Source organism: Strix aluco, chromosome 10 (assembly GCF_031877795.1).
Source record: "Strix aluco isolate bStrAlu1 chromosome 10, bStrAlu1.hap1, whole genome shotgun sequence".
Taxonomy (NCBI): Eukaryota; Metazoa; Chordata; class Aves; order Strigiformes; family Strigidae; genus Strix; species Strix aluco.
The window spans coordinates 13,366,364-13,893,718 of NC_133940.1; the positions used below are offsets into that span (position 1 = coordinate 13,366,364).

Consider the following 527,355-nt stretch of genomic DNA (forward strand, 5'->3'; position numbering starts at 1 on the left):
CTTTAGCATGCTCCCTGCGTTTTCCTGAGCTGCATCTGCAGTAGAGAAAATATCCCAAAAATAGCTCAGGCTGCCAATGACTTGCTGAAACCTGAGAAAGAATTGCTGAATTTAAAGATCTGGGTTGCTGTGGGTGTATGATTAAAGTGAGAAATCGCTGGCAGTAAGAACCTAGGATGAAACCACATGCTTAAGGAGTAACTTGTGAGTTCACTGGTATCAGAACATGAGCTGACCTCTGATTTCCCCCTCCTCCACCCAATGCCAGTTAACCCTTAAGAGTTCAGCATGGAAGAAAGTTCTGCAATAGAAGATGGAAGAGGAAATATGACCAAAATAAAGTTCTTTTCAACTGTAATATCTGTGATGTGGGGACAATATTTTATATCAGTGCCCTATTTCCTAAATTTCAAAGCAGTCAGGCAAGCTGATGTTTTGCAGAGGTCTTGGTAACTGCACAGTTCTAACTTTTGGAAAGCTCAGTCTTGTGTAGGGTATATGCTAAATACCCTCTCTAAGTTGTCTGTGGTCTCACAGAGTGAAAGGGATTTCAGGGAAGGAAGGAAGGAAGGAAGGAAGGAAGGAAGGAAGGAAGGAAGGAAGGAAGGAAGGAAGGAAGGAAGGAAGGAAGGAAGGAAGGAAGGAAGGAAGGAAGGAAGGAAGGAAGGAAGGAAGGAAGGAAGGAAGGAAGGAAGGAAGGAAGGAAAACATAACACTTCAGGAAATTTTCTGCAAACACTGACTTATAGACAAAATATCAAGAATTGCCAGAGTATTTGGCACAGCCTTGGAGAAGGCACTGTTATCTCTATACTGTGCCCAGAACAAATTGCAGTAGTTTAAGGACTACTCCAGGTTGTTCTGGTCTATAAGCATTCCCTATGGATTCCTTGTGCTTACACAGATCACTAGAGCGTAGCACACTTTAGTCCCAGTCCTCAGCTTGCTCCCCGGCACTTTTTTATGTTACTTCCCTGATTTAGAAAAGAACAAGAAGCAGTTGGCACAAAGCTGGGTACATTGGCTTGACATCAGTTAAGTCTCCCAAGTAGTGCCAAAAGTAATCCTCAGTAACCTATTTAGGACAGTATTAAAGCTGCCAGAGCATGGACTAGGAGCTAGTCCCCAGTTTTCTTTGTACTGACACTGAAAAGGGAAAAAGCTTCAGTACTGTAACTGGGTTAGATTCAAGGCACATGGGACTGGATTATGAGAAGCTGTTGCTTTGGAAAGAATTGTGCATCTGAGAGAAGAGCAGAATATCACCCTTACTTCAGAATATGCTTTTGTTTTAACATCAGTTTTTAAAGATGTTCCAAACAATAATGGCATCATAGGGAGAACAAAATATTTAATGTGCTTCAACCATAGTGGTGTGTGATTGCTTAATAATTCTGATAGTACTACCCACTTTACATGATGAAACTATACTCCTTTAAGAGTATCTGAGCATTTTATCTTGAAGATGCTGTGTGTTTGGGAATGTGTTTAATATATACTAGTTGCTGTAGTTTTACACTCACAGTGACTTCTGTGGGGCTAAGGAGTTAAGCCTTTGTCCTGTGAAAATAAATAGGTTTAAGCAGCCATGAATAAGGGCAGCTGAGAATGCCTACCTATGACCTTTCGTTTTCTAGGTGCTTTGGTATCAGGTCTTTTGGTCTATCTACAGTTCTAACTGTTCTGATCATAAGTGTTGTTCTAGGAGCTAGACGAGTGGACAATCCCTGAAATAGGCTGGTCATTTTATTATTATTTATATGCCAGCAGGCACTTTCTGAAGTACTTCTGCTGACCAAAAGGAAGTGTAGAGTGTTAGAAATCATGGTCTCAATAATTATGACTCATGTTGCAGCATTCACTCTCAAACAAAAGGCAGTGAGCACTTACATATCTAGTGTTGGTATATATTATCTCATAAATTTTGTGCTGAGCACAAGAAGTCTGATTACTGATCTCCTAAAAACTCTTAATGCAAACCTCTGTTCCTGTCTTCGAAGCAGCAAGTGATAATATAAAAGACTTTGTAGGCACCTTTTTTCTAAGTTAATAAAATCTAAAGCCAGTAGTAATGAAGGCTAGAGGGTAATTCATCATGTATGGTACACTGATAGTGATATATCAGTGTAAGACATTACAGGCTAGTGTCTGTGTGTTAGCAGATGAACTATGCATTAAAAAATGAGATTTTTTTTTTTCCTCACAAATGAGGTCATTAATTCAAACACTCTTTTTGTCTCTCCTTGTTATGAAGAGGTTGCTAATGCAACACAATAAAGCAGTGCTTCATCTCAAACAATTGGAAACTTAGTATTCTGAACCATTCTCTCTTTGTTCCATTCTCTCTTTGTTGAATTTCATTAGTACTGAGAGTCTTGATCATAAATTATATATATGAGATAATGCATATTTTTGTATTTTTAAATTTAAATATAACATAGGGCAAAAGTGGAAAGAAAAGAGCATGACAGAATTTCAAGCAGAGAACAGATGGGTGGTTTGGCATGGAAACAAAGACGTTAGCATACATTCATCGTTCTTATAGTGTAATACTAGTGCTTATGGTGCCTATCAAATAGATGTATGGAGAAAGTACATCTTCCACTAAGCATGAGGCTTTATATCATGATACCTCTAAATTAGCTAACATGCTTTTGAGAGTTAAATGTTTGAATGCTCTTGTTCTTCTTTTCTTCAATTCAGTAATTTCTTTAATATCACCTGACTTGAGTTTTGCCTGAACACCCAGCGTAAGCTAAGTACTGGCTTTCATCTTTCATTTCCCTAGAAAAAAGGGAAGAAGTACCTAAAACTAGTGCTATCCCAGCAGGACTGACCTAGCTGTGAGCCTACTGTATAGTCTAGTGTGATCAATAAATCATCTGCTGTTGTCTGTATGCACATCAGGATTTGGATTTCAGCATCCAATAATGTTTGAGAGTCCTTGCCTGTACATGTTGGTTGATCTGGGGACTCGCAGTCCTGTTTCTACCAGTGCAATTGAGTCCAGACTAGTGTGGCTGTAAATGAGAACTCTGTTACAGAAACTTGTTGAGCAAAACAAACCGGGAAATGCAGGTTCACTTCACTGGGGCAGAATGTCACCAATTGTTTTTCCTATAAGACAGTCTTTGTTCAGGGAGCTCTCTGGACCATGAACTTCAAAATTACGTCTGGCACATGTAAATTACTGAATTAGGAAAATTTCCAGTGGATTGAGAGATAATTATCTTTTTATGAAAATGCTAGACTTGGTACAAAGATTAGATTTTGCATTGGTTACCCGGGACATGGAGAAGGCTGAGGAACTCAATGACTTTTTTTGCCTCAGTCTTCACTGGCAAGAGCTCCAGCCACACCACCCAAGATGCAGAAGGTAAATGTGGGGACTGGGAGAATGAAGAACTGCCCACTGTAGGAGAAGATCAGGTTCAAGAGCACCTGAGGAACCTGAAGGTGCACAAGCCCATGGGACCTGATGAGATGCATCCGCAGGTCCTGAGGGAACTGGCAGATGAAGTGGCTAAGCCACTATCCATCGTATTTGAGAAGTCGTGGCAGTCCGGTGAAGTTCCCACTGATTGGAAAAGGGGAAACATAACCCCCATTTCTAAAAAGGAAAAAAGAAGACCCAGGGAACTACAGGCCAGTCAGTCTCACCTCTGTGCCTGGCAAGGTCATGGACTGGATCCTCCTGGAAACCATGCTAGGGCACATGGAAAATAAGGAGATGATTGGTGGCAGCCAACATGGCTTCACTAAGGGCAAATCCTGCCTGATGAAATTGGTGGCCTTCTACAACAGGTTTACAGCGTTGGTGGATAAGGGAAGAGCAACTGATGTCATCTACCTGGACTTCTGCAAAGCAGTGGGATTGAGTGCACCCTCAGCAAGTTTGCCAACAACACCGAGCTGTGTGGTGCAGTCAACACACTGGAGGGAAGGGATATGCCATCCAGAGGGACCTGGACAGGCTCATGAAGTTCAGCAAGGCCAAGTGCAAGGTTTTGCACATGGGTCAGGGCAATCCCGAGCACAAATCCAGGCTGGGCTGAGATTGGATTGAGAGCAGCCCTGCAGAGAAGAACTTGGGAATATTAGTGGATGGAAAACTGACTGTGAGCCAGCAATGTGCACTCACAGCCCAGAAAGCCAACTGTGTCCTGGGCTGCATCAAGAGAAGTGTGGCCAGCAGGTCGAGGGAGGGGATTCGCCCCCTCTACTCTGCTCTCATGAGACCCCACCTGCAGTTCTGTGTCCAGCTCTGGGGCCCCCAACATCAGAAGGACATGGACCTGCTCAAGTGGGTCCAGAGGAGGCCACGAAGATGATCAGGGGCTGGAGCACCTCCCCTGTGAGGACAGGCTGAGAGAGTTGGGGTTGTTCAGCCTGGAGAAGAGAAGGCTCCAGGGAGATGTTACAGCGGCCTTCCAGTGCTTAAAGGGGCTACAGGAAAGGTGGGGAGGGACTCTTGATCAGGGAGTGTAGGGATAGGACTAAGGGTGATGGTTTTAAACTCAAAGAGAGGAGATTGAGATTAGATATAAGGAAGAAATTCTTTCCTGTGAGGGTGATGAGGCACTGGCACAGGTTGCCCAGAGAAGCTGTGGCTGCCCCCTCCCTGGCAGTGTTCAAGGCCAGGTTGGACGGGGCTTTGAGCAACCTGGTCTAGTGGAAGGTGTCCCTGCCCATGGCAGGGGGGTTGGAACTAGGTGATCTTTAAGGTCCCTTCCAACCCAAACCACTCCATGATTAACCAAAACTGTCACCATGATTTGAAAAAAGGCCTCAAATGCCAGCACTGGTAAGATCAGTGGGAAGAGAAAGACAGTACCTTAACTGCAGTATGAAAACTTTAAGGATGAACTTACCTGAAATAACTTGGAGTTAAAAAAAAGTCCAAAACTCATAGGAGAGCTTTCTGAAGTCAAAACAAGCTAATCATTGAATTAATATGATACCTTGGCTTATATGTTGGAGACAATCCTTGTTTTAGTAACATGAGGGAATGTTGACCAAATCTTGGTCCCACTGAAATCAACAGTAAAAATCCTTTTGATTCAGGATGCTAGATGAGGACCTAATTAAAGTAATAAACCTGGAGAAGATCTGCTGAAAGTATCTGTTAATGGTGAAATAATTAATGGCCTTGAGAATAAAATATTATATGTTCATGAAGTGCTAGAAATGTAATGCTCAACTCAAACACCTGTGTAGTGCCCACAAAGGCAGCTATCTTCCATTCATTGGTACCTTGTAAAATTTTAGTAGTTGTACTGAATATATTTAGTTTCTATAAATCCTTTGTTAAAGCAGTGAAGGTAGTGAGTAGAGCTTAACCACAAATTATTTTTTGAAACAGTTATAAGCATAATCCCAGTTCTTCACTGACAAGTTGGATTTAACTAATATGTGATATATTTCTTTTTCTTATGAAATAATGTGGAAAGTTGCATGATAGGAACAAAGAAGCAAAATAAATCTTGAGATTTTATTTGCTGAAATTTTATTTTAGTCTTTTTCGTGACTTAGAATTGAAAAATATCAACGTTCAGAGCAATTTTCATGATTTTTAATATGTTATCACTAAATCAACACCAAAATATTTTTACCAAAGTTTAAAAATGTGGGGTTAAACTGGATCTATTGAATCAAAACAATTGAGAGTTCCTAGGGGTGTTTTAAAGGTTTTCCCCGTTTCATTTAAGGTATCAAATCAACCTTCTTCTGTGATGCCTTTCATGTAATATGTTCCTAGATGCTTTGTTTGATATTAAGTGACAATTCAAACACAGTAGTTTGGAAAATGCCAGTCTAAAAGCCTAAACATAAGGTCCACTGGTTCTTGGAATATCTGTTGCTCAGTATTGTATGCTAAATAAACTTCTGTTTGGAATGCCAGTGATTCTCTGGGTGTGCATTATTTTAATATGGATATTTTTTCCTGTTGTTATGTCCTTAAAGGCATCACTAGTGTCCCAGGGCATATCATAAGAATAAATGTCAGTGCCTTGAAGAATGTGTCTAACTGGATTGTTTCCATAGTAAGGGTCCAGGTTTGATAGGATAGGGCAACCTGAGGTTGATGGCCTTGACTACTGCAACTGTCTTTTTCCTTGTTTCAGTACAGTGATCTGTAGCTAGAAGTTTATCTAGGCAGTATGTGAAAAAGCGCAAAATGTTTTATGATAGAACCTGAAAAGGCCCCTTCCTGAACCTGACAACTGATTCACATGGGCTTGCTACAATATATTTCTACCCTTCTAGCTAAGACTAATTAGGTATAGACTATTCTCTGTTATTTACCAGAAGCTCTTCACTCATTTTTGCTTCTCTCTATTTTTTGCCTGTCTGCCCTACTGTCTGGGACTTTCTCCTTTGTGTTTAAACCCCACTTTTAATCCCCATCTCCCTTGCCCAGTGCAGTCTGATTGTGGCTCATCCCACCTTACTCTATTCCAGACCCATACTGTTGCCCTGTATTTTGGTTTTCTTCTTTAGCTGTTGGGATGGATAAGTTTCACCCTGTATAACTACAGGAAAGATTTCAGTATAATAGAAACTGTTTGTAAAATTGATTTTCTTCTCTACAGAAGACTGACTGGAAGATTTTATGAGATCCCTATAAAGATTCTGTAACATTCAGTGAAAAAGCAAATAAAAAAAAAACCCAGAGGAAAGCCGCAACACTGCCCTCCCTCTAGGCATTGAGTTTCTCATCAGTTGTCATTGCAAATTTCCACAACTACTTTTGGCACCATTTCAAAAATTCTAACTCTGTGCTATGCTTTGTTTGATTAACGACTAGTTCCAGAGATTTTTTTCTGGTGATCCTCACATGAGACATAAAGAATTATCAATTGCCTCAGCAATGCCTGGGAGCAGAGTATGTCAAGGATATAGTTTGCTTCCCTGAGTTTATAATGAACCATCTTATTGTATTCTTTGCCCTATGGTACTAATTTGATACGTTCTGCATCTGCTTGGCCTGACGATTGCAGGTTTGCCTTAGCAAAGTGAGAGAATATAGTAAGAAATTGCTATTAACAACCACCAAACCCACAATTATTCCCATGCTATAAAGCATTCAATTTGGCCTTACTATATTTGTTCGGGTTTATATACACAATAGTATAAGCCAAAATACTTCAAAGCACCCGACTCCTGAATACTAACAACTCCATTACCAAAAGTTTTATTCTGAATGTTAGGGAAAATAGTGAGCAAAAGGGTCCTGGTTCTGCTCCATTGTACAGCTGTAAATCCAAATAATTGTTTCTAAATTTACACATTTCAGATCAGTGTAGAAATTGAGTTAGGTAATTGGTATATCCTTTCTTGAGATGAGCTTCACAGTGACAAAAAGGAGAGATACTTTATCTCAGCTGTGATTAGCCCAGTTTCTAAATGCATGGACTTCTGTGAAAAGAGTTAGGGCTTTATTGTTGGACTTGATTTTACCCTGAAGTGTACAAATCAGGAAAGTTCCATTAAAAGTTAGCTGCCGCCTGAAGCCCATCAGTGTCATTCTGTCTGATATGTTGACTGTGGGGAAAATTTGCTATTGCAGTTGCTGCATTGCCTTTCCCTTTTCTTGTCATCGTTATCTGTCTCCAGTGCAGTGATTCTGTTCTCAGATGGCTTAGAGGTTCCTCTTGTTTAAACATACTTTTTATATCTCTGCTGCCTGCAGTCAGACTATCTAAATATCCTGGGAAAGAATGCATGGCAAAATAGTATCACAGTAGTTCTTTGAGGTAGGGTAGCAATTTTATAATAAAGAAGAAATGGAGTAGAGAAGTTAAATGACTTGTCAAGAGCTGCATGAGAAGAATATGTCAGGATCCAGACTGGAGCCCAAGCATGTGGCTTTTTTCAATCTATGGCTGATTTGTGGTACATTTTGAAACTGGGGAAATTTGGAAGTGTCCAAAATCAGTTTTTTAAAAAAAGGCAAAGAAATAAAATACAATGTCTGTAAGGTTTCATGGTGTGTACCATCATTCCAAAATTTCCCTTCACTTCAGAGACTTGTTGCTACCTTTTCTGTCCCTCGGGGCTCCTTGCTCTGCATCTGATTTCTCCACTGCAGTGCTATTTTTAACAGCTCATGGTGTTTTTCCTATGCATGAAGATGTCAAACATCTTCTGTGGCTACACGTACTCTTGAAGTTTTGTATTTCTCAGTTTAGACAGTACTGTCTATAGGAAACATTGTGTTCATTAATATCTTAAATCAGGAAAGCACTGGAGCAGGTACTTGAAGATATGTTTGCATTGCAGTAGGACTATATTTAGGACTACGTTAGGACTGTATTTAACCATTCTTTTCATTAAGTGTAATTTTCATATCTGAGGTACTTCAGTACTATTCTGAGGAATCTTCAGTACTAGGGCTTTCTCATCATCCTACATATGAAAACTTTTAATTTCCAGAGGCAATTGTAGTAGTTGAATCAGAGGTCTAACTGGGTAAGATAGTTCTTCCATTGCTCTCTAAATAGCCTGTCAGTTCCAACACCAATTTATCTGATGTGTAAAGTGGCCAGCAGGGCTTCATAAAATTATTCTTTTCCTTCAACAGTTTAATCCCTTTGTCTTTTCTCAAGAAAAAATCTCATGACTACAGTAGGAATTTTGCCTGAGGCTTGTAGAATCCTGCCCGAGATTTAACTGTGCTGTTTGACCTTTCATCAAATTGGGCGCAGACAAGAAGCTGAACATTTCAAAAAGTGTTGTTAATAATATTAAGCAAGGAAAATAATTTGGTGGTATTATAAGAATGTCCCATTGGTTAGTTAAAAAGAGAAACCCAAAAGTAATATTTAAAAGCAGTTCCACATAATCAGCCTCAAAGACTGTGGTACAAGATTCCTGCATTATGGTTAATGGAAAAGAGTATTTGTTTGGACAAATAGAGGTTTCAATCTACTGATTTGTTCCATGTAACACATTTTTCCACTACTACACCATGCTTTTCAGTAGCGTGACTTATAAACCCCTCCCAAGGTTTAAATGTGTGGGGAAAAGGTTAGTGGAAATGCTTTAAGTTTAACATGAAGCTCTCCGCTGAAGAGCCTCCCTTAGCCCAGTGGCTGCCAGCTCACCTTCATTGTTTTGTCAGCATTTCTGGTGCTTTCCCTGAGATGGCTTTTATTTTTTTTTTTTACAGAAAACTTGTGTTTATTTATTTTTTGTAATCATGGAAGCCATTTAATCAGAATATTTAATTATGTTTCTCTCCAGTTTAGGTCTGGAGCCAGTTTGGGTTTGTTTTAATTTGAACAAGATTTTCTGAATGAAGCTCTTTTTCAGTGGCTTTCAACTCAATTAGAGATCAGAATCTTAACTTCTGTTTAGGGCAGGCATTCAGAAAAGTCTGTAAGTCTGTCTTTAACTCATACTGACTTCAGTGGTACTGTATCTTAGAGATGAGCATGTGCCTCAGTGCCTTGCTGGCCTCGGCCTGAATATCAACACAGGGCTTGGGAATCTGAACATTTTTTACCAGGCCAGAGAAGAAATGAAATTATAACTATTTGTTTTGTAACTGCCCTGAAAAATTATTGATTTACTTTTTAATTTCAATGAATATGTATTTTATTATCATCTTGATTCCCAGGTGGATTGAATTAGCAGCAGAGAATGATCACAAGTTATGGGGGGAACGTGTGGGAGAGGCAGAATGGGTTAGGATGTGTCAGAGCCCACGAGTGCGGTCTACTGTTTGAGTTTTATAGTTCCAGCCTTGAACTGGAATGTGCCCTGTACATGTAGTGCTAGAAAAAATGACAAGATATTACCTGGATCTTTGGAAGCATGTAGAGCCACTGCTTGAGTTCACTGGCACCAGACTGTTTTTCTTATAGTGCGGTTTGCACTGAGTAAGCAAAGAGCTGGAGCCAGATTCCCTGATAATACATCAGTGAATCAGGTGGTCTAATGGAGCAAAGTTTAGTCAGATATATATACCTTTATAAAGCAGCAGCTGTCTTCAAGTATGTTTAACTTTCACCACTGCAAGGAAGTAGCAATTTTGCTGTTTCTCTTTAGCCAGGAGAAACGCAACTAGTGTAGAAAATTCACCAAGTAAGAGCTTTAAAATGCACTTTAAAGCACGGATGTGGCAAACAACAAAAGCTTTTTCAAAGGAAAAAAACCTGTGTTCTGAGAAAAACCTTCATGAATCCTGTGCACTGGTTTTCAGTTGCTAGAGGGCAGCATTGTATAAACAATGAGAGTATGAGCTCTTAAGGTCTGTAAGCATCTAATTGCTCTGAAATTGAATGTGGTACTTCTCAAGAATATCAGTGGTTTCTGTTTTATGATCAGGGTTTAATTAAAGAGGCTATTTCTACTTTGATTGCTGTCTCAGTGATGTTAACATTCATGTATCTATGTTTCCCCTGGTTTTTTTTGGTTCATAAATGCTTGTGTTAGTCACTTCTTGCAACAGCTAATGTAAGTAAAGAATTATGAGATTTTAGGAATAGTTTCCCAATTTATTTTATTTACTACATGAATATAGTGTACAATTACTACAAAATAAAGTGTACAATTAATTCCTTTTGCTGCTTCCCCAGTAGATGGCATCTGCAAAATATTTATTTATTGCCCCCTGAAACAGAGAACAGTAAGGTATAAAATTTGTGACAAATTATTTATTTCTTACTTATGGGTGTTTCTTTCCATTCTGTCTCAGAAGGGTGTGCCTCTGGTTTATGTTGCTCCTCTTTGGCTATTCCTGATTTTGGTAATGCAATGCTTGCTGTACATGCATTTTAAAACTGAGTATAGAATCAGTTTTGTTCACAGTGCTCATAAACAACCAAGCACTAGAATAATACTTACAATAAATTTTCATTTCAAATACTTGTACAACCCAGTTTTCAATTATAAACAATTATAAAATGTAAAGATCTGACATTCCTGCAGATTCACCAAAATTACTGAGCTTTTTATGGCTAGATAGAGGTTTTTGTGGCATAGAAGTCAGCATAAGAAAATCAGTCTTAAAATGTGGCAGATGATTAGGGGATTCTTGGTGGGACATCTTTATCAGGCATCTAAAAACTAAGAACATCTCCAAATTGGGAGCTACTTCTAACTCTTTGACTATAGTTGCTCTGGGTACTGCTGCTTTCAGCCTCCTGTGGAGATTTATTTTGGTGGTTGTTCATTTAACACATTTCATAGAAATAGGCAAAAGCATCTACAGGGCTGCCCTAAACTTTCCTCAGCAAGGCTCACTCTCAGGCATGCTCCCTGTGTCTGGGAAGGGCTGGACTTCACATTCCAGCCCCGACCCTGACCGTGCACTTTGCACTGAAAAGCTGTCGGTGTGCTCGATGTGGAACTGGATGTGAGTGATTGCTTATGCAGAGTTTATCTTGCTAGACTAATTACATTTCATAGGAGAATCCTCGATGTCTTTTTAGGGAAACTTTATGTACTTGTGTGAGTGTGAGAGTAAGGGAAGATATCAAAAGTAACATTGGGCACAAAGTTTCTTCCATATTGTCCCCAACGCTGTCCCTGTGACTTTTAAGCTCTACTGATGCCCTTCAAGATCTGTGAGGCCAGGGTTATTTCTTTAAATTCCTCTGCTGCTTGATGGCCTACAGGATTACCCTACCCCCTAGAGTGTGACATTCAAGCAGCATTTCTTTTCTGCAGTCAAAGATGGTCCCTCATCCTACCTGGTTGCTCTCATCCCCCCCTGAACCTGCTTTCTCAGTCTTGAGTGCAGGAAGGAGAAATCTGTCACAGAAGAGCTGAGACATAAGATCCTCTCTGAATGTGAGGACTGTCATTACTTAGGCACAGTAGTTATTGAATGAATGTCATTACTTAGGTGTAGTAGATATTGATGCTGATGCAAATTTCTTTCACTCAGATAAAAAAGAAGTATTTAACCATTTTAAGTTAAGTTACAAAAACAAGGCCAGCTTCTAAATAAGTGAAAAATAACAAAGTACTGTTGAGGCCAATGGGGTGAACTGACTTAGCAACAAATATGTTCCTACTGACCTCTTGTATTTTGCCACTAATGTCTGTTAATAAAAACACAGCCTGTAATTTGAAAACTCTTTGTTTTAAAAAAGCTAAATTAAGGAATTAATCTGTATTTAGTGAAATGATGGGATGGATGGTGTTATATACTGTCTATCACAGATGGAAAGTCAGAAAAAGTTCAGTAGGTGTTGAACCTTTGACAGTTTATTTGCTTGAGCTACTGAGTTTTTGTGTATGGTCACCATTTCCCAATACACTGAGGGCAGTCTGCCTAAATCACTAGGGTCTAACTCTGCAAGAAGCTCCATGTAGATAAACCCTTACAACCAGAGAGAGCTGCTCTTCAGACTAGGTGTCAGGCTCTGGTCTCTAAGGATGGCGTTCCTAGTGACTGACCATTTGAAACCTTTTTGGACATCGGTGTAAAATAAGTAGGGTTTTAGCTCAGGCTTTCATTTGCTAGCCTTTCACAACCAAGCAACAAACCCCAACAGAATTAGAGTCTACTGACACCCACTATGGACAGTCTCAGTGAAGGAGCCGCAGGGACTGGTATTGTCAGTCCTGCTGTTTGGACATGAGGCACTGTGGTGCTGAGACAACCACCTGAGCCTCTGCTGTGACCTGCGGCAGTTCCTTCTACAGCCAACAGCAGTCTTTCCATTTCCTACAGTGGGAGCTGAAACAGGTTTTTGGTAGCTCTTAGTTCTTGCAGGCTACAATAAACTTTCCCAGGGAAGGTCACCCCATCACTGTTGTGTGGTTTCTTTCTCTTCTCTCCTGTCTGTACCTGCCATAAACCAACTTATGCTGGCAAGAGATTTCTGGAAGGGGTACGGCACAGTTCTCCTCTCCAATATGTTTCTGCAGGGGTACGCAGCAGACTTCAGTCTCTACAGGCTGGCAATCTGCTTCCTTTCACCAATGCTACAATCAGTTCATTTTTTAACTCTATGCCTTTATTTGCAGGCTCTCGGTATGAAATTTCTTTTGGTTGTTTGTCTAGTTTTTAGTTTCACAACTAAAGAACAAAAAACACTTTTAGACCTTCTTTTAAATTTTTTTTTTTTTTTACTTCTGGGAAGCAAAAAGCAGCCAAAGACACACAGTACTGAATAAGTCCAATTATACTGCATTCTTGTGGTTGAGTAAGACACAGAGCAACTAAAACAAACTAACATAAACAGGGAAAGCCAAATTAAATACTTACGTTTGTATAGTGCAAGAGGATCCTGCGCTCAGGAATGTAATTCAATCTTTATTTATTTTTTAAGTAGGCAGTGCATAAAATAGTTGGGGATCTTTGCAATGCAACTCTTAAGGTAGTGGAATACTTTTTGACTAAAGAGTCAGCTAATACAGTATTGTAAGGGGACTAAGTGTTTGCTCAGAGTGCAAGAGAGCTTTGACAAATCTAAAGAAAGGATCACCGAGTCAGTCATGGCTCTTCATAATGCAAAAGCAAATTTTCAAATGGATACCTGACACCAAATGGGGAGAGAGAATTTGGGTGTCTAATTGACACATACACAATCTGCTTAGCATTGGAAGTGTGAAGTTTTACTTGAAGCAAAAATGATTGTGGTATGTCAGGAATGCAGATGTTTATCTATATATCATTGCCACTGGGCCTTCTCACAGTCCTCCTAATAACCGTGCTGCAGAAAAAGCTTTTGGACTTTTCCAAAACAAATCTGACCTTCCCATCACTCCCCACTTCAATGTGCTTTGTGCAAAAGAAGATACACGAAAAAGTAGCTGCAGCATAATACGGTTGTTAGGAAATGGTCACAGCATATTATTTTATAGCTGAAGACTAGGATAGAAAGATTTCATTTGGAGGTACTGCAATTCACTCACAAGTTACTCTATGCCAGTAATTCCTGCACTGCTTCTAAGGTCTACCAGTATTGTATCAGGTGCTGGCAATTGGTCCCTGAAGCACTGACACACAAAATGGCTATTTCCTGCTGTTAGGTTGAATTGAAGAATCTGCAATATATTGAATACTTTACTAGTTGGTTTTCTGTGCATGCAAATGTCAGCAGCCATCACTGGGATATTTGGGGAATGAAAGAAATGTGGTACATATTCACAAATGAAATGGAAAGTGACTCATAACCTTCATTAAGTAGTGGTGCAGTTAAGCACTATGTAGGTGATCAGTATTTCCAGAGTCATCAGGAGTCAATCCAGAGTCATGTCCAGTTATGAGGGGTTGGTTTCTGCTCAACCTGAAGACTGATTTCTGCTTAATCTTACTCTCACTAACAATAATTATCAGGATTTCCAAATCCACGGAAACCACACCCATAGTCCAGATTTACTCTGTTATAACTGTGTATAGAGTTTGCCTTGAAGGCTGTGATAAAACGATAGATCCACAATGCTTCTATGGCATAATGTAAACATTGCGGGGGGGGGGGGAGTGTCTCATTATCTTCCTTTGCCAAACTGTCACTCCAATCATTGTAAAGAATCTTTGTAAATGTTTTTTATTTCTTTGAATCAGTCACTAAAGGAAGGTATCAGAGTGGAACCACTTGGTGTCCTGTCCTGGGGTTTACACCTTACAGCCTTCCAGGGGAATAATCCCTTGTGTCAGTTATGAGGACAAGGAACAAAATTCTCAAACTAGCAGGCCCAAGTGTTTGTCAGGAATTTAGCAGTGTTGTCATCCTGAATTATTTCAGCCTATCAGTCTATCAAAGGAGTGTTTAACCTCCTGTTTTCCTTCCCCCCTTTTTGTCTGTCTTTGAATGTCTGTTTTCTTCTGCTTCCTCCTCCCCAGCTGGCTGCAGCAAAGAAAAGCTGTCAGGTTTTTCTGGAGTTTTTCCCCTTCAATATTTAGTCTGCACAGTCTCCACATAAAAGGTTACCAACCTTGGCTTTCGTTTAGACAATTAATACTGGCTTTATCTTATAATCCCACTTCAGTTTGCTGATCAGCTTTACACCATCCCCAGCTGTTATGATACATAAACCAAAATATCAAGATGTCATTGTTAAGAACAGTGGCCTAGATTTAGCTATCCAAATGCATATTTAGTCCCTTGTAAGAGACTAGATTTTCATATAGCAGTTTTCACAGAAACTGACGGAGATTCAATGGTCCTGGAAATCAGGCCCCTCATTAGTGTGTCTACATATGGATATAGGCACTTTATTAGAGCTGAAAATGAAAAAAGCTAACAGTAGAATTATTACTTAGTTATTTTCCCTCTTGCCCTTCTGGTTCATATCCCATGTTGTTGCTTTGGCATCTATGTTACCCAGCCAGCTTCAGTGCCTGAGTGGCTTCCCCACTGAACCAGGCCAGAAGTGATCTGTCCTTTGGCAGTGAATCAATGGCGGCATTTAAACATAATCCCGGACTCTGGATGGCTCTCATCTCTCAAATGAAGAACATGCTGTCTCTGGGTCTGTGTACCAGGGTTACTCAGGGGATGTACTCCAATATGGATTTAGAAATAAGGCAGTTTTACCTAGACATTGTGTAGATCCTACACAAGATTTTGCCCTACATCTTTTTTTTAACTGATTGTCCTTGTGCACATTCACCCTGTGCACATTCAGGTACTCAACCATGGAAATCTATGGAAGACCAGAGATTTTTCAGCTCTGCTAGCATTTTGTCCTTTCAGTGTTGAATTCCCACCATGACTTTTCAATGTGGAAGAAGTGATGAGCTTTGTCACAGCTGAGTGCCTATTCCTGTGGGACATTCCTGTTTGACTCCACTATTGTATTAGGTTTGCGTGGCAAGGTTTTGGTAGTTGGAGTCCTCAGGGCCCAGATGACCAGTGGTGGTGTGGGGTGCAGGCTTCAAATGTGTATCTGTCTAGCGACAGAGTGATTAATTTCCACCTTTCGGGCACCGTAAAGCACAGTGGTGGGTTGACCCTGGCAGGATGCCAGGTTCCCACCAAGCTGCTCCATCACTGCCCTCCTCAGCTAGACAGGGGAGAGAAAAATATGATTAAAGGCTCGTGGGTCAAGATAATGACAGGGAGAGATCACTCACCAAGTACCGTCATGGGCAAACAGAGTTGACTTGGGGAAATTAATTTAATTTATTGCCAATCAAATCAGAGTAGGGTAATGAGAAATAAAACCAAATCTTAAAAACACCTTCCCCCCACCCCTCCCTTCTTCCTGGGCTCAACTTTACTCCTGATTTCTCTACCTCCTTCCCCTGCAGTGGCACAGGGGGGATGGGGAATGGGGGCTGCAGTCAGTTCATCACATGTTGTCTCTGCTGCTCCTTCCTCCTCACACTCTTCTCCTGCTTCAGAGAGGGGTCCCCCCATGGGAGACAGTCCTCCATGAATTGCTCCAGTGTGGGTCCTTCCCACAGGGCTACCAAAACCTTGCCATGCAAACTCAACACAACTATCTTTAAAGACATCTGTGCCTTTTGACACTATAAGAAGAATGCTTTACCTGGGCATCAGGTATGTCAGAGCTGTTATGGGAGTGCTAGGGAGAGCTAACTTCTCTTCTCTTGTTCATGAGGCATGCAATTTGCAAAGCCACCACGTGCTTCTATATTTACACTAGACAATGTGCTATTACAGAAGTTTCTGGGGCTGCTGTTATTCTTGATAGAATTGTCCTCTATTTCTTTTTGAGGGTGAGAGGCTTCTCATCCAAGTAATCTTCACTGGCGGAATGGGAAAGTTAGTGAATAGTAAGCATCCTAAGAGTGTAAGACTGCATATGGATAATCACTCAAGACAGAAAGGGAGATGGTTTACTGGAGTATATATTGAGATTTATAAATTCCCAGCTTACCTCTTCTCTACCTTCAAATCCTATTAAAGATTTAGAGTCTTAGAGCTGAGTGGAGCCGGCAACATAGTGTGTTGCACCCGTTTACACTGCATATGCAGCCCATATGATGAGACAGGACATGAACACTCCTCTTTGAATACTGAAGAGTGCCAAAAAATTGTTCTCTCTGGAGTACTTGGGCATATACTTATACATAGGATGAACAAGCCTGTGGACTTCAGAATAGACTTTCTGGGCGTAAGTACAGAACCTCCTTTTTATACCATTGTCAGGGAGCTGCTTGCAGGGTTTTGCTGCTGCCTACAGATGTGAAGGGAGTACGTGGTAGTCTGGCAGCACTGCTTCCTGCACACTCACCTGCTTCCCAACAAGGGAACCTCCATGTTCTACCCAGTGGACCATGGTAAAATTTAACAGAGTAAACTTGATGTTCATGATTTCCTCCTCTGCAGTACTTCTAGCACATTGGGTACCTGAATACCTAAATGGCTGGAATATTCTAGATATAATTGCCAGTTCTGGGGGGGCTCACAGGATGTCCAGCATAATCAATGCCCAAGGGAAAGCCAAGAGAACAGCTGGAGCCTTGCTCAGAGTGGGAGAGCTCTATTCTGTGAAAGGTAATGGAAAACTTTACTGTTCTGTTTTGGTGCTGAGTAACTTGATCTATGTGGTTATTTTTATTCTTTCTGTTTACATTCTTAGTGCTCTTTTCAGATTTTTAGACATATATGTACTTTTTCCTTCTATCTCCTATGAGCTCCTGGATAGAATTCTGCTGAAACCTCTTCCCCCTGAAAACACAGACAAATGCACATTAAAGGTATGTGCTTTGCAAGAGGTCTGTATTCACACTGTCTGTGTGTGAATCACTCTGGATTAAGATTGCTGTGGTTTATGTATGTGCAGCTGCTTTCTAATTAAAGCCCACATCTGCCCTGGTTTTAACACCAGTCAACTGTAGTGAAGCTATTAACCCTCTGTTACTCCTGCCCTTTGTCCTATGGGCACATGAAAGGATAAGTGGATCGAGAAATGACAAAGCAAAAGCACAGTTCTCAGTCTTGCTGGGTTTATACTCAGTAGATTTGAAGATGGGAAGGACATGGAAGCAAGGTCTCTTTCTGTTCCCTCAATCTTAATAAGATTCTGGCTTTAACGCTAATTTAGTGCACGTTCAAGGCTGGGCTGCAGTGCTTCATTGTGCTGCTCAAAGACTTTTTACATTATCGTGTTTTCTCCCAATCCATTTAGTTGCTTACAACCCCTGACAGGCCCCTTCTGGGAAGGATGTGCATTTGTTGTGTAAAGTGGGTTACCCTGTCATCCATCCACCCAAAGGATCCCCTGTGTCAAGGGAAGGAATCCTTAGTAATTTCTCACTTGCTTTGTGTTGCTTCAGCTGTACAAAAGAAGTAGGAGAGCCCTGCGGTCTGGCTCTGGAGACTGTGCTCTTTGCTCATGTAGGGCAGAACCTCACATCCAGCTTGTAGAATTCAGGAGGCCATGTCATCCAGAAGGGATTTTTGTATGATTCCTCTAAATGATAGATGAGATAAATGCATACAGATGAAAGTTTTGTCTCATTTCCTTGGGACTGAGCAATAAAATAGGAAATCTGTAATATGAATATAAAAAAACACCAAAACCAAAAACTAAGGAAAATTTGGCCTCTTTGACTCTTTGAGCACTGTTTAGACTTTCAAAACTGAATCAGCCCAAGTTTGGCTTATTATGCAGGCTGCTTTTGATAACTTATGAAACTTCATCCAAATGAACTATTCAGATCCTGGGTGGAGTAACACTAATGGTGATGTAACAGACCTGAGGTCAATGCATCTCCTCCCAGTGTGTGGTCTGTGAATAATACGTGGGCCTGTGGGTCCCAGAAGCAGTGATCTCTTTGTGAAAGAATTTGAAAAAAAGGGTAGCTGTATCACAGTTAATACTCCCATTTCCTCAAAGAATCCATTCACTGCAAAGGAGGAAGGAACATGCCTTTTCAACATTCATCTTTTAAAGAGCACTCAAAAGTGAAGGTGCTCTGGCTGATGGATGTTGGGTACACCTGAAGAAAGTCTCTATTTGAAATGGGTACCTGCAAAATGAACTGAAGTTGATGTATGATGCAGGTGGCTGACAGTTTCTGAAGTCAGAACTTCAGATGCCTACAAATGGATTTAATTGTAGTGTGTGAGCTGTGATAAACACAGAATATAAGAGAGGGTATTAACAATCTCTTCCCTCTAAACATTACGAAGAGTATTGCTTTAGATGTTGCAAATTTTAGAACATTAGCCCTGGTGTCTTCTTCCCTTACTTGGCAAATGTACTGTCTAGAGGTGAATGGCTATGTGGTAGTTTTAAGGGGAAACTAGTGGGATATTTTTTAACCAATTGAAAGTTTAACCTTCCAGTGTATATTCTGTTCCCCAAAATGCTGTTCAGATTTGAAATGTTAAATACCAAAGTTTAATGGAGAAGTTCTAAATCCTTCTCTGTAATACTGTCTATTCCTATGGATAGGAGAATGATTGGTATAATTATTTTATCCTGTGGTTTTATTTATATTCTGTAGTTTCAGGTTGTGAAGTTAATACTGTAAAAATTATTCTTGACTCGTGGTTGAGGTAAAGCTTGTGGATTGATTCAAAATAACAGTGGGCCTGATGTACATATGTCTTTGTGGATTTTCAGATGGACATTTTTCAAATGTCTTAAATGGAGAAGTTCTTTATTCACACCAACATGATCCCGCTTGTTTATGCCATCCCACAGAGAAGTTCAGATAGGAACCAGGGCATCACCTTGACAAAACTTAATGAAAGAAAGAAGCAGTGAAGCTGGTCTGCAGCACGCTTCAAAGCTTCAAAGTAGCTGCTTCCCACATACTTCTTGATGGCAAATGTATGTTATATGCAACATTTAAGATAAATACAATCATGAGTTCTTATTTGTCAATATGTCTCCTGCGAGGCATTGGCCAAGTTTTGCAACTATGTACTGACTTACTGAGGTGTAATAGCATCTAGACTTCAGCCACTGGCAGACAGATTAGTCATTTTGGACTGGTATTATGTTCCTGTTTTGTTAGCAGAAAGATACCTTTACCAGAGGATATTTCTATTAGCTTTTACCTCACGTATATCACTCATGTGCCTTTGCGTGCATCTGTGTATAACTTTGCTTGTGCCTAGAATCCACTATATTTATTCAAGAATGGGATCCAGTTCTTCAAATATGTATAGAAATTGAGCATTAACCAACATTGCTGCTTAGAAGATAAGACATGCATCAGTTTGCTGGGTTAGAATTTGTAAAAAGAGGGATTAGTTCACTAAAAGTGTCTTTAGGGACAGTGTTTCTAGGCTGTTCTCTCTAAGAAGAGATTGTCAGAGGTGATAAAGTCAAGAGAGAAAAGTAGGCTCTTTCTGGAGAATGATTCAGAAGAGGATCCTCATGTGCTATTTAATTGCCATTTGTATGATCAGTCCTGAAAATTCCTGTTTTTTCACCAGTTGGTATTGGTATATTAAATATCACAAGCAGAGTGGATTTCAGTTAGAAATCCAGAGGAAGAAAGAAAATAAATAGCCTTTCAACTACCCACTGAGGCTTGGGCAAGAAAACTCATGATTTTGAAAGCAGAAAAGAGACCTTGAGAAATTCTTGCTGTGGATGAAAACTGACAACCTTGTGGCTGATTGTTCTCATGAGTAGTCACATTAGCTAATTATTTTTTGATTTATTCAATTGACATTATCTGTTATCTGTTTTGATTTGGCACTGAATTGGATAATCATGCTTTCAGAGATAAAGAGCATACATTTTTATATATTCTCCCTGGTCTGGTGATAAATATGATGCACATTAGAGTATAATAACAAAAAACTAAGAATCAAATGCAGTTTTTTCTCTTAGTTTTCTTAGTTCTTGATATGGCCTCTGACTTAGGAATTTATACACGTAAGATGACCTTGGCAAGCTGGCTCCATGAGGAGATAATACGACTGAATAAGCATGGTTTATATATCATTAAAATTTAAGTGGCTGTTCTATATATTGATATTTGACAGGGAATGAACTGAAAGCAAGAGTGCACGTAATTTTTAGAGGTATGGATGGATTAGTCTGACTTGTTATTTTTTATTAAAATTATACAGTAATGCTTAGCCATACCTTAGATGCAGTTACTAGAATAAAGTTAGATTATGCCCAAAAGGTAAGAATCACCTTTATTTCATTGGTGCCTGTGCAATTAAAACCACATTGGAAAGATCATAGTGCTTTAATCCGTTGGTATAATCTTCAGACAGGGCCTTTCTCTAAGTTAATGAACAAGCAGCCATTATCTCCTGATGGCCAAGATTGTGTACCATTTTACTGCAGTAACTAAAACATATCTCTTTCATTTGTACTCATTTTTTAACTCTTACTCTGTTCAGTAACTGCATTTCCAGCCATTGTTCCTTGTGAAACTGAAAAAGAGAAAAGAATCTTCCTTTTCTCTAAGTAGAATGCAACTCCAAACCGAGCAGTTTTACTGATGCATATTTGAATTACAGAGTAAAAACAAGTTTTGAGGAAGGGCCCCAAAACCCACACCTGCCACCTCAGTGAAGGATCCCAGACTGGAAAGGACTTACTTGTGGATAAATCCACAGGTCTTAGGAGAACAGTCACTTCTGTCCCATGAACAGGGAATCCTGCATGACCAGGTTTTGTGAGATTTTGATTGTATGGCAGCCTTTGAGAGTTTGCTAGTATCAGACTGAAAACATCAAGCTGCCTCTCCCCTAGGTCCAAACACAGAGGAATGTGAGTCACTGATGAATAAGGAGATGAATAACAAGTATAGCAGCAAGTGGTTTCCTTTTCTTATTTTAGATAACAACCAGATCAGTGCCTATACCATATAGTCATGCTATATTTGCACAAAGGTCTTTTTCCTATTGCAATAATTAAAACTGACTGTAAACAGGGAATGAGTATAACTGACAGTTTGGAAGGCTTCTGACCTGCTAGAGCAGTAACAAAAGTCTGTGTGAAAGTGAGAATCTGTTTCTTACCTCTTCCCTGTGGATTTTTTAATACTGAATACATAGTTGTTTTTGAGACCACATATCTTTTTGGGTTGGTATTTGTTTGGGGGAAGAAACGTTCCTAGAAATTTCTGATGCTTTAACTAACTAAATTCAGTGTAAGTGTTGCTAGTATTGATTTTTTTGACTATTGAAAGTAATTTTGAAGGCTTTCTCCAAATCATGTGTTCAACTTTCAGAAGATTATTGTTGCTTTTGCTTCAGGTCTTGCCTCTTCATTGCAGATTATCAAATTGTATATGAAATCTTCTGTCCAGCATTTATTCACAGACTGGCTTTAGACCAAAAATTATCCCTTTATTTGCTCATGACACACCTTACTTATGCAAGAATAGTGTATTATTTTCCTAATGAACAGCTGCATTTTAATTGCATGTTCTGGGAATAACCATCAACTGATGAAATACAGCATGCTCAGCCTTCAGTGAATGAATGCAATGACCACTCTTGTCACAGAAAAACAACTTTTCTTGTATTTCTTTTGTCTGGAAAGGTTGCAGCAGCATTCCTCAAAAGAAGATTTCTGGAGGGAGCTAGGTCTCTAAACCAGCTAATCCAACATCAGTCACCTTCCTATTCTTATCCATTATGAAAATAACCTGAGCAAAGCTGAATTAACATGGCCCTGTAGTCAGGGCATTTGTAAATACAAAATGAAACCTTCAGAAGTATGAAACACACACAACTGAATGATAAGCATTGTAAAAAGAAGTTCCATATTCAGAAAAGAAGTTCCGTATTCAGAAAATAAATTTTCTTTTTCTCTGGCCTTGAACTGGCATGGAAGGTAATTCTAAATCTGTAGGACATACAGAAATAGCTAATAATAATTTTTTAATGAGTTTTAGTATTTTTTTCCTAAAGCCTCAGCTGCTAGAATAATTTGATTCTGCAAGCATCTTAGTTTTCAAAATAACTTCTTGAGACCCTTGTTGTGAGAAAAGCTTGGAAACACAAACCTCAAAGACTTAAAATCTATTTTAAAAAAGTCCAAGGTCAATTAAAAAGGGTATTTTGATTTGGCTCATTCTTTAAGGAAGGAGGAGTTGATTTATTTTTTAAATGCTTGAGACAGACAGTCCTTAATATCTCTCACACTTTATTGCTGCTTAATTATGTCCCTTCTGAAATGGTAAGAGACATTCAAAACTGTAGCAGAACATAACCAGTTCCTACTAAAACCTGTTGGCTCCACAAAAAATGTCTTCATATATTGCCACCAGTAGTTGCTTTACCAAAACAGGGCTGACTCACAGAGCTGAGACACCTTCTTGCAGCTGCTGAATACAAAGGCATATATTCCCATAACACTGCTACTTCTTAGGGGATGCTTCCAGTGCAGTTAGTGCCAAGAGCAAAATAAGAGCTCTTTCCTTGTAGCCTTTAATTGAGCTTAGCTCTCTTTGATTCAAGAATTAGTTTTGCCTTAGCAATGAGTTCAGAACTAGGCCATACAAATAGTTTCAGTATAGATCAAAAGATTACTGTATGTAGATATTAACAACTAACATTATTGGTATTAATGAAGAGACATACTGTGCTTACCATCTGCAGATGTTGGAGTGGGTGGATAAGATTTGGGTTTTAGGGAATTGGAAACAACCTGATTTTTTTTTTCCATTTGGTTAATTATGAACTGATTCTTAAAACAGATAACAGTGACTAATTTGGCCAATGAATTTAATGGGATGAAAGGCAAGTACAGAAACAAAGCAAACAAAGAAAGGAGAAAAAAAACAACACAGGAGCTTTAGCTTATATTTAATGATGTGTAATTGCTGTTGGTACTAGAAGGAAACTTTTTTCCATAACTAGTAAGGTCAGTTTTCAGTTTTAGATGTTCAAATTTCAATCAGCATTTGAACACATGATAACTATCAATGGTAGAGATTGTTGTTTCTGACTTGTACAAGGTTTAGCATACTTACGTATCCTGCATCAGCCAATAAATCTATGCTTCAAAGGAGGAAATATATGTATGGGTGTTGTTACCTATCTTATTATATAACTAATTATTTAATATTTTCTGTTCATAAGATGTTACAGTTTAAGTTTTTAATACAGAAAACAAATCTTCATGTTGTATTTTGTTAGGGGAGTTGCATAGTTTTTGCTAGTGTTTCTTTCTGCCTGCTGCTATGACAAAAATCTTCAATATATTTTTTCCATGCTAACTGTGGCAGTGTTGCTTTCCTGACATTTTGCTTGCTTTAAAGAACAGCACAGTCCCCAATCCAAGGAGCACACCTGTCAGCCTTGACTGCTGCTAGAGCAAGAGTCTGCTTCTAAAGAGAAAATTGACTGAATTTTCTTGGCATTGTAGAACATGTACCATCAAACTTAGATGATGGCAGATTTGTTTAAACACAGATTAAAGAATAATCATAGCTAATTTGTGGCAGTTTCTGGCACACAGGGCCAATTCATTGTTCTGGTCCTTTAAGTGAGATTTTTTATGAACACAGTCTACTTGTCTTCTTTCTCTATGACTCCTCTTCCATCATCAATCCCTCATCTTTTCTGGACAACTTCTTTTCAGTTCCTTTGTCTTTTGAGAGATTAGTTATCTGTTGCTTTCTGTGTTCTCCTTCCTAGGTCTCATTGTGAGCATGCACCCTTGGGTAGGAAGGACACCGCTTGTTGAATCCAGGTATTGCCTTTGCTGTGTTCTGCAGAGAACTTCTGTTGTAGGAAAAAAACAGTGCTGTGGTAACAGGGTAGCATGTCGTGTCATGGTTCTGCAGGGCACCCTTCATCTTCCAGAAATGCCACTACAACATAGTTCAGTTCAACTTTAGCTAGGTTTTTCATGGTCAGTGAAACATGTGGGATGCTTGGGTGCATGTGGGACACCTGTTTTCACCTCTTAAGCCTCATATTGTATCCAGGGCTTTTCTCTCCTCATGTACCACAGTACTTGCGAGTTACCACAGTACTTGCCACTGTCCAAGTATACAGCTTGGTTTATTTGGGAGTGGGCCCTAACAGACTGCAGAGGAACAGCCCTAGACAGAAGAGCAAACACAGCACGGCCAATGCTGTAACTGCTACTAGCAGGGAGATGCCAAGGAAAAAGCTGCTCTGTTCATGTTCTGAGATGGCTGAGTCCTAGGCTAAGAGCAAGGGCCGAACCAGCCCCAAACCAGCAGCAGTACACAAGAGCTCTTTCCTTCACAGTCTGCACAGCACAAAGATGTCACAAAGATAAAGTGACTTGCTTGAGGCTCCACAGAAAATCAGTGGCAGCATTCAGCACTGAATCTCCTGAGGCAAACGAGTGCTTGTGCTTTGAACCACAGTGCTGCTCTGTAGGCCTTCTATCAGGTCATTACATAATGTCAGTCTTATTAATGATGACGGTTTTTATCCAACCAGAGCCAATGAACCTTAGACTGCTTCGGGGAGGAGGGATGCATTACATGATAATTACAGGATGCTAGAGCTGTCCAAGAACATTTTAAGTTGAATGTATTTGATATTATGCAGATATAAAAAGACTGCAGGTGGCTGCTCTCTCAGCTTCACCTCTTGACTTTTGGACTGTGCCTCTACAGAGGATTTTCAAACACTTCTATGCCGGGACAACAGACAATGGAAGGCTGCCCAGATACAACTTGTGTCCTGCTGGGAGGAGAAGAAACAACCATCTTCATGTTCAGCTTCTCTGTGCATGAGTATTACATTTTGGCCAACAGACATAGAAAAGAAATAAACAAAAGAACTGCACTTTCAGTAAAAGCTCATACTTAAATAGCTTGTTAGAACAAAGGGCTACAAGCAATAAGCAATAAGCTACTGACTGTGGAAAAAAAAAATTAAAATTGTGGAAATATCTTACTGTATATAGAAGGATTTTTAGTTGACCTACCTAAAAAGACACATATTATCCATTAGGTTTTATTTTCTTTTAGTACTGTTAGAGGGGTGGGACTGAGAAAAACTGGTTTGCATTGCCTTTTATTAAGTGATGAATCTCGTCAATTCTGTATGCTTTTATCATACTTCATTGTAGGGATAATTTTAAGTTTTATATTAGATGAATCCAGTCTAGACATTGATTTCAGTGGGCACTGGAACTTCCTTAAATATTTACCAGAAAGATTTATTTCATCACTAGTAATCTTCGACAGCAGACAAATGGATGAAAAATATGTATTTAGATCATGGCATGTAAGAAAGGGATCTTAGGCAATAGCCTGTCACCAAGATATTTGCATTTGAAGTAGTTATTTTTTAGAAAATCCTTAACTTGCGGTAAAATGTATTATTAGTGAGAAGCTTCAAAGCAAAACATTCTTCCCTCCCACTTTTGATTATTTGATAAAGAAACGATTCTTAACATAATCATATGGTTAAACTGATTATGTAAAACAGCTTTTTAGCAATTAATATTTGAGTGAAAGCCTGCTCTAAAGTGAAACCATAATGGATCTTTGTTATGTCAGATTTGATAAAGAGGCTGTTTAGCTAAGCTTTTTCTCTAGAAGCAAAACAATAAAAAACAAGTGTGAAAAACTCATCATTTTAGGACTTTTCTGCTGTTGAATATCAGTCTCTTTGCTGATACTGGGGCAGATTTCTTCATAATTCCCAATCTTTTATCTTGGAATATTTTAACATAATCAGTGCTTTTTCTCTGTGATCATAAGGTTTCATTAATTTTTTTAAAGCTGTTAAAAGAGAGAGTGGTACTTTGGCATGGATTCGCAACAAGCTTTGATGAGTTCCAGAAAAGTGACTGTTATACAAATACAAGGAATGAAAAGAACTTGTTATCTTTAACAAGAGCTTGATTGGATGTAATAAAAGTTCCTTGTTAATTTACTGAAGTTAGCAACTATGCTGGTAATGAATTTATAATCAACAACATTTGATCTTCTGCGGAAGCTTTTGCCCCTTTCTCCCCCCCAAAATGTTTCTGGAAAGAGTCCAGATAATTTCCTTTAATAGGGATTAAAACTTTAAAGGAGTGTTGCTTTATAGTGACCCTTTTTGGCAGTTTATCAGAACACTTATGCAGCTGGTAAATGTAACTACAAAATTCTGTGGAGGGATGACTATTTTTCCTTAAACAATCTCTCCTCTCCCCTCCCTGCCATGGGCAGCACATTGTTTACAGCAACACTGACAAAATAAAGAATCACAAAAATGAGTTACGTGAACAGGAAAGCTTTGATTCTATGGGAATAGCTCCAAAAATGTCTTTTGTGTAATGCATGTTAAATGAAGTCATTATCCTAGAACTTTGAAATAATTCTACCCAAATAGACATAACTTGTTTTTTTAAGGTAATTATGTTACATTTAGAGTTCTGAGAAATTGTCTGTGCTTTTAACATGAATTAGGACTGACATTCACATGCATACTCACACAAAGGCTGTTGAAGTGTCGTGCTGCATTTGTAGAGAAGTTTTCCTGTTGACTCATTTTGATTTTACAGTCCTTTTTACAAACTGGTATTGTTGGAATTCAGTGTGTTAGTGGGGAGGAGGTTGTACGTCTGTTGCTGTTTTGTTAATTTTTTAAAAGTCTCCCAATCACCTCTATATTCCTTTAAGTTCCAACCCCTGCCAAGTACTATCCTGGTCTATGGGGGTGAACACCAATAGCATAGCGACAGATGGACAGGGTAGACAGACGGCCCATATAATCCATCCTATGCTGGTTTTATAAGTCTATAAAAATGCAATAAAGAAAAGGGTCTCATTAGGTAGAGGCAGGGGGCTGATTGATTTGCAGGCCACACTCAGTTTATAGCTGCCTTCTGTGTGAAAGTCCACCTTACAGTGTGAGTTTACCCTGTTTGCCATGACTTGTTTAGTTAGACTTAATTTACTTCTGGTAATGTTGAGCATTCTTCATGTTTTTGTGGTGTCTTTCACCCCAATTTGGCACCTAAGTATGGACTCACTCTCATTTTACTCTATAGAAATAAAACCCTTAAGCTAGAGGTCAGGAGAAAAGCTGAGTAAAATGCTCCTACCAACTGTGGGTTGTCTGAGAAGGCAGGAGCTGCTTAATTGAAAGGAAACTTAACACTGTCAAAGCTCTCATTTCAATTCACATGTATTTTTCTGCATTGCAACAAACATCACCTCCAAATACTGAAAGGGGCTAAAGGAAAAATACTTTGTACATAATCAGTCTCACTGGTTCTCAAAACAATCTATTTTATCTTTTGTTGTGGGAGTCTTTCTAGGGAAGAGTTTTTTCCTGTAAGAGAAATAAGAGCATGTAGTTTTAGAATTATAAAAAAAGCAGTGGGACTGAGAGAGCTGGCTGCATCAGTGATGCGGCTTTCTTCAAATAAGGCCCATCGTTCTCCATGTTGCCAAACTGCTGCAGGTGGATTCAGGGAGGGAGGTGAGTGTGCCTGGCCCCTGCGCTGCAGGGCACAAGAGAGGCGTGTTCCCACTGAGCAATGGGCAATCTGTTCTAGTACCACGTCATGGACATGGAGCAGACAGTTCCTGACATGGAGGGAGCAAGGGCCGGTGTTTGACTGTGCTGCTGACCTTGGGCAAACTGCATTATCTCCCCGAGCCTCAGTTTCCCAATCTGCAAAATGGGACCAAGGACCATTGTCATCAAGAAGTTAAAAGTATCTCTTTTCCAGATAAGTATGTCAGAAGTTTTTATCTTAGATAAGACTGGGAAAACAGAATGTGTTGCCCATACACAATGCATTTTTTAGGAATCCCACCTAAAAGAATGATGGCAAATTCCTGAAGGTGAACCGTTGATCCAGTCCTATGGAACCATGGATATTTTCATTCATGTACTCATTTAATATTTCAGTGAATCCAATTAAGTTTTTCCTCAGCTATCTCCTGTGTCTATGAGTTCTAGGAATTCTTGTTCTGCATTAAATATTTTCCTCTTATCAATTTTTAAGTTGTTGCCTCTAAGTTTTATTGGATATTACCAATTCTTAATAAGAACAGCAGCTCATAAATATTGGTAATAAATTAAGGAAAGGACCAGTCTTAAATTAAAAATGCTTTTTAAGTCCAGTTGGTGGAAATTGTTAAGTGCTCAGGATTTTTAATGATCCAAAAAAAGGTCAACCTTAAGAGAGCTGTCATTTGGATAGTTGAAAGTACTCACCATTTTCATTCATGACATTTTAATTAATTTTTTTCTTTCTTACTAGCTATCTAAAAGCTCCTCTTTAACCTTAAGAGAATAACATGAGAAAATTGCCAAACTTGAAAATAAATGTGTTCCAGCCAATAATGATTTGCTAAATTGTATTATCATGCCAGAAAAGATCTGAGTCTTGAGTTCAGTCAGAGAATTCCAGTTACCATTATAAAATCTTCCACAGCGTTTAAAGTGTTTAAAGCCCATTGAGAAAAATCTGTCTGGGTATTACTATCATCATCATCATCATCATCACCATAATCAATCTCTATTATTATTGTTGTTGTTGTCTTCCTCCCCCCCCACTTCCTTTTTATTTAAAGAAAGAAAGAAACACACAAACAAACAAGTAACTCCCATGTGATGCAGTTAACCATACAACTCATCCCTACCCTTTGATACTACATATTACACGCCCCCCCACCCCGAGCTGATTCTTCAAAGCCATTGACTGGATTTGAGGAGCCAGTTTCTGTTAATTTTAATGGGGATTAGGCATCCATCCCCTAAGGCAGCTTTGAAAAATCTCCACCAGATTCTTTATGGCTCTTCTTGGAGGCAACAAAATGTTTACCCAGTTATGTTGCTGCATTTCCCAAAACACTGCTAACATAGAGATCATCTTACTTCCTCAAGTTTAAAGAGCCCCATTTTTCTGTTCAGTCAAATTTTCTATTTCATTTCTATTGAGTCCTCTATATGACACAGTTTCAAAGGGGAGGGACAGTTTTGGAAAGGAACTAGTAGATCAGCTTTTTTGCATGCCAGGAAAATGATACCCTGTAACCATGGGTTATATCCTGTTCTCCTTTTCTGGATGTTATATTGACAGCCTTCTGCAGAAATCTGATTTCTTTCCATCCTGCTCTGAATGATGTATTTAAAACATGCATCACCTTAAATATGCAGGCTTTCAAAACAAAATTACTGAACCAGACAAAGGGGAGGGATGAGGAGAATTGCCTATTCCAACAGAACTAAGAAGCAGCAAACCCAAGTACATTTTCCATTCATTGACACACAAACCCCAGCAGTAGTCTGGATTGCCTTTCTCATGCATTGCTACCCTTCCATCTGAATAGACTCTGGGAAATAATAAGAGCAAACCTCAACTCTTAGGTTAGGCCAGCTTCCTTAGACTTATCTGCTCTGCAAACATTTCCTTTGAAAAAAGTAAGAAGTTTGCCGTGTATATAAACAGAAGTATCCTTACTTATAGCAACATGGACAGCTGCTAAATTGAGTTTAAATTGTCCTTGTTTAATTTACGTTCTGTGCTGTCCTCCTTGTATATATCCCTTAGTTATGTTTTTGTCAGTTGTGTTTCTTTAAATGTATTATAAATCTGTATTTTCCTCATAAACCAGTCTCAAAAAGGGCATCTGTACTGGAAACTGGTTTTAGTGACTTGACACTTTGGCTCTTTTATGTTGTGAAACAAGTTTTAATTTTCTTAACATAGGCCAGGCATGGTACATAAACCTCTTCCCCCCCAGGGAGGCTTTTATGTTTGATTCCTTTAGTAGCAAAGCTTTTGAATTTCTCCCCTTGATTGACTTGATTATGATCTTCCCAGTATATATCCTTCATGTTGATGAATTCCTGGTAGGGATCCTCAAAGGAGTTTACAAGCCTCAATGCTAGATGAAACAGAAGAATTAAATTATCCCTGCAAAAGCTGCTACTAGTGAAAATGGGAAGTTGAATATTAGTGCTGCACAGTTATTTGTTCTTTGGGTGTCTAATTTGAGATACTGGGGAAAGATTAATTTTTAGAGAGTAGGTGCTCTGAGGTTTCTGTGGGTGACTAAATCTGCACAAACTCAGAACTCAGTTTGGAAATGTAGTTCAAAACCCCTGTAAGCATTGTCCTGGCTTACTCTGTTCTTGTGCTTTGTTAATGCTGGGACAGAGTAGATCTAACTGTCCTTGGTGAAGGTCTTCTACTCACTTAGGAGAAAATTGTTGGTAGACTCTCACTGCTGCAGGGAGCAGCTAATCCAACAGTCCATAAGAGAACGAAGCAGCATGTAGCCGCCATGGGGCACCTTACAGCCCTGAATACCTATTTTGCTAGAAAGGATGCTGCTTGGAGTGTGTACACGGCAGGCAATGTTTCTGTTACCTCTTTTTTCTGTTACTCAACACGTTGCATCAGAAAAAGCTAGATTTTGCACTAGGAAATGTGTTCAAATCTTCAGAATACAGTTGACTTCCCTAATAATTGGCTCTTGCAGGTCATTGCTGTCCAGCTTCCATTCAGCTGTAAGCACTACACACAGGAAGGCAGCTCAAGTCATCTGTAACCTCGCTTAGTTCACTGGTATGGACTCAGCCACACAGCATCAACACAATTGTCCTACTCAGAGTCTTTTTTAGGTGAAAGGCAGATTACCTGGGGATGGAAAATACTGTTAGAACTGACCACAATGATACAAGGGTGATAAATAACATACAGTGACTATGTACCATATTGATCCATTTACTTACATGTTTGTTCATGATAGGTGTGATGAGGGGTACTTTGAGATGCTGTTCCTAGAGCTGAGACAACCATGATGAACACAACAACTTTGCAATACACATGCCAAGAAACAAAACCAGGGCAAGATGTTTTGACCCTAATATAGTTTCCATTGTTGGATTTCTAGTGTAAAGATTCACAATTTTTTCTATTCGGGAAGAGAATTTGTATTGATTCTGTCTAACAGTTAGTAAGCCAATCCTGATCAAAGGATGAGTAATTTTTGGTACACAGTTTTACAGTCTTTATGGATATGTAACGTTTTGAAAATTAGCACTTTTTAAACTGAATAAAGTTGGATGCCACTAATTATCTAACAGGGATTTAAGAAAATTTGGCAGATAGCTAGTGATAAGTCTGGGTACTGCACCTTTAGCTGCAAGATGCCGGCTTTGCATAGGAAGGGGCTGAGAAGTGTTTCCAGTAGGTGACTGAAGACAGACAGACCTACTTCTTCCCCTTCTGTGCTTCCACACCTGTTCTTTGTTTTTTCTCCATGTAAAATAAATAGAGAGCTGGTGGAATGTGGGAGAGATTCGCAACTGTAAAAGTGAGAAAACTCATGGGTTGAGATAAAACCAGTTTAATTAATAGTAACAACAAATAATAATTGTAAGGGAAAAGAAAAACATAACAGAGAGAAAAATAAAACCCAAGAAAGACAAGTGATGCAAATGAAAACAATTTCTTACCACCAACTGACTGATACCCAGCCAGTCCCCAAGCAGCGGCCACCCCGCCAACTTCCCTCCCAGCTTTCTATGCTGAGCATGACACCGTATGGCCTGGGATGTCCCTGGGGTCAATTGGGGTCAGCTGTCCCGGCTGTGCCCCCTCCCAACTCCTTGTACACCCCCAGCCTCCTCACTGGTGGGGTGAGGAGCAGAAAAGGCCTTGACTCTGTGTGAGCACTGCCCGGCTGTAACTGCAACATCCCTGTGTTATCAACACTGTTCCAGCACCAATCCAAACCATAGCCCCATGGCAGCTACTGTGAAGGAAATTAACTCTACCACAGCCAAAACCAGCACATTCGGAAATAGAAACTAAGTGGAGAAAGGCAGGATGAATGTAATACTTTTCACAAACTTTTTCTTATCAGAAAACTATAGTTGGGGCTTTTTAACAAATGAACTCAGATAGATAGACTGGACTTAATAAGAAAGAACTGAAAGGACAGGCAGGAGAGACAGAGGTGTAACTTGCCTGAAAACAGACATAAATTTAGGCTTGGACATCTATGTGTATAAGTTCTTTTCTAAACACATAAAATAGAAGCAGTACAGAAATTAAATACAGGAAAGCGTGAATCCCTCACAGTGCAGAGCTCTCCCTCCCTCCTACGTTGGCTTTAAGTCAGCTGTCGTTTGTCATTGTTGTTAGAGCTGGCTGAAAATTGTCCAAATTTTATGAAAACTGTCATGACCTTTTTTCCTGACTTGACAAATAAAAGGATGTTTTTTCAGGGTGGGGAGAAGTGTTATTATCTCTAGTGAAAGCAAGTTTATTTTTTTTAAACTGTTTTAATGGTTGTTGTTTCTATTTTGGTAGATCTGTGTGTATGGAAAATGGTGCCAGAATGCTAACACTGCATACTGCCAGAAATCAGTTCTAATTTGCTTCTTTCTTGCTGTCCCAATATGAAAGTGAAATGATTAGGGTTTTAATTATTGATTATCTTATTCACATAAGTTTTTAATCTATTTTTAACACTCTGGACTCCTGTGTGTGGTCTCCTGCAGCAGTGTTTTCAAAGACTGATGGCAGAAGATTTTTTTTTACCAGTTTTGAATTTGCTGCTATTCTGCTATTCACTAGATCAAAAGAAAAAAGCAAGGATTTGTTAAGATCTTTGGGTGTAGCTAGTTCTTGGTGGTAACTTTTTGCCCCTGACATAGTGGCATGTTTACATCACATCCATACCTGTTTTCCTGGGAAACCTCTTGCTGACTTTTGCTGTGTATTCAGGGAAATCCATGCTACAGAGAATTGGGATTGTTTTTCCCCCAGATCAAAGGTTATTAATTCTATAAATTATTCCAAATGAAGATCAGAACATACCTAATACAAAAGTGCAGTTTCAGATGGTAGGATTAATAAATGAATGTGAATAGCATAAAAAAAGCTCAGTGAGAAAACTCTTGAGTTAGCCACATTTTTTTGAATTTACAGGCAAGAGAAATGTACAGTGTAAGAAAATATTTCTCCATGCAGTTTCTGGTGAGGTCCTAATGTTTCCAGAGCTTTGTAGATGTTTTCAGACCCCAAAAAATGAAATCTGATGATCCAGATAAATTCTGGGATTTGCATTTTTGGAGTGAGACCAAAATGAAGTTTGAGATGTCTTGTTTGTTTGTTTCAGCATGTGCTGGGATTGATCTGCTTGATGACAGTGAAATCTGAGCTGTAAAAGCTGGGGTTTAGCCCAGTATAGCTCTTATAGGTAGGACTGGTAGATATCTGCCATCTGCCCTTTTCCCCAAGGGCATCATGCCGTTACTATGCCACATATATTGACATTTGTGAACAATTTAAGGGAATCATTTTTGTGCTGTGACCAGGCATGTGGCTGTGAATATTTCATAGTCCACTCTAATGGTTGTGGTGGGGGAAGTATGTCTGGAAATAAGGTTCACCCTACAGAGGAAGTATGCCAAACATGGGAGCCAAGACCACAGCAGAAAGGCTTGCATGCAAACAAACAATGAAGTGCTGCACAGGAAACTGCTCAAGAATTTGCAAAGCCAATCGACCTTAGTTGTTCAGCAAGACACAAGACATGACTGGTGTGGTTGTTTCTTCACCCTTTCTTTTCCATTATAGATCCTTTCCTCATGGTTGCCATCTGCACAACTGTAAAAGTTCTCTTTCCCCCCTCCTTTGCTTCCTTCCTTCTTACCATCTCCTATCAGGAGTGAATGTCTATGATTTGAGGAAAATCAGAATAACCCCTTACAAACGTCCAGCTCTCTAAAACCACAGGTGCATTGTAGGATTTTGAGTCATTGTTTTGCCTCGTTTTATTTCTACCTTTATTCTTCAGGCTAACTTTTTAACAGCATCCCTTGTCAATAAGATGACAGAAGAAAACCCCACTGTTCTCCAGTAGCCCTTAGCAATTTTGAGTTGGTGGCCAAAACTAATTGAATTTGTGGAAAGAGAAAATAATGAGGAAAAATGCAGATGAGGTAAGGGAAAAGCTTCAGGGACTAGACTAGAATGTAGATGAAGGAAGTAGGATCCTGGGAATAGTCAGTTCTAGAATGGCTTTGACTTTATTAACAAGTGTGAATTGAAAAATACATATTTATTATTGCTTTGTTTAATGATGTAGTGTGTTAACAATTTAACTGTCACCTAGAGGCAGTTTCCTGAATAGCAGGATAGGCTAATGGGACTAGTGCTTCCCCACAGTGTGACACTGCACTTTCTCCCTTCAGCTATGCTTTTTCTTTTTGGCACAAGTTTACTCAAAATGATCATCTATCACCACTGCCTTTTCACTGATATGATCAACTGCATAAATAAGATGTTTGAAAAGGAATGTGCTTGGCAGTCTGAGGGACAGAGGAGCTGAAAGGCAAGGAGGACTGACAAGCCTAAGGAAAATGATAAGGCCTGTTAGCGGGAGTGATATAGGGGCAGGGAAAAGAATTAGATTGAATGGTACAGGGCTGAGACAGCTGGGCAGAGTGAGAAGCAGAAAGCTGAGTGCAATACAGGAGTGCAGCTTCAGAAGTAAAGTCGGTACTGAACAGGAGGAATATCCCATTGATATACGCTGGATGTGAGATTGAATTAGCTGTGGTGGTGATATGGGAGTTGTACAGTGCTACAGCTCCTGCTCAGTCAGATGGATGAAACATATACTCCACTGGGCTGCCTGCAAGTACAGTGGACCTCCCTATTCCTCCTCCAGTAAATCTGCCTCTCATAATAAATTAACACGTTTTTAGAACTTCCTGAATTCTTTCTTGTTGGGTTCATCACCAATATTTTGGCATATTTTGTTAAGGAGGAAGTTAGGAAGTTTCCTTTTTCTTTGAGACAATGAGTATTTGAAAAATGACTCAACATACAAATTGGGTAAGTGCCCACCATGGTACTGGATGACCCCTGTAGTTTTCTTCCCCCCTTCCCTATTCTCCTCGGCGGGGCATGTGAGCTGCATCTCTCAAGATGCAGCATGGACTGGTGCTCCTGTGGTGTGTCATCTCTGTGAGAGCAGGTTGTGTGTGATGGGAAACGTGATCTGATGAGGGAAACTTACAGAGGAAAGTGGGATCATAAAGTACTTGGACTTCAACTCTCGCAGGGTACCAGAGTGATCCTCCCTTGTTGTAATACGTTGGCTGTTAGTTTTCTTCCTGAGCTTCCAGATTTTACAGTGAAAAGCTTTTACAGTGATGGAATGTTTAGCTTTTTAATAAAGATACACATTCTGTATGACTTTCTAGCATTCTTGGACTCTCTTCTACCATATACATGGGTAGGTTTGGAGTGTTTATATGGCTACCACTGATCTGATTCCTAGGACCCACTAAAATGGAATGTATTTCAGAACACTTGGCTTCTGTTGGGTAAAGGCAAAATTAATGGTAAAGGCCTCCAAAATGGGAAAGCTTTAACCCTTTGGTATTTTAAAACCCAATTCCCATTGGTGCTAACTTCCCTTTCATTGGAAGATAATGAACCTCCACTTCTGTTATGTGTCCTCACCTTCAGCGTGGGTTCTCTGCATAGCTCCCATCGTGGTCAATTATCTGGCAGGAGAGGCCCACAACAGCAGAGACTATTGCTTAATTGTTATTGTGGGATCCTTGTACAATGTGCAGTTGCTGGGGCTCATTTACAATTCTAACACATCCAGTGCACCCTGCATCAGGCGTCCTGTGAACTGGACAAAAGTTAGAAAGTGGCAGCGCTGTTCCTGGCCAAAAGCTCATTAAGATAGACATCTCCTGCTAGTGAACATCACACAGATGACACAGACAGCTCACTCCAAATGAGAAACATTCTTTTGTTCTGCCTTACTAGGGCTTTCAGATAAAAAGAATTCGAGGCTACTCAAAGGACCAGCTGTGATATGAAGGGAGCAGGTTTAAAATAGCTCTCAGGGGCAGTAAATGCTTAATGATCAGATCTTTCATTGCTCTTGGAATATTTGAGGAAACTCAGCCAGATAAAATTTTTGTTGATTACTTTAACAGGGGCCCTTTGTTCATATTATCATGCAGAATAATTAAGCCAATGCAAGCAAGTCTGCTTAGCTATATACATAATTAAAATGTTAGCCTGTGATTATACAGACTGTATTGACACAGAGAGCACCTATTCTCTTCATAAAAGAGTTCCATCACTGCCTTAAGCTTGTTTTCATCCTATCTTATTTGTTGTTATTTTGGAAAAATGAGTTTTATACAAGGTAGGTAGTGGAAAAGGATGTGTTTCTAGTGAGGAGTTAATGAGATTTTATAATGGAGAAAAGAGATATAAGCCTATCCAAAGTAGTTCGCTTACAGGGCAAAATTTAAGATTTAAAAAAGAGCACATCAGCCTATTTTCACTTACTAAAAGCTCATTTTGAAGGGAGTATGTCAAATTTTCTCATTTCCTATGCAGTAGTCAAACCTTCAAATTGAAAAGTTTATGATTATGTGGCACCTGAAGCTTTTTCAGAAAGGCAAACCCTTTGATCTATTTTAATTAAATGTACTTTGCACTTGTTGGACTATCTGTTTTAAGTCAAAAGCTTATTGTCAAACACTACATCATTCTGAGGTCTCCCAAGCCTAATCACCAACTTTCTTTTGGGATTCTTTCTCAGTTGGCAATTAGTGAAAATAAGTTATGCTGTTGGCAGGGGTAGACTGGCTTTTCATGAGTTTTTGCAGAAATGGGCCAGGACCTTTTTGGATTTCCAGGGCAAGCAGAGCTGGAAGTTTACAGAGTTTCTCCCATCTAGGGCACCAGGAGTTCTTAGGAAGCAGATTTGGGCTCTCTCGGGGTTTTTTTTGTCACAAAATCTTGTTTTACCAGCATTTTTTCAGAGCAGAATATGTACAAGAAGTAGGTGTGTCCTTAGCTCTCGGACTGGAAGGATGCTGGTAGAGAGGAGACAGTTGATAGAAATCAGTTTATTTTGATACAAGGGAGAAGTCTATATTTTTTTACTATCTTTTTTTTTGTTAAAATATGTTAGGTAACATATTATAGACTAGTAGCAGTGGCTTTAAGATACGTTGGCTGATTGAGGCAGCCCCAGAAGAGATCCTGGGGTTCACTTTGACTATTTTTCATGTGTTAGACCAGAGCAATCTTTATTTACAAGCAAGGTCTCTAAATGTATTTTCTGAGATGGAAAGAAAAGATTGTCTGCTGGGTTCATCCCTTTGTAGATGGGAACTTCAGGTTCATTCCTGAAGTAGAACTCAAAGTGACAGCTACTCTACTCTCTTTACTAATCCTCTGGGCTAAGCAGTGCCCTGGGAAACTCTGGAAATCTATTAAAATTTCACAGGTTGTTCAGCAGGAGTAGCAAAGAATGATTTGCAATGGCTCTGAAAACTGCAATTCAAAAAGAAAATGTGAAGATGAGAAAAATCTTTCTCCTTACACTTACAACAGACAGTGTCATATTTTCCCCAATTTTTTTCTTGTGCCTTCTGTCCAGGTTGCAGTGCTCATTCCTGTATTGGGTCAGATGTCCCTCTAATGCGCAGATAGACTGATTTACACAGAATTTGATCTGATAATTTCCTTTGAAATCCTACTTCCTGTATCTTTTTCTACTGAGTTTCACAAAAACCTTCGGAGTTTATGGTGACTATTATGTAGATTTATGGGGAAATGTATTTTAAGGGAACAGTGGCAGGCAGTAAGTTTCTGATATGTTTGAGCTGTGTAACCCAAGATCTGGAGAAGTCCATTTGCCTGTTACTGGATTCTTGGCTTCAAGAAATCTTCCAGCAGATTGATTTTGCTGGAATTTCATTCTGGAGGTATTGTTCTAGCAAATGCACTTTTCAATATTTTAATCATAGACAAAAAGATAAAATGTCTCTTAACAAATACATTTAGTATTCAAATGCAGTTTTGCAGTTGTCAAGAGTTTCTCTGCTCCTCAATTTCTCTAGGGTTTGCTTAACTTCTTGCTTGAAAAGTAAATTAGTGACTACATTTTCTTAGGCACTCTATGTATTAATATGAGCTGTGATCATCACGAGCATGGTAGTTATGATAGCTCCATCTTAGTAAGAGTGATCTCATCATGGGCATCATTTAGATGGGGTAAATAATTCCCAACACATGCTGCCTATAAAGAAATTGAGAACTTGTTATAAGCTGATGTCATGGGAAGAGCCCAGTCTCTTCAGCAGGGACTCATCAGTGCAAAGGCCTCTAAAAAATGTCTGACTTTGAATTAAGAAGAAAAATCAGGGTGGAAAAAGTCATTGTAAGTTCTTAAGTCTCTAGGCTTTGACCATTACTATCAATTGAATCTTTCAGTTATTTATGATTGAAAGATAAAAGAGACTCTAGACTGAATGGTCTTTGAATTCATTAAAAAATCTTCAATTTTTTCCTCTCATTTGTGAAAACAATCCATAATTTATAAACCAAGACTTTCAAACAAAATAGCAGCAGGGGTTTTATTTCCAGAAATTTAGCACATTTGCTGAAGCTCAAAATAACTTTTTTTTTTTTTTAAACTTAGACTTGGTTATAGTAATTTACACAGTGTGAAGTGAGTGAGAAGGGCTACTGGTAGGATTTGGTTGCATGATTTTACAACTGGTTTGCATTAATATAAATGGCAAAATTAAACTTAGTGGATAATCAGTTCTGATTGTAAACATCCTCTAATTTTTTTTAATGCTGTCATTGGACCATTCTTGAAAGGATGCCACTGTCTGGCTAGATCTAAAACCAAAGATTTTGTAAGACTTAACTTGTGTGAGTATATAATATGGCATTCAAAGCAAGGAAATATTTTCTGATAGCACAGAGTTCAAAACATGATCTCAGATACCAAAACAGAGCTTTCTGGAACATATCATCACTTGGAGCTCTACATGTGTCTCTAAGAATATTTTTTTGTTAGCTAAATAACCATATTTACAATCAAATTTTCCTTTTTCTAGGAGGAACTTTGTGAAGATTGATTAGTTGGTGACTGTTGTCTATTAGTTTATGAGATAGTTATGCAACCATAACTATAAATATTTCTACATAATGTCTTTTCATTTCACTAATGATAAAACTGACCCAAGAGCTCATTTTCTTGTTTGATGCTTCTACAGCATTTCCCATTCCACCCTGAGTACACTATGAAAAGTTTATATAGGAACTATTTCTGTCTCTATTGAACTGCAGCTACCTCAAACTGCATATTTAACAGCATACAACCTGGCCATGCTGCACAACACTTTAGTACAGGAAATGAAAATAAATACTGTATTAGGTGTTTTAATGGGAAAGTCTGAATCTTCCCATTTAGGGATGTGGAACAAAAATACCCCAGTACATAAGCCTGAAGCATCACTTGAATCCTGTTTATGCCTCTAAAATTAGGACTCAGATTCATTGTCCCATCCTAGCTGTTGGCAGAGGCGAGAACTGAGCTGGGGAAGAACAGGCTAGAGTAATGGTGCTGGCCAAGGAACATTAAGTGGCGGGGAATCTGTGAAAATCATAAAATGTACCTTTGGTACACACTGAATACTAGAGCACACTAAAATGTGTTTAATGCCAGTACAGTATGAATCAGTATGAGTTCTTTAGGGACCCCTTTTTAAAGGGATTGCGAGTTTTGCTATTTACTTCAGTGGGAACAGAATGCAGTTTTAATTTATCATGACCTTAACACACCTGACTTTGTGGTGGTGTGATCCTTAAACAAATAAAGAAGAGAGAAACAGGAGAAGTAAATCTATAGGAGACAGAATTGATCTTGGTGGAGAGATCAACTAACTGTGGGTACTGTTTGAGAAGCAGTTAGCTACACAAAGTTTAGTGTGATGTACTATCTCTGCCTCTTGAGCTGAGGTCATTTGAGGACAGATTGGGAGTTTTTACTTTGAGTGGTAGTGAAATCAGGCTCATTGCCTTTTCTGAACATGCTGAACTGTCATCTGGTGTGTCTGCATTAAAAACTGTTTTGCCGGGTTAAAATCAATTATTTGTTTTTGCTTTGGATGCTTTGCATTCTTGCTCACAGTTGGGTTGGTGTTATATGAGAAGGGCAGGGTTGTGGGTTCATACTCATATACTCATGTAGTTGCAGACATACTTTACCCAAGAAGTAAAACAGTCCAAAACCTCAGATCAGAAGATGAAGACATTTTTCAAACCCCAAACAAAAGCAATACATGGAAATAAGGATTAACTTTGTAAATTTTCACCCCTCCCACAATAAATCTCCAAAATCTTGGCTTTTATCTCGGATGGATAACACAATAGGCACACCAATATTACGCAAATACTTCATGTGCTATCAATTATTTTGGAAGTATTAATCATCTGAATTGTGAAATGGTTTGACCTTTTTTTCTTAATGGAGAGTGTATGAAGATGAGAGTGTCAGGCTGACACATCCTTTCTCTCGTACTTGTGTAGGTATATTTAAGAGTAATTTCAGAAGAACAAAGCAGTGAATAGGCCTCTCCTCTCGGTACCCAGCCCCTCCTGGCCTGTGGAGTCATGTGGAGTTAGAGATGATCTGTGTTACATGAGAGGGGAATAGGAGTGAAGTGAGAAATAAGATTTAGTGTGCTGCTAAAAAGCATTCGGATGTTATGAAATCAAGAGAATACATTCAATGGGGATGCGGCTGTGTGACCCTGACTGTTACTGACTTCACTCTGCGACTACTAGGAAGGCTAATGCCCCTCAGATACTTAGGCTTGGGGAAGGGGCTGGTACAGGAGGAGATCAGAGCAGAGCAGGTATGCGTGCCTAGGGTGTGTCCTCACGGAAGGGATTCTTATAACAGATGCCTTGCTAAAATAAATAGGTGGCTAAGATGAATATGCAGGTTGTGATGAAAGAACAGAAATTAATTTAATGAAGAACTTCCAGAGACATCCTGAATTTCAGATTTGATGTATTAATTCAAAGTCATCTACTGTAGAAGCACTTTGAACAATAATTTTTCCCAAGGCTGATACTCTCCATTTTAGTTACACTGCTAGCCATGTGTGAGTTAATGTTTTACACTTTTTTCTCATGTTTCTTAAGACCAGCTCTTTTTGGTCATTAGCACAGATTGATTCCATCAACATTTCCCCAATTATTTTGAGCTTCAGAATATGTCTTGCCCAGAAAGCAGTGTGTCCTGTACTGTTCTCTCAGTTGTCAGTGCTTGCTTTCTTCTTTAGTTCATTTCCACATATGGATGTCAATGCTTTAATTTTCAAAATTAATCACACTGGGTAGGTGAAAGCTCAATTAAATTGGGTATTTCCCAAAGTTCAAACATATCTCTGAGCAGAAAATCTATACATGCTGTCTCCCTGGCATACTGTTGTTGTCTTACTAACAAGTCGTGGCTCTTGAAATTAAACAATTTAAATAAGCTGATAGTTTGAGCATCTTGCTGATTGATCCGTCTAATTTCTCCGTTCCTGTTACTCAGGTTGTGATAATTCCTATAGCTTTTCAGTTTAGCTTGGGTGTGTGTTAGTGTAAACTGGTTTGCAAAATTCTGCAGAAGAAATTCCCAAGACTTGAAAGAAGGAACTACTGCAGCACTGGGGACACAGCTCTCCTGCTGCAAGGTTTACACTCTGATTTTCAGACACAATGAGCAGTCAGGGCTCAGTGTCAACCCCATGGATGCCGAGTTACCGCAAGCTTTTACTGCCTTGGTCTGAAAGTGACTGAAATGGGAGCACATTACCACCCCTATGGATTAAACACTGCAGCATATTGCAACAGTTAACTGAAGCAAACATGTCTGTGGAGGGCCACACAATCCTGCTGAGTTCACCGGGACTCCCATGAGTGCACTCCACAGAGCTTCTCAGGCCCGGCTGTAAGTGACGGTAAGTCAGAACTGCTCATAACCTACAAATATCTCTTAGGTTTTTGACAAACTGGTGTCTTAGGTGCACTGCTGACGCCCATGTGGTTCAAGCTCACACTTGGAAGTGTTAGGATGTGGATGAGTGCTGAAGCCTTCTTTTGCACCCTGTCCAGCAGTCCTAAATCTTGAATCTGACCCCATAGCTCAGTACATGATTCCATAGCAGGCAGCCAGGCACTGCACCCAGCCGGGCATGCAGGTTCAGGCTTTCTCTGAGGTGGCAGCAGCAGGACTGCGAACGGGGAACTGACACCAAACATCTTGACCAAACAGCATCAGACACAAAACGTCTTGTTTTATTATCAACTTGAGAGTTTATTAATTTATCAAACCAGGTCAGAGTGATACAACAAGTACATAAATAAGTACTGTAACAGACATACATCCCATGAAGAGAATGAGAAACACGACACTGTGTATTTTGTTGTCTTAAGTGACCAGATACTGGAAAAAATGCAATAATGCATTTTACTAAAGGATGCTTATGATTTTTTTTGCTTTTATTAAAAAGTGTTTATTATAAAATAAATACACAATCTGGATTCAACCTGTGCTGTCACAAATACAAAAAGCAGGTTGCCGCCTTCTTAAAAAAAAAATTACAAACACTGTACACTTTCCACTTAGTCTTTTTCCATCAACTACTGCTACAAACAGATGATGCCCGTGAGGTGAGAAATCAACTGCTGGTCTTCCCACCAAATCGGTGCAGTTCCTCAGAACCTCTTCCTTACAATGTCTTCACCAAAGGAATGATAAGGTTAATTCATGATGTATTAGAAGATTTATAATAAAATTTTGCACTTCTGCAGCACTTTTCAACCCAGCAGATGCCACATGCAATGGGTGCTGCTGATGCCAAACTGCTGCTTCTACAGTGACACCGCAGTAGCCTCTGGTGCAGCGAGGTCTCAGGACCTCGGTTAGGATACACTACAGCCCTTTCCAACACCGGGGCAGGATTTTTGGAGGCAGAGGCTACAGTCCTGTGGAAAGGGGGTGGGGCAGTTTACTTAGCTCTCCTCTTAATGAACAGCGATACAGGACTTCTCACAGCCAGGTGCTCGTTAACACCGTGCACTCCGACGCGCTACCGGTGCTACCAGGGGCCGCAGGGCCCCTCTGAGGGAGCTGAGGGGCTGCCCCGGGCCGGGCACGGCTGGTTCCGGCTGGTTCCGGCCGGTCCCAGCGGCCCCACCCAGGGCACGGCTGAGCCCCTCGGCGAGGTGGCGGCCGCCCTTAGGAAAGGCCCTAACGCTGCCGGGCAGCCGGGGCTGAGGGGAAGAGAGTGAGAAACAGCCCCAAGACACCGAGGATGGCACTTCAGGCCCTGCAGCCATAGAGGGATCACGGAGGATTTTGCTACAGCCCACGGAGGCTGGGAAGGAAATCCCCGTGGTTCTTACTGATACCAGGTGAGAATATTTCAGTCTTGCAAATCCATACAGTTGCTGGAGGAGGCCCCTTTTTAGCGTGTTTTCCTGTTACGCACTAGACCATGCTGAGTACTTGGTATGGAGGTAAGTGTTGTTAAATAATATCTGCTCTCTGTCCAGGCCTAGGGACAATGGGGTGGTTATATACAAGGCAAGATCTCTAAGGACCTGAGGGCACCCTATATATATTTTCCTAGTTCCCTTCAGCCTTTCCTTCACGTCTGTTCTCACTTGCTCTTCTTGAGAAGCCCTGCACGATGCTCCTCCTGGCACTGCAGGCAGCGCAGGCAGGACCTGGGTGTCAGGAAGAAACCTGTCCCCAAGGCCTGCACTGCAGAGGGAGGGAGGCTGCCAGGGTTTGCTGCTTGAGACAAGGATCCCCTCAGGATGGTGAAGCTCTACCTGAAACGGGCTTTTGGCATTCAGTACTGAGCTCTCCCACACCTTCATCCCTTTAGAAATGGGTACACCCTGGAGTGCTGTCACTGGCAGAATGACAAACCTCCAAATCCTTGCTGGCACTGTTGATCTCACTCCCTGTGAAGACCCAGCCCCTGGCTCAGCCCATTTCCCTAAAGCTTTGTTTCCTAGCGTGTTTGAACAGCAGTGTTCCTGTCTGCTTGAGGCGTAGAAAATGGGAGCAAAAGCAGGCACAGTCACTTGCTTCTTGGGATTTAATCTGACATCACAGCCAGTGCATGTGCAGTGTTTTGGTGACTCTTAAGAGAAAACATTTTTAAAATGACGCTTTTTCTGCAGATGAGAGCCACCTTTCTTAAACACACTGTAGACATGCTATATTGAATTTAACAATCTCTCAGATTGGTTTTTCACAAAGGTCACAGTTTTCACAGAGCTGCTGTATTCTAAAGGCCTGCTGTAGCTGTTCGGTGTTTGTTATGGGAGAGAGCTGTCCTTGAAGCGTGAGAATTGAAAGGTCACCCTCAGAAAAATGCAGATCAGGTTTGCAACAAATCAGAACAAATAAATTAAGCACTGTCATAACTCTTAAGGAGTTATTACTCGGGAGGTTTAACCCTCTAGGTGTTTTGTACTTCACCACCTTCTGCCACATCACTTTAGAAGGCAGTTTATCAGCCAAAACCATGTGTTAATAGGGCCCAGAAGAATGAAGTTATTAGGGCTGTGATAGGGAGCTAACACTCCACATTTTTTAGAGAAGTGGGTGGAGGAAACAGTGAAAACCACTTAAAAGCGAACATTTGCTCAAATTGCTACAAAAATATAGTGATTGCCACTAACACCTGCTGTTCAGTTTATGGACTCAGTTTGCTCAACTACAAGACATCATCCCAAAGGCAGGCTGCTTAGGAGTTTGTTAGTTTAGATCTGGTTTTTATGTCTCCAACACAAGTATTGTATCACTTCTATTTTTCCTCCACTACTAAAAAAAATACATGAGTCATTTCAACACCAGAAATGGTATAAATTCAGCACAGGAAATAATGCTCTCTGTAGCTCCTGCACATTTATTAGGTGTCCTTCTTTTCATTAGTTTGAATAACTTGCCAAATAATAATAATAAAAATGTTCTGTTTTCTCTTTTTAACTTGTAAAGAAATGCAACTCTGGGAAAGTACAGTCTCTCTTTCTCCTTCCCCCACCAGTAACACAGAGCCTCCTAGTCTTTTGGAGGAGATATTTGAACGGTTGACACAGACCACTACACATAAAGCAGCAAATTTGCTGTGCATGATGTGAATAATTACTGCATTATAGTTTTGGCTTTTAGGGCAACTGTTGACTTAAGCAAAATAAGCCTGCAGTCCAGCTGCAGATCCAAGTTTTCATAAGTTTTCTTGTGTTTCTCCCTCCAGTGCTGTCTCCCTTAACAGTGACCCTTTTCAGACTTTTCAAGGTACAAAACTTTTACCAAATCCTCAAGCTCAGTCCTGCACACTCTGCTTTCACACATTTGGCTGATCTGAGCTTCTCCCTCGCTAAATATTTTCCACTGGCCTGAAAACAAAAATACAAAGGAGACAGATACTGACTTAGAAAAGGGCATAGGGAACTTTGAAGACATTTACAAGCACTCTCCAAACAAACTGATTCACAGTGGTCAAAGAGAGGATGTCCAGTCCGCCCATGGAAAATATTCAAAGTATCTTACAATCATGTAACATATTCCATGCAAAATAACTTTGTTAAAAATAATAAACAAGGAACAGAATATTATTCCTTTAATTAAGTAGTACTGTAAGTTGATCCTATTTATTCAACCATTTATGACATTGGATACTCTGCTTTATGACAGTGATGTGAAAATTTAACTCTGATGGTAAACCAAAGTATTTAAAAGTTGTGAAGCAACAAGTCTTAAGTGTTTCATGCAGTGTGAACTCTGCCTACCTGTGTGTAATACAAACTGTGTTTGCTGGATATTAATACTTCTATACATTTTGATAATGTTAATAGAAATGCCTGCTGTCCTGGTAACTATAATACTGTATTACAGATAACAATGCAAGCTTACAGAAGGATGACAGCAGAAAATTAGGATACTTTTTATATGAAAAGGTGTTTGCTTCTCACTAAGCCTGTATTATCAAGAGTATATTATTCCTGGGAAAAATACTTCCTTGCCTAATTAGAGACCTCAGAAAAAATGACAACTTGTAACGCAAAAGGACTGGGAACTAAAAATGTCTGTATCTTAATTCAACTATCAAATTGTAATATCCCAAACTGGATGAAATACGGAAAAGAAATTGAATCAAGAGTGATAAAAGAATTACATGTTCTTTCAAAAGGCAGATGTTAATAATGAAGATATTGTTAAGAACATAGGAAAGGCTTCTTTCAAATATAACACACATGTATGTAGGAGAACTCCTTTAATCATCTCTGAATTTCTTCCCTTCTAAATGACTTTCTAAAAAATTGGGGTAACTTGACATGTTACTTAAGTAAATCCAAATTGTGCTGCTGTGCTGACATCAGTCATATTTCAGACTTACGGCAGTATGGGCAGAAAACAGCCTATCACGTATTTTATCAAAATATAGGAGACTAAGACAGCATGAACATGACCTACTGTTATATGTATCTATATTTTGAATTGCTGTATTTTGATTATTTAAATCTAAACTTATAAAATATTAGAGCCATGTACTGGAGGGAAAATAAGTACATCTGTTTGACCGTGTTGAGTAGAAGAGGATATTTTTCAAGGCTATGATTATATGGAGAACAGAAACCTGAAGAGGTCAGAATTTTACTTACTAGGGGTTGTCCTTGTTATCTGCTTGAAGTAAGGAAGTTCTTCAAATTCTCTCTTGGACACTTTTTCAACATGGAAGTGACGCAGAATCCCTTCAGCAAAGAAATGAGAGTGCACGTTACTGGAAATGTGCCTGTTGTTGTAAACTTGTGTTGCTGTCCTGTCTTTATGTAGAATTACTGCCATGTCTAGTCACCTTGTGAAATAATCCTTAGCAGTTACATGGATTTTCAGCTGATTCTTTTTTATTCTGTTTGCCACCCCTCTGGTTTTTTGCTACTCCCCTGTAAATCCTTCTGTGGGTTTACAATTGCAGAGAGTTTGTGGGGGGTGTGAGAAGTAGCCAATTCTTTTCCAATACAGCTGAACCCTTCCTTAATATGAGTAAATGTAAGATTATAACAGAAGTCAGAATCCCAGTGTCCTGGAGAAAAACAGTATCACTTTGCAGTCAGATACCATTTTGCCTGTCATGAACTAGCAGGCGACATCACTGTCAAATCATCACAAGGCTTTGTGGCTTCTTGAACACACACGGTAGTTATTAACCATCTGATCCTCTGTGACTTCTTTTCTGCTCATGATTTCAGCTTGGCTTTGTGCTTTAAAGTGCACTCTAGAGATGTATTGTTTCCGTGTAAAGGGCTGCCCTATATGAGGGTTTCCTAGGAGGATCACATGCTTTTTTCTTAAAGTAGATCAGGTAGATGGGATTCTTAGGAGGCTGGAGATAAATTATACTAAAAGTTCAGGATTTGCAGAAGTGCTTGGGCTTCTGAATGCTCTTCTATTTTTTTTAATTTTACCAGTTAGTATAATAAAGATATTGTTTACATCCTTAACACATTTTTTTGCCCATATTCTAAACCATCATGGGTGTAGCATCACTAAGGCAGATAGGGCAGACTGATTTCAATGGAAAGTGTTTTGGTCCTTCCTAAACAAGAACCTCCAGGCACTTGGTTCAAACGTTACTACCCATTTCTCGGCAATAATTTACACAGGATATTACTGACAATCTGTTTGCCATTGTGCTTTTGCTTACAATGAAGGGCAGGAGTTTGCAGAACTAGAGCTTTGTGTGATGTTAATAGTTTTAGTAAAGCAAAACTTGAGTATGATGGAAGTGGTTGTAATAACGATATCCTAAATAGCCAGAAGAACAGCAGTCTCACGATGCTTGCATTTGTAAATTGTCCTGGGATTTTAATGGAAGATGATACACTGCTTGAAGAAAGAACTTGCTCAACTCACCTTTTCTAATTGTCCACACGTGTATTTCAATTTGAGGTGGCTTTTCAGTCTCTACTGCAATTTTTCTGATGGTTTCTCCTTCCTCTGTGAAAACGGATTCATAGACGGGAAATGTCTCCTTCCCACAGAAGTAATCTTTGTTGTCAAAGGTTTGACTTGGCACTTCTTCTGTTTAAAAAAAGCCCAAAACACATACTACAGCTGTAATCATGTCCTCCAGAACTTACTTGGTACTGATAGCCAAGCAGGTTTCGTTTAAAAGCAGAATTTTCACTTGTATGGCCACTCAAATCCATCTCCATCTAAGCCCTGGACATTTAACAGTGTTCTGTTCTGCTAGGTTCTGATGGCCAGTCTGGTCGCAAGACATAATTCATATTTATTACCCAGTTTCATAAGGAAATGAGCTGGGTGAAACCTTGTGGTCTGTGAGACTCCTCACAATTTTTGAACCTGTTGTCCACTTTTCAAGCATATTTGACATAATGGTAGAAGTCTCAGTGGTAATAACTGAATTAAAATTGGTGGTTGGACAGAGTGAAGAGACCCAAATTAATGCTCTTCTGAGGAAAAGGGCAGGTAGAATCTACACGGTTTGAATTTTGCTTGGCAGCAGCTAGCTGGCTGGTGCAAGCTTGGGCTAGCCCTAGTGCACTTACCTCTTGCCCACCAGGTAAAGTCAGAGAACATATAAGTAGAAATTGCGATTATTCTGTTGGTAATTGGGAGCTGGATGAGAATGTAAGAGAGATGATGCAACTCAGAAATTTGGACTGCTGTTTGTGGACAAACCTAATAATTAATACATCTCCACACATACAAGACAGACTGCAGGAAGAGGTTCAGCTTTCTTAAAAATTGGCACATAGAATCTCAAAGAAAAAGACAGTAACTCTCTTTTTGCTATTAATTTTTCTATTGAAGCCTGTTAGCCAGGTTTTGCTGACTGTTCTCATCTCAAATGAGCCCAATAAAAGCTGTGGGTCTCTGATTCACAAGTATCCAAAAGGATCTAGATACACACCTCCTGCCTGCCAACTGCCTCTGTGTCGTGCTTTTTCCCAGTAAGCAAGGCTAGCAAGAGAAAATGGGAAGTGTGCATTCTATGAAGGATTTCTATACATGACAGAACAACTCATTTCCTCAGAGCATTTCCTCCCAGCGCGTCACCAAACAAACACAGAAATGGGCCATACAGATTAGAAAAGAAGTTTAAAGGCACAGAAGGGAACTGGACCCTCCTTTACCCTTTATATCATATGCAACATGGCTGGTCATTTGGCAGACCGTCAGCAGAGTCATATTAGCAGATTTTTCACTAGTTGTAGGCATTGATTTTAGTAAGTAATGTCTACATAACTTTAATCATTAGCGTGGCATAGAAACAATGCTAAATTTGTGATAAGTTAGTATTTATTTTAAGTATTAAGTTACATAACTGACACCAATCAGTCTATAATCAGGGGTTTTGAATCCTTCTGATACATTTTAAAAAGCAGAAATGGTATTATCTCCATGCAAATTTCACGAGCTAGAAAATGATTTGAAGGTTCTGGGGGCACTGCAGCGGGGGAAGGATGGGAGAGTCTTTTGACAGTAATGAACCTTCTGTGTACATTTCTGTAATACTCTCTTTGGAAATGAATGTCAGGAAATCATGCTAACAGAGAGAAAGGCAGCGACCGATCAGAACATACGTGCCCCAGGCAGCAAGCCCCCCGCCCCCAGTCTGAGGAACAGCAGGGCTGGCCAGGCAGCTCTGCCTGTCTTGCACTGAGATCTCTGCACACACATGAGAACACTAGGCACAGCTATTGCTATTTTCATCAGATCTTACTGTGACCAGGTTTGAGCCAAGCCCCTTAACATGCACAACAAAAAGGTGGTCTGTGATCAACTTTGTTTTACCTGGGCAGACTTTACAGCATTTTCCTTCTACTTTCTGAGGATATTTGCAGGGATATTGTTCTGGACAATGAATTTTCTTACATTCCTGTTTGGTGATGTTGCAGGTGCACAACACACACTCTACGATTCCAAAGGCCCGGAGATTAGGATGCCAAGATTCACCATGTGAGTACGTTTTGCCATTTGAAACACAAACTAGGAAAGAAGAGAAAAGGGAGAAGAAGTACAACTGGAAAAGGTATGTTCATTGGCTACCTCTCTACGAATACTCCTTTGATTCATGCACATTTGTATAAAGCAGTGTGTCTATACGTAATTGGTTAGTGTCTCTGGCCCATTTCTCTGCTTGTTAACTTTAACTTGGAGCTTTGCAACTTAAAATGAGTCTGAGCCTGTGATCACCCTTTTCTGAGCAGTTTTGCTTTGATTCCAACTCTGCTGACACTGGTGTCCATCTCTATTTTGCGGAGAAGAGTGAAGGTGGCTGAGTCATGTATTTGACTAGCTCCTCTCCAGTGCACACATTTCAGTTGTGCATCGTTAACCAGCTTACAAAACTCACTGCTCCTTCCCCTCCTAATCTCAGCCCATGCACAGGACACAGCCCGCTACATTGGCTCTGGCTGCTGGAATTGAATCTGCAGATGGACAGGACCATGACATTTGCTACTGAGTCATCTGCACAACTTTTCTTACCATTAGATTTTGCAGTGAGCGCCATGCTATCAGCAAGAGGGATTAGTGCCACCTGGGCCTGTTAGTGCTTTTGCGTGAGAGTTCCTGCTACACAACACATAGAACAAAGCAAGGGAATGTTGCAAAATGAAATTTCATGTCCTCAGTGGAAATATATATGTCTGTAAGTATACAGAGACATTTGGTTTTTGGAATCACAAGAAAACATTACATGAAAAGATGCATATGGGACTGAAATTTCATTCCAATAGCATTTGAACACCTCAGAATATTTATTCATCAGTGCCCTTGGGAGACAGAGAAGTACAGCTGACACAAAGACTGGAAAAATTCATGCCTGGTGGAAGCCAGTTTGGGTCACCTGGCAGTTAATGGGAGTTATATCACTTTACACCATGCTTGCATTTGTCCTAAAAACCTTACTTCTTTCTTTTTAAATATTTTATAAACACAAAGAAAAATGCAAACTAATCCTAACAAGGTGAAAGAAAGGGCACTTCTTAATTTCTAAAAGCAACTAAAGCGAAGCTGGGATATGTTGTAAATATTTCCAATTCTTCTAATATGCCATCATTTTTATTAATGCTTTTATTTGTAAAATATGTTCCTATTTTGCCTGTAACTTTCAAAAGCAATTTAATTTTTATCTGTAATCTGAAATTTACATCTAACTGGTAACAGATGTGACCAACTGCCTTATACTTTACTGAGTTACTGAGATTTATGGGGAGTGGTTTTTGCAATGTATTGTCTTTCATGGGGTTATGCTATCATTTGCTTTATAATTTACTACTTTTTAACTCTTTCTTAAGACATATTTTTGTTTTAGAGGTAGGAAACAGTTTTGTTTCTCAAATAAAAGCAAATAAACTGTTATCTGTATACTAAGAACATGGGAGAAAAAACTGTAAGTGAGAAAACTGGTAAGTATTCAGCTGCTCAGCAGGCCTCTTACATGCTTAAATACTATATTATTAGTTATATTTATGCTTATATGGAATTTTTTTTCCCAGCTAGAGCTCTCCAGATCCTTTACAGACATAAATATTTCATTATTTCTCTCTGACAGGGGAAGGGATAATACATGACATTGTGTAGATACATATTCTCTCTGTTTTAAGGGTTTGTTTAGCACAGAACAGTTAAATAATTACGCTGAGGTAGCTGATGAAGCCTCTAGTAGAAGCCAAAACAATAACTTCTAGTTCCCTGATGCCCTGGTTTTAGTGCTCTTCTTGTTTAGAATGATAAATCTGTATCCATGCAACTGCACGGTATTTGCATGTCAGGAGAGTTGTGTGTTTATTTTTGAACTTGTTGAAATGCGTCTCAAGGGGCATGTTCATTAATTAGTAAAACACTTGTTAATTGCACAAGAACAAAAGAAAATACATGGTCAGCATTCCTGTTTCTATCATGGGGATCTCTCAGACACTCTCCAGGCAGTGAGTGTCTGAAGCTGCGGCAGTTACTATGTACTGCATCCAGAAATATGCTATTCGTCTGTATGCTCTTTATTTTCTGAAACAAATCAGTTAGAAATTGCTTTGATGATGTCTTCATGTGTGAATTACACGTCAAAGATATTGCACTGCATGGAGATTCCTGCTCCTAGATTCAGCATAAAACACTGGCATGATCTGAATGTTTTTTCATGCTTGTTCAGGTGGATAATAAAGATCCTATGGCCAACATTCCTTCTGTTAGTTAATACCTTAAAAGATTAGTTGGCCCTAGTTCAAGGGCTTTTAACTCTTTGTGGGTAGTTTCTAAGTGCATACTGAGTGCTATTTGTGGATAGATGCTCTTCTGAACATGCATTTTTACAGCTACTTCTTTTATGACTTCTTAGGCCTGTTTCTGCAGACCTCTGTTCGCTGAGGTACACCCAGTGTGGGAAGTGAGCATCCCACCCTTGTTATTGTACAAAACCTGCTGTCCCACTAACTGGAGAATTGAAATTTTCCCTCTATTTTTGTCCTTCCTGTAATGCAGCAGGAATACGGCTTAGTCATGTTTGGATAAGGTTTGCCATATGGGCTCAAAGTTCTGCTGTCCCCATGATGCAATATGTCCTGTATTACATTATCAGAGGGCACTAAAGGATTCTTAGAGTGAGATTCATTACCTTGGTTAACTTAGCCTCTTTACAGCTCAGACATCCATTGCCTGAATTGCCTACTCTGCCTCTAGTATTAGCCATGGAGGAAGAAAAGCACCCCTTGTATCCCACTGTCTCAGACAACTGGCTTAAGGTGGGGAAAATCATGATACTGCCTTTCTTGAGAATAATTTGTTAAGCCTTGGAGGCAGAAAATGTCTTGATACTGTGGCAAAGCTTTATGGTCTAAGATTAGTGGGGCAGTTTAAACATACGCTGTTTACAGCTAGTAAAGTTAGAGACAGTATAAAGAAAATAACCATGAACAATTTCCTACTAGACAACTCACTGTGTGAGCAGGTTAGCAAATCTAAAGGCATCATGGTGTCCTTCATGGCACAAAGCGCTCACTTCCCTGGTAACCACTGCATGTGTTCTCAGAATTATGTAGCACAATCCCACAAATTCACAGCAACACGATAGAGTGGTGCCTTTGCGGAGTGAAATGCACTGTTGTATGTGTAGGCACAACTGATCTCAGCCAAGACCTAATTTTGTATCCTTAATAGCTTATTGCTTTTTGCCTCCCTGATTTGCATTGGGTCTCTTGGTATCAGTGTGAATTTCCAAGATTCTGTTGTATATTTTGAGTAGGTGATTGATTCTTGACCCAGAGTAATACTGTAAAGAAGTCTTTACCTCGTCCGTGCTTATGCTTATTGTTGATGACGATTTGTACTATTGTTCCTGAAGTTTGCTGGGGATCCGGTAGGACTCCACGGTTACTCCTGGCATTGGGAAATCGTGGAATGTTGACTACCTGCCTCGCAGAGCTGGGTGACAGGTCGTAGTGGGAGCGATGGTATGAGTGCCTCTGGAGACAGAAAGAGAGCAGGAAAGTAAATGTCTCATTCCAATGAACATGGGGAAAGAGGCTGTACTAGAAGCTTAACGCAGGCAATGAGTGTTGTGACTGTCATCAAACATCATCAGATGTAATGAATGGGACCATACTAAATAAAGGCCATTCAGGTTTTGCAGATGGTTTACATGATAATGAAGTTGTCTACACGTACGCAGTTGTAACTCGTCTCCCCAGACTGTATATGTCAGTGTAGGTGTCTTTATCTAAGTCAGTCATCTGAAGTCCCTAATCAAGTCAATGGACAGAGAGGCAATTTTAGAACCTGACCTGTTGTGGATCTCTAGATGATGATGAGATGAATCACAACCCAGAAGTGCCTGTTTTGCTCCATGTATTAAAAATGGTGTTCAGAGCTAGATATCTACTTTACTGATGTCTACTCTAAGATTAGAGAAGAATTGTAAGCCTGTCTAGTTCTCCTCATCAAAATTGCTTTCTAGTGGGGCTCCAGTGGCAGAGCATGTCCTGAATGACTGTCCAGCTTCTTGTTTGGTTGCAGCTTTAAACTCTCAGGCAAGGCCAGGGTTAGCCTTGCACAGACTGAGCAGAACCTTACTAGAATCTGTCTTACAGACTGGGAAGTCTCATTTTATTTGCAGAGGAAAGTAGTAGTAGTAGTGCACAGCATGTTTTCTAGAGCAAAAACACTGGTTGTTTTCAGAGAATTATCTTCCAAAATACCCATGGGTATGAAGGAATAGTGTATATTACAGCAGTTGAAGCATGATTCTTCTCACTAATCCAAAGACCTGTTGGTTCATATATTTAGGTAGTGCACCTAATGCTTAAAAGCTCTTCATATTCTCTCCAAATGCTGTTATAAAAATTATCGCTTGAGGAGTTTGTTAATGGATACTCTTAGCCCCAGAGGTAGTGAAGCCCCTAAAGTAAATATATACATGTGTATATGTCAGCTGGGAAGTGTTTGCAATTATGATTTAAAAGTGATGCTTGTATAGCAAACACTGTGCTGTAGAATTTTATTCTTATAGAGCATATACAACAAAGACCAAATCCAGAGCTCGCAGAAGCTCACAGAATTTTATAATTCAGCATTATTCATGAATTGAAGTTGAGTTTATTAAGAGGTTTGCAGAAGTGGAAGAAACCTATTTTGGGCTAGATTCACAGAAGCCAGGATGAAGCAGTAAATATTCAGACCTGTTATCATCCTTTTTCTCTTTTTTCCCCAATGTACTGGCACACACAGAACAGCAGGAAAAGATGTCTTTAAATCATAGGTCACACTTACGGCTTCCCTGTTGGCTGGCTGCCGGAAGATATCTCCGTCAGAATGTTCCCATGATAATTCTCCATCTCCTGTATGAGAAGCAGAGCAGCATCAGTTAGGGCAGTAATTGTGCAACACCTTGGGAGATACTTACGGGAGAAGTCTCATGGAGGGTGCATGACTGTGTAGAAGTGTCAGTCTGTAGTCTGACTTTATTGTACTAGACTCTGTAGAGACCAAAAGGAAGATCCCTTCCCAAATGTTATGCAAACGCAGGATGAAGATTTACTATCAGATTTATGTGGCTTAACAGTATGCCATGGACAAAGTAATTTCCAGCAACCATTTGCTATGTGATCTCAGGCAAAGGTGAGGAGACCTGACTTAGCTTAGCTCACAGAGGAAAGCTAAATGTGTGACCTTCCATCTACTGTGTGCTGAGAGAACCCACAAAGCACAGTTACTGTTGCTCAACTGACATGTAACTTGACTGAGAATTGAAACCTGAGTTACATTTTTGTAGTCAGCTCTGAAGTGTAGCCATTAATAACTAACATTATAGCAAGAAAAAGTAAGCCTTATTTTGTCCTGCAGATTTCCTGTTGCCATATTTGTATGGTTGTTTCTTCCCCTCTTATTTATTCTTCATTTAATAAAAATTGCTAAGTCATGATTATGAACCAGGGAGGCGCTTTCATCTCTTTGTCAAAGATAGGCTGTTTCATAAATAGAAGTGATGGCCACGCTCAGCGCACAACTCATTAGACACAAACCAGCAACCGTTCCAGGAAGCCAGGCACATGCAATGAGTTATGGCAGGATGTACGAGAAGTTGGCCCACTAAGACCAGATCCCATCTAAGCTCATAGGATCCTGTATTTGCTGGCAGAGTATGAAATGTTCAGCATTGCTTTTCTGAATCAGGCCAATAGAAGTACTACAGAATAAGGCTTATAGCACTAAGAACAGTTATAGCAAAGTAAGGACATTCTGACTTGTCTTTTAAAAGAGGAAAGGGTTTCCTAGAGCACTTGCGATTTGTGCATGTGATGCAAAAGTAATGAATGCTTTTGAGAATCAGTGTGAGGGACTTTTGGAGCCAGGCTCTGGTTACTCACAGCCAAACATGTGATTCATGGAAAGGAAAGTTGGAAAGAAGAAGAAACCCTCGGTTTCTATTTAGGAGTAGCGTCCAGCTGTTTTCTTTGCAAAGACAACTTCATAAATACAAACATAACTAAGCATAAGCTATGTTGGAAATTTTAGCAGGGAAAAATCAGTTCAGGCTAGAGAGAGAATGTGGCTTTAAAAAGTTTTAGAGACATAAGAGGTGTTCCTTGATAAGACAAGCCACAGAACTTGAACTGATACCTGACTCCTGGAAAACTTGTATAAGAACAGGAGAAATCATTTAGTGTGGAGCTGAGCTTGGAATTTATCCCAGCCTTGGAATTCAGATACAGGTACAGATAAGACCGCTCTGCTAGTGGCTCAGAGCCTTGCTCTGGATGTGCCAAGCATTGCGCTGGAATGCAGAGCGGTACCGCCACAGCAGGACCCTTACATTAATGGCACAGATCACGGGCTTGGGTCCTTGAAGCAGGATAGGTGCTGCAGCAGTAGTACTGTGTGATACTGGCTTGGGAGAGCCATGGTGCTGATGCAGGTACCCCTCCAGTTCTGAAGTTAACTCGTCCAGATGTAAGTCAGATCCATCATGGATCCTTACCTTAGTGTATATTGTGTGTTAGCATTTTATCCTCTATGCAGTTTATGAGAACTTTCCCCTTAATTTAAGGGGAAGTTGGATTCTGACATAAATCAGCATCTGAACCATAGTGCTTGGAGCCTTCTCTAGTCAGTAGTAGAGGAATGAATAGGAAAATCAGCAAATTTTATTATATTATGTTAATATATTTGGCCATGCAGGGAGCAGAAACTGACTCACAGTTTCCTCCCCATGAGCTGTGCTAGATCTTGATGCAAACATCTTGTTTAGGTTTGCATTTCATAAGAATCACAGAGGGGAGATAAGACAGCTTATGCCCTATTGGAAAGGACAAAGTTGATTGTAAGATAAATGATCATTTTAACATTTTAAAATAAGAGTAATAGACAGTGGAATACATTAAAAAACCCCTGCATCAGTGGAGACACTGGGTCGTCTCTACTGCATAATCCAATTTAATCTCATCTCTCATATGGAAATTCTAATGAACTTGTTTCTCATTAGTGACTCTCTGGCTGAAGTACCTGATTTCTCCAGCATAAGGCTAGTTTACAGCACACTTATGTCTGATACTTTGTACTTTGAAAGTCAGTTTGATTTTTGTAACTGAAAGAGGTTGGTTTCAAGTAGAGCCTAATAACTATCAGGGAACAGGTATCAAGAATCAGATGATTAGCAAGGATTTACTCTGAAGTACCATCTTTGTGGCTCAGTCCCTTCACCGCTCAGAGCTTTTGGTCCAGCGTGTGTACTCAGTAAACTCCTTAGGACAGGGACTGTGGGACAATGCTAGTTCTTGGTTCACAACTCTATCACCATAGGCAAAATTATACAACTAACAATATAATAGTCCTTGTTTTTACCATGCAATAGTACTGAGTTCAAACAAGTAGAATCTCAACAGGATATAGCTGCACAAAGGTGCAAGCAGGAGTGTTTTTCAAAGCAGCCTGGCATTACTGATAACAGTAGAGTGACACTTCTGAAAACCATAGGTATATATAGGTGCTTATCTGCATCTTTGAGAACTGGCCATAGGTGCTTAGATACCCTAGAAGTGGTCATTCAAATGCCACAATACTAATAGTGAGATAAAACACATTTAGAGATTCTCAGATTTTTAGACAGACATTTAGGTTTAGACATTCAGAAAGGCTGGGAAGGCCCCTAGAATCAAGTTCCTTCAGTGTACAAGATCTAAAATGCAATTGCTAGTAAAATACTGAAGTCACCTGAATATAGACTGGCCCCTGATTTAAGCTGGAGTAATTGGCCTTATCCTCTGAACTGGAATTCTTGTGTCTTGCATAACTTGAGCAGGTCTGGTAACCTGTCAGAGAGAAGCTCATCTTTTATTGCCAAGCTTTTCTACCCAGAGCAATGGCAGCTATTTCAATACATCATTTGAAGCCTTCATTTATGTCATTACGGGGATGCAACTTTATCATCAGTGCATTCTCTCCTTGTTTTAATTTAGGAAAACAAAGGTAGCAGTGTTACCTTGCTGGAATTCAAGGTTTAATTTCCCAACATGCATTGGATTGTAAGTACATGGGAAACTTGCAGATAGTGTCCTGAGTGACAGTGCTGGTGCACAGACAGGGCTCTGACAGGGGAAGGAGTGAATTCAGAACCCGTCCTTCTGTGGTTGTACTCGAACTTACCTCTGCAAACGGGACAGCAGGACTCCGGAACAGAAACTGGGAAAGAGCAAGTTAATTTGGGACAAGTCTTCAACCCACAGTACACATTTCCTTCCTGCCAGTAAAACACAAGAATTTAGAAGGAGTCATCGATTTGTCTGGTACTGTATATGCATTTTTTTATGGACATGCTTAAACCTAGTATGTGTGTTTACATAAATGCCACTCTAGTATGCAAAAGCAGAATATTAGACCAATGAAAAGTCTGGATAGCTTTTTAAAAATTTGTTGTCGCACAGAGAAAGGTCCCTTTCTCTAAAAAAACAGGGGGAAAAGGGAAGAGGTAAAAGTGTGTGGCGAGAATAACTGCAGTTACTGTATGCTGAAAGTGTACCTGACATTGTTGGTACCAAAATCACCCAGTGTAAATTCTCCCTGCTGCTCTCCCTCTCTTGTGTCTTACTGGACTTGAACTGGAGGAATAGCTGATCAGTAACTAAAAGTCATAAAGTCTGTTCAGTACTTGGCCTGTTAAGTTTGTAGTTAATGTAAAATATGATGATGATTTAATCAGAGGAGGTCCAGAGTTGCCAATACTTTATACTGAAGAGCTGGCTGGATTGAGAGGGATATTTTGGTTCAGACACTGGCTCTGAAAAGTCACTGGGTGACTGCTCAGATATACTGGATTTGAATCGGTGACATCTCAGGAATGGCTCTGTGGCCCAGTGCCAGTTTTCAGAGCTGTCCACTCCCAGCCTGTGGGGCTCTTTCCCTATCAGCTCAGGCCAAATGAATTCAGTTTCAGTCAGTGGCTTAGTGCTGTATTTTCCAGTCAGGTTGAAGCGAAATATTCTGTATATGTCAAGTAGCAATATTTTACCTTCTGCCTCTGCACCGTAAGCTCACTTACAGCAGATGCTTGACAGGGTAACCTTTGTCCACTGTGTTTGAGTAAGAGGTAGCCTGGCAGTTACCAGGTGCTGCACACTGGCTCTGATCACTCTCATGAGTTTCAGCATTAATTATCAATTCCCAGCCTCTGTTATGTGTTGCTTATATTTCAGTGTCATGTCTTCTAGAAAGGAGAAACGAAGCATAGATAGAGCAGAGCTCTGTCAAATCATGTTACTTACTGAGCAGCTGCACTGGGCACACTGGTTTGCTTGCCTGTTTTGGAAAAGCCCCTCTGCCACAAACATTTCGCCATGATGGTAGGTGGTGCCATTGTATTCACAGGATTTCCCGGTGATTTTGCTGCTTACTGAGAAAAGGGAGTCTTCTGAAAGCAATGGGAAAGGAACACATCATGCAAATGTTCTTGACAACTTGCAGTATCACAAATACAGGGGAGGAAAAGCTTCCCTTCTCCTTCATTTTTCTTTACTATAAAAGGACAAGTTTTGTCATGCTACAAAGTATAAGTGATATTCTCATACTGCTACTTTGCTGAATAATAATTCACACTTTTAGTTGACTGTCCCATTTCATCTTAGAATGTTGATGATGAACTGCAGTGCCAGCACTGATGGCCATGTCTCATGCTGCTGTATTTTCTCTTGCTTTGTCTGCTGTAGCATTTAGTATTAGGATGGACAGGTGCAGTTATGTGCCCACTTGTTATATTTACATGGCTTTTTCACACTTTAATGTAGAAGGTCCTGTATACACACGGAATCCCACTATCAATAGCACCATGGTTTCCCCCTTCTTAGTACTGGTATCATTTTATTAATGATTTGTTGTAGCCGGTAAAAGACTCAATTGCAGGTTAGCAGGTTGTGCCATAGGGCATGCATGAGTCCATGCCATCCACAGGCTCAAACCTTCTGGCTGAGGAGCAGTCATACTGCTGATGGAACTGTGTCAAGAGAAAACTATTTGCTATGCAAGTGTTTCTTCCTAGTGGACTTTACAGTTCATTGCTGCTGTTGTTTTCAAAATGAGCAAAACTTGTGAAAGGCAGACTTCAAAAGCCACCCAAAAGCTTTTTTCTGACATGCATTTTCATGTCAGATGTGCAAATGAGTGCATTTTGCTTGCAGAACTGAGTGCATATGACAAAGTGCACAAGTGCAGTGTCAATTCAGCCCTGAAGCCTCCAGTTTCAACTCAAGATCATATTGAGTTCTGCACCACATGGGTCAAATATTATTTTAAGACATAAAGCTATCCATACCTTATGTTAAAACATCCCCTAGACTGTTTAACTATTAGCGGTTGACAAACAAATTATACTTTACCTATGAAATGTAAGTCACTCGATACCTCTTGGGCAGTGAATCTGGCACTATACATTTACATTGACGTGAATTTAGCATCTCAGCATGGGAAAAGACATTTTGAACAAGAGCTTGATGGAAGTAACAGTGGAGTGTTTGTTCTCTGGAGCCCAAATCACTGCAATTTCTAGGAATGCAGCTGAAATGTCATTCAGTGGGTTTGAGCTTTCATGTAAAAGAAACCTGACCTGAAATTTCAGGTTTTGCTGTAGCTCCTTTCATTATCTATCAGATAAACCTGGGGAGCTTTTTCATGAAACTGTGCCACCACCGAATGCACATTTTTCAGCTGGGAGCTCAAGTGAAAGAGCAGTTTTCTGCTGTCATGCACTGGCATTAAACACTGACATTCAGAGTTTTCCATAAAAGCATCTATTTAATTACATTGGTCCATCAAATCTTAATAATATTTTTAATGGTAAATGACAAAACTGTGGAACATGCATGTACTACAGTATTTGAGAGTCTAGTGGGTCGGTGAAGAACATTCTGCAGGAGAAGTTAGCCATTGAGGGTTCCTTGCCTGACATTCCATTTCTCTTTAAGTGACAGACGTGGTACTGGCTCTCCCTCCTTTGAAGCACCAAATACATCATTATTTCAGTGCAATCAAGGGTGTCTAATGATACCTTTCCAAAGTCTTATAAATAGTACAGAGCTTTGACAACACCTGTGCTTGGCACAGAAATGCAGTGCTTTTAGCACTTTCTGTACAGTTTGCTAGTAATACACATTCTGGAATGGCAAGATGTATGTTCTAATTAAGACACATCTTTCGAAAGTCATCAGCAAAAAAGTCAAGTGACAAATTAAACTCCTGCCCCATTAGGCACGAATATTGGAAAACATGAATAAAGAGGCACTTCTCAGGACTGTGCTACTTCCTGAAACTTATGTCACCAATAGTATCTTGGGCCTTCCAAGAGTCCTCTCATGGAAAGCAGAAAGATATTGCCAAACCCTTAGTTATCCCCTTGCCCCTTGGGCAACTGGAAGAGCAGCAGAACTAGAAAGAATGAAAATGAAAGGAGAAATGAAAAGAGAGCACAGATGGTTCTGGTCAGGATATGAGGCCCTGTTCATGCAGCCTCTGCAGGACATTGCTGTGCCCCTGTGGGATGCCTGTCCAAAAGCAGTGTTTGGCTTGTGGTCTGACATTTGCAGAGACCAATACTTCAATGACTCATTGTGACTCTTCAGAGTACTGGACGAAGAAAGTAAATTTTACTGCAGATCTACCTTTGTATATGCCACATTGCTCAGATCACTGTGAAATCACCAAATGCCTTTAAATTGTGGCTTCTAAGTAATGGAAGGAAGATGGTGAAATTTTTATTGCTCAAAAAATGATGGTGGAGAGTTGCAGTAGGTAATTGTTTTCTATACTTCTTTTAAGTTGATCACAGAAGTTAGACCTATAACAGCTAAATCATAACATGCAGCCCAAAACGCATGTACACCTGCCTATCTTTGGAATATGGGATGAAATTCTATTGACATTTTGAAGCCTTATTTGATGAAATAATTATAAGAAAAGTCGGTTTCAATTACAGGGAATAAGGCTATGGTTTAGGTCCTATACTGCACGTACCTGTGCATATGATTATCTTTTAGCACATTAAGTGAATGGGGCTATTTGGTTGCATAAAATAAGGCTTAGAAGAAGTTTTCATATCAAGATCACATTACTGTTATTGCAAAAAAATATACACAGTCATATATCAGAGACAGCATATTGGAGAGCACGACTGATCCTCTCCAAACACAGCATCTGTCTAAAACTGCAAGGAAGCTTTGTTTATATTGCATGTCCAAATATAACTTCTGTCTCGTGCAATTTTTCTCTCTCTGTCTTTGCTAGTGTGTGACTGACTTTCTACAACTAGGACCTGCCTTGGTTTCTTTTCTAGTGCTCTTTAAATCATGGCTAATTAGAGGAGTTCAGACTCCCTCATGATATCATATTCTCCTGTAGAATGTGAAATCAGAGTCTTTGTGGATTGTCTTAATAAGTGCCAGGTTTGAACTTTGAAAAATCTTGGCATTAATATAGATATCAGCATGCATTATTCTGTGCCTTAGTTAAGATATGTTAGAATTAGATTAATTAACTGCAAATATACTGCATTGCTCAAAGCTCTATTTGTAAACCTTGCCTCCAAAACGGGATTGTTCCCAAAGCCTTATCTGGCATTTTAATGGTGCCTTATCTGGCATTTTAATGGTGCTGACTAACATTGCTTTAATTAGCTGCCTCTGTAAAGTACCAGGCAAACCATCTGTGTGAATCCTTTTAATTAACTGGGTTCAATCTGAGCTTTTCTTTCTGGCATTCATAGCATGTCAGTGGAAGCAATATAAACCATACAGGGTAAGGATGTTATAGCACCAATCGAAAAGGATGCATCTTTGTTTCTGTGGTTGGCATTTGTTCTCTAAGAGCTCAGACTGCAGTATAGAATTTGACAGGCCATGCTTACATTTGCCTGCGATTTTAGTGGGATCAAGATAGACCCATGAGTTAGCAATATGGATAGCACTGATTTATCACCAACATTAGCATTACTTAATGGCAGGGGGCTAAGATGTGCAACCCAGGCTTCACGTGACTTGCTATAGATTTGAACTTATCCTGTAATTAGCTTTAAAGGTTGAACCTGGCTGAAGAAATCTTTCCAGTTTTACCAACTGGCTTCAAACCAATTATTTTTTAAAAAGCAACTGGAAACTATGGTGGCTATGCTTGAATTCTTATATCCAAGCATTCCTCTCTTCCAAATACAGGATTCTGTCCCTCTTCTGTTGTCTACCTAGGCTGTTTCACTGGTGTACCATACACACAAGGTAAATCCTGGCCTCAGTGAAGCCAACAGAAAGGTTTCCTTCAGAATACAGCCTAGGTGCTTGCTTGAATGCTTGAAAGATTGTGTTTGAGACGGATGCTTGTACTAGGATGAACTGTTGATCTATACAAACAAGATCTGTATTAATTCAGATTTGTAATACACCCTAATATAAAAGTTCACTATGAACTAGAACTGCATGTAGATATAGAACTGTATATAGTCCATTTGACGGAGCATGTGAAGAAACAGTATGGCAAAAAGTTTGCCACGAAGGGATGCTAACTTAGTGTGAAGTGCAGCACTAATGCTTTCCTGATAGTCTGACAAAATAGAGTTAGATATTAATTTGATAATCCACAGACATTTTATGGAAATTCTGTGGTTCAGTGGAATCTACTCCAGTCACAGTTTTTTTCATGGAAACCTCCCTGGGTTCCTGACGGTCTGCCCGTGACTTGAGGTTTCCAAGGGCCAAGGTTTGAAGGCAGCCATACTATGGGTGTAGACCAGGGCTTCCTGGCTTTGGGAGCTTTCCAGTGTCCTGGGAGAAACAGATGCTGTGTCACATGGATCACAGTCATTTTTGGAAATGCAATCTTTTAGCTTTTTCTGTTTACAGCTATTCCTTCCTGGACTGTTATAAAAGCTTGGTCCTGAGATGCTTTACCCTTACTTGGATATGGAGCAGAAGAGCATCAGTTATCTGCAACTAATCCCTTGAATAGCTTAGACAAATTCCGTGGGCAGTTCCTGGTGTTTGAAACAGTGGTAACTTCTGTAAAAGTATTTATGTGCAGAGAGTGAAAAGCAGTAACTGGCTATGAGCAAATTAGCCTTTTGGGAAATGTTAGTGTAGGGTGACTTACTTGAGGAAAGGCTTTAGGATCCAGGCCTTACTACAGTCAATTAAGTTTTCAACTTGGATCCTTCTGGATAAAGTCAAGAGGTACAGGTACAATTGCTAACAAACAATTTTAGGATGCTACCTGACAAACTGGCAAAACTCCCTCAGAATCAGTACAGTCATGGCATGATAATCAGTGAAGTATTTATGATGTCACATCTGACCTTCAAGACAGGAAAATCAGTTGCTTCTGGATGGTCTTCACCATTTTGGACAATGAGACCAAGCATCTTGGCTTTCTGAAAGTCATTGTGCCAAGTTTTACTGATCTACAACCAGTAATAGGTTGTAGTAACTGAGTGTCCTCCCGAAATGGAGATTAGACAAGGAGGGTGTGTAGGCGAAGTTCACGCTGCTGCATACTTCTCAGCAGGGTCTGTTAGGACCCTGCACAGCACCTCAGCAAGGGTCTGTGGGGTTTTATTGCATCTCTCTGAGATACTTTCTTGTACCATATTCTGGCCATTCTTGTTAGTACTTAACACTCTCACTATTGCTTATTTTAGTATCAGAACATCTGGCAAAGATCATTTTTTAAAAATCCTACAGACTCTTGGCTTGCTGACTTAGAAACTATTTTTAAACTGCAACATTCAGAATCACCTAGTGTCATTTACTGAAAAAGATGGGCTTTTAACATCAAGCAGAAACACTAGGCACTCAGCCTGGCTTGGTTTTTGCAGTTGGTCTGTTTTATTAACCACCCTTATAAAAACAATCAAGTGCTAAACAATATGAAATTAATCATGAGGTCTAATGTCTTAAGAAACTTACCATACTGGGAACTGTTCTGCAGATAGTCTCTCTGGTCTTTTTAAGTAGACAGATGATAGATTATGAATTTGAATCCAGAGAGCATTTTATGAAACATGTTTTCTGAATCAACTCTGAGCATAAGCATGTACAGACCAAGAGACTGAGGATTCGTTTTGGAACCCTATTCACTAGAGAAGCAATTGAATTCTGCTATAACTCTGGGACAACTGTTTGCATTGACATCTCTCCTGCATATTCACTTGTATTCCCAGTGAGTTTTGCTACTTACTGAAAACAATTAGGAGAGTCAGTTTAGTTGCAACAGGTACTTCAAAGCTCTCTAGGCTGTATCCCAGTGCAGGAAACTGTCTTTGGACACCAGCTAACAGGTCGTCTCACATGCTGCTTCTGTACAGAAATCAGGTCACCCCAAGTTGTAACATAACATCATGTGAGGCCACATTACTTGCCTTGACATTTAAAATTGGCATAAGAATTGCAGATTAGCTATTCAGAAGCAACACATAAAGAGCAATTATAAAGGTCAGAATAAAACACAATTCTTGGAAATGTGCAGACCACGAGTATTTCTAATGCCGAAAGGGAACATGACTACCGTATGACAGTACTTCTTCCTGTTTTGCTTATTGAAAATTTTATGAAACCTGAATCAGCTTAGGTACACTGTCCAACACAAGTAGGCAGCACTTTGATTACCTGACGTCTGTTTTTGGAAAACTGTTCGCTTGGGTAGGCGTTGCACATACCCTTAGGTCTCCTTGTTAAAAAAATATTGTTAATTCTCCTCCTTCATGGAGTCCAGCTCTTTTCCCTACAAGCAAAATCATTCTCTGGGGTAACGTACACATAAGTTAGTAGAGAGATACAGGGATGATTCTTGCTTATTAGGTCTTTTTACTGGTGTTTTTCATAGCAATGTTAAACGCTAACACTTCAGGTTCCACTGTGAAGGATTAATTCTAGGAGGCCCCAAAATACTAACTGAAGTAGTCTGGAATAACAGTAATGGGATAACTTACTCATGTGCAGAAAATTACATTTCTGGATAAAAACCTGCAGGTGGAGTTGCAATTTACAAAGTAGGTTGAAAAAAATCCAGGCAGCAATGTGGAATAAAATGCTAACTTGCACTGACTGCAATTCATGCGAGGAGCTGGAAGCATGAAATACATGGAGGAGAGAGTGGCAGATAAGATGCTGGAAGCTTTCTTTACGTTATGTACCTTGTTACCTCTCCAGCTTTCTTCAGCTGCTCCCAGAATGCAGGTTGCAGTTGCCAAAGGCCAACCACAATGTAAAAAAATGCTGTTTTCCTCCACCACTGAAATGTGGTTTTAACATGAAACAGGCTGTCACCCACAGGAGTTGTGAATCTGTCTTAGGATGGAATTCACTTTGTGTTTGTGTATGGGACAACACCTCCCCAAATTAGGAGCCTGAGTACTGTCACTCATAGCAACAGCTCTATCCTGAGCCAGACACATGCAGAATAGGACCTGTGCCTCCCACTCCAACTTTCAGCTTTTATCTGAAAGTGGAGCTGGGACTGGCAGAAGCAAAACCAGTTATTGTCTTGTTTTGCCAAACACCCGTGACAATGGACTGACTCGTGGATATTTTTTTTTTTTCAATTCCTGGTGCAGAATCTTTGAAACTTTAAGGGTAACAATATACCCTAAGGTCCTACCTTGGATGTGGTGAAGAGCATCTTTTACACCACGGTATAGATTACTCCATTTCTTTCAAGTGGGTCCCAGTGAAGCCAGGGAATGACTTCTGGAGGGAAGTACTCCTCAGTGAGTAACTGGAGACTAGGACTCTTAAGTAAACAAGGTGTAACATTTTAATTTCAATTTTGGGGCAGCAATATTGAAACTTAATTCAAAGCACATGAACTGTGCTTTGGTTTAAAACATGTCTCTTCAGCAGGTAATGCTTTTGCACCTCATGCAGGAAAAACTAGACTAAAAGGAAGGTCCTGACAAATGGTGTGCTTCATTCTTGATGGTGTATGCTATTAACACTCTGTGTCATTGGTATATGGGGAAAGCAGCAGCAAGCAATACATTAGTATCATGCTGGATTGCAGCAGGTTTGGACTCTCCTTTGTATTTGTGCATGTTTGCTGCCTACTAACTCACATTACTTATCTTCCTGTGTCACCAAGGTCAGGTGTACAATACTTGAGAATCTGAAGCTCCTTTGCAGCTCCTACTGACTGCAAGATACAGACTTCAATCTGCCATCTTAACTGAAGTAGGCCCAGAGTAAGAGACTGCAATTTACTATTATAGTTACTTTTGACTGCACAGCCAGTTGGAACATGTTTGAATCCTCTGTCATCCTGATGTACAGGACAGAAAGTGAGTAAATCTAATCACTTCAAAATTTGCTTTGCAAGGGGACCTGAGCTAAACTCCTCTCTCCAGCTTTAAAATGATATGTGCCTCTTCCTGTTGCTGGAACAGCCATTTTGACAGCTAGATAAGCATATATAGATGTGAACAGTCCTGGAGCTGCTCTGATGAACAATATCTGAACTAGCCTCCTTTCACGTAAGGAATCAGGGCTCTGAAAAAGTCCTTTGACCCCTGCTGCCTTCATGTCTATGTTCCAAGGGGTTCAGCCAAAGCTCTTCCCAGTCCTGGAAAAATCTAAGTGCTAGTAACATTCCAAGTAAAAGATAAAGAAGCCTGCCTCCAGGCAGAAATCCTCTATGTTAGGCTCTTCCCTCTACTACACATAAGCCAATGGAATATGATTATTATATATAAAAAGCAGCTATTCAGTATGAGACACATATTTGGAATGGAGGAATAAATATGTGTTGATGTTCTGATCCTTACAAATTCAAAACAGAGCAGCCTAAGACTTAAAGAGGTGAGGAACGCATCCTGCAGAAAAAGATTATGCAGCTTGCTAGGAAGGTGACAGCAAGATTTTGATCATAGTTATGTTGAATAAGTCTGGAACAACTCTGTTGATTGAACTATCCCTGATGCTATGTGTTCAAACCAAACTGTATTTTTTAAAATATTCTTTAAAAAAAGATCCGCATGTTTATATGGGAAAAAGATCACATAAATAATATTCTTCTGTGTTTATGCAGTGCATTTCATGCACAAATAGCAGTGCTTCTATGTAACACAGAACACTTGCCTATTTTCCTGCAGTTGCCGTGACACTAAGGTACAGTGACAGCAGAAGGCTTGCTTTGTATGCAAAGATCCAATTAATGCTTATCTTCTGATCCATCTGTACCAGAAACATATAGCTGGCAATTTGGATTTCCTCATTCTGCCACTGTGGTTCACTTCCCCAAAAAGGCCTTCAGTGCAGGAGACATTCTGTGACCATATTTTGGCCACCTTAGCAGGAGTGTGCTACCCTGGGGTTATTTGGTGAGAGGGGCCAAATGCAGAGGGGATAAAGAAAACAGAGAAGACAGGGAATCTCTGTATTATAGGCAGCAAGGGAAATTGTGGAACACAAGTGTCATGGTGGCCTGGGATAACACATGCTCTGTTTTTTCCAGAAATTTACCAAACTTTCCTCAGTATCTGTGGATGTCTCTTGCATACATTTGCCTCAAAAAGGCAGGAAACCTGTTAGTGCTGCCGACTCAGTTACTACATATTCCTGACCTGCTCCTAGTGCAGCTTTAGGGCAGGACAGCGAAACTGAGCCCTAAGTGCCATCAGCACATGGTGGGACAGACTGCTACTGCAAACTGGCTGTTGCAAGGTCAAACCCACCAGCTGCTGAAAGGGTAAATGTTTTTGACCCTATCACATCAAGAAGGGTAAAACACAAACATTCTAGAGCTACTTCATCACCAGAACTAAATCCTGATTCATCATCTCATGAGAATACAGGAACCTCAGATAGAGGAAACCTATTACACTGTTTCAGTGCAAGGTTATCTTCTAGGGATCACCTAGTATTAAACAACCTTTGTGGCTGGAGGTCCTTGGGGGATCACAGCACAACATAAGAGAGCAAATGGATTTCTTTCCTATTAAAAAATTCTCTGCTTAATTTCTTCCCTCTACTTTTGTTTCCACTCTACATGAACGTGTCACCTCAAGGTCTGATCTGAAGTCCATTGAACTAAATAGATTTGGAACCTGGCCCAAACACCTACTCTCTGTGGTACAGTGTCAAGGCAGTTTCCTCTTTCATCTTCTGTCTCATATTTCTACCATACTCCTTAGCATTTCTAGAGAGGGGACTATATCACAGTCAATAACTGCATCTGTTTTCATAGAAGGCTGAGTCCAAAAACTATCAAAGCTAATAAAAATCTGTTGATTGACTACAGTAGACTGTGGATCAGCCTTCAGTCCATCTGTACTTAGCCTTTTCCCTCAGTCATGCATCACAATCCAACTTATATATAAATCTATGATTTAAAGAAACATAGATGATGTGTGAAGGTCCCTTTAAAAAACAACAAAAACAGTGCAGTGATGATATTTTTAAAGCAGTCGCTGAGGCTGACAATAGATTTGGATTGAAAAGTTGTGCACTATCCAAAAACTGCAAACACAAGCTCTAAACAAAATCCATATGTGCCTCTCAGAGGTGCAGGTGTCAAAGATATTAAGCCACAAAATGCTTTACATTAAAATAACTTCAAGGACCAGGTTAAGCTCTAAAAGCTCCAAGGTAATTTGGAGTTAATCGTAACAGCTAGTCTTTAATACGGTCAGACGGTAGAAAGTGTATGAAATTCATTGCTTGAAGGAACTAGTAGCACCTTATCTAGACAGTATGAACTTTCATACAGATTCAAGGCAAAGATGTAGTTTCAGTTTAAACATTCAAAAGGCTGTTCGTTGTTTTTTAGCTTTCTAGGGCTAAAGTCAAGCTCTTCACATTATTTTAATATATTTTCTGCAGCTTAATTTCCTGTGTTTTCTTTTATAGTGGCATAAAAAATTGCCCAGCAAAACTCTGAAGGAGTCATAAAACACTTTCTAGGTTGCTCCATTTTAATTCCTGCTCTAAGGCTGAACTATTATATGAATTTACCAATCACTCTCCCAGCCAAGGAAACAAATTGAGTGAAGCTTTGGTGCATTTTGCATCCTCTCTGAAGCATCTTTGAAGCTCTTGGAAGTTCTCTTGGAAAAATTCTGAGCATCCTATCCTATCCTATCCTATCCTATCCTATCCTATCCTATCCTATCCTATCCTATCCTATCCTATCCTATCCTATCCTATCCTATCCTATCCTATCCTATCCTATCCTATCCTATCCTATCCTATCCTATCCTATCCTATCCTATCCTATCCCATCCTGTCAGTCCAAAGAATGGAAGTTCTAATTCTGCCATCCATGTGGGAAGATACATATTTTTTAAGTGCATTTTAGATGCTGATCCTCAGATACATTGTTTGAATTTTTATGGTCAAAAAGCCAGAATGTAAACAAGTGATAACCTCAATCTGGCTGTGATAGCAAACATTCCTTATGAAGTTAGTAACAAAGGCAAATCACAAAACAAACTGAATTAGCTGAGCGCATGTCAATAGGAAAAAATTAGATATCTCCCAAGAATGCCTATATCATTATATTTCCAAACCAAATCTACTTCCAAAGAAACAATTTATTTGAACTATCTGACAGCTACCCATTGTTGGGATTATACAAAAAACAGAGCATCTCACTAATATCTGGTGCTGTGTAACATTCTGTGAGTCTTTCATACTCCAGATATGAATATCCACCTTGTTTGTGTATGTGGAGTAACCATAAACAAGCACGGCTCTGTAATTCCATGGTACCTCTGCAGACTGGAAAAATTCTTATAAATAAACAATAGTAAGTAGTTCTCCAGTTATTACTGTCAGCTGCTGTGGCATACCTATTCCACAGTCTCCTGTACCATGACTGCCAAGAGCTTGGGTCACAGGTTATTTTTAATTTCTTTTTCATTATCTGAAAAGTGCAGAGGTGGGCAATGAAGGCATAGCTACTGGGCCTGCAGGCAATGCAACAGCATGGATTAAAGGGCTCAAGAGATTCAGATGCTGAGGTAAAGTAACAAGGGAAGGTGGAGGTGAACAATGAAGGGGAACCGAGTATGCAGAATTTCTTCTGTGAACTGAGGCTCATCATGTCAGACATGTGACAAAATGGGCAGGATGCGGAGAATGTGGTCAGTTTTTCTAAACTCTGAGATGTGCCTATAGTTCCAAACTCGTATTTCCGTAAATGGACTGTTATTCAAGTGCCAGCTGTCTATTCCTTGGTGTCAGGAAGACAATCCTTGTAGGACTAAATACTAAGCTGGTTATCAACTTGTTATATACCACGCATTGGTTACAGAATATATAGATTTGATTCTTTGGATAAACAGTTCAGACAAGCATGGATAATGTTTCAATTGGTCAAGATTTTCAGGAGTCTAGCTTTTTATATTACCTCTCAGACAATTCAGCTGCTTCCAGAAGTGTGGATAATGCTGTATGAGCAAACAATAAATCCAGTAGGACTTTCAAGCTTTGCAGTTCATTTGTTAATGTTGATTATTTCTGAAATTTCCCCACTCTTGTATTCCAAAAATAATTCTAGAGAAATCTCTTCCTGCATACTGAGTTTTCTTTTTCCTCACTTTTTTAGCACTGTGTTTTGTATGGAGACTCTTCCAGAGACTTTCAGTTGTACATGTGGTACACTATGCTGTCACTGATAGATCAGATTTTGTAGGTGACATGTGGGTCAGATATTTTAACTCCTCCAATGCTAATTGTTAATGGCTACAAAAGAGGTGTGTGAAGGGAACCCCAGTTATTATAATGTTGTACTTTCAATATCTAACTTTACTGATGCTTGTGCTGCCTTAGATTTTTTTGCATCATTTTGTGCCAAGATTTGACCATTCTCAATCAATGACTTTGTACACAGAGATTGTCCTCTACCGTTCCTCAATCCCTGATAGCTAGAGTGCCCTACATGTGTCAAGCACAGTGCTCCCATCAGCTGTGTGTAGGGGACTAAGAATTCAGTATCAAAATCACTTACAGGCTGTTGTTGTTTTCCACAAGTGATGGATTTTGTAAGATTTATCCGTAATTTATCAAGTCTTTCATAAAATTATAGCTGTTACTGCCCTGTTGTTTTCACCTCACAGACTACATCTAGGCCTTTAGGAGGCACTTTTGTAAGATGCCTTTTTTTACTATTGTCTCAAAATACAGCATGTATCAACTTTCAGTAGCTATAATATTTGTGGCTGTCAAATTCAAATTTCAGAAGAAGAATCATGAAAGAAAGGAATTCTGTCTGCATATCGTTCTTCTCATGCGAATCTCCCAGTGGCCTTCTTCCTTAATCCTTTCACCATTATATACGAGAAAGGAAATCACAAGCTCAGAGATTGTTTATACTGCTGCATGACCAATGGTCTCAAATCTTTTTTATGGGGTAAGATGGAAAGTGAGTATATTGGCAGCACAGTTCATGAAGAAATTCTGCTGCCTGGGGACTTAGGCAACAGAGGGACAGATTAACACACAGAAAGGAAAAGGGTTCCTGCATTTGCAATTTGTCAGGGTTGAGAACCTTGAAGATCTTTCATGGTAGGGCAGAGATCTGATATTTCAGACAGTGGAGAGTTCTGAAGTTTTGCAAGTCTTATGTAAAGTCTGGATCCATCTCCAAATTCTCCTGAAATACTTAGGTGTTTGAACCATGTGTATTGGTTCGGGCACAGCTTTTAGAAGGATGATACGCCCTTTGTCAGGTTACGCATAAAAATTCTAGTCTGTTTTCAGTCTGAAATTCAGGATATGAAGTGTTTCTGACTTGAATTTCAGAGGTGTAGCATCAGTCAACAGAGATATGTTTTATATGAGAAGTAACAACTGTTCTTTTACTAACAGCTTGGAAACCAATACCTGCTCAGTAAGAGACCACCTGAACATCTCTTAATATTACCATATTCGTATGATTTTTTCTCTTGCCTACTCAGGCCTCACACCCATCTATTTGAGGCAATTAAAACTCCCTGTAACTTCAGTGAGATTTGGGCCATGAGTTTCTCACTTAGTGATACGAGAAGCGTAGGTGGTAGCAACAAGAACTGTATAGAGAATGGAATAATTGGGCACAATATGTCTTCATCCCACAAATATTTGTGAAATAGATTGGATTTTTCTGAATGGGAGGGTGAGAAGACTAGGACTGAGAGGCCTGGGAGCTCTGCTGCATGAGCTGGGTAGAACCCAACACCTCTTCACCAAATAGTTTATTGTATGTGCATTTTGCAGTGAAAAATCATTCCACCAGAGCATTTCAACTGCCCAGGTTGAAGATTTTGTTTGTAATTCAGTGCAAGATGCACTGTATTATACATAGGCTTCTGTGTTTACACATCCATGTGTATCAGGTCAAGAGGTGGTGTACATACTCAGCATCTTGCAAGGCTGACTCTTTAAGAATATCTACACTACAGAGTGCAGGGTGTTACCTGGACTGGCTCAGTTACTGGAAGGAATTCAGAAAAGGTAGCACAGAGCTCACTGCAGGCGCATTTTTCCTGCTTCTTCAGCAAGTTTTCTAGTGCAGTGAGTTCTGCATTGTCCTAACTAGGATGCTTCCAGGATCTAAAATAGCTAGTGCAAAGATACAAGTATTACTAAGTCATGCTGCAGTCTACTGTGCAAACATGGCCTCATTTATTTTTAGGTGATGTTCCCAGACCACTACTGTAAGATACCTGATCTGGTCCATCTTTGTATTTAGTCCAGCCATATATATAGGTACCACCTGGCATTTTGTTGTTATTTCAATATCTAAAGAACAAAGAAAAGTACATCAGAAAAGTGGTTTGAATTTGGTACAGAAAAATCATAGTACCAAAGGAGCTTAAACTTAAATGTGTTACTAATCATGAACGTTCTTGGAAGCCAGTGTGTTTAGTCAGGGCAGCAAGCTTAAAAAATACTGGAGCCAGATGGGCTGATTCATACATCAGCGTGCAGCCTTATCTGCTGAGAAATCAAACCAGCAAGTGGAATATGGAAACCCTTTCTAAATTCTGCAATTGTGCATTTTTGCTTCTGATGTAAGCTTCCCCCATCTTAGATTTACATATTCCAGAGCGTACTCAAAAATTTCAGATCTTTAACTAGACTCTAAATGCTTTGATTTGCAATTGTTCCATATAGAAATAATACAGCCTACAATAAATATTCGTTACAAAGGCACTGTCCGTAGTAGTGCCATAAAAGACAGCTGCAGCTAAATGCTTGAAGAACTTCTACGTGAAGTTTATTTTCATGGCAGGAGGCAGGAGGTCTGAAGCCCACTCTAGCTCAAGAGCAGATCCAGCTCTAAAAACGATGGTGAATTCTCTCCCTGACTCTATAAATCACCTCTCCTCTGATGGTGGAAGGATGGAGTTCAAGCTCAGAAGCTTGTGATGTCCTTTTGGGTCTCACTAATGTGTAAAAAGAGTCATAATGAATGTGAACCTAGTATTTTTGGTTACATATGTATGATGATAAGAATCTAATTCAGATAGTAAAATACTTTTCAGAGCTGCAAAAGGGAGTAATATCTAGTTCTGTACAAGACATGAGGTCTGGATTTTGCCATTGCTAGAAAGAATAGGTTTAAAAACCCAAAAAAGTTAGCAGTGAGTCTGTTGTAGAAGCTGGTAGGATTGAACCACTGGTGGAAAGTAGAAGATGCTTCATAACATATGTCTGACAACTACTTAAGATTCATGGTGGCTGGTGCCAGGGAGACAGGATACAAACACTGCATCTCTTTGTGTCAGCAAGTCCAGTGTCACTATGGATGCAGGAGACATTAATTCCAAGGGGAGAGCAGTGCCAACTTTTCTCAAAGGAATCCCTTCAACAGCTCCTCCACTTAGGTAGTTATGAAGTTCAGTTTCCAATGAAAGTTGCTGCCTCCTGGCATTACCTCTGCTTCATTAAATAAAGGAGACAGTTATTTGGGCAGTTACACTCTACAAAGCCTGCAGAAAGCAGGAGGAAGAGCCCAAAGTCACTTGACTAGCACTACTCATTTCTAAAATGCAGCTTGAGAAACTGAGGGGGAACATACGTGACAGAATATAATGAGCATTTATGAGAGTAATTGGAATGGATGGCTAATGGCCAGAGCTCTGGCATGTTCCATTAAAAAATAGCCAGGGAAACCAGAGAAGTGAATTTCCTGCATATCATGGGATGATGCACAAAAGACATTGTATGCCAGACACATAAGATGTGCAGGAATGCTTGAGATTCCTATTCAGATCAGGCATGAACATTACCACTGAAGATAGAGCACCAAATATGATATGCATAATTGCTGCAAAAAGCACATAACCCCTGAAATCACAGGAGATTCCTGGTCCTCTTTTGCCTAACATTGGTGCAGATCTATCTGAATTACAGATTCAATTAGAGAAAAAATAGACCTTAGTGGGACTCTCATTTTTAATGAGATGCTGCCCAGCTAGCAATCTAATGGCCCATCATATGTAGCAGATAGGCTGTAGATAGGTTTTAGGAGCAGTTAAGGCAAGACAATGGATCACAATTCAGGAAAGGCTCATTCTGATAATTTTCTGGATTTATCAGTTTAAACACACAGTACAAAATTCTAGCTGACAACTAGCAAGAACTTAATTTGATAAGAAGGATTTGAGAGTTTACAGGGGCCCTTACTCTTCCTTACTAGGTCGTTGTAGAATCTTTTAAAACCTTGATAGGTATCACGACATTTACAGCCTCATGAACAGAAAAAAGCAAACAGTTCACTGCCAAAGAGCTCTTGAAGCAAAAACAGTCGATCTAGAAGCATTTATGTTCTATACTAAATACTGTACAGAGATATTAAAAAAAAAAAAAAGTTCCTGACCCCAAATGCCAATTACATGCTGAGAGTGGGATTTCTGTGGTTTAACTTAAGCTGTCAAAAAAGTAAGCATCTAGCATAAGCTATTTGCCTGTGCTCCCTCAGTAATCAGTGAGGAGAGACAGGCATCTCCAGGGAAAAATTCTTCTCATTCTGGGTAACAGGATGAATCACCCTCTGGGGACAGCGAGTTTCCAACAGCCATAAAGGGTATCTAGATGATTCCCTTGCCAACTGAAGTTTAGATTAGCTGGAAAAACAGACTAGATTTGGGGCACACCGGCACACCAGTCCTTCTTTTGATCTGAGAACAGAAAAGGGGTTCATATTCCCAGCATCTTACCGCTTAATCTAACAGTACTAGTTGGTCAGACAAAGCGTACTACCTTACAAACTTTTTTTCCTATGTATTAGACCATCATAGATAAAACTCTACCATCAACTAGATGCCAGAGTGCTAGATCTAAAGTTGGATAGGGTGAATCTCATCCCAGGACACAAGAAGAGTGGCATCAGATGAGTTATGCTCTTGAAATGCTTCTTCCTCATCACTGATAAGAAAGGACTCTAGATACTGAGATTAGATATTGATATACATATCTGATAGACAGATGTATATAATTGTCAGGACAGACGAATCCTACCAAAAGTTGATGGGTGCATGCCATTTATTCTCCAGTAAGTGCAATGAATGCACTCCAATCCCAGCTGAACAGCAAACTGACTTGTGCACTCATGTCCCTCCACCATTGCGTACTGCCTCCTGCTCACAGGTTTTGGTCAGGGAACAGCTGTTTTCCTCAGACAATGAAACACTCTGGAGAAAGTCAAATAAAACCCCTTTCTGTGATGCTGCATGAATACTCTTTTATAAGTGAAAATGAGGGGTGCCACTAAGACAGACATTTAGGGAAAAGTTCCAGTCAAATCTACCAGCCATTAGGCCATGTCGGGAATGTTGTAACAGCCTCGTGAAAGATCCTGCTTAGTCTCTTTCATACAGTGGCTCTTAATAATGAGCATATAATAAATGTACAGTCTCAGGAATTTACTATACAGTATCCAATTGGATTTATATAGTCATAAACTTCTACAGCACTGCTTCTATGATTTACAACAGTCTCTACCAATTATGAAGCTATGCCTGGATTTGAGATGTAAAAGGCAAATGTTACCAGACTGGTTGTACAGTGATACTATACAAATGCACATTTGCCACAGCAATTTTGAATTGCTTGTTAACAGAGAACCATCGCAAATAACCATGTATTTTAGCCTGCTCTCATGAAAAGCACCAAAAGCAGAAACCTAGGAAGTTTGTGGGATGGGATTTTATTGTGATGGAGTTTAGAGATAAGGAAAGGAGTGGGGAGCGGATAGTTCATGGACCTCATCAGTGAAACTTCTGCTACCTTCTGCCTGGATTGTAGGGGACTGGGTGGACTTGGTAGCTTACCTGATCCCTTCCCACATCTATACTTCTGATTTCCTAAAAAGAAACCACCCTAGGAAATACTGTAACTTACTGTAGGACAAGCGTCTCATGACCTAAATGGATAGAAGGATGTTTAATTCACAGAAGTTTTCCAGCACAGACATTTAATTTTGCTGTTACACAGCATATTAAATAACTATTTCAGAAAGGACTGTATGTCATGAACAGGAATTACCTGGGCATCGTGGGCAGCACAGCTGTGGTACATGCACAGGGGAAGGACAGTGTAGACTTGGGCATCTTATTCTGCTGCACAGTACATTTCCATTCTGCAGGTAGAATATAATACAATACTTTAATGAAATGGGCTGTCTTTACCAATTGATGTGTTCTCTATTCTGCATCTACATGTTTTAAAAACAAATGCCTTTTTACAACATTCTGATTTCAGTTACACTGGGGTAAGCCCAGACTACTTTCACTGCCTCTGAATTTATGCTGGAGGTCAGAATGTAGCAGAAATCCATACAAACCTTAAAATCAGAGGAAGTGCCTAAAAATGGATTACAACAATCTTCATTTGTGTTTTTCTTTTGAGCAGAGTATGCTTAGGAACTGCATTTCCAAAACTAAGACATGGATAATGAATGGTAGGTCTCTGAGATATCCCCTACTGAGGATTAGTTCAAGACTGCAAGAGACAATAGTGTCTGTAATTGTTCCTGAAAACTGTGGAGAGTCTTTTGTTTTCATTTTATGGGTTCCCCAGTAGACAAAAAACACCAGTTGGTAAGTAGCCATTTTTCTAAGAAATACGAGCAAGTCTTGGGAATAGTGTTCATTATTCATGTTATTAACATAATATTCTAGTTGACCACATCTAAGTTTGATTTATAATTAAAACACAGGGAATTTTCATTCTCCAGTGTCTGTAACCAGAAGACTATCCATTTCAAATTCCCATTTCCCATCTATAATTCATTCTCCTAATTTAGCTCCGAGTTGCTCATGTTTATAGCAAGAAAGATCTTTCATCATGAACACTGATACTATGCTATGACTGTAGTTTTAGGTGGTGTCAGGAATAAACCCACTTCATTTTCATATGCCTTCTGGAGCACTGAAATGTTTCCAGTGGAGGTGCAGACTTCCTTAGATAGCATCTGTGTAGGCTTTTCTAGCCATCTCTTTCAAAATAATCCATTGACTCCTAAATATCTGCAGACCACAGGCTGGAATCATACTGTTAGATCATTACTACCCACAAACTACATTTGTGCATCTGCTTTGGGAAAGAGACACTAAAAGTGATATCACCATCTGTTTCCAATGATGACTGAAATTAAATACACTAATTTTATAGGGGAGGAGCAAATTTTAGGCTGTAGACTCTTTGCAGGATAGGGACTATCACTAGTCTGCACAGCTCCTTGCCCAGAACATCATCTGAGAGCCTATAAAGTACTACCATAGAAGAAAGGCTGGCGCTGCCTGCTGGCCTGGCTCCATGTTGCTTACTTGACCTGTTCCATGGCCTCCCTCTCTTTTTAATTATCAGTCCTGTGACATCTCCTGAGGTGCCTGTTTACTTTCTGTGCATGATCAGCTGTGACAGAAATTCTGCAGGCCTACTTCTCTCCTCAGTGCTGCTGTAGTACTCCACTGTTTGCAGCAGGACAAAACTGTTTTGACTGATCTTGTGCTTGGTAAGACTGATCTTATGCTTAGATTCACAGTGGTATTTGGGAGACCAAGCCCTACTGACTGGAGTAGGACTTAAACTCCTGTAGGCCTCTCTAAGTCAGGGCCACGGTTAGCATTTCTGCATCAGGTACCTAAAGAGTAACAGAGCATCTCTCTTCCTGAGCTGCGTTATCTGTGCAAACTGTGGAGAGCATTCATTTTAGCCCCTGAAGTCTACAGATCTGACTATGAACACAAGAAAAAAGCTGCTGTATTTCAGAGAGTAAAATAATGATCTGACAAATTGTGAGCGCTCCAATTTACCTGACAGTAACCGTCAACAGTCTCCACTGTGTATTGGGAGGGAGAGGAGGAGTTGTAAAAGAAAGGGAGAACAGGGTGAGAACACTGAATTATGTTTAGCTTTATTTTGGTTTCAGTATGTAAATTATAACTTGTAAAAATACAATACTACATACACACAAAAACAGGAAGGCTTTTTTTTTTTTAATCCCAGGCTGAATAATTTGGTCTCTGTTTAGTTGGTTAATTTGTCTCGCCTTTTTCTTAAACATCAGAAGTGTGTGTGTTGGGAGGGATGGATGGACGGACTGATTTAGAGATGGAGCAGAGATTTCGGTCTGTTGCCTGGCTGATAGGACTTGTTTTGTGTGGAGATCATATGGATCATGATGTTTTGAGGCCAGCAAAGAAATTTTGATCACACTGCTGATGAAGACCCCTGGGGATTTTTTTGCTTTTCTCTGCAGTGTGAGGGAGTAGGTTGCTACTTCAGATTCTGTACATATCCTTCGCCTAACTGATTTACTGCCAGGGAATTCATAGCGGGCTTACACTTGGGTCTCCCTTGTTTGCTGTCTGTGGCACATTCTAGTTTTATTTTTTATGCTGTAATATTTGGTATAAGGTCTGTGCTCGTGCTATGTCATGGCATGTTTTCTATTGCTTTATCTAGCCTTAATTTTGTTAAAATTATAGAGTTTCCTGATGTTCTGGAGCATTTACTGTAGGTCAGTGTTCTGAGGGCATTTCTTTTGGCCAGTACAAAGCTCAAATGAATGGCTGTATGCTGCAGTTGTTATTTGGAGTCTTCCTTCCAGGCAACAAGAGTCACATCCCAGAGATCCCCCAGCATCCTCACTGCTGAAATAACCCCAAGTTACATTTTGCACCCTCATGGTACAACAAAGGTAAAACTGAGTGAACATGGAAGAGTCCAGAACCACTTCTGAGCTGCATGTATTGATAATTAGCACAAGCAGTTTCCTTCTTTACTAACCTTGCTTCCCTGAACTGTCACTCTGGTCTTCCATGCCCATGTGCAAAGGAAAGCAATAAAATACACTCCACTTGTTGGAGCCTCACAGTGTGTGGGTATGCCTGGATCACGGCACTGCAGTTCTCTAGAGGAGTGTTCCATGCCTTTTCCCATCCCTCCAATCTGTCTAACATCTTCCTAAAACTCACTGAGCAATTATTTGTATCCAGATCTCCAGGGTTTCCAGTGAATTTCATTCCCACCCAAGACAGCCTTCTGGCAGTCTAATGAGTGTTTTGCGACGCATGGACTCTGAGGGAGTTTTCAACTTTGCATACAGATCAGCAAAAATTAGTAGAAACTCCTTTTTGCTATCATCAGGGACTTTTTGTTTTCTTCCTACTACGTTGCTTTTTCTCTTACAGATGCATTCTGTTGCACAGATCTGAGATAAAGCCAAGCTTGTGGGACTACTGTTTGTGCATCTCTGCACTAAATTGTAGTAGCAGATCCCTCAGAGCAAATACTGCACAGGGGCCCAATATTTTACACTTGCAGGGGGGAAAATAGCCAAGAAAACTTTATTCTGTGTTAAATACAGCAGACAGAACTCAGCATCTGGAGTGCCTCATATGTTAGTGATTAAGATCCCTTACTGTTTAGTCATTTTCACGTACTCCAAGGGACATACTCGGCCCTCATTTTCCTGTGCCCCCCCCCAGCTGTATGTGACATACTTAGGGGTTCTATGACTACTGTGTCTTCCTAGCAGGATTTGACTGATGATAGCCAAGGACGTGTCCTTTCACATCCTGCCCAATTCTTTCTGCTCCCCATACTCTTTTTGCATTTTTCATCATCACATTATTCTTTCATAGATTTCTACCAATGGTGATATCCAAGCCTGTTCTTCAGCACTTTAGAGCAGCAGATGCTTTGACTGGGGAAATGCCTCCGAAGATGTGGGCACTGTACATAGATCAAAACACTACCCAATTCAGCCTAATCCTCCATATTGATGGCACTGCAAGGATTGTATTTAGGTAGTGGGGTCCAGTTATTCAAGATGTAATGCTCAGCATTGACAAAGCTTCTGGCTAGTTAAGGAGCTTTTCTGTCTACCCTTTGCAAGTATTTTTTGCTAGTATAGGCCTTCTCTGTTAATATTTTCCCTTTACTAGGATCATCTGCCACTATTTCCTGCAGCGTGATCAGGACCCACTAGTGAAAACAGGTTTGGGCTTTGCCAAATTGTAGATACAACAGAAAGGATTGTAGTGAATTAAGCAAGTAGAAGTTGTAGGATCAATAACTCAGCAGTCCTACCTCTGAGCAAAGACAATTAACGCAGTAAACAAGGCCGTAGGGTTCTAGATAAGGATGCCATCTTTCTCCTACACGATACTTCTTATCTTGAAACACACAATATGTATCTGAATCTGTAAAACAGTGAAGAATTGAAAGAGCTATGAATCAGTGTTCCCATTCCATACTCACAAAGTGGTTTTAGGCGTGCAGTGTTTTCTGCAAACTATGTTTGTGGATGGTACATAAAATTTTGTAAAAAATTACTATTTTTTCTTTCCCTGGAGAATCACACAAGAGAAATGCCCTTATTTCATGTGCTGTTCTAACCTCCCAAACCAAAATAAATGACATGGCTTCTCATCTTTTCAAAATTGCAGCTCCTGAAATAGATGATGAAATGGCTTTCATACCAGGTGTTATCCTTTCACCTGCAAAAACACATGCTACAATCCTGTTTAGGTAACAAAATTGAAGTGCTTAATTGCTCAGACAGGTTTATAGAAAACAAAACCTTTTCACTGCAAAACCAAATCAATTGGCTCGACTCAGGAAAATCCCAGGTTGTACAGCAGAGAGATTCTAACTGCAGAAGGAAGATCAATGCACTGTCTTTACATTGAATATTCAGTATCTTCATATTTTAACAACCAAATAAAAAATAAGTTTGTCCTAGTATTTCAGAACAATTTGTGCTGTCTTACATATGCATCAGCATTCAAAATATTTTAATATCTTTCTGTTCATTAAGCACTTCTGATCTTGCAGGTGCAGTTTTGCAGATACCCATCTCCCTATCAGACATTATTGCCCTGTCTCTCCCTGTCACATTATGGTTTCACATTGAAAACTCAAATCTCTTCAATAAGAGTGTTTCTCATGTGTCTCCGTGAGAGAATTCCTTCCTGTTATCTTAATGATATCCAAATTCAGCTTAATTCATTACCCTCAGTATAGATGATACTTCAGAGTATCAAACAAAATACTTGTCCTCCAAGTGATAATCCAAGCAAGGGACACCCTTCACATTTACTGGGCTAAAAGAAGGTAGCAAGAGGTAGGGATTATTAGTAGTAACTGTGAAGTGATCTGCTTTCACTTCATACAAAAGCATGACAAATGAAATGCAGGATCTCAAAAAGCAGATGTCTGGAGTTTGATAATTTCTCCACTGTGCTTTCTTTGAACAGGGATACCTGCACATTGTTTTCTTGTGAGTAAATTCAGTGGAGAAGGTGGCCTTTTTGGAACTTGCTCTTTTTTTGTTTTGTTTTTTTAACTACTTCCTTAGAAGCAGAAGCTGCTGATACTGAGGCTGGAAATTTTAACTACTTCTCAAGGGCAAATAACGTCTTTCGTAAGAAGGCCAAAACCCAGCCTGTGCAGGTGGGGAGAGCATTCCAGAGAGCTCGTAACAAGGCTGCAGCAGTCAGTAACTTCTAGACTTATTTGGGAAGTTACTCCTCCTTGCAGTGCTTTCTGAAATGTGTTAACATCTCCCACGGGTGACAGGCTTTGTAGAAATAGTCCCTTTGTTTATGTATTTTTTTTTAGTTCTTCTCATCAAGTTTTTGACAGTGCTTAGACTCTTAATTTTCTCAAAGGATGTATCTAATCCAGTTCATATGAGGTTGTTTTTGGAACACAACAGAACAGTCTTGGACGAGCTTTACACTAGCTGAAAACTTCAGCACAATAGTCTTACACATGGGAAAAAATCCAGATAATCCGTCAGATGTTTACAGAGGTCACTAAAATGGAATTAAGCACTCTTTTGATTCAGGATATTTGAAATAAAACAGAGTCTCCAATTGATGTGTTATGTTCTTTATGATGCAATGAAACCTGTACAGCTTTAGGAAAATGTGCCCCAAACGCGGGTGTGACCTGATTCTACTGAATGTAGGATTAGAAGGAGGAAGAATGTTAGAAGGTTTTGAATGCAGTTCCACAGTTTAGGACATTCTTGCTTGAAGATCTTTTCTGAACCACATCTGTCAAATAGAAGGCAAATGTCAAATTTGGTTCAATGTGACAGTTTTGTTTGAAGTCTACTTACGTTTCACTTGTTCTAGTTTACCACCATCTATGAAAAGGAGACAGAGCACACCAAAAAAGATAAAATGAAAATCTTCCAATATCCACTTTTTTCTCATCTTTATCGTCAAAAGGAAAAGAAAGAGCCTCCAAAGTAGAGAATGTTGAGCTGTTGGGAAGAAAAGATTAGCTGAATTAAACTCAAATCTCTGACATGATTTTATCCAGCACACAGAAATCCTGAACTGCCAGAACCAAAAAATCTGTCTAAATATCCTTGATATATCAAGGATCTTAATTTCATGAAAACTGCTTTGGCTTCAGGGCATTTCATTTTTGGGAAAGGGGCCACATTCCCATTCATGAAAGCTGAAAACTTTATTACTTCTAATAAAGTCTTTATTTTATTCCAAAGCAGAGAAATCTGGCAAGCAAGCAATCTGAATTCTTAGAGTTCTCTTTCACAAGAAACTAGTTTGGGAGATTTTCTTGTAGAGCAGCTCTTTTGAATGTAACTTAGGACATACAGGTGTCAGATGTAACATGTTTGCTTCATCATAAAATTAACCTTGGGTCTCCTTGGTGTGTCGGCCCTGCACTACAGAAATCCACGCTTCGGGTGAAACGCTGGCCATGCCGTAGTCAATGGGAGTTTTCCTCACTGCATCTAACAGGCTTCCACCACTATTCAATTCACCCCTCCTCCCCTCTGCCAACTACTATTGTTCTGGGATTGTGTATAATTAATTTTTCTAGAGTTAACCCTTCCGTTGCCTTGCTATCTGAAAGCAGAATGGGGGAATGACATGTCATCTTCATTCTTGTAGATCTTTAATGTCAAAATGTTGTATATGGAGCAAAGCTTAATGTATTCTTCTCTGTGTCGTGCAGAGATGGTATCGTACTTGCTACATGAACCCTTCTATCTTTTTCTGGCTTTTAAAAGGTGAATTATTTTATAATGAAAAAAACAAGGGAGAAAATATTTAACTAAAGTAGAACTTACTTTTGATAGCCAACCTAAGATTCTAAATTGAGAAATTTGTTGATGCTTTACTGTTTATCAGAATTAATTGCAAAAGTATTCTTTTCCCAGAGTACACTTGTCCATAATTTACAATGTTGGAAAGATTTGGGTTTGATTTTAAGAGCCTTGATGTGGATTCACAATTAGTTTTACAAAAGTTCAAAACAAAAAAGATTCACTATCAGAAAAATAAACAATCTGCTTTGTAAACTAATTTCACATCTTCAGATTTCATATAAATAACAGAACTGTACATTAATATGTATCAGCTCACAGATAACCAAAGCAGAATAATAATTTGTATATGTATATTCAAAATTAAGTGTTGGATAACTTAGAGAAATTAACTAAACAGTCAATTAACAAGCACTTAAAATCTTCCTATTAAGACTGTTGAGATCTAGGATACTGTAACAAAGGGTGGGTAATCTGATTTTATCAGGGTGTTTTTATTGCCTTTACTGTTTAAGGGTTCTCTACATTCCCAAACCACAACCAAAATGGACATCTTCATTAACTAAGCAAATGTGTGCAAGTACTATGTCTATACTCAGTAAGCCCATTCAAAATAATGCAAATTGCATCTGAAAACGTTCAAAAAAATAACACTATTTAAAAAGCACACTCCCTATGCAGTAACAAAATAAAACTTTCCATTTATTTCGGAAGCTGAAAATAATATCCCAATTTCAGATGAAAAGTTTAAGTCGTTTTTTCCTTTCAATGTGTTCAAATCACATAGGACATTTTTAAGCCAAACAACCTTTTAAAAATTGTTTAAACTTAAAACCTTGTAATTTAGTCCCAGGACATCATGCATGCATTGAGAACAACAGTAGCACATCACTGGGACTAGTAGAAATGTGAATGTTTAAATATTTTGGCCTTCTTGGGGGTTGCTTAAGCAAATAGTATTTATAAATGGAGCACAGTTACGCTTTGTGCAGCACTTTACCTGTTAGCTAGATGGGTTAGTTTGAATAGAAAGGCTCAGAAATCCATCCATTTTAAATGTCAGGTCTTCAAAAGGAAGAACACTTTAAAACTTGGACTGCTTACGCTCAGAAGTGCTGCACAGTAATGTGAAATGGAGGAGTTAATAACAGAAATGGGATGGAGACTTTTGATGTGTTTCTTAATTCTCTTTAATTTCTGTATTGTTGTTACTCCAAATATAAACACATACTTTTCACTATTAGCACACTCCCTTTATTTCCCCAAAGGGCAATGTCCTAAAAATATTTCTGGATTTAAATAATCTCAGTTAGGATTAACCTGTTAATTATTGGTGTGTTCTCTGTTTAGTAGAAACAATGAAAGTAATCCACTTCTTACATGAATTACTCGCTGAAATAAGGCATACGGGTCTATTTTTAACGCCTCGCCCTCCAAAGAGCCCGCTTTAGGAACTACAAGTGGCAGTGGCCGGCCTCGCCACGTTTTACGATTAATTAAAAAAAAAAAAAAAAAAAAAAAAAAGAGCAGTACTGAGCCACTGAGCTTAGCTGGCGGAGGCTGTGAAATAATGAGCGGTGCTACCGGAGCGGCTGGCCATGGCCCAGGGCAGGACCGGCGTTTTGCCGGCGGGGCCGGGAGCGGAGCAGGGAGCGGAGCCCGCGGCCGCTCAGCCCGGCCCGGCGCACGGAGCGGGGGTCGCTGCCCCCACCGCCCTCCCCGGGGCTTTGCCTCCCGCCAGCCCTGCTGCAAGCAGGCCCTTTTACCGTCGGGGGGTGTCTGCAAGCAGGCGAGTCCCCAAGTGAGCCAGAGGCTCCTGGCGCTCGGGGCTTTAGCAGGACCTGCCGTCCCCTGGCGCCGAGCCCGCGGAGCGCCCCGCGGTCCCGCCCGGGCCGGGGGTAGGCGGGGGTCGAGGGCTGCCGCCGGCGGGGTCCCGGTCCGAGCCCCGGCAGCGGACCCGCAGCGCGGACGCCGGGGCCCGGCCAGGTGCCGGCGGTGCCACCGAGGGGGCGGCAGGACGCCGGGCGGCCCCCACCATCGGCGGGGCCAGACGAGCCGGGCTGAAGACACGGGAGGCGGCGGGTACCCCCGCAAGGCTGCCGCTGCTGCGTCCCCGGTCCCCCGGGGCAGTTGCCCGCGCCCCCGGGCGCGGCTCCGAGAGCAGGACCGCGCGTTCCCCGGGGTCTCGCCTAGGAAAGAAGAGCTTACAAACCTGGGGCAGGGCTGGAGGCCGCTCCGCTCGGCCACGGGCCCCGGAGGCTGCCGGCGATCAGCGGCTTCGGCCGGGGGAGCCGCGCGGCTCCGCGCTCTCCGCTCCGCCGGGGGACGGGAGGGCTCCGGCCAGGCGGCTCCGCTTCCCGGTCACCTTGCCATAATCTTCTCCCGCGGCTCGCCCGGGGCTCTCAGGTCTCCCCTTCGCTCCCGCGGTGGCGCTGGTGAGGGGGCAAGCAGGGGACCGACGGGTCCTGCGGCCGCCGCCACCGGCAGCCCCCGACTGTCGGAGGGGAGCGGGGAGGGAGGAACCCGCTAAGCTGCGGGGACCGCCGCGGGGCGGGCGCTCCGGAGGGTTCCCGGGCTGCCCGGCCTGGGACACCTGCCACCGCCTCCTGCCCCGGCGGGGAGCGCAGCGAGGCCCCGCGGCCGCAGGATGCTCGGCGGCGGGTCCAGCCCCGCAGCCCCGCCGGCACTGGAGCGGCGGCGGGAGGAGCAGCGGAGGAGCCCGCGCCCCGGCGGTCCGCCCCCCGCCCCGGCCCCCTCCTCTCCCGCGGCCCGCTCCCGCCGCCCGGCACACCCCGGCGTGACGACTGACACGGCCCGGGGTGGAGTTTGCTCCTCTATGGGGGGCCGGGGGACTCGGCCCCCGCCCCCCCCCCCCCCCCCCCCCCGGCTCACCTCCCACCCTGCGGGACCCACCTGCGGGGCCGGCAGGACCCGGACCCGGGCTCCGGTGCCTCCAAAGGGAGCTGCTCCGGCCATAGCTCCCTCCTCGGTAACCGAGCCCCGCGGGCGGTTTGCTTCGAGAGAGGGCTCGAACACCGAGATGCCTCGGTAATGGGCTTGTCACAGGCGGGGCGCCCGCCGGAGCAGAGCCGGTGGAGTTAGCGCTGGTCCGCCGGGATTTGCTAGACACCCTCTGCTCTGATTTACTGTGTTAGAAGCTTTCAAGGTCACATTGAGATTCTGGTGGAACTAAATTAAACCCATGACTCATGACATTATATGCTTGGTCAAACATTCTTTTTCTGTCTTGTTGTGGCCCCTGTAACTAACAAGAAGAGATCAGTGAACCCTTGACAAATGATCTGAGAAAAAGGGTGAGGTATGAAGAGACATCATGTGGAGAAACAAATTACAACCTATTTCCCCTAGTTTGGGACCAGGGTGTTTGGGGATCACTGCTGGGAGGCCATACACCTCCCAGGCTTGGTAGATATTTTCAGAAGGCTGAAAATTGAGCAGAATGTTCATTTCTTCCATTGTAACTCAGCTGGACAAAATATTGAAAATGCAGTGTATGGTGAAACCTTATACTAGCATGAGGAAAGACTAGTTGACTTACTAAGGGGTTTGTAGTGTAACTCCATGAGTAACCAGGGCTGTGTGTTAATAAAATGCGACTTTATAACTCTTAATATTAAAAAAGGAAAAGAGAAAGAAACTGTATTCTGGAGCTAAGCGTTTCAAAAACACTGCTCCATGCCTACTTCTGTGTCACTCTGCCACTCTTTGCCTTGCTATGCACAAGCAGTAATCCATGTTCCTAAGGAAAAATCATCACTTAAAGCTCTTAGTCCTGAATGTGGTCGTTACTGCTGTGGGCTGATAGTTTTGGAAGAGCCACTGTATGAAATAGGGATGGTCAAATGGAAAAATAAATGGTAACTCTGAATATGATAGTAATTTGCACCTGAAGGCAGAGAAGCTGAGCTGCGCAAGCTCTAGTCCTGCAGAGGTATATCCGTGCTCCTGGAGAGAAGAGTTGAGTGTGTACGCACATGTTTCTAAATTATGGGGCAGTAGTAATGTTGTTCCTTTAGATGTGCAGGGTTTGATTGTGCAGACTCAACCTGTGAGATAAATTACATATAAATAACACAGATGCTCAGATCTATGACTGAACTGACCCTGTTGCATTCAGCAAAGAGCTAGACCCAAAGAGTCTTCCAGTGACATCGACATAGGGTGGAGGGACTTTCCTGGGAGCTGCCTTTGGCTGTCTGGGAGCCCACTGACTGTGGGAGTAGTAGTAAATCTTACTCTAGTACCACTGATCTTGTCTTAGAAACTGAATTTAGACACCACAAGGAAATGTAGAAGTGAAGGGTGTAACACCGAAGGTAAACAAAGTCAAATGAAATAAAGATCATACTGTGAAAGGAAAGGGGCTTGTTACTGGAACAGTCCAGCAAGAAGTGGTAGATTCTGTACATCCCTCAATAGCTCTAAATTTAAACTAGATTGCATCATCAGGGATGTTTCTTGGTTTTAGTGCAGCAGTTACAAGTGAAGCTCAGCACTTTTGTCCTGCTGTCCTTACAGGAGGCTGAAGTTGTGCTCGTGACGCCACATGTGGTAGTTTTTCTTCTAAATCAAAAATCAATCCATTCCCTACAGTGTTAGAGCTAAACTGATACAGCATCATATTTCAGAGGAATTAATGAGACATTAAAATGCCCTTAGTAACATCATTATGATGATGCTTCTTTATAGAAAAGGGGCATTGCATGGGCAATCCAAATTCCAGTAGAATGTTTTGATTTTCTGCATTCCTGTGTTACTACAGTTGGATGAAGGCTGAGTTCTCCGTGCTGCATCTCTTAGCTGCGAGGTTTTTGTTCTGTTGTTGGTGTAATTGATTAGAAGCTGTATTCTCTTTCCAGTTAATAGTGGCCAAAGTGAACATACATATGGTGTCATTTTCAGAAGACTTTAAGCATCCTGGGGAATGTGAGTATCTGTTTCCTTCAGTGTTACTCAAAACCAAATACACAATTTGTAATTCTGTCTAGAAGAGAAAAGAGTTTGCATATCTTTGTGAGTAGGAATCCAGAGGTCCTTGTAGGCAGGCTTGATAGTTTGGTTTTACAGCATCTACATGACTTTGTTAGGTACAGCTTTGGGCCTGGGCAGAGCTCAGTTTTACTGTGTAGACATCCTCCAGAACAACTTAAGCAAAACAGCTACCCACCTTTGTCAAACTTCCTCTAGACAGCATTCATCACATGCATTTCCTTCTCTGTGCTGATACAAAGCCCAGTGTGTGTAAAGACAACAGTAATCATTGCACGGACTACACGTAGTCAGTGTAGTAGTAATGAGAAATGAAATATTTTCTATAGACTCTGTGACCTGAATTCTTTTGCAGAGAGACTCTTTGAAAAGAAATTCCTTATTTGGCCTGAAGAGTGCCTTGGAAAAATTGCTATAGATGCCAGAAATTTCCACTGCATTCTGTAAGACTGTTTCAGAAGATAATGGCGTCTGACAGTCTCTGGATTTACTAATTCAGGTGTAAGACCTTTGCTGAACATAGAGGTATATGAAATAGAGCTCTTTTCTCGCCCAGTGGCAGATTTAGATTGTAGAGAATTGTCTGAAAGCGCCTTTCCCTCGGGTGAGGGCTTGGGACTCACTGAATGGGCAACATGGTGGAAACCTAGACTTCCAAGGGCAGGATCATAGAATCATAGAATGATAGAATAGTTTGGGTTGTAAGGGATCAATGATAGAATGATAGAATGGGTTGGGTTGGAAGATCATCCAGTTCCAACCCCCCTGCCATGGGCAGGGACACCTTCCACTAGACCAGGTTGTTCAAAGCCCCGTCCAACCTGGCCTTGAACACTGCCAGGGAGGGGGCAGCCACAGCTTCTCTGGGCAACCTGTGCCAGTGTCTCACCACCCTCACAGGGAAGAATTTCTTCCTTACATCTAATCTCAGTCTACCCTCTTCTAGTTTAAAACCGTTACCCCTCATCCTATCCCTACACCCCCTGATCAAGAGTCCCTCCCCAGCTTTCCTGTAGCCCCTTTAAGCACTGGGAGGCCGCTCTAAGGTCTCCCCGGAGCCTTCTCTTCTCCAGGCTGAACACCCCCAACTCTCTCAGCCTGTCCTCATAAGGGAGGTGCTTCAGCCCCCTGTGGCCTCCGCTGGACCTGCTTGAGCAGGTCCATGTCCTTATGTTGGGGGCCCCAGAGCTGAACACGGTACTAGGATGCCCTAGTCTTACCCCTAGTCCTGATCCTGTTGCTCAGACTGTGCTGTTCATCACTTGCAGGGATGTCCCTGAGGGCTTTTGAGTGATGATACAGTTTAAAATTGTCAGGGTCTGCTTCTTTCTTGGTCATATACAAAGGCTGCCTCTGTTTCTTGTCATACATCTTCACATGGCATAGTGTCGCACCAAGTATTATGGTGGTTAGGTCAAAGGATAACGTTGGATATTGTGCATGAATTAAATGTTCACAGGTGGCTTCTTGGTGAGTGACTCCTGCTGAGCTTGTAGGGTTTGCCAGTGCTCGTGGATCCTGGTAGTGCTGCACCCATGCCCCAGCTGTTCCTCTTCTCCCAGCTCTGCCTAAGAATCACTGAGGAGTAAGCGCAATTAAAAGCTAGTACGCTTTGTGTCTTGCCACAGCCCATTACGCTTTGCCTTGTCTGGCAGCTAATACAGCCCCATGTTAGGGAGTTTGTCTTATTCCCCTTAAACCGCAGCACTGATATGACTTAGCAAACACCTTGCGCTGTGCTCTGTCTCAGTAGTGGGCCATTACTGCAATTTGTGACGTTCAGCACTGCTGCACACATCTGACACAGAGAGCTCCAGAGAAGCATCAAATACGTAGTTGTTAGCCTTCATGCTGCCAAGCAGATCTCACTGCTTGAATATGCTCTGTGTCCTGGTGTCTGGAGAGGAAAGGATTGCTCCTGATAGTGGGCATTAGAGATTCAAGGATGCCCTACGTTTTTAAGAGCACAGAGATTTAGCCATGTAATTCTTACTAAAGATAATGGAAGTTAAGCAGCTAATAAACGGTAACACTGACAGTAGAAGTCCATCTCCTTGTGCTGTGCCTCACAGTGACTGAGCGGTATGTAGGTATCCTCCTATTATTTCTCAGTTCTTGTGAGGGGGAAAAAAAAAAAGGGTAAAAGATTCATGCCAGTGCTACCATGTTTATACACCATGTGGAGTTTTCTTAATTGGAACAGTCATTGAGCTCTGAGTGATGTTAGACACATGACACATTTACCTCCCTATCTTTTTTTTCCTTTGCTTTCAAGAAAGAATTATTATCTATGGTCAAATTTTCACTTCTGAAAAAATATGAAAGAAAGTTCTTAAACTAATGAATTCCTTTGTTTTTTGCATTCCTGTTAATTCAGTGGAGCCCTTTGGAAAATGTGTCTTAAGATGCTAAAAATTATTCCCAGGATTTTATAAAAATCCCTAAATTACTTTTTGTGGTTTGGATCAGCCCTCTGACTATCATACTGGGAATACAATCTAGATGTTCATCAAGCAGTCCTCACATATACTGTTAAACAAAAAGGGCTTCAGATGTGCATGATTTTGTGATTATGGCATAGGATGGTCATGAGCATTCTCCACCCTCCTGTTCATTCTGTAGCACTGACTTCATTCGCAGTGGGGTTTCAGTCCTTTAGCACTAGAAATTAATTTACTTACTTAGCAGTGAGACAGATGGAAGTAGTGAATCTGAGATTTCAATACAGCCTGCTAAACAACAACAACAACATTACATAAAATGTCAAATTGCAGCCCAATTCCTCATTACCTTGATGTGGACGTATTCAGTTGAGACTGGAGTAGCTGAAAATCTTTCATTGTTCTGTCAAAAAATGCAAATAAAATGTATGTTGCTAAATTTCACTTCCAAATACACATGTGAGAGGAGAGTCACAAGAGCTACCATTAGGAAACATGAAAATGTCGGAGAAGTGAACGACACAATTTTTCATTCCATTCTAGAGCAAATGACGCTTTGCTAGGTGGGGTGTCAAGAATACCAATGCATAGGTATAGAAAAGATATACATGCACTCAGAGGTGACACCCTCCTGAATTTTGCATTGATTCCGCAGCTGTTTCTAATCTAATCTAATCCCATCCAATCCATTCCAGATATTTATAAAATGCCTGTCACCACCACAGTGTGCGTACAGCTGCAGTTATGATCCTATAATTCTCTCTCATACCTGTAATGTCAAAGAAAGTCTGCAAGACAATTTGTAGGAATACAGAATTTTTTGTATATTCCTGTGCTGCATGAGCTTCACCAGGGTGTGTCAAAACACCAGTACTCAGTGGTTTGCTGAGAGTGAAATAGTAGTGAAGTGTCATCATCAAGATATGTAAATGCAGTTATTACTCAAACTTTAAAAAGAGCCCAAGGAATCTACACAAACTACAACAAAATTGTGAAAGGGCTGATCTTCATGACATTCCCAGAAAGTTTTCCTGTCTTGCTTTTCCTTGTACCTTCTTATGCAGATAGTTGAATTTCCAATTCAGAAATTCTTGACCAGATACATCTTACTGTCAGTGGTGCATTGTATCTTTGACGGAAACCACTGAATTCTAATTTATCCCCTTTGTATGTTAATCCATCTAATTTACCTTTTTTTAAAAAAAAAAAGATTTGTCTTTTTCTAGTATTAATAGTAGTAATGAATTTCTTTTGCCTTATTTAATCTTGTATTGAAATGTAATGGGTGTTAGAGGCAAAACATCAATAAAGTAGATGAAAATAGAGCTCCAAATCCCTAGTTGATGCCACATATTTGAGGAAACTGAAAGGGACATTTTTCTTCTTGAGATACCAAGTCCAAATCTTCAGCCCAAACTCTAATGTGTAACTCTTGTATGGACAGCATTCTGTGGGTGGGAAGCCTGCACATCATACCATTACTGCTTCTACCAAAGTTTAATACTATACAGCATGCAATAGCATCTCGGTGACTATTTTCAGCAAGTGAAAAGCAGCATCAAACAATCCTTATAAGTGATCATTTCAGAGTCCTGGGAGGAGCTTCACCTTCCTTGTTTTTTCAGTACCACACGTCCTTGAAAACAGCAGAAGGTGGTATAGTTCACATAAAAACAACAGACGTTCTTCCCTGCCGTTGGAATTGTTGACTAGAATCACGGCTTCATAGAAATTTGCAGAAGCTTAAAAGAATCGGTGATTTGCACTTGCTGAGGATATAGCTATGCATGAGAAAAGCAGTAACAAATCTTACAGATTGATAATATCATGATAAAGATCCACTTGCTGAAGCATTTCTTTACAGCTGAGATCCACCAGATAAACCCAATCAGTCCTGTCTTCCAAGGCGTGACAGAAGGAGTCAAGGCAGACTGAATGAGACTCCAATTGCAATTCAAATATACTTTTATAAAACTGTGATTAGTGCTGCTAATCTCGCCTTGGTAAGCCAAAGACAATAACAACGAGTTTACCGAACGCCTCGGGTATTATGTAATTCTTTTGCTTAGAAACTTGCTGGTGTGAGAGTGCTTTTGAAACCCATTAGTAAAACTGAACTTGCCAAATGAGCCTTCTCTAGGGAGAACAAAGTCAAATGTGTGCCAGCATGGAGCCAGAGCCTGCCAGGGGCTGAGCTCTCGCAAATCCCATTGCTACCAGCAAGAGCTGAGGATGCAAAGTCCATCGTGTAACTGAGCTCAGTTGTAAAATGATCTAATAGCCGTGGACCTGTCTTTCACGTTGATAACAATATTGTGTATTTACTCATAACAGACCCTAATGCGCTGACTTGGACTAAACTGTGACGCCAGTGTGCTTGATTCTGACTGCACACTTGGGAAAAGCCATGTTGTCTTCTGTCTCGCAGCATCCGACTGACCATGAGGGCACTCACCAGCACAGAGTTAGGCCAGACTGTGGGACCATTTGTCTCTCTTGTCTAGTTCATAAAACCAGTCTTGAACTTTTCTTCACCAGAAGATGATGATCCTTTCACATGAACAAAATTGTAGAGAGAGGGAAAAAATAGCGGAGCTGGATCCAAAAGCCACAATGAATTTTCAGCAGAGGATGGGAACAGTGGAAATTTCCAAGAGGATACTGGTGAAATTAGAAATGGCTGTTTGAGAATAACTATCTACAGAAAAAAGTTTAAAATCGGGAAAGGGGGGGATTTCCTTTCATCATTAAAAACATCAGAATAAAACACATGGAGAAAAACAAACAGTGAAGACACTGTTGCTCTAGTGGGCTGGCTTTTTAAGTATTAATGGAACCTCACAGAACAAGAGTTTCTTTTATTCTTTTTATCCCAGCTCCCTGCTTGCAAGGTTCTTGTGTGAACATGCAGCAGTTTCCAAGGCTGTGAAATTATCAGACCTGGACCAATGCCAGTACAAACCAATTTATTGGGGTCCAGCAATTAACTAAAACCTAGAAAGCTTGATTAATTGTGGCACTGCTCAGCAGGGAACATTGAGAAAAAAAAAATCAGACTAAACTCCATGCAGTGTCTCTGTTCCATATACCAATTTACACTATATGTAAAGTTTTCTCTCTGTAAGTACCCTTAGTATATTATTTTAAACCATGTACAAAGAATAATTACAACGCCATTTGAGAAAATGCTAGTTGAGGGCTCTCTGGATAATAATTTCATAATAGCTCTTATCCTGTTATAATTTTTTGCTGTTGAATTTGTATCTTATTGTAATCCAAACAATGGGATATATTATTTTAAAACAATGTTTTGTTAGGCTTCTCTCTGGAGGGACATCTTGAGAATCCAGCACTGCTCTGTTTCTTTATATTTCCTCAAACATTTATGTGTGCAAGAAAGGTGAGGGTTTGGTAGCTGTTCAGAATTATTTAGGGTAGAAAAAAAGCAAACAAAAAAGTTGAGCTAAGAACCAATTTAACAGGGCAGAATATGTTGACTGAAATGAAATCCTGTAGTCTGAGGAGACAGACAGGAACTTAGACAATTGGGATGTTTAAAAGCTGAATTAGAAATGTCTTACACATTATGAGAAGTAATTACAAGGTGCAATTAAGGTGTTAGCTGATTTCATTATGACAGTGTTAACAAACAGTGTCCACATTGGTTGTTTTATTGTAGGGCTTGTCATAAAACCCTATGCATAAAGCAGAATTTTAAAATCTCGTTTCTGGTTGCCTTAGTGGTACATTAATCACTTTTAGTATAGATTACTGAGAGGAAAGTAAATATTCCAACTCAGTGTAATGCACTGCTGCAGTGTGTTGTAGTGGGTAGTGTAAAACACTGGATCTAGCAATTCATCTTAGTTCCTCTTACATCAAAATAATTCAGTGGCTAGTAACAGGAAAGAAGCTGTCTGAGGATAAAAAAGTAGTGGTAAAAGAATAGTCACCCCTGCCCAATGGAAAGGAAGATACATGCAAATGTTTTTACCTTTTCAACATCATTTTGTATCCTAATCTGCCTCCAGCTGCGACACTGTCACATTCTCAGATTTAAAGAGTGCAATCCTCAGACAGTGCTAAATCACATTAGGCAGTGGTGATAATAGAGTCCGTGCATACATAACATCCAGACAAGACATCTAGCTGGGGCTGTAGGGTGATTTGGGACATTCAATGAGGTAGGAAGGGCTGTCTCCTCCAATTTTACTGTATTTATTGGGGATTTAATGTATTTTTTTAAAGATATTTGCCGTGGAAATCGGTTTGTCGGAGGTCATCTAATTGAATCTACAGCCCTGGCAACCCTTCACAAAGGCTGCCAGAAATGACCGAGTTGCTAATGTTTAACTGTGAATACCCAGCAGGGGTCCTCCACAGGGCTGAATACAGTCAATTATGTTATTTTTCTAAATATTAGTGACTCAGCTGTCTCTGCTTGTGAAGAGTTGCCAGGGTCACAGATACAATCAGACAGATCCTCTCCCCCTTCGCTTCTAAGAGATGGGGAGAATCTTTTAAATATCACATTGAATAATCCTGAAGTAGAGGGAAGGGTTCTTGCAAGGCTGTGTTCTTACTCCGGAGCAGTTGTGTCCAGTCTAGTGGTTTTGTGGGGTTGCAGTGGGCCAGGCAGGACAATGTGTCATTGCTTGGGGGGAGCACTGTCATGTGTAGGCAGCCTCACTGAGGTCTGTGAAATAAATACAAATTTCACAGTGTAACTCAATAGGCACTCGGGCTGAGATCTGACAAAAAGACATAGGTGCCAACGGCTTGTGTCTCCCCTTTAATACTTTTCTGTTCTCTCTATCGTCTTCTGTCCCTCCCTGCCCCTCATCATGTTTCACATATCTCTCTGGAAGGAATGTTTTTACATACCATCACAATTCAGTTTTCCTTTTGCCTCTGTAGATTTATTAGTGAGGAATAGAGTGGTGGCTAAGGAGAGCTCAGCAGAAGCAGATTCTGAGCAATATCCACTGTCCAGAGTGCTCTTCAGCTGGGACTTGCAGATGCTCCAGCAGCCCTGCTGCTTTGCCCTCTATGCAGAGCTCTGCAAGTATTTTAGTTTTTGATTGCAACTTCCTTAGTTTTTGCCACAAAGGCTCTTTTGCAAAGCCCAGCCTTCTCCAGCAACAGCGTCCCTATCCCTGTGGTCCACAGCCCAGCTCTTCTTATCTGATCAACAGCTTTTGGCAGAAGGGAGAAATCCTTCTAGAGCATTTGAGTGCCAGTGCATCGTTTTGGCCCAAGTTTGAATTAGTGCTTTGGAGTTGGCAAAGTTTCCCAATTTACTGCTGTTAAATTTTATCCAACTTTAGAAATACTGTGTGAATGTGGCCAATCTCCAGCTATTCTGAATCCGTTGCAAATACTTTGCCAGCATGTGTCCAAGTATAATCCAATTTTGATGTTTTTAATGCTGATACAATTTCCCAGTCAATACCTTCAGGCATGGCATCTGAACTGCAGTGGGCAGGAGTTCAGCAACCAGCTAGCTATCTGGCGCCCAGCTCCTAGGAGGTGAGACCTTTGGGTCCCTGTCTCTCCTAGAGTTGGAAAGCCCAGACTGGGTCTCTAGAGGCCACTGGTGTTGCATCTCTGACTTGTTGAACACACACAGTATTTTGTTTGTGAGTAAGGATCTCCACATTTCCTTGGAATGAGCAGAGAATCAAGAGCCACAGAATGTCTTTTGCTATTTGACATCAGTACCCTGCAGATCAGGGTACCAGTGTTCCATGTGTGTTAGAAATAGAGTAGCTAGATAAAACTGCAGTGAAAGCAGAACTGAAGTTTCAAATGCTTCAGTACTGCAGAGGACTTTGAAGAACTGGACATTTTCAAAAGGGTGCCTTTGTAGCTTGTTCTTGCTGTAAAAACAGGGAGGAAACCAAGCCACCTTCTGTTAAAGCTGGAGTTTCCCCTGGCTGGAGCTCCCCTAGGGAGAAAGAAAATAACCCAGCAAGGGAGAGGAGGCTCGCTGTGTTTAGACAGCCTGTCCTCTTCTGATCTGCGTGTGCCTCTCAGGAGGAGGAATTCCCTAGGAAGGTTTTGATGTCTGGCTGATTAGCAGGGCCAATGTCTCCCTCCTGTAGGAAGATGTGGTTTGGGGCAGAGGCTGTGGTACTCTAAACTGAAGAGGAGATGCTTTCCTCAGTGGTTTCATTTTTTTAGTTCTTTGCCTTCTCCCCACATTGTTGTCATGATGTGCAAATACATAGTGTAAAACTCTGTCCTTAGGCAGTACTTGGGGACTCCACTGTGGAAAACTGAAATTTGGATGTTACTAATGTTGCAACGTTATGTGTGACCTGTTTTGGTCACAGAAACGATCAGCTCAACAGCATCCTGTCTTGCACTTCAGCTCATCCAAGTATTCATCGGTGAGAACTGATGTAAATGATGATTCCATTGCTATAAGCAGCTGACAAACACACACTGAAGAGAGAAAGGAGGATGTTTCTAACTTCTGTTTCAGCAAATACACCTTATACTTCTGTTGACACTGGCACCCATTATTGCTCACAAGACTTCCTGGTTTTCTGCTCGTTATTCTATAACATTGAATAACTTAAACTGATACGAGAATTATATCAATAATAAAAGTGATGTATCAGTCAGTGTGTTCATCTTGCTTTGTGAGAATTCCCTAGTGATTCTGTCACCAAAGAGCTCCACCCTCTTCTGTGCATTCAGAAATACAAATATCGTAACAGTGATGGATCATGAAATGTTTTGCAGGCTAAATTCATGGCTGGTGGGAAGCAGGCAAGAAAACTTCAGTTTACTTGAACTCATTAATGGTCAGCAATTGATTGATTTTTGGTTCTTGTGTGCCACAGTTTTTGACAAGCTGACATAACTGGTTTTAGGAATGTTTAACAGTATCTGATTGCATGATTTAAGTACAAGAAAATTACTGTCTGTGAGTACAGTGAGAGCAAAATTATTACTGTTGTAGCATCCTTACAAATCCTTTCCATTTGAATCCAGCCACATTATGAAGAGGGTGAAGGGAGTAGGAGTTCCAGCAGCTCAGTGTTACATGTTGCATGGCCAAAATGTATGTGCCTCATCTGATGACAGGGGGCTCTGCTGACAAGGGCAGGTATCACACCTTAGCTCATCTGGTGATTTCATGGATGGCACTGCTATTGTACTGCACTGTCTTATCTGAAGGAACTTTAAAACTTGTGTACATTTCAGGTTATCTTTCAGAAATGCAGAAATGAGACACAGTAAGAAGAATTGCCTTGTGCGGAGATAGCCTTCAGACTCAGAGCAGAACTACAATAGGCTCTGTCTCCTGAGTTTCAGCTTGGTATACTACCAACTGAGTGATATTTCTACTCAATAAACGTGCTTTTTCATGTATTTATGCATTCCTTCAGGTATTCCAGGTCTCAGGAGGATCCAGATCTCCCTCAGTTAAGAAATGGGAGAACCACACATGAGGTCACAGCCTTATTCATTCTTCTACCATGACCTTTGAAAAGAGAAGGGAGAAGAAACTGATACTAAAAAAAACAACACCCAAACAAAAACCCCCAAAAGCTGGGTAAAAGTTTTTAAAAGAGCCAATCCTCTGTTTGCTTTTCCATTTGCAGGCCACCTTCCAAATCTACACAAGGCTAACTGTATTACAAGGAATGGATTAACACAGAAAGGTTGTCTAAAGCAGACCTGTTGGAGTTATCTTTAATATTAAAAGGAGAGTGTTTGTTTTCTTTAATATAGAGGGCAGCACCAATAAAAACACCAGTGAAAGAGGCCAGTATTACTAGATCACATGTCGGCTTTTATCTCACAGTGGAGTTATAGTAGAATGATTTTTGCTTGGAAACTTTAAAGCTGGACTGCATCCTTTCATGCTGAAATCATATCTCCTACAAGGATTATTGGAGGATATAGTGTTTCCTTCAGCTTCTTATTTTCTCCACTCCTGAACTTGGACTCCTGACCTCAAGTTTTCTCTGGTTATGACCGAGCATTGGCCTTCAATAGAATAGCTGAGCTTTTTACAATCTGATCAGCTTCTGCTCTTGTAATTTCAGACTCATTTTGTGACATTGATATTGTAGATCTTAATTAAAAGTCAAACATTTTATATCTTGGGTAATGACCATACAGGAACTGCCAGGTTTTGCTCCCATGTGTGTAGCCATCCAAAACATTCAATATGTGTGACTGAAGTTGGAGGAGTTGTGCACAGTTTGCATGCAGGCCCCCTTCTCTTTGTGTCCCTTCTGCAGCACAGTTCTGCACCTGTGATTTGCTCTGTGCAGTCACAAAGACTAGTCCATGAATGGCAGGTAATTCAGGCTTCATGTTAGCTGAGTCTGGAGCCTCTCATTAGTTGAAATGGCTAATCAGGCAGAAAACTGTGGGGCTCTGCAGTTAATTACAGGGCAGGGTTAGATGGTGGGTAGTAAAAATATCTGTTGCTTGGCTATGCCACTGTCTCTTGCTAGCACCAGTGGGGGCTAATTGCACTGGATTATCTGTGTAGATAAGGTTAGATGTACCATTCAGCAGAGTACTGAATCTGGACAGCCTTCTGTTCACAGGATTAATTTTTTTTTTTTTTAAACCTTTTAATTGTTCTTTTTTAATTGGATATGATGTGCCTTGTGCTTTCTCTCACTGAAGAGACGCCAGGGAGATTGGATTTTGGTTGTGCAGCTACAGTATCAGCTTGATTGTACAGCTACTGATCTTGTAGCCAACAATTTTAAATGTCTTTAAATGTTTGAGACACCAAGCAAGATGTTGGAATATGGTCTTGAAATCGTACAGCACTGACTGGGCTTGGTACAGTCATATTTTATCACTGTAACAACTACTTCATGGACATCTCTTAGTTGCGTGAGTATGAAAGTAAGGATAACCAGGTACCTCTGCTATATCCATCCTCCTGTGAGAGCTTGCCTTTTGTAAATACGCCACAACTGTATAGTATAGTATATTATAGTACAGCCATATAGTATAGTATATGATTTACTTTCTGGTGCAAGTGGGACTTGCAGAGTATTTTTCAGAAACACAAATTGAGAGAAGGTTACTTGCCGTAGTCTTTCAAGTTGATTGAACTATTTTCTGGAACACAAAATATGCCTGAAGAAATGGGACCACTAGTGAAGTTTTGCCTCTGAATATAGCAGATGTTATCTATAGTCTGAGTGAAGTCAACGGCAGAAGTGTCTCTGGTGTAAATGGAAGCAGAATCAGTACCTATCAAAGAGCATCAATTTGCAGATTTGCCAGTGTTTGAATTGCCAGCACAGATGAGGACAGTTTATGAGGTTTTCACAGATATACATTATGTATCTCAAAAAAAGTTAATATGCAAAAAGTGATATGTTTTGCAAAGCCGTTTATGGCTTTTGACTGAAACCTGACTGTAAACCAGTTATTTTAGACTAGCCATCCTGTTAGGCTTGTAAGTTCATAGGAGGAATTACCTTCACTAATACTCTTGCTTGATTTATTAGTGTAGACTGCTGGTGGTAGTGAAGGTACAATAAATGAGCCTGTAATTCACCCTGTCATGAAGAAGTAACTAATTAAACAAACATAACATAGAATATAAAGCACTTGAAGCTCTAAAAGGAGGCATTAACCATTGCTAATTAAAATTGAACTTGCAGATCTGTCATTCTTAGTAGTAGAACTGTAGGAAACACTGCCCCTCAGTGGTGGTAAGGAAGTATTGCTTAAGAAATAGTTGCACAATTGTTCATCTTGCTGTGTACGTTGTAGTAAGTGTCTGCGTTGCTAGCAATTAATAGCAGCACAGAGCATGCAAAGCCTTGAGTTATGTCCTGCCATACAACAGCTAATGACGTCTGAAAAAAAGCAAGCCAGCAGCAGTCAGAGGTGGTTTATTTTCAGAACATGCTGAAAGGTACAGAATTGATCCTGACAGCATTTATACCCCTGTTGAGTTCCTCACTTTTACTCCAGTGCCACTGAACTCCCATACTGTAAGAAAATACCCCCTCACTGTAAGAAAATAATTAACACCTTCAGTTCCCATTGCAGCTGAAAACAGGCTGGAGTGCATTTGTACAGGTGTGTCACAGGCAGACAAAAACATACAATTTTTCTTACTGTCTTTGCACCTAGGCTTCCTCACTGCCTTTGGGAGAAGGCACTCCTGGGTTTCAGGCAATGCTCTGGAGAAACTTGCTGCTTTTTCTCTGTGCTGCTGTGGTATATGGATAGTCTGAGGATTCAGTCTCCAGGGCTATGTAGTTTGCCTGCAAGAAACTCATTATCATTTAAAAAAAGAGTTGTCATTTTTCTACTCTTCAGCCTAACAGATCTAATAGCCTTGTGAGGTTAGTAAGACCATTTACATATGTATTTGTGTGGCTTCTTTTAGATCTTTTTAAAAAATCATTATTCTGTCAAGACACGATTTTTTGCCAGTAGTATTTTTTTGTCTCAACCCTGGTGTGTGCTAATTGATTGTCAACAATACAAAAGGAAGGACATTCGGTGGGAATGCTGCTAGAGTCTGACTGTGTAATGGTGCCTTTTTTATACTAGCTTTGAGGGTCCCAAAGTCTGACACTTCTCAATTACTCTGGTGCAGCATGTACAGATAGTGTAAACCAAGGACCTGGGAGACTTGCTAACGACTGTCTGGATAGTATCTGCTTGGAGAGTAGGCTGTTTGGGAATTTGTCTCTTAAATCCTGGATATAGAGGATTCTGTCTGTTGGGATATATTTGGTGAAGCTGGGTTGCCTCCTGAGACTTTTTCCAGTATAGAGATGGGTCAAGATGTTAGCAGGAACAGGCTTAGAATGTGTAACTGTTAATAATCATGATTAATTTTCTCCTGCCGCTCTCTAAAGATAGAAGGGGAAGGAACAGATCCCTGGAGCAGTGAAGTATCTGCTACCTCACCATTGCTTTTAGCCTCATTTCCTGTGCTCACAGCTTTCTTCAGTCACAGTGGCATGTTCAGTGTGAAGCTTGCACTCTGAGCTTTGGAATGCCTTCAGCTGAAAACTTGTCCCATATTCTCCCTTGAGGCTTTTTAGGAGAAGAGCCCAACCTGTCAGACCATTCACATGGATGCTTTGTCTGGACCTTTGTTTCTTTGTAGTCTTCTCCCCTCCTAAGGGCATCTTTACAAAGCTTGAGAGAGGATCTTCCTTTGGAAATGTCTGTGGAGATCTTCTTTGGAATCTTGTGAGTTACTATCAATTCACTCTGCTAACTTAACAAGCAGATGTTTGGCTACAGCACGGGCCAAAGTAAAAGAAGTGGCAGTGAATAAAAGCACCATTTTTCATTAAGAATATCAGTAGCATGATATAAAAATTGCCAAGTTTTGAGGAGAAACAGTCTTCGTCATTTTTCTCTTGTAATTACTTCAAATGCAGCAAAGTGTTTTTTACTTCAAGTTCGTGGGTTTTAGGAGCATTCATTTCCTTTGGGAATTTGTCTGGTTTATTAACAGCAAATTGTTTTTTCATATTGTAGCGTTTATGGGAAGAAATATGTAATTTTTATACACACTGACATTATATTAGTAATAAAATACTAATAATAACAGTGAGACATCAGTTACCAAGTTCCAGAAGAAAAACTCAAACAAAAAAAGGGAAAACAGAAGAGTACATTAAAATAGTAACCCAGACAGGATCTCCAGAAGTGACCAGCTGTTGCCAGCTCCCTCTTTCATTATATCCTACAGGATGCCTGTAGCCACTGGGTAGTCTTGTATTCAGTATGTAATGCTCTAGATGTCCAATAATACCTAGTCAGGACTTTGCATTATGGGCTGTGGGACTGATTGTTGTATAGTTTCACTTCTATCCCAGGAGGAGAGTAACTGAACACAGTGAGTAGTACAGCTGGTGCCTTTTTAATGGATATTGGTGTTGGACATGTGTATTTTGGTAGCTCCCTGAGGCCTGTGGGTATCCCTGTACTTTAACTGAGGAAATTTTTCAGGACTCTGCCTGTCAAATCTCCTGTGCTGCCTGTTCCTCAGACTCATCTGCTCTCCTTGCAGTCTGGGCATAGAAGTTTAGCCAGAGAAGGACCGCAGCAGGACCGTACCATAAATCACCCTGAGATGGAGTGTGTGCATGTATTGAAGAGGAGAGGGAAGGGAGGAAGCTAAACCTGCTTGCACATAATGGGAAACACTTCCAAGCGTATTCCGCTGGCCTGGTACAGCTCACAGGCTAATGCACATTTGTTTTCCCACCTCCCAGGCTAGCCTGCTTTGCTGGGAGGTCTCAGAGCAGACACCAACATACCTGTGAGATGGTGGCTGATACAGCGGGTGCTTATGCAGTGGCTATCTTCCTGTATATTTTGTAGGATTCCCTGATGTATGGAAACCTTTGGCTGCTTCCCATACCTGTTACCTGCCTGTACCAAAATATGAACATTTGAAACCAACAAAAGCTGGTGTGAATTCACAGTATATTAACGAGTGCTGTTCCATAGCTGGCACGTGGCTCTTCAGACAGAGAGCTGAGAAAAGGCATCACTCATTGGGATGAATCAAAACACTGTTTCTGTGCCCTTCTCTGCCTGTAAAGCTGTCAGTGGATTGCTCAGTGCAGTCTTTAAAACAACAACTTTCTCTAATTACAAGCAGACTTGTACTGGAAGTGCTACCTAGTAGTGAGAGCAAGGCATATGTGCAGACAGGACACCTACATCTTTCTGGACGTTTTAATACTTCCTGTTAGTTGATAAGCAAATCTCTGTGCCTCTCAGTTTCCCCTGTGGAGAAATAGAATGGAGGTGTTGTAAGGCTTCATTTAAGCACCATCTGTGAGATGGTTTGAGATCCCTGGGATGGAAGAAGGGTAGCGGTGGATGTGTGTGCTGACATATCATGGAAATCAGAAATGTATTTTGGGGTGTGAGGAGGGATTTGTAATAGTCTGTGTTAGGTTGTTAATGGCAATTTGCTTTAATTACATTGTGGATTTGTTTGCATCAGCTTCATGCACAGTCTTGTTCTTTTTCTATTAATTTCAGGAATCTGACAGGGGATGGTTGATTTCCTACATTCATACACATTGGAGAAGAATTTTAAAAACTTGAAAGTATCAATAGCACTTTGGTGGTTTCATGAAACTGTCATTTTTTTCATTGGTTTTATGAAACTGCTAGATTACAACAGATGGATTCATTTATCTCGCTATGTCTTTATATATATTTAGATGGCTCCCATCTCTGTGGGACTTGTGTGCCTCCCAAGTATTTTAAAATAGAAAAAAGCTGTTTCCTTCTCTGCCTTGCTTTCTATCTAGCCCATAAGAGGAATAGCTTGATTAGTTTATAGGGCTTGGATTTGTTGGGCTGGGTACTAGCATTCTCTGCATGTTTTTGTATGAAGAAATGAAGCTGAGGAGAGAAGTTTTGCATTTACTTCTGAATGCACTGAGATCTGGGTTGTTTGTATCTCTGTGAGGCAAAACAAGTTCCATAGTGCTGAAATACTGCCTGGGAAAGATGAAACTCCAACAGTCTTGTCTTACCCCTTTGTCAATGGCTGCAGTGCTCCAGCAGGAGCTGGCTGTGGGAGAAGATTATGAAGGACTTTGAACATCAGAAAATAAGACCAAAGTCTGTACTTAGTAAGAAACTAGGGTGAGCAAAGCACCAGGCTGCTCTCCATTGCTAAGCAGACATCTGCTGTATTTTACACCAGCTGTGGTTTATTTCAAAGCATAGGGAGTTGCAGTAATTAACCTGCAAGACACAAATCCATGCATCAGTGTGTCCAGGCATGCGCTCCTTAAGATGAGGTGCAATCTTCTGGCCAGTCCTACCTGGGAGAGGGCATTTCTGCTGACAGGGCTGTTCAGCCATCCACGAGCAGCACGGAGGCCGCAGACGCCCTGAGGCTGTGGGACAGATGCAGCCAGCTGACTAAGCAACTCCGTTGCTGCTGGGATGTGAAGGAAATGTTTAACACAAAACTGAGCACAGAGATGAATCTGCAGAGTCCAGAACAGCAGGTCCTAAACGTGCCACCAGACAAAAGTAGATGTCAGCATGATTGACCATTTCACTTTTCCCAGAAAAAAGATGGGGCAGTGCCAGAATTTTACAGGGGTTAAGTTCCACCATGGTGCTGTGAGCAGGTGGCTTCTGGGGACAACAGAGACCTCAGTAAAGACTGTATCAGTTGTCTCTTGTGAACATCTGCATCATCTGATGTGAGTTACTCCTGTAGCAGAGTTTAGAAGAGCCTTTTCCAGCCCATTTACTGCCAGCACCCACATGCCTCCAAACAATTATCAGGAGTTTCGGTTGCTGTGTGTTCAGGCCTGCCCAGGCTAGCCTTAATCTTTCTGATCTGGGCAATGTGAGTATTGTAAACATGGTGGCATGGATCTTACCAAGCTTGCCAGGGGCTGTGGAGACATTTTTAAGTTGATGCCACCAAATCCTCATTATTAGTGGCATCCCTGTAAACTGGAATCCAGTTAGCTCAGCTATGCCTGTTAGGCGCTGACTTCACACTTTCCTCCTGCCTGTGGATAGGTTGTGGTCCTTTGGTGCATGTGCTCAGCTGTCTTTCAGTGCCTTTTGCCTTGTCTGCCACAGGGCATCAGCACACCCCCGTGTGCTGTGTGACAGGGGAGGTGGGTAAGGAACTCTATCTAGAGTAGCTAAGACATAGGGAAGGACAGGGTTTCACTGCCTCATCTCTACTCCTGTGCTTCTTGGCTGGGGGGGATGTTCTGCAAGTCTGTTTCAACATGATGACACATGCTGAATTAAGAAATTAACATTTGCCTTAGTTAGCTGGATGTTCATTTGGTGTCTCACTCTCTGCTCCTCAGTCTAGGCATAAGGCCAGCTGCAGTATTTAGATCTGAGCCCTCTCTGTTCTATAATGTACTGTAGAAGATGCTACACATGTATAAAGCACAAATCCCCACAGTGCCTGAGAGCCAGTTACCTTTTACAAACAGAGCAGCTCTGCAGCAGCATGAGGCAGAAGACTGATTTAAAAAAACCACCGATAGCGATGTAGGGCCCTGAACGAACCCCCTGACACTACACCGTGCTGGGTGCGCTGCTGCTGCTGCCCAGCTCGGTGAAGGCGTAACCTGCACCAGCGCTCCCCGGGTCCTGGCTGAACACCAGCGCTCAGCTGGCCCTTAGCACTAGTGCCCCCGAGCCACAGGATGTCACTGCGGAGCTAGCAGACACTGCGGCATTTAACTGCATTTTATAGCTTTTCCTCTCGTGCTGCCAGCCGTAATCGCCCCTCACTGAAGCACCCACCGCCAGCTCTGCCACCCTGTGCCTTCAGCGGGCTCTCCCCGCCGCGCAGGGCCACCGGGGGCACTGCCCCCCACCGCCCCGCCGAGCTGCCCCGTCCCGCCCCCGCGGCCCCCCCCCGCACGCCCGGCCCCTGCCGAGCCCCCGCCTGCAGGCGTGCGGCTCCCGGCTCCGTCAGCCGAGCGCCAGCAGATTTCCCCCTCAGTGGGGTGAGGAAAAAGATTTCTCCGCGCCCCACCCCCCCCCTTTTTTTTTTTTTTTTTTTTTTTTTTTTTTCCGCCAAAGCAACCTCTGCCTTTCGGGAACGGCACCGCCTCCCCATCCCGCCTGGGGGGCCAAGGGACCGGCAGCGGGGCAGCCCGGGATGCCGCTGCCGCCCGGGGGCTGCGGGCAGCGGGGGCCCGGGAGCCGCCGGGCTGTGGGGGCCGCGGCCGGACCCCGCCGGCCCCGGGCCACCCGGCCGCCGCCCGGCTGCATCCAGCCCCGGAGCATCGCGGAAGGAGGAGGGGGGCGAGAACGGGTTTCACTTCCGCCTGGTTGCAGGAACCACAAGCCCCCAGAATATATTAGAATAATAATAATAGAAAGGTTTCCCCCACACCACCACCCCTTTTTTGTCCCCCCTCAAAAGAGGGGGTGGAGGGAGGAGGGGGAGAAAAAATAAAAGAGGCTCCCGGCAGGCAGATCAATGTGGAGCCGGTGAGGCACGGCGACCGGCCCGCCAGCATCCCGCCGGCAGCCGCGGCCGCGGCCGGCAGGACGAGCGCAGCCTCCCCGGCGCGGAAGAGGCCAGAGAGAAGGTCTGTCCTTTGCTTTTTTACCTCGGGTGCCCAGGTACAGCCCCGTCCTGGGTGGAAAGGGCAAGGCAGGCTCCTTGCAACCCGCTTCCCCAGCCTACAGCCAGCCAGCCGCAGCAACAAAGCCCAGCCAGGGGCTCCGTGTGGGGCTGCAGGCTGGGAGGGACTGGGGACACCCCCCGGGTCAGTTCCTCAGATCCTGATAGTTCCCAAATCTGTGCCTTCAAACCACCCCAAACCCTCTCTTACTCTCCTGGGGGATCTGGTTAGTGTGAGGCTCCAGGGAATATTGTCTATATGGAAGATGTCCCTGCGTGTGCCTGGCGGTGCTGGTTGGGCCTGGCTGCTGTGGGAGGCCCGGGGTGCCGGGCTGCTGGCTGCCGCTGGCGGGAAGGCCCCGGCAGCCTGCCAGGCTGCGGGAGGGAGGGTGCGAGGCCCAGGGGAGCCCGGCTGCTTGCCCTCTGGGCCGAGCTGAGTTCTGTCCCATGCCAGATGCACCTGAAGTGATTTCCTCTTCCAGTATCTTAAAATCAGTTGCTTTTCACGGATTAAACATTTCCCAACTTTTGCCTTGTCGTTATTTTTAATCTGAAAGCTCAGTGGGATGGTCTTGACTGTCTTTGCATGAGTCACTTCCAGACTCACAGGAAGAGAATAATTGCAATGGGCAATTTGAAGCCAGTTGCAGCCTAAAACTCCTCACATTGCAGTGACATAATCCACCTGCCAGTGACGTAATCCATCTGCCTGTCTAATCATTCCTGGGTTAGATCTGATGCCATAGTTTAAGGGAACATCATCAAGCTGGCTGAGCAGTTTAAGAGACTGGTAATGGTGAACAGAACGGTAGAGATGGAGATGAGCACTGTGAACTTCTGCTGAAAGAAGATGGAAGGTTACATTAGCTCCCCTCCCCTTAGATCAGGTGCAGAGCTCTCCTTTGCCCTTGTTACTGTCACTTCAGTGACATTAGATTTTCATTTTTGGTTTTCTTCAGCATTTTGGGTTTTTTCAGCATTTAGGTTTTCTCTTTTGGCAAACTCTGGGCACACTCTGTCCAACAGAGATAGTGAACACTGAGATCATGTAAAAACTTTGTTGCAGCAAAGTCACCAACAGTGAGAGAGATCCCGGCAGGGATGACTTAAGGTCTGCTGGAACACGTGCCATCTTTTTAGCATTTTTTGAAGAACTAACTGCTCTAATACACTATTGTACCACCACTTGTAAATAGTTTTCTTTGCAAAGGTGAAACTTGTGGTCTGTGTGTCTTCAAGTAATTCTCATTTGAGTGAGAATTCTCAGGATCATACCAAAACTCAGCTTGGGATAAGTATATCTTTAACTGAGAGAATAAATGTGTTGACTGCTGTGATCTCCGGTATATGTTTTAAGAGATGGAGAGGGTGATGAGCTGAATGGGTAGGACTATTCCAATAGCTCTTACATTGAAGGTAGCTTCTTAACTAGGGATCATAAATGTGCTGATTCTGTTTATATTATAATCTTCATTTGCTGTTTTAAATTTATTTTTGATGTCTAAGAGAGTTGAACACCTTGAATTCCAGAGTGCTTTGATGCCTCAAGCCTGTATACTGGTAGCTGAGCCTTGTACTTTGGACGTCTCGCCAGAAGCCCACTCAATTTAATATTACTTAGATGTATAGCAATGTATAAGGGAAGGGATTTGCTTAAGGCCACTGAAAGATTGAGGAAAAGACCCTGGTGTACCACTGCCATGTGGCTGCACTTCCTCTTCCCATTCCTTTCCTCTTGCCCCTTTTTGGCCAGCCACAGGTTTGGTAGCTAGAGTTGTTTAGGAACTACAGAAACTACGGTCACAAGAGGGAAGAGAAAGTGCAAGTTCAGTGTAGATACAGACTTACAGAAATGAAAGTATGGCACAGAAGAAATAAACAGTAATGAGATAATGCAGACTGAGAGCTGTTTTGTGAAAAAAAGAAAAAACAGCTATTCCATTTTGCTCATTTCCTTCCATGAAGTCTGAAGGTGTGTTGAAAACAATTTAAAGTTCATGTTCTGGAGCATGTGAATTAGGCAGACTTAAATCTGAGAGAGTGAAGTAGTCCCACAGTTACAGCCTCAGCATCCAGCTGGTGTGTGAGAGTCTGATAGTGTGGTTAGTTACAAAGAGATTTAATAATGGGCTATAGAGCACAGTTATCCTTTTGCTTGTGAATGTGCAGAGGAAGGGAAATAATTTTCTTTCATTTTGCTTCCCTTTGAATAACTTTTGAGGTCCTTTCTGCCTGTGAAGAAATTCTGCCACTAGAATTTGTGGTGGAGACGGGACATAACTCTTGCTTCCTGGTCGGCTAAAGAGGAAAGCCCTTCTTTAACCTAGGTGGTTAAAGATCTGCTGCTGTAACATGGTTAACAGCTGCAATAGCAGGTTAAGTCTAACTAAACTATATCTTTTATGTAAACTGAGTCTTGTAAAGGTAATCATCACTTCAGAGTTGGTTACACTCAACTGTGAGCCTGGGGTTTATACCACATTTGCCTTAAGCCAGAGAAGGCTGCACAGTGGGAATAACAGTAGTAGAATCTTAACTTTGCATTATATTGTTCATTGCAAAGATGTCAAAATAAGTGAGAGGTGCTTTACCTGCTAATGAAATACAGTCCTGTAAGTAAGAGTACAGCACAGTGCTGAACAGTATCGTACAGGTAGACCAATCCCTCTGCCATGAGGGAGCAGTGGTCCAGAGCCCATTGGAAAGTGTGAATCTTTCTGCATCTGCTTTCTGATGTAGACGTTTGAATTACAGAAATATTTCACCTTGGTCTTTAAAAATTAGGATAACAACCCTGTTCCACCTCCCCCAAACCCCCTCCCTACCAGCAGTGGCAATGTTATGTAAATAGTATTGTATGGATTTCTCTTTTAAATGGGGTTTAGTCTACAGAAGCCAAGGAAATCTGAATATTTATCTGCATTAGCAGAACGGCATTAAATCCAAAGTCCTTAGCTGCTGTGAATATTTATTTGTATCTTAGCTGGTTTCAAACTGCCTCTCTGGCTGATTGCCATTCCTGAAGGTTATTTTCACAGAGGTTTTGGAGTGGACGCTCACACAGTGATACACCTCCAGATTTCGTGTTCCCTGATATTTCTAAACAGATTGTCAGTAGTTGGCAAAACAACTACATGAAAACAGACAGTCAGTGAAAAAAGTATGGCCCTGAAGATACCTTTGGGCATCAGTAGGTATCACTTTAAATCATCAGATCATAACTATTCCGGTAGATTGGAGTACTCCCAGTCTCTCACAGTGCTCCCTAAGATTAAGTGAGTGCTTTAAAATTGTCCTCCTAGTTGAAGCCTTAGCCCTTCAGATAGAATGAGATGCATTTTGAGATCCTATAGGATTATTTCTTCTGATTTTTCTCCCCAGTAATCTTTCTTCCAGTACATCACATTCTAGAAGGTTTCACTATGGAACTAGTTGTCCATAGTCACAGGGTCCTGGTCTGCTGAGCACAGCAGGATATGTGTAGTGTCTCCCGGAACACATTGAGACCATGGTGGATAAAGTGTTCATAGAGTGCACTGGAGAAGGTTTCTGTGTGTAAAGCTCTCCAGTGCAGATGCTGACTGTTGTGGGTATTTTGTGGGTAGTGCTATTATTCACCTTAGCTGAGCACCAGCAGTCTGCCTCCATTCTTGATCAGTGCAGAGGGTCAGCTTAAGTATTACAAACATGTATTAATATTTACTAAGGCCCATAGTCCCAAATATACTCAGGAAGAATCATAGAATAATTTAGGAAGGAAGTGACCTGTGGAGGTTATCTAGTCCAACCTGTTGCTCAAAACAGGACCAATTTATAGCAGGTTACTCAGGACTTGGTGCAGTTAAACTAACAATATCTCCAAAAATGGAGATCCTACAGCCTCTCTGATGCCATTTCAGTGTTTGACCATCCTCATGAAAAGACTAATACCTAATCAGAATTCCCTATGTTTCAGTTTGTTAGCTTTCACTATACACCTCTTGGAAGAGTCTGGCTCCATCTTTTCTATACCTTCTTGGTAGATACAGATATATACATACAGAGAGAGAGAGAGTGAGGCTAGAAAAATTATGAAAGGGGGCTTTTTATAGATGCTGCTGGTTGCAGGCAGCCTTACAGTTTTTTCTATATTCTGATTTTTTTTCTCTGACTAGACCTTGTTGAGACAGTTTTGCAGGCAGTGGTAGTAGTAGTGCAAGAGCATATGTAGTGCACTAAGATCCTCATGTGGTTTGCTCTGATGTGAAGTCAAGATTGGCACAGCTATAGCCTTGCAATGAGCCTGTCACCGGGTCTCCTAGATCCTGCCTTTGAATCCAGCATTATGTGACAGACTGGGGACTGTGTTACAGTTCTGGATTAAGTGCTGAATTAACACGTCTCCTTCCACCTGTGGGGTTTTCTGTGAGCCTCTTGCATTTTCAAGTGCTTGAAAGCTATTGTTGGCCTGTTTTTCCCCTAAGAGATTAATTTGATTTTGGAGTGGATCCACTCTGTAATATTTGTATGGTGTAAAACACTTCCTTCCCTGATACTGCACTGACCGAGTATACCCCAAGCAAAGTCACAGACCAGCGTGTCAGCAGTTTCCCAAACTTCAAACCTTGGATACTGTCAAGTGGCAGTATTTTCTGCAAAGCGGCTTGTGACCGTGAGCATCAAACACTGCAGAAGTGATATATTTCTGCAGGGAATGGAGAGGTATAGATCACCTGCTCTGGCCTCACGTGTCACTAGCGCCTCATGAGCAAGGGCTTTGGAACATGGGTCAGCCAAATCAGAATACAGATGAAACCATGTAGAAAGTAAAACCTCCTTTGTAGGTGAAATAATGGATAATGTCCCCTCCTAACTACACCATTTATGAGTTCTGAAGTTGAGGAGTTTAGACTTAATTTTCCCCACCCCTTCCATCTCCTGGACCGACCACTGCTCCTTTTCTATAATGTCGTTGTTAGGTTGTATGGAGTTCGTTAATGAAATCTTTTCCAATAGTCTCAAGCAGGTTAATGCACTTTGACCTTCACATGATGATGTATTAAAAATCAGTTAAACACTGATTGAATTTTCAGTATTAATTTCTGTTCTAGTCCTTAGTGGCTAATTTCTGCAGAGGTTAGCAGAGAGCAATAATCAGACAGTGATCTTACATAATAAGACAGAGGATCAGCTGGAAAAACTGACCTGCTGTCTGGCAATTGGTGTGAACTTTTTATTTTTGTGGAAGTGTAAGAACTGCCCTATTAGAGTGGGTCTGAACGTCACCTACTCTGCTGTTCAAGCCTGATATGACTTGTCCTGGGTGGCTCAGGGGACAGTGTAAAGACCATACCATAGGAACTTGCTGGCTAGTCCATTTCCCCATATTTTGGGGCTAATTTTTTGCCTTCAGAGATCAGCACACATGTTTTTCAGAAGTTTATCATTATAAATTTAAGAACACTTTCCAGCAGTAGTGATATGAAATCCTAGAACAGGCTGCCTAGGGAGGCTGCGGCATCTCCACTGCTGAAGATTTTTGGGAGTAAGAAGGCAAGTATTGCTGAGGACATAAGTATTCAAGTAGGGGACTCAGATCTACACCATCAGCTACACATCAGCTACAGCATCTACACATTACTGAGAGCTTCCATTTCCCACACGCGTGGTAACTCCCGCATGCCTGCAGAATAACCTCTCTTCCTTGCCCATCTCCCAGTTCTTGACATCAAAAACATCACTTTCATCCCATCTGTGGGTGCATGTGCAACACAGGGCTGACGGGCAGAGCTGAGGCTGGGGCACTGCAGCATTTCTGCCAGGGTAAGCAGATTTGAGCAGCACTGGTTCAGGGAGGGTTAGCATGGAGGTGTCCTGTGTGCCAACTTGCTAGGATTCTTTGGTGGATTGTATTTGCATTTCTAATCTCTTTTTGTATCTTGTTAGGTTCTTGATCTGGATGACTGCCAGGTTGATGAGTTCTAGGCTTTAGTTATCTATGGTGTAGGCAGAAAACATATCTTAATTGCTTTAATCTGCCCACTTCACAGTGGAAGCCATGGTTCTGTAGCCCGGTGAAGCACGGATGTAAGGGTGCACTGCAGTGAGCCAGAGAAACATTTCTTTCATGGTGATATTGGCAAACAAAGAGAAGCTAAGCAAAGCATGGGAGAAGTTACCATTTCCTTCTTCCAGGATACTGAGATAGTTACACAAATACATTAAAATATGAGAGCAGTGGGAAAAGATACGCATAGAAAACCCAATCATAATTCCACTGAACTCAATAGGAGTTTTTGCCCTTATCTTCAGTTTTGCTCCACACCTAACCTTTAATGTATCTCATCAATCATTCCATTGCAAAAGGGCTTCATCAAAGTTTAATTAGCCCTTTTAAAGAAAACAGTTTATTGCTGAGAAACAATGAATCAAATCTTTCAGATTAAATTAAAAGTCAGGAAGAGCCCAAAACCAAACAAGGCAGTAAGATCGCTGACCTCTGGGAGAAGCGCTGGAAAGGCTGTTACTGAAACAACCTTCTCTGTCCATCTGCACAAGCTCCTGCAGCAGGGGCTCCCACACCAGTTTGGTCACCCTTTGGAGTACACATTGGCAGGACAAACTTCTCTGAGAAAGAGGATTGTAAATACAGGAAGATATCCATTTCATGCTGAGATCACAGGACTATAATCAGCTGATTTGGATTCTGTCTCTGACTCTCCCATTGCCTTGCTGTGAGAGGCTGGGTTGTTCAGTTAACCTCCCTGCACTTTGCCTGTTCCAGATAGAAAATTATTTTTATTTATCTTTTTGAGATCTTTGTAAAAATGATGCCAAGTCACTCTTTGCAAAGACAGCTAGAGGCAAATAATATAAAAGCTCCCTAAGTGCAGTACATTTTGGCCTGACAGGTCTTTAACTACCATTTCACTGGAACTCCTTAATAGTTGCAAGGACTGAAATGGAATATCCTCCTCTTTCATATTCAGAAAGGCACTTCAGGCAAGTGTCTGCCCAGCTGGTTGTCCACCACAGACTGCACTGGGAGAGCACATGCCCACAACAGATGACATGAGGTTTCGTCACAGTGTGGGACTTCATTTCTGCCATACCACCCACAAATCATGGCAACCGTGTAACAAATGGGACAGAAGCCTTATGCCTGTATTCTAGGGTTTTCCCATAGGGTCAAAGAAACTGTCCATTTTCATTTTCAGGTTATTGCTTATATTATTAATTAATGAAGGGGGGAGATAAAGAGGTCACTTGGTTTTGCCCCTCTTTAATTTTTATCAGGGGAAAAATTATACCTTTAATATCTGTTTATTTTAAGATTTTTCCTCTGCTAACAGCTAATGACATTTACCACTGATCTCCTCAGCCGTGTCTGGAGTATCTTCAGCTCTGAGCCTGCACAAGAAGAATAAGGAAATAATAAGCTGAAGGGCTGTTTTTAGGGGATTTTTGCCTATTGTTTTTTTCATGATGTGTTTGGTGCGTGTTTCCATGAGAAGACTCTAGGTAACCACAGAAGTGAGGAAATTCTAGTATCTTGGGAACTGAGCAGTGAAAGATGAGAAATCTGAGGGAGAGGAGATTTGCAGGCAAGAAACTGTTTATGTTTTTACAGAACATTCAGTGCTTGCCTGCAGTGCTTTAGCTCCTTTTTTTTTTCCTGTAGACCACCCCAACGTGGCTTCTTAGCAGAATCTGACAAGAATGAATTAGATATTAGAGATAATTTTAAAATAATACTTTTATGGACATCATCCCAACTCTATGGCTATAAATATCCAGCACAAATGCAGCATAATGTCTTTACATAGTGTTTTACTGTAACGTTTGTGTTTGTTTTCTTCCCTTCTCTCATTATCGTTCTGTGATGAGTGTGAGAAGTCTTAGCACTGACAGGAGGGGATGACATTTCCCCCTCCAGCAAGTGTTACCACCTCTCTGTGTCTGCTCGCCTTCTGCAACCACTTAAAAGGAGACACCTGCAACAGTGGAAAGTTCTTCCCCAAAGGTAGTGTCAAGAAACCTTGCTAGATTTACATTTTTCTCTCTGTTAAACAATGCTGAGTATTGAGCAGTGGGTCTTTTTGGTGGGCTGTGTTCCAGTGGCAAGGTTGCGCATTCTCATTTGGTATTATTTTTAGAACATCTGTCCCCAGAAGTATCTATTTGGAAGGAAGTTGAGTGAAAATTGAAATTCTTGAAGCTCAACAGTTCTGAAAAATAAGCCCTAAGCAACTATGTTTGAGATTACATAGGGAACCATCTTTAAGTCCCTGTCCCTGGTGTTTTTTCATATTTCATCTGTCAATCATAAAATCCTCAGTCTTCCTCTCAACTCCTCATCCAAGAAAGGACACTCATAAATTAGTGGAGTCCAATGATCTTGTGACCCAAAACATCCTCCAGATTATTCAAAAGCTTTCCCCAATTCCAAAATGTTTCTAGAGAACTCATCATTTTCCAGCAGTTCATTTAGAAGGTAATGTGCTGAGCAAGATACAGAAATAGTTATTTGCTTTCACTGCCCAGATATGGCTTCTTGAATTTTCCAGACAAGCACAAGAACTATTGGTATTTATTCAAGTAAGATGATGAGATGACTTATTTTCAGTTGGCAATTAGTACATTGGCTTTAGGGAATGAAAACTGTGTTACATGAGAAACAAAACCAGCAACATCAACAAAAGATTTTCGTCTGTTCCTTGTGCCAGTTTGTGTTGTGTGTAAATCTGTAATTCTCAGCTGCCTCACCATCACCCATGTCTGGAATCTGGGGTGTGCCCGTGGTGTGGAGTGACTTGCCTTTCCTAGCTCTTTGTCAGGCTCGTTTTAGAGAACAGCTTAGGAAACTAAGGGCTTGTTTAGCCTCCTGAGATCCATTCTAGTGAATCCATGGCACTGTCATCCCTAGATTTTTGCAGTTTTGACTTGGAATGAGGTTAACCATCTATTTGAAACCCTGCAGATTTTTAGTACCAGTCTTCACTTCGGAAGTTCCCATCATGGGGATCTCAAGGGGGGGTCCAAGCAGGTGAAGCCATGATGTCAGTTTTCTACAATAAGTGCAGTGATAAGGAAGAAGTACATGGGCACACGATACCTGTGTGAATTGGTTTAGCTCCTCTTTTTAATCCCTTTTTTTCTTCCTGTTTCTTGGATCAAGAAACAAAAAGAAATGAGCTCTGGCCTTCTGTGCCTTTCTTGCAGAGACCTTGTGAGGTAGTAAGCAATCTCTCAATTAATGTGCTTCCTGTTTTCTGATAAACTGACTTCTTGTAGGATCTTCCAGATTTGATTTGGCTGATGTGTGTGATGAGTGGAGTTGAAACATTCTCTTGATGGTTAATAACCAGCCAGGAAACAAACTTTGCTTAGCATCCTTGTCCAAGGGGCACAAAGTGTGGACTGCAAAAGGACTGTGAAGTCATATTTTCAGAAATCAGAAATTAATTATTAATTAATTTCAAAAATCTGAATTAACTCAGCCGAGAAGACAGACTTCTAAACACACAAAGCTCTGTTCATTATTGATGGTAAGATACCAAACACACATTCTGTGAAACATCTTATTTAAAGTGGAACTTACCTACGTTTATTAGAAAGGGCAAAATATCTCATGAGAGATTGCGTATGGTATCCTAAGTCTTGATCTGAACTTCTGACTGGAGAGTCCAGACCTTGTCTGCTTTTTACTTAACTCTGAGGCTGGAATTAGGAATGAAGTTTGCCTCTTTTGAGATCAGGACAGTCTTACTCTTGAATCCAGGTAAGCATGTGGATTTCATGCTATTTTTAAAGAATTTGAGGCACAGCTTCCAATTTTCTATTTGGAATTTGTTCTGGTTCTCAGTGAAAGAGTCAAGTTGAATATCAATAGATACACCATTTGTACTTACAAGCAATTACAGCTGCAATTGATTGCACACAAAATTAGCAGCAATTTAAGAAAAAGCAGTCTAATTTTAAGAACTCTAAGTCATTTGTCCAGAAGTGTTTTAATGCATATGAACAAGGACTGTTCATTTCCTTTTGTTGTGTGTCCGAAGTTTGAATAAGGTGCTTATGGAGTACAAGTTGTTACAAAGGAGATGGATTTCTTTATTGCTTGAATTGCTTGTGAAATACATTTTATGTAATGAAGCACTGATTACCTAAATTAGAAAACCAAAAAAAAAAAAATGCTGTTGTCTCATTTGGTAGGAGGCAGAGATTGTGTGGACAACTGAACGCTTGCTTAAAGGCAATCTGCGACCCACTCCGTACTATTCTTATGCTAATGTGAGAATGGGTATCCTGGGCACCATCTGCTGTCCCTGAGGTCCTGGCCTTGGGCATTCAAAATTGGTTTGCTTTATTAATGCTAGGCCATCCAGAACAGCAGTGGTGCATTTGTTAAAGTCTATGAAATCAGAAGTTCCAATTGTAAGCATACAGAGATAATTGTCACTTTTAATAATACACTCAAACATGATAGCTACCACTTTTTCCAACCTCTTAGGCAAAGATGCCATCTTTCAAGCTGTAGTTACCTTCAGCAAATCCAACAAAGGCCTCTCTGGCTTTTCAGGGAGATGGGTTTTACTTCCTTGGAAGGTCATTTCATTATCTACAGGATGGATTTATTGGCTGGCTCTGCGTTTTAACTTTTGTAAATGCCCCCCAGAGAAACAGAGGAGTGTCTTGATATAAATCAAAATTAATAAATAGGACATACGATGTGATTATTTTTAGAGGGGCCAAAGGGATGGGATATCAAATATCCTCAACTAGTCTAATTAAGCCAGTTGAGGTTTAAAGGACACCAGGCATCAGTTTTGCCTAAGCTTACAGAACAAACGGCTGCAGTGTCAGTTGTAAGTATCTTAATAAAGTCTCCTCTAATGCTGATTCTGTTTGTGCTTATTAGCAGTATAGTTCTTTTGGTGTCCATGGCTCTAATTAGAAAGCAATTCTTCCTTCTACTCAAGCATCTGAGTACTTAGATGGCTCATTATCAAGTACCTGTGAGATACAAGTCAGGATAGTTCAATTGGTAGCCCAGCAAACTAGGTCCATCTGACCTGTTGCCTTGGGTCTGTGGTCGTGGAAGGGACAGAGCACATGAAGGTCAGAAATTTCATGTCTCCTAGTTCATCCTTGTCAGCAGTACAGGACAGTTCCTGAGCTGACACCCAGTCTCCAGCCTTCTGTAGAAAATAGCATCTTGGCTTCCATCTTACAGGTGAGTAAAATGAGGCATGGCTAATACTGTGCCTTGGGTCCCCAGGCCTGAATCAGCACTGGGAGTGTTAAGGCTGTGCCAGATTCAGCCCCAAACTGCTCACAGTGGGAGTATAAGGGGAATGGAAGATGTTAGGAGTGTGGGGAAACAGTGGGGTGATGGTAAAGCAGTGTGACAGGCCATGGTCTCAGCTGATGTCAAGCTTTTTGTGTTGTCCTGGTTAAAGAGCATTTTATGGCAGAATGGGAAAGGAACAGGTTGCCCAAGGCTGTTCGGTGATCCAGTGAGAGTGTAATTTTAGGTTTGTGAGTCTGACTCTCCTGATCTCTCCATTTCAACATGATGTGTGTGCAGAATTTATTTACAGTGACCTCTGTGATGAAAAAAATTAGCCAATGAACCAATCATATCCAGTTACCTAAGTAAGCAACATGCAGCCAACAGGGAGAACAACTTTCAGTAGCTGCTTTTGTCCCCTCCCTTGCCTCCAGAGCTTTCTGTTGTTTCTTTCAGTTATGGGTGAAGGAGACAAGCACTCCAGGGCCAGGGAAAATGAAAGTTAATTACACTGTGGAAGGGGATTGTTGCACAATGTTAGTTCTTTCCCATCCCTGTCTCAAGTGCTTGAGAGTACAACAGAGCAAACCGAGATGTTCTTCAGTACCATCCTTTGCTTATTCTGGAAGGATTGGAAATGCAAAGCTGGACCTCTTTCCCTTAAATGAAGACGATGAGGAGGAGGTTTCTCTTTGGTCTCAGCATTCATGTAAGTTGTGCCAAGGTCAAGTGAAAATCAGCAGAGGTGGATCGAATATTAAATATATATTTTAGAAAAGAGAATAATATTTTAACAGTTCTGGATGAATCTGTATATCAAAAAACGTAAAAACCAGTAGGTTTTGCTTTGGTCTCCTTGCTGTAAAAACTAGAAGGAAGTCCCTGAGACATGCATAGAGGAGAAAATACTTGTATCTGGAGGACTATGTCAAACAGTGGGCTATGAAAGATTGTTCTAGAAATCACTCAAGGTAATATTCACCCTTGGATCCATCTCCCTCACTTTCTGGGATTACTTACGTGTTACTCCTGCATTTGGCACATGGAAAAGAGTCCTTGTTTAAGAAACTGTCTTAATGGAGTGTTGGTGTAAAACAGAGGTGAAGAAAGGGGAGATGTGGCATTCTACAAAATAGTGAGGGGGAAGCTGACAAGAATGTCCCCTTTGGCCCTTCTCAACTGAGGTGCTGAACTTGTATTGAGATCTTGAGTATGTAAGACACACTTATGGATTGCTGATTACTCTTAAATTTCTCAGCAATTGAGAATGATCAACTTCTTGCAAAGTAGGGCACTTACTGACATGAGGTACATTGCCAGGCTGTTATTAGGGACTGCCATGCCTCTGTTGTATTGTCTACTGCCCAGATGGAAGTTTTTCAGCATGTAGGTGCACTTGCTGATGAATGTGGCCCAACAGACGCATATTCAGAGCTAGTGCAAGCACTGAAACAGGTATTAGAGGTTCAGGGTCCCTCATCTGTCAGGGCAATCTCATCTCACATCAGGGACTAGTATTCGAATCTGTCACATCTCAGCTCAGTACCATAATCACTGGGTTTGCATGACCTGATTGGAAAGACTCCTATTTAAATGTCAATGATACTTCAGAATGATTCTGCCACATTAAAACACTGGAATAGGTTTGTTTTCAACTCATTGTAGAAGGCACTGAAATACTGAAACCTCAAAAAGCGCCATGAAGCAAAATAGTTGCCTTATCAGATTTTGTATGCATTACCTTCAGCTCACACACAGCTGAGACTGAAGAGTATCTGCAGGCGGTGTTTATATAAATGCATAGCAGAGAGTGCTTAAAGAAATGCTTATTATCTGGGATGCAGATCCTCTTCAGTGCTTGACCAAAAAATTCTGCTCTGTCTGCACCTTGCTGATGCCTGTACACACAGATAATTATAGCAGTACATGGTGTGAAATAGTAAACCATTCAAGTTAAGTTCTGGTGTTCCTAATTTGTTCTTCTCTTGCCAGATATACTGACAGGGTTGATTGAACACTTCTGAAATATGTTTTTAGCTTCTTCCCTTGAAAGTAACATGTGCCGCTCCATTGGAAGACACTGCAGTCTAGAACCTAACAACTAGGTTCTGATGAGTGAGAGAAATCAGAAATGGCCAGAAGCAAAGGGAGAAATTAAGAGTTGGTGCCTGCACGTGTCAGTGCTGTGTTCCTTATGATTTTCATTGTTGGCTGGATACGAAAAATAGTCCCGTTAGCGTGCTGGTGCTTACATGAGGTGTAGGGATATCTGTCAAAATCTGTTGAGGTGCTTTGAAAAGTTGTGAAATAACATTTCTGCAAAGGACTCAGAAGGTCTTAGAGAGACTGAAGGGGTGATAGACAACCTTTCAAGCCTTTATCACAGCCTGGCAGTCTCCATCTTCAACAAGGCCACACTTGCACACGTATACAAACAACAGCAAGGGAAAGTTTGTGTCCAAAGAAGTTAAAAAGAAATGAAGAGAGATATATTCAGAGGTGGCAGGACTGCAGTGGGCAAGTCTTGGTTCTTCTGTGCAAGACTCTCTAGTGTCAGCTTTAGTTAGGGATAGTGTAATTATTTGCTTTTGGAACGTGTAATATTGTTTCCTTCAAGCTGAGTTAACTTACTGCCACAGCATATTTCATTTGTTCCCTTGTCAGCAGCTACTAGATGTGTTCTGTTCTCCCTGCTACGGGAATGACAGCTGGGGAGGCCAGAGGACAAGGATGGCTCTCAGAGACACTGGATGTTGACAGTGGCTCAGCTTTGGTCTCGATTATCTTTGTGTCTCTGACTTGATCTAAACTGAGCCAACTTGGTTCCTAGGTAGGTATTTTAAGATGCTGAGATACGAGTGTTACAGAAGTATTTTGGAAAACAGACCTTCTCTTCTCCCTAAATGTGGTGGCATTTGCTGCTGCTTGGTGCGGTGACCCAGCTGGGAATCAAAGCCTCATGGTCAACCAGGGACTATCACTAGGAAGTTAGAACTTGTTCTTGCACCCGTTTTCAGACTTAGCATACAGTTAGATATGGTGGATGGGCTCTGGAAGCTATTATAACAGCAGTGGGAGTACCTTCCCCCCACCTTGAGAAACCAGGAGAAGGCTCAGCAAAAGTGCTTCTAACAGAGTACCTGAGCTGAGCGTACCTGGCCATGCTGGGACGACTCTTGGCTGGAAAACAAGAGCTACAGTGTGATCTCTGCAGTCACCAGCTTCTCCTTTCCCACAACTCTTGTGAGCACTCACTTTCTACCTGCAGATTAAAACATCTGTAAATCTTAAAAGTCATCTTGTGGCATGATTTACATCCTTCCATTTGTGCACAGTCATGATTCTTTTCTAAGCAGATAAAAGTTCTAGCCGAATACAGGTGAGGAAGAAAGCTGAAGAAAACTAATAGCAAAGGAGACAGGAAGAGCAAGGCTGCTGTTTTCCTCCCGCCGGTTCTGTTCATCTCCTGGGGCTGCAGGGACACCTTTCACTTACAGGCCCGGACTACGTGCACTCAGCAAGGACTGTTTCTCAGCTCTCTGTGTGAACAAGGCAACTGATTTGCAAGGTCTAATTTAAACTGGTGGATCAAAATGCTTGCAGCTCTGCATATGCTTCCTCAGGAGAAAGGAATGTTTTCTCATTCCTGTCTTACTTCATATTTCACAGCTGCAGTTTGTCTTGTTTTCTCCCTGCCTAAGGCCCAGCAAGTGCTGCAATGCACAAGGGTTTAAAGGATTATTTATTTTAGGGCATTGATGCCTTCTTTGAAAAGCTATGTATGTTTAGTTTGTTTTACCAGGGACTCTTATTAGAGCAGCATGGGGAGTTTGCAGGGAGAAAAGGGAGGCAGTAAATATGCATATCTCTTCCAAAAATGTGTTACATAAAGATATGTCTCTCAAATTATCTTAAGCAGGATGGATTGTGATGATCTTTACTCCTGCATTCATTTTTCTTTCACAGTGGCTGTAGCTCCCACTTTCTCCACCTTCATATAACTCCATCTCTGATTGCACTTACAGCTGAACGTCCTTAAGTTGTCCAACACAGGTAAAGCTGGTAGGAAGATTAACTACCATTAACTTAAGTAGGAACATGATTAGTCCTTAGCTGTACCGTCTCCAGCCAAAACTGATTCTGGTTACAGTGTAGGAAGTGAAGCATCAATAAACAGCTACCAAGTCCTGATCCCTGGCCTGTGGTCCTTTGCATCATTATGACAATGGTATGTTGCTGCTCTATATCTAAGAAAACTTATTGGAAAAGGAAGTAGACTTACACCTTAGAAGAATAACTCAGAAACAGCCATGACAGCTTTTAAAATCTTTCAGCCTGGTGACCTGTTGAGTATCTCAGTTGTCTTGTTGTGTTGTCATCTTGATCTAGCAGCACCACATCTTATAATTTGGTCAGGCTACTGCTGAGCAGTGCTGTCTTACAGATACTTATGTGCTGCCAGCAAAAGAGTGCAAGGACATGGCTTGTCCAGTTAAATGGGAGGGGTTGCTTTTGAATCATAAGGGAGGAGATGGAAGTGTGACCTTCCTGCCAACTTGAGATCCTGAGAGCGCAGACTTTTGTTTCATGTCAAGTTTTTATTTGATTATTTCCACTAATAGGTGTGTCATCTTGCCATCCCCCTTCTCCCAGAAAAGAATCCCAACAGTGGAACTCAAAGAATGGGGCAAGGCTGAAATGTATAAATATATGTTAAAAACTCCCTCTCTTTATAGAATCATTTGCATTTTTTAATTCAAGGGGGGACTTGAAAGTCCATCCATAGTGTGCCACCTATCAGACTCTCTGATGTCTGATAGGCTTTTATCAGCTTAGGGCTAGTTTGTCCTGTGGTATATGGGAGTGCTGGAGGAGTAGGTTGGTTTAGACATGCTGGTGTAATGTGATATGTACAATTAATATTTTGCTCTCTCATCTCTCACCCTCAAAATGAGTAAGATACAAAGCTAAGTCTTGCCTTAAGCCTTCCCCAGAGCTTTGGAAATGTTTGGATCAAGGACTTCTGAAGAGCCAGACTGCAGGCTACTTGATTATCCCATCCCGAACCTGAGGAGACGTTGATGGGTTTAGTAGAGCCTTGATGTCTCTCTCATACAGCCAAAAGTCACAAAGTCTTCTGCAGTATCTCAGGTTGCATGAAGCGAGTGTGACAATTCCAACAATGTAAGAGGTTTCCTCTGAAATACATTTTGTATAGATCTGTAAGTCCAAGCGCAAATGTGCTTGGTTATTGAATGTAGGTGTCCCCTTTGTGAGACTGGGTAACAGACTATATCCAGCCCAACAGCATTCACAGCAGGAGAAAACATTTCCAATACCTTTTTTATCTGGAAGAAACTTGTACAAGAAAAAATGGGGTTATGCACTGTTATTCACTTCTGTGAATTATCATCAGTCTGATGAGGTTGTATATTTTTCCTAAAACCCTAGCTCCAGAAATCAGGTGATTTATGGGAAGATTCTCTGTTTTCATTTAGAAGAAAGTTTCTAGTTCTCCTTGCTGTAAAAGGAAAAAAAGGGAAGGCTTGAATACATAGCTGCAGAAGACAGAAATACCATAAGGCAAATAAAACGTATAATTTCTAAAAACATCTTGTTTTCTAAGCCAATCTCATTATTTTTTAGGATCTGAGTAATGGTTTTTGAATGCCCAGGTTGGCTTTGGAGATGAGAGACGTGATTTTCACAAGTGCTAAGTACTTTACTCCAGCTGTCACACCTATAAACATCACCCATTAAAATCGTGCCTGGGGTCCAGTAGTCAGACGTACACAGTTGGGGGGTGGAGGAAAGAAATGCAGATAGCACGGCATATACAGGGCTTTACCGTACCTGCAGTATGTCATGGTAAATGTGAACTCTGTTAAGCAACATTGTCTTCTCTAAGGCAGAAACAAGAAATAACAGGAGGGGCTTCTTCATATAGTCTTTTTGGTCTTTTATAATGTAAAATATTAATGTAAAAATATTATGAACCAGTTATGAAATTCACATAGCTGAGATTTACATCTAAGGAACAAATTAGGTTAAAGGGAGGGGGAAGTAGAGAAAAACACCCGATAGCAAAGGGAAGCCGGGAAGGATCTTTCTCTGAGGAGTATCCTGAAGTAAAACTGAGAGAATTGGAAATTTTGTCTTCGTTTGAAAAAAGGGATGTGTGGATACCAGTGCAAAGTCTTAATGGAGGCAAAGCCCATCTTGCAGTGTTATTTTATTACAAATTTTGCTGGTTTGAAGTTTTCCTTAAGACCTCAGCTCTTGGATTCAGAGGAGACTCTCAGCATCCCTTAAGGAAGTAATTTCCTATGTTCCCCATCTACGAAGAGTAAGTGGAAATCTGAGCCAGCTGCATGTTAAAGAGGAGAAACCTTCCTCCATCCCCAACCCCAAGATTGCTGTTTGTTCGTGTGTGTTTATTTTGAGGCCTGACTCTTGATTTTTCAAGTGCTGGGGGTTAGTGGTATTCCAGCTTTTACCTCAAGGTCACTGATTGAACCTCATTGTACGCTTCCCAGTGGAGCTTATCTCATTTAGCACTCTCAAGGTCAGGACAGCAGTGCTGCATCTCTGCTAGACTTTAATCTAAGGATAACAGTTTCCCTGTAAATACACTTTTTGGTCTTTTTGCAGTGAAGGTAGGCTTTTTTGAAAGTTCAGGTTCAAGGCCAGCAAATTACCAGAAATAATAGAAGCACTTAAAGCTTTGAATGTTTTGTAGTTTTAAAATAAACTAAAATTTTATAACAGAAATAAAAGGGAGAAATTGCCTGACATAAAATTTGGGAAATCAGTATATTTTGTTTGTTTATTTGGATTTTTTTTACAGGTAAGTCTGGCATGAAGCATGAGAATCTGTGTTTGAGTTATTGGCAACAAATTAGTCACATGCTCAGTCTTTACTTTGAGGTACCTTTTATGTTTAAAAGATGCTGTAAAAGAAATGTTTTTTCCAGCAGGTCCTCTGGGCTTTGCAGGTCTTTTGATGGTGAAAGAAGATGACTTGGCTTTTGAGTAAAGATGGTCAAAAGTTGTGTGTGTGCATAGCAGTAAAAAAAGGAGAGTCCGTAACATGGGTGCATGACATATATGTTACTGCTCATTTTTCCAATAAATACATATACACCAAACCCAGAAGTCCCTCTGTGAACAGTGCAGAGCCAGACCTTCCTAACAGAGTGCTCTGAATAAGCTCCTTTCATTCCACAATTCTACTTGCGCTTTTCAGTGAAATAAGCTGGTATTTCCACCTACTTGTTCTCCTGTTACAGGAGGCCTTTCTCTGTCTATTGGGGATCTTCTTGAATGTGGAGGGTACACAAAATCCCTCTCCCTGCAAATAAAAAAAGAGAGCTCAGTTTTGTACAATGCAGTGGTAGCTGGCAGATGAAGCTGTGTGTCCACAGAAAGAGAAAAGTATTCTTTTTACTGTATAAAGGCGCTTAAAGTGGGTTAATTAACACTGACCCCATTTAAAGGGATGGCTTATGTGCCTGCTTGAGGGAGGGCAAGTTAGAGTCTCGCATGTGTTGGTGGAAATCTCTTTTTCAGTGTATTTGTAGCCCGGTGCTGGGCTGAACAGGCAATGGAGCCTGACAAATCAAGCAGCTGTTTGCCCCACAATAAGCCAGCTGGTTTGAAATCCAGGCTGTGTTGCTGAGTCCCTTGCATATTCAAAACCAGGGCATATTTGCTCCTTTAATTAGTGTTCCCCCTGGTCCTTGGAATATGGGTTTGTGACAGGGGGCTTGTTAACAGAAGATCAAGAAAGATTTCCTGCTTTCCCAGCCTCTCCAAGGGGGAGAGAAGGGGGCCGGCTGGGGGACCACTCACTGCATGGGAGGGTTGCTGTGTGGCTGAGGCTGAGTTTTGATGCTGGAAGAGGGGATGGAGGGAAGCTGCTCCAGCTGATTGCAGACAGGGTTTGTGTCAAACCAGTACTGTGCATTTTGAGCTGAACTACAGCAATGTTTAAACTCGAGGGAGGATTCTGGCATGGTTGCAGTTTGGAGATTTGGCCTTTAGGGCTTTAAACATTTCCTTGGGCCTGTATCTCCTCAGGTGTGTGGAGGAGGCTACAAAATACGACTGTCTTGGTGGTTTTGTCTGTAGTGTGATGGTCCAGCCTGTGTGATCCCAGCAGAGATCCCACACAGATGTGCCCTCCACCAGCTCCAGGAGCAAGAGGGAAAGCTCTTGTGTGAGTCATGTAATACAACTACGTAGGCTCCTGTTAAATGACATACTTAGCTGAACTCTGATGATTCAGTTGTCTTTTGCCCCAGCAGGTCCGAGTCTTTTCCTGACAAGGTAACACAGTCCTCATAGCCTTGCTGATAAGCCCTGAGCACTTAAGACTGCAATGAAGGAATTTACCTGATGCTCCCAATCTCCACAGGGGATATTGCCTCTTGGTGTCCTTTATCAGTGACTTCTTCTGGTGATACAATCAGGGAGCTGCTGGTACTGAAGTATTATTAGTAACACTGAGAGCAGTCAGATCACTTCTGGTGGATTTGCTCTCTTCTGACTTACTGTGTAGGAGAGGCAAGGCAAACCCTGCATTTCCAGGGAAGCAAAAGGTATTAAATGTCCAATAAAGCTTCTTTTTAAAATGAACAATGATAAATTAGCAAACTGCTGAGTGGGGTCATTTGTTTCATGGAAGCAAAGCACTGATCCCCTCAAGATTCACCTTTTTCTTTTTTTTTTTTTTTTTTTCTCATTTCAGCAGTATAATTGGAAGTGGATTAAACTGTGACTCAGTTTAAGCCTTTGTTTGTAGGAATGGTGTTAGGAAACATCCAAATAAGGAGAAAATGGAAATTGGTATTTAGAAAAGTGTGGCAAACTGACAACAGTTTGCTAATTTTTCAGGTTATTATTGCCTGCTTTTAAAGCTTGCAGAGAAACAGAGAAGCAAGTCTGAAGAATCTCATTAGAAAACCCGATCAGTCCTTTCCTTCTCTGTTTTACCTTGAGAGAGAAAGGGGAAATTCAAACTGAAAAATGGGCCATGAATAACAGCTGAAAGACCTCATTGCATACAAAGCAATGGGGCTGGACTAAAAGAATTATGTGCCAAGAGGTGTCTTCAAGGAAAAACACATTAGTAGGATTTGAAGAAGTAGAAAAATTTTACCAGTGCTGGCGGCTTTGGCAGCTCTGAAGCAAAGACAATGAAGAGGGCAGTCAGTTGTGAGGCTTTTAGGCTGCAGCGTCCACTCTTTGAGAGAATCCCCTTTTGCACAGAATCATTCTGTGTGATCAAAAAAGGTGTAGTGGGCGGCAGGACAGGGTTCTTTGCCCAGAAACTTAAGACCTTCTTGGAAGTGGCACTGAAGTAAGAAAGAACATGGCAGATCATCTTCCTCTGTGCTGCATTAGCTGCTGAAAAGAAATTGTACATGTTGTTTAATTAATTACGTTTCCAAGCTGAGTAATAGCATATTTTCAGGAGAGATATTTTAATGGCACCACAAAGTGTCCTTAAGCAAATTAAAAAGACATTACTTTGAAAGGTAACTGTTCTGAGCCACACACAAACTTTTGGGAAATGCCTGGGATGTCTCAGGCTTAGAAAGACACGTCTTTGTTATCAGGAGCATAGTCCATGCTCCTGGGCATCCACTGAGACAGGGAAAGATCTGCCATTCCCAGGAGAACCTTATAATGTGGCTTTTGGTGGGGAATTCTGCACCCAGCCCTCAGAGGGGAAATCGGTGAAGTTCACAAGACTCAGCTGCTCTGAGATCTGACAGCAATCCTGCCCACACCCTCAGGGAAACATGTATGTTGCGCTGCCTTGTGGACCTGAACCCCGCAAACCCAGTGAGATGATTCCTACTGCTCTTGGTAGTTTTGGAGTGGGCCTGTAAGTGCTTTGTTGCCATATTTAGGGCTTTTAGGGACAGCAAACTTGGGTTGAGACTGTAAAATATCAGTCATGCATCCTGTGGCTCCCTTCTTCCCATCTTTCTATGTTGTCTTCCCATTTGATTTTCATTTCCCTTTGCCCAAGGCCTTGTTTTCTGGCCAGTTGACCTCCTGCAAACCCACTCTGGTTAGTGGTGCAAACAGAGTGACTCCTCAGGGTTGGGGACTCTCTTCACTCCTGGCAGCAGGAGAACTGCCAAGTCAGCCTGAGCCTGAACAACTCCTTTCACACCTCGTGCTGGACACACTAGCACAGTGTTTTGGGCCTGAATTTGAATGTTAATTTGGATCTGGATTTGCCTGTGTAGAAAAGCACTTGAATCAGACCTCAAGACTCTTCCAGGATGGGAACCATAGCCCGCTCCCAGAGCCAGAGGGGGTTTGGCTGAGGCACTTGGTGCTTTAGAGCAGCCCGAGGGTGGGGTGTGAAGCTCCGGGAGAGGCTGGCAGTTGGTGCTGGGGCAAACTAAAGCTCATTTCTTTCTGCTTGGCCCTCTGCTGGGTTTCTGGAAGCTGTTGTCCTGTAGCAGAAGCAGGAAAAGCAGAGGTGTCTTCACCCTTCACTACCCTTCCAGGAAGGAGGGACAGGGGAGAGGTGAGGTGCATGAATTGAGGGAGCAATGAGGGAATGAGGGTTGTGTTGGGCTTGCTACATTACACACAAATGCTCGTTGGAAACCTTGCTTTTCCATCTGTCCCTGTTAGATGCTTCACTTGACAAAGCTTTTGGTTTCGTACCTTCTTCTCTGTGGGTGCTGGAGGGAGGTTTCCCGTGCGAGGCTTCTGTGCTTGGATGCATCTGGGACATGTCCCAGCCACCGGCCCAGCCGTTCACTGCCCCCCTCGCTGCTGGGGGCAGACGGGGCAGGACCTGTGCGTGGGGGCTGAGTGTGAAAATCAAATGCGTGCCCTGATACGGCACGAGTCGCAGAATGTCTCCATACCAAATCTTGTTTTGCTGCTGTGTTTTCCTTCTTGTGCCCCCTGCCAGGTGAATTCCCGATCCCGGTTGTCCTTCAGCAGGCTTGGTCCTGTCTTCCTGCTGCTTCCTCGCTGACAGAGAGGCAGTCACAGGACCTGCCCTTCCTGGGGAATGCACATATATTGCTGGAGTGTTTACAGTTTTAGAAATTACTTTCTGATTCTGTAGCTCACAAATTCCCCTAGGACCAACACCTCTCCCCATCCTTCCCTGCCTGCTAAATTTTTCTTTGATGAAAGCAAGCAGCACGTGCATTCAGATTGCTGGTGAAAGGGAATTTCCTAACTAAAGGTGAACTGTTAGGGCATGTGTGGTCTCCCTTTAGGAAAGTGAGTGTGTTTTTAATAGAATTGTTCCTGTGTAGCTCAAGACTTTTTGATCTAAAAGTCAAGCTGCTTTTTGGCTTCCATAATGGCTCCCTGGATTGTTTGAAAATCTTGACTTGGTTACAAAGTCTGGTATAACGTGTATGCACAGTACACCAGTGCAGAATTTACTGGTTATTTAACTGTAATTCAGGGACTCAGGGGAAGACCGTTAATGCACATGCAATACTTTCATTGTATATGGGTGATCTTACTGACTGGTTCTGTATGTACAGACAAGGACAAGGATGTTTTGCAGTTTGTTAGCCCTGTGATTTTCACAAGATACAGGAGAACCAGAACCACTCTCTAGCAAGGAGCGCTCTGGACAGACATTTCAGCATATGATACAGTGGACTGTAGTGGCAATAGCACACCAGGCACCTTTCATGGTGCGTGTCAAACTGCTGTGCTTGCAAAAAGCAGAATTAAAATTATTTTTTATTACCCCCCTAAGAGGGTTTTGGTAGAAAATTATGCATAATTGAAATAAAATGCTTTCCTGTTCTTTGATGGAGAGGTGGAAAGGAATCAAAACTCTAGCTTTATTTCAGAAACAAATAATTACTTTTTTCTTTCTTTGGGTTTTCTTGAATGCTTCTTTCCACCACCCCCAGCATTTTTAAACTCCTGATGCAGTTACATGAATAAAGCTTGCATTTTTTTTAGGGATATTTTCTTTTGCATTTTTCTTTTCCCACTCTTTTGGAAAAAAAAAAAAACAAAAACAACAAGCCAACAAAAACTTCTCTGTAAAATTTCCAAAGCAAAATGAAGGAGAAAAACGCAACAGTGGGATTTTGCCACTCTCTAACTTTGCCAAAATTGAAGAAGCTTGGAAAGGTAGAAGATAAAAAGGGGGGACAATAAAGAATAAGAAAATCAATCTCCTTGCTCCTATTTTTGCATTTAGGAGTAGAAAAGAGAAGAAGCTTTGAAAAATTTTCATTACATAAATTTTAACTTCCCCTCTCCTCCCTCCTCCTCTCCCCATGAGCTTTTCATACGTTTTGTATTCAGGGAGGAAAGCTGGAAGTTGAGAGTGGGATGTGAGTTTCAACAAGCTCTAATGAGAAGCACCTTGGATGTTATTGTCTCCTGGTAGAGGAGCTTGCTGGGCGCTTTTGCGTTGCCTCCTCCTGCGTCTGGCACTGCCGAGGGGAAGCAGAGCATCCAGGGTGGTGACGCCATCGGGGAACATGCTGTTTGGATTTAATCTGTATGCTGGACCTGACTGACAAACAGTGGTTAACCAGAGCTAAAGAGAGGATTGCAGGCATAGTTGAGCTAAAGGAGAAACAATGTGAATCTAATTGGACTGGATTGCTAATCACAAAGAATATTTTTCAAAGTCTTTCTGAATCATTACGGGATGGAGGGGTGTAAAAGTTGGGTGAAGAGTTTTTATAAGAAGAAAAGTCCCTGCTGCTCAGGGCTGTTTGTTCACTGTTGCAAGGAGATGTGGGAAAGGGTTCAAGATGCAACCAGATTGTTGCCAAAGAGATGGTCTAAATGTTCAACTTTGCAAAAGATCAGTGCAAATTGATTTTTGTTTCTTAATGCTATGATGACACAACCACCATTTGGAGTCTGAAAGCACTCTTCCTACAAGGTCTTACTTTACTTCGTGATGTGTTCTACATACCAGACTGCTAAGGATTTCCTTGTCTTACCATAGGTTAGTGAGGAGAGATTTATCATCTCTTTTGGGACTCTCCTAGGCCTTTACAAATAACAGCAGGAAAAGCAATAGTGGGAATGGGGGCTCCCTGCCCAGTATTTTCCAATTTAGTACACTTTGTGAAAAGTAAATTTACCCTAAATAGGGAGAAGAAGAAATAGAATGATCTAGATTCTGTCCCATTCTTATCCACAAGATTAGCCTGACACATACTAAGCTGTGACTGGAGCAAGCAAGCAAGCTGAACAACTCTTAGGGAACTCTTATTTAAGAAATGAGTCTCCATTCTCTTTTTTTGTTTGTTTTTCCTGTTTCTGTAGGAAGAGCGATTTTCCTCAATTTTATTTTGTTTTGGAAATGTGGTGGAGCTATACCTTGTGATATCCTTAAGAATTTGCAATCCGAACTGTATTGCATCCAACAAAACCCACTATAGTTTTTTCTGAAGCAGGTTTAGTTTCATGATCTGGTTGACTGTATCTGTCCTGTTGTTTTGCTGCTGTGTAATTTGGATGGTAACGGTTGCCATCATGTGCGGTTTTGATCCATGAGACGCTATTTCTTGTTTGATCCTACTGATTTCAGGAAAGAGAACTCATGTTGCCAGCTTCTTGTAATGAAAGCTGTGGAAGCAATGTCCAAATAGATTGTCTAAGCAAATTCCTTAGGCCTAGCAACAGTTTGTTTCACTTTGTTAATTGGATGAAAATTGCTTCTGGAATTAGTTCTGCAGGGAAATGCTCATCTTTGCAGATGCAACACTTACTTGTCTGATACTCTTCCAGTCTGGTTTCAGCAAGCATCCTAGTTTTCTAGTTTCAGCAAACTTTTTTTTTTTTTTTTTTTTGGTGAGGAATATAATTTGCCAGGAGTTGTAAGCAAGGAGAACACAAAAGAAACATCAGCACAGTCCAAGCGACTGTACTGCTGTGGACATCTTGTGTGCAGTGTTTTGTTCTGGTGTAGATACTGAGACCAGGACCTGGATTCAGCATTGCTCTTGTGATACCAGTTCTGCTGGCGTCTGCTTTGGTTTGGGGTGATTTACTATGTGGTGCGTTTGTAAGCAGGATATGCCAAAATTAGAACCATTTATCTGCCTGCCTTTTCCATCCCTCAAATGTACTGCTTTCAGCTACAACAGGGCCTTGATCAAAACCAGTTCTGACTTTGTCCTTTTTTGGTAAGAAGGGTAGAAGAACAGGGTGATTCTTAGCTCTTTCCCATCCTTTATCTCTCTTTGGTTGTGGTTTTTGTGGGATGGCTTTGTTTTGCAGATTGGAATTTGAAAGGCAGTGTTGATTTTTCAGTCCCAGGAACTGGCAGAACAGTCCCAGGGAGATCTGACCTTGTGGTAGACGTGACTGCAGAAAGCTGTTCCATTGCTACATAGCTGAATTGGGTGCATGGCCAGCCCATGTGGGCACAGGGTGTATGTATGGGTGATGAAGAAAGAGGTGGAGTTACTTTGTCCTTCTGAACAGAACCCAAAAAGTGGGAGCAGACAAAGCGGAGATATTCTTATGCCATAGAGAGGTGAGGTGTTCTGGTAACTTGTCATCTGCTCTGGTTGTGCTGCATGTGACTGCACCATGGAAGTCAGCCTTGTCAGGGACTAAATGCATGCCTCACTAACTTACAGTATATTCAGACTGACAAGGTTTTCCTAGGTTATTAGACTCATTTGAAGAAGAAGCTGGGTGCATTTTGCTACTGTGGCGTTTTGGACACCTCTGTGATCCTCAGCCACCCTCTTAAACCTTAAAGTAAATTCTCATTTAATATAGGGCTTACTTTCCTCTCCCAAGTGAGTAAGCACAGAGCTGATGGGAGAGGACATCTTGGACTCTGGGTCTGGCTTGTCATTTCCCACAGATGTAAGGGTTGCACAGTGTGCTTTTCCCTCAAGCCCAATAGCAGCCTCTTGCTTCTCCTGAGCTCCTGTGCCATAAGCAGCTTCCCGGGTTGACCTGTGAGCCACCCACCCAGTTCACCTGTGCACCTGTGAGCCACTCACCCAGTTCACCTGTGCACCTGTGAGCCACTCATCCAGCCAGTTCATCAGGGGAGAAGGTGTCCATAAACTGAGGAGATGAGATCTAACAGAGCCGTGTTTTCAGATGAGTCCCACTAGAAGGCACCCCTGCCCAGCCAGGAACTAGCCCCAACAGCTCCAACAAGGGGCAAAAGATGGTGATCTTAGCAGCTATTTATTTCCCTTTCTCCTCAGGGAAAGTTTTTTTATGGCATGTAGAAGAATAGGATAGTGGGTCAAATTTCTGCTCTTGGACACTGCTTCTGGACAGATGGTAAAATGTTCTGTTTTCCTTCTTGCCCTTAGGAGAAAGGGAAATAAATAGCTGCTGCTTTGGAGGGGTATGATAGGCAGTGATGGAGTGGAGGAGAAGGCTTCTGCACCTTTACACAGTCTAAAGTCTATATGACAGCAACAGTAATTTGACCCTAAATTCTGGGAGTAAAATTCCCAGAGACTCAAGGTGGGTTATTTGCACTGCCTACTTGCTCTGTCTGCAGTTGAGATTATCTAAATAGATCTGCCCAGACATTTCTAGAGTTTCTCTTTCCCTGGCTATGCCATGCACAGTACTTAGCTTGGCTGTTCACAGCTGACTAAATCCTTTTAAGAATGAGTCACTCCTAAATGAGAGGTGACAATGGATATGCAGACAGCAAGAAGTCAAGAGTGAGATAATGAATATTAGAGAAAGGCTAAACTAAATAGGGAATGAGCAGCATAAACTTGCAGCCCTTATAAATAGCACTGCACTGAAAGGATGGGTTTTATTTAGAAATGTAGTTCCCAGGGAGAATTTAGATTTCCTGACCCATAAGTTTATGTCTGTGAACTTGTCCTGCCTTGCCAGCTCTTAAAAGAGAATCAGATTGGCACAGGTTAGTATTCAGCGGGGAGATTCCCAAGGCAACATCCCCCTCCACATTGATTTAAGATGTGGCATTAGTGACTGATGAAATGATGCTCTTCCCTCTCAGTCAACCTTGCTGGACTGTGGAGCAGAAGAAAATGTATGGGATGGGGCTACTTGTCCCAAGCTCTTGGCATTACATCTTGTGTGGTGAAATCCCGCGTTGGCTTATGGCTAAATAGAGCGCTCCTGCTTTGTGTTCCAGCCACTGTAACAGGTCAGCGGTGGCTGTTTTTCGTTATGGAGGTGACTATACTTCAGTGGAGACATAAGTCACCCTGGAGTTTGTTTTACACATTGGTTTGGGGTGGATACTGGCACAAGGTTAATGCCTAAGGCAGAGATTTGCAAAGAGCTGAAGGGAGTTAATTGTCCAAATCCCATTAAAATGCAATACAATTATAAAATCCCATTAAAATGCCATATAATTATAGAGCTTTATTTTATTTTAGTTATTTATATTTTGTGCAATGCACAGTGATTTTTTTGCATGCATCTGTTAGAAGCACTCAGTAAGACTGATGTCTCTCCTAGCGCTGAAAATTAACCATTAAATTTTTCTAATTTAAAAGTATGAAAAGTGTTTGACTATTTAAGAAATACAGTATCTCAAAACTTTATTTATCTCTACCTACATCCAAAAATCTTTGACATGACTAAAAAGACAAATTACTGCTTTTGTCTTAAAATAAGCAAATTAGACCACGAGGCAGTCAGGAATCTTGAAGTAAGATGAGAAGAGCACCTTATGGATGAAATTGTGGCAGATAAGTGGAAGATTATCTGGTGGAGTTGTCATATTGGCTTCCTGTGGCTTTCACGTATAATTGAATTAAATGAAATATAGCTGTACATGGATAACACAAGCAGAAGGGCATCTGAACATTGTCTAGTAGCTATGGGAAAAGCAGTGAAGGAACTGAGAGAAATTTGCCCATTAATAAATAAAATGGCCTGTGGGGATTGAGTTTATTAATTTCTTCTCTGTGGAAATCTGAAGCCAGAAGCAGAAAGGTGGTGGGAGGGAAAGAGGTTACTTGAGTGTGTACAAGCCATTGGACCTCAACTGGTAGTTTGAGCTAAAGGTTATCCTGGGGCATTTTTTGGATCTTTGGTGAAATGTTATTTTCAAATTGGTCCCAAACAGGGCTTCACAACACTGTGAACAGTGTCCCAGAACAGCTTCCCTTTGGGGAGTGATTAATTGTGACAGATTGTCAGGGGGGCGCTAGCAGTGCAAACAATTGCAAGAGTTGGGATTATCTTTCATTTTTCTTTTTGGTAGTGGTATTTTTACCTCTACTTTCACTCAGTTTAGAAAAAAGGTGCTGCCGGTAAGGAAGATGTGGAGTGGGAGGACTGAACTGATGAAGGGGCAGTAGAGAGGGTGTTTGCCCCTATCACATAAAACAGTGGTTTGTGGCATGATGATATACTTGTTTAGGAAAATATATGGTATTAAAATGAGGTAGCAGAACTCAATTCCTTCATGTTCCGATCTCACTGACCTCAGAGCAAGTACCTTTAATTTTCTTTGTTAATAATGGTGTTTTGTCTCAGTGAATGTAGAGCTTTGCAGTTACCTGAATCATTGATACTGGCTTAGACTAAATTATGATCTGTGCTTGGGTTATCTTCAGACATTTTTTTTAGTTTGATGTTTTTGTCAAGTTCATCCAGAGCATACGGAGAGGCTGCTGCTGGTTTTGTTTGTTTTAAAGACTAGGTACAAATAAAGTTCTTTCATCCAGGTCCCCTCTATCTTCTGTCTCATCTCCCTGCATCATCCTTCTCAGAGAACAATGAAAGTTGTCAAATCTCATTTTACCTCACTTCTATTGATACTGCAAAGGTCACCCCTTCAGACTGCATTTCCTCCTCTCTGAAGATCCCTCCACTGCCCTTCACCTTCTCGCTCCTGTCAGACACATTTCCCTCATTCCTACCTGCCCCATTCCTTTCCTTCATTCCTACCTGCCCAGTCTCCTAAAGCTGCTTCCAGCCAACCTGCCTGATGCTAGGCACTAGCTCAGCCACTCTGGAAGTCAGTGGCAGCTAGGAGGGAGTGAGGAGCTGCTTCACTCCCATTATCTCACTTGAATGAACCAGAAAGGCTGTTTAGCCTACTGGGAGGTCTTTGATCACTGACTGTTGGACCTAAATCCTCCTCTTTCTTCCATATGCATCCTTAGCTGTACCCGCATGTTACTTCATGCTCTATATTTTGTTTATCAGCTCATTGGGGAAGGCTGGTCATGCTTATTTGGTCCTCTGGGTCCTGGCCTGGGAGATGGGTCTTGCAGGCCTCACTGCAATACTGATGATGATGTTTATTTTAGAGTTGGCTCAAAAAGTGGACTCTTCAATTATTAAGGACACTCAGATAAATGCTGGTTCTTTCTGTGCAGCAGCATCCCAGCTCTTTTGGAATAGGCACTTGCTTCTGTTGGATCATGTTTGCACGTTCTGCGCTATTAATTTCCCCCTACTACAATCAATCTTTTAATATTAAGGAACTCTAAACATTGACCCATATTTCATATCACCTCTGTAAAATTACTGAGCAAATGTGAACCACGGGGTAGGTCTTTAAATGGTATAAATGGTCATAAGTACCCTACATCCCTTTATAATCATTTGACAATTGGGACTGGAGGACAGCTCATGGGGCTTCTCAGTGATGCAAAAGTGACCTGAGAAATGGAGGCAGAGGGAACTTCTTACTGTGTGGAACATGCACCACTAGTGCTGTTATCCCTCGTAGGCCTTGCTGAATCATGCAACAAGGAAGCATGGGGTAGGGAAGAAGAGGTGGGTCCCCATGCAGAAGGCAAAGCATATGGCAAGGCTTCTATAAATTTCTGTAAGTTTTAGAACCAGCTGCTTCTGCTGTGTGTTTCAGTTCCTTCAGGAGGGGCAGCACGGGAGAGGACAGAGAGGCTTGTGTAAGACCACACCAGCCCTTTCACCTTCTTTTTTCCCTGTTTTGTACCCAAGGAGTTGGACACATATAACACATGTGGTGGAATCAGGTGAGCCTGCAGTGTCAGTGTACAAAGAAGAGGAGTGAGTGGCTGCTCTGGTTCTTTGTGACTGGGCTTCTTTGGGCATCACAGGACTCATTCTGCCGTGCATGAGTCGATGGTGATATTGAATTCCTCAGCCGTGTGTGGGAGATGAATGAATGTGGGTTGTACTGCATACCTGGTGGGACAGTGAGCAGGTGTGAGTTGTAGTTACGTAGTACAGAGGTTTCTTGAGATGGGACTTCCCTACTATGTCTTTGGCCTTCATCCCTGTCTTTGTTTATTTTTACCTGATTGGAGCAGTCCCTCAAGCAAACCAAGAAGCCACCCACTTTTGATTCATTGATGTAGAATATTCTTTTTAACACAACCACCAATACCTGTTTTATACAAAGCTGCAGTTCATCTGCTGCACAATAACAACAAAATCCCAATCTTGGCAGCACTCAAACCATCAAGTTCATGTGTCTTGAGCCAACTGCTGATATAAGGTGCTTTCCACTCCTTTCACTGCCCTTTGTAAAATGTTTTGAACTTCTTCAGAAACCTGGTAAAATAAATATCCTCTGCTCTGTGCCTGGAAGGTCCTTGGAGCCAGGCTGTTTTGAACAGGAGCCAGCCATGAGCACATGGGCCAACGACCCTGAATGTGTGTGCATCCTATCTGAACTGTCCAGATACAAAAAAGATAATCTGTGTGTATGCTACATACGCTGAGCTATATGTAAAATCGGGGTAGGTCAGTGCCCAGCTTAATACAATGGACCTGGGCAGTACACTGGAGAGCAGGAATGTCCTCAGAGTCTGCCCAGCCTGCAGCCCCTCCAACTTGAACAGTTCTCCTGGCTTCAGAGTGGCACTGACATAGCAGGGGACCAAGATGTCTACCAGGTGAACTCTTTTGTTTCTTCACCACTTTTTTGTTGCTCATCTTCAAAAGTTTACTATTAGTGTTTTCATTTGGTAAGAGGCAGCATTCCCTAAAATAGCAACCCGTGATAAACTGTTGAAAATATTTAGTTGTGCATCTCTTAATCTAGATTTGCACATTTTTCTTGGTGCTTACATGATAGGGAATTCAAATTTTGGAATATTTGTGCTTAGACAGCAGCCAGCATGGTATCTAAATCCTGTTTTATCTTACCCACATGGTGAAGAGCAAAATCCCAGAGCTGTGCTGACCAGTGGCATAAGAAAGGTCCTGTCCTGCTTGGAAATGATTAGAGAGTCCTGCTGTCGTCAGCGTTTGAAGAGAGCTGTTGCCAGGTTACTTGACCAGTCAATAATGAATGCTCATTAATCTGTTTTCCACTTCTTGATGACAGTTGTTTGATAGCCTGATCAATTTTATGATTGCCATTTGTGTGATGGCCTCCTGCTGCTTTGCTCTGTCTTTTTGTTTTAAGGAAAAGGAGAGCAAAACTCTGCGAGCCTCTATTTCCCCCAGCTTTGGGGATGAGGTGGAAATGCCACAGATTTTTTTTAATTTGCATCAGTTTTCAAGATCAAAATCTCTTGCAGTTATTTTCTGTGACAACCCTGAAAGTATAAATATAGAAACCATAGACAGTTCCCTGGAGACTGAAGGCCTAACATGTGAATAATCTCACCTCCTACTTCATAACAATATCATCGGAAAAAAAAGGTGTATTATGCATACTCACAGCTCTGCTTCAACAGTGTCTAGTCTGGTCTGTGAAGTGTGTGTGTAAATATTTGAAGGGTAGATCTCAAGTCACCATTGTGGGAGAGACTACACAAATAAGGTGATAGAACTTTGTGCTAGCACTTGGTAAGGTTTTGAATATGCCCTATATCCAGAAGCCAAAGCATACTAGGGCTGGGCAGTTAATGTGAGACATGGGTCTTCCCAGAGCTCAGAACCATTATGGTGGTTTATGTGCTGATAATCATGCAGTACACTTAAAAGCACAAGTTATCTAATCAAGTAATGGCACTCTAGTTCTGCTTTGTCCTCAGCAAGCATCTCTGGACTGTGAAATCATTCCAGAAGTGGCAAAATCCAGCTAGATTGCCAAACTGTTAAAATAATTATGGGATTGAAGGGGGTTGTTCTAGACTACAGAGGCTGAGGCTCTAGGAGTAAGGTTCTTTGATTTGTTTTGCTTGAATATACCTGTAGGATAAATTAAGGATAACATTAGCTCAGGTGTGGACTTGGACCACTGGAGCAAGACCATCATGCCCTGCTCTCCCACTGTTCCTGGTGGGGAGAAAAGTGATTCTAGCAAAACTTTGTGCTTTTACTGTACACAGACACCTCATCAAAATTACTTATACTGTTAAAAGCACAGTCTTATCAGGATAATGTTTTCTCTGCTGCCACAGCTGGACCAGTGAGGAAAGGAACAAACAGATACTCTGGGCTTGGACAGTCTCAGAGTAAAGCACTTGGGCCTGTGCCCTGAGCTCTTTCAGTTCATACAACTGTGTCCAGCATTTATATGTGTGTATATGTGCATAAGTATATATACACATACGTGTATGAACAAAATGTATACATATATGTATATATAAATTTGTATTTTTTGTGTGTATTTGTATATACATACAACAGTGAGAGCACTGCTGAGTGGAAGTTATATTCCTCTCTCACTCTGGGCAGGGTGAGGAGGAGAACAGGGATGCTTTTGTGAGGGCAGAAGAGGGGGTGGTTGTGCCCTCATCACTGCCTGGTGTGCGACATGAGCTCTGGCTTTATCTGACATGGAGGGAGACATCCTGCTCGGCTTGCAGGACGCTGCTACGTCCAGCCCTGGGAGAGGCCCATTGTTGCTGTGTGGTGCCTGCTCTGTGGAGGCCGGGGCATTCCCTTCTGACATCTCCCATGTGTGCTTAAGGTAAAGGGAAATAAAAACCCAACCAAATGCCTTTTAGTCAGTCCTAATTTTCTGGTGCTGCTTCTCTGTCCTTACAGACAGGACTTTGTGAATGGCTTCCTGGAGAGCACTGAATGTGTTGCTTTGTATAGAAATTATATAAGAACTATTTGCATCAGTGTAACAGCATTTTAGAAAGTAGCTCCTTTAGATCAATTCAGATGAATGTTCTGCTGAAATAAATGGATGCAAAGGTCAAGACAGTGATTCATGTACAGTGCTAATCAACTTCATGTCTGCTGAACTGCAGATTACTCTAATATTGCTTCCTCAGTGCCACACTACAACATGAAAGCTGAAGCAGAAGGTTAGTCAAACAGGACAGTAGTTTTTCATGTGAAAAGCAGCAGCCACCAAGGCCTGACTGTTTGTGGGTGAAACCTAGAGAGGCATACCTGGCTCTCGTATTTTGGGTTCTGACTAACTTGGAATGCTTCTGTGGTGGAGAAGTTACCAGCTTTGCACAAGAAACCAAACTTGTTGGTTTCTGGAAGGAGTAAATAGAGAATTTATAAAGTCTGTGAGATGTAATACAGAGACATAGCATAAGCGCTTTAGTTCTGACTCCTAAGCTATCTGGATGTGCTGAAAGACTGAGCAACCGTGGAGATCAGAAGTTGTGCCTGAAGAACAAATCACTCCTCTAGAGCACTGGTCATCAGCGCATCTCAGAGTGCTTTATAAATGAGGCCACTTTCCTAATTCCCCTTCACAGTTGAGGGAACAGGCACTGAGAATGACATGGGGAACAGACCGAGGGTGGAGCCAGGACCAGAAGTCATCCATCCTGAGATGCAAGAGGAAAGTTGTCCTTGGGGCCTCCCTGCCCTTGAGGGCCCCATTCTGGAGCTATGGAAATGGTTCAGTAAAGATGTTGGAGAAGTAGATGTGGTGTGTATCTGTTTGCTGGCTCTGTGCAGCTCCTCTGCTGCACAGTCCTCCAAAATTATACCAGTACATCAAAGACTGAATTTTTTTTTATTCCCTTACTAGGAGCGAATAGAATAGCATAGCATAGCATAGCATAGCATAGCATAGCATAGCATAGCATAGCATAGAATAGAATAGAATAGAATAGAATAGAATAGAATAGAATAGAATAGAATAGAATAGAATAGAATAGAACTATGTCAGTTGGAAGGGACCTACAACCATCATCTAGTCCAACTGCCTGGCCAACTCAAGGCTGACCAAAAATTAAAGCATGTTATTAAAGGCATTGTCCAAATGCCTCTTAAGCAGTGACAGGCTTGGGGCATTGACCACCTCTCTAGGAAGCCTGTTCCAGTGTCTGACCACCCTCTTGGTAAAGAAATACTTCCTAATATTCAGTCTAAACCTCCCCTGGTGCAGCTTTGAGCCGTTCCCACATGTCCTGTCACTGGATTCTAGGGAGAAGAGATCAGCACCTCCCTGTCTGCTTCACCTCCTCAGGAAGCTGCTGAGAGCAATGAGGTCACCCCTAAGCCTCCTTTTTTCAAACTAAACAAACCCATAGTCCTTAGCCACTCCTCAGAGGACATTCATTCCAGCCCTCTTCTCCTACTGTCTCTTCTGAATTGTTTCTATGGCTGGTATTATGAAGGTGATCAAGCAGAATGGTTACAGCAGACTTATAGGAAACTGTGTGTCCTGGGGGCAGGCAGTGTGTTTTTCTGCAAATTGTCTTCCTCAATGTGAAAATTTCGGTCATGATCTTTGCACAGCCCAACTGGAGCTACTCATAGAAATGCTCTTGAGTCTATGCTCTTCTAGGTCACCCTGTCTTCCATCTATCCCTATGATCTATAAATGATTACTCCGTCACCTGGAGGGAGACCTCAGCTTCTTCTCATGGCCCCCCAGGGTGGCCAGGATCCCTGACTGCCTTGCAGTGTAGCTGCCTTAGTGTTTAACACCCTGTGCTCTTCTGAAGGTATTTTTCATCATGATCCAACCCTCAGGGGAACATGCTCTGATCTCACTTCCATGCATGGGGGCATGGGACTGAGAAATTGTAGAACAAGACAGGAGAGTGGATCCCATGCAAAGTTTGGCCTCCAGATTTTGTAGGGAGTCCCAGAGCAGGGAACTGAACCCAGCTGCCTCATCACCCCGCCCAGCCCAAACAAACCATCACTCCGCACCGTAAGCCTGCTTGGTTTTGCCCCTGAGACTTGAGTTATGGCCCTGCCCCTCTAGGCTGGGATTTAGTGATGTAATTTCAAAAAGTTTTGATTGATGGAAAACCAGAAAGAGATTAGAAGATCCTGCAACGTGTTAACAAATCACCCTGTTGATTTATCTGCAATGTAAATCACCCTAAATGAAATGTTCTGATTTATCCATCTTTACTTCATACTTGTAGCAGGAGGGACTGATTTAGTGATGCTGAGCCCAGCCATTAATGTACCACGTTCATAAATCGTGGTGCGCATGTGTTAAACCGGGATTTATAAACCCCAGTCAGACTTTCTGATTTCACCCCATATCTGTGATAATGGGCACCTTGAAAGTTTTGTCAGATGTACAAAGTGTTGCCAGATAGAGGACACTCTTAACACAACCTTACCTGGGATTTCCTCTGTTGGAGCCTGGGGATGCTCTGCGCTTTTGAGTTTGGAGGTCAGATCAATAATCTTTGCATTCCCTTTCTCATTCACAAGTCAGCAGAAAGAAGAGAAGGATGGATGCGGAGAGTCATTTCTGACAGGCACATGGGGGAGAAGGGAGGGAGCAGGGCTTTATGCAGCTGTCTGTAGTAATGGCTGGTTCTTTTATCGCCTGCTGCTTTATGTTTAGTGGAGTCACAGGAGATTGGTATGGGGAAGAGGGAGACAGGATTTAAAGTGAGAAGGCATTGCTACCATCCTTCAATCTGACTTCCTGAATTATTCAGGATGTGGTATTTTGCCTTGTAATTCTCACAATGAGGCTAATAACTTTGTAACTGAACTAGGCAACTGTGAAGAGATTTAAGCATCCTCCCCTAGCCCCACTCCATATATTTACTTTCAAGTTTGTGCTGCACAGAATAAGTTTTGTGAGGTATGAAATACAGCTGTGCTTTTGCCCTGAAAAGCTGTGAGCTTTCCACCTTCGTAATTTTTTATTTTACATCTTTACTGGGCTATAAGGAGTCAGAATTGGCAAGTTCTGTATTAGAGATGTGTAATTCATGTTCTCCCCCTGAGGACAACCAAGGTGCAGGAGTTTATTGAATGTAGCAGTTGCTTTTAAAGGAAATGACATAATTCATAATTGCAGGTATGCATTGTTATGCTTTTAAAATGGAAGATGGCTTTGACTGATGAAACAAAATAGAATTTTAATTAGATTAGGAATTAAACCAAACTACCCCCCACTACACTCTTCCCAATGCTAGTTAATGCCAGGTGAGGCTTGATTATACTTATGGTGTCATGAGTGTTAAAGCTTTCTAATGCTCATAATGATGCTTTAAAAATGACCTCCTGCATACTGAGATCTATCAAGTTATTATCATTTCTGTATGTCTAGATTAATCGATCATAAACAGAGCTTCAGGAGGGCTGAGGAAACTATCTAAATTGAATGTTCTCCTGAGACTCATATCTGGACAGGTTGACTGAATTTCTGTGACTTAACGACCCACTTTCTCCCTTGCCTGCGGTCTGATCCTGTGTATGTGATATACAGTAGTAGGGGTAGCTGTACAAACCACTCACTGTATGTGAATACAAATGAACTTTTCATTCCCCTCAACAGGAGTGTTCGTGCCAAAAGGATCACTAAATATTTGCCTGTTTCTCAGACTTGGTGCTTGCTCGCTCACCAGCCAGGCAGAGCAGCCCTGTGATGGAGAAGGGTTTGCTGGGATCTGAAGCAGCAGGTTTGGTTTTGACTGACAGCGAGGAACTGTCCCAGGTCTCAGGGTTAGTGTCTCCAGCTCTCTGCTGTACTGTGGCTGCTTGTTCAGCTTCCAGATTGCAGAGGGCCAGAGCAAACCCAGGCAGAAATCTTGTAAAATAAAGGCTAAAGAGGTAAAAAAACTGTGATTATGAGAAAGCCTTCTGTGAACAATAAGCTGTGTTTGTCACTGAACACTGTTGCCATGTCTAGCATTTGCTAGGAACATCCAGTGCTGCAGAGAAATACTAATTCTCCTTTTTTTCCTCCAATTATCATCATTACTGCAAGTGGCACTGTTTACAGTTCTGCTTTTGCCTTTAGCATTGATAACTCTGTTGTTTAACGACTGTAGGGAAGTCTGGGACAGTCCCACTTTTACTTAGTGACACTCGGAGCATTAAATGTTGCATGAAAACCATGAATCCTGGTTTTCATGAAATCAGCAGCAAAATTTCTGCTGACATCAGAAGAGGCAATGTGCATGTATGAATGCTTGTATGAATGCTTTCTGTTTTTTCCTGAAAAGCCAAACTTGAAGGCTCATCTCAATTGATGTCATTTAAATTAAATAATTATTATATAGCAGCTCTTAGATCCCAGAGCAGATAGGATCATCATGTAAAGGGCTGGACAAGGCGGTATTGAGCAGTGGACTCTGCTTCACAGACATTATGATCTGAAGTCACAAGTCAGGAGGGTGCTTAATGCGTGTCTAACTTCTGAGCCCACAAATAGCTCCTGTGACTTCAGTGAGAGGACTCACATGCCTAACCTTAAGTAAGTGTTGAAATACCCAAGGCACTTCTATATTAAGACCTAATGCACAGACAGTCTTTCTTGAATTTTAGGTTTCCCTGCCTGGCTGCCCTGACCTTCTGCAAGCCTGTGGAGGGCTGATAACTGTATTTTTGTAGATAGACTCAGCCAGTGCAGTTTTAATCTAGCAGTGATGATGGCCTCAAAATTAAAAATACAGAACATCCTTAAACCCCATGAACTGTGTTTTTCTACCCTTGGGAATTTAAGAGGGAGAATGCTGTTGAGAAGAGCACTGTGTATGGCTGTGAAATGGAACTATAGCACAATAAACCTTGATCACTTATTAACATATCTAGCAAAGACAGAGCAGAATGGAGGATCTGTTAGAGCCTTATGAAAGTGTCTGAGGCATGTCAGGGCATGTGGGGCTGTTCTCTGTGTTGTACCTTGCCAGCTTTCAGGTGTCACTTGCTTGTGTCTGGGGAGGCAGAGGCAAAGCAGTATGTGGAGGGAAGATGTATGCATACTGCATTCTTCCAGAGAGCCTTTTTCATTTTTTCTTTCGTTTTTTCTTGTTTTGTTGCTTAGATCAGTCTTGAGATCAAAGGCATTCTGATGGGACTGCCAAGCACCTTCTTTTTTGTGGGAAAGAAGAAAAAGAAGTCCGATAAGTTACTTTGCACAACTTCCTACTGTACCATCTCTTTTAATTGAGTTTGCTTCTGTGATTAAACTAAAGTAGCTCTTGATAATATTTTTGGACAGGCTTCTGGCTTCTGTCCTTTGAAAAATGGAAGGAACTGCCTCCTTAAAGTGAGAGCTTGGTCTTTAGGGCTCTTCACCAGGCAGCATCTCTCTCACCTATGACTGGCTCAAGATGTTGACCATTATTTTTGCTCTGTTAGTCCCAAGAGATCCACTTGCTGATTCTCCAGTCACATCCCTATGCCTCTGGAAAACTCATCAAATCTGAGGTAGCCACCCTTTTACTGGGTTGTTTTTTTGATACTTCCTTGAAGCCTCTCTCTGCTGAGAGGCCTATGCATTGCTCTTACCTGGCACCAGGCAGACAGGAACTGAACTGAGGCTTGGCTTCTGGGCTGTGCTGTCCATTGCTTCAGCTCCCAGTCCTCTCATCTCCTTTACTGCTGTGCTGCCAGTAACAGGGCTTGCAAGTGGTGTGGGACAGGGACAGGCATCCTTCCTGCTTGTCCATGCAGCGTGGGGGTCTGATCCCTCAGTGAGTGCCTAGAAACTGAGATATAGATTAATTCCTTCTCAGGGTAGTAGTAGGAATGAGTTAGAGGTACCAGTGATTCCTTCAGAGGATCTGTTCCATTACTGACCAGGGTGCTTTGAAGATGCATGGATTGAAGAGTAATGATATACTTTCCTCAGTCACTTGGATTCTAGCTGAGAGCCAGCTATATTTGAGCAACCCTTTTGTTCGTGAGCACTGAAAGCATCTCTGCCTGTGTGTGCACGTGCTGTGTCTGCAGGCATATTCAGATTAAATTCTCTCTGTGGTAGGACACCTCATATTTCAATGCCTTAAGAAATTCTAGGTGATTCTCAACCAGTTTCTAAAATGTCACAGGAAATTGCAAGCTTTTGGCTGTGTCGTAGGTAGAGCCCCGGTGCTGCAGCGTACAGAAAGTGGGAGCTTGTGTTGCGCCAGCTGCCTTCAGCCCGGCTAGTGTCTTCCATAGCACTGACAAATCTCCCAACAAATCTTCTAGGTCTGGTGCAGGTGAGACAGAAGGAAAGTGTGAAAGGAAAGACAAACCTGTTTATATTTTTTTCACTGTATATTTGACAGAAAGGCTTCTATTTATTTTTGAAGTGTTTGCAAAATAGGAAGATTATATTAAAGAGAAACATGGATAGAGTTTGGAGATGGTGGCAGTGGAGATGTACAAGAAGGAGGTATTTGTTTCCTGCACAAAGTTTCTTTCTGCTGTGTCCCTCCCCACATATTTTTTACCCATTTTCTTGATTTCACTCTCTCATTTCCCTTTTATCTTTTTACCTCATGGGGCAAGTTAAAGATACTATCGCAGGCTCCATGCATGTAAGGACACGAGAATGTTGTCTCCTTACTAGTGTTTTGGTCACAGTAAATAGTCATTCAGTGGCACTGCCAGGCTTTCAGAGGAGGCTAAGTCTCCAGGCAGATATCACCGTTTCCTTAATGAGAATGTCTGCATAAAGCATCGTATAACCAGCATATAATCCTTCCATGTCAAACCTGGAACACTGAATCCTTATTAAAGTATTGAATGAGTGAGGGTATCATGTCCTTTTTTTTTAAAAAAAAAAGATAAGCTATGCTAGACCTCTCTCAGCTTAGAAAATAAACCCTTAGTTTTGCTTATTTCGGACCAACTGAGTTTCCTTCTTTCTTTCTCTGCACTGTATGTTGTAAAATGTTAAAAAAGATTTTAAGAAGTAGACACTCTGCTTTCTTCTATGTGTTTGCCTACTTTCTGCATTCCATGTCTCTAGGGCCATAACTTGCAAATGATGAAGAATGTTTGTTGGGGAAAAACACCGAGCACAATTCCTTTGAAAAGTTGTAACTAAAGATGGACACATTTCTCTTCTTTTCTGATTCCTGCAACTTCTAGTTACAGAGACTAAATAGGAGTCCAGAAAAACTTGACCACTTTTCCTCTTAACGGTTTGTTCCACTACAAGAGACTGCTTTTGGGCAGAGTTATTCCAATAGCTTTTACAGAGTTTCCTGATGTCTCATTGTAGACGTGCTATAGAAAAATCCCAACTGGCAATTCATCCCAGAGAGCGAGCATGGGGCAAATGTCTGTGTTTGTGATGGAGAGGCACAAATGATCAGGGAGCCTGAGTTCACCAAGATGCCATTTTTCTCCTCTGGGCATTCCTCCCTGCAGAGCTTGCTGCATTTGTGGCCTAGTTTTAATGAACAATTTTTGACAGCATAGGTGAACGTTGACATTTTCCTCTATTTTATTTTTTTTTCCTTCTTTGGGTTTGAGCTGAGCACCCAGTGTAGTGAGGAAGCTCAAGGGTGCCTGATTCAGCCTCTCTGACTGCAGGTACCATGTCCTAGAGTCTGCTTTATAAACTCCTGAAGATAGTTAATGGTTTCATTCCCCCATTCTTTCTATTGAAAAGTAGGTCCTGCTTCCTCCTTCTGGTAATAGAAACATAATTTCCAGTCCAAATTTACTTATGGCCTTTTTATTCTTCTTTGTTTATTTCTAATCACTGATCTTGACTAGCTATTTTTCTTCCTTGGTGTTTGCCTTCAAGTTATTTCTGGATTGCAGTGCTGACCCCTCTCAGTCTCTGGTTAAGCTAAAAAAAGACAGCTACTCTGGTCTCCCATGAGGAATCTCCCTTATTGTGATTATCCTACCAGTCTTCGTCAGTCTCTGGCTTTTTTGGATTTCGGTATGTGTGTGTTGAAGAGGGGTCCACACAACACCCTCTGTGTTCTGGGTGGTTCCTCCATGTTCTGGACTGTTTAAAATGGCTTTGCTCATCACAAGAGTCATGTGTGATTTTCAGTAAATACATGTTTTTGTTTCTTAAACCAAAAACCCAACCACCATTCACTGAATGCAAAAGCAAATTCCTGTCTGTGCAGAGTAAGGAATGGTATGTAATTCTTTGGAGAGCTGAAGGATGGATATTTGTTGGGACAGTCGGGGTGCTGAGGGTATTTAAATAGTCTGCTTCCCTTGGTCCATGAGAGTGGGACAGTTGTAGCCACCAGGCCTTTATACTTGTCTGCTCTGCTTTAAGTTTAGGGCTCTGCTTCTTTAGGCAGGATCCTGTTTTGTAGTAATAAGTGGAACATTTAAATACAGTATTTATGGGTTGTGTCTTAACTATCTGATGATTTGCAAATCACAGGAAAAGCTCCCAAACCTGGCGCAACCTAGTCCATATCGGAGCAGGATTTGCCAGGCAGCCTGGGTGCTGCACAGGGTGGCCACTGTGAGTGGGGGATTTGCGCTGTGCTGTTGTGGCACTTTGGAAAGCATCTGACTTTTTACTTAAAACTGTTCAGCCCAGCCTGGGTGCATAAGACAGAACAGGATGAGGAGGTAGAAGGACAAGCCTGTCAGGGGTATCCAGCTGGCAGGAAAACCAGAACCAAATTGCAAGGTTTAAAAAAAAGTGAGGTCTGGGAAAATCTCTCCCTGGTCTGCAAAAAATAGTGAGTGGAGTTATTGTGCCATTTGAAGGTATAGGAGTTGCAGGTAGCTAGTAAGAGCTTTGCTGCAGCTGGAAGCCATAGGTCAAAATTTCAGTCAGGGTTACAGAAAAATTGATGGCACTGCGTGGCATTCTGCTAGCTGAAGATCAGGCCTGATATTTGTTTTCCCAAGTGAAAGCGTTCAGTCAATCTTGCAGCCTGCCTGGAGAACAAAGGAGTGAGACAGATTTAGTGCTCGTTCTGTTAATTGCCCAATGGCCATTCTTTCAGCACAGATCTGTGTTTATGTGCCAGAATAATTTGGGTTTATGTCTGACACAGGAGATCTGACTTGTGGAGGGACTTCAGTCTGGGCTGTTGTTCTTGGAGCACTGGGGAAATGAGGGCATATCCTCCCTGCCCTTATAGTCTGCAACTGAAGACACCTTTCAGGTAGGAGTTGTTTCCTATTGATGGCCAGAGAGGTGAGTGACATCTAAGCCCTCTTTTAAAGCAAAGTGGGAGGGGAAGAAAGAAGGGACCGAAAGATCCTGAAGGGTTTTCTTCAGCCTGGCTTAATTTGGAGGTGACACTTCATATGTCAATTTAAATTAAGCCATTTCAAAGAGCACCCATCCCAGAGCCTCTGATGCATTCGTAAGATGGCAACTGTGGGGCATGTTGGGTGACTGACACAGTTGAAGACAGGGAGGGAGGGAGCTGCCGGAGGAGCTGAGATGAGGTGCTTCATGGCAGGGATGCTTTGTCCCCTGATGTGTATGTAATTACCAGGATGTAGTTCAGCCCTGATTTCTTTATCACATGTTTGGGCCTGGTGTTCTGGTGCATTAAACCCAGGTATCTTGTACATATGTCATGGTTTTCTGCAACCCTCCTGATCCGAGTAAGGTTTAAATAGGAATCTTTTCTGGATGTTGAACAGTTAATGTAATAGAAAGCTAACACCTGCATCTGCAGCCTTGTCCCCTCCAGTGCAGCTGAATAGCATTTCATGATGGCAGGGAAATAACTCAGTAAAACCAGGCCCTACTCGGTGGGTGATGAATGAAGCTCAAGTGAAGTAGAGGTCACTCGTGTTAATCTGAAGCAAATAGGATTGTGGGACTGGGGGAAGAGGGCGAACCTCCTTTTATGTACAAATTCTATAGCTCAGAGGCTTAGGAAACACTTCATAGTAAACATTTGCAAAGTATCCATGCCATTAACCTTTTCCGAGAGGAGAGACAAATGGTTTTCCTGCTTCATTTTGTGCAGGTCTCGCATTTTGGTATGTATGCAAATTATGCTGGGTGGCAGTGTCTCATACAAATAAGCTTGAAATGCAGAGGCAGCCATGCAGGCAAAATGGCTTGCCTTTCCCTGCAGCTGCAACAAGACTTTTATCACAGGACAACCAGGCAGGGAGAGAGCCTGATTTGTAAGGAGGCATCAGGAAGAGAGAAGAAAACCAAGAATCCACCTGAAATGCTGGCACAGTCACAGAAAGCACTGTGTCCATGCCACAGTGCTACCCTGTATTTTTTTATGATCTGAGGATCATCCAGCACTGTTTTATTTTTCTTTGAGTTTTAGAGCATCCTTATTGTAACTAATTCTCAAGGCATTGAAATACATGAGCAGCTCATGGCTGTGTGGAACTGGGGAGGTGATGTTTGGGAAGAAGAGATGAACAGCACTTCTTTGAGATCAGAACCAAAATGAGCGTGGAAGATAATACAGATACGAAACACAAGCAGGCAACTTTGCAGAGATGTTGACTGCCTGTTGTAAAGACAGTGTGCAAAGGCTGGGCATTATATTGTGCTGCTGATATTCTCTGTCCCAGATCCTTTGCGGGGCTGTGAATCAGGTTTTTCCATGCTATTTAACAGCAGTTACTAATATGCCTGTATATGATCATTCCAATTACAAGTCTTCTGTGTCTCTAACTCCTTTGCAATGTTTCTTTTATGAGTTGGGTGGGCATCAGGCACTTACAGTTCAAAGGGATGAGTCCCCTGTTCTCTCCATCTTAGGCTGTGCTTTTCCATCAAGTGTACCAGGAGTGAGTATGCAGCAGGTTAGACTGAGTTTGACTTTCTGAGTCTGCAGTGTCTCTTGATTAACATAGTGACAACACCAAATGTTATTTAATTTTAGAGATAGGTGACAGCAAAACAGAAGAGAAAAGGGAGTGGATAAAAAGTTGATAAAGACATGTTTGCAACCAGACCTTTCTGGAGTTACGGTTCTTTTGACCCTCCTGTGCTGGAGTAAACGAGCAGTGCTACCTGCCCATGGAATGGGAGAGGGGCTCTAAGCAAGTGTGTGTAGTGGTCTCCATCAAGCAGGGGAAAGGGGCCACTTGGCATTAGCAGTTTCTTTCCTGTGTAGGTGCAGACAACCACAGCTTGAACAGACTCCTTGCTTTCAGCTAGGTGAGCTGTGAGAAGGAGAGAACAGTGCAGCTGCAGATTCGCACCGTGCCTTGCAGGATCCATTCCCTCTTGCTCTTTGATCTTTTTTCTCACTGAGTAACAGGCAGCATGACTGCAGTGTGATGCTCTGGCTGTAGACTGCATTGTCATGTTGAAAAATGAATTGCCTCAGAGCCTTCAGTCTATCTCCTGGGCTATTTCCTGTTAAAACCAGGAAAGCTGGGATTTCCATGTGACTTTGAAGCTCAGAGCTCTGATGTACAGAGAAATCCTGTCTCTCTGTGTTTATTCATTGCTGCTTCTGATCCCTCCTTTTCTCTTCCATTATCTCAAATGCTTTTGGAAACTTCATTTTCAAAGGACTATACCATCTCACGGACCACTGCTCACTTAAGTTTCCTTCTGTGGGCATCATGGTTTAGTAGGAAATGCAACACTGGTTTGAAATGTTTGGCAGACAAGATAGGGAAAAATACATCTGTGAGTTATTAAGGGCGAGAGTAATGTCTTTTACCTTCAGAGTTTACAGATATTTTTTTCCCTTTTCATCTGCCAAACACTTACACTTTTCAGCATTGTCTGCATCCGGAGGGTGTCTGTTTTGGCAGAGAATTATCTTGGTCGTGCAGCCTGTGTGAAGCTGCCTTGGGCACCTCCTGAATGTTGTGGCTCTCTGGCTCAGTCCTTCTGCGCGCACAAGCTTGTATTGGTTTTAGCATTTCACCTCCGGTCGCTCATGAACTAATTCTGTAGTGGGAGACTTTGGTATTTCATTTTGTAACTATTCATTCTCATGTCAACTGCAGGTTTCAGTAAGAACCTGGGCTGCGTTCTTCCCTTGGTAACTGAAAACCTCCTTTCCCCAGAGGTGATGGCCTGCTGCCTGTGCTTGTAACAGCTCTGCCGATGCAGAATGGGCACATGATGACAACAGTGATGTTTTTCCAGTGAGTTCCTGATCAGACCCTTAAAACTCACTGAGAATTAAGCAAGTTAAACCCAGCTTTTTCCCTGACCAGACCACTGTCCTCTAAAAACAATCTTTAGACAAAAAAGCTCTTTTATTGTGGTAGAGTTTTCCCAGTTGTTAGGTTTTGTGTGTGGAGGTCAAATCTTTGGTTAATGTTTCATTTTCATGGCCTGTTGTAAGTTGTTTCCCTTCCATTCCTACGGTGTTCCTGGCAAAAAGGGAGGAGAGATACCATAACACAAGTAATGCCTTTGTTTCCCCAGCTTCACTGTGGTGCAGAGGTGTGCGATCACCACTCGTTTTCGCAGTTTTTGGCAGAAGTAGTTTTTAACTCCAGCCATTAAAAGGATATTGGAGTTGTGTGTCCATTATAATTGCTAAGGTGCAGGAGCTGCTTTCTAGAGGTGCGAAACACCTGGGAACTTAATTTGAAATGGCAAGTATTTGGTGCTTCTAAAACTAGATTTACTGTGGAAGGGAGCACTGGGAGGAGCCTTCTGTGTCTTCATTTCTCTCCCTCTGCTGTTGCAGGCAATCATATCCAGTGATGCTTTCCATGGGTGTACTAGGTACTGTATTGAAATCACTGGGTTTCTTGCCTCATTGTAGGGCTGTTCAACGCTCTCCAAGGTTAGAAGCTGTCTCCTGGCTTACACCTATACCTGTTGCCCACATCATCAAGGAAGAAAGGCAAGATGCAAAGGCTGTATTTTAATTAGGCCACAATCTAATTAGCTCACCTGTGAACACAGCCAGACTGCACACTGTGATTTTCGTGCTCATTCCCACTTCTTTGGGGATTTGTTACTAGCCTTTCTCTCTCTGTGGGAGGAACCTGGAAGCCAGGAGTTTTGAGCTCTGTTTCAGTCAGCGCTATTGATTGACTTATGACCTTGTGCGAGTCCCTTTGGGTCTTGCTTGTAGGGCTTTACAAACATTGGAGAGAGACAAACACATTTCCTTCACTTCCCAGCATTTATGTGAGCCCTAATTAACACTTAGAAAGCAAGGGACTTTAGGCTACAGGGTGCCACAGAACTATATTGCTATGGGAATACAATTAATAAATATTAAAACATAAGGTACAGGAGTTCCTGAACTGCATATTGCAATAGTTTATTTTCATTATTTGTTTACTGCATTCAGTCTATATGAGTCATACTATACATCTTAATTTTTAATACTGCTGGAGAAATCCTAGGTAGGCAACATCAATATTCTACCTCCTAAAGTACTGACGTAACGGTACTGTGATCCCAGGTGATGGGAAACTATTACTGCTGTGTCCTACTGTTCTTTAGTTGCCAGCTCTCAGAATCCAGCTCTCCCGTCATGGCCCTGTTTACAAGAGGATGGGACAGTTCTAACCAGCTAGTCTGACCTCCCATGCAAAACATTGCAAACTTTTATCCAAAGATTTCTACTTCAAGTTCAATAACTTCCACTTAGGTTAGAGCATGCCGTTTAGACAGACATCCAGTGGAGATGCAGAAACTGTAAGTCAGAGAAAATCTACTGCTTCACTTAATAAATTATTTCAGTGGTGCATTGCTTTGGTCTAAAAATGCTCCTCTTACTTGTTTCCAGTCTCTAGTCTTTGTTGTGCTTCTCATTATGCTTTTGTTTAAAATTAAAAAAGACTCAAACACCCAATAATCTCAAGATTTTTCACTGCACAGGTACATACAGACTGTGATTGAGATACATCTTAACCTTCTCATTACTAAATTACAGGCACTGAGCTCATTTCATCTTTCTCTGCAGGATGGATTATCTGGACTTTAAATTCTGGGGTTTTATCTCTTTTACTAAACTCTGTGCCATCAGACATTGTCCTTTTTTAGAGTGAACACCAGAACTGACACTACAGCGACTTGGTAATGATGGTTAATCACTTTAATCATCAAGAGTGTGCCTAACTCAGATGCCTTCCTGGAAGAGTTTAGGATCTATGCCTCCTGCTTTGAGGTGGCTCTTGGCAGGATGAGTATCTGTTTCTGGCTCCAATTATAAGATTGTTTCCCGTGTGAAGGTGAAAAAGCAAACAGGAGGGGGTGACTGAGCAGGAAGAGGACAGCAGGAAAGGGAAGGGAGAGGGGCACTGGGTGCTGTGATCTCAGGGAAGGCTAATGTGTATGTCTGTACAAGGCAATCAGAAGAGCTTGCCCTACAGGGCATTAATTGCGAGTGTGAAAGGATGAGTTTGGCTCCATGTCAAGGACAGCCATGGAAGGAGAACACAGGTCCTAAGCCTGTGTGGCTCAGAGATGAAGTGACTCTGATGTTTGCAGAGCTTGTGTCAAGGAGACTTTATCAGAGCGTGATTTTGTTGCACTTTTGGATATTTCATGCTCTGTACTCCAGTTCTTTGCTCTTTGCTCAGCAGCCTTCGTATTACTTATCAGTTAGATTGGCATGTTCCTACTGTTGCCAGCTTCTCTAATTTTGCCAGGTTTTTTTCATGAAGCTCCCATGAGTGTAATTATTGCGCTGATGAGGATTGGTGCTGCATGACTCTCCTTCAGTGTGCAGAGCTCATATAGCACAGGGTCTCTGCTAAGAGTCTCCTTGACATTTTGGGGAGCAAAATAAGCAGTGGTGTCCAGCAGATGCTTTTGACTTGGGCCCCTTTAATGAAATATTCCTTGTGAAAGTGTGTAGGTTTGGGATCCCCTTGCTTCTCTCTCCCAGGAGAACTGGATAAATTACCCATATTTGTCCTTAACGGCTATCACTGCAAGTGTGGTGATTAGGGATGAGATGATTCATGGCAGAGCCATTCTTTCTGGCTCTCAACACACTCTGCAAGATACCTGGGCATCTTAATCTTGATGTTTTCTTTGCAGCTGCAATCCTTAGAAACTGAGGTTCCAGGGGGCGAAGTCAGTCTTTTGAGGAAGAAGCCAGTATATGTATATGTTGGATGAATATTTTTTTTTGTATTGATGTCTTCTTATCCAGCTAGCAGAAGCATCATGAGGAATCTCTTGAGATCTCAAGTGTTTCCTTAACTGTTATCCTTTCCCCACCAGGAAAACATGTTCGTTTTACTTAAACAATCCTTGTAGCAGATGGTAGAATGAATCCACCTGATTTATTTCCTGCAGCCGATGAGAACAGAGAGGTAGGGATATTGGAGAAGCACAGACTATTTTCCCTGCTTAGGGAGGGGACAGGAGCCAGTGGTACCTCTGTGCTCTGGGTCTGGAGAGCTCCGCACCCCACAAAGTGGCTTTGTAAAGGTTAATTAAGGGAGAAGGTGCCAGTAGATGGCACTCATGAATACACAACATGATCTCAGGGTTTTGCAGGGCTACAATCACTTCTTTTGGGCATGTGTAGCAAAAAGTGCCGAATAGTGGAGCATTCACATGCTAAATTCACAGACACGACTCCAAGGTGTGTGGCCAGTGCTGCAGTAAGCAATAGCCATTGGGTTGGGAGCCCAGGAGATGGGGAGGAACGATTGCTGTTTGTTAGAAAGAAAACTGATGATGCCCCTGGATTTGATGGCCATCCTCATCACACCCCAGCCTTTTCCAGCTTTGTTGGTACAGGGACACTGGAGGGAGGTGTAGTGATGCAGGCCTGCCAGTTCAGTGGTGGCAATTCTGGACAGACAGTTTACTGCAGGGTCAAAATGATTTTTGCTTGGAAAATTACAAAGTAGAGCAGTTAGTACAGGGAGTAGGGTCCAGAGTACAGTGGGTTATTCTGCAATGCTACCATGTATATGGGACTGGTTGTGCCTCTCCATTTCCCTTATGTAGGGTAAGATTGATCTGTTTGTCTTATTTACATGCTCAGGGAGTGGAGTTACTACGGACTGGCCACAGTTTGTGGGCTGGCACCCTTAAAGGCGGTACAGCAGGGGACAAGGCAGATGCAGATGTCACCCTGCATTGTGCTTCTGACAGGGCTGCAGCCCACCTGAGGTAGAATTTGGTTTCATATATTTGGAGACAATAGAGGGAAGAAAATTCCTCTGTTATATGTGAGCTCTTTTGGTTTGGGGTTTGCCTTTTCAAACCACAACCAAGAGAGCTCAAAGGCCATGAAGCTTGAGATGCTTTCAGTCCCAATGCTTTCTGACATTAAACCACTAAATAGCAAACAAATAAGATCTTTCTCCTCCTGTCTCCTGAATCCATCCAGCTGGTTCTGAGCAGATCAGTCGGGTGCAGATGAAACAGTTTCTTAGTCTCCTTCCAAGGGAACTGGTTTTGGCATCTTGACTTTCCATCTCTCCAAGGAGTGTTGAGTGTGGCAATGACAGGAGACATGAGCTGGGGGGTGCAAGACTGCTTGTCTGTGCCAGCTCTAGCTCGGTGGGCTCTGGCAGGCACTGGCACTGCCCACCCTGGGACTGAAGGGAGTTAGGCTTCCAGTTGTGCCTGCCTAGTCCCACTCTCCTTGGACAGAGCTGTTCAGCTGCTGTCTGGTGCAACAAGTGTCCAGAACTGGGACTTCAGTCTGCCAGCATTCATTCCTGATGGGGAAAACAGTGACATTCAGCTTCCATTAGAAGACAAAAATGGCATCACAGGCCATCTGAGGGCACATTTTCAGCAGTCAGATTGAAGGCAAGGTATGGGCTCTATTTCTGCGCCAGAATAGCAGGCTGTTCCTGGTCCATGGGACTTGTCAGCCCAGCAATGATTAGTGAGGGAAAAGCAAAGGCCACAAAGCTTCTCCTGCCCAGCTCTGGTGAGAGAAGATGATAAGGGATTCATTGTGCAACCAGGAGATAACTGGCAGCAGTAGCATGAAGCAATGCCAGTCCCTTTTGCCATAGCAATTGTCCAGACATTTTGTTCACAGCTGTAATTCACCTTGCTGCACAGTCAATCTGTTCTGAAACATGCACTGTTTCAAAAGGAGCGTGGCTGCCACATAAAATCAAGTGGGATGACACCAAGGCTGTGTGCAAGATTAAGTGTGGAAATCCATTTTGCTGGTGCAGGGCTTGGGCTAGGCAGGTGGTGAAAGGATTGGACCTCCAGAGGGCAAGTCAGCCTCCTCTCCCCTCTCTCTTCCCTCACTGCAGATACCTGTAAGTATAGTGTAAGCTACAATCACTTAACTTCTTGTGAGGAGGAGGAGCTGAGCTCTACGTGTCTCAGTCTGAACTGACAGACCATATCTCTTGTGGGAAGTAGAGCCCATGTCTTGTGTGATGACAAGCTTGAAAGAGCAGGGATTGGGTCTCTCTGATGATGTCTGTGTGGACAGCTGTCTGCTGATGATCTCGACTCTCTCTTGACCTGCAGGTGTCAGCTCCAAGGAGACAGTGTGGTTAGGGTGACTGGACTTGGCTAAGGTGCTCCCTTGGGACTTCAGTCCAAGTTAACAGGAGCTGAAATGTTGGTGATGGATGAGCCTGTCCTGCTTGGCAACATAGGTCTTTACTCGCCAGCTTTGAGTGTGTGGCCATGTGTCACATCATCCTGTAAAGAGTGACTGTGCCCTGGAGCTGCCCAGCCCTGCATCAGTCCCCGAGCTCTGCCCCAAGGAGCTGCTGTCTCCAGAACATGAGGTTCAAACCTCATGAAATTCAACAAGGCCAAGTGCAAGGTACTGCCCATGGGTCAGGGCAATCCCAAGCACAAATCCAGGCTGGGCGAGGAGTGGATTGAGAGCAGCCCTGTGGAGAAGGACTTGGGGGTATTACTGGATGGAAAACTGACTGTGAGCCAGCAATGTGCGCTCACAGCCCAGAAAGCCAACTGTGTCCTGGGCTGCATCAAGAGAAGTGTGGCCAGCAGGTCGAGGGAGGGGATTCTCCCCCTCTACTCTGAAAGAGGGTAGATTCAGATTAGATATGAGGAAGAAGTTCTTCCCTGTGAGGGTGGTGAGACACTGGCACAGGTTGCCCAGAGAAGCTGTGGCTGCCCCCTCCCTGGCAGTGTTCAAGGCCAGGTTGGACGGGGCTCTGAGCAACCTGGTCTAGTGGAAGGTGTCCCTGCCCATGGCAGGGGGGGTGGAACTAGGTGATCTTTAATGTCCCTTCCAACCCAAACCATTCTGTGATTCTATGAAATGGCTTCTTACCTGCCATCTGCAGGGCTGTGTGCAGCCCTCTGAGATGCAACAAAGACATCACTTGCCAGAAGGATGATGCTTCTCTTCCTCTGATGATAAGGAATTTACTTTGCTAAGACTTTCTGAACTTCTGAGATTTCCTCCCCTCACCATGGCACACAGTTATTCCTACCGGGGCAAGCACCCATTGCCTCCTTGAGCAGTAGCTCTGCCTCGGGCTGTGCAAGATAATTGGCCTGTTTCCCTGTTGTGGAACCAACGACTGTGCAAGACGGATAATGAGAAGTAGCCAGGGTAGCAACAAGATTAAAAACATTTATGAACAAACATCTCGTTTTGACTGCAAGGAGGCACTGAAGCATAAGAGTCTGCATCCCACAGTAAGCCAGAGGCAGACTGGATTGGCATTCAGACTGGAAGTCACACAGTAAAGCAACGCTGATAGCATGGGAAAAGTGAGGGCAGGAGTCCAGTCTTATTTACACTGGTGTAAGCTGGAGTAATGTCATGGAACCGCCTGCTAGGTTTGGCTCCATCCTGTTGGCTGGAGCTCAGTGCGGATACATGGCATCAGGAGAGCAGGCAGGATGCCACTGAATCCAGTACTGGCCTCTGGCTCTGTTCCTCTCTGCCAGTGGCCTCAATATGGGATGGTACCTTTCATTGTAAAGATTGTTCCTAGGGATCCATTTTCTGCTTACCAGGTACCAAGACCAGGGAGATGGATACTGAGGGTGGTGACCCCATCCTGGTGGGCTCCATTGGCAGAAACTAAGCGTGATTGTCAGTGAAGGTGTCAGAGTGACAGAGGTAGAGCGAGTGCTCCAATGAAAGATGTTGCTTTCTTTCATGAAAAAATAAAGGTATTTAATTTTAATTCTATTTTAAGGGTGATTGTTCTTGGCTGGGTTGGGTCCCTGTAACACTTCACAAAGTGATTTCAGATAGTTGAAGGCTGTCAACACACCCCAGTCATTTTCCTCTCATGCAGTGAAGGATTTTTTGGGAGGAAGGTTTATGACATATCCTTGCATTGAAGCAGCTCAGACTGTCAGGGGAACTTATGAGGTAACTGCAAAGGCACTTTCATGACAAGGAAGGCTGTCTTGGTACATTGGCTACAGGTTGCACATTTGCAACCTGAGGACATGAAGGCCTGCTGTGAGATCTCTTCACAGAGAGAAATTAATTGGCTCACGGAAGGAGACGGTTTCTCTGTTTATGTGCTAGGTTTACCAGGGACACAAATCCTGGAGTTTTGGATTTCATAGGTACCAAAAGAGGGAAATATCTCATGGAAGATGGGGGTTAGTGGAATAGCTGGGCAACCATGCAGGTTTGTAGCCTTTGTGATGCATGAGAGCACGCAGACACCATTGCTGTAACAGGGATCCCCTGACCCCATGGGAGCTTCTTGACCGCCCGGCTGTGGGCAGGCCTGGCATGGAAGGGAAGTCTGACCTGGCACAGCAGCGCAGCACAGAGCAGGTCGAAAGCTTCAGTCAGTCCCTGTCTCCAGTGGCATTGATGTCACATGTTTATCTTGGAAATCAGCCCCTCCAGCCCCATCCCATATATTAGCAATTCCAATAAAAATAATAATTGGATACAGTCCATTGCATTTAACATTTTAATGTCAGCTGGGGATTTCTTCCTGATCCCAGCTCTTGATTAGGTGACATCTTTAAGCACAAGATTAATAAGCCTGACTGTATTCTCTGAACGCCCGACTTTCACAGCCAGAGATGAGGGCTGAAATTCTGCACTGTCATGCTTTATGTACTTGGCTGAAGCTGGTCAAAAGGTCATGCTCACAATTCTTGAAATATTTTTTCTTTTTACATTTGTTTTTGATCTGAACTGGATGGAGAACAAAACTTCCCTAGATTTGCCATGAATGAAGTGTTCTCCCAACCTGTGGGTGCATGCTAAAATGGATACTTTCTTGAGTTTTTTAAAGACGCTGGTCACTGAAAGTGATACGAAAACGTCTCCACATCCGAGACAGGTCTCACCCTCTCCTTATGGACTGTCTTGGGTTCAGGGTCTCATGAACATATCTTTCCTTAATCTTGGGGTTCAAAACTCTTCTACTGTTCAGATAAGACTTGTCAAACCAGGGTTGTTTTTTTACACTAAAAAGCATAATTTTTAGAAGGGGGAAAAAAAACCCAAAAAAACGTTCTGCCAGAAAACTCATTCTCCATGGCATTCTGGATTCTGATCTTACAATAAAGTGATTTTTTTTCTGGTGTTGTGGCCTTCTGTCTTAAAACTAATGCTTGGTTCTGTCTATGCTATGTCAAAACAGACCTTAACTTTCTCAATGACATGAAAGAGAAATCTATGGAACGAACTTCTCCTTGGTGTTCATACCTACACACATGCTTAGCTGGGTGAGCAGCCTTCATTATTTCCTATGGAGTTGTCTTTGTAGCCAAACAAAACCAAGAGTTTGGAGACAAATAGTAGTGAAATACTGCTTGGCCGGAACAAATCTATAAGCTTGTACATTTTACTATCTGTGTCCTGATGTATAGTGAGCTACAAATGTGTGGAGAGTTACAGGGGAGAAAGGGAAGGAAGGTGCTGGAAGGGTTCACAGACAGCAATGAGAAGGAGAAGGACAAGAAGGAGAAGGAGAAGGAGAAGAAGAAGGAGGAGAAGGAGGAGGAGAAGGAGGAGGAGAAGGAGAAGGAGAAGGAGAAGGAGAAGGAGAAGGAGAAGGAGAAGGAGAAGGAGAAGGAGAAGGTATTCTCCCCTGAAGAAGTAACTGCACTGAGGATGTGTTGGAGGCAAGGTTGTCTTTCAGGCTTTAGTAGCTCATCTCGGTACATGTAAGTTTGTTTCTGGCATTCTCCATTTATTGTCATGATGTGGTCAGTCTTGCAAAGGTAAGAGTCCTTCCTCTGGAGCAAGTTCCAGAAATCTTGTTTGAACTGTCTCACTAAATCGGGTTTCAGAGGAATCTTTTTCTTCAGCTGTTGCAAATTGTTTATATCACAAAAGCAGTCTCAGTCCTGCTGCTCTAGCTGGTATTAGGCACACTGAAGGAAGGAGGAACACTTCAGCTAGTGGAGTTGATGCCTGTCTGCTATAGCCGAGAGCCATTGATTCTTTAACCCAATATCAAATACTTTGCCTGGTCAGCAGCCACAGAGTTTCTTGCATTTTAACTTCGCAGGTCACAACCCCGTTAAGCTTGGGAAGGGTATTCTCTAAGGCAAGACACACGTTCTCTATCATGCTTTTTCTAATTGTGAGGCTTCAGTCTAGCAGGCTGGTATGGAAGCACTGTAAGATCCCAGACAGCCCTTGTCTCTAGTCTTCTAGCTGCTGGGGGGACACTGCCCTGAGCTGGCATGGTAGTAAAACCTAACAGTCATGGGATATTTTCCAGGCAATGGAAGTCTTCACTGGTGGAATGGGAACCACGCAAAGACTTTTTTTTTCTCCAGGCCCTCTGGGCTGATGTTATCCCGATGCCTATAGTACCTTTGCATTGCAACATCTTGGTATCCCCAGCACTCACAAGCCGTCATGCAGTGCCTGTGTTTGCCCTCCATGGCACCTTTGTTCCTATTCACCCATGACATCAGTGGAGTTGCTGTAGCTGTGAAATCAAAGCTCATACTGATCTAGTATGAAGTTAAATACACAACATTTGTAGTGGGAAAATTCAAGAGAGATGAATAAGCAGGAGGAACCACATGGAAATAAGGATCTGCTTTGATTTATGGGGACAGGGGAAGGAACCGCTAAAGATGAAAGCAGCCTCAGCTGTCCCATCTGCTTTGAAGGAATAATTCAGACCCTCCCCTGTGATACCATAGCTGAGGGTCTAGGATCTCTAAGGAGTGCAAACCATTATGAGTTTGTCTGTGCTATAGGACAGCCAGAGATAAGTCAACGCAGACTTGGAGGCTGTGTGAGGATGTCCAAGCTGCAAGAATTGTTTGCATGGGTACAAACCTGGGGAGCCCCTGGTAGCTTTGCTGTTCTCACACCCTTGGGCAATGCCTTCATCTTATGCTTCTAACAGCTGGGATGCTAAAGGAAGGGTGGTAGTTCCAGGGGTTGAAAACAACATGGAGAGTCTTTCCTCTTCAGGTTGTCTGGTTTTGGATGTTAGTCTGTATCTCCAGCTTCTTTTGTAGTGCATTACTGCCCCCCTCACCGGTTGGCTCCCTCCCTGCTCCCATGGAGCCCATCTCAGGGCAGTAGGGAAATCCTGGACTTCAGTGGCTTCAGGCTTCCATGCTCTCTCCAGAATACTCTGAAGGCAGAAGGAGGTGAAGGATGGCAAAGTTCTCCTGGCAGCTGCTCAGCCCTGCTTCTCTTCCACAGCAAATCGCACTTCAGTCTCCTGTATCTTCAGTCCAGAATTATCCCTCATGTGAAATCTGGTGATGGAGTGCAAAAAAGAGGTCTGAATCCCTGCCTAAGCCCTTTCTGTTCCTGAAACACAACTGCATTGAGTGGGAAAGGGCCAGAGAGGAAGATTTTTTTAATTGCAAAAATGTCTGACCAAGAAACAGGCATTAAAAAATTCAAGTGTGCCTTTAATGTAAAAGCTGTTAATGCCATTTCATTTTCTAACAGCTTCTTGGCTTTAATCAATTCATTTTCATAAATCGGATCAGATACATACGTTCCGTTCGAACGTTACCTTCATGTGGTTTGGTTTGGGATGCTGAGATGCTCTGGACAGTCACAGACTTGGCCTCCATATTCAGCATCTCTAAAACCCCCAAATGTCAGGTACCTCTTTCAAATATGTACATCCAGGTGGGAGCTCAGCAGGTCTCCCCGCTGACAGGTGTGCTCGCAGCACAGGGCTGTGCTCAGGTGTGAAAAGCGGAGGGCTGTGCAGGCAGGGCTACTTCACACTTTGCCTCAGTGCTGCAGTAATTAGTCTTAATGATTACATCGAGGTGAATGTAAATGAAAACCCCAGATCCAGACACTGCCACAGTGTGGCTAAACCTGAGCATAGCCTGTATAATGGTGACATTTTGCCTCTTGAGCCTCTGTTTTGATGCCTCCCAGCAGGCACAAGGTATCATTTCTGTTCACAAGTAGTTGGGAAAAAAAAATGAGGAATGACTTGGGTAAAAATCTAGTATGTTGGAAAATGCTTTTCAGATTAAAACAAAGATAAACAGCTTGGAGAATAGTTTTTATGTGTCTCACGCAGCTTTAGACATTTTAGAGGTTGAAAACCAAGGCACAGTGATGTATGACTGTTCCAGTGAAGAATCGATGTTGAATGACAACTATTTTTCCAGGCGAAGATAAATTTGCTGCATTTGCCCATCTCGCTGTGGTGGTTTTACTGTCAGATTTTGCCCTTAAAGCATACGGCAGCATAGTTACATATGTGTGTTCCTAAATGAGATGTAATATCTCACCTCTGCTGAGACATTGTAGTGCAAGGGGTTGCGCCTGGTCATGTATCGGTAAATCTGGTGTTTGTGCTGGGCCACGGCAGCTTTGCCACACTCCCCTGGGTCTGGGGTAACAGGCTGCATCTCAGAGTCTTGTTCTCTGACACCAGGAAGGACTGGAAACCATTCTGTGCTCTTTAGTTACGTAGGGTCAATCTCGGTTTTCTCAGGCCTGAGAGCAGATTGAATTCAACACCTTTACCAGATAAAATCCAGCAGGCAGGTGGGTCGTCTTTGCTTGTGTTCAGCCAAATGTGATGTTCCCCATGAAGGAGGATGGGAGACATTTAAGAGACATTAAGAGGATGGGACTTTACAGGAGTCTCCTGAAAAATTCTGAATCCTGTTCCTGTTTCTGCAGGAATCGTAGAATCAAAGAATGGTTTGGGTTGGAAGGGACCTTAAAGACCATCTAGTTCCACCCCCCCTGCCATGGGCAGGGACACCTTCCACTACACCAGGTTGCTCAAAGCCCCGTCCAACCTGGCCTTGTTGTGAAGCTGTGATATGTGATATGTTCTGTTTACAAGCCGTGTTAAAGTAGGGCTTGATTGATACGTTTAAGCTGTTAGTCCTGCTATTCCTGTTGGAAGGTGATTTCCATTGCAGTTTACAAAAAAAAAGGGCCTGGGAGTGACACTGGGGATCAGTGGGAGGCGATGTTGCTAGGAGGGTTAGTGCACAGCTGCCACTGAGCTGCTGCCCAGCCCTGAGCTGCTGTAGCAGCTCTTTGCCTTAGTTTCCCCTCTGCTAAAATGAGAGGAGCAATGCTGCTGGGCTGTACGGCCTCTTGTGGGGAAGAATCACTAATTACAGCTCGGGCAGTATTTCAGAGCTCAGGTTTAAGCTCTATTGGCTCATATTGTTTCCCTCTTGCAAAACCCTATTCCAGGATGGGGATCTCCTTGCAGACATTCCCATCCCTTTGTTCCTTTCTGAGAGGGAGGATTTGTGAACCTGGTGCCTAGTATTAATGTGAGAGTATTTCTGATATATGTAATCAACTATATCTCTGTCTTAGCTTTGAATTTTACATCACACACGTCCCCACAGTAGGAGAGCAGTACATTCAGTTTTACTACTTCCTGGAGGTGGATTATATCCCACTTGATTGTTTACAACAGTTGTGAAGATTCAACAACATTTTAATGAGGTGTAGTAGTGGTATATTAAGAAATATATCTATAAAATGCAGTCTTTAGTAGTTGATTGGTATTTAATTGGCATGTGTTAATATTCTTATGACATCTCAGTTAAAGCCATGGTTGAAGCATTAATTCTGAGTAGGAAAATTATTATTTGAGGTAAAAATATAAACTAAAGTACAGATGCTTTTAATATGAAGACTTTATTAATAAAGTGTTATACTGACTTAAGCAAGTGTTTACAGTAGGTATTTTTAAAACAGATGAAGATGACATAAAACAAACATTCTGTCAGTTATTGCTGTAAGATTCACAAAGAGTTATCTATGGAGGCGATTTCCATCTCCTCTTGGGAAAGATTCAGACTACGTCGTTTTGCAGGAAGGTTTTTTTCAAAAGTGTGTTCCTTAACATGAGTGTGGGCATTCTTCTCCAGGGTCCTGGTCTCGGGGATCAGTAGTTTGGCAACTGAGCTTCTCCAAGCCTTGGTGTTACCACCATTCATGAAGTTTTCACACTGCAGCATGCCAGTCACTATTATTGCACCCAGTGGTAGGAATCTTGTGGGTTTGTTGAGAACAGGGTGAAACCCATGTTTCACAAGGACAGGTTGAAGGACAAAAGGTTTCCTGGGGTGAGAAGACAGTGCATATGTAGATCCCAGGGGAAGACACTGTGTTTGGTGCCTTGCATGATTTCCCCAGGCTCAGTCTCCAGTAATGACAAGGGGACATCTCTGTCCTGCCTTGTCATTCTTGCACCTGAGCTGAGAGGATCCTCAGGACAGCACAGCCATGCTTGAATTCTCTTTGAATGAGCTGCATTTGCTGCCAGTCCCTGCCCTGCCTTGTGCAAGGTTTGCAGTACACGTACCTCCCCGTGCCGCATGGCGTGGCGGTGGGGAGGTATTCTAAACATTTGCAGAAGCTACCTGCAAATGGGGTAAACTAATAGTCCTTCAATGACTTACCCTCCAAGAGGGGGCATGTGAGACCAGTAGCACAGTGGGAAGGCCTCTGTGTGCCAGCCTCACTGTGTCACTTCTCCCAGGCTGCGTTACTGCCCTATGCCCGAGTGAGCCCCGGGCACCTTCACCGCTCAGGGATTTGAGTTGTTCCCAGGCAGCGCTTGTGTGTCATCCTTGCTCCGACTTTGCCTGGATCCCAGCAGATACCAGATCCCAGAGCTGAGCAGTTGGGACCCCCTCACTGCTGGCAGGCGGCCTGCCTGGTTCCCATCGCTACGTGTCGGTAGGTGGTTCCTGTCTAACGAAGCTCCTTTCCAAGGGAGGCTGTTGACGTGCTCCAGCATCGCCAGATGGTCCCCTTACCTCTTCTGCTCTCACGCTCCCTCGGAAACATTAACAATCCCTAAACCTCTCTGATGGAGGGGCTCCTTTTTGTGACAACCTCATTACGTGGTTATCAGGAGCTGCCACTATCCAGGTTGTCACGACAACCAGCCTGATTCAGAGCCGCTGGGAAAGGTCTGAACCTCAGGCAAATAACCAGCCCCAGCTCCCAGCAGATGCTCACCCGCAGCCAATCGGCAGGGCGCTGGGAAACCATGACATCATGGGCCAAGCAGGCCCCAAAATTTAATTGTTAGCTTTCAGCGTCCCTCCGTGTCCCTTTCCCCCCGGTGCTCCCCAGATCAGCTCCCCCGGTGCAGCTAACCCAGTTGTGCTGCGGTGCTGCTTCAGGCTGCTCTGGAGCTGCCTTGGCTCAGCAGGGCTGGCGGAGGGGTCCCCCGAGCCCCCCATATAATGCAGCCTCGGTCAGGAGCAGGAGCTGTGGTGGCTCAGTGCTTGTGCCTCGGCAGTCTGGCACAGGCAGAAAGCTGCAGGGTGGTATAATACCCACAGCTGTTAGGGGCCAGGATACGTTGCTACTTACTGGGGTTTTGTTAATGGGGATGGGAGTTAGTTGTCAGAGTTAATTTTGTCTGCAGGACGAGCTCTCTGGCAGCTACCACTAAGTATGGGAGATTAATGGGATCCTTACCCCCCCCCAGCTTCCCATGAAAACCTACTGACACCCAATTACCAGTCTTGCTGTATGGCTCAGATTGTGTCATGTTTGCCAGCAAGGTGTGATAAATGCAACAGAACCAGTTCTGTCGCAGATGGAAAATGTGTCCACCTTCCTGCCCTGCTGAAGCAGAGAGGGGTTTGCTTGGTGGCCTTGTGCCTTCGCTAGGGTGTATCTGAACCACCTCTAGAACCACGTACCCCATTAAGGTTACATCCTACATAGTACTGACTGAGGTGTCCTGCAGATGTGCAGCTGCAGAGCCTTCCTGAATTCCTGCCCTGCTTGAGCACATTCCCCTTGACAGCAGGATCAGGCAGCTCTTCAAAGGGATTCCTCTTTTTGCCCAAGAAAGCCTTCTCTTTTTTTAACTTCCTGACATCCCAGCTAAGTGTACCTTTGGTTTCTGAAAATGCTGGTGCTTGGTCTCTTTTATGGAGACGTTTTTCCTTGCACATCCCTCTGCCACAGGGAAGGGTGCTGGTAGTTTCAGGCAGTGTGAGTCTGCAGCACTGCAATCAGTTTGGGAGGGTCTATGTGATTAGATCTAAAAGGTGAGGTTACATGGCTTTTGGCTTCTAAAGTCCTCGGGCATCTTTGGGAGGAACAAAGGCTTCGAGAAGGCTATTTGTTGCTCAAAGCTAATATTTCTTTCTCTTTCTCTTGCTTTGCTGCATTGGCTACCTGGCCCTGTATTTCCATGGGGTTGCATGTTGAGGAAAGAGTTGTCCCTGGGCCACTCTTGGCTGGGGGTGCCCTACAGAGGGGCTGGGGAGCTTGTGCACGGCCTGGCACAGAGACGCTCCAGCATGGATGGTCCTGATATAGTCAGTCTGGATTTTTCTAGCACATGAGAAAGGAGCCGTTGGGGCTGGCGATGGACCTGGTCCAGCCAGGTTCCTCCTGCTGCTTCTCAGACACCTAAAGCATTGGGCATTGGGTCTCAAATTAGGTCAGCTTCTGAGGTTACTTTTGCAGGATGAGACCCTTGCTCAGAGACTTAGCTGGCTCCTGAAAAAACAGGGTTCAGGCAGACCCAGCAGGTCCAGAGGCCACGCAGACTCTTGAAGCATTTCCAGATAGCTTTGACACCCATGTGACAGTCACACAGGACTGACATCTAGCAGGGACTGGCCTGCTTTCCTGTGCCCTGTGGGGACAAAGCCAGCACCCTGTCCACGTCTGGGCCGGATCAGGCTCAGCAAGCAGGTCTGGCCCAGCCCAGCCTATCCCAAGTGTTGGACCCGTGGAGCGAGTCCAGCTTGCAGCGCCAAGCCCCGCGCTCCGGGGCTGTGTGGGTGCCCTGGCCGTGCAGTCAGTTGGTTTTTTCCCTCTCCCAGCAGTGTGCCACGAGCAGTGTGCCCATTGTTAGCACAGCTGGCTGCTCACAGTGTGTGGAGGAGCCCTCCAGCTCCAGTGGGGTCAGCCTCATGTATGGCTGGGGTGAGGGGCAAGAAACCTCTGCAGTTTGGGCCATTTCCCCTTTCTGGCCTTTGCCTGTGCTTCCTCTTTGTCTCCTTTCCCAGGAAGGCATGGGACAGGCATGGGGCATCAGTGTCCTGTCAGGCATTGGACAGTCAGCTTCCATCCAGCAGCTTAAAGATATCTGGGGAACCCAGGAAGGCTGAAATAGCACAAGTTCAAGGGCTTTGTGATCTCCAAAGGCCAACCCAAAAGGCACAGACTTTTAAAAACCCTCTGTGATTTTCATTACAAACTCCACCATGCGCAGTCAATGTTTGCAAGGTTTCCTTGGCTCCGAAGAGAGTTGTAACTTTGGACCAGGCTAAGAGTAAGGGATCTAATCTTGCTTTTTCACTGCATACAGTCATGGAGTCAGGTTTCTGCTCTTTCATGGGGGAAAGGAAGCTGAAACTCTTCCTTCATCTGCTCTCACACAGCCTTCGGGAAAGTCGGACAGAAGCCAAGGCACCAGGCTTGGTGTCTCAAAGAGCCTGCAGATTTCTTATAGTACTTATAAGAATAGTTTTGCTAATAGTTTATGCTAAAACTATGTTTCAGTCGGACTTTTTAAAATGAATAGAAGTGATTCACCCACAGATTCAGTCCTAACATCTGTAATTGCCTGACTTGGTGCTCTATCTGCAGCTTCTCCTTGAGCTGCTCCCTCCTTTGGAAGGCTGTGAGCAGGGCACATGCTTTATGCTGAATGTGGTGCACTGGGGCGTCAGGCTGGTAAATAACCTACTGCTCTGTGTCTGAATTAACCGGGAATAATTTTTACTCTGGAGGTGGCTGGGGACCGCTTGTCCACCACCTGCTCAGACCTTTCCAATTCTGTGGGCTCTTCTTAAACAGCCATTTGCAGCAGCCAGCGTGATTTGCAGGGTATGGCCCTTCAGCCCTGAAGGGCTAGGTGAGCCTGCGGGGACCCCTGACAGCTTCTTCAGCTGCTTGCCCTTCATCACTGCAGGCGGGGGAGATTCCCCTAAATCTTTGCACAGACTTTGATAGGGGGAAAGGCTGGGCCAAAGCCTAAGCCCTTTGCAAACTACCCTGTCTTGGCTCAATAAGGGAGTGTGTCCTCTGCAGGGGTCACCCCATCTGCTTGTCTCGAGCCCCCTTGGATGCACACTGCGCTGTCACTGGACTGGATGCTGCTCACAGCAGAAAGTGGAAGGTGCCTCTTCCACTGTTGAGGGACAGCGGCCTCGCAGGGTCGCTGCTGACCTTAGAAGATCCTGAGAGGCATCTATCCACAGGGGTATTTCTCTGCAGGGATGGAAACAGCACTGACAACTGGCTCCATGGCTTGACTGTGATCACTGCAGAGCCAACCAGGTAAGTGATAGATTTGACTCATACTGGGGAAGAAAACCTTGGTGAGACCTCAGTGCGCGGTGGGAAGGGACAGCAGTGATTCAGTGGGGGCTGCTTGTCATGTCAGTGTTGACTGGGTGACTCAGTGTGCTTTTGCTTCTGGAGAACCTGTCCTTTGAATGAGCTGTAAGGCCACAGCATGACCACTCAGAGAAGATCACATGCCGTGTGGTGGGGCTGGGAGAGTTTGTTATCTCCTCTTGGGGAATTGCATGTGACCTGCCTTACCTTTGGCAATAACAGCCAGCAGAAGGCAGTCTTCATTTCTTGCCTGTGGCTGCTGTGTAATTAAACACTGCCTTGCGCCTCTCTCCCAGGAAAAAACAAAAAAAAGGTCAAAGATGTGCCCATCTTGGGATATAACAACACATCCTTTCCGTAGCCTGTGGGGCAGGGGCAGGAGGGCGGCTGGCAGAGCTGCCTGCCAGCCCCGGGACCCGGCACGGCCCAGGCAAGGGGGGAGCTCGGAGCAGGGCTCGTGCTCCCAGCCCCGGCACTGCTACCATGCCCACGGCCGTGGGGGCTCTGCTGGGGACGTTGTAGAATCGGTCATGTTTGCCATCAAAACAGGGTCTGTTTCTGCTTTTCGGGCAGCTCGTGGAGGAGTTGAACTTGCGGGTTTGGAAGGAGCAGGAGCGGGACGACGCTCTGCCTGGGGAAGCGTAATTCTGAAGGAAAGGAGAAGGGGAAACCACCACTGTGAATGAGATTTTTCTTCTGGTGCGTTTAGGGATCTTTGCAGGAAGTGCCCTCTTTGTCGCAGGAGTGGCCGGAGCTGGTCGCTCCAGCCTTGCGCCTGGGGGGGTTCTCCCACGTTTGGATGCTGACAGGAAAAGCCCACGGGTGTCACATGGCAAACGTCATGTGGGGGGAACCCGAGATTTCACGGCGCGTTTCCTATTCCCCGCGGACGAGGACCCGGGAGCATTATGACGCCTTTCAGGACCCCTCTCGCTCCCAGCCGGGTGCTGGTCCCCGCCTCCCAGGTGCCCGCACACCTCTGACGCAGCCGAGCCACACCGGCGGCGGGGGGACGGGCGGGGGCGGGGACCCCCCCGCGCCGCGCTTTTCCCCACGCAGCTGTCTTAAAACACAAGATTTGCCCCTGCGCGCCCGCCCGCCGAAGGGGCCGCCGCGGCCGCGCGGGCTCAGCCAATGGGCGCGGCGGGCGGCGGGTGACGACACGGGCTGGGGCGCGGCGGCGCGTCCCGGCGGCGCGCGCGGCGATTGGCGCGCGGCGGCGGCGGCGCGGGGGGACGGGCGCGCGGCAGATGGGCTGCGCCCGGGGCGGGCGGGGGGGGGGCCCGGCGGCGGCGCGAGGCCGCGGCGGGTACGGCCGGTGCAGCATGACAGCGGGAGCTCCAGGTAACGCCGGCCTCGGGGCGCGTCCGCCGCCGCCTGCGGAGCGCCGTCGGAGGCCGCCTGCGGAGCGCCCTGCCCGTGGCCCTCTGCGCGGCGCGGCGCGGCGGGGGAGGGGGGACGGGGACCGGGGGACCCGCCGGGCCGGGGGTGCCGGGTCGGGGGTGCGGCCGCGGGGAGGGCCGGGCCGCTCCGGTCCCGGGGTTGTCCGCGTCTCTGGGGTCTCTCTCTCCCGGCAGTGACACCTGTGTTACCGGGCAGCCTCCGCGCTGGTCGTAAATGGAGCCGGGTGTCCTGCGGGAGGGAGCTCCCGGCGCGGCCGGCAGCCGCAGAGCTCGGTCGGGTCTGAAGTTATGTCAGCGCCGGCACCGGCCATGGAGGCTGCCGTGGTGCGTGTGTTCCCCATCTTCCAACAATGCGGTCTTCTGGGCTGTGCTTCTGCAGAGGAGTGAGAAATTCTGGGCTATAAATAACTCTGCCTTTTTCTTTTTTTTTTTTTTTTAAATACTCTTTATTGGCAACACGCATCTGATTGACCCCTTTAGCAACGCCTGCTAAGTTTCTCTTGAAATCCGTTCAGGGAAGGGTGGTCTCTCCCCTGAACATGCATGGTGGTGCCTGATGCCACGCTGAAGCTGGTCCCTGTGCTGGGTTGTCCCTTTGTCCCAGACTTGTACACCAGCCAGCCGAGGAAGTGCTCCAGCGTGATGTCTGGCTGCTTCAGGCTTCCCTCCTCCAGTGGGGGATGCGCTCAGCACGAGTGCCCCCTTTTTGGTCATTCCGACAGTTTTCAGATCCAGTTTTCACCGGTGCCAGAAATGAACCCTGTTTTAAATACAGCAATGTATTTAATGTAGAAGGTTGATGGAATTCAGACGGGGAAAGCCATGGCTTCAAAGTGAGCAACATCTGAAAGAGATTGTGGGCCTGAGCTGGAAAGAGCAGGGCTATTTCTGGACTTGCAACCCCAGAGGGTGTCGAGGGGTTGGATCTTGTCTCTCCTCACGTGGCTCCATTTGCTGGGGTGGGCACAACCTGTGTTAGGAGTGAACGTGGTTGTCTGCGTGGAGACTTTGGCAGACTCCCTAAAGGCTTCATTCCCCTCATCCCCCTGATGCCCCACCTGCCCGAATTTGACGCCGTGCAAAGATTGCAGGAGAGGGGCGTCCACTTTTTGTTTTCATGCTGGACACAGTCAGTGGTGACGTTCAGCGCAGGGACCCAGCAGGCTGAAGATCAAAGTGGGCTTTGCTGAGTGGCTTTTGGGCTGACATGAATCACCCCAGAGTGAGGAGGAGGACGAGCTGTGGGGAGGGCCTGAGGCTGCAGGGCCCGAGCCAGGCTGCTACCTGCCTGCCTCAGGGGAAGAGGGAAGAAAATGCTTCAGCCAGAGGGGATGCTGAGATGAGATCTTCTGCCCAGCTCCTCTTGTGCAAAGCCACCTTCTCTGTGGCTGTCAGACGGGGAGGAGGGGGCCAGGGGACAGCTGTGAGGGGGCAGCCAGCTCCCCAGAAGAGGAGTGGCTGGGCACTTCCAGAGGGCTGGTCCCCCAAGCAGGAGTTGCTGCCTGCCAGCAGGCCATCCGTGCAGAAGCGGCACCAGGGATTTTCAAGCACCTTTGCCCCATCTCTCATGGAATGGAGCACGTGGCTGCAGGGGAGCCTCATGCTTCCAGGAAAGGTGTTCAGTCACAGGTTACCCAACAGCATGAGCAGGAAACAAAGTAAATCAGGAATTGCGGATAACTGGTTTTAGGCCTGGGACATGGGCTGGTGGGTTGTTTGAGGCTGGAGGCTGAAGGTTGCCATGACGGGTTATGTGCATGGAGGGGGAAGGATTGCCCTGAGCCTAGGTTTTCTGCAGTGATCACCGGGCTGGTGAGAGACGTTGATGCTTGTGGCAGCATTGGTTGGAGCTGCCTTCCTTGAGTGTGGAGCAGGGCAGAGGAGCTGGTGGCAGGCACAGTGCGGGGCCTGGGTCTGGGGGGTGGCTGGCTTCATGGTGGGGTGGCTGCAGGCACTGCCTCTGAGCTGCAGAGGAGTTTTTGCTCTGAACCTAGACCTGCATGGGTGGTATTTCTTCCCTGAGTTCTGGATAACTAAAAGTAAGTCTCAGTAGCTCCTGCGAGCCCTGAGCTCCTGTTACAGGATTAAGTTTCCAGCCTCATAGGCCACTGCTTGCAGCAGCAACAGTTCAGGAGGCAGCTGTGGCAGCAGTGCTGCAGGAGGCAATACTCAGGGTGAGCTGCTTTGGTTGTCATGGGCCCTGTGCTTGGGCCTTGTTCACCTTGGGGCTTTAGCACAAGCATGCCAGCTTCTTGTAGGGGTTGTCTGATGGTGGCTTTGTGCCTTGTAAACTAACAAGCCCAATGAGAATTGTAGGGGGGTCCTGCAGAAGTTGGTGAGCATTTTGCTGTTGACTGCAGTGAAGAGGACTTTACCTCTTCAAGTAGACTGTTCACTGGGCAAATGTCTCTCTAAGGATCTGACCAAAACTCAGTGTGTAAAAGCGTGTGGAAGCTGGAGTCCAAATTATCCTGTGTGTCCTGAGCCAGCTCACAAGGTTTGGAAAAACAAAACTTGACAAGAGGTCATCTTCCTCCACCCCCCCGTATTTCTTTGCAACTTTTGTGCATACAGTTACAGGGATAGGTGAGACAAATTCAGCTCTGCAATGCATTGTTTGCCATAACAAACTCAGCTTCTGTGTTAGCTATCTCCTGGCCTGGCAGCATTTGCTCCTAGAGGAGAGCTGGTTTGTGGTGATAGTCCCATTTCCATTCCTGTTCCCTCTGCCTAGAAGCTTTTTCTAATATTTTAACTGTGACTGTGGATCCAAGTATTCCTGGAGCTGCCGGTGTTCTGGGATCAAAAACAGCCTGGAAGCTGGAGGTTTTTCAGATCTGCCTTCAACTCCTTCATTTTAGCCATGTCTGCACAGAACTGGTCACAGGGGAGGTGTTGACAGATTTGGCTTCCGCTTCTGCTCTGGTTGGACTCCCTGTGACTTTGGGACATTAACACTGCTGTCAGTTTGTGCCTAGCTGGTTTGAGTACTGGTTTCTGTTCTTTGCTGTGCTACACAGTGGGTAGGCAGGAGCAAGAGTGATCTTCCTCTTTCATTACCTGCCTTAGCTGCTGCAAAAGATGCTTGAAGCTTTTCTCCCAGGAACTTAATGGGCAGGGGGAACAGAGTGGGTGGGTGGGGAGGGCAGCAGTAGGAAGCAGAGAGAGAAACATGAATTAACGTTCTCCTGCAGAAATAAACCTTTCTACTCACCAATACTATTTTGTGTTTAGCTAGCATTTTCCCCCTGGAGCTCTATTTTGCTTTCTACCTTTCAGACACAATTAGTTGAGCTTATGTATCTTCTGTTCCTTCTATATTTACTTTGATTTGCCTGATACTTGAAGAATGGCATTAGGCCGAGTGGTAATTGGTAGGTCTCACTGGGCCTGGGTCAGCACAGGTGGAGATGCTGATGTGAATGTCTTGCCTCAGACCTGCTGTCACTGGTGTGTCTCCTGCTCCTAGCAGTAATTCTGTAATGGAAAAATACGACAAAAGTGTCTGTGGTTTGCTAGTGGCTTGTTTCACTGCTTTGAGTTTTGGAGATCTTTTCCAGGTGAATGTCAGCAGCTGTGGCTTGTGTGCAGCTGACAGCAAATGCAGAGTGTGCTCTGTTGGGGATAGCAAAGGGAATTTTCATTTTGCTTGTTTAATTGGACAGGTGCAACTTAGCTGTGGCAGTGCCCTGTTTATGAGTTGGCCTGCTGGGTTTCCTGAGACAGGAGATTGGGCTACAGGGTAGCCCTCACCTCCTCAGCCAAGCGGTATGGGACATGGCATGTGGGTACCCCTTGCTCCAGGCAAGCAGCATGGCATCCACCCAGTCAGGCCCACTGACTGTCATCCAGGAAGCCTATGATCTCGTTGATGCGGTCTTGTGTCCCCAGCTACTAGAGCTTTTGACCCCAGGAAGCCCTGGGCGGGAGACAGGCGGGCCTACAAGTGCTCTAGGTCTTCTGGCTCCTGGGTTGGGAGGATCTGCTTGTCAGCATATGCCACCAGCCCTACCTGCAAGTCTGGTGCTCGGAGCACTGGCTGGGTGCACCTCTGGGTACTCTTGATGTCCAGTCTCATATCTTCCCTTCTAGAGACAGACTTAGAAATCATGTCCCTCTTCAAACAGCCATGTCCTGCTCAGTTGAGAAAGCTCTGCCATGAATGTTGCTTAGCAGGAGCAGATGTTATCTGTTGGTTTGTCTTGCTCTAATGACTTATCATCATGACTGTGTGCATTAAGTATTCAAGGGTAAAATAGTGTTGTTTTATATTCAATGGGCTCATTTCCCAACATTATTTTTTATTGTCATTTGCTTATCTAGTAGCATGTTGACAGATGCAACTGCCTCTTGCCTGGTCCAGAGCAAAGCACTTCTCTGCCCTGGAGTCTTTGCTGTCAGTTGCCCAGCTTGAGTAGTCTGCACTGGGACGGTGCTGGCTTTGGGGGGCCCTGTGCAGTACAGGTGCAGGGCGCTCCCATACAGTGTTGTGTAAGGCTTGCAAAGATGGGAAATGGTAAAGTTAAGGTTGGATACATCTCTTTGACTCTGTCTGCTCTGGTCATGTGTACTTTTTTATTGCTGTCAGAAGCAAATTAAAGCAATTTGGATCCCATAATGGGTTTGAGGAATCTTTGGGAAAGTTTTACATGTTGCTTCATAATCCCAAGGGCAAAAGTGCGCTTTCTCAGAGAAATGGAAACAAAGATTCTGATATGACCCCTTGACTTCTGAAAGTGATACCTTGCACATGTACCAGTGATAGCTGTGCTTTGATCCAGCTTGCTGCACATGCATGTGCTTGGCTTTCCTCCAAGACAGTGTACTGCAATGTCATTTTTGTCCAGCCTTAGATCCTCTAGAAGCCTGAAACAAACTGCCATTTCAACATTGCAGTACAGTGCAGACTCCAGAGCCAGACCGTTCTCATTTTCTTTCTAATCCCCAAGTGTTGAAAATGCTCTGGCACTTTAGCAGGCTCACCATTGCTTTGCAGGGTATATGCACAGTTGGCTGCATGTGACTAGGGGAGTACTAAAACATTTTCTTGTCATGTCACCTGAGTGTGCTCATTTCTCCAGAATGCTGTTGAAGGGGCAGCAGTAGTGTGGGCCCCCAGTCCCTGTCCCTTTGCTGGCATCGATAAATTGCTTTTTGCTTTATTTGGGAAGGGCACTGGAAAGTACTTCTATGTGTCTCTCAAGAGTGAAAGGCCTAATGTTTTCCATTTCCTGTCTCCTTCTTCCCTATTCCCTATTGTGAAGGAGAAAGTCCTCCAGATCAGAAATTTTCCAGGCGCTTCCCTGCAGAGAATTTTGATTCAACCTGCCAGCTCATATTTATCAGGTGCACCCAGTCACTCCCCAGATGAAACATGGGGATGCTGGTGCATGGTGAACCTGAGTGGGAAAAATTGAAGCCACACAATTAAAATCCTGGGCATTTGCTAAAACTGTTTTTAATGTCTCCTGCCCTCACAGGCAGAAGATTGTGGACTTGAATTTGGGATGCTCTTGAAGTGTCACCAGAAAAGCTGTCAAATGTGTGCATGCAGAAATGGAGGCTTGGAAAATGCCTTTAATTGTGATTCCACCCTGCACAACACAGATTGTCATGCTTTGAGCTCAGGTTTGTTTGTATCAGGGACAGACATTGATGCAACAGCTCCTATTGGGGTATGAATATTTCAACAACTGAAACGATGCCTGCCTGCTCCAGAAAAGAGCTGCTTACATCCTTGTTTGATCTTTTTAGTGAGCCTAGCCAGCTCAGGTTGGCATCCTGGTTATTTATTTCCTACAGATATGGTCTCTGTTAGCTGTGCAGTGCTATGACTCTCCTCTCTCCATTCCAGAGGCTCTGGGAACTCAAGTTGGAAAGAGGTGAGGTTTCTAGCAAGAAAAAAGACTAAAGCCGCCAGAATTTACTCCCTTCTTTGTTTCTTTTTGAGGAGACACTTTGCACTTTGTAGGATGCATGGACCAGAAAGAGGTTGGGTAATATTTGGAAGTATCCGGAGTGGTAATCTGTGGGGACAGCTTTCTCCTTTCATTTCTGCCCCACATCCTGCACCACACCTTCTCTCAATGGTCTTGTTCTCTCTCCACTTCTTGCACTAGGGGGATGCAGAATCCTCCTCTCTAGTGGCATTAATGAATAATATTAAGCACTTCAGAAGAAATAAGCTGAGAGTAGAGCCTTATTCTTTTCTGCAGTATATTGACAGTTCATGCACAGAGGCTGTGTCTTGGACTCTTCTTTTTGAAAGCTGCAATGGTATTGAAATGCTGGAACTGCTGGTACCGTTGTGTGTTTCTGAAGTAAAATGTCTCCAAAGCATCTAATTAGGGGGCACTTCCTGCAGCTATGATCCATAATGCGGCCAGTGAGAGCTTTTGAGCAACTTGCTCTTCAGGGCATGCCCTGTCTTCTCCTGTGGTCTGTAGAGCACTCTGGACACTCAGGGTGAATGCCACGCTTCTTCATGTAATAAGGAAAAGCAGTAGGCATCTGGGTATGAGGTAGTTTTCCAGTTTTAAGTCCTTGATGTGCTAAGAGGTCTCTCCTCTTACTTAGTGAGCAACAGCATGTGGATGAAGTTTCCAGGCCCACAGATGATGCAAGAGGTCAGTTACCTGATTCCTGAGTTTTGGTGGTTTTTTTGAGCTGTATTTCATGGTGTTTGCATTGCTGATCCCAGCAGAGTGGCAGAGCTTGGCCTCATGGGTACAGCTGTATGTGTGTGAGTCTCTTATTTGAGGAATACATCTACTGGAGTGGTTGTCCTGTGTGTAATTGGTTGTGTTCCAGAACAGAAATGATACATTGAGAGTTATAGCTGTGTTATGTGTTCCAGGAAGCAGTCTGGTAAATACAGTCTCAAAGTCAACCCTCAGTAGGACTTACTTTTGGGCAAGGAGAGGAAAAAATTGTGCTCTTACGTATTCCAAACAGCCTCTAAAGTGTGAATTCTCATGAGACTGATGGCTTTTGTTGGTGGGGTCATTAGGCAGAAGATGGTTTGCATTGGTCTGCCCTGCAGTGTTAGTGAGACACGACATTTTGATCCGTGGAGCTGGCCATGTCTGACCACTGGTTCCCCTTGCCACAGACAGGGTGGCTCAGGCTGGCCCAAGCTCTGTCCCAGTATACTTGCTCACTTGAAATTTGAATGTTGGTGCCAGAAGGCAGTGAGCAGTAGGTGCGTGCTTCAAACATTTTTCTGCGCTCTTGAAGATCTCAAAGCATATTTTCTACAAAAACTATTTTAAAGGTTTACAATAAATGGCTAAAATTCAGGCCTGGAGAAAAACCAGAGATGTGTTAAGGCAGGGTCTGACTGTTCCAGGGGGGCTGGGTGCCAGGTTGACTCGTGTCAGATACGTTGGAAACACAAAGATGAAGTCAAACGTCCAAGGTCATCAGTAGGGTGCTAGAAGAGCAATGGAAGATACCAGTTAGAAGCAAACATGATTGAATTTTTGTGCCCTGAACTCACTGTGGGAAACAGTGGTGTTGGTGTGGCCAGGGACCTTGCAAACCTAGGCCAGTACGTGCTGAAATGATAGAATTTGGGTCCATGGCGACTAACAAGGACAGTTTACGGTTGAACATTGCTTCATGTGTCCGGGAGAACAGCCCGGGCACCCGGAGGCTGCAAGGCTCATTCAAAACATAAAGGCTGAAGGAGGGACAACTTGGATGAAGAATTGCTACTTGTGACTTATTAGGTGTTAAATGCATCCAATACAAGGAGCTTGTGAAAGGATCTGGATTCAGGATGTGCGTGTGCATAGCAGAAATGTTCTGGTTTGTGACTGTTCTGAGCAAAAAGACAAGGCCCCCCTACCCCCTGCTCAGCCACCAGTGCAGGCTGGTTGCTGAGCCGAGTGTTGTAAGGTAGCCATTACACATTACGCAGGTGGCCATGTAATGCAGCGGGATTTATAGTGGAAGATGTAGGGACTCTCTGGGGATTGGGGATTTAAAGGCTTTTTAGACACTTTGCATTGCGTTTCACTTGTACGTGTTTGGGAGGGGTGTCCTTGTATGCGTATATATCATATGCAAACGTATTTTGAGTTGCTGTGTGTTTTGTCTGAATTTAGAAAAGGAGTGATTTGGAGAAAGAATCCTCCAGGAAATGTTGTTTTTGCAAGCACGGGCCTCTTGACTGTGATTTGCGGGGGAGGAAGGAGTGGGAATGAGGGGGAGGTTCACTGAGGTTTTCTTCTTTTCTTGTAGCGTTTTGGGAAAACTCCAGCCAAGGCCCACATACAGTCAAATGAATCAGCCTCCCTTTTTGCCATAAGTAATTGGCAGCCCTAGCTGCAATGCAGTTTTGATGTATGGCTAATACGCTTTTTCTTGGTTGATTGAGAAGAAACACTGCAGTAAATGCATGATGTTGAGTTGGCCTTTGTATGGAGTCTTTGAGCTAGTAGGGAGATATTGTAGATTTCTTGAGAGGCTGGAATTTGCTGCAAATTATATTCTGTAGTCTGAAGGCTGTCGCTGTTCATCTGCTACAGAAAATACATTTCTTGTTGCGTACAAGCGTAGAGGGCACTGTAAGCTGGCACATGGCACTGTTGCTCAGTGCAGGGTTTCCTTGGAAGAGTCTCATTTTATAACAACTTCAACAGAATATTCATGTTCTTAGATGAGTGACTGTTCCTGTGCTGACAAATAAAGCATTTTGGCCTTCTCATATTCCTGTAACAAAATGAAATTCACTTGTTCTCTAAAGCATCTGGTGCCAATTCAGACTGAGAGCTTTCTGTGTCTGCTGTAGGATTTCCACTGGGCTCAGAAAACTTACCAGACAAGCTCAGCATTCACCACTGGAAGTATCTGGAGTAACTGGAGGGCTTTCTTGTCCTGGAAACAGGACGTGGAGCAGTTGCCCTTGGCAGGCTAAGACTTGCCAAATGCCTTTTATTTCCTGTTGGAAGCCTAATTTTACATGGAAGGGCTATATTACTTTCACAGCTGTAGTATCTGTTGGTAAATACTGGCTTTAATAACATACGCTTCATGTTAGCAGAGTAACAACAGTGAGGGATGAATGTCAAGCAATGAAATAAGTGTGCTGAACTGGGGCAGTAACATCAGTGTTCTTTTACAATCTTTTACATGGTAAACACCATACCTGTTATTTTCATAGCATTTGAAAATTCATTAGAAACAAGTCCCTTTGAGGAATGTGTAGTCAGAAATGTGATTAACTCAGCCTTGGAGTTTTAGTCATGGCCAAGGCTTCACTAAATGCTGTCTAAACAGAGAAAACAAGCCTGGCCTCGAGTTACTCTTTCATGGGGTTGCTTCATATACAGGCAGCATGTGACCTTCCTCCCTCCAGTTGTTCTGCGGGGGAAGAAAACATTCAAAGAAAGTATAAATGTAAAGTCTTCACAGGTGGCAAATAAAATGGTTGGCTTCATAGTGCTTTGCACCTGAAATGAAACACAAAAGTGGCTATTTTTGCCCTGCGCCTTTGTAGGGGGCAGAGGGGACTCTTGTATGTTTGAAGATGCAAAGACATAGAAAGCAGAATGGCATCTCCTTTCCATGCATACTTAGCTGAGCAACACTCCTGCTTGTTTGGTTCAATGTGTTATGTGTATCTGGAGAGAGATTATATCCAGGCCAGCTGGGCTGAAGTTTGCTCTTTCTCTCTCCAGTTCACTGGACAAGTGTTTTACGTTTTCTTCAGCATAACTTTAAATGGACATTGTTTTACCCTGTTCTGGAAGGGCGCTGGTATTTCTACAAGTCATGCTGTCATGTAAGTAACCTTTTTTTTTTTCTGAACAAGGTCATTACATCATGATGCAGTAATTCTCTGCCTGTGGGATAAACCATTCTCTCTGTCTGTGTCTCTGTCTACTGCTCTTATCTGTGTTTGTTCTTTCTTAACGTGTGCATGAGGGGAGGAGAAATGAGGGGAGAACAGAAGTTTTGATTCTGGCCTGTTAAACTATGTTTAGAGAGAATAATGCATGGGTTGCGAGATGCAAAGAGCTGTTGTCTCACAGAGCTATTGCTTTGATACTTTATCCACAAAGAGAAGCTCCAGAGTCTCAAGTCAGAAGAGCCTGAGGATGAAATTACACCTTTGTCAGGCTCTGACAGGTTAAACTTTACGGAGATGCAGGTAGCAAATTATCCACAGACTGAATTGCAAAGAAGGGCTTTAAAATGGGCTTTAAAAACCTGCTGGGGAGATGGAGTGGATAAAAATCGTTCTTGTATCCCTCTTTTTGTCTGTAGAGCTAAAAGCAATCTACAAAAGAAGGACAACATCTTTATCCTGGTCCCAGCCCAGAGGAACCTGAGAGATGGAGCAATGCCACTGTGGGTGGAACGGGTCAGCATGGGAACCAGCAGCAGGATCCAGCCATCTTGCTGTCTGTCCCATTGCCTGCCCGGTAGACTAAGTTGCCTCCCTGCTTATTGCAGCTTCTAATTTGTCTTGGATGTGTCTGTGTACTTTTTCCTGAGTCAGTTTACACCACAATATATCATTTATGGCCAGCCTGGGGTGTACCCGATGAAGTATGGTTCATAACTATTTTTGATTCATTTATAAAGGGATTAGGTGACGTGGTTGCCTGGACAGCAAGGACTGTACTTGGTGACCTGGCGGGTCTCTCCCAGTCCTGTGTTCCTATGTAACCTGAGGTGATGCCATCTAAGCTGAATCAAGATGCCAGTGATGTAATTTCAAACTGTCTGGCCTGAGTGCCAGTGAAGTTAGGGAGGCTGCACATGTGTAAGATAGGATTGGCTTTTATCCCGTCTATTTTGCCCAAATAATAAGTATAAGATAGGAAGGGTTTGATTCAAAATGAAACCAGTTAACTGAGCAGAGAAAGTAGAGCAGATGTGTTAGTGGTTGATTCCATCTTTCACCTGCTCCAAGAGGAAATAGCCTGTTGTATTTTACTGTGCAGTTTAGAGGTCTGTTACAGATTAAGACAAATAACTAAGTTGAGTCATCAGGTTGTAGTGTCTCAACAAACTGCTTAGAAAGATGTCAGGCCCTCACTGTGGGTGGATGTTAAAGTGGCAGAGCTATCAAAGAAACACATCTAGAATCACAAGAAGACTTCACTGTTACCATCATGCCATACTTTATAGTTGTTCGGAGCATGGCAGTGATAGAGCACGTGTCCTCCAAGCTGGAAGTGACAGACTCCTGTAGCTGTCAGCAGGACAGGACTATGATGGACACCTTGCAGGGCATGCTGGCGTGGGTGCAGTTCTGCGCTCACATGCCTTTGCATCTATCAAAACAGACATGTGCATCAAGTTGCTTGGAGTGCAAGCAGAGGAGCTTAGATTGGGCTGTGCCCATCTGTGGAGACTTAGCCATGGCTGAGTAGTCCCCATTGCAGTCAAAGGGGACACCAGTAACAGCCACTATATCCTCATGGTAGTATTTCTATGCTTTGCACTTGTCCCTAATTTATTATATCCCCAAATCCAAGAGCCTTCTGGCTCACAGCATCTTCATCCGTGTTTCAGCTGTGCTGCCTCTGTTGATGAGAATAGGCTCTATGTAGTTTGGTCTAATGTCAGAGTGTTTTAATGGAGAAGGAGAGATTTCTAAATTAGATTAATTCATTATGCTCTTTTATCATTGCCTGTTACTAGAAAAATTCTAGCAAATGAGTTTGTACTACTTGATTTGCATTATTTGCTTCTGCTCAATTCCAGCAGAATCTTTGGACCCATATTCCAAGGGAATGACTTATGTTGTAGGAAAACATGGCCACAGGAGAACTTCCCAGCTATTAGTTATGATAGCTTTGACTTTTCAGAGCAGCATTGATTTTTATTGCTTCATGTAACTTGTGATTTGCTGAATTGTAGCTGACAACAGCTTTTCCCTGTCCTTAAGGGGTCATTCTGCATACATGTGTGCATTTGAAAACTGCAGATTCTCATCTTAAAAAGAAAGTCCTCTAAACATGCTTAGCTGAGTGTAATACCTTTCCCTTTGCACTTAGTTTTAAAGCCAAATGTCATAAAAACAACTTTCAGTGCTTTGATGTGGGCTTATAATTTTCTCATGGATGCTATTAATATTGCATGCCCACTTGCTCCATGGTGGGTGTCAGCGCTTGCTAACAGCAGCCATCTGTGAGAAAGGAGCTGCTTCCTGGCATGGAGTAAAATTTAGGCCAGCTGTGGATGCTGGAACCACATCTTAGAGGCTGTCCCTCTGGGCTCTCCCTTCCCTGTGCTTTGCCTGAGACTCTGCACTGAGCAGAATTTCTGGTACCCAGGATCCCGCAGCTTGTGGAGCTGCATTTCTGTATTAATGTCTGTGCCTCACACTCTAAGGCAGAAGGTAGGGCCTGAATTATTACCTCATTGGGCTCATGCCATTGTCATGCCAGAAAGCTGATATCCATCAACTCAAGGGACTTGTCCATTTCAATCCATTTAACTGTGACATAGTTACCAGTCGTAGTATAACTACCATGACGTAGTTATGCTTTTGTTCAATTTGGGCAATACTTGAAACTTGATGTCTCACCCTGCACCCATTCAGCACAAGTGGTGTTTTATGGGTCTAGTGAAACAAGTGAACGTGCAGTTGCAACTCTGGCCTGACAGTTCGGGGGAAGCTGGTTTTCCTGTATTTTTTCACATGGTGTTGGAAAAATCTTATCACTCTGCCCTTTAGCTTTAATTCCTGGAAATGCAAACAGGTTAGAATTGAGAGAGCACAGGAAAACGAACAAACTCCAAGCAGCATCCCATGTAAGTCCTACATATAGAGGATGTGTGTTTTGCCACATATTGAATTGTTTTGCAGTCAAGCTTCTGGGATCTGAATGGGTTTTCAAACCTGTATCAGAGCTCAGTGGTGAGATTACTTTCAGCAAATAATAATCTGTCCGTACTGTTTTCTTTGTCTGTGTTAACTATCTCACTAGGGGTTTCATGACACACCTGCTATCCCAGAGACCAGTCCTTATGAAAAATAATGGCCTTTGGCCAAGTCCTGCCTCCAGTTATGTGGTCTGACCTCAAGTTTTCATTTAATTTACATAATTGAGGTTTATAAAATAGCTGTGTTTAATAACTGCATCTATTCTCATCTTGATGACACACCTAAATAGCATTTGCAATAGGAACATGGTTGGAAGATTTCTGCTGTTTTCCAGCACACATTCATCCTTTCTATAGCTCCCTTTCAAAGTCCTTTCCCTCTCAGAAGATTTCCTTTCTCAGAGTTCTTGGGAGAGGCATTTTGCAGATCACTGCAGGTGTAGGCCAGAAACTCAGAAAAGGGCTTCTACGCTGGAGGTGCTTCCTTATAGACAGGGAAAATAGGCGGTTCTGCTGTCCAAGCAGCCTTTAGAAGAATAGAAACTTGTTTCTTTGAGGACAAACAAACCTTCTGCAAAGACTTAGGAAGTGATTCATCTCCATTTACACAGTCTGCCATATCAGCTTGTCAGACTGGGATCATATGTTGCACTTTATGATATAATGCCCCTGAATGTGAATCAGATCAAGACACTCTTACAGTTTGTAGCAGCCAAAGTTATATTAGTGCTGCTGATAATTGGTAAGAGAGTATAATGATCTACCCGGATAACCATGAGACTGAGTTCTATCAGTAACACTGAACACTCACGTTCTGGTAAAGGCCCCAGCTTCAACTGTTGTGAAACTTCTGAGCTGGCAGTGGTACAAGCACAGAAAACAGGCACAGATTCTGCCTTAGTGGCCAGTCACATACTGGCCACATATAAGTGTTGTGGGGGATCAGAAGACAGATTAGGCTAGAACTGGGTTTGTGCTTTTCTTCTTCAAACTTCTGTCATAGAAATCAGTGGAACTAGTCAAAGGCGAAGGGGCAGAGGAACTTCCCTCTTCAGCTCACAAGTCGTCAGAGGTTTGTATTATATGATATGAATCCTGTTTCAGACTTAAAGGAATGCAGTCTTAGATTCTTCAGCAGCTCCCAATTTTTCCATTGCAAATACCAGAACCACTGCTTAACCACCACTGTGGTGATCTCTGGGGAGAGGTCAGGACCTGACTGGGCTGTAGAAGCACCAGTAGCCATCTCAGTCATATAGGTGGGTTCTTGATATTGAAGATGTTAGCTTTGGACAGGCCCTGAAGGTAATGTGCAGGAATATGTGCTCAGTAAGTCTAAGTAACTCCTGCTTGGCAGATGAGTAGAAGTATTTGCTCTCCACATGGATGGCGAGACACATGCAACCAGAGCAGGATTCTCCTGGGAGCTGAGCACTGCCTTCTGTTTGCACCTGAAACAGGCAGTAATTCCTCTGCTGCATTACTGAATCCTGTCATATTCTCTGAAAGCAAATGAATGAAATTTTGGTCGTGGTTGGCAAGAAATTTATGGATAAGATGTTCAGCACAGGAATTTTGTGTCAAGGAAGTCCAGGGAGTAAATGCAGGAATGGTATGGATTCAGGTGGAGGCCTTGAATGAGGAGCAGACAGGCTGTGCAGTGAGGTCTGGTGGTGTTTCCTGATCAGGCTGGCATTTCTTTCTGAATGAAGATTGAGACAAGCTTTGTTTTGCCAGAGAGAACGTGGAGGCTCTCTGTTTCATTGGTAGATGCTGTTTCTTGTCTCCTTCATAAAATCCTTGATGGAAGAAAGAATTCTTTATGGCGAAAAGGGTTCATGCCAAGTAAAACAACAAGAGGTGGTGGCTTGAAATAGAGTTAAGTATTTCTAGGAGAAGCACGAAATGTATTCTGTTTTCAATGTGTGCCTTAATGCCACATCTTAGATTTTCCTTGATAGCATTTCTAATCTTATCCATTCTCTACCAGTATTAGTTGCAGCTTAATGACATAAAATTATATTGGTTCTTTATCACTCAACTTGCCAAGTCATTTATCTCTTGGAAGGAAGGATGGAGAGGAAAATTTATTGCCTCTCTGCTCTTGATGTTCTGCAACGCAGATGCATATTTTGCCAAAGCCTTGGGGAAGGTGCATTATCTGAAATTGCAGGCGATTGCACACCTAGAAATTGAGGTGTTGCACACTGCCTGCACTGATAATCTAGCCAAGTCTTATTAAGACTTGGTTAAGACTAGGTTACCCTATATCCAGAGTTTGGTAAAAAGGAGATTAGTGGGATAGCTGGATAAAACAGTAATTTCTGATGTGTGCACATACAGCACTTGCATGCACATTGATTGGATTTTTGACAGCTGTTGCCAGCAAGTTATCAAAACAGATTTTTTTTACTGAGGATAGATAGGTAAAGAGTAGAGGTGTGTAATTCCTGGGGCACCAGAACAACTACAGTGTTCTCTTGCAGGGCATAAGGTGACACTGCGGCTAGAGGGGAGTACATCTCCATGGGCTTCTCCATGGAAGTCAGCGTGGGCCAGCCACTCACCAGAGCACATGCTGGTGGGACAGGGCTGCGTCCTGTGCTGATGTCCCCTCTGGAAAAGCGAACTCAGGTGCATCTTTAAAAATTGCAAGCACAGCTTTGGTGAAGACTAGACACTTCTTTGGTCTTTTGACTTACAAAGAAATGAAGGTAATCTGTCCTGTCAGTCTTGGTGGAGGAAGTTCTGGGCTTGTCAGAAAAGTGGCAGTGGGCAACTTAACTCTTTCGGTTGTAAATCACCTACTTCGAGTGGTGTCCACACCCAGTGTAAATGTGCTTGTGCAAATTCCAGTCTTTGCTTCAATTCATTTTGTGCAGTTGGATTGTCAAATTAAGTAATACTGGCTGCTGAAAGAGTTGGGCCTGCTTCAAATGTTAAAGATCAGATTGTGATAAATCATTCTATAAGGAGAATCTGGCCAGTGTCTTCTGTATTGTCAGTTTGGGTGAAGAAGCTGAAGGGAAGGCAGATGAATGAGTTCCAGTAGATTCAAGTCCTGGTGGTCCTCTCCTCCCCTCTGGTGGGAGTTACCGTTCTTGGAGCCAGGTTGCAAGAATGTGTGCCTCGGCCTTTGTCACTGTGGAGTTGGAAAGTTAGCCCAAATCCCTTCAGTGGCACTTTGGGCTACATCACCAGATGCTACATACACATGATTTAGTACAGACACATCTTCCTTTCTGCCAGCTTTTCTGGGTGAACAGTAGCTCTTGGCAGAAGGGCTTCTTCACATAGTCTCACAGGGCAGAGTGATATCACACAGCTACATTTGCATGTTAAGAGCATGTGGCCTTGTGCCCTCTATCTCCAGAGCTCTCTTAAAAGGTTCTAGGCCAAGATCATCGCTCACTTGTTATAACTCACATGCTGTGCTTGGAAGAACTGATGCACATTGAGTCCAGCATCACAGATTCATGGGAAGGACAGATCCAGGTTGCCTGTGGCATGTGTATCAGAGAGCCACAATAATAGTAGGAAGTGACAGCAATACCTCACTTTCTATCTTTTCCAAGCACTCTCCAGCCATTAACTAATTAATAATCTGCACAAGGGTCCCTGGGAGGTGGCCAGCAGGCTGGCTCTTTGTTGGAGGGAGATTGAGTGGAGATTGTAACATCCCTGGACTCCTGAGAGCTCAGTGGGTGATACCCTGGTCACTGTGTGTACACAGCACCACTTACAGGTAAGTGGAACCTGACCTCTTGCCCTGTTGTAGGGCCAAGTAGAAATGGTTTTCTCTTCTGTATCTCCCTGGCACTAAGACCTTTTCAAGCTTTTCAGAAAAGAGTGGAAGAAATGCTATTAAGAAGTTTTCACAAAGGAGTGGAAAAACTCTTCCTGGGGAATCTGGATCCCCTGCCAGGATACCTGACAGGCTGATGCCTGCATTGAACCCAGGTTTTCCACTCCTCTTAACAACCCCAAGTCCACACTTTCCTCAGCTGCTCTCCAAGGGAAGAGAAATGCTGTTCCCTCTCCGTTTCACCCAGAGACACATCCTTCTGATGAAGCCTTCCAGAACAGCAGCATATTCCCATGAAAAGATTCTCTTTCAAGCCACTGACATGTAACTTGCTGAAAAATTCATGACCAGCTCCAGTCAGAGACCTTGGCTCTCCCAGGAGCATGGTCTGTGCCTGTTGGAATGCAATGTGCCTGCAGGGAGGCAGAACCCTAAATACAGGATCAGTCCCAGGTGACCAGGGATTTGTTACAGCATAATTGTAGCCACTGAGAAATGAGGGAATTGAGGCACATTGTAATTATGCAGTTGGCCGGAGTCCCTGTGATAAGTCAGTTACAGAGCAGAAGAGAACATCAGATTCCTGGCACTTCTTCCTGTGCTCCTGCACAGGGAGGCAGGATGGGAAAAGCCCTTCTGATTTTTGGATTTGATTTGGATATTGAAGGCTGTATTTTTGAAAGACCTTAGCTCCCCTTGAGAACAGCAGAAATTATGGGGATGCCAATAGCAGAATTAATCAATTTTTTGAAAGAAATCGGCCATTAAGTGGTGCAGCTGAAGGGGATCAGAGGCTGCAAACATGCAGAGGGGATGTGGTCAGTGCATCAAGCAGAAGAGTATTCAGTAAGTGATGCAGGCAAGTATCTGAATGTACAATTTAATTCAGAATATAGATTTGATATATTAGGTGCTGTGAGTACAGGGGGCAGAACCTGGGAACTCCAGCTGCATTTCTTGGTTGGAGAGCTTACAACTGCTAGTGGTGAATTCTAGGCAGCAAGAGGAGGAGTTTGGGCTCTTGGGGTATATATCAGGGACAGGTGGTGGCATGTTTGTTAATTTATTTCATTTTTACATCCATAGATTTATTAGGGCAATTTGGAGTGGTAATTTAATCTCTGTGCATTGATTTCCTAATTTGTAAGGTCTTTGCGGACTACTGCCTCTGTTCTAGCTAGCTCAGGTAAACTCTGTTCAGTTTCTGATGCTGAGGGTGAGCTTTGTCTGGCACAGGCTGTGTGGTATACAGGCTGCAGTGTCTGGGGTTTTTCTCATTTAGGCTGAAAGGCTGAGACTTTTGGCAGTGGGAACCCCAGGATTCTGGCCCTGGCTCTGCAGGCAGGTGTGTGATTTGTCTTATAAGAATTCACTGATCACTCCAGAAGTTCTTTGAGATTATCGGATTTAGGGATGGGTGTTACTGACATTTACCTATACAGTGTCAAGGTTTTAATTAATTGTAGCTGGTGAAGGCCTTTGTAAATCCGAGATAAATGACTCTTCAGATGCACAAAATGTTATCATTATGTATAAATATTTTCTAGATAATGGAAGAAAGCTATTTTAAAACAAAGTAATCCAGGAATGAGATCTATATAAAGTGTTGCATTTATTTAGGAGCTGTTGCAGACTGAATTGGATCTGAAGATAATGAAATAGTAATAAACCATGATGTGATGGCCCACATTTTCCAGCAGAGGCTCATTCAAGTGTCCACACCATTCTGCGTCAGCCCAAATTAGACTAGAGGGTCCCAAGATGAAATGGAGAGGCTTGCCCACTGGTATAGCACGACTTTCACGTGCCTGGCATGCACAGAAAATAATACCGGGCTGCCCATTCTGAGCCATGAGCTTTGCCTTCACACTTTTTTTCTTCCCAGGGTTTGTGCATTTACTAGCTGGCATCTTGGCATTTGGCCCCTGTGTGGCAGGCAGCCTGGTTTTTGGCGTGCTGAGCCTTAGAGATGTCCTTGACTTCAGTGGAAGCAGAGGGAACTTAGTCCTTTGCAGGATTGGGCCAAGCGTGTCTGAGTCAGAGAAAGGGCAAGCAGCCAGGGCACTTTCCTTACAAAGGCAAGGAAGTTGAATTCATTTCGTTCTTAAAGGGGTGTTTAGCTCCTCAGATTGGAAGGGCCCACAGAAACCTGATACAGCGTTACTGGCTTCTATTGGGTGACTTCAGTGGGAATTGAATAAGACTCTAAATGTGTTAAAGTCTTTGCACTTTTAGCTGTAATGATGATGCTGATAAGCAGAATTGAACCAAAGATAATAGAGGAAAGAGCTGTCTTCCCTGTACTGTTATCTGGTTTCTCTTGATAGAAATGTCTGCATCTAGATTATTTTAGGGTTTGTTTTGTTTCCCTGTGGTATCATACTCTCTTTAATAAATAATTTGTGGTTCTTTGTGACAATTTTCTTTACTCCTGAAGAGAAGAGATCCAGTTTCGTATCCCTTCTGGCTTTGAGGTGTGTAGTTGCAAACAGCTTCTACCATCTCTTTTCTTCTCAACATTTCCTCCTGTTACAGTTGTGCCTGCACCTTGGGAAAAGTTTACTTAACACAAGGTAAATATTTTCTCTTCTCTGGTACACAAAGGTATTATTGTCTTATTTTGTTTCTGATGACAAATAGGAGCTGTTTGAGCTGCAAGAAATGATTAATTTTGCAAAAGAACCTTCATCTCTTTAAAAGCAGGAGGATGCTTTCGTTCAGGTATAGAGACTGAACAAACAGGACGGGTGGTCACTGCCTTTTCATACCAGCTGCTCTCAGGTTTCCCTCTGAAATTTACCACAAGGGGGGAAAAAACCTGTACATTTACACATTTTCCACAGTAGCTTTCTCCTAGCCCAGGTCTGTATGTCTCACTGGTGCGGTAGATCTCTAAGCTGCCAAGCAGTGCTAGCAAAGATTGAGGCGTAAGCAGGTATTTGTTGTTGCTGTAACTTGTTTCTCTGGGGACAGCAGCACTCTAATGAGAATGGCTGGCAGTGGTGCGTATTACCAGCAGAAGTTCTGAGGACATTGCTGGCTGGTATATCATGACATGTAGTCTTGCAAATAGAAGGTAGTATTTTTTTCTTGTGATCTGACCCATCAAGGAGCCAGTATTGCATTACTGTCTGCAGGACTCTGGAATTGCTTGGAGTCTCCCATTAGAGTTAGGTAATAATTTGGTGTGTTAATCTGCTGTCTTCCACCGAGACCTGCACATTGCATTTGGTAAAGTTGCCCTTTCTGTGTGTGTTTATTGCCATTAGTGACCAACTGGGAAGTGCTGTACGCTGATGCTCTCTGAAGAACATGGGCAATTATCCTTTGGATGTACTCTACAGGGTTGTTTTCGTGGTCCTTTCTTCTGGCTTGTGACCCAGACATTGCTGGTGACTAGTAAGGTGTGGATGGAAGTGTCGCATTCCATGAAGCGTTGCTGATGGCTCCTTTTCTGTCTGAGCAGATGTACTTTGTGACCTGTTAGGTATCAGCTGGTAAATGGGATGGGTCACTGGCTTTCCATACTTGCTGTGCTTAGGTTTGCTTCTGAGGCATCTTGGTGTTTCTCTGATCTGCTGTGTAGGACTTCAGTACCTCAGGACTGGGCAGGGAAAAGCAGGCGTCTGCCTAAGGCTGTAAATTAGGGAGGAGCTGACAAAATCATGCTATGTTTATCATTTCATGTTTGTGTGGCCCTGCTGCCAAGCAATGGATGGTTCTGTCTGTCAGCTTCTGTCAAGCTAAAGTGATAATGCCTCTGGTTTTGTGAGGGTTTTTTTTATCAACAGCTTGTATTTGCCTACTGACCTCAGAACATTGTTTTTTATTCTACATTTTCAATGTTTGGTGGCTTTTCTCCAGTCTAAGATTGCCTCTTATCATTGCAGCTGGCTCTACAATCCAGCTGGAATCAAATTGGTCTTTGATTTAATGGCACAGCAGCAAATGTAGCCGTAGAATGACTGGCAGCTTCTTTTGCAGAGCCTGACTATTGAGAGTCTGTTTGTCTGCTGAGGTTGTACTGCAGAGATCCTTCTTTTCACAGGAGCGTCCTCAGTTACTGCATTCACTTTTGTTATTTACTTTCTGGAGAAACTGCATCATAAAGGTATTCTGTTTCCTGTATGTGTTTACCCCATTGCTCTGAGCTGAGCATTTTTCTTTTTGCATATTCTTCTGTACTGTGCTCTGGACCACAGAGGCTATACTTTCAGGCAGTCTGTCTCTCTGTGCTTCCTGGGTTCCTTTAACCACATTCTTACTCAGTGCAAATGCTCTTGCTCTTTGGGCCTGTCACTCTCTTCCATGCTCGCTGGATAGTTCAGACAGCCAAGCTGTTTGGAGGCATTTCTCTAGAGCTAGACTGGGAGCATCTCAGGCTCCCCTGTGAACCAGAATGGTGTGTGTCCCAGGCTGTTACCTATTTCACTAGGGGACCTCTAGTATCTCTAGAGTTACACATAGACACGGTGACGCACAGCTCTGTAACCAAAGCATTTACTCTTTTCTCTGTTTCATGATTTTGCCTAAACAATAGTGCCTTTAGACAGGTTCATTTTCTCTGAGATCAGACAATATATCAGCTGTTCTGGGGTTTTTTTTAGACACTGTCCTTGGCAACAGTGTCTTGCTCATTTCTTGTAGTTTTTTGCCACTTAGTAAAATCATTTCACCTCCATTTTTCTTGTCTTTTCCTCCTCAAGGACAGATCAGTGTACAGGCTCTATTCTTGCTTCTGTTGACTTTTTTTTCCTAGCAATCCAGAATTTCCAGAGGTTTCATATCATCCCCCCCCCCCCCCCCCCGTTTTTTCAGTTCCTAAGAGGTACTTTGTGGGCCTTTATCTCTTCACTTGCCATCCAGGTTGTTGATGCAGTATTGCTTGTACTGTGTGCTGGCTAACAACATGATTGCTGTCAGGTTTCTGAAACTAAACTGGCTCTTTATTGGGTTCTTTAAAGTCTGATAGATCTGGCAAAACAGAAGCAACCTCCCATCTACATTAACAGCAAGGGAGAGAGCTGTGTTCCTCACAGAGCAAGAACAGACACACAAAGACAGTGAGTAACTTGTCTGAGGTAATTTGTGAAGTCTGTGGCAGGTGTCCCATGCTTGTACCCTCAGCATGTGACTCTGCCTCTCAATATGTCCTGCAAGGAAACACAACAGGCAGAGCCCTGCTCCTGTCCCCTGGTGAAGACCAGCTCCGGGCACTAGTTTGTACCAAGGCGGAGCTGGGGGTACTATGAGCCTGGAGGCTGGCAGTGTGCTGCCAACTCCTTTGTATCCCACCATCTTCCCATAGCTTCTACTGTTCCTCCTGGGATGTGGCCTGGGAAGGAATATGCCTATATTGCTCACTGTGGATATGGGCATCTTGTAGCCAGGCACCCATTTGAGGTGGCAGTTGCTGCTGGCTGAGCCGAGGAGCAGCAGTTTGCTGCTGTCTGTGTACACATGGAAATGCTTTTTGCAGTTTCAGAAGTTGGCCAGAGTTTGTCAGTACCGGGAGTGGGGCACAGGCCTGTTGAAGGCTGCCAGGAGGGAATTGCAAGGCTTTGCAGCTCTACGCAAAGCAAGCATGGAGACATCCCATCTTCTGCCTGCTCTCCAAGTTGGCTGGTTGTGAGCCGTCTCTACCTTAGGACTGTGTCTGTGTTTTGGGTCTGTTTGCTCAGGGACAGGGCTGTGTCACTGCAGCTGGATCTGCCTCCTCGCTGGCCATCTCGGTGCCCCCACACAGGCTCTCCAGTCTGCGTGCCTGAGTGCCTACCTGTGGATGGGTGCCTGGGGCAAGCAGCGCAGCTCCAAACCCTTGGCCCTTGTTTGTAATGACTGGAGGATAGAGACAGGTGGAGGAGCTGTTAAGATTTTCTTTGGACATCTTCTGTCCTTGCATACTGCTTCTCTGTTGTCCCCCCTGTTCTCAGCATGCTTTGCTTCTTAAAGAATATATAACAATGCAGCTGTCATCTCGTGCCTCATAAAATCCTCAATTAATATACTTTAGTTTTCTTTTAAGGCCTGAAGTTGTAAATAGAAAGTAGGGGGTGTCAAACAGTAGTAGGCTTCAGCCAGCAGCGGGATAAATGTTGATGAGTTGTTTTAAGAACAAGTTTCTTTGGAAAGCTTTTATGCCATAAATCTGATGTGTGCCTGGCACAAAGAATCTATTTTGGGTCCTGTTGTTGTCCTCTTTCCTCTTCCCTTGCTTTTTTGTTTGCTCACTTGTTTGATGGTTCCTTATTTTTGGTGCTTTCTTTGACCTGATACAACATTGCATTAGTGTCAGCTGCTGCTCTGGGAGTTTGTACTTTTGTAGGGATTTGTGTTAGGACCTCAGGCTGCTTTAGAAATACCTACAGAGCAATAGAGGCACTTCCCTTTTAAGGGAGCAACTGCAGGTGGGTCCGCACATTCTGGAGAGAGACCTTCAGAGATGGGGGTACCCTGATGTGTTGGGAACAGACATGGCTTGTCTTGTGTCTGCTTATATCAAAAGATTTGTGTCCTTTTGGATCAGTGACTTGCAAATGTGCTCCCAGGTTCTTGACAAGGCATCTGTGGTTGTACGGAGAAGCTGAGTGGTTTTTCTTAGTGAAAATTTGCAGGAGGCTGGAATGAAACCCAGAAGTGTGAGATACCAGTTTCTCTAACTAGGGTTTGTAGCATGGTCACAGTGCCATTTCCAAAACTAGAACGGTCCCTGCTGGCTCAAGCACTCTCCCTTACAGGGTCTGAGTCTGGCACGTCCTTACTCCTGGATGTCGCTACCTTTTGCGGGGGTTGTTTCATCCTGCTCTGGTCTCAGTGTTCTTAGCCGTGGTGGTTGCAGGAGGCTATGGACAAGTGCAGAAGAACTGTGAGTAGTTCCCTGAACCCATTTAATTTTTCATTTGGATCATAAGAGGGTGGTGAACTGTTTTCCTGTTGTAATGTGGAGTCAGGCAAGAAGGAGTAGTAGAGCACTACTCTGGAGCAGAGTTTGTTTTTTTGAGCAATGAGACACTAATTGCTGGATCCCTGTTTTAGCAGTTTAAAAATACCAGGCCGTTGTGGTAGCTGAGAAAACAACAGATTTAGTTTGCTTTCTGCATATAGGTGTCATTTCTCCCCTGACCTATTTAAGAATAGCATTTGTACATTTGCTCACCTAGTCTTCCCATCCTGCTGCTCTGAAGCCAGGGTCTACCTGGCAACTGAAAATAAACACATGCAGCAACTGCTCCATTTCCCCCCTCTGACTGCTCCAGATCCATAATACCCCCAAGGTAGATATGCCATTACGCACGATAAGATCACTAACGTAGCAGGTGAATATTAGATATATGAAGCTAGTCAGCTGTAAATAAAAGGCCTGGCAAAGAATAAAAGGCAAAATGTTGTCCCTGAGGAGGTAAATGGGGATGTGAACGTCTTCCTGCCCTAGTGCCCTAAAGAGATGATGCAGAATCTGGTACGCATCCACCTCCCGGGTGAAGGGCATGTGGCAGCCTGGGCTTCGCCCTTTCCTTACCTGGAGGCAGGAGCTGTGTCCTTCCAAACACACTGTGCTGGGTTTGTGTGTGTGGTGGTGGGGGTTGGTAGCAGGGGAGGGGGCTACAGCGGTGGCCGCTGTGAGAAGATTATCAAAACTCCCCCGGCTCCAAATTGGACCTGCCTCTAGCCAAGGCCGAGCCAATTAGCAACAGTGGCTGCGCCTCTGTGATAACATATTGTAGAAGGGGAACCTAGGAGGAGGAGGAGTTGCGAGAAGGACACCTATGCAAACACAGAGGTCAGTGGAAGAAAGGAGGAAGGGGTGGAGGTTCACTGGAGCAGAGACACACACCCACACCCCCCCCTTGCAGCCATGGTGAGATGTCAGGACTACCCCACCCTGCAGCCTGTGGAGGACCCCGTGCCAGAGCAGGTGGCTGCACCTGAAGGAGGCTGGGACTCTGTGGGAAAAAGCCCCTGCTGTTGTAGTTCGGCACTGGGAGGACTGCAACACGAGGGAGGGATCCATGCCGGAGCAGTTCTGGAAGGGCTGTGGCCTGTGGAAAGGACTTGTGTCGGAGAAGGTTCGTGGAGGACTGTCTCCTGTGAGAGGGACCCCACGCTGGAGCAGGGGAAGAATGCAAGGAGTCCTGCCCCTGAGGAGGAAGGAGTGGTGGGACTGACTGCACCCCCCCATTCCCTACTCTCTGCACTGCTGGGACGGAGGAGGTAGAGAAATCTGGAGCAAAGCTGAGCATGGGAAGAAGGGAGGGGTGAAAGGAAGGGGTTTTTAAGATGTGGTAATGCTTCTCACTGTCCTACTCAGTCTGTTAAGTGTTGTTAATGTTTGAATGAAATTGATGTTCATTTTCTTTCCCTAAGGAGTCTGTCTTTTGCCTGTGACCAGAATGGGCGAATCATCCCTCCCTGTCCTTATCTCAATCGCCGAGCCTTTTGCTTTATTTTCTCCTCCCCATTCCTGAGGGGGAAGGGGTGAGTGAGCAGCTGCATGGTGCTCAGTTGCTCTCTGACCTCAAACCGTGACACATCCCATAATGTCTTAGGAAGATCAGTACAGCAAATCTTCTCGTGTGGTGTTGGTCTGTGTCTCTTACTTGTGGCATTTGGAGGCCTGAAGTCCATCCCATGCTCTCCTGATGAGAGGTCTTTGTCTGCAGCCCCAGTAGCAGAGCTGGAACCATCAGAGGACTCCCTGTTCTTTATTTTTCCTTCTTGGAGTGGGGTCTGCCTCTCAGCTCTGTCTTGCAGTCCTGGGGTGGCCTTGAGTTAAGTCTTTTGAATGTCAGATTCATCCTTGTCCTCAGTCACAGGGGTTTAGTGTTGTTTACTACAGCAAGTTTCTCAGCTTGCAGACTAAGGATTGCAAAGGCAAAATGAGCTAAAAGTGACTGGAAGGTGCTGCAAAATGGCAGTTGTCTATAATTTTCAATTACTGGTATCATACTGTTGCTTCCTCATCTCTCCCACAGTGGTGTGCTGGTGGTTGGCTTGGCCTGTGTGTGTCTAGTGGGGCAGGGGCCAGTGCTTCAGCAGAGTGGAGTTGTAGTGGGCACAGTATACCCTCCCTCGTGCTGCCTTCCTGGAGAGCTGTGCACGTGTCTCTCGAGGGCAAACCAGCTCTTGGCTGCCCCGTGGGGACTGTTGCAGGGGAAAGGGCCATGGCCGTTTGGTGAACGTTGTTAGTGTGGGTTGGAATGGTGCTAAGCTGGTGGAGTTCAGCTGTTCGTGTTTATCATGACATATCTTCTATGAGTATGTCAAGTGGAGAATAAACTGTGGAAGAACGGAGGAAGCACCAACATCTGCAGAGAATATAAGGAGCAGGGAAACCGGTCCTTTTTTCTTTTTTCCCCTCTCTTTCTTCTTCCAAACCTTGTTTGATTCTTTTTTTTTATGTAAACAAAACGAAAAACAAGATGCTGAGTGGTTTATTAAAAGCAGTCTTAATGCACCAGCTGGAGTTCAATAGTTCAGGGTGCCCAAAAAATATGTATTCAAGGACTTTTATATAGAGAATTTTTATTATGGAAGTCCAAGCAAGAAGAGGCTTCCTTCGCTATTGTTTACACAGAAAGAGAGAGAACAGTAATGAGAGCAAGCTTACACCTGCCAAACGCTGTGACTGGTGATGCTCTGCCCAGATCTCTGTTTTTTAGCCTGGGTATTGCTGGGAATCAAAACTCTGCTTGAGAGTGGCCAAATTCAGGCTCCTGTGCTGGTGGTTTGTAGTGCTGTTGGCCTTTCCCCTGCTTCAACAGAGCAGACTGTGTGAAACAGGCCCCAGGTCTCTGCCTTGAGATGCTCCAAGTCTGTTTTAAGGTGGTGCAAATGGTGGGGTTGGTGGGTGAACGTGTGTTGCTCTGCTGAGAGTGTGGACACAGACCACTGTGTGGTGCTGTGCATGCAGGTTGGAGACAAACCCTGCACTTGAATGCACATGTGCTAGAGAGGCACAAGAAGTGAGGAAGAGAGGATAAAAGGTAGGAGAACATGGTAAAGAGACTCCTAAGCTGTCCAAGGTCAGTGAAAGAACTGGCAGTTCAACCTGCATGTCCTGAAGCTGTGTTGACAGAAGAAAGCAATGTCTTCCTGCCAATATGAAATGATGACATTGCCCTTACGTGGTTCCAGATATATTGGTGTAAGGGAGCTTTGTATATATTTTTTTTTTTTGCAGTAAGGGGCATGCATGATGTGTAAAGTAAGAGACATTTGCATTGATGCAATACCACAGCGTGATTTTTTTCCTGGGGTATTTCTCAGAGAGAGGTGAAGCATGCATGGTAGCCTGGTACCTTACTAGGCTAGTGTAAATTCACCTTTAACACATTTTCACCAGAGAAGATGAGAGAAGGAGTGAAATTCTCATGTTGAGTTGCAACAGTTGTGATCTTTGAACACAACGATTGTGTGCTCCCTATCATATAGATATGGGTGTTGTTCAAACCCTGTCAGATTAATGTTTCAGGTGTCCCTGTGCTGTTGCACTTGTAACTTGCTGTAAGGAGCAAGCCCAGTGTCCTGGTTTCAGCTGGGATAGACTTAATTTTCTTCCTAGTAGCTGGTATAGTGCTGTGTTGTGGATTTAGGATGAGCATAATGCTGATGCCACACTGATGGTGTAGTTGTTGCAGAGCAGTGCTTACGCTAAGTCAGGGACTTCTCAGCTTCTCATGCTGCCCTGCCGGCAAGAAGGCTGGGGGTGCACAAGAGGCTGGGAGGGGACACAGCCGGGACAGCTGACCCCAGCTGCCCAAAGGGACATCCTAGACCATATGGCCATATCATTTCCCCTGACAGCAAGTAACATAGCTGATGGAAAAAACAGGTAATATCTTACCTGAATCATCAGCAGCAGGGGTCTTCCAAACATCAGCTTCAGGAAGGTCAGATGATGATGTACTGTGTTACCCCTGTGAACGAAGGGGAATGATGCATCTTCACTGAAAGGGTTATCAAGCACTGGAACAGGCTGCCCAGGGAGGTGGTTGAGTCACCATCCCTGGAGGTTTTTAGAAGAAGTGTAGATGTGGTGCTTAGGGACATGGCTTAGGGGTAGACATGGCAGTGTTAGGTTAACAGTTGGACTCGATGATCTTAAGGGTCTTTTCTAACCTGAACGATTCTATGATTCTATGGCATCATACTGAACAATAAAACTGGAGGGAGTTGGTGGGGGGGGTAGTGGCCCGCTGCTTGGGGACTGGCTGGGCATCGGTCAGCATGTGGTGAGCAATTGCATTGTGCATCATTTGTTTTGAATATTCTCTTATTATTATTTTCCCTTCCTTTTCTGACCTATTCAAGTCTCTTTGTCTCAACCCATGAGTTTTACCTTTTTTCTGATTATCTCCCCCATCCCACTGGGCAGGGAGTGAGCGAGTGGCTGTGTCATGTTTAGTTGCCTGCTGGGTTAAGCCACACCACCCAGGTTTGGGTTCTCTGGGTTGCTTTGGGGCCTTGCCTTTCTCCAGCGGAACTAGTATAATTACAGCCCTTCGGTTAACCCACTGCAGCAACATTTTATAAGTCTTCCCAGCATGAATGTTCTTTTGTACCAGAAAAAGTTGGTGTCTGAAAAGCATAAATTCTTTTACTCTGTACTCAGGTTGACTGACCAACTAAGTGAGCCAACAAGTGTTCAGCTTGAACCAGCAAAAAATCCAGGAACATGAGTTACAGAGCCTTACGATGGCTGAAGGATTACTGTCTGTCACCTGAGTTGGGGTCAGTGACTGGAATGTTTTAATTGTCACTTAGAAAGCATTTAAATCACTTTCAGGATGCGAGAAGGAAAGGGCATGGGCAGGCTTTGTTGCCACACTCGAAGGACTCATTAAGTCAGAGCAAGTAGATTGCTTGCAACTGTCTCTCCATATGTAGTTTGCAGTAGGAGCTGGCTTCTCATATTTGATCTTGGACACTGCTTCAGGATTGACTTCAAGTTGCTAATTCAAATTAGAACTCAAAACAATTTGTCTTGGCTATTTTAATCCAAATTAAGGTAGTGAAATTTTTATGGCTGCATTTGCAGTGCTGCTGTCTCCAATAAGTAGCTTTTCTCAGTTTACATTTGATGACTCCTGGAGAGCAAAAGTGAACCTGAGGCTTAAGCCCATGTGGAGAATTATTTCAGTCTATCTGTAATGGTTTAAAGCAACACTGCATTTCACACAGACCCTTCTATGTGTAGACAAGGACAAGGGTTGCAGACCTGTGGAATGTGGGATATTTGATAGGCACAGCTGATTTTGAGACATCCTTTTCTGCTTTGTGGAGCCCTTCAGATGTGTAAATAAAAAGCAAAAGGGGGAATTGTAAGATTTTTGGGTTTTCCTCTTGCGTATGAATGGCTTTTCTACGTACTTTTTCATTATTTCAAATCAATCCCAGAGAAGTGTTTCCCATTACAGTAAAAGAAAAAAAAATTAAAACAAAAAATGCTGTGGACCCATGGAAATAGTTCTGGGATCTTCCACCTCATTTTGATATTCTTCTTCCTCTTTTAGCTTCTGATGGAGAGTCCATTGCTCAGGCAGTCTGTGAGTGTCTCCAAATTCAATGGCTTAGAGCACAACCTTTCTGCTTCAAACCATGATTCAAAAAACATGACAGAAATACCCATGTAACTGTCTGGGATTGGGTACGAGGGGGTGGGGGTGCTGGTGGCCCTTCCCAAGGCAGTGTGGAAGCTCTCTGCTTGCTCTCTCTGGGTGACAGAAGTGTCCTAGTGACCCAGCTGGCTTTTCTGCATCATCAGTGGACATCTGTGTCCATACCTTCGTCATATGAAGTTAAGTCACTTTTCCTCTCAAAAGTAGTTACTTAGAAGTGTGTTTCTCAATGATTTAAAAATCCATATCCATTGATATTTTTAAAATAATAATGACCCAGAGGCTGCCTGGCATAGGGTTACCACAGGGGCGTTCCTGGCAGCCAAGCTTTGCACATGCACTTACTACCCATACTCCCCCCTTCTGCATTTCATTTACTTGTTTCTGTTATGGACTGCATGCATTAGGTGGTTTTGCAACCACTTTGCAGGTCACCTTCTGATACTGTGATGCTGCGAGGGGCTCACTTAATGTAACTCCTAGAAATATACTTCCTTTCTTTGCTGTGCTGTTAGGAGGTTTAATTACTGAATGCCTGGACGAAGTTTCGTGGGGAAAGCTGTTTCACTGCCCCCACACCCTCTGTATACACGTTTCTTCCTGTCCCAGGTCATGCAACCATCCCAAGCTCAAGTAGTTTAGGAGATGGCCAGGATCCCAGCATGAGCACAGTTTGAATGGATTGCTTTTGTTTTGATGTGATTAAAAAACACCCACAAAGAAAATATGTTGGGCTAGGAGTGTGCTGTAAGGGCCCAGCGCCGTCCCAGTGGGATGGAAAGGGACTCTCTCTAGTTTTTCTTTCATGGTGTCTTGCAGCTATGCTGAAGCCTCAGCATCCTTGTTCATGTTATCTTATACGTTAAGTGCTGGTTAAGCACAGCCCTTAAATACACACCTAACCTTAAACATCGCTGGTTTCAGTGATGGAAAAATAATCCCATGTTTTGCTTTGTGGGACCATGGCCTGAAGACCCATCCATGCCTTTGTACAGAGAGGAAGAGTGAGAAGGGCTCTATTAAAACCTAGGCAAGTCTCAGTACTTGTTGCACTTCGAAAAGTGAACCTGTGTGAGGAGCCGTGAAGCTTTTGTAGTGGGAGCAAGTACTAGGTTTTGTGAGTCTGCAGAGCAGCAGTGAGTTTCACCGTTGTGGGAAGAGGCGCTTAAAGCGGGTGGGCTGAAGGGTGTTGTGAGATGAAAGTCAGGTACATTTTATAAAGTGTTGCCTGTGGTTGTATTGGCAGTTTGCAGAGAAAGAGTTGAAAGACTTGTGGAAAGAAATGAAGTTAGATAGGTAGACTTAGTGTTTGAAGAGGAGAGATCCTTGAAGGCCATTTACTGAAAAATGCTGTCAAATGTAAATTAAGAAAGGGGAAAAAAATATGTTTGCAGGTTACTTTCATCAGTTGTGACAAGCCCCACTGCTTCAGTCCGTTCCCAGCTCTAGCAGTTTAACTGGATGACTCTTGAGGTCCAGACAAAGGATGTAATAATTTAAATTTGAATAAATATTTAGTCAAAACCATTAAATTCACAGCTACTGCATTCACATCCCTTCTGTATTCATTTTTGACACTATTGCTGCAAGTGCACTGTCAAGTGAATTTAAAACCAGTATTAGTAAATCACTTAGTAAAACTTAACGCTGCAATTCCTAACAGAAGCTTGTTTATCCCATCTCAGAAAGCAAGCAGTTGCAAGTCCTTATGACCTGGATAGTTTTGCTTGGATACAACCTGAATTCAAAATAATCCCCTCCACACAGGGAGCTGCCTATGAACAGCTAGTTCAGAGGCCAGAAGTTGCTTGTAGCAAGTTTCAGAAGATAACTTCTGAATAAATGAATATATTGGAGGAAATAATAAGTTGCTTACAGGGTGTTTGCAAACGGAGACTACATGCATCAAAGAAATTACTGTTTGAATAATTTGTTCAGCTCAGAGCATGTTTACCTGCCTGTGAGGGGAATGGGGAGGTTTAATTGGCAAATGTTTGTATTGTGCTTTGAGACAGTTGTATGAAAGGCAGTATGAAAGTGAAGCATTATTATTATGGTATCTAGGGTTATAAGTCCTTCTGTAGTTTGTGTGAATGCTGCCTTTTTTTCAGGGTTGTATAAAGAAGGGACACAATGGTTGTTTTGCAACACGTGCATGTGGAGGAGGTCCCGGAAAGACGTCCTTACGCCCAAAGGCACTGAGGCACCCTGGCTGCTGGCCCCACAGACCCACCTCCCGGCCTGCAGGCACCCAGGGGTAGAAGCAGCTGAGCGCAGACTGCCCTGGGGGCATTATGGACCCTGCGTGCCCAGGCAGAGTTGTGTCTGCTTTAGCTGATGCTTAATATGACCTTTTTTTAATCAAAAAGGCATCAGTATTGTAACTGAACTTAACCAAGTTTTGCAGAGAAGACAGTAAATGTCTTTCATGTAAAACCATGACTGCATCCATTCTGTACAAGTAACTGGCTGCTTTTTTCAAATGAACTTTAAGAAAACTGCAAGTAAACATGCAGATGTAGAAAAGCAGATACAGTTTTTCTGCAACTGGGCTGGGAAGTACTGTATAAATACCTTCAGCTAGTACTTAACAGAGTGTCTCGGTACTCTATCTAGAGAGAATCCTTCTCAGTTACATCACCATTGATTTCTGGGAAATGGATGAGTGTCCCTTGGAGCAGAATTTGGCCCATATAACAAACTAATAAAATATCCTTTTGCAGGAAGTATATTTATAAACAAAGAGCAAGCATTGCATCTTCAAGTTACGTTTGCAAAACTACTGCCTGAAAATTGGCACGGCTCCTTCCAGTCAAGGGATCTTAGAAACAGTTTTGCTGCATCACAAGCTGCAATAGTATCTCTGAGGCTTTGAAAATGAACACCAGTGTCTCTCCAAACAGGATACTCTTTGTGAGTTTTAATTGGAACCAGTCATGTTGGAATGCTGCAGACTTTGAAATAATGTGACTAACCTAAGAAAGCTATTCAAGATCTATCTACAAACAGTATTCCCCAGATACACAGGGGTGAAGAGCTTACTGGGATAAAGGCCCAGCATGAGATTCTGCTCTTAACTTGAACTGAACTGAACCAATTTTTTTGTGTGTGTGTTATTTTGAAGATATTTGGGTGCTTCAAATACCTTCCTTTCTCTCCCTAGCCTGGCAAGAACTAGATGCAAAAATATAAGACAGGCTTTTGCCAAGGGGGAATTGAGTCATGAAGAAGCTGAATGTCATATATTTAAAGTCAATGTTTGTCTTTACACTTAACTGGTGATTGAAGGGGGGGGGGGGGGGGGGGGGGCGGCGCGGAATATGTTGGATCGTCTTCTATAACCCTGTAATAGTTGTGCGGAAGCAACTGACCTGGCTGAGAATTTGGTTTCAGCTTTTGCCACTTGGCTGTGAAGCCCTAGCTAATACACTCAAACACACTGTTGTATTTTGGTACAACACTCTGTGTCTTTAAATGCTTCCTTAAAGCCAATGGCCACTGAAAGGAATTTTCTCTGGAAGTAGGTAATTGGGTATCTGTCCTCTTTGTCACACACATGCTATTATCTGAAAAGGGTTACCAGCACTACCTTGGTTGCACTAATGGAGTCTTTCAGGACTAAGATGATGAAAATCCTATTGATTGTGCACTCTGTCCTCTTCACGAGCACAGGCTGGCCTCTTCCAAAAGCTGTCCCTGCCAACAACCTGTGTGGCGCTCACAGCTCCAGTGTGGTATGGTAAAGTGCTCTGGTAGCTGTGTTGTAACAGTGCTCAGAAGCGAGGAACAGGTCTGTGTGCAGGGCTTACCAGGATCTCGTCTCCACTGCAGAATTATTCTGCAATCTCAGTTTTGCTTTTTAAAAATTTACTCGCTAGCACTCAGGGCTGCAGGAAGAGTCTAAAAAATGTGATAGGAGTGTAAACCAATGCCATACTGTCTCCCTGAGCTTGCGAGAGCTGTGGAATATTATCTGAGAGACCCTGGAACTGCTCCCTACCCTTCAGTCCTGTGGATTTTGCGATCCTTTGGGCATGGAGTATGTTACTTCAGCACTGTTCTTCTAGAATTTGCAATTCTGATCCAGGTGAGAATTGAAGGGTCTTTCAGTCTTGTTGAGGGATTTGCTTTCAATAGCTTCTTTGGGAGAAGGTCTTCAGTGGATTATGTGCTTCTTGAATTACTGCATAGAAACTTAGTCAGCATGAAGTCAGATGCTTGGGAATTCATCTTGCACCTAAGAAATAGAAGTTTTGTAACCATTTCTCTCCAGGGAAGAATACAATCATCAACACGCTTTGCATGTCAAGTTGAAACAGCATTACAGGGAGCAAGGTTGCCTGGGACCCTGCCAGGAGGCGTAGGAAAAACTCATGAAACCAATGTGTGTTCTGAGTGGAGAGACTTGTACCTGTATGAACAAGAGGTGTATGAAGGGGATGAGGTAGCAGAGTTTATTTCTGGGAGGCAGGATTTGATGCTGCTGCAACACTTCAGGATTCTTAATGAGGCAGTAGTTACCATTTCTGGGTATGGAAAAAAGGGTACAAACCCCATTTTATAATCCAGAGGCTGAATGAACTGCTTTGCTAAGAGTTTCCTAGGAGTGCTTCATTGCATGCTTCCTGTTTTGTCAGGTGATGAGAGCAGTGAAAGCATTTTGTTTTGAAAGATAATCTCCAAAGAATGAAATTCTCAGTGAACCTCACATTTGTAAGAAATCAAGGTTTAGCTTTTAGAATAGAATATTTCAGTTGGAAGGGACCTACAACAATCATCTAGTCCAACTGCCTGACCACTTCAGGACTGGCCAAAAGTTAAAGCATGTTTTTAAGGGTATTATCCAAATGCCTCTTAAACAGTGACAGGCTTGGGGCATCGACCACCTCTCTAGGAAGCCTGTTCCAGTGTTTGACCACCTTCTCGGTAAAGAAACGCTTCCTAGTATCCAGTCTTTTGACCTTCCAATCTTACCAATATTCTTTTATTTAAAAAAAACCAAACCCACCAAACAACAAAACCCTAAAAAAAAAAAAGAGAACACCAGAATTTGACTGTTTGACTGAATATGTGGGTATGGCATAATCATTTCCAATAGAGAGAAGGTGGTTTTGCATGGGGTTGTCCTATGCAGAACAACACTAGCAAGAGCAAAGACTTGTTACTATGACAGGAAAAGTTGGCCCCAGGGTAGAGTTTAACTTGGGCTATCATGCTATTGACACTTCTCTGCAGTGTAAGCCTGAGAAGTTTCTGAGCTGAATGAGTCTTGTTGACCCTCCATTCTTCACAGGTTTTCTCTAAGTTAAGGTTGGAGTGAATCAGTACAAAACACTTAAAATCTGAAGTCTTATGTGATAATGAATGTTCTTTTGTTGTGATGCAGCAGTACATGGAAATTCTGTAAATAAGAATGAATGGAAGAGCAGATGGGCTCTGATCAGGAAAACCATAAATTGTAAGTCTCTTGGTGTGTGTTGCCTTGTGGTTTGCTTTAGTTTTCATTTAGACCAGCTTTAGAAAGTTAATATCAACCGTTAAACCTTTTAGGCTATCTTCCCCCTTCTCTTTTTTTTTTCCTTTTTCCCTGGTTTAGAAGTGAATAAAAGAGCTTTGTACAGTTCTTGAAACTGAGCCTGAAACAGCTCTGAACAAAATATAGTGTTCCTTTCAAAATCTTGGAAATAATTACATCATAGGCATATTGGGCCAGAAACCGTTAATAGTATTCTTTGTGGAATGAAATCCCATGGGAGGACCTATTTCAGCAAACTGGCATTGTTTACAAATAGATACAGTGACAGATACAGTTGTCCTTCTGAGGGACAGCTGAAACTTTGTGCCCCATTATGGACTTCACAGAACAACCGTCTTGCTTTTGGTAACCAGCTGAAAACCTGCCTTGGTGCTTCTGTGGTCAGCCTCATGCCAGTGATCCCAGGGAGTGAAGGCTGTCTTTGGCACTGGGAAAGTATTTGTAGGTGTGTTAAAGAGAAAATAAAAGCTTCTGTTGCCATAAGCTCCTAGTCTGTGAAAATTGCTGGAGGAACAGGGAGCCATGTCCAGATGTCTCTGTTGGGCTTCATATACTGGGAACTCCCTCACTCTGTGCAGAAATGCCTGGGCATGGTGCACTTTCCCTTCACCAGGATAACATGCACAACACATGTAGTTCTCACTATAACCTTACAGTAGTTTTCATTACTGGCTTTTTTTTCCCCCCCCTCATTACTATAAAACCTTCTGCATTTCGGGATGGAAATCGCAAAGATTAGTGATGTTAACTGTTTGACCTAAATCTACAAAAGCATTTAATTCTCTAGGTAAATAGGCTACTCTGTACTTTAAAGTTAGATCAGCACAAGCCCTAGCCTGGGCAGGATTGTAGTTATTTCTTGGTAATATAAAGCATGTTACTGCCTACATATGTGCTTCCCTAGGAGGGTGGGCCATGTTCCTCCATCGTCAGAGCAGGTCTCCGAGTAGATCTCTGCCTGGGCAGCTGGGCTGGGTGGGCAAGAGCCATCTTGTGGGGAGCAGGCACATGCCAGGGACCACAGTTTTCTGTGAAGGATCACTTCTGTGCTTTCCCAGGTGGTGTGTTCCAAAGGACAAAAACATCTTTCTGTCTGACAGCTGCCTCCAGTATGTGACTTCATTAGTTAAGAGTGCGTGATCTTTTCCACACTTCTAGGCCTGAAGGCAAGGCTATAGGGACTGACACCTGGTCAGTGGCTGCCTGTAGTTCAGTATTACTTGTGCAGTATACAGGTGGAGGTGAGCAACTCCATGGTGTAGGGAAGGTCTAGCAGTTCACATGGGGCTTGAACCTATGCGCAGACATCCTCTTTGCCTGGTGAACACCATATGGATCTACTAGTGGAGCAATTGTTTCAGCTCTCCCTAATTTGCTCCAGGCAAAACATGCCAGAATAGCTCAGATCACTAATTTAACACAAACCAGTGGATGAAGTCAGCTGGGCAGAGTGCTTATACAAACTGCTTCCCTGATGGAGGTGAGAAACTGGGGTCAGTAAGGTCTTTGAGTGCGTGTTTATGAATCAAGATCTCCAGCATCCCTGCTTCATGCTGTATGTACTAGGGAGAGGACTGGGACCAGCTGTTAGTAGGGTTTTCAACTGTGTGACCCCAGGACAGGTCCCTGGGATCCCTTGGGGATCTAGATGTTCAGGAACCCCACTTTGTGGACCCAGGGACCAGTACAAAGCAGAAGTGTGATGGTATATTTCATTTATTGTTCTTGTCACTGGACAGATGCTTTGAATCTTAGATCTGGCATTTTGGGATCTCATTTAGATTAAATTAAAAATGTAAGTCAAATAATAAAAAAAGTGATCGTTTTATTTGTGGTAATTTGAAAATGGTAACAAAGGCTAAAATGCCCATGTCATGAAAAACAGTCTAGAGTGAACATCTCTAAATGTTTCAGTTGGTCATTTAGTTTTTATGTGGAAGGCATTGTCAGTTAACGCAACGTGGATTTGATTATTCCCTATTAATATATCAGCTGGAAATCCTGGCAAAATTCTAGCTGTATCAAAATAAATGCAATTGTTGAAAACGTTAACCTTGGTTCTTAAAAAATCCCAACCAAACAACCCTGAAAACCTTCAGCCATGGCAGCTTTACCTGACCAAAGTGAGACCATCAATTCTGTTCCCAGTTGAACTTCAGGACCTCTTTGTGGAAGTGACAGTCACCGTGTTTGGCTGGTACTTCTGAAAAGAACCTATGACTTCCACAGCTGAAAAACATAAGTTGTTTCATTTTAAATTTAAGAGAATAGCTGATGACTGCAATAACTTGTGTTATCTGTGAATCAGCACAAGGAGAGATCCATAACACATGCACAGTGGTCTGTACGTGCCTACCATAAAAGGAGCCACACTGATTTTAGAGGGGTTGGAAGGCAAGGTGTCTGTAGAATTGTAACCTTTAAAAATATGCAGTATAGCCCACATCACATCTGATCCATCTGAAATCATACTCTATTTTCAGGTCTTAAAACACTTCATTTTACCAAGTGTTCCTTGTTTGTTAAACCAGCTGCTTAATCCAGACTTGAATTTTAATATTTAAGATACACTAGAAAGAATACGAATTTGAAAAGTCTTACCTGTCCTGTGTTTTCCCAACTTAAAAAAATTTTGTAACAATTTCAGGGTATTGAAAGACTTGAAGGATGACTTGAATGGTTTTCAGGATATGACCATTTTCTTGCTTAGGTTTTGATTGACTTTAAAGCAAAGTTATTGCTCATTTTTGTGTGCAAGAAAGTTTTTAATTGGTACTTCTGAGTGAATTTCCTTTGGGAAGATCATTCCTTTTGAAGTCCCACGCTCCCAGGACTAAATCCTCTCCAAACACAGAGCAGGGAGGGAACAGAGATCTTAATGCTTGCTATCCATATCCCCCCAACATGCACCTTGTTTCTTACATCATAGAAATGGTTCACTATGATACCGAGTAGTTTCAGTAAATCATTTAAATTTTGCTTTGGAAGTCTGGTTTTAGAGGAGAATTTGGATTGTAAACAACTACAGGAAAAAATCTGTAAATAATTTTAACAGCCTTTAACTGGGATAAAAAAAAAGCTTTATTTTAATGGTAATACAGTGATTTTTAGGAATTGGCCACTGCATTTATTTATAGCAACCAGCAGTAACCTTATTCAGAGCAAACTTCTAATAGAGAGGCTTCCTTACTCCACCAGAAAGCTTTTCTTGCCCTTTTTCCTCCCTAGGGCATCAGCCTTGGCATCCTTACTTGACAGGCATGCTTTCTGTTGTGCTTTTGCAGGAGGCTGTGAGGGCTGCTGAAGATGTCCGATAGTCTGGATATTGAAGAGAAACCTCCAGCTCCACCGTTGAGAATGAACAGCAACAATCGCGATTCTTCAGCACTAAACCACAGTTCGAAACCGCTCCCCATGGCCCCTGAGGAGAAGAACAAGAAAGCCAGGCTTCGCTCCATCTTCCCAGGAGGAGGGGATAAAAGTAAAGTATCAGCAGTACAAATGGGTGGCTACATCTGTTTGCTTTCTTTTGGTTGTTGATTGCCGTCTTTGCTTTCTGCCACTGCTTTCTTTCTGTTTCAGTTGGTCCTTCCAAAGCCTTCTGTTCCAATTACTCTAGTAACATGTTTCAAAAGAGGAGGAGGTGTTCAGTCAGTTACTTTCTTGTCTTTGAAAAGCCAGTAAAACGTGCTCACGTTGTGCGACTTGCCTTTTAAAAATAACTTTATAGTTAAGCTGGGGAATCCTTTCCTCTGGATTTTGATTTGCATTTGCAGTAGAAACAGAGATGAGGTTGTGTACTTTTGAAAACGTATTTGCAGAAGTGAGACAGCAATATGCCTGACACTTTTGGTTTTAATGCACTTACATTCCAGAAACAGGAGCAAGGCTCTTCTTGCTTGTTGCTTTTGCAGTGAGAGGGGATGCAGAATGGCTTGGTTTAAAACCTGCTAGGTGTGGTTACAGCAAGAAGGTCTTTTAAAAATGCAGGAAACAGCATTTCAGTTGCATTCTTTGAAATGAATTTGGAGAAAGAAGTGTGTTTTGAGTTAGTGTATTTAAAGAATTAAGGGAAGGGATCTTTTTTTTGTAATGCCATGGGAACTGGTGGGCTGCACCCACAAGTGCTGAGGGAGATGGCTGATGTCGCTGCAAGGCCATTCTTGATTATCTTTGAAAGGTTATGGTGACTGGGGGATGTTCCTGATGACTGCAAAAAAGTAAATGTCACTTCTGTCTTTAAGAAGGAGGATCTGGGGAACTACGTACGGGCCAGTCAGCCTCACCTTGATCCCTGGGAAGCTAGTGGAGCAAATCCTCCTGGAAACCATTTCCACACAAATGAAGGTTAAGAATGTGATCAGGAATAGTCAGCAGGGATTTATGAAGGGGAATTCATGCTGAACCATACTGACAGCCTTCTACCATGAGATGACAGGCTTGGTGGTGAAGGGAGAGCACTTCTACTTTAGTAAGGTGTTCAATGCAGCCTCCCATAGTATCCTTACAGACAAGCTAATGAAGTACAGTCTAGATAAGAGGACAGTAAGGTGGACTGAAAACTGGCTGAAATGCTGGGCTCAAAGGGTTGTGATCAGCAGCACGAAATCCAGCTGGATTTTGAGAGGGATTCTGCCTTTGATGTACCTCACTGTTTCTCCAAGGAGAGCTCAGAACTGTGGGACTGCCATCATTCCTCAGAGCTCCAGCTCACCTTCGCAGCTTGACTGCCCTGTCCCCAGTCTCTTCCACAGGTCATGTGGAGCAGTTGGAGGTAGTCTGGCATTCAGAACTCCTCACAGGCAGTAGAAGGCACAATTTCAGCCCCGTTCCTCCTCTCAGTCAGGGGCAGTCCTGATGGCCTCTCTCATGTGAAGGTTGTGACTGGATGGGCCCATCCCTCAGGGAGACCTGGCCGGTTCACTCTGCAGAGTGCTTCCCAAAATGTCCCCTTCTGGAAACAAAATTAATTTTCAAATGATTCTTTTTAAAGACCAAAATTAAAATCTCTCACAGCTTCTTTAATTCCTAGAAGGCCTTGGGTCACTACTTCTGACTGCCAGCAGGATGGTATTATCCCTCTCGGAAGGAATATTTCTTAAGTAGGACGTGCTGTGTGAAATGCATGCAGAAGCGGGGAGATCCAGAAACAACCCCTCCTGGAAATGATCAGTGACATTAAAAATAGATGTAATTAACTACCAGTCAGAGCAGTCTTAGGAAACATGCAAGTATCATGATTTTAAATGTGACTGTGAGGGAAAGCAAGCTATGATTTATAGCTTAATTTTGTTGGGTGAAATAATAAATGAGGGAATTTAGCTTGGCTGGCCAAGCCCCTTGAGGTGGTTTCATCTCGGGGTCGGTTTGTGGGTCAGGGTATCAGCTGGCCTGTGCATGCTTCACAGACTCAGTGACACATGTTTGAGAGTCCTGCTTATAAAACAGAAGGAGATTGAAACAGCTGCTCTCATCTAGTGCAGTGCTTTGCACCATCATAACTTTATATTAACAGTCCACCAGTGGTACTAGTAAACAGAACATGAAGAAACACCATGGCAGGGTGTTTCTGTCTGAACCTGCAGTTGTCTTTCATTTGCTCACCAGACAGGAGGGATGTGAGGGTGGATATGCTACGGTGCGTTCTTTCCAAGGCAATGGTGTATGCCAGGACTGCTCTGCTGGAGGACCAGGAATCTTTCGCAGTCATTCCCCTGTTGGAGTGTAGGGTTTTCAGTCAGGGTTTGAGCACTTCTCTGTTTAAAATCTTGCTTTGGCAAGCCACTGATGGCTCTGTGGGGCCCCTCTGTGCATCTACAATTGAAACAAGCCACTTGGGTGTTAGTGTCCTGCTCCTTCCCATAGCACCTGACCTCCTTATGTTCCTTGCTGTAGCTCCTCTCGTCCCCCTCTCTGAGGTAAGGTACCCCATTTCTTGGGGGCAGGATGCCAAGGCACACAACTAAAATACCTTTCCAGTGTCACATGGGTAATCTGTGTGAAATGAGGAGCTGAACCTGCTCCCCCATAGCCCATGCTGAAGCTGTGAAATTGGCCTTCCTTCCTCGGAGGTAATGATGGTGATGGGAACCACAGTGGAGTTCATAGCATTAGTGTTTCCTTTCAGCAGAGTGCTGTTACCTCAGGAGAATTGAGAGCAGAAAGAAATTACTTACGTTCTTCTGGTTGTTCGATACAGCCTTGTTCTTCTTTCATTAAACCACCTGTAATTGCTGTGCTATGAAGTAAATTAATACTGTGTGTGAACTGGTGGCTCCATGAAGGCGCTGTAGAGCATTCAGCCTAAAGAAATGAGAGGGCAGCAGGCCCACCACAGCTCAGATGCCCCTTTCAGCTGAAGAGGTACATCCATGTTAAGATTACCGTGTGAATAATATCACTTTCTTCTAAGCTGCTTTAGACTTAGTTGCATATGGGAGCAGAGTTTGAGCTTTAGTCATCTGATTGCCTCCTGTACAGAAAAACAAGAAAAGAGGGAAGGAGAAAAACCCAGCGGGGTTAAGATTAATGGAGAAGAAAGAAAAGGTTAAGGCTGCTGGGGTAGGACAGGAGGAGCAGAGCAGGAAGGAGGATGGGAGGACAGCATGAATGACAGTGGAAGGGAGAGGAGATAAAGGAAAGAACAGAATGAGAGGAAGAGGAGGCAAGCAAACAGGAGGGCATAAGCTTGAGGTCAAACCCTTTCTCCCTCTCTGGAGAGAAAGCTACTACTTAGCTGAGTCACATTTTTCTCCCAAACAACTGCTCTTTTAATATAATAATAATGATGATGATGATGATGCAGGTTGTGGCAGACAGAATACGGTTCCCTTGTTCTCTTTCAATCTGTAGTAGTTGCTGAGGTGGTGTGGGTGGCTCTCATGGCTAACTGCTGTGCAGCAGGAGTGTATTGTGAGGGGCATTTATAAGAAAATCAAATAGGATTGTCCAGTATAAAACCCTTGAATCCAGTCGGTCATTGCTTCAAAGAAGTCATGTCTTTTCCTATTATTTTTCCAGCTTATGTAAAATAGAAGTGATTTGAATTGCAGGGCACAGACAGAAGCATCAAAGTTTTTAGACTGGGGAGGGGTGAGGGTTTTGCAAGGAACCGTTTAATTCTGTATTTAATTTATAGTTTATCAGTGTTTGGACCATAGGTGTTACATCCACAGCCTGGTAGGCAGAGGTCCATGAAACAGATGAGGCAGATCTTGGGGCATGAGCTGGAACGCTTGTCCCCCGGCAGGAGAGGCCTAGAATGGACAAGTGCTGCTTTTGACGGAATGTTTTCTGTAATGCCTTATTTTGCTTCTAGATTTGACTGTTGCTTTGAACTGAATGTGATGATCCTTTAAATCTAATTTTTACTGCATTTGCTTGCAAATGATGAGGTAGGAAAAGCCAGTTTTGTTATCTACAATAGAAAGTTACAAACGCTGAACTGAGATGACATCTTGTAACTGGCAACATCTATCCTGAAAATTAAACAACATCATCTTAGAGATAAAAGAAGGGGAAAAGCCTTTGCATTTGTATTTGATATATTGCTGCCATCTTTACTGAATGCTAAATGAAAATAATTCATCAATTAACATTGCATAGGGGTGTGCAGTACAGACAAAAGGTGGCAGTTAATTATTTAATGAGGATAAATGCAATAATGCAGAGAGAGGATTAGAAACATTCAAAATACTATAGACTATAATTATGAAGAGCAGAGCATCTTCCAACTAAAGGAGGCTGTAAGGAATAAGAAAGATGTGTAAAGAGAGGCCTCTGTGAGCAAAGACAGACCCAGGCTAGGAGGGGTGGTGATACACAGTGAGTTCAACCTTCGGATGAGACCCCTAGGTAAACCCATGAAGCTGGCCAACGTAATACTAAAACACTGAAGGAAAATGTTAATTAAAAATACGTGAGCTGATGTGCCAGAAAATAGAGTAGTAAAGCTCCGTCCTCGTTGATGCTGGTAGAAGGGGACACTTGCTCTTGAAATAAGACACACACAAAATTGTCTTCATCCAACTGTTTTTGATGTATATAACATGGCTGTCACTGGTGCTGCACTGAGGGAATATGGAAGGCAAAGAGGACCTGAACAACTGCTTCTTTCTCTCCTGCTGATGTGTAACTATGGCATGTATTCATTTTAATATTATCATCAATAAATGGCCGTTAAAGAGCCTGATACAGAATCCTATTGTGATAGGCACAGTATAAACCTCTTGTATATCTCTGGGTTTCTCACAACTGTTAGTGTGAAGTCCTGTCACATCAGACAAGCCTGCTCAGGACCACGATGAGGATATGTAAACCAAGCACACATTAAACTGGTAGGAAGGGCAGTAGAGAAGAGGTGAGACCCTAGGGTGCAGACTGCTTTCTTTAAGGATGTGAGATGATGTGACTTTTTTGTATTCCACATGAGCGCTTTATGCATGTCTTATTTCCTGAGTTTGTGTTAATAAGTCTCACATACTGCAAGTGGGCACTGTAATATTTGTTCTGTTCCAAACATTAGCATGTTAATTTTTCTACTGAAATGACAAATGTATTTGGTAGAATGGCAGTTCCCCTCTCGGCTGTTACAGATACACCACTGGCACTAGAGAAGATTTTACAGATAGCTCTGTACTGTATTACTCAACCACGTGGTAGTTAGTCTTGGAGCATGCTGGTTCTCCAGGGAAGCCAAATATTTCAGGTACCTGCCAGCAGGATAGATGTTGGAACGTGAGTTTATGCTCTGTTTATCTGGGTGTTTGGGAGTTGTCCAGAACTGGCATTATTGTCACCATTTTTCAGAGAAATCTCTGTTGAACATAGATTCTTGATGCATCAGAGTGAAGGCAGCTTCTCTTAGCCTTTATTCCACTCATTCTTTATCAGGGTCAATAAAACTGGGCTGAAGTGAGATTTGTCAATAGTAAAAAGCACAGGAGAAGGAGAACCACAATGGATGTTACTTTCAAAAGGTGTTAAAGTAGAAGGGAAGTGAGAAACATACACAGATTGACTGACTTCCAAGTCTGTCTCCTTCAATAAGATACTCCACATTCTGAATACTGGTGGAGTGATTTAAAAACAAAGAATTTCTGGAGACTAATAAAGCCTGGGGTTTATGGTTATATGTCTTAGTTAATTGAGAGCTCAAATGAAGCTTTTCCAAGCTGTTGCTGTGCAGATGCTGTGGTTTCTAATACAGAGCTGCCGCTTCAGCCTTTTACTCAGAGAGGAGGCAGGAATAGGATCTTTGTCTTCTCCTGAGCTGCCCATTTTCACAGAACTTGTAGGAACCTGGTTATCTGAAAAAACCTCTCTTCTCTGATTTGGCTGAGTTTGACAACAGGTTCAAAGTATGTTGGAGAAAAAGCACACATGCAGACAGGCGTGCACATGCACGTCCTGGGTGCTTTATTTCTGCAGGAACCCACAGAGCAAAGTCAAACAGGAGTTAGTCACTAAATAAGAAAACCTGATGAAAAAAAGAACTGATAATAGAAATCATACTGGTTAGAGATAGCCTAAGAAGGCTACTTCATGAACAGCTTGCTTTGACAGCTGTGACACCGGTTGGAAGAAAAAGAAAACGAAATAACACCTTCTAGACCTTCCCAAACAGGGGTTGACAGGCTGGTGTTGTATTAGCTTTGGTCTATTTTTCAAGTAAAGTAAGACGGACATTAATTGATTTGTTTTCCACTTTTAAAATACTATTTTGAGCACACCTGATTGTGAAAATTTTTGAATGAAAAGCTGTGCAGAAAATAAGTGCGTGTTAACATTTTGCCTCTAGCCAACAAGAAGAAAGAGAAGGAACGTCCTGAGATCTCTCTTCCTTCAGACTTTGAACATACCATTCATGTGGGATTTGATGCCGTCACTGGAGAATTCACAGTAAGTAACCGCTGTATTGCGTGCTTACCAGGGCTTCTAGTTTCTTGATGGTAAAATAACCTCCTGTTGCCAGAAACATCAGATGACAGCAGCCAGGCTGTGAAGAAAGAGACTTTTATTTGTTGGGCTTAGGATTTGGAGTCTGATTGAGGCTGCTTTTTTTTCTCCAAGGATTGTCAGCAGAGTGTCTGTGGAAAATGAAAACTAGGAAGAACGTAGGTGTGTGCTTTTATCAGTCCCACAAGCTGTTACAGGGGTTGGTTATTCAGTGTCTTTAGAAAAGCATAAAAAACCCACACACTTGTGCATAGTGTATGTCTTGCTGTAGACAGTCAGCTCCAAAGTGCAAAGTTCAGCTGCTCTGCAGACAGTCCTTGGAGATGCCCAGAAAGCGGCAGCGTTGTGGAAGTCCATTCATTTTAATTTAATATTCTTCAAAATATGTCCATAGACTAGGTGATCAGACACGTTTCTAGCCTTTAATAAAATAGCAGTCAGCTTTTTCTACTTACATCACAACAAAGTGTTTGAAGTGTTGGGAAAAATGAGTCTGATAGAAGCTCCTTGAAGTGTGCAGGGGGCTTCAAAGCATTTTCTCTCAGACTACTAGTTAGGTGCTGAAACCATTAATCCTTAAAGCTAAGATGGCAGTAAGCTTACATTTGGTTGAGCTGTGGAGGTGAGAGGAAACATTAGCAACTCTCCGTACCGTCAGTAGTACCCTGTGAGCTAAGTGGTCAGACTGTGTTATCACCGTGCGTCAAATTGTAAAGTGTGCTAGTGCTGACTGGCTGCATACACCAAACAGGATGGGACAAATCATTTGCCTGGACAAAGGATGGTTTTCAGAATCTGAGCTCTAAATGTGATTTCTTCATAATTTTTCACTTCGATTGCTACTTTTGTTTCTCAGAAACATTTCAGAAACCTGGAAACTTTCTGTATGCTGCAGTAGCAATAGTGTTAATAACAATAGAAGAAAAAAAGACACATTTAAATGTCAGCATGTCTTCAAAGGAGTAGTGAAATTGGAAATATCCTTAGTAATTAGGAAATATGGCTACATTTAAAATATGTGGACTAGTTAATTAGCCTTTTTTAAAATAGATGTCACTTACAAAGTCTTACTTCAAAATTTATTCTGTGCCAAACCTTAGCGCTTGATTAAATGCTCATTTAAAGAGCCCAGATGTGGTCATTTTTGATCAGAAACTTAGCATAAAGCTTTTTAAATTGTTTTTTCCCTGCTATCTATCCTGGTTTTCCTCTTTTTTCCTGTCTCTCCCTGTAGCCACTTCATTGTTCAGGTTAATCCTCAGTGCCATTCTCTTTATCTTGGAATCATATTATATACTCTGTTACTTTCTGCTTTTGTTTTCTCCCTTTTGTTTGCATCCCTTCTTCTTGTCTGTCCCTCCCTCCGGTGAGGATCCCATTTAGTTTCATGTCCCTGCCAGCTGGAACAAAAAGGAGGTTAACGCACTTCAGTTCTAAGCACAAGCATTCTCTATCAGTGCTTCAGAGATCACGGTTTGGATCAATTTGAATGTTACTATTATCATCCAATGTGTCAAAACAGTCTCTAGCATCAGAGAGCATCATGTTTTTTGGTTGGGTGTTTTTTTTTTTTTTTTGGTGTCAGATGCCACCAGCACAGGTCCTGGCCTTTTATAGAACAAAGCAGTTGTACATGGCTAAATAGGTCCAGCTTCATGGCTGTAGCACAATCTCTGTTCATATCTTTTTCCCTTTCGAATCAGTGGACGTTAGATGACTGCTGTTTCACAATTACACAGTATTTCTACAATAATACTTGTCCCTAAAGCATAGAAGTGCAGCACTGCAGTTTGAGAAGGCTCTAACTAATTCAAAACAAACCAAAGGCATAGGTGACTTCCCCCGTGCAGCTTGCCAGGGCATGTAGCACAGGACTTAATGCTGCAGTCCTTAGTGGAGTAAAATGTCAGTCAAAGCAAGGGGATTTTTGTACCATTAAGAACTGTCGGCTCCGACTAATCCCAGATGCCAGCATCACGTTGCATGTTACATTAGGCATGTTTGATTTGTCCCAACCTGGATACAACCTGTGTATCAGCTGGGTGGTCATGTGGTAAGTATGTCCTGCTGAAGGGACTGCCACTAGCCATACCATGTAAAAATACTCCCACTGTCTAGTGATCACACTGTCTGTCTCTTTCAAAAGTTTGGAAGTGCCATGGGAATGTCCAATAAATGAGCAAATATATGGGTTTTTTTTGTTTTGAATTACTCCAGTTGTCATGCCAATAGTGTCTGCTCTACTGGTTATGTGCAATGCATTGGGCCATTTCCTGACACCCAGCAGTCACCGCCCAGCTGCATTACCCGATTGCTGTTAGTTGCATTTCAAATCCAAGTTGCATGGGCTCTTGAGTTTCAGCTTTCAGGCTCGAGCACCAAGCTGTGTTGTTGCACATGAACGTATGTTATATCTCCATTTCACTGTGCTTGGAGCAACCACATTTGCAAAGAATAGGGCTTTTAAAGCTCAAAATAAAATTGGTTTGAAACTGTTGGGCGGGAGCATGCTGCTAGAGCTTTATGTTGATTTATTTTGAAGAAACAGTTGCATTTTCTGAACAGAGGAAGAAGTGTGGTTTGCAGGGCTTTGGGGAGTGTGTTTTGTAAGGCATGCATTTTTGAAACAGTTTCCTGATCCCCAATCTAGAATAAAATGGTCACCCACCAAACTTTTAAAGTTTCAAGATGATGACATTAGCAAGTGGGAGAAAGTTGTGGCTATAGATCCAAAGAAGTTGCACGTTATTGATCTAATCAAGCATTTCTTTAGAATTGTCCTGATTTTCAGTCTGACGCGCATAGATTATTTCTGTTACGACAATACACAACCTCCCAGTGTGAAATCTGAGTTTGACCAGCTGCTTTCCCCACTGCACTTTGTTGACTCATGCACTGGCCAATTGTGATCTTGGGGCTGGAGAACCATTGGAAAAAACTTGTGTAGAGCCATTCAAAAATACTAACCTGGCTTTCAAACCTAGACAAACAGCAAAAGCACAGATCTTTCTCTATTGTTTTTATTTTTTAACTAAAAAAAAGAAATCACAGGTGATTTTTTCCAGTCACTTGCCGTTAATCCTCAGTAATGTATTTTTATGAGGGAGAGAAAAACTGGTTTAAAAAAGAGGAGGGGGAATGATGCTTCCAAACTTTGGAACAGTTGTGATTTTTCTGTTTTCCTAAGCCTGCCTTCCTGTAGCCTGTCCACCACCTAATTTATTTGGTATCTACCTCGTAACTCCCATTTTAGATGGGACTTCCCCATTTTGGCCCGTTGGTTTCCTCCTACCACCTTCTAAGTTGTCCCACATTCTGTTTTAACTTTCTTTTCTTTCTTTATTTACGTCCATTACAGCCAGATCTCTATGGCTCACAGATGTGCACAGGGAAGCTCCCAGAGGTGCGTCACAGGCCCAAAAGACTCTTGCATCAAAATGCTTCTTTGAGATGTCATAGCACTGCAGCAGCAGGTTGATGTGTGTGCAGTAGATTTGTTGCTTGGCTTATCCCACTTTTTTTTCATTAATCCTAAACTTTGGAGGCCCATGTCACACATTGTTTTGTGGAGAACTTCTTAGGAAGAAGCTGTATTAAAGTGTTTACCTAGATTGGGGTGGCACCAAGGCTAAGTTTAAATGTACTTCAGGTGTAGTTTTTCATTCAATAAGCCCTACAATTCGCTGGTAGATGTTGGCCGTGCAGTAAATGGGGGAAATTACAGGCTTTCAAATTTAGGAAATTATACTGGATATTTAAAGCAATTTTTCATCAATGTAATTTCGGTGCAGAGCTGCGGCTTTCAGCGATTGGATCAATTTTCAAATGCCACCCTCTCTCATAAGATGTCCAAGAATTCATGCAAGCCTTTGGCACTCTCAGCCTGTTTTCTGAGTCCCTGGTTTCTGTATATTTACAGTAGAGAACCTACAGAGCTACAGGAGCTCAAAAAAGAGACATCCTTAGCAGCAGTGGTACAACTCAGTGTTATGATTTTGAGAATTTAAATACAGATTCTTAACCCCACAATATTCCCTGGTACACTGAAAATTAATTGTATCAGGGTGGGGTTTACCTTTTAATCAGACAGCAGTGATCATTTCAGCAAAATGTGTTACATTATTAAGCATTAAAAATCCAGTGTAAAGCTCCTAAAATACACTGTGTTGTCCACAAACATAGAATAGTCTTGTTATGTCTGCACTGAATCACCAGGAAAACAAGCTAAGCCTTAAATCATTATTCCATGGAAGAGCAGAGTTGATTTAAAGATGAGTTTCATGCACTTTTTTTCCTATCACAGTCATAACTTTCTTTTCTTTTTAAAGTTGGATCCTGGTTTTAGCTCTATATTTTGATAGAGAAGAGAATGATTGCATCTAATGTATAAGCTACTAATTTTAATTGTAAGGTGTCAATCGAAATTTCTGAAAGTAATCTTACAGGTAGCATGGGATCTTGGTAAAGATCTATGACACTGCGGCTGTTAAATATTCTAAATCCACATTCTTTCCACTTGACATCTACAGGGCATTCCAGAGCAGTGGGCCAGGCTACTACAGACCTCCAACATAACAAAACTGGAGCAGAAGAAGAACCCACAAGCTGTTCTAGATGTTCTCAAATTTTATGATTCCAAAGAAACAGTTAACAACCAGAAATATATGAGCTTTACGTCAGGAGGTAAGTTGACATCTCACTGCAAAAAAGGGAATGTCAGGCCCCAAAATGAGTCAGACTGACGTTCAACATTCAAGTGGTCAAGAAACAACCGTAAAAAAAATCCACTTTGTGGAACACTCCTGAAATGGATTATATTTCTCCTTTTGTCCCCTAAATGTCTTTGAAACCGTGACTTTTCTTTGTCACTTGTTTTTAGAAGTAAATAAGATAGTAGATGGAACAATCATTACCATTTTTAGTCAGAAGCATTAGTGGCCAAAAGTTATGTTTACTTTTGTTTCTTTGCATCCTTGTTCCTTCACAGCATTCAGATTGGGGTATGGGGTATACCTGTTCTGTGCATTTTATGAGTTACTCTTGAATCCTTGGAGCAATAGGTTACAGACTATGAGGAATTTTTGCAATACTTTGTCATAGAGGAGAATTTTCAATATTTTTTTTTTTGTGTTAGCTGAGTAGAAGATTAGCTTGCATTCACAAGAAAACCTGGAACAGCTGCTATTGTGATGTAAAAGGAATGTTGCCACAGAGAATGAGAAGGAAGGTGTCCATGTCCAGAGCAGTCTCCGTAGCGTGCTCATTCCCGGAGGATCCTTCTGATTTAGCCATTACTATGCAAAAGCCTGCAAATGTGATGGGGGTGTCATTTTTTCCCTTGGTTGTGTAGATTATGCAAAATTGTCGTGTAGCGTTGCAAAAATGAGAGCGCAAGTCTGTGCTGCAGTTTGCATTTTTGTTTTAATTTGTCCTTTTTTAGGACTAGAAAGTAAGCAGAGGTTTTTACTAGGTGCAGCATATCTGGCTTGTATTCTTTGGCTATTCCTTAACAACTGAGTTAATTTTTAGACAAAAAATACCATTAAGATACCATTAGTTTGGTAAAGCTCATGTCAACAGTTTCAGCTAATAAGGGGTTGTCTCTCTCCAACAGGCTGTGGACAGCGTTTGTAATTTAACCTGAAGTGGTTCAGTTCCCTACATGATAGTCTGTGGCAGTGGAGTCTAATTTCCTCAGTTTGCTTGTTCAACCAATACAACTTCCAAAATGCAAAATGGGAGAGCTTCTCAGTAGTTCTTCTAAAAACTCCAGTTATCTCCAGAATTTACTAACATTTGCGGGAAAGCATATTTTTTTTCTAAATTCCATAATTAAAAGATTTGACTAACTTGACACTTAATGTTTGCTAAAATAGCAGTTATTTTGTGATGAAATGCAAAATTCAAAACAGTTAGTATATGCTTCTGAACTCAGGAGCTGTTACTGTGCTATGTCAGAATAGAACTGCCATGGCTAAGGGGGATTTTGGGGAAGCTTGTATGGGGAAACATTTTCAACAAGCTAAAAGGAATCAATGCATGTAATTATTTTTTTTTTAAAAAAAAAAAAGAAAAAAATCTGCTTTAGCTCTTGGGTGGAACAGAAGCATTGACTGTTAAAGGACAATTTGCATTTTCTTGGGTGAGTTTATTTACTAGCAAAACAGGGCAAAAAAAACAGGCACAAGAAACTGTAGAAAAAGAATAACCGAGTATATTGTCCTGCTATCTTGCTTGCTACGTGAAATGACTATTGCTACCGGAGGGATGTTGTGAAAGAAAAATGCTATCTATTTGGATTTACTTGTTCTGTGGGATTCCCCACAACAGGCAGATTTTTAACTGTCTGGTTAATTTTCCCTTGCACATTGCAGATAAAAGCGCCCATGGATACATAGAAGCCCATCCTTCGGTGAGTGTGAAAGTAACCTTTTACTTTCATAGCATTTAAGAATTGTGGAGCAAGCTGTGAGCTTTGCCTTTTGTGATAGAGTGCCAGCCTTGTAGGCTGAAAGTACATTTTAGTGTCTTTGCAGCAGCAAAAGAGGGATCACTGGCTGTTTTCTCATTTTCTGTTTAAGAACTTTTAAACAGATGAAAGTCTGGTTTTGCAGACAGAAGATTGCTTGCTGTTCTTAGCCATGGTGGAATATATAATTCGCAACAATATGCAGTACTGTCTAATTAGCCTATTTTAATTTAGTTTTAACAACTTAGAATCCATTTCTATTAAATTTTATGATTTATCCTTAGTACAGCTGGATATGTAGCTGAATATAAATAAGGTTATAATTGATATGTAACTCACTGGAACCATTGAAAGTTTTAAATAATCATCCACTCTAATTAATACTGGATTACCATAGCAATCCCAGAGATGTAGTCATGACATTCACATTAATATTGACCAGATTTATTAGTGTTAATGTTAGTGCATTAAATAGCAAATGACTGAATGGGGATTTGGCCTTTATTTTCAAGTGTTAAGCAACTTAATTTTAGGTTTGTGATTACACAGCAGAGAGTGTATATAATGAAATGAAAATCATCTTTGAATATTCACACTTCAGATTTTCAATCGATGCCACTCTCATTAAATAAAACAAACTTTTAAAAGGAAGTTTGGGGTTCACCAGAGCATAGTAAGCCTTCCCAGTAGCTTTTTCCAGTGGGTATGGACACACTGGTAGATGCTGTGGTATTTTGTTCTAGCAGGCATAGACAGTAGTGAGACAGTCAAGATGTCAGCTTTCAAAAGTTACCGACTCAGAGGATGCTGGCTGAATGTTACAGTACAGGCAAAACAACTCTCTGACAGGATCGAGCAGTCATTGGAATTACTTTAATTTCATTTCACTCCTTAATGAGAGTCTGGCATTAAATAATATGACATTGTATATGTTCTAGCTACACAATTTAGTGCTGTCAGACCAAGCATGGAGCCCAGTGGAAAAAATAGTTACAGGAATTTGACATAACAGAAATGTGATTATTCCCTTCTTTTTATTTCTCTTAATCATCTTCTATCCCCATGTAAACAAAGTGCTAACAATGTGTAGGAAGCTATACACTAATCCAATGTCTGACCAAGTAACATTCACCTTCCCATTAGGCCGCCCCTTGCTTGCCAGAATAGGCCCTTAAACTGGTATTGACTGTCTGATGTATCATTCCCTACTTCGGCCAGATTAGTAGCCTGTTTCACTATTTAGCTTTAAAAGTTGGGTAACGAGACTGAGTCTCAGAGAACACAGAATACTCTGTGGGTGTGCCTCTGTATGACAGTGTGTTCAAGTACAGGTGACTTAAGGCAGCGATACAGTCATCTGTTCAGTAAAACACAGACGTGAAGATTAGGTCTCCCTGTTCCCTGCGGGCTATCTCTTCCTGGTATTTATACTGGACCAAATTGATGACATTTTAAAGATAATGCAAGTGAGATGTGAATATGTAGAATAATGCCTTTTATTTGCTTCAGTTCTCCATGTAGTCTGTTGTAGCCAGCTTTAAAGCAGTTGGTAAACACTTAACAAGGCACCTTCTCAGTTTTTTGTTTCACCAGCAAATTTGTGACAACGTGATATAACCCCCTGCCTCTGAGTAGCAGCTGGGACTGGTGGGGGGGTCTCAACTCGCCTAACTTTAAATATCTGCACTGTAGGCTTCAGTTTACATGTAGACAACTGATCAGCCAGACTTCCCTTGCCTGCCCTGTATTTGGAGGCTGCCTGAAGGTCAAGTGCACCCTGGCAGTGGCTTTTATTCTCCGCCGCCTGTAGCGGGAGCCTGGGTGAGCAGTCGGGGTGCCTGCCTGGCAGCCCCAGGCAGGTCGGTGGGATGCACCTCGCTGCTGAGAGGGCTGCATTCACTCTGGGTTACTGTTGTGGTAAGAAACAGGCAAACTGTGGAAAGATCAGTGTGTTAACCTATGATTATGTAAAGGAGAGGATGGTGTTGAAAAGGGAACTACTAAACGGGGAAATTCAGCACTGTGGAAACAGGCAATATGATTACCCCACCAGTAAAGCAGTAAAGAAACAAAGAGCCTTTCTCTCCATAACCAAACTCCCAGCAAGATGGTGAAGGAGGCTTTGCACTTTGAAGTGTGTTAATTAACCTAGCCAGTAGACACCTGTTAGCTTAATTAACTGTTACAATTTCTGTAGACACAATGCCAAAGCAATTAGCCAGCAACTAGATGTGATTTCTCGTGATATATTCAAGTACTACATTTTGTAAAATTAGACTTTGACTAAACACAGGAGTGATTTAGATGTTTTTAGCAAAAATTAAAAACACCAAGACAAATTAACAAAACAGCACGATAATTTGTAACCTTTAAATTGTATTGTGTCATGTGTAACTTAGAACTGAGGCCTGTAGGACTATAGGCACATCTAGATTGGTTTCTGATGTCTAAGCAGACTAAAGCTGTGTGTAATTATCAAACTTCCGAAGTGCCAAAATGGTGACTGTCACATGCTGTCTGTCCACAGAGCACAAAAACAGCATCAGAACCCCCACTAGCTCCCTCTGTTTCTGAAGAAGAGGATGAAGATGATGAAGAAGAGGAGGATGACAATGAACCTCCACCTGTTATCGCACCACGGCCCGAACACACAAAATCAGTAAGTCCCAGCTTTGGTTAGGACTGTATTTGGTATAATTCAGAGCTGCATCTTTCTGATCAGACAGCACTTGCCGTTCATGGATGAAGACTCTGGGGGCTGGAGTCCTACCATGACATAGTGCTTCACCCAAGCAACTGACACCAGGAAAATATGTTTTGAACTTTCACATTTAGTTATGAGTTTCCTGTGATTCTTGTGATTCTGATTCCTGTGATACCTCAGTATCAGATTGTGTCTTTTAATGCTACTGGTGTAAAAGTGAGCAGCTTTGTCCAAAGTATCTGTGTAGGCTCTCTGTCATCAGCGGGCAGAGCAGTCATCAGATGCAGTTCACACCCTTGCATGATACATTGGGAAAGTGTCCCTTGGAGGTACCTGTCCCTCTCCACAGACTGTATTAGTAGCTAAATGAACAGCTTAGACTACACCCTTAACTTTGAAATGATTGAAGTGTGGTGAAAAGAATCCTACGCAGCTATGCATTGTAAAGAGAAGGTAGGTCTCTGAAGGACTGGAACACAGCTCCTAAAGGCCACCCCCTAAAGCTTGAAATAACTGATGAGAAGTTAGTTCAACAGTTACGATCAGAAAAGGGAAATGCTCCCTGCTTCTATTCAGACGCATACCAACTAAAGAGTCAATTTGTTACCCATGAAAACACACGAGCATCAAGGAACAAGGCTCTGGGGCCCCGGGACAGATCTACTTCTGTATCCTTGCAACACAGGAAATTCATTGTTTCAGTCATCTTTCAGAAAATCAATGATAATTGAAAATGAAACTGGCCATGAACTTGTGTAAAACCAGCCTTTCATTTTTGTCTGTTCAGTTTGAGAAGTGGACAGCAAAAATAAACATTTTAAGAGCTTTGGATGTTGCAGACAGCATCTTCCTAAGGGTTTGCTTTTGAAATATGATCTCAGGGGTATCTCTGCAAGCCATCTTTCTGACACAAAATAATTTCTTGTCACAGATCTACACACGCTCTGTAATTGAACCTGCCGCTGCACCAGCACCAGCTAAAGAAGCCACCACTCCCCAACCTGAAAACTCAAACACAAACACTTTGTACAGAAACACAGACCGGCAGCGAAAAAAATCCAAGATGACAGATGAGGAGATCCTAGAGAAACTGAGTACGTATTCTGCATTTCTTGTCTGATAAAGCAGTGTACTGTATGCATGTCTCAGGATTATATGTACCAAATGTTCATCCTCAGTTTAGCGTCACTTATGACTACCTACACAAACTGTTATCGTGCTTAGAGGAAGCAAGAGAGTACTCTGGGTAGTCATTCTGCCTCTGAGGGCAGCTGTGACTGGGTTGGATTTGCCTGAGCCTCCTTCTATGCTAAAGGCAAAAGCAGAGATTATTTCTGGTTGAGCAGAAGGCTGTGACCTAGTGAACTCCTGCGTGCTAATGGCCAAATTGAACAGAATGTTTGGGTTCCTAAATTCTCTTTAGACTCCTGACTTCTCACCAGTCATTGGAGCCAAAACACTTTGCAGAAATCTGTTGGGTTTTGGGGATTTTTTTGCTTGTTTGGTTTGGTTTTGGTTTTAGTTTTTTTTATCAGTAGACAACTACAGCACTAAGCTGATTCCTTCAGCCTCAAGGAGCTCTCCTGCTGCAGATATTCTAGTGGTGTCACTTCTATGATTGTTGTTAGTACTTCTACACTAATATATAATTTTTCATTTTTATAAGAATTTTACATTTTTGTCAGAGATAATTCCTTTGAAAGTTCACACCATGGATAGAGAGGAAGAGGTGTTTTTAGTGTGCCCCAAAAGAAGAAAAAGTTCTTTTCTAACAATCCTTATTTTATTTCTTAGCTTTATGCTTATAAAGATGTATCAAAGAGACACATCTATGTGGCATGATCAGGTAAAACTGCACTGCAAGCATTTCTCAGGAGCCAGCCTCCATCCACTGTATATACCTCAGATACATGGAACTTTGTCATAGCTAATTCCCAGCCAGTTAATACTATTAGAATCGTAGCCATTGGCCCCAGACCCCTGCGCAGATCATACTCTAGGAAAGCACATCAAGCCCTTCGTGATTCTGCAGTAGAACCAGTTTAATCTGCTTCTTGCACGTAATAGCTGCCAGTGCTATGTTCTCAGATAATAAATGGCTGGGTTCATAACATAGCCCAGTTTACACTGTGTCTACCATTAACTGTTAGGATAAAAAGTGGATTGATCTACACCTCCTTGTGTTTGATCTCAAAGCTAATAATGTTCTCTCTTTAATGGGGGCAACTGCTTGTGAAGGGGTGCAGTCTGGCTCTGGCTTCTTCACAGTGGTGTCCATGCTTGTTCTGGTGCTATACCAGCATTTTTGTTGTAGCTGATGGCTGGTGTGACTGCAGAGACTGAAGTCTTCCTCAAGCTGTGAGATTTCAGCTGCTTGTGTAGAGTTTTCTGCACCCTTAGCAGGTTGACAGGACTATAAACTGAATCTCAATGCCATTACGGAGTATCCAAGGGCTAAATTCAATAGCTTTAGCTGAGGGCACAATGAAATAAATTCCAGAGCAGATAGTTGCCTCGCCAGGTATGTCAGCTTATAAAGAGAGGAATTACAGCTTCTTCAACTGAGGCTAAATGTTTGACGCAGGCTTCCAGCATGAGATCTGCAAGTACCCTGTATACGTGGATATAAGTATGCATATCGTTTATTCAGGCTTCTGTGTATGCCAGATTAGGACTGAGCCCTTGAGTTATTGTGGGTTATATCTTTGAAATGTTACATGCTTTCCTGCTTTTTCTTTCTTAAGAATTTGATACCAAGTGAGCAAGGTCTGAAGGTCTGCCTTGGACAAATTGTGATGTGGACAATGAAAATCTTTTTGTGCTTTCATGAAGCTATCTGAAAATGGGGGTGATGCTTTTTTGTTATAGTCCTGGGCTAATTGGATTTAAGCATGTGTGGTGGTTGTTTTCTTCTGTTTTGTTTTAACTCATATGATTTCTCCACCTTGCCTGCTTCCCCCACAATTGATTTTATGCTACTTTTAGGAAGATGTCCCCTGCTCTCTTTTATCTTAAATTGCTTTCATAATTCTCTTCTGCTTGAAATAGCTTGGGTTATTTTAGAGCCATTTTCATTACAAGTTTTACTAGGGAGTAAAGCCTGTAATATTGAGATAAGATCAAACAAAATTCTGTCTGTAATGAAATCATGAATATGTTCCACTGTAATTATAAAACAGAAAGTGGCCCAATTCTGCTTCTTTATCCACTTAATTTAAGACTTGGTAAAGGAAAGTGCTTAAAGACATCAAAACAGCTGATATGTTTATCTTTTGTCCAGTGTAGGGAGTGATTCTCTGAACTGGAGCCATGTACCAGTCACTCTGTTGATTTTAGTGCTGTCATACTTGATGTGCATTGGCTTAAGCACAGGAAACCAGCCACAAACAACTAACTTGTGAAAGCAGCTACTCCAGTTTTGAGGAAAAACTCCAGAAATCTGAACTGCAAAATCAATGGCAAATTTGGAAAATTCTTTTTCAAAATATTTGTTTTGCAGTCGTCTTCTTTAGTCTTTTCTAATGTGAACTTCCATGAACTTCTGCTATCTGTTCTGATAGATACACAGTTCCGTTAACTAGCTGAAAATAGCACCTAGCCAGACACCGGCAACAGTGTTTTTCCTGTTGTCCAGCCCAGCATGGGATTAGGGCAGTGTTTGGTGTAGTACTGCAGAATCTCAGGAGGATCCCTGTCTGGGGCATGGTTAAGCTCAGCAGTGTGAGCGGGAGGCTATGCTTTCTCATTTCACATTCCTTCTTCCAGTCAGTTAAAAGGGAGTCCCCCAGTCCTCCAGTCATATTCTTCCTGATCGAAGAGTTATTTTGTAGTGGAGACCCACTATAGAGAGGCAGAATGAAAGCTTCATCTTGCGTTACATGTTTCAGCAGTGGGCACTAGCTGGCGTTCCTGGAGTTCCGGGTGAGGGGAGCGAGTACCATGGGGCAAAGGAAACCTCTTCTCCTGCAGCTATTAGCAACCTCGCCAAGGCCAGCAAAATTGTTTTAGCAGTGAGCGTACCAGATGGTGTTGATGCCCCGTCTTCTTGCCGTGCTGGCAGGCAGGATTCCTGGCTAGGCATCCAGTCAGATGCCCATTTGGATGTTAAAGCCCCTCTGCTCCACAGAAATGGCCTGGCCAGGGAAGAGGGATGTTTGTTACTACTTACAGTGAATGACGCATCACCTAGTTTTGTTTTGGATGCACAGGTGAACAAATAAGTATGTGTTTGTATTTGTAACACAGGAATATTGCCAGATCAAACAAAATATGCTGCAAAACGTTGGAGGTCTTTCCTCTTGAACTAATCCTCTTAGAGTATTTCAGTGATGTATGTTACAAGTTAAATCTTTAGAAGTCATTTGCATTGAGCCATCACCTTAGGCTTCATTGTTGTATTTTATCTAGGAAACTACTGGACCAGAAAAAACAATATTGTTTTTTTAATTATTTTGTTTGAGTTTATCAGATTTTGGCTCTGTCATTTGACACAAACACAGTATCCTAATTACTGCCTTCTTTCCGTTTAGAGTGCCTACATCTCTGAGTGGGCAATGTGCTGTCAAGCAGTGCGTGCTTTAATTTTAGCTTTCAGTGGCACATGAGCTCCACAACAGCAGATGAACCCAGACTGTCCGATGCCCGGTGCCGGACAGGCTGGCTCTGCCTTCCCGCTGCTGCAGCGCAGAGCTGCCGGGAGGCGGCAGCACCCCGTCTGGCCTGGCTTCTAAATCGCATCACCTGCACTCATGAAATTATCAGCATCTCATTTGTGCAGCTGTCTGTGTAACACTAGTGCCTGAGGAGCATTGCTGTTCTTGTTATCCATCACAGCTGTGCTTATTTCTGAAGATAAGCATGTGTGCAGTGTTGAGAGTGTGAGTCAAATGCTAGTTGCTGATCCAAGTCAGGTTGAAGACAAGCAGTTTGATTCTTAAAATGGCACAAGCAAGGTCGTCTTTGGAACTTGGTCTGGTGATAAATTATGAGGGTCATCGTTCTTAAAGCCCCATAATTATTGATTATAACATGAGATGCTGTTCTTTAAAAACATAAAGCCATTCTTTTGGCAAACTGCTGTAAGGTTGAGAAGATCCCCTCCTGGAAACACTTTGCAATATTCTTTCTGTTCAGAAAATGGCACCTGTTCATAAAAATTGATTCCAGAACCCAAGGTGCATTTAATCTTCGGAAGTATTAAACCTTCTGTTGAATCACACAGAGTATGTATTCCTAAGAAAATAAAGGCTCTGTTGTTTCAGCTTTCATTGATGTTTATAGACAACAAATACTTTCATTGGTACTTGTTCTTTTCTGACATCTGTCTCCTGTGAATGTTTCTGCATGTTCTTAGTTTCCTGTCAAGGTAACTCTCCAAAGGACTGTAGGAAATCAGTCTTCATGGAGGCCATCTGTGCTACAGAGCTGCCTGTATTGTTGTTGTTACCCAGCTGACAACAGACAGCTCACAACCCCGGACAATGGGGCTGCATTTCTGATCTGCTGGAAGGTAGTATCTCCATTTTTAACTTAGCATCTTTAATTTTGTTTCTTTCAGGGAGCATTGTGAGTGTGGGAGATCCTAAGAAGAAATACACTCGATTTGAAAAAATTGGCCAAGGGTAAGTCAAATCACAGTTACTTATACAAAAACATGGGCCAGGTAGTTTGCTGCTGTAATATCAAGCGTGAAGTCAGGCAAGCTCCAAACATGTTCAGACTCGGGGTTTAGATTCTCCTGTCTCTCAGTACTGATCAGAATTTGTAACTGTGGTCAGAAGGCATTGTCAAAGACAAGTTAATGCTGGCTTGTCTGCAGCAAGGAGCAGGACCTGGAAGATCTATTGTCCCTCAAGTGTGTGGCACCTGTTTGCTTATTTTCCTAGGAGAAATCAGTTTTGTATGTCTCAAAATAATATGGCCATGCTAAAGAAAGGCGAAAAAACTTTATTGCCAAAAAGAGCAACTTACCACCTGATAGTTGTCAAATAACAGTTCTCAATAACATTTCTTTCAAATATTTTGCTTAAAAAATTACTCAGTGATCAGGAGTATAACCACATAGTTTAGAAACTGAAACCAGAGATTAAAAAATAAGCTCTCTTTTCTAGCAGAGGTAGTAAAAAAACAAAAATTCAGTAGTAAACACAGTGTTGATGCACAAAGTACTTGATGAGAAAATGCATCATTTGCCTGATGACAGACCACTTGTGGATCCTGCAGGTTTTGGGAGTTTACTGAAAATAATCAACCAAGCTATTCCCTTTTGAAACACAACTTTGCGTACTATAAATAGGATTGATTTGAAATATTTCCTATGTGAGGAGGCAAGAAAAAAATAAATTACATCAAAATTAGATATCTGACTTGCATTTTAAATATGGACAGACTTCCTGCTCTGTCAAAGTTTTCTTGGCTGTATTGTAATTCCAGGAGGGCTAGCACCATTTGTGTAACACAAGGATCACACTGCTGTCAGTGTGTGACAGAAACTGTTTACTGACATCAGGAGATACTTTTCTGCCTTAAGTGTTTGTGAGGTTTGAACTCAGGGTAGTGTGTTGCTGACTTAGAACTGATAGATACTGCAGAAAGCCAGACACACTCATGCTTTTTCTCTGGCATGCTTTATCATAGGTATATCTTGTTTGGTAGGGCACTTGTGGGAAGGTGTTTCTGCTCCATTCATTGTATAAACACCCTTTCTCAGATTCCAGCTTGCTTTCTACCTGAAGCTTTGGTCCTTACTGTCATTTGTAAAATATTGGTGGACTCTTAGAGCTGTGCCAGTCTCTCAAAAGATAAGCGTCAACTGAAGAAGTGAGAGTCAGAATAAACATGCGTGTGAAGCAGATTATTGCTGTCACCGTGAGAATATGACCATCACCCTCACAATCTTTTATTTTGACAGTCCTAGGAGTGAGCTTGTACAAAGGTGCTTCAACAACTGGTGGAAAGACAAGTGGCTAATATCTGGCCTAAAAGGGTATCTAAATTGATTTCCTCCAGCTTTTAGTACAGCCCGAAGATTGCATGCCCTTCTTACAGAGGAGTGAGTGTGCTGCCGTAACCAGCTCATGACTAATGCCGCAGGTCAATTTACAGTGATGGGGAAAGATCCTAAAGAAAAAAAATCACCACAAAGGTAATCAAACAGGATGATCAGGAGGAACTGTACTGCTGCATGGCTGGGGTTAGTGTGTCTGTCTGCAGCAGGGCTGGGCTGAGATGCACTGCCTCGGATAGTGCTGATGTGCTTAGTTGATGTAGGTGCCAGTTCCTGAGCTGCCCGCCTTTGCAACGAGTTGGGTACAGTTATGCCAGAGGCACTAGTAGTGTGGGAAGCAGGTAGTTTTTTAGTAGCTGCTAATGAGAGCACCGCAAGGCAGTAAGAGACATGGCTGCTTGGAGAACTGCAGATAGAGAGCCACTTCTTATGTAAGGAAAAGCAGCTTGACCGGCACATAGCACTTCATGGCTTCATGCAGCTGGTAAGTTAATAAACAGTGTGATGGTTTTACAGTCACTCTGCAGTGAACGGTAGTCAGCAGGCCTGTGCTGAAGAATAGGTCAGCTTCAGTGCTGAGTCTCTGGTTTGTCATCTCTCTCCAGTTGAGGATGGAAAATGCTGCTGACACTGGAGGAAACTTACTTAACTAGCTCTTGATAAAGAGGCTGTGTTTGCTCAAACAGTGTTAGCTCTTGCTAGGAAGACAAATTAGATTGGAGCCATGAGCAGCCTGGGTTCAGGTTGGTTTTTTTAACTTGTACTGCACTGCATCAAAGTGACACAGATCTAATTGTGGGCCCTGGTACTTGCCTAACTGCATTAAAACCAAGATATTACAGAGGCGTTTAAAAGTTAGATACAGGTCAGAAATTATAGATGCTTAGAAGTAAAAGTTCATAATGCAGAATCTCAGAGCCCTTGCAATTAATTCACAGCTTTACTTAAATTACTCACCTTTATCTAAACTCCTCACAGATGGCCTGGAGCATACCAAAAGCATCCTAATTTAAATAGCTGTTTTTAAATAAACCCTGACAGGACTTTGCTCAGGAGGTACAGCACAGTGTTAGCAAGTCTGAATAAATGGTGTTGGCTTTTTATGAAAACAAATTGGATTAATCTTGACAATTAGTCATAGGAAAATGCATTTGCATTTATATTAAAAGAATACATAGCGTGCCCAATGAAAACATTGTTCTCAACACAGACGTACAGTCTCTGGTGCCTGTTGAATTAAAATGCGTCAGAAATATTTCAGCCTGCAGGTAAACAAGCAGGCCAGGGGATCATGTAAAAATGAGCAAACTGGTTTTGGCGTTTTTGGTCAATGGGACACTTGACGGATGCGTGTTCCCACTTCTCAGAATTCCCATTCCATGGGCTTCTTAAATGATGGCAGCATAAACCTGTGGTTTAGCTCAGAAGGAAGCCCCATTAGGGTTTACAAGGCCACAGTTGCTTTTAAACCCGAAGGGATTTCCTCTGATTGTGGCCTTTCCGGCCCTTCACATCATTACAGGGGAAGAACCTCTTTTAATGAGAGGCAGATGGCAAACAAAACCCCACACTGTCTAGTCTGCAGGTGAGCATGCCATTTATTTCTGGTGGCTGTACAACACAACCTATGTCTGCCACAGAAGCAAAACATAGACACCATGAAGAGTCCTTCATGTGTCTGGTGCACCTAACAGAAGCAGCTGCTGGCACACAAAGAAGCTGTCTAAGGATCCTCTGTTTTGAGTAGTTCTCCATTTGTGTGTGAAACAATATATGCCTTAACCTGCTCTAGCTGTGACCTCTCAGGATGGCTGGAGAAAAGTTTCCTTGCATGCTCAGATTTCGTCAGATGGCTGTCACATGTATTCAGGGTTCTCAGAATGATTGCATGGTGTTGCCTGAATTTTGCAGATAGATTCAAATAAGAGGTCTGAGAGGGCACAATGAGACTATGTTACATTCCTTGGGGGAAAAAAAAGCTACACACACACAAAAAAAAAGGGGGGGGGGGGGGAGTCTGGGGACACAAGGCAAAACCAGAGAAAATGGGAAAATAATTAAATGTATTATTTTCCAGTTTTTGTAAACACTCCCACCTGTAAGTTTCGAACTAAAATAATTTAGTATGTACATTTGAGATTTGAAGCAGCCCTTTTTCTTCATGTTGGACATAAGTTTTATCTTGGATACCCTGCATGGCAGAGGGCTGCTGCCTGAAGGAGTGGGTGAACAAAGGTGTTTTATAAACACTACAGGCAGCAGAGATATCCTATCTGGGCTTGCTTTCACTCATAGGGACTAAACTGCTTCTCATTTCTTCGCTGCTGTTTTGTTTCTAGGGCATCGGGAACTGTTTATACAGCAATCGACATCGCCACAGGACAAGAGGTAAGTGTCAACATTCCCAGCAGATTTTGCAGGTATTCAGTGCTTTCCCCTCTGGTGTGAACTGTGGATGGGGCTTCCGGGACACCAGTAGATCTTTACTGCAAAGGCTTTTCCTCTGAAGCACAGACTAGTGTCAGCTGGCAAAATACATCATCTGCTGTCTTCAGCTTTTCAGTGAAAGCTCTTCAAGGGCAACATGGTTCTGTGCCTCAGTAACTGGACACTTAGGGTGGCCATCCACTTTCCAGCAACCATTACACCGAGATGTTGATTAATGCCTGAAGAGGTGCCTGCAAATTCCTCGGGGGCAGGTCCTGGTCTCCCTGGAATCAGTAAGAGCCTTGGTCCTCTCTGCTTGGGCTGATGCTTCACCCATAACTTTTAAGGCCAATTGTAATTATTTTTTTACTTACTGCCTTCAGAACAGGTCAGTGCTCTCCACAGTATTGTTGGTCCCAGCCTGGTGGCATGTTACATCATCCCTGAATGGGTATTTTAATTGAGAGAAACCTGTAAAGAAATCCCAGCAAGCTTTTGGGCCTGTTAAAAACTGTATAATTTTTATTGACAGTGTAAATGTATTGGTTTAGAAGTTGTTATATCTCTGTTCCCTAGTGTGCATGAAGTTGTGCTATTACAGAGAGTGGTGGTCTATATATATAGTTTAACTCTCTACATTTGCAGTATAAAATCTGCCTGTGGACCTGGCCATAGATCAGTTAGCAATACAAATTGTAAAACCTAGAGATCTGTCATAATGAGAGGCCTCAGGAGAGGTCACGGGGTGGTCACAGATTCCCCTATTGCTGTGAAGAATAAATAGCTTCATTACGTTGCCTAACATTACGTCGCCTAATTTCAGACAGACTTTGACCCTGTTAACTACCAGAAAGAATGCAAGGAGGAAAGCGGTATCTTTCAGAGAAGGACACCCTAGCTCTGTCTTAATTACTAAATACTTTAATGCATCAACTAGCTGATGGAGGCTGCTGTCATTCAGTCCCAATTTATTTTAATCACAGGTTCAGACAGTAATACTATTTAGCATTTTTTCCATCATGTGTTTCATCTTCAAAGTATAATGCAAGACCTAATTAAGGGGAGATCATGTTTAGGATGCAATTTTCTGTTTTAGTCATACCGAAGCTGGTTGACACACACACTGACAAATGAGAAGATGTCTATCAAGAGCAAAGTTCTCTCCTGAACAATACAGTCACATTTAGGACCGGTGTCAGTGACAGCCTATTGCAGCCCATGAACTGGTCGCAGGGAAGTGGGAGACAGGAGAGTGAGAAACAAATCTTGAAGGAAAGCGGTGTTAACCCCCTTGTAGTGGCCAATTTAAAGTATCATCTTAACATTAATTTCCTTTTCCAAGCTAGAGTTTTTGAATATCATAGAACCATGGAATGGTTTGGGTTGGAAGGAACCTTAAAGATCATCCGGTTCCACCCCCCTGCCATGGGCAGGGACACCTTCCACCAGACCAGGCTGCTCAAAGCCCCGTCCAACCTGGCCTTGAACACTGCCAGGGAGGGGGCAGCCACAGCTTCTCTGGATGGCACATCCCTTCCCTCCGGTGTGTGACTGCACCACACAGCTTGGTGTCGTCGGTGAACTTGCTGAGGGTGCCTCAATCCCACTGTCCACATAGCCAAGAAAGATATTAAACAGTGCCAGTCCCAACACCAACCCCTGAGGATGCCACTCGTCACTGCTCTCCACTTGGACATCGATCTGTTGACTGCAGCTCTTTGAGTGTGACCATCCAGCCAATTCCTTATCCACTGAGTGGTCCATTCGTCAAATCCATCTCTCTCCAATTTAGGGACAAGGATGTTGTGCGGGACAGTGTCAAATGCTTTACACAAGTCCTGTTAGATGATGTCAGTTGCTTTCCCTTATCCACCAATGCTGTAATATAATATGTAATATACACAAACTCTGCCTGAAAATCTAGCTAGAAAACCAGGAGCGAGGGTGGAGAGGTGGTCTCTTTCATGCTGTGTCAAGAGCAGGACTAGACAGTGGGAGAGGCTGGGTAAATTGCATACGGCGGGAACAAGAGGCAGACTTCAAATAGCCACCAGGCCGCATCTCCCCAGAAGGTGCGTGTCGGGTTGGAGGGCTGTGCTGGGACTGCTGGGGAAGATGTGTTTGTAGGAGTCCTTGGCCAGAGCTGAGCTGGATGGCAGCTAGGGAAGCAGGGCTGAGCCCAGAGGGACGGGGCTGGCAGAAGCAGGCTCGGCAAGGAGGCCAGGATGGAAAACTTAAGTGGAGACCGTGGCTACCTGGGAGAGGATGGGACTTGGCAGAGGAGCCAGGATGAGGCAGAGACAGGATGGCTACAAGGTTTCGGAGCCAAAGCGATCATATTACTGATAAACAGACAAGGTGGTGCCTTAGAGAATCCCTTTGCTCTTTGGGGCTACAGTTTTAAGATTACTGATTTATCATTTCTGGCTGTCAGCAAATAAATCTGAACCTTACTGGTAGTTTCTCATCCACCTGCAGTGCTGCACTGTGTAACTGCTCTTAGATGGAGGTCTGCAAGGGATCTAAAAGCCCTAAACCCTGCTTATAACCCGAGGTGTATCCATAAAATACCACAGAATGGATTATTCTTTTTAAATAATTGCAAATCTAAACTGTGTTAAAGAATGTTACTTAGAGTTGCAAAATCAAAATTCAGGAAGTTAGGAAGTGTTAGGATTGGACTTTGTTAACCTTAATGATCTTTTTAGTACAGCATTTTATACGTAATGTCCATATGTGTTTTCTTTCAGTTATGCAATCAAGTCAAGAACAACAGCAGTTGCTGGAATAATGATCAAAAATCATATAATTGCTAAAGTATTACCAGCTGGTTTTATATATTTTCACAGTAACAAAATCACTTCCTGCTTGCAAAACGTGCATGAATAATAGTAGTGGTGATAAACTAAGGCCATTTGAGAAGAATGTAGGTCCAGAGAGTGTTGTTAGAGATTTGTGGTTGATAGTTTAAAGACCGTTTTTACAGATTTTACAAGGCAAAATGTATATGGCCATGTGTCCTGTAATGAGCACCCAAGCTAGCAGAGAAATAGGGTGTTGTAATGTAAGTTACTGAGCTCTTATGTCTAATAACAAGACAGTTTGGCACAACTCTGCTACATCATTCCAAAAACACTCACTCCATGTTCATTTCGATCTCGTGCAACAGACTACTCAAGTTAATGGTTTTCGATGTCATTTTAGGTGGCCATAAAGCAAATGAATCTCCAACAACAGCCCAAAAAGGAACTAATTATTAATGAAATCCTGGTCATGAGGGAAAATAAGAACCCCAATATTGTTAACTATTTAGACAGGTGAGTAGTTCTAGTATTTTCACATGAATGTTCATTTACATACTGCAAGCCAAAGGTTAAAAAAAACCTTTGGTCACTGGCAGAAAATTGACCTCTTTATTATTTATCTACTTATATACAATGTACGGGAGGAGATTGCATTTTGTCTGCATTAATCTTTGTGGCATACATAGTTTGAAGACTGTTTTCAAAAACCGAGATCAGCCATATCTTACTAAAACAACAGCCTGTAAATTCACTCCCTCCATGTTTGTGGGTTGGTTTTGGTTTTTTTTTGATCATGTCTTCTGTGTCTTTATGATAAGTGCTGATAAATCATCATAGAAATTATTTCCCTTGGGCCGTTCCTGCTATTTTCCATTGCTGTGGATGCCAGGAAGATGAGATTCTTGTTTCCAGAAACACATTATTTGCCAGTTTTTAAATTGTTTTTCCTGTTTCTGAATGTATTTTATGGAAGGTTTTCCAAACTGTTGACCAATTTCTGACCTCAGTGGTACACACCCTCCTACCATGGACAACTATGAAAGTTGTGTTGCCTTGTTCCTGGAGTTAATCATGGAATTTATGTGCTAAGATGGTGTACCAGATGATGTGATATGTCCTGGTTTGAGATTTATCTTTGCTTTTTTCACTTCCTTGCCATCTAAGATGTCAAAGTTTTCACTTATGTGCCTTTTTCATTTAGACTGCACAGATTCTAAGAACTGTCTAGCCTAGAAGGAATGTCTATTCATTTTATTCTGTCTTAATTTAAAAATGACCTGGAAACAATCAACTGTAGTCTTTTTCATAAAGTAATTTAGCTATGCACATTCATCTCAATGCCATTGTTTTCTTTTTTCAGCTACCTAGTTGGTGATGAACTCTGGGTGGTTATGGAATACTTGGCTGGAGGCTCTTTAACCGATGTTGTTACAGAGACATGCATGGATGAAGGACAGATAGCAGCTGTCTGTAGGGAGGTAAGGGATCCCGCGTGTGCTTCCGTTCACTTGGACAGGATGGTACTTCTCAACAGGTGGTAAGAACTTGGGTGATTTCATGTTCAGAGCTTTGTTTCTGTGTTGCTTTTATAATATGGAGAAGAAATAGCATCTTGACTGAAGTGCCTGCCAGTATCACTGCACTTACTATACTCTGTTATTATACTCTTACATACTGTTATTATACTATCTCTTTTTTTTTTTTTAGTTTTACTATTCTGAACTTTGCCTCTTTAAACATTTTCCTGGAGCATGCCTGTACTGCATTCCTTGCCTGTAAAAGCAAACACGCTGGTGGCAGAATTTTAAAATAACAGCAAAGAAAAATAGAGATTAATTTATCACAGTCCTCAGCTTACAAGGATATCATTCCACCCAAAATGGTGTTTGCTTCTGAAAAATGACTAACATGCTATTTTCAAATCTGCTGTAGAGCCTAACAATAAAATCTTTGTCATACAACCTCCCACCCAAAAGTGATGCACTTCATACTGAAGGGACTACTTCTTTTTTGGCAAACAATAGTTTGTCATGTGGACTGCAGCAGCAGTCATTCTCTATGTGCTTTCAGGGGATAGTCTATAACAATAATTGACATTTCTCTTTCAAAAACTAATATGACTTCATTTAGAAAGTTCCTACTCTAATAGTGTTGAAGCAGCAAGCTATTCCTCTTGACAGCACAATATGCTGCTATTACTCACAACTCATCTAGAAATTAAATCTTTTAGAGCCATTTCCTTTCTTGTGTGATGAAATCAGGTCATTAATTTTTACCCTCATGTTTCTTTTTTATCTATCAGTGCCTGCAAGCACTGGATTTCCTTCATTCAAACCAAGTGATCCACAGAGACATCAAAAGTGACAATATTCTTCTTGGAATGGATGGATCTGTCAAATTGAGTAGGTATTCTTGGTCAGGCGCAGCATTCCCAGGATGTGGTGTGGGGCTGCTTTTGACTGACTGCCAGTTACCCAAAAGTGATACGTGTGGTAGTGCACTGACCACTGCTGCAAGCTAAGAGCTCAATTCCAGCATGCGGAGAGGTATAGAAAGGAAAAAGGTGTAAAGAGTGGCATTGGTTTGTGTATGTCCCTTCCAGAGGGAGGGAGTTACAATCTAAAGCTTCAAGTGAATAAAAGCCACTGCATGAAACTTGAGGGGGTTAAGTGACCAGTTCAGTATTTCCTCGGCTACAGCACTGAGTGAACAGAGCATGGCCGCTTTTCAAGATGGATTCAACAAGGCATTCTCAGGCATTTAGTGGGGATTTCTTGTGCTTCGTTTCATAATTCAAACTGGCTTTAACAATACTTGCTTTTCTCCTCAGCTGATTTTGGCTTCTGTGCTCAGATCACCCCTGAGCAGAGTAAACGGAGCACAATGGTTGGGACTCCTTACTGGATGGCACCAGAAGTGGTGACAAGAAAAGCATACGGCCCCAAAGTGGACATCTGGTCACTTGGGATCATGGCAATAGAAATGGTGGAAGGAGAACCTCCTTACCTTAATGAAAATCCTCTCAGGGTAAGGTGCAGATAAAATCAGATACCACTGTCACATATTTTGCCTTCCATGAGACAAAATCCCAGTCACATCAGCTTGAACTGGTTCCACCAAGGCCTGCTTCTAAAAATGTCACTGGAGCGTATTAGCATATACCGTAGCTTTGGTTACATCAATGGGAGGACCTCAAAAGAAAAGTGACATGTAGCATTCAGAAATGTGCCATTTTTGCCTTCAACGATGCTTGAAATTTCTCATGTAGTTTTTGAACTGTCTTTGAGCTGTATTTCTGAATGACAAGAATTTTTCAGCAGCAAGTTTCTTTAATTGGGGAGTTTTTATGAAAAACATTTCAACTGTATCTGCAGAGAGAGAACTGTTTTCAATCTCTGATCAGTGCTGATTGCTTACCTGAGCCTTTCAGGAATTGTTACTGGTTATAGTAATGCCATAATTATTTATTATCAAATACAATTCTAAAGTAGCTTTTAGCACAGATACTTGTAGTAAACTAATGTATTTTTAATGTTTTGAAATTTTCAGTTTTATCCTAATTCCTTAAAATGAAGTGACCAGTTCTTATACCAAATGAGTGTGTAATAGTGGAGAAATGTATACCAAGATAAAACTTCATGACTGATAGCTGAAACAAAGTTAAATGCTGCAGAGTTAATTCCTGATAGGATGCAAGAATATATGAGGAAATTATTTTTGGCTTATGTGTATACATATATATTTTTTGTTAAGGCAAGAATTAAAATAGAGCATAACCTGTAGCTTTTTTCATAGCAGTAAGGCTGCGCTCTCTCTGGTCTGTGGCACCCAGGCTGCATATTGCAGACTGAAAAGAAGGAGTCACAGAATGGTCAGGAAATATCCCCAGCCATGCTACTTAGGAAAGGAATACAGCAATTATATAAACTTCAGTCTTCCACTCTTCTTGAAAAATGGTTCCTGAGTGTTGGTAGGTGCCCTAGGATTTTTGGTTCCAGTTCACCCCTCATGAGGGGAGATAAGAAAGAAATGGGTTGAAACAGGTTTGGATTCAGACTGATGCTGAATAAGCCATGGCTGGCAGGGTGGCAGTGGGCCTGTGTCACTGCAGCCCAGTTTTACCAGCAGAGACTTTGCGCATCACCAGTTTTGCGTCAGTTTCCTGCAAAGAGAGGACCCCATATTCCACTTGCTTCTATGGAAGACCCTTGCAAAAAATGCATTTGGCTTGTATAAGGCTGCAAAAAACAGATGAAGAGAATTAGCATTTGTGGTCTGGATGCTGAAAATTCCCTGCTTCCTTAACCTCAGATGTTGATTTGGGCTCCTCAAGAAGCCTCAGGTCAACTGTTGAAAAGATAACTGGATTTCTTATCTCTGACCAAATTCACATTCAGCCATTCCTGCCCTTACCCAGATGATTTGAGATGCTCTTTTTCTCCATACATGCCTCATCTCCTGCTGGAGTTAAGATCACCTTGAACACTTAGAGCTTCAAAGCATCTTCAGGTGTCTGAGTAAAATTGCAGTAGATTAAAATCAGGCACCTGATGTTGGTACCATCTGTATTAGCTTCTTGGACTCTTTTCCAGAGGTTGTTGCCCCTGAGCTAGGAACAGCAAAAAGCTTGTGATGGACCACCTGAAGTTCCCCAGTTATCAGCTAGTTTTATTAAGGTAAATCAACCCCAACAGGGACAGGATCCATCTGCTGCTTTATGTGGAATCACAGACTTCAGTGAGAGGTCTCAGCTGCATCTGAACAGGAGAGCTTATAAGCAAGACCTGTTTTTTAGCTGATGGCACACAGCAGTTGTTGGGTTTAATAGTCACATTTAGAGCACATTCAGGGAATTCTGCAAAACCTGGAAGCAAAAGGATGCTCTTTCATTTTTATGAATGATTGTTTTAATAATGGAAAGCATGCAGAAGCTTCAGTTAGGGACATTAATTTAAATACATAAATAAATTATAAGGGCATTAAAGGATCATTAATCATAGTTAACAGCAGTCTTAATGTAGATGCATTTGTTGTTTTCCACATGTAGAGGAAATGCATCCCAGGCTTTCCAGCCTATGCAGAACTCACAGGAATGAACTGTTTTCCAGCCATGAGTGTCCTGGATATTTCTCTGATGGTACTTGTTTTCTCTCACTGCAATTTCCTTCCATCAGGCATATGCCTAGGGCCCGAGGGACAAACATTGATGCGATATATATCCTTTGAAATGCAAGTTGGACCTCCCCAGTTTCAATTTAAAAAAAATCCAACAAACTAAACCCAAAACATTTCTGTTTGCTTATTCATTTATTAACCACAGCACATCAATTTTCCTCAAAACTGTAGCATATTTTCTAAATGCTGTGGATCTTCTACAGTTTCAGGCTTCTAAATCATCTGTATATTGTTCTGTCATGTATCTGGGTGGCCTGGATAACTTTAGGATATCATTTTCACAGACTGCAGCTGTAATTGTATGCCGAATCCTTTCTTGTTTCTTGGTATGTTAAACAAATTAATGAGTTTATTGCCCCTTTGCAGCTACTGCAAACACTCATTTCCTTTGTACTGTACTTGTTTTTCTTTGCTGGCCGTATCATAGGAAACCAAAAGATACATGATAAGAAGGTACTTCAACTTCCCATAGACCTTCTTCTGTTGTAGTAGAAGTATTTAGAAGGTGCAGTACCTAGCTAAAGATGACTTTTCCTCACGATTCGTGTTCTGTGAAGGAACAAGCGACTAAGAGCTCCATTTGTCCTGGCACTCTGTTCCACAGTCAGGTGAATGTAGCTGGAATAAAATCTCCAAGGTTGACATGGGTGCTGTATTCCTTTACCGCAGGAGAAATAATATCCCTTGGGTAGCACAATTTAAACACAGTGAGGACAGGCACTCCAGCTCACCACTGTGTCTGGTGGCTGAGGTCAGCTATAGATGGACAGGATAACTGATTTTATGACATTTAGATTGTGGGAAAAGTAAAGAAACTTCCTTTTATTGTTTTTACTCTAGGATAGTTCATTTGCCTTTTTAGGCTTGGAAATTTTCCTCTGTATTTAAGAGGATAATAACAAAGTCAATTCTATTTAAATGCCAGTAGTGCAGAGCTGTTATTATCATGGCAGACATTTTTATGGAAGACTCCTAGGCGTATTTCTATTATTACTACTGTATATTTTAGACATCTGCAAGTTTAAGTTTGAATAGTTCAAAATGTTTGTGTTATGTTTCTAAATAACATCTTGCAAAAGCAGAATGAATTCATCTCTCTAGCTTCTCAGCATGTTAGACCTTGGTTACAAGTGAACCACATTGGATAACACTCACCCTGTGTTTTGCAAAATTACGTTATAAATCCTTGGCCTGAGAAATACTGGGAAGACTTGCTAAGCTGCATGGAAGGGAGCTTTGCATAAGAAACTTAAGCTTAGCTTAGGCTAGATGCTTTTGAGGAGGAGAAAAGCTCAAGTTTTTGGACAGGCCTGTGTGCACAGATGGACTGTGCATTCAGATGAGCAGCCGGACGTTTATGCACATCATGGAAGGGAATTCACAGAGGACTCAACCCTTGACACAGACAAATACTCAATTTTCAGGTGACACTTTGCTTTGGGTTTTAAGTTGTTCCAGCTCTTCTGTCTGTGAAGATGACCCTGAAAACATGAAACAAGTGTAATAGATTTAATCTTATCTTTCCTAAAAAAACTCCAAACTTTTCTAAAACAGTGGTTTTGAGAGATGAACTGCCCCCCATTTCTCACTGGGAAGCTTGCCTGAAACATGAAGATTATAGTTTAAAGGCAGCATAGTCTATTCTGCTTCTTGTCCATTTTTGCTGAAATACTAGTGAACATATTTCTTTCATAGTCCAAGCCACTTTCTCCATGTCACCAAGCCTGAGCTTTCAATAAACCAACTGCCAAAACCTCCCATTTCTTCCCTGGCAATTTCTGGGATGGAGACATCATTAATGTAGTTACTTGAGTATCAGAATTAGCACAGAGTTACCATAGGGATGGAATTACTAATTTTTCTGATTAGACCATTAAAAGTTTTTCATTTTACCACATAAGTGAAGCCAATCTGGAATTTGGGGGCTGCTGAAAGACATAGTTGCAGGTGGCTCCTATCTGCCCAGTTATGCATTTTCTTCATAATATATTTGTGCATGCAACTTACGTGTCTGTGTTGAAAATGAAGTTCCAAATGTTTCTGTTTCTTTATCCAAGGAATAAGCTGATGGATTTACTTTTTTTTCATCTGGTTACCATTTTTATCAAGAACAGAGCAAAAAACTTTTACCGTAGTTTTATGGAAGCTGTACTTTAGGGACCAGTGAGCACTGCGGAGATGGATTTTATGTAATAATCCTTTGAAATAATATAGATAGGCTAAATTCACTCTTTAAAATAGGATGTAAAGCTAGTGTCAATACTTGGAGAAGCAAAATGTGCTTTTGCTGATGTAGTTCATACTAACTAGGTCAGCCAATGAAATCAGCTGTCAAGGCAAAGATCATTTTGATGTTGGAATAGCTGTGGCTGCACCAGGGCTTTTTTTATTGGTATAGAAAAATCATCTCTAACTCTCTGTTGGGGAAGAAACTACCACTGGAGACTGGACCATAAAAACCAGGGTCTATATAAGCAGTTACGAATACAAACAAAACAGGTGGAGTCTCGTGTTTCCTTTTTCTCTAGGCGCTGTATCTGATAGCTACGAATGGGACACCAGAGCTGCAGAATCCCGAGCGACTGTCCGCTGTGTTTCGCGACTTTCTGAACTGCTGCCTGGAGATGGACGTGGACAGGCGAGGGTCTGCCAAGGAACTTCTGCAGGTAAAATGTGAAGCAGCTGCAAGTGAAACAACTGTACTACATTAACAGCTTTCTCATCAGCTAAACTTGAAGGTATCAGATGGAACCCCCTCATGTTAGTCTCCAGTCTTGGTGCTTTTCAAATAAAAAATAAGCTAGAATCATAGAATGGTTTGGGTTGGAAGGGACCTTTAAAGGTTATCTAGTCCAAACCCCCTGCAATGAGCAGGGACATCTTCAACAAGATCAGGTTGCTCAGAGCCCCGACCAACCTGACCTTGAATGTTTCCAGGGAGGGGGCATCTATGACCTCTCTGGGCAACTTGTGCTGGTGTTTCACCACCCTCGTCATAAAAAATTTCTTCCTTAGATCTAGTCTGAATCTACCCGCTTCTAGTTGAAAACCATCAGCCCTTCTCCTGTCGCAACAGGCCCTACTAAAAAGACTGTCCCCATCTTTCTTATAAGCCCCCTTCAAGTATTGAAAGGCTGCAGTAAGGTCTCCCCAGAGCCTTCTCTTCTCCAGGCTGAACAACCCCAGCTCTCTCAGCCTGTCCTCACAGCAGGGGTGTTCCAGTCCTCTGATTGTTTTCGTGGACCTATTTTATATTTTGGTAGTATATTCGGTTTTAAATGGTGGCAAAATAACTGAAGTGGAATGATACCAGGTACGGAGGCCTGAAACGGTGTTGGTGACTAGTGTATACAGAGATATGACCAGGAAGGAACCCAGTGAGATCAGTCACAGCCAAATGATCAGAGATTTGGCACTGTGAGCATCAGAGCTTGTCCATCCTGCCCCACTCTTAGAGGGTTCTGCCACTGAGCCCCACTTCTAGATGTTTCTGCCACTGAAACAGGGACAGCTGAGTGGGACTTGTCACAGCTCCATTTGCTGCCTGGCACAGTTGCATAGATGAGAAGTTGTACAGGTTTGCTGCCAGGTTTTGTGGCAGATAGGGAATTGCAGCATGTGCCACTTGGCTGTCCCTGCTGTCAAGGTGCCAGCCAGCCCGGGAGGGGCAGGGGATGGGATGGTAGACACTGCTCTCACTGCAGCCCAGAGGTGAGTCCATCAGCGCCCTGTCACTTCTCTCCCTGCTTTTGTCTTGGTGCTGGAAACCTGTACCTCAGTGGCCTTCAGAACAAGACATGGGCCTAAATACTACAAGGATAAACATTTCCTAGAAGTATTGGAGTTCCCTGGGGAATGGCTTATGCCCCTCATCTTTTCTGAGAAGTAAAATAGCCCATGTCTTTAGAAAACAGGAACCTAAGTATTTCAAGTTTCCTGAAAGGAACAAGACCCTGTGACAGCAAGCAGCATTCCCAGAGCACTGGCAGGGCAAAAATCCCAGCAAGCTGAAGACACCTTGAGAAACGGATTAATAGGATTATGGGCCATGTTTGCCTGTGATAGCAAGGCACTGGGCATGAAGACGCAGGTGCAGATGGCCCTATCAGTCCTATTTCTGTGTATTCCTGGTAACCAAAGGAATGCTGCTTGAGCCTGTGAGTAACTGAGTTTGGAAAGTAATGGTGCATTTCTTTTCTTCCTTTGGGCAGCATCCATTTTTAAAATTAGCCAAGCCTCTCTCCAGCCTGACTCCTCTGATCATTGCAGCAAAGGAAGCGATTAAGAACAGCAGCCGCTAGCGCTTCAGGCCGGCTTTCTCCCATGCCAGCTCAGAGCAGGACTGAGAACAAAAACTCTATGAAACCTCAACTCTTGTGCTGCAGGACAGATGGATGGAGGAACAAACCAACGGTCACAGTCATGGTGGTAGGAGGGAGAACAACCCAGTCCCTCAAGGAGTAAAAAAATTATCATTTGTCTTCTTCCTGCTTTCTGGCTCCTTAATTTATTTTAAAGATGAAACAGGGCTTAAGACAGAGAGGTAATGACCGAAAATGCTTTGCTGCCTCAACCATTTCCAAGGTAAAGCAAATTCAGTTGGAAGATTCCCTTCCTTCTCACCTTGTGAATAAGCTGTACATTCACTTTTAAATTGTCAGTTGTTTCTTAAAGATGGAAAGTCCCTTTTATGGTTTTTTTTGTATGGTTTGGAATTGGAGAAGGGTCTCCGTTATTCATAAGCTCTAGACTGCACTGCCTTTTGAATACAGCCTACTTGCTGGTATTTGCCCAGTCATGGTACTTCTAGATGAGGAAGAAAGTGAAATTACATTTCCAACCAAAAACGAATCGAGAGTGGGCAGATAAAACATCCTGTTCGGATACAGGCTTTCAACTGTGAATATATAGTGTTTCAGTTCTTGACAATTTGATTTGTATAACTAATTGTAATCTGTTTGCCTGGATGAGAGTCTTACTAAAATGAAAAAGCAGAAAGTTCAGTCAGTGTGCTCAGAAAGGGTTTGTCTGATGCAAAGCTGCAAGAGAAATATGAGGTGAGAGCGGGCCCAGCCTTGCCTGGTGCCAAGCCTCAGCAGACCCCTTGCAGAGCACAGAGCAGCCTCAGCATCCGCAGACCCAGGCTGGAAGGAGGCGCAGACCGGCACTGGGTGCTTGCCTCTTCCTGGGACCGGACTAATCATCCCGGATCAGAGCCAAACTGGCAGTGGGCTGCTCCCGAGGGGAATCGTAGCCATGCTGTGAAATGCGTGGACTGGTGGGATTAGCCATCCTGAGTCTGTGCAGGAGTAGAGAAGGGAAAAAGAGAGCTGAGTGTTGTTGTCACTTCTGAGGATGCCTACTCTCCTGGTCATCTTGTAGCTCCTGGGAAAGGTTAGTAGCGTCTGCACCGGTCGTGGCAGAGGGGGAGGGAGCCAGGCTGCTCTGTAGGCTCGTGCGCAGGTGAGTGTCCTTTAGGCACGCAAGTTCTGCCTTGGAAACTGAGCCCGACACGAGTGAGTGACAACTTCCGCAGTTCAGATACGCATGAGCCAGTGCAGCAGACAGCTCTGGCAGAAAGCACATTAAAACCTGAGTTCTGCACTGAGCAAGAGCAAACGTGTGAAATGCAGAGTGGATTGCAGAAATATTTAGAGGCATCAAGCCAGCCTGCTTTCTGCTGTCCTGCGTACAGCAAGCACTGCTGAATGCAGCTCTGAGTTGCTGGGTGGGAGGGAATCCTGGATGTGACTGAGTATTGTGCTTGACTAGTCAACTCATTTGTAAGGGAGCAGAATAGTTTTAAGTATGCAATTTGTGTTTTATTTATTCATTTCTGAAAGACAGACACAATGTGGCTACACTCAGAAAAAGCATTTGCATGGTGTATTTGTTGTATTTTAGTAGTACAACTAATCAAAGACCTTCAAAACAGCAACTGAAGCAACCCCCACCCAGTGAGCAAAAAAAAAAAAAAAAGAAGAAAAGAGTAAAACAGCTTTCTGCTGTAGATCTTCATGTTTAGGCCTGGTCCTGCAAAGGGCTAATTAGCCTTTAAGGTACTAATCACCTTCATGTTTTGTCAGTAGGAATGAAGGATGCTTGGGCTATTCTTGAATTAGGCCATTAGCTTGTTTGGCTTTGGCTTCTTATTTAGTTACAGTCTTTGTGTTGCAACTGTCATTAATACTGCCAGTTAACCTACCCTCGCTCACTCTGTCCATCCCCGTGTCTTTGGCTGAGGCAGCAGACAGAGGTAGTACTCTCTGAGTTACCACAGCTAAGTATGAATTAACCTTTCCTGATTTCCTGGGGAGCACAACAGGTCTGATTTTCAGATGCCCAGATAACATACCGAGGTGAGCAGCTCTGGTTTCCCAAACCAGGGGAACCTCAGGGGGAGCTGCGAGGAGCCCACAGCTCACACCACAGCAGCTGAGGAGACCGGGGCCAGGAGCAGTGGCAGCCAAGCCCCCCCGCATATAAAACAAACACATGGGGAGCATGAGCGACCAGGGTGGGCAAACAGCACATCGCATCAGCAAGAGACTACTGGAATCGCACCCCACCTTCCCCAAGACAGGCCTGACAGGCAGACAGGATGCACAACACAGAGGATTCCCTGTCCTCTCTCCGCCTGGCTGAACACAGTGACTTAAGGGACAGGGAGCAATGGCAACAAGTTCCTGCCCGGCGCAGCAGGCACGTCTCCTCCGTGACCGGCCCACCTTCCCAGTGCCCTTGTATAATAGATATGAGGCTCTGCGAGTGGAACTGAGCAGTTACAAGGATGATGGTTCTTCTACCGTGGAGGTGTTGCCGAGGTTAGGCTGGCCTACGCCCTGCATCAGAACAGCTTCCATAAAGAAAAAAGGTGGGTCATTGTCATAGGAAACTCTCTTCTGAGGGGAACAGAAGGCCCAATATGCCAACCGGACCCACTTTTTAGAGAAGTCTGCTGCCTCCCTCTGGCCCAAGTTAAAGATGTGAAGAGAAGACTTCCTACCCTGGTACAGCCCTCAGATTACTATCCATTATTGATTTTTCAGGTAGGCAGCGATGAAATTGCAGTAAGAAGTCCAAGGGCAATTGAGAGACTTCAAAGCCTTGGGATGAGTGGCTAAGGGATCAGGAGCACAAGCAGTGTTCCCCTTCCAGTTGCACAGAATGATGCAGGGAGAAACAGGAAGAGCCATCAGATCAATATCTGGCTCCAAGCCTGGTGTCACCAGCAGAATTTTGGGTTTTTTGATCATGGGTTGGTTTACATGACACCAGGCCTGCTGGCGACAGACAGGGTACACCTGTCTCAGAGGGGGGACAGGATATTTGTGCAGGAGTTAGTAGGGCTCACTGAAAGAGTTTTAAACCAGATTTGAAGGGAGAAAAGGATAAAACCAGGCTTGCTAGAGATAAGCCTGGGGGCAGCATGCCAATGTTTGAGGGATAGTGTGCTAGCAAGGTCCTTCAGTCTGCCATATCAGTGGAGGTAGGGGATGGAGGGCTGTGCAACAGCAAAGATGTGAGGGTTATTGATGTTCTCAGAAGTGCCTCAGAATGGTCACATAGGAGTTAGGGCTTCTCCCCCCTAAAAGGTGGCAGGATAATAGCACAATTGAAGTGCATCTACACCAATGCACGCAGCATGGGCAACAAACAGGAGGAGCTGGAAGCCACTGTGCAGCAGGAGAACTATGATATAGTTGCCATCACAGAAACATGGTGGGATGACTCACACAACTGGAGTGCTGCAATGGATGGCTATAAACTCTGGAAGGGGTAGGCAAGGAAGGAGAGGTGGTGGGGCAGCCCTGAATGTTAGGGAGTGTTTTGACTGTCTAGAGCTTAATGATGGTGACAGTAGGGTTGTTTATGGGTAAGAATCAGGGGAAAGACCAGCAAAGCAGATATCATGGTGGGAGTCTGTTACAGAGCGCCCAACCAGGATGAAGAGGCAGATGAAATATTCTATAAGCAGCTGGGAGAAGTCTCACAGTCACTAGCCCTTGTTCTTGTGGGGGACTTCAACTTACCACATGTCTGCTGAAAATAAAATACAGCAGCAAGGAAACAGTCCGGGAGGTTCCTGGAGTGTGTGGAAGATGGCTCCCTCACCAGCTGTGTCAGGAAGTTAACTAGGGAAGGTGCCCCACTGGACCTGTTGTTTGTGAACAGAGAAGGACTTGTGGGTGATGTGATGGTTGGAGGCTGTCTTGGGCACAGCAATCCCATGATAAGAGTTTTCAGTTCTTGGAGAAGTAAGGAGAGGGGTCAGCAGAACAGCCACCTTGGACTTCCAGAGGGCAGACTTTGGCCTGTTTAGGAGCCTGGTTGCCAGAGTCCCTGGGGAGGCGGTCCTGAAGGGCAAAGGAGTCCAGGAAGGCTGGACATTCTTCACAAAGGAAATCTTAAAGGCGGGGAGCAGGCCATCCCCATGTGCTGGAAGATGAGCCAGCAGGGAAGAACAACGGCCTGGCTGAACAGAGAGCTTTGGCTGGAACTCAGGAAAAAAAAAAAAAGAGTTTATGACCTTTAGAGGAAGGGGCAGGCAACTCAGGAGGAATACAAGGATGTCATGAGGTTATGCAGGGAGAAAATTAGAAGGACCAAAGCCCAACTAGAACTTAATCTGGCTACTGCTGTTTCTTTTGTGAGGTCCCATTTTTCTCTGTCAGCTCAAGCTAGCTATCTGGGGGAGAGGCTTTCTTGAGAAAGAGAGTAATTTGGGCTTGAGATGGGCTGCCCTCAATTCGTAAAGCATTCATCTAAATGAAACATGTTTGTATTCCGTGTAAGACGTGAAGAAACAAGTGACAATTTCTGTTTCCAGTATAGCTTTTATTTTTTCCTACCCACAAGGAACAGACAGCCGTCCTTTAAAAGGAAAGCACTTTTTTATGGTACATGTTTGCTGGACATACAATATAAATACTTACGTTAACAGACTACCCTATTTGATTGGGTTTTTTCCTATTTATTTTCTTTACCTATAGGTATTTCAGCATCTCTACTTTAAAAAAAAACCACCACCACAACTTTCCAGAAGATAACAGATATGAAAAATAGGAAAATCAAATGATAGCTTTTTTTAGAAAAAAAAAAAATCAGTGTATGCCCGAGCATACAGAATATTGTTGGCACTGGCTTTTTAAAGACAACTGCTATAATAAGAGGCCTTACTTTTTATTTTATTAAATGCTATATTTATTTTTTTTTCGCATCAGCAAATCTAGAGATCTTTCTTCTAAAAAAAGTTCCTGGGAGGCAGACAGGATTCACCAGAAATAATCTGTGCCAGTGGCTGTTTTCAACATGGACTGTAATTGCCCAGCAGAGACTGTTTGACATGCAGGGAAACACCTCTAGCATCCCTCTGGCTCTGTGCTTGAGACAGTCTCTGGCACTAAATTCTCAGTCACTAGATACTGAAAGATGGCAGCTGAGTTTATATCCTCCCAACTCTGATAGGAAATGTGGAAGAGGCATATTAATATATGACAATATATTAATATAAAACAAAAACAACAGTCCTGAGAGGGGCAAGTCTTGTACATTATTTACAGCTCACATAGTATGTTACAATTGACAAGAGTGTTGAGCTTACAGAAAGGAAAGAGACAAATACTATAAAATCTCTGAAACCATCTCAGGTTTTTTGACTGCTATCCTCAGATTAAGCAATTATTTACATATTTTTGGAAGTATTAGAAATAGGCCGTTTCTGTTGCAAAATACATAGGTAGATAGGTTTCAAACACTTTCATTCCAAGATTTTAAAAGATTGGCTAATTGTCTTCATTTTTAAATTCATTAAACAGTAAAAAACACCTATCCAGAGCTTGACTATGATTCCCATCCCTGCAATGAAGATGTGTGAGAACAACCTGATAGCACGCTGTGGTTTTAATGTGTTTTGGGACAGAAGCATGACAGCAGTAAAGTCAGGGAAGTTTGAGAAGCACAGAAAAGTTTATTTATTTAAGAAAAAAGAAAAAAAAGGAAAAAAAATAACGCATACCTATATAAAATGCCATACAGCTCTTGCATGCACTCCTGGGAGCCTGCACAGGGGTGAATCTTAAAGTGCTCTTGGGGTTTGATCACAAACTCGGGCCGGGGTTGCATTCTCACTTCTTGTATCCAGCGCTTTTGTAAATATGTGTGTGTTTATTCTCTATCTTTGGCTACTGGTTGGCCGACTCACACTACACACAAATGAACTCAAGTATTTTTTTTAGCTGCTTGTGCTGAGTTTCTTTGAGGCCAATGGCTGCACCTCAGCAGGTCTTTCGGTCAGTCTCCCCCCATGTCCTGCCACTGAAAATGAAGCGCATTCCAGTCACCACAAGAAGGGAAGTAAGTACCTGTCTCCTGTCCTCTAGTTGTAGGAAATGTCACCATACCCTATTGTCTGTATGGCAGTTCTTTCCAGTATATAGTCATTGGTGTGGCTACTGAATATTCCTCACACTGAGCATGTAAACACATTTATATATTAGTCCAGTCCTGAGCAAATCCAGTGAGCAAAGAGCCAGGGAGAGCTCTCTCACACCTACCATTAAAGACAGGAGCCAGTGTTTCTCTGCTTGACATCCACAGCACGCACACTAATGCCAGCTTCACCTTGCTAAGTGTTACCAAGTTAGTGGTCCACACACCTTCCTGGTGGATTGTTGTTCATTCATGTGCAGATGTGCAACAACTTAATGATGGGTGATGGTGCAAGCTGATGAAGACCCATAAATACAAGTGTTCAACTTCTCTTTGGTTTTTTTCTTCCCCCTCTCCCCTGACCAGGTAAATATCTTTAATTTTAGCCTGCAGTTTTCAGGAAGCAGGCAAAGGACAACCTTTGTGTTTAAACAGAAACCAGGGTTTCTTTGAGTGTGATTTGCAATTCAGGGATCTTTGAATCTTCTCTTTGCTTGTGTCTTGTCCTTGAGCTGACAGGGTAATTTATTTTTCTGGCTGAAGCTTGCAGAATCTTGTTTATACATCCTCTCTTTGGATGCGATTTAGAGCCTACTGCCGTAATCCTGGGCGTGCCATGCGTATAAACCGTCACTGGCCTGAGCCTACCAGTGGTTGTGTGCACCTTTTCTCAAAAGAAAAAATGGTATTATAGGAAAGAGAAGGAGGGATGCTTACGTGCTCTTCATGGGTGCCCTCTAGACTGCCACGTGGGTATGAACCTCCAAACTTTGTTCAAGCTGCTCAGCAATTCTCCCAAGCAAGCACTTGGCATTCTGCTGGCACCTGACCTTTACTGAGCAAACTGGAGGCAATATCATTAGTTAAAAGTTGATAATATGGAAAATTGCTAATTGTTTTAATAACCTGTGAGCACAGTGGTTTTGACAGTTTCCCAGCAGACCGCACATCAGCATCTGTGTGTCAGGCGCCTCCTGCTCTAATAGAGTGGCACCATGTTCACAGCTGCTTGGGGATCACGCTCTGGTTTCTGCAAGGCTTGCTAGCAACGTTGGCCTTGCCCAGCTTACGTCCAAAGCCAAAAGGACTGCGGTTGGGCGCAGCGGCCTGAGTTGGCAGTCATGAACACAAGTCAGAAGAGCTGTTGGGCACATGTGTGCACACCTTTCAATCACAGCGCTTTGATGTTGCGGGTTTACGCACGCCAGCCACCATAACAGGATCCGACCTTAGGATCCCGCTGATTAATGTAAGGTCTGAGTGAAGGTTTCCAGTTCCTCTGTTATTAGTTCTCAGGTGACAGCTTGAGCTGGGTGCCTCCAGAGAGGGACCTGTACGCCAGTTCACGCCTCTCAATTATACTTGTGCCACCCATCACCCAATCCCCAAGTCCAGCCCCAAGTCCAATCACTTAATTCTGGTCGGTGGTCTCTTGATTTCTTACTGGTTTTCACTGTTGCAGGGCTGGCCATCTTCTGAAGTTACTTCATTCTCTTGGAATTGTCTCCTTGGTTCTTACCTTCATTCCGCTCATATCTGGTGGAAAAGGACCTGGGGGTGGTGATCGAGAACCAGCTGAATATGAGCCAGCAGTGTGCCCAGGTGGCCAAGAAGGCCAATGACATCCTGGCTTGTATCAGGAATAGTGTGGCCAGCAGGGACAGGGAAGTGATCTTACCTCTGTACTTGTCACTGGTGAGGCTGCACCTCGAGTACTGGGTTCAGTTTTGGGCCCCTCACTGCAAGGAAGACACTGAGATGCTGGAGCGCATCCAGAGAAGGGCCTAGAGCACAAGTCTTGTGAGGAGCAGCTGAGAGAACTGGAGTTGTTTAGTCGGGAGAAGAGGAGGCTGAGGGGAGCCCTTATCGCTCTTTACAACTACCTGGAAGGAGGCTGTAACGAGGTGGGGCTCGGTCTCTTCTCCCAGGTAACAAGTGATAGGACAAGAGGAAATCGCCTCAAGTTTGCCAGGGGAGGTTTAGATTGGGTATTAGGGAAAATCTCTTCACCAAAAGGCTGCCCAGGGAAGTGGTTGAGTCACCATCCCTGGAGGTATTTCAAAGATGTGTAGATGTAGCGCTTAGGGACATGGTTTAGTGGGACTTGGCAGTGTTAAGTTAATGGTTGGACTCGATCTGAAAGGTCTTTTCCAACCTAAATGATTCTTTCTGCCAGATTCAGCTAGTTCTGTGTTAGCAGCATTAGTTTCATCAAAAAGTTTACTCTCGGTCAGCTCTTGCGGCCTAAGGCTTCAACTACTTTAGCTGCTAGTGCTAAACTGCTAATGCTAAACAAGACTATTCAGAGAGGAGAGAAGAATACAGTTAAATTAGATTTCTTCTATAACACTGAGAGAGGAAGTGCATGAACTGAGAACACAAGTATTGTTTGTGTGTCACCTCCTCCCTGTCCCTCATTCCTTGCAGGGGCTTGAAACAGGGATTTTTCCTAAACAGAGAAATCAAGCAGCTTGTTAGCTCTCAAGGCCTTGCTCTTTCCATTCTCTATGCTTGACTGATTTTGTCCCTCTTTCTGTGGCCTTGGTTCTTCCTGTGCTCGGTGGCTGCTAATCAAGACTCTGTAACTGGCTCAGATAAAGTGCTTGAGATCCTCATTTCTCTGCCTTTTCAACTGCCTGTTTACAGCAGCCTTTTGACTATAAGCTTGGTCTGGAAAGGGAGTTATCGCCTCCATTTTGTGCATAACCTCCAAGAGCCCAGGGCCTGTCATCTGAAGTCCGTGCTTGCACTGAGGGCTCCCAGATGCCTCAGGCTGGTGTGACACTTGCAAACATGAGGGAATAGTGGCAGGTGGTTGTTTTTAAAGTCAGGTCCTTTTGCTGCTGTATGTTGTGTGTGTCATTTGCCCAGCCCAGCCATAGACTTGGGGATCAGATACAGGCACTGCTGCTACTCCCGCTGATGTCAGTGAGAATTTGGTGGTTGGCTTCAGTGACAGCAGAACTGGTTGCTTAATAGGTGGGTGCTGATAATGCCCTGGGTATGGGGAGGCCGGAGGTGTCCCTCAGCTGAGTGGGTTCTTACTCTCCATCATGCAAAGCTATCCAGGTCAGAAGCGGGTCAGCGTAGCAAACATGAAGCATACAAGTCTCAAAACATTTTTGACCTTTGAGCTTCAGGTGCACAAAGGCTTTTTGTCACACGGTTTATATTAGTGTTAAGCAATGCTGCTAAATGGGTCTGTAGCACAGCAACAGGGGAAAAAAGCCTCTCAGCTCTTCAGGTGCGACTCTCATCAGCTGCTGGTATCTGCCTTAGCAGGTGAGCAAGCAGAAGGGGAGCTGCTCTAGATGGGAACTAGCAGCAAAAAGGCCTGCACGCACCGTAGCCCCCGTGAAGGGAACGCCTCCTTCTTGGGCAGAGCCCAGATTCAGTGGGGGGAACAGCTGGGAGTTTTTGTGGTGCACTGGTGGTGCGACGGCCGTGCGGATGCCGTGCCTACAGACATGCGGTTTGGGAACATCTGCACAAGAATTCTGCAACTCTTGACTGGATCAGCATGTAGCCAATGCTAAACTCCAGTTTGGTCTGAAGCAACCAGTTTACATCTGTGCTGGTGTCTGCTAGATTTTTTTTTTTTTTCTTCAGGGTATCCAGAGAAAAGTAAACAGAGGAGGAGCCTACATTTTCATTGTTTATCAGAAATGTATCTCATTTTGCTGTACATTCCTTTTTTAGGACGTGTTATCTGTTTAAAAAAAGAAAAAAAAAGAAAAAACAAAAAAAGAAAAAGATAAAAGATAAAAACAAATGTGTAGTGAAAAATCTTCTGTAACTTTGGATTAAGAGGTAACTGATCTTTTTAAAAAGAGAACTAAGTTATTTACTTTGTAAATGTGCTGATGGCATGGATCCATCTTACTGACCTCAGCATCCTTTTTTTTTTAAGATTTTGGGTTTTGTTTCCAATATTAAGTTATTTTAAATTGTGGTTGAAGCAATAGAAAATTGAAATATGGATTGTGCATGACTGTGTCTTGAGTGTAAAAATATTGCAGTTTGAAACTTGGACCTAAAGTATTGCAAATAAAAGTTATAAATACCAATGGATTGCGTGACTGCAGCTTTCCCTGTAGGATTTGCTGATGCCGTTTGACGAAAGTCAGGGCTGGCTGAAGATAGACCAGCCTCCATCATCTGCAGAGTCAGAAAGATTTCATCTGTATAGCTCTGTCTGCTTGTAGCTTTGTCCTGTGCCACTCTGTATGATGTCATGAGACAGCACTTCACCTGCCACAAGCCCCTTTTAACCCTCTGCTGCCGGAGCTCCTTGTGTCTCGACGCTGCAAAAGCTGCCAGCCTGCCTCTCTGCAGCGCCCCACTTCGCACAAATCAGGGCCGTGATTCTTGCAATGTGTTGTGTCTCCATTGTTCCATAAAGACCCGACCCCCCCCTCCTGATGAGCACGGCGAGCTGCACAGATGGCCATTAGCCACACTTCCTGCCCAGAAATCTTTCAAACTGCTCACGAAACACTAGTCACGTCAGCTCTTGTACCGCTGCTCACGCAAAGCTGGGGGGGGGGGGGGGGAAATCACCTGGCCGCCTGCTCAAAAGTTGGGCGCTGCTGGTCATGGGCAACCCAGGCTCGCCTGCCCGGGCCGAGCCCAGCGGTGCTGCTGTGCCGCCGCACGGCCGCGCCCCCGGGCTCTCACTGGTATTTGTGGGCGGGCGGGGGGGGTGCGGGGGGCTCCAGCCGCCCGTGCAGGTGGGCCTGTGCCCCGCTCCGCCCCGGCGGCCCTTCCCGCGGGGTTCGGTGACCCCCCCGCCAGCCCAGCCACCCGCTACCGGCCCTCCACACGTACAACACGGACAGCTCCCCTCCGGCTGGCTGGCTACTCCCAGAGCACGCCTGCTGGGCTGTAACGCCAGCCCTGTGCACCTCGCTGTGATACACAGTGAGACCGTTACGGAGCTGGACAAAACCACCTCGCACTAGCTAGCTAGATACAGTACGGCATAGCCAAATAACTTTATAAATAGACTGATATACATGCATTTATGAGACCCTTGTACTCTCCCTAGTGATCTATTTATATATGTAGTTTATATGTAGACACACATGGTGAGACCCTTAAACTATCTAACACATGCTCTTGCTATCTATGGTATGACACAGTATATACCATAATTTTATATGTATATTTCTATATGCATACATAGTAATTTCTATATGCATATATATTGTATATATATTATACAAATAAAGGTCTATTAATCTATGCACCTACCTACATACTAAAGGATACAATATAGTATATAGACTGTTATATAGATACATGTTCTCTGTGTATATAGTATATTTTTATATATAGAATATCTATATATACAGAGACCCATATATAACTATGTCTCCATCAACATATTTTTATGTATTATAGGTATATACACATAGATGCAGTTATATACATAACACTACATATTATAGATATTGCAGTTATAAAATATGTATACAATATATAGAGATTGCTAGAGAGCTAGAGACTGTTATATGGGGATGTATGCAAATGTATAAAATATATATATGCACACAATATATAATTATTATCTTCACAGCTAGTGAGTGTGTTACAGCACTATAGCCATGCATGTACACTATACTGTACGTAGCCGTCAAGCCGGGGGGAGCTGGGGACAGGGAGGGTGTGCCTGCACACAGGCATGGGCACAACACACTTGACATAGGCAGGGAGCCAGTGTGAACGTGTGCTATAGTTCTAGAAAGGCCTCTAGCTATATATGTGTGTACATATTGTATGGGGGTGGGAGGGGGGAGAGGAAGAGACCCTGCTACAACCATGGAACACTGCATCATCTCTCAGTCATATTCATTAGGGTATGTATATGACTACACTACAGCCAGAGAGCCATGTAACTACCTAACACACTCGCACCCTGGCTCTGTGTACTACCGACTGCATAGTTTATATATTTTACACATACGTGTGTGTGTGTGCGCGCGCGCACCCGCATGCACCCATGCACATGCACAACCCCCCCATATAACGCTCTTTGAGCCATGGGCTTTTATATAATGCTCCTTTAGTCATCTATATGTTATATAGTATATATTTTTATACATACACAGAGCCCTTCTATAAATATTACACACTATATATATTATAGAGTGTATAGTATAATGTGTGGTATCTGCTATAAATTATATACTACATATTTTATATGTGTGTGTATGTGTGTGTGTATGCACACAGAGCCCTTCATATAATTCTGTCTAGCCATATATATAAAAAATAAAATATAGAAATAAAAAAGATATTAAAAATATTTTAATATATAAAAATATTGTCTATATACATCCTATATATGGGGGGATGGTGAGCAAGATACACCCTTCTATATGTAACTCCATTTTATACATAGCTAGATAGATAGGTTTAGATATATATGAAAATATTTTAATATATAGATATACACAGATAGCTTCTCATACAAATACGTATGTATCTATATTCTAGGTATTATATATACAGAGGCCCTTATAAAACAATCTCCATCCATATATTTTTAATATATCTATATATGTAGATAGAGCTATGTGTGTGCACATGTATGTTATATATATATTTTATCCATAGGGAACGTGCGAGCAACTTACATAACTATGTAACACTTCATCACTCGCTATCCATACACATTATATATATGTATATACAAAGACGTATGAGCTAGACGCCTATATAAAGAGATGCTTATGTAACTGTACAACATACCCTCTAGCTATAGTGTCACCCTGACAATATCCACCTGCGGGTGTTAAGCGAGCTGGCTGATGTCGTTGCGAGGCCACTCTCCATAATCTTTGAGAAGCTGTGGAGATTGGGGGGATGTCCCAGAAGACTGGAAGACGACTAATGTCACTCCCACCTACAAAACGGGCTTAAAGGGCGATCCAGGAAATTACAGGCCCATCAATCATACTTCAGTCCCTGGGAAAGTTCTGGAATGAATCCTCCTGGGGGCTATCACAAGTCAAACGAAGCACACGACTGGGAAAAGCCAACACGGATTCACTAAGGGCAAATCATGCTTGACAACCGTGATCACCTTCTACGACAACATAACCTGTTTGGTTGATGTGGAGTGACCAGTGGACATTGTCTACCTGGATTTCTCCAAGGCTTTCAATATGGTTCCCCACAGCCTCCTCCTAGAGAAACTGATGCGTTATCGTCTAGACAAGAGGTCTGTGTGGTGGGTGGGGAACTGGCTGACCGGCCGCACCCAGAGGGTGGTGGTACATAGCTCCTTGTCAAACTGGCAACCTGACACAAGTGGGGTCCCCCAGGGGTTGATATTGGGTCCACTGCTGCTTAATATCTTCATAAGTGATCTGGGTGATGGAATCAAGGGTACCCTGATGGAGTTTGCTGATGATACCAAATGGAGTGGGGAAGTGGACACTTCGGAAGGGAGAGCCACCCTGCAGGAAGACCTGGATAGGCTGGAAGAGTGGGCTAACAAGAACCTGATGGCATTCAACGAGGACAAGTGTAAGGTCTTGCACCTGGGAAAACATAATCAGGAGTGGAGCACAGGCTGGGATCTACCTGGCTGGGGAGCTGCTCTGTGGAAAGGGACCTGGGGGTCCTGGTGGACAACAAGCTCAATATGGTGAACGGAGTGCTGCTGTGGCAAAGAAAGCCATCGGGGTGCTGGGCTGCATCAGCAAGGGCATCACCAGCAGAGATGAAGAAGCCTTTACCCCGCTCTACTCAGCGCTGTCCCTGCTATACAAAAACGTTGTAGGCTGGAGAGGGCCCAGGGAAGGGCCACAAAGATGATCAGGGGACTGGGCAGCCTGCCCTGTGGGGACAGGCTGAGAGAGCTGGGTTTGTTCAGCCTTGAGAAGAGAAGGCTTAGGGCCGACCTTATCACCATGTTCCAGTATTGAAAGGGTGAATGCAAAGCAGGTGGAGACTCCCTTTTTACAAGGAGTCACATGGAGAAGATGAGGGGAAATGGGTACAAGTTACTCCTGGGAGATTCTGACTGGACACAAGAAAATTTTTCACAATGAGAAAAATCAGCCACTGGAATGATCGCCCCAGGGAAGTGGTGGATTCCCCCACATGGGACACTTTAAGATTCAGCTGGACAGGGTGCTGGGCCATCTTGTCTAGACCGTGCTTTGCCAAGAAAGGCAGGACCAGGTGATCCTTGAGGTCCCTTCTAACCTGGTATTTCATGATTCTATTATTACAGAATATATACATACATGTACATGTGTACACACAGAGACCCTTAAATAATGTCCTCTCTAGCCATCTATATACTATTTTTACGTATTTTATATACGGAGACTCTTCTATAACACTACAGATAATAGCTATACTATATATGTATTTGTCTACATACCTGCTGTGGCAGAGAGTCAGAGATCGCCCAGCTCGGTGTTTTACAGACACACAGCGCATACGGGGGTGGGTGGAGTGTCCCACCGTCACAGAGAGGGCTCGCCCTCCCCTCCCGTCCCCGTCCCGCCGCCGCTCACCGCCGCCCCTCCCGCCGGCCCACACGGGGAACATGGCGGCCGCCCCCCCTCGCGCCAGGGCCGGCGGCGGCGCCGGGAGCGGCGCGCGGGCGCCCCCCAGCGGCGGCGGGCGCTCAGGGCACGCGGCGGCGCGCGGCCCCGCCCCGGCCCCGCGGCTGCCCTGGGCGGGCGCGCACGCACCGCAGGGATTGCTCCTGCGGGCCCGGCCGCCCCGCGCACACTGCGCTGCGCCGCGGCGGGGCCGTGCGGGAGCGCAGGCACCGTCCCCTGCCTGGCCTGGGCTGGCCTGCAGGGAGCAGGCAGCAGTGCAGGCCCCGCTCAACCTGCTCTTGCCTTGGCTTCGCCTGGGACTGCTCCCATCTCCCCTGTGCCTGGGCGGGAGGAGAAGCCAGAAACCTCTCTGAATCAGCACATCCAGCTGCATTCCCAGGTTGGAGCAGCTCCTGCTGATGGGCAAACCCTGCCGGCTCCAACTACTTCCAAAAATTAATAAATGCAAGGGTACAGACATTCTTCTTGGTCTCAGCATGCCTGAGCCTCCCCCAGCTACCAGCACCGTACTGCGATATCCTCAGGGCAACACTGAGGGAGCAACACAGCTCCATTTCCAGCCTGGCCAGCACCAGTTTTCAAGGGCCCCCCATCCCCATACCACGGGGACAAACTGCCTAAGAATCATCACCATCACCTGCTCCACCCTGACTTCCCTCCTGTCAGGCTGTGCACGACAAAGAATTGCCAGTCAAGCTCCCTCTGCCCCGCTGACACTGGGGATGACCCTTAGGTGCTGACATGGGGTGGCAGTGCTGGGAGCTGGGGGCCAGGGCTGCGGGGCTCAAAGGGGTCAGCCAAAGGACCCTGCTCCAGCTTGGAGGCGAGATGGCTTTGTGCCCTCGATGGGTTCATGCAAGCTCCTGGATCGGGCAAATACTAGGACAGGGAGGCATAAACCTCCATTCTGCTGCCAGCTGCCTCAGGTCGCAGGAGGGAAAGCAGCCTGGCTGTGCTGGGTGCCATCTCCAAGAGGAACCTTCTTCAGGCCAAATACTGACCCAGATCAATCAGCTGGCCGAGCCAAGCCCTCCTTACTGCACCCATCTCATACACAACAGGCCCTGGAGAAACGTCTGTCTGAGGAGGGGGTTATACAGCATTCTGCTCTGCCTCAGTGTGCCCTCCCACACGCCTTGCTGCCCTGCACATTGCAGTGCGGGGCTTTAACCACGCTGGAACGCCAGCAAGGTGCTCTCCACCTGTATGGTGAAGCTGTGCCAGCGGGCTGCAGTCACCCCTTCTGCCACACTGCTGAGAAGCAGCTACCACGGTGTAAAATAGTGCGTGAGGAAAAGCAAAGCAAACAGGTCTTAGTGCAGGGCTACGACAGCCCAGACTGACTTGCAGTTCCCTGCGTGACTTGCCTGAGCTCTGGTCTGTATGAGAAAGTTCACGCTTTTTTTAAAAAATTGCGGTTTACAAACATATCTGAGAGTAAGCAACTCTGAGATTATGTGTTTACAGAAAAGAATTATGCCTGCCTGTGGAGCTGTCAACCGTATGTAGTTCACATCTGACAAATGCTCTGCGTGCAAAATGGCTTGAGCCCAAGCTATTTAAAAAGAGAGCTGGATTTAGGTACTTGGTACATGCAACTAAGCTGATGGCAGTATAATATCATTCATAGTCTTACATTCCATCTCCAACATGTCAGAGAAAGCATTTTCCTCCCACAGCAATGATCCTTTTGGAGCCCTGAGGAGACTTCAAAACCTTTTGTGAAAACATTAATTCTACTGAGGACCATTTTCTAAGCTATAAAAATTGCACAAAATGGCTGAAGTGGTTACGAGGTACACAGAAATCCAAATTTCCCGGCTGTACAAAAGGCAGAATAGTCATCCTTTAGCTTCACTTTCAAGACCAGAATTTGCAACCATAGAAAATCCATTTCCAAGAGGTCTAACACAGTGAGCCTCTTACACTGCCAGAATCACTGCACAGCGTGACAACACAGAAATGTCTGCTAGGAGGAAACCCTGCCATCAGGCCACATGCAAAAGTTAAAACAAAGTTTGTACCAGAACCCTGCTTTGAAGGAAATGTGAAACAATATGTGTCCTCCATTGTACCCAAGTTAAACTTCATCAAAGATGTCAGCTCTGTCAGCAATAAACTGATGCAGAATTTCAAGAGTGAAACCCGATACCTGCCAGGGTGTATTGGTTTACAAACCCATGCTTGTCATAAGCTGATTTTGTCCTCTTTCAGTCTGGTGCTACCCATCACATCTAATGAAGCAAAATGAGTGTTACTGCATTTTTAGCACCATGTGGATTAAGCAAAGCCTCCTTAGCAAGGAGGCTCCCATTACTGTATTTGTCCTCTGAGCAAAACCACAGCTGAATTGTGAGGTGCCCTTCTCTTGGCCAGAGATACCAACTTGTGAGTCATCAGCTTGAGGTGGAGAATAGAAGAATAAGAAAGTCAATCTGAGAGCCTTTTTGCGGGCAAAGCTCTTATTTCCTGTGGTGTTTGAATAGGCACTGCAAGACCTGCCCTTCTGTTTTAACGTTGCCCTGGCATGCCTGGTCCTAAGGCTATGACCTATGACTGAACTCCTCAAGTCATGACATTTTTGCCAAGGAACAGAAACATCTGATCTGTAGCAGTAACAACGAAATTCATTAAAATTTTTATATGCCTGTATGAAGAAAAAAAATTCCAGTCAAAGCCTAAAAAAGTCCCCCTCCCAAATACCACCTGGCAGTGAACAAGGACTGAGCTGTGGGAATCCACCTGGTGCTTGCCACCCCACCAGCCTGCTGGTACGTGAGGACGGCGATGCAGCCGTTCCTGCCTGCATCCAGTCCCACTGCTGAGAACAGATGACCAAGTGCTGGGGACCTGTGAGAAGAGTCACGTGTGCCTCCAGCTTGTTGTGCCGTGAGCTCCTGAAAGATGCTGCTGGGGAAGATGGTCACACCTTAATGAGCTTATCTGCTAACGTTTGGTGTGGCCCCTCTTCTACTGTATTTGCTGTATCATGAACATATATATGTATAAATATGTACTTTTCCCTCTTTAAAAGCCTCTCTCCCCATTATCCATGATAATGTGGAGAGTTAAGAGGGCTTTTTCTTTTAAAAGCGATTATGATTATGTGCAACGTTTGCTCCCCAGTCATTCACACAGAAAGCACAGACAAGCCCCCCTGCTGTGAGGTGACAGCTCTGTCTGGCTCTGCGGGGCTTTGGTATTCATAGCTCCACGAGGTCATCGCTGGAAAAAACCTTGACAGTGATGTGACCTGGCACCTCCTCTGCTTCTCGGCTGCCTCTCCCTCGGAGCTGCAGCGTCTGCTCTTCTCTGGGGTCACTGGGTGAAGCTGCCAGCACCGCCTGTCCAAGGAACTGGTCACACAAGACGTTGCTGTTCCAGACCTAGAAACATTGGAACAGAAATAAACCCAGCTGAAGCAGTGCTTCTCTCACACTCCACCTGAAAGGGTTGTGCTGGAGGAAGGTCACCCCCATTAACCCCTCAAAAAAGCAGTGAGGAGGGGGCGTACATCTAAATTTAACTAATTGTCTAGAGAGCATGTGGGAGATTCTGGATTTGCATGTTCATTTACATACGCTACGCAAATAAGGAGCTAAATGCAGCTTTTTGCTTTCTAGGTCACAGCCTGCCTGGAAGAGGAATAAAAATTACCTGTTTGAGCTCATCTGCAGTAAAAAACTACATGCAGTCAGCTGCTCTGTGCCACCCTGCCAGCTTGTGCTCACCTCTGCAGTGTCTTCAGTGCTCTTCCTGACTGTGTTAGAGCCAGGTCCACACTGCTAGACCAAGGCATGGCAGTAGTTTTGGAGTCCTTGGACATGCCCTTTGTCATTACTCAGGATGGGGTTGGGCATATAGCAAGTAGCAACTGAAATTGTGTTAAATAGTGGGTTTTGCCTCTAGTCTCACACCAGTCTTTGTTTGGTCTGTGAAGTTCATTAGTATCCAACTTCCAGTTATAATATAATTATTATATAATAATAATTTTAAAATATAATAATAGTAATAGTAATGAAAAGGAATATAACAAAGAGAGAGCAATAAAGCCCAACCAAAGACAAGTGATGCACCATGCAGTTGCTCACCACCCACTGACCAATGCCCAAGCATCAACCTGCCCCTCCCAGCCAACTCCCCCCAGTTTCTGTACCCCTGATACCCCTTGGGCTAGTTCAGATCAGCTCTCCTGGCCCTGTCCCCTCCCAGATTCTTGTGGACCTGCTCGCTGGCAGAACACGGGAAACTGAAAAATCCTTAACTTAGGCTAAGCCCTACTTAGCGACAACTAAACATCAGTGTGTTATCAACATTATTCTCACACTAAATCCAAAACACAGCATTGTACCAGATGCTAGGAGGAAAATTAACTCTATCCCAGCTGAAATCAGGACAGCTGCACACTGTAGAGAGATGGGGTGAGGTCCCATGTGTAAATCAAATCTTTACTAAGGATTAGGCAATCCTGCACATGCCAAGAACACAGACCATGTTCCATCAGATATTGTATCAGTTCCCTCTAACCCATAACTACAGTCTGTGGTTTGAGGGATAACACCGCTGTCCTAACACTCCTATTTATAATATTTGTAGAATATACCTATTAGTTCAGAGGAGTACTATGGCACAGGAGTACTATGCACCAGCACTGTGTCAAGCAGTGAAAAGTCAGAAATGTATCTCTTCTTGCAACACAGTGCTATAAAGCTATTTCAATTTCTGGCACTTATGTGCCACAGTGATTTGATTCACAGGTTCATTGTAAGATCTCCCTACACTGATGAAGAAGACACAGTCCTTAGTATTTGTCTAATACTAAACAACTGTATATATCAAACTGAAACGCCATTCCACTCTCCCAAAGTTTTCCTGGACTACCTCATCTAAATACCAACTGCTGTTTCTCCACCTAGTGTTGAGGTAAACAGTGTGGTCTAGTTCCCAGATGACTAGAATTCAAGGTAAAAAACTTCTTAATAGCTTTGGTGTTATTTCAAACACTGACTCTGGACAACACTTGGTTTTCTTTTGTCTCTGTTTTGTCAGGTACCAAATGAGGCAAAAGGTAGTTCTGTAAATTCCTTCAAAGCCTTGGAATGAAATACACCTTCTGATCCCTGTTATCAGTTGCTCCTTTATGGAAGAGACATAGTAGAGTATCAGTGGAACAGCTGAATAGCTCCAGGCATAGCCCAGTAAGGGGAGCAGAGTTTCTCAGACGTCAAGCCCAGTGATGCTGTTACGCTCCCCTACGCGCTTTTAGCAGCCCACTCTGCATGGCTTATCTCACCTGGACAACGATAGGACTGTCGATGTTCTTTCTGTAGAAAATCACTTGTGTGTCGAAGATGGCATTGTTTGTATCTTGCTGCACAGGGGAGCGCATGTTTTGGTTCTCACACTTGATAAGCACATAGGGATCTGCTCCTAAAACACAATCAGCAGCACAGCTCTTAAGACACAGAACAGCAGCTGAGACCTACCCAAAACCAAGCAGAAGCAATCCCCTCCTGTACCTGGCAGCACCACTGCGACTGAGCACAGGAGCAGGGCATCAGAGCACCTCACACCCCCTGCTAGCTGCCCGTCACCAGCAGAGCTGAAATACCTCATTCTTGTAACAACTGGATGCTCAGAGCTGGAAACCAAGCACCATTTGCTCTGAAACCAGCTCACTCCTAGACTGGGACTGAGATCCTTCCACATTCCCTTGCTGTGCATCTTCCTGGCTCATCTAACAGAAAGTCTTCAAAGTGACGCTCTAAGCTCCCCAACACTGCTCCAGATGTGAGAGCCAAAATGCTTCTGTGCATGTGCAATCTGGTATGTAGTTCTGGGCACCTGGGCCAAAATGGAAGGTAAAAACTGTTCATTGTCCTCAATTCTGATGGAGGCCAAGAACAGGAACTGCACAGAACTGCTGTTAGATCACTGAATGCACATGTCGGTGCCCACCTTTAGACTGCCTAGCTTCAAAGTGCTGTCTACTGCATTTTGATATGAGTATCAGTATTAGGAGGTAGTTTTCAAGACCCATTTTCTCTTCCAGAAAGTAAAACATTGTCAAAATGCAAAAACATTTTGTACGAGTGCACTGGTTACAACAACATTTTCTGTGGGAAACTGTCAAAGCAAATCCTCCCCAGTTTTTAATTTCATTTCTATTTTCTTTCCATTCCAATAGGGAGCAAGAATTTATTTGGAAACACCTGTCTTTAGCCTCAAACAGAATGGACTGTTCCACTTTCTAATTAACTTTTAATTAAACATAGGCGCGACCATTTTTTTTTATTTCTATCCATTCCTATTGTTAATGACAGCATATCTGTTTTTCCACACCTTGCTACTTTTTAGCTACAGATTTTAAATAGACCCACTGAATGTATGTAAGTGTAAGTCAGTCTCGTGATCATTTCTTACACACATTTCATCACCATCTACTTGAAAATACCACCACTAGAATGAGAGCCATAAGGCAGCATAATTTTAAGGCAGCTTTCATTTTTTAACAATTCATACCCAGGATGATTCTCCTCAAACACATCACTCATTTGCAGGAATGGATACCAACATCTCACGCAAAACAAACCACGTAACAGCTACATCCAAAACAGAAAGAGCTACTTCCACTTACGAGAAAGAAACGGATTTTTCCATATGCTGCACTATGATTACACCTGGCCAGACACGCGATAGGCCTGTTACCCTGACAACATCTCACACTTTCAATAGCAGGTAGCAATGTATTGGCTTTTCTGATAGGCAATTACTTTTTGTGTCACTGAATGTGTGGATTTAGCTCTGGGGCATGGGGCAGCACCATGCTGTGTAATCAGTGATGGAAAAGCTCCCCCCTTTGCACAGAGGTTTGGAAGATGGATCTGAATAAAATGGGGTCTTGCATGAAATGGTGTCAACCACTTTGGCTGAAGGCAAAGAGCAAAGCAACATCTGATTATTTAGAATAATTAAGAGAAAAAGGGCATAAGAAGGGGTGGGGAAAGGACACAGAGCTTAAAGAGGTAACAGGCCAATCTACTGGACGAGGGAGCTGTTAATGAAGGGACTTGCTAAGTGAAAGGAAAAGCAAAACTAACATTTGAAAGAAAGATTCAAATTCTCAGAAAGAGCTAGAAAAAGAGGTAGAAGAAGAACATGAAAGGTACGTGCACAGCATGACCTCATGGCATTGCTGAATGGTCAGTTGTATTAGGAGGACTGGCTCCAACTGCAGAACAAAAGAAAGAAATGGGAGGGCTGCACATGTGGGATGAGACCATGTTCTCAGCTACAGTTGGCCCAGTTCTTTGCAGCTCTGGGCCTCGTTTATTTACATTACATAGACAATACAGAAAGGGCTACTAACATGGAAAAGCAACATCCTAGTATTCGTCATGAGCTGGGAATGAAAACAACTGGAGCTGCTACTCTGGCAACTGCACTGGCAGTGGAAGGGGGACTGGGTTCAGTTCTCAGGCACACATGACTCAAGCTATGCCTTGAACACTGTGTATAAACACCTGTTTCATCTCAGTCCAGTGGCCATGCTGTTGTATTGGGAAGTTGTACAAAAGAACAGTGTGAAGGAAAAAGCTGAAATCTGTAAAAGCCAGAAACATTTCAACAGTAATGACATTTCTAAGGCTTAAAGAAATCTGTGCACAGTAGTCTAAGGATAACTTTTTTTTTATTATTTAAGAATTGGACAGAGGATCTAACATCCACATCCTTCAGCACTGTACCAAAACAAAAAGCTTTCTAGAAAATGTTCTTGAGAAAAAGTTCTCAGAGACATTCCCATTCTTCTCCAGCTAGACCATTCTTACTGGTATATGGAGAGCTATGACAAACTCAGTCACTGGAAAAAGGCATGGGCCAAATAGTGCAGACACAGTGCTGAGACACAAGCACTGCTTTGGGAATTACGACCGGTTGTTTTGCCTTTTGCAGTTGAGTCGTTGCTCACGTGATACCTCTCAGCTTCTCCTGCAATACCCATAATGAAAGGGAGTCTTTCCACTGGCATCAGTAAATCCTCCTCCTCCTCCCATCTCTGTTCCATTTTCTCTCTGCTTCCCTTCTCATGCTTTGACTGGATGTTTACCAGCTTCTTTTTGCCTTCTCCTTCCTTCTATTTCTCAGACTGCTCCCAGGGCAACTGCCATTAAAGGTACCAGATACTCTGCTTACCAGGTATGTCACATACCGGGGATCACAATACCTAGTTTAGAAAAGCAGTGGTGAAAGGCAATTAAACATGCAAATTCAACATGGAATTTCAGTGGGAAGACTTAAAAATGCAAAAGGTGATTTGTTCTCAAAGATAAGCTCTTGGGAAAAGAGAGTGACAGACAGCAGTGAGAGCAATTTTTAAAACAGACTTGGGAATGAGAGACAGAAAATCTCCAAGCGCACAGTGCTTCCTCATCTTGCAAACCTGCCCCTGCATTTAGCTCACAGATAGTTGGATCAACTTCAGAACAAGCTAACTCAGAGAGAGGTACTTCCAAGAGAAGCGGCCTGTATGCATTCAGAATTGAGCCTGGGCAGCTAGATTTATCCACTATTCTTGACAACAGCAAACCATTCATTATTTTTTCCAGACAGGGCAATGGATCAAAGACAGCAGCAAGAAGGAGCTTTCCAATAAACATTTAAAATAGAGATTAAACAACTTTCCTCTGGCAGGGAGCAGGGTTCTGATGACAACCAGCTCGTGAACCAGGCTGGATGTGCACTCACTATGCAATCTTCATTGTCTTCCAGTTTTGTTTAAGTAGCTGCTCAGAAATTTGTGCTAAGCACAACTCTCAGGTGACAGTGATGGGCTTATGTGAATATCAGTGCATTCAAGTCTAAAATCCCTCTACCCTAGTTACACCAAAAAATGCTGTCTGTTCAGGCTGCTTTTACTTTTCTGCAACTGTATACCCCAGTGTCAGAGTATAGAGACATCCTAATGTTTTCAGGACAGTTTGTCACAGAGATGTAATGTCATGTCTCAGTTCTCAGAAACTTCAGAATGAATCATAAACTCCTCGTTTGTCATCAACCTTCGTCTTCTCTCTCTGCTAAGGGGCAATAGTGACAAACCAGGCAGGTGGCTGGATAAGGCGGAATATAGCTGACAGATGACAGAGACTGAGCATAAAAAAAGAAGTGGCTTGAGAGCTGAAATGCTGCAGATCAGAAGGTGAAGTCAGGAAACCCTTGTGAAATGCAGCGGGGCTGATCAGACAACAGTTCACATAAAAACAATTTGCCAACAACGTTCTCACCAGAAAATGAGTAAACTTTGTGTAAGGTCCTCTTAGCAGCAGGCAAACACAACCACATAATCTACCTATTTTCTACTTGAATAAACATATTGATTATGCCTAACCTGAAAGGAAACCTCTACTTGTCACTCCCCACGGCAATTGCTGTGTGGCCTCTTCCCTCATCTCACGGTATTAATTAGACAGGAGGCTGCTGTTTACTTTTAAATCTAGTTCTCATCAGGAAATGCTCCAGGAGCAGCAGGTAAGGCTGGTATTTTGGTAACTGCCCATGTGACTGTGAGGTCTAAACTCACTTCTGAGAAAGCTGATCTTTTTCAAATGCCTGGCTGTTATTTCTCTTTGAGATAAGCATGGGAGAGGGTCCAGACGTGGATCCAGAGAAGCCAGAGAGGAGACAAGAGATGACAGGGAGTTGCATTCTTTTGTGGCAGTATTAGGAAGCACTCTTAGCATCTGGGATATTTAATGTCCCTGGACACATTACTTTCTAGTGTAAATCCATCCAGCCAGTGTGCTTCAAGGAATTTCTATATCCACTCTTTTAATCTACCCAAAAAACCCCCAAATGTGAGAAATACGTACTGTACCCAGCTTTTTATGTTACTGAAATGGACTCTAGTATCAGTTGAGAGCTTTGCCAAATTTCCCAGCAAGGTGCCCTTAGAAGGCAGAGTGCCAGTTATGGGCGTAATCCTTGTCATTGCACAGCTCGATTTTATTGTGTAGCACAAATGTCAGCAGTACACATTTGGCTTCATGGTTTTTTATTTATAGTTCTTACTTCACGTCTGAAGCTGCTATAAGATACGGCATTCTGCAAGTCGATCAATGAATGTACTCTGTGAATTAGAGATACTTACAGGAAAAAAAAGGCTAATAATGAAAGATTCAAACAAGGATTTCAAGCAGAATTCAAGACAATGGGGAAGCTACTGAAGTGAAGTAACTCAGCTCTCCTTCAGTGCCCCCTGAATGAATGAGATTTGGAACTACAGGCTGGAAGGAGACAAAGGCTTTTACTGAAAGCTTTATGTTGATACAAAAGGAAGATATTTTAACTTTTTTGGTGAAGTTTTATTCAAACAATAAGATTCATTTAGGTTTTGTGTTCAAATCCCCTTATGTTTTTGATGAATTTAAAAATGGCACGTTGTTTCACACAGGGAAATGGAAACACTTCAGGAAAAAAAAAAAATATCGACGATAGACTTTTTTTCAGCCACTTGATGAATTCAATACTAATTCACAAATAGCATCACTTGACCCAATTATGCATTTTTTTCAGCAGATAAAATAATCAAGCAGAAGTTTTGCTTAGGTTTAAACAGAAAATCTGTGAGTCCATTTCCTACAGACAGTTCTTCCACCTTTTCAGTTCTGTCAGGGTAGTCATCAGCCCAACACTGGATGCTGAAATCAAAGTGGAAGAAGATGCTTCAACTCAACCTGACCATGTGTGGTAGTACTGAGTCCTAAAGGTATTTGGGCTATACTGTAGTTAGAATATTTATTACACATTGGTTGTAAGTCCTATTTGTATATTTCCGAGAGTCTGTGTCACAATGCACCAAATCCCACAATGCTCTCTGAGCTCAAGCCTGGTCTTTGGCAGCTGCAGGCAATTGTTTTTAATGATCTTGTCAAGGCTGTAATTGTGCTAAGGATTGTGAAATGCTAAGGGTGGAGAATTGGATTTTATTGCTTTATGGCAAGGAATGTTAGAGAAAAATATTTAAGGAATTTTAAAAGAAAAAAAAACCCCACACCCTTAAAAATGAAAATGTCCTTCACAGGGCAAGAACAAGAACATACTGCCTCTTTTCAATGCACTGCTCTGCTATTCTTGTCACACATAGCCCCTTCAGTCTCACCCATCCATCGTGCTTTGCTGAGAACGTGGAGCCATACCACTTGTTTTACTGAGGTGTTTGTGGCTTCTGTTTTTCAGGAAAAATATCAAGAAAAACGAACTGAATCAATTTTCTATCTCTTTTCCCTCCAGTGTTCCTGTGCCCTGAAGAGACAATCACACTTAACAGAAAGTGGTTTTCACAGTGAAAAGTACATTCAGCACCGCTCAGTGGGTGCCAGGAAAAACTATGAAAAGGGGACTGGAATAAAATTGTAGCCAGCTGGTGGGAGAAATTTTACAGCTGCTTTGTGAGACTGAAGATGAACTGTACTATAGGTCTCAGTCTAGTGCCTTGTCTACCACAAGAAATTAATACAACTGAGCTCCACATCTTAAACTGAAGAGTGCTGAAGAGTTATCTGGAGCAAACACAGCAGATGTTTCAGGAACCTCTTTAGTTTTCTGTTCTACTTTCACTGTAGTATCTCTGCTCCTTTGCTTTCTCCCTACCCACCAATCAACGCTGGATGTGTCTACCTTTTTCTATTGCACTGGTCATGGAAAATGAAGGGCGACAAACAGAGAGTAGAATTAGAAAATGAGGAGGAAAATGACAAGTGGACAAGTCTCCTAATTAACTGTCAACATCAGGTGCCAGAAAGACATTTTAGTGTCCTTCAGGACAATTCCTTTGATGTGTAGATACACAGTCCTGTACAAGTCGTTTAACCTCTCCCTGTCCTAGTTTACCCAGCTGAAAATGGTTGTTGAAAACCATAATTTCCTCTCTGAAGTGCTATTAAGCTTGTGGTAATGAAGAACAAAGTGCTCTGAAGGCCATGAATGACATTGCTGAGGTAAGTATAATACACTACATGAGTCTGTGCGATTCAGCTGTCTCCCTGGATATTTTCCATTTAGAAAACACATAACCCTGAAAGGTCAATTTCTTACTAATCCCCACAAAAAGCTTCTCAGAAGGATCTGGCTACTACTGCCCATCTGGACCAGCATAGATGACACATAACTCTTGCTGGTTTGCCTCATCTTATTCATCTGATCTCTCCTTTTGAGCAATTTTACAACATGCTGTAAAAGAATTCTCATAAATCTTCAGTTAGTTTGGATAATTTCTGACTGCTTACATATCAGCTTAGATCATCTTTAGAGGACTGAAGACGCCCCTTCCACTCTTTCAGGCTTGCTTTACACTTACCGCCTGATCTGTCTTGCTTCTGTAAACCCTCTGCAGAATGAATTTTGATTTGGGTGACTCTGCGTGGATAGCCGCAGAGAAGACTCCAACATGTCATTTCAGGCTTATCTGCCTTCAGCTCCCTGAAAAATCATGGGAAAAACAATTGAAGCAATTAATGTCAAGCAAAACAATCAATGGTTGTGGAAATTTGGCATTTAGGAGATCTGTACTCTTTCCTCATCTACCATTTTGGATCTCTGTGGTACAGAAATGAGAGACTTAAGAAATAAAAACAGAGCAAAGCAAAGCAAACCAAATATGTGTCATCCTTCACATGGCAGCAAAAGTAGCAGAAAAAAACCAACTTTAAATCATGGAAAATAGTATCAAAGCAAGAAAAAAAAATCAGCGGGGATGATTCCACAAAACACTAGTTTTGCCCTTGCAGACAACCACTGGTTTCAAGGGAGATGGTGAAAGAAATAAAGAGTAACAACTGTAACTGCAAGCACCAGTGCTCAGTGGACCTGGAACTGGAGTTGACTACAAAAGCCAAACTAAAAGGTCAAAAGACCCAAACTGAATTGTCCACTAGGTTCCTACGTAAAAATGTCCTGACCATGCACAAATCCCAGTGAGCCATCTAGGGATTCTTGGAGGTGACCCTGACCATCTCAAGGGCCTAGTTCTGGAGCTATATGAGCTAGTGAGTCAGGGATATTTGAGGGCAACCAGGCAACCATTTCCATGGAGGTGCAGCCAGTGTGGGCAAGGGAAGATCTTATGTAGCTACGAGTGCAACCTACCTGAGTTTTGATGGCACATCCGTGAAGAGTCTCAGGATAAACTTTGTAATGATGCCAGGATGATATGTAGTTGGGATAAGGATGTAGCGGCCTTTCTTAAGGATCCTCTTCAAGAACACAGTGCGTGTGTTGATGTACAGAGATGTGGCCACTCTCTCCTGCACAGTCAGCTTGTGTAGTCGATAGTTTCTGTTATCCTCCACCTACCGCCACAGAGCAGTACAGGGATTAATGCAAGGAGGGATATCAGAGCTTACAGGCAGGAATTTCCCTGTGCATCACACAGCCTTTTATGAGCAGAAAAGACAATGTGCAATAAAGGCAAATGGTTTGGCAAATGGTTTTTCACCCCCTGAATTTACATTTTATGTTTTGTTCTAAGCCTTGAAGCTATGCTTAACTATTAACATCCTCTTCAGGGAACTGATATTTGCCACAGCACAGTTAAAATATAAGCCTTTCCAAATTAGATATATAGGCATGAACAAAACAAGGTAAATTATGCTACCTTCTGTAATGACACTTTTCAATATATGTGGTTAACAGGTGATTGTCAAATGAATAGGTGTGATGCAGATGTCAGCAGCTGTAACTGTTAAAAACTGCCTATTTTATAGGCTAAGGCCATAGACTCAGTGTAGTCCCACTAGCTATAGCAACAGATAAAATAAACCTGATCCTCAGTGAAAAAGCAGATGCATAGCTGTTTCTCTTGCTTTCCTCCTCCTTTCAGTTCATATGCTTTCATTTTACTCAATTTGCCCTGGGAGTGCAATTAAATTACTGTTTGGGATCCCTTTGGTTCCTTTTCACATATGCTCATTTCCTACTCACTACTCCAGCTTTTGAAAACACTTTTGACTCTTGTTTTTAAGTGGCAAAAGAAAAACTCCAGACTTTTTAAACTCATTCACGTGGCTGTATTTGCTGATGAAATGGAGGCAGAAGCCTCCAGTGAGAAGGAGAAAAAAACCCTCCATGTTTCAAGCGTTAATATTTTTTTTTGTCTTTCCCTTCAAAGGGGGTAGAAAGATCACTTAAAATTCTTTTACAATAGGGAAAAATGATTTATGCTCCTTTAGTTCAAATAGAGTTTGAATTGAACTAAATTCAATTTAGCGCAAATAGTCTGTTTAATATCAGTTCTGGTGACTGAGTGCAGTACACATGCAAAGCTCATGTTGAGAGGAGAGCCAGACCCCACCATGATAATCATGCCTCTATCTGCCAAAGATCTCATTGCCAGGATGAAGCAGGACTGCTGAATAAACTCTAAACCAGGAGTGCAGATGGCTGCCTACCTTGAATATTTCAAAGCCAATTGGGATGCTGTCTCCCTTCCCTTCTTTCTTGTATTTGCGGCGATCCTCCTGTTGTAATGACACCAACACTTTGTCCTCAGTCTTCTTAACATCAAAGATGTACTAGTAGAAGAGAGAAGAGGGTAAGCTGTTAGAAATGCCTTAGGATACTGAGGATAAAGCCATCACCAAGGAAATATGTGCATACAAAGGAGGCAAATGAAAATACATTTGGGGGTGGGAGAAGAGTTCTCCATATAACAGACATTCCCAGGAATTTGCACCTGAAAATTAATGCTAATAATAAGGATCTTTAAATCAAAAGTATCAGAGACACTGAAACGGGTACTTCACATAAAGCACAGCATGAGACTGTATTACAAAATAACTGGTGAGGCAGCAGAAGAGAACATCTCCTATGAAAGCAAAAGACAATAGACTAAGTTTTATTTAGATATTTATATATAAATCAGGAGTGAGATAAAAAAATAAAACCAACAGACCCCAGGTGGGGTCTCTGATATTTTTTGATTCTGACTTGAATATCTAGACAGGGCCCGTAAATTTCAAACATCTTTGTATAGGACCTGCAAATGAAGGAATATTCCAAATCTTAGTTAAAAAAAAAAACAAACCCCACAACTTTTTTCCTCACCTACAATTTCTATTTAATATAAGAATGACAGGAATGGTAATTTTGGACTTTCTCAGTTTTCCTGAAAATCTTAGGAATACCCAGTAAAAAGGGCTAAGAAGGACTCCTGGATCTTCAACAGGCAAATCTTTTATCCAAACTGTTTAAAGTAACTTGAGTCAACTTGGGTTTAAGACCAATCAAAGGAATTTATTTCAAGTTTAGGCAGCAGTTTCCATCTCAATAAATCAGACTTGAAATGCTTACATCATTAAGTATCACTACCAGACCAGTTCATGAGTAAGTATGTACCCTTTCAGTAGACGAAAAAGGTCATACAGGTGTTTATATGACAGAGTTAAACATTCAAATTCATTCACTATTAGAGACTCCTTTAAACTTTGTTTCTTTTGTGCATACAGAGGGCAAATCTGAGTTGTCGGAACCAGTGGAGGGCAAGAAGACACTATTTATGCCAAGTTTAGACAGATGCTGTATTCTTCCATCCACAAAAACCTTTAAATGTTAAGCAAACAAATAAAAGCAAAAAACTGCAGTGGTGCACAGCTGGGTACTATGGGCACCACACGTTCTGATTTAAGCCGAAATTCTCAGACAGCGTGGAAAGGAATATCATCAGTGATTCAACTCCCCTCTTCCTGCTCCTCCAAGAGCTGCTAAAAAGCAAATCCTCATTGAGTTTGCTCTGAGGTAGATACTGAGATTTCCTTGGTTACTGTTGTGGAATGATCCCCCATAATGACTTCACATCCCTCTGTGGTTAGAGCTCTGCAGAATAAGGCACTGTCATATTTCTCATCCCTGACTCTCACTGTCTCATGCAGCGTCACACCCACATGGACGAAACACCAACCTCTAGCAGAGTTGGCTGAAGCACAGCGGTATTGGAAAGAAAATCAATACATTCCCAAGCCTCTGGGCTTCATTAGTTGTTCATGGTATTTACAGTTGAGATTGACCTCCTACAGAACTACTGCTTGCTATTCTGGGCTGGCTGTTTTTTGGTATAAATTCAATGCTTCTTTGTACTCTTATTTGTGTGCTATATCAACATTGTGTCAGAGAAAGCACAGGACCTTGAAGGGAGTCCTAAGGGTTGTAAAGAGCCTCTGCAGAGAGAATCTAAAAAGCAAGATATAAATATGCAGCAACACCTCGTAAAGCACATTTTAATTCTTGTCCCTGTTGAACCATATGCAGTGTTACCTAGTCACATAGCCTAGCGTGCTCCAGGGTAAATGGAGGTGTGGAAGGGGAACTGTGGAAGTGCAAGAGGACTCTCTTGGTCTGATGAGAGGTATGCAACTGTGATGATCTTTGATCTGATGACATTTCAGCGGTCCTAAGGGGTAGCAATCTGGAAATCTGCAGGTGGCTGTAGGAATACATTTATACTTGGCTTAAATTCCCTTATTTTAAAGGGACTGGAAGTGTCACAATCCCTCTCTGTACAGAAAAACTTCACAGGAGGCCTCAGTGTCAGGCATTTCACTTGGGGAGAACAGACAGAGATTACCTCTAGACTATGGTAGTATATGCCACAGTAATTTATAATGGCCCTAAGCGAACATAAATGTGTTCCAGCACTGCTATTAAGAGCCTTTTAATCAGCTAGCCTAGAGATAAAACTGGAATAAAAAGAACTTCCATTGCATCAGGCATTGCACTCAACCATAACCTGTATGTTTTGTTCTCTGTGGCAGCTAAGCACTTACAAATGAGACCCAGACAAGCACTTGGAATAGATCCAGAATCATACAGAGGAATATCTGAATAAAATCACCATCTGGAAATGAGGCACTGACAGAAGACAGAGCACTTCTGTCTGGACAGATCTTCTCCATCTACACCTATATGACAGGATGAGCTGGGAGTCTGAGATTCACTCCTAGTCTGAACAGCAAAGGCTACACTTTTCCAATATCCTGCTATGAAAATTGTGGGGTGCAGACAGAAACCTCCCATACAAGTGCAGAGAAGCAGACACAAGAACATCTTTAATTAATCTAAAGTATGTGGTGAATTACAAAAGAACAGAAAGGTCAATTTTCAAAGTAATAACTGAAGGAGTAAGCACCCAGACCTCACTGACATTAATGGAAGTTTTATGCTTGAATTTGCATGCACTGGGATGAAAACATGCAACACTGAGAAGGGCAGGAAGGTGAGAAATGGAGTAAGGATGGATGAACAGATAAACTGAATAGCTTGAAAGTTAACAGGTAGGATGAGACAAAAAAAAAATCCATAATGCTGATGAGAGGATGAGCTTGGGGAAGAGACTAGATACTTTCAGAATCTTAGATTAGTGCAAAGGGACATGAACTAAATACAGAGGGCCAAAACTCAGACTGTTTAAGGATGTTAAGTGAATGGAGTTATGTCATTATAAAATCAGACTTGCTGCTTTTTTACAACTGGGAAACTGAAAGAAGTCCAGACAGGACTTTACTAATCTTGGTGAGTCTAACTCATCAGCCCCAAACATGATCAGTCTTAAACAAATACTTAAACTCTTTACTGAGAGATTTCACGGAAATCACTGAAACATGCAGTGAACCAGCATCCTTCCAGAGGACAGAGACTGTCAATGAGATTTCTGTCAAGTAGTCACTGCCAACTCCTAAATAGAAGAAAACCTTCAGAACCCTAGCTAACGTGGATACACTTCAGTACCTCACAAAATACAAGGATTCCCACCTGGGGATTCTGAAGGAAGGTCTCATTGTTATCAAAGCATCCACCAGAGCGATTTAGCAGGGGCTCCGAATTCTTTACCCAAGCCCCATGCATCATTTTCTTCTCCCAGGTCTTGTGGATACTGAAGTAGGAGGTATTCACAATCCGGCAGATGTCCACATCAGTGAAATTCTTACACCAGTCCTCAAACGTCATCCTATTCCATGGGACACCAGGAAAGTAACAGTAAAATAAACAGTGATAATCATGCAAGGAGCCAAACTAACACATGAAATCTTCCAGTAATTTAAGAGGAGGCATTGCTCAGCTGTCCAGAGAATAAACTGATTCACTGGAAAGTTCTCCATGTGGAAATACTTGTGAAGCCACAATCACACTATCTGAGAACTTAATTTAGAGAAATACCACCTCAGTGTGTTTGGTCAGCTCTGTTGCAGCACCTAAGCCTAAAGGATAGGTTGTATCTACCAGGCTGGATTAGATACCACATATTTTGCAAAGGCAAAAGAAGAAAACCTGCAACCAAAGCACTATCCACTCCTCATTATTATGGTCCATATTGTTATATCTGTCCATAAGCATGACTCGAACCCCTGTGCTCTGGACATAGCTTTTATTTAGCATCATCTCAGTGCTATAACCTGTGACTGCTAAAGTGACAGACTGGATTGCAGAGCAGTTAAAAAACATTCACCTCCTCTAACAGCTTGGTATCTCTGAACTACCATCATGTTCTGGCTTATTAATGGCCCAGAACCAAACCCTACAGCTGGCTTCCAGTTGCCAGTTCTGACAAAGCCAAGCAAACAGAAGACTCTTCATACTAAGCCGTACCAGCACACTTGATGCAACATTGATGATCTACTGAAGAAGTTGCTGAACTGCCTCAGTGTATCTAAGCTTTAAGCAGAGTCAAAATTATTAGAGTTCTAGAGATTCTGTAGAGGACGAACACTTCTCATGCCCATGATGGAAAACACTGACAAATACCAAAATTCATTGGCTGCAATTGTATTTACAGGTACCTCAGCCATGCTTGAGCTAGAAATCCTACAGATAGGCACAGTAGTCAGTAAACAGGATTGACAGTGTGTTCAGTATTTGGCATTCTGTCATGTAAACCAGCACATGTGTTGTTTCACATTCTGAGTGAATATCTTAAATATATATAAAAGATTTTGAGGGTGTTTGAAACTTATATTTACTAAGAGCTACTAATTTTGTTTTACTAGTTTTTAATCAATTTTTTCTGTTTTTCTCTGTTATCCCTTGAGAGTTTAAAAGAAACAGACTTTGTGCCAGGACTGGATAATCTTATCTATTTGGGAAAGTTGGTTTTGAAGCTGTTAAATGGCAGAATTAATGACAATTACTCTGTGTAGCCAGTATCTCCAAATCATTCACATGACTCCCACTCACCAGAACTCTCCATCATTCTCAAGAGTGAGTCCCAAGCTCTTCGATTCTGATTTGCTGACTTTCTTCCACTCCTCAGAACTAAAATGCAAAAAAAAAAAAAAGAAGAAAAAAAAAGAGTTAAAAAAAGAACAACAAAGATGATTAATAACTTACATTAAAAACTCTCACCTGGAAACAAAATACAAGTAAAATTCTCTCATGGTCTCTTGTTATAAAGGTAACACTGGAGTACTGAAAGGACAGATGATATTCAGGAAGAAAGTGTGGGGCTTATAGGAGGAGTTTTAAAACATTAATTGAATTGAAAGCTACTGAGAAAGAAAGATATGAATGGGAAATTGGCACAACTAGAGCAGAACCTTATTCACAACTTCCCTTAGGACATTTAAACAGCTGGTTTGGAAGGTTGTATGAGATTGACTACATTCCCTGAAGGTCCTTCAAAAGAAACCAGGTTTTCCTCCTCAGGAGCTTATGAGCACTTCACTTAGACCAGAGTATTCTCTTTGTCTTTCAATCTCCTTAAATAAAACAGGCCTGAGGTCTGAGATTTCCTCAGAGAGCCTTTGAGAAGAAACTGTTGCAGCAGGAGCCTAGTGTCCAGTTTCCAGAGTAACACTACACTGCATAGACACTTCATTGCTTGCATTATCATACAATTTACGTGCTCTGCATTTGTCCCCCTGGGGGCACCTGCCTCTTTCCACTGACTGCAGGGGAGCACAGGATCCTAAATGCAAGTAGTCTGATGCTTAAATCAGACAACATGATAGAAGACAGCATAAGCCCCTTCCCTAATGTGTCACATTAGACAAACAGAGCCATAATTCCACACTGCCTTTCCAAAAGTACTTAGAGGATACAGTTGAAGGTGGTTGGCAGGAGGGAAGGGAGGTTGCTTGCAATAAGAGACATTTACTTAACCCATTTGGAAATTCTCAATTTAATTCTGTTAGGCTAAAAAACGTGGGCCAACCTCAGACTCCTCAGTGCCTGTGCTGAAATGAGTGGCAGCTGTGCCAAGACAAGGGCTGGTGGGGAACCACAAGGGCTTAAGTTAAACAAGACACAGTAGCTCTTCTGCACATTCTTCACATTTCACCTGAACCAAACTCTTTGAAAGAAATAGATTTTTGCTAGCTAAAGCATGGAAGAGAAGAACTTAACATGCTGCTGTTAAGAACATTGCATTGTTATCACAGAATCATGGAATGATAGAATGGTTTGGGTTGGAAAGGACATTAAAGATCATCTAGTTCCACCCCCCCTGCCATGGGCAGGGACACCTTCCACTAGACCAGGTTGCTCAAAGCCCCGTCCAACCTGGCCTTGAACACTGCCAGGGAGGGGGCAGCCACAGCTTCTCTGGGCAACCTGTGCCAGTGCCTCACCACCCTCACAGGGAAGAATTTCTTCCTTATATCTAATCTAAATCTCCCCTCTTTTAGTTTAAAACTGTTACCCCTTGTCCTATCCCTACACTCCCTGATCAAGAGTCCCTCCCCACCTTTCCTGTAGCCCCTTTAAGCACTGGAAGGCCACTCTAAGGTCTCCCTGGAGCCTTCTCTTCTCCAGGCTGAACATCCCCAACTCTCTCAGCCTGTCCTCATAAGGGAGGTGCTCCAGTCCCTGATCATCTTCGCGGCCTCCTCTGGACCCGCTCGAGCAGGCCCATGTCCTTCCTTCTGACGTTGGGGGCCCCAGTGCTGGACACAGCACTGCAGGGGGGGGTCTCACGAGAGCAGAGTAGAGATGGAGAATCCCCTCCCTTGACCTGCTGGCCACACTTCTCTTGATGCATCCCAGGACACGGTTGGCTTTCTGGGCTGCAAGTGCACATTGCTGGCTCACAGTCAGTTTTCCATCCACTGATATCCCCAAGTCCTTCTCCACAGGGCTGCTCTCAATCCACTCCTCTCCCAGCCTGGATTTGTGCTTGGGATTGCCCTGACCCATGGGCATGACCTTGCCCTTGGCCTTGTTGAACTTCATGAGGTTTGCATGGTCCCCCCTCTCCAGCCTGTCCAGGTCCCTCTGGATGGCACATCCCTTCCCTCCAGCGTGTCAACTGCACCACACAGCTTGGTGGTGTTGGTGAACTTGCTGAGGGTGCAGTCAATCCCACTGCCTATGTCACCGAAAAAGATGTTAAATAGCACCGGTCCCAACACCGACCCCTGAGGAACGGCACTTGTTGCTGCTCTCCATTTGGACATTGAGTTGTTGACCGCTGCTCTTTGAGCATGACCATCCAGCCAATTCCTTATCGACCAGGTGGCCCATCCAGCAAATCCATGTCTTTCCAATTTAGGGACAAGGATGTCATGCAGAACAGTGTCAAATGTTTTGTACTTATTAAATGCTAACAGTGGCTGGTAAGCACAGTGTTGAACTGTAACATCCTAGTTAAGTGTTTTTCATGTGTAAATTGCCAGTAATGGAATACATCCCCTCTAGCAGTCATTTCTGTCTCTGTAGGGGTGCCTGCTAAGATCATGGCCTACATTAAAATTCATTAGAAAATAATTCAAAAAATCACAAATATGGCAATTTTACAGCATTTTTCACCAGTCACTTAAATTATCTAAGAATAAAAGACTTATACCATCCCCAGCAGCTAGCAATTACCGATGAGAAACTGAGTCACAGTCAAACTCAGTGATGAAGCTGGGGACAAACTTCATGTTCTTGACTCATCACCTTAATCATAGGCTATTTTTCTACTCATGCTCCAGTGTGCCAGAACAATGATGCATACAGTAAACTAAGGTCCAGGAAGCCATAACCTCCTGGCTCCTCCAGGATGTGTCCATTTGCTCAGGGAATGCAGATGGCACAACGGTTCAGCCATCACTGAGTATTGCAGACTGATGTCGTGTCTCAGTGTTTAACCATGCATCTAACATCCAGTGGCCCCAATCACAGTTTCATTCCTTTGACATGGGATTTTCAGCACTTACTTGTCACTCCAGGCGCCGTTCCACTCTCTTTTTCCCCAGGGGTTCCTCAGCCTGATCATGAACAGCTTTTCTGCCTTAAAAGAGAATATGAGCCTTTCTCCAAGGCGCAGCTTCCGAATTGCTGTCACTGAGTAGGCATGGCCAACGACAAGACCCATCTCTGTCTCCACTTCATTGGTACTGCCAGAGGAAGCCTTTAGCACCAAGAATGACAATAAAAAAAAAAACAACTCGCATCGTTGAGGGACTTGACAGCTATGCGTTCAAGAGGCACCACAGGGAAGGCTTGTTTTCTTTCACAGAGTTATACGTTCCCTTCCCGAGTGATTTGACTATGTGGGAAAACAACAGCACTGGGGATCAAAACTAGTGGCTCACTAGTCTGGCCTTTTGCATGATAGTGTCTGACAAGTCCTAGAAGATGGAAGTCCAGAGCAGAGGAGAATACTGCCTGCTACAGCCATTCTGTCTCCTCCTGGCTTCAGAGAGTTAAAGACCAGGCTGATGGACAACCTTTATCACCCCTTCCAAAGTCTTGTAATCTTTACTAAATGGCTCTTCTGTATATTGATGACTGTGCTCAGACATAGCGCTGTCTGGTGGTGTCCTCAACTGGACACTTTGTAGGGCCTAAGGATTTAGCTGTTTCTGCATTGGGGTAAATTTGATACCCAGGAAGAACTACTGGCAGTGGGTAAAAATAGAAGGCAAAGGCAAGAAAACTTTCTAGCCATTTGTCAAACCTGTCCTTTACCTCACTTGTGACCTGGCAGGCCTCTCCTACATGGCAGCTGCAGGCTTTTTTAGGAACTGGGTTTGCTCCTCATAGACTTCACATAAGAAGCCTACTTTCCAGCGGTGATTAGGCAGTGAGCTGTCCTGCTGGATGACCTAGGCCTGATCAGATGCTGATCTAAGAATACATAAAAACTGTAAGGTCTGAAAAAGACCACCATTTAATTTAATGTATCCAGATCAAAATCTCCTAAGTACATCTAAAACCAGAAGAGCTGTATAATATAGAGATGCTGGAGTTGCTTTGGATGACTGGCCCTTTACAAAGCCAGTACAATGCTGCTTCTGAGCAATGCATACCAGGCAGGACAGTGGAAAAAGTAAAGCTCTGGCAGTGTTATAACCCTTCTTCTGAGCCAGACACAATCCAAATGGTCATGCCTCCAGATCTGTCACACCCTCACGGGAGCCAGCATGGGCATCTTTGCACTGAGCCATATCCAGTCTCTCTCACCTATATTGGGCTACAACCCATTGGGCCTTAAGACACTCACTCACTTGGACAGCAGGGAAGAAAGTTTTGACTCAGTGCAGATCTTTGCGTGTAAACTTGTAATAATCTAATTAAGAGCTCAGTGATCAAACAAGCCTTTGCTCTGGTGGAGAGAGATGGATTTCTTAGAGTTATGAAATGCACATAGTACTTTCTCAGATATTTTTACCCATTTTAAAATTTCTCTGGTCTAAACAGACAGGGTCCTTCTCCTAAGGCAGGTGTTGCACTTACACAACAGTGTTCAGTCCCCAAAGATAAGAAATCAACAAAAAAGAAAAAAAAAAAAGGAAAAGAGAAATTTCTATCAAATTGGAACTGACAGATGGTCTGGCAACTATGAGACTCTCACCAAGACCTCTTTGCCTTTCACCGACAACAGCTCCTAAAGAATCAGCTCATGTGTCACACCAAGACTGGCTGACATTTCCAATGGGTTTGGGCTTTCTCCAACATAACACTTGCATTTTTCACAACTAAAAGCAAACAAGAGTCCTTGACAGCATGGGAGTCTGTAATCTCTCCTGCTGCCTTTATTATCCCCAGGCATTTCTTACTGCTGGGCTGCCTTTCCCACCTCATTCTGAAGGCATTTATTTATTTATTTAAATGAGATATTTAAACATCTACTGTCTGTTCAAATTTCTAAGTGGTGAAGCTCAGGGCTATTTTGTAACCCAAGGAAAATGATGACATGTTTGTAAGTCACATCAATGTAGCCACTTGAATATTAAATATTCTATACCTAACAATCTTCACTGTGTGTATAATACATCTATCAAAAAGTGATAAATGCAGATGACTGAAGCCAAACCAATAGGAACAGCTCCTGTGTAATCAATGTTTAGAAGCATCTGCGTTTGACAGGCAGAAATACAATGCCAGGAAGAAGTGCATTACAACTCTCTAATTAACTGCTTTTTAAAATAGAACCCCTTGTACTTAGCTTATCTTCTCACCAGATCCATGTTAAGAAACTGAACTACCCTAGCATTTGGGAGCAACCTACCATCCCAGAAACAATGTTTACAACAACAATTCACACCAGGAAGTCTGGTCTGCCAGCCTGGTCTGAGCAAACCAGATGGAACTCTTTCTAAATAAAAATTCAGACCTTGTAAAAAAGGTAAAACGAACACCAAAGACCTAGAATTTGTTTCTGAGCTGTTGTGTGATGTTGCTGGGAGGGACAGTTCAGGACTTCTGTTCTACCTCAGTTGAGTTCTCAGGTTCAAATTCATCTCCCAGAAGGTACCACATGATCCTCTTTGGTACCGTGGCACTGGTGCAGGGCAGTGCATAACCAGGGCCAGCTAAACAGGTAATGTTCTAAGGCATCTCCAAGCATGGCTGATTTTATCTTGTTCTAGACAACTACACAACTGCCTTGATACTTGCAAGAATTTCTGAACGAACCGACACGTGGGGGTCCACTAGTTTACACTACAGGTATAAAACAGTTAAGTGCTACAGTAATATGATCTTCGTTTCACAGACGGGGAAATTAAAGCAAAATGTTTTAGCGATTTAACTAATTCCACATAAGATTAGCCTTCGCCAAGGTCTTAAATTGGAAGTAGAGGGCATGGGAGTAAGATGCAGAAGCGCATCTAGATGCCAACCCTGCAGCTTCTAGAGAACGATCCCTTTCCTGCAGGCTGCACTTTAAAAATAATTTAAAAGCAATCTTTTGGGAAATATTCAGGTGCCATGACAGCTTGTTAACCTTCCATGTGCGGTAACAGCTTCAGACAATGTGATAATTCCAGTGCTACCCAGTCATGGCCTGACATTGCAGACTTTGATACAAGGTGAGTTAGGCCTCATTGTCACTTGTTTCCCTCCATGGCAAGTGGCTGTGTAAGGCCCTTGTTTGCCTGCGGTTTGTGAAGTATATAGCACCCTTTGTGAGCTGCTGCTCCCCTGCCTTCTAGCACCTCAAGTGAATGGGGAGTGGTAAAGCTTCCACAGAAGGCAACCCTGTATCACCCTTGGGGAAGCCATCCCCGCTCTATGGACTAAGGGAATGTCAGGGTCATGGCCTCCTAATGTAGGCACCTGCCTCACATTAGTCAGCGTAGGCAAGTTTTGCTGGTTAATTCTCATGGGGAGTCTTATTAACAAACAGTACTACCTGAATAACCAAGTGAGCTCAGCTTTTCAGAACAGCTTCAGTGTTATACTGATGAGACAACTGCATCATCACAATCAAAGTCAAGAAGTCTCAGCTCAGTGCCAGCAGAACTCTCTTCTGAAAACAGATTTCCCTAAGAAATAAAGAAACTGAACACTGCCATCTGGACTGTAAATTAGGGCATTCTAGGTGGATTAACCTCAGGTCAATACATAACTGTGACCATTCCGAAAAAAATAGCATTTCAGATCCACAGTAAAGTGGCAGCACAAATGGCTTTGTGGTTTTGTGACTGTATTTAGTGGCTCATGGAGCTGTACGTGGCTGACAGCACTGGCAACTTGCTGACTTTTTCCATGCGAAGCTTTTCCAAAGCATAAAAACGAAGGACATACTCAATATGGTTATGCTAATAATGGTATTTTTTCCAGATTTTTTTTCATTGAAATAACTCTTAAAATCCAGCTTTCTATACATACCGTAATGGAACAACTGATCAACCCGCCTCTTTTATGCACTTTCAGCAAGTCTTCAAACAGCTTCATCTGCTCAGAAATAATCTCACCATATTTGCCCTGTACCAAATCAATAGATTCTGCCACTGCTCCAGTGAAATCCACAATTGCATCTGCAGCACTGCCTCCATCTAGGGCTTCGTAAGATCCAGCCAGCCTGAAGGTAACACAGAACATTCTCAGTCACAAGATGGCTGTTAGAAATGCTCTAATTTGGCTTGAATGTAGGTAATATATTTGTGTCTCACCAAGGAAAAAACAAAACAGAAAAAAAACCAAAACAGCAGATGCAGATTGCAGATAAACCTTTGCTGGGTTTCTAGGAAAGGAGTGTAAAGATTCTTAAGGCTTTGGGCTGCTAAAGTAGAGTGCATTGCACTCTTTTATGATTCAACTCCTCCATGCAGATTAAAGGAAGATTTTTAAATCTTTTTTAGGTTCTCTACTAGCAGCAAACCTAAAACCTATGGAAAGCATGACAGAGTTGAAAGACAAAACAAACAGATGGATAGAAGGGCAGTACTGAGGACTAAAAGGACAATGAACTAGATCATACTTTGCATAAGCTTTCTCCAATAATGCGCTCCAGAATTCATTTTTCACATTGGAATGGCAGTAGATCAACTTTTCATCCATTGTTGGCAGCAGGTCATCAACAACCACCTCTGTCCATTCTCCAAAGCACCAGAAACGGAAACGGAAAATCCCAGCATATTTTTCTGGGTTTTTAGGGTCCCATTCTTGTTCGTTAAAGTCTGGAATCACCTGAGAAACCATGGAAGGGAAAATTCACCAAATGCACTATGTTAAGATTTATTCAGAGGGCAGAGAGCACACACTACGCTGGTGTTCAGCTTCATGAACAGTTGACCTTAAATAGATGAAGCAGTGGAAAAAGAGAGTGAATTTCGTACAAAGTCAAATATACTCCCACTTCAGAGAATCTTTTAGGAAAGTAAAATTCAAATTGATCTGCAGAGAAAGACAAACAGAACCTATTGCTCTCTCTGGTTTTGCTATATCTCTTCTTTGGTGCTCAATGGGACTGTGGAGTAGGGAGGTCTCATAACGTGAAAAATGAACTGCTAAAGAAAGGGAAGATTTGAATCCACCAAAATTCACCACTCATCAGAGGCACATTAATCCTAGAGGGAAAAACACTGCTTGACAGGCAGGAAAACAACCAAGGTTTATCAGCTTTATTTCATGCACCAAGCACATGGATCACCTACCTGCTGCCAGAGGGTCTCCCTCAGAGCCAAGCAGGAGCACGCAGCCACAAACCAGCAGTTCCCCAGAGTGCCTTGGTGTAAGTCATGGGAGCTGATTCCATTCACAAACAGGTGGGGGTCTTCACAGAGGTCCTAACAAAGCAAACCAGAGCTTACTGGAGACTCCACTCCAGAAATGACCACAGCATCCTTCCAGCTATTATTCTCCATGCTTGTTCTGCATCACATTCCCACTGAAGTGTGGAGTTTCTGTACCAGGAAGTTCAAAAGCCCTCTGGCACTGAATATATTTGAAAGTCAGGGTATACAGGATTATTTAAGTTCTTACAAGTAGATCGTGTTGCCTTATATAAACACCAGGATTTGCCAGCTTTTTTTGTCAGAGTTCCTATTTCTGCCATCAGCTGAAGGTGATCTTTGAGTACTGGGCTGAATTCAACATTTGGAAGACTTATTTGGCATTGGGGCAGTTAATGAACAGAAAGTAGGTGAAAGGAGAAGGAGGAAGCATTACAGGGAAAGGCTCTGACTGAAAAAAAAACCCATCAAGAAAAGCAACAGGAAATGATGCTACTGACACCAGAACTCTAAGCGCCTCTTCCTTCATTGCCACTCCCTTGGCTGACATTCTGGAAACCCTCCTCCACCAACAGCATGAGTTACTGCAATGACTCTTGCCACCCAGCACCAAAGGCAGCAAAGAATACTTGTCTGTGAAATATGCCTCTCATTCTCTGGATCTCATCTTTCTCTTTTATCTGGCTCTTATTAGAACAAGTCATTCCTCCTCTGCCATTGCTTTTCTGGCTGCATCTCTATTTACATGCAGATTCTCACCAAAGCATCTTCCAGTGATGTCTCCCTGCTCCTCACTAGCTTGCTCCTGGCTGTCTTTATAGCCTGCAGATCAAGGCACTAAAAGGAGCACCTCTAAGTATCACTGAACATGGGAAAGCCACAGGGGTACATTTTGCGGCAGTATTGTGCTTGTTACCAAGAAATCCTTGGTAGATGGTGTTCTGCTGAATGGGTATGTATGTGGCCTCACAGTCCCAGAGAGAACCTCCCAAGCAACACTTCAGAAAACGGGTAATCTGACTGTCCCATAATTGATATGGGACCTACTGGTTTTAACCCAGTGATTGCTTATGACACTCTCATGTGAATCATTGCTTTTCTTGACTGGTTGAGAGGATGGAAGAGCAAACAGTCGTAAGAAATTCTTCTCTTTCACAGTATAAGAATAATCCTAAATTTCGACACTGTGGGAAGGAAATGATCTTATATCCAGGCATTAGAAATGCAGAATAAATAACTCCCTCTCACCTCAAAATGGCAGAGACTCCAAATTAACTACAGTCTTTCCAGTTTATAATCAGCAGCAGAGTAAGGAGCTGTGCTCTTATGGATTCTCACTGCCCTTTGATAATTCTAGATGATGATCCCAAAATACCAAGATTGCAATCCCAGCCTGGCTACACACCATGTCAAAACCTCTCAGTCTTCACTTTGATGGGACTGTGACAAATCAGTGCCAGCTGAACTTATTTTCAGAGAAAAGAACCACCTCAGTGCTGAGCTGAAAGCCTGTTTTCCTAGGCTGCTTTAGCAGATGGCAGCCTGAAGTCAGCTCACGATATGCAATGTATGGAGTTGCTGCTGTTTTCTTTAAGAAAATGATATTTTTGGCATAAGACTTTTCTCATTAAATAAGAATTGGTAGAAATTTTAAATGCCTCTTGGGAAACAAGTAACTGATCATTATATGACACACTTCTGTCAGTATTTCTTACATGTGTTTTCACTTAGAGAAATTTCAAAGCTTATTAACAGACCTTAATAAAATTCTGAATAACAAAATGGTGCCTACGAGGAAAACTGACCATGTGCAAGACACTCATCTGCATGATGGACAGATTAATTTAATCTGCTGGATGCTTTGATAGGGAATGGTAACAGGAACTTCAGGCTAGCACTTCAGCTGGTGTAAATCAACCCAGTTGCCTGTTGCAGGGGTTGACATCAGTTGACTACTTGGCCGTCACAGTGGTAGCACACATTCCAAACCCAGCTTGGGTAGCCTCAAGTTTCATATCTCATTTCCATGAATCTCTTGCAGTAATAATTTCTAGTTTGTTTTTCCCTTCAAAATGTTATTTTGGTAGCGTAATAAACAAGGGATAAATTGAGACTTCATGGTTAAAATTGTCCAAACTTTTCTGTCGCTAGAGGAAGCCCAAACTTTGATTGGTTTTGAAAGAAGTTAAGCACTACCGTGTATTACAAATATTGTCTCGTATTTGGTTTGCTTTACTAAAAATAACCACATTAAACTGTCATTTTTTTAATTGAAGTGTGTCTCACATTTCATACAGTCCTCAGAGAAAAAACAGAGAGCACCATGTGTCAACTGCCAAACATATGGGTGAGATTAGCATTTGCTGACCACTGGGGTCCAAAGCAAACATGGAACAGCAGAACTTAGAAAAGCACCTCCCTGTTTCCACCACAGTCACTAAATTCTTCAGGATCCTGCTTGATAATCCCTTTCTTATTGAACTGCCTAGCAGTCCTGGACTTCTAAAACTAAAGAACAGTGCAAGAAAATGACATTAGTTCTGTTCCTCTTGTCATTAATTACAGCCATTATAACAGCTTCTATGATGACTGTCACTGTGTGGCTGAGATGAGATGCACAATAATACTCATGTGCAAGCTATATCTAATTTCAGCTGTTTGCTCTCTTCTGGGCTTTTTGCTTTTCACCACCTATGCAGCATATTAAATTCTAAGGAATGCTTTTGAGATGGAATTAACTATCTAAGCCACAATTCCCCCAGCACAGTTAGAAACGTGCTATTTAAATATGTTATTCTGCAGTCCTTGTGAGGATCTTTAAACATTTTCGGTTGCCCCAAGCATGTAAAAAAATAAAAATTTTTCTTTAAAAATCACTTTTCCAATAATGCAGTGATAATTTAGGATAGTTGAGGACTAAGCCAACCACCAAAAGAGGAATTACAAGAGAAACTGATGAGAGATATGGCCCAGGCATTTCACGAGACATGATGTCTTCTCTCCCTTGCAACCTAAGCATCTAAGCACTTAGGTTCTGAGTTCCACTAGAAGTACTTCCTTTGCAAACATAGTGGTTTAACCCTAATCCCTTTTCTCAGGGTCAGCCTGCATCACCTCTGGTGTAAAAAAGAGAAATATCTTCACGTTTGCAAGAAAAACTTTAAAAGATGTTACTGGAACTTATTATACATCGTTAGCGTATAATAGCCACACTATTTCTGATACAACACCACTAATAAAAGCAGTTGTTGTATTATTTATGCCCACAGGGAGCATTCCACCATCCGAGACACAGAGGTCTCCACAGTTCTCCCCTTACACATGTGCATAATAAAATAAACACCATCTGCAGAACTATAATTAAGCTGTAGAGAGTCTGAAAGTGAGGTAAGAGGTTACAAGGGCTTATGGTTCTGCTGAAAACCCTGATGCTCTTATTTTCATACCAGACTTTCATTTGCATGGCAGAAGTCTATTTGTGTCACCTCCTATCCTTGCTGCACTGTGTAGGCTCAAAATATCTGACATTTAGTGTTACTCAGTCACTGATGCTGTGCGAAATGAAGTGGCTCACAAACCCTTTTTTTCTGGTTTTAATTGGTTCACCTCTTTGTAACAGAGCAAGTGAATGAACTGGTTAATGAGCAGACTGGGAGAACACTGAGAGCAGTCTGTAGGTGAGAAATTCAGTTAGTGTGGGCTCACAGGAAATAACAGTGGGAGAGACCTTGACAGGTTAGTCAGTCCCAACATGTGCCTAGTGTGCAAATTGGGTATCCCTAACCTACTTGTGACTGAACCTTCTCTGATCTGCGTTTAACACAGCCCATGAGGGAAAGTCCACCTGGTCACCTCCTCCACTGGTCAGCAAAGAAGTGCATTGCTGAGCTGCTCTACAAGTGCAAGACTTCTGTGAATGGCGATAACAGTCCTTTCCTTTCTACAGCAACCCATCATACAATCTACAAACTTCTAACAAGTCTCTCTAGTCTTAATAACTGGTTCTTCATGTTCTGTATCACTGTTGAAGTGCGGTGCCCAAATCCAGACACTATGCTCCAAATGAGGCTTTAGCAGTGCTGAGCAGAGCTCAATACTCTTGCTTACTGAAGCTGGGATGCCATTTTTCTGTCTTTTTCACTTGAACTTCACATATTTAACTTGTGTTCAGACTGTGATCCACCCTCTGATCCTATTCTGTGGGCTTGCTGCCTAGTCATTCTTTCTCCCTGAGCCATGAAGTCATTTAATACCAAAGCACTGTACTTGGTTGCATTGATGAAGTGGTGCTGAATTCCGTCCTATTTATTCCACACTGTTTTCCCAAGACATCAAGATAAGTTTGAATTCTCAACCCTGTCAACTGGCTTGCAATCCTATCCCAGTCTGTGTCCGACAGCATTCCCGTACATGCCTTTCAAGCCCCTCATCCAACTAGTAATGAAAATACTGAAGAGTACCAGACTAAGGAAGATTTCTGTAGGACTTCATCGATACAACACCAGCTTGACAGTGCTCCAAGACACTTATTTCATCAGCTATGCATCCCCATTACAGAAATTTGAATTAATCCAAATTTTCATACTTTGGAGAGACATGTCAGATATTGCCAGTCTTACAAAAGTCAAACTATATCAGATCTGCTGCTCCTCTCTTAGTCACAAGATCTGTCCCACTGTATGCTGGAATGAAATCAAGCTGGTACATATTTGTGTATCTGACAAAACACATTTTTATAATACAATCTATACCATCAGACTAGCAGTCTCTGCTTAGGCCTGATAAATTGCAGTCAGGAATTTCACTGAGATACAAAAATGTTTGGACTGTAGTACAAATAGGAAAGACGGCAACTCAATTTATCTTTGCTACAATGTATCTTTCTTAGGAAATTTCAGAACAATGTGAACCATGGGAGACAACAGACACCCATTTCAGTGGAGCTATGAAATGGTTTGTATGTTGCTCTGTCATGATTCCCTTAAAAAAAAAAAAAAAAAACAAAAAACAACAAAAAAAAAAACCCACCACAGAAAGGATGGGTTTTATTTGAGACCAGAAGCACCACAGAGAAGTACAGGAGATAACTACTGATTAACTACATGCATTAACTTCAGGTTGCTGTGGCTACTTTGAAAATTAGAGTAATTTATCTAAAGGAAAAAGTTCCCCTTAGCTCTAAAGATGCATGTCTTGATATAAGTATTACCAATATCCATGAACTAAAAATTATGCAATACTGGTCATAAATAGGGAGAAAGACATTCAAAGGGTTAATTAATTAGCTGTGTATCTTGACAGACATTAACTGAAGTTGCACCGTAAAACATTATGAGAGATCTCTGACGTCTGAGAAAAAGGAAAGATGATTTTTCTAACGGATCAGGGTCTGTCAACTGGCTCAGTCTGAAAAACAGATTCAGGGAAAGGGAAGAAGAAAAAAAAACCAATAATGATGTTTGCAACTAAGATTTTCAAAGGATTCAGTAGCATTCAGAGCTTACTTTCTTCAGCACCCTTTAAAGAACCCAGCCCTAACAGCACAAATAATCGACCTACAGAGACAGGCACTTTCCTTGATTCTACTATCAGACTGATCTACTTAAGCCCAGTACACCATTCCCTTAATTTTTTTAAAAGCAGTTTTAATTATGTCAGAGCTGAGAATTCTTTCCATTTTCTTCTCTTCTCCTGTCCTCGTATCATACTGAGTCAACTCCTGTAGAGAGTGAGGTCAGTGTAGGGAAGCAAGGGGAAAGGCAATTCTTTCTGAATATGGATGTGAAAATTCAGCTTTGGCTACAGCTAACTATGAACCAACCTCATCTAAAGGAAGGTAGCAAAGACAGCACTTATTTTGAGGTTGTGTAGCTGAAGAGGTAGTAGAGATTGTCTATCCTATAATAAATCCCAGCTGTGCTGACATGTTTATACAAACCCTCTCCAGATCAGGCTCTTTGCCAAGGCAATTGCAGTTAGCCCTGAAAAGAAAAATAACCAAGTCCAACTGCGCTAGATACTTCAGTGCATGCAAAAAGCCTGTTGCAACCTTGTTATGCCTGAAAAAACTCTGCCCATGGAGTGAAAAAAGAGAAGTCTTAAGTTACAATCATGCCCTGTGGCACAGCTCTAACCCCAACAAAAGAAAACCGGGGTCAGATATGACCCTGACTGAACAGCTCTTGCTGAGATCAGGAAGTGACTTTATCATTGGTGCTGTTACGCCATGTAAATCAACAAAAGGAAGATTTAGCCCTCAGGTTTCTGTCTGTACACACTGAGCTCAGGATATGCAATTCCTCTGTAAACTTCATGCCCATTGTCCAGCAAAATCAGTTCCAGAGGGCAAGATAATGTCCAATACTGCTTAGAAAAGAAACCCATCTGTACATACACAAGGGGAAGAGTATGCCAGCTTGCTCCAGCCTTGTGTAAAAGAAAACTCAGTTATTTGGGGATTGAGAAATGCTTCTTCCCCCTCTTTCCTCTCCATTAAATCCTCTTACAAAACCAAATGCATCACAGACATTTTTATAGTGTTCTTTTTTTCCATTTTCAGTTTGGGGCTAGTGGTGACGAATACTCACTGAAGGCCATGGGTTTCAGCCTTGCCCTGCCTACAGGACACATGTATTTGGGGAGGATCTGAATCAATGTTTTGGAGGAAAAAAGCCCAAACATTGGGCAACATAATGTGTATCTTGGCTGCCTCTGGATTTCACCTGACCCTTGGAGCGCTAGAGCTGCTCTCATCCTGAATGCTGACAGTTGCTGGAAAGGGTACAAATTATGTGTTATAGGGCTGACCTTTTCCTGAACCTCAGTAACAAAGTGTTTACTGAAGCTCTTAAGAGTCCCTGACACTTCATCCCAGAAATCACTCAAGACTACGATGAAAGACTTTCTGGTCTCCCAGGACCCTCTTAGAAGTATATCATACCATATCTTGCAGCACTATCTTAGTTTGTGATGCTTTAGATCAATGCTCTACAGAACTGCAGCACATTCATAACACTTTCCTTTTAAAGAAAAACTGCCTTGTTTGAGGATAACATTTTTTCTCACTGAACTTACCAGACAGAATCACAGAATCGTCTAGGTTGGAAAGGATCTTGAAGATCATCTAGTCCAACCGTTAACCTAGCACTGACAGTTCCCAACTCCACCAGATCCCTCAGCGCTATGTCGACCCTACTCTTAAACACCTCCAGGGATGGGGACTCCACCACCTCCCTGGGCAGCCCATTCCAACACCCAACAACCCGTTCTGTAAAGAAATGCTTCCTAATATCTAGTCTAAATCTTCCCTGACACAACTTGAGGCCATTACCTCTTGTCTTATCGCTCATTACTTGGTTAAAGAGACTCATCCTCAGCTCTCTGCAACCTCCTTTCAGGTAGCTGTAGAGGCCGATGAGGTCTCCCCTCAGCCTCCTCTTCTCCAAACTAAACAACCCCAGTTCCTTCAGCCGCTCCTCGAACGACATGTGCTCCAGACCCTTCACCAGCTTCGTTGCCCTTCTTTGGACACGCTTGAGTAATTCAATGTCCTTTTTGTAGTGAGGGGCCCAAATAGCCTTTGTCTCATGCCTTCTTCCCCTAGTACCTATTCCCTTCTCTGAACTCTTCCTCATGAGCAGCACTCAGATGCCATTCTTAGGACCGGATTCACCTCAGGAAACAGTCATGTTCTCCCAGGTGGGTGTCTAAACTCCCCTGCAACCAGAACACAAGTTCTTTCAAAGCGCAATTTACAGTCGTTACCTTGCCACCTCTCTCAATGCGGTAACACTGGAGAGAGGCGTATCTCTCTATTAATCATATAGGTAATAGTTCAGAATGGGCCCATACCTCTTAAACAGTTGCTACGCAAAATGTTATTTGTGTCTTTGATGAGGATCTCATCAAATACACTCAGTAATACACATCACAAAAGCAGGCCCAGCTAGTTATAGGAAATGCATCCAAAGTAGCACAGGTTAAAACCTAGAATATAACTATTTTAGAGGTTATTTTATCTGAAATTTTAAGAAAGTATTAACTGGTGATCTGAAGTTAAGATCTCCCAAAGATTATTGTTGGTTTAGTGAACACAGATGCTGAGCAGCCTGAGACCACTTTTGGTGGGTTAATGTTACCACCTTTTCTGGAATATCTTGTTTCCTCCATGTCTCACTCATTAGCAATTCCAACCTCTATGGAACTCATTCTCTGCTATTCCAAAGCTATTACAAGTTTCACATAATTTGGGGAGAATAAGCATTTTAATTGGCTAAAAATTTATATATTTAAATTTCTTGAAAAAAATAATTGTTTTCCATCAGAAAAGACACCATTTTTGGGCCACTAACTCAAAGTTTTCTTGTAAAATGCTTTTACAAGAATTTACTGTGATTTTTGAGATGGTGATGCTCCATGAAAAACAGGTAGATATAGTAGACATACACCTGAGGCTGGATGATATCGAACACTGACTACTGCCAGTGTAGACATCAAAAGAGCTTTTGTTGGATGAGCTGCCACCAGCAGGAATAAGGACACAAATCTGTTCCTTAGTATTTAATAAAATCAATCATAAATGAGTTCAAAATCATTATTAGAGATTAGAATGTGTATGACAGCAAGGGGATACACAGCATATGTGGAAGGGCCCCAGATAGGTCAGACTCATTGCACATGAGCTATACAGTTAGTCTGCATGTGTGCTGTAACCATTTATTTGGGAGTGCTACTTAGTAAGTTGTAACTGCTCCAAATGGGCTGCCATCAGTCCAGGAATCTCCGGCTAATGGACTTTTTTTCTCCAGTGGAAAGGAAAGAAATTGAGGGCATTTTTAAGAAAAACTGTATGTACAGTTCTTTTGAGAAACAGGTGGTATAAGCCAGCCTGACTCTATTTCTGCAAAGAGCAACCTACCAAAGCAGTGGAAATGTCTCTGCATTAAATGCAAGTAAAACAGGGATGGCCAAGTTTGAAGACAGTTCAGAGCGACTCTCCAACATCACTTCCAGGCACACACTAATGTGGCTGAGGTCAGACATGGGCTATAAATCAACTCACGATTTATCAGACTAAAAGGCCACCCAGCATTTAGCTATGTTTTTTTTACTGCTTCCTCAAAACATGTTTTTCAATCAAGTTCTTGAACTAGTTTCCTAAGATGGGAAACAAAAACAATAAGAAAAGGAGGTTGGAAAACGTCACACAATTTTTCACAACACTGAAATATTCAGCACTGGACCAGTGAGGAATAAACAATTCCCAGGTCTGTACATCTGACTCTTCATCTCTGACTGGGGAGGCAGCTATTTTCTTTGCCTGATAATAAGCATCATTTTGGCTCAGTGGCCATGACCTTTCTAGGCTTGTCCAGTCTGACCTTATGCTGTGTCTCAAGGGGCTGGTAACTGATGCAAACTGAATTTATAAGGGAATATGCTGTTTACAAAAGAGTATTAGGTAGATTTCAGCAAAGTTACCCTTTTAATTTGTTTTGTTATTACATTGTGGATGTCTTTGTTATTACCTTGGGCATGGTGTAGCAAAAACAAAGTCAGGTCATCTAAGAAACATTGTCTGGAGTGAAAATTCAGATTAAGCTGGAGATTTGTTTTACTTGAAAGGAGATATTTCTTCCTTGTCCAATGGTAATACACAGACTTTAAACGTTAAAAAGTGTAAGTCTAAACCACAATATTAAAAAGCATAAACCTCTTTAGCAACAAGTTCCTTCTTTCCCTGTCCCTTTTCCAGCAGAGTTTGGTTTTAGTCTAGATTCCAGTATCTACTAATTGTTGCATTTTTCTCAGATACCTTCCTGAAGATAAAAAAACCTTTATCCTCTCTTCCCAGTCTCCTCATCTTTTTCAGACAGCACCTTGAAGTGTTCTCCCCCACTTATTTGCTTAAAGTGAAAAAATTTCAATGCCTGGGACAACAGTGCATGGAGTTGCCACTGTAACCTCTCAGATACACTTCTGGAATTGTGATATATATCATATCATTCTGGACTAGATGTTTGCTTCATAACATAAAAAAAGGAACTGTAAACTTGTATATAAAATCCTGATCATAAAACACAAGTTTCTTAAACTATTTGATGACTTGAAATGTATCAAATCTTGGATTTTGAAATACTTTTTTTTAAACAGAAATTTTGTACTAGCCAGCATAAGCCAACTTTTCTGAGCCTATGTAAGTCAGAGTAAATGAAGTCTGTCAGTTCCAGAGGACATGGATCAGACACTTAAATTCTAGTCTGAACATCCTTTCTGGGAAAGGTCAGCCTAAGATCATGTAAACAGAGAGTATTTGTCTTTTAGTAACACAGACATGCCCAATACCTTGCAGAGAACCATAGTGCTTTCACATCATCAGAACTTTACCAGATCACTCATCTACAAGCTGTAGAAAAAAGCCTCCATCAGGCTATTCCTTGAGCCTTCTGGTACAGCTCACTCCTCCTATTAATTGCCCAGACAGAGTGTGGGCTGCAGTCAGGAGAGTGATGCCAGCATCTAGTGCTGTCCAGGTGCTAGTAAACATCAGGGCAGCAAAGTGTTATGAAGTGAGGATAAACACCAGCACCCATCCGAGTGGTCAGAAAGGTCACCAGTGTTGCCAACTGCAGCCAAAGGGAGTATTACAAAAAATGTTGCTAAGGAACAAAACAAATAGACCAGTGGATAGAGAGAACCCAAAATATGTGATGCCTGTTTGACAGTCTGAACAACCAACCACCTTCCCATTTTAAGGAATCTCACTGCTTGCCTAGGAGTTCAAATTCTGAGCTATAAAAAAAATGTTGTATCAAACATGACACAGCAGCATTTGTTTTATTTCTGAATACTAAAAGCACTTTTATGACTCAGACAAATCAGTGGATCATCTCTCAAATTCACAGAAACTACCAGAATGAATTTTATTTACACATCTTGAACATAAACAGCAGCTATTTCTAAAACATCCTTTAAAACCTTATCTTGGAAAGATGTTCATTTAGCAATAGAGTTATCAGCACATGAGATAAGTTTCTCCAGTTTTGAGTGATGAAACTGAAAAACTCAAACTCACAAGAGCGATTTCCAAAGACACTTAAGCAAAGCCACAGTTGTGATATCTGCCAGGCAATCAAGCACATGCTTTATCCTCCATGTAGGTTAGCTCTTATTTTGCCTAGGATAGAACACTGTTAGAGGACTGAAATTAATAAAATATTTTTGGATAAGCTCCTTTCCTTCTAATTGTGTCAAAACTTCAGGAAGTTTTTGAAATTTAAGGAACCATATTAGGTGCTAAAGGGTAAACTTTTTAAGTTGGCATATTGTGTGACTAATATGCCATCTCTGTAGCTGATGATGCCAACTGATGGCCAGTATTGCCACTACATCCCTTTAATTCACACTTCAATCAGGCACCCTCCTTTCCAACCCAAACCATTCTATAATTCTCTGATTTGCTTTTCTTCCCCACATTCTGTTATCAACTCAACACATTTCAGAAGGAATCAGTAAGAAAACTACTTCAATATCTCACAGATCTGTTTAGGATGTTTGCTTTCTGATATCTCCCTGTCTTGTGGGCACTCTGATATCTAATAAAGGATAAACCTTTTCCCAGGGTATCCTGCTCCTACCGAACTGCCTGTTTTCATGGCACACGGAGTTTCATGAAGACATCTACTCATTTACCAAACTGGGTTGAAACCGGTCAACAGTAAAGCATTGTTGGGGGAAGAGGGGGACAGACACAGACTTGGAGACAATGTAACTGTAATTGTGCTTCCTCTGCGGGAAAAGGGTCAAAAGAAACAAAAAGCCTGATGGCAAGTGGCTAACTGCTTGAAGTTCTCCATCAACAGTAGTCAGTCTTGCAGATCACAGAGCATCCCCTAAATATGACCAAAATTACTTGGCCACTTAATGCCAAGGCTGGAGATACCCTTTCCTCCTGCCTTGTTCAGTCTGGGAGGTACCTCTACTTACTTTGATGTCAAATGAAAGTGACTCCAACCTCACAATCACTGTCAAGGTTTCCCCATCATGATCCAGAATTTTCTTCTGTTTCAACCCAAAAAAAAAACCTAAAGCAGATTCAGTCAGACAGATACATTGACAAAAGCCCTTGGCTCCTTAGGAGGAGTCAGCCTGCCAGGGTGTAGTCAGAATGTTTACTTGGTCATGATTTTATCCCAGTTGAAGTGCAGTCAGTTTCATCTCTGTGTTTAAATTGTTTAGATGCTTAAGAGACCTCTTGCTTGGAAAGACACAACGAGAAATGTTTTTTTCTTATTTATATCATGCTGTTTCTTTACATAGGACCTTCACTGCATTTATCAAGCTTATTTTTGGTTTTCCCAATGTGATATAGATGTAGCAATTTGAATTCACTAATTCATTTCAGACAAATTCCTTTGTTAAACACTAACATTACATCTGTCTGATGCCAGCCTAAGACAAAGATGTTATTCAACTGTCAGAAAATACAGAAAGCCAATACAGCAAACAGAAGACCCAGAATCATTTTATCACAAAATTCACTGTTCACAGACCTGCATCTTCATCAGTTCAAATAAAGTTAGTACAAAGATCAGGGTGCATATCATAATGGATGGTAGTTCATTAAGGATCACATGGGATTCCTTATCTGCAAGAATAGGATCATATACATATATAAGAAAAACAGGCTTTGTAGAACTGTCTATTTAGAAAATCACCAAGTTAGCAGGAATTGAACAAAGGTCAGTGATGGCCAACAGATGAGTCAGTGCCATCACTGAGAAACTACCCTCCTGATTTACCAGTTTAGACACCCTGGCAATCCCAATAAGCTCCCACTTATCTTTTGCAATGAGTACTACCAGCCATGGGAATATTCACAGTGACCAGCTTCACAACACTTTTTCAGAGATCGCCAGCTGTTTGATTTGCAGTTATGGATATGAAGTTACGTTCTGGGTAAAACAGAAGGGATCCAGACCTCCAGGTCCTATTACAATGTGTTCAAAGCACCATAAAACTTCTTTTAAAGATGGATATTCTCTACAAACATTTAGGAATTTTTGTGAGAACTTCAAGCCTCCCATCATCTGAGAAGACAGAAACCTCCCAAGGTCTTCTACTGTGAGAAACAGCCTGCTTGTCTCCCAGGAAGAGAAGTTTGAGAGGTGTTGATAACCCAAACATGAACTTGACTAGACATCAAATTCCAGCTAGTCTTAGAGCACTGTGTTCCACCTCTAAGTGCTGGAGAACCACTCCAGCTCCAGCATTGCTCCTTTCCTGCCAGGTTTAATTTCTTTATGATGTACCAGGAAAACCATCTCAGCCAGCTGGAACTCTAAACCCCATCAGGGACACTGAAATCATTCTGGCTCATTTGTGTCTCCAGTAACATCTCTGCTAGTGCTCAACACGCAGACAGCTTCCAAGCGAAAATCATGAGTCACCTTTTAACCCCACCCTCACACTATCAATCACATTAATTATTTTGTTCAATCAGAGTTTAACAGTCAAAGTAAAGTGAGTGGAAAACCTAAGGAAACATATCTTAATTCTCAAAAGGCAAGGAGAAGGGCCTGTTTCTAATAATGCTGAGGTTTGCCAACGTTGCTTTTTTTCTTGTCTTACAATTTAAGTATTTACAGTGCAGCCATTATGTTCACTAGAGGGGATTTTTGGTTTTAATTTTTTGCAGATTTTGGAATGTCTGCAGAAGTAACTTAGCATGGTTTCCCTGTCTTTTCCAAGCATACCATTCCTCTTAAGTTCTATAGTTTTCACTCTATTCAAATGTAGAGATGCAGGCCAGATTCTCAGCTGTAAATCATCATCACTTTAGCTAAGCTGAGGGGGTGATGTTGCTTTATACAAGCAGAGGTGCAAGGCCCCTCAATCCACCTCTATCCATAGACAGACACTGCTTTGGTTTTGTTAATGGGAAATTCATCATGCTTTTAGGAACAGAGAAAGCCTATTAAGACCAGGGATGAGAAAAGCCATGGTTGGATTACGTTTGAAATATTTGGATTAAATTTGAATTATTCCTTTTATAGTCCAGACATTAGCTGCTTTACCAGTTAAATCATGTGCCCAAATGTGAAAGCAGCTTTGACAACTATCACTTCTGAAAACTTTCATTTGTGGAGAGCAGAGTCATTGAGTAAAAGAGGAGGGAGGAGAGGTCAGAGGATGAGGTACTGCATTCACAACTCCATTTAGGGAGGAAAATTAGATGCCCAAGGCTTAAATGCCCCTAATCTGAAGGGAGGAGAAAACAGACAACAGTGATCATGCACAAAAACTACAGCAAGATGAGCTCTGCACAAAGTCTTTGCAAATGGATCCAACTATTTATAGGGCTATCTTAGTAACCAAGGGAGAGCAAAGACCTGCATTCACGTTCTTCATCAGTCCCACAACTGCTTGTGCCTGTGGTAAAGCTGAAGCAGCAATAAAACTCTAAACTTGCAGCCTAAAGCTCAGCCCACAGCTGGATCATTGCTAAATGAGATTTAATTTTTTGCTCACCATCACAGGACTGAAGGTTTGGTACAGATTTAGGGAAAAAATCCAAGTTTGATTATTTGTTCACTGTATCAGACTAGAAAGTGCTGTCTCCAGGCAAAAATCAGATCTCCATGTGCTTTATAGAGCACAGACACTCTTATCAGACAGGTCGGTCCTGAAGGACTTTTTAGTTAACGAGGCCAGTTTTCCACCCAAAATGTTGCAGTCAATAAAATAAGCATCTGCATAAAGCTGTACGTTTCATTATTTCTGGTGAAACAGACAGATATGGGAGTTAGGGAGTGAATTTTTGAGGATTTTGTGAGCCTTTAAAGGTATTCTGAATTTGAGGAGCAAAGATCACCTAGAGCAGGCTGCCCAGGACAATGCCTTTTGAATGGCTTTTGAATATCTCCAAGAACAGAGATTCCATTTCCTGATGCACACAAGTAGGTCAAGATGGCTTTTGACACTGGCCAAAGTTCAGTGCATAAAAACTATTTACTCTTAACAAAGATAGTGTATTTTCCTGAGAAAGAACATTTTATTTCCTGCAAACTTGAAAAATATGCAAATTCAAAATGTTGTAGCCTTTATGATTAAGTTAGAAACAATGCCACATACAGGCAAGACAGCAGTTCTAAAAGGTTCTTTCAGCTGTGAAAGATTTTTAAAAGCTTCTTTTTAGCCAGGAAAACATACATCTTAATCTAATTTTGAAATAGAATTAAACTTGAAGGAAACATACATTTAAATCACAGGGAAACAGCAAGAGATTCAACCAAATTATTTTGGAAATCTAAGATACAACGGCTTACAAAACCTCAAATTCCAGGACTTTACTCATCCCAAATACCCTTTTAAATATGGAAATAAAACTAGAAAAGCATAAAGCTCTTAACATACAAAGCATTTTTTGGATGTGGATGCTTTCTACTCTTGGGGAAGAGTGTTGACAGAACAGTGCCTTAATTTCTTTTGTAACTGGCATGTTTGGGCTATAATTTTTCCTTCAGAGAAGCCAGACATTTAATTCTTTAGGAAGACTAAATCAATGAACTAACAATTACTGTAAGAAGACTTATGCTAGCCAAGGATGTGATCCTTGGGCTTTTTGTTTTACAGGCTCAAAATAAATTTCACCATGTCATTCTCACCATCATCCCATTGCCTCAGGACAAATAGAAGCTGACTCTCTGAGAAACCAATTTTTATCTAATGACAATTGAACCAGCTAAATAAAACCTGACATTTTAAACTTTAAAGAAACATTCAGAACCTTGGCCTTGTACTGTTTATGTTCTAAAAGTGACACTGAGGTCGTTTAGTATTTTTTCTTTAAAGGAATCAACCAAAACAACATAAAGCCTCTGAAGGAGGGAAACATAAACTGGAAAAACTGTCAGGAGAGAAGATAACAAAATCCCAGCATCTGGAGAGCTGTCTGCTTGGCAAGCATGCATGTCATTTACAAATGTTTGCTCATAATTATATGCCTGGAAGACTTGGGTGAATAATACTGTTGAGAAAGATGCCACTTTCAAAACACTGCCTCTCCATCATATTTAAATAAATGCAACACTCATTGAAGGGTGAAGCATATCTAAGGATATCACCACAAAAAAGGGGAACCAATACCTCACACTGCCCTGGTACCTGCAAGACAAGGGGGAGGAATGATGCAGGTGCATATTAGGACATCCACTGAGCTCCCAGCTCTTTGGCAAGATTTCTGGAGGAGGGAGGGCAGGGATGCTGGCCAGGTGCCACTGTGTTTTTTGCTTCCCGTCATGACACAGACAACACAGAAGGGCACAACTAAGGACAAAGAATTTGCTGAAGTGACACCAGAAATGGGATTGAGCCATCAAGTTCATGTCATACAGGGTCCACCCAGTCACCAAACTGTAATGGAGAGGTTAGACATGGGCTCTTTGCTGACAGCTGAAGGCTTTGTAGTTCCTTGCTAATCTCTTCTTCTGGGTGAGCTCCATCTTAACAAGATTTTCCAGGCAAAATAAAAATAAAATTATGGAATTAATAAAATAAGGGTGAGCAACAGCTCCATTCTGGGAACATTTTGGAAATTCCGGAAGAAACTTGTCACAACTTCCCCAGATGAAAACATTAAGGACAAAATATTCTGGGAGGAATGGTTTATCCTGTCAGAAACCAAGATGGAAACATGCCAACCAATGTTTTCATGATGCCTTCCATATTCAGCCCACTGGGGGAAAGGCAAGGTGATAACCCAGACCACAGCAAAAATCCCAGGCCTTTGAAAGGGGCCAGGAATTCACCCACAAAAAAATGTTATTAATATTGAGGTGCACCACTTTATATTACTGATGGGAATGAGAGTGAATTAAACTACGTTCATAAATTCCTATTGTTTAGAAAAGTATGCTTTCTAAAATAACATCCTTAGGAGAATAAAACAGTATCTGTTTCAGCCCCAATAGCACTCCTTAAATTAAACACCCATCTCAAAAAACATGAGGACTTCCACTCTCAAATTCTGGAGGACCAGGTTCTCCCATGTTTTCATTTTTCAAACTGCTTAACATCCCAGAAGCACAATCAACGTCTCCTCAGGGCTAAGCATGCTGCCAGAGTCAGGCATCACCCATCTGCTGCAGAAAGGTGAGGAGAAACACAAAACCTAGAACAAAGCAGTGCTCCACTTCCTATTTCAGATGAACCTTCTCAAACACAGAAATGGAGCCCATCTGAATGAAATACCATAAAGTTTTCAGGGCTTATTTAGAGCATGGCTGAGCCACAGCACACTGAACTCCCCAGTACACCTCAGCCTTCATTTAAACCACAGATTCTGGTCTAGGAAAATGGGACATGGATGAGGGTCACACAGCTGCACATACTCCTCCGAGACTTGAATCCTGGCCACTGCCAGCAATAACTGCAGGAACGGATTAAGGGAGTTAAGAGGTCCCTACTTGTTTGTTTGGTTATGTGAGAGGAGTCCTCAGGGCACCGCACACAGCACTGCTCACTTCCTTACTACAGGAACAAAACAATTGGGAAAGTGCTTAACAACACATCTGCGACAGCCCTTTGCATTTGATGATCCCTCTGACCAATAGCTTCTCCATGCTTCTTGGATCCATGTTCTAGAAAAGCAGATGGCTGTACTGTCCATCTGGAATATTACTATTTTCCTATCACTACTCTTAGCACATGCAAATACTGACTCACCTCAATGAGGAAAAAAAAAAAATGTTAAAACCCCCTTGTAAAGCTACCACCACTCAAATTTTACAGCACTGGTTCTGGGTCTCAGTCTGCCTTCAAAATGCCACAGATTTGCCCTGGTGTGACAATGCAAGTCCAAAGCACTGCTTCATCCTTCTTCCCACTGCACCATTCTGCTTCCCAATTCCCTCTCAGATGTTCATGTACGTACATCCATGTATGTGCATCCATACCTGCCTGCTCGGGGTGGGGACCTGTGAGTGTGAAGCACTTGCAGTTATTAACAGTCATTGGGACCAAACACAAAACTTCCTAGTGCGTAGTGACTCTGGCACCCACAGCCCCCCATACTGGCTTCATATTTATATTAGAAATTACGTTGGTGTTGTCACAGGTGGAAACGCTATTGCAAGTGAACCAAGGTTTCAGGTTGCTGGGGGATTATATTGGTGAAAGTTTATCATTTTTATAAATTATATAGTTTATAAAGTTTTAATAACCTTTAAAATTCTCTCTCTAGCAAAATGCAATCAAATACAAAATCCTGTTAACAGGATTCTTTCAGGGTCCAATGCACAGCAAACTTCCAGAGACAAGCCTGTTAATTATTACTTTGATGTTTTGGTGACAGGCTACTTTAGAAGAATAACAGGCCAAATCTGCAGAGAAAGTCAACACACATTTTCCAACCCAAACCTCTGACAATAAACTCCAGTTAGAGCACCTGCTAGAAGCTGAGGCAGGGCTTGCAGCAAAGCTTATCACAGCCACTGTGAAAGGATCAATGTTATGTTGAACATGAACTAGCACGGTGGCCATGGCCTGGATGCTTTGGCTCAGGATGGTCTCCCATCCAGGCTACTCCCCTTTTGCTGTGATCAACATAATTGTGCCCTCAAGTGCTTGAGGAGGGATATCTTGTGGCAGCTGTCTCTTCTACTCTGGCAATAAATGCCCTTCCCTTCACTCTACAGGAGCTGACTCTGTGAAAGATTAGCTAACCAGAACAGATTAATAATATTGTTAATCTTAAACACAGGAGACTAAATTGAACGCTCTTCCATGCCTCCTTTGGAGTTTGCCCGTTTCCCCAGGGTTCTTTAGACATTGAGAGCTGTCAATCATGTTTTACATGGCTAATGTAAAGAAATGATCCTGTTTGTGTCTTCTTTTTCTAGCCAGCTGGGAAAAATACCTCCTCCCAGTTGTGAAACACACAAGCACACTCTTGAAAAAAGCCCCCACCTTTGCCATTTCTCAGCTAAGTAAGGGCAATGGACTGTATGAAACAACTGAATGTAGCTCACTACCTTCATCTGCCAGGGTGCTGCTAAAGGGCATCACACTGGTTCTGGTCTTTTCTTCTGCTCTTACCTCACTTTGGCTACCAGCTCCACCTGGCTGATCCGAGGCAGCAGGACACAGCACATCACAGATACAGAAGCAACAGCATCTTGATATAAGCCATGAACACCCAATACTGAGCACTCTTCTGCCTGAAAAGGGTGACACTCATTTGATCTTTTATCTCCTTCCTCCTCAGGGAAGCACCCCTTTCCCTCAAACTGAAAGAAAATCACCATAAGAAGATCTAGAAACACACAACACACACACTCTCTGGTACCCTCACCACACCAGACCTATTTATTGTGCAAGGCATTTATGCCGATCGAGTCCTAAAAATAGGTCCTGAAGCACAGAGACTAGAAGGAAAGGGCTGGAAAAGCCCAGCATGTCTTTCCTCATAATGTCTACATCATCAGCTACAACACCACAAACAGCAGTTTGGATGATTTGCCTGGACAGTTTGCTTCCTTTATTTCTGCAAATAATATCAGTGAAGAAATGTCATATGAGGAGGAAGATAGAAGAGCCGTGATTGAGAGCAGACAGGGAGGGGAGGAACACGTGAAAGCATGTTTCCTTGCAAATGGAGAAGTCATTTTCTTTTCGGAACATGTTCGGTGAAAGAAAAAAACTCAAACATTAGGAGAAAATAATAATGGGAGAAAGAAACAAAACAAAGCCCTCGATGTTTTCAGGGAATTACTTGGCCGGACACAACCAGAACATGCCGTTCCAAGTACCTTAGAAGATCTGCAGGGGAAGTCCCTTTATAGCTGGAAAATGTTTCCTTGCCTCCAAGAAAAAATTTCAAGAAACATTTCATTTTTATTAGTGTGTTTGGGGGAAAGTTGCAACATTAACCAAAAAAAAAAAAAAAAAAGGCTTCAGCAGAATATCCCCCCCACAAAAACCCATTCCCCACCTCTTTCTTTTTTTTTTTTTTTTCAAAAAGTGTTTGCTCCTCAAAAAGACCAATTACTTAGAATAGCCAGGACTATTATTAATTTTAAAATTATTACAGATTCATATTAGGGCAAGAGTAATAATGACAATGTTCTTCTATTATGATCCTCTATATTAGAACTTACATTCCTGCTCGCTAGAACAAGAACTCGTTCCAATGGATCTCAGTTATGTTTTTGATCTCTGTAGATCAGTACATAACACATGTATTTAAGTTATAGGCACTTTTATTTAGGTTTATCACTGTATTTAGGTTATCATCACTGCTATCATTCACAATATAAGAGGACAGAAAAGTGAACTATAAAGTAATAACTCACTTTTTTCTTCACACATGCAAGAAAGTCTATATTATTCTACAATATAATTATACAAGCTTTGACGTATTTTATTTAAATAGCTTACTGAAAAAATACACTAAATAATGAAATAAAATTATAACAAGATCAGTTTATTTCTCATTAATTTTCTCTATGCTCTCTAACCATGGCAGTAAATTTGAAGCTGCCAATGTCTGATTACTCAGAGACCCTATTTTTCAAAGTCATCAACTCATCCCAATACCTCGTAAGCCTCATCTTTAAAGTCAGAGCTAGTTAACATAACTTGATAAAATTTTATTGTTGTGGGAACAAGAGAGAGACACAATTCAGAACAGGTTTTTTCCTATTATTTCCAGCAGTAAAGTTTCTGTTGTCCACATTACTCATGCCACAAATTCCAGATATTCCCACCCCATTATAACCAATATTCCAGGCACCAACACAATTCCCAGAAATGATCCATTTTCTGGTGAAAAATGTAAAAAGCGACAAAAGGAAGATCTGCTCCATAAGATCCCACACAACATTTTAAAGCATAAGGCTATGGTGGAAGGGAGAGAGTTGCTCGTCTGCTTGTATTCACATTTTTTCTTCCTTGAAAAATTTCAGCAGGCCCTTTTTCATTACATATCAGAACAGAAGCCACCATTACAACTGCATGCATTCAGTCTCCAAGCCAACCAACCTAAATGTGATGTGTTCACATAAGGCAGAGAGCATATGCAGCAGCACATCAACGTACCGTTGACAGCATTTCACTGAGTCTGTTTTGTGTGCACAAAGTACCTGTAATTTAGCATCCAAATATTCTTCTCATATCCATAAACTGAAATTCTCTTCAGGTACAAATCAGTGGATGAAATTATTAATATCTAAACCAAATGCTAATAGCTTGATCCATCCCCCATCCTTAATATTTCTATAACATTTAGATTTCAGTGTTCCCTTCGAAACACAGGCAGATGGGTTAGTATTTATGCTTTTCTCAGGAGCAGAAAAAACCATCCAAGACAGCACTTCCTGATGCTATTTCTCTTACATTTTTAGCACCCCACATTTACCCAATCATTCACATCACTTAAGTCACATGAATAGGGGGCTTCACTGCCTAGACTTGTCATGAACATTCAGTTGGCTTGAAAACCATTTCTGAAGTGTAACTAGAGACAAGATGAGGACCTTGTAACTGATAGTGAATAAAACCAGTTGCATGAAACATTTTAAGCAATGATTGGTTAACTGTTCTTGCTTTTGACTAAGTGTTGCTGGGCTTTAAAAGCATGGGAAACTTTAGTCTCAATATACTGAAGACACACCATGCTGCTGCTAAGTGCTTTATACTATTCTGAATTTCAGTGGATTCACATGTACCTCTCCAGCACCAAATCATAGCTCACCACCTTTGTCTCAGACTTCAGGGCAAAACCATGTGGCAACCATCCCACTTGAACGTTACAGCATTACTTTTCTCACTGCTGGTGAAAACAATCCAAATCAACTGATTTCACCAAATAAGACAACAAGAAGGCAGATTCTGAATCCAGCTGCTCCAGAATTACAGCCATAGAGTAAGGCTAAGCCTTGTTTTGACCTGGATTTGAAAGACCTTGCCCTCCACTTTTGGACACCTCCTTCTTGTAGCCCAATTCCATAGGGCCTTTGATTCCAAGGAGTCTGTGGATCACCGGAATGCAAGAACAGCGATAGCCAAGATGTATAGAAGATTGCTAACTCCACTAAATCTACCCTCACTAAACAAATAAAGCTTGAGGTGGATTTTTTAGTCTCTCCAACAAAAAAACCAAGGTTCAGAAGCCAAGTTCCAGCACTGATTTTACCCTTAAAGAAACACACAGCATGATGGAGTCCTGCCTACACCAGGATCTCAAATGGGTGGCAGTTCATTGTTAATATTACTTATGTTCACCCATCACTCCACCCCTTCCCCCCCCCCCGCTCAAAATTAAATCTAACAACCTGAAGACAATTCGACTTAATTGCAACTGCATCATCTTCTGCAGGATCTGACTGCCAATCCCTGCCATTTGAATGTCCAGTTGCTAAGGCAACCAGTGTAAAGAGCATGCTTTTGTGTTGCCACATGCATCTTTGGGAGCTGTGCCAACATCTGAGCTCCCACAGCTGGGATGGATTTAACGCCTTCCTCCCCACAGCAGCCTGTCCTTACTTCCAGTGTGGGGACTACAGCAGCCAGCCCTTGGCAAGCAGCTATTTCTCCTCTTCAGATCGACACCTGCAGGAGAATGACAGATGGCAGCAGCCAAGCTCAGTATAATCAAGCAGCTAGGATGCTGTAACACTTTATTAAATCAAACGTTCAGCAGTGCTAGACTTCATTTGCAGGAGGTTATGGGGTACACAGTTCATCGTGTGCATAGCTAATGCAGAAAGAAAAGATCATTTACCATAATTTTAAAATAATTTTCTTCTGGTGGTTACCTGGCTACCTGTTGTTGTCCACTCACCCACCCCCTCCATACTAACAGAAGGTTGCATCATGCCTAGAGGACTTCACAGTCTTCTCTCTGCCTCCACAATTTTAACCTAGAAAACATGATTAATGTGTACAGAAACCTTCCCATCAACCTCTCTGATTACCTTCCAGGGCAACTGCTTCCCAGAGTTTAGCTCTTAATTTCTTTCCTATCTCTTTAAGATGAAGGTTTAAGCTTAGGTCAGAGCCTACTTTGCCTATGACCTTTTATACTGCTTTTGAGTCTGCAAGGCTTATGCTCTTATATAAAAATTAAGGTCCACTCCGACTCTTCATATATGCACACATGTATGTTTAGCAAAGAAACATCTGACTTAATCTTTTCCATAGCTGAGAACAAGCTGAAGCTCAAGATCACAAGCTAAATCTGCTTTTAATGGCAAGTAAAACTACTCATAACAATGGCAAATAGCCTCCCCGCTACTGCACTCATGTGTAATCACAGCTAATTACTGCATACAAAAGTGCCTGTTAAAATGATAAATAGTGTAATTCAGGAAGTCCTGTAATCCTCTAGGAACCCCATACAGCACCAGTAATGGAGTGCAGTCTGAAAGTCACCCACTTGGTCTGTCTGTGGAGGACAACATCCATGGTGTTATGATCTAGGATGTGACAGATGCAAAAGGAAAAAGAAGCCAGTTAAGATTTATTTCATGTTAGTGCAAGGCTGAGTTTTTCACAGTCCTTGTCTTCTACAAACATGTTCCAGAGAAGCACAACAAATAAGCAAGCTGCAAGACACTGGTGTGTGGCTCTCACAACCTACAACCACTTTTTTATTTCCATCAATGCCTCCATATGTTTAAGTCACATAAAAGGATTTGTGAACTCCCTCAAAGCTCAGCAGAGGCTCACACATTGAAACACATTTCCTCACCGCTCAGATTCAGGCACATTCCACATGTGCCAGTATTTCAAGTACTAACACAAATGTCACAGCACATAGGGTTTTGCAACTTGTGTTCATGGACAATTCTGGGCATAGACAGGGAAACAAAACTCAAAACCAGCTGTTTCAGGATGTGTCAGCAGCCTTTGCAGAATAAATCTTATTTTCACAGATCAATAATTAGATCCTGCAAAGCTTGAAGGGCGAGGGGTGGGGTGGCAAGGGACCTCTATTCTGATTAAGCAAGAGCACTGGCATTGCCCCATATTTTTAACTGGAAAGAATAGGCTGAAGGGAGAAAAAAGCACGTTCAGATCTGAAAAAGTGATTGCTAAATCAAAAGCTATGCTGCAGAAGGGAGCTCTGGATGTGGGGAGGGAACCTGACAAACCAGAGAAGTGTCACCATTCACAGAGGCTGTTACAATCAAATCATTGCTACACAGAAGGCTATAACATAACTACTCTGTACTGCTAAGAGTTCACATCACTTTTTCATGTCAGTTTATTCCCCTTTAATCTCCACTCTCCTTCAGCTCTGGATTACCCCCAGGCCCCATCCTGGCAGATAACCCAGGGTGCAATGAGCTGTCACTCCACTCCATGCCCCAAACCTGGTCTTGCAGGGAACTGTTGGGTGACTGCTCAAATCCAGACACAGTGCCAGGATACCTCCCCCGCCAGCGCCCCTCCTGCATGCATTACTGAACTTTGACATGTAGTCCCAAACATAAGCAGATGTCTCTGGTCTTGTTCACAGTCAAACCGAAAAATACGGTTAGACTGCAGCAATGCAGTTACAGAAGAGAGAAAGGAATCAGACGATGAAGCTGTGCATTACCTCTGAGGGCCATTTAACCCAGGTGTGCTTACACCTGACAGCCAAGTCTTTCATGACACTCACTCCACAAAGTTTATGAGGACTGGGATACTGGAGGACTGCTTAGTGTGACCACAAATCCTGCCACTGAGAACATATGTGGAATAAAGAACATTAATGCAAAATATGTAAAGCTAACCCAGTCTAAGTGCCCAGGCAGGTGTGCCCCAGGCCTCCTCTGCCTTCCAAAGGAGGGAAGAATCTTCAAAGGCAGGTATAGAGGCAGGGGAGGTTTCTGAGGTTCAAATCAGCTCTTGCAAATACGAAGATGTTTTATCTCCTGAGACAACTGATTATTTTCCATCAATTAGAAGCAAACAAAAGCTGGTGCCACCTTCAAGAAACATGTGCAGGTGCAGAAGTTGGAGCTCCTGAGTTCGCTAGCACCTCAGTCCCTCACACTGCCCTGGATAACTCACCAACCTGCTCATCCCACACTCCCCAATTTGGGAACTGGGGAAACACTTGTTCTATTTATTCCCATCACTGTATAATTCCAGAACATAGTGCCTTCTTTCCTGATCCTTTTCACTTGCATGGTGAGAACCACCCCTGAAAGCACTGCAAAATTGGTGAGAAGAGTGGAGAATGGTGCCCACAACATGCAGTGTTTCTAGGAACACAGGGCAGGCAGTGGGCCACGAGTATGCAATGCTCCACTTTCAGTCAGATATCTGACCTTTGGCTCCAATGAGTTAATGGGGATTTAATCGAACACAGCAGCAGTCCCTCCTGTGGCGTGGGACACAAGAGGGACTTCTTGGGAAGCAGCTCAGCAGTACTGTCACACAGTGTCCTTCTGTGCTGTCTTACTGAAAAAGAACCAGCTCTGTCTTTCCAGAACATAAGGGTACAATCATAGTCCCTTCATAAAGAGAATCACAGAATTATCTAGGTTGGAAAAGACCTTGAAGATCATCCAGTCCAACCATCAACCCAACATTAACAGTTCCCAACTACACCAGATCCCTCAGCGCTAAGTTGACCCTACTCTTAAACACCTCCAGGGATGGGGACTCCACCACCTCCCTGGGCAGCCCATTCCAATGCCTAACAACCCGTTCTGTAAAGAAATGCTTCCTAATATCTAGTCTAAACCTAGATATCTAATCTAAACTATAGTCTAAACTAATATCTAGTCTAAACCAATATCTAGTCTAAACCTAGAAGATGCAGACGACAGCAAAAACAGAGCTTATAAAACGGAGGGTCAAGCAGGGAAACCAGGAAACCACGTGATAAGACTCTCATTCTGTACGATCAGTCTATTATTTTCCTTTATGAATAACTAAAGAACATCGCTTATCTCTGAAGCAAGCTTACCCACTCTTTCCCCACATGGATGCCTGCCCTGGTTGGGGGATCACTGCTATTTCTTTAATGCTGACAAAGAGGTCCTTGAGATTTTTGCAAGGTCAGTGCTCAGTGAAAAAATTTAGACAAGCCTGAGGTTTAGTTAAAAACAAAATGGACAAAATATCCTTTCAGCAGAGCTACTGTCGTTCCTGGGTATTTTCACTAGAGCTGCTTGCTGCTAGAAGCCAATGCTGACCAGGACCACCATGCAGAGGCAGTGTTTGCCCTCAGGAAGGGGTTAACCACGACAGGTGGCTGAGGACATCCTAGGGCCAGCAGAGACAGCAGGGGGCAAGAGGCCTCTCCTACCTCTTGGCAGGACACAGCTGCCCCCAGTCCCACTTCAGCTTGGCTGAGGGGATGGAAACTCCAGGGAAATCACAGGAAAAGAGCAGGATGGGCTTTGATGCTAATATCAATGGGCAGAAAATATGTCCAGCAATGGGGGGGATTCTTTCTTCCTCTTTTTCTAACAAATCAGCAGGATTACCCCACAGAAAATTTCAGGTGGTTTGTGTCTTACATTATTGCTTTTGTTCTAAATGGCAGGGGGCCTAGTTCTAAAAAGGAGAGTCCCTCAGGTCTGCATTAGGTTCTAAAAGTGCTTCTTGAAAATGGCTGTGCAAAATCAGCCATTTATAAATCCTGCTCACAGGCTGAGCCCTTCTGTCTGAGGACAGCTCTGACCAGCCCCTGCATGACTTCCCCCACAACAGGGCAGAGACACTGTCCGTCTGTGATGATGTGGAGCAAACAGAAGAGGGAAGGACATACCTCGATTCTCATGTGATGCAAGGTGGTCAAGTGCAGGTACTGCAATAGGAAGGTGGGGATATGCTGATCCCACTCTCCCTCAGTGGCAGTCTGGAACAGTACAGAAGCAGTGGGAGCACCTCCCTGTGTGGTGTCCGAGGCAAAGGGGAAATGAGCTGTACCTCAAAGATGTGTTACAGCAAGGAGGCTTCCTGCACACTGAAGGGCTCTGGAAGATGCTGCACATTTGAAATGGTCATGCTCAGCTCAGTTATTATTTTACAGGTGGACAGAGGAACTGAGATATTAGCAGAGCCCAACATCCTGAAACACCAGCAAAGAATTCATGTTGTTCACATCAACACCTGAATTCACCCTCTGAACTTCTGGTAGGCAGAGACGAGGCACTTGTGAGGTATGATATATCTCAGCCTGAAGCAAATATCTTGGGAATGTCAGTTGAAGCGCACCCTAAATGCATCAGTTCCTCTCTACTGCTTGTATGGGAGCTGGTGGTGACTGCTCCACATCAGACATCCATGATGAGCATCTAGCCTTTGGGCAAGGTGAGTCCTGCCCGAAGTGCCCATAAACTGCCTTGGACTGGGCAAGCCCTGGGGCTACAGGAGACCATGAAGGGTAGAGTGCAAGACATTGACTGCCAGGGCAATCACAGTTTGACACCAGTGTCATCTGTCAACAATTCTGTCAGAAAGTGTCACTGACAAAGACGAATTTTTCTAAGAAATCAAGTCCAACATTTCCAGGTTTTTTTCACCAGAGTGAAAAACAATTTGGCATTTTTATACTATTTTTACTTATTGTAACCCATCACTGGTGTGGAGAGTGTCACAAAGGAAGGTGATATAGAAACAAAGCAAAATAAGGTCCAAGCTCATTTTTAGGCAAATCTTCTGGCACATTCAGACTTTTCTTTCTTCTGCTTAGAATAAAATATGGAATTTCAGAGTGCTCATACTAGTATACAACTTGCCAATTCCATGTTTCAGCCAGCTCTATCAGATATCCCAGGTGGGGTCAGACCTTTTGAGTTCATTTACTACCCAGCACTGAAATCCAGCATGATCAGAAACATGCACCTTATCTCCTGTGCACAATCAGAACCCGCTAGTCTGGCCTGCCAACTGCATAGCATGCCACACTGCACCCAAAGAAACCAAGACCCAGTACTGCACATAAACGGTGCACAGCACTCTTATTTGTTGGATGATCTTTCTGTAACAACATTTTTCTTTGAAAAGTCACACCATCCTAGGGAGACTGCACGGTAATTACACGGTGCCTTTTGTGTTTGCCAGTTTCTTAATACTGGGGTGCCACAGAAGTAACACTACCCTGTCTTTGTTCTCTTTCCCAAAAAGACTTTAAAAGTACAAAACAAGTGATTAATGTCAGATTGTTAATGACCTATCGCTGTGAGTCTGACTGGAATGAGCAAACAGAACATATTTAACATTGCAGGTGCAGATCCAAGGACAAAAACAAAGTGGAAGAAACCCTTTACCCCTCCTCCTCTTTTCTCTCTCTTGCTTAACTCCTTTTTCCATTAGAGCAGAATAAAACCCTTTTGACTATACCAATACTCTTCCTAAGTATTTGTTCTGTCTGGCCACCACCAACCATTTAGGGTAACTGAACAAAGCACGAGCATATTTGTGAGCTGAAACTAAAATACCGGCTTTCACCTCTCCTTCAGAAAAGCTTTAGATTCACAGATCCCAAATGTACTTGTTTGGACACCAGCAACAGCAACTGCAGTGGCATTCCCCAGCTCTGTGTGTGCTGGGCAGCACTCCCCAGCTGCTCAGACAGCTACACAGGCTTTCTAAAGCAAAAAGCGCCTTGCTCATACTCGTATACAAGTACCAGCATCTGGGTAGGCTATCCGCTGCCTATGCAGATGGAGGGAGGACAGGAAACCCAGCATCACCATTTAGTTCCTTCACATTCAAGATGCTGTACAAACATCTGGGGGGTGGGTGGGGGAGACACCATTGTAGTTTCTGGGTGAGCTAGTGAGACAAGATGACTAAGTGGCCTGCTCAGAATCTGTCTCAGTAGCTGACAGTTCTGGCCTCTGCCTTAAGCTCATATTGCAAGGCCATTTCCCTCTCCAAAAAAGGAAATACTCTGGAAAACCCATCACTCCAAAAGGACAATTAAGCATTCAGCCATTTAACTTAAGAGTACAATATAGTTCCACATGGCAGAGAGAGATAACCCACAAACAAACACTGGGAAGTAGATCCTCACCTCTGCTCTGTGCAGCAGACAAGCCCCTCTCCTTCAAGACATTCTAACAGGCTCACCATGAGAACAAAGGCAGCTTCCACCACCTCCTAGGCATCAACTCTGTCTCCCACCCAAGAAAGGCAAGACTGGGATACTCTAGCTATTCTCCACAAATCTGTAGGAGTAGCCCCACGTGGGCCATAAGAGCTGCTCTATCTTGGACCAAGGAAGGAGACTAAGGAAGGCACAGCTTTAGAACAGCACACAATCACAGAATGACTGAGGTTGAAAGGGTCCTTTGGAGGTCATCTAGTCCAATGCCCCTACATCATCATCCAGATCATTAATGAAGATGTTGAACAGCACTGGACTCAGTATTGACCCCTGGACCACAATGTTAGTTACTAGCCTTCAAGTAGAACACACACAAAAGAATGGCCTAAAATGGCATCCTTGTCTAGTGTCTAGCTCTTGCTTCATATTTCTTAGGAAGCACAAAAGCTTTCCCTGACCTCACTGTGACTGGTTGCATGGTATTTCCCGTTCTAGGAGGGGATGAAAGACTCCAATAAACAGGAAAGCACTACAGAAATAAAAATAAACCCAATGACTTTGTAATGCATACATTTTTTTCCAAATTCATTCTCCCTGTTCTTCAGTCTCACGTTTTACTTGGAAAACAAAAATGAGAAGCAGGAAAGCAACCCTTGCTCTGTTCACTAAAATTTCAGTACTGAAGTGAGAAATTAACCTTTCTCTCATTGCTGTGAGAAATCAACACCACCAGGAAAAAAAGGAAGAAAAAAAATCCCACAGTCTAATGCCATCCTGGCAAATACAGCTCAGCCTTGGTCAGCCTCATCTGTTATCCCCTGTCACAGAGGACAGGGAACAGTACCAGCTGCATATGAAGTAGATCACACTGTCATTGGCATCACGTTTTCTAAGAAAAGACCTCCCAAGTTTGTGCTTCCAGAAGATTAACCCTAATCTCAAAAGTGGACATGGGTGAAGTAAAGGACAAATTCATCACGCTTAACACTGTGTGCATCTGGCTAGAGGCTTCCACGGTCCTCTTCATTACACTTGTCAGAATATAAGAACAGATTACACTCTTTGATGGAAAGCCACAGTGTCAAAGTTGGGAATGATTTTGTATTCTTCTGAATTATTTGCTTATGGCTGTAAACTACTTCATAAATACAAGATATGTGAAGCATAAAACCTCAGAGCAAACCAATTTACAGACCCCAAATACAAGTAAAATAACAATTTGAAATGTCTAGTACATTAGTCACAATTAGAAGCAAATGACATATTTGTTTTCCTGTTAAGATGCTAGTAAAACTGACATAGACATAAGCATTATTGGTTGTGTATGGACAATAGCTGTTCATTTTGAATATGAAATCACTGGTATAATCAAGGTTTTATAGAAGTCAAAGGCAAAATCCACAGTAAATTCAGCACAGCCATACAGAGACCAGAGATTATATCAGTTGATAAAGGAAAACTCTCTATTCCCTCTGGATAAAACTTGCTGCTAAGATTTCACCAGAATGTCTCTGAAACACAGTTGAGGAAAAGGGTATCAAGTACAGAACAAAGGTTTGCTTAGACACCTCTGCATCAGCTACACATCTGTGCATTTGCATATTCCCTGGGAGTAGCTTGTGAGCGTCCTGCCCTATATTGCAGAAGTCATTCAAAGCTCTTAAGATCCATCTGTAGCTGGACTTAGTGGTTCCAGTGTAGTTAACAGAAAAGGTAACCTGGCAGCCAATGATACACACATGGTTTCCTCTTATTTTTGGCACTATGTAGAGAGAAAACCAACTGATTCTGGAAGCACAAGTTAGTTTCCAATGGAACAAAAAAGAATCCATTTGCTTTGACCAGAAAGTGGGTATGTGCTGATAATGAGGGCTCTCAATTCATTCCGCTAGTGGCAGTTAGAAATACCCAAGCATTTTTTTAGTGTAACAAGACCACTCTGGCAATGGTGTCTTGCTGTTTGCTGCCTCAGACAGACTCCTTGCTGGGCAGACTGTGGCTCTTCTCTTTCCTACTCTCTCCTCCCAGAAAAATTACAAATCATTTGTTTATACATAGAAATGAACTAGCCAGCTATCTGAGATTGAAGAAACTTCCCCTTGCTACCATGAGATTTCCTTTCCCTGCACATTTTAATAAGGCACAAGTTACTCTGAAAACATGCAGAGAGCTATAATAATGAACAATAATCCTACATTATTATTTGTTTCCAGTACGTCAGGCAGGAAGATGCTATGTATTCAGTTAATAAAATCTAACATTCTATAGTGTTTTTTGCAAGGGTTATATCTAACTTAAAAAGAAAAAAAATCAGATAGCTAAAGCTCAGATTTTATCTTGCAATTGCTGTGCATACACACCAGGCCCTCCAAAGTGACAGGTATTAAAGAGAAACTTCAATTAAGAATCTCAACACCTTGCTAAAACGCTTCTGTCAACACTCCAACCTAGACAAGTACATATCCACAGACTGTCCCAGGAAATGAAGCATTTATTCACAGAATATATTCTCCATATTGACTGATCTATTACTGGTGTTCTTAATTAATTGCTGGTGTTTTTAATTAAATAGAGGGCTGATTTAAACATCACTATGGCTGGAGTCACCTCACACTGATGTTTGTTATTAGAGAGCCATTAACAGTAAAAAGCATGATTATGCTGCACAGAACACTTCGTTTTTGTCTTTTTACAGTAAGGCATGACTTTCATTTTGGACAGCAGCGTGACACAAAGGGGCTGCTGTTTGAATCACAGAGTGACAGGAAATGAATGAAAAAAAGGAGGTAGAATATACTCACATAACTGTGTTTTAGCACAGAGAAGACAGTAGAAGTAGAATAATACAAGGAGACCATCAATTACCTTTGGGCGCTTCCATTCAACTTTCCTTGGTGGCGCTGATTGATAGAAAAGGGACTCATCTGAGGCTGGAAACTCGGGATCTTCAAAGAGCCGTCTCTGCTGGATACACTGCCTCTTCAGCTCATGGTACTTCTGATCTCTGAAGAGTTGCACTGGTGAAGACATATCTTTCTGTCTAGATAAGATGAATATTAGCTTGTGTAAATTATAAAGGCTCTTTAAAGTCCATAGATGATATCGCTCATTGGTCTTTAACAACAGAGCACATAACTTGTTCTAAACAAGATCAGTTACTGTTTTTTGTTAAAAAAAACCCCAGATTATCAATTAGATTGTGTTAAGCAGTAGACTAGAAAACTGTAAAACCCAAGAAGATCTTATATATTAAGATGATTTTTTTGGCTGAACAGAACTCTTATCAGCAAAGGCGTTAGAGAGTCCAGACCAGGCACAAACCCAGCATTTTGCTTTGTCTAATTGATTGGAAGGGTAACAGAGTGGGGCTTGGCTCTCAGTCTGTACCATGTGTGAAGGGCTGGACCATCTTTTTGTCCTGAATTATTCTTCTGGCCACTAAAGCTCTAATTATCTACTCCAACTCTTATGCCTAAAGAAAACAAAAAACAGATTTCCACAGTTCTCCATCTTAATTTAAGTGACAATACTTTGGCTGGTATTATTGTCTTTGAACTTTATATTTCACGGAACTGGATTCCCACAAGCAGCAAATATTTGCAAATAACTGATAAGAATTTAAAAAGCGCCCAAAAACTCAGAACAACAAAAAAACCTAAACAACTTGCTCTCAGGCCTTTGTTCCCAGAATCACAACTAACATGGCAAGTTTACATGGCAAGTTCACATGGCAAATTTGAGCCACAGAGCTCAAATAAATTGCTTAAAAACATTACAAATCACAAATCAACTACATAAATCATTCGGAATAGTTTGAAGTCTGGGGGATGTGAGGGATGCTACCTCTATTTCAAGAGAGGGAGTGGAGAGAGTATCTGAACTTACTCTGTTCGGAACGCTCCTGTGTGTCAATTCCTCTCCTCTTCCTTCCTGCCACGGGCTAGAGATCTATCTCCCCTTCCTTGAGTTACCTACAGCAATAAAGACAAATGCAGGCTGTCTTGATGTCAGATTGTAAGATTTAAACAATGTGCATGCAATGGAGCATGGCATCACATTGTCCTAGCAGCCTAATTGCTGTGTCCCGTTGCATTGATCTCAGCTCATGCTCCTTGAGCCACTTGCAGCACAATCTGGATGAGAAAACTAAACCAATCTAGGCTCAAGCCCCTCCAGGCATGCAAATGAACACAACAGGAGAAATACAGAAGAGTAATGAGGAACACTTGGAAATGTCAAATTTATCATGATCTTTGTTCTTGTGAGTGAAAGCTACTGCGGCCAAGATAGTCTAGGGATGGTTTTAACATCCCTCCCTTCCTCCCTCTCTCTCCCTTCCCTTGCTCCTCTCTCCCCTGCCCTAAAATAAATTAGATGCTCCTTCAAGGATGAGAAATGCTGCTCTAATGCCTTCACTCATGGAAATGAGGAGAATACTCAGGAGTGCTCTTCTACCTTGTTGCCATTCTTGCACCCATTCCAAAGCCCCCTAACCATACTCAGAGTAAACTACCCACAAGTGTAAGTACCACCTGATTTCTACCGTCAGAATCTTACATGGCAAAGCAATAGGACAAAGAACCAGTTTATTCTTGATATTTCAACCAGCCAAATATTCAAATGCCAGCTCATTCTCCATCCTTTCTCAGGGCAAAAATCCAGACATAAATTTTGCATACATCAGGACTGTAACAACTTTGAGTCAAATCCTGATCCTGTTGGAGTTGATGGAAAAAGTGCTATGCCTTCAGCCAGGCCAAGGCTCCCCTTCCAGAACTGGGCCATGGAGTCCCTTAGTGACGTGTTATCCAGCTTCGACAAAACAAAACTACACTTGAATGAACTGCTCAAAACCAAAATGGCTCACTGATACTATGCTATTTTTTAGCAATTTCCTTTTTCTTAAGGGCTATGTCCTTGTTAATGATCTCCCTCAAAAAAAAGTCACAAGGCATCTCATCTGCCAGATGGCCTCCCAAGACAAAGCAAATAGGCTTGCTTCCCCCCACAAACAAGTTCTTCAAATTCAATTGCAGAAAAATTTGTCAGTTATACAAAGATAGCTCAGGGACAAAAAAAAAAAAAAAATAGTTTGCTAATTTGGGTGGGATATAGATTATTTCATGATAATTGGCATTCTTGCCTATTAAAAATTCCCCACAAGCTAACTTACATTCTAACCCAAGCCTATTTGCAAGATATGCTTGTTTTTAAAATAGCTCCTGGGTGATAAGGTTTTCAGCTGTTGCTGCTTAATTCATAGAGATAGGTCTTTAACGACCTTGTTCCCCCACCCTTTCTCCCCTTTTATCTGCTGGACTGGAATGTGAGTCCTTCCAGGATCAACACCCCGTTACACAACAGGCAGTCTGGTAGCAATGCACAGAACATGGTCATAAAGCACAGCACACGAACTCCAGCTGCTACCCGCCTCACCCTGGGCTCCACAGGGCAGTGCTCACCAAGGGGAATGCTAACAAGGAGAAGGCTTCTTCCCTCCAAGCTGTTAATCCGCCCCTCTCCAGGCTTCCTGCACCACCCTGAGCAAATGACTGAGTGCCTGTTGTAGAAAGGGTCTCGGGCTCCCAGGGCTGCCCAGCCTGGCTGCTAGCTGCTTTCCATCCGCCCAGGAGACACTGAGCTCTGGAGCTGAAGTCCCATCACCATCTGATGAACTAGTAAGAACCCACTTTCACAGGAACCCAAACCCACCCCTTTTGAAACGCAACAGAAGTCTCTTTTTCTTGTTGGAAAGTCTATAATCAAGAATATAAATGCAGTTTCTACATAATAACCTAGTGGTTTGAGCACTGAGGACGGAGGACCTCAGCTGAGCCTCTCCTGACCTGGAGTGTTCACCTACCAGGACATGGCCTAACCTGGCTGAGACAGACAGCAAGCACCTGGCTCCCACTCCAAGGTTTATTTTTGAAGCAGCTCCCAGTTTTTGACCTTCAGTTGAACATCAAAGCTCCCAAACTAAAAACCACACTCCCTCCTCCTTTCTTAAGTTCACAGTATGCAGAGGCACAGCTTCCCCTACTCTGCACCCTGATTTACCTCTGGTTTGGCTGACGCTCATAACGTACAGCTGCGTTGAAGAAACACTTAGCACAGCTTGGCAGCAGCTCTTTCCAGGGCTCCCTGCACTGTCATGTGATAGAGAGCGAGCTGTGCACAGCGTAACGAGGGCTAAGAAGCACAGTCCTAAAAACACCATACCACAGTTTGGAGAGTTTGCTGCTCTGCAGAGAGAAAGAGACCCCTCCAGGGGAGGGACAGAAGAGAGAAGCAGTGGGGGAAACCCCCAAACAGCTCTACAGGTCAGCCATTCTTATATTTTTGGTTTATTTCCCTGGCCATATACAATTACAGTTTTGCTTTTTATTTTTTCCAGCCCCTGACCTGAGCTCCCCAGCACTTCACCTCTCTGGGTGGCACAACAGCTCCACAGCTGACCCCAAGGTTTCTACAGCACAGTGGCAATTCCCCTTGATATCAGCAGGAGTACAGCAGGTCCCACATCTCTCAGCTTTCAACCACTGAGCTTTAAAGTCTTTCTCTGACCCTCTCTTTTTCCAGTGAGATTCCTATTTTGATCAGAAAAAGGATTTCAGCAGAACAGTGAAGACAAGCCAGCACAGGTCTCCTTTTCGATCAGGCTCTACTCCCAGAGTCCCCTCCTCAGCCTGACAACAGAAGCATTTCATTTTTACTTACAGTCAATACTCAGAGATGCTTCCTCCTGTTGAAGCCAGCAAGAGTACAGCTAAATCACACACAACCCAGTGGCAAATACCAGCTCCTGGCGTTATTAGCAGCCTTAAATTAAAGGGACATTCACTTGAAATCCACTTCTTCACAAGAGCATTAAGATGCGCTTCAAGTATTATTTCCTCTGCCCAACAGTGTTTCTTTACACTCACATTTTCCTGTCTTATAATTTCTCTTCCCTAGCTGCTACATAGAAGATCCACAACAAACAAGACTGACTGTCCAGACAGGCGTGTGAGGGAAAACTACACCCTTGCTACCATTAAATTCATGCAATAAGCACACAAAAACTAACAGAAGTCATCTCTTCTCAGCCCATCTTTGTTACTCTGTGTAACTAAGCGACACACAGGGTAAAAATTCTGAGGGAGAAGTTACTGCAGCCCTCAGCAGTGAGCTAGCTTGCATGCAAAAGGATCCCTCCCACTCCCATCCCTGCAGGAGGGGCACAGGGGTGGCACAGAGCTGGGTTCGCCTCCACAAAAACCAGTGCTTTCAGTCCCAAAGGCAAACACTGCCAAGCAGCTGCAGTGAACCCTCGGTTCTAGATGAAACTCCTCTTCAAGGAAGAGGCTTGGTGTGCTGTAACACATAGATTTTATTACGCACCCCACTTTTTTCTTCCAGTTGCAGGACTCGAAGGAATTTCCATGTACAGCACCAGAACTAAAGGGGCAAAGTGCATTTCTAGCCAGTATTTAAGGCTGCAGCTGAACATGCTTTGAACATGAAGCTGCTTCTTCCAGCAAGTGGATCCTGAGATGAAACTGCCCAAGCACACCCCAGCCTTGGGACCACATTCTAGCTGTTCCAGGAGCCCCTGTCTGGGAAGACCATGGAGGGATGCCAGAAAGGATTCACACAGCACATGCTGTGCTCTGGGGTAGCATCCCAGTGTTAAGATTATTATCGATTTGCAAATACCAAGCTTGCTTTTGTTTTATGCAAACAGTAGCCTTACCAATAACAGCCTACACCTGGTTCTTGGGTTTCTCTTTTGTAACTGCAGTTGTGTGCCTGTCTTGAGAACGCACAAAAACCTCCCAACTCTAAACTCTGTTCTTTCAATAGTGACTTATCATCAGACCTCAAAGCCACTGTTTGGACTGTGACAGCAAAGCAGGGACTCAAGTATTTAACTGTTTGCAAACATAGTTTAGTATTTTCCCAAACATCTTTCTCCAAACTCATGGCTTGCTTCAGAGCAATCAAATCAGTGAGTGCTTCCAAAAAAGCAGCCCTGCAGCCAAAAGCTTTAAATTACTCTGAACTGGGTTTCTGTGAAACTAATTCAAGGCACTTCCAGGTCTCCAGCTGGAAAAGGTTATTGCCTTCTCTTCCTATGCAGAATCATCACAGGTCCTTACAAAGCAGTGACTTTGCAAATTTGCATTAAGAGTGCAGTGGAATTTAAAGCAGTTGAAAAGCTTCTGCTTCACATATGTTGCGGTTTTGTAATCTTGGCTGTTCCACTGCTACTAATGCATCAGAAGCATCACAGTCCATAACATAGGGCATCACTACTGGAGAAATTTACTCATTCAAATTCCATAAACAGTTCAATGCACTGGGAGTATTTATGCTGGATTGGGTATCCTCCCTTCTTCTGCATCAGCCCATCTAAAAGCATAAAGTCAGTGTTAAATCTGTATTGTGTGGATATGCAATTGCATTAATAAGAGCATATTCAATTTGAATTAAATTCACTGCACAGGATAATTTAATAGTGCCCAGTCCAGTATTTAATGACCATGGTCCCAGGGCTTCGCAGTTGTTTTGGACTGCAATGCTCTTCCTGCTTGGATGAAATACCGAGTTTTATTTCGTTCTCTGGGGATACCATGATTGTATAGCATTAGCCCTTCTTTCATCCAGCTTTTGGATTTTTCAACAAAATAAGGTTAATTTGACTATTTTATGGCCTCTGTAACTCAGTACTTTAAAAGGCATATAAAGTTTTCTCTATCCAGCTCAGCTGAAGAATTGGCTGAGGGAAGGAAACGCATTTGTCGTCTCATAGAAACAGGAAGGTGCCAACATGGTTCTGCTGAGCTGTTTTGCCATACTTAGCTTTAAAATAGAGAGAGGAAAACTCACATGTTTTTGTCTGAGAATATCTGCCCACATCCTATCACTTCTGAGCAGAAATACAGGGGAGACTAACTGGACACCAGGAATAGGACTGGCTACAACCTGTTTGCTTTCATGGACAGCATCAAGGCCTGGTAGAATCAGCTGGCTACAATAAAATTGATCACAACACTGGTACTGCAACATCATGGTGCTTAACCAAACCTTTCTCTCAGGTCTCACTGGGACAGAGAGACTTTCTATAGCACTTTAGCTGGGAGCCAGAATGCAGTTCATGCTGCAAAGCCTGTGTCCAAGCAAGACGGCTCAGGAGGGTGGGTGTTGATTCAAAACCAAGCCTGCTGTTCCACAAGCCCAGGAGCTGTGCAGGAGCTCCACCAGGAACCTTGTCATTGATTTTCACAGTTTGTTCTCTCTCCTACCTCTTTTCTAGTCAGTTCCTGGTGAGAGAAAATGCAAGCCCACTTCTACCCTTCAAGAAGGGAATGCTGGAGTCGGGGCTCACGCCCTGCAAACGCTCTGCAGCCCTTTGGGGTGCAAGGTGCTGGCTAACTGCACACTGCAGCCCCCCCAGCCCACAGCAGGAAGCATGGCTGCTCCAGCCTTCGGGGGCATGAACTGACCCGGCTGGGGCTGGACAGGGGGAGCAAACAGCAGCTGAGAAAAGCTGCACTTACAGGTGATCATGGCCAAGGGGGAATGACTCCATCTGGCATGAGCAGAGGGAGGCTGAATTTGTAGGGCTGATGGTCAGGGGTGTGTGTGATCTTTTCAGTTTGAAAACTGAGCAAAATCAACACGCATGTGTGCATGGGATTACTCAGTGGTACAATGCTGATTTCATAGTCAAAACCAGTCAAAGTCCTGGGAGAACACACTCAGAGAGGGTAAACTCTGGCTTTTATCCCTCTCTCCCCTCCTTGCCTTTTCTGTGAGAGTTTATCCTAGTGTAGCTGCCTGTGAAATAGCTTTTAACCATTTTCTCTCTCCACTTGGGCAAAGGCAAAGATTTAAAAAGGAATGGAGTCAGCAGCAGAGCGGACTTCTGCCTCCAACTGACTGATTTCCAGGTGAAACCTTCACTGGCTGAAATGCTTCAAGATCATTGCGAGCAGAGACAAAAACCCAGGGCTCCTTTCCTTCAATTCACCTGAGTGCTGAGAGAACCAGGCTACCAGGGACTGAGCTCAGCCACAGTCCCAGCTCACCTTCCCCTGCCGTGCACCTCTGCAGCAGGAAGGGCTGTGGCTGGGTGCCAAGGCTGGTCCCCAAGAGGGAGCCCAGCAGTCTGACTCTGCTCACACCACAGAACTACTTCTCAGCAAAGGCTCTCAGGCAGCGGCTACTGCTATCAAAAAGTAGCTCATGCTGCCTCACTGCCTGCAAACAAACTAGAAAAGTGGGGGGTTTTGCCACTGTGTTTTGTGTGACTCTTGGTCCTGTCCACACATAACAAGCAAATTGCTGGAAGGCCTCTTGCACTAAGACCCTGAGGGGCTCAGCCAGAGGCACAACTTGTTTGGCAGCCACAGCTGGAAATCCATGGTGCACTGAGTAGCTCTGTTGTACTGAGCATGTACTAAGTTATGGGCACAGAAAGTACATGAACTATGGGACTATGTGACACTTAACAGCTTAGACATTAAGCAGGAACTTCAGTCAAGTTTTTCAGACTACATCTTAGCCTTAAGGTCCCAGCATTTTCCTCTGTCCCCCTGCAGATGCTCAAGTCCCTTGCTAGATCTTAGCCATCATTCAATAATTCAAAACTCTCCCTACATCTGGACTCTGAGGGTCTCTGACTCCTAGAGCAGCCAGGGTCACAGTACAAGGATGAATATATGGCACTGCAGATCGCAACATGTGCATACTTGCTTGCAGTTGACAAGCAAGATTAAAATGCTTTTCTAAACAGCTGTGCACCAACACTATGAGCACGTGCTACCTTTTCAACAGGACTCAGAAGCACGTACTCACGGTGGTCATTTCTGTTTCAGGACAGCAATTGCCACTTGCTTGTTTTTTGCTGCCACTTTGTTGCTCTAGTGAAAGGAGTCCTGTTTAGGGCTCTGTATATTGCACAGGATCCAACCTTAGCACAGCTTGATCCTTTAGCTATACTAATATAACAAGTCTTTTTAGTGAAGACACAAAGTGGCTATGTGACACATTTTTAAGGATATGTGGGCACACAGGATTTTCCAAAGTGCACAGGTGTCTGCATACTTCAAAAAACGACCTTCCACCATAACCTCAAGTCCAGACAGATTTGCAGCTAACTAGAGAGGTACAATTTTGACTTAAAATTACTTCTGAATTAAAAGTAATTTAATATGGTAGATGCCAACTGTTACAATCAACATTAACCTAAGACAAGAGATCTATAACAAGATCTAAATAAAACGCTAACAGCAACGTCAGTGGATTTGCTCAAACCAAGCATTTGTGCTGAAACCACAGGAAACATTTTTCTTCAGAATTCCAGTATCTCTCCATTCTGCCTTTTCATAAAAGTTAGTTTAAAAAAAGACCATTATTGTAAATTAACGGGTAACTCCCTATCAGGCCACTCCATTATTTTATGTATCCACTTACCTATTATTTTAGACACAGTATAAAAATCACTGCTGCACAAGAACAACAACCAAAAAAAGTAAAATACCCACTTGAATTTCACAGTGAAAGAATCCACACAGAAAACTGACAGTATTTGTGGAAGATCAGAGACAGTATGGAGAATGGAACTATATGAGCACTGAGATCAAAACACACTTTAGCAGTATGTTCCCTTTATTCGGTATAAATCTTAATGATACCTATAGAGAGAAGACTAGTGTTAGACTGGTTATCCCAGAAGAAATGAGAGCAACCATGCTTTTGCAATAAATCACAATGAGCGCTTGGCTCAGGGTTAGCATACAGTCAAGATGTAACTTTCTGAAAGAAATACACATTACAGCAGTAAACAAAAGCATTTTCTCACTGTGCTGGCTGAAGTGCTCATTACTAGTAATACAGAGAGTTTTCCTCTTGAAGATAAAGGTGCGAATGAAGTAAATATCAGTTGAAAAGCTACCTCTAGCACTTACCTGCTGAGGTCTGTCCCTGCTCTGAGACACATCAAACTCCAGAATGACTCCTGCAAACAAAGATCCCCTCGGCTTCTTAACCTGAAACTCTACGGACTGTACCAAGATCACATCACCGGGGGGGTGGGATGACCCTTCCAGTGATGAGTCACAGGGACACCAGGAAACTTTCCAAGCAGACCCAAAATGCGGAGCCTTGTTTACTCCCAGTAAACTGTTTGTCAGCTGAGATTGTGACTGTAACTGTGAATGAACTTTTAAAGAAGGAGACGAGGCTGTTTGGCAAGAGTTGCAGGCATTTTTTTGTACGAAAAACAGGGCAGATTAATGTGCACCATGAAAAAAAATTATATTCCTTATTAGGCTGCACACTGTTCCTCACTTGCATAAAGCCAGTGTCAACGCCTCTGCCTCAGTGGGTCCCTTCCGATAACCGCCCGTCCAGGCTGTAGAGAAAAGAATCACACACGGCTTCTGTGGGACTCACAGCCGGGTGGGGTTGTGCAGACCAGGATGTGCAGCAAAACCCATGAGTGACTTTGTGCCCATGACTCCGAGCACCATGGTGAGCCTGTAGCAGCCTCAGGGATGACTCTCGCATGCTGCCGGGTACTTTCTCCTGCCTTGGCTGTTCAGTCTAGAGCTGCCTAATTTTGCTGTTCCCGTTTCATTTGTGGAGGGGAAAACAGCCTGAGTGGGGAAGAAGCACTGTCTGGGAGAGCCACAGAAGATTCCATAGGTGCCCAGCCTCAGCCCCAAGGAGGCTGAGCTGCTCCTGGGCTCTGTACCACAGCGAGGCAGTTCTTGTCATCTCAGATCTTTCACAACCCATCCTCACTCAAGCACTCACCCTGTCTAGCTCCTCTCCCTGTGCTAGTAAAGGAAGATATATCACCTCATGGGGGTAACAACATAGTTTAGAACTCAGAAAAGAATACATTTCTCTGTGCTGTGGCAAAATAAAAAACAGGACAAAAATAAATTCACATGAAGAAACGGTTTTGGTGAAACAAACTTCTCTCCCTACTCTGCTCAGCCTCAATCTCATTTTGGATAAATCCTAAAGGTTTGGATGAATTTGACATGAAATTTTTCCCATTTGAGGATTATAACACTTTGTCTTACCGTTATCTGGCTTCTATTTATATTTTAGTAAATGTAGTCCAATTTTTGAACAAGGACAATTTCAGAATACATTACAAAATTTGATTTGTAACAGTAGTTTTAAATATTCTCTTCAATTTCCTTCCTCCTTTTAGTCCTCCTTATTTTATAGCATAACTGGTCTAAGTTTACAAATAGGTCCATTCTTTCTCCCAAATCTTGCTATTCAACAAATCTCCTATTTGCCTAAAGGTTTGGATCTTGGGGGATGAGTTACAGCCAGAAAATACTCTGAAGATGAAATGGGAAGTAGCATCATAAATTTCTGTACTGCAAGGTTCGCTGCAGGACTGTTTGCTCTCTTACAAAGCATTTACCCAACTTCCTGAAATTTGGACAGAAAGCCCCTGGAAGCTGCCACTTACAGTTTTAACATTTAATGAATAAAAAAGCCCTACATACTAAAGCCATGTGTTTTCAATTCATGACTGAGTAAGTAGACCAGAGTTTAAATCATAATAAAAAGCTGACGTCCGCCTATATATACACCACGCGCACTGTGATTCATTTGCACAGTTGAGGGAAGAACATGAAAAATCCCATGTGAGTACAACAAAATTCTACATTTTGCAAGCTGATAATAAATATTCACAGCTTATATAGACGTGTTCTCACAGTAGCTGCCTTTGATCCAGAGTGGAACAAAACCGTGAGCACTTTTTCAAATGAGTATTAAATGTGGTGGTGTAATCCAAGAATTGTATGTGATTTGTCTGGGCTGAGGAGGAGCTCTTGCTGGAAGCCTTGTCAGAGACAGGAATTCCTTTAGACAGGCAGCAAGATGAGCCACACAGGTGGCAACCGAGAGCAATCCAACAGCTCTGGTCTCAGCGCAAAACCATGGCAGAAAAAGCTTGTAATTCAATGGGGCTATGCCAAAGCATTCAAAGAGACATGCTCACATATACAGCTGTGGTCTGGAAAGAGGTCTCACTGTGGACAGTTTAACTTTCCAACATAGTACCTGAAATCCTTGGATGTTCCCAGCAGCCTTTAGCCTCCCTGCTGGAGGTGTCCTGAGCACCATCATCACGCAATCCTCTGGGCTGGTTTACATCAATGACTGTGTTGCATCTCCAGGTGTCCCTGATGTCTGCACTGCTGTCTTGCACAGCCTGTTAACACCCCCCAGAACAGCACCCCACCACCCTCTCCCCTGCTCTAGATTTGCTGCTTTCCAAACCTGACTCATGCCTGCACCCTCAACAGGCAAACAAGAGCCCAGAGCTGGCTCTTTGTGTAAAGGCACATCACAGCGCAAGTAAACAACAGACCTTCCTCCTTTGCAAGACAGTGGTTCCCACACATCAGTACACTCAGCACCTAGCTCTGCCCCTCAGAACCCCCCCATACCTCCATAAATACATGCACTCCCCTACAAGGGTACACCTTGCTGTCTGCACAACCCTGCATCCACAGACAACTCTAACACGCCTCAGTCCTCAACTTCCAGCCACAGAAATCACCCCTCACCACCCTTCCTGGCACAGGGCAGCACAGCCCAGGCTGCAGCACAGGTGCTGTGCCTAATGCAGAATCACTCACAGCTGCAGGGAGGACACAGCGCTGTGCTACAATAGGGCAGTTTATAACATGGCTGCCAGAGACTACAAGGGGCTCTTTTGACCCAGGCAATGTCCACTGGCTCTGCCTTCCTGTGGGGCTGTCAGCAGAAGGTTTGATAGCAGGATACACAGAACAGCTATGGGTTTACCAAGGCAATGGGCAGCACTTCTGAACAGTTATTGAAGTGGTTAAGAGGTATCTCAAATAAGGACGCTAGTGGGTATCAGCATTAATTGTGACTACTAGAATAAATGAACTGTAGTGACTAAACAAGAAACTGTTCCTTTGGGAGCAACTTGACCCTTCATCCCAAGCAGTGAATGTGGCACGTTTCCCATCTGCATCTGTTTCAGCTCTGCTGGGGCTGTCACATCTCTGAGGTCTGAACAAGGCAAACACTAGCAAGATCGTAACAATCCTGAACAATGGACAAAGCAGGTGGTAGCAGCAGAATTTGAACAGGCTATGGTCCAAAGCCACCCCATTTTATTCATTCAGTACCTGCAGCATCCTGCTATCTAGGACCAAGCATTGTTCCTCTCTTCCCACCCAACCATGATCCAGGAGAGCTACTCTTATGGAAACACTCTCTTCACAACAAAGGATGCAATAGCAGGGTCTCCTTCATGCCAAAAGACTTTGGTTTCACAGTTCAGGCTAGTTCCAGATTGCTTTGCTCCAATAGCTGTTCTCATGCCTGTCAGAAGAGCCATTACTGCAGGTGTCTCAGTGGATTTGCCCCACTCATGACTATTTATCACACAAGCCTGCAACCTGCCCATCACGTTGCAAACACGCTCCACTGTCAGGTTCTCGTGTCCCACCAGAGCTATATTCATCTATTATTCACTTAATTTCATGGGGCAATTTGTTAATAAAATATTAGGTGGTTTCCAGCAGTGATTCTACTTTAATCCTACATGTTTACTCTACTCTTTCTAATTTAAGCAGTTTTTTACAGAGAAGAGCCCGAGAGATAGAATCTGAAAACTAACCAAGATTCACTAAAACCTGTCAGAGTTGTATAATCAGCTGAGGTCTGATTCTACTCAGCAACAGCATTTTGAATCTAGATCACTCATCCCAAGCTTGCATCTTAGGATTTTGATAATAAGTCCCTTCATTCTTTCTTCATAGCAGAAATGGCAGGAGGGATTGAAGTAAGGGATCAGTGCCAGACTGATGGTTTGCTGGCGGTGAACCTTCTACACAGCACTGAATAAAAGGAAGACAACTCCTAAAACAGAGGGCACAGAAGGGGCTGTGCTTTGTCTCTGGCTAAAGCTGTCAGAGAAGCTTTTTACCCACTGTACAGGGCAGGACTTATCCCCCAACCACCTTAACCGTAATCATAAGAAAAATTGCTAAACCTTGAGAAACAAAAGGCCCAATTCTACAAGTCAGAGTGGCAGTAGGGAAAACCAAGGCAGCATTGCCATCTCTCAGGTTTCCTGCAGGAGCAAGATTTGAAGCAGGTGTTTGGAGTTATTTTTCAGGCAGGCTGGTCATGGGTGGAAAGGAGACTGAAGAGGAAGAGAGGAACATGGCTCCAGAGCACACACAGCTTGAGGGAATGGCCCCAGGACTTCCCTGAACAGACACAAACCTGGCTTGCCTATGAGCCCTTCAGAGAAACCCTTCAGCTCTCCCCCAGGCCCCAGCAACAGAACCGTTGCTCAGCACCATGCTTTCCGCTCCCTGATGGAGCACCCTGGCTGCCTCCTGTAAACCCCTGCAAGACCCGTAAAAGAAGCAGAGCCTACTGCATGCACCAACACCCCTTCTCTGAGCAGGAAGGGTCTTGCAGGAAGGGTCTTGCAGGAACTGTCTCCTTTGTGGAGGTGAGGGCACATGGAGCGAGCCAAGCACCCTGACTGGGAGCAGATAATGGAGGGGTGAGCTGAGGGGGCTTCCCTTCAGCTCTGGCTGGGCGGGTAGGGCATCCCACACCTTCCCAGCTGGAAACCCCGAGAAGCTGTGAATAAATCAAGGACGCTGCTTGCAGCTTCATCACCTTCCTGCTGTCCAAGAGCGCTCAGTACCAGGGTTGCATGAGGAGCCCCTTCGACAGCCGCTCCTTTGGCCCGGTCCCCGCCACGGGGGGCGATTCTGCCTCGGCCGGCGCAGCAGCCGGGGCCCAAGAAGAGCTCCGCGGCCGGAGCGGGCGATCGAGTCCCGCGGCCTTGAGGCCAATCTCGGTGCGGCGCGCGCCGCCGCCTCACGGACCGGGACCCTTGGCCGGGCAGCGCCGCCGCCGCCCGCTAGGTGGCGGCCTCGCCCAACGGTGCGCGAGCGGCGGCTGGCGCCAGGCGAGGCGGCCCCGCCCCGTCCCGCCCCGCCCCGGGCACCGCCCGCCGCCATCTTCGTGCCGGGGCGCGGGGGAGCGCCGGGCGTTTTCGGGGGGAACTGCAGAGTCGCTGGCGTTGAGTTTCAGGGATTCGCCTCTTCTGCGGGGTGGCGCTTTGGGCCCCGCGGGCAGTGCCAGTCGCCTGCACTGCGAAAGGCCAGGAGAGCCCTCATCGTGTGGCCCTTGGGTCCACCTCAGCCTGGGCCCGGGCCGCGGGCATGTTCTGTGGGGGCAGGCCGTGCCCAGCGGTGCTCAGAGAGAAAACGGCGCAGGGACGGGAGGCTGGGACCGCTTCCACAGCCGGCTGGGACTTGGGGCAAGGCATTCTGCCTTGCTGTGGTCCCGTGGAAGAGGCAGGTTTTTCCCCACGAGTGTTGTGGCAGATGTTCTCCATGGGGGTGTGGAGCTCATGCTGGCAACGAGGGCCCTGGAGAAAGGCAACGAGACAGATGTTTTTAGAGGCACGCAGGAAACACGATATGCTGCCATTTACCATTTGTGTAGGCAGACGTCAATCATGCTGAAAAACACACATGAAGAGAAAACTCCCCAAGGAGCTTACAGAAGACAGGAGTTTCCTTCTCTTTGAATTGCCATTTGTATTCCGGGTGTTGTGTAAACATTAAATATTTAAAACATTGCCTGTAGCACTCTTGTTTCTCGGTGGGATTTGGATAAAGCTGTTCCTGTCTCGGGGTCATGAGAAAAGCTCTCAGGCTGAACTGTTTTCCCTTCTCCATCTGAGCAGCTGAGACCTCTAGGAGCAGTGCCCCGCTGAAAGAGGCTTAAATCAAAGCCTCGTTTAACGTTAGGAGGAGTTGGGAGGGGATTCGGTTTGCCCTGTCACTCATGGTCTGCTGCAGGAATAGCGGCTGGGCTCCTGGGCGTGTGGTGTTGCACTGCACTCCTGGGCAAAAGGCCCGGGGTGATTATCCTTCCTGCTGGCACCTGAAATGCAAAGAAATTCTAAGCCTGCTTTGGGCATCTGTCCCGTGTTTTGGCTGTGGCCCTAGGGGACACCCCAGGTCACACAGAAACCTGTGGCCACATCAGGAGTTGAAACCAGCTCTCCTGAGTAGTAGCCTACTGGTCTAATTACTCTTTTCCTAATGCTGTTCTCTGACATTTTTAAAAGTCGCAGCTGATCTACTTTCTGACCAGCAGCAGAGTATCTTGAGTCTTTTAAAGATTTAAGGATATTAAGGGCAGGCTTGTTTTTCTGTATCTAAATCTGTGTCAAGGGGACAAGAGGGTGTTTTTTAGTTTCTGCTTTAATGGAATAAGCCATGAGGGGGATGCTGTACTTGCCCATGTGTGCCTGGGAACTTGTCCCGCAGTACTTTGTCATGAGACACTAGCATAAGGAAATTGTCCTTTAAAAGGAGCTATGAGGAGGGCACGGGAGGACGCATTTGCCCTTATTCTCCAGTTCCCCAGCACATAACTGCATGGCCTCCCCTTTCGGTTCCCCTCCCCACCCAAAGGACAACCTATTCATTTGCAAAGCTACAAAAGCTTGGCCTCATCTCATTGCGTTTGGCTCATCTTCCTGCTGCATATGCACAGTAGTACATGGGTGGGCGACCTCATTTGAGAGTTGATTTCATTATAGATCAAGTGTGTTCCTCCCCTCACATATCTCATAGTTATCTTCTTCACTGATGAGGACTTCTTAATTAAAGCATGAACAATTTGTGACAGAACAGCATCTTCCAAAGATTTTCTTTCCTGAGTGCACAAATGCATTGTTCTCCAAAGGCCAGACTGGTGATCTGTTAATTTAAAATCTAGGTTTTATTGCTGCATCCTGCTGTAGATGCTGGTCACCTCTCTAGGCAGTATAGCAAGAATCATAATTTACAGGCTGATTACAGATTTAGCTGTGTATGCATCTTCAGTGGGAATTTTTTTGGTTGTTACAGTCAGGCTGCTGTACTGTGCTAATACAAGCTTAGGTTGGCTTTACTGCCTTATTTTTCAGCAAAGCTGGGGCTGAAATGTCAGAGAATGGCATTGTTGTCCCTATCCTGTCCCCAAAAAGAGCAGTTGAATTCCCCTGTTCCACCAGCAATTGAAAACCGAAGGAGATCATACTGCTTGTGGGAAGAAGGTCTTTCTGGCTGCTCTAGTGCTCTCTTCCAAGAGTCTTGGCAGTCTTACAATGATCCTACCCTGTGTCCCAAGGGCACCAAGGTCACAGTGCTTGCGTCACACACCAAGGGTCCCGGTCCGTGAGGTGGCGGCGCGCGCCGCACCGAGATTGGCCTCAAGGCCGCGGGACTCGATCGCCCGCTCCGGCCGTGGAGCTCTTCCTGGGCCCCGGAGCTCTTCTTGGGCCCCGGCAGTGCTGCAGCAACCAGCTCTACAAGGGAGCTGTGCTGCCTTCAGGACCCAAGCTAGTGCTGCGGTGCTGCACAGCTCAGATCTCTTCACCGTGTCATGCTGTGTGATCATAGAATCATGGAGTGATTTGGGTTGGAAGGTACCTTAAAGATCATCTAGTTCCACCCCCCCTGCCAAGGGCAGGGACACCTTCCACTAGCCCAGGTTGCTCAAAGCCCCGTCCAACCTGGCCTTGAACACTGCCAGGGAGGGGGCAGCCACAGCTTCTCTGGGCAACCTGTGCCAGTGTCTCACCACCCTCACAGGAAAGAATTTCTTCTTTATATCTAATCTAAATCTGCCCTCTGTCAGTTTAAAACTGTTACCCCTCATTCTATCCCTACACTCCCTGATCAAGAGTCCCTCCCCACCTTTCCTGTAGCCCCTTTAAGCACTGGGAGGCCGCTCTAAGGTCTCCCCGGAGCCTTCTCTTCTCCAGGCTGAACAACCCCAACTCTCTCAAGCCTGTCCTCACAGGGGAGGTGCCCCAGCCCCTGATCATCTTTGTGGCCTCCTCTGGACACACTCAAGCAGGTCCATGTCCTTCTGATGTTGGGGGCCCCAGAGCTGGACACAGAACTGCAGGGGGGGATCTCATGAAAGCAGAGTAGAGATGGACAATCCCCTCCCTTGACCTGCTGGCCACACTTCTCTTGATGCAGCCCAGGACACGGTTGGCTTTCTGGGCTGCAAGTGCACATTGCTGGCTCACAGTCAGTTTTCCATCCACCAATATCCCCAAGTCCTTCTCTGCTGGGCAGCTCTCAATCCACTCATCATGATGTACGTAGGCTCTTAGTCACATCTCCTATGTCCAGATTTTCATAAATTTTTAGGGCAACTAAAGATGCAGATCAGTCTAATGGGGCTGATAAAGCACTGATATAATTAAAGTGGTGCCACTGGGTTGTTTAGACCATTGGCGTGTTTTCTCAGCTCTCTGGAAGATCTCCCTGTGGTTTTGAGTGCTTGTATCCATTTGGACATCTCTGCTCTAGGAGGCGGACAAACACTGACTGATGTGTTGTCTGGAGAGCAGCAAGCAGCCAACCTGTGGTGACAACCTCTGAGAGAAACCTTTTAAATTGCAAGATTTTTATGACATATGGTGAAAGGGTGCACCTGAGAAAGTAGTCAAAGTCATGATTTGTTGCCCTGGGCTCAGGAACACCAAGATTTGAACACAGATGCTGAACATCATTCCTGGTGATCTAAAATCCTCTTCAGTCTCCACATACCCTTAAAAGCAGTAAACCTGCTGTGAAACCTCAGTGCTGTGAGTGGCAGCCTGTGTCACTGAACTGACATGTTGCCAGGGACGTTTTCCTCCTCAGCTCTGGTTGCCTTCCTGGCTGTCAGTTTCTCACAGTGACTAGAAGAATAGAGGTCTAACCAGCTTAATGACACTTCCCATGACTGTATGTGGGTGCTAAAAGCAACTCTGAACACTTAAATTAGAAGATGACACACGCATTGTGGCTGGAGTGCAGTTGTCAGAAGAAACAACGCAAATTTCTTCCAAACAGCTGCTTGAGTGCCAACACTCATTTGGGTGCACCAACTGTGGGAAGACCTGTGCTTAAAATAAATGGGCTTCCAGCACAAGCAAGCAGCGGATTTGACTTATTTAGCATCCTTTGCTGGCTCTCACATTTCCCGCCACCTTGCACCACACTGGTGGCCTGGCAGGTGGACTCTGTCCTGAGCAAAGCAGGAGAGAGAAGGTGCTTCTCTGTCCTTGGGAGAAGGTGCTTCTTCACAATGGGAAATAACTCCAGTAAAACCCAGCTGTAGCTGGTGGCCCAGACACTAGAATTTGGACAGGAGCCGGGGGGATGCTGCTGCTAGGCCAGCACTGTGTCCTTCAGTGAGATGTGCTTCCCTTAAAGCTTTGCAGGCTCTGATTATCCCACTGGTTTCAGTCTGTGAGCACATCCCTGTAACTGTGTTCCTGATCACTGCTTATACCATGCAAAGATAAACATATTTTGCAAGATCTTTCCTGCTTTTCACTCTCAGACACATCAGTGGAGTCTGGGGCACTCAGTGCCTTACTACCCTACACTATAACCCCAGGAAAGCAATATAAATGCACCAAAATGTTGCATCATTTAATACATGCAGATTAGGGAGCAGCAGAGTCACAGTCATTGTGAAGTGGAATGTTTCTGGGATCTTGGTGCACACAGATTTATGTAAAATATTGATGGGAATTTTTAAATTCAGTAGACCTACTTGTGAATAAAAAATACAGATTAACAATGAATGATTATTGTTATTTTTAGTGGCAAAGGTGTGTGTATGAAGTCATACTCTGTATACCATTACTCCTTCTCCCTTACACACACACAGACATTTGATAATCCTATACAGACGTAACACAAGGAGTCCAGTTGTTCGATGCACCATACAGAGCCCAGGTGAGTATTACTCATATTAACAAGATTGCAAATACAGGGCTGAGTGCCTACAATTTCAAGTCATTGGAGTTTTCATTTACTTTGAGAGTTCTAGAATTAAACCTTTTTGATTTGGTGCTTTATTTTAAAAAAATCACAAACAGCTGTACTATAACTTTTTCCAGTGGGCATCTGGACAGTCACATCTGTTTGCAGGTGTGCAGGGCCTGCATTACGGTAAAAGTGATACTTGCACTGGGGTGGGGAGGCAGATGACTGCAGTGAAGGACAAGGGACAGAGCTCAGATTGTAGGAGAAACCATGTAAATGATCTAGATTTGTTGACTTTTGAAGGTGTTTTATTTACAGAAAAGATTAAACATCACTACATAAACTGGGAGCCATAGAGTTGATGCTACGACTGTGTTGAGCGTTTCACAGAGCTAAGCTGACAGAGCCCAGTAAATGTCCTGTTACACATGGATCTGGCTGCCATATTTTGGGCTGCAATTCAAAGCCAGAAACCACAGAAAACTTGGATCATTTACAGCTGACAAGCCTGACAGGCAAAAAGTATGTTTTCTTTGACTGGAACCAGATTGTACAGCAAGCAATGGCTGAGCATCAAGTAATGGCGATTGGGTCAAGAGACTAGCCAAAGGTTTTCCAACCAGGCCAAAACATGTATTTCAGTCCAAACAACTGACACTGCCTATGGCAACCCACTTGAACCTAGATGTTTTGGAAACAAACACTGTTTTGCTGCTCTGATGAAACAACATATTCAGGGATACCTGATGTACATTTCTGTATAGACCTGGGCTGATGTAGCAGGAAGGCTGGACTTTGGCAAATTAATTTTGCTCTCATTTACATGACTGCAAATCTGGAGTCATTTCATATGTGTCAGTGGGATTCATACTAGGACAGCAGTATCATGGTTTGCAGTGCTGGTTGTTGGTGCCACACTACCACTGTCTAGGTTTCCTCTTAACACTCTCGAGTCCCTGGAATAGCTGCGATAGACGCACACAGCGGGTAGAGGGTTTTAAATCTGCTGTTTCCAGAACATTTTGCACAGGCAGGAGCACTACCTCTTATTTTTTTTAGTGACCTCATTTAATATGTAGCCCCTAGAAAAGACACTAGTGTGCTTTGTTTGCTCTTGGGATCCATAAGGACACAAGCAGGGTATTTTCTAAAGTACTTGTTCTGCTTTTCTGATAACATTTGCTTCAGTTTCAGTTCATGCACATTCAGATAAAGGCTGTTCTTAGGGTGTTTTTCTTCTACTGGTTTTATTCTGGGAACTGCATTTTTTTTAGTGTGCTCTTTCACTGGAAACAGAATTGTAGTGTATGAGCTGCTGCTGGCCTGTCCAAGCATGGCATGACAATCACAGGTGGGTGCCAGTAATTGACCGAGTGGGGCCATGTGTTGGTGGCCCCGATGCTGTTTGCCAGTTGGCATAGCATTTCCTCTGGAAGGGCAAAGAGCACAGCCCTCTCTGGGCTGATGTGTGGTGACTACAGGTTAGAAAGGATAAAGAGCTCCATCCAAGCATGAAACATTGGGAAGAATCTGAGCTCTTTCACAGCAGCCTGGTCTACAGCAGGAACAGCCAGAGCTGACTCACCACACTCGCTTTTAATTCTACAGATGTGAAGCAGAAACAAACAGCAAAGTCGCTTGTACTATGTAATTAAATGAGGTCTAAGCCTTATTAACATTTTTCAGGGCTCACAAGGAAGAATGTTATTGTCTTCACTGTGGTTCTGACAGGGTAGCTGTGAAAGAAGAACTTGGACTTTTTTCAGGCCTGTGTGGGAAAGGCAAAGGCAGGACAAAAACAGCATCTCTCTCAAATCTCACCAAACTTCCCAAAGCGAATGTGAGACTGTACAGGCCTTACCCAGGCCCTGGATGCCAAGGCAGAGTTCAGATGGGGGCCAGATCTTGCTATTTTGAATCCACAGTTTTGACTGAAGTGCTGCACATACGAAAAGACCTGCCCTTACCTGCACCATATCTCCTACAGTGGGACCCACACTGAGCTCACCCCTTCAGTCAAAAGGATGGGTCTTATACAGCTTGGGCTGTTTCAGTCAGGCAGATGTGGGTTTTAATTAATTCAGGGCCATCAAATTTCCTCCCCAGTCTTTTTTTCTGCATTTGTACAAGTGGGACTGATATGGGAAAGCTGATGAATCAAAACAAATGAGTACCGCTATAATTCACAAGTCACAGTCAACACGCTTGCTAAATAAAAGCATCAGAAAGGTTTCTATCGGCCTAAATATTGAAACCAAATTTTATTTTTTGAAAATGACATTACACACATCTTGCAAATGTACATTTAGATGAAAAAACAATGAGTAACAAATATTGAGAGCAAAGCTATAAAGTGGACAGGTTCTCTGCTGCATGGCATTGCATTACAAGAATACTCAGACCTGGGATGGTTATTACAAGTAGTAAAAACAGTTCACAACACCTCACAAAAATGGAATTTTTTTCTAGAAAGTCAAATATTCTAACAAAAGGAAATTCTGTTAAGGGAGAAGAGGCATGGGGGACAGATGTGTGGAACTAGGTACATTTTGTGGTTTTGTGGCAGGGCTTTGTGGGGTTTTTTTAAGTCCGTTTCTTACAAAATCCATCTTTGTGAGTGACCCCCTCTTTTCTAAGACTTTGACTATTTTGTGTTCTCCATTGCCAACAGAACCACAGCTATTACACAATAAGCCCTGCATACTCAACTCAGGGCTTGGGAGTGTGGAGAAAGAGTTGTCTACAGAACCCCTAACAACATAATTCCTATAGACCATCCCCCACCCCCTTCCGCTGTGTATCCAGGAAAATCAAAAAGTGTGTGCAAACTCCGCAAATCAGGGGCCGTGGGACTAGTCCCATGTAGAACAACCAGGTGTGAAAGCCACGGCCAATACACCACGTGCCATATGCCTCAGCTGCAATGGATCGGCAAGATCGCATGTTTACCAGTGACGCAAACTTCCAAAGATTTAACTTGTTCCCCAGTTCAAGCAGAGGCAACAGGTGACTGATCTCCATCTGTTTTTGCCTTGAAAGTTAGAGTCTAATCAAAGTGCCAAGGCAAGGCGCTGTGAGAAATAAGTTCCCCAAGAGAACCTGTTGAGAACTGCTTTTCAAACCTCGTTGTATATCATTTTATTTATGCCCAAATCTGTACTTTACAACCACGAGAGAGACAAAGACAGAGAGGGAGAGAGAATCTTTCCAGGAGGAAAGGAAGAGCTAATTAAGAAAAGAGGTACAGGACCATGCATTTACTCTCAAAAGCTTGTTCACGAGCAAGCTAACATTTCTAACACTACAACCACTCATCTACATCTGTTTGCTAAGTAACTGAGTTCTACCTACATCTAGGGAGCAGAAGGGGTTTTTTTCTTTTCTTCCCCCTCCCTTTAAAACGTCAATAAAAATGTTTTCTGTACAAGTTGAATGGCACAAAAGGTGGTTAAGATGCTAAATAACTCACCACAAATGAGAATGCAAAATTAGTTCAAAACATGCATGGACTGTGTACAGGTAAGCAAGGAATCATTGGCATAAAGCTGCAATATATTACAAGATGATACAGTTGAGATCTTTTGGAATAACCTCTGCTTGTTTTGTCCCTTTAAGAGAACTTCACATAAAAATTCAGTGTAAAGGGAATTCAAGGTATATATCCAAGCAGAAAGTTAATTATGGGCAACATTATTTGTCTGAAGAGAAAAGCATTTCCCCTCCCCTTCCATGCACTCCCCCAAGGTACAAAAGTCAACATGGTTAGCATTGCTGCAGGCTTGCCAAAAAGAAAGGTTAGATAGATCTGTTTTAGGAGAACAAAAGCACCATTTAAATTAATAGCTCTTTGTACAATGTAATTAATTAAATACCTTATTATTTAAACAAAAACGAACTGAAATTTATCAATCCCAACAAAATAACAACTGAACCCTTACCACCCACGTGTCCTCCAAGGTTATGTACACAGAGTTTAAAGTATACCAGCTAAACTTTAAACCTGGCTGCCCCTCCAACCCCCACCCACTGAATGACAATAGAAAATACATTGTGGCCTCTCAGTTATATTATATTGCAGCTTTGTTATTAATGATGAAATCATACAAACTCAATGAATGACCTAAGACAGTAATCCATGATCAGGTTCCAGTTCAGCTGCATATCTCCCTCCCTCAACACAACTTGTCGGCAGATTTGCAGCTCAGAGAGAGCCGCAGAGCGCAGGGCCGTGAGCGAAGGCAGTTCCTGCTCTTCAGAGAAGAGTGGTGTGAAGAACTCAGGCTTATACAATGAGAGTCGCTAACCCTAGCTTGTGATTATATTTGTGATTAAGAAAATAGGCAAAGGCTAGTAACAGCAAAGTCAGCAAGCTGATACTCCTTTCCTGTGCTTCTAGACTAGACAGTGTCATAAAATACAGAGTAACATGGAGGGGAATGTGTCGTCATTTCAGAGAATAGAAGGAGATTTGGCTAGACAGGTTTCCTCTTTCTAAAAGACCCTGGGTGTCTTCTAAATTGATAATCGCAGCTGTACTAGTACTGCCACGGTGATAAAGCTGCTTGGATCACACATCATTTAAATAAGAAGCAAACTAACAACAATTTCATATGTCAGAATTCAGCATGTAATTATAACTCACAGGCTTTCTTGTTCTTACATTCAATACTTCTGCTTCACCTTATCTATTATAAACACCAATTAGCAGTGCAATTAATTCCCTAGACATTCTTCTTTTTAAGGAGACACATCATTAGACATCACACTAAATCTGGAAAAAGCTCTTTTGTTGTAAAGAGGGAAAAAAAATGGAAAAAAAGTTGTGTGTTCTGCAACCCCTCGGTGACCTTGTGGTCAGCATGAGAGGGAGACAGAATATCACTGCCTTTCAACTGCCACCTGCAAAGGGAAGTGAATTAAAAACCCATCCATATCTGCTCTGCAATGCTTGGAAGCGGATGGAGAAAAGCAGACATGCTGGAATAAAAAACCAAAACAAACAACAAAAACCCACACACCCAAAAACCAAACAACAAAAAAACCCCACTAAATGTTTCACAGGGATTCTCTGAAGGTAAAATTCTTCATTTCAAGAACTGAGCCTGGTCCCCAACTCAGGGTCCATTTGGTCCATTATAGACATTTCCTAAGTTTGACTCTGCACATGAGTTTCTCAGAAACTCAGGGGTTCAGAACCAGGGTTTGGTTCAGGTCCACCCTGACCAAGTGCCACCAACATGTTTCATTCTGACTGCACATGTCAGGTGAATCACTTTGCCCTGCAACAACCTGCTGTTCAAATGTGACTCAAATTAATCTTGATTTCCTAGATATAACTGTTGCAAATAGAGATGGAAGAACCAGCTTGTATAAAAATCAAAAGCAGCCTTGAGTTTAGATGAGTCACCTAAAATGAACTGAACCTTCCTTTTTATGTTCAGAGACATTTGTTAACATTTTTCTCTAAAAACCAAGCCAACCATAAATCTCTATTCTGCTTGGTTATAGCTGGGACTAGAGTAGAAAAATACTGGAAGAAATAGAAATGCTCTTTCTAGTTCCATAAACCTGCTGGGCTCAGGGCATTTCTATTGGTAGACTGAAGTGAGAGTAAAGTGAGATAAAGCCAACACTCTTAAGAACCAGAAAATACAGAGGACACCCCGATTTGCTAAGGTTCCTTTTTAGTTTTCAATTCTAAATGTTTTAAGATATTTCAACAAAGAAAACTATTTCAACTTTGTCATTAACTATAATAAAACTATACAAAATATCTCCCATATATAACTTGCTATTAGAGGTTCATACAAGAGATCACTTTATAGCTGGGGTCAATGAGGTTTTCTCTGCAAAGTCTGCAGCTGTCGCCCAGGAAACTGAATCTGCACTTAAGTAATCAATCACTCAAGAATTATTGACAGTAATCAATCTTTGAAATTGGAGACCAACCTTGGACCAAATGGATTCAGCTCCCTTAGTTACAGAGGAGCCTCTGCCTGTTTAAAGCATGAGAGAATTAGGTGTATTGGGTTTCACTTGTGTTATATATATTGAGCGTCTGAGAATCTATGGACACAAAGAGGTGCAATCTTTATGAAAAAAAAAAAAAAATCTGAGACTAAACAGCAAGAAAATATGTTCAGATAAGTCAGCTGTTTTGCCTTTTAGGTTTAAATTCCCAAGCACTGTAACTCAACTGAATTTAGAAAAAAGATCTCATGAGAAAACCAGTGTTAAACACAGATCTCCTTGTTCAGCACGGACTTCCCATTGATTATTGAATGCAGCAGCTCTTACCCACATGGGTAGGCATTTCATGGACAAGATCATCATCAGCCCCTCTGCCTGCACAGCAAATCAAGGTAACCTCCTCCAGGAGCCTGTCTTGGATTTTCACCCTGGTGCAAGTGGGTTGCTACTTTCTCCAGAGTTTGCTGAGCTCCCTGGGAAGGGATGGGAGGTTCAGAGGTGCCCTCATTATTCTCTTGCACATGTCTTGCAATTCCCCAGTGTGCCAGGCCTGTACTTCTCCAAGCCAGGGCATGCTGATGAATTTCTATTTTTGATCTGATAGGGAGGAATAAAAATAAAACCAAGCGACAGGTTGGTGCTGTCATTCAGCAACGGGCTGGATCTTGCCCTCCCCCTTTTAGGGATGACACATGCTGGCAGAAGTAAAACAGGAACAGGGGAGGAACTTCAAACCAAGTAAGTTCTCCTGCCTGCAGCCAAGTGTGACCTTATTTCTGCCATCCGGATCGGGACACACACTGTTGTGGCAGATAGCCTGCATCCTGGCTTGCATACCTGCAGGGGCAATAACTCTCTCAACATGCAGCCAGGAACCCCTGCTGCTTTTCTGCCCAGAGCCAAGCTGTAGATCCTCAGCTAGCCCCAGCCTCCCCTTTTGTTTGTTTTTGAAGTTCTTGGCTTTTGTCTTTTATTATTCCCACACATCAATGGCACTGACATTTCCAGTGCTCTGCCTCCCATTTGATTTTCTGTGAAGTTCATGCTCATCACTCAGTAAATATCTCCTAACAAATGCCCCCCACCATTCTTCTTAGAAACAAGTCTTTTTTCCTTTGTTACCCATGACACTGGCCATCAGGGCATCTTTCTCTAATGATGCCAACTTTCTTTTTTCAGCTGACAGACTCTAATTACTGCAAAGATTTGTTAATTCCCTTTGGGCATCGTCCTTCTTCAGTTGTTTGAGTGATAAACTGTCAGACCTAAGGAAGCTCTAAACTGGCTCGAGAATCCTGAGTTACAGTTCACTGAGATATAGAGCAAGAGCCAGAATAGGTTAGTTCAACTAAGTGCATTAAGCAATGAAACTGAAAGGCAACTCTTTCCCATGAAGCCATCTGGCCATGAACACTTTCTAAACAAGAAAGCTTTCAACAACAAGCCCACTGTTTTCTTGGTAGAAGGCCACTGAAATCATTAAACTTATTCATTGTTTACAAATACAAGGCCTACATTTTGAATGGTAACATGAATTGCCCCTGATATGTACACGTACATGTAACAAAAAGAGGGGCAGCAGGGATCTGTATTCAGGCAACTCCAGATAAGAGATTTGGGTTGCTGGATGTGGATATGGCTTTGCTCTCAGGGTTGTTGCTGGCTCCTCCAGGGGTTTTGGGGGAACTAAAAATTATGTGTCTTGTCTTTCACCATTAGTAAAATAATGAAGCGTTTTTACAGCATCGTTTTGAGAGAGCCAGAGTTCCTGAAAAGACTTGCCAAAGACAATGGACCATAGTTTGCTTCTATAAGGTTTTTAGACTTTGCTAAGTAATGAATAAATCTCAAGAGCAAGTTCTTCCATAGCTCTTTGTATCAGCCTATCTCAAAGCACCTTACAGACGGAGGTAAGTATTGCGATCAGCTCTTTATGCATTGGGACACCATGGCACAAGGAGACCTGATCCGTCCACAGTTATGCCAAAGACCAATAGCTCTGAAATCCCAATGGCTCTGAAATCCCATTGCTGAATCCACTAGGTTTGATTCTCATTTACTCAGAAGCTCATCTATTGGCTGAAAATGGGTGTCAGTGTTTTTAATCTTCCCTAAACAGTGTCCTGAGGGACAGATAGTGGTCTGTGACCCCAAAGCTCTGCATTTTCACCTGCAGACATAGTATTTGTACCCTACCCTGCAACTGGGATTCTGTCAGAGCAGCTATCCAGTGGCATTGCTGAAAAAAAGCCTTTCCATCCACCCACTTACAATCTCTGAGCACCTCCCCTCTATTAAAACATGATTTTTTGTCAGCTTGGCCCTAGACCTTCAGACAAATATCAAATGACTAGATCTGTTCCAGATGAAACAAAACAAAACAAAACAAGAGGTCTATACACATTGCTGGCCCCAGCCTTTCACCTGGAGACACCCAGAATGAGAGACACCAGATCTCAAGCCAGGAGCAAAGGAGGGTGAAGAGTATCTGAACGACAGAATCAATAACCAATGCAGCAGAACCCAGCCTGGTTCACTCCACAGTCGGTGAGGAGTGGCTGCACTGGGAGACACAAGGCTCAGCTTTAACATTTCCTGAGATTCCATGGAGAGGCCTGCTCAGATTCATACAGATGGGACAGAGGCATCAGCCAGAAGAAATCTGTGATTCTGAAGACAATAATTTCAAGGGCTGGTTGAATAAATGTGAGATGGGCTAAATATTTCAGGAATCAAAGTCTGTCTCCTTTTGACAAGGCCATTTTTACCTAGACCTTGTTGGGCACATGTATAGTCCTGCTTCTGAAGCCCAAAACATGTTGGAAGGCACTTAAAGTCTTAACCTTCTTGGTCTCATTACACTAAGGTGGTGTTTCAGCTGGATGCCTTCTAGGTATCTTGCGTAAAGCACTAATCCTGTCCCATGGACTGACCTCACTCTTTGTCTAGATAGACAGAAAAAGATCTTCATCTTCTGTCATCCATTTCCTTCTACAAAGAACCTCACCAGTCCCAAATACTGTTCCAGCCTGCTTCCATCAGCAACCAGAAAAATAACTTTGAGCCTAAATCACCACTAATAAAAAGAAGCTATTTTGTTCTGTCTTGGTCACAATCAGCACCTCATGTGTGTTAAATGCACCTCTATATAGCTTTTCTCTGGTTGTGGATTGTCTTAGCTTGAGGAGACACTTTCTGGTTTAATTTATACCTACTTTACTTGCCTATTTTTTCTTCCTTTCTCTAAAAATGATTCTCCTTCTACTATAGTAAAAGACAACTCTCCAATTGCCTTGAATGGATGCGGGGTACCACTGAAGAAGTCAATGACAAAATACACTCGTGCTCTTACTGCAATAAAGAAGCCTCATACTGTAAAGTCCATACCGTGCCCCTGCAGAGAAGATGCAACTTCCAGGGATGGCTGTCGCTGGAACAGCGTCTGCATAGGGATTCAGTATGGCACTACAGAGCAGTTTCACAAAGTGTTCTGTGAAGTAGCAAGAAGACCAGCACTGACCTCAAAGGTATGAAAAAGCAAACACAAGGCATCCTAAAAATGTCATCAGGATCCATATGGGCAAGGAGAAACTTAACACTTTTATGCCATTATTTCCTCTTGAAAACACTGGTTTGCTGTTTGCCACAATTTTTGGTCCTACCTCCCTTTTTCCTTTCAAAAGTACTGTTCAAACAAATGAGAGAGAAGTAACAGCTAGACTGTGTGCGTGACTTTTTGCATGCATATGTGTGTGTTAGCTAAATGTGAAAAAGAGACGTGGAAGTTGTTTTCTAAGCAGAATTATTTTTCTGTTTTCTATGAAAATAACACAATTAGTGTTTCTAGCTCCTGAGAAGATTGTAAATAATGTGCAGATATAGGAAACACAGACAATGGTAGGCAAAAGCTATTTCCATCTCCCACTGCAGAGTGGACCAAGATAAAAATCCGATTACCAATCTCTTTCAAAATTACTTCAAGATGTAGAGTCTTGGTTGGCTATTTAGCTGGTGGAATTGAACTACCTCCAAATCTTATACCAGATGAGGCTTTAACCCAGAAACTTCAGGATTATAAATGCTTTACAGGTGACAAAAATCCTGAGGCTGAAGATTATGCTGCATTGCCCTGATCTTCTACAGTCAAGACCATCACTGGAATGTACAAATACATCAATCTATGCTTGGAGGATTGCTCTAATTTCTTCCTAATGATTGTGTGTCTGAAACAGGTATTTTTACTGTAGATGCAAATTTGCTAAAATATGCTGGATACTGAATAAAGGTAGATTTCAAAGAAACAAATCTCTACTACTTTGTCTCTCCAATTTGTTTTTAAATACTGTATTGTTTTAAGACAATACAGTCTTAGTGATTCAATTAGTCTCTGAAAACACTAAAGGCAGCCTCATGAGGCAAATTAGACAGGGTTTTTATAGCAGAATTAATATGGCAAATCCTCATATCCTGTGGAGTTTTATGTGCTTGTAAAAGTAGAAAAAAATATAAAAGGTAAACTCTGGAGTATATAGTAGAATTACTATCATCTGCTCCAGGATCTCATAGGGTCTGGAATTATTATAGTATATTGAAATTAATTACTAATTAATTCCAGTTCAGGAAAGCTTTCTGACCAAACCCAGCTTAAATCTCATGAAAATCAACAGGAGCAAAGCATGCACTAAAATTTAGGCATGTCTTTAAGTTCTTTCCTGAATCAGGGCTGCCGTTATATTTAAATGACTAAGGTACGATGCTTGTGCATTGTTTCTCTTTGTATTCAAATCTATTTTAGGGATCCTACAAAGCCAAAGATAACTAGTTTTGAATGCAGGTAACATTCCACATGCATTTCTGTACAAGAACTCATGCAATATTGGCATTAACACAGACTTAACTATATGTTACAGCTGAAATGCTCACTGACTTCTCCCACTGCCCAGGCATTTCTACCTAGAAAACTGCTTTTTTGAAACTTGGGAGTTTGACCTCATACCCTGTTTTCTTTGTGGCTTCTACTGGTTTGAATGGCTATTTTTCCCACTGAACAATTTTTTTTTTTCTTCTTTTAGGCCTTTTCAAGGTCCCCCTAATTCCCTGAAGGAATTGTTGGGCTCAGTCCCACCCCAGGATGATCCTCACGCAAACAAAACTCCACTTCCAAGGGAGCACTTGCAGGATCAGGTTTTAGATGCGTCACTGGGTGCAGCTCGGGAAGAAGGCCTCAGTGATTCCTTAGCATGCTCCACCAGGAAGAGCATCTTCAAATAACCAAAGACTACTTGTGGCAGAAAGGAAAGGAACCACTTCTCAACAGCTACTTCAACAACCACCCATCCAAAGGTTCATTCACCCCTTGGGATCCTGCTTTATCTTATACAAACTGAACTCATGTACTGGATGAAAGCACATCTTGGACTCCTTTCCTACCACCATCAGCTCTAGCAGTTCAGTCTGTTTATGCATGTCAAAGATTTAGGTTTTCCTGGTAGATCTGTGGTGAGTGCTCTGTACTGAATAGCAGGAGAACCTAGATGTGATTTCATGGCTGGTCTCTTGGTTTAGCAGAGACTTGGAGGAAAGGTGGCTGGACATGCTAACCCTGACTATGACAGAAATGGCCTGTGTCACTGAAGTGACAACACCTTTGACTGGAGTCCAAGTCCATCTCTAACAGGCAGGATCATGACTACTAGTCCAGGTCCCTGTAAAGGCAGAGGCTTGGGCAGGGACTCAGATTTCCACCACAGAACAGAGGAGAGCGTAAAAGCATGTCAAATTATCTGTCCTACTAAAGCCTTTACTAAGACAAAAGCTCTGATGAATAATATTGTTAGCATAACCATGGCCTTTGACATCCTTATGCTTAAAAAGTCATATTTTCTCATGACCAGTGTCTACAGTAGCACCCACAGGATTAAACAGCCGAAAATTAGCACCCATAACCAAATCTGCACCCAGAATACTTCAGCACCTTCTGTTAGAGGATCTGAAAGCACTTTACAAATGTTAACCAACATTTGGCCTCACAACCCCCAGTGAGGTAGAACAGTATTGTCCCTGTAGGGACAGACAGACAGATTGAGGCACAGGGTTACTAAGAGACCTGCTCCCGTTCAGACACTAAATTTAGCAATACCAAGGGCTGAATGAAGGTGTCCTGACTACTGCACCTATGCTTTGTCCACAGTATCATCCTTTTCCCCACAAAACTTCAACAGGAGACATTAGCCTTTGAACTGAAACCAGGATTCTATATACAATAGGTGAAAAGATCATTTAGTGGTTGTGTAGTCAGAGAGTTATTCAATTAAATGATTTGTGGGAACAAATGATTTCTTGTGCAAAACTTTTGGTGTAAATGATCATGCACTAAGACTACTGGGTGCAAATTTGGTGTATAATAACTCCAACCCCTTGATAATTCCCAATCCTGGCCTCTCTCAGATGAATCTTTTTGTATCATCACATGAACCTCTAAAGATGCAGCCTGCACAGATTGTTTCATACCAGCAATGCAAGCAAACAAAATGTAGAGTGGCTTTGGGAACAACTCAGCATTCATGTAGCATCAAACATCACAACGTTATAATTCGTTCTAATCACAAGGGGTTGCAAGGCAATAGGGAATAGGTGTGTATGTTGAAACAAAGGCAAATAGAGCAACAAAGAAAGATTTGATTGCACAGATTTCATTTAGGTAAAGTTCTATAATAATCCGTTTCATCAAAAGCTTATTCCATGAGAAAGGGAGGCAATGCCAGCTAGCCTATGACAAAGCTTCGGCGTAGTAAAAACCACCAGCCCTGCGTGAGTAGATGAACTTTGCATTCTGTAGGAGTCATTACTGATTAATAAAAGCAAAAGATTTCTCTAAATACAGTAAGTTTGTTTTTGTCAGACAGAAGAGTTTCTTAAAATATGGGGTTTTGAACACCACAAAATTCCATTTGTTATATAAGTAGAGAGTCTGGCCATAGTTAGGAATACTGAAGTGTAAAAAACCAAATATGTAGTCTTAAACATTACAAAAACTATCAAAACATTCAGTATTTTGAATTGACTTTTTTTTTTCCCCACATGTGTCTATTTTGGCAGTGATCACAAGATTTCTAAACTGAGTTGTTGTTCTTACTGTTCTGCAGTTGTTGGTTGGGTTTTTTTGTACATTTTTCTGAATGTGTTTTTTAAACAAAAGAAAATTACCAGCTTTTATAAAAAAGAAGGAGCTTGAATCCTCACTCCCAAAACACAGATACAAGGTTTTCCTTTATAAAAAGTGTATTGATTTTTTGCTATAAAAAGTGACCTGTAGGGTGTCAAACCTGAAAACAAATTTTCACAGTGTTTTCAGTGTTGGCTGTTCAGAAGGCATTACTGTTACAGAGATAGAGAGATACCATAGGGTAGGTATAAAAATTTGTTACCAGCTAGCAGTATCTTTGGATCATATGTGAAAGGTGTTCCACTCCAGATAACTCAGTTGATTTACATTTTTTTGCTTAATGATTAAAAAAATTTTAAGAAATCCCAATATTTGAATCACTATTGTACTAACCTTACTTAGCATCTTATGCAATCATTCCTAATGTCATCCAAGCTTCTGCTGGCATATTAAGCATCAAACTAGTAAGACATTTCCTTTCCTGCCCTCCAACAATAAAATCAATACTAGTTAGTATGCAGGTGCTAAAATGAGGGCTGCAAATGAGGAGCAGTTGAGCTGGCAAACGGCAGTTTGGACAGGTGGAGAATATCATTTGCTCTACTTGAGCTTGCAAATTGGTCAGCAAGCGATCCATTTGCACACTTCCAGGGGGAGCTACTTTGCTATCACTAGGAAAATTACAGAATTGCAGCAGAAGAAGAAATAATAGAAGAAAATGGGAAATGCACAGGATCATTGGCATACTGGCCCCAAATTTCTTGCAATGTCCATTTTGCATCCCTATAACTTAGAAGAATGGTATCCCTCTATCTCTATAGACTGGTAGGTATTGATTTGTGGCACGGAGGATAAATCACAGAAAAAAAATGACATATAACTGTGTGTCCTTTGTCTGATTTGAAAGCACCAGTCACCTATCTGCTTATTTTGGCAGAAGTACTCTACTGTATCTTAAACATAGCTTGCAATACGGACATATAGCTTCATGTCGCTTTACATGGAGTCTCCAAGGGAATCAGAGTCATCCAAAGACAGAGGCAGATACAAGTCCTGTAGGAATAAAGAAGAAAATGTTAACTCACACGATCAGTTTCCACCTTTGGTCATGCATAAGGCAGTAGTCAAGCAGTCCAGTTCCGTGCAGTTGATAGGGACAGGGTGGGAGACTCATGCACTGGTTACTGGACAGGCTGACCAGCTGTCCAGGTAGTTCAAGGCTAAAATCAAGGCAGGTTACTTGCACAGTGGAGAAAGAGAATCTTGGTACCAGAAGAAAGGTGACTTTTCAGTGATAAGTTTGAGAAGTATTTTTTTAATTCTTCTGGGTCAATGTATCCATTACAGCACATGCATGAAAGAGCAGGACCTTTCCTTAAACAGGTTTCTTTGAACCTAACTCCACAATAAAGTCTTACCTTGATTTGACAGCTACCCTTAGGACAAATCTCTAGGAAAATCACGTTTTATTCTTTATTTTAAGTAATTTCTGGTCTATTAGAAGGGTTAAGAAAATAATCCCAAGTTTATTATTTGTATCAAATACTGAAAGTAAAGCTTTTCCAGGGTCCCTTTCTGGGGTAACCATCTCATTCCACTTCCTTAAAGTTCTGCATGGAACCAAGTACACAAACCGGCTCAAGGGCTAAAGCTCTCCTTGGACCTTCTTGAACTCTGACTCACACATAGGTAATAACTGTGAGCAAAATGAAGAAAAGCCCAAATACACAGAAAGGAAATTCACAACAATCTTGATATAAGAAGAGGTAAAATAGGACTTTGTGGTGAAGTCAGCATTTATCATTTCAGCTTTTGGGGAAAAAAAGAAAACTGATTTCATCATAAGCAGGAAATTGCTCCTGGGAGAAAGACAATGATGCGTGAATATTCTGGTAACCTAAAATGCTACATTCGTGTTTGCTGAATGGCTTAAGTTAGTGGAGAAACTCATAGATGGATTGGCTTTGCCCTCAGCAGTTGCCATCTCTTACAAATGTTCTAGGGGCTTCACTGGAAAGGTCATAAATCAGCCAGCTGAAAACATACATAAAACATTAAAGAAGGTGAGTTTTACTTGTCTTTACCAGCAAGCGAATCCTCATCTCCAAAGTCCTAAATGAGATAGTGTTTGGAATGTATTTTAGGTCCTTGATGGCTGAAGCCAAGGATGCAGTTTACAGCATTACTTGTGCTGAAATACACACAAGCAACTGTTGAATTCAGATCGTGGGTCAGACCCTGTTCTCAATTATAAATGAATAATAAATCTGGACCCTCTGTGTTAAAACTGGTGTGTTGCCTCAGACTTAGACTGAGCAGCTGAGATCAGAGTGAAGTCCTGAGGAAAACATAGATTTAATTTGGATACAGCTATGCCTTTGTTAAAGAAAGTCAAATAAAGCTGAGTAACTACAGCCTCTCCATATGTTGGGAATATTTTAAAGATCTGATTTTTAAACTCCCCCAGTACCATTCAACCCTGTGTCCGAAGGTCTGCAATGCAAAATCTTACATGTTAGAGGTGTAATCCAAAGCCCATTGGACTTTTGGGGATTCTTCCCATTGACTTCTCTGTGCTTTGTTCCACCATCGTAACAACTGTAGTCCAACTGCTGCTACCACTCCTCACTTTGAGAAAAAACATAACCCTCAAACAAAATTAGTTCAACCTGTGCAATCTAGACCACAGTGGATTACATGTGGCTGGCTGAGTGAAAAACCTTACCACTATCAGAATTTTTTAATTACCCTTCCAGAATTTCAAGTCAATGCTTCCAAAACCATATTCAGGCTGAGAGGTACATTCTGATTACTAAAGAGAAATCCCACTGACCTCCTCTCACACTTACATTTATGTCTAAGTTTCAATTTCTGTATCAAGTAAAGACTGTTGGAAGCAACATTGTGGCTATTCCAGAAATGAGAAAGCCCATGGAAATGATAATCTGGACTCAGCACAGAATGGTCCTGATTAACAGGAACAAAAAAAGCTGTGACTACCGCTATACCTTGTAAATAAGTCAATACATGAATTATCTATGAGCCAGCACAGGTTTACTGATCTCTACTAGGATGCCGTGCTACCTGTTAGACACCCTGTTTGTTACCAGGAAGAACAGCTACTGTACCAGAACATAATTACTACACCAGCTGTAAAAAATCACTTGTTTCCAGTAAAACAGAGTATGGCCTTAAATAATTTAAAAAAAATCCTTGAGAAGCATCATTAAAGTGATGTCTTAGAGCTTCAGTAACATTTGCCTTACTTCCGCTGTTTAATGGACCAGATTTGCCAACACTTAAGGCTTTTCAAAAGAGGAGGTTTTATATGAAGATCATATCCATCCACTTGCGAACATTTTCAAATAGTGATACAAGCTTGGGATTAAGTTATCTCTTCTGACCCATATGGATGATCTCCAGCACACATTAATAACTCCAGTGGAAGAAACAGGCCAGTGATTTGTTGTTCATCATCTTGCTAGAGCCTGAAGTGACAACCCTTTTAGGTGATAGGCCAAATTCTCCACTGTTTCAACATAGGGAGTTGTGCTTCCAGAGAATATGGCCATGACTTAAATGTCATACAAATCTGAGTAGACTAAGGAAGAAACAGATGTAGTAAGGTATAAGAAACGTAATACCTTGTGCTTACGGAGGCTCCCTGGGCTGGTAGGTGTGGAGATCGGTGACTGCTTTGATTTGGGTGTAGACAACTGACTGCTTGAGGTTCCATTTGCTGTCAGAAAACAAGATAGAAGCTAGCAATCAGACAAGCAAGAGGAAGGTCTTCTTTCTCCTTTGGGGAGATGGAAGGTATCCAAACATTTAACACAGAAATGCTATAGTTTATTCATGTTAGGCAGGAGAAAAAACAAGTGAACACCATGGCTATTCACCCAACTTAAGGCTTTCAGCTGTTCAGGGTAATAAACTGTAAAATACAGTGAAATACAAAATACATTGAAGGAGCAGTATTTTACACTACAACTATTCACCAAATTGATCCAAGATGCACATCACCAGAAAAACAGAAAGACAATTTCTATGTTCTCAAACAGTTTAATGCAATTGAAACCACATGGCATTTAAGGGCGTGAGTGGAAACCACAGGCTGCAGATATCCTGGATCCTACACAAGAAATGTTAGATGTCAAATACACACATTACAAATTAGACAAACAGTTGCCTGGAATGCCCTGGATGTAATTAGCTGTGGTTAGGATTAAATGACCAAAAGAGCCCTTCTGAAGCCCTGGTCTAAGCACAGGGTGGCATGTCCCTGTTCACCTCTCTGGAGAGAGCCCAGAGCTGGCTCTGCTGTTCCTCCACTGCCTGTACCAGGAAAGTGAACATGGTCCATCAGGGGGAGGACCAGGAGACTCACATCAAGCAACAATCCTCTTGCAAAGATCAAAATCTGGCCTTTTGGGTTGCCTTTTTTTTTTAATGTTGCTTTGAAGAAAACAGTTATTCTTCATTTAAAAAAATATGACTCATTTTAACCAAATGGCTTTTGTAAGGGTTGATTGTCGAAGCCTTCACAGACCTGGCTTTTAGTTAAAGTGAAGGGCCCCAGGTCAATGTCAGGGCAAGCTATTATGCATTTATTGGACTAAAGAGGAATCAAAGTAAATGGCATATTATACAGAAAAATGAAGGGAAACAAAATGGAATAAGGATACATTCGTTTTTTCCTACCGCTGATGTTCTTTGAAGTAACCTAATGTCTTTGATAATTGCCAGGTGTCACAATGCATATTTCATAAGGACATACTTACACATAGTGAACTTGATCATTCATAGGTTATATATCAAACTCCAGGGATACAGACCCTCTTGCTACCAGGGGCTGTAAACACATAGCTCCATCAGCACAAGCAGCATTACTTGAGGGAAGGAAATTCAAACTCATGCTGGCTGTGTCCAAGTATATTGTCTTTTTTATCCTTTTTGCAATCCAAGCAGCAGCAAGCTGGAGGCCTTATAAGCATTAAACTACATATCCAAATCAAGTCCACAGAAAGTGACATTTCCAAAACCTACTCCAGATGTTAACATATTCAGCACAAGCCACAAAACTAAACCGTAAATATTTTGATTGTCCTTTCCTTAAATGTCGATACTGTTGCCAGCCCTCCAGATAACTATACAAATTCCTACCCCTTTTAAATGAAGCATTTTTAATTGTGTTGACGTTTCACATGGAGAGAGAAAGACTAGCCTATAATGATCCAGGCTTGTTGTCCTGCTAAGTGCCCAATACCTCTCTATACCATTACTCTAACTGTAAAGGCATGCGTACAGGAGGATGGATGATTTCAGCATATGTGACTTATGCTTTCAATTGTAATAGCTGAATATGCAAATCAGTTACAAAGTAGTTCTGGAGGACACCTAAGAAGTATATAAAGTATCATACAGTAAGAAACAGCACACGTGTTTTATTTTTAAGAGCAAAACCAGCATAACACTTGCTTTAATGCTTAAGACAGCCTCATTTCTTTTCTCTGTTATCTTCTCGTGAGAGAGGGGGGGCAGTTAAGGTTCGTAGTATCACTGGTCCAAATGTAGAGGTCATACATGTGAATTCAAGTAAGTGTAAAGAAACGTGCTCTAAGCCACAGGACAAAGGAGGAACTGCTGGCATGTTAAAGCAGCTCAGACTCAACAGATTCATGGTGATGTGGGCCCTCCATCTTCATATCTATCATTTCTATGCAGAAGGCACTATTGGGAAGAGGAGGCTATTCATCACAGATAGCTTTCTCCCATTACAAATGCACCTCGCTGAGGAAATAGATATTTCTTAAAAGGTGGTAGAAATAATGATTTATAGATAATTGGGGAACAGAGTGACCCTTCACCTCTCCATTCCACTCAGACCATTCTTTATTAGTGGAGGGGATAAACTAGTTATGGAAACCCAGAAACTGTTACACCCTGGTCCCTGCACTGTGACGTGCCACTCTTCACTTTGCTCCAGTTCTACAAAGTGAGCTGCCCTCATGGTTGGTGGGAAAAAAAGTAGAGTTTGCTAACTGTATGCTGTATAATGAAAGCAATTCAGAAAAAAAGAACTTGGATTTCTTCTATGTTTTTTTTTCACCAAATGACTTTGGGTTTTCTATTAAAGAATATGTGGGGTACAATAGTACTAATATAATCTGTATTAGCTAGAATCCACCTCTAATATCTAAAATGCCTCTTTCTTTATTTATTTCCAATTGTCACTGATCCTGAGGCAGGAGTAATCCTTCCTAAGACGAAGAATGCCACGTAACAACTTTACAAAGAACCCATATTTCCCTTCCACAAACAGGAAGACTGGAAGAATGGCTAACAGTCAGGGTGCAGCAAATAGATGTAATTGCTGCAGGGAAAGACAGAAATTCCCTAATACAATGAGACTTTTAAGTGCTGCAGCAGGGATGTTAATATTTTATGAGCACCAACGAAAAAACAGATGTGACATCCAAATCAGAAATCCAGTGAGACGGATGTATATCATTACAAATACTCACAAAGAATTTTGCAGCAGGAGCAACAATTAAGAAGCCCAGTTTGATTTTCTCTATGTCTGCTAATGAAGAATAGTGTTCCTGATCAAACTTGCACGCATTTCTTTTGAACTCAAATGCAAGAAAATAGCAAAAGGTAAAGAGCAGATCCCAGGTGGTGTATAATGCTGCTGCTCCACTAAAATCTGCTGATGACTTGTGGTAGCTAAGGATCTCATATAAGCTCAGCTATTGGAAAATGATTCTTTATAACCAGCTTTCATTTGAATTCATTTGGTTTTTTTCACCATGTTATTGTTTGTGTCTTATGTCTTACTTAACGTCATTGTATTTGCTTTGCAACCTCAATCTGCTTTAAAGCTTCTTTGGGCATATGACACATCCTTTAATTGCACGAACATGTGCACTACCTTTTTTCATAGGATCCTTACCTCCTTCAGAGCACAAGACAATTTGTACTTGGGAGAATATAGCATCATGTCATGTTTGAGATGGCTATGAGAGATCCAGATAAACTGAATGCTCTGTCTGCTTCTCCCACAGATATTTTAGCCAAACTTCTCATATGCAATTGTTTCTTGAGTGTTGCTCAGGTTTGCTTGGATGACTGGGACTCTGGATCTGAATTTCCAGTAGTGATAAGCACCAAGACCTGTAAATGAGGTTAGTGAGATCCATCTTTTGACCTCACATTTCTATCAATGAACAGAAATGGAAAAAGCAGGACCCAAGGATCACAATGAGTGCTCAAAATGTGTGGAGATCTCTTTTTCTATCAATTTGTAAAATAAGGTTAATGCTCCTTGCTCCATTGGGATTCCCCAGGTTCGGCGGTCGAGTTCCTAGTTTGAGGAGCACATGCTCGTACATCACAAGAGTGAGATAAAGAACCATGAAATACATGGATAATTTTGTCTCCAGGTCAGGGTTTGAAGTGTCACCAAGAAAATAAAGAGAGGCAACAACCAGAACAAGGACAGCATAAAGCAAATGTAGAAATATCTGCTCATTTAGTGAGCACAAGCCATCCTGCCCTCCAGGACAGAGGAGCCTGCAGGAAAAATAAAATACTCCATTGTAGTGTTCATTCATGAGTGGAAGAATTCAGATTGCACAGGCATTCTTCACTCAGGGACCTCCTAACTTCCAAGCACTCAGCTCTGAAGTGTTGGCACACTTTTCTCATCACGTTTTGTGAGGGTGATCTCTCCACCGGATGCGTACTGTGGATTGTCAGCTAGCAGAACGTAAGTAAGCGCAAGTGGGATAACAAGCTGCTCTATCTTGTGTGCAATCCAAAAGACATCTGCTGCCTTTTTAACACATTCATATATAATGACCCTGGGGAGCCAGATCTGCAGTCAGGACAGACTGACATTCTGTATCTGTTTTGCTAATTGCTGCTGCCTTGTGAATATGCTTTTGTCTCTCTATCCAAACCCTTCCATTAGAGGATTGAGAAATTAAAGTCCTGCAGCACTGCCTCAGAGCCCTGTTTGCAGGCTCCCTGAGCCAAATCAAGGCAAAGTTAGGGAAAGCCATTTTCGAATTTCAGCTCAGGTACCTGTGGCTCTGTACTGCAAAGGACTAAGATCATGCTGGTTTTAAAAATCATAAACTTTCCTATTGCAGCACATGTATTTATACAATTGAACTCTTGTTTGTTATGTGAATTACTGTAAGATAAATTCATATTTTTATAACAAAGAAGTAATGCCAAATGACATAATTATTTTCTCCCCTGCAGTTCTCCCCTGAGATTTAGCTCTCTCTTTTGTTTCATTTGACTTCTTGCTGGAGTGGTCTGTTAAAGAAATTTTGCCAAACTTCATGCTGACCTTACCCCATTTAAATCTCATGGACCATAGCAGCAGCACAGAGACTTATCTCCTTACGCCCAGTTTTGCTGTGTCATGTTAGGAGAAGGAACTGGATGGCATACTGCAGGTGTAGTTTAGTCTGGATTTTATTGCTCTAAGCTATGTCATTTAGCAAAGATGACTTCATAGAGAGAAAAACAGAGGCTAGAAATAACCAGCTTTGTAACTCCAATTCTGTGCTAACCTCACCTTGCTGGAAGCAACATGTTGGGGGAGTTAGGGGGAGGATATAGAGGAAAGATGGCATCACATTTCCAGCACTAAAGAGATGGGAAACAAAAGGATATATTGGAAGCTCAGTGGGAACTACTGGCAAAGCAGCCAGGGCCTTCCAGTCAAACTGAACCAAGAGGTGAGAACAGCTCCATGATGGAATGATCAGCACAGTGTCTGGAGGAATAGCTAGATCAAAACAGAAATACACTGGCATTGCTGAGAAAGTGTATATATATATGGGTTGGGGGTTAATGAGAGAAGGAAGAAAAGATTCCCCTTGGGAATATAAGGACTGTTGTCTGTTACCATCTGCTTATAGCAAGACACTTCTTCATTCTTCATTCATTCATTTAATTTTCATTCATTCATTTAATTTTCATTCATTCATTCATTTAAATGACTGTATGGTAAATAAAGAGATAAAAGTACTGTGCCAAGAAAACAGTGTTTCACATGTTTCTGTGGATTAGCTACCTCATTTTTTGAATATCCTTGAAGCTGAAGGGCTCTGACTGCCTAGAGGGAATTGAGCTTTTCACAGTAAGGCCATGACACATCTAGGCAGGAGGCACATTACCTCCAGCAGAAGGTAGCAATTCAACCAGTGAACTGAAATCACTGCAGCTGGGAGCTGGCACTCTGTGCAGTTGCACTTCTGTGCACGGCCTTTTGTCCTGACGTTTTTTAACAAAATATTTTGTTTATGTGTTCTTTGTTGCTCCATGTTAATCATTGTTATTTTGGAATGGAGCTGACCACTTACTTAGGTGGCTCACTACCAAGTCTGTAACAAGACAGTCAAAGGATACCTTACAGTTCACATCTAGCTGGTAACAGGAGCAATTAAATGGCTTAGAAGCTGCTTCTGTTTCAGTGCTATATTTACAGACGTGCTACATATATTTCCTTCTGTATTCTGCTGTTGTTCTGACACAGAGGTAGCCCCAGAAACCAAAGTCAGGAACAAAGCTTTGGGTGCCGTCAGGGGAAACTGTACTCCAGCCAACAGTACACTCTCTCTATGGCTTTCCCAGAAAACTAGTTATACCTGGATCTAAGTTTTTCACTGAGAAATAGATCCAGGCCAAAACCAGAAGGAGCAAAGGATATCAAAGATGAATGGAGATCACCTGGCACAGAAGGCAGATCCCTACATAGAAAAGTTCCAGGCTGACAAATCAGCTCAGAAGGGAATCTACACAGTCTATGATGATGGCTAACACAGCATCAGGCCACACACTTGTGTTCATTCAGCTGCATAACCTGACAGTTTACTGTGGCAGGATTGAATGCATTAGAGCGTGTGCAGGGTGCTGGAGCAGTCTCTGATCCACTGGTGTGTAGATAGTGGCCTTGCTAGAGTGTGGCTTGCCTCTGTTGGAAGGTCTGGAGCACATGCTGCAGTTACTCTGCTGCTGGAGATACCTTTTGTCTCTGGCAATCTGTGAGATAATAGCTTTGGTTTTCTCAAAACTTCTCCAAATGCTTTCAGAATGCACAAAAAGCCCCAAATAAAGAGCCTCAGAGCTCCTTCCTGTGCATGATTCCATGGGTAGATTACAGAGCTGTGTATACAGATTGCTTATCACTGTCTTGGATGATCCACTGGGAAAGAAGGCATGAATAGCTTAAATAATGTACTCAAAGCCATGGAGTGAGTCAGTGGAGGAGACTGGAATAGAACACAAGTCCCCAGATACCCCAGCCTGTGTAGAGGATAGATGCTGCTCGGGCACAAAGCATTTCCACAGCTTTGAATAAGAAGTGTTTTATTTATGTTGACACATAAAGATCAGAAGGGTTCCTACAGCGAGTGGAAGGGAAAGCAGATGCAATGTTTGCATGCTGTCAATGTTACATCCTCAGAATTAGCCCTAGCAAGCTCTTGCTGAAGCAGTTTTCTCTCTGTGCTATAACAGTGACTTACTACTTTTGTCCACTATCTGCTGGCAGCATCGAAGCTCTTGCCAAGTAATGAGGCACAGCTGTGTATGCACAATCTGCTTTAAGCCTTAGCTGCCTCTGTGGGCAATGCACGTGGACCACTGTCCACATGGCATTCTCATTTTTGCTGCTGACAAATAATGTACCATTTTCCCATATGCTTTAGCAGGGAAATGGAATAATTAGGATGAGCAATGGAAGAAAATAAATAACATCCTTTTCTGTAACTGTAGTGTGTTTGTAATGAGGAGGGTTTAGACTTCTTTCACTCAAGCAGCATGGAGATTTACTTCAGAATCTGCATTTGTATCAGTGCCCAGGTATGTCACAATGGCCTTAGAGACTGTGGTGGAAAAAACGATACAGAAACCTACATGGAAAAGTACTGAAAAGAAGAGAAAGTAACACCATAGAATCCAAGTTCTGATATGACAACCATAGCAGAGTGAAAGACAGCAAAGGCAAAAGGTACAAATGGGTAGGAGATCAAACACATAGCAAAAATATTTAGTTATACTTGAAGTGAAACTGCTTTTAAATCCTTTCACAAATTAAATAGGTGAGAATGCTGAAACAAAACGAGTCCGATCATCTTTTATTAATCAGGTTTTATTCAGCATTCCTTGCCTTTTTAATGTGATAACTTCAAAATCCAGCTAAGCCTGTTGATTGTTTATGTAAATATTGACTCTTAAGTAATGCGTAGACCCACCTCCTTTACTACAAGTTCAAGGGACAAGAACACAAGATGGTATTCTTTTTCTCTCTGTCCTGAGAAAAAAACTGTCTTTGATTACTCTTCCAGTGCTGAGAGAGTTCAGTCATTTTTTATTCTCGTTAAGCAGGATAGGCTCCATTTTTTCCTGTATTGACATGACAGGAAAGTACGAAAGACCCCTGTCTAGATAGATTAAAGAAACCTGATTTGTCCTTCATTACTGGCCTTAACTCCAGGAGCTGGCTATTGTTCAGCATTTCTGGTTATTTTAATCTCCTTCTGAAAGGCTCTACTAACTGTGTTCATTAAACTTCATCAAATGACTCACCATTTTGTTCCTGTGAGTCATTCAATCAGTTAAAATCAGGAACACAATAGTTGCCATTTCACATTAGACTATATGTTCATGCAATAAAATCTAGTTCTGATGGTAATTAGCACCTGATGCTTATGGAGAAGGTTTAAATGCTGTTTCACAACTCATGCATGAGCTGACTCCCAGATCACTGAATGGGAGTTATTGGGTTTTTTTTTTAAATCAACAACATATTTTCCATCATGTCTTCAATGTACCTACACAACTTTACCATGCATTTGGGATTGTAAAAGCTTTTTAGATTATAGCAGCCTAAGTTTAAGAACAGCCAACACTGGAATCTTGAAGAAAAATTCTATGAATGCAGAATCACCTTACAGAGAAATAATTTTTAAAATCACAGAGTCTTGGCACGTGCTTTAAGTAGCTGAAGAACATCAAGAGACCCTAAACAAATTAACTGCTTCCTGGGGAAAATATTTCTGAATACTGTCAGGAGAATTTTACATCCAGTGATCCAATATCTACTGATGGTCAACTGTTGTGTGACGTTCACATGCAATATGCAATGTGTTACCGTGAAGGTAAAAGGCAATTTCTGGTTTATATCATCTGTGTTAGTACTGTGGGTCACTAGAATTTAAGCCTTGAAGTTCTCCTGGAATCCTGAAGTGCTTATTTGGCAATTTGGCCATTTCAGTGAAAGGCCATGTCTGGTTCTCTTTTGGAAAAAAACTGGCAGACAGATGACACACCTAGAGATCCACACTCTCCATCATGACTCTAACTCTGCATTACTCTAAAAACTATCAATTACCAGAAGTGTGATATTCAGCCCAGCCTTTAATTTATAGGCTCTGCAGCTCTCCAGATGTGCTCCACCACCAATCTAGTTGCTACTGAAGAGGGAGGGAGGCATTTCAAATGGTGCAAGCTGCTGCAGCAAATTAGGATTCCCATTTTCCTTCTCTTCTATTACTAAATGAATGTCTCAGTATCACATCAATAAACCCATTACCAGTTCTCTAACTGCAAGGTTACTGGTCTTCTTTAAATAATGATTAGAAGGGGACACTTCTGACCTATACAATAATTAACATTTGTATTGCACAGGAGGTTATTCTAAATCAGTCTGTATCTATAGGGAACATATGGGAGCACTGTGGGCCTTGATGTCCTGCCTGTGAAACAGAAACTTCTTTTAAAATTTTGTTAGGGCAGAAAGCTGTGAAACTGTGGATGATGTGACCTAAAGCCACAACTGCACTTAACTGACCAGAGAATTCCTCTCCAATATATATTGAATCCCCCTGTACACTAGCACCAGCTTCTTGTTTTTAAAAAATGCTGAATTTTCATATGCGAACACCCAAGGTCAGTGTATTCAAAGACACACAATATGTGTTTGTCTCTTGAGCACAGTTAATATTCAGACACCAGAAAACAATCACTCACCATCTTGATGGTTACCTGAATCGGCTGGAGACTTGCTCCGACGCATGGGGGCTGGACTCTTTGCTGAGCTCTTCTGAGGGGTGGGAGATGACTTACTGCCTGTGGCAGCTGCAGGGCTCCCTTTCATCACCCGGCACTCTAAGGAAACAGACAGCAACTGTGGTTATGTCCCTGCCTACTCTCACTGTCTATGGACACCAGGTATGAAATGCCCATGGGCAGCTTAAGGCTTTCTCTCCAAAGAGCTGTAGAAAACATCAATGGCAAGGAAAAAGGTATCTCCACATTTTCTCCAGAGCAGAAAGAAGACTTTTCAGGGGGAGGGCAAAAAGAACAGCAGCTTTGGTCTTCTAGAGGAGGTGCTGAGACAGTGTATGTCAAGATCAGGCTGGCTCCCTAGTAGGGCCCATCTCCGTACCTGTGTCCTACTAAAGATTTTCTGCCCTTCCTCTTCCCTTTATTCTCACCAACTAGTGAGCACAATGAAAATGGTCAATACTGACTGAGGGAAGAAACAGGAAAAAAAACGAGTTAATTTGCTGTAACCCTTCCATGAAGACCTAGTAGTAGGAATGATGAGTGCAATTTATGGCATGACGTAAAGGTCTGTAAGTGGCATATGGGACATCTGCCCCAGGAGGCTTTCATCCAGCCTGAATCAATCTCTTCTCTGGTTTCAACAAGCTGCAACTTTTCAGATGCAGAAAGCAAAGACAAAATGGTTTTACAAAACACGTCTTCTGTCCTGACCACTCATCCCTTTCAGAAGAGTTTGTATAAACAAGTCTAGTAGATTTATGTACTTAAAGACATAAGCAGATGAGAACCCCAACTGTGTTTTCTTAAAAAATAAATAGGCCAGGAAAAGTGGAAAATGTAAACATTATCTACAGTGTCCTGTAAGAGGGAACTGAAATGCTAACAAACCTCTCTGTGTCCAGGATTTCAGGCATGCCAGATCTTCAAAACCAGAGTTTATTTACACTGAGAGCTAACAGAAAAAGCAGTTTCCACCCCTCGAGTTATTAACTTAACCCAGTTAAGAAGAAGGCAATAAAAAGGGGATTTCCTTTTTGTCAAATGCTAACTGATCTCACCTCATCTCCTACAACAGATTGTCCTCACCAAGATGTGAAAACCAGGTCTTTTTTGCAGCTGTGAATTAGATGTTCCACTTACAGACAGTTTTTAATGGAAAAGTTCAGCTCAGCATGCATGGGCTGGACTGAGGACTCCCTTGACTGGATTCCCTAATGGGAATCAACTAAGGCAGCACGTAGCAGATAAATAATTGGTCAACTGAAAACAAGTTGTCTAACTTAAATATATGAGTTATTTATTTATATATCAGTATATCTATGAAAATGTAATTGCCTTAAATGTTTCCCCAGGCTTTTCTCTTTCTCAGTCAGTCAAGAGTCAGTCTCTTCTTCTTCCAGATGGTTTGCGAGAGTTTGCTGTTGGGTCATGAAGTACAATATGAAGAGAGGATGCCCTGTGCTCCAGGGATACTGCATAGCTATAATTAAACCTACAATGAGTTTATTCTCTCTCTTGCTAAATGGATTTTAGAAAATGTAAATCAGAGATAGAAAAAGTTGTGTGGGGTTTTTTTTCCAAAGGTACTTGACGTCTCACAGATGATGCCACAGAAACGCTTGTAGGGCTCCAGCACCAATATAGCCCCAATTTTTATACATTAAGAGCAGTAATGACTGGGGGGGGAGGTGTGGAAGGTAACTATCCCTCCTCGATACTAAAGAACATAGTGTTTGATGAGACACTGTGAAATAGCCACTAGGGAGAGTGTGCAAATAACTTCTCCTGGTATTAACCAGCCAAGCCAAAATGTGGGGTAAAATAATCTTCAGTCACTGCAGAAATAATATTTTTCAAGGCTCTTACATATCGCTGCTTAACAAAAGCAGTACAACATTTCGATCTTAGACAATGATTCCTTTGCCCAACCATAGGCACCAAATGCTAGAGTACAGCGTCCCCAGAGCAGAGTGGGTCTCCTGGTGGCTGTCTGTGAGATCTGTCAATCATATATCATGGGGGTATTTCAAAAACCTCAGAGGGTGTCAGACATCTACATTTAGTCACCTGAATTACTCCCTAAAAAATAAACTCAAAAAGTAAAAATATTTTATGTTGTGTCTTTTCAAGAGCTTTCACATTTATTTTCTTCCCAGGGGAGTAATTCCTTGAAAAGAAACTCAGCTTTGCATTTTCAAGCACAGAAAGACTGACTCTGAGGAATTCCTTCAGCTCAGCCACTGGCAAGTGTCAGTACACCAAAAGCAATCACTGAGCATTTGCACATCTTGGAACAAGGTTCTAAAGGTGGAAACCTGACTGTGCTGAAGTTAGTGTAAACAGCCCTCTAAACACCACAGGGGCCATGACATTTCCACGGGCTGATGCTGAAACCAGTGGGTACGAATGAGACAGAGTAACGTCATCTGGAAGGTGCTCAGCAATGGGGATTATAGGGCGGAAGCTGTGGTGGGCAGTCACGAGGAAAAAGATGACATAATCCTTTCTTATGCTGTTTCTCATTTTGTTTCCTGATGTCCTGCCAGAGCGAACGTAAGAACCAGCAATCCAAGTGCATGTCATCCAAACAGGCAAGAAAAAGTACCCAATGACAGAGGAGATTTTAGTAAGTGACATTCATATGCAAGACCTCAGGACCTACAGTTGTCCTTGCAGCATCTGACTCGTAAGAAGGAAGGATGATGGGTGTATAATGGGAAAATACTGCTGGCTAATAGCTCCTCATCGGCTTCTTGAGAGGTGCAGGGCACTCCTACTCCCCTGAAAATACCACTGAGAGCTGCAGTTACTTGGTGCCTTCCCAACAGCAGGCTTGGCTTATTTTTGTTACAGAAATCCAAGCTGGAAAAATCAGTAGTAACCAGGACTGTAGGCAGAGAGCTGGGCTTCCCATCAAATTGTTCTGCTAGGATTGCATCCAAACTGTTTTACAGTGTGGAATTCCCTGTGGAGCTGACTCAACTGCTGAGTGTTAAAAAAAAATATGAAGCTCAGGTTACAGATTGCTTCCCCAGCCTGACACCGGCTTTATTTTCTGCCTGCAAAGTTTCAACTGAACCTTGGAAACTTTATTTGAATTACCCAAGACCATCAAATGGGTTCAGCTGGAGTACACAGGTCAGAAGTACCAGCATCAAATAAAATCAGGCTTGCAAAGGAGTCATAAAATTACAGTGTTTGAAGATTAGAGGCTGCTTGATTTCCTGGTATACAGCAAAAGTCCTCTTTAGTCTTCAATGCTGAGCCATATAAGCCAATGAGCCAACGCTGAGCATATAAGACAGCATGGGGCTCTTGTTCCTCATACAGGATATCTAGAGCTTTGGAAAAAGAGCCTGAATGTTTGGGGATCACATTTTCTTCTAGTTTAAATGGTCAAAGTTACATTAATTTACTCTTGCTGCACTCACTGGTATCAGCAGACAGCCTATGCTGTTGGTGTGTATGGTTGCCAGGTGGGGTAGGTGGTAACTCTGACAAGCAAGCTCCGTATATTCTGTGAAATCAAAGATTTCATGACTTAATTGATCATAGAGACTCACGTTATTACAGATTTGTTCTTGCAACTGAAACAGGGACAAATAAAATGGTGCTGTCCTACTCCCCCTCCTAAAAAGGGAATTATTGCCCAGCTTTTTGAATCAGTAGCAGAAAGCAGTGGAGGGAGTGATTTTTCTTTTAACTGTGTTTGTTCCCATTTTTTAATATTCACCTGTGTACGTAAGACCGAGAGTCCTTCTGCTGTTTAGTTTTCAAGAAAAATGTATCCATCTGACTGCAGCTGGACAAAATTGAAAGGATATACACTATCAGATTTTGAAGTAAATGTCAAATGGTGTAGGAGTCCCCTCTATTCTGACTTGGGCTACCTCAGTCAGTATTTGTCCAATTATAATATCCTCTGACTGTACAAGTATCACAAACGGATGTTAAATTCCATGTACAAGGTCTTAAAAAACAGAACAAAAATATGCAGCATTATTATCTGATACAAGCAATGGAAATCAAATAAAAACACAGACTGCAGAGCAGTGTGTGTTTGATGTTACCGCTTTCATCCAGAGAAAAGTCATCCTGTGCGTAGCGGAATTTTTCTGGACCACAGGCGATAAACACATCATCGTCTCCAAAGAAATCGTGGAGACAGGTCACCTACAGAGAGAGCAAAGTAATTCATTTTATTTTTAATTGGCAACATTCTGATGCAGCTTAGTTTTAATTTAAACAGAAGGGAGCTGTCTCTCCGCTGTTCCCCCTGTCCCGTACTAATTCAGTCCTACTTTCCGTAAACCTTGCGCACAACACACAACTTTCTCTGGGCAAGTCAAGCGTAAAAGTGTAATTAAAAAAGGAGAAAAAAAATCCCAACTACCTTGCAAATTCTGTGAGGTATGGCATTTCCAATCCGTTCAGGAGCTGACAGAATACATTAGTCACCCTAATGAATGACACAGACATTCTGAGCTACTTCTAGAATAAGAAGCAGGGGTGCCCCTTCATGCCACACTGGTAGGCAAGGCTGTGGCACCACTGCCCAGGCTGATGAGTATCTTAGTATCAACAGAGCCTAAAAAGTCAAAGAATCACTAATCCTACAATCATAGGATCGTAGAATGGTTTAGGAAGGCACCTTAAAGATCATCTAGTTCTAACCCCCCTGCCATGGGCAGGGACACCTTCCACCAGACCAGGTTGCTCAAAGCCCCGTCCAACCTGGCCTTGAACACTGCCAGGGAGGGGGCAGCCACAGCTTCTCTGGGCAACCTGTGCCAGTGTCTCACCACCCTCACAGGAAAGAATTCCTTCCTTACATCTAATCTAAATCTACATCTCCCCTCTTTCAGTTTAAAGCCATTACTCCTTGTCCTATCACTACATGACCTTGTAAAAAGTCTTTCTTGTAGGCCACCTTTAAGTAATGGAAGGCCACTGTAAGGTCTCCCCAGAGCCTTCTCTTCTCCAGGCTGAACACCCCCAACTCTCTCAGCCTGTCCTCACAGAGGAGGTGCTCCAGCCCCTGATCATCTTCGTGGCCTTCTCTGGACCCACTCGAGCAGGTCTGTGTCCTTCTGATGTTGGGGACCCCAGAGCTGAATGCAGGTGGCCTCTCTCTAAGAAGGCAAAGAGCTGCTGGGCACAGCACAGGTGCAGAAATGTGATTCCTCCTGAGCAGGCAATCTTGATGACAGGTTTTAAAGCCAAAAGGTTTCTCTGCGCTATTGAGGGAGATGCCCAAAGTATCATTGGACGCCCTTCCCACCCAAGCATCATTTAAATCCACAGATTTAAAATCAAGATTCGAACAAGCAATATTCATCACAAAAAACCAAGCAAAATACCTGATTAGGTACAGGAACAAGGAAAATGGAGGAAGTTCTAAAGACTTTGAAAAGCACATCCTAGCAATAAATCTTATTCAAAGGATGCGCTGACTATTGGGACACAAGGGCACATCAGGCTTGCGTCTTTGTCTTCTGTTCTCCTACTTCTCTGTAATTAGCTGGGAGATGAAGTATAGGATGAAATTACAATCTGCCACTGTCGTCCCAGCTGGTTGAGAAATATAATCTCACTGACTGGTGGACAACTCAGCTCTCTATACAGCTAGAGTGTCTTATTTAATTTTTTCTCATAGTGTGGGACATTACAAACTTCCTAGAGATATCTGAGTGACCTGGGGCAACAGTGATGCTCATGGTTGGCTCCTACTCTTTTTCTGCAATATAATATACTTGAAGGCATTATTGTATTTTGGTTTGTTTGAAATAAGACTCAGATTGCTCATGTGACATTAGGAAAGGGAGTGTTCAAGTACATGGAATGGGTAATCTCTAGGCCTCCTGGCTACAGACATCTACTTCATATTTGCATGCTATTGCAAGGAAATGGGCCACCACATCCTGTCCAATGTTGCCATCATAACAAGAACTGAAGCCCATGAAGATATTCAGGGACATGTTAATACCTCTTGTTCTGTGCTGCCTTTCTAATGTAATCAGCCTGGCTCTGCTGCAGCTTATTTTCACCTGGAGCATGCTGCAGGAGGTACAGCCTCTCATTCCTGCCTTCTGCCATCTGGCATTAAATATTGACAAATGAAAGAATACACAGGTTTTGCTCTGACTGAAAAAAGACTGTGGCTGCAGTCTCATTAGACCTTGCCTGTCCAGATCCCACATTGGTGGGGAAATCAGTAAGACACCAAGTCCAGCAGACTCCAAGTGTCTGCTGAGGACTTTTATGGCTTTGCTCATTTTAGTGAGAATATCAAAAAGAGCTGAAAAGCAACACGTTCCTACAGAAGGTGTCTCCACTTAACATCATTAGCACTTCAAGCAGATAATACCTTTGCACCTGCAGGAACTTAGGGGTAGGAGAACTTAGTACCACTGGCCTTCTCCTCTACCACTTGTGCAGGGCGTGGACCAGCAAAGCTGAGAGTGCTGCTGTGCATCTTTTGTACCAGCCAGGACAGTATTGCTGGTGACTGTTCAGCATCCACTTTTCTAGGTGCTGCGGTGTGAAAAATTAGCCACTCAGATCTTTACACAGTTACAGTTGTGGTAATTTACACAGTTACCAGTGAAATAATTGATGCGATTACACAGCAACAGCAAGATAATATGCCAATGGTAACTCCACCGGAACCAGTGGTGATCACACAGTAAGTCATGATAATGCTATTGTGTTATCTCCACGTACCTAAAGTTAATCTGAACCATCTCAGTACAACAACTAGTGGAAAATGTGCACATCATTGCTCTTTGGAGAGATCCATAAACACCCGATAGAAAATTCCCTTTTATTCAGGCTCCTGATAAGCTGAAAGGTGCTCTACTGAGGCAAAGAAAGATGATGCTCTTCCATCTTCAGAAAATGCTTTGAAAACTCACATGAAGTAGAAAGTAGCAGTTATTTTGAAGAGGAGAAAAATACTACTGAAAAAATGTTGGAAGGCCCAACTTCAAAGCCTTTGTGTAGCTATTCAAGAGGCAAGTGTTCAGCACAGCACTTGCCTCCAAGGGCTGGAGGGACAACAAAGTACCTCTATCCAATTAACTTTGTCTAGAACTTCAGCCCAAGCTCCTGGCATCCCAACCACATACTAAGTACTGTGTCAGGAGGAGAAAAAATGTTCATCTGCAAACACACCAGAGTGGAACATCTCCAGTGTCAGCCAGCCTGGTGCAGCCCATCAGCCACACATCCAAGCACCCAGGTGAGCCCAGGGTAAACATGTTTTTTTTAAACTTCCATTTTTTCAGGAGACCATTCCAAGTGACCACTGGCAGTGGCATTTATAATGGAGGTATCAGGCTGATAGCTGATGCCCAGTCTGGGCATCTGGGATCTTTACAGAGGTAGATGCATTGCAAGGGACTGGAGAGAGCACTGAAGAGAACTGTGGGGAAACTTACTGTAGACAGAGCTGAATTTCCATATCTACTGATCTCTTTAAGTTGGACTGTGAAAAGTTAATTTCAAGCTCTAATAAATCAACTATAAAGAAGGATTTTTGCTATCTTAATAAGGCTCAGTATTTCACACTCGTTAATATAATGCATAATTAAAGCACTGCCTAAGAATGCCAGCTCTGGTTAAGATGCCAAACATTAGTGAAAAGCTTGCTTTTCAGATTGGCATGACTTTCAAAATGGAGCAAGCTGAAATCTGTTGTGGCTTTGATCAAAGGTTGAATTTTCTTTCCAAAGTTCAATGAATTCCAATTTCTGTTTGCCTAAAATTAGGTTGAAAATAGTTAACATGTTACCTATAGAGAATTCTCCCACAGAAAAGATGACATTTCAAACCAGCACTTGGTATTACAGTCCTCCCCCTGAGGATAAGTTGCACTGATTCATTTGCAAATAATTGGGTTTGGCTCAATACACAAATTCCCATTTGAATGCTATGTACTATACCTATTCCATGGAAAGGACTCATAGGTTGCTTAGCTCACCCTTTCAGTATAGAAACCACTGCACAGTTAAACGTAGTGTAAAGCTAGATCACAACATAAGGGTTCAAAAATTTCCCAGCCTTTTAGATGAAATCAGAAAGAACCCACAGGTGCTTTTATTGTCTCCAGATCATAAATCAAAGTGTATATTTTGTCCTCGAACTCCCCACAGCCACCACACGCAAAAATACAGTCCAAGCAACCAAGAAAGCCTCCAGATTATGTGTCCAAATGCAATGGAAAACTACCAGCATGCACAAGGATAGAAACCTGATTACACGTCAAGCAGAGATACTTACAATTCACTTTGCTGCATCCTTGTTCTCTCAGATAGTAGGTTATTATGGGTATTTTATAATTTTGAACAGCTGGCTGGATGAGTACTGTAGGCTGGTAAAGAAATTAGATCATCTACTTGTTGAGCTCCTAATATTCAGGAAACAATAACTTCTGTATTTGCTTTATTTGTTCCCTTTTGTTTCCTGCTATAACTTCCACTGTTAAGAACTCATCACAACATGATAGAAAAGTCAGCCAAAAACCAACCCCACTCTCATTAAATAGTGCAAAACATTGCAAAATTCAGAAAATAACAGGTGTCACATATTATGCAGTTTTAGCTATGTTGCTTATGTTCACCATGTGTGTGGTATTTTCTATTTACCTTCTGTTTATTAAACTTAAATCCTTGATCATTACTGTATGTCCCTGAAACATGCCCCATATGTATTGCTGTCTACATAATGCTGCTGGAATAAACTTTGTGAAAACATGCAACTTATATGCTGCATCTTACAACACCAGAGCCAGCTTGCCCAAGTGGTGCATAGAAAACAGAAAACCACCAGGACAAAGCCCTAGATATGCTCATCCCTGAAGGACATGAAGCTAAAGAGGACACAAGCTGGGAAGCAGGACCATGGACTGCTGGGTTGGGATAGCTGGTTCAAGATCTTATTAGCCAGTATGGAACATTTCAGGGTTCTTCATGAAGGGAAGGCCAAGCCTCTACTCTGCATTAATTGCTTTAGAGCTTTTTAGTGACCCCAGAACAACCTTATAAGTCTTCTTATCTTCATTCTTCAAAAGTCTTTTTTATCATGTGTTCTCAGTAAAAAAAAAAAAAAAAAAAAAAAAATTACAAGTCTCCACCCAAGCAGTCTGAAAGTATATGTTCTGCTTAACTTACTCTAAACTACTATTCTAATTACAGCCAATAATTAGTCTGGTATACCATGAAAAGCCTGAAAGAAAGGTCACATCAACAAAAATTTACCCCAGCTGATAACCTGAAAATCATTGTTTTTAAATGCTGCATTTTGCTCTTAGCTATAAATTTATTAAAGCACAAGACAAAAACTGATAGTAGCCTGCTAGTGCAAGGACCTCTGCAGCTATCTGAAAATGGTGATTTTGTTGGTGACTGTTATCATGCACCCTTAGCAATGACACCAGAAACCATTACATTAGTAAGATCTTGTCTTTTACCATTTTTAAGTCTACAAGCTTTTTTATTTATAACAAAAATTAAGCTTGTTTATATAATTACAGTAGACAGGATAAACAGAATTGATTTCCAAGATATATGTGCATGCCTTTGTTTAAAGAAGGATAATATTTAATTTGAAATTCAGGATTAAAAAGACAATATTGACTTAAAAAGGATCATACTGCATGAAATGTTTTCTCTCCAATTCCTGTAGCTTAAGCAATTCCAACGAAGGAAATTAAATCTTCACACTCCAGTTGATAAGGCACAAATTTGTTACGAAGTAATTATTTCTAATAGATTTGATGGTAACATTTTTCTTTGTGTCAAGGTTTGATTTTTAAAAAAACTTTATATTATGGAAGAAATAGAAGTTGGTAGAGATTAACGGAGATTTTAGGGAGTACAAAACTGTTTGCAATTCCTTAGGTTTTCATTAAGCGTGTTTTCTTTTCTTATTGAATGAAATCCTTCTCTGCTTATATTAGAAAAACTACCCCTGAGAGGACAACACGACTAGGATTTCCAAGAGGGGATTTCTGCAGTGACAGTCCATTAGTGTCTGCTGCAGCAATTTTAATTGCAGAAAGGGAAGATATGGCCTTCTGAGAGATGCTGAGCTTTCTTGTTCATTTTAATACAGTAGTTGTAGAACTAAGCATTTTTCAGGATTTTGACGAAATGGAGCTTGCCTCAAGCATCTCTCTGGATGTGAGCTCACAGTTTGCTGAAATACCTGTGATGCTACAGATATTCTGAATTCACCTGGAAAAGGAGCAGTAAATATGCAGGATATATGCCTGCACAGCTGTGAATAACTGGCTATTTCTACCATCCTCCAGGAGGCAGCAGCAGCAGTAGTTAAAAATTGTAATTCATTAATAAAATAAATAAAAAGAATTAGAAACCAGAAGCCTGAAGACTTAAGCCTTAGTATGAATCACCTACCAGAGCAGAACCCCCTGTGCTTTAACAGGGTGTTATGATTAACTAGCTCCTTTTGTTCCCTTTCATAACCTGCACAACGACAGAGTTCGCTGTGTCTGCGTGGCTGATGGGCTGCCCTCACTGTCACTCTCTACAATGACACATGAACATCGTCACAACAGTAGCAGGCTCCAGCCACATTTCCGTTGCTTTCACTGCTGGATTGAGCTCTGCAGCTCTTGCAGCTGCCACTTTAGCAGGAGGTCTCCGGTAGCCTGGATTGGCCATCACTGTTTGCCAAGAAGATGACAAAGCATGTCTCTGAAGAGGAATACATCATGAGGAGGGTTAAATGAACTGGCTTTTTCACCTTTCTGAGAAATGTCTTTATCAGAGGTTCCTATTTTTAGCTGATGGAGCCAGGTGAAGCTGAATGATAAACGATCAGACACTGTAGCTAGTGATTATTCAGAACAGTGATTTATGTGCATAGTCCTGCTTCCAGATTTTCCATCTCTTCCTTATGTCATGAAATGAGGAAAGACCTCTGCCTAAATGGCCAGCAGAGATCTGGCAAAGGAGATTTGGAATAACACCACCACAGGTTCAATCTGGGAGCTGAACATCTTCCATTTTGGGGACTGTCATCTTTAACCAACTGCTTGACTCTGTGCAAGTCTTAGGATACATGAGGGCAGTGCAAGGCTTCTTCCTCTGCTCCTCTCTCCCTTAGTCACAATGACTTTGTTAACTGTTCTCTCTGTAATATCCCTTCTCTTTAAGAATTTAGACATCAGAACAGAAAGTGATACCAGAACATAGGTAGCTTCAAACTGTTCCCTAAGTTTCTGCAGATCTAACAGTTATGCTCAAAGAAAACAGATGTCTATTTGCTTTCTTCAGATCATCATACTTCTTCAGCATGCAGGCTTCCAGAGTTCAGAACAGGGGAAAAATTGTCCTCCGAAACAACTTCCTTTAAGGCCAAAAAGACCACAGAAGACAATTTGCATGCCACACACACATAAAGCTTATCAAGAGCAGAACTGAATCAAGACATACTCTTATTTTCTAAGTTGCTTTGATAAATGCTATAAAATTGAACACATCCGACCATCTATTAGCTAAAGACAATGAACGTACTTTAGATGCCTGCTCATGTCCTTTCTCTTTCAGCACTAGATGCTAGATGAAGCTAAGGAAGTCAGACTAGCAGCTAGACAGGCACTGAGAGTTAACGGAGATGAGAATGTAACTAAAAACTGTTTAAACTCTGGTTTAAGTCAAACCAGAAGTCTGATGGACTTATTTATACTCCAGTACCTGTACACCAAGTCAAATTGGCAGTGGCACATTTATTTCAGGGCTGGGAAACCAAAGTCCTAAATCACAAAGGCAACTGCTTTACAATTAATAAGTTGTGTAATTCCAGTCAATTAAGCACAGTACAGAAACTAAACACATACAGACTTGTCCACAGGAAAACTCAGTAAGGTCGTGCACTAGAGTCGATATTGGGAATTAATGAACATACAGAGTGGACTTTAAATGAACTGCTTTCTCTCCTCTGACAAGCTCTTCACCACATGTCCAGAAAGAAAAAGATTTCAGAAGACTTAAGGGGTTAAGAGGATATGATGGAAAATAAAGATGTTGATATTGGAATGCACAGCACTTAATACATTTTTTTTTAACAGTCTGAAGACTACAAGCCCAAAGCAGACACTGAATTGATTTACATTTTATTAGATTCTGGTTTCCTGCATTTAAAAAGAAGATGTTTGGATTCAATTATTTCTCTAAAGTATGCACACACCCACTCAATAGATTCCACATTTGCATTCACAGAAAGAGAATAACTTTTATGAAAAAATACTGCTTAAAATGGATAAGCAATAGAAAGATGAGCAGAAAAAGCACGGATGTTGACATTCAAAAATGGATCAGGAGTGCTCCTGCATGCCCAACCCGTGCCATGGAAGTATGTGCAATTACACTTCGGGGAGCCCCTCTCTGAGGTACCCATCAGTAAGGGAAGAGAACTCTCATCTGCTGTTCCATCTCTGTTCTCCTATGCCACCAAACATACAAGTGGAAACCTGGCAAGACCAGGGTCATGCTGTCCCCTCACTACTGTGTTTGCGGTGAGCCATCATGAAGGGTAGGAAAAATTATGTCTACCATCTAGCTTTCAGGGACCATAATTTGGCCTCTCAATAGAAACATGCAGTGAGATTTCCATTCTTTAAAACATTATTCAGAGATCTCGGGTTTCTATTGTATTCATGGACAGCCATGGCTTACATTTAAGCCTACATAGTTTGATTGACACAATCAAATTCCACTCTTCTGTAGAGATTTTTTCTGCCTTTCTCACCTTCAGAAGAGAAAATTCTGTGCCAGTCAGATGATCGAGGCTGTTCTTTGATGAAAGAGGGAATTTTTGCACCTTTTTATTGATGAAAAATGCAGATCCTCTTAATCTGCCTGTATAAGTACAGTAGGTTGATTATGAGTGCTTTATGTCTACTTGGACTATTTTGTTATAATGCGACTAAACCAGAGTAGGGACACCGGCTTCTGACCAATATGCATTATTTCTGTAATAAGCATTTTTGATGCTTATTTAAGTGGAATACGAAATATTCATGCATATATGTGCACAGCAGCTTCTAAGACTTCATGCATGAAGAAACGCTGCTTTCAAAAAGGCTGCAGCATTGTTTATTTAACTATTGGAAATGGGTAAGTTTGAAATAGAATAGAATAAAAAGGAAGGGAGAGGAAGGTCAATAGCCAAGCTACCCAGTAGAAATGTTAAAGCTGAATTTAATGTATCTCGTGAATTAGTGGTGCTTCCAAACTGTGTGAAATCCAATTAGCCTCTGGAAGAAAGGTTAGTTGTTATCCCCATTCCCTATACATATGGAAGGGACTATGAAACAGATATTCAGGCTGTTGATTCTTTTTACCCAGAAGAAAGGCTTGTCTTGCATTCATGAGGGTGTTAGGCTGAGGATAAACGTGCTGTGCAGTTTGGGGCATAAGGAGCACAGCCATCAACACCAATATATAAAAGATTATCCTTTCTGCAGTCAGAAAACCATAAAACCAGAAGTTCTAGGTGACAGATTAAAACTATGAAAGATACCCAGCACAAATTGCCCACAAACAGGTAGCACTTCAGAATTCAGAGAACTGTCAAACCACTCATCCTAATCGTCCCCCTCATCACTCTTGAGAGGAACCAGTAGTTCTGGACTACAAAAGAGCATCAGAGACTTTGGAAGTAGCATAACTATACGACCAAGGTCAAGCAACACTACTTGAAATGGGAGTCTTGAAAGCAGGGGCACAGGGAGCCTATCAACCTACTCAAGGTCAGGCTGAAGAACCAATGGCCTGGAATTTCCAGTTAATGGGATTTCCAGCAACAAGCTCCTAAAATCTATAGCTGTTGCTGATCCTATTGTACATATCTTCATAAAAGAGAAAAGCTCTTGTTTATCTTTGTGAGCTGACCAACAGGCCCAGAAGGGTGAAAAGCTACACCAAGCATTTACGGCTTGTAGGAAAGCTCTAAAGGGCTGGAGGAGACCAATAGCCACACCCTGACTTTGTCTCACAGCTGGTCTCTGCTTCTCCCCAAGGAAGATCTCTATACTCCACGCCAGAGCACCTACCTGGTGTATGAGAAGGTCAAAACCAGTGTCCCCACAGCCACCCCTCTGTCTGCTGACTTTTGGCTAGGAAAGATGCTGGGGAAGGGAGGAAGTAAAACGACAGCTGTGAGAACTGCTCTCATCCCCACGTGCAGTGTGTGTTGTCTTCTTAAAAGACTAAGATGACATCTCTGCTTTCCTTACCCACTAGAAGGGTGCCCTGGGAGAGTCCTTCCCTCCTCAATGTCTTATAAGTGTTCCTGGTTCCTGCTCCTCCTTTTCTCTTATCAGTCAGCATTATGTAAAAATACTTCCTCCACTTAATTATTTCATGGTCGGATGCATCAAGAACTTAATTCTCAGCCCAAACATTTCAAAGGACAGTACATTGGCCAGCTACCAAAAAGCTCCCTTTGTACTTTCACCCACCTGGGTATGGTTATGGACTTCAGCCCAGTACAGCACCGGCAGTGGCCAAAGATGAACCCTCACAGGGGGACAAAACTGATTTATTCATGCATTTCCATTTTCCAGGGATAAGTCCACCATCTTGCAACCCACCCATTCTGCCTAACTACTGCCCAGCCTGTAGCTATTGAAGCAGAGGGCAGCATGCCTGCACAGTGCTTTTGGGCAGAATAAAGTTCTGGCAAAATGAAGAGGATTACACAGCTGTACGAAATAGCAGGATTTGTTCCTACAGCCTCTTTGTGATGTGGTATAAAGAGACATAAGAGAGGAAATTCTGTCTTCAATAATCAGCCAGAGTGACAAATGAAATTATATTAAATATGAACAGATTTGGTTTCCATGTAAAAAGTGGATGCGTTCTACTCACTCTGGCAGCCTCTCTTTAAGAAATGTAGTTATTTGACATTGTTCTGAGTCCAGCTGACATCAATAACTTCCTTCTAAAACAAGTGCTAGGGAAAAATCAGTGTCAGACTTGCCGTTATTATCAGTACATCAGGAGAGCTTGAGGACACTGCAGTTTAAGTCAGGCATCAGCGCTGACTTTGAAGGCAGCACATTTCGAACTGACCATGTCTACCCTAGCACAGCACTACACTACACACTTCACTATGGATAACCTTGTCTTCCTTGGCATTTGTGGTAGACAACATATGTTAATTAGGATTATGGCAATGTATTACCACAATTTTTCCTGGGGAAGATGCACTCTCACTCAGTTGTAATTAAAAGCCTTTTCTGACCAGAGAAGACTATTCTGTCAATTCAGCTTACGCACATATTTATATCTCAGTCTGCACTGGTTTTATTCAGGGTCTAGGTCTCCAACTACAGCGACTTTCAAACATCTGTACTATTTTTATCATATCTAAAGATACTTCTTCTATTAACTAATTCTTGGATGTGTCATTGAGCTTATATTTTGTACAGGTCCCCATCCACTTTCTTCAACATCTGCAAAATCCAAAACACTTTCTCATCAAAGGAGATGTCGAAAAGCTAACATTTTTACTTCATGCTATCAACCTTAATGGCAAAAAGACGCAAGTATGAAGTATTCAGCCTTCAAGTCATCCTTCCTAATATGCATGTCCAAACCTGACAACGAACAAACTGTCCTGTCCTCCAACAGCGTAACTTCATTTGCAGCCTATGGATCCAAGTCAGCCTAATTCTTGGAGAAGATAAGAAGATGCAACTGTTTCTGTATCTTATTAACACTGGCTTTGCATTTCACCCCACTCATAGCATCAAAGCTGTTGCTCTAGTGCTAAATATTCTGTAAAGACTCTAAAGGCATTTTGACTAGTTAAATTTCAATGCTTGCAAGGATCTTTACTGCACTGTTAATTCTGGAGATTAATGGTAATTAAAAATGGTGTCCCTTAAAAATTAAATTGTAACAGATGCTACATTAAATTTAAACGAAAGTAACAATTGCCATCAAGCTGTTCTTTCAGGGAGTTAAAATTTCTTCCTTAATTATAATTCTGAACATGTTCTTTGTGTTTTGGGAGATTTCCTGAATTTACAGCAAATGCACATGCCCTCCCTATCAGAACAATTTTGTTTTCAACCTAATTTCTGTTAATCTTTGAATAAAGCTATTAATTTTTTTCTAATTAGCAGGTCTTTTCAATTCATCTGACAGCTAACAGAGTAACGGAAAATTCAGCATTATGTCCTGAGCTAAACCATATTAGGGTACAAATTAACAATGTTAAGCAGGCTGTGAAATAAAAATACTTTGTACAGAACATGCAGCGAGGGTGCTGAAATTAATGTTCCAAAGCCTCTCACATGAAAATGCCTTTTTTTCTTTTTTCTTTTTTTTTTTAATTTGAAATATATCCTGTCCCTTCCATGTCTACAGGACCAATGACAAGTTCTAGCTTAGTATGCAGTAATGTTAATGGAATAATTGATGCAGGAATACTGAAATAGACGATGTGTAAAATGGCAGGCTGCATAATTGTCTGGAGTGAGTTCAAGCATTTCCGCAGTGAAAAATAGTCCTGTTTTATAATCCTATCACGTCTCCTTGCTGCTGTGTAGCAAGCAAATTTCATTTGGAGATGATCCCAAGATGCAGTTGATTTACTAGGGGGATTCCAAAAGGCAGAAGGTTAAAGCCTTCTTGCCCCAACGAAATAGCACCTGGGAGAAGTATTAAAGGGTCCACACTAGTTTTGGGGAGTATCATTCAAATTATATCATTATAATAAATATTATTTATTAATTAGGGTGAACCTTTGCCATTGAGCAGCAGCAGAAGAGTACCCGATTAAAAAAAACCCCAAACATTCCTTTTTAATACTTTACCCTTCTTTTTTAAATATAAAGTATTATGTGATGGAAGAAGGGGGAACAGAAAGAGGAGGAGTTTTAAAAATTATGATGCAATTAATTTCTGCTTCTGTGAAACATGCAAGAGCCATTATATTTGGATGGCATTTCTCATAAAATGAGTTGTAGACTACTGAAGTAATTAGAAACTAATTGCTATGAGATTCCCCCAAGAGATATGTGATGAGAGAAACATGAGACAGCCAGAGACTTACAGGCATAACTGTATCTGTTTCTTTCCCAGTCTCTAAGAAATAGCAAATTCCACTTCTACATGTGCAGAGGTGACTATATGAGCTCACACATCAGCCAGCTGCAGATGGTTGTACACATTTACACTCCCTTTCTGCACTGTCTCAGGGATAATTGAGTATGCTTTACTTATCTGAACCACAGAAATAACACATCTGGTTTTTTTCCTCCTTTCTCCATTGCTGCATGAGTTCATCAGCTCTTCACCTAGTCTTCACTCTCCATCCCTTCCCCAGCCCTCACCCCTCTAGATTGACTGTCATTTTGGTGATAAAGGGATCCTTTCTGCTGCTGTGAAGATCACGAGCCTGGTATCTGCCCACGCAGGGCTTCCCTCTGCTGCCGCTGCTGCTAACAGGAACTGGACTGGGCTATTCTTTCTCAATGGCACTCTGGTGTGAGATAATAATAAGCACAGATAGCACCCTGCGGTAGTCTTCACCTTTACAGGGGTAGATATCGTAGATTCTTTCCTCCCCCAACCCTTCCTCACCTCTGCAGAAAAGAAGTATTTCTTGTTCCTTGAAGATTTTGAGTCAGCTTCTGATCTGACTTATGCACCCAACAACCCTGGGTCAAAGCACCAATTCTGAGTCCTCATGACAGTGGAGATCAGTAACTTTGCAACTACAGTTAAGAAAAAAGGATATTAAATAACCCTTTGTTAGGTTCAGCAAAGCTGATACCTTAATATCAGTTAAAAGATGCAGGTGTTTTGTTTATTTGTTTTGTTGTTGTGGGTTTGGTTTTTTTTTAATTTTGTTGTGGATGCCAAGAAAGAAACAAGGCTTGTTGTCTGTTCATGATGGAAATGCTGCTCCTACATAAACTCATATGTAGACACTGCATAAAGACTGAACATAGTTATGAAAAAAATGTAAACAAAAGGGCCAAAAATGTATCAGCATACAAGCCTCTTGGTACAAATCTACTGAAGTCAAAAGAATTATACAAAGCATCTTTACTGATTTTACTTTACTGACTTTACTCCCTGATTACACTGACAGCACTTCTAAAACTTTGCATTTATATTTTTCCCCCCTCAAATGTTTTATAGTTTCCCTTTGCTCCCTTCCCCTCTCATCTCAGATCATTTTTGACAGGTAATCCAGCAATATTAGCCTCTCCTGTGGAGACCTTCTCTATACCCACAGTGGTATGCTTTCAATTTGTTCCAGCACTAATAAACGTCTAGTGCAGACAGTGTGGGCTGAGCTTTTTTAAGAAACATTGAATGTCTGCAATTCCAGTTGGGTTCAATAAGAACTACAGAAACACAGCATCTCTGAAGCATGGAATAGCAGGAGTAAGTGGAGAGAGGTAATTGTAACAAGGCCAGTGCTATATTTTCATTGGTGCCTCTGAAGAAATACTGTTCAGTCCAGAATATATATATTTCCATAGGGAATGTGGTGCTGGAGTTCACCAAAATGTCACTGTACTAAACCAACTGCCCTTTTTCTTTCCCTTATTTTTTCCTTTGTACCAAGAGGCAGTAAAGCGTCTGTGACCAAATAAGGCAACACATGAGCATCCTTTAAAAAAAATTTTTAAAATCATATCCTGACAATTAGCATGCTGGTGCAGTCAATTTTTGGAACATCAAATCTAGCATGATACTTGCACACTAGAACGATTTAACAAGCATTTGGCTTTTGCTGTGCTGTCTTGAACTCAAACATGCCAAAATAATATTAAAAACTTGACACTGTTTTTCCTTCGTAGTCCAGACTAAATATTTTGTTTCTTTCCTCAGGAGAAATCAAGAAAATACATAATCCACACCACTGTATCGTTTTTGTTCCAAGGCAGCTTTCTTGAATAAAAGAAACAACTAGCTCTGGCTGCCTAGAAGAAAATTAGACTTTGATAACAAATGATACATTTTTCTCTGCAACAGCTTTTCACTTTTTTGTAATACCTAGGCAAGTATGAAATTCTCTTGTGCTGTCCATTTTTCCTAGTTACCAGATCTGGTTCTGCAGATCCAGTCACCTCTAGTTGCATTAAGTCATTTATTCAGTTGAGTTCTGACCAGGGAAATCACTGCTTTGGCACACACAGTGTGTTTTGTATAGGGCTCTTGCCGAGCACAGGACCGTGCTGCTCAGGAGCCACGTATTACTGGGAGAACAGTGGGCAGCTCTCCAACGCAGAGCTCCCTGGTAGTCGTATGCAAACCAAACTCGTCTGGTTACTACTAGTTTAGTGAGATACTACTTTGCATCCAAATGTCCTTTACTAGAAGCAAACCCAGACTGCATCCATGTGCAATTATTTAAGGACTACCAGGTGGTCATATAACAAAGCATTATATCACAATAAGACACTGACTTATAAGAAAAAGTGGATTTTTATGTTATTCTAGCTACTAGATGTAAAATTTAGGCCAGTGGTTGGCAGATAGTTTCCAGTCTTTTCCTGAACAGATTTTTCTTCTCTTCAGAATGTAAATGGAAATCTGGGAAGTCTCATATTACGGCCCAAGCCTTTGTTTTTGTAATTCTCTTTAAGGTGCCCAGCTCACCTATATAAAAATTTATAAAAATAAAGCATCAATATTGCAAGCCTTTCCACTGTGCTCCAGTGGTATACTCTGATTCTGCCTTAAACAGACATGTCTGAAGAGACCCTAGGGGTGCTTATTCAGTCCTTCGCACCTCCTCTAACACCGATGAGGGATGTCTCATCCACTGTAATGCCAGAATTTGGTTTTTGAATTTACTCTGGTTAGTACTACACCCAGTGAGACCCATGGGCAGGTTCGAGCCCTAAGTATGCAATCAATGTGTGACGGCTGCTCTAATAACTGTATGTGGTGCAGAATTTAAAGCATGTGACATGTATTTTTAAGTGAACAAGACAATGAGATACAAAGAGCAGTAATATTACATATTGTGGTGCCTGGGGTATAGTAGTAAGCCACGTGAAAAATAATGCCATTCAATATAGGATTTCCTTGTACTAGAATTAATTTTGCATGTGCTGATGAGAACCTGGCCCTTTTTTTAGCAGGTAGCATCATACCAACACACAAGAAAAGGCATGCTATTCAAATTGTATATGTATTCATTTTATTGTTGTTTCCCACTCATGGTTATAGCCACTAATAAGATGACTATTGCTCTCTTGTTTGTGTATACAGACCAGCTTGCCATTTGGGGGTTAATGAATGATAGCAAGTGGAAGCATGAAAATAAAATTAGCAATGCCCAGAGCAACCCACTTTATCAAACTCACCAGTTTATAGGATTAGCAATGGATTCAGTGCAAATCTCTGCTATGGCTATTATGAGCAAGATTTATGCCAATTAGCAGTAACAGTGCAGATTATTTGGGAAGAGCACTGACAACAGTTAAAAGCTCCTTCTACTTTTAAACTATGTTGTTAGGACATCCATTTCAAGCATTCATGTCCACTTATAAGACTATTTTTACTCATCTCCCAAGTGCTATTTAATTTCTTACGTGCATTCATGGCATTGTTTCCTGAGGCAGTGAAGAAGATTAAATGATTCCTTTTCTAAGCTAAGTCTTGCAGTAGCTACGCTCAACCTCTTTGGATTCAGGTCAGGTTGCTCTCAGCAGAATCCAACATGTATTACATTCTTCACTTCTCTATAGCAGACGTGATCCTGATCACACAGAGCTCAGTGGGAAAATTCCCTATTGACTTTAACATGCATTGGATCAGGCCCTAAATCCCCATAGCAGTCAAGAGACCTGAAGGAAGGAATTAGAATAATCTATTGGTAGATGCCACTTGACCAGTGGAAGACTTCAGTCTGTCTCCACCAGAGGAATGTTGCTGATTGCATATAACTCCAGGCTTCTGCAATATGTAGTTCTGATGTGGGCGTCAGTACAGCAAAGTCCATATATAAATTTCATTGATAATCTGATTAGAAGATTACAACTTTATGGAAGGTAAATTTTTCCCATATACTCTCATGCCTACAAGACAGGGACAAGGCTGAAGGCAGTGCCATTGTAGACTACAATACCCCTTGGAAAATCAAGTCTGACCCTTTTTTCTGAGGGAGGATCATTTGCTCTGATTCTCTACAATGAAGTTCTAATAAATTACTGAACTGCCAAGACAGTATCCTCTCATCTCTGCACAACAGTTTATTTGGAGCCATGGGGGATGTGTGAGCTGGTACCTCTTGGGAGCACCTGCAGGGGTAGGATGGCAAGTTCGGTCTAATTTCATGGATGCATGCGTTACAGATACACTAATAGACACCCTCTGATTTTGCTCTAAAACAGTTGATAATCCCTTAGCCAGTTTATTCTGAAGAAAAGCTGGTTGATATAACTAGTTATTTACAACTGTGACAATTATATTGAAGCAATTTGTGTGTGGACGTAATTATGTTTCTAATGAAGATTAACTTAAATTAAACACTTTTAATTACAATTTACACAGCCTTTGGCTATTGTGCAGACAGTATTCTGCAGATATGAGATTCATACTTTGCTGTGTCAAAGCTGACCATAATTATTTGCTGGATATTTGATGTCAGATGCTGCTGACATTGCAAAAGGTTTCAGTGCTGTAAACCACAGTGTAGAAAGATTAGAGATTGAAGCTTTGTCAGTCACTTTCAAGAGCCACTTGCTCAAACTCCTCTGATAACACTCCATCTGCCTTCATGACTGCAAATACTTCTACCTGTCTGCTCCAACTTTCTCCAAAAGCCAAGAGAATGTTGCTTTTTAACTCAGTAGGAGCATTTGGAGGCCCACATATTTGTACAATTTGCCACAGTCCCTTCTTCTTGATGTTAAATTGGGAGAAAAACAACTATGGGAGCCCAGCTTATATATTACATCCAAATTTGAAAAATTAATTCCAAAGAATCCTTAGAGGCAGCATCTTCATTATTCAGAAAATCTTGGCATGTAAACTCCACCTACGAGCATTCAAAAGGAATGAGTGATCAAAGCCAGATTACAAATTCATTAGTGATTAATCTGTCTGGAAAACCTTCCCCGATGCTTTGCAGGAATATGATAGTAATATGATTAATAGTAATAGTTACAATAGTATCATGGCCAAAACCATAAAACGCTACTAAGAAACATGACCACAGGAGCCTTGGAGTTTCATTCCCAAAGAGATCTTATCTGGTGGAGATATATTCAGAGGATTCATAGTCCTCTGAATCACTATGGCCACTGAGCTAGAGACCTTTGCAAGCCTTAACATCACTCTGAAGAGCTGGTAATAAGAGACCTTAGCATTGGAGTTGCACTCCCAGAATTGCAGTGTTTTGCAGGATCCTAAGTGATTGCCTCCCTTATGCCCTGTGCAACTCGAATGCCTTTAGGAAAACTGGAGATGACATAAATCAGGGTAGAAGCGGGCCCAAGGCTTCTCCTTTTGGGGTCTGCCTCATTCTTTCTACAGTGTTCTCTCAATGTGTTGGAACGGGAATGTGTTACAGAAAGTATTTCATCTCGCCTCCCTTCTTTCTGTAAAAGACTGTCCTAGAAAAGAATATTGCCATGTGCACGCATGCAACATACTTTACTTCCAGACTGGACATCCCTGTGGCTTGAAGCATTTTGTCCTTTCCCAGGAGGCCATGACAATTCCCTGCATGCCTTTCTTTTGAAGGGGAAATCAAAAGGTGCTAAATTCCCCTTTAAAGCATACTCTCAACATAGAGAAGGAGTGTTTCGTGCAATAAGACACACCATGGAAGCTCTCCAACATCTGCATTGGGCTAACATGCAATGGGGCTTCTTCACAAGCCAAAGTTGTAGTCTGCCAGATTTGTTTCAGTTGAGAGTCATGCTTATCCCACTTAGTATTCATTCCAATACATATTTCATCATGTTAATGCATATTTTATCACACTTTTTGTACCAATTCTTTTAGCATTTTGCTTTTGCAATGGTGCCTAATAACCCATGATTGCATATAACCCTGTGTGCATGTTTGTGACTTGTGCAATTCCCTCCTGTCCCTAGGACGGACTGATCTTCCCAGACTCCTATTCTTGCTATGTACTGCTTCCAGTTTAATTCCCTCACCCTGGCTTTCTCAATTATAACAAGAGTGACTCCATACCACGTCTTTCCAGCTCCACTCAAGCCATTCCTACAAACTTACACTGTTCAGCTTTTCTGGATATAACATCTATGGCCACTCTTATCCATGCAAACCAGGTCTTGTAAACTTTACTTTCACCCACAGTCCTCCTGGTTGGAATAAGTTTTAGTCATAAAAATGCAGATTATTATTTAGTAAAATATTAAGTAAAATGCCTATTTGCATAAAAGATAAACGAAAGCTCACCATCAACCTTTTTCTGAGCTGCTATTTCTGACATAAAAGACTCATGGGCAGTCCATTGCTAGCAGTGCACCATACACTGACAAATTAGACAATGGAAACCATGAACATTTGGGAAGTACTTATTTCCAACACGTTATTTGACCCACTGAAGAAGTCACCTAGCTTTTGAGAGCTCTGCAAGAAGAATATATAATGTAGTCTGATGATTCAGGTGTCTCATTCCACAGTCCAAGCTAATCCTATAAAGAGCTATCTGAAAATACATAAAAGTGCATGTCTGCAGAGCTGTACATGTATATGTATGTTTATACACTTACGTACATGTACACAAAGATAATTTCACATCTTGAAAGAACATATAATTTTACAATATCACAGAGGAAATGATGAAATGGTTTTACCATCAGATCTTCAAGGACAAGACGTTAAAGCAGCTATTCAAATTAGTTCCTATAGGGAAGTGCTTCACTGTCTACAGAAATCACTAGTGGTTCTAATGACTCATGTTAGGATTTAAAGCATTTGAAAAAAGCTCCTTGAATGTATCAAAATAATTAAAAACAGTATACTTGCAGAGTTATGTTTTTTAAAAATCAAATTCCATTTATCTTTTTGCACTAAAATTTAACACATGAATTTTAGCCTGTTTCCCTAAGAGAAATAAATACAAATTTCATATGTATTTATTTTTAGCAGTACAAAATGCATCCTCTTCCCAACACACTTCAGGGAAGATTTACACAAACTAATTAAAAACCCACACACATACGCACATATACATGTGTGTATATATATCTGTATCTGCTTCTATGTATGGGTAAAAGTTACCATCTTTGTGGTCATCCAACCATGACCAGGGAAATACAAGAGAGAACAGAACCATTGACATTTCTTCAGTGTTGAGTGATTCAGGCATGACTGGGCAACTGGGGAAGGCAGCTTCCAAATGTGAGGACCCTTGATGTAAAGTTATCACTGAGGTATTGGATCTAGGAAGCACGCTGGACACCTGGCTGATCCTAGCTGGTGTCTCAGCGCTCGAGGTAAAAGGAGCCCATGCCCCAAACTATCTGCAGATTTGCAAATCCAAGTCAATACCTCAAATTTGCACCCCAAATGTAGGGGGGGGGGGGGGGCAAAATTGTACTAACAAGCAAAGGCCTGGCACTTCCCCTCCCCCGCTCCCCCCCTTGATGTTCCCTAAGCAGAACACAAGACAACAAAGACCAAATTCACAGGCTACAAAGGGATGGATTAGTGTACTGAGACCCAGTTCACCAGAAGCAGATGGCCACAGAAGTCCCTTGGGACTGCCTATCACAGACACTGAACCTCTTGGGCAAAGCAAGGAACAAAGCCTGTCCCACTGTGACAAATGCACACCAAGAATAGGTCGAGATCCCTTCCGTGACTCTACTACACGCCAGAATCTTGTCTGGATGGGCTTCAGCCAGTTTGCTCTTTGGCCAGCAAAGCGCAGACACTAAACTGGCTGAATTTAGCTAAAATAAAGCATTTCACTCTCTCACTGAAGATAACATAACTCATCTTGTTCCCCACCATCCACTGCTACATCCTAATCTACACAGCCCTAAGGAGGACTGACGCAAACAAAGTTCCAGAGGTCTATCATGAAAATGCAAGGATGAAGACACTGAGCAGTGTCTCCTCTAACCACCCCTTTTGGGTGAGCAGCCCGTGCCCCAGTGAGTACCAGCCTGGGGCAGGTGGAGCACAGACATCCAACCATCCCCACTGTCAGCAGACTTGACCAGGAGGGTCAGGATATTCCCTGTGCATCCAGGTGCTCCCAGGAACAGATAAGGCCATTTATCTAACCAGAAAAAAAGCTTGAAAAGCATCTTCCTGTACTCTTCTATAATAAATAGTAAGTTTCCATGTTTGCAAAGGATGCTGAAAAAGCACTATTGACTCCATTTTAGCTAATTCCCTCCTCCTTTCTCTTGCTCTTTCAAATTGTTATGATCCCTGTGACAGACTAATGATGTAGAAAGAGGCTCTCCTACCTAGCTACACGCAGGGCAAGTAATGACCCCAAGTCTTAGGTCACCAGCCTGTTTGCTGCCCTTTTCTTTCATCTTGTATTACTCTCCATGCACATCTCTTTCCCACAAGGAATTCTTTGTTCATTTTGGAGCTGTGAAAAAAATCAAGTTATTTCAGCTGTTCACACCTACAGACTCATTTCCACCTCACAGTTCTCCAGGGATAAGCGAAGATTAATTGCGCTTTCCCCAAAGTCCTTACTTTGATAAATGAAGTTTGCCTACACGCTTTGTCCAGGAACGGCAATTTTGAACAGGTATGGAGTGCACATAGTGTAGCAGTTAAGCACAGCGCAATTGGGAGTTTAGCTTAATTGACAAGGAAAAATAGAAATAAACCTTCCAAGTATTGTGGGGAACAAGGCTACATCAGTGGGGGAAGTAAGAAAGGTGTGGGAAAGAATCACTCAGCTGGGGAGGGGAGGGAAGGGAAATGCTGAAGTCATCTCTTAGCTGTCATACCTGCTGGGTGACCTCGACAAGCCAAGCAGACTGAGGGTGTAAGGGAAAGACAGGTCAATGAGGAAAGGGCATTCAGCCACTTTGATTTCCTATCCGTAAAATGAGGACAATAACACAAGCTTCTTTTGCAATGTATCTTGAGCTGTACTGGTAACGTGCTTCCTGAGGATGCAGCGTTATCTCCTGCATCCAACACCAAGATCACTTTGATGCTGTTCTCCAAATGCACTTGCTCTCCCTGGATTTTGGTCTCACTCGCCCTTGAATAACTTAACCAAGCATGAGGTGCCTAAAGTATTCTTACGCTTGACTAATCGCTTGTTTTGGAAGGTGCTCTTTTTCCTCCTAAATTAGAAGGTATGCTTAGCCAAAGTAATCCTATTTTGTTGAGGCGTAAATCCATTTATGCAAATTGCAATCCAGCTTTTGAGGGCTGGAAAACTTAATAGTGTCCTATGTTGGACTGAATCCCAAGTAATTCTCCATTTCATCAACATTTCCTGAACTTCCCCCTCTAAATTCCTGCAGCAGAGTCTGTGTGTCTCTGTCAGTGTCCTTACATTAAAATTTTTAATCTTTTATGCCGCCTGCTGGGACAATCTGAGAAAGGAACCCAGAATAACCACAGTAATCAGAACAATTCTAAACTTTGAACTTAAATCCATCCATTTGGCACCTGTGATTACTGAATTTCAGCCCAATTTGACACCACCCTTATTTTGACGCAGATTTTCCATAACACTTCTTTTGCCATATGCCAGTTCAATTACAAATACTCTTTCTCTGCACTGCTGCCTTCCAGATGCACTAAACTTCCCTCCTGCAGACTATAAGAAAATGACTTGGCTCCTTTTCCACTGCTTTCTTTTCATTCCATTACATCAGACAAATAAACAAGACTAACTTGCATTAAGTTAGTATATCATTTACAACTCTCCCCCACCCTTCCTTTCTTCGTGGCAGATACCAAAAAAATTTAAAAAGCATCTAAACCTCATGCACTGTTAACTTTCATACTTAAATATCCACATCCTCTCTTATTCTAGGGGAGAAAGAAATGGAGAGAAAGCAGAAGGAGTTATTATAACATCTCCCCATGAGATGTTGGTTTTCTTATATAATTGAATTACACTACTGGTGTTCAAGGGCCAAATCCTGTTTCAGCTTACTTTTCAGTCCACCAATTTTATGTAAGTGCTGGAGTAAGAGGGAGGAGAATCTGGCCAAATACACTAAACTAGGTGAATAAGGCCTCCTACAGATTTATTCTTTTTTTGTAACTTCCAAGATCTAGTATCTTTGTTAGGAGTCATCCTGTGATAATTCTCAGAGCAGGACAGATCCACAGACAAGCAAAAAAGCACGGCTTGCTTTCCTTACTTCTCAGTGCACAACCCCCTGGCAGAGCAAGTGCAGGGTACTTTACATAAGTCCCTTCAGAATCGAGATCAACTGTAGGAAGCAAATGCAGGTGACCTATTTGATAAGGTTGAAATAATAATCAACCTGGATAACTCTTATAACCAAGCAAACACTTTTGAACCTTACTGATGCCCCATCTGTGGGGCAAGATAAACTCCTCTAGCTTGGCACACATACACTGGCCACACTGGATTTAGACCACCTGAGGATTTGGTGTTCTACGACCATTTTCTAAAGCCCCTTTGCCCCCACTGGATGTGTTTCTAAATAGCTACCTATTAAACAAGAAGTCTCATAAGCATTTAAAGTTGCAAGAAGGAAGCAACATATCCCTCAGGCACCTTTTCACTCACCTGTGCTGATATATGTTTTACTTCTAAGAGACTGACTTCTCTGCCCATTGGGGTATGCAAAAATGTATCCTTCCTTACCAGTCTCCCTCCAAAGCCGCATGTGGAAGCTCTTGTTCATCACCTATCAGTCAACCATGCTAATATGAACTGGTGAAGCATCTTGGCAATAGCCTGTAGGAACCAAGGCTGTCTCCAGAGTGATGCTACCATAGCCAGGCAAAAGAGCCCTATTTTCACTTCACTTCTGATTTACTGAAGCTCTAGGGAACCCACAACACCAGAGCTCCTCTTAGACCACATTGGCTGCAGCCCCAGATTTTGTTCAATCATTTACACCAGTGTAAAGTGAGCTCAGAGCACAAAGAAAGACAGAAAACCAGGGTCTTTATGGTCAGCTGAGCACCTCCACTAATAGGATTAAATCTCTTGCTAGATTACAAGTGTGTCAAGTTTACAAATAATGAGAAGGGGGCCAAGCCCTCAATTTGCAGCGCTTCATGCTACAGGTGACAGCTAGCTCACTGAGCCTTCTGGTACACGCATATTCACATTTGGAAGTTCAAGAGAGCACCCTCATCCTCTCTAGTCAACCATTTTCCCTTTGGCAGTGGATTTCTACCTCACCCCCCTCTGACCAGGTTCAGTTTGCTTGTCACTTGTTACCAAGCTGATGACACCTGCTTGCTAATGTCCTCTGCACAGCAGACATGCCAAGTGCAACCTGAAGCAGATGTCTTCTTAGTAAATAAATAATAAAAAAAAAAAAGTCTGTGAATCACCTCCATAGGAATGGGGGAAACCTGGAATCTGAAGTCTCTTTTGTCTTCTCCACTGTAAACAAGACAAATGATTGGCCTGATAAACTCCAGTTCTGCTTACCAGATCCTCTGATGAGATTTGGACACCGCGGTATTCCCTCACTGGACCAGTCTGTCTGTATCCTACATTTCTGTAATATAAATTACTGAGCCAAAGTAGAATCCTTTAAGCTATTTCTCTTACCTCCCACTGATGTAGCGAAAGAAAAGGGGCTGTATCCTGGGGCTAGGGAAAGCTTTGAACAGCAGGAGCCTGGATAGCTAACAGTCCATCTCTGACATGTGCAAACAGCACAAACAGAATAAAAACAACAAAATTAGGAAAGCACCTCTGAGAAAAATTTCCCTTCTGAGGCGAACAGAAGTTATTTCTTGGAGCTCCTGTGTTTCCTGCTAAATGCAGCCCATCTCCCACAGCCCAAGAGGCTCAGCTTTTCCACGGAGCTGAAGCAATTGCTTAAACAAAGGATTTGCTGGGAGCTCGGTTACATCATTGCTGCTGGCACTGGCAGGCTGCTGAGGAGGAGGATGTGTGATTTACATATCAACAGAGATGCTGAATGGTCAGTACCAGGCAGGCTGACTGCACTAAGCTCGGTTCTGCTGAGGGAAGTGTGCTACAAGGCTGCAGTTGCTTAGAAATTATTCTGACTCAAATTGCGCCAGGGAAGGTTTAGACTAGATATTAGGAAGCATTTCTTTACAGAACGAGTAGTTAGGCTTTGGAATGGGCTGCCCAGGGAGGTGGTGGAGTCCCCATCCCTGGAGGTGTTTAAGAGTAGGGTCGACATAGCACTGAGGGATATGGTGTACTTGGGAACTGTCAGTGTGAGGTTAATGGTTGGACTGGATGATCTTCGAGGTCTTTTCCAACCTAGACGATTCTGTGATTCTGTGACCTGCTCAGGTCAGATAAATTAGGAGAGATTTTTCTTCTGCATATTTTTTTTTTCCTCTGCAGCAATGAAGAGGACAAACACCAAACCTCCTGCTTGGAGCTGCCTCAGATGCAGGGTGTTATTTGGCAGGGAGAAAACAGTAAAGATTGTTTCACAAGGTGGTAATTTGGTGCCTAAGTGGATAAAATGGCAGATTTGCCCTAAGAGGAAATTGGGTAATTGCTGAGACTGGTAGAACAGTGTTCTTATTAACAGTATCATGTTCAAAATCCTCTGAACACCTTTTCCAAATACATTTTTAAACTGTCAGCACTTAAGCAAGGGACAGAAGTAACAATGTTAGGACGGACAAGGGCAAGCAATAAGAACTACATTACTTTGATTTTTAAAAGCAGCTTTAGGAACAGATTATCAGTTAGTGTAAATCAATAAATCTGCACTGTTTTTAATAGAGCTTTTCAGGCTTATATGAATTCTTACTCTGCAAATAGCACCTCAGACCTTCCCATTTACAGCATCTCAAAATCTTGCTTTGGGAATACTCTATTGTCAAGAAGGATGTATTTTTCTAACAGGTTTTTTGCAAACATAACCCAAAATGTGACAGCCAGGAAACTCCCATACCAGCCCTGTTAATGGATTTCTGCAAGTTCAAAACCTGTAGGTATTGTGCTTTGGGAATACGTTTGTTTTGAGTGCTGTCAGAAATAGCATCTCTACCACTGTGCCAGCTCAGGGAGAATTACATGGGTGCTACCCACAAGTAATTCTTTTACAGCTCTCCACTGAGAGTTCAGCATCTTCCTCCCAACTATCCAGCTAAAAGGAGGAAAGGGGATAAAAACCTAGAGTATCATGCGTAGTTGTTGCCAATCCACTTAACTGGTAATTGATGGTAGCTGAGGATGCAGCCTCCTGTGTCTCACATTAAGTCCAGCCCTGTCAGCAGCACAGAAATAGCTAGCCTTCTCAGGAAGGAGTTCAAATATTGAGGTATGGTGCCTGAATGACACCAGTCAGAGCCAACGTGGCCTGACATCAGCATTACTGATGTGCAAGGACCAGGGGAATCCAGCACCCCCAGGTCAGCAAGGAGACAGCTGAAGCAGATGAGAGTATGGTGAGGGCAAGGTGAAGACCCACTCTGCACCACCTGGCAGGCATGAGAAGAGATGCACTCTGAGTCCACAAAATGGTGCAGCAGTGGCTATCTGAATACCTGCTGCCCTAGTGATCCCAGAGGCATGGCACCTGCCTCGGGCATAACACCCTCTGGAGCTGCTGTCAGCACACACACCACTAGTGATCCCCCAGTGAGGATGGTGCCTCAAACTGCTTTATACTGAGAGCAAGGCCAATGGGCTTAGGCTGAGAATCCTGCTCACCATCCCCACCCCCCTTTACTCTTACTGCTGCAGTGTAGCCTGTTGGAAACAATAACAACCTTGAGGCTATTTCTGTTTATTGTGTTCATTTTCCACATTTCTGTCCAGAGAAGCAATGCAAGGCAATACTGAGCAGCTGCTGCAATTCGGTCTGTGCTAGTACATCCACCTTCACTCATGCATTACATGCAATCTCCTTTACATTAATCAGCACTTGCTACTTCCTACCTTTCCTTTTGACAGGCAAGGTAGAAAGCTTTAGCCTGGCTGTAGCAGGCTCCAGGTATTTGATATGTGAGTTTGTTAAGAAAGCCTGGCCTGTGGCTGAATTAAGACACTACGCTTGTCAAGAGAGTAGCTGTTACAACTGGGGCTATAGGGGTGTCCCAGTGTGGGGCCAAGGTCTCAGTTTGCAGAGTGTCACAGAGCTTAGTCTCTCCCTAAGCTTATATGCCCAATAGGATATTTTCTCTCTTGCATTCAAAATCTGGTACAACGACACAGGGAGGAGACAACAGCCATATACTTTTCTGCAACCAACAAGATGCACTATTTTTATGTGAGAACAAGTAGAAAGTGTTGAGACAGCACAGAGCAATGCAGAACAAACTGGTGAAGTGCTCAGTGGAGCATCAGAGCTGGAAAGGCAGGGAGAGAGTGGATGTTGCTCCGCTCCCTCTCCCTCCATGTGCTGGCTGACAAGGCAGGTTGGACGCAGGAACTAAAGGTCTCTTCAAGGAATGATCCAGTGAGGCTGGAGGAAACCTCTGGGTTTTGTCATTTCTGCATAAACGGTAATGAAATAATTTTTCCTTCCTTATAATTTTTATAGTAAGTTACTTCAAACTCTTGGCTTAGGTATGTGGTAAAGATATAAAAGTGTGGCTGAGGAGATAAACACAGTCTGCTTAGGCACCTTTAGTACAAGAAAATGCTGACACAGGGCATCAAAACCAGGAAATACCAGAATTGCTTTAGTCAGGCTGCAAAAATGACGTGCATTTATCAAAACCATTAGAAAAACCCAGAAAAGGCTGCATTTGCAGGGAGTCCACACAGAGACTGGACTATTGCCACAGCTTCCTCTATATTTCTCAGGGGTTCCTCAGTGTCACAAACTGAACCCAGCCAGGACAGGGACATCTGAGGAGACAGCCCTTCTGTGGGGCTGAATGCACACAGGTTACTAATTCCATACTAGAGATGAGTAAAAAAATTTTTGAAAAGTAGTTCTTGGGGATGCTGTGACCTTTGCTGTTACAGATGGGTTATTCTAAATGACAGAAGCATTTAAATAACTCGGTAACAGTTTCCCCTCCAAAACGGCATTTCTTGCTACATCAGACATTGCTGACTCTTAAATTATAGTTTGCCATAAAGTAGATTTTCCAGTCCTTGCTCCACAGGAGCTAGCTGGGACAGTGATATCATTCCCAAGGAAAAGCCACAAATGCTTAAGTGAGCTACAGTCAAATTTGATTAAAAACAACACAAGTATTTAGAGTTACAAAGAATGAAACTTTCCACAGCCAGCTGGCCTGGGGAAAAAAAATCAAGGCTTAGTTTGTGTAGACTCTCTTGTGTAGTAGCAGATTTGACTCAGTGCACTGGCATTTTGGATGCAAATGCTCAAAGGGTTGCACTAGTAGAATGAACTCTGCTAGATATAAAGGCCTGACTGTTGAAGAGCCTCATTCGTGCAACGGTGAGAAGCAAATCTAAACTGAAGTGTCTAGTAACAACGGGGCAAACAAAGAGCAGCCAAGAGGGACTGGAGCTGCAACAAGAGAGCAGGGCATGGAATAACAAGTTTCTGCAGTGAGAAATAAACTAAAACAAAAGACTGGTTTGGAGAAAAGCTTTGGCAGTGGAAATAACAGGACACATGTACACAGATTTCTTCCAAATGGCCAGCTAACCACTGCTGCTTGTAAAGCTGTGCACACATTGTATTCTGTGTTAGTGGTTAATCTGCAGCTGATTAAGATCCACCCTGCCTGTGCGTGCATGAAGAGGCATCTAGCAAACAGACTGGGGGAATGGTGCTTAATAACAGCACATCCAGTTGCGTGATTTGCACTCACAATTATTTTCACAACCAGAAGCACAAGAGATACAAACATGGTCCTTCTGAGTCTGAGAAAAAGAGCTTCTGTGTGTGGAATTACTTCTCAGCTGCAATGTGAAACACACTTGGTGGATCCTTCTTTTCAGAGGTGGCAATTAAGGAACAGTGCTGGTCTTCCCCTTTGTCATGGAAGGCCCTGAATCCATTGGATCATCAGAGTGAGATCGTGGCCTGTGGAAGTCCTCTATAGACTTCAGTGAGCTTTGGGTAAGCAATAAGTATCTGTGCCTGAAAGATTAATATATATCTATATAGAAAAGTACAAATTCAAGGCACAGCCCAGGTCCCCCTGTGTGCTATACTTCAGCCTTCTTAATACTTCTTTGAGCTTAATGTAAATTACAGGTTTATTCAGAATGACACATGCACTGATTGACACTTCTTCCAGCTCGAGCAGTGGAAGCCCAGCACACAATGAGTGGTGCCAAGCTGCAAGGCATAACCTGGGTCGCTGCAGGGGTGAGGAGGGAGTCCTTTTCCTCTCACTCCTATAGACTCAACTGTATCACCCAGGGAGCATTTCCTTCTAAAGCAAAAAGAGCCAGCCAGGGGCAAAATGAAGGACTTGGTAGGCTAATGGTCTCATTTGGTGTGGCAAATCCTCTGAAATCCACTGACAATTTAGGAACATAATCCCCTCACTTTTATTAGTGACATGCTTCAGTTTCCCATACAAATTGAAGACTACAGTTTCCCTATTACCACAAACTTATATACAGTGATTTTTTCTCAAAATAGGATGCATTCGTCAAACTGCCTAGTAAGAATGCCTTTGCCCCTGAACATAGTGAGGATTAAGGTGTGAAATTCCTATTAGGGCAAGGGGATTAGGCTGTTGCATTTACATAAGGGTTTGACACAGAGGATCAGTTCATCGGTGGGTGTATGCAGGCTGATGCACAGCCTCTGTGAGGGGCTAGTAGCTGGTGTTTCAGAAGAGAGGGAAGCTCCTCCTTCACAAATGCACTTACATCTTTTTGCATGATGCAGCTTGGAGAGACCAATTCCTTCTTGATCCCTCCAGCAATCACTCTAAATCTTAAAGCATGAGCTACAGGATTGTCCTGATTATTATCTTGATACATTTACATCTAAAGTAGTAAATTGGAAAGTAATTGATGAGAAAAACTGTTAGATTTGGAATCAACAAAATCTATGTAAATACCATGCACACAAAAATATCTGGAAAGCACCAGCTCAGGGATGAGAACTATGCCATAAGGACCTGGATTAGAGTGGCAATGTTTTCAGATCAAAAAAGAGACTATAGCTCAAGCACGTGTTTCTTAACAAAGAAATACTACCTGGACTGCTGTTTCTTCACTGAAAAAGTTTACGTAAGAAGGCCCTGTGCAGGCATGTGGGCATAAAAAAAAGGTGTCGCCTATAACACCTGCTATTAGTGCTCATAAATGTGAGGCACTAAATTTCAGAGTCCTCGTTTTCACAATCAGATCAGATCACACCAACTTAGTTGTTCCCTCAGCAACTCTGCATGCTAGATTTAGCACTGGGTTAGGCAGGTACATTTCCATTTCAGTTCACATTCCCCAATCTTCCTTGAATTTTGCCCTAGGAACAGAGTGGCCCAAACTCTCAAAAGTTAGTTTTATTTCTTGGTACCTCAGGGCTTATGATCAGGAAAGAAAATGCACAAACCAATAACACTTTCTGGTCTTGAGTTTAACAGCAGATCCTTTAGTATATTCATATATATATTAGGAAGAAATTCTTCCTTGTGAGGGTGGTGAGACACTGGCACAGGTTGCCCAGAGAAGCTGTGGCTGCCCCCTCCCTGGCAGTGTTCAAGGCCAGGTTGGACAGGGCTTTGAGCAACCTGGTCTAGTGGAAGGTGTCCCTGCCCATGGCAGGGGGGGTGGAACTAGATGATCTTTAAGGTCCCTTCCAGCCCAAACCATTCTGTGGTTCTATGAATATATCAGTTAATCCACATTAGTGTGCATTCATCAGTGAACCGTAAATATTCAGTGTTAGGGTTCACTTGTTTGGTTACTGCATAGCACCTTGAATAATTTAACTACTCAAAAGCATAAAATTAACAACTGACTAGAATCAATATATTATGATATATACCTGAAATAAAAGTCCTGCAAAAGCAGAGCTTACAGCTTCAGTAATTTAGGAATTAGTCACTGGTCACCATTAAATAGAATAGAATATTAATAAGCAGAGACCAGCTTCAGGCATGGCTAGTTTCCTTGCCTTTCTTTGAAAAGCACCTCCACACAAGCTTACTTGCAGGGAGCTATTCACGTGCTTAAATCCTTTGATGCATCTGAGTTGGCATGCTCAGCACTTGGTAGAACTTGGACCCAACAAGTGACTGATGGCTTGAGAAGTCCTGCTACTCCAGAAGCACAAGGCAAGCAGCACTGGTGTCCCTTGTCACCTTTTCCTCTGTACCTTCTTGTGGCTCAGTCCAGCCAGTCTGACCCTAAGTAGAAATTAGCTGAAACACCAAATAATTTAGGGTAACATAGCCTACATAGGAGCAGAAATGAGAATCCAGGAGTACATAAAACCAAGGTCTGTGCCCAGATCATTAAACCACTATGCTTTCACCTTTGGAAGTTATTAGTTGTTTTTATGTTGCACAAAATCTGAGGACCAGTGTATCCTTCTGAGGAGAGGAAAAGTCATTAATAGCTATTTCATAGACATGACCTGAGCAGCATATGATTATCACAAAGAATGAACAGGCAGGCAGTCTCACATTGGATTCAGGAACAGTGATTCACAAATCCAAACCCCAGTCTCACATGTTGCTTTTATACAATTGGTAAGAGCCTGCCTGAACCAGAAGTGGAAATCATGCCTTTTAATTTTATTCCTGCATTTCTGAAATAACAGGCTGCTTCTGGCACATGCTATCACTTCCCTGACTCAAGGAGAAAAAGGTGGATGTTAAAGAAGCCATAAATAGTATCTGCTGGTACTCCCTTTTCTATTATGTTGAGTTTGATTCAGTTCCCTGCAATTAACAGGAACAAGAGAAAGACAAATAAAATTATCCCAGCTGTTTGTGGCCGACAGACCTGGCCTCCCAGCTGAGAGCTCTTTGTGCTGCTGAGAGCGTCACCAAGCAACCAGCCCTTGCAGCTGCCAGGCTACAAAAAAGAAGTGAAAGCATGACTTATGGAAAGGAAGCACATGTGAAGGTTGGGACTGAATCAATCTCCGCTTTGTCTCCTGCCTAAATATGGCACCAGATACAAGAAGAGATCACCCTCAATGGATCTTGCCCGCTGAGGGGGCAGAACCCGGACACTTAATTTGTTTTAGAAGCCAGACCCTTGGAGTACTAAACCCAGGTATTCTGTGCACGATATCTGGATGCAATGAAAAGAAGAGGGATTGAGTCTGTTACAATGCTATTGAGACTTAGTATTCTTCATCAGTCTTAGCTGGTGAGCAGCAGAAGGTGTCCCACAGTACAGCTGCCAGAATGACTATATTGTCCCAATTGTAAGTCAAACCCACATATAAGTCAAGTGGAGGTGAAAAAGATTCTCTGATAATTGAAACAATATGGCAAGGAAAGCAAAGCAAACAGGCAAAATCCCCATGCACACAAGCAGGGAATGAATAAAATGGGAGAGACAAGCAGGGAAAAAAATGGAGAGATAAATGAACATTCAAACGGTGCTCTATGCTTTACTGATTGGTATAGAAGTGTTAGCTGTTAGAAAATTATTAGGAAGGGGTAATAGATATTATTCCTAGAGAATATAGGCAGTCCTTTGAAAAAAAAAAAAAAAGGTTGAGAGACTCTGACGGATACCATCCCTGACCTGTATCATACCTCCAGCTCTCAGCAGTTTGAATAAGTCTTACAAGTGAGTCAGCTGTTTTGTCAAAAAGCTGCTAAGACAAAGATGTATGAAAACTTTTCAAACTGGAATATTAGAGACAAATTGACAAACTCATTTCAGCCTCCCTATGAGTTTAAATGTGTCAAGGCACACCTGTCTGAAAAGACGAAATTGATTGCCTTAACCTAGCTCACACACTGCAGCTGAATCTAGGATTCATGCCAGGAGCCCTGAGACCCACTCTTTCTGCCTGAATACCTGAAGCACACTGCCTCTCATCTGCGACATATTTCCTGTAGCAACTACCTTCTTCTGGTTTTGAGAGAAAGTCCTTGGTAAGCTATGCTTAGAAGAAAAAAACAAGTTGGTTTTCACTGGTATTAAATATTATGAGATTTGTAAATTAGCGCTCAGTGTATCCACTTTTGGCCCAACTAAATTCTTCCTTGTTTACTGCCCATTTTACACTAAATTGAATGCTTCACACCTGCAACTGGGAACAACTCAAACAATGAATGTCAGGATCAGATGGCACTTTTTTCCAGCATCTATTTTCTGGAAGAAAAAGCATTCTACAGAAACAGTGTAAACGGAGCAGTTCTGCACTATTTGGCACTAAATCATTACCTGCTGCCAAGAGCAGTACAAAAACTTTATGAAGCTGCTTATGATACAGATAAAAATTCAAGGAAAAGCAGACATTTCAAAAGCTGTTCTCCATTTGCAAACTGCAAGAAATGCCAAGATTGTAAAGATCTCTGTTGCTTTACAGTGCTAAAAATAACATTCACCAACAACTATTGAGACTCTTCCACAAAATTCAGCCAGCCTTATGGCTTTCATTTTGATTGTGAAACATACACATCATTTTGCAACCCTCTGTGACTAGGGTTGTCTAAAATGAAGGAAATCCCCAGTACCATTTACTCTCAAGGTATTAAAATTCACTGGAAGCAAAAAAGATGCCTCAGTTTTCAGCTGGTATTAAGAGATGTAAATTCTTGTTTCTAATCCATGATGAAGGGCTTTCAAGTAGGCAAGAATAACATTCTTAGCTCCTAATGTTGGCTATCTAACTCAACTTTTTGATACACTTAATTTACATGTAATCCTGCAGCCTGCCAGCAGTTGATAAGGTTCCTGATATGTGCACATTTGAGAAAGGGAAGTTTAGTCCTCTTACTGCCTTTCCAGAGAGCTGAGCTCCACGATGGAAGGCTGCTCAGGTTTAAAGTTTCAAACAAATTTTTGCTTCTCTGCAAATGCATTTGCCCCCAAATAATTTATCTGCTAGGTTTAAAATTCTTGACAAAGTTGAAATGGCTGCACTGCATTTTTACTGGTTTCCGTTATTAAAATACTTCACAGACTCTTGTAAATACGAGGTGGTATGGAAGAAGTGTGAAGGGTGCAATTTTTCTCTCCACTCCAATGATACTGTTTTGTAGCCATAAAGACAGTGCAGAAGTTGGACATATCAAAGTAGACAGAAGTTACAAATCCTGAGTTAACAGCTATACAACACACCTGACTGAAGAATGGACAAGTGCATACACATTAAGAGCAAGACTTTTACAAGCACTATATTTTGTGCCCCTAATATAAAGAATATGATTACTGCATGCAGTTTTGACAAACCCATTTCAAATGTTCCACCATGCAGCGGGATGACACGTGTCACCTGTCTATGGAAAATTAGGGTATTCCCCATCTGTGGAGCTACACCTATAGCTTCTCTCAACATCTTTGCATAACCAGACACCTTGGACCGCCAAAGGAAGTTAACTTACTGGGTGCCAGGTCATCTCAATGCCATGGGCAAACTCTCAGTTTCATACTCACAGGCACAAAACCGTACCAAGACTCAGCAGCCATGGAGAGCCATGAAAGCCTTGGGTGTTTAGCACTAAACACTCAATAGTATACACACTCTGACCATTTGTAACCTACTTCATGTTTCACTGAAGCCCCAGTTATACCATACTGCATTAACAAGAGTTACCAAGCACCTGCATGAGCTACCCCATCCCTTCTAGCTGCTTCAAGAGAATATGGGAGAGTTGCAGAGGGCTGTAGTGCAGCACAGTCACTGGAGAAACATCTTATTTACTTCCATGTTCTGAGACACATTTGTGAATGTGGAGAGGTGAACTGGAAGGGTAAATGGAATACAGCAATATTTTAAAAAGCTGTTCCTTTCTGTCTGAATTTTGAATGCATACCATATGCTTTAGCATGTTGTTTTGATTCTGTGCTAAGATATTCTTTATTAGCCTGCCTCATCAAGACCAATCCTCTCTGCAGAATAGCTGTTTTTAATTTAAGAGTAATTTCTACCAGTGTGTGCCACTTTGCACTTAAGATCATCCATTACACTGCCTGTTCATCTCTGTAAGTCTCCCACTTGTCTCCCAACTTTATTACAATAATTTTTTCATCATCTTCACCAAGTACTTCCACCTCCAGATCACTCAAGAAAACGGTAAACACTACTTGTATCTTGATACTTAATTTTTACTCTGATAAAAAGTTATTTCTACCCTGGTTTCTTCTTCTAAACCTGTTTCCCATCTGTGATAGTATTTTCCCTTCTTATCACTACTTCAGGTTTCTTAATAGGTTCTTGCAGGTGCCTTTCCTCATGATTTTTTGAAGTCTAAATGTCCACTGGCTCTCCCCTATCCATGATTTTATTTGTTCTATTATTCCATACCAATAGATCATCAAAGTAAATGTTTTTCTTGTAGAAATTATGTTTATTCATACCTTGTTATGTCATGTTGTGTATTTCACAATTTTAACTTTCATTTCAGTTGATTTATCTAGGACAGAAGCTGAATTGTCACCACCTGACATACAGAGGAGAATGGGTACAGCCATTAGTCACCATTCCCAGCCTCTCTCTTCCTCTTTCAGCAATATTATGGGCATGAGGGAGTGAGGAAGGGCACAAGAGATTATATCAGGAGCACAGCATACAGCAATAGCTTGAAGAAATGCATCTTTCACAGAAGTATGCATGGACCACAAGATGCTTTCCTAAACGAATTATTCTTTCCTGTTCAGAGCACTCAAAGGAAAGACAGACATCTGTAGCCATCAGCTGTTCTCCCTGTAGCACAGTTAGTGTGGCTAGGTGTTTCATGGGATGGCTTGAACTGGTCCATCACAACCTGGGAGCGATGTCCACAGCAAGGCAGGAGAAGCAGAGCTGTGGGCCCTGGCAGCCGCAGGGGACTGAGTGTCAGATAAGCAGCACAGAGCAGATGGTGAGGGCAGGGGAGCACGAAGAAGGAGCCTGGAGTCCTGCTCTCCCCTGCTGCCCTGCGGGCTCACTGGCTGCATAATTATTCCTGTGGAGCCAATAAAGCTCGTTGTGTTCATTGTCCTCCAGATAACAGAGCTCAGACCTGGAGGACTGGAAGGACTGATCTCTCACGCCAATTCTGACTGAAGCAAAATCCCCCGGAAAAGTCCTTCTAATGAATAGTACATATTATCTCATCTTACGCATGTCTGGTTTTTGTCCATTTTGTTCATAACAAAGTCCCCCATTTGGGGAAAAAAAGAAAAAATAATTACTAAAAAGCAGACTATAGCTCACACCCACTCTAGTTGAAAAATCCTTGATCTGAAGTATTTTCCAAGATAAAAAATGAGAGAAAAGCATCATGAGCCAATACATACAAATTTCCTATATATTTTAGATTAGGTGGATAATTTAAAAACTGTTAATGACAATGAGGTTTGCATTTATCTCAAAGAATAATTTAAAAGTAAGCAAACATTTTCAAAGTGCAGTTAAAGACTCCAGTAAAATGCCTTTGGTTTATTAGACTAAGGGAAGAAAAACAATAACATGACTCAAGGATATCATTGTCAGAGCACAATAGTCCCTGGGATCCTTTAACTAAAAGGAGATTTTGGATTGCTTAGACAGCAAGTTGAGCTGCAGAGCTGTGTTCTGCAACACTCAGTAAAATGTACTTATACAGATAGATACACATGCATATACTCATACACACCCTGCTTGCTGTTAACCAGGAAACAAGAGCTATGTCTATTAATTCAGAAAAGACTGACTGTATGTTCACAGGGGAGAGGGTGTGCCTTATGGCTTGGAGCAGTGAATGCTCTGGTTATTAGCCTTGCTTATTTTTTCTATTCGGTTTGAATTCAGAGCTAAGCAAATCTCCAGGAGCAGGTCTGCAATTCCAGCTCTGTATGCTAATTGATTTGCCGCAGCCTGAGAAGCCCTGAACACAAGCTGAAATAACCCTCAGCTTTCATGGCTTGTCTTTGCACTTCCCCACATATGCAGGCCTACCTTAGCCAATTCTGAAAATCTGGACGGATTGGATCCAACTTTTTTTCTCCTCAACTCCTTTAGACATACTTTTATTACACACATTTCGTTGCCAGTATCTTTTGTCATCCCCAGCAGACCTGAGGGTGGATGGGCGCTGCTATCCTCTGCACATGAGCAAAGCTATCACTTGTTCCCTACTATCCCATACAGAGATCTCTGAATGACACTGGCATCATGTTCAAAGGCTTTTGACAACCTCTCTCTCATGTTCAGTCTGGGCCCTTTGCAACATGGATTCATTTCCTTAACACTTAAGCTCCATCAAGATGCACATACTACATAAAAAAAGAATAATCACTGGTTCAGTTCCATGTGAAGTTTCAGGGACAAGAAAGAAGGAAATACTGTTGTGTTGGATGATAGCTTTATTGTACTATTTCTTACCAGCCTCTGTTACTAGGCTGTATGCCTTTACCCACATCTAGTGCAGGCTCTTCCTAAAGACAAGTGTAAATATGGGCTGTGTCATAACTTACCTGCTACTGAGTGAAAAGAGCCTTTTGAAGGGGAAAGGGAAGGGGAAGGGGTTTCAGGCAGACAAGAAGAAGAGGTGGAACTTGCAACAAGATGTGGAATATGGCACCAACTGCCATCAGATTCTCGAGGTGCCTCGCACTGGGTGAACTCAGGGGAGTATTCACACACTCTGTGAGCTACTGCAGGTAGGGAGATGTGAGCAAACGGACTACACGTGATGCCACTCACAACCTAAGGACCCTGCCTCACCAGAATAAGAAAGACATTTGTTTACTAGAGACGGAAAGACAGATGTTTACTAGAGTCCATGCATTGAGGTAGACGCTTGCTCAGAATACATTCACTGTAAACTGCTCCCTCTCAGAGAAGGAGGGGCTCCCATTCACACTGGTGGGATTTCTACTTGAGCACCAAAAAGGAACCAGAAACTTTCATGTTACAATACAAACTAGCAATGGAAAAAACTACAAGGCTTTCTTGGCCTGTCTTAGCTCCTGATACTCAGCCTAATTTCCTTTGCTCATTTTCAGTGCATTTATTCCTAGATAAACCCCCTGGCACGACAGTGAATAATCCCCTTTTCTCCTGGGATTCAGAGTGAAAAGGGAACATGTATGACAGAAAGAACTGCCAAAATGAAGATGCTAGTGAGGACTGAATTTTTAGCATACGTCTCTTTCGGGGTGTGAATAGCACCAGGACTCAGTAATAGGGGCCATGTACTCCTAGGTCACCAGGTCAGATGTGACTTCATCTTTCAATAATTTTGACAGCCTGCCATCTGTGACACAAGTAGCAGGTGTTCATGTGGATCTTGGTCAGTACATGGTTACTATCAGGGCTTGTGTTTCTAGAAAATCAAACAATTTTCAGCAAGCAGCAGTGCAACTCTGGAGCCTGCTTCTAGACTTGGCACCTCGCTGCCTTAAGAGGACAAGAGATTCACCACAGCTTTAGCCAGTATTTGCATAACGACAAAATGCCAACGAATACACAGCACCAAACCCTGCTAGAGGTCAGGCAGGAGCAGGACACCTCCTCCAGAACCTGAGGATGAGGCAAAGCAATGGCAAAACATCCATCAGAGTTTGCAAGATGATGGTCTCCTCCACTGTCTCCCCTTGCTCCGTACATGCCTTGGGGAGCTGACTGGAGACCGAACTGATAGCAACCAGGTCAGTCTCAATGCTCACAGGAGAAGAGATTTGATCAAGGCTTTAGATGCTGAGATCAGACTGCTTCTGCTTTAATAAGTACAGGAACTAGGATTCAGTGTTCCAAATAGGCCCCTTTTCACCCAGATTCTGTGGCCCACAGATCTAAGTAAACAGAAATTAATAAGCATAAGGTTTCTGAATAACATCTCAGAAATCTGTCTTCTGAATATTTAATCATAAGTACTTAGATACACATTCATGGAAGCTTGGCTTGTTCATTCTAGCGAATGATAAAATCCTTAAGGGATACCTGAGGACTAATTGGTTTTGTCTGTGTTAGTGTCTAGTCATTGCATGAATCGGGCAATGCTGAATTTCCAGCTTAGGCTAAGAGCTCCCTAAAGATAGAGAACTAGGCTGCGTTGTCTGGCACTGTAAGTGACGGGTTCAGAAGTTCTACAGCCCATACATTATTACTACCCTTCCTTGCATGACACATGGTTGCTGGAGAGCAATAATCTCATGCAAACACCCTAAATCAGAGTAGTCTGCAAAAGCAATGAGAAGAGGTGAAGCTGGAAGTTAATCCTCACCCTGAGTGATCTATTCGGGGAGGCGGCTACGCCTGCACAATTCCTCTGCTAGTGCTTGCGATCCAGATCTGACCTCTTGGTATCAAAATGGGAGATTTATGCAAGGCCTGCCAAATCTCAGCAGTTAACAAGATGCACTGAGAAAAAGATGCAAAACAGATACAGTTTTATTGTTACAGCTTTATGCAGCAGGAAGGAAAGATGGGACTCGCCTCCCCTTTATTGGCACTGGCTGCTGCAGAGCCTTTTGCAGGAGGCAGGATACAAAACACACTTGCACTCATGTCCTGCTCTTCCCTCCCATTTGGTTTGGGGCTAGATCCCAGCTTTACATGAGTGCATGAAACTGTTTTGTTCTGGGGTTACTTCAATGCAGTTTTTCAGTATCCAAAAGGGCGGTCATTATGAAGTCTCAGAAGGATGAGGAGTTTCTGACATCCTACCCCTTGACATGTGTAATAATGCAAACCAATTTGCTTGCTTTGTAACCTTGAACCTCCTGCCTCAGGGTGTAAGTTAACTATCTCCAGGGCTCTAGAGGGAATATTTTCCCTCTGATCTTTCAGCAATGCAGATGTTACTAGGTATGTCAGGGAGGTATTCAGCTTCTTCTTGAGCATCAATAACAGAGTACACCATTGGAGGTATTTGTCTATTTTGGTACAAACCTTGTTCTACATCACATTGATACAATTGCATTAATGTAATCAACAAAGCTACACTATTCTGGCAGAGTTTGGTCTGCTGTTAGCATTGACACTTGAGCAATGAAATTTCTAGTTTGTTTCCAAATACCATCTTAAAATCAGTGCAGCAATTCCAAAGTTTGTTGGTTTCTCCAGTACAACTTGTATGGATGCATCTAAGGTAGCTTTTTACTAGTAGTACAGTACTAGGAGCTGCTTTATCAACTACTTTGTTGACTTTGATCCCAAAGTCCCAACCTTTAACCTGCTGTGAGCTTAGTCATTCTGCTTCTCCCTTTGTGGCTGCTGCCCTTCCTCAATGCAAGTCATCTAAAATAAAATAGCAACTTCTTCTCTGGACAGGAGAGGTGGGCTGGCCTCCTAAGCATTTGCATCAGCTTTGCAAACAGAAAGATGAACTTCACTTATCATCTGCCACATGAAATCCTTATCAAAGCAAAGACTGCTAGAGGGAACCATTTTATTAACACTAGAAATTCTTTCAGGACCACAGTCACAAATGCCCTGACATATGAAAATGTATGTCATTTCTTCTGATGAGACCACTAACACCCAGATGGAACAGAAGGACTTTGTCTGGGCTAGGTAAAAGCCAATGAATAGCACATATGTGACTTCTCCCTGTGCTTGAAGATTTCAGAGTCCCAAAGAGATCTTTGCATGTTATGATGGCTAAAAACACATTGAGTTCACTGCTTGTTGACCAGAATATCTATATTTATGTGGAACTGAAGCATACCAGTTCTCCCCCCTCTGAACAGCACCTTATTCTGCTTATTTGGTGATGCTAATTGATGGGTCACAGAATAGGGTATTTAGTTAAGAACTAAACAGAGAAAAGGCAGAAGGAATTCCCTACCACAGAAAATATCTTAATGCTAAACTACAACTGAACATACCTGATGATTTTCTGGTCAAGCCACAGTATCACCCACTCAGCCAACCACAAAAAAAAGGACTGATTTTTGTTTCTACATCTCTTCGTATACTTGCTGAACAACTCACAGACTTTGGAATACATGATAGCACAGGAAAAGAAGCTCAGCACATACAGAAGACATTAGCTTTTCCAGGTCACTTCTTAAAAGCAGGACTGAATGCAGACAGACACAAATTGCAAAGCAAGGTGCAGAAAACAGAAGATGGGCACTGAGCTGACAGTGATGAAATAGCCTCCTCTTTTCCAGAAAAACACCTACTTATTGTACACCACGGTGAGAAAGAAGCTTAAGCACAAATAGGACAGTAAATCTATACAACCTTTGCAAAGTCTAGTTCAGACTATTGCAATCAAAAATATCTGAAGGCAACTTCATCCACAGTCTCAAATTCTGTTTTCTAATTTAGTTTATTAATGACATGAGGCAGAAACAGCCATCATGTGTTTATAAAGTAGCCAGTGCTCCCAGGAATCCAGACTTATTTGGGACACTGGATATAACTGTTTTAAAAAAGAGAAAGAATCTACCAAAACAACTGTTTTCCAACATGATCCACAGATCAGACCAAATTAAATCCTGCATATGTATATATTAATTACATATATTACACATCTCAACACAACAGCAGTTGTAGTCATGAAACCAAGTGCTGAATTTGATCCACTGTAGTGTGTGTTTAATGCATTGAATTCTTTGACCTATACCATTTCTTATATGGCCCTGAAAGTTCAAAATTTATATCTGTTGTGATTCTCTGTCATGACTCATTTTTGGTGACAATCTGAAACCCCTTTTGAGTTCTGGGGTGTCCATCAAGGGGTGAATATATGCTCCAAGGAGGGAAGAAGCTTCAGTACAGACAGACAAGGCGCAAGGCATTAGAAATATGTGCAAGACCAAGTTAAATAAACTACTTAAACACAAGATGCTAATTTCACAGTTTCAAAAGGACCATATTTCTACAGACAATCCAAGACATAAAAGGAAACAAAATTTCCTTAAAAAAACCTAACCTCACTGTTGTTTTGAGTGTTACATTTATTCAAACACACTCCATCCAGCTCTCAATTAACTGCTTTCTCACTCCAAATGCAGCAGGTCTGCAGTGCATAGAAATGTAATTATTTACACACCACTATCATTGCCACTACTGTCTGTACTTCTAAAGCATCTTGATTACTCTACTGATGAGCACCATGGAAATGCCTATAAATAAAATAATCATATCCCCTCATTAAGTTACAGCTCATGGACTGAGGAAGGATGATTATCCTTTGTACGTTCCTTTTGTAAATTTTATCATTTCACAACAGAGGGAGTAATGTGCCTCCGATGACACTCAAAGAGACAGACTGTCAGGATTCTTGTCAGTATTTCAGCTTTGAGCAGCTTGTGCCTTTGCATGAATATTTTCTCCTGAAAATAAAGTACTGTTTGTCAGAATTAGGCATTCAAGAATCTCTTTCCAATGGCAGAACCAGACATGCAAAAACCTCTAATATCATGTTAGAAGGTCTGATTTTATGGAGCAGTATGTCATGGAAACCCTAACAGCAAACACTGCAACCACACCACTTCTAGCTCTAGCTTCAACACTAAGAACACACATAGGTGGAAAATTTCAAATAAACTTAGATGAAAAATACAAACATTGAAGGAAGCCTTCCAATAAAAACAAAGCCTTGGTGACTTCAGGAAGCTTCAGTAATTGATGCCGCAAACAAATGTCAAATATTCCATTACCGTCAAATCACAAAATCTCACTTTTTCAATAACTGCAATACGCATGTACATTTGCATACAGTAAAACTCCCAGTGGTTTATCTAACACATAATGAAATATCACAGTTCATAAAATGGTGAATTATAAAGCCAGCAAAACAAGTTAAATGTGATATCTTTACTCAGACTAAATTTACTGAAATCACATTTCTGCAACAAAAAATGATGGTGAAGTTGTCAGCTTGTCCCAGTCAAAACAGTGCTGAATTAAGGCACCAGTGACTATACAGCTATCAGAGCCTGACATGAGGAAAACAAAGTTGCCTTTTATTTTTTTATTCAAGAAGAGTTATGTATGGTGTGGTCTCTGCTATGGACAACAGTTTGTGGTAGAAATTGCTAAATTACATAGATTTTTGTGCCCCTTGCTCAGCTGTAGCTCCATGCAAGGCAGCCACTCCAACAACAGATTGCAGTCTACCCCACAGCAGCACTACTCTAGATGATCTGTAACTTGAGAGCAAGCAGCATTTCCCAAATCCCCACTTAGGATTTAACACAATTTCACAGGCTGGTCCAGTCACAAGGCCACAAGCTCAGTTCGATTTATGGGCTGATTTAGTCTGGCTCTCCAGTCAAAGTGGAGAGGGAAACACCACTTACTTGTGTAACTAGCTAAAGGGTGAAGAGAACAGTTTGATGGAAGTTCATGGGGCATACCTATTTCTGCATGTCGTCCAAAGCAACAGCTCACCTCCAAAATGCTGGCTGTTCTCAAAGAACTGAGGCAATTTACAGGTTCAGATTAAGATCCTCATCCACAACGGAGAGCAACAGGACTCTGACAGCATGAGTAGGCAACTGCTTTCAGGCCAGATCCATCTATTAAACCCTTTGTAAAGCTGCTGTGATTCAAAACACATGGTCCTGTGCCCATTCACGATTTCCTCAGTCAGGACAGATCATTTGACTTTCTCCTTCCTCTTCCCTCAGTCACTTCCTAGGTTTCCAGTACATCACTCCCTGTAACACTGCTTATGTTCAGCATGCTACTATATCTATGGACAGTCTAGCTGGAAAGTCACCCACTCATGTATAAACTACACATCTTATGAAAAGAAAGTGCTGGGTTGAGACAAGTGGAAAGAAAAGCTTAGACAGGCAGTTGAGATTTGGGTGTATCTGAAGCTAGAAGCAGCCACTAACTAATATGCAGGATATCGAGGTTGGGACAAAGCAAGAATATCAGGCAGGTTAGAGTGACATGCTACTTTCAGCTGCCAGACACTGCACCTGGACTGTGCAGGACACTTTATGAGCCTATGTTTGGGGTTAGAAGGATGAACATTTTCATATGTAAAGTCTCTATGTGTGAGAGACGAGAAACCAGGCCTGCGAGAAACTAAGAAAAACAGCCTGAGAAAGCAAAAGTTGAGGCTGATCGAAGAAATGCCTCAAACACTCGCAAGACAAAACTATGAGTCACAGGGCGCATAGTGTGGAGGTAGAAGCTGATAAGGCTGCCCAAATAACACAAGATGCAGCTGGAGGAGGGAGCCCTGTGGAGACAGGACCGCTCTGCTCTGGTGCACCTGGCCAAATTTCAAGGGCCATCTGTCCAGTGAATGAACTTTGCTTCATTATCCACGAAATGCATATTAAAGTTAACACCCCTCAATATGCTAATGAAGGCTAACATGGTCATGCTAATTACATCATCCCATGAAACACCTCACCCCTCCCCGTACATGGGATACGTAGGTATGGGGGTCGACCTAGGGAACGGACCCAAGGAAAGTGTGTATAAATCAAGGGGGGGAAGAAAGGGCGGGGGGGCCCTGGAGAGTGCAGTGAAGCAAAGAAGGTGGATGCAAGCGAAAAAGACGGCTGCCCCCTGGAACCCTTGCTGGCGGGATCAGCGCAGAAACCCAGACCGGTGATCTGTATTTCCCCATTCCCTCTATCTCCCTCTTTTCCCTTTCCCATTAAGAAATGCAAGGCATATTGTATTGCTTGCCACAACTTGCTATATACTTAGCCAATTATAGTGTGTTCAGTTAGTACATTGTGGGTAGTAAATAAATGTTTGGACTTGGAGACTTGTTGTCCGCTCCATTGGGGATTTGCGAATCTGAGTCACTTGTCTCTCTTGTCTGAGTGGGATGTGACACCATATTAGTTGGATGAATTGCCTAGGTTTGGCATGTTATTTCAAGAGCCAGTATTTGAATAATTTTCTCCAGAGATAGGAAAAAGAGTTAATTTAAAGCAATAGTATCAATCCCTAGAATAGCCAGCATCCAACCCCCACACAAGAGCTGTGCTGCCTCACTCCAGAATCTGGAGCAAGAAAAATAGTGACAAAAATAAGATCATCCCTCAGTTACAGAAGACATGGAATTGTTAAATTAAGCTTAGAATTGCCCTTGAAGAATCTAGCTCTTCCCAGTCCCCAGAGTTACCCTCCACATTCCTTTAAGGGTTTTCATAGATACAGCAATATGAAATGGTTTATTGCTGTGTAGCTGCTAACAAGAGACAGATGTTTCCTTCAGTTCCAGGAAAATGTAGACATGAAGCACATTATGATGACCCACTAAATATTTTTGACCCAAATCCTTCTGCATGTTATCTCGTCATGCATTTCGTCAAGAAAATGCAACACAGTTCCATGCTCTTCCTGCTAGTTACTGAGCTAGCCAGAAGAGCATGCTTGGATCAATCCCTTTATCTTAGCAAGCCTTCATTTGAGGGCAAGGAAAGTCAAGCAACACATTTTCACTTAGTGAATCCAAATCTCAAGAGTTCTTGCAATTACTTCAGAGCCAGATCAACTGGTGGCTGTGAGCCGAACTCCCCATGTTATTTATTTAGCTAGTCTGGAAGACACGCACTGCACGCTGGCGTGCAGGATGGAGCATCTGTTTCACTCAGACGGTTGGCTACATTCTTTACTTGATATTAATATCAGTGAAAATTTAGTAACTTAACCACTGGCATGAGAAGTCTGACTTCTAAGAGAACAGATGGCAGCAATCATCTCAGGTTAATTTTAGGCTTCAAAAATTGTTCTGAGTCAGCAAAGCCTCAAGATAAGAGAAAGAAAAGACATAACATCTGTAAAAATCTCCTACCTGTTTCCCATCCAAGGTATACAGCTTTTTGACCACTCCTGTCTCCAGTTTTATAGCTTCAGTGATATCGGTGAGAACTTGCTCAAACGAATGAGCAGTCTTCTTGTTCAAGAGCACACGGACTGCCTTCCGGGGCTTCACCCCACTGCGGATGATGGTTACCAGCTTGGGACGCACAAAATCTTTGTTCTCCTTTGCCTGGGCACTGTTGCTGCTGGCCAGAGACTGAGGTGCTTTCTGGTTGGCAGATGTCTTCACATTGACAGACCAGTTGGGATTGACATTCTTGGTGTATTCCACCTTCTTGAAGAAGTTGTCAGATGAGCAGACATAACTCTCCCCTTTTGAAAGAAATGAACACCAGTCTAATTCTAACAGCTATTACCATAAGGCTGCTGAAAACCAGACACTATACATTTCCCCCCATTAATCATGTAAATAATTAATAATTGTTTTCATTAGCACTTCCATGACAGCTTGTTATTAAAACATTTTGTCTTATTTTAATTTTAGATTTATGCTTATTTAAAATATGACTAGTATTTCCCCAAAGTAAGCAAGTCAGCCATAGCTTTCATCAGCAAATACATACTACCATTCAGTCACATGAACCAGGGGTTAAAAAAGGTTGAGCGTTATAAAGGTATTTAGGTACCTGAAGATGCAGCTAAGATGTCTAAAAGCACCTAAACATCAAATTCATTTAATCACCTAAAATATTTTGTAAATTTGCAAGCTTCCTCTGCATCTTTACAGACCTAGCTACTATGTCAGTCAGTCATCCCCTGCCAAGAGGATATCAACATTCATCCACAAAGTACCTTTTGTGTCATGCCTGGAAAAATAATGAAAATGTGGTACTGAATAGTCTCTACCAAAAGCAGCTTTGATAAATCTAGCAGGCGTAACAAATATACTTTGTTATAGTGTCAGTGGTTTATTAGAGGACAGACCTAGTGGCAGCTGAGATAAAACACTACACCAAATACCACTGCTTGCATTTATATGGCTGGTACCAACCAAAAATATATTAAATCCAAATTTAGACATGGTAGAGAAGGGTTACATAGTCTTGTTAGTAATTCACAAAAAAAGCCTTTCCCTCTCCCATCCAAAATTAGTTTCAAGCCTTGTCTGTAATTTACAGGATCCTATCTAAGGTTTTAAGAGCACCTTAAAGGATTTGTAGGATCTTCTTTTGGGCCTGCAAATCTGATGGATGCTAGAAGAGTTATTACTAGATGAGACTGTAAAACAGTATCCCTAAGGGAATGTAGCTGTCTAGTCTGAAATGACTCAGGCTGCTGAGCACTTGAGGATGCACTGAAAAAAAAGTCAGTCATTGCTAGAGGAAGAAGCTTTTGTCTCAGCATTAGATAAAATTTTAATAGGAACTGAAGGCATAACATGGGTACCTTATGGAGTTTCTTTCAGTGTCTTATTGGGGTGATCTTACAGAATGAAGTTCTTCAAATATTATTATAGGTCTGAAATCAAAATACAGACTTAACTATTTTGAGTAAGAAAAAAATCCTTCTTCATATAAACAGACTGGCTGCTTTTCCTTATCTGTTCCCTACCGCAAACTCCAGGCCCTGGACGTCTTTGAGAAGCCTACCCAACATCTGAGTCTGGCTTTCCGTTACAGATCTCTAGGGCAAAGGTGTAAATATCGATTTCCAAACAGCCCACTGATTTCCACAGAATTTTATGGTCCAGGCATGTAACATATCCAGTATAGTGTTCATATAGTCATCCTTCTGCTGACTAAATTGCATTTTTGATGGACGCACCGAGGTGATTCCTCCATAGAACATATGGTGAGACCACTAACAGGTACACAATAATTTAATAGGCTTAAAACAATGGTCTGTGTTGTATTTATGTCTTTATTACTGCTAAGTGTTTGATGTCACAAGTAGCTATAGAAAAGATGCAGGATGCTAACTTTTTCTTTAACCTCGACTTTGTACCCAGTTTGCCAGAAAGCAATGTGTACTCATGGTGCTTACATCACCAACTGCAGTTTTTCTCCATCTCCCCAGTTGCATAAAATGACCAAAATAATTTATCAACAGGAAGCAGATAGTCTTTTTTCCCCACTCAAAATGGAACAGAAATACAGAAGGGAGAAGAGAGGTAACAAGGTTCATGATGAACAGAGTCAGTTGGCCATTTGATCAACAACTGTACCCCAAACTAACACAATAATCCCACAAGGAGGTTCTGTTGTCTTAAACAAATAATAAAAATCTATATTTGAGGCACGTATGCTGTCAGCAAAACCCCTCAATAAACTGACCTTGTAGTATCCATAGCTGAAGCTCCTTAATTCCTCACATTTCTTGAATCTGACTCAACAGAAGCATAAAGATACCCCACAGAGTACCATACATTCTAAAGAACTCCCATTGGAGATACTGATTGCTTTCCAGAAGCACTGAATACTTTAAATCTCTCTGATTAATAAGTGATAAGTTGTGGTTTATTCAGCCAAGCAACACCTGGTGCAGAGGGGGCCCACACTTCTCTCCAGTTTCACAACTGAGTGTGAAGTGCAGCAAGGGGAGTTTGAAATGCTCTCAGGGAATTAGCCCTCCTAAAAACTGGAGCCCTCCCAAGCCCATAATCCCTGAGCGGCAGAGCCTTTATAAGCATGCTCAACAGAACTGTAGCTTTTTCCTTTGAGAAAAGGGATTTCTATGTTTAAATGCAACACTAGGAATAAGTGATTTGAATGCTATTCTCACCCCTGTCCCAGGCCTCCCTGTGGAAGCTCCTGACTTCACCTGCACCTCACCCTCCCTACCTGAAAAACAGAAGTAGCAGTATCTGCCACTGAAGTGTTGCAAGGCTTGACTTTCATCTGTGTTTATGTAATACCTTGGGGTAGAAGATGTCACAATGAAAGAAAGTATATATTTGCACTGTGTTCTATAAACATGTGAGGTGTTGGAGCATATTTTCCATTAATAAGTTCCATGTTTTAAAGTAAGCAGAAGAGATTATTGGTCTGTTTGGTAGAACACTATTACCCTTAGTTCCAGCTGAATCATTTGAAATTCTTCACTGCACACCATAGCTGTCTAGTGTATTTACAACAGTGTACACTGAGGGCAATAGTGACATGAAGGCAATACTCTTCTCCTAGGCTTTGTTTCCACAAAAATGGTATTAGGTAGTTGTGTACATATATACACTGGCCTTTGAAATTACGCTCACAGGCACAAATGGAAAATGTAATCTGCCCTTTCTCACTTTGTTTCATTTAACCCAAATCCTAGCAAATATTTTATTGAATTCTAAAACTGGACAGAAATTTGCTTGGAGTGACACTTCAGAATAGCAGTTCAGGATAGCAGCTCTTCTCAGCATCATTTCTGCAGTTACAGCAGTATAGCTGCAGGGAAGAGGAGCTTTTCTTTCCTTCTTCTCTGACCTAAAGATGTAACCTGAAGCTTTAACTTAATTTAAAAATAACTTCAACTGATGTCTTCCCAAACTCAGCTTATGGCCCTCAAATAATAGGAAAATTATCACTCAAGTTCCTCAGTGAGGCACATCCCTTTTACCCTTTGCCAGCCAGGAATATGTGCTATTTCATTTCCCACAGCTGAGTTTTACCCAAACCTTACCATGAGGTGGTAGCAGGATTGGGCAAGCATGGGCTGAAGACCTGTGAACTTTCCAGCTCTGAATATGTGTACTGTGACCAGAAGATCACAAAAGAGCATCTTATGGGGAATAGTGCTACCATAGAAAGAGGAGTGGTCTTGGTTTCTCTGCTACGTCTATCTAAGCCAAGCCTGTAATGAGAAGTCAAGGTGTACGACTATGCCAATCAAAGAAATATAACTGATAGACACAGCATGGTTGCAGAAGACGTGCACAGCATAAGGGGAGAAAATGGTTATGAGATTCTGTCAAAAGCAAAAGAAACAACTCCAAGAAGATTGCTCCCCAGCCCGAAGCATAAAAATCTGTGCACAAATATTTTCAGGAACACGTCTTTAGACAGCAAGCAGCTGTGTACATGTGCAGAAACCCAACTGTAAGCCATGAGAAGATATGATGAACAGCCATGTCATTACTTCCAAACAAAACCCCAAATGCGAGCCCCAAAGAGAAACACTCATGCATTGGGGGTGGGAAGCTTTTCTAAGAGTGAGAAGCATCATCCTGACAAGATCCAATCTGCTGCTGAACACCACACTATGGGCATGACAGCAGTGGTCTTAAAGACAGCATTTTAGTGCAGTGCCAGGTCAGTGCAAGATGCCCTTTCCGCACTGCGAAGCCAAAGCCCTGCAAGATGATGCCCAGTTGTCATCACGCCAGTGTGCTCCAGAGGTGTCACAATTTCTATCATGTCACCAAACCAGCCAAGGCATTTATTTATTGCTTCTATCCTGCTCTTAGCAATAGATGGACTGACTGTAGACCTTTGACCTTAAGTTACAATGAGCATATTTGCCATTTAAGGCCACGGCTTGTATCACACTGAACTACTCTGGCTACAAGTGCATTACACATTACTATGCTACCAATTTGATAGAAGCACAAGGCAATTATTCAGCTCCTAAAGAAGGGATGATCTCAGCAAAGATAAGGTTTGCCTTAGAGGTTTCTTAGTGAAACTCTTAAGCTCAAGATGAGCGCTAATCCTTCAACCCTCTAACAGCAGCTCCTTATGACAACACTAAACAAGGCAGACTGAGCTTTCAGAAAAAGTTATCCTTTGTCAGTGTGCACCAGTAAGTTTTCAAGTATAATGAACTGTGGGCAGAAGTCTTGCAAGAAGAATTGGGAAAGCTGGATTGAGGCCATTTTGAAAATGTAACTGCTAACAACAGTTATTCCAAAAACGGTCTCTGTGGGCTGCAGTCAATTATTTTGGTTGTTAGCTCTGCTGTCACAAAGTTGGGATCATGCTACTGTGACCAGCTTTCATGTTCCATGGGATTTACTATTATTTCAATAGGAATTAAGTGGACTTAACACCTTGTAGAGTTCATTATAGATGGTGTTAAAGTTTCAAATGCATGAACTTCCTGCTACTTTATGCATTAAAAACGATCTTCCTCTGCCTCAAAACCTAGTTCATCACGGCAAAATGAACTCTCTGGAAGAGCTTCCTTTCTTTGGCTCTTCCACAGGGGGCTCCCCCAGGAGAGAGAAGCACCTCTTGTTCTATTGAAAAAGTGAAAGAAATGTGTGAGTACCGAATCGCCTTCAAAACCACATGATGCCCATAAAGAATTTATGGGACCACACCAGTCCTAGCGTGACAGCCAGGATGAGCAAGCAAATAAAACAGAACACAAGGATAAGTTTTGTAATATGGGATGTAATTAGCCAAGCGTCAGGACAACAGCCATAGAAAACAATGTCACAGGTTACCAAGAGCTTCAGTATTGGACTACATGAATTTCAGTTTTCCAGGCAAACTAGAACATGCACACACTGGGTGGAGATTTCAATATACTTCCTATAAACCCCTCAGTCCCAGTACACACATGGCTCTGTACAGCTCCAGGGTGGAGTCCCTCCTATGATTACTTTAAACACTCCTGGACAAGACTTTGGAAAAGATTCCCCAGGGCATGACAGGATACAAAAAGCTTGGAAACACTTTCTGGAATATCTCACACAGCCCAAGAACATTTGCAATGAAATCCCACTGAGAAAAACAAAATCCTATTCAGCTTTTTCTAGTGTTTAAACTGAGGCAAGAATAAATTTCAGACAAGTGGCCCAGCACAGGACAAGGGCATAAATCCACCCTTGGATGGGCCCTCCGACCACAACGCAAGGGGGCTGTGCCCTGCCTAACAGCCTGAGCATACCACGAGCTCAGAAGGGAGGAGCAGCTTCAACTAAATGTTGAGTCTCTCAAGTTCTACTTTTAATCTATATCTGCATTTCTGCCTTTACTGACCATCTAATCCATGCTGTATTTGTATTTGATGGGTTTATTTCCACTTGTATTTCTGACCCTGACCATACTTGCAAAGGTCACTTAATTCACATGAAATCAGCCACTGACTAGAAGCAGGTCCAAAGTCCACTTATAATAAAAAACCTGAAAGATGCAAGTACCTCTAAACCACTGACTAGACCCAGAAAAAGGCTCAGGAAGGGAACTGAACAAGCACTTGAACAAGAAAGCTCAGAGCTCTGACTTCCGTCTTTGTCTCATCTACAGACTCTGGACAAACAAGCCAGACTGCTCTTCTGCCTCTCAGTTCCTCATCAGTTATTACTGATGAACACCTTCTTCAGACCATAATCTCCCTGGGCAGGAGCTCTCTCTTACACATTTAAATAGTGCCTTGCACTCTCTTCTTGCACGTTTAGATAGTGTGTGTAGTAGGATGCCCCATTTGGTCAGTGACTCTAAATACATTGTGACAAATGTCTAATCTTTACAAGTGGAGAACGTGGCTTCAGGGGAAGTGTCAGTCCCTCCCTCCAGAGGAATCAAACCAGTCTCCACCAGTATTGAGGTTAACTCGGAGCTGCAATGGCTTCAGCAGCCAGGATTGTGTCTTGTGCCTTTCCCTCACTCTCAAGTTGCACCTCACGGTCACTTTCATTATGTCAAGAAACTGCTAGTGGGGCCACGTGGGAAAGAAGCAAAATTACGGAGTGGACTAAAAAAATCTTTTGTCCCACAAAGAGCTCATTTGTGGGACAATGGGGACAGCAAGTTGCAACCTGAGTTTGCAACATGTAGCCAAGAACAGCATTTCAAGCTGTCTTTGCTGCTGAAGTCAACGCGTAACATCAGCTTCCACCTTTATCCAGTCCTCCATTCAAAGAAAAAGAGCAATTGGACCTGAGGCAGGGAAAATTTGCCATCTCATCACAATGGGTCTACAAGAACACAGAGGCTCAAAATGAACCAAGGAAAAGCCACCCTGTCCAGATGTCAAAGGCAACTAGATTTTAGTAGAAACTTGAATGACAATGTGAGCTGCTCTACTATCAGCTTGAGCAAGGCCGGAAAAGATGGTACATGATTTTTTAAGTATCTTTCATATTCAAGTTTTCTCACAGCACAAGGCACAGAATTAACTTACAACAATGGCTCACCAATAATCTATAAAGGCAGCTTCATATATCGACTTCCTAAAGCCTTGGTCACTAGAAGCAATTATAATATGAAAGGGAATAAAGATCACCTGGTGCTCCTTTCCAAAAGATTAATTTATTGACTAAAAACAACCATCATAGATAGCAGCACTTGGGCCCAATATCCACTCCTGACTCAGCCAAGAGAGTAGGCAAGTGGGAGATGCTGTCAGCAATTTACCTGTTGTCAGGATCAGCTGTAACAGTGCAGTAATAGGATGCTGTACTGCATTAAACCAACTTATATATTAAGGAGGAAAACAATCAGTATGTGGCAAACATATACTGTTTGTGTATGTACGTTCTTGTGTGTCACAGTGCAATTACTCTGAAGTTGTTTTTCCATGCATGTACCTAGTACACAGTTATACAAACACCCAATCTAATAACATACTTTACCACAAAGGTGGTAAACCATGGTATTATAAATCAAAAGTAATGTCTTTCCCACATTGCTTTTCTACAACAAATACATAGGTCATCCCTAGAAATACGAGAATATTGTTTTCATTAAACTGTCAATAACAGCATGCGGATCTAGTTTTGCATTTTCAAACACTGGATTCCTTTGTTTTCACTTTGCCTAGATCGTAATTTTCTAGCTGATGCTCTGCTGAGGACACAGCCACACAGACAATCCTATTTTTTTGGTGCCACTTCTTCAGTGCTCTTTCCAGATACCATTTTGGCAGAACAAAGCCAGAACCCAAATGTCAACATCTGCTGCCTGTACCTTAACCAGTAAAAAACATTTTCAAGAACTAGGTACCTTCTTATCTGCAGCAAAAACCCAGTGTAAAGCAGATATAGCAACTAAAGGTTTCTTAACTTCACTGACAAAAAGCAGGAAGAGTATAAAAGGAGGAAGAGTATAAAAAGAGAATTAAGAACTGCATTTTATCCTGTGGAGTTATTCCTGAAGATTTACATAAAACCTAGGACAAGCAGGACTGAGAGCTGCCATTAGAGAAAGCCTGTGGCCATATTAAGAGATCAGAATGAAACATGGCAGAACCTTTAAAATTAAGGGAGGCCACACCTCCATTCGACAGCTGTAACTGGGCTGAGAATAACTCCACTAGGACTGCATCATCTCTCTGAAAGGCAGCAATTTCTCCCAGTAAAACGCCTCTATGGAAACCAATACTTATTCTGTGTGCTTGTCCCCACAAAGTATTTTGGGGAAATGACAGATAAGGAATCCTAGGGAGAGATGCTTTAGTCAAGGTCACACAATGACTCACTGCTGAGGCTGCCCCTGCAGTTCGGTGGCTCATACATTCACATCTATTGTCTTTTATTAAAGGCAGAAAGACTTGTGGATTTTCTATAGTTGCCAAATCAGTCAGGTTATCTGCTTGGAGGAAAACATCAAGGAACAGGGAAGAGCAACTCCCCTCTTGCAACAGAGTAATCGGGATATTCCAGGTCCAAACAAAGAATGGAATATCTGAATTGCTCAGGGAAGAGGAAAGCAGGATGGCTGTGGGTGTCCTCTGTGCACCCCACTTCAGCTGCACCGCCAGCAGAGCTTGCCCATGGCCCCACCTTGGACAAGGAGGCAGGACTGGCATTGTAGCAATTTCATCCTGGGGGTCCTGACACTCCCCAAGAAAGGCAGCACCCATGGTGGCAGCCCACTGCTGCAGAGGGAGCTCCCCAGGCACAGACAAGGCTGGCAGCTGAGCTCCACAGGAGCAAGCCTGCCTCCAGGCCACCCCCTCTGGACAGAAGGACTGATTTTTGACTCATCCTTCATCCCACAGTCCAAGTGACACTCAGAGGAACAGACACACTGACACCCTCTCTAAATACAGGGATATACTCAGGCCTGCCATGAGCATCCCCTGCACGCTTGGACCTGCCACACAGGGGATGCCTTCCCACACTCCCCCACAGACCTACCACAGCAACCCACCCTGCCACACACAGTCCCTGCAGAAACACTCCCCAAATACACCCCCTTACACCCCCCCCATCTGAACATCTCAATACACCTCTCTTCCATCCAGACCCTGCATGAACCATATTCAGACACCACACGTGAACTCCCAACGCCCTTTCCATGCACATCACTATGCAAGAACCCCCCCCCAGCACTCCCCCTTGCACACACACAGCCCAACACACCTCCTCACGCTCCCTGAGCACAAACCCCAACACACGCCCTCAGCATGAACCCCCTCAAGGAATCCAAACATCTTCTCTGCAGTTAACCCTCTTTACACCTTACACACACACGTATAAAACCCCCAAATTTCACCAGGTGCAACCTGCCTAAAACACCCTTCTCCAAACACACACCTTGTTCATTAACTCCCCCCTCTAAACACACTGTGTGAACTCCCAGTGCACCCCTCCACACACTCCCCAAACACTATAAAAACCCCTAACACCCCACCTTTGGCACATCCACCACACACACACTGCATCCACCTCCAACACCCCATTCCACACACACTCAAATCCCTGCACAGCCCTGACCACACCCCTATACACACATATTGTGCACAAACCCCTCAAAACACCCCCATACACAGAGTGCGTAAATCCCTCTCACCCCCATTACACACACTACATTCATCCCCCAGCACCCTTCACTTTTCCATTCATACCCACCCACCCCAATGGGAAACCCACATCACTCTTCAGTCACCCCCTGCACCCATCTGGGACCCCTCCCCACCCCCCAGCCTGGACAGTGTGGGGACACCCTCAGACAGCCCCCCTCCCTCCCCCAGTGATGGACACAGCCATGTCTAGCCAAGAGTAAGACACACCCCTCTAGCTCCACATCTGCACCCAAGCAATCTGAGGGACACCCCAGCGAGAGGCGGGGGGGGGGGGAGCCCCTGCACTGCCACCCTTTCCTGCACCTCTCTGGAAGGGAAGGCAAACGGGTGGGTTCAACATTGAGGGGCAGAAGCATCCCCATGCACCAGAAAATGTGACCTTAACAGCAGACCCAAGTGGTGCAGCCCCCTTCCCACCCCGCCTCCTCACTGCACCAGACAGCAATGCTAATTACCTTCCTCCAGCTCATCCATGCTCCCAATCTTCCGTGATCCATCGATGGTGTAAATGTAACGGACTCCCTGAGGCAGATTAATGTTGTCGGACAGGGACCGGGTCAGGTCAGCCAGGAGAGCATCAAAACTTCGGAAGCGGTCAGAGGACACGGCATATACAATCCCCTTGAAGTAGCGGTCCCCGTTGCGATAGAAACGTACCTTCTTGGCTTTCTTCTCATTACTCAGTGCCTGTAAGGTCCTGGTTCTGTAGAAGCTACAGTGAGCACTGTGAGTGGGGCTGGGCAACCCGTTCATACGTGAGCCTCTCATGTTTCTGGACGCCTTGTCTCTTTCGTCAAAGTGTCCAAAATCAAGTTCCATAGTTTGGTGAACCCTAAAGATCTGAAGCTGAGCAGGAAGGAGATGGGGAGAGAAGGAGTGCAAAGGGACAGGTTAGAGCCAAGCAGAGCCACAATCCAGAGAGGAAAGCGACACTAATGCAAGAGCTGTGTCTGGAGCAGGACAGATGCATTTGGGAAGCGCTCCCTCCCCTGACCCAGATTTGTATCGATTCTGGTGACTGAGGGTAGGAGGGGTCCTCGCATATTGAAAGGGATCCAACTACTGGGGGCAGGGAACACGTTTCTAGAGAGCTGTCTGCTCGTGCACCTGGGAGTTTTCAAAGTGCAGTAAATTGGGACTTGGGGCCAAAGGGATACATGGCAATCACAGCTCAGCCCCAAAAAACTCATCCAAACACCAGTTGGCAATGAATTAAACCTCTGAGCCCTGTGAGGTTTCCTTTGGCAACAGAAAACAAGGAGATCCCAGTAAGTCAGCCCTTCAATCTGTCGAATCACGGAAGGAACCAGAGCATCTGAATGTTTAACATTAGAATAAACTGGCATTTATGAAAGAATGGTCACAGGGGAATAAGCAGTTTCTTTGTGACAGCCTGTTCAATAAGGGTTAGCAATGAGATCCAGCCCACCCTTCCCCCTCTCCGCAGCCCCCTCCTAGCCCATCAATCAATTCCCAGGACCAGCCTACATCTCTAAGAAGAAATGACTGGAAAGAAAAATCTGTCATTGAAACGAGGCTTCGATAAGCTCTTTTCAGCCTGAGCCTCCTCTGAATTGCATTTCTGCTCCCGTTTAATGAGGAGAAGAAAATAAAGGGGCTATTTCCACCCCCCTTCCAGCCTTAAGTGATTTAATTGCTGGAAGTGCCCCTGCCCAAGGGACACGCTGCTCCTGCTAGCTCACCTTTCATTGTTCTGAGCATGGGGGGCTCGCAGCGCAAGTGACTACTACAGAAAAGCTGAGACTTGAGCTGACACCCAGCAAGCAGGAATTTCCACACCATCTCTAGTTTATGCTCAAGAACAACCTTCCTCCCCCACCAAACCCCAACACAAAAGGAGGAGGAACCCCCAAGCCTGCAATAGAAAGACCCTTCCACTCCCCCAATTCAACCAGGAACATGCAATCCATGTATGTTGCTTGTATGTTAACACAAGGCAGAAAGGGGATCTACACCAGCACTTGGCAGCCAGGTATAAATCTAGGAAAAGCTGTTGCTATCTCTTCCCCACCCCTTACATTTGCCAGAACGAAGCTCCTTCCCTGTGTTTTACAATGTCAACGTGACCTGTGCAAGAAAAATCATTGTCTCCAGTCTGCAGTAAAGCAGAAGATGACAATGCAGGCGATCTCCACAGAAACCCCAAGTTGGGAACATTTTCCCCACGATGCCAGTTGGGGTAGATTCAGTCTGGTGTCATGCAGTGAACAATGAAACATCCAAGCAACTTCGGGAATGAATCAGAGGATGCAGGGGGTTTTGATTTCAAAATGAACTGCAGATGCTGTAAGGTACTAAGAGAAAGATTTCTCCTTTCTGTCTGACATCTGTTACTTTTCTGCATGCAAGTCACTCAGAAAAGCTCTACTCACCGGTTTTCAGCGCGCAGGGTGGAGATGCTGAGAGAAAGAAAACCAGGCTCACTCTGCCTTTGTTGTCTGAGCTCCAAGCAAGAAATTCCTGCCAGGGTGGATGAGACGCCTCCTAGGTCCTAGTGCCTTATTCCACCCCTTCACGGTAACTTTGCCTCAGTGGTTTTTACTCTCATCATCAGTCGTCTGCTTGCAGTCTTCTCTGTATTTGAGAAAAAAAGGGTGTGTTCATTCCAGCTCTGGATATGTTATGCTAAACAAAAAGTTTAAAGGGGCAAGTTTTGGGCTGATGTTCTGAAGGATACAATTTTCCCCTTGGCTCTAGCCTCACCAAGAAAGCATCTGGCCACACTGAGGAAGAAAAAAAAAAAAAAAAAAAGAGCATAATCGGACTGATGCAGCAAAATTATAGGATTACCAGTACAGGGAGGTCATGGCTACAATCCTACAGTGTGCTACAATGCTGGCACAAGCCTCTCATGCGTTAGGGAAGCAATGAAGAAAAAAGTTGGCCAGTGGAACTGGGCACAGTCCTGCTCCTGTACTGGTTTTACACAACATTCATGGTTTACACTGGCAAGCAGAAAGGGAGAATTTACTTGGTGGTTCTGCATGCAGTGCCCCTGAATAATTTTCCTCCGTTAATATTGGACACAAGCCAAAGCCAGAGCTCTGAATCCCAGTTCATTCAAATCCCCAAGGGGTTCAGGATGGAGTCATTCAACACAAGCTTAACCCAACAGATTCAACCTGGCTCATATCCCAAACTAAGAGAAGTTTATTTTCTGATTCCACTGCAGGAGGACTCAGCTGTTACAAAATTGTACTGGGCTCTTTCACTTTGACAGTGAAATCTTTCACCTGCTTTCTGGATGAAGATTTCTCTCCTGCAGTCAGAAGAGCAGCACCATTAACCCTGCTCCTAACCCCACTGGTGCTGGTCCCATCTTTATTTTAGAAAAGAACGAGATTTGGAAATGGGAGGGTCTTCCCATCTGTAGAAGGAAATCTGCCCTAACAACGCTGTGTCTGTTCTGAATGAAAACATCAGATTTTGTCATTTTGGCACATCACAGCAATATCACATTTACACAGAAAAAGTTAGTATATATTCCAGCTCTGTCTGCCCTGTACATGATAGTCCAGACAACACCGATAAATGCACTGAAAGCTCATCTTTGTTTGCCAGCAACTTTCACACGTGACATTTGTAAAGTTTCTTATTCCCTGAAACCATCCTTTTATTCAAAGGCTCCCATGCATCCTCCACTACAGCTGTTGTCTGCTCCCTTCTGTGTTTGGTGGAATCGCTACAGAGGAGACCACAGCTCTGTTCTCCTTCCTCAGGAACTAGCACTTGAGAGGACCACAGGAAAAAGCAGGGTCTGTGCTCTCCAGGGCATATTTCAGTAGGTCTCTGGATGCAGAAGCAAGAGTTCGGTGGGACTTTAAGCCTTCTCCTTCCCAATAGATCCCATTTCAAATTAGATAATACGTGGCCATTCATCAACATGTGCTTAATCTGTCCAGGATTAACAGTTCTTCCCTATACCACAATGCTGTTGCAAATATAAATTTATTCATACTTTAAAAATGTGCAAAGATACAAATTATTATGCATGTGCCAAGTACAGTAACAGCAAGAATAAAGAAAAGGAAACCTTCAGTGGTCTTCAGTGGTGCACAGAGCTTTGACAGAGAAGAGACAGACTGGGATGATGTCTAAGGACCTGGATACTACCCCAGGGTAACCTAGCAGGATCATGTAAACCTGTGCAGTCAGTGGAATTGTACAATTTACTCATCTCCCAAGTTTCATTTGTATGAAGAGTTCTGAGGACAGCAAAAGGTCTCAAACAGCATGAACAGATGGCTCTTGACTTCTTTGCACATCTAAGACCATACATGCTAGTGAGAAGATGAAGCATATCTATAATGTCATGTACATGTCTGCTCAGGACACTGCCAGAAGCTTTCTGGAGTGTGGGCACTTCCTTTTAAAAGCAGAATTACTCCAGCAAGAGACCTGGTATTTGTTCCTGACTGAAGGATAAGGTTTCTATAGCCAATGATGGTAATGTTCATCTTAGGTAAAATCTCAAGTTATTCCTAAAAGGTGCCCAAATCACCTTCAGTACAGTTTTTTTTTTACAGTTTTTTTACAGTCCTTTAATCCTGCCACAAGACAAGAAGGATCTCAGCAGCCAGAGCATCATCAGAGGTAAAGAGCCCTGGAGCCAGATTGATTTCACATGCTCACAGTGGATTCTCACCATATTTGCTTCTTTTCAAATGATAACAGGTTCACCTCGTACTGCAGACATTGGCTGGGCTACGCAATAAGGCATAGAAATAAAAGCTCCTTCTTGATGAATGCAAGGGCCTGCTCCTGACTTCATTTCTGTTGGTCAGGCGCAAGAGCTTCTTTGCTGGCCTTAAGGAGTTAATGCTAGTCAAAACCTATTTACATCAGAAGAGACTCACCCCCTGAGACACCATAATCTAAACCATTTTAGGCAGCATGAGTGATTGAGAATTGGAAAGAAAATTCTTCTTCCCATCAATAGTTTCATCTAGCTAAAAAGGAAAGATAAATTTAGCTCTTCAGATTAAATTATCTGCTTTAAATCAGGTGAATCATCTTTCCTCCAGGAAACTAACATCTAGACTTTTGCCTGTGTATAAAGACATGGTTGTTGACATTGCTGAGCAACTGTGATACTTTGGAAAGGGACAGACTGCAGGTGAAAGGCATGACTGCTTTGTGCAAACTTCTTCACATACACCTAGCAAATCCAGTTTCTAGCATTACTAGGAGTTGCAGTCTTAAGCTGTCTCTATGTCAATGTCCAGTTGCTTTGCTATATGTCATCCTGACTTCTATAAAAAATTGCATCTGATAGCACAGCATGTTCTCTGCTCAAGATGTAAGTTAAGGTGATAAGTAGCTGAGCTCTGGCTGCACCACAGATGAGAATTCTGAAAAAATTTAAATCAAGTGATCACTGCTTTGAAGGCAGTCTTGGATCAACATTTTCAAGTCAGTCTATTTAGATGCACATGTTTAATTATATTCCTTATTTTAATCTCTGTTCTTCTGGACTCTTTGAAAATGCCATCCCTGATTGCTGCTTTCAAAGCTTTGCTTAATGTGAACTTATACACCAAAACCCTCTGAAATGACAAATTACTATTTCAGGGTGCTGCCAAATGTGTCAAGGCACTCGGAACTTAAAGCCCATAAAGCCAATGGCTCAGTCTTGACCCTACAGAGCAACAGGTTTTAAACCTGAACCTTCAAAAGAGCTGACAGTTCATTGAAGAATTATTCTATATCAGACTATAGAGTTAAGTGTCTCCTACATAATACTATGAGCTAATAAGCAATGGGGACTTGGCAGACTCTCACCACACAACATTTGTTTCCTTTGGAGATTTATTTTTACAGGGACCACACACATCCGAAAGTCTTTTAAATACCGATGCTAGTGAGCCAAAGTCAGCTCAGCTGCTGGGGAGAGAAGGGTGGAGGAACACCTCCATAGCATAGTTTCACTACTCCAAGCCTTGTAACCATCTGCAGAGGCTGTTAAAACCTTGAAGTCAGAGGGCTGGACGCTTCTACAGCCTGAATCACTGGAAATCCCAGGGAGCAGCAGGGACAAAGTTTTCAGTCTGACGAAGGAGGAGAGGGTGGAAAGCAAAAGCTGGGCTCCAAGGCCACCTCCAGCAGCTGGCTAATGTGGGGGTCCTCACCTGTGGCCCACAGCACCAGTATCTTTTGGGTGAGACCTGTCACTCCTCCAGACCTGAGATGCTGTGCTGAATCAGTGCATTTCTGCTGCAGCCCCACACTCTTGACAGATGCCCTCAATCTCAGCAGATGACTTTGCCTTCAAATAAGCTCCTGCTGAAATTTGGGAGAAAGAGGCCTTTACATCCTCTGAGGGATAAACAGGAAGCAGGTTGGAAGCGAAAAGGCCATTTCCTGCACTAATAAGCCCTTTGTAAGTATCTGGAAATGATGCAGCTCATAATGAGTTATTCGATGAACTCACTCAAGACATTTCCAACACATCCAGATATGAGAAAGCATTAAAACACACAACAGTCATCCAAAAGAAAAATACCTTTTGCACTAGATTTATTCTGGCTCCATCCCCTCTCTGCTACAAGCAAATCACCACAATCAGTAAATCTTTCCCAGCTGAAAGCAAATTCCCTGATAGCAGAAAATGAAGCACCCCCACCCAGTACACACCCCATGATATCTTGGGTAAATCCTGCCAGCCCCAGGAGTTCCACAAGCCAGAGTCTGGTGGCAGTTCAATGGCAGTGTTTCCCTTAACAGCAATTTGCAAAGCTTGCAAACAGCCATGGAAATGTCTGCCACGTGCACTGCCTGTACCCTGGGGGACATGCAGAACCTCACAGAGATTGTCAGTATATTTTTGCTGACCAAATTATGTATGATGTATAGTCTGCAAGTCCCACCCAAGGTCATGACAAATGGAACCACAAGAAATCCACATCTGCTTTCTCTGAGGTTGTCCATGGGCTGCGTCACAGTAGTTAGGAGACTCATGACCAAAAATTTAATAACTACTTGATATTTTAATTTCATACAGTTATTCTAACTGAATACATGATTGCCAGCTTCTCAAAATGCCTGCTGAATGTAACATTGGTCTGAAGGACTTTCCTGATGGAATATTAAATGATGGAAAGGAAAAATCCCGTCAAAGCCATCATGGGGGACCATGTCACATTCAAGCTGAAAATATAAGATGTTTCCTTTCAAACATAGATCCTCTCTGTCACTCTGAAGGCAGTGACAGTGAAGTCAGGTAATACTGGGGCAGCATTTGTGAAAGATACCCAAACAGCCCATCGTACAAACTTAGAAATCACGACAGATCATTTCAGAAGTTTTTTTCCACAAGAGACCTCCATCCAGTACACTTAATGTCATCCCAGACTAAGCCCAACAGAGGCTACAGAATTAGCCAATATAAGTGTCCTAGGCAAATACCTTCTCATTATCAAATAGCAAATGCATGTGATCTACAAAACTAGCATTTTAAATGATGCCTTCAGTGGCTTTAGGAGACATTAAGAGCTTTTGAGCTCTGACATTCAGCATGACACAGGACAAAGACTAGAGGTCACAAGAGGGCAAATCACACCAACCTGGAGTTCTCATAGCCTATCTTGGTCTCACTTTGAACTTTAATATTACAAGCATTTGTCAGGTCCACGCACCCCAACACATTGCCCATAGGTAGTCTTGATTCAGGCCCACACTGGTTTTGGAGCACACACCCCTTACTGGTAGAAGGCCCACACTCTGGCACAGCCTGTGTTTGTGCCAACACATCTGGCCTCTGGCAGCAGAGCACGGGTGCTGGAAAACTCCCAGGGTAGCTATAAAGCTCTAAGGAAACCTGTCTTTTGGCAGGAGATGAGTAATCAGTATTTAGAGTGTGGATTCTGGCTGAGCTCAGCTGTTGTGTAGAAGCTTTGAGCTGTCAGCTACATAGTAGGAATAATTGTCATTCAGCTTGCTCACCTCCTTCTACCAGCAGTAACAGCTGAGGGAGAGAGGCAGCTCAAAGGTTTTTACACTCTCCAGGAAAAGAGAGCAGAGTGGGGGAAAAGCGCTTTTGTGCTGGTGTTTTTTTTGTTTTCAGGGGATGTTTCCAATCTGTTTTATCCTAAAAATTCACAGAGAACAGTAATAAATGGTGATTTTTCATGGCTGCACATACTGCTTAGCTATTTTGTCACTGTTCTTCAGGCACACATATCATTTATCTATAATAAACTATTGATGATCATTGCTTTGCATCTGTGTTGAAATTTAAAGGTAGATACAGCAATGAAAATTCATTTAGCTACATAAAAAAACCCACTTACCTCCTCAAAGTTTCATGCAAATTAGAATACACAGCACACTGAAAGACCATTGTTTAAACATCAATGAACTGAGATTTTTTGTTTGCATAGCTGCAGTCTCTCACTCTAGAACGACCCAGACTCATCGCAGTCAGGCAGAATGGAAAAACAATAAAACACATTATAACATACAAGATCAGCACTGACATCTTCAGTCCTCTTTCTTCAGCAACCAGAGCCCACACTGCAAATTCTATCCTAAACTAAACCAAATCTGATTCTTCTTCTCCCAGAATTACTACCAGGCTTTGAAAAGCTGGTCTTGCATGCAGCAGTCAGGAATACCCTGTTTATTTCTAGTACAAGGCACCCTTGAGCACTGAGAGCATGGAAAGGAAGCAGGTTCCAAATACATGCTGACATGCAAATCCCTGTCCCTATCAGCTATTGATGTATCCAGGGATTTTAGATACCTTCTGAGAACCTACATAGAGCTACATGTATGTTTTATGTTTAAAGCAAAGGTTACAGTATGGAAATGCTGTCAGATGCTCTGCCTTCTAAACAGCTCTATTTCAAGTACTGAAACTCTGATCTGAACGTCTGCAGCTCTTCCCCTGTTCCCTCCATGTATACCAGAGTTGTGCTGACAAGTGAGAGATGGCTTCAGGCAGAAGTTCTCTTCCTTGTCTACAGTGTGACCATCAAGAGACAAACACAGGGCATCCTCCTGCTCCATTAATGTCCCTGAACAGACACACTGGAGAGAAACATCTCATCCAGCAGGGAGACAATGACTATCAGTGCTTTGGTGCTGACCTTTTGGGAAAAAAAAAAAAGTAGTAGTCTTTTTTTTCTTTTGAACATCTGCAGCTTGCTGAAAACTAGATCATTGATTAACATCACAGGGGAGTATTAGATAATGATTTGGGAGCTATTGGCCTGGAATCTGACACCAAAAACTCCCCAGTGCTGATTCTGATGCTATTTTATCTTCACATTATGCAGGTTCTGTTCATTAGGAAACATTCCCAATGTAAGATAAAACGTTATTACACACTGCTCACAGATTATTTGTTCTTTCTCATTAGATTAAATTCCAAGCCTGTAAAACTTTGTGAACCACAGTATAATTGAACAGGAGAATAAGAACCATACAGACCATCAGGACGAGTATCCCAAAGTTTGGATCAAAAACCAGATCAGAAGAAACTCCTGGTCTTGTCTGAAGGTGTTGTCAACTACACTTCTGATCCAATGAGTTCTCAGAAGGGCTATCCAATACCAGCTGTGTAAACACTCAAATTGAGTAAGGACAGTAGGGGCTCAGACACCAGATAAAGCAGGTTTCCATTTAAGACTCAATTCTAAGCCGTCATTGGTCACCACAGAGCTAGAGCCAAAAGGCAGCTACTTGCAAGCCACAAGGAAATATGAATGTTTCTTGTTGACCTCAAACTCCAGAGAAACAAGCCCTAGAGACACTTACTGTTGAGTGTGTAAATGGGACCTGCTCTCCTTTTACTGTGAATTTGAGGATGGTCTTTTCATGGGATGCATGGGGGCAACTGGCTCAAGTCAGAAAACCAACTGATGAAATGCTGTGATAGTGCAAAAAACAAAAAAAAGAGGTTCAATCCTGGCTAGCTGCAAGAAAAGGGTATCAGTGGCAGACTGGCTTTACCAAGGGCCCTGTGGGCTATAACCACAGTCCCCTTCTCCCTTAGCATCAGCTAAACTACAAAGCCAAGGGCCCTCCTGCAGCAATAGGCTTCAGCGCCCAGGGCTGTGTGTACACTGTTAAGTTCCAGCAGAATGTCAACACCCTACTTTTATACCATGGGATGAGGGTATATTATTATGTAGTTGCTACAGCCATTACTTTTGTCTATCTCCTGCTTTATTCTAACCACCAGAGAAAGGCAGATCAGTTGACTGCAGCCCCACTACAGAAACAGGGTACAGCCATAAATACTAACAGACCATTGTTTTGTTCTTTGTATCCATGAAGTGCTTTGCTGCTCCAAGTTAAATTTTTATTGTTTCCAATTAGAAATCCAAATGGCTTGTTGCATTAGGTGACTTCTACTCCCTAAGCAACCCAACAAATATTTTCAGTTTGATCCTTACAGTTGTTAACCCTGAAAGCACACGAAGCACTCTGCTCAAATACCTCTTATTCAAGATTAATTCAAGGCTATAATATGAATAGCCTTTGCATGTCTCCTGGGCATGGTCATGACTTGTTTCATTGTGGTCACCCTGCAACGATCCAGCCCTCAGCACTGCTGACTGGCCCAAATCTCCAGTTTGTGGGCTAAGTCTGTAGACATAACCCTGAAAGACAATTATGAAAGGCAGTGCTTGTCTCACTTTTAGCCCACAGAAGCCCAGTCATCTCCAGGCTAGTCATGCCAAAGATCTCATTCTCTTCTCTCACTTCACTTTGGGGTAACCATTTTAGGCCTTCTTCCTTGCCCCTTCCATAGATGTGTGAAAGGAGGACCTGCAGAAAGCAGTCTAGTTGTATTTCCTGCAGTGCTGATCACAACCCACATCGCACACACACATGTAGCAACACCGGTGCACATTGGCTCCTGGCGAGGTTGGCAGATGTGACAGGAAATATTTGTGAGGCACAGATGAGTAAGTTCAGTGCACAAAGGGTACCTCCACTGTGCCTTGCAAAGCAGCACAGACCTGCAGAGTGCCCATGCGAGCTCATGTGCTGGCCAGCAAGGACACTGTAAGGGCCAACCTGCAACCCTCATAGATGCGGTGTGCCACTTCCACATGCCACCGGTGTCTGCAAGACAACAACGATGCCACCCTGTGGTAAAACTGAGCATCAGGAGTGGAAACAGTCATCCCTGTTCAGGGGCTGATCAGTTTGGAGTGACTGTTGTTCAGGACCATGCTGTTGGGTCCCTAGAAAGGAGAGGAAGGACACATGGGGATGACAAGCAGTCACCGTGCTCTAGTAGCAGCACTGCTGTAGCTGTGGGCCATGAAATCCCAGGAAAGATTTGGAGGAACAATAGCTAGTCCATCTTTTGTATAGACTGCTATGGCAAGAAAGAAATTTAGTCACCTCTCCTTTCACCCCCTTGGCATGGCAGAAAGAAGTCAGGAGAGGAAAGATCCTGGCTTTTTGGCTTGGTAATATGCAAAGACACTGCAAGCTCTGAAGCATACCCACTGCCCCCCAACCCAGTGAGCAGTTGCACAGGTCCTACCCAGATACAAAACTCACAGCTGTGTAATAGCTATTCATTATCATAATATGCAACATCTGTTCATCACATTACATCCTGCTAGAGGTAAAGTGATCACATGTAATCAGACATTCAGGTAAAGCTGAACAAAACATTTAGTATTTCATGATAATGGATTTAATTCAAAGGAACTGATAGCTGATAGTCTTGTGTTTCAACTTCCTCTTAGTAATCCAACTCCTACAACTTAGTTATTCTTCCTACAAGTTTCAGAATAGATGTAGTGGGTTTGCTTAACAAGGTTTTGGTAGCAGGGGGGCTACAGGGGTGGCTTCTGTGAGAAGCTGCCAGAAGCTTCCCCTATGTCTGATAGAGCCAATGCCAGCCGGCTCCAAGATGGACCTGTGGAAAGGACCCACACTGGAGCAGTTCCTGGAGGACTCTCTTCCATGGGAGGGACCCCACTACTGGAACAGGGGAAGAATGTGAGGATGAAGGAGCAGCAGAGACAACATGTGATGAACTGACCACAATCCCCATTCCCCATTCCCCAGCACCACTCAGGGGGAGGAGGTAGAAAAATCAGGAGTGAAGTTGAGCCTGGGAAGAAGGCGTTTTGATTTGGTTTTTATTTCTCATTACCCTACTTCGATTTGATCGGTAATAAATTAATTTTCCCAAGTCAAGTGTGCTTTGCCTGTGACAGTAATTGGTGAGTGATCTCCCTGTCTTTACCTTGACCCAGGAGCCTTTTGTTATATTTTTCCCCCTGCGTCGTTGAGGAAGGCAGTGATAGAGCAGCTTGGTGGGCACCTGGCATCCAGCCAGAGTCAACCCATCACAATCTACTATGCATGCACTTCCACGAGCCTAACAAGGCAAACTCAACTCAGCAAGCTCACCTAAGCCCATGAGCTTTGAGCTTCTCTCAAATCATCTTGAATGGCTAAGTCAGGCCTGAACCGCTGCTTCTTGGCAATGATGCAGATAGGTTTATACACACCTTTCAGTTTGCACATTGGGATTTACCACCCCTAAAGTGGAAAAGGAACACAAACATACTCTGGTTTTTGCCTTACAGGATCATCAAAAGCAGAATGGCCCTTGCTTAAACTATACTAGCTTATCATCTGAGCTATTTCTAAGGAACACAAGCCCTAGAGATTGAATTTTAGCTTAGTCAATATGGCATTGAAACATCAGCTGTAATGTGATTCAAGTCAGACTAAACGCAGGCTTTGCAGAAGCTAATTATTGTTTTGTTTCATGTGGCCCATTGGGTGATGATAGTAAGAAACCATTTCAAATTAGAAAAGATGCTAGGAACAGGCTCCTGACACAACACAGCTTTCTTCCCTTTAATGCAAAGTCTGCTAAGCCGGTGCAGACAATTGGTTGAAGGACTTCTAAAACACTTGAAGAAAATAAGTTATCAGGCACTTTTATTTCAGGCTTGCTTGATCCCCTTTTGTAGGTGTCCTCTTTGCTACCCCCAGTAGGAAGCAGTTAAATGCAGTGCCAGCAGGTGGCAACCCAATAAGAGTTTGTAGCAGCTGTATGAGCCATGCAGGCCAGCAGCATGGCCAGCCAAAAGCATCTGCTTTCCTGCCTCAGCAAAGTAGCAAGAGGATCACAGAAGTTCTGTGTCATTGCAATTAAATCTCTGAAGGAGCTCAAAGACTAAAGAGAATATCTGGGTGTCTTAGACTTTAGCCAGCCACTCTGCAGTAGAAACACCTCCATGGTATTCCCTGAACAACCCATTTTGACAGCCTTTAACTCATTCCATAAAATTCTTCCTAATTTCTCAGTGCTAACACATGAGAAGTTCACACAACATGCATGTTGTCACTGACTGCTGAAACTTAGAAGTGACAGAGTCTCCCTTTTTACTTCCACACCGTTGCTGAAGATTAGATGCAAGAGTTTTCCTTTGAGCAGCACTGTCCAAAGCACAGCTTTGAATTCACACACATTGGCATTTCAGGCAGCATAAAACCACATGCACACAACCCATTTTCTACAAGTCCCCATGCCCAGGATTTCCTTTTGGCTAGCTCTAGAAGAACTCCTACTTTATGCTGTGAATAGCTGTTCAGGCGCATTTCCCTCTTCCTTCAACAACTCGTGCTATTAGGGGGTTAGGGTTTACATGCAGAAAATTATTTCAGTATTGCTTTAAGCATTCAGAGCCTTCCTGGATTTTCAGAGGCTCTTAGGTAGCAGGTCTGATGTTCCCTGCAGAGTTCTGGTACCATGTCTTTTGAAGCAGCAACACAGTCACAGGACCAGCATGCCCAGGGACATGTCAGAATCCCAAGGACTGAAGCTAGAGCACAAATTCAGACAAGCCACAACCCACAAGCTTTTCATTCATGTTTCTGTCATTAGCTCAGCTCTCTACTGAGAAAGAACCCAGCTCAAGATTCCTGCTTGCTGAGTATGTCTTACCAGCCTGGCCTATACAGAACACATGAGGAATATCTGTTTAAGATTAGAGTCCAGTCTATTCTTGAGCCTGTGCTTCTGCATTTACAAAGGGGAGAATTTAGATTGGAAACTGTGAAGACTGCTCAGCCTTCCCAGCACTTGAACAAACCCTAAACCAAGGCACATGTTTCACCAGCATAAGTTTTCTTGAGAAGGGATGAAAAATATCTTTATACAGGGTGATAACTACCAGGGCAAACACATATGGAAGGACCACCTGAAGTGACCATTTTGGAGTCATTAATGGGGAGTGAGCTGTGTAGCAAGGGAGGAGTTTACAGCAACATCTAGTTAATCAGTAGGGTAGGAGATAAGCAGTCCCATTCATTAAACTACTGATGAAGCTGGTGCTTTTAATTAGGAACTGGAGTTGCTGTGTTGGAGCGCTGCTCACCCAGGATAGAGATTAGCAGTAGTTTTATGTTAATTTATATTGGCTGAAAAGCTAGCACTTTTAGGAGACCCATTTAGATTTCAGAGAGGGACTGCTTATTAATATTCATCTCAGCTACTATAAATATATTTCTAATCCACTGCAGGATTTAGTAGGTTGCGGGTGTGATGTGTCACTGGGTATGTTGGATTTGTTACAGAGCAGGGGTTGTATTGGGTCATGTGGGTCTCAGAGCAGGAGTGAGCCCAGGCTGTGACAGGGATGGATGCTAGCTCACTAGCTGTATGATGTGGAAGGTGGAGTATCTGTTTCTGCTACAGTGGTAGGAGCTGGACATGTCCCAGGAGAAGCACACATGATGTCTCATAAGCAGCTGCCACAGGCAGCAGTCATTTTCTCAGTCTGTTGGCCTTCCCATATTTCTGGCTTCTCATGCTAACTTCAAGTTACTGCTGCTTAACAGAGAAGGCAGATCTCAGCTTTTTCTTATACTTCTTCAGGGGCTCTCACAGCAAAACTGCTTTGGAGCCTCTCATTTACATCTTCTCAGTCTTGTGTTTCCCAAACACCTTTGTACATCCTTTTGTCCCAAAGGGATGTAGATAACTCTAACCCAGACTATACTTGTTAATATGAAGCAATTACCCATCACAGTTTCAACTTTGCTACTCCCTATCAAAACTCCAGTCTCCAGTTTAACAGCCACAATCCAACTGAATATAGACATCCCAAAAGTAGCACTGTGACTGGCTCAAATCAGTTTCAGCCACAGCAGAAGCAAAGTAGTCATTGCTTTGGCTGCCCTATTGTAAAGTCCCTGGTGTTTTCAAAGTGTCCAGAGGGTATACAGTGGGATCCATGAGCAAAATCATGACATACAAGACCTAAAGCCCTGGATACAAAGAAATAAGATTTCTGGAGTACTGAAACAAAGAACACAACATGAACAAAATTATACCATTCCAAACAACCACCAGTAAGTTACTCAATTTGGGACAGGCTGCATCACACAGGCTGGCAGAAGAGCTTTTGGTTCCTTTATGTTCTGCACACCAACTGGAAAAAACAGCCATAGGGTGGATAAAACTAAGGGTGAGCAGTCCTAAAGTGATATTCATCATCAGACTAACAACACTAAGGAGTGCTACTACACCTTTGTTAGAAAACAGTCTGCTTCATGCCTCAGTCAGGAAGTCCTGGAGTAGATTGAGAGTGACATTAAGGAAAGATGTCTTAACTAGCAGAGAATACATCCTTCAGAAATGAAGCAGGCAATAACTCATTCTAGTATAACTATTCCCTGAAGTAAATAGCATTGGATTTGTTTCTGGAATAACTAGCTCATTACCTCAGCCTGTGGCAGAAGCAGCAAGTGCCAGCCATCTGGAGTGCTAGATGGCCCATTGCCAGCATAGCTCTGATGCTTTGGAAGAGGTGGAGAGCAGGGGTGAGTTAGAGCAATGAGCACATGTACAGCATAGACAGAAGGGAAAGCAAGGGAAGGAATGTGTAAGAAGAAAACTAAGAAAGAGAGAACTACTCTTAAAGAGCCTATAATTGATGTCTAACTAAGAACAAGCAGATGTTGGAAACAAGTTTATTTCCAGTCTGTTTGCTAGCATGAAGATAGGGGAAGAAGTGAGCTAACCAGAGAATAAGACTAGAAAAAAAAAAAGCACCATTCAGGAGAACACTTAATCCACTGCAGTGAGTCAGGAAATCCCCATACAGTGAAAATCCCCTGACCTGGACACTAAAACCACAGCAGGGGCATCACAATGCAGTTCTTTGCCATACTTGCAGACACAAAGCTTATCTCCCTTACTAAGGGAGACCAGGGTCTCTAACATGTAGCACAGAGTTCCTGTGGACTCTGCTTAGTATCTTTAACAGAAACCATCACACAAGCTTTCCTCACCTTGTTCTGATATTACAACATAAAAGGATCTCAGGTGAAACCAGGTCTTTTGCATAGCCTAAAATATTTCTTCCTTTTCAGATTAAAACCCAGTACTACAACTAGTTTGTCAGCACACAGATACTGTCCAGTTATATACAGGCACTTTGTAGGAACACAGGTACAAAAAACCCCACAAAACTCAAAACCAAACACCAGTATCCTCCCTTCCCCCAGTTAACCTACAGAAACAATATTTACTACATACAAAAAGAAGTCTTAAAGTAGTGAACACATATGACTTTAACAGAGTAGAAAAAACCCCCACAGCATTAGAATTTACTAAACAACCTACCTTCTAGTAAGGGTTTACATACCGTTTAAATAGAGGCTTGCTAGCAAGGATTGGTTCAAAGCAATGGCCAGGTGTGGCCATTCAGAGTACTTAAAGGAAATGGGGTAAGATGAGTTCCTTGTTCTTTTTCTAGTGCTTATGGATGCTGGTAAAGTAAAGCTATGATAGAGAAATTGCAACACTTCGATGGCGTGTAAGTTTTGTAGCAGCCTGCTATATAAGAAGCCTATTTCTGTTTTCTGCCATTATGGGCTCTTAAAGTCTGAGCTCTTTGTGCTGTAAGGGGTTACAGTCAAAATCTGAATACAGAAGTCAGGGCAGCTGTGTTTGCCTTCTGTTGATGTGAGGATATCAATCAGCCTATAGTACTCCCCTCTGGAAAAGTCAAGGTCTCTAGTGAGTGCCTCCCCCATTTTTTCTTCTATGTTCCCTCAGGCTCCTTAAAGAAAATTGTTCTACTGTTTAGGAAACTGCATGTGAGAGTCATGCCTGCAGACAGTTAATGTGATATTGCTGTGCTGCAGAGCTGGTATTCCTTTCTCTGGCAGCAGGGGAAAACAAAGCTTTCCCTGTGAAGGGCAGGCAAGCTGGTTTTTAGGTGAAACATGATAAAGAGTTTTGCCTTTCTCCCCTGAAGTGCTAAGGCTTGGACAACAGGCCCAAGCCAGAGTTGACCTATAGATGAATCCTGTATATTTTATAACTGATAACCATTGTGCTAGTAGGTATTGTACTAAGTTATAACAACCCACTTATGCTGATGTAAAAAGTGCTAAAGCATTGAAATACTGAAGCCTGAACAACAGGCCCCAAGCCGAAGCTGCTAACTTAGTATGTAATCATTAACAAAGTATGTAAGCTCACTAGTGAAAGATGCAGCTTAGAATATAATCAGTAGTGAGGATGAAATGCTGAGAGAATGTATCCAACTTCCCTTGTTTAGCCTTGCTGGAGGCTGAGAACCCATGTATTTGGCCTTGTTAGAAACTCCCTTGGTCTTCCCCCCAAGCCCCGGCCAGGCTTTGGGTGGAATCCAACAGGAGAATGAAACCAGAAATTTTCTGCTCAAAACAAAGGTGCCAGCTATTCTGGCTTGCCAATCTCTAGTATATAAGGCTGGACCTGCTCACAGCGTCTTTGGATGCCTCACCTACGGATGGATGCATCATGTAGGACTTCCCACTTGCCGGGACAGGCTCTCCAAATCCTCGCTGTAACCGGGGCTGCCCAGCGTCTATGGATCTGGATGATGGTAACATATGCAAGTGGTGATGTATCTTTCTTAATCACTATTCTCTCTCTCATGTAGTAATGATTTGATGCATTATCCTGTATTTTCCTGTTTGTTGCTTTAGGTGCACTATTCTGCCTTTTCTTACTGCATGTTTTCTGTATTACACTGTTACATTATTTGGTTATCACCAGTAAAATACACCTACTCTTTTCACTCTGGTGTCTGAGTTTAATTGGTATCCTTAATATAGCAAAACACCCCCAAATTAAAATGTGTTAGTTTGGGCTGATTCTAGGAAGAAAAAGTTGTATCACCAGATGATCAGGAGGCCAGCAGCTAACACTGCTTTACCCAGCCACAAACTAGGAAGCTAGATCAGATCAGGGTTCATCTGATTTTGCTTCTCACAGACACAGCAAGACAGCTGCTTCTAAAGCTGCTGTAAAACCTGAGTAGTTAACCTGGGCAATAACTTACCCCCAGGTTGTTTCTCAGCCCCAGATGGTTGGTGGTTGCTTCATGAAGTAAAGTTTTGGTAGTTGCTGATGCTGCAGCAGGACCCTTTTATGTCAGCTGCTAGATTTTGGGGTCTTGGTTTTTAGTTGCGCTTTCTGCTGAAGAATGAGTGAATCTGCACTGTCAGCTACAAAAAAAATATTTTTTACTCTTTTATAAATTTATAAATACTTCTTGTGTAGTACTGTCGAAATAACTTGCTAAATGTTCTGGAGCCCTGAGATCCTTGATAGTATCTGGAAACAATGACTTGTAGAGGTTGTTTAGAAACTTTCAACTAGCATCCACTGTACAAAGTGGTTGTCACTAGGACCTCCTGCTTATTACTGCCTATTGATGCCTATTGGTCTTTACAAATGGATATTGACACCAAATAAAACAACATAATGGGATATGCAGTGAAGATGCGGTTGATATTTTGGGCTTCTAGCTTGCCAAAACATTCTTCTTCAGTGACAGAAATTTCAAAGGTAATGAAATTACTATTGCTGTGGGTTAAAGATCAGCCATATTGTGTACTCAGTGAGTGCTGAACAAACCCTTAATCCCTGCAGGGATTTCACAGATGTAAATAGAAACAAAATGTTCTTCTACACTCTGCACCCCAGAAACTGCCCTAGACAAAAAGATGGGTGGCAAGGGAAAAAGAGCCCTGGCTTTCAAATGTCTCACTCATGAACCTGATCATGTGGTTGAGGAAGCTGGAGAGCTTCTAGATGCAGGAAAGGGAAACCTTCAGTGAAAACTCACAGCTGTTTCTATTATGAATCCAAATGTACTTTGAATTCAGAGGCAAGTAAAATTGAGGATTAGGAATGTTTCAAAGGAACAAGGGCAGGCTGATGACTGCTTTGTACTTTTTATCCCACTTTTGAACTTCACACCTACTTTGGCTCTTCATCCCCTGGACAAAGCATGACCATAGGTGGTAAATTTGAGAATCAGTCTAATCTCAAAGAAAAAGTAGATAAGGGAAACAAAGCCCTCAGAGGAACAATGATCCCAACTGGAGATAGAATTTCAGGACTGGCCAAGACGAAGTATGTTTCTAGCCATTTCTCTTCTCCTGCTCACCTAATAACTTCTTGGTAGTTACTGACGCTGCATCAGGTGTCTTTTATGTCAGCTACCAGCTTTTGGGGCCTTGGTTTTCAGTTGTACTTTCTGCTGAAGAGTCTCAGTGAATATGTACTGTGTCAGGTACAAGTAGTTGCTATCCCAGCCTAATTCCCTACTTGGCTCTTGTTCTCTGCCACTCTCTCACTGTCATCCTCAGCTAGTTCTGCCATTACTTGCATCTCATGGGTTTTAACTTGTTGTCCATTACTCATCAAACATATTAATTAGAGATGATTGCTTTTATCTGCTGCAGTCCCAGAGAGATTTGGAGATTCATGGTTGGATAACACGGTTTGATATCACTTGCCTCTGAGGAAGGGAGAGATGGCTGAGAGCTAGCTGGTTTGCAGGGAATGTTACTGAAGGGCATCGGTATGATCTCCAGACCTTACAGATAGGAAAGTAAAATCTCCTGAAAATTGTTTTAGTTCATTGTATAGGTCATTAGGGCAACTCAGCAGAGATTTCTCCAGTTGTCCCCAAGGGGGGCCTGGCAAAGAAATGTCTGTTGCAGTAAGCAAAGGGTACAACAGCTTTTCTCTCTGAGCCTTTTGTATACAGTCTCCTTCCTTTTCTGCTCCTGCTTTCAGCTCTTGAACTGGCACAGCTTTCACGGCAGTGTTGAGCAGTGGGCACTGTTGCAGTAGCTGCTGGTGGTTTGAGGCTGCACCACCACCCTACTAGGCAATACAAAGCCTATCCCAATCCAGGTAGAAAAGAAGGCAAACGGTCCTCTAGTAACACAGACCTGATATTCTGGATATGGAGAATTTCTCTTCAAATACATTGGTAGTTTGTGAAAGCCAAAAGGAACCGTTAGATCCTCAAGTCCTTAAATGGATCTTTAGTGTAACATTTCAGTAAGGATGTAGAGCCAATAGTCATTACACTACTATGACTTCTAATGGAAAAACATTCAAGCTTAATCTAAAGACATCAAAACCAGAAATCATCTTTTCCATGGGTTTTGTTTCAAGTGGCACCCTGCCATGCAATAGGGAAAAGTGTCTACTGTCACTTACAGAGCAATTCTTCCAGCTACCGGGGAAAAGGCTGTGCTTTCCAGGCCAAACCTGGATGTTCTTGTTCAAGAAGACATTTATTAAAACTTAATCCATTTTTTTTCAGGAAAAACTCACTAAAGCAAAAGGAAAGATAGCTGAGTGATGGAAAAAAAAGTCAGAAACCAGGATAAGGGGCCACCAATGTAACAACTGAGCCACTTTCCTCTCTCTCCGCTGCCCCTGCCTGCGAATAGGAGATGCTGTCTACAGTAAGTGACCAAGGAGTTCTTGTACCTTTCTATCTTCTTTCAGAAATGAGTATCTCTCTCTTCTTTATGGCAGGGTCTCCAGGACCTCTCTAATGAAAAGCACCTTTTTTGTTTCCCTAAAGTTGTCTGTGCTGGGAAGGTGGCCATGCTTTGCTGGTTTCAACCATCTAATTAGGAAAGGGGTTGTGTGAGTAAGCAGGTAGCTTGGGAGCCAATCTTTTGTGAATATGGCAAATTTCATTTGTGAAAAGAGAAACGTGGGGTTTAGGCTGAATTATGAAATGAATTATAACAACAGATCGCTTGCCTTTGCAGGGATTTAATTATCAAAGATTTTCCAAATGAAGGGAGGGGGGGAACTAGAAGAGGGACAGAGCATTTCCTGAGGGAAATATCAGCTTGCCAGTTGCATCCCTTACCTGGAGATGTCAGGCCAAGGTCATTAAGGGAAGATGACATGGTGCAATCGTTTGTGATAATTTGTGTTGTCAGGCACCAGCTTTTCCATGACATGGCATATATATTGCCATGTAGAAATAAATGTGTAAATTGAAGTATTCGAGTGAATACTTTGAGAACTGAAGGCTTTGTCCCCAGAATAAAGACAGTCAGCCACTGTCTTGTGTGTTAAAGCCACATCAGACAGAAAGATGGGAGAGCAAAGAATTAAGCCAGTTTCACAAGTGCTTAACTGAGTCACAGAAAACTAAGTTCTAGAAGAGAAATCTAGGATAATGCTCAGAGCTGCATCCAGAAATGGGCCTGATCCTCACATACCACCAAGTATAGGAACCACTTCTAGAAAAAAAAGTGTTATTAGTGGATATTTGCAAGACTGGCTAGAAGGCATCCAAACTTCCAGTTTAAAGCATCAAGGATGCTGAAGACTATTGTGGGCAAGCTGGCCTATACCAGTCTAGTAGCAATACAGAGTCCAAAACCAGTGAGATCAAATAATATATTTAAACCTTTTAATCGTAGAGTGAAAACTGACGGTCCTGTGGATTTCTGGGAGAAACAGTAGTGCTAACTAGACAAAAGATGCAAATGATGGATACCTAAACATTAGCTATTCTTTCTTAGCATATTAGACCTATGCTATAGCCTTCTTCATCTCATTGTAGGGAAATGGATTGTAAACCATCAACTAGACCTTTGATACCCAGTGACCAGCTCTATGATGTTTTTTGGGACAGTCACATTCTTTTTCACTCAGATTTTCAGCCTTGTATTTTTTATGCTGCATAGAAACCTAGTAACACACAGATATAATTCCCAGATATCAGCAGCTCAGCTCTTACTCTCTGAATTTGTTACCATTGCTATTATTTGCTTATGGAACTAGATCCAGGCCTGGTATCCATATCTTAAATCAGGAACTGAGCTCAGTTCAGATTTATGTACCAGGCAGCACCCATCTCCCCCATCATTAGCTTTAGGGGGCAATAATCAGCATACCACTTTAAACTTAATCCCAGTTTATCTCCATTTTACCCCAATGAGTTGAGGGTTGTTGCATCATTTTAAATGCCCCTTTCTTTTGAAAAGGCTTTGGCTTGCCCTTGCACCACTTGGTGCTGCTAAAGCATTGTGGGTGCAAGTCAGGAGTAGAGTAAACCGTATAACCACTAAGTTAAACCCTGTGACTTTGGACACAGACAAACAGGCATTTAAATGGACTTCTGTTCTTACTGCCAAGCATTGTCAGTAGGGATACTATTTTAACTGCCTCATCCTCTCTGGCACACCATTTCACTTCGGGATTGCAGCAGAAAGCAAGGAAGCTTTAACAGTACATCAGGAAACAAAAACGGTGCTCAGGTCATTAGGAATATTGGGAGGCATTTCACTGTATTGAGACCTGAGCAAGATCAGGCTGGGGCAACTGAAATATTGCTCTTGCCACTTGGATGAGTGGCACTGGAATTCTTCTGTACATGTGCACTCTCTTCAGTTGCTTCTCTGTAGCTCTTTCTGGCAGGCTAGCATGTTTCCTGTGCAAGGAACTTACCCTCTTTCTCAGATGAATTATCCTGAAGTACCTCAGACACTTTAACATTTCTTGTCAGACTCATAAAACAAGTCTTACCTCAGCTGGCAATGAATCTGATGTGCTGTGACAGTCACAAGCAGGGCAACAAAGAGAATCATTAAATGTCAGTAGATCTGAGAGACTTCAGTGTCCCACTACGAAAGAACAGGATGTGTCTCCAAAAGTGACAGTCCAGATTTCTGCGTACAGGAATGTGTGAATGTAGAGACTGATGTGCCAAGTTTTCTTAATGCAGGTTTCCTTTGAAAGAAGTTATTAATTTTGTGGACCTTGTCTTACCATTATGTCTGAGATTGTGCTTTTCTGTGACAAAGAGCAGAAAAGAAATCTCTATTGTGTTCATTTCTTTTAAAAAATGTTTTCCTGCCTACAGGAAATATCTGATAGGAGAAGAGAGCTCCTATATCACAGGACATGCATTGCAAACTGTGTGTACATTTAACGCAACATGAAGGTAACTTGTGGAATTATAGCCACTGAAAAATGAAATATCTCAAAATATGAAAGGGCAAGAGAAATTTTATGGCTAGAAAAAGTAGTGGTACAAATCTTCCTGCTACTTTAAAGGACATCAGCTGGTTCAGGAAGATTTAGAGATTTAAATTCTCTTCAGAGAACTTATATTTAAATTAGCAGAGTTGACTATACTGCTTGTTGTTCTTTCGTGGCTGGACTTCACTCACCCCCACTGGAATTTAAGCTACATCACTGACATGTACCTCTGATCAGTTTTTTTGTCCCTTCGAAGGCAAAATCACTGGCAGCATAGAAAATACACTTCACCTTTGCTCTGTCCTCTTAACTGGTGGTGAGTGCATTATTTACTAGTAGACTGGATGAAGTGCTTGTAAATGTACTACAGGGAAGAGCTTTCACTGTGACAGGGAGAAGAGATATTTCATTTCCTAACAACTCCGCTTTTGATGAGAAGGGAGTATGTTCACCCAAGTCACTGCTGGATGGATACACCACCAGGTGCAGAGAGAAGGTGCCAGTTTAATTGTGGAGCTTGTAAGACCACATCTTTCCCTTCTGTTTTTTTCCACCTGCTTTTCCTTACTGCTAGCTGAACTCTTGGAATAGCCTCTGCTCACCGGAACATACAGTGGGTGAGAGAGCAGAGAATTAACTGCCTGGTGTGAGGAAGCTTCAAGGAGCTGCAGTCCACCACAGATGATGACCTCTTGGGATGTCCTTGGGGCTTTGCCTGGAATGCAAACATGAATAGCTGGATGTCACTCTGGGCCAGCAAGAGTGAATCAGCCAGTAAATTTCTGTACTGTCCTCAATTCTGTACTGCGATTTAAAACCTAGCAGAGAGGCAAGCCAAATCTTTTTTTGTTTTTTCACCAGAGAAAAGGCACATTCATTTTCCTAAGTGTGACCAGCTCTTTTCAGTCTAGTACAGTCTGGAGCTTTCCTACAGTCCCTATGAAACAGAGGAGAGCCCATGCTGTGCCTTGGCAATAGAAGTCACCAGAATCAAACACTTGCAGACAACAATTATGTTCTGCAAAGGAGCTAAGAACTGCTGAGGTTTTGCTGTGGCAGTGAGTGATAAAGATTAGCTAACCCTGCTAATGAGATATGCAGACACTTAGTCAATCTCAGAATTCAGGAGCAGTTGGCTGATACCCAACCAACCAAAAAAGCAGATGCTAAAACCTTGTTTAATATTCTGCTGACAGTGCTGTGGAGGTTACATGTGAATAAATGGGAAACAGCTGCCCACTGCTGCTTTTCCACTGCAGCCCTGTCCAATATGACCCACTCCCTGAAATATGAACATTGCAATGAATTGGCTTTGCTCCCACAAGCTTTGTCTGAGCCTGAGGTGGGCTGGGGGTGGGGGAGGATGGCTTGGGAAAGACAAGGATGGACAGTGTACAGAAAGAGTTATAAGGAACAGGAAAAAAATTGAAGTGGGTGGGCAGGAGATTATTTCAGAAATGAATACTGCTAAAGCAGCAACGGGTAGCTCAGACTTGAGGAACTAACCAAATTCTAGACCTTGTAAAAGGTCTCTCTATTTGTGTAAGAACATTTATCTTGACTGCCAGCAGGTTTGGACCAAGGCTTCTCCAGTGTCACAAGCTTGAGCTGCTACATTTGAAGCTACAAAGCCAGGTCCTGTGAAACAACAGGCCGTTCTCTGCTCTGTGCTGAGCAACAAGAACTTGTCAGCAGGTTACGCTGGTCCACTCCTGACTGCAGGCTCAGAGCTTTGGCAGTGGTAACATCCAACACTGATATGGTGAATTCCAGAGGATCTGCCACCTACATGACATTAGATAGGCTAATTCAGCCCCCAGGGGAACACAGCACCTTTAGGTGCTACAAGCCATCTGTTAGCCTCCAGCAACTGAGCAGTTCAGCTTTTGCAAACAACCAAGGGACCAGGAGTACATCAAATCCCACTCTACTCAGTGCTTGTCAGGCCACATCTGGAATACTGTGTTCAGTTTTGGTCCCTGCTATGCAAAAAAGTTGTGGACAGCTGGAGAAGGCCCAGAGAAGGGCCACAAAGATGATGTGGGCAGCCTGCCCTGTGAGGAGAGGCTGAGAGAACTGGGTTTGTTCAGCCTTGAAAAGAGAAGGCTTAGGGCAGACCTTATCACCATGTTCCAGTATTGAAAGGGTGAATGCAAAGCAGATGGAGACTCCCTTTTTACAAGGAGTCACATGGAGAAGAGGAGGGGTAATTGTTACTCCTGCGGGGATTCTGATTGGATGTAAGAGGACAGCGTTTCACAACTAGAACAATCAGCCACTGGAATAATCTTCCCAGGGAAGTGGTGGATTCCCCAACATTGGACACTTTAAAAATTCAGCTGGACAGGGTGCTGGGCCATCTCGTCTAGACTGTGCTTTTGCCCTGGCAAAAAAATAGATGATCCTATTTCATGATTCTGTGAAACATTGGTGGCTAGGTTAGTATTCAAAGTCCCTATACTAACATCAGCCCAAACGTGCAGGACATGCTAAAGAAGGGTAGCTATAGTCCCTGTTGGTGATATTACTGTGCAGCAAACTTTGGTTCAGGACTGCACTCTCAGTACGCAGAGTGGGTATGGAGCCAGCGGCAATGTCAGTGATGAAGTTGCAAACACCACAGCATGTTTAGCTCCTCCAGGGACCCCAGCTCTGGGAAGTGAGCACACAAATGGTGGAAAAGTGCCTAGGGAAAGCATGGCTCCACCAAGGAGTGACTGTAGCACAACCCAGCAGACCATTGCCATCACAAGCTTCCATCATCAGTGCAGAGGCTTTGCATCTGGGCAGTACGTGAATGATCTCTTCCGTTATCTGTATGATTAACTCAACTGTTTACATTAAACTGGGCAGAGCACTCACTGCAGTCTGGTGGGGTCCACATATAGAAATTTCTAGAGTGGTGTAAAAATCTTCTAGCTGATGATTTTAGGTCTGCTCCAAGCTCATGGAAATGAAGATTTCTTCATTTTAAAGTAGTGGCCCTTAGAGGTCCAATCTCTTACACTGTCATCCCATTTAAAGGCATACATCTTCATCAGATCTGACCCCTGCTGAGAGTCCCAGACCTTCACACACACATGCTGTACATGCTCCAGTTACAGCTTAAGACAGAGACCAGCAGCTCATTGCATTATTCCTATATTTGCTACTCTTTCTCAATTATTTTGAGCCTGTCATTAGAAGCAGAGCTGAAACAGGAAGAAACGCTGATAATAAATTGTATGCAGAAGCAGATAATGTGCCTTCTATTCCCTATTGCACAGGACTAAAATCCTAGGAAACAGGGATTTTGTTGGCATTAGCAGGTAAAATAGCAAATTACCATCTCTTCCAGAAGTGGAAATAGAGCACTTGTAAGCTTTACAGAGAGCAGCACTAGCACTGAACAGACACTGACACAGACTTAACATTTCCTAAAGCCACTGCCAGGGAAGGGTTGAGTGCCTTTGCGTCTCCAGTGGGAGTCACATGTGTTATGGAGAGTAGACCTGGCCCAGAACTTTTAAATGCCCTTTAATCTGGGTACATGGAACTGCTGTTTAAATAAGAATGGGGACCTGCCAGAGAAAAGGCTAGTCTTCAGCAACAGCATAGCATCTATAAGGTGTCTCTCTTAAGTATCCTCCCCTGTAACAATGCACATCTCATTTGGCCACTACTGCCCAGCAAGGAGGCTTCTTACTGCTTCACAGGACAAGAAGACTCTCTCTCTTCAAAAGAGCATCATCTGATTTCATTACAAGATCTACGTGGCAAAATGGTCAGTGTTTGGAGCTGGTGCCTAGGCACTAGAGAAGTCTGGCATTTAAGAAGCTGGGAGAAGCTGGCAAAGTCATTCTGGGGCATGGATAAAACCTCCTACTTTCAGTGAGAACTAAGCAAGGTTGTGTAGAGCAAGGCAGGGTATGGTGTGCATTTGAGGTGTAAGAAAAAAAGGACCAGGCGACTAAGCAGTGAACTTCATGTGTCATGCAGGAGAACCATGTGGTGATTTTTTCTTGGTAGGGCTCTTTGTCCATATTGAAAACATGTCTTCATCTATGAAAAGTGAAGCAATAAAGCCACTTTTGTTGATAAAATCCTAAAAATAAAAAGAGAGATCAGTCTTCTGATAAAAAGGAAGGGATGTTCAATAAGCTTTTTGTCCAGTCTCTTCACAGAACAGTGGCTTCCCAGACAACTTGATCCTGGAGACAGAAGGGAAATGTATTTTGTGGCACATGGGCTGGGAGTGGGACCAAAACTGGCTATTAATAATCAAGGACATTAGTTAAGCATAGTCACACAGTGACATTTATTCTTTGCTTCACCAAAAATGAACAATAATTAAGTGGAACTGGCCAGTGAGCTTGTTCTGTTACTGACCCAGAGGCTGGGGAAGAGGGAACTTGTGACTGCTATTAGACAAACAAGGGCATCAAATGGAAACACCCCTGGCTTTACCATAAATGTATAGCAACTGCTGTCACAACTCAGAGTGAGAGTCTGTCTAAGCTGACATCCTGTCTCCACTGTTGGTGGAAAGCAGTAGATGCTAAAAGTTGTTGTATAAAGAAGCCTCCAGTGAAACCAAGTGGGAACTCAAACACAGACATTATGCAGTTGTTCTTCATTTGTCTTCATACTGTCTGCTCTCCTCCTCTTCAGCACCCTAAAAGTGCCAATTGGGGATTAAAGTTTGGAACTAGGGCTCAAGACCCATCTACTTGGAATTCACTAATAATGTTGGTTCCTATTATTGTACCTGAGATGAGTGACAGTAGTGTAGCATCTTTTCATCCAGTGAATCACAAAGGATTTAAAAATTGGTTTATGTGACGTAACTTTTCCTGCTTCCTCACTGCAGTAGAATAAAGTGGGATACCACTGGACAGGGTCAGGGCAGTGTATGGGGTCTATGTCACAGCACAGAACTACAGGGCTCTTTGGCAGTAAATGGCAGATGTTAAGGCACAAATGCTTTGGGGTAGAAGCAAGAGCAGTGCTTAGGGAGTCATAGCAAAAGCAGGATCCCTGCTATTGGGAAGGGTCACTCCTGGCAAGTGAATTAAACATATGTTTTATGATGGAAAGGAAGAAAGTGCAGCTATTTTTCCCACTCTAATGTCCCTGACTGTTTCAGTGATTAGCACCAATGGGTTCTCATGCCCACCCCCAGGTTACATACAAATGAGGGCTTATTCCCAGACACATCTGTGATTTGATATTTGTCCCAGGAGGCATTATGTTCCTCTGCACCAGAATCCCTGTGCAGACAGAGGCCATCAGCAACATCTTAGCTGTAGAATGAATTTTCCTGTGTTGTACAGGTAACCACAGCCACCCAAAGACAATGGGGCTGAGAGCACTGATTCAACACACTCTTTCAGACCTATCAAGTACCTTGCTTGAGCAAGGCCATATTGAAGAAGGTGTCAGAAGCTCTGAAGCAGACAGATGTGGGATAATCTGAACCCTTGGAAGATTTAATCCAATGCCATGCTAGTCAGGTACAGCAACATGGGCTTTTGTAACACTTGAAGAATTTTTTTAGCTTAAACTATGAGAACCCTTTCAGTATAATTGGCAGCAGCTCAGGATTCCTGTGCTGTGCTTTTCTGTATAGAACAGATACATCCAAAGGGAGGGTTTCTTCAAAACTGCAGTGGAAACTGGTCACAGAGCAGAGATGGCAGTGTTTGCATCTATGACAGTTTTTCACTCTCCTTCTGTAAAGATTTCAACCATGTTTCCTCTAAATGGGTTTAGAAAGAGTTCATCCAACCCTGGATGGAAATGCTGATATCTGAAATGTTGAAGTGTGTGGGTGGGCAGAGTTCTCTCAGCTGCATATTTTGTAAATGAGAACTGAGAAAAGACATTTTCCTCTTTAAGACTGAAATTAAAATAAACAAACCAAAGAAATAAAAAGTGATGTAATGGGGTCATCAAAAAATTGTTTTCCTTTCAGTATAAACTGTCATTATTTAATGATAGCAATTGAAGGACTGGTCCCCCCTCAATATAGGCATGAGCCCATCTGTTAACTGTGAATCATGCAAATAATGTGACATCGGAGACTTCAGAGAAGGGTTTAACTGTTTGGTAGCTAGCATTCCCCATACTCTACCCACTGCGCATTCAGCTTTATGGTCTGGCTGGGAGGATTTGGTCAGATTTCAGGGAATATCTGTTCATATTTTAAAGATTCTGGAAGCTATGCCTCACGTGTCCCCACCAGTAGTGAGTTAGTGAATACTGGAGTCTATGAGCTCTGGGCTCAGACCAAAATATCATCCTGCATAACAATGAGCTCCAGCTTTAGAACAGTTCTGCTCAGGCTTTGAACTCTGAAGAGAAAGCCTTTTACTGATCAGCACTGTAATCACAGTGCTGCCTGGCAAGTTCAGGTGGTACCTTTGGCTGTAACAGGAGGAGAGGCACATGTTTTAACATGTGTGATTGTATCTGAGACCTTCCTCACATCATCTGTGCTGTGAAAAGCACCTTTCAGGGAATCACATCTAAGCCTTAACCCTACAAGCTGTTCCTGCAGGCAGAAATCTGTGTGAAGCCCACAGGAGTCAAAGGGCTCTCTGCACACAGACAGGCCCAGCTCTGGGTGGGCTGAGATGGGCTTTGTGGTGACAGCATGTCCAGTGGCTCCAGAGTGACTCACCTGCTTGCCCATGGACCAATATGAAGTAACACTGAAGGCAATGCTGTCCACAGCCAGAGCATGGAGCCAGGCAGTGGGGAAGTGAGGTGGGAATAAAAAATGAACAAGGAGATTTTCAGGCTCCATCAAGAACATCCAGAGTTTCAGAAAAAAACAGATAGAGCACCAAAGCATAAAACATACACATTTCACGCATATACACCCTTCAGGTGTTGGTTTTGATACTGAGGTCCATGCCAGCTCACCCCTGGGGCACCAGCCCTGCCATGCAGACAGGAAGAAAATTCCACGAGTGACCCAATTCCCAATAAATGCTGCACTGTTCACATGGATTATTTGTCCATCATGCAGAGAAACAACCTAGTCTCCTGGAAGCCAGTCTGTGATCCTGTTGCTAAAATAAGGCCCAGTTGTTAGTATTTATTGTGCATTGTTGTCAGTCATGTTAAGACCAGCTGGTAAGCAGTGCAGATGGGCTGTAAGACAGGCTTGAATGCATTAAAAACAAGCACCCATTTTAAGTTACGAAAACAGAGTGGCTCACTGTCATGCGAGCACCTCTCAGGTTGTATCTTAGCAACTGGCCAGCCAAAAAATGACGATCAGCACATCTGAAAGCTTCTCCAGACTTACCTGAAGCTGTTTGGTCTAGAAATTGTGCTGAACTCCCTAAAAATAGGCAATATTGCAAGAACTGTCCTACTTCAGAGGAAATAATAATATTCCAGATCATGGGCTGGAGAATGCAGGATCTGTTTTAAGTTCTATCCCTGACTCATTATTCAACTAATTTTTGCTAGGTCCCACGAGGACCTGTGTGGGACCTTGATGGAGGGTGGCTGACTTGTACTTGCAGTTTGGATCCAGGTGGAACCTGCTTTTCAGATACCCTTTGCTCCAAGGGTTGCCCATACAACCCTGTTCACTGCCAGTTGCCCGTATCTGAGCTAGCTCTCATTGACTTACCTAGAGCAATGGAAGTCTCTTCTGTGAGTGGTGTTAACACCATTTTGGCGACCTGCAATGCCTTCTTCACAAGCTCCCTCACAAAAATGAAAGTTAGGACTGTTTCAGAGAGAATTCTGTGCAGGACAATGTAGCCCTTTCTGACAACAGTAAATCAAATTAGAAATGTTCCTAAAAATTAGCAGTAACATCAGACTAGGCTGAATTTCTTCAGTTATCTGTGGAAGAATAAGTTTCTATAAATAAACTGAAACACTGCAATATTTTTGATGAGGGAAGTTCAAAATAAAGCCAAATTGTCAAAACAGCCCAAATCATTTCTAAGCAACAAAACTCTTTTAGTCCAAACACATGAGCATTTTCAGACACACTCTGCTGGACAAAACAAGACTGTATGGGCAGGCACAGAGGGAAAGGCACTCAGCTCTGCTGGAGCAGTGGGCACATGACCACATGCATTTGTGTAGCACTTAGCATCAACAGATTGCTTACGGGGGGTGAAGTTCTACTAATTTTCCCCTTTTCATGAAAAAGAAATGAGATGGAGAGAAGTCAGTACATTTTCTTGGGGCCCTTACTGGTCTAAGCATGAAACAAGCTACAAGCTCCAGGCAACTTTCTTTGCTTTCAAGGTTGTCATTCCATGGACTGTGGTATTTCTCCCTTAAAGCTGGTGGCAGCTAGACCCATTTCACACAAATCTGAATAAGCAATAAATATTTGAAAGTCCAAACATTCATTAGAGATTCCTGATTCAAAATCTACCAAAACATGATTTTTTTTAGCTTTCACAAGCCTGTTTGTGGTATAGATCACCTGCCACTCAGTGCCATGGCTGTAAAGACAAAACATACTAAAACAGAAACATATTTACAACAGATTCCACTCTGCCAAGACAAACAGTGCTAAGTGAAGTCACCTGCTTCAGCATCTCTTCCGTAGTGACCTACCCTCTTTTTGTAGCACTTGTACAGTACTAGGTGGAGACTAGGAACCACCCTGATCTTTGGAAGAACAACTGCCCAAGCAACCACCTCATGGCAGCAAGGGGCCTCCTAGCACCTCTGTGGATGGCCAGGGCAGGGGTGGGGAAGGCAGGAAAGGACAGGGTTTTTTCCATGTAACCTGTCTAGTATCAGCTGGGCACCTCAGGAGTTGGACCTTGTGGCCTTCAAGGCTAGAGAAGGGCTGGGCACCTCTTCAAGGAGGTGTTCCATGGGTAGCTACACTGCACAGCTAAGAAGCCTGTAACAGCCACAAAAGCTGTTAAAAATCGGATGCTTGGCAGTCCTCTTCAGCGTTGACTGTACCTCACTGAGGGACTGTGTAACTCTGAAGTGTCTTGAAAATACAGAAGTGCTAAGTATGATTATTATTGCCATAAGTAATGAATACTATTAGAAGTTCACAGTACTGAGCTGATTTCTAAGACATCTGGTGCAGGTTTCTAGCAGTGCTCTCAGGGGAGAAGTGGGTGAACTGCCCCTAAGCCCTCTGAAAGCTAGTGAAACTCCAGGCAAGCTGAGCTGCCGGCTCAGCACAACAGCTCAGCCAGACTCTCATCCAGGCAGGGATTAACCACGTGGGTAAAGGAGAGAAATTGTTTTAACAGGAGGAAAGGGAAGGACAGTAATGGAGAAACAGTGAGTTGGTATTAACTGTAGCCTCTAAACAACAGCTGGAAAATATGTCCAAACACAGAATACACTTCAGACATAACAGCTCTGGCTTAAAAGTCTGCTCTAATTTAACACACTTTTTGCCCTTAATACTGAAAACTCAGCCACTGCTTCTTTTCTCTGTCATCTTTGACACGTCCACAGGCACCTACCAAGTTGTGGCTCTTTCCTGAGTTCAATATACAGCATCTACATCAGCAAGAGAGACCTTGGCTTGGCCCTACCCCTCCTACACACAAACAGCCCCAAATGATGGAAGGTCTTTACATCTGAGGGCTTGAATAAACCATTCTGGGATGTGTCTGCTATGAAAGGGATGGGGGGGAGAGGAGTGCACAGCTCTTTCTCCATTCACTGCAGCTGCACAGAAAGCAATTTTCAAAGACCCAAAGTATGCATTTATGATGTCCATAGGATTCATGAATTTGCATAACAGAAGAATCCCTATAGGAACATACAGATCATACTCACTAACAGTCATTCAGAGATCTTATTTGCTCTTTGTTAAACCCAAATTTCACTCTAAGACTGGTGTGGAACCATCATGAGAAAGATGTGTAAAATGACCTGATATAAAGCTTGAGACACAGGTCAAATAATGCAAAGGAAAGAACCTAACAAGCTGCCTGGTCTTTTTCCCCAAAATTCGTAATGGCTGCTTTGAAAAATTACTTTCACTGGCTTCATATCTCTGTGTATTTCCAAGGGAATTTGTACACCTTCATTTGATGTAGCACAAATTTGTCACTGATTGGCCCAAAAATTTACATAGAGAGAAAGCCTTATATATTCTCAACAATTCAGGAATTCAGCAATCATTCAGTCAAGCATTCATCAGCCTCAGCTGGTATAAATTGTGGCATTATCTAAAATTCATCTGTCTTTATTATACCCTGCTACAAAGGAAACAAGAAATCTAAGTGTACCCATCCAGCAAACAGCAGTTTGGTCCTACAAAAGGGAGAGATAATTTACTGCAAAATCAACAAAGGGAAAAAATGCTGAGCAGAGAAGCTGGATTGCATGGACAGAGAGAGGAGCCTTTCATTTCAGCACTGATCATTAGCATTATATAGAAAGCAGAGTTGCAGGATTTCAACACATGCGTGTCTCTTCTGGATCTCATAACTCAACCAGCAACGTAATTCCTGGTTAAACAGAGCTCTCACTTGTTTCTTCTTAAATAAGAGCATATGTACCCAGGGTTTGGAGGTGCTGTCAGGTATTTTGTTGGTAAAGCAGTAATTGTACAGATTCCAGGGAAAAATACACATAGTCTTCCTTCTAGTTTATCATTGTACTTTCATTCCTATGCTCCTAGCAGGGAATCATGGCATAGACTGCAATACTGGGCACTGCACGTGATATTGCAACAAAGGGAATGTGAAGTAAAATCAGCAATCAAAGCTGCCTTATAAGTCTTGGTTTTCAGAGAGTTCATCCCACCACAGAAGCATGGAGGAATTGTATTTTTTCCAGGTACTGTGTTTTATTTATCTAAATAGTGCTGCATTGCAATAATACGCTGTGCTTGTGAGCTCCAGAGATGGAAGATCCCTCAGAGAGATGGATTTATAATACAGCCCTCTAACCCAGGAGGATGAAAGTGTTGTGCAGCTCTGGGTTTCATTACCCTTTGGCCCCTCTGCTCAGGCTATGGCCATGGGGGACCAGAGAGGGAGAGCTATTCTGATGAGACAGCTTTCAGATTAAATGTCTCTATTTTGTCACACAGAAAGCTGCAGAGAGAGAATGAACTCATCTTTCCCAAACCCCTGTGTGGGACCCACTTTCCAGAGGGAAGTCTTGCTCCCAGTGCACCAAACACAGGCCATGAAAGACAACCTGTAGGCACTGGGAACGACCACAAGGCAAGTGGCCAGTGTAGGCCTGTGGGTCAGGTTCACCCCATGAGGTGCCTCCAGCCAACCCACCTGCTGGGGCACAGGGGACATGGACATATGAAATATGGCAGCATGCAGCTGTACACAGCTCAGTGCTTAGAGCTGCAAACTGTGGCTACTCTGTCTATGTGCTGGTCACCTCCAGCTGTGCTTCACTGCTGGTGAAACCTTGGGGCTCGCTGCAATGCATCCCAAACTGACATCTGTCCCCAACAGACTGAGCCACCCTGCATAAAGCAAAGGAAATCTTGCTCCCCATCACCATTCTGAAACACGCACACAACTAAAATTATAGCGATTCGTTTATGTGGTTTACCCTAATTTGTGTCATAACTGGAACAGGATCACAAAACATCCTTACTCTGTCAGCCAGGGGCGAGCTAAGAAATGCAGGTCAAAAGGTGTGGTAATAAGAGGCATCAGGATGGTTTGGGTTGTCACCCCAAACTTGGCTCCTTTTGACTCATTTCTGTGGCGCCTTGTAGGCAGATCTGTGCTTCATACATTCATAAATTGGTGAAAATAATTTTTGCCCGCAACACTGCAAAGTTGACATTATACTTATTTATGCTGAGTTTCAAACTACTCAGGGGAGAGAGGACCTGTAAACTAAACCAGCCACACAGCCCTTCCCAAACCACCAAATGGTAAGCACAGGAACAAAAATACATCAAAAGCTCCAATGCCACAGAGCAACGCTTGGGGACTATCCTGAGGGTCTCAGCTGAAACACGTATCCACAGCTCCAGACAGGAACCCGGCTGGGAGCCCTCACCAGGTAACCCTTCCCAAGAGGCACAAACCAAAAAACCTTTACACCTTCCAGAAAATTAGGGAGAGAAACTGATAACCTGTCCTCCTGGCTCATGTCATACTCCACGATTAGCAGGCAGCTCAGTCCTGTTTACCACTTGCACGCACGAAAGGGTTAAGACGAACCTTGCACAAACTTTGCTGCGAGCTGAGCTCACAGCCTGCCTCCCTTCCCTCCTCGCCTGCTGCCGAGGCAGCAGCTCCGCGGCACTACCGAGCCTCTCCGCTCCGGCTGCTGCCTGCCGCTGCTGAGACAGGCGCCCGGCTGCTGCCTGCCAGGCACTGAAGCTCATGAAGAGAAGGCTGCTTGCCCCTTCTCCTACTGCCTGCGAAGGAAGGGCATCAGCAGGGATGCTGCTCAGTTAGGCTCTCACTTGACGTCTCAAGACCGGGAGTAAGATCCACCCCTGCCAGCGAACCATGTGAATTCAAGAGCAGAGAAGAAAGTGCACTTGGCGTGTCTGTTGCTGAAAAGACAATATCCTGGCTCCAGCAATAAGACAGCAAATCTTTTCTGCACAAATCCCACTGCCTGGGAGGAGATATTCCTACATAAATCACCAGCCAGCTCATGATCCGAACCAGCTGCTCTAGTGCCTAGTCCCAATAGCCCTGCCTGCTCTGAAAGGTAACTATGCTTTATTCTGTTCTCTTCCTCTGCACTACCACAGCTGAGACACTGGCATACTACCTTGCACTTCAGCATGAGAACAAAAAATTCCATCCGCCACTGAAAGAAGAGACACCCCCCCTTTTCCTCTCCCTCAGATCCTCCCTGGAGAAAATGCAAGACATGGACAAAATTGATACTTTAATGTTTTGTTTGCATTTCTTCAGTGCTGATTTTTTCCTCTAAAGGTCACCTAGACAGAATACACCTGGTACTGTCCGTGTTCAAAGCCAAACCTTTCTGCACTTGCCAGCCAGTTCAGTGCAGTTTAAATAAACAGCCTTGGAGAAGCTACACAAGTAATTGTTCTATTTTGTCCCACTTACCTCTTCATAGTAGTTAAGAGTATCGGGTGGAAAAGCAAAAGAGAACTTGCTTGCAGTTTCAGAGATGCCTTGCTGTCAAGCAGCACTTAAACCGAATATGGGAGTAAAAGGAAGCAAGTAAGCAAGACAAGACATTTACTGCAGTTGCAAGATCACTTTGCACTGCCTGTGTTGTTTTGGAGAAAAGCTTTCTTTCTCTCTGCTCCTCTGTGACCTACAAAAGTGCAGAGTAGGGCCGTGCAGGCTTCATAAAAACTCCCCAAACCTGAAGCTCCCCAAACCCTAATAGCTGCAGTGGGAGGATGGTAATTTCAGCGCTTATGAAGTTTTGGCTCATTAATTTCCTGTCTCAGTGACACACTCTGTGAAGAAACCTTTCTGTTGTTTTGTATGAGGCTTCTATTTTCACTGTTGATTTTTATTAAATGTTGGTTTGGGTTTTTTTTTTTAATCCTTACTTAAAAACAACCACAAACTGATAAAAAAATAAATGTCTACTTGGAATCAGTCTGTACCCACTGAGCACCAGTGAACACTAATGGCGCTTGTCACCTCTCAGAAATGGGAGTATTGACTAGCCGGAGAGGATGACTAAGCCTTGATCAACAACTTAGATCACAGGGAATGTGGGCTCTAGTTGTGCTGCTCAGCTCTATAACAAATTTACTATCTCTGTTCAGGGACTTGAGGGCTTCTCAGGGTAACCAGTGAGGTTTTGCCTCCTGTAATCTGAGTCATACAAAGTTATAGTGCTAACCTCCTTTATATACATTTTTTTCAGAATCTTTCTGTACCACTTATTTTCACATGACCTTGGTCTCTACAGTCTTCAAGATTCTATTCCTTAAAGGGGAGTGTGCAAAACTAAATCTACTAATATCCAAAAAGATGTGCTCCATGAGATAATTAGTAGATTGAAAAGCAAAAATCTTTGGGGTTGCCTGGAGCTACTGATTTATTTCTGGCTCATTTCTGGAAAAGATGTAGTTAATTTCACAGCTGTCAATAGCCTGAATAGTTGATTGCTCCTGACAATTCTATAGTTGAGACTAAAAAAAAAAGCAGCAAGCTGTGCCAGCTCCCCATTGCTAATACTTTTTACTGTTAATCTGTTCCTTTTATCAATAAATGCCCAGCTGAGCTTTGTTAATTCAACATCTTGGCTTCTAGTTAACTATTGAACTTCAGGCTAATGTCCTTAGCATTCTGCAGTCTAATTTTAAGAAGTATGCAAAGCCATTAGGCTCTCTGCTCCTTAAGGAGAGAAACTATCTCTGGCTTTTGCTCTCAGTAAGATAGCGGATGAGATTGGCAAAGACATTGCTCTGTACTTTAACTCACACAAGTGTCAGATTCCAGACTGATTGCATTTCATTATCAACAGAGAAATCATATTGTAAGAACAGAGGTTTAATATGGCCAGTAATCTTCACACCCTCTATCTCCCACCTGCTGCGTAACATAAGAATATTCTTCATGGGGGAAGAATTTCCATTTATAGGTTTGAAGTGTGAAAATCACAGTTATTGCCCTATAATTGAGAGCAAAAGTGCCTGGCTGCAACACAACCTTCACTTTCATGTCCCATGCTTCTGCATCAGCACCAAACCTGCTGCCAGAATAACTGGGTCCACAGGGGTTGGGTCAGCCCCTGGAAAAATACTGAGCTGCCCTTTTCTACCATGCTTGCCCACACACTCCTACATGAAGCACAGCACAGAACCCACTACCCATGCAGGGACTGCAGAAGGCAAATCCTCAGGCAATTTTTTCAATCGGCAATTTGGCCCAGCTTAGCCAGCCTATTACTAAGCAGGATCTGGCCTGATATTCCCTAAACTGGATTGCTATTATCTCAAATGCTTTGATACTGAAGAAGGTATTGCAGGATCTGGGAGGTAAAGTGTAGACAATCACCAGCGTCCCTTCTCCAAAAACTCAGCGCATCATATGCTTCCCCATCACATGAGCCAAAGTAGGTCTGTCTTGCTTGTAATGAAAGCCTGAATTATCAGCTCCCTGATGACCCAGGCCTCCAGATTTCAACCACCTCTCCCTAAAGAACAGCAAGGTGTTGTTCCCATTGGTGCATGGGGAGAACATAACCAAACATTGTCAGTAAACCAGCTACATTTTACGAACAGAATGCCCATGAAAGTCAAAATGTTTTGCAGCAATATGTCTTTTAGGTGAAATCTTTATCTAAAAGCATCAGAGTTTTTATCATTTTGACCTAATGTTTCATTTTAATCTGACTACCATAGTATATTACCATATTGATATTACCCTGTTTACATCTCATGTAGGTGTATATGTAGTGAACATTATAAATGGTTGTATCATGTTGTTTCAGTGCTGTCATTTTTGCTTCAGCTAAAACCAAAATTCTGGTCTTATCAAAGAAGAACACGATGCTTTTGGATGCACCATTTACAGGGACATTTCAGCATTTATGTTTTCTGTTTCCAGATGGAAGAATTGAAAATGCTAAAATGTTAAAATTCCCCCATTTCTAGTAAGTTTTGCTCTCAGGAGGTGAGTGAAGTGTCATATCCTGCAACAGAGTTGCCTCAGTGGGACAGGTGGGGCTCTGGATGCCTGCCAGGTGCATCCTGCCTCAGAAATAGAGGGGCCTGATAAACAGTAAGAGACACATGGTGGAAGACACTGGCTGGATTCATTTCTTCCCTTCCTCTGTGACATCTAATTCCGTATACTATAGGGCCTTCTCTTACCCATAAGTAAGTAGTGAGTGTTACCAGAGGAGACCTTAACAATCAGATTTGCGTGGTCTTTCTCTAAAGTGAAATAGTGCTTCTCCTGGTCTCAAGGTGTCTCACAGGAGCATGACAAGGGTTTTCTTATCTATTTGTTCTGAAGATACCACAGGGAGGCTAGGCTATTTTGGTACCTGGTTTCATTTCTCTCTCACTCACTCTCTTTTTTTTCCTTTTAGAAAGCCAACTTTTTGACTGTTCCTAATAAGAAACTCAAAACTCCACACTCTTTAAACAAGTATCCATAGCCCTGGATTAGGAGAGAAGAGATCCCCCAGCAGCCTGGTAAGGCAGAAAACAACCTTCCCCAGCTCATACAAGGATAAACCACCTGCTGTGGGAGAAGCTGGCAGAAAGCTGACTCAGTTTGTTTGGAAAACAACACTTGCAAAGACCAAAACTGTGCAAACCTTTGCAGCTCAGTTTGAGCTTGCAAGGACCAAAGCTTTTCACCTACCAAAGCAGGAGACCAAATCTGAAGCTCCAAAGAAGCACCAAAGCATTTTCAGGACAAAATAAAAGTCAGATGGCAGTGTAAAACACAATTTTAATGCTTGTTGTCATTGTAATAGCAACTTGCAAAATGATTTGCAAAGGCCTGTCTCATGCAGTATGCTTAACTGTGTGAACCAGCAGTTTGAGACCAAGAGAATGGTGCATTTCTTTCTGAAGCCATTGTGCCATCTGTCCTAAGTTTCCTCTCTTGTCCTCCTTTGTGAGTTTTTTCCTTTGTGAGTCTTTCCCTCTGGTGAGGGAAGAGAGAAAATCTGAAGGTAAATAGGGAAAATGGACCAAAGCTGACAGAGAGCAATGACTGAGATTTATTTCAAATTCCGTGGAAACCTGACTGGCCGCGTCCACTTTCCAACTCTGGCTACAGAAGTAGACACAACAGCAGATAAATACTCCAGCCTGTACGTGTACGTGGGATTGTTCCTAACACTTCTGGCTATCCTTCTCATATTGCTTTTCTCCATGCTCTTGCGCCTGAAGCATGTTATTTCCCCAATCACCACATCTCCAGAGGGCACTGAGAACATCCAGCAGTTCACGGATGTGGAAATGCACAGCAGGATTCCTACCACTTAGAGACCCCAAAGCAAAGAGGGGTCTGTGCTTGTTAAACATGTTTTGTTTGGCAAAATGGTGGTGTAAAGAATCTCTGCCTGCCTATCGAGCCCTACAACTTACTGCACAACCATCAACAGCAGCACAGAGCATCTGGAGAGTGTTATGCCACTCAGACTGACTGGCTGAGTCCCACTGACTGTTGACACTACAGGCAACATGTGCAACACCCTCAATAAAATTTACATTACAGAAATCTACTGCTATCAGGAAAGACTCATATCCCTCTAAAAGCCCTTGAAGAAAATGGTAAAAGCCACAATAATGACAGCCAATAACCCAAAGAAACACATTCCAGAATGTGTCCTGGAGCCTGTATTTGCTGACCTCTCTCTCTGCCCTTAAATTCCTTGCTTGTTAAAAGAGTTGAATCAACAAAGTTAAGTGGCGTAATCTGGAAGAGCCCACAGGGCACATACAGAAATTATCAGTGGTTTGGAAATTCTTAGGCATTTCTCTCATTCAAGAACTAAAACCTTAACCTGCTTTTTTTTCCACTTGAATGGCGATTTACACAATGAAGTTTCAGAAGTATAAGAATGTTTCATCACCTGCTGGAACTATTGGTTTCTGACATTAAAAACCATACAGTGAATAGTTGCATTCCAGATATCAGAAGAAGACAGGACCTTTAAAAGAGGAAAGCAAATAAAGATAAAATTTAACAAAGGTTTAAAATAAGAAGAAAGCATCAGCAGGAAATGAGCAGCAAGAGAGAAAAAATGTTAAAAGACATTTCTACCTCTCTTCCTTTGTTCTCCATTAGCTGAGCTGAATACCTTTCAGCCTTCCCAGTATCGCTCAGTAATTAAAATGCAGTGTAAAGTTTGTGAGTCAAATGGACACTGTTCTCCTAACAGACTCAAATTCATAATAACATTTTCTCTCATATCCATGTTGGGTTTTCTTTTTCAAAAGACAGACCAGTTCTTCCAAAGCTTTTTCATTTGTTTTCTCCAAAGAAAGCTGAAGAAATGCCAGGGCTTGGCACTGCAATAATGAATAGTGTGAACAGCTTTGGACATAGACTTGTAGGGAACATGCATATGGAAAGTAAACTCACTGAGCACTAAAAGATAGGACTGGATTCAAATATCCTGGCTGATCATTCAGAACAGTGAGAAAAAAAATGTTTACTTAAATTTATGAAACAACAATCTGATCCAATCCTCTTACCTATGAACGATGTACAGAGATAGACTTTGCTTCTGTGGATAGGAAAGATGGAATCAAATATGGCATATCATTTCAGGGAGAGCCACTGCCTCTTACAGAAAATCCTCAAGCGAGATTGTTTCAGCTACATTTCTAAAGGGCACAAATTTTACCCAGTTTATCCTCTGTATTACAGTCTAATTCTAGCGTAGTGATAAAATCCCTTGGTGCTTTTCACATTTATATACACTTATTTGCCAATTCTTTCTCCAAGGGCTTGGAAAGTTTAAACTCCCCATACAAAAACAGTGCTAAAATTAGAGATGACACTGACTCCATGGACTTGTGATAGTAACAAGAAACTGTTTCTCAAATGCTTTTGTGTACAACAGGTTCTTTATTTACCTTTAAAGGTCTGTATATGTGTGAGCTGTTTGGACTAGGAATATGGCTTTTACAGCTGATGGAGCGGGGTGGGGGGGAAGCAGAATGACAAGTAATGGCCATACTGGATACAGCTGGTCCATGGGCAGGACTACTGTTTTCCTCACTGATGTATTTAGTATAAAGCTATTTTAAAAATGCTTCTTTATATTGAATAGCACCTTTTATACTCCATTAACCCCCATATAAGCAGGTAGCATGGTGACTGTGTAAGGGAATACAGCAAACAATACACACTCAGCAGTATCTCCCCATGCCATGCTTGGCTGTGTTTACCTGGAAAAGAAGGCAGGAGGCAGGTTGCCCTCAAGCTTTCTGCTATGGGGACAACACACAGATATCACCAGGCAGAACGGTGGCTTCACACCCCATCTAAAGATGGGCTCCTCAAGGAGTGCTACTCTCAGTGCTGCACAAGAGCCCAAATTCTGTGTGATGATTTGGACATTAATCCAACCAAGACAGGCAGCTACCAAGTCAGCCAGTGACATTTAAATTTAACAAAAATCTATGCCGATCAAATTGGCTTGCTATGTGTCATTCATTCAGCCATCATGAGGCAGACCAGCCCAGGCTCAACATCTGGCTTGCACTGTACAGTCTCTCAGTTTTCTTGATGTGCCATTCAAAAGCTACAACTTACGGAGACCATAAATGTTCTAACATACTAAATCAGCAACTAAACCACCTCAGCCTTGCAGCACAACTATCTGTGGAAAAGCCTTATTTCCAAGAGGCTGCAGGACAGATTCAAATATTAACATAAAATATCAGACCTATTAGTGGAAAATGACAGTATCAGAATCCGAGTTGGGACCCAAATTCTGATTGCTTTGGTCTCAGATGAAAAACCCCTGAAGGTACGTGTCAAGACTACATTTCTTTCCTTCATACTAAAGAATGTTAATTCAGAAGTGTCTCACAACCCTTTAAAACTTATTCAGTAAATATGCTGTAAATAAAAGAACAATCACTTTATATATGATTACATTATATCACATTATATCTTTGGGCAGACTGGGTATTTCTATATAATACTGTCAAGGAAGGCAGCCCTATCTAACACAAAAATCACAAGTTTTCTAAAGCTTCATTTCACACAAAGTGTCTGTCCCACTTGATACATCTACAGTCCCAGAGGCACTCAGAGTGACCCATTTGTCTGTACAATGCCAGGAAATTTTAAAGTCTTTTCCCACTGCAAAACAGAAGAATGCCTTTCCCCCCTTTTGATTCTCATTTGTAATGTCCAAGCCCTGATGTCTCTGAGAAAAGAGAATGTTGGGGTGCATGGACCCGTGTTTGCTGAGTGGGCTTTAGTGGACTTTGGCATTCTTTGGCTATAAGGAGTGGTTATTGGAACTTCCGCGTGGATTTTCTGGATCTTGGAGAAGTGCAGGTGTCACATTCATACCCTTCCCCTCCAGCAGCCTGTTTCCTCCCCACTTGTCCATCTGCTACAGAAAATTGGGAGTTTTTACAAAAATAAAGAGACATACTACTATCAGTGGTGAGTCATTGACTGCTCTGTACTATTTCCACGTGTGGATCTGAGAGACCAGCTCATATGCAGAAATAGGCTCAAGTAGTACCACTCCTTTCAAATTAATTGTTGGCCTCAGGGGGCATCCATGTAAGCAGAGCCCCTACCAGTCTGTGTAAGTATTACTTGAACCAGGACAGTTTGCTCCCCTCTTTACTCCCATCTTAGACATTGGAAACAAATATGACTAGTCAATTCATCACCTCCTCCATTCCTTACCTGCAGGGGAAGACAGCCACCAGCTGTTCTGAAGGAGCAGCAAAATGACTATGCATTGCCCTTCTTTGTGCGTGGGACTGTGCAGTCACAGTAAGCCTACAGTCATCAGAAAACCACCATTGCTCCCAAATCTCCCAGGGTATTTAGTCTAGGATGTGTCAGGACATGAGTATGGTGTAACTCCCTAAACCATATATATTCTACAGGATTTATGCTTGGGTAATCTCACCCACATGATATCCATCCACATCCATGAATTTTATGCACTAACAAACCCTAAAGTATTGAGCAGAAATGGTTGATATGTAGAATATGTTCCTTCTCTGTGTCAGAATATATAAACATAAATGTATATTTTCATATTCTCACAGGGCTGCAGAGAAGAACATAATTTTACAAACAGCATAACTCAGCAGAGGATCAACCTTGAAGTCCCTGAAGGACATTTTTTGATTTTACTTGAAAAATAAAAAATGTTTGAAACCACAAAATTATGTGAAGTCACACATCCATTTAACTGTCAGCATTAATGAAAATTTACTTGTGTGCCTTGTCTTCACTAGGAAAAGAAATGTGTCCTTGCCCTTCAGTCACTAATGGGGTAACTACTTATGAGATAACATCCTAGTGCAGACAGACAGCTATAGCTTTAAAGCAGGTTAGCAGGTCAGCAAAGATGCAGACAACTCCTCTTGCTACTTACCCTCTGCTGACAGTAAATGCTACAAGTCAATTTATTTGCTACAGATTAGGTAGCAAGTTCAGTGAGATTGTGGAATGACTGTATTTTTTTTCAAAGAAGATATATCTTTGTGGTGTGTCTGTACTTCAGCTTAATTCTGGTATAGACAAAGTTTATCCACAGTCCTGTTTATTCATGTGCCCTGCAAAAAATGTGCAGTCTTACAATGACATGCATGACTAAAAATTCAGATGCAGATATATCTGAAAAGGGGAAAAATCCCAAATGGTATTTTATTGGTACATGATCTGCCAATTTAGTTGTTGCCATTTTGATAAAAAAATAAATGTAGAGATGGTGAAATCTGCTTGATAGATGCAGTGGGCTTAAAAAAGACGACTACACAGAATGTTAAGTAAAAACCATCCAAATACACAATTCTATAAACAAATTCTGAAGTTACAAGAGAAGATTTAAGACTACATCCTTGCGGATTGGGGAAAATATTATTTTCAGTTACTGTTCCTGACACAGATTTCACATTTGTTCACAAAAAGGAACTGCATGTTATACATTCCATCTACCAAAAGCCTAACCCCATAAAGCCCTCTGAGATCTTCACCATCCTCAGGCTTTTACAGAAGGCTGTCAAGTTCCAGCATGAATAAAAGCAGCCTTCAATTCCTGATGTTCATTCTGTGGGCACAGATATCAAGACAAAGCCTGAAAAATCACAATAAGTTGGTTCCTTGCACACTCACTCTCTAGAATGCAGTATGTGAAAATTTACTCCTCAGTTGTTTCATAAAAGAGAACAGTTAAAGTATCATCTAGAACAGCTGCTGTTATGTGTGAAAAATAATCCTAAACTGAATTTGAATTTTGATGGATTGGATTTTTCAGAGGTACTCTAGGATTTCTTCAGCTGAAGGCAAAAAAAATTTGTGCAGCTGTAGGCAATGCTAAGTTGTGAAAGCAGATCTGCATACAAGACGGAAAGGTCTGTCCAGTTCATATGTAATTAATAAATAACCCACTCCTTGCACTCCCACCTGAATTTCATGTCTACGTAGACTTGTCAACTGGGAAACAAATTATGAATAATTCAGAATACCTTCCCCTTCCTTCCTTCTCCTCTAGATTTATTAACCCGTTTTCAAAGTGTAATTTGATCAAGCTAATAGCCACAGACTTCCTAAACTGACTCTCTCTGCATTAATTCTGCCTTCATGGTCGTAGTCCTACTCTTACAGTCCCATTTAATAGCAATCGATTAAGATAAAACAGGCACCTGCAAGTCAAGTGACAGCTCAGCAACATTCCTTGATATTTGAAATCTGTTCTTCTCTGCAAACAAGAAATTTATCCTATTTAATCTGGGCTATTGTTCTGAAGCTGGTTCCTCTTCCAAGTCCTGAAACACTTGCACCACAATAGCTACTGGCTGATGTTTACTCATGTAGTTTTATGAAAAAACACATACCCACCAGCAATACTGAAGGATCAAATAGTACCTATCTGAGATACTTCTACGTACCCCACACATGTGAGCAAACATTAGGCAGACAAGCTTTTCCTTAAAATGCAGGGAGATTCAGAAGCCAAGTGGGCTTGGGCTACCTGTTAAACTGTGTGGGCAAGCAAGTGCTGAATTGGGGCACTCTCTACAGGACAACACAAACCCATGAGCTGGATTTTTGTGTATCACAGGCTTTGGCATCCTCCAGCAACTTCCCACTATCCTTCCTATGTCCCTTAAACATCTTCCCATATCAGAATCCTGTCTTTGGCCCAGAACTCAGAAGTGGGTGTTTCCAGTACAGTGGTGTACAGTGTGGCCAAGAGTGGATTTTTTAAGGCTATGTAAGCGTGTATTATTAGCTTGAAAGACACAAACCTGGATGCCACATCCTGAAGCAAAATTTACAAGGAAAATCTCCCCTTTACTCCTTATGCCTTAGCAATCCTAATTCAAACTAATTCATGTTCATAGTGGTTAATGTGCGGCACTTTTTATAATGTTACTCCATAATCTTTAGGTTACTAGGAACCTGTCCAAATAGCTGTGGCATGACTAGCACAAAATGCCCCAGGAAGCTCACATCTGGGCCACTGTGAGGTTGCTGCAATACATTCACTGGCAAATCTTACAGCTTGTCACAACAGAATCAAACTGATGTGGATTTGCTGTTTTTCACAAATTTTTCATGCTTCCACGGCTTGGAAAAGCTCTGAACAGCCCTTTCGGCACTGACTCTGTCAAGGTGTGGAGTCTAGGTGATAACACCACACTGGTTTGCGTTTACTTCACGTTTGCACCTAGTGGGGAAGAAATGTGACCTCTTGTTGTTGAATGCATCCAACAAAACAGAGAGAGGAAAGAGAGGAGCATTCTGAATGTACCTGGTTCTGGCTAATGTGCTGAATTTCAAAGCTGTTTATTGTTATAGAGCATAACCAACACTGAAAGGGACAGCTGACAGATAACCACAGCATGGCAATATTCTCCATATGCACATCCACAAGCTACTCAGGAAGAAAGAAACCACTGGGATCAGAATGCTGAGGCTGCTTTTCCTTTGTTTGATTTTTTCTTGTAGCTATCTGTCAATTCACTACCCGACACACCATTGCCCCACTGTCCTGCTTACCTCCACGCTTACTCAGGCTGCTCAGCACCAACTTAGCTGGCATGAGGCTGAGTAATAACTTGCTGCAATTTGGGAGAGACATGCTGACAGACTGAGTATATACTTAGTCTGGGTGAGATTTTGTTCTATTTCTACATTTCCAATGAATTTTTCCTGGCTTAGAGTTCTTAAAACATCTCCAAATGGATACTACTTTAGTGGAAATTCAGTGTCTTCAGTGCCCACGCTGGACAAAGAGTAACAATTTGATTAGGAAGAGCTTATCATGCTTTGAGGTAGTGAGATAGACCAGACACCATCTTGAAGGCCTCTCTCTGAAAAGCTGCCTTCCATATCCAAAGCAAGTCACAGTTCAGACATAACGCTTGTAGACAACACCTTTAAATTTGATATCACTTGTGCCACTTAAAGGCTAGAATAAGCCTTTACATTTTATGAATACTGATTAGTTCAGCATCGTTGCCTCTTTTTTTCTCCTGCTGAGGAAACTTGAGATCACAGGAATTACTCTCACCTCAAGAGCAGGGGACAGAGTAAGATACTTGCAATTAAAACTTTAGGTCAGAGTGTCCAGTTTATGCAGGCACACAAGTATCCATGACACGGAGAATACTAATCCATACAACAGGCATGCAAGGCAAAGGAAGGTCTGTTGTGGGTAGACGTGTGATCGTAGCTTTCTACTACTGTTTGTTTTACTCATGATCCAGCTCTGAATCCAAGAACAGGCAGAAGAGCCACGCAGGAAATCACAGGAATGAGAGTATTTTTATAAGTATATGCACATTTTTATAAGTATAACCTGCTTTGAAAAAGTCCCTTTCAACAAGCAGTTCCTTGCATTGAGGTCAGACACAGCAAATGCAGCTGAGCTATATCCAGTTTGTCTCTGCACGTTCCATGTGCTTCTCCTTCCATTTACCTCTGCATATCACTGTGTCAACCACTTAAGAAAGAACACAGGAGATTGATGGCAAGAAATTATCTAACTAAAATAATTACATTCTTAACTTACATTCTCTTTGAACGTAATTTAAAGGTAAAATGAGGAGAAAACAACCAACTTCCCCTGGACTGTTATCACATGGTTTGACTTCAGTGTTACTGAGGCAGGAAGACCTGTGAGTTGCTAGGTTTTGTGTGTTTTCTGGAGATTTTGTCTTTGTGGGTGTATAAATTCTCTCAGTTGTTTCCTTCAAGGAAACACAAACACAGCAAACATCTCCATGGTCAGCAAGCAGTGAGAGCTGTTGTCTGTCTCTCAGGTGATTAGATCCAGCTATACCAGGTTTTCACTTCCCAAGGTATCATCTTTCAGCAGTAATCATAATTTGGTTTTGGTTTTTTTAGTAGACCAATCTGTAAATAAATGCAACACGCAGTCCTCCTCTTGGGAAGGCTGTTTATTCTTTCTTATGAGGCTCAGAGATCTTTCATTCAGTGTTCTAAAGTATGTGAGACCATTCCACTGAATGAAAATGAGAGTTTGGACTCAATTTCACCAGACAGATGGGAAGGCATTTTTTAGGCAATTTTAATGTTAAACACTGCCTCTTTATTTAATACTGCAGGTATAAAACTCATAATAGAACATCAGGCAAAATAAACTATTGCGTAGTGATACATGTATGTGTGGTTATCTCATCCCCAAGTGACTGTAGCCTATTCTTTGTCATTTTCATCTACAGCCATCCTCTGTTGTGCTGAAGAAGCCTTGCAGATCTTCTCTCTGCCATTCAGCAGTCTTTTGAACAACCCTCAGTAGAGCTTTGCAGCTTAATTAACTATCTCAGGTTTGCAGAAATCCAATCAAATCAATGTTGGAACTTGGTCTGAAGAATAGGAGTGGGAGTGAGGAAATAAGAGGTTTTTCCCTTTTCAATCACAGGCAACCCATTTCATGATATAACATGCCTGGTGACAGAAACTACAATACACAAAGCTAACTGCATGTCTGAGTAGTCTGGGTACCCATGCTGGTTTGGAGTGTCTCAGAACTTCTTAGGAGTATAGTAGAACTTGTTTTCAGCTATTTTCTTCCCAAGTCTCTCTAGTCCAACATTATTCCTTGAGTATATGTCAATAAATCTATCAGCTCTCAACTGACAGTAAGGCTTTTAGGCATAGATCAGTCATTATATTTAGTACGAGCTACAGGCTACTTCACATTCCCTCTGTCTCCCAGGGTAGTCCTTCATCTTTTTCTGGTTTTTTTTTTTTTTTTTCTGTGGTAAGTAGCTGGCACAGGCTCTCTCTGGCTCTCTTTATCTATTGAGAAATGTATTATAATTAGAGTTCTTTAAGATTTTTAGCATTTCTAGAGGGAATTAGTTCTTTACAGAAGAAGGGTTTTCTCCATTGTGGGATTCATACCATAATTAGACAAAATGATGGGCTAAGTCCCAGTGGAAAAAATGCACTGTAATTGGTGTTCATTTTTATTGCATAAACCCATGGAGATCATGCTGATTCCTCCTATTGCAGCCACTTCTGAAGCACAGTGTTCAATTTAAAACTGATGTATCATTATTATTTAGTGCTCACAAGTATCCTCAAGACCTTATCCATCTAAGAAGTTTAACATGAACCTTCTTCCTCTGAGAAAAATAAAGTGCCCAAAGAAAATTTAAGATCAGTGGCATCTGTGTTGCCTACTCTCAGAAGCAACAGATTACAGCCAGCCATGCCTTTCCTCATGTTCCTTGTTTAGGAATCCTTGAACTCAAGTCAGAAAAGAAACACTTGGCACGGCACAAATCATTTCTGTATGTCAAAGTAAGACACACAAAATAATTTCTTCCAGCCTACACAGTACATATGCCAAGAAAATAGCTGACTACAATCATAGAACAGAGGTACCAACCACCAAAGTCAGATCTCATTGAGTACAAACAATATGTGGCCAGACTTTGTGGAAAATAAATAAAAATATTTAAATGGTTTATTGCATCTAACAAATCATTAATGAGGATGGTATTATTAAGAATTAACCAAATATTTGTAATTAGTTTTTAGATTAAAAATACCAGTCTTGCAAATTTTTGCTATTACCTTGCTGATTTCAGAAATCCAGGATGCTCACAACTAAGCCAAGCAGTTAAATTCACCTCAACCACAAATGTATTTTTATGAAGGAACAAAACAGTACTCCATGTATATGCAACTCTTCTGGCTAATTAGCACCTTGGGGTAGGTTGTTCATAAACAGAAAACAGTAAGGGACCTGAAATATATCCCAGCAGTACCTTGTGTAATACCAGTCTCAAAATCAACAAAGATTTCACTTGAATCCTCACCAAGTCACTGCCTTCCAAAATAAAAAATAAAATTCCAAGTTCAGAGAAACCAAAGGGAATGATTTTGCCTATCATGACAGAAATCTAAGGCCCTGGAGGGAAATGGGACGCTGTCTACTTCAGAAGATGTTTCCTTTTGATTTTAGACATGAATCATTTCTTCAATATCAAAGCTTGTTACATTCAGAAAAATTCACTTATTTTTACTAGTTATGCCTGAAGTATCATTGTATCAACTGTGGGTGCTGCCAGACAATTATATCCCTTTGATAAGGGACAGAAAAGGAACATTATTTGCTTCATGCCAAAGGCATTGGGTCAAGTTCAACACTGTCTGATAGCAACCTGATGCTGTTTTATACAATGATTGCCCAGTACTGCAGCCTTAAGGCAAGGCCAGGTAGGACCGGGCTTTCAGCAGCCTGATCTAGTGGAAGGTGTCCCTGCCCAGGGGGGCAGGGGGATTGGAACTAGATGATCTTTAAGGTCTCTTCCAACCCAACTCATTCTATGGTTCTATGATTTTATGATTCTAAGTGTCCTCAGTCCAATTTTTGATGGCCGACTGCCTGTATCTCCACTGAAAGCTCAGGCCATTACCAAAAGGATTAGAAATGGACCATGCTGTGAAACATGAAGAATTTTCTCAGCCTTCGTAGTTCCACCTCCCAAGCAAAGCAAAGGAAAACTGACCTGTCTGTACATCTGCCAAGTATGTTTCACCTCACTTTTGGATTGATTGAAGACCTCAGTCTACCCTCAGCTGTCAGTCCAATCTGTGATACACTTAAAAATCAGACAAACCAAAACCAAGGCTTCATTTGGACTGATTTAACCATGAATCACCATTAATATGGCACAGTGACAAGAACGGTGCTTTGTAGTGTGCTGCTAACAGGAAACATTGGTACACAAAGCCTTAGGTAAATAAACAGTCACATTTAGTATCTGAACATCTCTCAGTTTCATCAGGGAAAGGGAAAGGCAGTATTACTGTAGATGGAACTACAGGTGGCCATGCATAAGTATGTTACAGGGTGAAGCAAACAGGACTATCGTGAGTTCAGCAAAGTTTTCTCTAGGGACAAGATAATGTAAAACAGTCTTGTTTTGACACTAGTGCATGCAGCAGTAATGACTCTCCCAAATGTAACACTGAGCTCTGTTTTAGATCTAAGTCAGTTAAATTACACCTGGGATGAATCTGGTCCAATATTTCCGAGCAAGTTCTAGCAAGATTATTTATTTTAAACAGCTGAATGTTATCCTGGAATTATGATGCAAGAAATCCTGAGAGAAGATTCACCATTATATGTCGATACCTAAATAAGGGTATGTATTTGTAAAGTCCACAGGCACACACACTCAAAACAGCTTTCTAGTTGCAAACACGACTGTATCTCTCTCTTATGCATCCCTCTGCATACATTCTTAGGACATCAAAAAATAAAAGACGTAATTTTTTATCTTCACATCTTTGTGAAATTCATCACATAACATTAACTATCTGGTTTGCCTCTGCATAAAATATTTCTAGCATTTCTGGTTGTAAAAAGAAGGCCATAAACCGGAAATGTATGCAAACAAAGATTGTTTCTGGTATTGATTCTTCGCACTATGATTCACTGCTGTATAAACATGCAAACAAAAAAATGGTGGCCCAGACAGAGCTGTTAAAGAATCTCCAAGTTGAGCTTAGTGGTTTTGGAAAGTATCTAGTAGCTACTTTGATCCCTAATGTCTAATGGAAACTAGACTGCCTGTAAATAATAAGCTGACTATCATCTTATTAGTACAAACAGAAGGGAGAGATAAATGAATCACAACTCTGTCACTGCTATTAGCAAAGGCTTGGGGATGATGTAGAGGGTACAGTTCCTCTGAACAAGGCTTGGTGGAAACAGGCAGGCTTGGTGCATGAAACATCATTCGGTCTTTCAGGCCTTGTGCAGATCTGTGCTGGCTAGCTCTGTTGATTGGCTGGGAAGTGAATCTCATATCATTTCCCTATTTCACTTTGGTTTTGAAGAAAAACCAGGCACTGCAGATATAAAGATGCTAGTACTATGCTGAAAAGATGGAGCAAAAAGGTTCCTGCACACTCGATGGGTTTTGATCCCCTTGATGCAGTGGGTGTGGGCAGCCCTCTACTGGTATGAGCACCACTGATCATCTTTGCCCAACACCCGTGCTCCTTTCAGGCAGAATTAGAGTAGCTTTTCGTTAATTGTAGGGTATATTCAGCTAGTCTACATACTTCCAAAATCAATTTACTTGATCAGTGGACTTAGGTGTCCCTTAAGACTTCTGAAAAGCAATTTGAAGTGCCTACATAAACCCCTGATGCCGAGAGCCAGCTATTGGAAAACAATAGGCAAATGGACAGAGGTAAAATTTAGACTTGGGTTCATAGGTCACCTTCTTACCTATTTTTATGCTGCATGGCAAAGAGAGATATTTGTATGTACTTGTATAGTTGGGACTGGCTGGGAAAAGGGAGGAACTCTGATCACTTGGAACTCTTTCCTAAAGATCTAAAACTGGTGTTGTACTTGAGCATAATATTCTAATTTCCTTCAAAAATGCACATCAAAAAGAATAACTGAAACATGAAATCTATCTCAGCACTTGCAAAAATGCATGCAAGGCACCTCAGGATTTGATTACATGTGCATCAGCACAAGCTGCCTTCAGAGAACAAAGCTCAATTGATTTCAGGGAGTCTGATTTGCCTGGATGAAAATGAATTTTTAATAGATTTGGTTGTCAGAGGGATTATGCAGGAATATGAAATAGCAGGACATTCACACAGTGGATTGCTGTGGAGGTGTTTGCTGGTGGCTAGTAGGCAGAAATAGTGGCATGTGTTTTCCACAGACAGCAAGGAGTAGTGCCAGGCTGTCACAGGCGGAGGTTCCCTGGGGAGCCGAAGGGACCAGTTGCCAGGAGACATCACCATATCGAGCCTTCACAGCCAGGATAACGTTCCTTGCCATAGACCTCAGACTCCCTCCTATGTCTGCATACCAGCCTGTTTTGCAACCATTCTTCAAATTATTTCCTTTACAATCTCCTAAATATCCCCAACACTTAGTGGAAATTACCAGCTTAGAGAAATTTTATTTGATACGAAGCTCATTTTCTGGTTCTTTAACGCAAGCATTTTACCTTTGACAGAAACCTAGCTGAGGTATCAAGCATCAGTAAGGATCTAGTTCAACAGCTCGTACAAATCAGTTGAGCCACGCTCCCTGTAACAAGGATTGAAACACAGTATGTGCCACATTCCAGTGTAGAGGTGATCTTCTGCTTCATGGGCAGGGCAAAGACCAGCAGCACTTCACTTTGCTGAGCTTCCAGAAGTCACGTCTCAAAGGGTCATGACATTGTTTATATACAAAGTAAGACAGGAGTAATAAGCAGATACATAGTTATAGATATGTAATAAATACTATTTATGTGTTAGTCTTCAGGGCCCTAAGATTCAGTGAGTCATTTTCTTGGTCTCCTCTGCAGAAGCGTAAGACCTTAAAAATCATGATTATCCCAGAACCTGGAGCTTTAAGGCACGCCATCAAATATTGAAAATATTGCAAAAAATTTATGAGAGTTGTCAGATCATGGACACTCATTCTAGCTAAGCCATAGCCTCCCCTTCCACTTCAAATGTGAAACATTTAGTCAGTGAACAGAGTTCCTCCATGCTGCTTCAGCACCTGTCTTCTGCTAGTCAGCCCTGAGGAAGAGGTGATCTAACAGCCCCTTCACTATCTCCAGTCAGTCTGAGCCTTTGTGTATCTGTAGTCTATCTGACAATCCCCACTGCCAAATAACAATCCCACAAAGAGACAATTCAAAGGATGTAGAAATGTTGTGATAAAATATTTCAAAGTATACTATTTAAATATGCCTGACAAATGTTCCTGTTATTTTCCCAGACAAAGCATCTCTGAATCATGGTAATATGAAGGAATCATTCCCCAAAATATGCTCCATCTAATTTTCACAGTTCTGTACAGTCACAGAAACATCATCCCCCACAGGTACAGCACTACATCTAAATGAGAGAGGAAAAGGAAGTGAACATTTTTTCAGTTCAAATTTATATAAAGCCAACTAGAAATAGAAGCAAGACTATCTTTACCCATTTTGCACATTCATAAACATATAAAAAGTACTGAAACATAATGTAATTTAGTGTGAAGAAGTCTAATTGCTCTCTTGTGCCTCATGTCATCCCCTGTACCATTATATCTGTCATGGTTTAAACCCGGATGGCAGCCAAACACCACGCAGCCGCTCACTCACCCTCTCCCACCCAGGGGAATGGGGGAGAGAATTGGAGGGGTAAAGGTAAGGAAACCCATAAGTTGAGATAAAACCAATTTAATAATTGAAGTAAAATGAAATTAAAATAATCATGATAATAGTAATAATAGAAAATACAAAGGACTAGTGCACAATGCAATTGCTCACCACCCGCTGACCGATGCCCAGCCCGTACCTGGCTAGCAATCCCAGAGGAGAGAAAATCCTGAAACCACAATCCTGGAAGAGAGAGCGAGCTTCCCGATCAACCCTTATCTATATACTGAACATGACGTTGTATGATACTGGAATATTCCATCGGCCAGTTTGGGTCCGTTGCTCTGGCTGTGCTCCCTCCCAGCTTCTTGTGTACCTGCGCACTGGCAGGACATAGGAAGTTGAAAAGTGCTTGACTTCTTAGCAACAACTAAAAACATCAGTGTATTATCAACATTCTTCTCATACCAAATCCCATACTGAATTCAAAACACAGCACTATTCTAGCTACTAAGAAGAAAAAATTAGCTCTATCCCAGACGAAACCAGGACAATATCACAAGCCAAGCAGAGAATCAATCTGTGCACAAAATACAAGGTAAAGGAAAGACAGGGTTGCATTGTTAACTAGCTAGTCATTGGCTTTTTCCTTCAAAGAAAATCAGACTTTGTAGGCTTATGGGTTTACCAGCCTTTCTGTTGGTGTATATTTTTAAATAATTCATTATGATTCATTATTTGATACACCACCTGCAGCCCATGCATTTCAGGGGTCATCAGAGTTTTATTACAACAGTTGTGAGTTAAGTCTTTGGACTTCAAGAGCAAACTGAGGGCAATGTGTATTTCTCAAAAACCAAGATGTGAACCAACTAGTTTGTTTTTAAGCATTTTCTCACTTCTGAATAACATAATTATGGAGCTTTCAGGGCAAACTGTGGCAAGCTGAGCTGAATACAAAGTGACAGTGCTCAAAACTGAGCCATCCAGAAACATTTCAAATAAAGGCTAAGGAGAAGGGAGGAGGCATACATCATTTCTCACTTAACAAAAAGCTCACGCCATCTTCAGTTTCTTGCCCAGATGTTGTCATGGGAAGAAAATATCAGAACATAAATGATGCCATATAAAGCACAGATGGAAGCAAGCTCTCACAAGAATGTATCTTCCATTTGAGCCCCTTTCTAGCCTCTCTCTGGGGGTCTTGGGCTATATCATGTCAGATTGAGCCCATATTTCTTGAATGTCCCTGATAATATCCCACACACAGACCTTGGAGAGAAATAATTGGCACTGCAGAGAGACTCTCCAGCCCATAGCAGGGACAGGTTCACATAAGGTTTGCCCCAAAGGCAAGGGGCACTCAACTGCCTGAGCCACATGGCTCAGAAAATGTGATTACAGCTACTAATGGCAATGAAGGGGTAGACAGAGGTGCAATTCCCCAGCACTTCTGCTAGTAGTGGTGCTTGTGCAGTTCAGGGAACTGATCTAACTGCAAACAAATCAGTTTCCTGTCAGACTGGTTCTCTGAACCGCATCACTATGTGGTTGTATATCTGTAGAAACACAGAGCAGGGGTAGCAAGAAAGGTCCAGAAACAAGGCATAGCACCAAGTCTGGATTCCATGATCTTTAACTGCCTTAAAACTGCAAGGGATCAGCTCCAAGTATCTCAATCTGCAAACGATCTGTAGTTCTCATGGACCACAGCAGAATTGCGTATGGACAAAATTCTACTTATGCCCTACACAATTTTAATTAAAAGAGCAGGTACACATTAGCATAAGATTAAGTCCTATAATGGATAACTTTCTCTTTTCTCTTTAGTTTAAAAACACCCTAACAAGCCTAATTCAATGTGTAAGTGGAATGTATCCTCCAGTGAAAACTCCAATGCAAATTTAAGTCACTGCAATGTTACTTGTGAATATTTTTTTCTTCTAGTCCCTATACAGCATGATGCTGGAAGTACCAGATGTAGAGGACACTGACTTTCAGTGACACATGGAAAATACCAAGCTGGAATCACACAGACCTGCTCCATACCACAGAAATCATTCCAGTGATTTCTGAATTCTCTTCATTCTGGAAAGCAAACAAGCAAAACAGGGTCCTGTAGAAGCGAAATCCAGCACTCACACAATAAAAAGCAAAAGAATCAAATGCAAAACCTGATGTGTCATGATCCTGAACATACTGTATTTTAAGAATAGCTGTTTTAACCCTTATTTCAAACAAAACTGTATATAACATCTTCCACAAGGAGTACTGAAAGAGATTCAGTATAAGGACTCCCTGTAACTGGTGCTCACTCATTCCTGGACATTTTTATTTGAGAAAACTGAAAGATAAATTCCATCTGACAGGCTAGTAATATTAGGTCTGTTTTTGCAAACTGCAGAGTATGGTCAGCAAGTTCTAGAAACTTGAAGGACCATGCTCTTATGCAATCAGGCCTTTTACACTTTGGAAGAAGAGCAGTATGCTTTCCTTCCTTTGAGCAGTCCTTTGATCACACAGGAATTAGTCCAAACCTCCTCTTAAGAGTAAGAAGTGCTTAAGAGAAAAGAAGAGGTCAGTGAATCTGTTTTTTTCTTGAGCTGCATGGGTTTATTGTTACCTAACCTGTCATTCTCCTAAAATGCCCAATGTTTAATTTAACTTGTGAATACCCTAAAGCACTGACAAGAACAACTGAGCAGTTTAGAAAATACCACCAAATGGGCACCCATTGACTGGAAGAATAAGAAGGTTTTCTGTATGCAAACATTAATAGTCAGAACACACCTAGATATAGAAATTTAACTCAGTACTACACAGACTGTACTCCACTTTCTCTCTCACTTGATGGTTAGGAAGACTAGTATTACTCAAAGTGTCTTCACTTTTCTAAATACATGTTTTACTCTGCTGAAATTTGAGGCAGCAAACAGTGAGAGTATGAACAAGTTGCCACTCATGCATGGAGCATCTTCTTGTGAGTACCTTACTTTATTGGAACTTTAAGTTATGAGTGGATGGCTGAAAGCAGGGTCACAGGCGAGGTACAACAGCAACCACTGTAAACCTGTTCTAACTGCAGAATGAATGTGTGGATTTATGACAGTGAGTTTATTTTTCAATTTTGGCAGAGTAAGAGCATACATGTGATGAGTTATAGTGCTTCAGTTACAAATGAGCAGTAATTTCCTAAACTACTGTAATTAACCTAATATAAAACAATGATATAAACATGAAAACACTCCAATATATTTAAATTCTATCCTCCTCATTAAAAAAAAAAAAATTACAATAATTTAATGATTCTGTCCTTACCTTTTCTCACAAAGATTTACACATGTGCTGACCCTCATCTCTGACACAACTGAAAAATTTAGCATCCTTCCTTTCATCCCAAAGTCTGACTTCCTATCCATCAGTTGTCAGGGCCTTGACTGTACTAGTAGGCCTTAATTGCCCGACCAGCCTCAGCTGGGGCTTCCACCTACACCCTCTGATGGGAACCTCATTTAAGTGCAGGCTTTAAGTAGAATCATAGAACAGTTTGGGTTGGGAAGGACCTTAAAGATAATCTAGTTTCAGCTGTCATTCTTGTCCTCCTTCCCACCCTGAGCAGGGACACCTTCCACTAGACTAGGTTGCTCAAAGCCCTGTCCAACCTAGTCTTGAACACTGCCAGGGAGTGGGCAGACACAGCTTCTCTGGGCAACCTGTGCCAGTGTCTCACCACCCTCACAGGAAAGAATTTCTTCCTTACATTTAATCTTTCAGTTTAAAACCATTATCTGTTGTCCTATCCCTACACTCCCTGCTCAAGAGTCCCTCCCCAACTTTCCTGTGGCCCCCTTTAAGTAATGGAAGGCCACTATAAGGTCTCCCCAGAGCCTTCTCTTCTCCAGGCTGAACAACCCCAACTCTCTCAGCCTGTCCTCATAAGGAAGGTGTTCTAGCCCCCTGATCATCTTTGTGGCCCTCCCCACTTAGCAGGTCTATGTCTGTCTTACACTGGGATGACAGAGGTGAGTTGTCTTTGCTACTAAGTTCTGCTCCTGACTTGCTGTTTGGGTTTCCTGGATTGACCTTGGAAATGGCATGTTACCTTGTATTTGTCTGGTGGTCACTGGACTGCTTGACATGTTGCTGCCACTACTCTGCTTGCTTTTCTCTGGTGTGGTCACATTGTGTCCTGTTGGCAAGGTCTTTGCCTGGTTTGTGTTGTGGTTGCCCTCAGTTCCTGGCTTCCTTGTCCTGAGGGAGAGCAGTAAGAGCTGAGTAAGGCTGGTCAGGGCCTGTGCACTTACGACTCATATTGTTTTCCTCCACAGCATGTTTCCCAAGATAAAGGCCACCCTCCTCCTGGACCTGTCTGCTGTCAGCACCATTTGCTTTAATCAAAAAATAAATACATTTCAGTGTGGCTCATTATGCTGAATGAAAGCAACAGGGGGCTAACGAGCACTGTGAATGAGCCATTAACATGGCAATCAGAGGTATCCTCAAGATAGCTACATCTTTTCTGCATCTTTCTTGGAACATTCAGTAGTCTATACAGATGTGACCTCATCTATTCAATTTAATTCAGGGAATAAATAGATTTAGATGTCTAATTTAAGTAGTTTCTTTTTGTAGAATTATACATTGTGTTACACTTGCAAATAAGAAAGAAATCTGCTAGTTCAGTTTGTGCAACTGCTAAATGGTTATTCTTAGCCTTCAGTGGACAAGACTGTGTTAACAGATTTAATGTTCAGATTTTTTTTGAAACTGTTATCCCTCTGACCCCCGGGTTTTCATCACAAAGAGGAAATGTACCTGAAACAATAAATTTACTGGTGACTTCATCTTTGCAATTGATTTAACGTGGTTTAGCGCTGAACAGCATTTTTATTTTTCAGAAAGGGCCTTCATCTCCAGCCTCAGCTCCTGCCTGATTTCTTGTTCTTCGGCTCTTAGGATCACATTCCACAGGGAGCTGTCATGCCTTTGCTCAAGGGAGTACTTTTCCTCAGTCCTCGTAAGGTAGTAAGACCAGCCTGAAACAGCATCAGAAAAGATTTGTGCTTAGAGAAAGGGCAATAGGGAGGAGGGGAAACCTACCTTTCAATGATACTGAGAATGTATCTTTCAAGAGCCCAAGGGAAGGAGGGTAGGCAAAAAACCTATTCAGTGTCTTTAAAAATTTGATACAGTGAAGATTTCTAAGAGTCAATTATCTGCACATTAATATAATCACCTCCACAGAAAGCTTTAGAGGAGATAAATTGCTAAACACTGCCTTGCAGGCGGAGAAACAGAAAAGATGAGCACCTCCCCAAGGTGCTAACATTGATCAGCAACAAAGTGAGGAAAAGAAACTTGGAGGGTACAGCTCCTAGCTTTGATTTCAGTCTTTCAGAGTTTTCCTTGAGTTGCAGTCTCAGCTCCTGTGGCATCTATTTAGGCCAAATAATTTTTATGTCATACTTTCTGGAAACAACTAAGAGCCAGCAGACAGCAGTTTCTATTGGAGTTTGCAGCATTTTGGGGATTCTGGGGGGAATGGACACAGTGCACATACATAGCCAGAATTATTGAAGTTCTCTAAACAAAACATAGAATGCAGAGTTCAAACTATATTTGTCTCTTTTTCCTTCTGTCTCACATCTTCATCAATCTCTGTGGCATCACTGCAAGGATATCCACACAGCAAAACCACCCAAGCTCACCCACTGATGGCAATGTATGCAATCTTCTCCTGCCTTCAGTCATTTGAAGATAGGCTTGAATCCCATGCATTTGCTCTACAATGCTATGAGATATCCCCAGGTGATGCTCTGACCAGAAGCAAAGTGTCCTCTGGTGAGGCCCAGTGCTCAAGGGGTTGTGTCAGCCTTGGGCTGCCATTACAGGACCCACTGCAGCACTACTTCAGGCAACACTGATTCAGGTATATGGCAGTTGTAGCTTCTGGCTTTTATTCCAAAATCTATTAATTGAAGATGGAGCATAAAATACTTTAGTCATGCAAATTGTTTTCATGCTTGATTCAATGTATTGCCATCTAAACTAGCTCCATTGTCCCTGTGTGGGACTTTCTCAATGTACTAACCCTAGAGGGCTCATTTCAGATAAGAGAGAGTGTGCAACTCTTGCTACCTACAGTTCAGGTAGCTATATCTGATAGGTTGAGAACAACTTTGAGCTGAAATGCTATGGATTCTTTCAGCTGCATTTCCTATGTAACATGCTTGTCTTGTCAGAAGTTGATCTGGAAAAAGGCAGTTTCCAAAACACTATGGTGTGGCTGCTCAAAGGCCTCCTGCTTTCACAGGTACTGCTGATGTGCTCTGCAGAAACTCTGCCCTCTTGCAGGTGCTCTTAATTCCTGGTTTTGTTAATCTTGGCTATTATCCTGTTTTCCACTTCCCTGCTGCAACAGTATTGCTCTAGATGATACATCAATCTCTCCTCCAAAGCATAACTGACTGCTCATTTGCTACTATCCTTTTGTGATGTTACTCCCACAGTAAATGCCGTGGGAGGCTTGGGCCAGACTGGGTAATCCCGATGCCTGGCCCAGGTCAGTCTATCAAGAAAAGGTAGCTGCGGCTATGCTATGGGGGGAACGGCAGGCTGTGAACACACCTAGCACCTGGCCCAGTCAGGCTGTCGGTTACTGTAATCTGAGCCCCACGTGCTAAAATAACATGGGCAAGGAAAAATCTTCAGAATCTCTTTTCCAAATTTGGGTTAGTTCGCCCACTCCGAAGGTCCGAAAAATTGAGGCACTCCTGGCTACCGCGCAGAGGTCGCTGAACGCTGCGGGTTCGTTAGATCAGGCACCTTCCCTGCCGGTCCAGCACCGCAGAGGGAGTCCCGCACCCCTGCGGCGGTCCGGCTGCTCCGTGGCACCGGGAACCGCACCTGCCCGGTCCCCTCGTTCGCCTGGGCGGAGGCAGCCGGCCTAAACGGGCACGGGAGAGCCGTGCGGAGAAGGGGACATGACCCCCCCGGCCGCCGGCCAAACCTCCCCCTCAGGCCGGCAGCCATTTTGGGGGCGATACGTGGCGCCCTCTGGCGGCTCCCCGCCCGCGGAGCGCTGTGGGCGGGCGGTCGCCGCCATGAAGTCCGTTTTCGTCACCGTGGGCACCACCAGCTTCGACGACCTGATCGCGACCGTCTGCTCGCCGGCGGCCCTGGAGGTGAGGCGGAGGCGAGCCCGGCGCCGCAAGCAGCCGTCCCGGGCCTCCCCTTCACGGCCTGCCCGCCGCGCCTCAACCGGGCGCCTGCGCGCTGGGAGCTGTCCCGCCCTTTCTCCCTTCCCCCCGCCACGCCGTCCCGTTGGAGACGGGAGGGGGGCGGGGGGGGCAGCGGGGGCGGTCGTGGGGAGCCCGGTGTGGCGGGGCCGTGGTCAGTGGCGGCGGAGGGGGCCGGGCGGTTTGTGGCGCGAATCGGGTGGGGGGGACAGGGGGAAAGGTGGTGGCAGAGGCCGCCGGGCCGGGCCGGGCCGGGCCGGGGTAAGTGGGAGCTGTGTCCGACCTGGGTGGGCGCACACAGCCCCCCCCCATCCCTCCGACCCTCCGTCCGCCGCAGGTGCTGCGGAGCCGCGGCTACGAGAAGCTGGTGCTGCAGGTCGGGCGGGGCGCGCTGGAGCCGGCGCTGAGAGGCAGCTCGGCCTTGGCGGTGGAAGCCTTCCGCTTCAAGGACTCGCTGGCCGAGGACCTGTGGAGGGCGGACCTGGTTATCAGCCACGCAGGTAGCGCCCCGTTTGTTTGCCGAGCCTGTTGGCCTGGGGGCAGGAGGGGGAAGTCGGTTGGGTGAAGTCGGTCTCTACGGCTCGGGGCTGGGCTGGCACTGAACGGTCCGCAGCTAGAGCCGAGTGGTTAATGTTCACCTTCAGGAGTCTCCCGCGTTTCAGAAGCAAGTAGGATGATATTTCATCTGTCAGGGCACATCTGTCAGAGCGAAAACTCGTGGTGTTTTCTGTTTCTCCTGTAGGTGCAGGTAGTTGTCTGGAGACTCTAGAAAAAGGAAAACCACTAATAGTAGTAACAAATGAAAAGCTGATGAACAACCATCAGCTTGAACTGGCAAAACAGCTCAACAGAGATGGGCATGTCCTCTGCTGTAACTGCAGGTATGGAGCTGCTGTGGCTGTCCTGACTGACCAAGCAGTGTTCAGCACCAGCACTCTTTGTTACTACAGTATTGAGAATGTAACAAGGAAACGTACATCCTTGTCTGTAACAGCCATTTGTTTGCAAGGTAGATATTCCATAGTGGATAGATTAACATTAGGTGCTAATTTACCAAATTTACCAAGCCATTTGACCATGACTCCTACTTTTTTTTTTTTTTGAGGGCACACATTCAGATTGAAAGAAGAGCAATTTAAACCAAATAGAAGTGGTTGAATTTGAAAGAGTGAGGTAGTATCCAGGAGGCACTTAACAGCTTCTTTTTCTGCTTTTTCTCACTAGTTGTTTGATTCTTTTTCGAAGTACAGAAATAATACAACCTAGACCATCAGTTTGTAACCATGAGCCATAAGGAATAAATTTCTCCCTGCAGACTTAGGACTCCATCATCTTGCTATTTGGATTTTCCTTGTAAAGGACACTAAAGTTTACTGTGTAGATGCATTGACATAATAAAATTGAAAGTGTCTGGAGTATTTAGAACATAATAATGGCCTTACTGATATGGATCAGGAGTCCATGTAGCTCAATATCCTATTTGCAGTGACCATATGCAGATACCCAGCCACAAGTAGAAACAGGGCAAGAACATATGGTACTTCCTTGTATTACTTTCCCTCCAGTGCTCTTAGGTATTTGATTCAGGGGGATTACTAAATCAGATGCTGTCTAGTTAGTAACTTCCAATACTTCTATCTTTCAAGTACTTATTCAAGCTGCCCTTTTAACCAAACTTCCTGAATTCACCACATCTTCTGACAAGGAGTTGCACAGGTCTACTGCCTGTCACTTCAAGAAAAAAAAACAAACACCCCCCCCCCCCCAAAAAAAAAAACCCAGCTCCTTTTGTTTGTGTTCATCCTGGCTCCTGTTAGTTTCATTTGCTTTCTTGTTTTACCTGTATCTTTATTTGTCTTTATGATTATTTATGATTGATTGCACTGTATAAATAACAGATGACCTCTAAATTGAAGGCAGAGGAAATGCAACTCTCAGTATTTAGTCTGCATCTTGTTCCTTTGCCCTGCGAATAGGATTTCGTACGTTTCAGAAGAGCCTTCTGAAAAGATGAGACCTGCCATTCATTTATATTGGGCAAGTTTCTTAAACTTATTATTGCAGTGCTGCTGACAGCTTCAGAGACAGGAAGAAATTTTTATTTCTCTTTGTTGAAGTGCCTAGCATTTGAGCCTTATTTGCAGTCTGATAATAGCAAGCTAACAGATTGATTTAGCTGTTCTTTCTGGCTGTGTGTTAAGTGGAGAACTATGCCATGTGTTCAAATAGGATGAATTTGCTGGTACAGTTTATGGTGAAGATCCTCAGATCTTGTTTAGTCTCCCAACATTCAAGCACAGAAAACTAAGAAGTTAGAGCTGGGGTTGTGAGTCAAAGCGGTGGTATTGTTCAAAGTGTGTTCTCAGCAATGCTGCCTATGAGCCAGTGATGGTTTGGGCCCTCTGGTTTGTGGGGTCTCTTCTTCCTTTCAATACGTGTCCTTATTTTTGTTTCCGTGCTAAAGAATTACATATGTATGAAAAGAAAGAAAATTGTGTGAAGAAAAGATTTCCCTTTGGGATGGATTTTTAATTTTTTGTTTTGGTCTGTTTTTACAGCACTCTTGTGGAGACACTGCAGTTGATGGACTTGTCAACTTTGAAACCTTTTCCTCCTGGACAGCCAGAAAAGTTTGCTTTGTTCTTGGATAAAGTTGTTGGGTTTCAGTAATCAATACAGAGGAATAAAAATGTCAGAGTAAAAACCTTTCTCCTCTCTGAGTGAGGCCTTCCATACTTAAGAGTCCACCAGCTGGGACAAACCCTCAAAGAAAATGTTAATATTAACTGACATTAAATGGTTTTCTATTTAGTGACAGTTTAAAGTCATCTAGCTCTATGCTTAAAAGAGCACAGTGCCAACAAGGGGGACGGGGGAGGAGTGTGAACTGTCTGTTTTCTTGGACAGATACATCACAAAATCTGCACTGAGTTGGTAATTCCAGTGAGGAGGACAAGCTAAATTACTTCTTAACAAGAATGGCATATAAGTAGTGGTCTCTTGACTATATTTGCCTAGTACTAGTTGTCCTTCTTGATGTTCCTGTGATGTTCTGCAAATAAGCAGACACCTTCAGCTCTCATTTCGTGTGTTTACAGAAGCACTGAAAATTTAAAAAGTGAGAGATTTAAGCCACTTTAAAGGGAAAGGGGCACATGGTAAATCTGGGTGGGAAAAGTCAAGAGCTGCAAACCTGCTGCCAAGCTGTCTGCGAACTGACGCCTAGTTTTGGGTGATTTACTCCCAGAGTAAAACATGGCCTTTAGGAGAGGAATGGGCGTTGACGATACAGTCAATCCATTCACACAATGCTGTCCCATCGTTACTTATTTTGGACTTCCGTAAAGTGCAATGTTTCCTATTTGATGCTGATTGGAGCTCCCAATTTAAAGTATTGAAATTTTCAACTGTGTTGATGCTACCATCAATTTGTTTAAGTAAATGTTTTTAAAAACAAAGGGGGTTTAAAAAAATGTTCACACAGGCTATTTGGTCTGGAATGTGTCTAGAACTGTGGAAGTGCACAGTTGGTGCTAATTGCCCTTCCTGCAAGTACATTATTTGTTTGGGTTTTTTTTTGTTGCTGTTGCTTAAAACAAGAAAAAGAAACTCCTGAGTCGGTGCATCTGATGTCTGAGTGCAATTTTTACTAGCAAGTTAAATGTACATAGAGGCATTCTAATCGAATCAAGCACAAGGGCTCTACATGGAATATATTATGCTGCACAGTTGTGCAAGGGTGATTTTTGCCAATCCCCAAAGTTTTCCCCAAATACTTTATTAGGAGCAACTAAGATTTTCACTTCCTTAACGATTTTTATAGAGCTGCTGTTAGTTCAAATGTACCGCTGGCAGCTTATCTCCAGTCCGAGAGCACGCAGGAGCCTCACGGGAAATCTTGATGAACCATTTGACTGACTTTCCCACTAGTTATTTGCAGGCACGGGCACAAAAAGCGATGAAGCTGGAAGGAGTTAGTTTAGCAAGGACTCCCTTCTCCTCCCGAGGCAGGTCCGGCAGGAGATGTCTGCCGGGGCTTTACCGCCGTTTGGCCTCCGCGCCGACAGCCGCGGGGGCGGGGGGTACTGGAGGGAAACGACCCCACGGCGCTCGGACAGCGCCTGCAGCCGTGAAGCGGGACAGGTATTTGGGCATCTTAAAATGGCTGCGGGCGGGCCGGGGGCTCACCGGGGGAGGCACCCCTGCGCCGGGCCGGGCCGGGGACGCGCTGCAGGAGCGGCGGCAGCGCTCGGGGGGCAGGAGGATGCTGGGGAGCCGGGGGCGCGCTGCGGGAGCGGCGGCAGCGCTCGGGGGGCCGGAGGATGCCGGGGGGGGGCAGGAGGATGCCGGGGGCGGGCAGGAGGATGCCGGGGGCCGGGTGACTGCGCCCGGCGCAGGTGGGCGCGCTGGGCGTGGCCCCTCATTAGCAGCCTTCGCGCGCCCAGCCGGCACGCGCCGCGCCGCGGAGCGCAGCGCCCCGCACGGAGTCCCCAACTGTGGTCTCTGGTGCTGCCGCCGCCGGGGGAAAGATGCAGAAGGGCTGGAAGAAGTACTTCGGGCAGAAGTCCTTCAGCGAGGTGGCCATGGATGAGTACCTGGGCAGCCTGGGGCTGTACCGCAAGATGACGGCCAAGGACGCCTCCTGCCTCTTCCGAGCCGTCTCGGAGCAGGTGGGCGGCGGGGCAGCACCGGTACCGCTCGCGGGGGGAGCCGCCTCAGGCCCACAGCGGGCGGTGTCCGCTCCAGGACGGGGCTGGGGGTGGGTAGGGGTGCTCCTGGAGACCCCTCTTGGGTGCCCGAAGTGAGGCGTCGCGGGCGGGGAGGAGTGCGAGCAGCCCCCTGGGCTCTCGGGCGGGCAGGCAGGCTCTTGGGTCGCTTGGGCTTCCCTCAGCTTCTTCCCCCAGGTGCCCGTGACCCCCTGCAGCGTCTCCTTGCCCTGTTTTGTGGTACTGTTGGTCTTTATAAGCTATGAGTAAAATAAGCCTAATGTGAAGCATATAAACTCTGCAATTTCTCCTTCATTCTTTCATAATCTTTATTTTTTTCAGCTGTTTTCATCTCAAATTCATCACATTGAAATTAGGAAAGCTTGTGTCTTGTTTATGAGGCAACACCAGCATAAGTTTGAATCTGTAAGTAATGCGTGTGTGAGGCAGTTCTGCACACGTGGTTAGGAAGTAGTGTGGGAGGGGGTGAGTGGTTTAGCCCTAAACATACCCACATAAGCATAAACACTGGAAACATGTCGTGCTCTGCCAGGCTTGATGTGTGTAAGAGAAGACAGGGCGATGGCTTGCTTACTTATTTGAGTTGCAATTGCACAAGTTTTATTTGACTTTATATTTCTGAAGTTCCTGAAATCAGCGAGTTGCTAACACCTGAGCAACCAGTAGGGTGACAGTTATTTGTGTAGTATATGCTCTGTGGAGCAACCATAGTAAAATTCAATAGGGAGGAAATATGTAGGATTTTGGAGTAAGAAACAAACATCAAAAGATGGTAGAAAACTCCAGAGTGTGTTTAATCATTGCATAAAATCATGTTTTGGGTTTTTTTGTTTGGTTGGTTTTGCGTGTGGCAGTTTGTGTGGCTGTAGGTGTGTGGTGGTTTGGTGCCTGTGTGGTTTTGTGTGGTGTTCAGGTGTGGTTTGGGGTTTTTTTTCAGTGTATGTTTTCATTTTTTTCCCCCCCTGTAATGACAGTTAAGTGCTTCATCTAACCTAGGAGGGAGATGAGTCGCTACTACTCAGATTCATGCTCTTAATTTTTTTAGGATCTCTTGGTATTTCCACAGTGGTACCCCAAATCATTCCCATGCTCTGAGGTAGGGAACAGCAAAAGTCATACCCCCAGTCAGACCACAGCCTTTCAGAACCCAAAAATGATAGGAATTGGCAGACCAGTCCCAAATCTGGTGTCTGTGCCCCCTGCCCTGCCCCCTCCCATTCAGCAGCTAGTAACATACGGTGTAATGTTTAGGTTTAACTTTGCTTTCCAACTGGCTATGTTTTTATATTTGTTTTCTTCTTTGTTTTGTTGAAAGTATGTGGAAGGATCATTTGAGAAATACCTTGAACGTCTAGGAGATCCAAAGGTACGACTGATTAATACTTGTCAAGAGATTAAAATATGAGGAGACTAGAACAGGAAAGTAATTAGGTGATGGCTTAAAATGTGGTGATTTGGGGTTTTTTTTAGACAGACGCCAATCCTGGAGTCTCATTTGCACAGGTAATACTGTGGGTTCGTACTGAATATTCACATGTATAAACTATCCGTTTTAGTGAGGAATTTGTGTTGGTGCAGAGGAGCAATCTATGCAGACTGGACAGTAAAGCTGAGGCCTTATTCATAACTGCAATTCTTCTCTAAGAAGGAAAAAGCAAAATATGTTGAGTGTACCTCGCATCAAATGTTTATCAGGCTCTGCAATCCCCTGCTTCTTCCTTTACCCCCAGGTTTGAATACTAGAGTTCAGACTTTTGTTTCTTTAGACATTAACCAGTAAGTATGGTGAATGCAGCAGCCTCTGAAACAAATGTAGTGGTTTTAATTAAAAAAATTAAAATAGTATCTCAAGTGATGTGTTTAAAAGTCTCTGCCAGAACTAGCTCCATTTTACTCAGCCTGGTAATCATGGCCATCCCCTGTTGCAGACTTCCCCTCTTCACCCCTGGAAATATCTTGACTCTCAATGTATTGTTTGTTTGTTTTAACAAACTGATGAATTTGGTTACATATATTAATACTACAGAGAGCTAGAATAGAGTTCTCAGTGTTGAAGATGGCTTTGCTATCTCATGTAATCTCATAATCTTGCACAGGAAAGTGCTGGCCAGCTGGAAATGAGTGCTTTATCAGTGATGTACAAGTAAGTGTCTCTTTCTTAAGTTTCACTTTGTTTTGGACTTGGTGTTTGGGTTCTGGCCCTGGAACCTTTTACTTGTTTGTCACTGAGATACTAATGTGTGAAACACGGTGAGAAATGTGCCCCTGTTCTCATAGTGTGGATTAAGGGGAGGGTCGGTTTCCAGCAACAGGTATTTGTTATCTTTTTGCTAAGGTGAAACTCAGTCAAGCGTTTCCTTCTAGTGGCTGAAGGATGGAAAATAGGGAAAAAACAAGGAGATGTAACTACCAGTGTTTCCACTACACGCAAGCATGACTAAAACTCATGTAGGCGTTCTTGAAAGCGCCAGTAGTGAGGAGTACTGACCCTACTTGATGTGTAAACCCTGATATTTATTTCAAAGGTAACATAAGCCTGCACAGGTGCTGCTGTCTTACTAAAAATGCTGCTGTCCTGTAACAAGCAGTCTGGCTCTCCAGTGGTAGAAGGAAGAACACTGCCTTTGAAGGCTCGTTCTGTTCCAGTACTAAAGGAACAAGCTGAAGTTCTGGTAGAGTTACTAGTTCCCTGTACTGAGGCTGTAATCCTTTTGCAGGGTGACTAAATCACTTAGACTTAATTGTCTCAGTGTCTGAGCACGCTGCTGTAAGCCTAAATCCTTGACCTAATCTGTGACTAAATATAATGGTCTTTCCCAGATAATTTTTTTCCTCTAAGCTGGGTGTTATTTTCTCATCTAGCTGTTGCTGTATGGTAGCATTCACTTACCAGGAAAGTATTCTACTTGATTTTTCTATAAACCAGCAGTGGATTCTCTAAACAGCTCCCTGCAAACTTCTTCATAACATGATTCTACTAAAAGTGTGCTCTTTCAAGACTTGCTTTTTGTCTCCTTACTTAGGCGAGACTTTATTCTGTACCGGTACCCTGGAAAGCCATCCACTTACGCTACAGACAATGGATTTAAAGACAAGGTGAGAAGTGAGGCAATTTCCCACCCCTGAATCCTAGTTACCTTCACTCCTGCTTAGTTGTAAAAACTTGCCACTGGAATTGAGCTCTTATAACTCCAGTGCTCTTGCATACCTGAACAAAACCCCAAAGCTGACTTCAGCTCATGGAAAAAGCATGGTATTTGCACAACAGTATAATTATAGTATCTTTGCTTCCAATCTGAGGGATGGATTGTGTGCTGTTCTGCCAATCTTATTTTGTTACTCCAGTTCATGATTGGAAAGAAGTTTAATTTTGGCAGGAAGAGTTAACATCCCAATTCCAGAATATTCTTTCATGTTTCTGAAATACCTTTGAGTAAAAACACTTCCCAGTGTGAATTTGACTCATCTGACTGGGTAGAATGAAATACCTGGGTTGAGCTGTAGAGCAGAACAAGATATATTTATCACATTGGCAAAGAGATGGTGTTCTCTTCCACCCTCTGTGCTGCTCTTCCTGAAGTTGGATGAGGTGTGCAGTTTTTCTTCCTGAAAAGGGGAAGTTAATGGGAATGGATTAATCTAACAAACTGATTCATTTCTGTGACATACAAATTGAGCCCTGTTAAGAGTGGGAGCTAATGGAACAGCTTATCTACACAAGAAATTCTGCTGGGGACAAAAGGAAGTAACATAAAGGAGAAAGACTGTATTACCTCCCATCTGACCCCTGTTGTTTTTTCTGCAGTCATGTAGATGTGCCTGCACAATTATGTGGCTAGCTCAGGCATGATGCCAGTGAAGTTGCTGTGGTATGGATTTCAGTATGGGCTATTATATTTGCTAAAGTGGCTAGTCTGCTCTGAAATCTGTACTGCTGCAGCTGTTCTTCTCTGTTGGTTAATATTACTGTCTTTGTTTATATGCGCTTCTCTCTTTTTCGATGTAGTTTCCTATGTAGCTTAATCTAATTCCAAAATGAATTGACTCTAAAAATTAAGAAGTATGCTCTAAATGTGTGTTTGTCCTCGAAGGCTTTACCACCAGAGCTCTCATTAAGTGTTGGCAGCTGTCGTGTCAGTAGACTGCATGTACAGACAGCAGCACTTTCTGGTGTTGCTCATTCTCACCATGAGATGAGAGCTTGTGTTGGCAGAAGACAGTAGTGCACACTGAATTAAGAGCCCTGGCATCCCAGCTCCTGCTGGTTCACTGGGAAGCATCCTTGCTGGCAGTCTGCTGACAGCTGCCCAAGGGCTTCTGCCGGTTGTAGTTGGCTGCTGTCACATGCCAAGATGGGGTTTGATGGTATATGTTTACTTGGTGTGTCAATGCATATATTGCAGAATGCATGCATCTTCTCAAAAGGCAGCATAATACTGCTTATTAAAAGCAAGGCTTTATTGGGGGCTAGAGTAGTAGATGCTCTTCTAGTCCCTCAGGTAAGGAAGGGTACAATGTGCCTTTGATACTTGGAGAGTGTATCTCGGAGGCACTGCTTGTATTTTACCTCTTGAGCAATTGGTGGAAACTAGCTCTTATTTCATGTTTAGTACAGCATGATGTGTAAATTGCTAGGGTTTTTTTGTATAATAGATAAACTTACTTAGAGGATTCAGTTTTAAGCTGATTCTACAACTTCTACGTATTTATATTGAGAATATGTTGTTCTTTTGGTGAGTTGGTGTTGACTGTAGAATGAAAGAATAATGTACTCTTGAGCTAGGATATCTAATAGAAAAAGGTAGGTTTTACATCATTCTAGCCTCTTTTTATTTTATTTTCCCAGATTTTACTGTGTTGTTCCGGCAACAGCCATTATGACTCTGTGTATACAAAACAATTCCAGGAAAATGCTGCTATTTGCCAGGGTAAACTTGAAATAATTTTTCTATGGAAGGGAATTATGTGTTTTCATATGTTTATAGGTAGTGTTTGTTTTGGTTTTCAGGGGTGGGGAGGAAAGAGATGGAAGCTCATTTATTGTATATTAATGTATATATACACTGATTACTCTATCTGTTAATTGGGATATTGGACCAAATGACTTCCAGAGTTCCATTCTTCCCACCTTAATTACTTTATGATCCTCTCCTTAATTGAATTTAATATAACTAGTGACTTGTAACAGTAGATAATATCTGAAGATATGCTTACCTTGAAAATTGCAGCAGTTCTTATGGATCTGGTATTATCTTAATTTGGTTTGAGCTTTGTGTTGATTTGTTCAGCTGTATTATACGAGATCCTGTACAAAGATGTGTTTGGCATGGATGAGGAAGAATTAAGGACTGCAGTTGAGATGTTTCGAAGTGGATCCAGGAAGAACAGAAACAGTGTCTCTATAGGAAGTGAGGATGCAAACTTTGATTGTCTTCATGAAAAAGTAACCAGAAATCCATCAGAAAAGAGGTAGTATTTTGGGAAGGGGATGTGGTAAAAGGGAAGCAAAAAGAATTAAAAACCTTTCAGAGGACAACTTTTTCAAGTTTCTTTGAATGTTCATGGGTTATTAACTCTTTTTCCTATCTCATGACACAAACATAAACCTGAAGTATATTGCAGAAGAGAGAGTGCTTTCCTTGAATCTGGGCCTCTGCTGCTGGCTATGTTATAGTTGCGTGTTACTCTGTAAAAGGACAGCTTATCTGTAAACACAATTGTTCCTTATGTCATCAGAGTATTATTTTTTTAGTGAGAAACTGTTATTACTCTTTGCAGCCTCAATAGCTCTGAAGAGGCAACAGTGCATTGAGAAAATGAGCTCTGCTTTATTTTCTTGTTTGTCCTTTTTTTTAATGGAATCGTACCCCAAGTAGGCTGTTACATGGTGGCATTGTTCAGGTCTACTGGATCACTGGGGATGAAGGGAACAGACAGAATGTACCTATAGAAACTCATAATCCCGTGTTGTTCAAGTCACTAGAAAGGCTTGAAGGATGCCTGTGACCATTACTGAATGCTTGCAAATGACATTGGTTTGATAGGACTTAGAACAGGGTGTCATCTTGTACTTGACAGTGCAAGAGTTTATTCAGTCAATAGGATCATCTTCATCCTTTCCTAATGCAAGCAGTAGCCCTTGTTAGGGGTGGGTGTTGGAACAAGTGAAGGTCATGTTCTTGAAACTAAGAGAAGGTTTGTCCTGTACTGCATCACAGCCATGGCTAGTGTTTAAGGCAAAATCTACCACTTGATGGCACCATAGTGCTTTTTCAGATTGTATGAACAGTTTGTTGATTTTAATCTTGGCTAGAAATTATGCATTGTCTCTTTTGTAATCTTATTTTCAATTACTTAGAGTGGACGACTGGGAAGGCAATGCTACAGACAATCCACAGGAGGATAAGTTCAAACAAGGCATTGGAGAAGAAAAGGTTTGTCAGTTAGGAAAGAATTCCTTATGGTGGTGGTTGTTATTTTTGTTGTTGTATGATGTTACCCTTGTTAGGGCTAAAACTTTTTTCCACTTTTTAAAAATGACTTTTTGGAAAGTGGGTGGCTTATTACTTTCACCTGCTTGTCTTTTGGTTTTGCCCATGAGTTTCTATTAGGTTGGATAAGCCTTTTTCCTTTCTGAGATTCTCTTGTTCTTCTCTAGCTAATTCCACACACCCCCCCCCACCCCCCCAAAGATGGAGCTTAGCAGATGTTTCCTGGTCTGCTGTTTGTTTTTCCCAGAAATGGTTTAAATCTGTTCGCTTTTATTTTGAAGAGAGTATAAATCACTTTGGAACAGTTTTAGAAGCTCTGTAGAAACCTGTTTTCAGATATAACAACTGAAACTCCCACCAACTTTTGAAGCCATGGCTTCATTGGTCTGGTTAGCTTTGTTCAATTCTTTCTGAGTAAAGAACATGCCAAATGTTACTCTTGAGCCTGTTTCTGACCTTTCTGAAGTCTGTTTGCTCAGCTTCTGAGTGTCTGAATGTGTTTTCATATTCCTGAGCTTTAGTTCTTAGGCAAATACAGTGGAAGTGAAAATTTTTGAAAATAATGTGTGTGTATCTTAGAGTGGTCCACAGATGCTGGCAAGATAGAGACTATGCTGAAAACTGTAAATGCACTTGTTAATGCTCCATTTCAACTCTTGTTTTTAGCCTCTAGAAAATCCATCAAAGATGCCTGTTCCTTATAAAGTGCTAAAGGCACTGGACCCTGAAATCTATCGAAATGTGGAGTTTGATGTTTGGCTGGACAGCAGAAAAGGTATCTTTAAAATGGGAAAAATAAAAACTCTTTCTGTACTAGACTTAATGTTAAATTTATGAATCTGAGGCCTATGTCACCTGTTTCTTCACAGCTGAAATGTGAAGGATACTGGTTAACCCAGCAGATGCTTGTAGGTAGTACATCTGGCTAGTACCTGCTTTCTTGGATTCATTTCCAAGTACGAAATATACTGCTGCTGAGATTGTATAATGGTGATAAGGTTGTTAAAAAATCTGACCTCTGCTACTTATTGACTATAGCGTAGGAAATACGGGGACTCAAAGCAGAGAACAGAACTCTGTTACCATTCTGTTGTATTGGAAATCATTCAAATTTGAGTGTTTTCTTGCAGCATGTGTGCAAGGACTTCTGCTTTTTAAAGCACAATTTTGGCTTCAGGGTTGTATAATAATGAAGATCTCAAATTTAGCATTGAGATCTGTCAAATGAGATGAGTTTTCTCTTGCTTCCCAGCTCTCCTGGGCTTGAACATTCTGGAGAGATTTCACGGTCTTTGTGGCTTGGTATAGGTTGCTTTTTGGCATACACTATGGCTGATCTGTAAAGCAAGAAGTTACCTAGAAAGATAAGTTTTGAAGTGGTGTTTGATGTCTGACCTGAAGTGTTTTGCATACTGAAGAAGTCCAGCAACTGCATAAACAGTAATGAGGGTCATTAAAATTCTTGGAACAGAGTATAGTAACTAATTATGCATGTAGAGTACTGACAGGCAGAGAATCCAGGCAAGGAATGGAGAAAAACCTCGAAATCTAGCAGCAAGGAGACTTTAGGTAATGTTAGTTTTTCTTGAATAACATTTTTGCCAAGTGTCACCAGTACTCTGGTAAGACAAGACACGTCCAACATCCTTAATATCAGGATTGGTATTAAATGCAGGATTAACTTAGTACCATCACAAAAGATGTTGCAGTATTGAAGTAGTAGTGCTGCTTACTGCATTATCTGGATATTATTGATCTCCTGTGACTTAGCCTGGTTATGGTCTGTTATCTACAGTTACTTCACCATTACTATGGGGGATGTTCAGATATGCATAGGAAGTACTTAATTGGCCTATAATATGTAGTTGGATGCTGTCATGAAGTACTTGTAGGATACATGAAGAAAGAACAGTAGTTTAAAGGCTTTTTCCTTTTTATTTATTCATTTATTTTTAGAGCTTCAAAAAACTGACTACATGGTGTTTGCTGGGACACAGTACTATTTAGGAGACAAGTGTCAGGTTAGTACTCAAAGGAGACTCAGTTATGATAAACTATTAAAACCGCTTTAAATGGAGTATGATAAGCCATAAAATCATTTGACTTCATAGAATTTTCCAAGGCTTTTCTCATTCTCTCCTTGTAGCTATTAATCTGACTTCTTAATTTAATTTCTTTCTAAAATCTACCTTGAAACATTGGGTAGTGTGAGGGAAAAGCTGATTGGAAATTCATTGCGAACCAGTGATATACATTCTGTGAGCATGGAAGTTCCAGATCGAGAGCTCAAAATGCAAAGGGTGTGTGTTTGAGGTAGTTTATCAGATTTTCAGTGGGGGTCAGCAGCAAGGCTGGACAGTCTTCCACTTCTCAACAGTAATGTAACAAATATTTTTATAAAATAGAAAGAGGTAAAAGAAGAGGATTAGCATGATCTGGCCAGGAGATGCTGAAAGGAAGGTCAGCTTTCCTTGTATTCCGATGTTGTATGTAGTGAGAGCTTATTTTTTATTACTGGTTGAGGTAGTGCTCATGATCCACTCAGTGACTTGTTTCTAGCTGAGCAGAGCTTTCCCTTCCAATTTCCTGTTTTATCTCCCATTCTACTCAAGTTCTTAAATAGCGGTCTTCCTTGGTACTTATCTGCTTGGCACAGTGTATAAAAATAAGTTAGAAAGCAGGTATCTTCTTACCTCTAAGTTACTCAAAAGACTTTTTTTTTTTTTTTCCCTCCCTAAAGTTAGTACAGTGATCTTTATTTTGCCTGCTATTTTGAAGAAGTATTTGAGACTCCCAGGCCAACTCAATAACATAGGATCAGCTAGCAACAGCCTTTGCTATTAGTGGTTTGTAGACAGTAATTCTGAATCCCCTGATGCAGTTTGGCTTTTTCAGAGCTTCCCTTTTTCTCTCTCCAGGTACGTCTGGAGCCTGGAGGTAAGTATTACAATGCTCATATCCAGGAAGTCAGACAGGATGGCAACACGTTGACTGTATTCGTTGAGGAGCTGGCAGAAAAGTAAGCAGTCTGGTGACAACTTCATGTTTGAACTCTTCCTGGTTGAGTTTGTATATTCACAGATGCTTAAAATAGGATTGTTAAGATACTTTGAAAAGAGAACCCAGGCTTTTAAATATAAAATGAGCCTTTGCTTCCTTGTTGGCTATCACTCTTCAAATAGAATGTTGCAGGAAACTTTTTCTCTTGGATTTCTAATGACCAAAATAATTATTGTAGTGGTTTCTGTGAAATCCTGCTACTCTTCCTTTGGAATGTGAAAGTGATCTTTGCAGTTCAGGCTTAATTCATGGGTAGTAAATTGCCCTCTGCTGTTGGTTTCTCAAGTTTTTATGTTTGTACCCAACCAACTAAATAGATAATTGGCACTTCTGGCAAGTCTTATGTTCTCCACCTTGCTGTTCAAAGCATTCACCCTTCTCCAAACCTAGAATTCAGCTTGGCATATTGCAAAAATTCTGTGGGGTCATATGCTTTCAGGTGTACATTTGAAAGCACGCAAACGCAGGGAAGAAAGACTTTACCCAGGAAGTCAGTAGTGTTGGGGCTAAATCCTAGCATGCCTTTTTTAGTAAATGAGTAGCACTAATGTGTGCTTGGTGTCAGAGAAACAGATGATTTTTATTTCCACAAGCTCCCTATACTCTTTTAAGTTTGTGGGTTTTTCTGTTATGTCCTGTTTTAGTGTTGCTTTAGTTTATGTTGTTGTGCAGTTATGCACAGTGTATCCTTGTGGCACTGCTAACATGAGTGTTCTTCGTGTAGGCATACTGTTCCTTTGGCAAACTTAAAACCAGTGACACAAGTGGCACCTGTCTTTGCTTGGAATATGGCTCCCAGCCGAAAAGGAGGAACCTATCAGAAAATAACAGGTGGATACTTCTCAGGAATAGGTTTGTACAACGTTTCCACAAGCATTCCTTCCCTCAGGGCCGGTGGGAGTGAGGGAGACACGACAATTTTAACAGTAGCAGTTTTTGGATATTGGTAGCGAGGGCATGATGTAAAGTGATTCTTCAGACAGAGGGATGAATTTGCCTTTGCAAAAGAGCAAATGCATTGGAAGTACATAGCAAAATTGCTATTGCTCAAAATTACCAAAAAAAAATTTGACATTTGAGAACCATGTATAAAGACTAGGTCTGTGAACTGAAAAGCTTGTCTGATTTGGCCTTAGCAGAGATGCATGGATGGACGAAGACTTCCCCAGCCCATTAAATATGGATTGTATTTGTTTAATTTGGAGATTTTTTTTTAATAAATCAGCCTTCATAACGAGATTTTAACACAGAGTACTGGTTGATCAGCTGAAGTTGGGAAGGTATTCACATGTGAGATGCCCGTGCTCTGCTCATAATTTAGAATGCCCAGTTGAGCCTTATGAAGTTTGCGTACTTAAAATGTACTTTTTCTGGGATAGGCCATTGTCTCTTTCTCGTGTGTCCAAATATTGACTTCTCTCAAATGGTAGAGAACATAGCTCTTGAGTCAACTGTTTAAGGTGTAAATCTGTCTTTTCTGTCCTCAACTGAAACTGCAGAAATGGATGTGAAAACACGGAAGCGGATGCTTAAGAAATTTCGTGGGAAGGAAGTCTTTATGACTGTGGCTTATAGCAGGGGTCAGCCAGTTCTTCCACCCCGGCTGCAGCACAGTGTTCCTTCGGGGCGCTCCCCTCCAGTTCACTGCTCACAGGGTGGTGGAAACGTGGCACCTTACGAATCCTATCATTCTCAGAATCCTCCTCAGAGACATAACCGTGGATTTGGGATGCCAAGGTATGAAGCCTTGAAAACCTCTCTGAGATCACCACTTGTTTTCTCCTAAGTAGTCTGTAGCAAGAATGAATAGAGAGTTTGTGCTATTCAATAGGTAAAACTACAAATGAGTTCCATCTGAGAGGCACTTCCTGGTAATTGCACCTTTTACCCTTTAAACTTAGGGGATCTGCCCGATTTATAAACAGGCACAACATGGTTGGCCCTCAAATAGCATTCTGCCCCAGTCCAGGAAAGAGATGCTATCAGAACTATGACAATTTCTCCTTCAGGTCCTGGTAAGTGAATATGAACCTCTTTACAAAACATTGCTCTAAAAGAGTTGGGGAGGATGGTGGTATGTGGAGGGCTGAGTTGGCTGTTAGCGGCACAACATGAAACAATGGGTTTATTGTGCCTCTCCAAAAAACGGTTAAATTTGAGCAACGAAACCAAGGTGAAACTCCAGATAGTTGTGATTCTTAACCTCCTTTCTTGTTTTTAAAGCTCCTACAGTCGTAGCCGCCGTCAGATGCAGTGTGTGAACAAGGAATGTCAGTATGGGTTTGTACCAGGGAATGGAGAGGAGCCTCAAGAGCCAGAAGAAACTCTAACTTTCTATGAAATTGAAGGAGAGGATGACGCTGCTTTTCCTACTTTACCAGTAAGTTATGAACAAAGGATATGATGAAACCTCTCAAAGAGGAGGGGATGAAGCTGTACAAATGCACAGCACTTTGCCTAAATATACAGCAGGTTTTCTTTTTTTCCCCCTTGTAAAAAGTTTTAGCAGTGTGTGTTTTTGAGATGGGAAGGCTGAAATGAGTCTAGATCCTGTAAAACCTGCTTAAAACCTCAATTTTTCTAAATGTTCCCCTTCTTTCTCCTTCCCCTCACCAGCAGCCCTTGTTTTCTTGTTAGTATATTTTTATAAAAGTAGGGTCATGTTTCTTCTTTCTATTGCAGTTTGAAAACAAACCAAAAAAATCCATTCCTACTGTCTGTCTAGCTTTAAATATTGTGGGAGATAGCTTTTCACTTGTTTGCCACACTGTAATGTATCATTTGCTTAAGTAGATTCAGAAAATGTATAGTGATAGCCTGGATTGTTCCTATGAATTTATAGTTGTGATGTTTTGGGCTAGCATGTTGTTCCTGAAATAGTTTCTTCTGCTACAGAAACAGGGGAGAATTCCAAATCTAGACTTCTCTTAAAACAGTCTTTCTGTCAGATTGTAGATAAAGTGGCACAGAGTATTCCTAAACTTTAAAATGAATCCTTTTATTTGTAGTTTAAGCCTAGTACAAAGCTGGATGTGCTACAGTCAATTGATATTTAGGTATCTGAATAGGAAAGCAGATTTACTTTTTTAAAAAAAAAAAAACTAAAAAACCAAAACCCTGGTAGGTTTGCATTGTTTTTTCATGTGCTGAAGCAGTGAACTTAACAAATGTTAGACTTGTATTTAAATGAGAGGGGGGGAATCTGCTCGGGGCCTTTGCAGCAGCAGCCATTTTTTAGTTTGTCTTCATGTGCTAGATGTGTAATCTTTGCTCTGATTTTCCTGCAAGAACATCAAGGAATAAGGACAGCTTATCCCACTTTTTTTTTTTTTTCTGACATGAAATCAGTATAGCTTACCAGCTTTTCCTCCCCATTGCTAGACTATATACCTGCAGCTCCTGATGAATAGTTTTTCATGTTCATTCAGTGCCTTTGTTACTGTCAATGCCAAAGCCTTTTCTCTGTCTCTTCCTTGTCTTGTTTAGTAAAGGAATATAACATTTCCTGGGGAAAGATGCATCTCGCAGGAAACTCTGCCAACCTACTAGAGGCCTGGTGGGAGAATCTTCTGACTTACCACCTCTGCTTCAACCTTGGAAATCTTACAAGCCTCTCTGAGCACTTTATCGATCTCATAGTCACCATGTCTTCTGAGGAGAATTTTGAGTGTCACCTTAGCCATCACAAAAGAGTGAATCAACTTCTTTTACTTGAGCATCTCAATCCTATATTCCTGCTTCAGAGAACCCTGTATTTTAAATTGTGGTGCAGCTAAGGACTGACTGCAGTGCAAAGGGCATGTGAAGTGGTAGAGGAGTCCTGTGGGTAACCTTGATGGGTGCTGCTCTCTGAAAGAGGTTTGCATGTGTGCGTCGAGTTAGTGCAGGCAGTGGTGTCTATGCCAGTAGCCACCCTTGGGTTTCACTAATTGTGACTAAAGAGAACATTTTTCCATGATAAGTAGAGTATTTGGATGAACTGATCTGCTGTTGGTATGGTGGGAATGCTCCAGGATGAGAAATGCAGGAATATATGTTGGGGGTAGCAGTCTTAGCTGTTGTCTGGGCTCTGCTCCCTCCTTTTCAGCTTTGTCTGAGCTTGAGATAAAGCTGTCTAAGTCCTGGGAGGGAGCAGCTTAACTGTATGACACAGGACAGTGGTAGGTCTTCAGAAATAAATTGCCTTAAGTTTGCTAGGCAGAGCAAAAGGTAAAGGAAAGAAATGTGGCTGCAACCATTTTGCTGCAATCAAGGTGCATGGGAACAGACACGCAAATGGTAACTCTAGTTAAGTTTTGGTTGCAGCAAGCTTGGTCTGCCAGCCTATTTCTACTGTGTGTGTGTAAAGCATGGAAAGACTTCAAACTGTTTTTAAATGCATGCTTCTGACTTTGCTTTTTAGAGCCAGGGTGGCCCTGCTCCCATTGTCCATGGTCCAGCAGGATTTTGGGTAGCAAGGAGAGGCCCGAACTCTGTTCCACCTAACAAGCCCACACTGAATTCCTCAGAGGAGGAAGAAGAAACAAGTGAAAATGGTGAGTTCTTTAAGGATTAGTGGGCAAAGAGAAAAGACAGTTTCAGAAGATCTCCAGTGTGCTTTTGATTGTCAAAGTAGGTTCCTTTTATCTCCTAAATACGTGTTTATTGTGAGCTTTGAATGTGCACATGAGCACCTTATTTTTCTTTGTTGTCTGATAGAAATGTGTCACTTGTTTAAGCTTGCTACGCCATCAGCCTTGTGATTGTGTAGGTCTGTAGCAAGCCAAGTTGCTGCTTAAAAATGCATGGTGTAAATTTGGTAATGGCAACCTTGATACTTGGTGGGATAACAAAATGAGCATGTCTTGAGTGTTTCTCTACCTTTTCTGTACAAAACAAGATGCTACTGAAAGCAACTCATTGATGGATGCGTTGAAATTGGGGTAATTTCAGCTTTAAGGGTGGGTCTTTTTGTTGTGTTTTTTTTTTTCCCTGAATTAAAGCTTCCTGTGCTCTCCCTTGTAGGGAAATTTCATGAAGAATATATCTATGCACCTCCAGGTAAGTAGAACTTACCTATGAGTCTCTACTGATAGAAGACTCTGTGAGTGTAATGCACTCATTATGACCTTTTTATAAGTTTCTGAAGGATTAGATTTAATGCAGCTTTTTTCAATTAATTTTGCCTATGCCCTCCAGATCCTGATTGTGAAAGTGCAACAGTATATAGTTCAGCAGAACCTACAGCAAGCTTGGTAAGCTCTAGTCACTGTCTGTTCAGATCAGGAATCCTTGAAGTGTGTGGCATTCTTCATAGAAAGTGTCCTTGGATGCAGGCTTGACATAGTAGTTCTGAGACTTCTTTTGGAAGAAAGGAATTATGCTTTCATTTATATATTCACACCCCGTTTTCCTCTCTAAATGCTGAGGGTTTATCCAAGTCTGCAAATACAGTCTGAATTGTACTGGAAACATCAATGATTTTCTGCTTTCCACTCTGCAAAGAGAGAGTGTGTATTTGAGTGCTGTTTACTTCTTATTCTGCTCCAGACAGCACTTGCTTTTATCATGCTACCTTTCAAGTCCTATTCCAGTTAGTGTTATTCCTCCTCGTGGGACTGGAGAGATCTCACCTCTGATAGAACTGACTTTGGAATTTTTTTTAAATTCTGAAACTAAATCTTTAGTCACCTACTGGTCTACAGTGGGTGTGAAATGCGGTCCTGTGCATGACACAATATGCAGGTTACAAGAGATCCTCTCTATGTGTGTGTGTATAATCCATTAAAAAATCTAGGGGTGTGGTGAGTGCTGTGTGACTTCTTTGCCTCTTATATGGAGCATGCTTTGCTTTGGAATCCCTTCAGGAAGAAGGGCCGGTCTCTGTGTCACCTCAAGATGGAGTGGCTTCCTACGACTATCCCCCAAAGGTAGTATCTAGTACTTTATTGTGTGGAGAGGTGACCGCTCTGCTGGATTAGTGTTGGTTTGTGGGCTCCCTCTACCTGCCCCTTAGAGCATCTTGTAGCAAAGAATACAATTCCCTATAAATACAAGCAAAACAGAAGAGTGAGAAGATGCCTTGCAGGTGTCTGCAACTAACCTGGTATTTTCAAGCCAATTTTTAGAGAACTGGGATAGTTAGCTACCTTACAGCTAGGACTTCCAAAATGCATTTATGTGAAGTGAGAACTGTTGAACTATATGATGTTTCCATAGTCTTTGTCAAAGCCAGTTGTAGAGGCAGTCTGCTGAATACTCTGACTCTTTTCCAGGTGATGGTGAATTCTGCAGCAATCTCAACTTCAACAGGTGTTTATGCTGCTCCAGCTACAGGTTTCTCCTCAAATTCTGCTGTCTCCACTCCAGCCAGTGTCACAACAGCAGTTCCCCCACAAACAGCAGTTCAGCCAGTCATAGTATCTCCCCTTTCTATAGGGAGGCCAGGTAGAGTGTACATACTATGGCTATGGACTTGGATATCTGAGTTCTCAGTTACATCTTCCCCTCCCATTTTTTTTTTCCCCTACCTCTCCAAGACAAATGCTAAAAGATCAGGGAGGGGGGAAGTATTACTTGTTTTGGCTTAAAATGATGTAATAGTAGTTGTAACTTCACTGCTGGCTTCTTTCTTTCATGTTTTGAAGGAAACAGTTGCCCCTGAGTTTGCATGGGAATTGGTAAAGGTGTCAAGGAGGAGAATGCAAAGCCACCTTTACCCATCAGTGGTGTTTTGCTAGAAGGTGCTTTTTAGAAGGCAGAAGTTCATGATGGCTCCCTTCTCCCCCTGTTTCCAACCATTAATTTTCCTCTTGAGTTGAGCTGTTGGTCCTGAGGCTTTACTATCCCTTCCAAAAGAGTAACTGGCTGTGGTGGTTCAGGATCCACACAAATGTCCGATTCATTTCTTGTGGCACTTGGTTAGCTCCTGTGCTTAGTTATTTCTGTGCAAGGAGATTAAATTTATGATTTGTCACGTGGTGCGCTTACCACCTGAAATGCTGATTCTACTTTGTTCTTGTGAAAAGCCTGTTAAGAAAATTTTTTTTTTCCCTCATTATTAAGAGGACTTCTCATATCTCTTGTAATTCTTCATTTAGTATCCAGCAAAACCTTCACCTTTGGTTCTGCTCAATTCTGCCTCCCTTCTCCATTTTTTTCCACTCAGCACAGTTCTCTAAGCTGTCTACTCACTGATGCCATTACAAATAACCTGCTGGTGTGTTAGAGATGTGGGCCACCTAATGAATATTTAACAGTAGTCTGTCCAAAATATTTTTGTTCTGACGTGTCTAGAACCTTCCCCTACTTCTGTGGGCTTATTGTCACACTTCTGATCAGTTAGGTGATTAGTCTGTTCCCTGTTGTTCTAGGACAGACAGTTCTGTAAGGAGAGTCGGGCCTGCCTTCTAGTATGGAGAAATGATTGAAAAAGACATTTTTAACTGGAATATGAAGATTGCAGATAGATATACAGTTAAGGCTTGTATGATTGGAACCTTCCCATCTGGTTTCAGAATTTCTTTTGGACTTCCTTTAAAGTGATGTCTAAAGAACTTTGTTAAAGCTTGTATTTAGGGGCACTGAGATGACAGAGCAGTACATGCTTAATTGCGTAACTTAGCATTTTGCTCATGTTACATGCCGTTGCAAATTTGACTTGACTTCTGTTTCCTTCTAATTGTAGCAGTGTCTTCAGTGCCATTCCCAATTTATTCAGCTCCTCTTCCTCCAGTCAGTGAGGTGGGAGAAGCTGGTGCTGTTCTTCCACCTTATTCTTCTGATCCCAGTGGCAGTGATCTGCCTCGAGGTAATGACGGTATTTTGTGCTTTTAACTACTGCTGCTCTTTGGCACACTTCTGACTTGTGTACTTCATGGAAACCTAACAGAATACCTATAGTGAGAAGAAGTGGCTCTTTGCAGCTTGCAGCAAGTGAAAAATAATACTATAGATGCTTATGCTAAAAATGTTTTAATTCCCAGTTTTAAATAGCAAGTTCATATCTGACTCAAACGTGTGATTACTGCAGCTTTAGCATCCTAAAGAAATTAATACTAAGGGAGAGGGTGCTTGGCCTGTATCGTGTTGGTTCTTGGTGGAAAATAATTTTTCTGATAACTTATTAAAAACAAATCTGTGTGTTTATAAAGCTGTGCTGTTGCACAGTTCAGTGGGATATTGTGTTTTCCTGTGGGGCTCCAAGATGTCATTTTGTGGTATCCTAAACTGGGAATAAAGTATAGGGTCATTTTGTTCTTTAGGCACATGGCCTTTTTGTGTACTGTCATCAATTATGACAGTGTTTAAGGTCCATTTTAGCTATTAAGCAACAAGCGTGCAAAGACCAACATAGTACCTGCTAGCAGAGCAGCTCAGAAAGGGCTTTTGGCTTTATCAGCTGAATGTGGACTTTATTTTGAAAGTGGTAATCTTTAGTCAACTTGTTCTTACAATGTAAGAATATTGGCATACTATGCAAGGCTGCATCAGACAGCCAACTTTGGTAAGCAGTGCAACAGGCATATACATATTTGATTTTTTTTGTTTGTTTGTTACTAATTTATCCCCTAATTCTGTCATGTTTATGGCTGACAAGGCATTAAATAGAGTCTGTAATTCACAGAGCTCTGTTTAATAACCCAAAGATCAAGCTGTCTGCTGTCCTTATCGCAAGCTAAGTGCCTCTCAGCTACAGGAATTACAGTACTGCTTGCTGTTATGCTATGTAACTTGTTTTTCTCCAGGTAGGGAATGCTGTGAGGCCCAAGCATGCCACTGTTGCATCACTGCACACATTTCAAGAGGCAGATAAAACTACTCTGTGATGCAGTGTCTTGTCTTACCAGCTAAGGATTGTTGGTTGTGTGTAGTTTTGGACAGCTGTAGAAAATGCTCTACCCTGTGCATGTCCTCTTGCTCAGTCTTTGACAGTACGTTGGCTCAAACTACACTAAGGGTTAAAAACTTAGAAGGGCTGTAAAAGAATACTTGGTTATTCAGCCTGCTTGTCCTCTTGATAGCAAGATTCAGCTTGTCCTAATGTGTAGTGTTCAGACTGGAGCAGAAATGCTCTGGGTATGAGTTAGAGGTCAGTTATGGTTACCTGTGTTGTCAGTGCATCATGTACAACAGTTTCAGGTATTTCTGCCTTCTCTGGCAGGGGGCATGGGGAGAAGCTATTTTTGGCAGCGGTGAGGCCAAGCTAGAGGTAAGCTGTAGCCTACTCTGAAGAGCAGCAGTGTGAAACTGGCTGACTGTTCACATTTCTGTTCAAGTGGTGGGTATATCTCTGCATGTTGGTTGAGGTACATAGGCTTTTTAAATATCCCCCCATACACAGGATACGTTGCAAGTCTGTGAATCATAGCCTACTAATAGGCATCTGTAGATACAGCAGATGACATGATTTTTGTCAGACTTGCTACCTTTAGTACAAGTTCCTGAATCTCCTGTGTTCTCTGTTGGTGGAGAGAGTAGCTTTTCATTCAGGGGCAAGCAAAGGAAAGAACTGGCTGCCTATATGTAGGGTCTGTGAAATGCAAGTGTTCCTTCTTGTACTGTTTTGAAAAGTTTAGTTTCACTATAACTGTCTGACTTGATCTCCCCACCGAAAAAATCCTTGTAACTGACTATTTCAGGTATGTGGCAGTTGTAGCTCTTCTTGCATCAGAATGTAAAGCTTCTGGCTTTTATTCCAAAATCTATTAATTGAAGATGGAGCATAAAATACTTTAGTCATGCAAATTGTTTTCATGCTTGATTCAATGTATTGCCATCTAAACTAGCTCCATTGTCCCTGTGTGGGACTTTCTCAATGTACTAACCCTAGAGAGCTCATTTCAGATAAGAGAGAGTGTGCAACTCTTGCTACCTACAGTTCAGGTAGCTATATCTGATAGGTTGAGAACAACTTTGAGCTGAAATGCTATGGATTCTTTCAGCTGCATTTCCTATGTAACATGCTTGTCTTGTCAGAAGTTGATCTGGAAAAAGGCAGTTTCCAAAACACTATGGTGTGGCTGCTCAAAGGCCTCCTGCTTTCACAGGTACTGCTGATGTGCTCTGCAGAAACTCTGCCCTCTTGCAGGTGCTCTTAATTCCTGGTTTTGTTAATCTTGGCTATTATCCTGTTTTCCACTTCCCTGCTGCAGTAGTAGCACTCTAGATGATACTGTGCACACATCGGAGATGATGGTTTTCAGCTTTAGTCGAATACCCTTAACTGAGGCTTTCAGCACTTGGGAGAATTGGATGTTAAGTGTACTGGCAAGAATCTGGAGTGGATGTGGATTAATAACCTCTTCAGATCCTGTCTGTAGCTCCTCAGCTGAGTCACTCCACTTAAGATTGGCCATGTCCTTCTTAGCATAGACTCTAGAAATTATTTTAAAGGATTTTAAGGTTGGTAGTTAATAAGGAATTGCATGTAGCATTTATGGTGTCACACTGCTGTAGTATATATGGCCTTTAAGTTAAGAAATCTAGAAGCTTTGGAGTAGTGCAGGGTGAAGTGTGTGGGTATACTTGACCTAGAGTTCTGTACACTTTGCCTGGTATTTGGATTGGGAGTGTGACTTGTCAACAGACTGAAGTCCTGGACTTGAAAGGAAAACCTGCCATGTGCCTTGGTATTACTTAATACATCTGCATTTGTTCCAATTTTCAGAGTCTCTTGGATCTTTTTTTGATGGAGCTTAGGGCTTGTGGAACATGTTTATTTCAATGGTGACCTTAGGTGTCCTACCATTGCCTGCTCCCTTGTATTTGAAGGAGCTGTTGGTAAAAGACCACTTGATATTACTGTGTTCCAGAGACTGCAGTAGTGTTCAGGATTGACTAGAGCTTCCCATCAGCACAGTGAAAATTTTATCATGATTTTTGTCCTGATGCATTGTAAGATGAGACTTTTATGAGTAGTCAACATGGTCTTTATATTTTTCACTTTTTTTGGCTTAGCTGTTGCTTCATAAGATAGCCATGTTTTACCAAAGATTGACTTGATTTCTAGGCATCTCAAGAGAGGAATATAAACAAGAACTGGTCTCCTACTGTACTGGCTTCTGTTCCAGCATTCCAGACATCAGTTATTTCCAGCATCAGTTTGTCACTTCAGTCTCCCAGCTCTTCCTTTGTGCTGTTATCACTGCTGCTATGAAGCAGCTGTTACATTCAGCTCTTATGCTTGTTTTGCATAGATTTGCATAAACAATTGAAGAACAAAATCAGATTTAAAAGGGGAAAAAAAAAACCTTGTTCCAAATGCAGATGCAGTTTCAGCTAGATACTAAAAAGTTGGCATTTCTGCGAGTCTTTGGGTTATTTTTAATATTTTACTGACTGTGGTCAATGTCACAGACAAATCACCAGCGCTTTTGGGAGTAAGCTTACAGCTGTTAGATGTAAGGAAGGATCTGTGTGCGCTTCCTAAAATAGCTGCATGGATTGTTGCCCTCATCAAATATGCTGAACAGTGAAAGAGTTGAGGATAGGCAAGAGCAACAGAGAAACAAATCGTTGTGCATTTCAAGACTGGGGTTTGCATTTCTGACACTGTGCCTATCTGCAACAAAATATAACACGCAGTACCATAGGCAGTCAGGGCTGGGAACGTGTGTGTGTGTGAAAGATGGGTGGACAGGGAAACAATGTGAAGGGGAGGCCCTGGCTTACGGGGAAGTGGGTTTGTGGTATGTATGGTAATGCTGGAGGTGGTGTAAGTTGGAGCCCATAGTGGCTCACTGCTTTTGAGTTGTCCTCCTGCTTTTCCTTTCAGCTCCCAGCAGTACTAAAGCAGAGTCTGTGTGTGTGCATGCATACGCAAACTTACTGCTGTGGAATAGGTGACTTGCTCTTCCTGAGCCTTTAAAACAAATCTGTAGTTGAATCTGAGAAATCAACAGCTTTTCTCATGCACAGTTCCAGAACTGCACCATAAGATTAAAAATGCGCTCTCTTTCTTTTAAAGGTTTAAAATGGCTTCAGTTGTTTTGGACAGCTGGAAATGCGTTTCCAAGTTCAAACCCCTGTTGTTCTTGGGGAACAGTTTCAAAGTTCCTCCCCACATCTGGGACTGATTCTCATGTATTTGCCTGGGGGCAAATTATTCAGTACATGAAAGACAGAAGTAAAAGACTACTTTGAAAGAAAGCAGGGAACTGAGTACCCTTGTGAGGAAGAGGAAGGAATATTCCTTACTGCTCTCCCTCTCCATTTTCTGACTTGATAGAACAATTGGGGGGAACCCACAAAGTTAGGTCAGAAGGTGTTAGGATTGCTGCATACTTTGTCCCCATTGACATGTCTCTGTGGTCATTGCTCAACAAAGTTCTGAAGATGGAGATAGTGACAGAGCCAGACTTAACACCAGGCAGAGGCGGTGTGAAGCTGGAGTCTCTATGGAGCTGGCCCCTTGTCTCCCATGCCAGCCCAGTATGGGTATTTGCAATATGTGTGCGAAGTGTGTATATAATATGTGTACGTTGGGGTGAACTCATACACCAGCGACAGAAGGCTGCTCCTGCCTGGCTGTGTGCTTCCAAACGCTTTCTCATTTCTGTAGTGAGCAAGGGAGGGAGTGCTGTTTTTTAGTGGTCAGCTTAATTTAGGGGATCATAATCAAATTCTTACTTGATAAAATACTTTTTCCTCTAAACACTCAGCCTTACTGGGAAGCCAGAATTGCTTAAGGCCTAGTTGTCTAGATAGTGAAGACTTGTAACTACACTGACAATTATCACTTGAGTAATAAAGATGAATAAACCAAAATTACAGCCGGTATAATTGTTGAAGTTTGATAATAAGTTGGTCAGACAAATGCTCTGCTACTGAACAAATATCTAACAGGATTAACTTAAAAAGCTGAACTAGCTTTAACAGCTATTTCTATTCAAGATATATTCTTTACCCTTCAAGCTTTAAAGAAAAAGCAGTGCTAAAATACTCTTACTCATTAAGTAAGAGTAACTGAAAAGGAAAGAACTGAAAAGGAAATGCTCTTAATGTGTGTAAATTTCTTTTGCTTCTCAGTTTATAGTTTTTTGCTCTTTAATGTCATATCCTTTAATTTCAGATACAAAAGTCTTGCGGTATTATTTTAATCTGGGATTGCAAGTAAGTGCTTTTAAAATGAGTAAACTGCCTGTAAAAACTGCTGTTTTTCTTGACAAATGTACTGATGTATTTAAGACTTCTGAGTGTGCTAAATGCACATCCAGTGCACTTGACTATTAATATGTATAGGCTTGCTTGGTGGAGGTGAAAGTACAGCTCAGGAAGTGAAGTTCTAACTCAAAATGTGATGCACACTAGTATGTCTGTTTAGTTGTTTGAGTTGTGGTGGTGGTGGTGTTTTGCTTTTGTTTTTGAGGAGTATGGTGGATAAATATTGTTCTTTCTGTGAAGGTAAAGGGAGGCACCTGTGCCATTCTTAAGAAAGTTTGTACTTAGACAAGACATCAAAGACCATTTAGAGATGTGTAGCTTGAGGCTTCTAGGACTTTGTACAGCTGTGTTCAGACTGGTTAGCACCATTTTTCTGTGTTGTGGGAACTCTTGCTCTGCTGGAGAGTTGTCTCTGCACCAGCAGTCATACGCGCTGTCAGTACTGCTGCTCAGGGAAGTGCAAGAAGTCATGTCAGCTTCTTCAACTGAAGAAATAGGAGAAATCTCTTTGAATATACCGAAGTTGATAAGCGGGAATCTTCTTTCTCTGTGAACATTTCTGACACAACAGCAACGTGGAACTGAGGTGGCTATTGCTGCAGGTATTGCAGTATCTTTTCTGGTAGGCTTATATTGGGGTGTCTTTGGTGTGTGTGTGTGTAGTATCACAAGGGGCTAGAAAAGAAAAAATGCACTTCTTCCTGACTTTAGATCTGAAACCACTAGTGATATGGAGGAGGGATGGAGAGTATGTGGTTGTACACATGACCTTGTGTTTTTTCCTTTTCTCAAAGTATTATCATCAGAGCTATTGGCCTTCCATGGTTTATGTACAGCCGGTGCTGCCACCATCACCTGTGGAAGTTTATCCAGCATATGCTGAGCCAGCTCCTGTCCTAGATCAGTCAGTACCTCAGCTCTACACTGATGCTGGGCGAACTGAAGTCCACCAGGTTCCCTTGGAAACACCTGCAAATGGTTAGTATTGGAGTATAAGACCACATACACAACTAATGAGAAGTGAGGGAATAGGTTTTCAGAGCACGACTGCTCCATAGGAGCTGCTTGCCTGCAGCTTTGCTATCCTGTAGGAAGTGTGAGGGTGGGAGGACATCAAGTAAGCCTTGCTAAGAGGTTATCACTGGTTCCACTGCCGTCTGTGATACTACTTAAAGTATGGCAGAGTTGCCACTGTAGCCACCAGTGTGTCAGGGGCTTTCTAAAGCCACAGAAAAGAAGTAGTAATCCTTTCTAGGCCTGTACTAGGTATGCAATTTTAACTTGGGAGAACTTTTTCTAAAACTGTGAAGGAACCTCTTTGCTTACTGATAAGCAAATAGTCATGGTATCAAAACAGAATCCCTGTATTAAAGGAGACTGTTGGGTTTGGGCAAGCACTGAGCCTTGTTACTTCAACTCAATGGGAATTTTTAAAAGGAAGATGTTGCAAACCTTGGTTTAGCCTCAGTGTGCTAGGTTGTTACCTCTTAAGTAACCCTTATTGCTACTCAAGAGCAATAAGGGCTACTGTATTTCTTACTGTGCATAAAATTTATGGCAAAACTTAGTTTCACCTAGCAGCTTTGTAACAAGCTTGTAGATATACTTGACAGTAAAGAGGAGGATTGTATTAAATGAGGGAAAAAATGGCAAAAGGTCAGATGCCTAGCTCATTAAAATCTATGGAACATGGCAGGAGTGCATCATAACAAAACTCTTGCTCAAAGGCAAACAGAGTTACTGCTCTGCTAATGCTTCAGCCTGTTCAGCTAGGGTGGTTCTTCTGCATAGATTAGTGTCATATGGTCAGAGATCACACAGAGAAAGAATATATTGGCTCTCCACCTGTGTTGCTCTTGAAAAAGCTGGCACTCCAAAGCAGAATGCTGCTAAGCAATCCTTGAACAGGGTTCAGTGGGAAGATGAGCAAGTTCTCCTCTAGACTAACTTAGGGCCCAAAATGATTTTGACCCCTCTGTTAGGTCAAATTGTCATCTAAATGGTGTTTCCTTTTTGGACACGAAAATAATGCTGTGTTCACAGTAATGGAAATTTGCATAAGAAGTCCATAGATACGGTAAAACATGGTGTGTGTGTTTTTGTTCTGTTTTTTTAAGGTAACTTCCAAAATGCAGAGCCACCACCCCTGTCCTACGGGCCAGTATATTACCCAGTCATGTCGGATCCCTTCAGCCAGCAGTCTGTTCCTGGGTTTGATTCTTTAGTACCTGCCTATCGCTATATTAGTACCTGGCATCCAGTAAATCCACCATATGGAAATTCTCCACAAATTGCTAACGCTGTAAGTTCTGGACCACTGCACCAAGTCAGCTATATTGCCTCACCTAACCCTGCACCTCATGACATGCCACAAGGAATGTAAACCTGGGAGCTATAAGCTCACTTCTTGCCCTTGGTTTCTCTCGTTTCTTGACTGTCAACTGTACGTTAATGTTTTGTAAATGTTATCTTGTCTTAGTGGGTGGGGACAGCTGATTAAACTACATTCAGATTTCATGTTTCTCTTTACATGTATGCTAGTGATAGTTGACTTGACAAGATGTTTTAGTCGATTACACAGGAAAGCATAGAAAAAGAATATACACAAACTATACTGCAGGGAACACGAAGCTTGAATCTGCCTACATAAAGTATGTGTAAAAAAAACCATGCTATCACTAAGGGAAGCTCGCATCATGTAATCCTGTGAGAGGTTGCACTGGAACACTCCAACACCTGGCTCTTGTTTAAGCACTGAAATAGGCTGCCATTACAACTCCAGGTAAAAACTGGGCACGGGGTTATTAGATGATGAAAATGTTTGAAATGGGTTGGCTTTCTCAGATTTCGCAAAACAGAACTTCTTTGCCACTAGTGGTCACATATTTGTAATAGCTATGTTTCTTCTGTCTGATTTCATTCTGCGTAGGTTTCATGACTCCTGAAAGTTTAAGAATACTATTTTGGTCTGTTGTATATTGCTGTATGTTTGTAAGATTTGTGTTGTGAAAGCTGTTGCACAAATGGTGGTAGTCTTGGTGTTTAATTTGCACTGATAGCACAAAATAAAAGCATTGAACACAGGAAAACGAGTGGTCATTTATCACTGGCAGGTTACATTCCTGACAATTGGTCATCCAACAGCGCGGACCAAAGAAATGTAGTTGTCTTGTGTGATAAGGCTGCTTCAGCCTTCTCTGCAAAAGTAGCAAAAGCTTTCAGCATGAGAATGAAGCACAGTGGAAAGCTCTAGCTGTGTTTTTGTTGATGTTTAGGAAGAAAACACTGTGCATGTGAACTGCAATTCTTTCAAATGGAGTGCGCAGGCTCTGTCCTTGATAGAAACCCACACTGTATGTGCAAAAACGTGCGAGTAGGGCCCTGCCTGCAGCCCTGGGGTCACCATGGTGGCATAGCCCTGTCCTGGGGCAAAAAACAAGGGCACAAGTGTGTGTTATGCTGGCTCAGGTGCTGGAGACCCTGAAAACCAGCAAAGACACTTAACAAATCATCTTGGTTTTCACATGACTTCACCATTTGGGTCTCTGAGCTGGATTCTGAAAGCCATGGCTGCCAGATATTGTAGGGAATTTGAGTCCTCCAAATTCAAACGTAGCTGCTTTAGATAAGGAGATGAAGTCAGTAGCTTCAGACAGTGGCACAATTGCCATTTGCCAAAGTTGAAATTAACTCTGTGGACCCATGCTACTGTTTAGTGATTCTTTTTTTTTTCTTTGTACGTACCTAAGTGGTGGTGAAATGGGATTGACTGCAGAACTGGGAGGGGGAGAAAGTATATTGCTTTCGGTATCCCTTATAAGTAACTATGGAAGCAAAAACATAGTAGGAAAAAGTGACTCCTTACAGTTTTATCTTAAATTCATGCAACACTTTTGGTGTTGATCCTATTTCATTAAAAGTCTTGAGACTTTCTTCCACCCTACCCCCCGCCCCTTACCTTAAGAGAAGATAGTAATACAATCCTCTGTCAGGAGGGTTGCAAGCTTGGCTTTTGATTTGTATGTTTGACAGCCTTGCTTTTTTTTCTATACAAATGGTTATCATAACTAAGTGTTGGTGTGTTATCTTCTGGTATTTAGTTTGTCTCCTGAAGACAACTGGTTTTTTTTTTTAATTAGAAGTACTGACTGATAATTCTGGTACGGAGTCACACTTTTTGCATGTTTTTGCTTACCCTTCTAGTAGCTGGATTTGTCATTAGCCATGGCTATTGTGGCCATGCTGGCCACTTTGATATACATGAAAATTACATTAACTGGTAGAATAATATATGTAATATGTGGCCGGTTAATTTATTTATGGGTTTGATATACAGAGGTACCTCAATTACTTGATAAATGTATTTTTGCCAGGGCTGTTTAGGCTCAAAATTAACTTTTTGAACTAGCAAGTAGGGGATATGGGGAACAGTTAGCAGAGTGTCCTGAAGCTGGTGGTTGAATGCTCTCTGGAGGTCAGGAATGCTGCCTTTTTGTTAACAGCAAAAGAGCTTAGAATGATACAAAAATTTAAGTGAATGCTGGAGTCTTTTATTTTTTAATTCTGCTCTCCAGAGTTGTGGTGCACTATGATAGCTCTACATTACTTACTCAAAGAGCCGCAGGTCTACCTAAAACACAGTTAACCTGCTTCATACATCAGCCATTTCCTCATCTAGAGATGACTAGCTCTGGCTGCAGCATCCCTGTACTAATAATATTCCTAGTTTCGTGGTTAAGTGTTCCAGTAACGAATTGCTACAGATCAGTTTCCTTTTCAGATAATTCACATTAAAATTACGCAGAATTCTGGGGGTTTGTTTGAGAGGGGTTTTTTTGTGGGGGGTGGCGGATGTGGTTTGCAAGTGCCAAAATGTGGGCTCAGGGTCTTTTTTTGTGGGGAACCAACCCAGTGTCAGCCTGATAATCGTCCAGACTTGTTTAGTTTGGCACACCGTTTGATTATTGCTCTGTTGTAATTTGGTATCAGAGCACTGCTCCGGGTTTTTCATGCCTAGCAGAATGACAGAACTGCCGTGAATGGGGGTAGCAGGATATAGCTTGCAGCCGTAAGTGTATTTTATCTTCAAATAGCAGCACAAAAAAATCTGCAAGTATTGATTTCTATTGGGAACAATTATTTTCCTTCAGATTGATTTTTTTTTTTTTCTTTCTTTCTTTGTTGGGCTTCTTGAAGTATGTTTCATAATAATGAATTTTTAAAGCAAGGATTTGATCTTGAAATGTGTTTTTCATTTTTCTTTATTTTTTGTGGATGGGTTTTGAGCCTTTAAAAGGGAGAACAGAACAGAAGAGTTGTGTAGCCAAGTCTGTGCTAGTCCTGCTTGCTACCTCCTTTTCCACACTGTGTTTTTATATATGAAAGGCAGGGGCTCAAACTAAATTAACACCTGAAGGCTGTTCAGGAAGGATCCATGAGCTGGCAGCACCACAGAGTGCTCTCTTTAGATGTGAGCACTTCTGATTTTGTAGCCCTAATAAACAGCTTCAGAGCCAAGCCTCTTCTCTTCTGAAACTGCAGGATGAAAGAAGCGGTGGTCAGCCGTGGTTCTTGTGCTTTGGGGTGTGAGCTGCTTGTGTTTTTAAGTCTCTTTGGCTGCAAATCTTTCTGCCCTTAGAAGGGGCAGGCTTCAGTCTGATTGCATTTGCCCACAGGTCGCCAGACTCTAGGTTATACTTCTGTTCTCTGATTACTGCTCACTACGCAGTGAAGTGAAAGCACAGTATGTTGGCAGAGGTTCTTGGGTGTTGCACCAAACGATGGGCCAAGCCTGTGCCCTGTTGCAGTCAGGCCTTGAGGGCCACCCTTCCAGAGCACATCCTGCTCCCCTTCCTTTGTCCTGTGCCCTGCAGCCCTCCTCTGCAGCCGGAGTAACGCTACTCCCGCTTTAGTCTGTGTGTGTTATCGTCCATGGCGCTACTGCTGTTTGCCAGAGGCACGAGTCTCTGAAGTCTTTAGAATTGTAAAATCCATCTGTTATTGAAGATAATTATTATAAATACTGTAGAGAAAACCCACGCTGCTTCTGCCTGCCAGCAGCGTTAACCTGACGGGCTATCACTGGCTATCGCTCCTGTGCTCCATTTTCCTCTTGGTCATGTAAGAACACCAAACCCATTCCTACAGTGAGTTGTTTTTCTAGTTCAGTTGTGGTTTTTTTACTCTTGGCTTCCAGTTCTCTCTGCAGTGCTGCTGGACGTCTTTCTCTTTTAAAAAATTTCGCCATCAAAGACTGCATTATCTATGGAAGATATTCAGCATATAAATCCAGACCCAGACTTCCAAGTAACTGCTTTTTTCATAAGGGAGGAAGATAAAACCCTTGGACCAGGACTTTATAGCTTTGAAATAAGATCAGAGTTTAAATTTTGCAGGGCGGGCCTGTATCTAGAAGCTCCTCCGTGTGATCAAGTCACTGCTGCTTACCAGATTTCAGTGTCAGCCAAGTTGTGGCAAGTATGAAATAGTTTAGCCAGGCTGAGCCATGGGCTAAGAGCACATATGAGGCTGTTACTGAACTTGAGTCATCTCTGCAAGTGTGGTGATCTGCAGTGACGGGAACATGGGCCTGACTCCTGACAGGGTGGTTTTATGTGTTAGACTCAGTTTACAGCAGCGCTTTTATTCCAGATGCTAAATCTTGCCTTCCTTGGAACAGGTGAATGTTTTGCTGCTAGCTTCGAGGTGCTGGGGTTTACTCCAAGATAAGTGTTGTTCTCATAGCTATGATGACTGTTTGTTGTGTTAGAGAAAATGGTCTTTTAAGAGAAAGTGAAATATCCTCTAATGATAAAATTAATGGACCACTTAACTCCCTCTATCCTCTCCTTTATGTTTTTCCTGTTCCCTACCCTATTTGCACTTTCCAATCAAATCTAAAACTCTGGCTTCTGACTCTTTTTAAACCAGTATTTTTCAAATATTTGTTGTGGTTGAAAGCAAAAAATGTTTGTTTTAATGTTTGTGGTGATTATGTGAATACATGACTTGGATTACTTTTCAGGAAGCACAAGTAAGATGAGATAAAATACACCGCAAAACTTCTTCCCCCACCTCCCACCTCCCTCCCTGGTCAAATCTGGTATTTTCTGGTGTAGCACATCTACCTCTGCAGGGACGGCTGAGGGGAGGGAAGTAATTTTCAGGTGCAGTTTGGTTCCTGTTTCTGGAATAGGAAGCACAACTGGGGATTCAGGGTGCCTTAACTTTGAACTTCCAGGCTTTCTGATGTGAGTGGGAAGGTGCACATCCAACTTCACAATGTCCTTCTCTATTAAAAAAAAGTAGCTTTCTGTCTTTATGTGGGAATTTAAAATCCTGTAGCTGCAGATCACTGTGGTCCTGGGCTTTGCTCAAGCTTTTGGCATGGACTGGGTTTATTTCTCTGTGTGTCTCCCTTGTGCAGGAATCTTCTGTGTTTCAAGAAAAGGGGTATTGCCTTGTTTAACTTGAAGAAATTCTTCTTTTACTGGAGGCTTGACCAAGAGCTTCTGGTAGTTGGCAGAAACCTTCTGAAATGTATCTGCATGCCTCTAGTACTTTAATGAGATTTGCTTGGAGGGCAACTTTATGTGAACGAATTATGTTAATATAGTTGTATGTTGTTGCTTAATGACTCTTTTACACTAGTAGCTGTATCACTGTGTATTCTAATGTGGCTGATGTAGTTGTGCTGGTTGAAGGGTATCTTTGGGGAGCAAATTAAAATACATTTCCTTAGACTTCTTTGTACAGGAGTAATTGCATTAATGCAGTGCATTTATTTACCAACACTTCCAGTGGTTTGCTATTTTCTGTTGTAGACAGGATATAATGACTGTTCTTGGGTTGTTTTTTTTTTCAGAGCCAGGTGTTGTTCAGCTCTTGCCCACGAACACTTGCTCAAATTTCGGTGGCCGACTTCTTTGTAGGTAAGCAGGACTGTGCCACATCTTTTTCATGTAAATACCAATATATGTCTCTCTAGAATTGCAGCCCTTAAGTCCTCCTCTGCCCGCTGACAACCCTTGAGAAGTCTGGGCTGAACGTGATTTTAAAAAACTATAAAATGTCAGATCTGTTGCTGTTCATAAATGTTTATTATCAATAGGCAGCTGGAAATGTTACATCTGAAAAGGTAGAAACACCTTGAATTTCAATAGGCTTACGTTTTTGGGAAAAAAATTAAATTTTTTCAGTTTACAGTTAAGCTAAAAATACACATAAAATAAATAATTTTATTTATTATGTACATCATTTCATTTTTACATGTTATATGAGGTTATGACATGGAGTCTGCACTATGGACAGAAGAGATGCAAGTAGAAAAGTACATAAAATTAAGCATTTGTTTTTGCTTTTTGCTTTTCCCCTTTCCTCCCCCTCTTTCTCTAGGGGTGGCTATTACTATTCAACTGGCAAATGCTGAGGTCCCCACTCTGTCTTCACATACACAAAATTCTTGCAACATCTAAAAGCTCTTTTGCCTGGAAAAGGCCATCACGTTTTTGACCAAAACTAAAATAAAGAGGGAGGAAAAAAAAGCCTCACCTTTTTTATCCCATGAAGTAAAATGGCATTTTAAAATACGCTCAGGTGCGAAGCTGTTTCTGTGATAGCTTTTTTTAATGAAGATTTGGTATTAAAACTCGATTGCTAAAAAAACTGTTTGCAGAGTAAGCCCGGGTCTCTAGGGCTTGCCATATAGAAAATAGAGTACTTAAGCATCTGCTACTATCCTTTGCTTCTCAAAGATCCCTAGCCCTCTGGTTCCCAGACCCGCCTTATAAACACATTCAGTAGTTTTTAAATAAGACTATACAATACCCAAAAAATAGCTAGACCAAAAAGTGCCCCCTTGCTCAAAAACAACTATTTATAGTCAAAAGGCATTTCACTCTGTTGGCTAAAGGTATCACAGTGTTCTGTTAGCTAATGTGCTAAAAGACCAGCTCCTCGATTGATCACGTCTTGTCTAAGCACATCGTTTCTTCTGGCTCAGGAGTTACTGCTAACATGGAAATGCTTTAAATGGGAGAGGAAAAAAAAAAATCCCCAAAATAAACAAAATAAGGCATGCTGAAGGAGGATGTGCTGGCCAGGCGGAATGGGCTGCACAGGTTTCTGTCGTTGGTGAGCCATTGATTGAGCAGTTTCTGTATGTAAAGAAAGAACTGGAAGATCAATTTGGCTTTTAAAATTGTGGGTGGTTTGAGCTATGTTAGGGGGTTTCATTTGTTGTTATGGTTGGGGTTTTTGTTTCCCTGAAGCATAAAATACCATCAGACATTTGGAAGATAAGGATCAAACACTTCTGACTCTTAAATATACTTTTTTAGATAAAGCGTGTTCTCTTTTTAAAACAATCGTTCTTGGGCATGAATTTACTCCAGAGCAGCACTTGTTCTGGCTGAGGCAATTATGTGAATAATATAAATAATAATAAATAATAATATAAATAATAATAAATGCCTTGTTTGTAAAAGTGTAATGGCCTGAAATGGGGAAAGTAGTAGTGTGAAAATGAAATTAAATCAAATTACAAATGTTTAGAAAATATGCTAATGTGGCTAGCCCAGAGTGCTCCCCACCTCCTCCAAAACCAAAATCCAGTCAGGGATTGACTTTATAGTTGTTAGGTTTCAAGTTACACATTTGCTGAAAACTACGGCTTATTTTGGTAACAGTTTATTTTAGATGCTTCTCCAGTGAGCTGATTTATTATTCACTGTAGTCTCACCAATTCCAATTAATTTTACTATTACATGAATGAGAGTCGCTGATGCCTCCAGCACACCTGGGCAAGCTGCAACCTGCTGTGGCTCAGCTGTGGCTGTGGTGCTGGGTGGCCCCTCTTGCGAGGGAGAGGTCCTTGCAGCACAGCCACCCCCGAAACAGCTCCAGAGAGTCTTCAGTTAAGTACCAACTTTCATTAATTCTAGGCAGTCCTAGTGGTTTGGATGGTTTTGCTTAATTTTTGCCATTCTGTTTGGGGAATTGCAATGGAAGTAGGAGGGTGATCCTGTTTCTTTGGAAATCAGGCTTTGAGGCTGCGTGGAGCTTCCTCAGGGGCCTCTCTGAAAAAGCATTAGCATGTTACAGGACAAGTTAACTGGTTGAAGGAGAAGTCAGCCAGAAATGAAACAAAAATTGCACCTTTTCTGGGTTAATTGAAATATGCTTTTTGGAGGGATTTTTGGCCTTTCGAAAAGGAAAGTAGAAATTTCAAAGCAGAGCTGAGAAGTCCCAAGGGAAACGGGACATACACTTAATGGTCGAGAGCAGCAGGTGCTCGTGTAGTTCTCTACCTGCTAGAAAACCCAGCAGTAAATTAAATCCTTGCTTACGCTATTAGTAACTGTCCCAATCCCTGGTGCAGATACCCTGCAACTGCTCGTGTTCCTGGGAGGGAGCTCCACATGCTCGTAGTGCCCTGACCCTGCAAGTCAAATCTTGGAGTTCCTGTCACTCAAACCAAAGACCTTTTTCCTGAGTCAGCACTAAAGAAGAAAAACAAATTGTACCT

General features: G+C 42.5%; 6 protein-coding genes across 14 annotated transcripts; 3 read left to right on the top strand and 3 right to left on the bottom strand.

Annotated features, from left to right (window-relative positions):
- Window positions 1-42,956: 42,956 nt before the first annotated feature.
- On the bottom strand, window positions 42,957-88,360 carry CHRDL1 (chordin like 1). 4 transcript variants are annotated; one of them, XM_074835309.1, is made up of 12 exons: window positions 88,157-88,360; window positions 84,284-84,430; window positions 82,246-82,358; window positions 78,193-78,286; window positions 59,968-60,113; window positions 58,853-58,946; window positions 55,481-55,548; window positions 54,003-54,177; window positions 50,507-50,701; window positions 48,599-48,766; window positions 47,347-47,436; window positions 42,957-46,080 (listed from the first exon to the last, which is right to left on the bottom strand). In XM_074835309.1, the coding sequence occupies exons 2-12, from the start codon at window positions 84,378-84,380 to the stop codon at window positions 45,950-45,952; spliced, it is 1,371 nt and encodes a 456-aa protein (XP_074691410.1). In that variant the 5' UTR covers window positions 84,381-84,430; window positions 88,157-88,360; the 3' UTR covers window positions 42,957-45,949. The 4 variants fall into 4 exon arrangements, with proteins under 4 accessions (XP_074691410.1, XP_074691412.1, XP_074691413.1 ...); XM_074835311.1 differs by lacking the exon at window positions 88,157-88,360 and adding an exon at window positions 87,456-87,870 and having other exon boundaries at window positions 59,968-60,110; XM_074835312.1 differs by lacking the exon at window positions 88,157-88,360 and adding an exon at window positions 87,456-87,869 and having other exon boundaries at window positions 42,957-43,403.
- A 20,165-nt stretch (window positions 88,361-108,525) lies between these two features.
- Window positions 108,526-258,935, top strand: PAK3 (p21 (RAC1) activated kinase 3). Of its 5 annotated transcripts, none has more exons than XM_074835320.1 (17): window positions 108,526-108,782; window positions 151,097-151,207; window positions 211,180-211,376; window positions 217,695-217,795; window positions 221,211-221,255; window positions 222,382-222,535; window positions 224,227-224,264; window positions 226,849-226,980; window positions 227,957-228,119; window positions 232,583-232,646; window positions 236,371-236,419; window positions 239,663-239,775; window positions 240,623-240,740; window positions 241,565-241,664; window positions 242,093-242,289; window positions 246,966-247,103; window positions 248,649-258,935. In XM_074835320.1, exons 3-17 carry the CDS (start codon window positions 211,202-211,204, stop codon window positions 248,736-248,738), a joined length of 1,677 nt encoding a protein of 558 aa, XP_074691421.1. In that variant the 5' UTR covers window positions 108,526-108,782; window positions 151,097-151,207; window positions 211,180-211,201; the 3' UTR covers window positions 248,739-258,935. The 5 variants fall into 5 exon arrangements, with proteins under 5 accessions (XP_074691421.1, XP_074691417.1, XP_074691422.1 ...); XM_074835318.1 differs by lacking the exons at window positions 108,526-108,782; window positions 151,097-151,207 and adding exons at window positions 173,005-173,032; window positions 182,775-182,878; XM_074835316.1 differs by lacking the exons at window positions 108,526-108,782; window positions 151,097-151,207 and adding an exon at window positions 172,912-173,032.
- A 7,125-nt stretch (window positions 258,936-266,060) lies between these two features.
- CAPN6 (calpain 6) lies at window positions 266,061-331,915 on the bottom strand. Of its 2 annotated transcripts, none has more exons than XM_074834978.1 (14): window positions 331,886-331,915; window positions 323,817-323,902; window positions 322,797-322,971; window positions 290,798-290,929; window positions 290,122-290,330; window positions 289,530-289,722; window positions 285,629-285,822; window positions 282,669-282,746; window positions 281,250-281,445; window positions 277,895-278,017; window positions 276,594-276,796; window positions 275,806-275,927; window positions 268,747-268,883; window positions 266,061-266,839 (listed from the first exon to the last, which is right to left on the bottom strand). In XM_074834978.1, exons 3-14 carry the CDS (start codon window positions 322,959-322,961, stop codon window positions 266,657-266,659), a joined length of 1,935 nt encoding a protein of 644 aa, XP_074691079.1. In that variant the 5' UTR covers window positions 322,962-322,971; window positions 323,817-323,902; window positions 331,886-331,915; the 3' UTR covers window positions 266,061-266,656. The 2 variants fall into 2 exon arrangements, with proteins under 2 accessions (XP_074691079.1, XP_074691080.1); XM_074834979.1 differs by lacking the exon at window positions 331,886-331,915 and adding an exon at window positions 326,652-326,677.
- A 21,278-nt stretch (window positions 331,916-353,193) lies between these two features.
- Window positions 353,194-430,059, bottom strand: DCX (doublecortin). The gene is made up of 7 exons (XM_074835322.1): window positions 430,020-430,059; window positions 428,082-428,472; window positions 417,920-418,260; window positions 372,089-372,191; window positions 367,980-368,117; window positions 358,574-358,668; window positions 353,194-355,982 (listed from the first exon to the last, which is right to left on the bottom strand). The coding sequence occupies exons 2-7, from the start codon at window positions 428,443-428,445 to the stop codon at window positions 355,926-355,928; spliced, it is 1,098 nt and encodes a 365-aa protein (XP_074691423.1). The 5' UTR covers window positions 428,446-428,472; window positions 430,020-430,059; the 3' UTR covers window positions 353,194-355,925.
- A 37,499-nt stretch (window positions 430,060-467,558) lies between these two features.
- On the top strand, window positions 467,559-469,438 carry SERTM2 (serine rich and transmembrane domain containing 2). The gene has a single exon (XM_074834980.1). The coding sequence runs from the start codon at window positions 467,559-467,561 to the stop codon at window positions 467,835-467,837; it is 279 nt and encodes a 92-aa protein (XP_074691081.1). The 3' UTR covers window positions 467,838-469,438.
- Window positions 469,439-489,001: 19,563 nt separating this feature from the next.
- ALG13 (ALG13 UDP-N-acetylglucosaminyltransferase subunit) lies at window positions 489,002-519,915 on the top strand. Its single transcript, XM_074834951.1, has 29 exons — window positions 489,002-489,355; window positions 489,747-489,909; window positions 490,152-490,290; window positions 491,968-492,075; window positions 493,417-493,552; window positions 493,837-494,079; window positions 494,458-494,541; window positions 495,452-495,502; window positions 496,233-496,279; window positions 497,160-497,232; window positions 498,983-499,064; window positions 499,425-499,605; window positions 500,495-500,570; window positions 501,294-501,402; window positions 502,584-502,648; window positions 503,546-503,646; window positions 504,412-504,539; window positions 505,187-505,424; window positions 505,589-505,702; window positions 505,911-506,067; window positions 508,090-508,222; window positions 508,692-508,727; window positions 508,866-508,921; window positions 509,534-509,596; window positions 509,942-510,113; window positions 511,354-511,476; window positions 516,739-516,779; window positions 517,625-517,808; window positions 518,948-519,915. The coding sequence occupies exons 1-29, from the start codon at window positions 489,155-489,157 to the stop codon at window positions 519,211-519,213; spliced, it is 3,570 nt and encodes a 1,189-aa protein (XP_074691052.1). The 5' UTR covers window positions 489,002-489,154; the 3' UTR covers window positions 519,214-519,915.
- Window positions 519,916-527,355: the final 7,440 nt, after the last annotated feature.

Excerpts from the sequence above, each read along its gene's own strand:
- CHRDL1 (XM_074835309.1), bottom strand. The coding sequence starts at position 84,380 with ATGAGAAAAAAGTGGATATTGGAAGATTTTCATTTTATCTTTTTTGGT. Across the intron at positions 58,947-59,967 it reads GTGCCCAGTGCAGCTGCTCA|GAAGGAAATGTGTACTGTGG; the intron begins GTAAGTAACATG and ends TTTTACTGGCAG. Across the intron at positions 55,549-58,852 it reads CTGCTGTCCCGTTTGCAGAG|GAGATGGAGAATTATCATGG; the intron begins GTAAGTTCGAGT and ends CTTCTCATACAG.
- CAPN6 (XM_074834978.1), bottom strand. The coding sequence starts at position 322,961 with ATGTCTTCACCAGTGCAACTCTTCAGAGATCAGAAGTACCATGAGCTG. Across the intron at positions 278,018-281,249 it reads CCTTCCTTCAGAATCCCCAG|TACATCTTTGATGTTAAGAA; the intron begins GTGGGAATCCTT and ends CTCTTCTACTAG. Across the intron at positions 266,840-268,746 it reads ACAGTCCTATCGTTGTCCAG|GTCTGGAACAGCAACGTCTT; the intron begins GTGAGATAAGCC and ends CAATGTTTCTAG.
- SERTM2 (XM_074834980.1), top strand. The coding sequence starts at position 467,559 with ATGACTGAGATTTATTTCAAATTCCGTGGAAACCTGACTGGCCGCGTC.
- DCX (XM_074835322.1), bottom strand. The coding sequence starts at position 428,445 with ATGGAACTTGATTTTGGACACTTTGACGAAAGAGACAAGGCGTCCAGA. Across the intron at positions 418,261-428,081 it reads CATGGATGAGCTGGAGGAAG|GGGAGAGTTATGTCTGCTCA; the intron begins GTAATTAGCATT and ends TTCTTTCAAAAG. Across the intron at positions 355,983-358,573 it reads GGAGCCTCCGTAAGCACAAG|GACTTGTATCTGCCTCTGTC; the intron begins GTATTACGTTTC and ends TTATTCCTACAG.
- PAK3 (XM_074835320.1), top strand. The coding sequence starts at position 211,202 with ATGTCCGATAGTCTGGATATTGAAGAGAAACCTCCAGCTCCACCGTTG. Across the intron at positions 211,377-217,694 it reads CCCAGGAGGAGGGGATAAAA|CCAACAAGAAGAAAGAGAAG; the intron begins GTAAAGTATCAG and ends TTTTGCCTCTAG. Across the intron at positions 222,536-224,226 it reads TATGAGCTTTACGTCAGGAG|ATAAAAGCGCCCATGGATAC; the intron begins GTAAGTTGACAT and ends TGCACATTGCAG.
- ALG13 (XM_074834951.1), top strand. The coding sequence starts at position 489,155 with ATGACCCCCCCGGCCGCCGGCCAAACCTCCCCCTCAGGCCGGCAGCCA. Across the intron at positions 492,076-493,416 it reads GATAAAGTTGTTGGGTTTCA|GCAGGTCCGGCAGGAGATGT; the intron begins GTAATCAATACA and ends TCTCCTCCCGAG. Across the intron at positions 510,114-511,353 it reads CCTTTCTATAGGGAGGCCAG|CAGTGTCTTCAGTGCCATTC; the intron begins GTAGAGTGTACA and ends TTCTAATTGTAG.